Source organism: Grus americana, chromosome 1 (genome assembly GCF_028858705.1).
Source record: "Grus americana isolate bGruAme1 chromosome 1, bGruAme1.mat, whole genome shotgun sequence".
Lineage (NCBI taxonomy): Eukaryota > Metazoa > Chordata > Aves > Gruiformes > Gruidae > Grus > Grus americana.
Window position 1 is genome coordinate 22,703,494 of NC_072852.1, and position 500,475 is coordinate 23,203,968.

General features: G+C 41.5%; 3 protein-coding genes and 1 long non-coding RNA gene across 12 annotated transcripts; all 4 read right to left on the reverse strand.

Moving 5' to 3' along the window:
• Positions 1 to 7,791: 7,791 nt before the first annotated feature.
• LOC129212731 (uncharacterized) lies at positions 7,792 to 13,452 on the reverse strand. Its single transcript, XR_008579274.1, has 2 exons — positions 12,930 to 13,452; positions 7,792 to 9,162 (listed from the first exon to the last, which is right to left on the reverse strand). It is a non-coding gene; the product is annotated as an uncharacterized LOC129212731 (long non-coding RNA).
• Positions 13,453 to 17,911: 4,459 nt separating this feature from the next.
• LOC129212720 (mitogen-activated protein kinase 12-like) lies at positions 17,912 to 59,546 on the reverse strand. Of its 2 annotated transcripts, none has more exons than XM_054841712.1 (12): positions 59,340 to 59,546; positions 58,411 to 58,535; positions 48,486 to 48,544; positions 45,087 to 45,198; positions 33,899 to 33,928; positions 32,183 to 32,230; positions 26,943 to 27,057; positions 26,204 to 26,275; positions 24,004 to 24,083; positions 23,209 to 23,287; positions 21,438 to 21,611; positions 17,912 to 20,683 (listed from the first exon to the last, which is right to left on the reverse strand). In XM_054841712.1, the coding sequence occupies exons 2-12, from the start codon at positions 58,423 to 58,425 to the stop codon at positions 20,613 to 20,615; spliced, it is 855 nt and encodes a 284-aa protein (XP_054697687.1). In that variant the 5' UTR covers positions 58,426 to 58,535; positions 59,340 to 59,546; the 3' UTR covers positions 17,912 to 20,612. The 2 variants fall into 2 exon arrangements, with proteins under 2 accessions (XP_054697687.1, XP_054697679.1); XM_054841704.1 differs by having other exon boundaries at positions 58,411 to 58,540.
• Positions 59,547 to 67,899: 8,353 nt separating this feature from the next.
• LOC129211916 (mitogen-activated protein kinase 11) lies at positions 67,900 to 100,653 on the reverse strand. The gene is made up of 12 exons (XM_054839715.1): positions 100,443 to 100,653; positions 86,389 to 86,518; positions 85,358 to 85,416; positions 84,126 to 84,237; positions 81,636 to 81,665; positions 81,458 to 81,505; positions 78,974 to 79,088; positions 78,779 to 78,850; positions 77,099 to 77,178; positions 73,445 to 73,523; positions 71,881 to 72,054; positions 67,900 to 68,592 (listed from the first exon to the last, which is right to left on the reverse strand). Exons 1-12 carry the CDS (start codon positions 100,553 to 100,555, stop codon positions 68,519 to 68,521), a joined length of 1,086 nt encoding a protein of 361 aa, XP_054695690.1. The 5' UTR covers positions 100,556 to 100,653; the 3' UTR covers positions 67,900 to 68,518.
• A 59,719-nt stretch (positions 100,654 to 160,372) lies between these two features.
• Positions 160,373 to 417,754, reverse strand: PLXNB2 (plexin B2). Of its 8 annotated transcripts, none has more exons than XM_054834250.1 (39): positions 417,667 to 417,754; positions 408,089 to 408,218; positions 335,274 to 335,461; positions 276,613 to 276,681; positions 239,774 to 240,884; positions 237,885 to 238,067; positions 235,265 to 235,387; positions 231,360 to 231,460; positions 229,074 to 229,200; positions 227,208 to 227,358; positions 224,801 to 224,915; positions 223,974 to 224,076; positions 223,404 to 223,505; positions 217,896 to 217,985; positions 216,649 to 216,730; positions 212,147 to 212,319; positions 209,728 to 209,876; positions 206,642 to 206,750; positions 193,839 to 193,975; positions 193,026 to 193,193; positions 191,308 to 191,416; positions 189,349 to 189,576; positions 188,706 to 188,882; positions 188,111 to 188,250; positions 186,955 to 187,055; positions 184,490 to 184,719; positions 183,316 to 183,497; positions 182,474 to 182,540; positions 182,214 to 182,360; positions 178,729 to 178,885; positions 177,655 to 177,755; positions 176,731 to 176,815; positions 171,027 to 171,181; positions 169,239 to 169,399; positions 168,505 to 168,652; positions 167,961 to 168,025; positions 167,179 to 167,254; positions 165,121 to 165,195; positions 160,373 to 162,273 (listed from the first exon to the last, which is right to left on the reverse strand). In XM_054834250.1, coding segments are annotated over exons 4-39 (5,535 nt in total). In that variant the 5' UTR covers positions 276,615 to 276,681; positions 335,274 to 335,461; positions 408,089 to 408,218; positions 417,667 to 417,754; the 3' UTR covers positions 160,373 to 162,168. The 8 variants fall into 8 exon arrangements, with proteins under 8 accessions (XP_054690225.1, XP_054690242.1, XP_054690270.1 ...); XM_054834267.1 differs by having other exon boundaries at positions 408,089 to 408,215; positions 417,667 to 417,702; XM_054834295.1 differs by lacking the exon at positions 417,667 to 417,754 and adding an exon at positions 417,268 to 417,407 and having other exon boundaries at positions 335,339 to 335,461.
• Positions 417,755 to 500,475: the final 82,721 nt, after the last annotated feature.

The following is a 500,475-nucleotide window of genomic DNA, read 5'->3' on the forward strand; positions in this document are numbered from 1 at the left end:
CAAATTCCTTCCTGGCACCAACAGGATTCTTCCATAGTACTTGTGGTTGTTACCTGAAAGTAGGTGGCAAGATGTCTGGTGAAGGAAGCCTTTCCGTTGCACATGGGGCATGGTGTTACGTGCACATTTCTGACTGATATAAAATATAGATTAAGAAAGAGTATTTGGTCTCTCAATTATTTAGATGTTTTTCTCTGCGACTGTCTCACAACCTACAAGAAAACTTGATCGATTGTAAATCCTGAGTCAACTCTGTTGCTGCAGATAATGAGGGGTTACTGAGTCGCTAGCTGTGCCGGCACTGCTCTGCAAGAGCGGCCCGCGGTGCTGCCGAGGGGGCTTGCTCTGCAGAGTGCCTGGCAAACCGCCCTATTTGCAAGGGGCCGAGCTCTGGCTGTACCTGCGACCAGGCGTGCCGGCTCGTGGTACAGTGGGTCTGATGTTGAGAGCTCCCTCTGAGCCACCACTGATGGACAGAACAGAGACAGGCATAATGAGAGCGTGTGAGATGAAGATGATCTAATAAAGAGCTAGTATCTCTCCTGACAAACTTAGTCTCCATAGGAACTGTCTTAGAAATAAACGTGTGTCTCTGAGTCACTGTTTTCCTAGAGGGGCTTCGCAGGGGGTAGGTCATTTATGAGCCACCACAGAGCTGTACCTTAAAGTTCCTTTCAGCCTCAGATATGTCTCGAAGGAGGCCAGCTATCTTTTGATGCTTTGCTTTTGGTGAGCTGACTTTTGGTGGGTCATCATTTTGTAATGCTAAAGAAAATAACTTTTCTCCATGTGAGTACGGTGGCATCTGTGTTCAAGATGTTAGCTGGGTCAAGTTCCTTACCCTGTGCCATTTTCAGTGTCATTGTTTACTAAGGAATTTACCAATTCGACACTTTTTCACTATGCTTACAAGCCACCTCTAAGCAAGGGAAAGACTTTGGCTGTGCTTCTGTTTAGACTTAATGATTTTGATGTTCTTCGGGAGCAGATGCTACCTTGAAACTTGGTTTGACAGCAAGTCATTATCATTTATTACTTTTAGCAGGAGTCTTGCAGAACAGTTATTAAAAATGAACATGCAAAGTAGGTTGCCATTGCTTGGAGAGCGCTTCAGGTCAGTCAGATGTTGGCTCCTCTGCAGAAGCGTCAGCTGCAGCACCCGCGTCGTTGTGCCATAGATTCTTCTTTTTTGCAAACGCTCAGCTGCTCATTGACATGGCATGGAAAAAAAGGTCAGGCAAATATACACACAGCTTGCTTTTGGGAACACAGTAAACTGTGGTTTACTGTTGCCACACCAGCTAAACATTCAAATTGCGCAAAAGCTGGCGGGGGCACAGTATTTCTAATCATAGTGATATATGTGTGTAGAGGTTGCTTAAATAAATACTATCTAAAATGAAAAAAAAAATAGTTTAGCAAACTATCACGAGAATTGCAGTGTCTGCATACATTTTGAGCATTCAGCATAAAATACAAGACCTGAGGGTTTAGAGCAACTTCTGTCTTGAAATCTGGAGTCCAGCTAATGCTCCTTGAGACTTCTGAAGAAAGCTGCGTGGTTGTTCCCTTAGCCACAGGCTGTATTTATTGTTCCTGGATATGAGCAAGGGTCACCTGCTGATGGACCCTGATAACAAGAACCACACTGGAGCCTCACTCCCTGCCCACCTCTCTGTCGTCTCCTTTGACTGTTACCAGGGAGACAGACAGAGATTAACCAGGAGCCACCCATCAGATCCCAGTACAAAACGGGACTGAATTTTTCTTCAAAGTAAGTAGGGGTTTGAGAACAAATGAGCAGATGTAGGGATTTTTGGTTTTAATCTAAACATTTGTTGCAATATTCAGCTGGAGTCATTTTTATCTGAAGTCTAATTGCAAAGATGCAAGGCTCTCAGACAAAGATCAAAGCCGTTAACCACGCACACTGAGTCGCAAAAGGAGGCTGGGGAGAGGCGGTCCTCACTGATGACAGCTTTGCTGGACAAACATCCTTACTCTGTGGGGCAGGATTTGTTTCGTAACATTTCCTTTGCTTTATTAAAAAAACCATCAGGCCACATATGGTATCTGTAAAACAGCAGAGGAAGAGTCATAGATAGTTTTGAAAAGGCCTCATTAATTTGTTCATCGCAATGGCTTTAGCATTGCTTTAATTTTTAAAGAACAGAAATACTGCACTTCCTTATAAATCTGTAATGCAAATAGTTAAAGACTCACTGCCCTGGCGTGCTTGAGCTCTGTCCTTATTACTGTTAGGTGATCAACTGAGAGAAAAGTTTATCTTAATAGAGAAAGAGAAAGTTGATGCTTTGGGTGACGCAAACTTAGTTTCTGACTCTGCCGCAAGCTTCCTGTTGAAGCTTTACCGCCGCTGCATTGTAGTCCTCCATACACAGCCTGCCAGGTTAACCGTGCTGGGGAGGATGCTGGAAGTTAAATGCATTCGAACATGAAGTACTCAGATGCTACAAGACTGGGGAGGAGGCATGTGAATACCCACACAGTATCACCTGAAGGCCCAAGGTTGCTGAATACCATACAAAAACTGGGTGAGTAGCATTTCCTAAGTAGGGCAGGTAAGTCAGGGACGGAAAAAGAGCATAGGAAAACAAGATGACTTGCTAATCAGCTAGCAGCTAACGCAGGCGTACAGCTCAGAGCTTCGCCATCGCAATATTCATTGATCCATTCAGCTTTCAGGCTTCCTGCCCAGCGATATCTTGGTCGTTGCAGAGCAGGACAAGCTGTGTAAAGAGACTTTAGGGGAAGAACTGAAATCTTGTGCTGACTTACTAGCGGCAAGCTCCCAAAACTGCTTTCAGGACATGTCCCATGTGCAGTATGGCAGGGCCTTTTGGTGCAGACCATTTTGGTTAAATGCTGTGTGAAGTGGCTTTCTTTCAAGGTGGCTGAAAGGAGGAGAGAAGCGTTGACACGATTATTATTACGAAAGCGGAATTTTACTCTTCAATCATAAGCAGCGCGGCAGGCTCAGCAGTGGCGATGTTTTTGCTCCAGGGGTAAGCAAATTCCACAAGGTAGCTTTCAGGTGGGAGCAAAATACAGTCTGTCTGAATGTAGGTTTTTACACTATAGATCATGTACGTTCCACATATAGATCATGTACCTTCCACAGGGAGCCAGTAGTAACAGCCACTCTTCTGTTTTCCCTCAGGTAAAAAATTAAACTGCTTAGGGGTTGGGGTTTTTTTGCTTGGTATTCGTTTGCTGGTTTGGCTAATACTGACTATTTTTCTTTTTAGTTTTTAGTCAGTTTTACTGGTTTTCCATTTAGTTTTGCTCTGATTTCATTTTGTGGAAGAAGGATCATTTAGCAAATGGATTTTCACGTATTTCAGGCACAATTCTTGCTCTGCAGAAAAGCTCCTGTTTCTGAGACTTAAGAAGCCATTTTTGCAGTCTTTCAGCAGCTGGGCTGATGCTGCTTTTCCCTCTATCAAATTTCTATCATGGCCAAGTCCCCTCTCATGCATTGTCACAAGCAGCTACAGATGAAATAAAAAGCGAGGTTACAAGGAGAGCGCACCGTATCATTTCCAAACCTCTGTGAACAAAAGGGAGTCTCAAGACCGTTTCATAGGAAGGCAGGGGAACAGCCGTTTGGGCTACAAGTAAACAGCAAGTACATACCAACTATTTGTAGTCCATTGAGAAAGTAAACAGGGTCGTCTTGTCTATTCCCCCTAATACTTTGTCTGTGGCCTGTAGCCAGCTACTGATCATCAAGATAAGACAGAAACACATTAAGTCTTGAAAATTATGTCTGGCTTCTGGCTGTCACTGGAGATAGCTCTATCAGTTAAGCAAGTAAAACTGTGGGTGAGTGCTCTGCTGACTCCAGCATGCCTGGAGCCCATCTCTTTTAAGTCACTTGAAGGCATTTTACATCTAATGCCTATGTATCCCAGCTGCCCGGAGGAAAGGCTCTCAGCATTTGACATTATAAGAGTACATGGCAGGTCAGGCTCGCTTCTCTTCAACGCCGTGGAAATCAGTGGACCTGAAGCATCTGTTTAAAAGTCAAACTTCAGCCTAAATGCTTTGCTGAATAAGCAAAATTAAATAAAGTCTGTTAGTTTTCACAAATAAATACATGCGTTTCAAAAATCTGAATTAGATATTATGGTCAAATCTTCTCTAAGCAAAATTCCCTCTGGCATTAGCATGATTTTTGTCTTGCATAGTGATGGTACGATGTAATCTCTTTCCAGGCATTGAAAATGTATTTAAATATAAATAATTAAAACAAGTGTTCCTGTTACAAATGTTTTTGGCGATCTGAGATTACAAACAAAGAGTTGTCGAGAAATAGAGTTATACCCTGGACATGAATTTCACATTCTGGTTATTGGAATCCCAGCAGCCTTTTTTGGTTATAAATTTCTCTCCAAACCATGACTCACGTTGTTTTTAAGGGTATAAATTTACATTTTAAAATTTCAAAAAGAAAAAATATTTTCTGGATAAATCCTTGCCTTTATTTTTAAGTTTCTATGTCAGAGTATTTTTGAAAGAGGGTTTTGTTGGGTTTTTTTCTAAAGGCATTTGCAAACTTTTTCATTCAAGTACACATGTGCATACTAAAGCTTGGGTGACTTAATTAAAACAAATAGCTGTGTCCTGAACTCAAGCGTGTGTATAGAGTCGATATTCGAAAACTGTTTTGGGACTCACAGAAAAAATATTTTTAATTGTGGCAATTACAAATTATGTAAAAGAGTAACTGCTTCACAAATGAGTGTGCCCATTCATAGGCGCATGGTATATAATTGTTACCTGACTGCTATGCAGTCTCTTCTGTTGCTTGAGGGGAAGGGATACTTGCTGAAGGTCTGAAGATTCTCTACTTATTTTCACTCTTCCCATTTTAGATATTCCCTTACACACACCTTCCGGAAAAGCTTGACCACAAAAGGCATCCTTTTGGGGCCTTTAATGTGCCTTCTTACTCTGCTAAAAGACACATTTGCTATTACAGCTGTCACTAATCTACTTTTCCTCAGTATTTCTCGTATAACTCTCAGGGAACTCGAAATGTTTTTCAGGTTTCAATGAACCAAACCTTTTGTGTAACCTGTTTCGATTACCAGTGCGTAGCCAAATCACACCTCTGCGTGAGGAGCGAAGAAGGCGAGAGAGGGCAGGACCACGGCACTGCGGCAGGCGACTGGCGTCAGCTGAATCATCATGGGCAGCTCTAGACATCAAATGTGATAATGGCTTCACAGACATTACATCTTTTTGAGTCAGATGTTTATAATTTTCTCTATGTTGTCATACAGGGATGGGGTGGTAGCCCTCTAAAAAGTCTGTAAGTCGTCTTGTCCATTTGAGAAGACATCTAGTAAAACAGTTCTGTAAAAGAAAGAAGATTTTGCTTCTTGTACACTTATTACATTTTTTTTATACACCCTAATAGGGTTACATAGTGCCTTCTCATAACACTGTGATGCTGGGCCCTCAAAATCTGTAAAACCTCAGCAATTGCTCCTACAGAGAGCATTCATATTGCCATAATCATTCCCACAGCAGGCCAGAGAGTTAAATCAACCGCTTCATCCCCACCCTTCTGTTTTGTGGGACAGCCCCACTGGTATTCATGACAGACTTTAAATCCTCTGCAAAGGGGGAGAATTCAATTTAAAAAACACACAAATCTGTCTTCAAACAGCAAGCATAGGTGCTATATGCTTTAAAAAAAAAGGGGAAGATTTCAGAGGGCAGATGGCAGGTTCCTTCCCTTTCACCGTGGCTTGTGCTGCACACATTGCCTCTGCTGAACAGATCAAAGACATTTGGTTTCTATTACCCTATCTTGAAGAGAAGTTCACTGATAAAGAAGTCTCCACCCTAATGATTAAACCCTATTTGGATTTAAATACCTGGGCAGAGCCCTTCAGGCTGCAGGCCAGGATTAGAAGGTCTGTGACTCCAGTGCCCATTTGCTAATCTGGATGCAAACCATGCGTGGCCTGCCTGTGAAACGTTACGTCATTTGGCTTTCACAGCCCTTTACCCTCATCCCAGCGCAATCGTTTTCTTCCAGTGGTGCTACTGGGAAATAAAATGGTGATTAATCCACCCCAAATAGCTACACAACAGCAAGAACTGAGCAAATAAATAAGGAAAAATTATAGAGCAATCATTTACAAATGGCTCAAAATCAAACAGTATCTAAATGATCTTTAAAACCATGGTCTACTTCTAATTAGTTTATGAAGCCTAGGGAGGGAGAACCAGAGAAATAATCAAATTTAAGGTTAATTAGGAGAGACTTTTTTTTTTTCCTTAGGAATCATTTTCATTCTCTAAATAGCATTAAGGGTTTCACGCTGGTTGCAGTGACCAAAGATTGATGACTGTGGCCACAGGAGGCTCTTTTCATTATAGAAACCATGGAGGAGTGAATAGTTTAGAGGGGAAGGTATTTTGAAATTAGACTACTCAGGAGCATCCAGAGACAAAAGATTTGTGATTGCAGCTCTAGTTTCAGACCTCAAAAGGAGCATGTTTGCCTGACAGCTTCTTTAGCTCTTTTTCCCCTGGTTATACATGTGATGTCAGTTCAGTTCTCATAGCATACCTCAATGAGAGCAAGACTGACAAAGGTGGCCAACATAAACAGGCCACCTATTCCACTCTTTTTGGTGACTTATCTTTCAGGAGGTTATATAAAAATGTTTTGTTTTGGAACATGATATTAAAAAAGTATTTGGTATGGAAGGTACTTTGCCCTGCCATATGGTTGACTGAGTAAAACATCCTCATCGTAATATCTTGGCTCCAGCAAGGGATGCTGCAGGTGCACACGGTAAGCTTTAAAGTGATCAGACAGCTCCTTTCCCTGTGCTTACTGGTGTTCTTACACAGCCGTTCCTCCCTGCGCTCTGGTGGGAGAAGCCAGCTTGGGTCTGTGCCCACATGTATAAGAACATGCACTTGGCTATTTCTTTTTTTGAGGATTAGTGACATTTGATTTACTTGGGAAGAACACTGCTTGAGTAGATAAAGTTAACCCAGAAAAATGAGGGGCACTACTGCTTCAAATTCTGCCTGCTTCCAGGTTTTCATTTTTCTCCTTTCCAGGAGGAATGGACCATTTCTGGTACAGGCTCTTCATACCCAGCTATACTGACATGCCCATGTTTTTTAAGGTCTAGTATTTCTGGACAAGAAGAAAGAGATTTAGTGTCTTTAAACCTACTAATTGATCACAAAGGATGTATAAACCAGCTGATGATGTCACACCACCATATTAGAAAAAAATATATTAACCCTAAGGGAGCCTTCGGGCATCCTCTGGTATGAATTTGGCACATCAAGGAAAGTCAGTCTTTGGGGCACACCAGTGCTCTCTGCTTGCTCAGCTCGGCTCTTCAGCCTTTCCTGAGAGTTTTCTCATGGGAGATCACGCTTACCCCACTGCTAAGATTTAAGGTTACAGCGCAAAGTGAATTTTCCCTTTACATAAATAATTTGTATCTCAAAGTGCTTTAATGGTGGCAAACACTAGCTATGGAAAGCAATTGAAAATCTAGAAGACATCCAGCAAGTTCATAACATTAACCACATCAAATCCAGGTGACCAAAACCACTAATCCAGTCATAAAGCATAAAAGGCTGTAAAATCCATTGAGAAACCTAAGGAAAAGTAGTTAATGTTCTGTTTTAGAGACTTAAAATGGCAATACTGAGTAGCTATAATAATTATATAGTAAGCTGTCACAATTTTTTTGTGGATGAAAGTGTTTGACACAGCTACAATTTAGTGAATTCAGAATTTATTAATAGTATAAGGTAAATCAAAAGTTAAATTTTAGCAGCACTTAATGCAAAAACCAAGCAAACAGAAATATTTGGGCCCAGCAATATATGCCACCCACACTTGTAAAGGTGAATGTGTGTATGTAAACACATATATAAGTAGAGAGGTGGATGAAGGAAGCTAGCGTATAGTTAGGGTTTCCTTCTTTCAGTTTAGAGTAAATACACACAATGCATCGACATCCCTCAATGGGCGATAGTTGAGACTCGAGAAGGCTGGAAGCTAGCGTATAGTTAAAATTTCCCTCTCTGAGTTTAGAGTAAATACTCACAATGCATCGGCATCCCTCAACGGGCGATAGTTGAGACTCGAGAAGGCTGGCTTCGCCCTGGCAGATGATTCTCACCAGGTTCGTGCCTCAGAGGCGTCCCAGCTCGGGGTGGGTGGGGGATACTGGTGACAGCCCGCTGCGATCCAGGAGAGCTCCAAGGGTCTCACTTAGAATCGCTATTTATAGGGCCCGAGACAATTGACTTTTGTCAGGTACTTTTCCACTTTGGCCCAGCTCGGATGATGAAACAATTCTGGTACTTTCCACCAGCTGCACAGACTCAGAACTGCTCTGGCATCCCCCCCTTCTGGGCCACGGCTCAGGCACAGGTGCACCAGGTTGTCAGGAGGTGATCGATTATCACCATTGTTCCCAAGCAATGAGGGAGCAAGAACATCACGGTTCAAGCACAGTTGTACCAGGCCGTTCCCGTTCCCAAAGAAGCAAGAACCAGGCACATTAAGGGGGTGCCTTAATGCTCTGGTCTGCTGCCCAGAGAAGGGGGGAGAGATTGTGCCAAGCACCGAGCGGCTCAGGAGAGGGGGGATTGCACCACCGCAATCCGCCCCGTGACTAAAGTCGATGTGTCTCGTCCATAGAGTGGCAGTGTGGTTGCCTCTTGCCTCTATGCCTATAAACAGATAATGCCGTAATCCAATTAAAATTGTGAGGGAAATTTTGTGTGTTTGGTTAGCTTCTGCCAATTAACTGAAGTTTCACAAAAGTGATTAAGCGTTATTATTTGGGGGGGAGGGCGCATATATGTGGGGAAATTTTTGCAGTAATGTAATTTGTGTAGCCATTTTCCACATTCAGGTGTATAAAACAATAATTAGCAACAAGCATAGTAAAACAACAGTTAGCAAAATCACGATGGGGTGCAACATCAGGTTCAGTGTCCCAGTTGCTGTCGGAGACCATCCAAACAGGGCTTCCCACCAGCAGTGTTCTCCATCTTTTTTGATTCTTCTTAAAACTTGATGTATTCCATTCACATCATGATGAACTGTGAGAAGGGCCTTTTGTCCGGTTTCTTGTGCTTGTTGTAGGAGGTTGATCAAATCAGGATGGTGGAGGAGTTGTTTGATTATGATTAGATACATCCCGATAGGTGTAGGTTATAGCATGTAATCAAAAGACAGATCATCGTGAGGAATTACTGCTATAGAGTAATTAAAATCACAACCAACGATCATAGAAAAATTACATACACATAGATTAAATTGATTGGTTATGTTATAAGCAAAGTTATCGATTAATAAGGATCTACGTAATGTTCACATGCAAATACATCCTTTTCCAACGTACATTACTATGGTTTCAGGAACTTCATTTGGATGGATTTCAAAGTGGCAAATATTTTGTTCCGTGTCCAAACAGATGTCTTGAGCTTTAAGGGTATTACTTTCACAAATGAAACCCTGTTGTTCTCGTACAATGTGTGCACTTACATCAGTTGTTTTCCACTTTTCCTCCTTTTGATGGGCCCACACTCTATGCTCTAAGGGATAGAGTATGGTTCCATTGTGATTCAGTCCTAACGCTATGGTTGGGAATATATTGTAGACCAAAGCATTGCATATAGTGAGGGCAAAGGTGACAATCTTACCACTTTCTGCGTGATAAGTGAAGTTGACTGATTGCCACCATGAGTGAAACTCCTTTTCAAATTCTGAGGTATTGCCCAAATCAATTTACGAATTTCAGTGGGTTAGGGTTCCAATTTGGATAGGTCATCGGTAGTAGCAGTTAGTTTGTTCATTATGACTTCAGTGTCTATGCTATTTCATACTCCCAATCCTGTTCCAAATGACAGAGGCATCCCGTCGCATACATCAGGATTGTTTTAAAGATTGTAATGCAATTACAGGTTTGGTAAAAGTGAAATTGTACCAACAATCTAAATTTGAATCTGTTACTTTATAACAATCGTTGCTGTATTTTGTTTTGGAAAAGTTGGTATAAAATATTTTAATTTTGGTTGGCTTATGGTAAGTGGATCTATTGATTACCCAGCACCCAATTTAGATGTTAGACGTGTTGTTCGCTCCCGCGATGTCATTGGTGGAGTTCATTATTTCTGTTAAAGAGAAAAAAAGAGAGAATCGTCTCGGCGGGGAAGGCCGAACAGGTTACCCCTTCTAAGATATAGGATAAATCCATCTGGTACTGATTTTGTGCTCTATTCAATCATACACCGATAATCAATTGTCAAATGCCATCTCCTGTCCGGTTTATGGACTGGCCAAACTGGAGAGTTATATGGGGAGTGGGTTCTAGAAATAATTTGCCATTTTTCCAAACCTTTAATTACTTCAGAAATTCCAGTCCGTGCTGCAGCAGAAATTGGGTACTGTGGGACATTAGTGACTTTTGATTCGGGAAGTACTGGAGCTGCATGGAGCACTTGTACTGTGGCAGCTTGTTGATTTTTATTAAAGTTGTTAATTGACCCAAAAGACCACAGACTACCGTCTGGCAGACACCAGGTTCAGTCATTCAAGGCGTCAAAACCAAGGATATTTTCATTGCAATCTTTGATTGCAAAGCAAAAAGATGTTTTATGCTTTTCGCCAGGGAGCCATAAATCAACTGTTGTGGTTTGGCACAGAACGCAACTTCCCATAACTCCACTAATTTTAACTCTTTGCCGTCCAGGTTGTATGCCCCGCTTGTCGGCATCTCGTTGTGTAAGTACTGAAATTTGTGCTCCAGTATCAATTAAAATTTTTTTTTAAATTCTTGTCAAGGACCTACTGGAATTAAAATGTAAGGGCCATTTTCGTTTAACCATTGATATGCTTGCACTTGCTGGACAGGCAGGCCTAATTGCTGTCTGGGCACTATTGGCTTTTTTGGCTTCTGTCTTGTAAGTGATCTTTACCAAGAGAGAAAGGGTAAAGGCTCCTTCTCGGAGCCAGCAATGGAGGAGTTGGAGTATTTGGACGGTTGTGTTTCTTAAATGTTCGAATTAGATTCAGAATAATGCCAGTAGGCTGTCTCTGAATCACAGCTCTAGGAATTCCTAGGGCCAATGCTTGTTTCCATATCTCATTTCTCCACTCCTGGCTGTTTAGTTGTCGCTCAGAGGATTTGGGTTCTTGGGAGCCATTTTGATATGATTGTTTAATTTGCCTAACAGCACGACCTGTGTTTTTTGTTTCACTGGGACTTTTGTTCCATCCCATTTCTCGTGCATGTTTTATAGTTTCATGCATTAATGCTGCCCAGGTGGGAACTTCCCTTTGCACTGATTCTGCTTCTTCATTATCTCCAACAGCTCGTGTTGAATTTATCGATTCATTGTGTTTTAAATCTCTTTGGATTTCATCTCGCTTTGCAATGAAAAAGGGTTTGAGTGTGGCAGGGGCTCCTTTTATTAATGTTTTAAGTATAGCAGGATCTACCAGTGCTGAGACAGGAACATCAACGGGATTGTGTTGATGCATGGCCTGAATACAGGCAGCTTTTGTGAAAGCTACGGAGAGTTCATTTAGAGATTTGATGGGAATTAATGGAGGTTCTCCTCTCTCCAGGATATCGATACCACCAGCCCAATATGCCACTCTGCTTGTAAGTGAGTGAGGCTGATCCGGAGGGTCAGGGCCAGCATTTAAGAAGACACCAGGACCCCAAAAGCCATTGGCTTCATCACTGTTTAGCAAAATTCTGTCTCCCCCGGTTAGACACACTCTCCATAGATACTCAGTTTCAGTTTCTCCAGGCTCGCGGCTGTAACGTTCTTGTAAATTGGCCATTTGAATTGGATCAAATGGGGTTCTTTTACTAGTGTGGTCTCCTGCACCACCCTGAGGTCCTGTAGTTTCTTCTGTTTTAATAGCTGGTCCAGCTGGGAGTGGGGGGGGCTCAGGCGGATGAAGAGAATTACCTTCATCTGAGCTATTATTATTTGAATCACCCCAAATATTACCATCCCAGTCTTTGGGAGACACAATTAATTTTCTAATTTGCACTATGTTGGGGGGTGTTGGAGATTGCATTAGCATATTTTCAATGCATTCTCCCAGTTTTTGTTGTTTTAATTGAGATTCTTTAAGTTGTTTTTGCAATTGTTCAATTTTAACAGATAACAGCAGCTCAGTGGATTTGCGCCCCTCTATCTCATCCTCTAAATCCTGTATTTTATGGGTAAGTTTTCCTCTTTCCTGACAGGCAGCTTCTAGGCACACTCCCAATATTTTACAAATTATAACTTTATCTTTTCCAACTTTAGTTGAACCTCTGGCATCGTTTAACTGTTTCTCTACTGCTTCCCAGTTATGCCAATTGTTACAAGCCCAATCCTCTGGGAAGGTGGGATTTGGTTGGATACCGTGTTTTTCTAAGTATTCAGTGATTTTGCTTGTCATCCTGCCGACTATGCCAATTTGTCACGGATGAAGGTGTTTGACACGGTTATGATTTAGTCAATTCAGAATTTATTTATGATATAAGGTAAATCAAAGGTTAAATTTTAGCAGCACTTAATGATTGACTAATTTTAAAGAGTTACAAGTAATTCAGTAAAATGTATTATGATCAAAACAGTGACTTAATTACAGATTCTAAGATGACAGGATTCACACTAACTTACTATAAGGTATCTTAAAGTGTATAGATACATAGACATATAAACATAAAACGTAAGACCAACAGGTACAAACAGGGATATTTGGGCCCAGTGATATATGCCATCCACACTCGTAAAGGCAAAGGTATTTAAACACGTATATAAGTGGAGAGGTGGATGAAGGGAGCTAGCTTATAGTTAGGATTTCCCTCTCTGAGTTTAGAGTAAATACTCACAATGCATCGGCATCCCTCAACGGGCGATAGTTGAGACTCGAGAAGGCTGGCTTCGCCCTGGCAGATGATTCTCACCAGGTTCGTGCCTCAGAGGCGTCCCAGCTCGGGGTGGGTGGGGGATACTGGTGACAGCCTGCTGCGATCCAGGAGAGCTCCAAGGGTCTCACTTAGAATCGCTATTTATAGGGCCCGAGACAATTGACTTTTGTCAGGTACTTTTCCACTTTGGCCCAGCTCGGATGATGAAACAATTCTGGTACTTTCCACCAGCTGCACAGACTCAGAACTGCTCTGGCATCCCCTGCTTCTGGGCCACGGCTCAGGCACAGGTGCACCAGGTTGTCAGGAGGTGATCGATTATCACCATTGTTCCCAAGCAATGAGGGAGCAAGAACGTCACGGTTCAAGCACAGTTGTACCAGGCCGTTCCCGTTCCCAAAGAAGCAAGAACCAGGCACATTAAGGGGGTGCCTTAATGCTCTGGTCTGCTGCCCAGAGAAGGGGGGAGAGATTGTGCCAAGCACCGAGCAGCTCAGGAGAGGGGGAGTTGCACCACCACGTGAGCTGATTGTGAAGAGAATCCCATTTGTTTTAGAGTCTCCAGATAGTCACTTGTTTACATACGGTTATGGTGTCACACCTGTTCTGATAATTCAGCAACCTTAATGTAAAGCATTAACAGGGTGTTTAGAAGCTGTAAGGGGAGTTGTGTTTAAGGCCCGTGACGGGACACGGGACTGGGAGTTCACCTGTGTCCCCGGTCACTTACGCCTCCCGCTCTGCTGGCAGGCAGGACTCGATCTCAGCATTCACAATGTTCTCACTGCTGTGGTTTTACCTCTCTGATGAGTCCGACTGTTTATTTAAGATATTTGTAATGCCTTTGAAAAATCCTCCTGTGTTGTCTTTTCTTTGTTTGAAGGAAATCTGTGCTCTCTTGCAGTTATTTTCCTTCCTACCTCATCATTACCTTTTGCACAAATGTATCATGTATGAAAAGCTTTATTAGGGCAAATGATATTCTCATGACATTTACTTGATCAAAATCCTGTTAATAACAAATGAGAGACTCACAGCACTTATAGTAGATGTGCCAAATGGCAGGGAAGATACATATTATTTCCATTTTCTTTTGGAGCACTGCCAATAAATCTTTTCAACTTGAACTTAATTTAATGTAAACCACCGTGTCTAGGTCAGGGCAGAAGTGGGGGGGCGGGGGGCAGCTGGGAACAGCCCCAGCTGCGGACGTGGGGTACCTCCTGCTGGGACATCAGCCTGCGGGTGGTCGTGGCTTGGTGGGACCCATGGCTGGGTGCATGGCCGCAGGGCAGCGGGAGCTGCAGCCAAGGTGAGAGCCTCAGCTGGAAGCACCTCCCATGGGTCAGGGTTTGGCCCCATGACGTCTGGGAGTCTCTCCCCAGGTTCACCATGGGGAAGGGGCCGCCCTTGGCTGCACCGGCTCTGACCTGGCCCCCAGCCCAGGCAGTGAAACCTTCGGGAGACCCCAGGGATGCTCTCACAGCCCTTACAGCAGAGCTCACCATCATGCTTTCCTAAATAACTACTTCACAAAGGCTGCATTTTTATTATTTTATGGCTAGAGGACAACAGCATAAAGAGATTACAGTCATATGCATCCATCAGTTTGGGGTGAGCACAATTTTCCAGGCACCATTGGCTCTGTGGCCATGTCTTTGCTAATAAATTAACCACGCCTGGAACAGTTTGCTGGAGCTAAGACCACTTGGCAAGAAACTGCCCGACTCCATGCTATGAAAGCCTCTTACCCTCCAAAGCCGGCTGACGGCATCCCATTGCCTGTTAGGAGCATTACTCGGCCACCACCAGCTCCTCAGCTGTGCTAGGGGAGCTACAGGAAGACCACAACTGCCCCGGCCCAAAACTGTGTTAGCGATTTAACAGAGTAGGCAGCTGAAGTTCAGCACCTGGAAACACTCCCATCCCTGGTGAGTTTGTTAGTGCAGAGCCCACATGTCCAACGCGCAGCTCCCACCGGCCTGCATGTGCAAGCCCAGAGCACTCCCCACTGGACCAGGCTCCCAGGTCTCCAGCTGACCAGCCAAAACACAAGGAACAGTCAAAGGCAGCTTTGGTGGAGACGAGAAGAGGGATCTATAGCTTCTATAGGGGATCATTTCGGATCCTGCACTTGGCCTTGTCTTAGTGGTCACACACTTGCCACCTGCAAGAGCTGGGGGGCAGGAGCAATAATCTCTTCTGGTAAAAACATCCTAACACATTCCTAGAGAAGACTTACTCATTGCCCTCAATGGAAGTGATACCACACGAAGAAAAATAACATAAACCTATGTGCTAAAACACATGACAAGGAACTCAGAATCACCTAGGTAAACCGTGCTGAGGGTAGTGATGGTATGGACAGATTAGGACTATGATGATCCTCAGAGATGAATCTCCCTGTAGCTATGTTTTGGCCCGGAAATCCAAAATTAAAAACCCTATCTAAGATACTCACTAAGGGATGTGTTACCTTTAATGTAATCATTTAAATGCAATCACACATTTGTCTGATTTGATCACCTTGTTCCAGCAAGATGGAACAACATACATGTTTCTAGATCAACACATATTTCTGAAGGACGCTTTCACAGGAGTTGCCTGCATTGTGGGGTCTCCCTCACCAACACGCAAACCTGCTTCAGGACTAGCTGATGTTTTGTGTACACCAGTCATGTTTCCTCTTTATTGAAAGCTTATACTATGTTAATTTTCTGCATTAAACAAAAAGATTCCTTAGGGTTCTGTAAGAGTTCAAACTCTAACTTAAAATACTGGGTTACTCCAGCCATGGATCAGGATTCTTCCCGAGTAGCAATTTTGATTCCTTGTAACTGAAGTTTATTTCATCATATATCCTAGATCTTGAGAGAGGGGTTTACTTTTTTTAAAATGTTTTCCTGATCAGAATTCTCAGTCACATTTTCTCTCCTTACAGTAGCGCACTACTGTCTTTATGAAAAAGAAAATTCAATCTTGACTCGCAAGCAAAAATGTAAGGAGTTTTCTCGGAATAGCAAAATGGTTGGGCACATGCCAAGCGGTACTACTTGGCAGCAGGAACTCTGTCACGTACAAACAGTGCTTTTAAAATGCCCAAAAAACCTGCCTTGGCCGAAGCCCCGGGTGCACTAAATGCCCATTGTTTCCCAGGCAGTATAAAATTTACTCTTATCATATGTTATACTACAACTGTTATAATGAGTTTCACATTCATATCAGACTGAATTGGATTAGGTGGCAATCTTTGGTTGTGTTGGTATCACAAGTGTCACTCAGACGAGAGCCTCGCTGCTGCAGGCACCATGCAAACACGGCAAGAGACATTTCCTGCTCCCTACGAGCACGTGCCCCCAGGACACTGCAGGGCAAAACTGAGAGCATTCTGAAACGGGATCTGAGCAATTTCTTTCATTACACTTCATTTGGTTGCTTCACCGGTAGCCTCATTTTGCCTCTCAAAGATATCAGTGTCTTCAAAATACTTCAGTAAAAAGCACAGGAGTTGCATGTCTGGATTGCTCAAACTTAGCTGGGAAATACCTCGTCACGTACTGACGAAGACGACCTGGGAGTGAACTAGAAAACTCCAGCATGGAAATTTAGCAAGGTTCAGCATAAGGGAGCTCTGCTTGCAGAGCAGGGTAGCAGCAAATACAATGAATCCTTAAATTACTTTCCTTGTCTCCACTTGGCTCCTTGCAGAGAGATGCTGTTCCTGGTAGCTAAAAGCATGCATCATTCCCATGCCCAAGCACTGCATGTGGTTGCTAAGTGGCAATGCAGTTTTAGATCATTATGTTACTATCCCAGAGGGCTGCAAATAATCTGTGTGCAAAAGCTGCTCATTAAGTGGTAGTTCATGACGTTTCAGTGTCTGTAGGATGGAAGTCTTCCTCCCTTGATCTTTCTCCAACACATGCTTCTGAATTCTTAAAAAATACTTAGGAGGAGATTTTAAGCGCTGTAGTCCGTGAAACTGCTGCTGGTATTATTTGACTTACACAACCAGTGTATTGAGGAGATGGAGAATTAATCAGCAGGTGTTATGAGCGCCTATTCTTTCCCTGGTACCTGCAGGGACCATCTAAAGCCCTACAGGAATATTTCATACCAAGATCCAGTGAATGATAGCATCTAACAGCAGCTTCATTCTCTGACCTTAGCTGAAGCAGACCAGAAACATCTGATATTCGTATTTGAACAGCAGATCAGAAAGTAGGAAGCTCAAAGAAGCCCACCCAGCTCATGTGCCTGGTAGTTCTGAATTAATAACAAAGTGGATCTTCTGAACACATTTTGCAGGACACGTATTAGCACTGACGTCAGCGTTATCCTGCAAAAACCCCAGGAAATAATCAAGAAGTGAAATTGTGAGCCACATCTGACCCACAACAGCACATTATCAAAATTCATCATGAATGATGAGTCTTCAATGCAATGAAGACTAATACTTAAGGGGACAACCTGGCTCTGAAACAGTCAGGGGCACATGGGTTTTCAGGGCAAAGGTCCCATATATCCTCCTAGAACTCTGTTAACTCAAACTTCCCCATCCAACTCAAAGATATATATGCTTGATGACAGTCAATCTGACTTTGGGTTTTAAAATCAGGCTGAGGAACACAACTGTTTAAGGACTGAAATCCTGTCCTTTGGAACAAAGCAGAGTTGTCTAGTAACATCCAAGATGCTGTAAGAAATAATGAGGTGGAGGTAGTACGATCAGATCAGCTCTGTGGCTGACTTGAAGTTTGGAAAATTGGAAAAAGGTTAGCATCTGTGGTCTGACGGACTTCCAAAATAAACTACATCAGCAGCTCACGTCACATGAAATGTACCTACACTATTAGGTTTCATATAGTTCCCTTATACCAAAAATACTATTTTCAGGAATGATTATACATTTGGGAATACATATGGGAAAAACACAACCATTATTGTGTAAAAAACAAACCCCCAACCTTTATTTGTCACAATACATTTTCAAGTACATGCAGAAGGTATTTACATTTCTCTTTAAGGCAAACAGAAATTGGGTTCTTATTCCTGAGTTGCTTAGCACCAGTAGAAATAGCAAATAAAAATGTAGGAAATGTTGTCTCTCCCTTTGAAGCAGCAGCTGCCTCCCATGCAAAATATTTCTGCTTTCACCTTGCATTTCTTTTAATGAGCTATTTATACTAATAATCTCTATTGCTGTTTGAAGCCATTTCTGCAGATTTCAATCTCTTTGCAGAAACATCTTGCCAAGACGTGACAAACTTTCCACATTTTGTTATTTTACCTTATATAGACTGTTTGCTGACTAGACAGCACAGCAGTACTTCTGTCTTTGCTGGCACATGCATCAAGGTCTTCGGTTACGGTAAGAGTTCTGTATTCCTCCAGTATCTAGAAAAACTAACATTATCTTCCTATGGCTTTCTCATGTGGGCTAGCTGCTTCTCCAATACTAGACTAAGATTAAGAGAAGGAAAAGTTCAGATCAGCCAGTGGAGAGTTTTAGGGCTTGACTTCACTAAAGCTAAAGGTGGGGGGAAATGAAAATGCCCATTGAAACGTTGGCAGTCATGAAGAAAATGCAAAGCAGTTTTTCAATGAAGAAAAAAACCCCCTCCCTCAAAGTCTGACTAACATTTGAGCCATCTGCATTATCTCAAAACTTCAGATCTTTGCTAGAATTTAGGATGTTGAAATTCAACTTAAAATATACAGGGAGCATTTTCAAAAAAGTTTTTGACATTTTCCATTTCCCATTGACTGGCTCTATCAGGCTCACTAAATCCAATAGGCACTTTTCTCCCATGACTTTTAGGAGGACCACAGAGCATGATCCTAAGAAAAAAACATCTATTCTGTAAAAAATAAAGTTCCTATTTAACGTAAAAGTGTAGTCCAAGCAGAAAGCCAATAGTGCAAAATGGGGTATAACTCTGTGCCTTCCTTGGTGAGCCGTAGTGTAGAAAAATGTTTTGTTTCGAATTATCTTTTTTTATGCCTTCCTGAAACTGTAGTTTTTAACAACTTGTCAAATACATCAATAATTCAAGGTTTCTGTTACTATTTAGTCTCTCTAGGTGCCCCCCTCAACTAATCAATGCTCATCAAAACAATTTTTAAACAAATGCTAATAATCACAGGTCTTTAACTTAAACATTCATTGAAGGAAACAACAACTGTGCCTTGACTAAACTTCTGGTTTAAAACGGTTATTAAAGCAAAAATACCCCAAGTAATTTCTTCTTTTCCCATTATTACCTGCTAAGAGCAAATGTCTTCCTTCACAACTGTTTCATTTAGCAGCAAAACACAATAGCATATGGCATTGGGAATAATCCACATCCAAATAGTCAATTGTAAAGACACTACCTTTAACAAGGACAAGCAATTCTCACAAAGAAATTCTTCACCAAAGGGTTGCCAATTTCTTTTTCCTACCTCTGAGAGATTATTACAAACTAAGCACTAAGGACAATACAGTAAGAGGACAGTAAGATGAACTCATGAAGTGTCTAACCAATCTATCCCATCAGTAAGCTGAGTCCTGGTAAGGCACCTCTCAATATAAGGTCTCAGGGTTTTTCCACATAAGATGAGTTCAATAGGCTAAAAAAAGGAATGGTTGTTATTCTGCACCTGGCAACACCTCTGTACACTGTGAACAAAACAGCTTGCTGCAGGTATTGCCAATGAACAGCTGCAGTGTAGCATTTTTATCCTCATTTCATCTTCTGTAATGTGGCCCGCGTGCAGCTTTTTTTCTAAAATCAGCATGTCCTCTGAGAAGATGTACTTTCTCAATGATCATTTCAATACTAAGATGCTAGAGAGCTTACAAAATTTTAGAAAGTTTTAAGAATGTCTCCCCAGAAAACCCTGATCCCTAGGCTATTACACAAAGAGTCTGCACCATATTTAGAGGAAAATATTGTACCTCTTGACAGTGATTGTTTATCCAGTGACTGGTCACCTAGTGTGTTTGTGAAATCTTGTCTTGCTATGCTGGTTACTTTGGAAAAAATCTAGGACATCGACACTTCTTGCTGCTTGCCTCTTGCCCAGATCTGTCAGAACTGGCTGGAGCTCAGGTTCTCCTCCACTCACGTAGGACAGGGGACATAGACATTCATTTGGGCTGTGTCTCCATTACCTGCTGCACTAGCTGAGGTAGCAGAAGCTGATTAGCCTCCCCGGGCATCTTACCAAAGGAAATATCCCAGAGGAAGTCACATGAGTACTTCTTGAATTCAAGATAGTTCAGTGGCCTTGGAGAGCAGCCATGGCACATCTCTGACATACTCAGTGTGCTTGGGGTGGTAACTTGTACTCTTCTGATCTCTGAGCTGAAGAATTAGTCCTACCTGCTCTTTTGAGGATGGCACCACGTTATCACAGTCTGAATCTTTTCATGCAGAAGGAAGAAGTTGTAGGCAGGAATATGTTTCTGGATAGTTCTGAAATGCTACTCCCAAAGGCACCAACTTCCACATGCAGAGTAAAAGACATTGCTCTTTCTTACAGTGCAGATGAAACAGATTACATCCAGTTTATTTATAAAAGTTTTATACACCTGAAACGTCACAAACATTTACAACTTTCCTGTTTTCTTCCGAGTTTTGAAAAGACCAAGTCATGCAATTACACCGCTGTCTCCTTTGACTCTGATGTCTGCGGTGGCTTGAAGTTCAGTATCTCTTTGTATGTAATGCCTGGAAAACAAAAGAATAAACAGAGGGTTGCTGGTCTAATCAGAAAAGGAGCTGCATGGACACGAGCAAGGTGCAACCCTCAGCATGGTTAGGCTCTGATCTAGGTCAGGAAGAGAGAGACCTCTTCAGGCAAAAAAGAGAGAAAGAGTACAAAACGTAAGGGAATCAAGGATCATTTCTTCACCATTTCAGATTTGAAGCAGCCCAATATTGAAATGTTATAGGTGCTTTCAAAGGGATGTGAGCATTGACTTTATAGTATAATGGACAATATCATCAGAAAGAGCTACTGAGCAAATCAGCTTTAAAAGTCCTCCTTAAAAGCCAAAATACAAACCTCTGACACTAGATGAAAACTAGATTCAGACTTAAATCTCTGCTGACATAGATCTTAAAATTAAGGCCAGCAACTGTTGCAGTCCTGTAGAGCCAACAGTTGAGAAATCTGTTCACCTGTCCTGTCCACTGGAAGAACATGTTACAGAAATAGTTTCTTTCCTATGTTGCAAAAGAAGGGAGGACAGACAGGAGAAGAAGGAGAAGGTTGTTAGGAGGGAGAGAAGAAACCTTTGGGGATTGTTCCAGGAGGACTTGATAAGAGGAACACTGGCTTATCAATAGCATTTCTCTATCTTAATGCTATTTACTCCGTTCCATCCAAAGCAGAGAAAGTAATTTGTAGAGGGGAATACTCCTATTTCTGGATGGCCTTTCTATCTGGTTATTTTTGAAAATGTCACAAAACTAAACTCACGCTTCCACTCATCTAGCGGAAGATCCATGTTATCAAATGTGTCGTCATATTTCTCAGCTTCAATTTCTTCCTCAGGATCGTGAACAGGTTCAAAGTAAGGATGCATCAAAGCCTCAGCTGCTGTGACTCTCTTCTCTGCATCCAGCACCAGCATCTTCTCCAAAAGGTTTACAGCTATTGCACAGAAAACAAACAGTGTATTCAAGTCACACCACTGATTCCAGCTTGTACACAGTAATGTTGCCCTGGAGATATTTCAAATAAATACACATAATTACAAAGCAGAATCATTGGGTGTTCATTCTATAGCCAGTGGGGCCCATCTGCATGACAAAATAGCATTGTGAGCAAGCTGGGACGTGTACAAAGCCCAATGCAATGCAGAGGTGCTCCCTTGCTTCTGTACGCAATACAACCACATCACCTCAGCTAATCACTTCTCAGCTTCTGGCTCCAGGACCACAGCGCCTGGGGCTTTCCCAGGTGTTGCCATCACTGCCACCGTATTGTGGTTCTAAGGTACACCACAACCTGACAGCAGCAGTATGAACAGGTGGGTGTAGAGCTAATGATAATTGCTCTGTATGTGACCAAATCCAAGCCCAAGTACACTTTGAAGTATACTAAGACAAGTCAGTTGTCCACGCTCAGAATCTCAGCGCAAACGCATCTGCTCTGTGTTTTTGACCTCAGCCAAAACAATCCGTGAAAATCTTTTACATTCCTCTCCAGTGGATTTTGGATCAGGTTCACTGTTAGACTGTCAAAATGGGCTAGTGTAAAAAGGTATGATGAATGATTTGTTTATTCTCTGTTTTTCTATATGAAAGAATGTTCCTGGGTTGGGTGGAGCAGCTGAAACGAAGAAAAGGCAGCAATGTGGGATGGGATACTGCAACTCCTGCTTGCCACGTTGTGGATTCTCTCCAACCTTGTCTCCCAGACCATGAGCAATTGTTCTCTACATAAGGAGCAGCCAGATTGCCACAGAGGTGATAGTTAGAAACGTCCTAAAAACTAAATGGAAATGTGTAGTTTGTTGTAGCTGAGGTGGTCAGTGAGCTAACCATGCAGTCAGGGTAAGAGCTGCTTATTAATCATGTTTATTTCTACTATATTTGAACATATAACTTTAACTTCTTAAATTGAGCAGATTCAATTATCTTAATTTATATCCTAATAAAACTGGCTTTGTGAGTGTTTCAGTCATTGGGGAACGGATAAGGTTTGGGTAGAGCCATCTCAGAGCTCTGGCTGCCTCGGGTCATGTCACAGTTATGCACACTTGGTATGTTCTTCTGGCTATCAAATCCAAACCAGTGCTTCTCAGGAATGCACAGATGTTTCTCAGGATGTATTAATTCCATGACTAAAATGTCAGCTTTCTATTTGCTTGCATTTCTACTGTAGATCAGATTGAGCTTTCAGAATTGTATTTCAAATACAATACAGAGAAAAATTTATTGCATATATTTAATCTCCATGGGGTCTTGAGAAAGCTGCTCTAGTAAAACCATTAAGCAGATGCTGGATCGAAGCCTAAAACACAAAATAACTTCTTTTTTGACACTTCTAAGAAATATCTGATTCCTGGCAGGGTCTAAACTTGGCAAAATTTAGCCACTACAACCAAAGTTATGAATTATGGAAAGCAAGAGATAGAAAAGCATGAGAACCGTCACATAACCTGTCGCATGACTGATACTGCTGCTGCCTCCAATGTAAACAAAAGAACAAGACAAATCGTACACATCCACACAAACTATCTTACCCAAAGGATTCGCATACTTCAAGATGGATGCAAAATCTTTTTTCTGGACTTTTGGGAGGCTTTTGATATAGTTTTTTGCCTTAAAAGAAACATGGATATTAAATTAGACCTTTGCCACCTTTGTAATGTGACAACATTAACTATATCTGCTTAATAGGTAACTTTGTTTTTTAAATCAAGCCTTAAAATTGTGATTAAGAAACTATAATGTAAAGCTTTAATTATTAGTGCTCTGTATTTAATAAATTAATTAGAATAAATATGCATGCATCACTTGAAAGAATGTCATAGTGAGTTTACAGGAATGTAAACCTTATATCGTAATTAATTTTTGAACCTTATATAGTAATTCATTAGTATTTAGACTGTATAGTTAGTCTAATGAATAATTTTAGGTTCTTTATAGTAGGGGCATAAGGATTCTAGAAGGACATCCACACAAGAACAGGAAAGACAAAGTCAGACAACTACAAACAACTGGGTTTTCTGAATAGGTTCATGCTTTCAGTACATATCCAATAAAAGTAGTAATGCATCAGCTCAACTGTTTATATGGTACACAATGGATACTTTGAAGTATTTGAATATATAGATTTTTCAAGTGTTCTGATCATTTTCTGTCCCCCTCTTACTCTCCAGTAGCTATTCTGGGTGTGCAAAGCACTTCAAGGCAGAGATGCACGATCAGGGGTCATTTCAGTAGCCAATATATATTATCTCAGCCAGTCTAAGAACTGAGCACGGCTTAAGTAAAATTAAGACATGTAAAGCCAACTGACAAAGCAGAATACTCACGTCTTGACTGTGCAGTTTTTGAACAAAATCTTGAGCTGGTGTGCCTGTTATTTTCATTATTTCTGTGAGTTGGTCCAGATCTGAATACCAGAAATAAGGAGCAAAATCTTTCACCACAAGAAAACTAAGCACCCTGCAAAAATTGTGGGTTTCTTTGCTATTGGACAATAAAGCAAAAAAATCACAATGCAATGACTGAAGATTTTCAAAAGATGAGATAAAAGTTCTCCATTTTTCTTGCAAAAGGGAAAGACACTGAAAGCACCTGAAATAAAATATCCTATAACTTGGGAACGCATAATTGAATCATCTGCAAATTCCTCTAATATCATCAGGCCTCTTCTATATTTTTGGTCATAATCAGTCCAAAAGTATTGGAGTATCTGAACAATCAACACATGCATTGCATGCATCACCCTGGTCTATCCAATACTTAGGTGACGTAGGAAGAGTCACAGGGAATGTCAGGTGGTATGATAAACAGAGCAAAAATCAGAGGAAATCAGTCTGTGTTAGTTCTTCTCCACACTGAGAAACTTCAAGAGGAAAAAAATTAATCCCTCTCCTCCTCATTTCCCACATGCTTAGCTGGATTCCAGATGCTGAGATGCTGGAGACACTGGGGTGGGCCATCAGAACACTCCCTAATCTTCTGTGTCCTAAACCAGCACAGATTAATCAGCAACAACATTAGCTGTTTCAAAGAAGAAACACCATATTTACAGGAGGCTAATGCTGCAGAGAACAGCTTTATGACTCATTTGCTACTCTGGTAAGAGCAGCAGATGAGAAGCTAGAAGCTAGATCAGAGCTCAGGGCACAGGAAGATTCCACCAACCTCTGCAGAAAAAGTGGGTAATGCTAATGAAATAAATAAATAAATAAAATCCCATACCAAGTTTGCAGGATAACCTATTCATAATACTAAACCAAAAATCTCTTAAGTTAGCTGTTTTCTTATCCACCTACCCACAGCTGAAAGCACGGCTGCATTTCCCTGATGATAGGTAATACTGATTCATATGCTCAAAGGCCAGCAAGGACTATTATGCTGGGGTAATTTCCTTCATAACACAGGACGTAGAACTTCAGCCAATAGTTCTGAAATCTCCAAAACCCAGTATGACTAAAATATTAGCTTTTCCACTCTTACATTTGCAGTGCAACTTAAAAATTATGACTCATTCATTTTCTTATTTATGTACCAGAATGCTCAAGGTTTGCATTAGTTGAGAAATGCTGTGTGTTAGTCAACAGCTGTTCTTTGGCAGGCCTTCTAGTATTTTCTTCTGAAGAACTAATGTGCACTTAAAATCTGTACAGCTGAAATAATTTGATGTATTCTCCTTTTCCATAGTCCTGTCATTTTTCGGTGAATGCAATCTCCCTTTTTTATGTTTTTCCTCACAAAACGAGAATAATATGATCCATGCTATGAAGTCCTTACATGTAAGTACTTTAACACAAATATAGCTAAAATTAAACAATTGTGATTCTGTGAACAAGTACTTGCAGATAAGCAATTTATTGACTGGAACTCCACAAGGGGAAAAGCAGTGCAAAATGATTAGGCTGAGCTGTCAAACAGAAAAAAAAAAAAAGTAAAAAATTCTTACTGTAGTCTGTCAACACTGTCATCTATTAACTATCACAACTACTACTGCCAATGAAGTATCACTTGAGGCTGAATTATGGCTTAATTGTAACTATTTTCTTAATTCCTCAGAAACGAAATGATAGGACTAGATGTTTTCTGTAAATCTAAAACATTTTACTAGATGGTACTTACATAACATTTTTTAGTAAAAGTCTCAAAAAGCATGAAATGGACATGCACGTGTGCGTAAGTCCGTATACTACAGCAGAATCTTCTGTGCATGTTCTGGAATTGTGGAGTCTATTATTAAAAAAAATAAAATCAAAATATGCCCTTTTTATCATCACAGAACCTTTAACTTGATGATTTGAGATGTGATTCAAAGATCACCTCTCTTTATTGAAAAAGTTCAGTAATACAGGTTTTAAATGGCAGATGTGCAAAAGTGGTACAGGTATCAAATAATCAATTAATGAGAAAGGTGCAAGCCATTTGACTATTCATTTCAATTTATGCTCATCAGTTTTTGAACAGACCTACGGTATCACCTAAGAACATTGCATCATTTTCTTACATTAGTGTCATAAATTCACTGAAGGATACGATCATTTCCTTTGAACAGAGGCCTCCCTGTTATCATCTCAGCCATTATACAGCCCACAGACCAGATGTCAACTGAAAAAAAGATGAATAGTCACATTAAATTGCTGAATATTTGTCCACTTAAATATATATAAAGTTTAATTTAAAACATATTTTAAAGAAGTGTAAAATTTACTTTTATAGCCTGTTAGAAAATAAATGAGTGCCTTGCCAAGCATGATGAACAGTATAGGTAAAACTACCAGCTTTTCTAATTAGCAAACTAGAGATAATCTAGTAATACACACAATCAGTTTCTCAGTAACAGGCAGAAGCATGTGGGAAGTAAATTTTCAATGCTTTCAAAAACTTCCATAGTTATCCCAGAGTTACTTGAATTCCCTCCTTCTGCCACTTTCCCGTCTGTTCACATTACAATCAGCACATCTTTGCAGAAAGATGACGGTCAGTGCAGAACACAAAAACACAGACCAGACTGTCACATCTGTATACATTTATATCACTTTTTTTCCAACCACCTTGGCACGTTCTGTTACTCTCAGAAAATATACAAAAAAGCCCCCAAACTAACAACCACCAAACGACTACCTCCAATTTATCTACAAGGAAGTTTTCCATAATTATATTGTCATTTCCACCTCCAATTTTTCATTCACTTCAGAAACAAAGACTTGCTTATACATTGCCTGATTCAGTGAATGCTTTAGCTCTGTTAAGACTTTTCTGCAGAGATGCTGACCTGTTTGTGTATAATGCATCCAGTTAAGTATGACCTCTGGGGCTCTGTACCACCTTGTAACCACGTAACCAGTCATCTCACTGTCCGTATGCCTCGCCAATCCAAAATCCAGAATCTGTAGTGGAAGCACAAAGAACATCCTGATCAGACAGCTAGTTATCTAGACTTTACAAATGTGGAAAATAAAAGAATTGGAGCAATCTGCAGAGATTGGTTTCTTTTTGCATCTTTTTCTCACTGAAGTGTCTTGTTCTCATTTTAAAAATCAAGACAGAAGTAGCAAGGAGTTTTATAATTTTTTTTCCAAGTTAGATACTCCTATAGCAACACAGCTGCAAAAGCAGTAAAGAAAATAATATATTCTTCAATTATTAATTAAAAAGATACTGGTCACATTCAATGCAAAAAATTCCCTGGCCATGGAATCACTATCATATCATGTTAGGGCTAAAACAACAGCACCCATCTTAGACGGTATTCATTGCTGTCATATCCCAGGTGGGAGAATTACTCAAGAGTGTGTTCCAATAATATTCTGAAGCAAGGAGGTATCATTACTTCTATTTTATGAGTAACTCATACAAGGGAAGGCTTCCTCTAGGTCATATTGAAAATCTGCAACAAGAGGAGGGAATTACCATTATTTAGTCTCACTGAGTTTTCTCCAACCTACTGCATCAACTACAGAAAAACCCTCTGTAAGGAATGCAAGTTCAGTGCAATATTTTTAAAGGATTATGCACAATTCAGTTTATTTCTAAGACTCTCAGATATTTATCTCTAGATATAGCAATGTGTACAGCAGCAAGATTAAAAATGAACATTATGGCCTTTTGTCAACTTCTACAAAATTTGCCTCATAAGGGACACCTGCATGGAGCATCAAAAGATGGTGCCAAAAGGTGCTACCAACAGCAAGAAAATTCCATTCCTGGAATGACAGTCAGTTTGTCTGAATCAGGCAGTCCATGCTTCTAACAAGAAGCAGGGGGCTTGGGTAAGTTAAGTATATTCAAGATAAATCATCATCATCCACAGATACGTGACTATGTAGCTTTGCATGAACAGTCACTAGTTTCCATGGGTATCAGGCCCCAGATATATATTGACAGGGCAGAAGTTTTTACTAGGAGCACCTGTGCATTACTATAGCAAGAGTGATGGTTTTATAATGCTCTCTATAATTAAACATTTTAAAATATTTCAGGATAGTTTCATCATTCCCTGGCAAACATTTTAAAGTATTTCAGGATAGTTTCATCATTTGCTGACACTAACAGAAAGGAAAATTATATTTTCATTCATAGATAAAGAGTATAAAATGTTATGGTTTATCTTTATTGCCATACTTGAAACATCATTTCCATGTTTTCCCCATAACTGCTGATTACCTACCAATTTAAAAACAAGAATAGGATGCAAGGGGAGAGATTTTTATTCTTACCAACAAAATGCACTTGATTACAGCCAATTCTTTGGCTATTGTCAATTTACTGGACTCAAAATATTTGCAATAGCAAAATACACTTTTATAGACAGCTTTCAAATTTATTCTACATATACAGCACCCATTATGTTTTCCCAGCAATACGGAGGCGGGGCGGGGGAAGGAAAAAGGAAGTTTAATGTAACAGGTCAAAAGCCACATGCGGCTTCCAAGCTTTTTAGGCCTTTTCCATACTAAGGCTTGTGACACTTGGAGTTGGAAACAGCTAAAATATAATTTGGGTTTATATTTTTGTAAAAGCAGAAAATGACAGCAAGAATTTTTGTGCCTTATGTATTAGCTTCAGGATTTCTTTTCATTTCAATATTCATTAAACTCAGGAACAAGTGTATCCTGTTAGTACTTAATATTAACATGGTACCACTTCAACAACAATGTTCACATGAAACTGTTATTCTCATACTCCAATCTTCAACTTTTCAGCTGGAACTTCCAAAGCAATTTTCAGAGCAAGTTTGAAAATCCTTTTCATAATGAAGGAATTATGAAAGAGAGAGCAAATTCCCCTCAGCTCCTCAAGGATAAGCTCCCCTTCTGTTCAGCAAACTTAATTTTCCTAACTTGCTTCAGTAACTGTAACAAAAATAACTTGTGACTTCAAGACTGCAGAAAGGGCAGTGATTTCCCCTCAGGCAGCCTTATTAATTAATTACCAATTCAAGGGACTGTTCCAACTTGCCTATAGCCTCTTTGCCACCAGAGTTGATGTAAGGGAAGCTGCTGAGTACACAGACATGGGGGGAAAAGAGTTTGCACTATCCCTGGCAGCATGGTCCTGTGCCCACATTGAATTCACTTTGAAAGTGCGCTCTCTGAGCAGGGCCACATCCTGCCCATCGCACCCGAACGCACGCGGGGGAAGTCAGCTCAACTCCTTCAGTCTAAGAGAGATCCCAGTTAAATCCTTGCCTTGATATTTTTAATGCACACTTCTCAAGATATTATAGTTTGCTTTCTGTTTACAGACCAGTTGCCTTTTGACAACCAGTATTCCCTAATTGCAAATTTGCACTTTTCTTCTGCACATGGTATCAGAGCTTATTGTACAACCAGGGAGAGTATAATTTCTCTTGGAGAGTCAAGAAACAAAACCTAAAGCTTATTGCTACATTTTCTCCTTGTCATTTCACAAAAATGTGTTGTGATATGGAATTATTTGCCTCAGTTTATCTAAAAGCTTAAAAGTGTCCAAGGTATCAGAAAAATAAGTTGTGTTAAATAAGGAGATACAGTGATTGTATCATGGAAGAATGTCTTAGACCTGGGCTGCATCTCAAAATGTAATTGCACAGCTGGGGGAGTGGGGAAAAGAAACACCTAAACCTGTTTTTTCCAGATTCTCTTTTTCTCCCCATCACCTGGGACCCACTCACCATTTGGCCACCTACATGCCAGGAGGAGACAATGGCTATTTGTGTTAGGGAAATTCTGAAATGACAGGACGCTGAACATTCAGGTCAGTCCCCAAAGAGAAAAAAATTGTATTACAACAGCCACATGCAAGTATATAGTTTGTACGTTATATGCTAAAATACATTTTTGCAGTGTTGCATCAACTTTTATTTCATTTAATTGAGGGTATGCTTCACAACCTTTGATCTTCTTCTGTATCTCCCAGCTTGCGGAGCTAGACTTTTTACATTTATTGAAAGCTGGAATTCTAACATAACTACTCCCATAAAGTCTTATGTCTCTTTTAGGGAGGAAACCTTGGCCATAATATCTAAATGTACTTACATATCAGGACACAAAGGCCCCCATTCAAATTTACTACTGTTTTGTGAGGATGTATAGGCCAGTCGTGATTCAAGCACAGGATAGAAGACATGGCTTGATTTTGTAATTAATTAAAAAACCCTGACTAGCCTTTCAGATTGATAGAGCTAAGAGAAGATAGATAATGAAAACAATTCTAATAAAAAATTAAAATACAAGAATAGAATTAATTGGGGACTGGAAGTAGTCTGAGACTACTATCTCTACACTCAAGAGAATAAACTACATTCCTAAAATAAGCAGTGTTGGGTACTACATAATTCTACTTCGTAATAAATAATTGGCTTTTTTATAACAAAGTCATTCTACACAGCCAAATAAGTCAGGGTACATTGTAAAATTATTTCTGAAGTAGAAATACTATCTGCTTTAGCAGGCTTTGGAAGATTTCCAATACATATAAGAAACTGCAATCAGAACTGGTCAGATTCAGTATTTCAGTTCAACAATTCAGAAGGTGGCTTGAGGCAACAAACATACAGGAGAAGAATTACTATTCAGATGGATTCTACTGATAACATTTCCAAGGAAGTGGCAACACCTACACTTCAGGACAGGTAACTTTCCACAATGGGTGCTACAGCCCTGGTCTCCAAGGCTGCCTGCCAACTAATCCCAGTTTCCATAGTGGGAAGGGGTGTGGGTGTGCACCAACCTCCTGCCCATCTTTGGAGGGCAGCCCCGATGGGTAGGATGAAGGGAGCCATGGTACATGCCAATACTTGCCCCACTCCAGAGAAGCAGCAACCAGGTAATATAAAAAATGCCATCAAATCAACCTGTCTTGCAGTGTAGTGGCAGAAACAGCTAACAGCGGAACTGTAGGAAGCTGAATTAGGAATTGTCTCCCTTTAATGAATTTTTTTCTCACTACTTCGACTAAGAGCAAAAATGAAGTAGAACTGATATATTCCTGCTATGAAATACACTCTAGTCTACATGCAATTGATACTACTGTTAGTGGTAACAGTGCACAAGGAATCACTTTCAAAGAAGTAAGATCTTGCTCGTGATGAGCAGTGTGTGATTCCTCTCACGCCTCTCTGAAGTGATTAGCTGCAACATATCATAAAAACAGCTCTCCATTACAGGTCTTATCTGACTGTAACCATGACATGATTTTTTTCTTGAAAAGTATTTTTAGTTGAGTGACTGCATAAAAACATACTATTCATTGCAACATACACATCGCACAGGAAAAAGGTGACTATTACTGTCATGCACACGTGCTTGGTGTGGGCGCACCGCTGTGGCACGGACTGCTCTGTCAATGCCAAACCCACAGAAGCAGTTTCAGTTCTTACCCTGCCCTTCACCCAGCTGGAGGGACCCAAGTCAGCAACAGCTCCAACAATGCCACGAATGTAATAACCTGCAGCGCTGACTTCCTCACCAGAAATCCTCCTCGGCATCTTGATGCCAAGCCCCATCTCTCCCCTGTTAGAACTGGGTACCACCTTCCCGGAGTGTCCTGTCTGGACTGGATGTTTTCAGCTGGGACATCCCAGGCAATGTTTCCAGCTTCAGGCACAGACATTTCTTGTGCTTGGCTCCAGAATGATCTCAGAAATTGATCATCGCCTCTGCCATTCATATGAAATGCACGTTTATGTCAGTCAAGGACATACAAATAGGAGGTGAATAGATTCTCACTCTTCAGGGCTTTATTTCTTAAATATTTAATTATTCTTGTGGTGACTGAAGTCAGACAAATGGGAAAATATTTATAAGGGGCAGTCTCTTATAATGTTTTTCAAGGTTGTTACCACTGCCCATCTGACCCTCTTTCTCTTCATTTCCAGCGTTCCCCTATTTCTCCATGACTCCTCAAAGCCCGTGGGCTGAAAGCCTGGCCCATGGCTGAAACCAGCCAGCACATCTACAGCTGTTGCACCCGTTGTCTTCTGTGGTGTGTTTCTATTACATTTGACTGTTTTTTCAAATAAACATATCCTACCTTCAATTCACAGTCTTCATTTACTGCCAAGTTTCCAGGCTTTAGATCCTGTAATCAGATTTGAAATGGATGTTACTTACTTATTTTACAGCAAGCACAATAAAGCACTCTATCTTTTCTTTCTTTCTGGTTTAATGGTTTTCATACAACTACTTAGAACAGCAACAGGTAAAAAAATGTCATAAATCTAAATTAGAAAATTAAATATAACAAATAACAGAAACAAAGACACAAACTTGAATATGTTTGGGTTTTTACTAGTATGTTTTCCCCCCCGAAAAATCAATTTTTTTTCTCCTAGAAGTCAGGAAAATACTTGCCAGTGAAGGAATTTGCTCATCTTACTATGAGTGGTGTTTGGACATAAATTTATTGCATTTAATACTAACACCACGAAGTTAAGGATTCACATAGATGTTTCTGGACTGTACATAGTGCATATTAAAATATACTTTAAAAAGGTTCCATATCCTGACAAACTTAACTTAGAAGGAGTACTGAAGGAATCAAACAAGATTTTACATAAAAGCCTATGCTCTCTTCTGTGGGAAAATCAATTTCCTAACAAAAAGTCAATTGAATGGACACTGCAACATGAAAAAAAAAAATCCCTTAAGCCTCTTTAGCTAGTGTAGAGACTTCTGATGATCTTCAAAAGTTGTACTTCTAAGTTTAGCAGCAAAGGGAAGAGTACTGGCAATGACTAAGAAGATTTTGTAAGTCAGTAAACTCTTAGACATTCACAGCTATAAAGAGAAAGAAAAAGTCAGAAATAAATGTTCCTTCAGCTTTTTCAAACCTTTGTTTGACACACTTTGGCACAAGACATTTAGAAGAATCTTCTCTCTGAACTTTTGAACAGGCATCCACCTGTTTCATATGGAGATGTTTTAAGATCAGAGTGGCCTTGGAGAGAAACAATTTGGTGCAAAGAACTGTAATGAAACCAAGTAGCTCAAGAGTCATCAAGAGGGAGCTTAGAAAAAGTCTAAGCAAATGTAAATTTAGACTGTGATCACAGCAGTTGAGAAAAATATCAATTTATTCTATTATTTTTGCAGTTTGCGTAGTTTAAAGTTTAAAGCTACTATACAATATGCACGTTCTGTGACACTCCTGATATTTTATTACAAACAGCCAGTTTCTACTGTTCTTATGCGGTTTTGGGGGAAGTTATGCTGCTTGGTACCGCGAGGGCATCATTCAGAACCCCTTCACAGTGCAAAAGCGATTTTAAGTGGACTTTAGACACAGCAGGGATTCAAAAAGAATCAGATGCTTAATTTCAGAAAAAATCAAGGTTTTCAAGGCTTTAAAATTTTGGACTATTTTTTCACTATGTTTTCATTCCCCCACACCCTAAATTTGAACATTAAAATGATGTTTAAACAACATTTAAACATTGTTTTTAAAAGTGTAATCTTATTTTTTAAAAAACCTCTTATCCATCTCAATTTTGACACTATTTGCTCTCGTGGGGAATTACAACTCAACTTCACAAAGTAATTTAAGAAATCCAAATCTAAGCTGTATTCAGTGCAACCTGAGTGCCCAACTTCCACTGATGTAGCCATACCACCTTTTCCTTCTACTGATGAAGAAACCAAAGGTATCATCAAACCGAGACATTATAAAGGCATATTTATGAGCATGCTTATACACAAACACAACTCCCATTATCAGAATATAAACATCTTCTATATAGTTTCCACTTACCCTGTGAATTATGCCTGATGAGTGAATATACTGTAACAAGAGAAAGTATTTTTTAGTTAATGAGGTCGTGACTTTAAGAAGTTGCCGGGGCATGGGAGAAAGTACTTTTTCATGGTGCTAAAGTAATCTGAAATTAGAAATGTTTATTTATTGCACAGAAGATCTTTTTAGCTATGTTTTTAATGTTCAGATAATTAAATTAGCATTTTGTCCTTCCCCTCCCCCAACAGTGAGAAACCAGTAAATCAATTTGTACTGCAACAGATCATACATTTTTTACTGATTCTTCCCATACACAAAATCCCATTTCCAGTTAACTTTTGGCATTGCTAGATATATAGATATATACACGTATCAAAATAAATCCTGCTATTTTATATATCAGAAATCCTCTCTTGCAATGGATGTCTCTGGTGTGCCATCATAGTTTGGATTCATATGCTCCAGTAGCATTGAGTTTTAAGAGATAATTTAAGACCAGGATGAAGGCCAGTCCAGATCTTAGCTGAGAAGTCTTGCTACATGCTTCAATACCTCCTCAATGAAACATGGAGAGGTCATGTTACAAGACATTCTCCTTTACCTGAACATTGGCATCACCCTTCCAGTGATCTATTTAAGGGCTCACAAAAGTGAAACCAACAAACTGGACACCTAGGACTAGTTCTCTTGGAAAGACATCTGGCCAAATACAGATGTCTGCACCCGTGACTGTCACTCAATGCTCCCCACTGAGGTACGCAGTTCCACTCACCAGCTGAATGACACCCTAGAAGAGACTATTTTCATCACAGACAGTAAAGGGAGCCTCTAGTAACTAGTTCGGACATAGACATCTCTTTTGCAAGGACTGAAATGCAGAAAGTTGTCCTGAACTCAGGACATGCTTTCCAAGGGCAGCCTGGTATGTGCTGGTACTGTTAACTTCAGGTGTGGGGAACTGATCTGAAAACCCCACAGACCACACTACTGATGGCAGCTCATACTACTGACACTAAGCAATACAAGAACAATAAAGGCTTTTTTAAAAAGAAGAGAAGATGGATGAGATGTGAATCCTACCAGCTTCACCTGGACAGTCTTAATTTTGTTCCACCCTGAAGAATGGGACAATAACTGGGAAAAGAGTTACTGGGAACCAGCTGTCAGAGCCAGGAAAGACCAGTCAGGGACAGTCAGGGTGATCTCGTGGAAGCATACAGAAGCACTGAACTTTGCAGGGTAAGTGCCAAACAGCCATAGCCCCAGCAACCACTGCCTTCTTCCCCAGCAGCCATGAAGATGAGCAATTAACCTTGTAAATGCAACGGTCCCTCTGCAAAGGGATCCTCATAGTCCACCTGATGAGGGGACCAGGGAAAAGAAAGCAAAGCTACAGATCAAAGCAAACTTCTACAGACAGATCCGATGTGCATTTCAGACTTAGGTTTCTGAACTTAAACAAAACCCATACAGCCTAAGCAGCACAAGATCTGGATTTAAGGCACCGAGTTTTTAAAGCAGTGACTGAACAAAAATAAAATCTCTGACATTTACTTTTTCTCTCTCACAGCTGACACGGCGATCCAGATGTGGTCTCATAGGTTCTGAAAAGAGGCTAAAATATCACTTCCCTTAACCCTGTGCCTACAACTTTACCAATCCGGCCCAGACCATGGTAGGGCTCCAGGGTCGCACGGGCACACTGCTGACTGCCGTGCCCAAGTCCATGCAGGACTTGACATTTGTGGTACACCAGTTCCTGCTGCATCTTACTTGCCGATGAAGTGAGGTTTAACATCACCCATAGGAATTGCCAAAGCGCTTCAGAGGATTTCCTGGGGCAGACACAAGGGGCTGAGGGTGCAGAGCTGTTCCCGAGAACATAGGCTGTAAAACTGCTACAGCAAACGAAGAACTACCAAACGTCGTTTCTGTCATGGATGTGCATGAAGTGGATCAGGATGGGAGGAAGCAGAAGCAAAAAGAGGAAGTTTGTAATTTGTATGCACAGACCAGATAGGATATATACCTTTTTTCTTTTTTAAAGAAATGTATCTATAAGCAGTTAGACTCTCAACAAATGAAGAAAAAGCTGACAACTTCTGCCAATAGCCATCTCAATCAAGGATATCACAATGACTACTTGCATTCTAAATAATTTCAATGTCTTCTTACTAAAGCCTCTTGATTTTCCAGAGCAGATGCTTAAAATATTCTATAGGCTATTTTTGCTGGTATGACTGTACACAGTAAGGAAATAACTGACAGATCCAGGAATTTCTGCACCTAAGAATGTGGCATACAGAAACAGGAATTAAAAGGACTGCACGCTTCGGAGTTTTAGTTTATCTCACCTGTTTGAGGGAAAAAGTGTGGTTTTGCTGGTGGTTCTCCACCCCACTGAAGGTTTTATGAGTGTTCACAGCATCAAAATCATATTACCACTATGGGGAGAACTCCTTTATTTTCTAAACACTCCTTTTAATACAACACTACTGAGATTACATGAAATCGCACTTATTCCTGGTGCTAATGTACACATCAGCCTTTCTGTAAGATGAAATACTGGTGCTGTACTGCAGTGTTTCTTTAATAATAGCAGTATTTTTTTAACTGCATTTTATTATCTCCTGGCAGGTAGCAGCACTGGAACTATGCCAGTCTTCAGAAAATTTTCCATTTCAGTTCAATAACCTTCTAAAACAGGATCCTGTTCTTACTGATTCTCCTCATTAAATTATCAATTTATTGGCAGATTTTTCACACTTAACATGGCAAAAACATCCAGCGCAGAGCAGACATATCCTTCACAATGTTATTACTACTTCACCTGAACGGTATTTGATTCAAGAAGCCAGTTAACGTGAGCAAAGTGCCTTGGAGCACAGGAGCTCTGTGCATTATCCTAAAGAGAATTTTTGGTAACATGCATAAATCCTTGAATGCAAGCTTCAGATTGTGCTAGGAAGCTATCCAACCGTTGTCTAAATTCTAAGCATTCTTGTCTGTATATGCAATCTCTGCACAAAATAAAAAGCTAATCAAAAGGGAATTAGAAAAGACTCAGGAGAAAGTATTCTAGGCAGCACGCAAAATGAAAATGAGGAGTGACTTGGCAAGGAAGGAAAAACTGAAGAGGAAATGGGTGAGAGGGGGAAGGGAAAACAGAAGCGGAAAGAACAACATAAACACGGACAAAGGCCAGTAAACAGGGATGTCAAAAGGAGAGAACTACAGCAGGTAGTATTACCCTGAGTATGGCAAAAGAAGGTTGAACAGGTGTTTGCATGGCTATCTGTCCATTCTCAAATACTGAGTGAATAAAGAAACAGGACTGCCACCCACCTCCCCCGACCTCTGGGAACACAAGCCCAACTGGCACTCCTGCAGAAGAGGGACCCAAGACTGAAAGTGCTGGAAGCTCCAGTCCCTTTCCACCTACATAAAGACATTTCTGTTCAGCTTGCCTTCTGTAGTCCTTGGCAATACACAGCTTTTCTGTCAAACAAAAATATGATGAAAGCCCTTCCAAGTTGCAAGCTCATACTTAAATAAAATTTAATGCCAGACTAAAGCCTGACTAGGAAACAGACAAAGGAAAGGCACATCACTGTTTTTAAGCGGTGGCAAATCACATTGTTTTTTCCAACCACAGATGAAGTTAAATTCTGATAAATTACAAGGCTCACCAAAGAAAGAATGAGTATTTCATTATCTATAGAAAGAAGACAGCAAAATGGCAAGACCAGAAAGTAACTGACAAACAAGAACTGCATAGACTTACAGAGCAAAGATCTGAGGGCTTGATACAAATCTCCCTGAACTCAGTATGGACTTTCTATTGACCTCAATTTATATACATATTTTAAATCAAGCCTATTCAGCATTTTAGTATGCAACCAATCCAGAACCAGTCTACAGGTAGAATGTAGATTAAGCCTGCAAGGAACTGATATGAGAGCTTAGCAAAAATCTCTCTTATCCCTTCACAATACTCAGGCAGAGTTTATTTTACGTGCATTTAACTGTCACATGTAAACAGGTTGTTAAAATACAAGTATGCAACATAACAAAAATGATGAACAACCTTTTGCCTTTGACCAGTGCTTATACTTTATGTACTTTACACAAAGGACAAATGCATATTGCAGGTAACATCTTTAACACCAAAAAAACCCACAAAAGAGAGTCCATCAAAGTTAAAAGGTGCAAAAAAAATTAATATGCATTATAAAAATGAGAGGCTTAGCTTGGGGAGTTGAAAGAGTTTTACAACAAAGATCTATAGAGCGGCATATTCCTCCTTCCCAGGTGTTGCAAGTATTTTTCTGTCATAATGCCTCAACTGAGCGCTAGCTAAGTGTGTGCTTTGTTCCCCTGCCCTGCCAAAAAAGCAATCTAAGTAAACACAGATGGGCTGTCTTTAATCCAGATACAGTAGACCTTAAAAAGTACAAGATTTTAATGCAACACCTGGCAGATCCTTTCTTAAACAGCTAACTTACTGATATCTGTAAAAGAAGAAAGAAATTACTGACCCATTTTCTTTTTTCTCTGCATGCTAGCAATATTGCTTTCAGCTTAACCCATTTCCTAGCATGGACAGTGCTGTAGGAATGTCCCTCAAGCACTGGACCACTCCTATTTCTTAAAGATATTTCCAACTAGGTGTATTATTGAGGCTGGATGAATCGGTTCAAGAAGAATCCAAAATTTAATGGAACAGATACAGTAAAGACAGTTGTCAAATGTTTGCCATGCAATAGGAAATGACAAAACATCAGTCTAGTAGCTGAATAATGTCTTATTTCCTGCTGGTAATTTTGAGGTAAGTACAGTTGTGCTCTTCAAAAACGTGGGGGAAGAGACAAAATAACTCAGGTGAACCACTCGTTATAGAAGATCTAACACAGTTACAGAAACCAGAGGTACCAACTTACTAAGACCATCTCAGCATCCCTGCTCGTTGCCTCGTAACTGGAATGAGAACTGCCCTCATTTTTATAAAATCCTGGGAATAGCAGCTTATATCAAGAACTTCCTGCTCTTTTCCCCTGTGCCGGGCTGACCTTGGCTGGCCAGGAGGTGCCCACCGAGCCGCTCTCTCATTCCCTCTCCTCGGCAGGGGCAGGGGGGTTGCAGAGAAAATACAATGGAATGACTTGTGGGTTGAGACAAGGACAGGGAAATCACTCACCAATGACCATCACAGGAAAAACAGACTCCACTTAGGGAAGATTAATTTAATTTATTGCCAATTAATAAAAAGAGTAGGACAGTTAGAAACAAAAAACAAAACTAAAACCACCTTCTCCCCACTCCTCCCTTCCTCCCAGGCTCAACTTCACTCCTGACTCTCCTACCTCCCCATCCTGAGCTGTGCAGACGGACGGGGAAAGGCGACTGTGGTCAGCTCATTATGTGTTGTCTCTGCTGTTCTTTCCTATTCACGCTCTTCCCCTGATCCAGCATGGGGTCCCTCCCATGGGAGACAGTCCTTCATGAACTGTTTCAGCATGTGTCCTTTCCACAGGGTACAGTCCTTCAGGAGCAGACTGCTCCAGCGTGGGTCCCCCACGGGGTCACAGGTCTTGCCGCAAAACCTGCCAGGAGCCTGCTCCAGCACGGGGTCCTCTGTGGGCTGCAGTGTGGATATCTGCTCTGACGTGGTCCTCCATGGGTTGCAGGGGGGGCAACTTGCACCACCATGGTCTTCTCCACGGGCTGCAGGGGAATCTCTGGTCCGGCGCCTGGAGCACCGCCTCCCTCTCGTTCCTCACTGACCTTGGTGTCTGCAGGGCTGTTTCTCTCACATTTTCTCACTACTTTCTCACAGCTGCTGCACAGCATTTTTCACCCCTCCTTAAACCCGCTATCACAGAGGTGCCACAAACATTGCTGATGGGCTCAGGGTTAGCCAGCAGCGGGTCCGTCTAGGAGCCAGCTGGAACTGACTGTGTCTGACGTGGGGGCAGCTCCTGGTGTCTTCTCCCAGAAGCCACCCCTGCAGCCCTCCACCACCAAACCTTGCCACACAAACCCAACACATCCTCTTTAATTCTTGCTCTGTTTTCTTCAGATCTATGCCAACCATACACCATTGCTCTGCTTGCCTTCCACATTTACTGATCCAACAGATTTCAGTGTCAACCTTCGAGGCCCACAAATTCCACTCTATCGACCTCTGTGACATATCTAGGCCACTAGAACCAAAATATGGTTCTAGGCCATTTCACTAGAATTAAATTTATTATTCATCCTTTCCATTACATTCGACTCAAGCTAATTTTTACAGTTCACGTATTGCGTGCCTATAAAATTAGCCGAAATTAAGTTTTTTACCTCTGGTGACTAGCATGCCTCTGCTGGAAAACTGTTTCCCAGACAGTTACCTGCAACTAAACAGACCACTCCACTTCTGTCATCCTTGAGAAAACACTTATTAGAATATGGCTTTGTAATTAGGGAACTAACTACAAAACTGAAATCATAACTCCACGTTCAAAGCCCAGATCAGAGGTAAATTTACTCTAGTTTAAATAAAGCCAATTTTGCCAAACCTGACTTTAGTTTCTGCATTTGTAAAATGGGAATTACAGCATTTAAAGACACAACCGTAAAATAAAAGGGATAATTACTCAGCATACGTAAAAGGCTGTGTGAGTGAAAATCTACTGAATGAATAACACAAAATCCGAAGTAGGGTCAAAAAGAAATTAATAATGCAGGAATCAACAACAGAGTATATTTATTAAGTTTTGTGATGGGAGTAAAATAATTTACTTGCCCTTCTGTACCTGTTAAGTACTGAGAGACAAAGGAATCTTGGGTACACTGTTCCTGATGTTCTTGTCCAGGAACAGCAAGCTGTCCTGTGATATTATTTAACAGTGTTTGGCAAAGCAAGCATAGATCTGGAAGAATCAGCATCCTGATGGATGTGCCAGACCTTCACGTATCAAAACTAGTTCTGCATTTCCATGGCACAAGCACATCCCTATGCAACACACCTTCCAGCACACTGACTCCCCTTATCTCCATACCGCAGAGCAAAGTCTGCCCGTATGTTGTATGTTGCAGGCACAGAACTGTAAAACCAAAATTGTACAGTGCAAGCAGCAGCCAAGGAACAACATTCAATTCCAGACAGTGCCGTCCCATGGCCTCGTTACAACGTGCATCTCAGAGCAGCAAAGGGAATTAAACAGCCATCACTGCAGGAGAGCCTGGCTGAAGCCTGCAGAGCTGGGTCAAAGTTTTTCTTCTCTTGGAATTGTGTCACCAAAAGAGAAAAATAATAAAGAAGTAATAGCCTTTTTATGATCAATAGTTTTGTACACCCAAAGAGCAAACACTGTAATTTAAGAACTGCAGTACCATTCTAGATTGAGAAGTGTTTTCATGTCACATTAATATAGTTTATAGATGGACAGGGAGCTTAAGGAGTATCTTTTTTTTGTGTTGTAAGATACAAACTTTAATAATCACACTCCGGTTTTTAAAAGCCAAATAGAGGAAAAAAGCAGTAGTAATGATAAACAGTATCTAGCAGAGAGATGAGGAAGAAAAACATACAAAGTATAGGCCAGCTAACACATCTAGAATCATCTTTGTGAGAGTCAGTAAAATTCAAAGACACGTTGTTTTGCTACAGCTGTTGGCTGTAGCAGTATAAGATCCAAGAGATAAGAGAGAGATGAATATAAACATTATTTCTGAGAAAGAGTGGGGGATTAACAGTCAGGCTTAACTGGGCTTACAGTCAGGGTTGTTCTCTGAAAAAAACCCGAGAATCACGAAGAATCCCAACAGCTAACTTAAGGATGGAGTCTGGTTATACTTTTTGTTCAAGTATAAGAAAATTTTACACTGAAATTATTATTCTTCCCCAGACACCATGCTCTAGCTAAGTTGCGACTTACTGGAAGAGCTACAAGATGAAACTTTCCTACACAGTTCAAAACTAGACAAATCTGAATTGTCCCTTCTGGCCTTTTATGTGCAAAATGCCAGCACGTTACAAAAACAGGTGCTAGAAGACAAAACCAAGCGAAGGTGGCAGGAGGCCTGCATGATGAACAAAGAGCTCCTAAGGAAACCGAAACATACACAGGAAGTGTACGTGAGGTGGAAACAGAGTCAGGTCACCCAGAAGGAATGTGGGGACACTGTCCAAGTATGCAGAGATAGAGTTAGGAAAGGCAAAGCCTACCTGGTGCTGACTCTGGTGAGGGACATGTAGCACAACAAGAAGGGCTTCTAGATGCACATGAGGAGCAAAAAGAAAACAAGGCAAAATGCCGGTCCACTGCTGAATGGGACAGAGCATCAGGTGACAAGGGGCATGGAAAAGGCCTGGGTACTCAATGCCTTCTTTCCCTCTATCTTTACCGGTAATATTTGCGAAATCATAGGTCCCTGAGACCACTGGGAAAGTCTGGAGCAAGGAAGACTTAACTTCAGTGCAGGAGGATCAGATTAGGGAACATTTAAACACACTGCATAGACCCAAGTCCCTAGACCCTGATGGGATGCGCTCAAGAATGCTAAGGGAAGTTGGCCAATGTCATTTGTGAGGCCACTAGATAATATGTAAAAGTTCACGGTGATCACGAGATGTTCCTTATAATAGGAAGAAAGCAAATATTGTTCACGTCTTCAAAAAGGGCAAGGAGGAAGAGGATCAAGGAACTATAGGCCAGTCAGCCACACCTCAGTCCCTGGGAAGGTAATGAGTAAATAATTCTGCAAACCACTTCCAAACATAACAACGACAAGGAGGTGACTGACAATAGTCAACAAAGGGGAAAATCATGCCTGATTAACCTGTTAGCCTTCTGTGATAAGATGACTAGCTTGGTGGATGATAGGAGGGCAGTCGATGTTGTTTACCTTGATTCTAGCAAGGCTTTTGAAACTCTCTCCCATGTCTCCTCTGTCTTCCTCAAACACAGAGGAAGTCCGAGTTAGATTAACGGACAGTGGGGTAGACTGAACTGCCTGATTCAAAGTTGACTGAGTCAGTTGGCTGAACTGCATGGATCAAAGGGTTGTGACCAGTGGCAGGAAGTCCAGCTGGAGGCCCATCACTAGCAGTGCCCTCCCTAGGGTCAGTACTGAGGCCAGTCCTGTTTAACATCTTCGTTACTGACCTGGATGATGTGACAGAGTGCAACCTCAGGAAGTCAGCAAATGATACAAAACTGAGAGGAATGTTCATACACCAGATGGTCGTGCTTCCATTCAGTTAGACCTCCACAGGCTGGAGAAGTGGGCTGACAGGAACCCACCAAAGTTCCAACAAAATCCTGCACCTGGGAAGGAATAATCCCATGCACCGGTACAGGCTGGGGGTTGACCAGCTTGGCAGAAAAGGACCTGGAGGTCCTGATGAACAAGTTGAACATGAGCAATGTGCCCTTGCAGCAAAGATGACCAAAAGTGTCCTGCATTAGGCAGAGGATTGCCAGCAATTTCTGAGCTCTGGTGAGATACACCTGGAGTACCGTGTCCAGCGCTGGACTTCCCAGTTAAAGAGAGACACTGAAGCAAAGCCAGTGAAGCTCCATGAAGATCATTATGGGACTGGAACATTTGATACTAGAAGAGAAACTAGGACAGCCAGGATTGTTTAGCTGGGAAAAAGCTCGTGATGCATCTTATCAATGTGCATAAATACTTGATGGAGGCAGTAACAAAGACAGAACCTGATACTTCTAAATAGTGCCCAGTGAAAGGACAAGAGGCAATTGGCAAAAACTGAAACACAGGAATTTCCATTTAAACATAAGAAAAACTTATTTTGCTGTAAGGAAGATTGAATCCTGGAACAGGCTGCCCAGAGAGGCTGTGGAGTCTCCATCCTTGGAGATACTCAAAACCCAACTGCACAAGCGCCTGAGCAGCCTGCTCAGTTTTACCCTGCTTTGTGCAGAGGGGTTGGAATACGCAGTCTCCCAGAGGTCCCTTCCAATCTCAGTGGGTCTGGTAAAAGGCATTGAAAAGTTATTTTCTTTCAGTGGACTCCCTTCTGACATCTTTCACAGCTGTTTAACTCAGGTGCCTATTAATTTGGGCTTGTAAGTGATTTACCTGTGCTCCTCTCAGCCACCTTCGACTCAGATTTGTCACTAAAAATCCACAGTCCTTCCTCTTTATCAAAGCTGTCCCAGACCTGAAGACCTCAGAGACTCTTTAACTTTACATGTGTATTATCCAAATGACACATACTTTTCAATTTCACAGAAAACATTCAGGCATCTGGGTCAGAAATTACTACGTCAATATAGTAATAACCTCAAGGACTTACCTATTTAAATTTAGCAATGAGCTTTAGTACTTTGCAGAACTGGACTTCTAACACACAGAGACCAAACTAGCACTTGCTGTGGTCCTTGAGCACTTGCATTTGCATTTCCCAAAACCAGTATGAGCGCTAGGAGTCAACAGGGCTCAGAGTCGCTCTCAGGGTCAGACTTTCACCCCAAAATACCATACCTATAGGTTGATAGATATGTATGGCACATATATACCATATCTATATGTATATAGCATACCTATATATATGTCATATATACAGGTACGGTATAAATATACACACACACCCCCCAATAACAGATATATATGTATATAACGCACACACACGCTCTTCAGAAGAGCACGGAACAACACTACATTTAGAGCAGGTTGGGTGCAGAGCGCCTTAGCAACAGTGTATCAGAGCAGTATTGTTAAGCCATGGAAAAATTTTCAAATTAGAGAAATTTGAAGCTGATGACATAGCTGAGGGCTCAAGTCAAGGGGAGTCCCACCTCTGAACTCACCAGTGATTTCATTCTCAGTCTCTACATTTTGCAGCTAGCCAGAGGTGTGGCAAAGCAGCACCACAATCAACTACTGGGGAAGAAAGCAACTAAAAGTTACCGGAATAAGGAAACCAAGGTCATCCTGGATCAATGTACTATATAGATATTGAATGACTATCTTTTCTTTTTGCTTGAAAAAAGCCACAGATAAATCGTCATACAAAAAAACCTAGATAACATGTATCATTGCAAACCAACTGCTATGCAGAATGTCGTTACTTTTACTATACAAGGCGAGATAAATTTTAGCCTGCTATCGAATGACAAGTATTTATAGCTCTCCATAATGGTTTACTAGGAAAAAAGATTGTGAAATCAAAATAATAGTAAAAGTGGCAAACCTTTAAGCCTTTCAACATCTGATATACCAGGAACTGGATTCGGTCTTCAGTTAGTTTCTCATGCTTCATTATTTTACTCAAGTCTGTTCCCATAAATGGCATGACAAGGTAGCTTAAAAAAAAAAAAAAGACAGAAAAAAGAACAGAACAATTTTAATTTGTCAAATAAATTAAAATATAATTGTATGTTATAGTTCAGTGACAATATTAAATTATAGATCATTCCATTTACCAAACAATTCCATCATCATCCCCCTACCCTCCAAGTTTCTCTGTTTTTATCTATTTTGATTGTCATAAAGAGGTATTGCCCAACTCTGTCACTGATGATGGAAAGTTGCTAGTTATCAGAAGAGTGCAGATTCTGAACTAGGTAGAAAGAACCTAACCAAGAGCCACATGATACTTCAAAGACACCTACACAGAAAACGAAGACATCCACAGAATTCTATGCTATGTATCTCACAATCATGATCATAGCATTGAATTAGCATCAACCAAACCGCCTAGATGGTTCATTCAAATAGGCAAGGTGAAACATAACAGAAAAAGAGTTACTGGTATGGGACACCAGCAACACAAAGCTTGAGAATGCCACGCTGGCACTTCAGGGCTAATCTTCATTTAAGATCTAAAACTGGTAGTAAATTCATCCTTCAGAGTCTATCCTTAGAGTCAGGTCTGGAAATAGGCAGAGCCAGTCACGTCTGGCACCTGAGGATAAAGTCATCAGTCCTCCTCTTCTTATGAAGATGAGCAGATGCATTTTCATGAAGGGAAGAATTAGATGTGATCATTATTTTGTAACTACAAATTTTATTGTTTAGACTTAAATGGGTTTACTCTGGTTAAAATATGCAAATTATAATTCTGCCGATTTCTACTGTTAAATCTGTATGAAAACTTCATTTATTCTATTAGAATTGTAACTATAAACAAAACAGAAATTGAACATGATGTCGTAAGGGAGATGGGACACTGGTTTAGTCACTAGGAGTTATAGGTAATATTTTCAACATTTCCTCGGTACCAAACATTTTTCCCCACAACTTTGGGCATCAGGACTCAGGATCCCATTCCCAGCATTCACAGACAAATTTGCTATCCTTTGGATACAACAGATGAGCAATTTAATTCTGGAACTATGTAAGGACAGAGCAAATATGGAGAAGAGAATGACATTTCTTATCTCTCCCCCAGAGTAACACACAAATTGTTTCTCATCAAGAGACCAAATGACTTAGAAACTGGAGTTTAACTTCTTTGTTGATGATCCTGAAAGCATATTAAGTTCTCCTGCCACTCAGACTTATTAAATAAGTTTTCCCAGAGGTCATTAATATTTGGACTGAGCCATAAAAAACCTTTAGTGACATGTGCTATGTTTACAAATCGGCGAATTCAAATCTCTCACGGTCAAACAGAGAGAGAGGACTAGGTGGGTGGAGAAACAAACAAAATGTAAGAGAGGGAAAACTCACTCCTATCTGGGTTTGAAAATCCAAACTTTAGTAGTAATTTATGAGCAACATATTGGAACAGGACAACAATGGCATCAAACACTACGGGCTCACTTTTAACACTTCGCCTACTACTTAAAATTTCGCAAACTTATTTCTATTACTAAAAATATATTTACAATTTACAGCTGGAATCATCAAATAAGCTGAGGAGGTTAGGCACCTGATTAATAATTCACTTCAATAGGAACTTGATGCCTAATGCATTTAAGCTCTTTGCAAGTTCCAGTTAAAACCCCAAATTCTTACAAAATGAGGAGCAGCAACCCGTTCTGGCACACTGTCTATGATACAAGCACGGAAAATGCAAGGAATAGAGAGGAAGGGGGTAAAAAGCAGCTGGTAGAGTGGGACTTCAATTGGTAAAGATCTATGCATTTCTGATTTTGTATACCACTTCAATCAGCTGAACTTCTAAAACTGAAGGAAGTTCAAGGCAAGCATGAGCAGGGAAAGGATGTTGAATATTCCTTCATAAAGGAAATGGGACGTTGTCTTCAACTGTTGTTACATTGACTGGTAGAGCAGAGGAGCAGGAGAGCAGAGTGGCAGGTAGAACAGGAGCATGCTAGGGCTAGACGTTGTCTGAGACCTTGGGTTTCTTAGCTAATATCAACTTTAGGGACTGGCTCTGGTGAAACCACCCACTTTGCTTCTGCTGCTTCTACCCACAAATCCACTCAAATTTGATCTTTATACAATAGGACACAGGCAATGTCTCATGACTAGTCAGCAAAAAAGAAAGTCTCCCTCAAATGACCCATTTGACTTTTAATTCACAAAAGCAGTTTCACCACTTCTGTTTTAAATGTACACACATCTACCTCTGCTTATTTCTAACAGCTTGCACAAAGTCTTGAAAGTAAATTTTGCCATAGGTTCACCGGTTGCAGTTTCAATTATAAAAATGTCCCTCCTACTTGACTTGCACCTCCAAAACTTGAAGGAAGATTTTAGGGTCCCATTTAAAACACAGCACTTGAAAGCTGATCATATACATGTGCACAATAAGCAATATGGACAACATCCTTTTTGGCTCAATGATCATTTTGGCCCAAATGATCAATATGAACATACGGTCCATGTTTTCTGTACTTCATTTTCTATATTTTCCTGTTGGATAGCTTTCTTTGTTAACATATAAATATGCAAGTTTGTTTTTCAAACGTAGTTACATTAGATGAAATCCAGAACGGTTCTACAAATATGACATGAAATCTACATTAAGCCCACCAAGACTGCTGACCACTCTAACTCACAAGAACTGCAGCAGGATTGACAACCAGAACAACAGACATCCTAAATATCTTGTGTCTGAGATGCTGCCAAAAGGCCAGGGAGATGTACATGCTTGGTGCTAGAAATGATCTGTAGCATGTGTTGTTTGGACCACTGGACTGGGAAACCAGTCAGGGAAAACAACAAACCACAGTGCAGATAACCACTAAAAAATTCAGCAGCGTCAGCAGTTTTGAATTAATCCCTGAATTAGGACGGATGACACCAGAGATGTGTTGTGTAGGAGGCATCATTTTCAGCCTACTTGTTTGGGTGAAGAATTCTCCTGTCATTTGGGCAGCCTGGGCCTTAGGGTAAGCAATCAGTACTGGAAAGGTGGAGTAAGGAATCCACCAAACTGCCATTTACTAAGGCTTGAAAGAAGTACATACCTTGTAAGATAGGTAACTGTTTCTAATGACAACCTGAAAACCTCAGCCTATCAATTCTGAAGTTGCATATAAGAGTTATATTAAGATGAAATTCAGAAAAAAATCCATTAAGCAACAATTTTGGAATTCTCCATTTAAAAAAGCAACAACCGTTCCTGCTGTACAAGCAACAATGCCCTGCTTCCAAACACAAACAACTCGGAACTTACAAGTCATTAAACTTCTCCAGTGTTACGTCTGGTGTGAACACATCCAGTATTCCAATGACCTAAAAATAAGGGAGGGAGAAGAGAAAAAACCAACATGGATTAATACAAATGGATTAACACAAAAAATCCCAAACTGCATAGTAAGTGAAAAAATATAATCAAAAACATTTCCATAGTGAGACATTAGCTACAGGCATAGAGATGGCAGAAAGAATACCTAAAGTAGCACCTAGCAACACCAGGATTTGTTATGTGTTGGATTTTATGACTCTGAGGGCTGTTTGACCCTGTGATAAAACACAGAAAAATGTACTTACTTGAAGAACAAAAAGTTCAGAGGCTAACAGTTTTATGTAAGAGGAGAGACCATCTTTTAACTTGAACCACTGAAGTGTCGAAAATAAACCAGACAAATCGGTTTATAACCTGAAGCAGCTGTTAAGTGCTGTTCACCTAGCTGGGCCTGCTGCTTGACAACAAAGAACACTTTAAATATCTTCTAATTTCAGTAACAGGGTAATTTAGGTTCGTAGACTACAGTGTCTAATTGGGAGTATAGAGAAGAAACTAGAACTAAACTGGTTTTATAAAGAGTAATTATCAAGAGCTTAATATGATTTACTATGGCTTATACCTTTGGTTCTCCTTAAGAGTATTTTTTTGTCAAACAAAAGCATTCTAGCACTCAATAGAGAAATAACAATCTAGTAAAACAGATTTCCCACCACAGTTTTTCCTACTAGTATGGTTTTCAGCAGAACTATACCAACTGAGTAGATGCATTAGGGTAAATGCCAATGCTTCTCTCAAGCCCATTAAACACCAGAAAATTAAATATACGGAAGTCGATACTCTCAAAGATGTAGCTGGAATTGCCTAAAGCCACATCTCAGCTTGGATGCTGCTTCATCCAGGCAGTGCCTAAATAGCACAGGCTTTTAGAGTCGCTTCTTTTCTACTTCTACTACTAATTCATGACTATTTCTGTCTGCTCAGAGGAAGCCTTCAAAACCCTGGACTGCTCATGGTGTTTCCCAGGTGCAGGCTGCCATGTCGATAGGGGCGTGCAGGGTTTTGCTGGAAAGCAAGCTAAAAGACTAATAACCTTTACAACCTTGTTCAGACCTATCTCCACAGCCATACAATTTAAAGACATGTACATCAAACTAAAGCTGTAAGAAATTAGAAACTGCAAGAAAGAAACCAGGGGTAATGGCATATTACATTGCCTGATGTTATCATCAAAACACTAAAAGGAGGACTAAAAAATCCCTTTTGATAACAAGCAAGATGGGTTTTGGACATTACTACTATCTCTTAATTGCTAGACAAAACAGAGTTCTTTCAAAAGAGTATGTGAAAGTAAAGAGAAGTGAGAGCAGAAATGCAGGGGAAAAAATTGCAAGAAAGGAAATGCAACTTCCTTTATTTAAAGCTTTAAATAAAAATCTCCAACTGTGATGAAATCCTTACTGCACGCGTTTTTATCTTTTCCACATTCAGAGGGAACTACTACAGTTAGCCTGGATATTATCAAAATGTCTTAATGATGAACAAGATAGAAAAACTAATAAAGACGAAGACAGAAAATGACAACTTTTTCTTTGTAGCCACATATCTCTTTGAAAAAAATCACTAATAACATTTTCCCAAGGACTGTTATATTAAACTAATTAAATAAGAATAATATAACTACCATAAAATAATAATTAAACCCACAGAGCATGTGGTTATTATTTGAAGTAATACCTTCAGTGCTAACATTACAGCAAGATTTTTTTTTATTATTATTTTTTTGCATGACAGTTTTACATAAGGTTTTCCATTTCTATGTGGAGGCAGGGAGAGAAAGGGAGGAGAGAGGAATTTGGAAGATGTATGTGACAATGGAGCATAATGCAGCTCTATGGGCATTTCCTAAGGCAGCATGTATACGCACACACAGAGCATACACAGACAGAAAAGTTGTGTGCTCTCCAAAGATTTCAGTATTAAAAAGAAGGACGTTAATATTTTAACAGTAATCTTATCCAATATGCACTTCTACCTCTATTAAGCCCCACTTTTTCAGAAGTCCTGCTTGTTCTCCTCAAGGAGATATTTCCATGCCTTCATTTACCTAAGCAAGAAACGTAAGAAGGTGAACCCCATCACGTCTGACTGTAGCAGTGACAGACGCAGGGACACCACCATAACGAGAAGGGACACAGCAGAGGATGAAATAGTGTGGCCGCCGTACCACATCCATCTGCGCACCAAGGTGCTATCAGGCACCCGCTCTGAAACACGGGAGCATGAAGAACACGTTTCATAAAGAACACAGCAGCCCAAAAACACACTTAATGAAGTTCGCTAACTTTTTACTACTTCTCCATTCAAGTAAATAGAGTTCCCAGTAGTTACTTAATCCTGCCTGAGATACAATATACATTACTTCTGAGGTAAGGTTGCAAACTGATGGAAACGAGCTTATTGTTGCTGCAAATCCTCTGCAGGGAAGAATACCACTGAGACCAACGCTCATCTCCCACTGAAGGGAATTTTAAATAATAAACCAGAAAATGTTTCTAGCATGCCAAAGACTTCACAATACTTCTTTTCTTCTTCCTACTTCAGCTTTCTAAAAATCCTGAAATCCATTTTAGTGTTTGAAGCAGCAAGACATACTAATAGTTAATCAATTTAAAAATAAAAGTGAGGGACCCATTTCCTTTTCCTCAGTGATCTTTCTTTAATAGCTGTGCTTTGGGATGATTTTCCTATACCGAAACAGAGTCACTAGTATTTCCATTTAGGTCACAGCTTGCTGCAGATATGTTAAGCACAAGGAGGTACAGCATAAAATAAATCCTCTGAGGAAGATACAACTCCAGCTACTTCTTCAGGAAAATGAAAAGAACTGAACAAAGTGTAGAAACTCCCTCCTCCATAATATCATGGAAAATCCTGTGCTCGTCTAACATGCTCTCAATTAAATACAGTATTTGTAAAAAAACCCCACTTTACGATACTTAAAGATAATGCCCCAGCACAAAAGTAAACCCCTGTAGAACAATTACAAGAATCATTTGTTTTTCATAGCGTGGCCTATATGGAATGTAATGGAGGTATCTGATAAACCTTCTGTAGATCTATCTTCGGTGTTAATCCAGCACACTTACCGATACTATCAGAGATGAGAGCACAGCTGAGGAACGAACCCAGTACACTCTGCAATGGCCACAAAGAGCATCTGTGGAAACCAGCAGCACCACTGCCCTTTCAGGGTCTCATTTTTTCCCCATTAACTCTGCCAAAAGGCAATTTCTCAAATAAATTAGCCCACAAAGGATGCACCTTGTTTCCTACTACCCCATCTAACTGAAAACCAACCAGGATTTCTGCAGCCTCCACTGAAGTACCTTCCTTGCTTGCATCTGGAGGAGAGTGTGATACTGTGTCTCTCCCATCTTCCTGCAAAGCAAACTCACAGTAACAGTAAAACTACCTGTCTACTGGTCTAACTTGTTTTCCACAGGTATGCCTTTACTCAATATATTTACTTTGCTGACTGTGTCTCTTCCCTATGAAGCCAGTGGGGGTGGGTGGCAGTATCTCCAGCCTTTCTGATCCCTATCATCTGTCCTCCCACCATGGCATTTATACTGCCCACTCTGAAGAACTTTAACTACTGCCAACAAATAAATAACAGCTTTGTGCTGGTAAGGTGGTTTCTGCCCTTCCCTTCTCTGCTGCCTCCTTTTCCAAAGGTTATTCCAGCAGTGGAGCACAACAGTGAGGAGCTCCTAATTTCTATCCTCCCCTGCACTTTCATATATTGGATTACTTTTATTCAAGGACCATTCCACTGCATTTCTGTAAAGGAGAGTTTCTGATGTAAGCAGCAGCACATCAACGAAAGACTCAGATCTTGTATAAATTAATAACTAATGTAGGTTATGTCTCTTATACATTAAGTGCTGCTTTCTCTTGCAGATGTTACGCATGAAAACACAGTGAAGCTGAATGGCTTTGGCACTTGAGCAAGTACTTTTTTTTAAGAGAGATCCCTGCTGGGGTGCACTGAACTACATCTTATGCTGCATTAAATTTTCTGCAGGGTTAGCTTCAAGTCCATGTTCCTTCGCTGTTCCACATCACAGGGCACCTGCATCCTTTTACCACACTAAGAAGTCTCCATCTTCTTAAAATTTTAAGTATCCACGCACAAGGCTTGCACCACAGTCACCTTTCTTCCTCACTGATTACTGCTACGTGACACGAGGGATGCCTGCTGATGGACAGAGATCCCTTTCCTTTTCTCCTGCCATCAGCACACCAGCAGGCATGAGCCGTACCCATGAGTGTCACCACACTCTTCTTTCAAAGGACCCATATGTAACACAGGACAGATCCAAATCCTGCAGACAGACACATCTTCATCTCTGGATTGGCTGGCAATCCAAAGAAAAGGTTTGGGTTTCAGTGCTGTCTGCCTTACTTTCATTTACTGGACTAGGCTAATCAGTTTGCTTTATTAGTACCCAAGGCTAGGGTGTGAACAAACAACTATCAGCTGAAGCCCAGCCTAGGTAAAACACCTGTTAGGCAGGCTTGTGAAAATAAGCAGAGGTGACAACCAATACCACTATGTTGATTTATTGGCTTTTGAGTACCAAAATAACAGCCTTTAGACAGCAATAAACTACTCAGTTATAACTGTATTTTTGCTTTCATAAGGACCCATAAGGAGATTTGCCATCACCAGCCAAGATTCCTGAATTGCACTTTACTGGCACTTGTGTACCCAAAGGATGTGAATTTTCAGCTGGTGCAGTCCTGCAGGACTTGCTGCAGGAAACCTCTTCTAGCATAGTGAGCATGCTTTCATCTGTAAAGGCATCACTCATCTACAACTGCCTTCTTGGTCTGATTTTTTACACTACAGAGGCCGTTGCTCTTCCAATGCTCACATCATGCTAGATGAACTGCAAAAGGTGACAGTTTTAAGATTTTTTTCAGGCAGGAACATAGAGTGTCCCACTTTTTTTTCTTTTTTTTGAACAAACTCCACCTTTGGTTGATACTGAATAGGTGTAAATAAAAACCCCAACATTTTTTGAAAATAAAGAAGTCAACAGAATTAAACATTAGCCAACCTAAAAGTGAAGGCCTACGTCATCCTCAGAAACGTAACTAGAAAGACAGACAATTTGGTGTCTGTTGGATACCCGAGTTCCTTCCAAAAGGGGAAAAAAAGCTGCATGGTTCTCATAATGCAAAACACACACTGGTCTTCAGATGTGGGAATACACCAGAGAATAATTTCCACTCAGAGCAATGAATGAGAACATAATATAGAGTACCTTTAAACAAATACTGCAGTTGCCTCTTATATACAGGGTATCCAGGAAGAGAAAACATCTGTAGAATATTAACCAACCCAAGAATCATTTAACAGGCATTTGTCAAAAATTTTATGCCAGAAACACATTTGGAATTGAAGTTGGTAGAAATGGGTCAGAATTACTCTGTGTACAGACAGGTATATCCATATATACACACACATATGCATATACCACACTTTCATAAAATCCACGTTCTCTTCTGACACAAGACATCGGCACAAGCTGCTGCTTTTCTCTCCCTCTCTCCAGTGCCATCTCCCCTCACCAGCTACCCTGCGCTCCTGCTGGCAACTCCAAAACTTCTGTTAGCAAACTGGGAGGTGAGAAGGGCACCAGGACTGGACCGGTACGAGTCACTGTGCAGTTGTTTCAACAAAAGTAGGTATCATGGTATCACTTCCAGTTCAGATGCATAATAAAATCCAAGCTATTTGCCAAATGAAACTACTGGTTCTGCACCTCTGCTTACTTGTCTGCATTTAGTGTTGCATACACAGACATCTCCATTAACTTCAGAAGAGTACACGAATGCAAACATTTGAGAGCCAAAGCCAGGGCCAAAGTTAGCATGCTGGCTGTATTTTCACAGTTTCTGGCTTTAAGTCAGAGCTAAAATTGATAGTTTTAAGGGTCCTCACTTTAACTGAGCACAAAATGGAAAGAAACAAGGAACAAAAGCAGCACTACTGAAAAAAAAACTTCGTAAAGGTTTGTTCTGTTGTTCTATACAAGATGCAGCAGATGCCAAAGAAATAATCAAGAGCTGCTACGGCTGTAGTGTGATGAATACTTCAAGCTAGCATGAATAAATGATGAAAAAAACAATCCAAAACAGTGCTTTCTTCATTGTGCCTTAGCTGTTTTTATTCCTCGTTTTCACACCATTCCCCCTCATGTGCCAGAACATGTGTTTATGCAGCTACACAGCAATCCTGCAGCTTATCCTGCTGGAAACTAACTTTTCTTTTTGGCAATGTCTGAGGAATTGATCTGGGTCAGACTGCTTCTGAGGCAGCAGAAGTAGCTCATGATGTTTGTGAAACATCGCAGATCCTCTCAAACTGTAAGGCCTACCAAACAAGAATGGATGCCAGTGCCATTAAAGACAGAAATTTATCTCCTAGCAGCCAGGTCTCGCCCTCCTCACACATAGCCTCTGCCCCATGGTTCTCAACGCCATTCCTCCTCTGCATTTGTTTGCAAAGGGTTGATGAGAAGTCCCATGCTACCAAGTTTGCACTGTTTATATAGAAATATTCCTCACTACATTTAAGTAATGTCCTGCTTGACAGCCATGAGAGAGCATAAAGGTCTAGCATATATAATGAAAGATGGTCATCCTAGCAACCAGAGTCGCCTCTTCTTGAAAACACCTAAATAGACAACCAAATTGACCCCTGAGCTAGCTTCCTTACAAGGTAAAATACAATTCCAGTAACATACAGTTGGATGACTCCTATTATTTGGTTTTACAGGACTCCTGGTCATTGTACAACCCTTCCACATTAAGGACATGAACATATTCCTCAAAGGGTCTATAATGGAGGTCATCCAGGGTATTAAGCATAAGTTTTCCTCTGTTTTCTTCACTGAAGCATGACATGCTGATGAATTATATCTCTGTGGCACAGGTTTAATGGTATCTTCTGCCACCTTAATGGAAGATCAGAGATGCTATTTTTAACACGATGTGTCAGACCATTACAATTTCTTCCATCATTCTGAATACAGCATGAGGTTAAATAAACTATGATAATGTATTGCTACATGCTTAATGCAACGCTTCCCTGAAAGCTATGAAGGGCAGAGATGGTCCATCGAGAGGTAGTCACAGGGAAACAAACAAAACATCACACTTTTCATGAAATCCAACATCAAATGCATCGTGATTACAGAAATAATTTTAAAAGAAAAACAGATCAGAAGAGCAAATTGGATGTAATTTTAACTATCAAAGAAACAGAACCTTGAAATAGTTTATAACCTGAAGTAGGAAAAAAGCAAGGTGAAGATTTGTACTGGCAGATTAGTGCAACATTGCAACAATATCCGAAGTCTAATCCACAGTGGCAGTACCGTTAGACTGCCTATCACACACCAGCTCCTCTACATACTCAGATTACCAACACCCAAGACAGAGTTAACAATGGCATTGCTATTTTATTGTGGTCTTTGAAACAACTACTTCAGTTTTATTAATTTTTAATAGCAGTTGTATTTATAGTACAGCCAGAAAGACAGGTAACTGCTATTTTATACAAGTATACTATAATGTATTAATTAACAGAAAAATCAAGAATGATACTTAAATCACTGTTCTATTCTACTAATTCCTGTTATGAGGAGATATGCACCCACATTGAGTGGGGCCTGTTCACAACTCCATAGCCAGACCCACAGAAGCCACAATGGTAATGACAGAGGACAGGCAGATCTCCTGCCACTAATGTACAAATCATTAATGGTGTGCACAGCACGCTGGGGACTGCCAATGTGAATAGGAAAGGACCTTACTGTCTGCCTGTAAAGCCATCCTGTGGTGGAAATACGCAAAAAAGAGGCTCTTTGACACAATGGTGGTGGGTCAAAGAAGGGGCTGAAAATCCTGATGAGGAGCGATACTGCCACTCTGGTTTAATTTTGGATGGGCGGAGCAGCTAAAAGAGTATCCTGAGACCAGCACAGGGACTAGAAATCCTAAAAGGTGTTGTTGCTATTCCTAATTCACCATGGGCGAAACGACTGACAGAAGGGTGTGAGGCTGGGACGGTGGATGAAAATTCTCTTGACGAGCTGTACTGCCATCTCAGCCTCATCGCGGACAGGTGGACCTTCTGTCCCCACAGTGCCCACAAATCCCTGCAGGATCACTTATTCAGTCTTTGTTCTCTAATGAGTACATGCCATAATTCATGGTAAAACTTTTATTTGCTACATAGACCACACTCTTCTTTCTGTGGCCCAAACTGTTTCCTAAGATTGTAAATTATTCCCTTCCTTCATATATATTGGTTTGTAACTTTTACAGATTGTGCTCATGTTCCTCAGTGAGCATTTTCTTCTAGACTCTTTAATTATCAAAATGGTTCCACAGTATTATCCTGAAGGGCATATACCGCATAAAACCCGCCAGGAGTGGAAAATGCTGCCCAACAGATTATTCTGGGAAATGGAAGAAAAATAATCTCAAAATTCTGGACACAGTTAGGAGCTTGGCAACTGCACGAGCTGCTCTGCTCCCAAATGTTCAGTAAAGAAAATGCTGGGAGTATGAAAGCCCATGCATGACACAGAAGTTCCCTGCAAACATTAACTCTTTAACATATACAGCAGTGGTTATGAAGCAGTTACTTCAGAGGAATCATCAAGTAAAATGATCAAAGGTATTAAAAGATTCAGACTAAAATGTTAAGCCTACAAAAAGCTCCTTTTTTTTTTTCTGGACAGTCAGGATATCCCACAGATTATTCTTCATGATGAACCTGGGTATTGTTGGTACTCACAATGTTGATACTATAACGTGAAATGGCAATGACTGGCTACTGTTATTACCAGTTTCTCTTATCCTCGCTTTTGATCTCTTAGCTTTCCTTGAAGGACATCTGAATGGAGCTATACTCTAATCTCTTACATTAATGACATTTTAAACCAGATGTTTATGCATCATATTAACAACTCCCTCCAAACTCTCTTTTTTTTTTTTTTTTCCCTTTTCCACGTGCATTCACAATGAACAGCATTTAAAGCCACTACTGTGATGCTCCAAGCCCACCCTGGGACCCTTCTCACCTGGAGTCCGTGCTTTGATTCCACAATAACTGTTTTCACACAAATCTCTCCCCCTTTATTTTATTCTTAAACCACTAAGCACTGTTGGGACCAAGAGTCTTTATCTCAATGACACTTTCAACACTTCTTTCTATGGCTGTTCTTCTTTCACATGATGTGGGAATCTGCGCTGAGCTCTGTATCCTATTCTCTGCTTCCCAGTAAAGCAATTTATTTAGTCATTCACGAACTTTTCCTGTTTCACATTAGTACAAACCCAAAACTTTCAAATGCTTCATGAAAGATTAAAAAACAAACAAAAAAGGAAAACCCTACCCCCTCCCCAAAGACATGCACATATACCATAGCCATCTTCATACAAGTTCAAAAAAATAGAGATGCTGGCAGCCAAGACACACAGGCACAGATCCATGCTCTGCATTCTCCTGCACCTCACAGGAACGTAGCAATGGAGACTAATTTCTGGTCCTTAATCTCTCTCACTAGCTCTGAGCGCAAATTCCACTCTGGTCCTAACCTTCCCCACCCAACCTTTCCTACATGGAAATGGTGTTTCCCACAGGATATTCTAGTTTGTGCGAACTGGCGTCTGTAGATAAAGGACAGAAAGACAAAAGACAGGCTGAAAGATTCCTGAATTCCATTCAGCCACACATCTGCCTTGTCCAAATCTGCATATTTTCTTTGTTTTTAGGGTGCATAAGCTGCAGCCTTGGCGGGGATATCTGCTAACGACCCAACCCACTCACATTTTCATGCTTCATGTGTTTCAGGAGGCGCAGCTCTCGGTAGGCTCGTTTGGCAAAGAGTTCAGACTGAAACGGGCGGTACAATTTCTTAATGGCCACTTTGGTACCACTTCTTCCATCGACGGCTGAGCTTTAAGGGACAAGGAAGAGTTTGGTGAGCGAGGACCGAAGCGAAACTGCAAACCCCGCGGCGCTGGAGAGCGGCCACATCCTGCCCTGTGCTGCCCAGCCCTCAACCTGCGGCCTGCCGGGTGCCTGGGCGGCCTCCCGGTGCCAAGGGAGGGGACCGCCTCCCCAAAACACCTCACTGGCAGCATCCGGCGTCTAGTTTTGTTCATCTAAAAGGCTGCCAGGCCCTGCGATGAAAAGTAGCCAATTTTCAAAAGCTCTGGGGAGGGAGAAAAAGAAACGAAAACAACAACAAAAACCCCCAAACCCCCACCAACATAAACCCAAACCTCGCGTCCCGTCCCAACGGCCAGCACCCCGGGTTTTGGGGACGCTGCCGCTGCGAGTGAGCCCGGGGCCGGCCACGGCGGGCAGCGCTGCCCGGGCAGGGCTGGGCAGGGCGGGGGCGGCGCCCCGGGCTCCGCTTGCTCCGGGGACGAAAACACGCGTGGGACGGAACGCGGTATGCCTGCCGGCTGCCCCGCGAAGGGCCGGGCTCCCCCGGCGGCACAGCCCGCCTCCCGGCGCCCGGCTCGGGGGGCGGCCCCGCTGCCCACCTGGCTGCCGGGGGGCCCAGCAGCACCGGGCGCGGCCAGGCCGGGTCAGGCACAACAACCGGAAAAAGTTGGCAGAGAACAAGGCGAGAGAGGGCCGGGCAGGGCAGCGTCCCCTCGGCCCGGGGCAGAGGCCACCGCGGCGCCCCGCCGCCGCCCCCCACCGCCTCCTCCCGGAGCTGCCCTGCCCCGCCTCGCCCCGCTCACCAGACGGCTCCGTAGGCGCCAGACCCCACCGGCTGCAGGTCCCGGTAGCGGTCCCGCACTTCCCAGAGGGTCTTGGTGATCTCCTGCCGGTAGAAGCCGTTCTTGGGGGAGGACATGGCGCTGCACCCCCTCGCCGGCACCCGCCGACAAAGAGCCCGGGCGGGGGGGGGGAGCAGGAGCGGCCAGCGCCGCCGAGCCAGGCTGCGGCGAGGGGCTGGGCTTGGGCGAGCGGCGCTTCCCGCCCCCGCCCCGCGCACCCCCCGCGGGAGGCCCGGCCGCCCGCCCCGCGCCTCCTCCGGCGGGGCTGGGACCGGGACCGGCGCTGGGACCGGGACCGGCGCTGGGCGTGTCGTTCCCCCTCCACCTTGCCCGGGCACCTGGGGGTGCGCTCCGCCGAGGTGGAGGGTAGCGAACCGCAGGGTGTCCCAGCGGTGGTGTGGGGGCAGCGAGCCGTCCAGCCTGCCAGTGCCCGGCGGCAGCGGAGCCTGCATAGGCAGGGAAACAGGTGCCCAGGCTCTCGCCGCCTGCACAAGTCCTTGCTGTGGAGCTGGAAGCAAATCCATCCCAGCCCTCTTTTCGTGCGTGTACACGCCGTGGTGCGGTGCTACACTCCGGGCTTGTTTTGCGGTCCTGTTTTGGATCTGGTAAGATGCAACCGACTTTTACAGGTTAAGGAATGGAGTTTGATGACAGCCGGCAGTACAAAAGTGAGCTTTCAAATGACCTTTGCACGAAGGTGTACAGCTGAGGGCTTCCCAGTTCATCTCGGGGTCAGACCTCAAGTTTCAACATATTTCATGTAGTTAAATAGAAACAAGCACACACTTGATTCAGTTGCTCAGAGCGAGGTGTCCCATGCGTGGCTGGTGCGAGATGAAACGGTTCAAGCAGCAGCTTGAAACAACTGCCATGCTGGAGTACGGAGAATAACGACCTCAATATCTCTATAGTAAATAGGCCTGGACCGGCACGTGTAAGGCAAAGACCTACTTTAAAAAAAAAAGTTTTACGTGTTCTTGGTGTGAATATAATTAAAATTCTTGTCCTTCAGGGTCTGGTAAAGCCTTTGTTTTGTCTGACTTCACCCCTGAGCAATGTTGCTGAGGTTAGGTAATTCAAACTTGCTGTCATTAGAGTTCAATTTGTAGCTTAGCTCAGAAGGGGCAATCTGGCCAAGTTTCGTTGCTCCCCATGCCTTTTTGGTAGCTGCCACAGGCCTAGACCTTTTTGTGCCCCACTGCTGAATGTGGAAGAGGAGCCCTGCCCTCCCTCCTCCTGATACTTACGTGTCGCGTACAGGAGAAACACCATTTCTGAAGTTGCCTGCAGAGCAGCACTGCAAATTCGCTAAGGCCAGACTAACATCCTTCCACCCAATCACTCTGTTTTCCAGTGCTGCTCTCTGCCGACCGGTGACCTGTTTGACTCCCTGGTTTGGTGAGAACAGAAACCAGCCTTCTGACATCTGGCAGGGAATGTGAGGCTCATGTCAAGTGTTAGATTATGCACTGTCCCAGCAGATTTATTTTATTTTATTTTATTTTACTTATTTTATTTGATCACTTTTATGCCATGTTTGCTATTCAGATGATGGCTGAAGTGAAATGTAGTATGGGCAAGGTTAAGGATAGAGCAGCTTTACCTTCGACTCAGTTTTGAGCCAGTCCATTAGTTAAATTACTTTTAATGACAAATATATATATATCTCTCTCTCTATTATGGTAAGGATTAGTTCCGTTTTTGATCTCTCGCCTATTTTTCTTCATCCAGTTGTGGCAAAATTGTGCTTTCTTACTACTTGCTTTTTGTCTAGGTAGAAAGTAGATTATTTTGATACAGTAGATGAAAGTTCTAACCCAGCACCAAGACGACATCATTCTTGTGCAGAAGCTCAGAAGATTACTTACTCAGAAGAGCAACTTTCGTAAGATATTTTAAATTCAGTGACAAAATTGGCCAATGCTGTTTCCCCCATGTTTTTCCTTTGTGTAAGTATTTAGATATACTTTGCTGTAGATGGATGAGGTAGCAGCACAGGTCAGATACAAGACTGCTTTTTCTTGTCAAGTCACACACACAATAGCAGATGAACCGATAAATTTACTGAAAAGACTGGGGGATCGGCACTGTTGTGAGAAGGAAAGCTTTGTCTAATAAAACCATTACAAGTGTCTGTCAAGGGAGTGACAGGGGAAATTTGGATCTCCCCACAGCTGGTAGATCTTACAGCAGCATCACAAAACGCGTGAGCCTCAGCATCATGCTAGGCTTGGCTGGATGTATGGTGATATATTTTCCCAAAGACAATCTGTTGCAATGGGACTAATAGGATACTACAGCCATATCTTATCCCGGGCAGTGTGTGCTTGATAGGGTAAATTAAAAAAAAGGAATGCTATCAGATGTTTCTGCTTTTGGCATGTATTTATTGTAAAATTTATAGAACAAAAAGGGACCTTCTTCAGACATCATGAATAAAAGGCAATAAATGCAGTAATGATGCAAAAATCCCCCTTTCCTCATGCCTATCCCATAAATGGAAGGATGACAAAATTATTGCAATGAAGAAACATTCATTTTGATACCTTTTTTTTTTTTTTTTTAAAGAGCCAACTTTCAATGTGTTGGAAGGTTGCCATCAGCTGCAGAGCATATGAGGTAGATGGGATGTATACAGTAGTCTTCCTAATCCCTCTGGGGACTGAGAACTCAATTTACGCTCCAGCCTGCACATGAGGCTTTGGTGCTGGAGCAGGAGCTCTGCAAGAAAGCCACGAAAAAGCTCACCATGTTTTCCTGAGAAGTTCTACAGGTACTGAGTCTGGTGAGAGAGTTTGATGGCAACATTGCTCACAACAAACTGTTTATTAGCAGTGATAAAATGGCACGGGTTAGTTTGTCAGGAGCTGAACTGCGGGCTGGCTGCCGGGTCCTGGGCCAAGGAGATGTGTCTGCGTGAGCAGGGAGAGGGACTGGCACCTTGATCCTCAGACCGGGCACTGGCAACGTGGATTCAGCTGGGGAAAGCAGGAGATCATACAAAGTCCTTGGAAAAATCAAACGTCTTCCCACCTTTTTGTCTGTTCATGTCTATATGATGTCTTTCCCGCAGTCATTTTATTCTTGATATGCTAATTCACATGTGAATAATTTAGTTCTGTAAAACATACCTTAAATGTCAATAAACATAAAATCTTGATGAATTGTCAAAAGCTGATTCCTAGAATATTATTTTTTTAACCAGCTTTCTATCCCCACCTTCAAAAAGTACTCTGTTCTTCTCTATTTAGATATGTTGCCATGGAGGAAGTAAGTCCATATGATTTATTACAAGAACTACAGCTTAAATAAAAAAAAAAAAAATCTCAATTTTCATCTGAAAATATTCCCATGCTATTGTGTCCCCACCCTTCCCCAGTGGAGCTGCTGCCAACTATTTTGCAACTTTTCTGTTTCCATCTCTCTGACCCCTGAGCAGGGTGCTTCAGTTCCAGTTTCTGTGAGACGGAGCGCGCCCGGGAGCCTCACCATGCTGCGAGGGTACTTGGCCACCAGCAGAAAGGAATAAATATACACCACTTAAGTGCTTTTTTTAAAAAAAAATTATTTTTTTTTAAACTGGCTGTTTCATTTGTTCAAGAGGTTGAGTGAGAACTTACTAAGTAACTGTTTACTACCCTGTTATCCCTGCTTGCTGGAGGGGGGTGGACGAAGTGGGGCTGGGTGTAGAGGGTAGGAGACAGCTATGTGTAAACTAACTGCTTTTAACACTCTTCTCTTTCTCCTCAGAGCCTGCCTAAAGGTCCTTTTCATACTCATTCCTACAGTAAACTGTAGGAGTTTAGTTTTTAAACTATGACAGGTTGTCGTAGTCTGAGATGCTATTGTGCATGGAGGAAAATATACCGGTGTTGAAGAGTTTCCCAACTTCAATGCAAAAGTCATACAGAAAGAGCATTAAAAGATATCGCTGATAGATTTATGTATTTGTCATTACATAGTTGTGCACATCACCCGTCTAAATCGCCAGAAACTTAGCGGTACCTTTACCCTGTCTTTCCCATCCTCCTTAACATTGCATTCATTTGTTGCATTTCCATCTCAACCTCATGAGAGGGTTGGGCAGGACAGAAGTACGCTGTGGTTTTTTTGCACAGGATATAATGTAACTAGGGTTTATTCTTGATTGAAGCCTTCGGGCTCTATTATAAAATGACTATGAAATAGGAATATATTATCTTAGTGCTAGTCTACAGGTTATTATTCTGTAAGGAGCAAATTATGGTTCAGTGGAGGCTGATTTAATGTATATTTGTCTCAGGGCTGCCACTGTGATTCAGTGTTTCTACTGTGTTCAGTAATACTTGTGATCAAATTGGAACCTAAAAGGACTAGCTAAAACCTCTGTACTATAGTACACATCTTAATTTGTGACAATAATTGAAGCTGGGGGACCATGTGAGTGGAAAATGAAGCATTTGTATGCATTCAGGATCGAAGCCTAATTGAACAGTTTCGTTCATTCTGTAAAAATTTCCCATATAATGGATTAAATGTCGGATTGGTTGGAAGATCAGCGTTTGCATAGGAAACTCATGATATATTCCCTCCTTGTAGTGAAAACTCAGACCTTTTTAGGCATATCAGTTCAATATTTTATCTTACAGCAGAAAGAAGGTCAGTGGCAGCTGCACTAATGCAGGTTTCTGAGTCTCTTGGTACTAGTCCCATAAACCCCCTTATGCTTTTTGCCCAGACTCATAAATTAATGACACTTGGTACTCTCACATATGCCAGCATGCTGATTTTCTAAGGACCAGCTTTAGAGAGTTGCGCTACATCTGTACACGCTAGCGGCACAATTCACACGTAAGAGGAACAAGAAGCTGCTTTTAAAGCAAACAGAGGTGTCACTATTAGTTCCTTCCTAAGAAGACTGAGCTTGCCGAGGCTGAACTCCTTTCTGCTGCTACCAAGGGGCACAATTTACCCAATTTACAGTGCAATTTTCTTTTAGCAAGAGTTAAATCTTTACCACTGCTCATCTGTCTGGGATTCTTGGGCCAAGTCAGCAATTTACAGATGCAGCGAAGGATACTTAAGTATTGTGTGCCTGCAGCTAAAAGTGGTACTTTTTTTAGCAGATCCACCGTTGACCAGGTCCTGAGAGTCGGGAAGGTGGATGTCTGGTTTTTGTCACGATCCAGGAGCACACGTGACAGGAAGAAAGGAAGGAAGTGGCTTTTGTATTGACTGCTCCCCACCTCTGTCAGAGGTGCTGTTGCTGCCAGCATTTTGTCCTTGAAAGGGTGTCCCCCTCCTGCCCTAGGGTGAGCTCGCTGTGTCGGATCCTGCAGCGTACTGAACCTCCTTCCCTCCTGCTTTCATCTTTTGCACCACATCAAAAACACACCAGGAGCACTAACGGGAATTCTGCAACAATGCTAAGTAATGGCTCTTGACCTATTGGTACATGATATATTTTTTCATGTATCAGGGTTGATTACCTAATTTCCTATCCACCCCCCTAAATTCCCAAAGTTATTAGTAACCCTGCTGTTTCATACTTGTGTAGCCACTTTGTATGTTCCGGGAGGAGGGAATTCTGTGTATTATGATGAGTGATACCCTCTAATACTGTGCTTTTCTTCTAAACCATCCTCAGTTTTTCTTTCCATTAGCACACTTGCAAATTAGAGATTTGTTTAGTCTTAATTCTGCTTTGGCCATGGTATATCAATTTCCTGCTGCTAGGCTTCAGTGCTGATGAGGTAGAGAGCTTAAAAAATGAAGATGCAGATTTTAAAAGAAATGTAGTGTATACTTATGCATATCAAAAGATTGAGATGCATGTAAAATATTTTTTTTCCTTTTGCGAGACCTTTTGCTTCCAATGATGATAAAATTACTAGACTTGGGGTTGATTTTAATTCAGTATGTGGAGGGATAACAAGCTTTCATGACTGAAAGCTGAAATTAGGTAAATTCAGATTAGAAGTAAATTGTTAACAATAACAATAATTAACCAGAGAAAGCCCTTGGAGAGTTGTGCCCTGCCCCAGTGGAAGCCTGAGCCGCCTCCTCCGCTAGCATCGCCCAGCCGTGCTCCTCCGAGCATCCCTTCTGTGCTTCGCAGGTTGTCAGGGACGATGAGCACCCTAATTTGGGGTGGGGTAAAACCTACGATGTTCTCCTCATACATGCAATGTATAAAGGACCTACAAAAGCAGGATTGTAATAATGAAAGTAAGAGTGGTGTCAGGAGATTAAAAGCCCACAGTTTAAGCAGCCTCCACTACAAGTTTTGCAAATAAAATTTGTAAACAATGCCTTCATTAAAGACATTTTTAGTAAATAAATGTTTATAAAATAAAATCCTTACTGTATTTATTCACTCTTTAAAATTTCTTTTTAAGTGATCTGTCTTACAGGTTCACAGAGCACGATGAAGCCCTCACTCCCAGATGTTTACTTCTATTCACCTGTTTTCTGTTGGTTGACAAACGGTTTTTTCCATCTGCGCTCAAACGATAAGCGTTGTTAGTGCCGAGCCTTCCACCGTTCTGTCCCGGTGGGGTACCACCTTTCCAATTCCCCTCTCCCGCTGCTCTAAACTGATAAACTTACCACACTGCAGTCCCACGTTGCAGTACCTCAAGGGAGTTGGTTACCTGTTCTAGAAAAATACTTTAATTGGTGGCTTTTGAGGTCTAGGAAATCGCCTTCATTTTGTAAATCTAGGAAAAGGATGTCTCTCTCCCTACTGTTTTTCTTGACATTAAAATGAGATGATTTATGAGTTTGGATGGTATTTCATTAAAAATAGCTGAGCTCTTGTTATCTGTTACTGTCACCTTGGATTAGTTTAAATGTGGCTATGATCATATTCTTTGTACATAATTTATGTCCTAAAAAAAAATTACGTCTTTGAATATAATATTGTAACTGTCGGGTTAAAGAAGATTCAGAGTTGCCAAAAGAGCAAATTTTGGAAGTGATATAAAACTTTCTGTCTTTCTACCTCGAGTAGCAGAGCTGTGGCAAGAGCAGACCGTCTGGTCTCTGCCTATCACGGAGTTCTACACATCCTTTGAAACATTGGGCGATGGCCACCCTCATAGTCAGGAAACCAGATTAAACAAACGATGGGACAAATCCCACACTAAATTAATTATCGTTGGATGCGGAAGGTTCTCGTGAAATGTCTTTATTTCATCCTTGCCATTCCAGCTGGAACAGAGCTGCAGAACAGGCTAGCAAGCTCATACTATCATATTTCAGAGAAAATGAAGCACTGAGCTACTCTTCTGTTAACTGGTAAACAAACAAATGAAAAAAAAGAAGTATTTAAGACATGACTAAGTGATTATTTTCATTATGTAGTCAGACAAATCATTTAAGGATTTACAGCCTTTTCACCTATTTTAATCAGCATGAAATTCAGTCATTGACCATTACAGGCCTCATCTAGGAGGATCCTCATTACAGGAAGCCGAAGTAATGATGGCCAGGCACCAATTCAGAGGATTCCCAGGTAATCCACAAAAGCATTTACTTTCAGATTAATATACCTCGTAGAAAGCCGAATATAAATGGCTGCGTTCTACTAGATGCAAGTATCAGATAATTGGCCAACATGACCAACAACAGTCCACCACTTAGCCCACAAATTAGGAGCACATTTTCTAGAGGGAATGCTTATTTCTATTTCTCAAAGACGACAAACAATACTGTATCAAGCATCTCTGAAAAATCAAAATTCTTGGACTTGATTTTTTAAAAATCTGTTTATTAAGAAAAAAGCTTCTCTTTTTACATAGAAAAGATACAGAGGAAAGTAAATTACCTCAGGTAATAGCTGTACAACTGAATCTTAATGACAAAAGTTGCAGAAAACCTAAATAATATAAAAAGCCACCTCCAAAATGAGACTCTGACAGAGCGAGAACGAGACATAAAAATGAACATTGAACAACTGTGAATCATAAGTATGTAGAAAGACACAGCCAGTACACCACAAGAGGCCTCATGCCTGTTTCAGTATTATGCCTTCAATGGGGAAATGAGATAAATTTAATTAAGACATCTTGGTATCTAGCGTACCCTGCAATTTATTATTTAATTTCCCAACTTTTCAGGGCTGGAAAGCCTTTAAAATTGTGCTTAAAAAGGAACTCTGATGAGATGGATGTTTTGTTTTTCACAAACACATTCTTAAATCTTCTTGGTTTGTCTTGTCTTCCAATGGCAATTATTTGATTCTTTTCCCAAGGATTATGTGAAGGAAAACAAGACAACGAGGAATATCAAATTGAAAGCTATGAACTGAACCGAGTGCTCTTGCGCTGCCATCTGTGACAGCCTTTGCCGGAGCTTGCCGGAGCCTCAGAGATCTGCCACACCGCCTTCAGGGCACCTTCCCGTAAACTGGGCACGTTCGCCAGCACCCCACTGATGGCGTGGTTAGGAGTACCATCGGGAATTAAAATGGTCTCGCAAACTGATGCTGTGCAGATTAAAATAATATACATGGGGAAAAGAATGAGAGCAGACACTTGAATGGCAACAGAAGACAAAGATTTATTTTTACTGACTGTCAACTGGTGTTAAGATTGCTTGAGAGACATCCAGTAAATTTGTAAGACCACCACAGATATGACTACATATGCATATTCTGTCTAGCTCACTACCACACCTCTCTTCGTAAAGGCACTAACTATAGATAATATGAAAACGGACAGATAAAATGCCAGAAAAAAAATGGATTGCTTATGGACTTCTTTGTTTATGTTCGTATACATTCATGCTTTAAATGTACAATTTTAAAATTAATTTAAAACGTCACCTTTATTTTGGCAATACAACTGATAAAATGAAACATGCAGAACACACAGCTCGACAGAACTCAGTGCATAATTTCGTCAGAATGAAGCAGTTCTTCATCACCCTTCTGTGAGTTGGGAATACATTCATATTACAAGGCAAAAAAAAAAAAACCAAAACCAAAACCAACCCCACCCAAAACAGACAACATCTGGCTTCTGTATAATGCATCTGCTTTTCCACATCTTCTCCAACATCTTTGGATAGTAAAATCTACGTCTGACCACAAGTTAAATTGTATGGTTATATTTTAACAGTCTTCATAGTGCAGCAAGGCAAGACAGAGCTGCCTGTATTCACTGTTCTATCTCCAGGCTATCCATTTTTAAGTCGGGGGGTTTAAAGCTAATCACTTCTTCGTAGGTAAGTTCTGTAGAGAGGGGGTAAGGGAGAGAGAGAATTAGGTGATATTGTCTGCAAAAGAAAAATATTCCTGAAAAAAAAACCCAAAAAAACCCAAAAAACCCCAGTTCTATGGCTGCACGTGACTTGCAGTTTGTATTTCCAGCCTTTTTATAGTCCAGATGCAAAAATAGACTGAATTCACCAGGAATCCTTCTGTTAACCTCAGATTATGAATTAAGACTCACAAATACTGTTATTGTACAACATGTCCATCCCCTTCAGCTAATTACTAAAACACACAGGCCCTGAAATGGAAACATCAATTATGCTGTCAGATGACCTGCCAAAAGGATGTAATAAAAGAGAAAATGTAATGGAAAATTGAATCTTTAAAAGCACCCAAACAGGTTTTAAAATGTACACTTTTAACTGTGGAGAATGTTCTTTATCATCTCTCAGTCAACTGTCTTCAACATAAATCACTCGTGGCTCTCTGCTAATGCCCTGGGATCTAGGTTTTGGTTGGGGTTTTTTATATATATATTTTATGGTAAAGAACTTAATTTTAAGGTCCTCTGAAAAAATGTTCTTTTCTAGTCTTCTCATCAAGAAAAGCTTAACTAGTAACATGGATTCCTTGCTATTCTACCCTGCTTTGGGAATAGCCCTTTAGCTTTTCATGCTGACAGTCACATCCTGTTTTGTGCCTTCCACAGTAATGGACTATGCTGTCAGTGGCGACCTCCTACGTATTTTCTCAAGTTAGATATTATATTCTAAGGACCAAATCCTGTTCACACAAATATATGGCTAACAATGCATTACTTCAGGATCGGTTTTACACACACAGATGTTTAAATCATCTCAAACTTGTGCCTATTAGCTTGTTTATAAAATAGATCTGTCCAAGACAGCTGCTACACATGCAAGTAGAACTTGCACTCCTCTAAAAAAACTCTGTAAAAATATTTGGGCTGAATCTTGCAACCACTCTGGTTGTGTTATGCTGTAGCATGGTGTACAGTGACTGGCATGCCAGCTTCAGCGAAGGATTTCTCTGAAAGAAATTCTGCGTGCAGAACCCCTGAGGCAGAAGGATTCTTTAGGTGACCCTTCCCGTGACTGATCTCCTGCTCTTAAGTAGCATCTGGCCACAGGCAGCCAGGTGGGAGCTAGAGCGGTCCTGACTGAACTTGGAGGAAGCCAGCGTCCTCAGAAATTGGATGCCTGGGACTCTGTTACAAATTATTCCTGTTGGCTGTGTATTGTATGTTTATGAAGCTCCTTAATTGGTTCTCATGCCACCTACTCAGCTGAGAGTACAGATGTTAAGCTGAGATGTGTGTAACTGGAGCAGCAGCTAAGGAGAGACAGTGCAGAGCATTCAGCTCTGAATAGCATACTCTTCGCCTCTAAAATTTTGAAATATTTTCTAACTGATTAAATGTGTCAGAAAGAAATCTATGACCTTGGGCTGCAAACCTCAGCAGTGCACAATAGAGGCCAAGGAAACTCTTAATTGCATAATGTGTAAGACAAAGTGTCTGAAATCTCATTTTACTTCAGTGCTCAGTCTCTCTTAGGATCAAGCGCCACTGATTTTTTCATTTGAACAGAAAAAGAGGGGAAATACGCCATTGACATCTTGAGAAAGCGGGTCAATATTTCATGAACAATACAAACATTTTATGCAAATGGTGACCTTTCATGTCATCTTACTTAAATGTGGCACGTACCGTACTTGAAAATAAAAAGTTTATTCTCCAAGATAAACATATGGCCAGGAGGAAGAGGTGCATGTCCTGTGCCAGTTTTGAGATTTTTGTCTCAGGCCTTTTTTTTGTTCCCTGTGTAAAGAAGGAATTTTAACTGTAGTTCCAGCAAGGACAGTGGTGTAGAATAATATGATTCTGTCCTTCTGAGAGAATTCACCTCCATTTCCTCAGTTCAGAAAGTGTTAAGCTAAGATTGTTCCTGAAATAATTTCAATGGAGTTTCATCATAAACAGAAATCAGCTTCATGACTCGGAAATTGTTAAACTTTCCTGTTAAAGACTCAGTCAACTGAAAAAGTAGCAGAAAACAAATCATCCACTGGTAAGTACAGCAGCAAATTGAACATGCCTCTCAATAAAAAAGATGTATGGGTGGTGCTGTGCGCTGCCAGGTTTTGCAGAGGAGAGTATTGTGTAAGGAATAAGCGATACCAGTCAATCCTCCTTGTTTGTACAGATGCAGTAGGCTTCTAGAGAACCCTTTCCAGGGCTCTAGGAGGTTGCTTTATTGTAGAGACCCATGACCCTGCTCCTATCTTTCTTTAAGATGTACTTGCTGTAGTCAGTCTGCTTGTCTCCCCTGCAATGCCCAGGATAAAACATGGCACAAGTGGAAAGGCGTGAGTAAGACACAGCAGGTCGGTATTTTTCATCATAAACCTACCCACTGTGCAAATATATTTTTATCAAACCTTTGTGGAGTAAAAGTTATAGAATATACAAATAGAAACAGAAGAGCATTTATTTTATAGAATACATATTTCATCTTAAGCCAAGGAAGGACTTTATTGATAAACAGGAACAATTAGTTTTCTAGAATATTAATCTCAATTTAAAATGTATAGTAAGGATTTTTTAGCATAATATGTCCTCACTAGACAATGATGAAATTGGACTGTACTTTTCAGTACACTTGCAACCTAAATGTTTAGCCGTGTTACTTCCGTGGTACTGTAGTGCAATATGATCATGATGCAAGCATGGAATTAACTAATAAAAAAAAGGTGGTTGCACTATTTCTCAAGAATGGGGTTTGGGTTGTCACTCCAAAGTAAAATCATCATCTCCAACAGGATCAACAGCACAGTTTATCTATTAATACCAATTGCTTGGCTATATAAAAAATGATTACCCAAATACACATTTATGTGGAAAAGTTTCATTTTTGGTTCTGAACAAAGCTAGGTCAGAATCCCAAATAGCGTCACTTGCCCTTGGACAGTTACTTCAGCTGAGGATCTGACCTAGAAAACTAAGACAGAATGCATGGTTACCTGGTAACTCGCATCACCTTTTAGTTAAGAGTAAACCTGCTATAGGGAATGTAGTGAGGAGATGGTAGAATGGGGAAAGGGAGCGAAATCCAGAGAGGAAACACAACCCTTTCCACATCTCCACTCCCACAAGCACACACACGGACTTATCTTGTTTCCCTGAGGCTTAAGAGTTCAAATTCCTCTGGTTAGAAACAGGAAAACTGTTACTCAAGTAAGGTTTTGTTCGGCTGCGTGCATTAACTACTGCATGCAATTCTGTACCTTTCCATTCGTCTATGGTTCGCTCCTTGTTCTCTATTGACTCGTCATACAGCTCAGCCTCAGGTTCGTCATCCGGATCGTGATACTGTACAAAGTATGGATGTGCAAGTGCTTCTGAGGCAGTAATTCTTTTATCGCTGTCTAGTATAAGCATCTTCTCAAGAAGATCTACAGCTAAGAGAAAAAGAGAAACATAGTTCAAAGCCAGAGGAGACTGTCTAGAAGAAAAGACAACTGTTTACACACAATCTATTCTCACTCACCTTAAACACAGTTAATGTTATTGGAAAACCCACAAAATTTAGGCGATATATCAAACAAGCTTTGAAGATTTTATACTGTAAGTACAATTTTCAGAGCTGAAGGAAGCTTCTGATTTGCTTGTGGTGTGCACAAAGGTTCATTACAATCTGTTTGATATCTGATTCACCTCTTCAGACATCCAAGGCCTTCATTCTGAAAAGATCTCTGTGTGCTTAGAAGTTAAATATCCTGTGTTGTGCATCATGTGCTTAACTTGGTCCTGATCAGTGCAAACTTAAGTAATTTAAAATTGCGAATGTGAGATTACACTTTTAAGTAGCTGCACCAATTAAATCATCAGATGAAAACCGCAAAGCAACTTTACAGGACCCAGCATAAAGAAAATATGTTTGAAGTTGACTGTTGCAGAATATTAGAAATGAGAAAGATCTGTAAGGCTGAAATTGGTTTTATGTGGAAAGTTTATCATAACTATTTCAAATATGATATAAAAATGATTTTTAGTGCTTTCACATAAGCATTGTCATTAATTTGCCTTTATGATATTAATATGCAGCATGCTTCATGTACCTCGTGCAAATAAATCCAATTTTTAATAAAAAAGCGTTCACAGATACTTGTATTTGTAAAAATAAAATTGTCTTTTAATACACAGAATTCAAAACATTTTAACTCATAATACTTCCCTATATGCAATGTTTTAATGTGCACTTGATGGGACTGACCAGGCACCGTAGTAAGGTGATTCCAGTGACTCAAACATTTGTCTCCTTTGCCATGTCACAAGAAATGGTTCACAGAAACATCTCTCTTGCAGAGGCAGAACCAATTGGTTAGACATAAAAACAACTGCGCAGGATCAGACCAAAGGTCCGTCTAGCCCCGTATCCTGTGTCCAACAATGGCTAATACATTCCTAGGAAACAGCACTCAAAAGGGTCATTCAACCGGCTATATTTCCTGGTATATTCTTCTGCTCGCCAGCAAATTACAGCTCATGGCCTTCCTGAGCCAGAAGTGATGCCTCTAGTCTAGACCCCGTGACATTTTTATTTATTCCTGCTATATATAGCTGGCTTTTGCTTTTCACCCCCAGGCCGTTTCCCTTTAGGAGGTTCCTGTAATCTCCACCAGAAACAAAAGACACAGGCTTCATGAAGGGAAAACAGTCTCAGGATAAAAGGTTAAGCAATGCTCTTCTCACTGGTCTGATCATTATTATATGGGATCGTATAGCAAAGGAAGGCCTGAGTTCCTATGTTAGTGCAAGATTTAAACTATATCAGTCTGACTTTCTTACCTAATGGATTGGCACCACGAAATACTGCTTTCAAATCTTGTTGTGGCATATGTGGAAGAGATTCAATGTATTTTCTTGCCTAGGAATAAATCAATATACATACCACATGCACAGAGGTTAAACTTTGCCCAACAGTAACCATATCGACTCTAAAAAAACAGATGTAATATTTATGTTTCCTATACACAGGAAAACTTCTTTACATAAAACCATAATGTATGATTTTGTTTTAAACAGGCACTCCTGTATATTGCACAATAAGCATCAGAGTTTTAAACAGGTATATTTTACCCTAAGGGTTATGCGTTAGCACTTGTTTTCACCTACGCTTACTGGTTCACTGCAGTATATCCCCAGGGAACACACGCATGTAGTGCTCAACCAGAAATTGCAATTTAAATCATCTTTCAGTTACCCTCAGCAAAGTGGTATAACCCAATCTGTGTCCTTTCCTCCTCTCTCTCCTCTATCCAACAGTAGCTTCACTAACCAAAGAACAAATCCTGATACTTCCAGGGCACAGATCTTCAGATGTTTAACAGAATTTATAGCTTGCCTTGTCACCATAGGTGGGAAAGGCTCATCCAAACTCAGCTAGGAAAGGGCTGCCCTCGTATTTGACCCACAATGTCAGCACGGAGCCTGACACGATGTGAGCCACGAATTTCTGGGCTGAGGTAGACAGATAAATGTTTATCAGCAAGACAAGAGGTTGAATGCTGGTCCTAAAGGCTGAGATTGGACAGAACGGGGAGTTCCAAAATGGAACAGTTCAAGAAGAGGCAAATGGCTGTCCCCAAATCCATAGAAAACCCAGCTGGTCTTTGAACAAACCTTAATCCTTTTAAAACATGTTTGTGCTCTTCCTGCAATCCTGTTGGAAGGAGACTATCTGCAGGAGGCTAACTGGGCATCCTTGGCCTACTGAAGACAGCGAAGGAAATAAAGTTGTTCACACTGAGCAGCTCCATGGCTTCATGCGAGAGATGAGATTAAGAATTGTGGAACTATCTTCAGGATTGACCATCTCAGTGCATCATGAAGTAACTATAAAATACTCTGCTGGGTGCAATCCTACAGCCACACTTGGGAAACACATCCTCAATTCTCTCTGCCACCATCTTAATTTCTGCAGCTACGATGAATGGATAGAAAGGTATTTTATATCATTACACAGCAGTCTCTTTTCAAATTGTGTTCTAATTTAATGAGGCAGATCTATTTATTTTTTCTGCTTTTTAGAAGATGTAAGCATATTCCAACAAAACTCTGGACTACCGTCAGTGACACACTGCAGACTCTTACTAAAAGAAGCAAACCTTCATGCACTATGTCCCCAACCTGTTAGATCTATATTAGCATTTTCCCTCTTTATTATGGGGGCTGACAGCAAGGCTTACTAAGAGGATTTTTTTTCTTAGCAGCTGTAGCCAGTTATGCAGAGAACAATGTTTAAAGACTAGTCAAACACCTTCACTCCACCTATTTTATGCCCCTGAAGTTCATAAAGGCAGCAAACATCTGCTACAGGGTCAGGGTGTGCAGCTCCTATCAGAGTTAAGGCTTCCAGGGCATTAGTTTATACCTATGTATGAACAGCAGAGCAAAAAAGAGTTGTCACACATTTTTGCATGGAAGCGATGGACTAGGGTGGAAACAAGAGGTAAATTTATCTTAGGACAAACATCTGTGGATTTGTGGATTATTTGTTTCTGTATGGACATCAATTAACATCACTAATCCTAACATGACTGAACAAGATATGGTCAAAATTATTTCCAACCTTGTCCAGAAGTCCTTTGAAAACAACACAGACCTATCAAAGTATACTTACCAACCCATCCACTCTGCTTATATATTCCCCACAGAAACCTAACCAATAGAATCTAGACATTTGAATTATCCTGAAAATAATGAAATGCAGTCACCGTTTAAACCTGTATTAACGTGAAAGACTGACAAATCGGCTCAGTAATTTGTGCTGAAACATCCCATGAGGTTTCCAATTCTTTAATCCTCTATGTATAACTGAAAATAGGCTTGGCATTTCAGAAAACCTCTGATCTTGCTGTTAGAGGAATGGAAAAAATTGTCCCAGGACTGCAAGCTGCATTAAAAAATGTCTAAGGAATAAAGCCAAACTACAAGGTAAAGAACTAGAACCAAGGAATGGAACAGACACTCCCTTGCAAGAGGCACGTACCTCCAAGCAAGGTATGTATCCTCCTTTGACATCGCTCCTCTAACCAGGCAGCAGCAGCCCAGAGGTGACCTAGCAGCACTCCCATTCATTAACTTTTTTTTTGTGTTCTCCCTATGCTCTAAGGGTATAATTAGCCCCAGTAAAACAGTTTCAGGTCCTGCAGCTCACTGAGGTATGCTCTGAAACACTATAAATTAAAGACAAAAGCAGATACTCTCTCCAGTCAATATTTAGGGTGCTTAATCTCATAATCAAAAAGCTCACAACTGACTACTTGTGGGCAAACCACACATTTGTGTACACTACTCTGAAAGCGTTACTGCAAAAGCCACAGGATCTTAGCACATGAAGGCTATACAAGGACCTACGCTTAGGACCGCACAGTCTGAGATTTGCTGGTTGATCCGGTCCCTGGCACAAGGATGGATCCTCCTCCTGCCCCAGCCGTCCCCAGGTGCTGGGTACCCCCAAGCTCTGGGACTGTGCGTTGGCCTGCGCTGATGAGGTTTCATTATGCTTGGACCTTCCAGAAATAAGTGTTGCTCTGGGTCTCCTACTGTTCCTGGTTATTTAACCCACGCGTGTATCAAGTTCAAAGAAAACCCATCAATATACACACACGAGCTAAAAAAATAGCCGCTAGTATTAGACTGAGGTCCATATAGAAAAAAATTAAGAAAATAGCTTCAGCTCAGGAGGTATCTGTGTGCTGTTGTTTATCTGAATTTTTACACTGTGCCCATCACCTGCCTTTATCAGTCAATATCACATCTCATTCCTCAGCTGGATATCCACGGTTATTGCTTAAAATGAATCCTTTAAGTGCAGCTTTAGCAGAGAAACAAAGTGGAAATTGTTAATTTACTAGATTACTTTCTTAAAGAAGTCGTATGGAGAGTTAAAAATCACACTGTTAACTAGAGATATTATCATGAAAGTGGACCTCACACAAGCATTCAGAAAGATTAATAAATATGAATTTCAAATTAGGGATCCAAATAAGAGCACTCATGCAGAACACACATTATTTGATTCTGATCTCTCTATTTAGATCCCTTACAACAACTGAAAGCCTAAAAATTAAGGAGACATCAGATTTAACAACAACAATATAATGCTCTGACCTGAGGATCAGTTTGATTTTTTTTTTTTTATTGTAAGTATAGCAGTAAAATAAAAGATCATAGGACCAACTGCAAAACTCCTTTCAAAAACAGTATGTGAGAACAAGTATCAAAATTAATCCAGCTGACAGTCAAGGCATCTGGATACCTCTAACAAGAGTATTTTTTTTAATCACACCGTTCTAGCAACAAAAAAAGAGACATCACTTTGACATGTTTGCCCATCTCCAAATCAGAACATCTGCATAACACAACCAGTGACATATGATGCCAATTAGAGAAAAGAGTGATAGAAAGTCTGTTAACTGAATGAAGCTGTGAACTCACATGTTCTGATGATATCTTCTTCAGAAGTTCAGAACTGGGAGTGCCCACAACTTCCATTATTCTCTTTAGTTGATCGATATCTGCATTATTTCAGGGAAATAAACAGCACACGGTCCTTCTGGGTTTAAACAATTAATGAGCTTTCATGCAGATAGTTAAGATGTTTAAAATTACTCAGCAAGACAATTCTGTCACAGTCCATGGAAGGACACCAATTCATACCTGCTTAAGCCTACTCCTGGAGTATCAAATTATCTGTTTGCACTATGTGAATCTCTGTCAGGTATGCCTGTACGTGAGAAAGGTGCATGCAAAATATTGCTTCCTTGTCCTAGTTCCCAATTTAACATATTCTTCTTAAGCTTAGTTTTAATAGCACATTTACATTTCAGTGATCTGAAGGACTTCTGAAAAACAGGCTAGTACAGCACATAGGGCTAGATTACTAATCTGAGGGCTGAGAAGTGGAAAATTCCCATTTGGTAGCTTTAAAAAATCTGTTTTATATCACTCTCAAGACTAAAAACTTTTAAATGTTCATTTTTCATAGTCATATATGACCTGTAAAGTATATTACATTTTCCCTAGAAACTCTGGGTTATTTTACAGCTTTATCTAAATTGATGTAATCACACAATTGTAGACAATATTTTGTAACAGAGAAAAAAAAAATCTTATTTCTTAAAAACTAGATATATCGGTTTTTCCAAATACCACATATCATGTAATCAAACAGTCTGAAGCACACTCATCATCCAGATGATGAACATCTGGACAATGCCTGTGGTTACAATAGCGCCTAATGATGCTGAGCACAATAGAAAGGTCAGTGGGGAGACTTGGCCTCTCAGCTCTCTTAACAGTTCTGCAGGCAATTCTAACCTCATGTTGTTTTGCACCTGGCAATGGCTTAGTTTTAGCAGAAGCGTTTGCTTTTTGAGGGGTTTCAAAGTAGCGAGAAATGTCAATATTCAGTACAAAAGAATGTGCCTTTGTTTCTCATATTAAAAGCTTTCCTCCTCTGATGCAGTTATTTCCTCATTATCTGTTTTTCTTCAGTTTTCTTTTATTATTTTACTACTATCCTCAGCAACGTTTGGGTTTTTTTTTTCTCCTGCCAGCGCAGGAAACGCCAATGGAAATCCCTGACACTCCATCAGGGACCACAACACAGCACTGAAGAAAAAAGAGGGTTTTGTTGCTTCCATGGCATTTCTGGAACTCATGGCTTTTTTTAATAACAGGACACAATATGTCTCTTAATTCACTTATTATTCAGAAGTTAATTTGTTTGCATTTTAGGAATTTCCAGCCTAAAAGCAGTTCTATTTTTTAGATTATATTAGCTGATCAAAACCTACTGCCTTCAGTTTTAATGTATTTCAGCGAGATACACACATGGAAGAAATCTGCTCTGTTGTAACTAGGTTATTACTTAAATACAGATACACAACAAAGAGTAAATGTAACTTATCATTGTTTAGGAACATCTGTTACAGGGGTTTTTTCCTACCAATGGGTCTCATACACACTAAACTGAAAGATTAGCAAAAATTGTTTACTGTTTTAGAAGTTTGTTACCTCAAAAACATTTCCATAGAAACACTCAAGTCATTAGGCAAAAAAGGAAAAATTGGAGAGTATTTTTATAGCTGCTTTTATGTTTTATGTTAAGGATACAATCATTTCCTGGAAATAGGGCCTTCCCTTTCAATAGCTCTGCCATGATGCATCCAACCGACCAGATGTCAACTGCCGAAAAACGGGGAGAGAAATGTGTGCGATGAATCGAAGAGATCCTTAAACAGAGCTGCTGCTTGGTTTAAAACTATCACTATATCCAGCTGTAGCAAAATGCAAGTCTTTGCAGTTTACCTGTTTGGTTGTAGTGCATCCAGTTTAACATAATTTCTGGAGCTCTGTACCATCTTGTTGCAACATATCCAGTCATTTCATCATCAGTTTGTCGAGCTAAACCAAAGTCTAAAATCTACAGGATAAAAAAGAATTAATAAAAATCCCTTTCCATTTTTGTTACAGGTGCTGATTCTCCCCATCACTTATTTCTGAGTTTATCCAGCAGTCCAAGCCCCTTGCCATCGGTGAAGTAAACCAGCAACACCCTGCGGACGAGCTCATCTGCTCTCGCTGCCGTATCCCTGCAGCCTACGGGTCTGCGTAAAGACACTTCCACTGCGGTGAGCCTGGCCCTTGGTCTGCTAAGGCAGATTTTATATTTTGCCTCAAGTTAAATTTTCCTCTGACATTTGTTTGCTAAAAATAAGCACTGCTGCTATAAAAATTAATTGTTCCCAAGTGGGAATGTTTGTGTAAAATGCCAACAGCAAGTGCCACTGGCCACTTAAACATCTGAAGACCATATGAGCTGACCTCAAATCCACAGAATTTCTGTTGTTTCCCTCTCACGTCGACCTAACCGCTGTTGCGCACAGGTCGCAATGCCACTAGGAGAGAAGCATGTATACTGCGTAACAAGGTAGATTTAAATCACATACCATCTGTTTTCAGTAGAACTCCCCCACCGAAACAACACAGGAGCTCTGTTTAGGTACACATATTACTCCTAGGCTCAACAGCAAAATGTTCCCCTCCGTATGCTCTCCCTTGCTAAGTTTACATTGACAGGAAATTATTTCAGTTACATTTTCCCTGCTCATTTCTTTGCTTTCTATTTTTTGATGTCCCACTAATATGGAGCTAAAAGGTATTCCTAACTCTAAGACAGACTGTTGTGAAAGGGTACCATCTGAGCCTCAGCGCTGTTCGTTAAGTAAATAGAAATGTGAATTAAGATCAGTAGCAACCTCCTGTGATGAGATCCCGGATTATTTATTAAGATGATGCCTAATCCTTTTCATTGGGAGTAAGAAAATGTTAAGAGCATTATTCCTCAGTTATAATCCAATTTAAAGATATTAAAAGCCTAAGGAAAAATATTAAGATATAAAGAACACATTAACATCTTTACTTCTAATACAGTTTAAAAGCATTATTTCTTAAATAAGCAAAAATAAAAGCATGAGGCAAACAAGGCATGAATAATGGCGTGAAACTCAAACACTAACACCCTTATTTTTATAAGGGTTTCGGCAATATTTTTCTTTAATAGCCAATCCCTTCTATCCAATGTGTACACACATGTTTTCCTTCTTTTTGCTTCTATTTCTTTTGTGTTTGTACCTGGAAATATCCACCACTTTGTTCTATTAGAAAATAATTTGGTATCAGAGGAAGTAAAGCTATAAATACACAGAAAGCAAAGAGCAGTGTAACAAATGCTAGGCAGGGAGGTGCACAGATACCACAATAATAGAAAAAAAAAAAGATTAAAAGTCTCCTTTACTTACAGTACAAAAACACAGCACACATTTTAGAGTGCATGATCAGACCCAGATGACCCATAAAATTTCACAGATGCTCAACATACATGCATGAAGACATTAAAGGGATAATCATTAAACTTGCTGAGCATCTGCAAGTGCCACTAAACCAAACAGGAACTCATTTCTCACCACAGATCCAGATTAGTGCAAGAACCTAACTGTGCTGCTCTAACTCACTATTGTGATTTTTTTGCTGATCTTGTAGTATTTGGAATCTTTTCTTAAATCCCTCGCAGCTGGAATAAAGTGATTACACCAGAGTCTCAGTCACAGGGAGAAAGATGTTTTTGGCTGTCATGGAGAAATGCTAAACTTCTCATTCTTAGGCTTAAAGGCTTAGAAAGCCAGAAGACATCTTTTCCTTCTCCAGAGTCTCATGCTTATTATGTAATAGCACATCACACAGATATATGTATTTATATAGAGGTATACATCAAAATAGCATTTGAGAAGTGTGAATTACAGGGTTTTTTTGGTTGGGGTTTGGTTTTTGGGCTTGGTTTTTTTATTTACTGCCTATCATTGATCACGTAAGTGGTAATACTGGTATCTTTTTTCATATCATTGTTTAATTCAGCTTGTATATTCTGTAGACATAAAAATGAAAGTTGTTACAAGGCTTCATCTAAACAAGGCAGATGCAGATACATATCACAGGTCAAACTTTCATGATATACTCAGTTAAGTACTCGCTCATGGGCCAAATTATTAGCCCATGTACCATCTGCGAGGAACTAGGGATGAACATTTTGCAAAGATACTTGTGTTTGTAGTAAATTAACACTTGGGAGAAAACACATGTTCATGGAAATGGGCTTTCTATGCTGGGGAGCAACAGTAGCAAACAGTTGAGACTAATGGAGTCAGAAATAAAAATGGTAGCTAATGTTTTCTCAGAAAACTGTCATGTTGAGAGCTTTTACAACATTCTTCATTACAACAGCATGATACCTACCCTTAATTCACAGTCTTCATTTACAGCTAGGTTACTGGGCTTCAGGTCCTACAGCAGAACAGACAGTTAGTCAAGTACCATTTTAATCTTTTAAAGTATATTATAACTATGTCTTAGTAACACATTTGATGCACAGAGGGACACACTCCATTTTTATTATCGCAATGAGTGAACTCACCCGGTGGATGATTCCAGCTGAGTGAATATACTGTGAAACAAAAAGGAAAAAAAAAAGGTAAGATCTGAAGCTAGAGGTGAAGTAAGGTTTAAGTCACTTGTCTTATCTCTTTGATTCCGAGACGTGGTTTTACATACAGAAGAGACTTACGTCACACTACATTTTCAGATCAAACGGAGATATGATGAACTTCAAAACCTCCTTGTTTTGTTTTATCCAGAGCTGGTTATTTCAGTAAAAGTAACCATAAAGTCTAGATTCTACCATAAAAGATCACTTGCAGTGATCCTTCTGTTGAAAGTTTCTTACCAATTCAGAATTTGTGCCAGTCTTATCTGGATGTCCGTGTTGATCAGCTAGTGCCTCAGTGAAGGCAGGGACCTAGGGACCAGTATGGTTCAGTCCTAGATGATGTAAGTCACCTTCCCATGCCGTGAACACTGAATGTGGGTGAGAGATACTCACACTGTGGGACAGGTTAGTGACCAAAATACCCACCTAAGCCACAGCATTGCTGCAGGTCCACTTTCAAAGCAGGAACCCAAAGCAGTATCTCAATGGCTATTTAGTGTCTTGGCTATTTTATATAAAACATGAAAGCTCAAAGATTGAGAAAAGCTTACTCTGTAATTTCCTATTGTTAGAATTAACAGCCAATTTATCTATGATCTTACTGACCAGGAGCAGCAAGATCTTGAAAACCTTCTCTTCTATTCTCCAGAGGTGAATTCACCTTCTTTTTTAGGAGCAGAGATCACATGCAAAACCTGTATATCAACTGGGAAAACCCAAAGAAAACACAAGGGCATTCTTCTTGTTCCAGACCTACGCACTGTTTATCAGCAGGGCAGGGCCACCTCGAGCGCTCCTCGCAACAGCTGCGAGCAGCTGACCGAAGAGGAAACCAAAGCACCACTTGCGACAGAAGGAGCTGCGTCCCTGCTCTGCTGAGACAAGGGCTCCTCTCAGTGCCACCAAGCAGCCCCCACCAGCCAGCGCAGGAGCCTGCCAAACCACGCAGCTCCACGCTAACACTTCGCCTGCCCGGACGGCTTCTGCAGGGCGTGAAGCCTCTGCTCCGTACCGCTGAACGCACCTACCAGCGAGCCCAAAGCTTGCTCAAGTATGCAAATACGCGTTGTAATGGCTCCAGCATAGATGTAAGGGAGGAGATCAAATGTTCATTTCACTAATGAGACACGAGAATTTCAATTCCAGAAGAGACGAGCCACCACCAACCCCTCCCCTTTGAAACAGAGCCAGAAATGCACCTGAGTGCATTTCTGAAATTAATATTCACTTTAGAGCACAACTCTTACTATTATTTAGCTCTGACACAACATAGCCTTATATTCAAAACCACAAGCTGGATAATTAACTCCAGAATCCATCTTCCTAATTAAGCTATTAACTTAAGTAAATGAGACAAAGCAATTAAGGGCTCAGTCCTGCAATTTTTATTCACTAAAATCTGCACCTAAATTGACAGAACCTGCATGCATGAATAAGAATTACTGTCGCAGGCACAAGGTGAATTGCTGAAGATCACGTAATAAGTATATTTCAGAGCCAGTATTTACCATGGCTTGCTTTCAAACAGTTATTTTCCACATCTAAAACATCAGTTACTGTTAAGTTATCTGCTAAAGCAGCTGACTCCTCTTTTTTCTTTTTGCTTATACCGGGAATATCAACACTGGTCTGAGAAAATGCTTATCGCTGAGTAATGGGAAACGTTTTCTACATCTTCTCCCATTTAAAGACACTTACATGTTTAATATCAGCAAAATGATACACATTTTAATTCTTTTGGAAGAAAATTTTGCTACAGTATCATTGCCAATTGCCCATGTTACTTAATTGTGCAAACTTTAACTGATAGGATTAAAGGAAACAATGACTTTACAGGCAGAGTAAATCCTTGGTGATCGTGTGCAACATCGTACATTGCTAGGATAATCTTCTACTTCCAGACCTTTCCCATAGAACCCAACTAACTTGGTTATCTCTTCATCCCTGTGACACTCTCTATAAAAATCAGGGCTGTAGTTTTTCAAACTCGCTCGTGTCTTTCAAAGCACATATGTGAGTTACTTATATTGTTCTTTATCAATTTCACATTCTTCAGAAGTTTTTTCACTACCTTCTTGTGACAGGTCAAGTGCCTAAAACACACACTGTGTGCTACAGAACATGTTCACTTGAGACACTATATAGCAAGTGATTCTCTTTCAACAATAAATTAGACATTTATCTAAAGATAACGTTCAAGCGGAGTATTCATATATATTGCACATTTTAACACTGGCAGGCCTGCGGTTTTATTTCTGGTTAGAAAGATGATCTGATAATTTCTGAAATGATTGCTGCTACCTGCATATTCTTCAGACATAAAAAAAAAAAAGTGTTTAAGTACTGTCACTGCTATGAACCAGTTGTTACTACAACATTTGGGTTGCTGACTCTAAAACTCCTGCATTCAGCCAGTACCTTAAGACCTCGAAGTAACTGATAGATAAGAAACTGTATATGGTCATCTGTTAACTTCTGGCACTTCACGATGTTATTCAGGTCAGCACCCATTAAATTTGTCACAAGATACCTGTGAAAATAAAACAGAGAGAAGAAAACAAAGAAATACACCTCATTTAAGAATGGCAGAATGTAAATCCCTCTAAAAGCAGCACATCTACACGCTCCCATGTAGGTTCCTTTTCCATTTTCCACTAACACGCAGTTTATAAATCATCTATGAGCTTTAATAATGGAATAACATGAGATTTAATATCATGAAAGAGAAAAATCCTTATGGTACATTAAAAGCTATTATCTCTGTTTTCTCCATGACACCCTACAGCAGTTCAGCGAGGGGAGAACGCATTGTATTTTGAGATGAATAGGAAGCCTCACCCGACATCAAAGTGGGAGCCTGAGGCACCGAAACTGCGGTACCTGCAAGGCCAGGGAATATCTGATGATGGAGATTTACATTGGATGGGCTGAAATAAGAGAGTTTTGTGTAAATTCCCTCCCTGCCCCCACTGGAAGTTTGGGGGTTTTTAAACAAATTTTGCAAAAACGTTGATTCTTTTCCAAAAACAGTGCTGGGACAAAAGTATGCATCTATCATACCCACTTCTCATTTGTGTAATTTTGCCCCAGAGTCAAAGGAGTTTAATTTCCATAGAGACAAAAATATATTAATTACTATTTATTTTGCTAAATTGTTTACCTAAGTGCTTATACACAATGTAAACCAAGAGGAACTCAGTATAAATTGTATGTTTGAGTAACACCAAAATACACCTAGTCCTAGTGCAGTCAGGAATCTAGCCTAAATTTACCTCGTCTCAGTTAACCAACAGAATACTTTCCTCCATTCCTGAACTATCCTATCTAGCTGTAAAAAAAAAAAAAAAAAAATCTACAGCTAACACATAATTGAACTGAAAAAGTTTTAAGTTTACTGACATTTATGCAGCATCAAATCATTTACCATATACCTATAATCTTATTAACTATCATTCAAAAAAGTACAAAAATGAGGCCCATCCTCCTTCCTCCTCTTTTGCAGAAAAGTTGCAAAAATATTTATTTTGGTTCTTCACGCAAAGCCAACTGTGGCTGCAAGTCTATTAGAAAAGTACGTGCTTCCTTTTTAAAACCAAAGTGGTGCTTGCTTACTTACTAATTATTCAGAATGTTTTTAAAATTTTACTTACACTTCATTAAAATTTTCTATTGATGTTGCAGGTGTAAAAACATCTAGCAATCCTATAACCTGAAAGATGAAGGAATCGACATATTATTTTTAGAAATCTGTAAAGCAACATGTAATTAGTATTGACAGTGCTTAGCATTTTTGGGATGAAACTTAAAAAAAAAATGACATACAGCCCATCCTGAAAACAGTACCACTGGCACAATAGGTGGTCTATACAGGTATAGCCTCATCTATCTCCATGACCAACAAAAAATGGTATTAGTTACAAAAAGTAATTACAACAAAACTTCATACAATCAGAAATAAAGGCAGGAAAAGTAAAGTCTCATTACAGAAAAGCTGACACATGACTTATACGCTTGTTATACATAAGATCGTGCACATTTTCATGGGTTATCTTGTTCTGTTGTTGTTTAACTTTTTCAGCATCCTGTCTCCAGGATACATTTCAATCCACTATATTTTATTCCGGCTTCAATTCATCACACCACTTTAAGCAGGTGGATAGTCCCAGTGAAATGAACTGTTTGCCACATAAACTTAGAATAGTACTCACTTATTTGGGGTCTTAAGTTCTACTATTTAAAGAATATCCATTTCATCTAGATATTACACTGCTGTTGATTTCAATGAGAAATTAGCCCTTAGTTTCTCAGCAGAATCCAAATTCAGCAAAAGCAGATTTGAGAGTTGTTTTTTTTCTGGACTGATGTTTCAAGAGCATCCAACTGTGGCGAGCAGAACATTCTTATTACTTTAGTTAGAAAAGAGTAGGACCACTTGTTTTGGATTTCATTAGCTGTATCTTCCAAGATGAAATGAGATCATTTTTCAGTAAAAAGGCAGCCTTTAACTGAAAGTCTCTAAAGCCCAGTGATTTCACTACACGTAAGATGGCTAGGTCCAGGTATCTTGGACAGCTAGAGTTGGATACACTTTTCGAAAAAGATTGTACTTAACTGAAATTAAGCCCATATTGCAAACTTTTGTCATAAAAATCCAAAGGGAAAGAACTCACTCTCCACTTACGTTCTCATGCTTCATGTGCTTAAGCAACCTAAGCTCTCGGTAGGTCCTCCTCGCATGAATAAGCGATTGAAAAGGTCTTGAGAGCTTTTTTACTGCCACCTTCTGTCTTGTTTTGGTATCATAAGCTGAACTAGAAGAGAAAAAGAAAAAGTCTGCGTTGATGGCATGCTCTACTTCAAAGCCCTCAGCTAGTTCACTGGAGAAACCTGTACTCTCTTGGGGGGTGGTGTCTTGCTCCTTCCTTTGCCCTCTTTCACCTTCTACTGAGGGATTGCAACTGGGGAACTAGTCAGCACTAACTCTGAGTATTCAAAGACAGTTCCCTTGTTTTCCATCTAGCAAATTATTAATACTTATGATGATGTTCAGGACTCATCCCCAGGTAACCCTTCCCATATGGCAAGAAAAGTAACCAGAGGATTAGCTCCGTCAGTGCAGCTCCAGCTCCAAGGCAAGGCTTGTAGGGAATATGGGGATTCAAACTCTGGGTCTTACAGAACAAACTGGAGCCTTTACTAATTAGAGGAATGCTGCCATTCTGTCTAGCAATATTAATTACCTATGTAATTAGCTTGCTAGACGATAATGCCACAAAACTGGTATCAAATCAGGTGTTGACATAGCCAAGGCCATACCGTTTCCCTGGGAAACGCCGGTAACAACTGAACAATGGGTACATGTCTTACACTTCAGCCCATGGATCCTGCTGACATGCAGCATGTGCTTAACTTCATACAGATGGAGACGCCCCTCTGAAGAGGACACTAAATACACCGTCACCATTTGCACAAAAGGGAGACCCACTGTTTTTCGTGCATTAGAAAGACATGACAAGCACAACAAGCCACAGATAAATGCTGCCTGTTATATAGCAGAGGAATAAAAATTATCCCTATATGTATTACTTCATGACACGACACAGTGCAATTATAAAAAGATTCAGTTTGCTATCTTTTCTTGTGAAGAAAAAATTTTTCTTTAAATTGCTACTCTTATTCATTAAGTTAAAATTGTATTCAATTAAAATACCCTGAAATTGTCTGTTTAAACTGTGGGTAACACTACCTATGCTGGCTAGAGAGCATTAGCAGGCCGAGAACCTTCACACATTTATTTTACAGAACTTTTTTGGAGTTGCAAACACTGAAAATGAGCTAACATGAAATATCCACGAGTACGATCACAGCAGTCAATAGTCACACCAAATGCTATTAGCTCCTTATGAACAGTGTTTTAGACACTCCCGCAAACTGTGGTAGGAGACACCTCCCAGAGACAAAAAAACATTGATTGTGCCGGGAGTAGCTCCCAAACTACTACGAGGAGTCTACAATCAGCTCCAAGTAGGTGGACTCCCACACATATTTGGTGCTCTGCTAAATTCATGAAGAACTGAGTGAAGAGCAAAGCCTCTTTATTTGCATGTAGCTGGAGGACAAGGTGGTGTTCCTAATGAGAAGCAACAAAGGATACGAGCAACAAATGGGCAGGAAGAACAGAGTGGTATCCAAAAGGTGACCGTGATCCGGTTATCCCAGAATTCACCCAACCTCCATGAAGGCCAATACAGGGCACAATCCAGCAATATTTTCATTTGATAAAAACTGAGTAAAAGGAAGTAGATTTAATCAACAAGTTTCTTGCAGGCACCTTGGAAGGACTGAGTCACTCATGAGATATATGAAATAGATAAGGAGATTACTTAGCTAGTTTCTTGCAAGCATCACAGAAGTGGATCATCACGGAAGTTTTAAAGGTGTACAGGGCTATGGCTTTGCTGAGCACCTCAGGAAGGACACTCCCTGAGCAGAAGAAAGCAAGCATAGGAAGAAGGAGAAGACTGGCATCACTCTGAGGGGTGAGTGCAAGGAATACAACAGAGATACTTGTTCCGACAGTAGGGTAGGGATGCAGTTATTCAGGATATGACAACGCTATGTCGCTCATATGGGGAGAAGCTCAAGGAATGAACAGTGTGAGAAGAACTGACAACAGAGATACCTTAAACTCCACACGACTGGCCACGGAAACAACGTGAAGGTTGCACAAGTGAATTTGCAGAAATAAAAAGGAGGTCAATGTTTAGATGTTAACATAATAAAGATTAGACATAATTGCTCTGCATGTAATCCTGGTGAGCAAAGCTAATGGAGACTCAGAAATACATACTCTCTATATCCTTTCCAACTTCTTTCCAGTGAAAAAGGAAATGTTTATCCAGATAAATAAATAACATTGCCCAACCCAGCAGCCTGTGCTTAACATCTCAGCTGTTCTGGTAATTCACAAGCCTTCCCACTCACACTTGCACTGGTTTGTGAAATACTGTGTACATTACACAAGGCTAGGAGGAATTAGGGTTTAAATCCCATTATCGTGATAAACATCCCTTTCCTTGCAATTCTAAGGTCAAATGGGGGTTTCAGTGGTTTAAAAGCTGCTGATCTTTAAGATGGATTGCTTTTTACCCTCCATATATATGACTCAAGGCTGTGAAGCTTTCAGATGGTACAAAGCACTATTTTTTTTTAGCTTCAGTAATTCTTTTGACAGAAGCTTTTAGACCCAGGGTGGAAGCACATAAGGGGAAAGAGAGAGGGAAAAAAGGAAAGAGAAAACAAATGGCAACTTGAGTTCTGGGCCCTCCAATGGGAAATCATGAATTGAAGCTGCACAGGCCAGGAACTGACTTGGTTTAAATGAGTTCTTCCAGTCAAGAAACTGTACCAAATGATAAAATCAGAGCTAACGCCTTCAGGCTTTTTCCTTGCCTGGTTTACCATCATCGTAACTCAAGTTATGTACAGTGAAGCATTCAAAAATACAGATTTTGCACTGTTGAACTCTCATGTTTGTCAGATTCAAGGATCACTTGCATCTGTGATCTCTGCCACTGCCTCTGTGATCACATTTTGCAAGCAGCAGGCCACTGTCTGCATTCCTCCCTGTGTACACTTATGCCTCTTATCTCAGACTCAGTCTCCTTCTCTTGCTGTTATATCATCATAGCTGCAATCTGGGTTGTCCCCTGAATCCTCCATCATCCCGCAAGTAAACTGTTAGGTGGCAGGATGAGCTGCTTCCCTTGCTGTGCATTTCCCCATGAACATTCAGCTTTCAGACTACTCCGTGGATAGGACATCTCTGGTCCCAGTCACAGCAAGAACATGCTTGTAACCTGCAAACCCTTCCTTGGGGGCAGGTAGCCAGCCTGACTAAAATGATTCAAAACAGCTTCTTAAAAAAACCCAAAAACAAACAACAAAAAACCCCCAACCCATGCTGTTCACTAGGTATTTAATGGGGAAGAAAAGGGTTAGAGACCCTCACCTTCCCTTACCCTGCATGACACCCAACTCACACCCTCCCCACCTCTGCACCTGGACCAGAGAGGGCTTCTCTGCCAGTCTCTTGGTGGTGTCATTGCCTCACAAACTGCCGGCAACTTACAGAGAGCCTTCTTCTTTTCCAAGGTTATTTTCTACAGGCCTCGGCTTTGGCCGACAACTTGTGTTTATACTTGGTTTATACTCACTTACACCTGGAAACAAATCATCCTTCCAATGGTTCAGCTACTGCTTCCTGAGCTGCTTTGAAACTACTTATTCTGAGGTATCTTACCTCTGATTATGATGTGACCTCATGTAGCTGGACAGAATAGTACGATGGAGATAAACTTTGATACTTGCAAAGGGATATCATCTCCCATCTCTAATCTATTATTTACTGTTAGCATTTAATGATGTAGGCAGTGAAAATAAGTGACTTTTTAATTGCATATTGTGAGTATTTTTTACATTACCATAGAGCAATATGCTTACATGCCCTGATAGTACATGGGAACACCACTTTAGACAGAGTTTCTACCATGCTTTAAAAAGAAACGCAATTCTCACTATTTTTTTTATTTTACAAGAACCAACTTTATAACAATCTCAGCAACAGCTTTTTTCAGATACGATCGTTCTTGACCCAGAACCCGTTGCAGTTATGACACATTTTTTGCTGTCTGTCCTTTCAAAGATCAAGGATAAAAAGCCATTATTCTGTTTACAGGGATGGCATCATTTTCACACAGATTAGAGACTTTTGCCTAGTGTGATTTTCAATCATTGCTTAAATTAGACCTACCTTTTCAGTGTTATCAACTCCTGTATTTAATAATTCTATTGAAGTTCCACTAGATGAAATATGATTCTCTATTTATATGCACATTTTCCCAGTTCTTAAGGTTTCAGAGAAAAGTTTGAACATCAGAAGCTAATGCAGTCTAAAAAAAACTCAGGAGGCAAAAACCACAGGATTTTAACAGCTTCATGCTAACTTCAGAACTTTTGATGGGGCATGGATTTTTCGTAGTTGATATTTATAAACATGGCCATACATACAGTCATTTCCGAGTATCACGGACAGTTTATCCTCTGTGGTTGCAGAGCAGTAACACCGGACAGACAGGCCACTCATGTGCGCAGCCTGCTCAGATCCTTCAGCGCTTTGGGGATTAGGAGCACACTGTTCAGCTATGGCTACTGAGCCTTCAGGATCCAATTTGCTTCAAATTTGCTTGTATCCTGTTTAGTAAACTCCAATACCCAATGCAGGAGGGATACTGGAACTCTTCGACAGAACTTCCTAATGCTTTGGGCTCAGAGGGGGCTTATGAGCCAGGCACAGTACTTCCCAAAACGCCTGGAAAAAGTTCAGCTCGAGTGCAGTGTTTTGTCTAGTGAGTTCCCTTCACTCCTGGAGCCAGCTCAGGTCTAGCTGATGCAGAATGAAGATGTGACCCAAGCTGGTTGTGCGTGGTACCAGTCTCGCGTCCGCAGTGAACTCCGCATTCACTGTAGGTTACCAATGTCAGCCAATATTCCGTTCCCATCACCTCAGATAACCACCAGGTTTTGGTTGTCTACAAAGCGTGATTTTATGCTTGTTGGAAGCATTATAGCTGTACAAATAATTAGGTATACTTATTCTAAGGGATTCATTTGGGGTTAAGTGCAAAACTTACAGAGAAGATTAACTTTTCCAATTTATTTTATATAATTCAGTGTTCCAGCTTGCGAGGCTATTACCCCTACATCATCACAAGTTTGACAACTGGTTGGACATGCTATACCAAACTTGGAGAGAATACTGTATACAAGCAGATCCTTAAATTTGCTCCATGTGACAATGATACTGGGTCGGGGTTTTCCCCACATTGTTCCAGGCTATTTTTTTTTTTCTTACACTGCAGCACAACACAAGTTTCTTTCCTTCACTTGGTCACATTCCTCCAGAACATGTGAAGATTCTCCATTACATGTAAGTGTTAAGAGAAAAAAACAAAGAAAAAATGCAACTCAAGCTCAAAACAGATTCACATGAGCAGAACTTTACTGATTTTGGTAAGAAAGAAGGTAAACATCCAGAGAACAAAATGGAAAGTACACAGAATTTCTGCCACATATTTAGTAGAGCCACAACTTTGAGCTCTTATCCACAGACCTCAGCACCCTTTCATGTACCCACTGACTCCTTCCACGACAGGAGACATGAACCTCCCTGTGGCCAAATGTGCCCCTAGTTTGTAAGCTCTGACTTCCTGAGAAAAACAAGTAACAGCAGCAGAGGAGTGTACGTGAGCCAACATTGAGGGAAAGGAATGGAAGAGAGGTCAGTCAGCACGCAGAGAACCCAACCATTGAGGCAGACAGCCCTTACCGCCCTGTGCACTGGCAAGTGAGGTAGAAAGAGGGACACAGAGGAACGCTGTCCTGGGACATTTTTAGTCCCCAGTGATATCATCTGGATTCCTCACAAATGCAGTGAACGATAACTCTTTTTACATCTCTCAGATGTTATATAAGTGAATGAAAGTCATCACACAAATAACATGGCATTTATTTTTTTGTTTGCAAGGTTTAGTTTGTGAGCTTTGCCTTCTGGGTCTTCTCCAGGATCTTGTTCTTTGTTTAAACAGAACCTTTTCTTAATGGGGCTATTTTTTATTGAGATTTGGAACAGTCTTGAAAAAAGCACACGTGGCATCCATCCACTACCAGAAAATGGACTGTAACAGCTATTGGCAGGGCAGGAGGAGAACAACAGAGAAAGGCCACCCATGGTAAGCTTAAGTTAAGCAGCAACGTAAACCTAAACCCAGGAAATAGTTCATTTGTTTCTTCTTTATAAATGTTTTGTTACTTTACACAAGTTCAAGCCGGTGATTTCCACCCTCTAAGAGCTAGACTTAAGGTACAGAGTATTTGTTTACTAAAACACACAAATCATGAGAGGTATGTGCATCAGAAGGAAACTATAAAGAAAAAAATGAGATGGTAGCAAGACAAAAGGTAGGAGGATGGGTAATGGGCAGCTCTGAAACAACATGTTAATCTCCTCATTAGAGGAAAAAAAACCCTTGCTTGATGATGACAGGTTGTTGTATTGTAAACTTACATCCCATCACTTGGATATTATTCCAACACACCACGCTGACCACTAGCATCAATTGTTTTGGCTTTAGCTCAATCACTGTCAATTATCTCAGATTCATTTACCACTAGATCTAAACATAAAAGTACAGAATATCCCTTACATATGAAACAAAAACATGTGTGTAGTTTTAAGCAGACATTGAAAAAAACAATAAAAATTAATTGCTATCCATATGTTTATGTGAATACATCATCAGTCTTCTTTCAACGTAACAACTACATGATCATAAAAACACTGTACCAGCCTCTGAATCCACAAGCTGTTTTTTGGTTTCTGATCTCTCACGTCTCCACAGTGTTTTAAATATTCAAATATTTACAGAGGAACAGTCATACTTTTCTAGGCGAAGTTATCGACAGTATACCTTACATTAGTGGGAGAAATGGATGTAAAATCATGCTTGTGAAAAAACCCCCAAACATACAGAAGGTTGGGGTCATAAGCTGTTAGCTTCCTCAGCACGTGTAACCAACTCATGGATACTAAAACAGTAATGCAGTTTAGATATAGCCTATAAGCCTAATGTCAGTATTTAAACAAGAAAATCTGTCAGCTGCCACTAAGCCAGTACACTGCTAATGACAAATGTATTCTATTCATCATTTCATTAAAAAAAGACTGCTAGGTAGTTACAAACTGTGGTCACAGAAGCTAAAGCTAGAAATACTAGTGGTTAATCTGGATATAAAGTTTAACGTAAAAAATAACGGTGCTTTCAAATGCATTACATAAATCTAAACAAACGAAGTCTCACTTATATCCTTGTCCTTCTTTTTCCTATTCCTCCCCCACTTCTGCTTCACATTTCCTGTTTTCTCTCTCTACAGCAGCCAAAATATTAAATAATAGCAATTTGGTCCCAGGTCACGTAGAGGTTTTGAAACACCCTCTCCCTTCCTGACTGTACAGATGGAACTAAGGTACTGGATTTTTGGTACCAACTAGCCAATATGTTCTGAAATTGCAAACAGCTCCTTGGGAAGCTGTGTTGAAGCAAGCAGGCCCTAAGACTTTAAGGGCTCTGGAATAGGGACTGTGTCCCCTAGCCAACTGCAATCATAATCACGACCGATGGCAGGAGAGGAAAGCAGTTAGCTATGCCACTGCTGCATCACGTGGTCAGGAAGGTGCTTATTATAACAAATTATATTGAAGTAGGGATGGAGGACACCATCTGCAGAGAATTTTTATTCTGCTAATATATTCCTACAGCCACACAGAAGGCTGTAATTCCATGATCCTTGCTGTCTTTCTGCCACAAGTGGCTCATCTCGTGCTGCTCATCTCTTTTTCCATCCCGTGCCGCTTCTGTCTAAAAAAGATCTCAGTAATTCCTCCTGAAAGAAAACCTGCACAATACAAAGTGCTCTTCCCCACTTCTTGCATTTGCCTTTTCTTCACCCTTCCTACAACTCCTTCTATCACCCTCCCCACACACAGATGTTTCCCATTTGCTCTCAAACTGCTCCACCGGCTTTGTGACAGCATCATACCTAAAGATCTGTCACAGCCATTCTCAGCCATTCTTATCTATCTCCACAAACATCTCCTTCCTGATTCAATCTCCTTCATTAAAAGCATTCTTAGACACTTTCATTTTAAATAGGAACCTTGACTCCACTAATTACCATCCCACTTCCCCTTCCTTTCCAAAGTCAGTAACTACACTGTTCCAACAACTATAAGATACACAGGAGGAAAGTGGACAAAGGAACAACAAGCAATCTGCATTCCATCCTCATACCTCAACAAAACGACTGTCAAGGAACTTTCTAGTTGTTTCCCCAGCCAGTGCTCAGAAACACTCTTCCATCTTCCTTCACGTATCTTTCACAAAATTTCTTGAATTCTTGGCCTCCCTTGGCTTGGTAGCTGCAAACCCCATGATGTCTTCATTCATACTAACTATTTTATCATGTCCCTCTGAGGATCTTTCTCACTCTGCTACATTTTTTGTTGCTTCACTTATTTTCATCCATTCATTCTAGCAATGCTGCTGCAAAGATCCTCCTCCTAACCTGTAACATTGATCATGCAACTCCTCTTACTTAGTTCTCCTCCCTATTGCAACCTCATTTTCAAGGCCTCATTTCTAAGTATCGTTATTACATATACTCACCCTTAAGAGATGTCCTGCCTCTGACTGGACTCTCGTATTGGCCCTCATCTCTCACTCAGTTTTCAAGTAAGTGCTTGAATTAGCTTAGAAGGGCTCATTGTAAATATCTGCAAAACTAATGAAGGCTTCAAAATGCTCCTTATGAATGATGTATAACAAAAATAGACAACTGCTAACGGATATTGAAGTATTTTAACAATATTGTTTGAAATGTTTCCAATAAAAAAATATAACCATAAACATATGTAGGATGAAGTTCAGCCCATGTACTTGCATTGGAAACAAAAGACGTAAGCCAAAAGAAGAACAGCCCACTAAAATCAACTGGCTCTTCACATGCTTGGGATTCTGCCTTCAGCCTGTAGAGATCTATACGGTCTCCAATTTCCAGCTGTATTTACGTACAGCAGGTGTGTGTTACTACTACTCTAAAAGCTTATCTCAGCATTTACCATTTAAACTAGCATGTAATGTTACAGTGATACACATCATAACTCTGGTAACCTCATCTCCTAGTTGAAATCATATACTTAGTATCACTACAGCTAAGTGAAAGATCCCTTCAAAAAAATACATCCAAAAGTCATCAAGTACAACCTTGGGTGAAGGAATTTTTCTATTTGTCAGTCAAAGACAATTTATATTAGCTTTAAAAAAACCCCCAAACCTCACATGCTACGGAGTTGTCTCAGCATCTCCTCAGAGGTCCTCAATGTGAAAAGGACAGTATTAGCAATGTTATATTCCTGTCTTGCAAGCTACTGCCCTCAAAACTCTAGTGAGTGACAATCTAACTAGAAGCACAGGACAGGGTTGATGGATGGAAAAAAGGGGGTTAAACTTCAGGATTAAAGCCTTTTGCTTCTATTTTTCCACTTGCACTTCCTCAAAGCAGAACAGAAGCCTAACCACCATGCCACCTTCCCCCATTTTCACCCAAAATTAGCCAGGACAACGACTTAATGGATCTTAAGCATGCACTTAAAATTAGCAGGATAGAGGGACCTGCTGAGTGCTGCATTGTGTAAATGACTTAAGGCAGACTTTGCTTTCCTGCTTTTATTGAACTCATGCCTGTGCCATTACGCTTCGACTTAGCAGGCCTCTTTTTTAAAATGGTTAAAAAACCTGAGTTGGTGTTAGGCATTGCATACTCTTAAAATTAAAAGAGACTGACCGCATGATGTAAGTACTGTTGATGCCAATGGCCTCTGAGGAAACAGTGCAGGAGTTTCTGGTTGGGAAGAAGCTCTGGACTCCCTTTGGTTCATCTTGCAAGGTCTGTTCTTCCCAAAGAGGGCAGAACACAGAGCTTGCAAAATGCTACAGGGAAACAACCTGTTGGAGAGATCAGAGACAGCGCGCTGCAGAAGGCAGTCTATACCTCCTGGGCAAAAATAGGACTAAGTGGGTTGGAAGACAGTTTACAAAAGCTGGCATGAAAAGAGGCATACAGGCTTTTAAAAAAACCCGAAAAAACAACAACCCACAAACAAACACAAAACCCCCCCAACATCCAAAACAACCACTAAACCAAGAATCTATCCACATTACATAATTTGTGGTATAATAAAAAGTCTTTTAAAAAAAAGAAGAGATGAAGAAGCTCTTTCTCAAGCTCCCAGAGGAAAAGGCAGACAGTTACTAATCCATAGTGGACCTACCAGGGTAATACAGCAGAAATGCTGCAGCCCAGAGGTCCGGTTTATAAGCAGCATCACTGGGACAGCTGAAAGACTCAAACACAGGCAGAATTCTAATTTAAAAGGCAGAGTCACAAGGGACAAGAGTTTAAAATGCAGTTTGACCTGGACATGAATTGTCTTTTCTCTAGAACTGAAGAGAAATGGTTGTAGATGAAGATTACCTTGTGAAAGTAAGCTTGCTTGCTTCCCGTCTAAATGGCTATCAGCTTAAATGCTGTACTTAAAGTCAGAAATGTTTTTAAAACTCACAATTAGCAGGGATAATGCCTGGTCTATAAGAGTCAACCAGCTCTTCGGCTTCTGTGAGAGATAAATCCACCTTTGAGGGAGGACACAGTGAAAATGCATTTTTCAAAAACCTTTAAATGTAACTGAGTTTTGGCTGGAGGAAGAGATAAAATAATTGTCTAATATAAAAACCTCAACTTGACAAGCAAAGCTATAGCACAAAAAGAAAACAACTCCAAAAGAAACAGACGTGCATGTAAACTTGATGTTTGTAATATTCAAACAACCCCTGAAAAAAGAAAAATTAACCAAAACATACTGTTGAAGACTCCATTGATCATTTTAAATGTAATTAAACTACCATACACACACCGCACTTCCATAGGGCTTTAATTTTTTTCCTAATTTAAAAAAAACAACAGATCTGACAGCAGCAGATAACAGAACATCCACGAGCTTGAATGGCCACAGGAAAGAGCCCAGGTAAAAGGAAGCCCTCCGCAGAGTTAAAATACAAGAGTAACACAAAATGTACTGCAAGGGTGAAGCACTTGAGGGAAAGACCGCACAGTTCTCTCTGTGGTTGATGTAGATGCTGAAGTGCAACTCTGCTTGGCAGTGCGGCCGAGTTCTCCTGAGGATTTCCAAGAAGGACTGTTCTTTATGATGTGTCATTAAAAAAGTGAGAAAAGCAGTAGAGCTCTTTTTGCTAAGGAAGGTTTGCTTTTTATACATATTCCACATGTAAATAAAAAACCAAGAAAAATAGACTGGAAAGCACTGTGCTTGATATAAATACATCTCTAAAAGTGAATCTGTTTTAAAATAAATTATCTATCTCCATAGCATATTTGATGCATCTGCATGCAAAAACTAGCCCAAACCTGAACTAGACTTACAAAATGTCAAGAAACTGGGTCAAAACACAGCCTCCTGACGCAAACTCTTCTATTGATTTTGAGTGGCGAGCAAAAGAAGAGCAAGTAGAAGTTAGTTTAAAGGCAAATATTTACAATATGTTTCTTATTGTCAGTTATCACTTCAGTTGCACAAGTCTATCAGATGTGACTGATGAATTACTGTAAAAAAGGAAAAGGCAGGACTAGAGAAGAGTTTCACTGAGGTAGAAGTTAGATTTGTTACAACAACTTTGTTCCTCTTTTAAAGCCAGTATTTGGAGTTCAGGACCTTGGCTTCTATTCAGCAAAGCACTTAAGAATTTGTTTAATTCCAGTGGTTTCTGTAAGACTTAAATATGTTTTTAGATATTTTACTGAATAGGAGTACAATTATTCACAAAAGCAATATAGCATATTACTCAAGGGAATGATTATGTCTTGTGGGTCTCCTGGGTAAAGCACATGCACATAGAGGGGGAAAAAAAAAATCAATTTCAATAGACTAAAAATAGATGGCTTTTCTGAGAGAGATGTGAACCTTTTCCTCGCATTCAGGCTTCTGTTTTGGTTTATAGTTCATCGATGTTAACAAGGCTATTAATATAGAGTAATATTTTATTGCTTTATTCTGTTCTTAAACGTATATTTTAGAGTAAACCTTTCCCATAGCATCTCCCAGTCTCCATTTTATGTCCCAGTTCCTAGGCAACTCCATTGATAAAATACTAGGACTTCCTTGGCTTTGCAGACAGAAAATAAGTAAGTACAACAAATTAACAACACTAACAGTTTAAAAAAACAAAGCACCAGCTGTGCTGCAAGTGAACCACCACATGTTTTCATTTCCTTCGCAATTTCTCAAAAGTCTTGACATCTCATTACAAAATTCAGCAGAGTACTTCTCCTTAAAGCTATGTCAGCATAAATAGGGAAATAACCAGAAATGCAGGTTCAGTTGGAACACAATAGTTACTCTCCTACCGTATATCCAGCTCCTAGTTTGTAAAATAAAAGAGAAAGTAAACTAAGAGTTTATAGTCTAAATAAACTAGGTCCTTGTGAAACTACTCACATCAGATAGTCACGGGACTAGAATGGCTTAACTAGAATGGCAAGTACCAACAGTTGCACGGTATTTGCCTAGATTTCCCTGGTCCAAGCATAAGCCTGAGATAATAAAAAAGAGAAGAATTCAGAAATACTTCACACTAGTCCTATTTCTGCCGATTGTTGGAGGGGTTTTAAGTATGTATTCCTAGTTTACATGAAATTGAGGCATTTCACAGAGCTAGAGAAGAAAGCAGCAAATACAAAACTCCATAAATGTTCTCTGGCATCTGACTGTGAAAAGAAAAAAAGCGAGCGACTATTGCACAAGTTTAGTCCACAGCGGAAAGTTAAGTTCTAAGGAAATATTTTTTGGTAGTACATTTATTTAAAGGCCCATTATGGGTTGTTATTACATAATTCCACTTACCCATCTCACAAAAAACACAATTCTTTTTCGAAACCCCTTAAACATCACTATTATTTCAAAAAATTGATTCAAAGCTTTTATAAGCATAGTTAAGTGTGCATCAGATATGAAAATAATAGCCCAATCTGCACTGGGACTTCCCAAAAGTGCAAACCTGATAGAGTAATTAACAAAAAAAGGGAAATGCTTTATGATAAGATGTGATAAACCCTTATGCAACCCTAAGATGCCAAAGCCCTTGGGCGGCAATCTGCCCCAATTAGCGATTCCCCCCGAACACGCCGGGTGAATCCCCCCTTCCCTTCCCTCCCCTCTGCCCCCCCGACACGGCCCCGCTCCGGGGGCTTCTTCCATTGTTCCCGAGGCCAGAATTCACCCCCGTGGGTGTCCCGGCCCGTCAGGGCAGCCCCGCGAACCTCCCCGCCTGGAAGGTGCACCCCACCACTGACGGGGCCGGCAGGGCCGCGGCCAGCCGGTGAGCCCTCCCGGGCCGGCAGCGGGGAGAGCTCCGACAGCCGTGCCCCGCGCCCTGCCGCTGCCTCCCCGTCCTCCCCGCTCGGACACGCCATGACTGTGCAAGATTCTCGGCTTTGGGGCAATTTTCACTCCGACGCGAGCGGCGCCATGCGACGAGCAGCCCCGCGGCGGCCGGTCGGTTTCACCGGCACCGAGGAGCGGAGCCGGCGGTGCGGCTAGCGGGCCCAGCGAGACCCTCGCAACTCCCCCGTGAGGCGGCGGAGCGGCCGGCGCGGCGGCCTGAGGGGGGGGCAGCGGCGGGAAGGCCGGCAGGGGCCGCCCTTCGGCGGCGGCGGGCCCCGTTGCCCGGGTTACGGCGAGGCATGCCCCGGTCCCGCGGGGCCGCCGGCCGGGGGGGCTCCAGCGCCGCGCCACACACCTCGGCTGCCCGGCGGACACGCCCCCGCCCTGGCACGCTGGGGGCTGGCCCCGCTGCCGCCGCTCGGGCATCCCCCTCCCGCCCCGCTCGGCGCACTCGACCCCCGGCGCTCGGCACGGCCGCGCGGGCCTCCCGAGCATTGTCTGCCCCCGCGGGGCCGCGCCGGGGCTGCACCCCGCCCGCTGCCGGCCGGCAGCACCTGCCGGCTCCCGGCCCGTCTCACCCTCTCACGCCGCCCTGCACCTACCAGACGGAGCCGTAGGCGCCGGAGCCGACGGGGGTGAGGTTCTGGTAGCGCTGGGGCACCTCCCACACCGTCTTGTTCAGCTCCTGCCGGTAGAAGCCGCCGCGCTCGGACATTTTCCCGGAGCCGCCGCCGGCAGCGGCAGCAGCAGCGGCAGCCGCCCCTCAGCCGGGGCGGGGAGCGAGGCGGGCACGGCCGGCGCCGGCGGGGAGGAGGGACCGGGAGGGGAAGGGGAGGGGAGGGGAAGGCGGGAGGCCGAGGGGGTGGGGGCAGCGTCCGAGGCCGGGGGGAGCCCGGGCGGGGGCGAGGGGCGCCGGGCGCACAGGCCCAGGAGCCCCGGGCGGACCCGGGGTGTGGCGAAGCGCCGAGCCCGCCCCGGAGCGGCCGGCATCGCTGCCGGAGCGGCGGCTGCCAGCGCATCGGCCGGACCTGCTGGAACGTGCGGGAAGGGGCCCGGTCACCTAGCCCTTCACCCGGCATCCTTCAGGCTTTTTAAAGCTTTGCTGACACCTTTCTCGTTTTGCCGCGGCCACCTGCAGCTCCCCCTCGGCCCGCCAGACCCCCTCGCTCGCTTTGCGGCGGCAGAGGCGGTGATCCCGCACCGCGGTCTGAGTCGGGGCAGCACCCACCGAGCCGCGGGGCCGGCTGCGGCCCTCGGTCACGGACAGAGCTCCAGCCAGATCTCGGATTTACCGGGAGTCCCCTGGTACCTAGTATTTCCCCTTAAAGCATTAACTCCTGCATGCGTTCAATCATCTGAACACGTCTGCTTTCATCAAAGAAGACTTGACCCCTCAGGATAACAGTGTACTGGTTTTGGCTGGGGTAGAGTTAATTTTCTTGACAGTAGCTAGTATAGGGCTGTGTTTTGGATTTGTGCTGAGAACAGTGTTGATAACCCAGGGATGTTTTCATTACTGCTGAGCAGTGCGTACACAGAGCCAAGGCCTCTTCTGCCTCTCACACCACCCCACCAGTGAGTGGGCTGGGGGTGCACAAGGAGTTGGGAGGGGACACAGCCAGGACAGCTGACCCCAGCTGACCAAAGGGATATTCCATACCATATGACGTCATGCTCAGCATATAAAGCTGGGGGAAGAAGAAGGAAGGGGGAGGATGTTTGGCGTGATGGTGTTTGCCTCCCCAAATAGCCGTTAGGCATGATGGAGCCCTCCTTTCCTGGGGATGGCTGCCCATGGGAAGCGGGGAATGAATTCCTTGTTCTGCTTTTGCTTTCCCTATTAAACTGTCTTTATGTCAACCCATGAGTTTTCTCACTTTTAGTCTTCTGATTCTCTCCCCCATCCTACGGAGGGGGGAGTGAGTGAGCAGCTGTGAGTTAAACTACAACACAGAGGAAAAATCTTGAAAACTTTAAATTCCCCAAACACATATACCAACTAACAGAAAATGTTCTCTGATTTGTTTACTACTTTTTTTTTTCTTTGTTCAAAATGTGTTTTATACAATATATCAATGATTCGTGGAATCATTGTAGCACTACTGCAATGTTACCAGTATATTTTGCTGTGTATTATTTCCTTCCATAACTTTTTATGCTTCCTTCAGCACCTCTAAATAACTTGTATGTAGCCTCCTTACACAGATTCAGTGTATGGAGATTGCTCTGCACCTGCCTTTGAATCAGTGAGGAATCCAAGTCCTCTCTTTTCAGAACCCTTATATAAATCCACTGTGTTCCTATAGCATGAATTGCAGTTCACTTTGACAGATGGATGCTCAGCTCATGACAGGTCATCACTGTGAGTGTACAGAACATGCACACTTGAATAGTTGTGAGCATGATGAGCCAGAAGGCAAGTTTTATGGATGTTCCAAACACCGGATGGTTCAAGTTCCAGCTCCGAAACCCCAGCCCATGTTGCATGACGGGACTTCCATACTAGGCCTACCTGAGTGAGCAGTGCCAGCAACTTTGGCATTTAGCTCAGCGCATTTCAAATTAAAAAAAATATATGAATGATGCTATTACAGCCATTTATCTGCAGCCATCCACTCAAGGGGTACTAAGTACTCCTAAACCATAGCCTAGTTCTCACTTCTACCCTGCGCTAGTGCAACAGACATCTCCAGTCCTCTCCAGACTGCTCCTCGGTCCCACTTGAATTTCTCAGCAGAGGACATAGTACTTGAAAGAAGTGGTAAGTGTAAAAAATCCAACAATACATTAATATATCTTATTTTTCTCAGTACCACCATTTTGAGTTTTAAAATCAGAACAACAGTGCAGTCACTCTACACCAAGCCAAGAAGAAATATTTCCACCCCCCTCAAAGTAAGCAGGCCCAAATGTTTTCCAGTGCCAAAATGAAGCAAATAATCCTACTCGCTGAATTTTATTCTGCTTGGTGTCTAGAGGTGTTTTGGCCTCTGGCCCTCACCCACTCACCAAGTATTAGATTATTTCTTGCTAACTGGAGCCATGATTTTTGGAAGTTGAGTGTATCCACGTCTGCCCAAGCTTCTAATTGTGCAATTTCCGCAGGAGTTAATTTTCTGTCTTGTTGATAGTTACAGTCGCTCTCAAATTCCTGTCTTCTGTGAGCTTCTGTCAGGTATCTGTATTGCAGTCATGACTCTGAGATTGTGCTTGATTACCTTGTTTTACTGGATACCACATATATGATGTTCTACTCCATGTAACGAGGGAGATGTTAGAAAACACAGAGGTTGGAGGACAGCACATTTGAGCTGTCTCAGAGCTAGAGAGGTTACAGGTGTCCAGAAGCCTCCCATAAAGCCAGGCCTGACAGCTGCTCCTCCCACGGCAGAAAAGGAGGATCAGCTCATCCATCTTTGCTGGCTCTGCGGAGGCGCATGAGGAAGAGGAAGAGGCAGCTCCCTCGTCAGCCGCATTCTTGTCTTTCAGTTCCTGTTTTACAGGCCAGCCAGGTCTGTGTGCGTACAGAGGAGAGGAGAGTGAGTGCACTCTGAAGAGCTGGAATGCATAAGGAAGAGATAAGGTCTCGGCTTCCTCTGTACATACGTTGCATTCTTAGGGCTTCATTTCCTATACATGAAGGACTGCTACATTAAACTGTGCCTGAGGCTGTGCTGGGGCTGCCCATGGGCAGGGGGAGGCCATAAAACCGATGTGGACAGTACTCATGCCTGACCCTCCTGCCCTGACTGCTCTGTAGCTCCCGGTGACAGTTCCTCATCACGCCAAGTGCTGATGGCCAGAGGGCGACAGGGGTGTCAGATGCGGGCGTGAGGAGGCCGTGTCCCCAGGAGGGAGGGGATGTGCGGTGCCTTTGATGCACAGCGGTTCCAGCAGGTGCTGAAGGAAGAAAACTTGGCGGTATAGCAGGGCACTATTTTTCTGTTGTGGGTGTTCTTGCACTGCATAGTCAAATCCTACATTATTCTCACTAGAACAAACTCCAATGAAAAACAAAGGAATTTATTATTTTAGCCAGTTGTGAGTTACTAATTTCCGGTTATTCCTCATTCATCTTTTACTTTTTTTTTGTTTGTTTTGTTTGTTTGACACAGTGTGGAAAGCTTGCACGTCTTTGCTAACGTGCTTCTTGCTCCTTTTGATTCTCATTTATTCTCTCTCTTCAGCTCTGTTTTGATTTTCAGTTTAGGAATCACAAATACAATATTTAATGCAATTTAAAGATTGCAACTTTCATACTAATAAAAGTGCATCTAATAAACGTGGAAATGCAAAGAAAGAAAATGCCACCTTAGTACTGAAAAAGTATCATTTTCTGGTTGGAAACATAATCATATTATTGTAAACTCAGCACTGATTTAAAACAGAGTTTGGAAAATATCGGACAGAGTGTCAGCAGATCAGAGTTCAAACTGTTCTCAATATAATTGCTGTAAATGTAGGGCAGCCCTAACTAAAGATTTACCGAGTATCAGCGAGGTTTTAAGATGAACCACCTTGATTCTGTCACTAGATCTGTCACAGACTTAATTTTGAACTTGGAGATGCCCATTAATTTCACCACATCCACTTGAAATTAATAAGGGTAAAATAAACCCGAGAATGCCATGAAGATGCTTCCTGTGCCGCTTTCTTTTGAAAATGTTGTAAGGAATAATTAACATATTTATAAAAGACAAATTTATATTGGAATGTTATATACATTTCTATTAATAATAAAACATTGTGGTAATTAGTTATAGTGTGGTTTTATTTGCAGGTTCTTGCGAGTTTCTGAAACGATGTCTACGAATATGTAATTATAACATAGGAAAGCTGTCACTGTTTATAACGACAAAAAAGACAAAGTACAGGCAGCGGGAAAGGCTTAATGAAGCCTTCTGTAAATAGTGAGTCAATCATTAGCTAGTCTTAATACAGCAGTTTCCATGGGACTGCTTTGTGAGAGACTGTATGTCTTTGTTACTAAATTACAAGACACTAGTTGCATATGCCTGCAAGGTACTATCACTCTTACTTCTGCTGTTAACACTCTTGGCTGCTGAAGACCTATCTGGAAGCCTTATAGAGTACCCAAGTTGATTCTGATGACCTGCCCCAGCCTGAGACTATTACGTCCTGCTACGGCTTAGATATTTAAACTGGTGAAGCTTTTTTTGATGTTGTGAGAACATGAAGGGTCTTACTTTGGAGAAAACAGTTAAAATTTGGCTACTCATTTTGAACCTCAAGTTTGATCATGAAAAATCCAAGGTATTTCATATGATTATGTATGATTATTTATGATTAGGTATGAAATCCACTGAGGAATCCTGCTATTGACTGAGGACTTTTAAAATCTGGATTATATCATAATATTTACATAGCAAGAATAGGTTTTTATAATTTCTGAGAAGACAGATTCTGATATGGTCTGAGTTCAGAGCTGGGGCTTTGTTTCCTTCTCTCTCCCATTCTTTCTATGTGAAATTGAGATGGGCACTAGATACCTCTGTGCCACCTTTCCACATTTATGAACTGAAGGTAGGATTGTTTCCCTATTTTAAATATCTAAGGTTGATACTACCTGAGATAGTAATAGCACTTGTACAAGCTGTGATTATTCTTTGCAGACATTGATAACAACATTTTTCAAATATTCCTTTCATACTGCTGTGGGTGCAGGGTGGGAAATATTTTCTAATATCCTGTTAAATTAATGTAATTCTGAAAAAAAATCAGTCTCCTTTACCTGAAGTTATAGTGAAGTATATCTTGGCCTCCTGTAGTCTACCAGTACAGGGTGGCAGTGTTTTCTTCATCCAGGAGCAACATATAAGTATTATTCTAAGCTCATATTGAAATTAGATTTTTAATACGACTGGGACTGCAAACATGCTAGCAATTGCTGTCAGAAGTCTCCAAAGTAAATTTAATAAAATACAATATCCTGCTCAGTCATGACAAGAGCTTCTCAGTGTATGTACATTCAGAACAAGGCTATCATCAGAAAAATAAGTACAGATTTAACTTTAAAATAATTCCTAATTAAGTAAACAAAGGTCCAGATATTAGAAGGAAGGCTGAGATGGGCTATTAATATATAGTGCTATATTTTGCTTTGTATTTCTCTTGCAACCCATGTAATTATGTTGCCTGGTGTCTCACAACAACTCCATGATACTTTATTCTTATGCATAATACAGCATCATTCAAACACAGCCCAATATTGACATGTATAATCAGTAGCTGCGGAAAGCCCAGCACTGCTCCCATTCAAGTCAAAGGCAAATTTCATTATGTGAATGGGAGCAAGAACACATTGTTCCAAATGCATTAATTTGGGTTTATGTCCTGAATAAACATCAGCTGTAAATTTCTCCTGGTTGACTGAAGACACTCCAAAGATAAAAGCAGATGAGAGCCAACGTACACTGAGCTCTATGCTTTTCTGATGCATATAAGAAATCACGCTCAAGGAAGGCTGTTTAATTGACTATTGTGTTGTCTCTTTTGGCTCCAAAGAAAACACCATGGGATCTTTAAAAGGACTGTGCATTTCTAATTATGAATTCCTCTAATCACAATCCAAAAATATTTATGTATTGGAGCGATTATATTAATATTGTGTTTATTCTAGACACTAAATCAATATGAAGAGAACATGTTACTTACAGGGCTTCTAAACAGCCACAGTTGTAGATGTGTACAAACTTGCACCTACACCTGTAGGGCTGCTCTGCCTGATTCCTGTGAGCTTCAAAACATGGTAAGCACTAATAGAGTGCTTCAAAAATATGCAAATATTTGCAGTTAAGGAAGAACAATGAGTTCTGATTCAGCTTTAATTCTTCATGAACACCTAGAGGAAACAGTTACCAATGCTAAAACTTGTAAAAGCAGAACACAAATCTCTAGTAAATTATCAGCCTGGCTTAGTATGGGATGCATGTATTCACATGCCTTCATTTGCCATCTGCTACTCATCTACAGAATTTTGTACTTCAATCTGGTGCTGTTCATTTCCCATAAAGCAGTTGCACTCAATCTTATCATACTGAAAACGCTGCATCCTTCTCCATCATTGCGTTTTTCAGTCATTATTCGATATATTGTGAGGATGCAACTCAGGCTATTTGAGAAAAATGGCACAAATTCAGTTGTTCTATTGTATATGAATGTCTCCAACCTATCTGTAGGTTTTTTTCCACCAGCATGACTCCAGTGTACGGTGGGCTATTCCGCAGAGGTGAAAAGTGGAATTTCTACTTCAATAACAATTTCCTCCTCACTGATGTTATAATGTCACCTACTTGATTTTGACTTAATATCCTGTCTTTGGATTCTGCTTAACAGACATTTGGTTCCTCAAAGTAAGTGTCAGCAAGGCTCCAAATAATGGTTGTAATGTGATTGTAACGCGTGTCGTGGTTTAGTCCCAGCCACCGACTGAGCACCACACAGCCGCTTGCTTACTCCCTGCCCCTGGCTGGGATGGGGGAGAGAATCAGAAGAATAAAAGTGAGAAAACTCGTGGGTTGAGATAAAGACAGTTCAATAGGTAAAGCAAAAGCTGCACACGCAAGCAAAGCAAAGCAAGGAATTCATTCCCCACTTCCCATAGGCAGGCAGGTGTTCAGCCATCCCCAGGAAAGCAGGGCTCCATCACGTGTAACGGTTACTTGGGAAGACAAACACCATCACTCTGAACATCCCTCTGTCCCTTCCATCTTCTTCCCCCAGCTTTATCTGCTGAGCATGACGTCATATGGTATGGGATATCCCTTTGGTCAGTTGAGGTCAGCTGTCCTGGCTGTGTCCAGGAAAAGCATAAAAGGCCTTGGCTCTGTGTAAGCACTGCTCAGCAATAACGAAAACATGCCTGTGACATCAACACTGTTTTCAGCACACATCCAAAACATAGTTCCATACTAGCTACTGTGAAGAAAATTAACCTCAGCCAAAACCAGCACATGCAACAAATTATACTGCAGATGTTGAGCAGTGTGGACAATAATGGACCTGATGGAGGCATGCCCTCTGCTGAGGTGTCACAGGGGCTTGAAAAACCCAGTGAATTGGTTGTTGCATGGCTTGGCACGCTGTTCATTTATTGGGCGCATCCGAACCCACAACGTACTTTGCTTGCTAAATATCTGGATCAAACTTTCTGCTTTTATTATGATGGCAGGATGGTAGGACAATAATGTGATGTGTTTCAAATCATTCCAAACAGCCATTTGGATTAAAAATGTGATCCACATGATCCACATTCTGTTCAAGAGCTGCCATCCATAAAAGGGCACAATTTTTCACAGTTTCATTATAATTCAGGATGTGTTTGATACACATTGGATTTTCAGGCTGCTTAGACCATGCATGTATTGAAATTTAATCATATTTCTATTAATGAACCTACATTGTCTATATGAAACTGCTGTGAAAGAGTAGTTAGTTACTCCTCAGTTTTTCTTGTACTTATAGGAGTTCTAATGAACTGAGCTGCATAAGCCGTACCCACAGATTAAGCAACCTTCTTATACATGTATTGACATCTTAAAACCAATAAAGCCTATGTATCTAGAGTTGTGTAGACATATGATATATGTCTACTAATATTTCAGAAATAAACATCAGGTGGCACCTCAGTTTACGTGTTTTATATTATTGTACCTGACTGTACACAGTTAAATTGATGAATAAAAGCAACGGCAGAGACAAGGCTCTTTTGAAAAACAATTAATTGAGGACCCTGAACCTGAGGATTTAAGCCCTTTAATGTCCCTTTATAAACTGGAACTAACAAAGGGAATACTAAATCACTGTAAGATCAGAGGCCCTGGAAGGGAACAGGGTTATCCGCAGTTGCAAATGAGTGAGACAGATCCTGACTGCAGCAAGTATATGGCCACCCAAAAAGGTGAAGGGAACTGTGTTGGAAAGAGCTTTCAAAGGAAGGCTGCCGCATCGATAAGGAATATAAGACTGGAGGTGACTTCCCAGATAGGTCATGGAATTAAAGGTGCTACATTCACCATCACAAACTTACTATGCGCCAATTTAAAAGTAATTCATTTTCGCTGCTCTTATCAGAAAATTTATACTAGTTTGTAAACTGCCAATATATATTTGTGCTTGTGCAAATGCTGCTCTGTGGCCTTTCCCTGGCATTTCTGTTTCCCCCGGTGTATTTCTAGACATCAAGCGTGTCTGTGGCGGCATTCAGATGAAATACGCCGAGCTCATTATGTCTCCTGCGTTAAGACAGGCTCAGCCTTCCTTGTATGATTCTGAGGAGAAGGGCAAGCAAAAACTGTAACAGCTCCTCCTGTGGAGTTCATTATTTTATGAAAAATACTGTGTGACGGTTCTCTGTGGCCACCGGGGAGTTATGAAGTAGTTCTTTTTTGTACTACAGTCTATTGTTTAAGCTAGAATTAATTATTCCCAATTTCCTTGAGGTTTTACTCAGCCTGTAGCAAAACACACAGACTGTCCTTTTTGCTGCTTGCTTACTGTTATCTCCTGCTTCTAATGGTAAAATAACAAATAGACTGCGCTTTCTTATTGACTGAGACTCTTGGACGTGAATGGCATAGCAGTGGGCTTTCAAACGTAATGGTCATGCCCATTGCCTTCTTTGTGTGAACATTTAAATGACAGGCCAGTGGCCTGTGGCAAAACCTTTTACACCCCCAGAGTGTGTTTGGGGGCTTCTCTCTCAATGTGAGCATAATTAAGCTTGGCAGAGGTAAGAGACCTACAAGCAAAGGCAAGAGGTATTTCAATACAATTTTTCAATGCATGCAAAGTTACCATTCCTGTCACGCTAAGGGGAACCAGTGCAAGATGTCTTTACTGGCAAAGGCAGCACGTTTGTGCTAAACACCAGCCTGTTTTACAGCAAAATACCTCGCTAAGTTAACATTTCTTAACACCGCTCCTTATCATCTTCAATCTCCATTTTATGTAGGATTAGACTGAGTATACCTTAAGGAAATTCTTATCACCAGCTAATAAGGCAAATATGTCCTTAATTGCAGATAACAGTGATTTTTATGCCATGCTACTGGTGTTCTTAAAATCATCACAGCGATGAGTGTGAGCCCATCTTTTATCACTGACACATTTACATGCTCCGTCTCACCTCAGTTAGCCTTCTTTATACATCTAGTGGTCTGCCTCTCTTTTGCAGTAGCGTGAAACAGTGGATGAGCTTTTAAGCAGCCTCTTCTTCAAGTACAATTTTTGGTTTCATCTGTTCCAACCTGTTCTAGTTTCCTCCTGAAAGACATCAGCCAACTGCCTTGCCCAGCAGTTTCAACAATTTTCACCTTGGGATAGAGCCCAGTATTTTCTTTAAAACCTTGGATTGATTGTAAGCATGGGCATTGAAACAAATTTTCTCTGCCAGTCTTTATCCCTCTATTTCTTAACATAGAGGTTTAGCAAATAGTGTATCAGTTTTAACTAATTCTTCTAGAAAGCTTCGTAGAAGGCTTTTCCCAGTAGGGGTTTTAGAAGCACCAGGTTTTCTGTAACTTTGCTTCTCTTACTAGTTTTCACAACTTTTTGTGTTTTGAAATATAGAAGCAGAAAACCTTGGATCAAGCTTCATTTGAAAGTGGTTTTTGTTATGTATTGTAAAATTCAAGTTGTTTACTGTCTTCTGAACTTAATGGATGTCCTTGAAGAGTGTCCCTTTACTCCTTCTGCCCGATCTGTATCTTGTTTTTCTGTGTGATGCTGTTGCACCTACCCAGCAACTTTACCAGGTCTCTCTTCCCTGACTCAGCAATTATTAATGCATCTTCGAGGCCCAGATGAATGTCTGGAGTTGCCTCAGTTTGTGCATCCTACACTAACACATCTTTTGAAAGAAGGGTTAGCAGCATTTCAAGGGCCCTGCGTTAGACTGGTTTTTTACTCCAGTTTAGACAACAAGCATGTTACTAAGAGCTCAGTGGAGTGGTGATGGTTTTGCCTTTATACAAATAGAGAGTGCTGGGTTTTGAGCCCAATGAGATCCAAGTACCTGTGAATGTCGTTGAATCTCTCCCAAGATACGCCATGGTGCTCAGGGCCTAGTTCTGCTCCAGTTCTGCTGTGTGCCACTCAGAAGAGGCCATGTCCCATCTTTGTTACTCCTCCTGCAGTTTCCTGCCCCTTGCTTTGGTGTGATGGATTGCTAAACTCATAATGTTTCACCAAACTCTTAATCCAGCCGCATACTGGGAAAATATGGTACTTTCTGTTTGACTCTGCTATGGCAGCAGAAGAGCCTTGCAATCACCAGTGGCTTTGTGGACATGTGATCCTGCAAAGTCATTCAATCTCAGCACTACTTTGTGTGCTGACTTACAGAAATTGCTAGCTATAGAGTAGCTCCTTTACTCTCAGAAAATCAATAAATTATGTCATTAGCTATTAGAAGCTCCCACACTCCCCATGCAGGTGGAGCAGTAGATTTTTTGCAAGCATCCAACCTTTTGAAGCTTTTTTATCTCCTAGACAAGTGTTTTTCTCACATTGCAACAGCTGCAAGGTGATGAGGTCTTTTTAGTTTCATTCAGCTGGCTTCTCCCTTTTCCTCATTTGCAGTTTAGGATTCCAGCCTCATTCCAAATTGGCAGCAGTCTTACTCTGCAAATAACAACCATTTGTTAAGATTGGACCCCATCAAGGCATTCATACTGCACAGTTTTACATCGGTTTTGATCATTGTAACAATATTTGATGACAGCGGGAGCCTAGACTTGACCTGTGAGATTCCTTCCCAGTACTGTGACATTCCTATTACAAATCACACATGCAAAAGACCAAATGGCAAAGAGAAGGAAAAGATAAATCACAACATATAGATAAGAAACAGCACAAGAAGGAGTTCTCAGGGAAGGCACAGTCCCTGACCTCAACCTCACCGGCTAGTGCCTCATTGTACCTCAAACCCACACTGCACTACAAAGCTTAATTACAACAGAGCTCAGATCCTCACAACTACATAAAAAGCCACATAGACCAGAAAACATCTTTTTTGCTTAAAATGAAAGTGAGATGAGAAGGCTGGATTCTCTTTCAAGAGTACACTGTTTTCAGTTATTTCCTTCTGTAGTCATGTGTGCATAGTTATCAGCAGTTCTGCTTTAATAGGGAGAAGAACTTTCCCTAAATATTCCTAGACTTTCCTTTCCTCAATATTCACCCCAGCAGCGTGAACATTTCCTGCTTTCTTTTCTTTTCTTTTTTTTCTCTTTTTCTTTTTCTTTTTTCCTTTTTCTTTTTCTTTCTTCCCTCCCTCCTTTCCTATGTGTCTTAAACCAAAACAAGCCCCGAAGATGTTTCCCACAGTCCCACATGGCAGAGAAGACAAAAAGAAACTGCGGGCAGCTGGGTTGGCTATCATTAGCCCCCACTGCTGTGTTGATCACACATTCTCTCTCGTTAGCTTACCTAGAAAGAGGAGGTTTGACCTACTGGATTCTGCATGCTCTCCTTCTTCCCTTATGTCTACTTTTCACCATTCTGCTGACAGATCCAGTCTATATGGCTGGAGGGATCTACCTACCAGGGAATTTCCCTGCCCTAGTGCAAGCTGCGGACAGTATGAATATGGGAATAGCCTTGAAGGATCATGAGGGCATGAGGAGCAAAATTACTGAGCTTGGGCTCAGTGACCTTCTCCTTTCCATTCATGAGTTCTGCAGTAAGCATAACTCAACCTGAACTAGTAACAGCTACTCAATATTTGTTCAACAAGTAAACAAAAAGAACAACAATAGCAACAGCTTAACCAAGGTTTGGTTTTGCTTTCTCAGGTACGAATTGATAGAAGTCTAGCTTAGACATAAATATTAGTTTCATCAGATCTCTTGGCCCTCAGTGTAAGGAATATGACAGTCGATGCTTTGAGAGGAAATGGCAACAGATGAAGATGCTTAGACTATAAATGTTGTAGCTTTCCCTCTTTATTTAATGAAATAACTGTAATCATAGAAAAGAAAGCAGACAAATGTTTCACACATATGGCAAGCTTCAGCAGTCAGTCAAACAATTCCCCCAACACAATGAACACAATCTTTCCAACTCTAGGCCTTTGCCACAAAGCTAATAGCTCTACTGTTCCGGAAAGCAATCACGTGCCCCATGCCTCTCCCTGCAGGTGCAGCTTTCTTGGTCAATCCGACCATAAACACTGTATTTTTGCACTCCCTGATACAGGAATAAGTTGCAGTCCTGCAATCAGGAAATGCCATGATCAGAAGTCATTATGGTGAATTCTCTGAAGTAATGCAAAGGCATGCAGGGAGTAGCTTTCCATGATTTTAAAGCCTTTACACAGGGGCTTCTAGACTGAAGCAAAATGATAGGCTATTGCTTCCCCCCCCCCTTTTTTCCCATCAAAGCAGGAAAGGAAATTAGAGATAAATCTGTTTTTATGAAATAGAAATAGATTTTTACTATAAATAAATCTTGGACAAAAACAGAGCAAGCAAGAACACTGCTGTTTCTCTTTTTGGCAGGTAACTTGGTAAAGCATGGGACAGGTGGCTTCAGGAAGTAAAATACTCCATACCGCTGCAAGTGCTTGGCGATCTGTTGAAATAGCAGCTGTCCCACTCTCAGCCATAAGGAGAAGGCAATTATTATAGCCTCAGTTACAACTATAGGTAAGCAGACAGGCTTCAGCACAAATTGAATCCTGGGTCTTTTGCTCTTGTTTACCAGAAGTCACACGCTGCCCCAGGTGTTTCACACAGCAAGCAGACACATCCATTATCAGCCAGAAAGAGGAAGGGTGTTCACTGACGTTGGCAGTTGCCCAGATCTTAAGAAATGTGGGTTCAGTTCTTGTGCTCTCGCACACATCCTATGGGATTTTATACAAAGAATTTAGTTTGTCTGGTCCAGATACTTAAAAAGACTTGCTTTTTTTCTAATATGTAAAACATTTACATGCTCATCCTCTGAAGAAGACACTATGAAGAAGAACTCAGTAGCAAAGTTGCACAGGGATTGAGCATCTAGAAAGTGTTAGAGAAAGAGTCTCCCTTCTTCTAACACTAGGAGAAACAGACACTTTTTTGTACAAGACTTCAGTGTTTGGAGAACTCATCTAGGAGTGAGAAAGATGATTTTCAATTCTTCCTTCAAACTTACTGTCTTGAACCCTACATTTCTGCCCACTGCCTAAGGCTGTCCCAGTTCCCAGGTTCCAAGGTATGAAGGAGGAGGAAAGGAAGTACAAATGGATCAAGATGGGATGGGAAGGAGGAACTGTTCCTCCTACAGAATGTGTAGTGTTTCGTACTGACAAAATTTAAAGGCCAAATAAGCTGGAGGGCAAATAAGCTGCTCCTTGGTTGTGCAGCACACCTGGATTCCAGATGTTGCTTTGATCAAGTCATCTCAAGGACAATTTTTTAAATTTAAAATATCTTTATCTCTTTTTCTTAGTGAATATTTGATTCTTGTTTGCAAAATGGAGCTGCTTCAAACAAAGTAAGAGCACTGCTGCACCCACATAACCCAAGTCCTTAAGGTCCCAGTGGATGAGGGAAGGACAGGGCAAAGAGAGGGAAGAAGAACTTTGATTTTGCATAAGCAGAGGGAAGCACAGAAGCCAGCCACTCATTTCCTAAGTACCATAACCACCTGGACCATGTCTTCCAGAGAAGGAGTTCAATGCATACACTTCAGGAAAGCCCATTTTTTAGGTCCTAGTCAGTTCAAGTATGAGAGGTATGAGTTTCTAGGCCTGAAGACATGGAGGCAGTTCCACTTATTCACAAAAGCAGAATTGTAGACAAGGGACCTTCACTGTTAAAACCCTGGTAACCGTGGACTTAGACACTCGGAGTACAAGCCAGAGTTTTGAAATTCATGTTATTAGACTTCTGCATCTAACTGCTGTCTACAAACAGAGGTGGATATAAAAGCTGACCTTCTGGATCTGATCCTCCTTATTTCTTTTCCTCCTCTTCTCATACAACAATAATAATTCTTACATTTTCCCAAGGCTTTTTATGAGGGTAACAACCCTAAACATGCCAAGTGGTAAGCTTGCATGGTAATAAGGGTCTACATGAATATCTAAAATGTTGCATATCCAGTGGAGGGCATGTGTTACTGGAAGGTAGGCAAGCACACAAACTTTAGTGTGAGTGACTAACAGTGGAGCATCAAAGGAGCATCTGTGGATGCAGTGGATTATAAGAACATAAGGATATTAACTTTGGGGATGGGAGCATCAGGACAGGCCAAAACCCAGAAAACAGGCCTAAAGAGACCGTATTTTCCTCCAGTGCAAGAGCAGACACCCCACTAATGTGAGCAGGTAAGGGTGAGATAAGAACCCCACTCCTGCATCAGCCCACGCTAGGGGCGTTCTCCCCACCTTACGCTATATAAAGGGGTACAGCCTTCACTCTGCATCACATATGTCCTCCTGATGTCGAGCCACTCCCTGGCTCCTGCAGATGCAGCCTGACTTCATCTCCTTGCAGCCTGGGAAGTTGCAAGTTCTTGCTGTCATGGAATGGGAGAAAAAGATAGGCTTGTAGGGAGGGACCAAACAATTAAGAGTGTAAAATGAAGCAAGTTTTTATTGCCTTGGTATATCTGGTTGTGCCTGCTTTGGTTGGTAGCATGTGCTGAGGACTGTGATCTTAAGGCATCACAGCCGTTTTTACCAACCCACGATACAATCACACCTTCAGTTTGCTGTGGGAACTTATCCTGAGGGGCGTATCTGTGCTGCACGCTGTGTATGGAGTAGAGGCGGATGAGCCAACGTTACAGAAAAGGTGGGGTTAGTTATCAGATGTGGAACTCCATGCTGCTGTGGGTTATTTAGAAGCAGCCCAGGTATTCACAGGTAACACAGAGTTGTGCTGAGCAGTCACATAAGTACAGGAATGGGTGATATTTTTCAAGTAAATATACTTAGCAAAAGATGCTAATAATCCATTTTCTAGTCAGTCAGAACTGATGCCATTGACTCCCTGCGCCTTGATGATGTTTAAAATATTGCTGACTGCTGCTGTGTTGATACAAGTAATGCAAATCCATGCACTTTCTGACAGTGAAAAACACAGGAAAACAGCGGCTCCAGGGCCAAACAGTCTATTGCAGCAGGAAATGTTTTCAGAACAAAAAGTGACTGGGTCATACATAAGCTTTGCGATAGCAGTTATTCTGGCAGCTGAATAGTCTGTCAGGGGAGGCAGGTCAGTTCATCTCGCTTGACCTAGAGTACTTTTTTCCTTTATTTATTGGCTGCTTTGACTTCCTGGTTTTGGTCCCTAAGTTTTGTTTACTTTTTTTTTTTTTTTTGGTAAGAGAAGAAAGATGTATGGTAGAAGAGACCACAGGTATCTATAGACAGCAATGCCTCTCCATTGACAATGTCTGATTTTTCAGTAACCTTGGCATATGTCATATGAAGAGGTTAGGAGATAAACCCCAATCCAGGCATAGCTCACTTATTGCAACAATCCATTTAGCTTTACACTGACTTTTGATATACAGGAAATTTTCAAGCAAGCAAAGATCTCGTGGGATGTGGGAGTGCATCAAGGCATGGAATCCAACTTCCATATCAGTTTCAGGGACTTTTCCTTCTGAAGCCTAAATCATCCAAATGAGAACATTCCTGAGTTAACAAGAACATGTCTCTCACTCTGAGCTGCCCACCAAAAGTCTTTAAGCAAAACATAAGAAGTGATTCATGGTGATATGAACTCCCCTGACACATGCCCAGCCAAGACTAATATTATGGTACAGTATGTTACGCTTGATTAAACAAAATGTTTTGGTACTCACATTTGACAAGCTTTTGCATAAAGCAATAGTGTCAAACTACACATCTGAGTCAGAAAACTTTAATTTGTTCCAAGGCTGAGTGTTCACATTTTTTTCTCCTTCTACTTCCTTGTTTCTCTGACAAAGAAGCAGCTCACGCCATCATGAGCCATCACACCTGAATGTACATGACGTGTCCAGACTGTCTCGCTGAACCTGCAAGGGGATCCCAACAAGTACGGACGACCTCACTGGAGGGGTGCAAGGACAGTGTAGTCACTCAACAGAGAGCTTGAGGATGACTGGACTGTTTTTGCAGTGTGCCTCTGGTACTTGAAGGAGGGGGAGAGAACACTGAAATGACCAAGAGGCTCTGAACTGGATTAGCCAGATTCAGGTAACTTCACTAGCCTGGCTTCAGTGCCTGTTCTGTGGGAAGCAGGTTCAGAGCGAGCGGGAAGAAGCAGAATAAGCATGGGTAAGGAGTGAGCCCAGAGCCAGGAAAGACAGTCCTGGTACAGCTGGAGGAGATGGGTGAGCACACGGAGGCAGTAACAAGGATCCGGGCCCAGACAGGGGCAGAACACCACCGGTCTTTTTCATACAAGCCTCATCTAGAGGAAGGTTGATAACCACTGAAGCAACCCAGATGATCAACTCCCCTCACTCACTCAACACAATTATCTAGCAGACAAAATATAGTTGGCAATGGCCATTTGGAGGGATAGGGCAAATAGATGCTGCAGCTTTTAGATGCAGAACTGCCCAAAGAGATGGATTTTGTAGCAGGTGTGTCTTGATAGGACGTAGGATAGCACATATGACTGGCTGAAGTGAGCACGATCTTATGAGCATGATCATCAGCTGAGAAACCAGCTGTTGCAGGAATTCTACCATGAAATAACTGCTGATGAGTTCAGCTTCCCAGGAGGGGTATGAAGTCTGATTAGCATAAGTAAGGATCAAGACTTTCATTGGATTGTGTCACCAATGTTTTCATATGCTTTAAATTTTCTTAATTTTTTAAGATCTGCATCCTGAAGTACATAAATCATTGATAAAATATTGTACAAGTTCAACCTGCTTATAAATCATCTTTAAACCATGTCACACACTATTGCCTGTACACCTTGATCAAACTGTGAGAAAGGCAGAGAGTGCAAGATCAAAGCAAGCAGGAAACTTCTAGTGTGGCTGGACTGGTGACAACATCTGCCTATCGCCATGCTTGTATAATCACTCAAATTGTGGCTGTCAGACAACAACCGATACTTGCGTCATTCTGCACACTGCAGTTCACCAGCGGTAGCTACGGTGCTGTAGTTTCAAGGAAGAAAATGCACCAGAACTACAAGGCAGTTAATGGCAAGTGAGAGCCAAGCCTCTGCTCTTCCTACTGCTCTTCATATGTATTTTTTAAAGTGATTCCTGCCATATCTTAACCAAGATAAGGTTTATTTTAACTAATGTCTTCTGTAGCCTTGATTTATTACTTTGGGCTTTTATTACCAAGAAGATGCTCAAAACTACGTTTCCTTTGCATTTTTAAAAAGCACCACATTATGTTTTGGGTTTTAATGCTTCTGTCAATGTAAACTCCTGATGCACTGAGATCTGTGCAGCATTTAAAAGACAGACACTTCATCAAAAAGTTTGCAGGCTTGTTGAATTAGAGCAGTATCTTGAAAAGAAGAAACCTTGTCTCATTTGTGAGACAGTAAAGGCAAGGATAAAATAGTTACGCTTCCCACAGAGTTGTTTTTGTTGCTGGAAATACACTTGCCGTCCTTGAATAACAATTTGGGACTTCAAGCAGTGCACAAAAATTAAGTATTTCAGAGCAATCTTGCTTTTTGAAACAAACATTCACTCAGCATGAGCAACCTATGTAGTTTGCATAGGCAATATGAGCAGTTACTCAGACATAGAGTAAAAGATGTCAGAAGAAAGAGAATTCCCTTGCAGCAGTTTCCTTGAGGCATTTTTTACTTCAACCTGGCAAGTCCTTGTGTAGCCAAAATCCATGCTGAGGCCTCACAGCTTCTCAGCTGCACTTTGTCATTATCAAAGTTCATCACAACTATGCTGCACCTTGGCTACAGCTTTCTGAGAAGAATGCATGGTGCAAGCACTGTGAAAAAGGTAATCCATGCCCAATAAAAAACTCTGGAAGACAGATGATGAGCATCCTTCCAGCAGCTTGTTTTCTTTTCCCTTTTTCCCTCCGCTCCCCAGTAAAGATTCATCACGAGTTGTTACAGGTCGCTGTTGCTGGAGGCCAGTGAGAGGCTGGACCTAGGATTCAGCCTGTTGCCCAGCACTGAATTGGTATCTGCACAAATTTGACTTTGTTATCACTGGTGCTAGGGGTGAAAGAGATGTGTAGCACATACAACAAGGATGACGTCTCCATTACTGTGCTTCTTTCCCTCCGTAAAAGTTGAGCTACTTTAGATCAATTAAACAAAAGCAGTGTTCCTACAGAAACCGCATTAATTTGAAGAGTAGGAGAAATAAGTTTACAATCACAGCTAGATATCACCACAGCCCCAGGCAAAGACAATTCACCATTAACATTAGACTGTATTTGGATATTACATATACCTGTATAACTCTTCTCTCCACCATTGCTTCTTCTGTCCATGTTCTCTGTTTTCCATGGGGCTGAAGCAATAGTACTGCAGCAGCTGTGATGCTTTAAGGGTGTAAGTGTCAAGGTTTGTGGGGAGAGGAATTAGCCTGTATTATATTAGAGGAGCAGAATTAGCCTATATTAAGTCTCTTGATGCAATTGAAAAAAGAGATATGCTTTCAGCTTCGTAAGTTCTTGACTTTCACAGAGGTGGGGATTTGAAATCAAGAGTTCATCTTAAATTCTGTCTTATGGATTATGGACCCAAAAATTCCTCTTAAGCAGCACAAAGTCACTTACCTTCGATAATATCAAAGGCCAGTGGTCAACAACTTGTGACACAGGAACATATTTGGAACAGCCCATAGTGCAGTTTGGGACAGTGTTGGGAAATTCTGCAGTTTGAAAATTCACCTATGGAAGGCAAAAGTTTCTAGTTTCTTCTGAATTCAGTGGAATCCTTTGAATTTAGAGGACACAGACAGTCCCTGCCCTTCAGAGGCAAGGTACTGCCAATTGGTTGACTGGTATCGTCTTGTCTCTCTGCAAGGCAGCATACCTCAGCTCCCACTGAGCTTCTACCAGAGCTCTTCTTAACCTCTAAACTGAGAAAGAAAATAAAGCTTTGGCATGTGCTTTTAAAAAAGTTGCTTCTCCAGCTTTACAGCTCAATCATCTTTGAGGACGATCCATTTATTTGGGCTCGAACACAGTTTTTAATTGAAGATGTTAAAGCTCCAGACTGAACAGTGTTTTTAAAATTTGGTATATCTCCTATGAATCACATCATATCCTGAGATCTGTATTGTATCAAGTTGCCTTTTTACAGCTCTAGGCTAAACACTTAAAAGCAAAATATTTTTAAAAGGCTGAATGAAAGAAAGGAAAGACAAAGAGGTTGGTTTGGCTCACAGCCAGGCCAAGGTTGCTATCTGGAGAATATTCTGAAACACAAATCACAAACTATGGAGACTTGCCATGTCATCAGTTATTTTTAGCAGAGTGAAGAAGAATGAACTCAGTTTTAAGGAACATGTAAGATTAAAGATGCAGCCTTAAAAATTAACTTTGGTTTAGGCTTGTTCCTTGAACTATTGGTATTGAACACTGTGATTTGCATTTTACATATCCCTTGTAAACATCTGCTGTTCTGTATACAAATTGAAAATACACTTGTTTTTATATAGTAACAACAGTAAGATTGAATAAACACCTAGGAAGTTAAAACGTAGCATGAAAAACAAGAGTTAGAATCATTTGGAAAAAGCCCAGTTCTACACATTTTCAAATGCCTTGCATTTCTCTACTTCAAGTGTCAGCTTGCCTGATACTTCCATGAAATTTCAGAGGGGTGATATCCAAAGATCTACTCATTCAACTTATTGAATGAGCACTTACGCCTTGCTAGGTTGTTATACATAATGCATTTCTGGCCTCTTTATTCTTTATCTTTACTCTTTTCAAGTGCTATAGTTCTTAATCTTGTACATGCTTTAGACTTCAATGGATCTCAAGATGTGATGCAGATATTGATATGCTTACCTGAAGAACCATAAGCACATGAAGTAATGTTCTAGAAACCAATTTTGCTGTGAGACACAGAATCAGATCTATTGCTGTCCCACATATGTGGGAGGCAAATGGTGATGGCAGTGGCAACCACTCAGTTATGCCAGGCCATGGTGAGAAAGAGGGGAATGACAGCCTGCTAATTGGTTCTAGAGCTGTAGCCCACAACTTCCTTTGCTTCCTTGCACTGTAGCCATGTCCACTGTTAAACAGTGATTCCTGACTTTCATTGAACTTAGTGTAGACAGCTTGCTGCAGAGGAAAATCCCTCCTGCTACTCAGTCCCAAGCTGACTGGAAACTGGTTGCTTCTGATAAGTCATCTTGCACTATCCGGGATGTTGCTTTTTATCAAAATAGATTTTTCTCCTTTAAAACAAATTAAATGAAAACTGATGAAGGCTCAAAATTCCCCTCAGGCAAAATAACTGCTCTGTAAAATCAAGGAAATATTTCTGACACAAACAGTGACTCCTGATTGCCGAAGCTTTTCTCATGGCTGAGTGTGGCCACCATGTTAGTGAAGGAGCTGGGCAGCCACTCCTGCACTTGCAACTGGATGCATTTGTTAGCAAGTACTAGTATGAAAGAGGAAGGAGAGGAACAGGGATGTAGAGTTTTGTCAGTTCTTTGGAAATTCAAACTGCTTCCCACTGCAGTACTCAAGACATGAGTCCTGGTGTGCGTGCAGGGGATCTACAGGTCCTACTTGCACATCAAGGACCATATCCTCCTCTCTTTTCCACAAGCAAACTGAGAATAATTCAACTGAAATTCATGTTGCTGAAGCAGGGAGGAGAGCTTTTGATTCCTCTTTTTTTAATTAAGCTTTTCTAGCAAGTTATCACTTGCATGTGATGCAAGATGTCCCCTTGCAGAAACCTTAAGTGCTGTTGGCAGAAATGTTCCGGTTTAATTAAGGCGTTAAAAGAGACTGCTACTTTTCATGTCAGAGGAGGGCTTCTTTCAGGGATAGCTACAGCAGAAATAGCTTCCTCCAGCAGAAACTAACTGGCTGGGGGAAAATAAGCCAATAGCTGGATGCAGTGCAAATAAGGATTAAATAGCAACCCAAAGGAAGAATAAGGAACAGATCAGCAAGGATGAAGACTGAGAAAACAGAGTACGAGTAACAGTTTTAAAGAAAATGACTTCTCATGCAAGAGCCATGAAAATGCTAGACTATTTCTCTGACAGAACTTTACTGTGTAAGGAAGCAGTGATCACTGTGTTAAATTATGATTTGGAAACTGGAAGGTGAAAAGTGCTAACTTAAAATGCAGCCCACCTCATTAAAAAATCTGAGAGCTCAAAAAGAAGCTATTTTTCAAGATTAGATTGTAGATGCACAGGATGAAGGAACTATGTGTGAAGAAAAGTTCAGAAGAAATGAGAAAAATAAAAAGTTAACATCCAAAGCATTTCTTTATGATTCTGAAAGCAGTTCTTCAGACTGAATGCATAAGAAACCTCAGAGAAATTGGTGAAAGACTTCCAGGGCTAAACATTAGATTTCTGCAATTTGTAGTGACTGACCATGTGTGTATAATAAAAATTATCTTGAACAAGAGAAAGGTCAAACTGAAGAAGAAGGAAAAAAAATATTGAAAGGACAAAGGGAGAAAAAGCAGCTCTGCAAATTAATGTGAAAAAGAGGATGCATGAAAAAGCAGCTTGTCAGGGGGGAAAGGGACTGAAGAGCATGATGGAAAAAACGGACAGTTCAGACATATACCTGGTAATGAGTCGGTTCCTGGGTGTCTTTGCCCTGCTGCAGGGATATGGGGAGGTCAGATCCGTGCTCAGATTAGTCAAGGATCAAAGGCTTCCAAAAGCCGCATAAAGCCAATTTTTCTTTTTAACATGGTTTGGGACACCTCTTGGCTATTCCCATCTATACAGCTGGAGTTTAAAGAAGAGAAATGGAATGAAAAGTCTGAGAAGGAGGAAGAACATAAACAGGAGGAATAGAGCTATTTTTAGCTTCCCCCCCCGTACAGTGTCAAAGTGATGAAATGTAATTAATATTGATCCTCTGTGATTCAGAAACTGCCTGTAGCAGTTTCTTTGAATACATATGCCACTTGCACAGCTGCTGTTGGTTTTCCAGGTGCACAGAACTGCACCGAGCACCACAAACCATGCAGAAGAGAAAAGGTACCACTGATGGGGAGGCTGAATAGAGGTAATGGTTTTAGCAAGTGCATTTAAATAGGTGCCTATCACAGCAATGCTTGAAATTGTTAGGGACTGGGGAAGGCACTCATTAAGTTGATGCAGCAGTGGCTAACACATATGGCTATGTTTGGGAGCACTCTCGTAGAGAGAGTAAAGCATAACTACTCCAAGTTGTGACAATTCATCATGAAGTTCATCATCTGTTGTCACCTGCTTGCGCCCTCATACAAAACCTCCCGGAAAACCTGTGTCCTGGAAAGCTGGAGGCAAGAAGAGCTCCTGCGGGCTGTCAAAGTGCCCTTGCTGATATTTTTCTGTCAATCCATTTTCATGACAAAGTTGCCATTCTTCTGCCCAGCCACAGTAAGGCACTGCATGTCACCATCTCCCAGCCCATCTGTCCTATCAAATTGGCTTTTCTCCCTCTGGCTCTTTTGTGTTTCACTGGCGTATGCAGGTTTTAATCCCTCCATCTGATTACTTAGGAGAAAAAACAGTCTTAATCTGATAACAGCAGGACAATGTAGCACTGCAAAGATAGGATGATTTAATTATCAAATAATTTTTATTTATTTACTTACTTATTTATGTGCTCTTCAGCAGAATGCACTACTTTTTGTTTCCAAGAAACTAAAAAGTTACCCAAAAAGCACACTGGATTTAAGAACACTTTATGAAATACTGATATTCTCCAGTAAGAAGAGATTTCTCTGAGTTCATTGGTAGCATGTTTTTATGCTGGTGTTCCTAATGGACTTAGTCTGCCCTTGGTTGCCTCTTGGCTCAATTTGCCCAGCCTGGGAAATTTTGTACATTCAGAAAAATAAGACTCAGGCAAATGTACCCTTATTAGAACAAGGAGCTGCCCTCCAAAGAAATTTCCTTGCATTTATTTCCACAATGACCTGGCTGCAATAACATGCAGATTTAAAGCTTAAATTGACAACATATCGAAAGTTTGTGTTAAACAGAAGTGATTTATGCAGGCCTCAACATTTTAGCTATTGGTCCCTGTGTCAGACAGATTAGCTGGGAATTTGGAAACCCATTTCTTTAAATTGTTTAAGTAAGCTTATTAAACATCTTGTAAGACATGAAAATGGGTGTTTAATAGACTTTTCCTTTGTATCGAGGTGTGAAACCCAACTTGTTCACATCAGGAGGCACACATCTGGCGCAGTCTGGATGAGAAAAGGCACATCTGGGTTACATGATGGCAGTGAGCCTCCAGCCTACCTCCCAAGTGCACAAAACCCCCTCCAGAAGTCTGGCTGGGACCTTCTCTCCTGATATCCCTCCTGGTCGGTGACTCCAGGTGACCACCCACAGATGTCTGGCTGCTCTAATTACAGAGGGTCCCGCAGGGCGGGGAGGCTGTGGGGGGGCACAGGCACCGAGAGGCAGCTTGTCCAGAGCACGGCGTGCCTCAGGCAGAACTCAAAGCATGCAGTCAGCAGCTGGACTAACTCAGGCACAGATCAAGGCCACTGCCACTGACCTCAGTCAGGCTGGAATTCGCAGAGGCCTTTCAAGAGTCTTTAGCTGCCTCTGTTGGCAATATTTAGGCATTTGATTTTAAGCTGAACATATTAAATAATAATATCAAATAAATACATATTTTAGCTTATCTTGCTGAGTCCAGTTTGGGGACTTATGCCAAGGAAAAAATAAAATCACAGCAGGAATCTTCACAACATAAAGTTGTCTTCTATATAAAAACAGACAAACAGACACAGAGAATTATAAAAGAACAGCATTTACAGAAACCAGGCAGAGTAAAACTAACCCTTCTTCATAGTAAGCCATGGTACCATAGAACGGTTTGGATTGGAAGGGACCTTTGAAGATCACCTAGTCCAACCCCCCGGGCAGGGACATCTTTCATTAGCTAAGCTGTCTCAAAGTGCCATGCAAACTGACCTTGAGCACTTCCAAGTAGTTAAGCTGTATTACCTTGTAGGTGGATGTAGACTTCACATGGGGGCTGGGGGCTGACTTCTGGTCAAACCAGCCCAACGCACCTCCTCCAGGCTAGTGCTCTCTGTGCTAAGATGTTTTGGTTTTGAGACACAGGACCCATCTGAAGATCACCCACACTATTCCCGACTGGCTCGCTTGCAACCACGCCAGGCAGTTCATTCCGCATGGCGAGAGCCTCCTTCCTAATGATTTGACAGCACTGAGCAAGCTTAACTCAGAGCACTGAATATAATATACAAAAATCTCTGCTGAAGTTGGATACATAGATAAATCAATTGATCGACTGATTGATTGATTGATTGATTTTAGAAAAGTCCGCGGCTGCCTGACATAATTGTTTTGCCATTTTAGGACACTGGTACGTGTATCATGTAAATGCTGAAAGGGGAATTAAACCAGTCTTTTTTCTGAGGAAGAAAAGTTTCCTAAGAAAAAAATGAACATAATAATTACAATGAGAAATGAGCTCAGAACATTTTTTTTTCCTCAGCAAAATGAAATGGGCAATATGATTCAGGTCTCTTACTAATGGATACTTCTGGCAGTATAAAATATGGAAGAACATTTTTTATCACAGGCACTGGGATTTTAGCTACAGTGAATTATTATCAATATCTAAATGACACGAAGATCTTAAAAGTTCAAGTTTCAAAAATAAACGATGTGAAAGACTACATCTATCATGGATCAAAAGGACGGGGCAGGAGAAATGAACAGTCATTGAATTTACACAGGATGATTGTAAAATACAATGCTCTTTTTGGAAGCATCTGACTAACACTTGATTGTACTGTAACCTTTTGTTAACAAGAATTTAAGTAGTTGCCTCCCCTCAGGCATAAATGAAATTATTTTATGTAGAGTATAGAAGCAGTACAGCCCATTATTGATATGGTCTCATACACTTCATCACATTTCTAGTCTCACCAAATGTTACTGGTTTTGTTGAAGTTTCCTTGTTGAATATCTGCTTTGCACTGAAATTTTAATTAGAAAATTTTATACAACACAATTGACTCATTTCTTACAGCGGCGCCTTGCTCTGCCGTGGAACTGTGCCTATTCCCCAAGCACTGTCCTGGGGCTGGGAGCCGGTCTGGCCGAGTCCTGTAGCTCCGCTGACACTGTTCTTCAGCTCTGGGCAAACCTGTGTAATGCTGAGAACTACACACTGACTGCCTCACCAGAGTGTTTTAAGTACTCTCTATGCTTTCTGAGCTCAGGAGAGATCTTTAAGCAGCCTTTCAAGTCTCTTACACCTGGCAGGAGGTTCCTTCAGAAGGTCTTCTGCCTTCCTGGTCTTTTCTGTCTGGGTTCTTGCTTTTGCACCCTGATGCTGATGCTTCAGGCGACGGTTACTCAGGTGCGGGCAGACAGCATTAATGCATCTGTCCACTACTGCAATTACAAATGTTCTCCACCTCCTTACAGAGCTCCTGACAGCAACACCTCTCAAGCATAACACCACCATGTATTCAAAGCAAACCTCTTCCTCATGTCCCCTTTCCACACATCACCTCTTTGTCCCACCAGATGTTTACAGGACACTGTCTCCTTGTCTGAGGAACGTGGAGGGGGTTTTACTTTAGGCTTACACTGAGAGGGCTGGTCAGAGAGTGACTCCTGCGCCAGGTGAGGCAGGCAGGTAACTGAAGTGCAGTTCCTGAAGAAGGGTCGTGTCATGTGGCTGTCATCAGGGTGGTGCTGGTTGAGAGGCTGAACCCCTGCAATGGGAGGAAGGGAGTGAAAACGAGCTGCTGAGGCTGGCTGTTAGACCACCTGGGACCCTGCTTGGTCCTGTGGTAGAGGATCAGATCTAAGAAACTTGTTGCCTTCCTCCTCCTCTCAGCTCCCTGATGGTGTGTCAACCATGGGAAGATTTGGAATAGCTTCTACACAGCCTGCTTGTGTCAGCGTTGGTAGGCAGCAGCAGGCAGTCACCACTGAATCACGAGCTTTTCTTGCTGCATCTGGGCAAGCTGGCACTTTCAATGTCTGGACAAGTTGCAGTAATGTTTTTCAGCAGGTGTCAGTATGTCTCTTTCCAAATGTTAATGTGCAAAGCTCATACCTGCCCCAAATAGACTTAGAATGATGGAGAAAACACCTGCTCCCTGAGCAGATCATTCCAGGAGTTAATATGCTCGTTGCGGAAAATGTAGTCCTTGTTTCTGTTCTGGTCTTATTTGGCTTAGCTTCCAGCTAAAGAATCTTCCTTTTCCTTCAGCTTTGGCTATTAGAAATCTTCTCCTAAACAGATACTTTGATCGAATCAAGTCTGAGCTTTCTCTTCATCACAATATATAGTTTGAGGTTCTTCTGTTATTAGGTTCCCTGTGCTGCAAATCATTTTTCTAAGTCCTTTTGGAAGTCCTTTCACATTTTTCAGGGTTCTTCAAAGAATGCAGCTAATGCTGGGCAATATTCCAGCTACAGCCACAGTCTTCATCTCAACGGTGGTGCACGAGTGCTCTGGGGCATGTGGTGCATTCTTTGCCTTCTAACCATGCAATAAATTAAAGCCATGCTGGCCATGAGTTTGCGGTTACACAAACCACCAAGTAACAGAAATTGTATCTTCACTGCTTCTTCAGACTTCAGTGCTCTACAAGACTCCCCATGTCTCTCTGAAAGGCCACATGGATCTTTTCCCTTTTAATTAAAAAGCCTTAAAGGTTCAGCTCATCTCTGAAAAAAAGAGTTATTAGAAATCTATCTTTCATAATTTACTTCCAAGCCCAGACGCCTTTAGTATCTACAATGTTGATTCTGCTTTGTATTCATTAAAGCAATTTCAGCTTGTTTGGGAACTGGTTTCATTGGTCTCTGTCCATGTCGCTGTATTTTAACACACAACATATTCTGCAAGGCTGATGCATTAATCTGGTTAAGAAACCAGAACAGGTATTTCTGGCCTGAGAGGTTTCACTCGTTGAACCCCCAAGGGCATTTTACTCTGTTATTGTGGATTGAATTTATGACTGTTTTTATTTCAATTGAATCAGAATTGTTATGCCGGGGATAAATTTGTCCTGGCTTGTTTACTGGCTTATTTGAATGATTATACAATTGCCACACTCTAGGAAATAATTTTGCTATTCCAAGCATAAGGCTAATCAGAATTTTCTCCTTGGAAATAAAAGATTATGGGTAAACAGCATAGAGGAGAACAGGCTATATTATCTCATGAAAGCAATCAACAAACACTAATCCCTTTAAGTGCTCAGTTTTGAACTGAGCATGGTACAGAATTGGAAATCAAATATACAGAATACAAAAGGATCAGTCTGTAGTACTAGAGAGGTGGACAAAGTAATTAGACAAATCACTTCATTCTCCAGTTTGCATGCTTCTGTAAGAAATGTTCTTTCCTCCTGTTATTCACACGCTGGATTGCTGTTTGCACAGCTCTGTGATTTTCAGTTAATACTGCAAGAGACAGAGTAATTATATTTGTTTCAGAAGTACTGTTATTATGTCAACAGTCGTATTTCTGTTACTTAATTATCACTTAGAATCACCCTATATGAACCTTGCTATTTTATTTCTTTTTTGTTTAGTTTGGGCAAATGGTTTAGCTGATTACCATAGGTATTTGCTTCACTTGAAAAATGCTCAAGAAAGGACATCAGGCTGTACTTGGCCACATTAGATTGCATTCAGGAACATGAAGGAGACCTGGCTGGAGATCATTCATATAGTACATCATCATTCATACAAAGTTTGCTGACCTCTCTCATAGTTGCCCAGCAACAAAGCGTCCAAGCCAGTCTGTTTTAATGAATGACTTGGGAAGCAGGGGGTTAATAAATAACGCAAAGATATGGGATTTCAAAGGTAAGGTCTTGACAGCTCTTGTCTTCAACACATCGAGACGGATTTTAACCTAGGAAAATTCTCTTTTCTCTTGTATTATTTAAATAAATGCCTCATAAGGTTATTCAAATTTAAACTGTGAATTAAATGCCTCTACACAGAGTAACTTAAAGATCAATTTCTAGATGATGGGTGTTCTACCTGAGTAAGTTGAAGAAAAAATGGTTTTGCCAGACACATGTTCTCACCTTAAAAATCTTACAGACAAAATGCTCTTAACACATGGGTTGCTGTATAAGGTGGGATTGCCAAGACATTAACACTATCTTCATTTTTTCACTCCTTCTCCATGCTGGGTTTATACAACCTAATTGCTCCCCAGCTCTACAGTGCTATATACGCTGTTTCAGTAAAGTGTTCACAGCTACTCAGGTCTGTTACTCAGAGTATAGCTCTTAATAGAGTTGTAAAATAGCTTGTAGGGAAGCCTTGCCTTCTAAAAATAGGCCAGGATAATAAAGTTGCAATTGTGTTTCAAAAATTTTGCCAGAAATGTTTATAAGCCCTGGTACAGCCCTGGGTGAGGATGGGGGGAGGGGTTATGGGGGTGGTTTATCAGCACTTCGATGCACAACAGCCATATCATTTAGGTGAAGGCAAAAGTGAGGAGAAATATTTCTGTGTGTTACCAAGAAACGAGCTTCCTTGTGAAATTTATTGCCCATGAAAATAATGGATTGTAGAATTAACCTGTCACACAGAGAAACAGATAACCTGGCCTGGCGGTCTCAGCTCAATGGCCGTGGTCAGGCTGGAGGTTACTGGCAGCACGGGAGATGCTGGGCTATACGCAGTTTCATGAAATAATTATGGCAGAAATCTCCCAGGTTTTTGGTTTGGGTTTTTTTTTTTTTCATACAGTGCAAACCCGCACAAATTAGTGTCTTCAGGATGTTTTTTATAACCCCAGGGCTGGCACCGCTGCCTGAGCGGTGTTTGGGCCCCGAGGGCCGCAGAGCCTGTGGGCAGGAGGCTGGGCTGAGGGCCTGTGGAAAGCGGCACCAGAGCAATGTTGCTAATGCCACGGGCTCGTTAAATGGCGCCTGGATGTTTCCTAATGGCCTCTCCAGGGGGGTTCTGAGAGCTGCAACCCTTCCGGACCGGCTGACTGGCACGGCGATGGATGCGTACATGTATTTTAGGCACTTCCTCTGGAAGCGCTGGGGAAAATGGGGAACGCAAAAGGTCAAAGCAGCCTTCTCCAAGAGGCCCCAGCTAATTAGAGGCGTTGTGGGAACTGAAAATCCTGGCCTTTAAAGCGCGTTAAAAATAAATGTTTTATTGATGCTACCCAGTCGTCTGATTTGGGGTCAGATAGCGCCGGTCAGGCCGCTCTGCCCGAGGGCGAGCACCGCGGGGCCAGCAGAGAGGCCTCCCCGCGGGCACGGCGGCGGCGCGGGGGCCGCCAGAACGAGGCGCTTTCCCGCCGGCTGCCGGCGGTGCCCGCGCGTCCGCCCGCCCGCCGCTAGATGGCGCCCGCCGCCAGCCGGAGCCGCCGCGCTGAGGAGGGCCGGGTGCTTGGCGGGGGAGCGGGGCCGGGGCACCCCTCGGGCGCCCCGTTAAACTTGCCCAAGGGGTCTCCGTTTATTTATTTGTTAAGCAAGTATTTAGGATTTCGACAAATGCAGGTGAGTGCCCGGAGATTTTCAGGCAGGGAGAGTCGCAAGGCGTTGGCGCCCGTTGGCCCGTGTTCCCGCCCCCTCCCTCAGCCCCTCGGTGAAGGCCCCGCTGCCGTTACTGGCGGACAAGCGGCGGGAAGGTTTTTCTGCTGCCCCGAGCCCCGTTTAGAACAAACCCACTTGCATCGGAGCTCACGTCCTCTTTGCTCCTGCCGCCTGTTGCACCGAGTGAATTACCGGCACGAATATTTGCGGACAAGATGTGTTTAAGTAGTTACACAACTAAAAGGAAAACACACCATAAAATCTCTCTCAATCACCAAGTTGTATTTTTTTAATGCGATTGCAATATAAAAGGTGGTAAATCTCAATAATATACAAGCATTTTTTAATCTACTTTAAACAAATTTTAGTTGTGTGACTACAGAGATGTTTAAATAATTTGAGGTTTTTTTCACTCAAGCAGTACAGGCTTAGTAGTGTCAATTTTTCAGTTTGCCAGAAGAGAGAGAAGAATTTTCTAGGAATGCAAGAAGCTATTCGGTCTACTGGTTTATGAGGATGTTCACTGGTAATATTTATCAACTTGCAGCGGTTTTGCTGTCTTGTCCGGAGGGGAATTCTAGCCAGGGAGTTTGAGAAGTGTGTTCAGTTTATTTTAGTGTTTGTAATATTTTTCCAAGCTGTGTGCTACTCATTAGAGAGAACAGCAAAAATGAAATGAACCCCAAAGCAGTTGGAATGAATGCAATAGGAGAGAAAACAGCACCAGATTGCTTTTGTGACCAAGGTCAAAAAGGAGAAACTGAAGGAAAATAACAGTGTAGAAATGTTCCAGGATGTAGTATAGTTTTAATTTTCTTAGCATTAAGCTAAGGCTTCAGGGAACTGATGCAACCTTTCTGATAGAAGTGATTTAGTATCAGAAATCTGAGATAAAACTGAGTTTGTGTGGGAGGGAAATAGATGGAGGTTTAACTGAAAAACATTTCTTATAAATTAGGACAACAGAGCAGAATGGCAGCAAGGACCAACTTTTGGTTGTTATGATTCTGCTGAAATACTGAGTTTTTTCTGTAAAGGCAAAGGAAAACCATTCTAATTAATTAGATTTATTTAGAGCAACCAGGTTTGGGATCAACATAATTGCCTTGAGACTGAAGTGCAGCTGCAACATTCCAGATGTGCAATGTAACACTGTATTGCGGCCGACATTATTTTCTGATTTTAAACCCAGAATTGGTCACAACTGGTAAAGTGAGTAAATTCATACCATCTTCTGAATTAATCCAATGCAGAGGTGCTGTCACATTCCCCAAATAATCAGATGTGTTTTGGGGACAGGTGGGGAAATAGCTTCCTGCCAGATGAAAGGTCACCCAGGAAAGGTCATCACTTGGGTCCGGGAGGTAGGAAACTGCTAATCCCTGGGATACGTATGCTCACAAGATCTTAGTTTGTGTTGTGGTTTGAAGCTCGGCTCAGCAACAAGTTACCACCTCACTCCTCATGTGGATCATGTTGGGATCTTCATGTGCAGGAATCTGCCAGGAATCGCACCCAGGTCCTGCGTCTGCCTCCTGCCACACTTCCCCTGCAGAGATCAGGCACTTCTTGCTCGTCCTTTTTTTTTATTCTCCCATAGTTCAGATCATTTTTATATTAGGCTACTGAGAGACATCATGTGAACAGCTTAATGAAAACAAACGATAAAATGAAAGAACCTGTAGAAAAGCTAAGCTTTGCCACTTTCCTCAGGCACCTAATGAGACCTACTGTTCACAAGAATATCAAACAAGCTTTCCCATAACTCTCTCAGCTTCTTTTTCAGCAGACAGTGATGACAAGTGAGTATCTGTTTTTCTCAGTAATTTTTAAAGGAAATTGGATATGCTGTCCCATGCTTAATGCTTATTTCAAACTAAGACAGTCAATCTAATTAAACTGATATGTGTATTTTTTTCATTCCTTTGTTACTCTTTCCTCAGCATAGCTGGACAGAAGTATCATAAGCATGTGATGTACATCCCCAGTCTACTATGCTTTTTTTACCTATCATCAGAAGTGGTTTTCCTTAAAACTCCAGCTGGTTTAATTCTTCTGAAGTGTCTTTTTACATCTGTTTTAGGTGTCCAATTGAGATATGCTGAATAGGCCAGATTTTAGAGGCCCGAGTGTCTGATTCCTCAGGAAAAAAAGACAGGCCCCTTTGAGATGCCTTTGGGAACCAAAATTCAGTGCATTTTCCATAGGAGGCAGCCTGGGCTTAGTGTAGACAGAGCACAAAACCTCCCACAGTTCATTAGATTAGGGAGAACTGTAGAAGAAACTCCAAAGTTAACTGAAATGTACTTTTATTTCCTCCTAACTTGTGCTATCAGATGTCAAACTTTCTTATAACAGGAAAGGATTTCTTTTGTCATAGGTCACTGTACTGGGTCTCCCTTCCATAAAAATGTCAGTGCTGCCTCAGCATCACTGAGGGCTCAGAGGAGCAGGGGTTGCTTCATTTTGGCATGGACATTCAGGAACAGGTTCAATAATAGACAGCCTGAGACGATATAATGTCCAGGAGGGTAAAATAAGTCATATTGAGCACTAACTTACAAATATTCCTTCGTGAAGAGGAAAAAGAATTCCTACAAGAACTAGTCTGGATCCCTGCATTACCTACTCCAGCTTATGATTTCTCCATTAGTAGAAACGTCAAACAAGTTTGAGATGTTTCCTTAGGTGGTTTTAAACATTAGTTTTTTGGTGGAAGCCCATGCTGGATTGTAAGGTATTGTGTTGTGCTAGGCGATGGACCAGATTTCACCCCAAGATAGACAAGGATGTTATGGAAAGGAATGCCAGTGTTTATCCTTGAATAAACGAGCTTTTTAATTTGCTCCTTATTGTGTCAGCTGTTTTACCTTTTTGTGAGTTGGAACTCTCAAACAAGGACGTATCAGGGACAATATAGGAAACAGCATAGAAAAAGTAGTGCAATGGTAGAAAGTTAAATATAGCCTAGTGGGAGAAAGCGTGGTGTATTATTGTTCTGTTTGAGATATGGTAATTATCTTGGTGTATTCATTTTTCAGCTATAAATACTTGTATCATTTTAGAGATAGAATTTAATTAATGTTCTTCATGTACTGCTTTTGCATCTATAGGTATAGTTTTGGGGCATATGTATTCAAAACATCAGAATTAGAGAGTTTACCCAGCAATGACATCAGAGAGTTGGGATGGTTCTTGTCTCCTCTGTGTTTCTGTCTATCCTATGTGCTGCAAGTTGTGTGAATACCTGGTTTTCTCAGCCGAAAAATAAAATTAACATCAGACTAAGAACCTTCACATCACTGTATAGAGAACTGTCCATGACAGTAACTATGGCACTTCAGCAGTAGTGCTCAGAGAAAGCACAAGAGAGAGTACGCAAACAGTGATCTATCCTCCCCTGCTTTCCTGAGTCAGAGGTTGAATTAAGACTAGTATTTCATTATTTTTTATTATTTTCAACAGTGGACCAGCCCTCCCTGAATTTCTCTAATGACTTTTTGACTTTATCTACACTTTTGGCCTGCACAGCAGCCCGTGACAATATAATTATGCACTATGCAAAGAAATACCTGCTCTCTCCTCCTAATTTGACACCTGATAATTTCAGTGGGTGCCTTGTAGTTTTTGTGTGATGCGACGCAGTGAATAATCATTACCTCATCACCTCTTCAGCACCATTCATTGTTTGTAGCCTTCCTCATTTGTCATTTTCCAACCTGAAGACTCCTCATCTGTTTCGTATTGTCTTATACAGAAACTGTTCGCTGCCTTGGACCATCCTCACTGCCTTCATCTCTGCTTTTCAACTTCTGCCCACCCCCCCACCCCGCCGAGGTAAAAGGATCAGACTGCATGCACGGGCTCATCCGGCATGGACAGGTTTTTGTCAAAATAAAACATAATAGATTGTAACCTTGATTTGTTTCTGAACAGGTCTGATAAAGTCAGAGGCTTTCAGTCTCCCGCAAAGTGGGAGAAGTGGTAGTGATGACCCTTACATATACATCTCAGTTGTCAAGATGACATGATGGCATAAGTCATGAAGGGAATGAAATCTGAGTTCAGATCCTTTCTGCCTACCTTTGAGAAGGGAACTGAACTAGTGCCTGAGCTACAGGCTGATCTGGACACAGTCTCTCTTGTTTTAGCTGCTCTGGTTTTGCTCAGAGCTCTATGAAAGCCGCTGGAATAGGGACTGACCTGCAATCATTTCACTTCCCAGGCATGTGCCTTCAGCACTCAGTTAGTTCCTTGTTCATGCTCTCTCTGCATGCCTTTGCTATGAACAGCACACTATCAAATGCCCTCAATAGCTATCAGTTTATTTCCTTGAATAAGTTTGGGCTGATGTCCTCCAGGACACAAGAGTTCAGAATCCTAATGTTTTATCAAACAGCTGCAGTTGCTGAGGGTGCAGTTGCTAATTACTGAGCTGGTACTGCATCCTCCTGAGCAGTGCTAGAAGTTCAGGAACAGCATGTCTTTGTTGTAAAACAGTTGTGGCACTGGCCTTGCTTTTACTACTCGTAAAAATTTCTTTGGAAGTTGAGAAGGAGGCATTGCTGGAGCTCAGCCCAGCTGCCCACACACTCCTACCAGCAAAGGTGCTTTCATTGATCAAAGAAAGGACAGATGTTTCTTAGACAACACTTAGGCAGAGAGTCTGTCAGCTTGGAACTTTCTCTTCAGCTTGAAAACTAAAGATATAACTTCTGCTGGGTGCAGAGTCCCAGCAACACATGGATTCTGTGATAAATCTGGGCTCCATGCTGAGCCCTGCCCATCCTCCTCCCTGCTCTGGGCCCCCTCCCTCCGGGCTTTTAGAAACACAACCACAGAGATCCCTTACAAAAAGAAGAAAAAACACATTTTCACCTATTGCCAAGACAAAAAAAAAAAAAGAAAAAAAAGCATGTGGCCTATTTTGACTGTACAAGCCTTTTAGGTAGATATAATTAGAGACAGCGTTGTTGGCCTCCATTAGGCTCAATTAGATGTGGATTGGTAGGCAGCTCTCACTCTGGCCAGTACCTCTTCCACGTGGCTCTTTCTGCCCTGGAAGTATTCAGCAGCATCACTCAGTGCTGCTTTCTGGCCTCTTTTAGGCCTGCAGGGTTTCACAAAATGCACATGCTTGATCGCAGTTCACCTCATTAACATGGAGTTGTTTCTGTACCAGCATGCCTGGATGATCTCTGGTCACTCTAGCCAGCCCTGGAAATGCTAGATCTTCCAGTTGCAGTTCTACTTGTCCTCACAATGGTCTTTAAAAACAAACAAACACAAATCAATGTTCGAAGCATGAAAAATGAGAGAAAAAAATAACTTCTTGGCAGTTGTTTTTCTGCTTCAGTAACAGGTTTGCATTTGCATTTAAAAGCATAACCTTGTATGCAAGCCCAGCCACCACCTCGATGTCACAGATTGTTTGGGGACACAACATTTGACCCATATGTGACTCAGGGTTCATCTGCAGTGCAAGAGGAGCTAGCTGAGGTTTCCACAGCACCCTGACACATACCCTCTGGACACAGTGATTCATATCTCTGCGTCTGCTCTATCATCCCTAACTTGACAGATGAATCTAAACGGTGTTGCAAGGTGCATGTTACTCTTTTCTGTTCCTAAGAAAATCCTTGGCAAAATACAAGGGTCTAGATGGTATACAGGCAAGCAGCATGAGCTGGTCTGAAATCAGTGCCCCGAAGAAACACCTGAAAGGCAGTATGCTGAGCTTGTGGTGATTGCTTCCTATGTCTTCTTCCATTATTAACAAAAGCCCAGGCTGTGCTGGACATTTGAAATGTATTTCTTCCCATCCGATCTATTTCAAAAAGTGGTTGAGAAACTGAAATAAGAGTGCTTCAGGGATAAGATTGATAGCCCAGGCATAGCTGTGGCAAAACCAGGTTGCCAGCTACTGCGTGCTGTTATTTCAGCCGCCAAAAGTATTTCCTCTTATTGCGGGTACGTGTTTAGATTTATCCTGGTGAACTTTGGAGCTTGATGTAGATGTCTCATAGGACTACAGCTGGTGTGGGTTCCTGCTGCGACAAAAGGGAAAGAGCCATATTTGCAGGACAAGTCAGATATTCAAAGAATGATTCAACCCATGTACTATGCCTGGTTTCCCCCCGTTGGTTATATTTTTATCAAAGGAAGCCATGTTCCTGATTTAGTTGCCCTGGTGAAGTGTGTGTGGTCCTGCTGTGGCAGCAAGCCCTGTGCTGAAGCAAACACCGAAGTATGCGCTGAAAGCACCCAGAGCAACATGACATTTAAACAGAAAGCAAAGGAAATAAAGCAGTAACCATTTTGAGATGACAGATTGATTTGCCTACCTAACATGCCAGCATTGAGTGCTGTGTAATAGATAAAGTAAGCGATACAGTATTGCCCAATGTGGAATAAAATTATGCTCATGGTAATAACTTATCTCTCCAGTGACGTGGAAACAAGCCATGAAAACCTGGCACTCAGATGAACCCCAGAGCTGGAGCAAGGGAGGGAGGCAGAGAAAAGGGGGAAGGAACAAAGCAGAAGGGAAGCAACATGGCAAGTGGAGGGCAACAAAGTTTTCCACCTTTCAAGAGCAATGAGCCTTTGATTCGGGTTGTTCATATCACAAAACCATCCCCACAAGGACCCTACCTGAGATGTCTTTACTTTTTGTCTGTTTGAGCTCATGATAAACACTTACATGAGATTTTTTTTTCCCCTGGAGAAAAAGAATAGAGAGCAGAATGACTTTTATCGATCCAGAAAGTCAAACTACAAAGGACATTAAACAGTGTAGTAGAAAAAGTTTAAAATCTCCACTGAGAGTATCTTAGTCTGCATTTTGTTTTATCTAGGCAGATATGATAGCTCTTTTCCGATATTTGTTGTGAATTTTGTCATTCAGAAAATAAAATACAGCAGTTTGGAGAAACTCAGGAGATTGCAACACATGGACAAAAGCTTACCAGATGGAGAAAAACTTACATTCTATCCTTTTTCTCCCTAATATTTCCTGGTCTATGTAATTTTGGTTTTGCTAAGGACATTTTCCCATAACTATAATCCTAAAAAAACCCCACCCAACATGATAAGTAGTAGAAGAAAGAATTATCAGCTACTGTGAACACATTACAGAAGAAAATAGGTGATATTTGTTTACCTGACAGTTGCACATCCACAACTGGAAATGCTACACCTGAGAGATGGCAGGAACAGTTACTGTGAAACTTTCAGTTTGTGCATTAAAGCAAATGATAGTTAAGGTTGGGAAAGACCTCACAATATCAGTTTATCTGCTAGTTTTAAATTAAATTTAGCTGTGGGGAGGGGAGAAGTGTCCTGGAACACAAGATCAGGGGCTGCTGTGCTCTAGAAAGCCTCTTTCTCCATCCCTTCACTCTGGGACTTTTATTTAGACTTGGAGGTGATGCATTTCTGAAGTGATTAAAAATCCTGATGTAAATAAGTCAGTGAAAACAGGAACACAAGATCACTATTTATATTAAAGGAGAATGCAGTAAGCCTGGGAAGCAATGGCATCTGTATCACATAGAGCCTAATAACATTACCTTTGGAATAGTTACATATATGAGTACTCCTTTACACCAGTAATTCAACTATGGCCTTGTAGCAATGTAATTACCCTGCTTTCTCTTTGAAGGCTGGCTGCGGTTTCATTTACTTTCTAAAGAAATCTAATTTTTTAATGATAAAAAAAGCCTTCTCCAGGTCTTAGCAGGTCTGGAGATCTCTGCTAGGCCAGTGCTGGCCTGAGAATTATCGACAAATGTGATGCTCCTAAAAAGAGCCAAACAGGCGATTTAAGTCCTCTGATCCACAGAATCAGAGCAACCTACTACAGACAGCTGTGCAGACATCCACCCAGTAAAACATGGTTTTGTGGGAGGACGAAACATTCCCAACTGCTAGCCTGTATTCAGTCTTCTCTCAGGAGTGTTTGGTGTTGTGGTGCTTCTTTTGTCTGGACACATGGACATTGGTGGTGGGGAACAGCATCCTGTCATCAGCTGGTATCAAACTGACGGCTGCTATAGGTTGGAGACAAGAGCTTTGCTTTCCATTAGCAGGTTGCTGAACACCCGATATGCGAGATATTGGTTTCTCCCCTCAAAAATGCCACAGTCCCAGTAATGAGAACATGAATGACCCAACTCAGTGTGAGTTTGGATGGTGTGCAGCCAAGAAGTCCTGGGCAAGAAATGTGTTTTTTGAAGGGATGAGGTAAATACGTTGAGCAGGTGCCTGTTCAGCGAAGGCTGTGCATTCTGGAAACAGGAGGGTCTGTGGAAACAATGTAAGTGTAAAATATGTGGAATGTGAATGTCAAGAGTGCAGAATGGCTGTATACAAAAGCTGCAAATCTTTTTACTTACCTTGAGCCATACAGAAACCGGTGTCTAGTCTAATCTAATTCCTTATCATCCCACTGTGGATCTGACACTCCATCTGGACATGCCCATCCTCCCCTCCAGTTGTAGAGGCACTGTAGAAGAGTAGATAAAGCTGGAGAGAAACTTTTAGATAGCTCAAGTTAAGTGATATGAATTAGGACTACATCCCAGGAGTCAAATTATTGCTATCATGGATAGCTTCAATTCTGATATTTCCCAAGATTACTGTAGCTCTTTCAAGAGATTTCTTGGATGCATATGGAAGGGGTCCATGAATTCCCAGATTGCATCTAAGTAATTTACACACAGGCTGCACAGAAATCTGAACTCTCTAGAGATCAGGGAAGTGCTAAAATGCTCAGTTTCTCCTAATGTAACATTTCCAGGTGAAAAAATAAGGTATGTCCACTGAGACTTGATAATCTCAATGACCCAACAGTTTGAGCTGTTCTCAACACTGTCTCTCTGTTCTTTTAACAAAGATTTTTCGCATTTGTGACGATGTCACAAGCGTGATGCGGAGTGAGCTTGTAATATATGATTTTGACTGGTGTCTTTCATTGCCTAGGGACCTTTAAAACATGCCCTCTGTGTCCACTTATGGCAGTTGTATTGAATTGGAGACAATTTTACCTAAGCAAAATGAGAGTAAAATCTAGGCAAGAATGCTGTTCCTGAGTGAATTATATTTAGCGCTAACTCCTTGCAGGCCCTATTTTCACTCTGTCAATAACAGATGTGCTGTTTGCAGTGTATGGCTGAACAAATCTATTTTCAAACATCTCCTTGACTCCTTCACAATCATCTGTTGCATTCCATTGATAGTACAATAAGCTGCTCAGTTGGGAGAAGAAATATGGAAGATGGGAACAAACTTGACTTTATTCATTTTGGAAGAAAAAAGTGGAAAAGAAATAAAAAAGGTGCTTGGGTTCTTTTTATTTATTCATGAATAAGTCAAATTAGGAAATCTAGTTGTGTAACTTCAGACTCCAGGAATGGTGAATGGTGATAGGAACAATAATAAATATTAGTTCTTATTAGTGGAGAGCTTTCTTTTGATTACTTACAACTACTTATTTGCATACACTGTTTGTTTAAATTGTACCCATGCCAGAAGTGCCTTTTTAAGCAAGCACATGTGGTCTTTCTCAAGGTCTCAAGGCACTGCAACATTTCAAATTGTATACCACAAATACATGCATTAATTCTCACTCAGCATAATCATAATAAATCAATTTTTTACTCTGAAAATAAACAGATTTTAAGTTGATAATTAAATGACTTATTGGGATCGACAAGAACAGTACACAGTGCTTCAAAAAATGGAGAATGTTTTTTGCCCAAGAACATTAAAATTTAAGAGACAAAGTTAGTTCCAATGAATAGGTGTGCTTTATCTGACTGGGGTTTAATGATTGTCCTTTCAATGCTATCTTATGTCAGGGTGAAAACCTTCTGAAAGAGCTTTTAGAGAGTGATGGAAACTTATGAAGCACAGCAGTGAAAGCCAATTCCCAGTGCCTTCCAGGTGGGCACTTAAATAATTTGGTCCAGGCAAAAAAAAAATTAGCAAACAGGCTGAACTTATGATACTTATCAAAAAATAAAACATGAGGATTTCCGTTTTATTAAACTTCTGAATTTTTAACCTAACAGTTAGTGCTTCACCATTGGCACTGATTGGTGGGGCTGGAGCTTAGAAAGGGGTACAGTATTTCCACAAGAGCCCAAAATAAACTGATATAAATCAATTTTGCTCCATTGCCTTCAGCTAAATATGTTGGTTAATGCCAGGTGAGGGCGTAGCTAACTTTGTTAACACTATAAATGCAAATACATGTTTGTTCACCTGGAGTAATTCCTGCGTACAACGTGGGTGTGTCATTAATAGCAAACTCACTGTGCCCAGGGTTGGTCTCTGACACTGAGATCATCTGGCAAGAAACAGGCTGTGTCCATACCATTAAACTCTCTTAAGGGAAGGGCAACTGACATCATCTACCTGGACTTGTGCAAGGCATTTCACACTGTCCTGCACGATATCCTTGTCTCTAAATTGGAGAGACATGGATTCGATGGATGGACCACTCGGTGGATAAGGAATTGGCTGGATGGTCACACTCAAAGAGTTGCGGTCAACAGCTCAATGTCCAAGTGGAGAACGGTGACGAGTGGCGTTCCTCTGGGGTTGGTACTGGGACTGGCACTGTTTAACATCTTTGTCGGTGACATGGACAGTGGGACTGAGTGCACCCTCAGCAAGTTTGCCGACGACACCAAGCTGTGTGGTGTGGTCGACACGCTGGAGGGAAGAGATGCCATCCAGAGGGACCTTGACAGGCTGGAGAGGTGGGCCCGTGCGAGCCGCATGAAATTCAACAAGGCCAAGTGCAAGGTCCTGCACGTGGGTCGGCGCAATCCCAAGCACAACTATAGGCTGGGCAGGGAATGGATTGAAAGCAGCCCAGAGGAGAAGGACTTGGGGGTATTGATTGATGAGAAGCTCCACATGAGCCGGCAGTGTGCGCTTGCAGCCCAGAAAGCCAACCGTGTCCTGGGCTGCATCAAAAGAGGTGTGACCAGCAGGTCAAGGGAGGTGATCCTGCCCCTCTACTCCACTCTTGTGAGACCCCACCTGGAGTACTGCATCCAGCTCTGGGGGCCCCAGTACAGGAGAGACATGGAGCTGTTGGAGCAAGTCCAGAGGAGGGCCACAAAGCTCATCAGAGGGATGGAGCACCTCTGCTATGAGGACAGGCTGAGAGAGTTGGGATTGTTCAACCTGGAGAAAAGAAGGCTCCGGGGAGATCTACTTGTGGCTTTCCAGTACCCGAAGGGGGCCTACAGGAAAGCTGGTGAGGGACTGTTTATCAGGGAGTGTTGTGACAGGACAAGCGGTGATGGGTTTAACCTGGAGGAGGGTCGATTTAGATTAGATGTTAGAAAGAAATTCTTTACTGTGGGGGTGGTGAGGCACTGGAACAGGTTGCCCAGAGAAGCTGTGGACGCCCCCTCCCTGGAAGTGTTTAAGACCAGGTTGGATGGGGCTTTGGGCAACATGGTCTAGTGGAGGGTGTCTCTGCCCACAGCAGGGGGGTTGGAACTAGATGATCTTTAAGGTCCTTTCCAACCCAAACCATTCTATGATTCTATGATTCTATCTGCCAAAACTGGGTCAACTCACACAATTTGCCTCTTGGGAGTGGTATGCTAATGCCTGAATTATGGCCAAGAATTACGTGGAGGATTATTTCTTGGCCCTGGCCAGGAGTGTGCCGGTGCTGGTCTGAGAATTTAGTTTGTGAGTTAACCTAGCCCACATCCCTTTGGCTTCGTGTTGAGAAAGAGACTGTGTGTGCATGTTCTGCTGCACCTCTCAGGAAAGAGCAAGGAGGAAAAGGATGCGACTTGACGTTGCCCTGGTTCCCTCCAAACATGCAGAGTCGCTCCTCAGGCTCCCTTCTAACTTGATACCACAATAGTCAAAATGTGTGTGGTGGGTTAGGTCTGGCTAGCAGCTGAACTCCCACCCGGCTGCTCGGCCCCCACCTCAGCAGCACAGGCCATGGGGAAAATAGGAGTAACAGGAGCGAGTAAGCTCATGCGTCAAGATAAAGACATTTATACTCAGGTATTTCTCACGCTTTTTGTTCCCTCCTCCTCCTCTGCCTGTCTGGCATTTCCTCCTCTTTCTTAAATACATTATCACAGAGGGCCAGCAGGTTGGCTGAGGGGCTGAGCCATGCCTTGCAGTGGGTGGGTTGAAGCCGGCTGGACTTGGCTGTGTCTGGCAGGGGGAGCCCTGGCCTCTCCTCACAGAAGCTGCCCTTGCAGCATCCCCCTCTGCCAAAATGTTGCCATGGACACTCAACACAGTGTCCTGGAAGGACAATGGCAGAAAAGCCTGGTCTGGAGCATATCGTCCAAGCTCTGAACATGCCTGGGGAGGTTGTGCTTAACAGACTGTGAGATGAAACTAAGAAAACAGAGGAATCATTAGTAGGATTAAATTTCCCTTTTCTATTGGAAATGACCTTTCCTGTCTGCCATGTTAACAATATGCAAATGGTGATTCTCAGAAGCGTACAATTTGATCAAACATAGATGTTTTGTGGCCAGAAGACGACAGTTTTCCTGTGCCATATTTCACACTCCTGCTCTAGACCATAAAGACAACAGGCTTACTCAGTGTGTCAACTCAAAGAAAACAACAGACCATTTTTGCCATGCATGAAGTGACTGTAAAGAAAGGAACCATGAAACACATAGTTGATTTTTTTTTCAACTTACGTATGGCAAAATTTTAACGAGGAGGAAATAGTGCCTAACAGAAAGTTTTGAGAAAATTTAACTTAACCATTGATCTCAAAACCACCACCAACTACTTATAAATACCTTACGGGACAGGAGGGGTCCTTAGATCATTTGATGTGGCTTCCCATGTGTCACAGGCAATTAAGAATACCCTATATTGAAGTGATAATAGTTTCTTTCCACTGAAAGCCATGTTTGAGAAAACATGCAGACTTCATTAAAAAAATCCAAATGATGAAGAGCAAACCTTTTCATTTGGTAGTTTGTTTCAATGGTCAATCACCTGCTTTATCAAACAGTTCTACAGTTGATCTACCTCCCTGCCTGCCTTACTTTTCTTTCTTTCACCACTGGTTCTGGATAGGTTTTTCACTGCTGGAATTAAAAACTGTGTTACTGGTCACTAGTTTATTCCTTTGAAAGTGCTTACCTAACCACTCTTTGGTCTTCATTTTGGTAAATTAAAAGAGATCAGGCTTGTTATCTTTGTCACTCCAGCTCTCCAAAAATTTAGTTGCTTTAGCTTCTCCAGTTTGTCAACATTCTTTTTAAAAATGGGCCCCAAACCACACACAGTATTTCAGTCTTCACTCACCATTACCTGTAGCACTTTTAATCAGTTTACTAATCCTCTTCAACCTTCCCCTAGCTAATGGATTAAGCTGGTTTTTGTTGCTACAGTTTTGGTCTACCATACCTTCAGTCTTTTCTTGCATCCTTTTCCCTATTTGGTAAGTCTAGCCTTCCCTTCATCTTTCTAAAAAGGAAGAATATCCTTTGGCTATCCCAGTTTCTTTGAATGGGATCAGATTATCATGCAATCAGAGGGTTTTGTCTGCTCTGTTCTCCATTACTGTTTACCACTTTTTCAGTCTGTGTCCCTAGAATTACAATTTACTCCTTGATCACTTATGAAAACAGTCAAAATCCTGATTAGTGAAACTTTCCCACAGTCACTGATGGTACTCTTGGCAACGATGTTTTCCACAAATAGAGTTTACTTTCTACCTTATTGCATTTATGTTATATAGCACCAATTTTTAGATCAGTGTAATGTTGTACTAATTCAACAGATCTATAAAAGTCAAAGATAACTGTGGAGCTATGACACAATTAAAGTTGTAATACCATTTTACATGTAATTCAGGTTTATTTGACAAGAGCTGTTTCCCTAAAACCATGTTGACGAGGGTTTATTACATTCCTATCCTCTCAATCTTTTTAAAGTTGAACCAGTGAAAAATGATATTTACTGATTCCGGAAGGAAGGTAAAAGAAAGAAGTTCACAGAAAGAGGTAAGTGGATGCTCACGGTACAGAAATGAGGGTAAGATGGCATTGATGGTTTAGCATGGGGAAGCATAGCAATACTTCTTTAGCAATCCGTGTTCGGGTTCTTTTTGCTACCTGCAAGAAGGACTTAAGTCTCCCGATTGCTTAAAGAAGGTGAGAGCATAGTGATGAGAGGTTTTCATTCCAAGTCTCAAAAAACAAAACAAAAAAAAAGCAGAGTCAAGCCATTATCTAAAACTGTTCAAACAAGTAAAGAAAGAGTTAAAGAGAAAAAGACGAGATTAGGAAAACCCAAGATTCTCAGTGCTATCCCCCAAAGGCTGTGTTTGATAAATAAGACAAATGTGAAATTGGGAGTTAATGAACAAAATTTTATGTGCTGCATGCTGGGTCTAATAATGAAAGCATGGGTGGCTGGGCCTGTCCACGTTTGTGGGGCTGTAAATATCAGTGACAGGAGAGCAGGTGGACTGGAAGGAGCAAGCTTTACATTCCCACCTCTAGGGTTGTGGGATCCATAGTGACAACCTGTGCCTTCAGAAGCCCAGAGGTGTCACGGCTGAGACAGCCAGAGCCTGGCTAGGTCACATCCACCATGTCTTTCCTGAATATCACCTTTTTTCAACTTCCCTGTCTTTCTTCTCTTTCCTTATCTGGTTGTTTATGCCTTCTCTTTAATGGAAGTCTGGTTCAGCTGACTAAGCTTGAATCTTTGCGCTGTTATTCTAACCTATGGCCAAAAAGGCAACTAAAAGAAAAAAGTTTAAACAACCTGATGCTTGTATACATCTGTGACTGATAAGGCTATGCATGCATCTGTCATTCTTCAGCAGAGAGTTACACCAGAAACAGAGGCTGCATTTGTTATCTCTTGCTTTTATGTGACTTCCTCTAATTTGTGTTCAGGAAAGCCAGATCAGACTCCAGCAGAAAAAAAGCAAAATCTCTGCACTTCAAACTTCAAACATCATCTATTTGTTTATCTCTATACAGAGACAGGTTCATTCAGTACATGTGTACTCTGGACCAGTTAACACTCAGGAAATGAACATGGCTTATTTTTATTAAGAGCCATCTGGCTTGTTACCTGGAAGGCTGAAATACTTTTTCATAAATCATAGAATCATAGAATGGTTTAGGTTGGAAGGGACCTTCAAATATCATCTAGTCCAACCCCCCTGCCATAGGCAGGGACACCCTCCACTAGACCAGGTTGCCCAAAGCCCCATCCAACCTGGCCAGGGAGGGGGCATCCACAATGCCTCTGGGAAATCTGTTCCAGTGCCTCACCACACTTACTGTAAAAAAATTAGTTTTGTTCAGAAGTTTAGTAAGTTCTCTTCTCCTTCACAACACACCTGTGTCATGTAGGACTTTTTGGCCTTTAAAATGCCACAGTTAGCTCTTCAGCCAACTGTTGTAGAGTACAGGGCTGTCAGCACCACATCATCTTTCCCCTCTCATGTTCACTAAGCTGGAGAATTTGGGAGGACAAAAAGACATCCATATAAAACAAAGTAAAAAAAGCATGGAAATGTGAGAAAGTTCCTTTCTGAGCAGGATATTTCTGATGGGCCCCTGATTCTGTGTAAGGTCAAAGTCAAGGAAAAGGTGCTAGTCTAAAAACTTAACACTCCTTTTCCTCCAATCAATCGGCAAGGCTTAAAATGATCCACTCGGAAGGCCTCTCCTCCACTCCAGTCTGGTTGCATCCCTCTAACAAAGAACAGCTGGCACCACTGCTGTAAGAACCACCTGTTGGGATCAACGGGGATTGTCACACAGCTCCTTCATGTGTATCATTATGGTTCACTGGTATCATTACATGAACACAGCAAAAGCCTGATTTTCAATCCAGCCCTCTTGTACTGACAGACTGTTTTCTTTCTCTTTGGCTATTCTCTAATGTAAATCATTCAAACCACAGTTGCTTGCCAACCTCTACGGTACCACAGTCTGGAGGCAAACAATGAAAGTGCTTCTGGGCATATCCACTTTGTACAATAGCACACATGGCTTTGGCTAGACTGTATTTCACAGTCTATTGCCATAGCAAGCCCAGCACTGAAAGTGGCATAACTAGCTCAGAGTAGTAATTAGAAAGAGTAAGTAGTGCTGAGAAGTAGGACAGGGTGGGCTGGGCATCGTGCCATGCTGCATGCAGGTTAAAATTAGTGCCACCTCTGTAGGGACATCTGGCTGTACTCAGTGATTAACCTGTCTGCAGATCCTAGACCACACAGGTCCTCGCCCTAGGGGTCCATTTGAACAATTCAGAGTAGTAGATAATTGAAGAACTATTTTACCAGGCCTCAGAGAAAGGAGATGTCACAAATAGTTGCAGCATAATTTAAACTAACATCAGTTTGTTGGAGAAGACCCAGCACCTACCATGTGTCTTCAGATTTCTGCTAGAGAAATACAGAATCAATGTGTCTCTTAGTGGAACTTATCACTGGCTATGTCTATAACCGCCTGAGCTTCAAGACCCCTGAAGCAACCTAAATTCCACAGCTGCACCGTTTCCCATGTATATCTCCCAAGTGGGATGTTCTTCATGGGGTTCCCTGGGGGTGTCATTCTGGATCCCTCTAACCTGTTTCTCCTGGCTTGCCATGAGGTTGAAGCTTGCCCAGTGCTGGAGAGTAACTTTGTGGGTTAGGAGGTCCTCATGAATACTCTGCTCTTGCCTCGTGGTGGCTAGGGAAGAAGACTTTTTAGAATCTCATTTTCATTGCCTTTGGTATACAGAACATATAACAAAAGTGAAGCATTTCACTTTATGTATTATTTATTATTTTATTACAGTCTTCTTTTTATTTCTGTATTTGTTATATTCCTTTTTATCTCTCATCCACTTGCAGCTGTGTGTGGATAACTGCCATTCAAGGTGGGCTTTTTGCTCTTTAAAGGACATCAAAAATCCACTAGGGCCAAATACGATGCTGTGATTCTATGAAGTTCTATGATTCTATGAAATTCTATGATTCTATGAAATAACCCTGTATCTGCTCTGCACGGGGCATGAAAATAGGGAGTATATGGAATCTAACTCCAGACTGTTGGTAAAGCTTGTCCTTTAGGTTTAATAGGTGCCCTAGAGGAACATGAAGGCCAGAGTCAACTCTGAGGAGTGAAGTAACCAGCCTTTGGAGTTAACGTCCCTATCCATGTGTGAAACCACTATTGTGATTTCAAAGTCTCATTAAGTAAGTATTAAATATAGAGCATACCAGAAGTGATTTTGCAGTTAATAAAAATGTTCATCCATTTAAATAATCAGACTGTAGTCTCTTTACAGCTGTATTGCATGAAACATTATTTGTAGAGAAGAGTTCTTAATCATCCACTTCAGTAAAATTTATAGAGAAACCAGCTATAGTGAGCGAGTTAATTTAAAAGAATAACATGTTTGGTCTTAGATTATTCTTTCACAGCTGAAAAGAAAATCAAAGTGTTTTGAAAATTATTCTGAAAGAACAGAAAATTATAAACAACATACAGTGAATGACTTGTAGCTGCCCTTTTGCAAGAGAGGAAAACAGGGAACTCGCAAAACAGATCCTGCCTCCAGTAAGAGAAACTCATGTACAGACACTCCCCTGCCTCCAACATAGGAATCAGACACCAAAAAAATCAAGGGAATAGAAACTCAGAGAGACTTTCAGACCTTCCAGATGGAAGATTTTACCCTTTCACCCAAAGATCCTTTTACCTGAGAGACACTGTTGACATTGCTTATGAGAGATGGCAAATATCTTTTTAACTCTCGCTGTGGTCTTCTGTGCTATTGTAAACACTATGCCTAATAATAGCGGAAATAAAGTCTTTGATGCTGTTACTGGCTGGGAGGGGGGATTTCGGATGACTGATGTAACATGTTAGTAACAGATATTTTTACATTAATATTTATAGATTTGTAGACTTAAAAAGAGATCTTTTGATTTTCTAAACAGTGCAGGCCAGGGAGTGCCATCCAAACAAAATGACATGTCCCTTCTGGCCACAGGCTCATTCTGGGATTTCGTGAAATGGGTGTTTGCCCATGCCTGTTGCCCTCCTACCATGCCCCACTACAAAGAGCCTGGCTCTGTGTTCCTGATGACTTCCCATTAGGCAGTGGGGGGCTGCTGTTGGGTCTGCCTGAAGCCAGGCTGGACGAGCCCAATTCCCTCAGCCTTCCCTCTCAGGGCAACTGCTACAACACCCAACTGTTGCTGTGGCCCTACACCGAACGTGTTCCAGTTGATAGATATCTTTCCTGTACTGACAGACAGACCAGGCACAGTACTCTAGATGAGGTCCAACAACTTCTAATTAGAGAGGGATAATCCCTTCCTGAAGTCCTTTCCAACCTGAATTATCCCATGATCCTATGGAATGGGTGGTGGCTAGTAGGTCCAAGAGGCATAAGGGAAGAAGGGTGCAGGAGGTAAATAGAGTTTGTGTGAGAGTAGGTGGGGGGGGATGAAAAGATCAGGGGTGTTATAGGAGAGAAGCTGTTGGGGCAACAAGGGAAAAGTCACAATAAATAATTCTAGAAAAATTCACCTCCAGAAGTTCAGCGAAAGGCTCCATGGTTTTGCTAGAAATCATGGGAATCTTCTGCAAATGGAGCTGATGAAGTGATTAACCTCAGAAGAAAATTTCTGAAATGGAACCTAGTGATTTTAGAGTATAAGATAGTGCAGGAACTTGTGCTCACTTGAGGTCTCTTTTCTATTATAGAATCATAGAATCATAGAATCTTTAAGGTTGGAAAAGACCTCTAGGATCATCAAGTCCAACCGTCAACCCAACACCACTGTGTCTACTAGCCCATGTCCCAAAATGCCATGTCTACATGCTTTTTGAACACCTCCAGGGACGGTGACTCCACCACCTCTCTGGGGAGCCTGTTCCAATGTCTGACCACCTTTTCAGTGAAGAAATTTTTCCTAATATCCAACCTAAACCTCCCCTGGAGTAATTTGAGGCCATTTCCTCTTGTCCTATCACTTGTTGCTTGGGAGAAGAGACCAACACCCACCTCACCACAATCTCCTTTCAGGTAGTTGTAGAGACCGATAAGGTCTCCCTTCAGCCTCTCTTCTCCCGACTAAACTACCCCAGTTCCCTCAGCCATACCTCGTAAGACTTGTGCTCCAGACCCTTCACCAGCTTTGTTGCCCTTCTCAGTGCAATTATTATTGCTTTCAAATGAAAGCACTGAGAGGAAGAAATGGATACAGGAGTGCCCGCAGGCTTCTTGGTTTCTGGGCATGCTTTAGTGTGACAGTCCATGGCAAAAGCCCTCCCTCTTCTCCTGACTGAGAAGGGAACATGAAAAAGCAAAAAGGGGAGGGTAACAAGTAAAAACATTCTGCTCCTCTGATCTGGAGACCAGGCTTGTCACCACTTTGTTGGACTGCATCCTAAGCCTCAGGATATTTTGTGTTCTCTTAAAGCTCCAGTTGCTAGAACTGAGAAGTGAGCCTTTACCGTTTTGGAGAACACCTAGGAAAAAACTGAGGACATTGCAAGGTTTAGGGTCTAGAGAGTAAATGCTGCCAACCGTCTGTTTCACACTTTTCTCTTTCCTTTTTTTCCCCTAGTCCCAGGAGCAGTTAGTCAAACTGGCCACCATAACAGCATCTTTACCTCCTGGGACACTAATGATTGAATACACTGTTTGGGCAAACCTGTGGTGAACAGAGGAGATGTCGTCTTTGGGTTTTAAGCTCTCTTTTTACCTGCTGACAGTGAGGAGCTGCCGACACACATTTGTGCTAGGGCAGATGGTGGAGGAGGCAGGTGCTGGGCTGTTGGGGAGCAATGGCAGTCCAGACCCCAGGTGCTCATCTCCTGTCTGGTCTTCAGGGGCTCTGTGCTGGAGAAAGAGGAGGAGGAGGAGATTTTTTGCTTTCATCACAGCCAAGGCATAGGACTGGAGGAAATAAATACCTACTGGATTTGGAGCTGTTTCCTACCACAGGCGGTCTTCTCTACATGCACCACCATGGTAGCCTACAAAAGACAGTACAAAGGAGTGAGTGTGAGGTGCACTGAGACGCAGGGATGGGGCACCTGAGATGCCCCACAGAGCCGCTGGCTTGGTGGGTATGTGACTGGACAAAATTATCCTCTTGTAGTAAATCCTCCCTGAGGGGAGAAGATGAGAAGGGCAACGTGCCCCAGCTCTGAAGGGTCATTAGCACAGCAAGCTCCTCGTACTTATTCCAATGACAAACACGTTCGACTTGAGTCACACAAAATCTGCTTTAAAAATTCATGTTTCCTTTTTCCTCCTGCCCCCGGTAGCTCTGTGTGCAGTTTGAAAAATGACTCACCTCTGTCCGAGACCACTTTATATTCAAACAGCTAAACTACTGATTTAACCAAGGTTTTGTTGAAAGGTTCCCTCTGGCCTTGCCAGCTCTTTTGGGCAAACACCTTTCTTGCCTTGCCGTGCAGATACACTTATGTATCATGTCAAAGAGCAGAAGCAAAAGGTTTTGAGACAATTCTTGCCAAAACAGCAGAGGCAAACTTCAGTTCAACGTGAAAGTCGGGCCAGGAAGCAAAAGCCCAGGTGTGTGGAGTGACCCGTCCTGGTGAGCCCGAACACCGTGCGGCTGCCTCTTTGTGCTGAGCGTGCAGCAAACCGAACAAAACCTGTGCTCATACAGTACAGTGATGGCACCGGAGCGGCTGGGTATTTTGGCTCTTTTGGGATATATTGTTGTTACTTGTAAACAGGAAATTTTCATGTTCTAAAAAATGACAGCTGGAGATGGCAAGACTGTTATGTCAGTATGTCTGAGAGCTAGTGTAAGAAAGCTATGATCACACAAAGAAAAAATATACTTTCTTACTCTTCAGAACAGTTATGAGTAGACAGGGTTTATGTTGATCACAAATATTCACAGATTTTACCATCTTCCCTGCAATAACACTAAGTCTACATTTGCTTCTGGAAAATATTCTAGATCGGTGGCATGGAGGTTAAATTTTAACTAAGCTCTTTCATGATATAGCTGTTCTCTTTCTCATTTATGTCTTGAATAAGTGTAGATAAATGTTCACATTTGCAGTAAAATTCAGAGGCAAAGAGGGTTTCATCTTGGTTTTGCAGTGACCATATCTGATCAGGCACTATTAATATTGATCATCAAAATCTAATTCAAAGCAGAGAGAAAAACTCAGGGATGTTAAAGCCTTGGGCAAAATTGTCATAATTTACTGTTATGTGCAAAAAATTATGGTTAGCTGCTTGGATTAAAATATCCCTGAGTTTTCCACAGGAAAGTTTTATTAAAGGCATGCAGTGTTAAATATAGTTATACAACACTCCCTGTTCACATATATATTTATGTATCTGTAAAATCAAATTTCCTTGCCCGTGTTAAATGACATTTTAGATTATTTAACGGGGGGAAATCTTTAAAATACCATATAATTCTTTGTATCAGTTGTATTGCTTTTTTCTAAGATCTTCTATTTAGTTCAGCTCGATGAAATGCTTTCTCCTCTGAGAAAATTCCCAAAGCCAAAACCAGCACCAGTCAGCTTCATCAGGACAACTCATTCCTATCATCGTGTCTGCATGGAAATGTTTTATCCCATCATGACCAGTTTTGCACCGTGGAAATATTTATCCCAGCTTGAGAAAACCAGTTTGGTGGTGCTGCGAGCCAGAGTAAGGCTGGCCTTGCTGCCTGGGCATCTCTATCCCGGTCACACATACATGTCCGTGACTGTGAGGGCATTTTAGGCAATTGGTGATGGTGCCAAAGTTATGCTCTCACTTGTTCCAGGCTGGCAGAGCTCTATTGTGCCCACGTTTATAGGATGGGTCAGATTATATGCTGAGAAACACTTAAAAACCCGGCCTCATGTATCCCCTTCATAGATGCTGAAGGTCCATAGCTTGCAGAGTGTAACTTGGGCAAACTTCTTTTTCAACAAATAGCTGAATATATTTAAGCACAGGCAGGAGTTTTTCTTTGAATGATAGATTTTGAACACAGCTCACCATTGTCAGGTGGGTTTTCTGTCCCAACCTTGTGTCTTAATTTTTTCCTTTACAAAACCATGGAAAAACTGTCAGCTTGGAGATAGCAATTCAGTTGGATCAATTTTAATTTTTCTGCATGTAGCCTGCTGCCAGCGGGTTAAAGTTGGGGACCAAGGATCTGGACTCTTGAGTTTTATTCCCAGCTATGCCATTAACTTGTTCTCTAACCTTAGGCGAGTGTTTTGTATATATTTTTTTTACCTTTTTTTTTAATTGCATCAACAGAAACAGAATGCCACTTCACAGGGCTAAATTAATATCTGTAGGACATTTCAAGATTTTTGGACGAAGACAGGAAATGATTCCACATGGTAATCATAAAGTCTAACAGTCAGGCCTCTGTTTGCAGACCAGGCACCAGGACAATGGTATCAATCTGACATACGGTCCACTTGGTTCCCTTCTCCCGCTACCTTAGCCACCTCCAGTTTCCTCTTTGGTGCTGATCGTGTTAAAGCACTAATTGTATTGACTTTAGAGCAAATACAATTGATTTTAGAGTAAATCACCTGGAGATTGCAGGAGAGATCCAGAGTCCATTTAAATCCCTAGGGACCTCCCATACGCTTTGGTGGATCCGGGGTGAGCGGGGGCAACATTTGCAGCATATTAATAGCTAGATCAGTGCTCCAGCTATGGAAATACATAAGCCCATGTTGAAAAGATAAGGAAATGCAGATGGACCGGGTCTGATCCATTCATCAGTTTCTTTACCGCTTAGCAATTGGGGCTTGTTTGTTTTTTCATTACAGGCACGGGTGATCTGGCTGAGAGACAGACACAAGGCACGTCGTTCTTGACTATCACGCCCATGTTCACACAACAGTTTGGCTTCTTCCCTGTTTTGAACAATAGAGACTGTGTTGCTAGTTATGTGAAACGTTTTAAATGAACTTAAAAAAAAATAGCCTGGTTTATCACCAAATCAAACAGGTTTTTAGCCTAATGAATAGTGACTAAACTGGATTGTGTCACATTCTTAGATCTTAGATCCAAGCAAAACACCCACTAGTTCTAATGAAAACAGAATTCAACCCCGTTTGCAAAAATAAAATATGCAGTCTTGTAAGGCTAAAATTTCCTTAGCAAAGGAATTTCCTTTAGTAAAAAAAAAAAAATCCTCATTAAAACAAACAAAAACATACAAAAAGAATCAGGGAGAAGTGCCACTGAGAATTTAAAGTATCTGGGTTTGTTATCAAGAACTGTGTATGTATTTTTTTGGTGCATATAGATAATCCATAACAGAGCCTGACAATACACCACTAGAATAACAGATCTATCTACATCAGTCTCTTTGGCGGCACTTGTACACAGGGAAGGAGAGTCACTGTGGAGTTGGGGAAAAAAAAAAAAACAATGAAGAAATTCGGCTCTTGCATAGCACAATATGGCTGTGAATGTAACTTACCTCTGTGGTGCAGCCTGTCATCAGTGAAGCAGAAAAAAAAAAAGGTCTCTTAGCTCTAAGGGAAAAGAAAAACTGGGCAGGAAAGTTATATTTCTTTAAAAAAATTAACATGTGCCTAGTCAACATTTCTGGAAAGGCACCACAATGGTCAGAGCTATAAAAGTGCAGGTGCTTCACCGATGATCCTTTTAGGCACCACAGACTTTCTAACAACACGGCTATCGACATACAGACCAGCGTTTCTCAGAGCTGCCAGTAACTGCAAAGAGTAGGTGTGATCTGGGTTATGTTTCTAAGATGTTTTTTAGATTAGGTTCTCTTTATATCTCCTGAGTTCACAGATTATTTTGATCTTTGAGGTTTCTTTATTCCTCCTAGCATCGTTCTGACTTTCTATACTGTGAACTAGGATTTGAACAAGCTATGTTTAATTTAGGTGCTCCTAACAATTTGCCCTGTAAGCCACTCCTGTCTCTAGGCTGGAGCTGGGAGCACCCGGAGGGGTCCCTGGCCCCTTGGTGCCAGTTCCGCTGCCACAGCACTGGACACGGATGGCTGGACCGAGATCTGCTTATTGTGTCCCGCGCACGGCCAGCCATGCAGGTGTGGTTTTGCTGTTTCAGTGCTGGAGCAGGCTCAGTTGAGCAGTGCTGCCCATACCGTGCCCCGCTGCAGTTCATGTTGGGCTCAGCTCCTTGGCAATGGAAAGAGGATGGAGGTGTTGGACGCATTCACAGTGGTCCCAACTGGAGAGAGCAGTCCTGGGCGTTACTCTTGCAGCAGCCATTGCTTGGAGCAGCTCCTTCTGGTCTTGAGGGTTACATCTTCTCCCGCAAAGCTTGGCAAGGCTTCCGATCTTCTCCCTGGCCCTATGGTCTTGCAGTGAACTCATCTGTCCTTGGGTTTGTCACTTGCTGGAGAGAGGCTAAAAACTCTCATCCTTTCCCAGCAGAGGGTTAGCAGAAAGGTTTTGGTTGCGGACATGCCAGTTGGTCACCAGCAGTGGAACCAGTCTTCTGATGAGACTCTGAAATCACCTTTCGGCGAGCAGTTTGAGTTCAACAGGAGCTAACCAGGGCCCAGCCTGGAATTTGTTAGGCTCAATCAGTTCCCCAGACAACCACATCAGCCATTAGCACAAAGAACCCCCAAACCGTACCTGGCCCAGCAAGCGGCTGGCGGAGCAGTGCCGGGGCACCGTGAGGACAGAGCCTCGCAGCCCGGCTGGCAGTCCCACCGCTTGCCCCGAGCAGTGCTGGGGTGCAGGCCCGCACAGAGAAATTGCTTAAAAGTTTAAAATGAATAATTCAGCACTCCTTTGATTTGTGAGTTTTAACTACTGCGGAATGTGTGTCCTGCCACATTACTTCAACCTTGAAATGAAGTACAAATGGATGTGATTCAGACGCTAAATATTTAAAGCCAGAATCTAATCTTAGGTACATTGTATATGCTGTCATCTCAAAAACCCGATAAAGAGAGGCGATGATGGACAGCACAGATGATTGAAATTAAATTCAAGCTCTGTATTAAAAAACTTGCCCTGCTAATTCACATGAATGATTAACCACAAAGAAACTTAAGTCAGTGCGTTACAGCAGTGCTGAAGTGGTCTTTGTCGTCGCTGTCTTTAACTTCAGACAAGAAGAGTCCAAAACCGCCTCACAGGGAAAGGACGTCACCTCCCCTTTCCCTTCTCTTCTTTCAGAAATACGGCTAAACTATTAACATTTTCCAGTTAAATGGCAAACAAAACATTTCTAATCTTCCTTTCACTGGAAAGAAAGATAAAATCCCAACCGTAACCTAAATCAAAAGCTATAATAGCACTCGGGCAGTTACAGGCTCTCACTAGAGATGGCCGGGGCAAAGCCATCAGCATATGAATCTTCACACACAGCGAGCGAAACCATAACTCGACACAGCTCTCTACTGAATATTGTTGTAAGAGGGGTAAGTGCACCGGGGTATGACCCTGTTAAATACCAAACCTGTAGCTCCAAATAGCACAAAACCCAGATGGATGATCTCATCTTGAGCAGTAGTGTGCTAGAATACAAAGAGAGGATTGCAAATGCTTCAAGCACACAAGGAAAACAAAATAAGACCATGTTAAAATAAAGGGTGGAATATATATTGATGGTGGAGCAGAATGAAAGCTGCTAGACCTGCTGCTGCTGAAACTGATGGCTGGCTTTCTGTTCCTTTAGCTGGACTTGAAGGCCTCAGTACAGGACTTCTGGATAGCATAACCACATAGCAGCCTCACAAGAGGCTCCTCAAGCAAACAGGATGTGGGTATTGGGCCTCTTCTAAAGGCTAAATGGTGTTAACAGGAGCTGTGGTGGTTTCTAGTTTGGGGTTAGCGTGGCGCAGCCGACGGTCTAGGGCAGAGCGTGCTACAGACTTTATGAAGAGCTTAGATCAGCTCAGAAGGGCCAGTTGTACGTCAGACATGAATAGTATTTACGTAACCAGTGGGTTTTTATTAACAAAACAAACACGGCTTAGGTTAGACAGATGGAAATGGTTTCTATTTCAGTAAGGCTGTCTGCTCTAGCATAAAAAAATCCACTTCTATCATTTTCCAGTGAGCTGAGCCTGGGAGGGCCCGAGTGCCCGCGGGGCGCTTTGAGGATGAAAAGTGCATGACTAATCTGGACAGCGATTGTTTCTTTCCATGGGCTTTTGGAGGAAAGTAGCGTTATGGTCCAGCAAGTGCCACCAAAACACAAGGTGAAAACCCACATGAAGAAGGATCACATGAAGGCGGCCAAGGAAACCAGCCAGACCCACAACAATAAAATTCCAAATAACATCCTGGAGGCGGTTTTACAATTGTGAGCATTGCCATGGACCCAGATGCAGCTGCAGGAAACATGGATTTTGGTTTGGTTTATATCCCATGGCTTGGCGTCCAAGCTCTGTAACTAGCAAGTATGATCTCTTACTGAATAGGAGCATAGCCACAGGAGAGGAAGGATTAAGGGTATGAATGGAATACATTTTTCGTTTCACTCCTTTCTTATTACAGTAGATTAAAAGAAAAAAAAGAGTTTTGTTCAACATTCAATTTTGAGGAGAATTAAATAAGCCAAAAACATTGTTCAGAATTCGAGTACTGAATAAAGGATTTCAAAAACACAGTGTGTGGTTCATGGTGGGATTTTTATTTCCTTTTAAGACGAGCCATATACAGCTATATGAGAGCTATTGTCCTCTGTCCCACTGAAGAAATAGTTTCTGAAGTGTTCAATCTGTTAAGACACATAGGTGCTTTAAAAGCTGAAAAAAAGAAGGAAAGCACTCAAACTCTCTTCTGGTTCAAATGGCAATTATCTGAAAAGCAACAAAGAAACAGGAATACATGGGTAAAGGAAATAGCTTTTGATTGCCTGGCTACCAGGTAAGATTTGTCCTCTTTGGGAATGGCACGCAGCAGCAAGCAGTGTGCACCAGCGAGACAAAAGCCCTGAAGGATGAGTACAACGCAGTGATCTTACCTAGCATGGACGGTTATTAGAAGCCTGCACAGGAGAAGCCACTTTCTTCTCTAATGGCTGGAGGAATGCTCCTTGCCACTGAGCCGTAAGGGGACATGATTTGAAGAAAATAAAACCCTTAAAAACTTCATGGTAACTGTGGGTCTGGAAAGTCTCTTTTCCTTTTTTTTCTGCAGGGATTGTCAAACACCAAGACTTCCACCATCATTTTTGGGCCCCATCAAGACAAAGGCTAATAAAAGAGGAAGGCTTAAAGAGCAACCCTAGTTTACAATTCTACCTTTCAAATTCATCATTCATCAACTGAAGGAGGGCTTCTCAAAATAAAAAAAAGACAGAAACACAGAGTAGGTAAGCACAGAGCCTGAGAAAACAGAAATACCAATCATTTTAGCTTGCCTGCTGCTGTCATTCATTCTCCAGGGAATCCCATGCTCCAGGCAGATCTGGCAAAGCAAACTTCTAAGAACAGAGGAACTTGTGTAACGGAGAACCTGGAAAGCTTCAGGCGCTGAGTTTGAGTGCAGTGAGCTGGGAATGAGGGATGAAAGCAAGTCACAAGGACCACGGTGCTGAGGTTTCCAGTGCAAAAACTCAAGAGACTCAAAGTGCCAAATTTCAGCCCCTCTGAGCATAAGGCAGAATAGCACAGGACTCAAACCAGCGGTTGGTAGAAAAATGGCAGCCAGACATCCTCCTTTAAATGGCTGAAATCAACTCATTGCTCTGACAGGTTATCTCTAGACAGAGGAAGAACAAAAAAAGCCCCAAACAACTTCCCCCATGAGCTTTTTTTAAGAGAAGACAACAGTCTTGGAAAAAGTCTTAAGGCAATCTTTGCTCAAGATCAAATTCTTTAGAGAGGAAATCCTCAGAGAACTGTGACACCACGTGCTTAGGTGCAAATGGGAACCCTGACTAGAACCTGAATCTAGCAGGGTAAATCGCGGTGTTGCAGCCATAGGAAGTGTGCGAAGGAGGTGTTTCTGGATCACATTCAGAGGGGGTTTTAGGCCATGCAGGTACATACCTCCAGGGCCTACTATGGTTGACAATGGCTGCGTTACTAGCACAGCTTGAGAACCTGGAAGAGTAAAGGATGGCCACAAAATCTCATCAGTGCTGGAAAGTCCAGGACAGCTGAAATTCAAGCTCAGCGACATTTCAAGTCTTTATGCAGCTGGCTAAAAATCCTTCTGTGTTACAACAGTTTGGGAATTTGTGAATTTATGAATTCCAGTTTGAGTTTCTGAATTCCCTGTGTTTTTGTTTATAGTGATGGCTCTGTTGGGCCTCAAAAGGTTGCCAGAGAGGCCAGCTCTAGAGAATGCATGTAAACACAGCTCAGGCTGAGCAAACACGTGTCCAACACGGCAGCTGGCAGAAGGGGGATGCTCCGGTATGGCTGTAACAGGCTGATCAGAGAAACCATCTTGACGAAGCACGATGCCTTGCGTATGCACGCTAGCCAAGGTCCCCTCCACCCATAACCTACAGCATATAGAGTGTGGCAAAAAGATCTAGTAAGGTGTCAGAGGAAACCTGGCATTCAGGAACAGAGAGTAAATTCCTGGCCATAGACAAAAAAACCAAATTCCCGTTCAGTTGGGTGAGTCACTCTGTATTGGGCAAGCAGGGACAGGGACCTTGTCCCATCATCTGAGATCTCTACTTGTTAGTTTGCTGGTGGGGAAACAAGGAGTAAACCCTTTGGAGAGGCTGAAATCTGCAATAGGATTCAGATCTGCTGGTGGTGGTTGACAGCCTGGACCCACCTCTGAACTACGGCTGGGAGATGTCCAAGCAAGGGTGGTTGTTCACAGCTGCTGCTGAGCAGCAGAGTGGCTCCCATTATGCAGAGAAGGTTCTTGTGCTCAAAGACGTGCCCCTTAGAGGGGTTGTAGAGGGGATGAAAAGGAGGGAGACCCCCAGTGAGCTTTTTTCTTTTATCTTGCAGATGAACCAGATGGCAGGAGCAGCAGAAACCAAAGGAGGAGCATGAAACCTTTAAGATTGCTAAAACACAGGGAAAACTGAAGCCAAAAACTAGGCCTGGACAAAACAGAGCACCGGAGTGGAAAAACAAGCGCTGAAGGAGCTTAGCCAAAAGGGGAAAGAATAAAATAAACCAGTGCAGTTCTTCAATTCAAATTCCAACTCTCTGCTTTCAGGAGAGGAGACTTAGAGAAACTGAAGAACTGGCATTAACTCTCCTTTGTAGCTGCAGCTGCTCACAGATAGCTGCCTCCGTGTTCCCTGGCAGACGGCACTGCAGCACCGAAAGCCTGCGAATTTCCCAGGATGCAAGAAAAGGGCACCAAAGAGCGACCAATGGATCCCCAATGAACTCGCATGTGCCGCAGACCCATGCGCCTGTCTAACAGGTAAGAAAGATCGTGCTACAGCATCGCCACAGCCCACGGCAGCTTGCGGTCGCCTGCAGCTGCTCTGCATCGGGCCACTGGTGGCGGGAGATACGTAATGTTCCCTCTGAAAGGCTGCCTTGCTCAAGCAGGGCTTTCTGATCTCTCTGGAGAGATGCCGCCGAGCCTGTATTTTAATGGGCTTTTGGGTCCCAAGACAGATTTTCATCAGGCAAGAAGACCTCGCTACGGGATGTTGCACTACATCCTCTCTTCTCAGGAGTACTCTCATTTTTCAGAGTGAATGCCCATAAAAAGGGCATGATGTCAGGGGTACCATCTGTGGGATGTGCTGTGCTCCTCCATTACCAACCGCAGACTGATGGACGCTGCTGCTCTGTCACCCTGGAGGAAGCATTACAAACCCCTTTCAGCACCCCCACCCCCCGATTTCAGTAAAGATCCTGTGACACTTGGTGGAAAAAAACAACATTGTATTTGATTTACAATTAACAGGATTTACAAATAATGACAAAGAAACAGATTAGCCATGAAATTAGGATGCCTTTGTTGATGAAGGAGTAGCAGGCAAAGCACCTTTACGTAGAAGTGATGTACCTCAGTCCTAAACAGTGTAAAATAACTTACAGCCCAGGCAGGTTCAGGAACGATTACACACAAATGCGAGAAGTCAAGTACAAAGCGAACAAAAAACCTCTCCCAGCCCACTGGGCAGGAAACCAGTTCTGGCGAGGCTTCCGATTTCCAGAAACTGAAGGAAAGGCCCACTGACAAATATTAAGAAATTTTCAAAAAGAGGGAAAAAAAAATTAATCAGCAAACAGTGAAAGTCCCTGTATGACGAGGTGCCGGGCAGGGAGAGCGGGCAGCAGACACTGCGTTAGCTTGCTGAGAATCAGCAGAGTCCGGGCGCTTGGCAGGACAACGAACGAAGGAGTACAGATGGCAGCGCTTCATTAAAATGCTACTTTACTGCCAAAAACTTGCGAGACAAAGAGGAATAAAGTTCTCTGATGTGCAATGCAGCAATTTAAGAAGATGTACCTAACTTTTGGATTTGTATGGAGCTTACCTATATTGTAAACACACACTTTCTGACGAGTTATTTCAATTGTCTTTGCTGTGGGTTACGGTGTGTATTCAATCAAATGCAGCATTCCAAGGCTCAAAACTGACTGAGTGGTTTTCAATAGACAGGTATATGATTTTTCCAATATCATACTAGTATTTTACATCACAAATACAATAGAAACAAGTGATGGTATTTCTAGGACAGTTCCAAGATTCAAATAAAAAATCATCAGAACCATTCTAAAATAAGATATTATACATAATCAAATCATGTTAAACAGCACACTCTCGGCAAGCAGCTAATTACAAGCATTCTGCTGGTCATGTTTTTCACACAAAAGTCATTCAATAGCACATAAATACTTCTTTTTCCGATCTGCTTCTTTTTACAAAACCATTCATCAGATTCACAGAATTAGTACAAGTAAGGCACATTAGCATATATCATAAAACTCACAATAATAACAGAGAGTTGTAAAGTTTTAAGGACTAATTCCTTCTTTGCAGTGATTTCTGAACCGAATGAGACTTTATCGGTAGAACCCTCCTACATTGACGTTACTCTTGTTTCCGTTGCAGCCAGCTGTGGTGGGTGCAATACTGTGCATCACCATGGACATAAATAATAAAATTAAGAACCACGTGTGGCAGCAAATCCCATTCTTGGGTCTTGCAGAGAAATCAGACACGTTGTTCCCGATGTTCATTACGAGCACAGACTACGTTTTAGAGCTACGTGGAAGTCAATTTCCAGTTATCAAAATAAAGGGGGATATTGCATGTGTCTCTGAGCATGTTACTGGTTTCCTAATACAAATATTGCTTAATGTAGAAAGGATGCTAGAGTACTGAATTTACTTGCATAATGACTTCTAAATGCTGATGTCTTCGATTCTACTAAATTAAACAAACTATAGGTTTTCCTTCTTCCACCCCCCCCACCCTGGCCCCAACCAAAGGACTCTCTTTCCCACAGAAGATTCATTTACACACAACACAGCTTTTAATTAGAAGCATAATTTACAGTAAAAATTTTTTACATTACACCTCTGCTATCAAAAAAACATGAAATTTTTCATTTAAAGTTGTAATTATACATTAAAAAATAGAACACTATTTCCTTAACAGGAAGAATGAATTTGAACATCTTCAGATCAGATTTCTTTATTGCGGCTTCTGAGTCAAAGGTCAGTCACTTTATTCTCTAACGCAGCTGCTATTTGCTGTAAACGGAAGGCGAGCTGCATTTTTTGTGCAGCTGGATCCTCTTCAAGTGCATTTATAATCTGGAAGAAATAAACACAGAATGTTTAGAATCATTTAGCTTAAAATATACGACATAGTTCCCGGACCAAGTGTTTGATACTACTTTGGTTGTAAAGTCTTTTGCATCACCCTGTACCAAAGATAAAGTCCATCTAGTAAGCCTCATGTTCTATTTTTACACAAAGGCAATAGAAATGATCGTCTCTGCTACTTTATCTAAGTTGCTGTAATGTTTCCCATTATGCTGGGATCCAAGCAAATTAATAGGTAGTACCTTATCTTGTGAAATACTGCATTCCAAGATGGAGCAGGCAGAGGGAAAAACGTCTTTATAGCTATTTAAGAAACACTGCTTTTAATTACAGTGCACCCTACAAAGCTTAAGGGTCATTTACCAGCAGTAATTAAGCCCCGTCCCCATGAGCTTTGATTGTGAGAAGCTCCTGGGTGGTCCACGCACCGGCGTTAGGTAGGGCAACGCCAGGTCTCTTGTGGCTATAGGCAATACGATGAAGGAAAGAGCCTGGCCGCAGCGGCAGGGAGCTGCCGGCAGCTTCGCTTCGGCTCTCGCCAAGAATTGCCGAGACTCCGGCCCAGCACCGCGTAGCTCAGGAAGCAAAGAGCTCGTCAGAGCAGCCCCATAGCCCCCCATGTGCAGCCTCTGCTGTACAGAATGTATATATGGGAAGGTATGACGCTAAGACACAAGGGATTTGAAAACATAAGCTAGAAAAGGTCAACTGTTATGAGAAGGCTTTTCTTCAAATAGAGTTTTTCAGGGCTTCTCAAGATCAAATTTCAAAGGTTTCGAAAGGTTTTCATTTCCACCATCCTTCAGGGAAACTTCTCCACTGACTATTAGATTTCTCCATTAGAAGAATGTGTTACACGGCAAAACCGTTCCGTTTTCTAGAACTGCTTTATTAATAAAAGTCAGACCCTGTACTCGAGCAGAAACCTTCAGCTCTGTTTAAACACTATATAAACTTGCAAGTACAAGAACTGGAGAAATAGAGTTTGCCTGTCGCTACCCGGGGTTCCCACTGCTCCTTGCACATCACTGACAATGGAGATCAGTGCAGCCAGGATCAATCTAGCCAATAATTTCACTTTGAAGGGCTGGTATAGCGTTCGAGTTTCAAACACTGGAGCAAATTTGTTTAGAAATAATTATTTTAATGGATTTGTTTTTAAAGTGTGAAAACATTTTTACAAGACAGAGTTAATAAACACTTATTACAGTATTTAAATTGGGCCTAATTTAATTTGATATTGTTCCCTTAATTTAAACAATTGCATCTAGCTGTAACTCCTCGCATCTAGACTAAATAATTCATGATTATCTCTGCTGGTGAATATATCCTTCATATAAATGTGGACAATTAGAATGTACCCACTTAGTCATTGTCAAGCCCTGCAGAGATGCAGAAGGTACAGCGCATGCTGGGAACCACTGCATCAGTAATAAAGACAAGGGCAGCTGCAAAATGTTCCAATTTATGCAAATTAAAACATTTTCATGGAAAATAAATAAGCTTGATTGATTTTACTGAATGGTTCTTGACAGATTATCTTCATAACTCTGAATTAGCAGCGTTTTCATCAGACGCACCTTGTCGTTACACAGTGATGTACGTGAAAGGAAGAGCTGCAGCTACGCTGGGCTTTGCTGGCCTGCCACCGATGGAGTCCCACAGACTGGTGACCACAGGCTCCACCTGTGCCTGCCACCAAACACGAAACCACGGGTGGAAGCAAGGGACACGGGGTGTGGAAGAATCAGGGCTTTATGGTTCACCTGTCATCTGGGGTCCCTGAGCGTTTCTGTAAGAGGTCAGCCCAGGGATGCGCTGGGGGAGGCGCTGACAGCCAGCTCGGTTAGCGATGGGGACGAGGGGTGAGGAAACCAACGCCATCTGGTTGGCCTGCATCCCTTTGGCTGCTCCCCCTACTGCCCCTCGTTGCAAGACTTCTCAGGGTGATTCAATTTTCCCTGCTTACATCTGTTTTAAAGCTGCGACAGGCTGGCTGCTCCTGTATAAAGCAGCTGCAGTGAAGCTGAGGATGAGACTCACTGTCTTTAGTGCTAAATGTAAGTGAAAACATGAGCTGTGCTGAGGTGCAAGACAAACCGAAGAGAGCTCACATGTGCTGTACTCCTTTTCGATTCAGCATCTGTTCTTACTTGCTTTGATTTAATTCTGAGAGTTTTCTGGTGGCATTCATTTCCATGGAAACCTCGGAATAAAAGTTTCCTTCTCTCTTTTTGTTTTCAGATTAAGTTTGGAGAGCCACAGCCCAGCTACACTGGGTATTCTTTGTCCCCTGTTCCACAGGGCGTGAAGAACCCAAGAATCACTTTGGGCTGAATCTGTGAGCCTCCTTTGGAATCAGGCTATATTCAAGTTACTCTACTTTGGTTTACCTTGGGCAGGCACTTCATTTGGCACAGCAAAACAGGGACGGATGGTAGCATGCATGGAAGTTTTAAGTGCATCTTAACTAATAAAAAAGGCACAGCCCCACAAGCTGCTTCCTACAAGCAAAACAAGTTTAATTGGTTGTTCCTAAAAAGCCACCCTTGAAATCTGATGTAACTTTGACGACTCCTTTTTGCTCGGTGACATTCTTATGTCCTAATTCTTAGGAATAGTCCATAATGAAATTGTTCATTTATAAGAACACACCTTTGACCACTCTAATTGCCAAGCAAGGCGTATAATTGCAACGTTAGAGCTCTCTGCCTAGCATTGCTTTTACCTGATTATCCAGGGAATTCCGGAAGTTGTTCCTTTACACTGATGTTAGCCTTCATAACTTTTTACCATTAATATTATTAAAAAATGAAAACAAAAGCTGCAACTTACCTCATCATAGTATTTGTTGGTATACTGGTAGAGTTGGTGTAGAGCCACAAGCGTATTTAAGGAATCGGTATGTGCCTGTTAAACAACACAAGCGGGCAGCAAACATGTCAAAATGTGATCACAGACAGCTGAAAGTTATGCACATGTACAACTGTTGGATACAATATACAAGATTTCCAAATGCAAGCTCTGCATCCTGTTATTTTTGTTAAATGACTGTTGGGGCAGAAAAGAGGGGGGAGAAAACTTTTGTTTGGTGATTTTTAGATCAAGACTTTCCTGTTGGTGTTTTTCTAGCCTGTCCACAACTCTAACACTGGAGGTGGAAAATATTTTGAACTCAACGTCAAACCACAGAGTACAGCTCAAACATCTGTTAACAACATGAGTATGTATAACTAAAGCATTTACTCAGTGCAATCTATGTATTGTTGAGATATTAAGCATTGGTTCTGTCACTCTCATGGCTGTTTGACATCCTTTCTCCAGCTCTTTTTAACTCTTTGAAATTATGCACACCTCACTACAGCAAAGGTGTAGCTCATCAAGATCGTGAGCACATTTGGAAAAAGCCATCTGAATCACGAAGATGGAATGGGGAGAGAGAGACAGAGAGAAAAGGGACTTTAAATGAAGCAGGAAATAACCCTTCCATTACCTCTTCCTCCCTCACCCATGACGTTTAAGTCATTTAGTGAATGTGCTCTACCTGTCTAAATGATGGTTTTCATTCAAATGCACAGGACTCAAGTCTCTAGCCATGCCTTTAGTCTTTTAAGTTAGTTAAGAAAATGAAGAATTGCAAAATATTGCTACTGGCATAAATGATTACCCAAGACGTAATGCAGCAGAGAAACATCCATCTTTCCTTGCTCTATAAAAGTCACTTCTAGAGCTGGTCAAAATTTGCAATGTTCTACCACTCCTTCCATGTTAATTTTTATCATAATTTATAATGTAAATAGAAAGGACCAACATATTCTGCTGACGTTAAAACATTCTAATGAATTTACTTTTAATCACCAAAGGTTTTAATTTTATATACATCTCAAGTTGTGCAATAAATAAAATGAACTGGAAAATGAAATGTCACTGCAGATGAGTTTTGTAGTGAATGACTGAAAATAGAAATGCTCTCATGAGGACGTTGATCTGCTAAATGTTAAGTCCTAAGGGCACTGAAATAAACAAACCACAAAAATTCCCCAAACATCTTCCTTACGCTAGAACTCTTCAACTAAATTAAGCAAATGAGCAAACCAGCCAGTAAGTGCACTGCCTCTTTGCTCAGGCTAAACAACATCTTTTAAGACTGGTGAGGGCCTCTCCTGGTTCTCCAAGTTAAATTGAGTGCTTCGAAGGCACGAGCCTGCTCTAGCTAAGCTGAGCTGCAGAGCGGACAGGCTCTTTCAAGACCAAAGCAGGTTTTGTCATGTCTTTGCTCCACCAGTCTCCAACCAGAGTCCCCAGTGAGCAACCACCCCCCTCTGCTCTTCTCCATGAGCAGTGGCCCCCAATAACCTATAATGCAGAAAGAAAAAGTGCCACTGAGGGACCACATGGTGACCTTCTCCCACGCAGAGTAAAGCAGAAGTATTGCCCTCATACAGACAGCTCTAAACCAGGCTGTACTTAATGTAAGTGCCTCCCCTTTCATTTCTGGAATCTAATTTTTGCACTCTGAATTCTGTCATTACTTGTTATCAGTATGATCAATGCTAAAAATCCTCTACTTGCTGCAGAGAGAAAACACCGTTCAAGAGCGCTATAATTTTTCCACAATGGATGTGAAAAAATCCAAACACTTTGCTCTGGCACCTACATCACTCGGATAGATCAGTGATGATAACCATTCTTGCTTTCATTCAATAATCTACATTTCAAAGGGCTAAAAGGAACGACTGCACGAAACAGGGATATTTCAGAGATTTATGAAATAACTCATCTGATGTTTGCACATACAAAAAACCCACTCACTGAGTTAGAAAGAGAAGACAAAGAAAAACGGTGCTATACTTGGCTCCAATTTCAGGACAAGGAAATGGAATTTATTCTTACCCTAGAAATCTCTGCTAGATGGGTATTCATGTCTTGGTCACTAACTGGCACCATCTGACGAATACCTTTGTAGTAACTGCAACAGATGAAAACAGACTTTCAAACAGGTGAAATACACTGTAGTTTTCTGGTAATTCCTTCAATTTTGCAATTATTTTAAACATGCTTCCTAATAATGCAGGAGATGCACTACCACAACAGACCAACGATTGGCAGTAATCCTGCCTTCCAACAGTCATTAGTACCTTCACAACAGAGGCAAATCATACAGGGCCACACCACAGGAAAGAAATCTATTTCTAATTGCAGCCGATGATTATTTTAGGTCTTCAAACTTTTGAAGTCATCAGCTAGCAAGAGTTTTGTCCTGTGGCAGATCTTCCATGGTATTCACAGAATTGCCAATTAGCAAATTAATAAAGTCAGAGATGGAATAGAAAAAATGTATTTGTGAAAATGTTTTCAGGATTTGATCTCTGCTGAATTATGGAAGTGCAGCGTTGGTTAGACAGATCGTACAGGTAACAACAACCACTGCAGAAAACTGCATCATGTTTTCTCCTGCATAAATCTATCCATCTGTCTGCACAGACATGGACAAGCGCTGGGTCACAACAGCACTCCCTCTCAACCCTGCCAACGCTGCCACCAAGGGAACGTTTTAACATTCAGGTGTAAAATTTCTGACAGTTGACTTTGACTACGTCAGCATTCGCTTTTCCTCCAACGCAGGCTTAAAGCCCTAACAACTCAAAATACGCATGAAAAGAGTCTATACTTACTCTTCCACCATTTTCTTATAGTTAGAGATTTCTTTCGCGTAAAGTAATTTATTACTCGGAGAATCCTGAAAAATTAAAAAGAAAAAAAGAAAAGAAAAAGAAAGTCAAGGACTTAAGATCAAGCCTTTATATTCACATGCACCTGAGCTTTACAGATGTTAACATTTGGATGCTTATTAACATCGGTGGGATAACATCATGTCCGAAAAGGATTAAGTCTGGACACAGCATTACTGTTGAGTTTTACAAATATATCAATGCAAGAGGATACTAAATCATTGGTGGGCATGAAATAATCAGTTCTTAAACTTGCTTTTTAAAAGCAGTCGCTATTTTCTCCTTTTTATAAATATCAATTGGCAGACTACACAGTAACACTGACACATTCACCAACCTGTTAAATGGTGAGATGCTAACTTCACTATAAAACTAAAAAAGAAACTATCAAGGCTGTATCTCCTCAGAGAATGGGTATTGTCTATGAGGATGCCCTTTGTCTTGTCAGGCATGAGCGTAGTCAGGATGTAGAATGCAAATCACTTACTCTGCTTAATTTGTGCTCTGTTCTTGTGCAAGCATCCATGAAAGTCTGTGCAATGACTGACAAGGAAGCATCCACTACTTCGTGAACATGAACATCGAAGATGAAATGGGGATTTTTCAGTATGTTTACCCAGAATCTAAGAGGCAGGCTGAAAGCAAGAAAAAACATAAATCATCTTTTTTACATGATAAATGATCTACAACAAGCAAATCAGATGAAATTAAGTACGGCTTTTGCATTTTGATCTCCTCACAACAGTGAAGCTTAATTTTATATTTCAACATTTATACAAGCTATCTGTTGTCTGGTTTCCATGTCTGAAAAAGAAGCTTTTCTGTCTCTCACAAAGTCGTACGAGAAGAATCTTGAGTGCCTCAGAATAGCAAAAGAAGATGTCTGCGTGGTTAGAGAAACTACCCGAGGAGTATTTTATTAGATTTTCTGCTTTGACAGGTAAATCTAGTCCCATTTGCCTCTTGCTTTCCTCTTCTCTGAGGGAGGACAAAAAGCGGTAGATCTGCCAGTGACAGCCCCATAGGTAGGCTGGTTTCATTTTTGCAGCTTCTAAGCTTACAGGGAATCCTTTTGATCATATAAATATATTATCTCAATTAAAATGATTCTGAGAATTATAAATGAACTTTACTCTGATTTGCGGTACGAGTGCCAGTACGTACCTGGGAATTACACTCTCATTTCTCTGCAATACAAATATTACTCTGTTCATACTGCACCTGTTTGTTTTCCAGATGTGAATGGTATCTTCATCCTTGATGTCGTGTTTTTCTGCTTGCTCATCAAGAAAGTCAAAGAAATATTTCACAGCTGGGGGCACCACATGGTTCGAGTTGAGCACGCTATGAAAGAAGTTATCTACAAACTGCTGAAGTGTCCCCTAAAAGCAAATTTAAAAAAAATCTATTACATTTGTGTTACAGGCTGAACTCAGTGCCATCCGAGAGTCTTTTATTCCAACTGACACTAACAGCCAGTTGCAGTCACTGATGGCCTTCATCCTGAGTGCCAAGGGAACCAGGTGACAAAAACCAAGCAACTTCTTAGTGCAGTGACCTTGCAAACTGCCAACACAGTAAAGACCTTCTAGAGAACAATTTGATGTTCTAGCCTGAAAGGTTGCGACTTCGCCAACTATTCCACAGTTTTCACAGAAAGGTGTGCTTTCTGCTTGATAGAAGAAACAGAAACTGGTTGCTAAGTATACAATACATTTACACTTCAGGGTCATTGTGCACATAAAATAATTGTTAGTCATTTTTTAATGGTTTTGCAGCCTCCCTCCTCCAGTTTCTCTGACTCTAGAGCACCATGCAATTTTTAGAAACAGAATGAGAGGACAAGTACGAGTGACCATTTGACTTTTTGTTTAAGGGCAAGCACTTGGGTCTCGTCAGACACCCAGCCTGGTCCAGCTCCATGAGCTCCACCGAGCCCGAGGAGTGAAGTGTCCCCAGGAGGACTGTGTGCTTGGCTGGATTCCTGCACCTGCCTGGACCTCAGAGACTGTCCCCTTGTTTTAGAGATCAGCCTGTTGAGGGCACATGCAGTTTGTCCCCGCCAGCTGGTTGGCCCTGCGGACATGTTTGAAGGGCTGCATCCTCTGTCTCACTGTCACTCCAGCTGCCAGCTGCAGAACAGGGCAGAGACCGAGAAGGCAAGGAGCCCTAAGCCACTCTGCTGTCAGCAAGGACACATCGACAGTCCTTGGGTTGGATGGGTAGCTGTGGTCCCAGCCACCACACCTCACCAGCTCCATACGAGTTAGTAAAGCTCCAGACTAGTAATAATCTATAAACTGGCTACTGGGAATAGAAAAGGAACTATTGCATGGCTCTTTGCTGGCTCTTTGTCCTGAGTCTGTGTCATCTATATGCAGACTTTCCTTCACATCCACTTTCACACATGGACAAATGGCCTTAGCTGGAGTCAGGTCACCCTCATTTTCATCAGGAACCTGGCTTTAGCATCATTGAATGCATTATTCTAAGTTCTTTCTGCAAGGAGGAATGTTTCGCAAAATTATTTTGATTGTGATCCATTCTGCAGTATGAGCACTAAAAATACTCTAAGAGGACTATTGTTATTTGAAAACTTTTTCATTGTTTTTCTAGATTATACTGCAGCGTTGGTCACAAACAAAACCAGGGAAATATAAGGCTCTGTAGCAGTTTATAAAGCATTTGGTTCAACACAAAACCCAAAAGAATATTATCTAAACAGGTGGCACAGAGGAGAATATCCGTCTTTGTCTTGCAAGAAAAATCCTTATTTAACAAATACATAACCATGGTTCTCAGCTTTGATCAGAACTTACACTTTATCTCTTTCCCAGCAATGTTCCTCAGGGCATATTAATCACTTGAAGCCCTGAACACCAGCTTGTATGTACATGAGACATATTCAAAATTGCAGCCAAATGCATGATCAATAGTTGCATCATTTTCTTCAGTTGTACCTCAAAACCTATAGAAGTAAGGTGTAACTGTGGCACAGCTGAGCCCTACCTTCACAGAGAGAAGTCTGGTCAGGTAGATTTCTGTAATAGCTTTGGTCCTCTCTTTTTCTTTCACGCTGCCCCGCTTCGATTTACCTTCATCTATTTCATCTACTGGCCGGACGAGATGCCAGACTTTATTTTCATCTTCCAGGAGTGCATGCCCTAGAACCAGTAATTGGAATAATTACAAAAAATGCCCCACACCCTAATCAGCAACATGACAATAATCATAATACTTATATACAGGTAAGATCCTTATTCACTATCCTCAACTTGCCTTTTCTTTTGCCAAGAGGATCTAGATTATTCTGTTCCTGTCCAACATATATAACTCAAGTACTAAATGCCAAATAATACATAAGCTGGAAAAGCAGCACTGAAGTAGGATTGTGGCTTGCTTTTGTAACGAGCAAAGGGAAAGGAAGGAATCACACAGTAAGGAAACTCCTGTTCAGTCACGTAAGCACAGCATGTGTATTTTTTTGAGGTCCACGCAGTGAAATACTCTACTCCTTTGCGAATTCTCAGAGACATGATCAAGTTACAGAAATTCAGCTAGGTCCTACCCAACAGCCACCACTGAAAAGGTAGCCGTAGCCTGCTCCAGGTACAAGGCAAGATATTGTAGCAGCTCTGGTGAATTTGGCAGTGGCAATTTAAGAATTTATGATATCAATCTTTTTTCTAGTTATCATAATTACAATTTACATTTTCACCCTAATTGCTGAATTCAAAGTATGGTACCTCAGTTCAGATCTGCCTTTATCGGCATTTGACCAGCGTCACTTGACTTTGTAGCTGAAAGGAGGAAAAATGCATCCTTTTGTTGCGAGAACGTGAACTCCAGTAGACAGGTAATGACTGCAGCAAACTCAGAATCCATTATAATAAGATTTTTTAAACATTTCTTTGTCAGCATTCATAGCTTAAATCAGAGAAAGAGACTCACACCAAGTCTGTTACTGTATAGCGGAAACAGAAGTAAGCTCCTGGATGCTTCTGACAGCTCATCTGATTACAGGGCCTTGCTACGCTATATCCATGCCTTGGCCTTGCACCTGGGCCCTAAGCTTAGTTCCATGACCACGCAGTGGAATAAAGGGAGTCTCGCATTTCAGCGTCCACGTGAATGTTCAGACAAACTCTATGCTTGAGAACTTTTTGTTATGAACAGTTCTAAAAGAGATGATACAATTGTTTTAACTTGCAATTAATACCCCCTGAAAGAAGATTCTGTGTCACAAACTTAGTTTCACGCCTCCTGGTTTTGCTTGTTCTTCCTTTAATTTCTGAATTTTTATACCTACTTGGCATAGTCCCCAAAATCAATGGCGCTTTTCCAGTGAAAGTTACTTAATCAGTGCATTTAAAATCATTGACGTCTTTAAAATGTGAAAGTTATTTTCCCCATAAAAACTGTGATTCAGCCCTATTGCACAAATTGTTTTGCATTACTGCTAAGTTTTATGCTTTAATATATCTATCTAATGTAACTGAATCCCAGTTAGAGTAGAAAATATCAGTTTCTAATTGCATGAATTTTGTCCTTTCATATATTTGGCCACAGTAGTTTATTAACTAAGTTCCTCAACATCTCCACTAAATTTACCAGCTTGCATATATGTTCAATATTTTACATCACAGGGGAAAATAACATTTATGTGTAATCTGGCCAAACCAACACTTCTGCTTGAATCTACTTTATATATCCCCATGAAAAGCATTAGCTATGCAGTCTTCTGGGGCCTTTACTTCTTTTTAACCAGGTAGGAAAAAAAAAAAATCCCACATTAAATCACATTGTCCTTTGTGAGTCCTTAATTTGACTTAGAAGTTCATGTGAATGAAGCAAGAATGAAATAAAAGCTATCACTTTATTTTGAGGCAGCTGCGATTTTGCAATCAGTACCATCACAGCAATCATCCACCAGTACAGTAAGAACCACTGGTGGGCCTAAAGCCTGGAATTTCTTTTGCAATGCCTGTTGTTTACTTTTGTAAATTAATAGATCAAACCACGCAGTTAGAGCAGAAACTATTTTCCAGCCTTCTGTCAGCCGCTTGGTACACTTCTGCTTCCTCTTTTGATTCAAAGGAATTTATCCTCTCTCTGCCCTCCTGATGGTACATGGCCCAATTTAACTTTGGGGAGAAGAAAAACAACCAAAGGGGTTTGTACTAAGATTACTGGCCCTTCTGTGCAGCTTAATTTGGCCTGTGTTTGTTTAGCAACAACAGAATTGACTACTAGTGAAGTAGTAGTAATTTCATAAGAAAGTAGGGATTAAGAGACTACAGTTCAACTAGATGAACTTTTGCAATACAAAGATCCCACTTCATTGCTAAAAATAGCAGGAAGAAAGAGGAAGAGAAATTCAGAACATGGGGCAACAAAACATGTAAGCAGTACGGTTGCTAAGAGAAAATAACATTTCTGTGAGATAATATTTTCCCCAATGGAAAAGTAGGAGGTGAAGAAAATAAAACACAGGGGAAAACACCTCCTTTTTATTGCGGTAGCCACATTATGCATCAAGCCGTAAGCGGGGAGACTGTGCCCACTGGGTCGAATGCTTCACCCCCGAAAACTTTGTCTTGGCCCTTGGGCATTCTTTGGCCAATATAAAATAATGCTGGGGGGGTTAATGCTAAATGTTGACTGCACTGACTAATTATAGTGGTATGAACCATGATGTAACCATGATGGAGGCAAGTGAGACGGTGACAGGAACTGCAGTCCCTTTCCCTTGTGTGGCTTGCAGAAAATTAGCTTCCTTCCAATCTCCTCCCCCCTGTGAATACACCGCTCCATGGAGGTGAAGGAAGGGCTGCCCTACACGGATCTGCTAATCAGTATTTCTCATCTGCAACTCTCTGGCTATTTTTATTCACCATTACAAAAGCGGAAAAAAAACCCGCAGAGAAAAACCCCAGAATAACAGAGTGTGTTTTTTTGGCTCGTAGTTCAGTACAGAAATACTAGCATGAAATCACTGAAACCATTCTCCATCTTGATACAAATTAGTAATTGCATTTATTATCTCCAGAAGCAAAAGATGCTGCATTTAATTTGTCACAACCTCCAGCTTCTAGTGTCTTCCTGTTAGAAGCTGTGAATCAAAAGAGCATGGAAGCAACGCCAGGTTTTAGAGCAACATCTCTGAACAAGCTTTCACATTTTCGTTCTGTGCAAAGCCTAGTACTTTGGCAGACAGTCAATGGCTTCAGCTGACACTTCTCAATGCAAAAGGTGCAAGTTAATGAGAGACTCTGGATAAAAGGAAAACCACTTCGTCACAAGCCTCATTCATAGACCCAGGATAGGATTTCTATTTATTCCAACCCCGTAAATCTCTGTGTCATATAAATGTGTATGTGTGGGAGGGGAAGCCTGTGATCCTCTCCTCTCCCTTTTATACAGTGTCTCACAAATCACTGTCACTGCAGGCTCTCATTTTGCACTAGCTTTGTAACATTTTATAGTTTTCCAGAAGAACAAATTGGCACCAGATAGCTCTGAAGACCCTTCGGTGCTAAAGAAAATGGGCTAGTCTGGCATGAAATGCTGTCTTCCCAAATTTGTACACTACCATGGAGCAAGCCAAGGTGTGGAGAAGAAACATGGTGGAAGTTGTCTTTACTCCATACTTTGGAATCTGAATTCTCTCTGCAGATTTTTCTCTCGTGTATGAGAGCCCTCATGTAACAGCACTGTCCCCAGAAGTCTGCTTTTCCTTTACAATTAGGTATGCCACACATGTGACTAAGGAGTTCATCTTGGAGTACAGATCACGCATGTTCAAAGAGCTTCATCATACTAAATCACAGCTAAAGATATAATCATAGAGAAGGAGAAAAGAAAAAGAGAACTACCCCCAACAAAAAAAGAGAACCACATGGTCTGATCCTCTACTGCCTGCCACAAGGGTAGTGAGGTGGGGATGATGAAGACTGGGAGCCCAGAACAGAGACTGAACCACCAGGCTCCATTCATGGTCCACTCCACTTCTTTAGAGTGGAGCTGACTACCACCTCAGCAGTTACCTCAGCTACTGATGCAGCCAGTACTACAACCAAACTGAACAGGGACTAGGAATCAGCTCCTCGCCTGGCTGTACTTCACTGTCCTCTATATTAAACCCAATGGCTTTTTCAGTTGATGTGCTGGGTTGGCACCTGCTGTGACAGAGTAGTCACCACTTGGCCAACTATGGCGGGCACTTGCAGAAAAGGGGTGAGAGGACAGCAGCAGAGGTGTAGCCATGACCGTTAGAAGACCCTTCAAGGATGCTGGAAAAAGTCTCGACAGAAAGCATCCAGGAGGAGAGAGTAAAAAGTAAGTGGCAAGTAATTCTGCCTGTCCTAATTCTCTGGCCAGCACTCAACACAAATGAAATGGAAGTCTGCACATTTTTGGTAAATAGCAATACATGTCAGAGCTATCAGCTGAGAGCCTTCTTCTTGAAAAATGTACATTTCTGGCATATTATTTTCAATCTGTTTGACTGCCCAGCCCTTGAAACCTATTAAACCTTCCTGTTTAAAGGAATGAAACTATTAGGTGAAGCAATGGCTTTTGCAATCAGTGCTAGACAGAAAAGCCTATCGAATGAGTTCATAGAAGGAAGAATGATCTCAACAATTATCGTTCCATAAATCTAACTTCTACCTTGTGTAAAATAACTGAATATAAGGATTAAAAAAAAAGGAGAAACTGAACATCTGAAATGTAAAGGAAAGACATGTGACAACATAAATTTACAAGTAAATATTTCCATAAAAATCTGAGTGCATTTTAGGCTGTAATGGATATTGTGCCCTAAGAGGTTTTGAGATAAAGGAAATTGGTCTAGAAAGAATACTAACATGTGGAAGTAAAAGCTTTAGAAGAGGGTTTGCAAGCTAACAGGTTGTCTTCTGTGTTGAGAAGTCCAGCATATTGTAGCAATACAAGCATTGCAATACAGCAATACAAGAATTATGCAACGGCTGCTTTTGTGATGTGAAAGAGAAGAAGCATTATGAGGAAATTCCTAACACTAACTTTCAGTGGATTGCAAACCTCAAAAAGAACAGAGGAATTGTGGAAAACACTGCATCTAAAGAGATAACATGTATGGAACGAACGAAGCCAACCAGCAAACCCTGGAAAAACCAAGCCAGCATAGCTGGTGAAACATCACTCAAAGGGAGGGGGACACAAAATATGAACATGCAGAGCTAAGTTTGCAAGGCAACACAGTTGTAAGAAATGCAATTAAAAAAATTACACAAGATCCATTATGTCACAGAGAGCAGAGCTGGTCTCTACTGTGGTTCATCTAGAACACTGCATTCAATTCTAGTCTAATAAAAAGTGGAAGAAATTTGGAGAGGAAAGTAAGAAAAGGAAGAAGGAAGGAAGGAGAAAAAGGGATGAAGCTTTGGCAAGATGAAACATAGAGTTTGACTATAGATGTAGCGGGATTAAGAAACAAAATATGCAAGGAAATGCTTGCTAAGAGTGCTTTCTATTAAGGCTTTTATAATGAGGACAAAGAAAACCATTGCAAGCGTGCAGTGCGTAACAACAAATAAGCCCTATATAGTCTGGTGTGGAATATTTAGTTCCACAGATATGCTTGACAAACAAGATCAAGACAGCAGTGTCACTCTGTATGGGTTTTGACTTCTAGTCATTTTGGGAAGTAGTGAAGCCACAAGATACTTACTTTCCCCTGGGACATCTTGCTGATTATCCTCTGGCTGCTGGGAAATTCCCATTTTTGATAAGATGAGTGTGGCACCATCTCGGACCTTTGAAAATACGAAAACAGGGATGTTATTTGAAAGAAGTATGCACTACTGAACCTCTTTCTCAACACCTAAACTGCTGTTTCTGTAATCTTTAGCAGGGAATCTGGACCTATGATTAATGCTGCCCTTCAAAGGCTTCTTGGGCAACAGGCTCTGCAACTCTCCCTCCCTCTCCTTTAATAAGAGATCCCATCAACATCTCCTCTCAGATTACTGAAAATGCTAGAAGCATCTCCAAGACTTCAGTGGTTCCTCAATCTGGTGTGTGCACCCTTTTTATAAAAATGGGGTTTATCACGAAGTTTCTGAGGGAAATCCAACTAAATTCCATCTTTCCTAATCAGGATATCTGTTGTTAGAAAGTAATAAAGAGCATACAAAGGGAAGATAAGTGGATTGCAAGTGCTTGGTAGAGCGAACAGTACGAAACCTAAACCAGACAGTACAAAAACGTCAACATCTGCTCTCCTGACTGGGCTGTTGGACAAACCAGACCAACCCAAAATCTAGCAGCAGAGCAAGGACAAAGACAATTCTCAGGGGCAGGAAGTAGTAGAGAAAAGAAGAGATGAATGTGAGACCTAGTAAAAGGAGCTTTTGAATGTTGAAAGGAGATGAGGAAACCAAAGTGCTATCATTTAGGTGTTATGTTTTGGGTAAAATGTTTAGGCAACATGTCTAGCCTTTCACGCTCCCAAGCTTTTACTGCCTAGACCCAGAGCTAAGGGTTTTTTTCTGATTATGTAGCACAGAAGTTTCTCTAAGAACAAATAAAGATTTTATTTATTACTGGAGAACAGTTAACAGATGCGAACAACTGCTCTGAAACACCTCCTTACATTATAATGCATTAGTGTGTTGATACGTTTCCATCTGCCATCTTTTTGGGATGTTAAATCCAAGTCTGAGAGGATCTGTGCAGTAGAACCTGGACGCCACTCTAAGGGGTAATTAAAATGAGAAAAAACAGATTTAAACCACATGCAAAAATAACTACTCCAAGAATGTTTCGGTTTAGAGACTCACTGACACATTGTGGAACATTAAAAGAAGTAATTTGGCACATGCCACAATGTGTGTTTTTTATTGCTTAATAGTTTGGCCTTTATTACAGAAGTTTGCGTGAACCATTCCTACCCATGCACATGACTTCTGATTATTTTCCATAGAAAGTTAAATTCCTTTGCATAGAATACTACAAATATATATAATAAGAACTGCTATCACTCCAAAATAGAGCAGGACTTTGTAAGGAATAGAAAAGGCGTTTTTATGGAATTTACTAGGATTTTCTGAAGAGCAAGAATTACATCCTCTACTTTCAGATTAAGGCAGATACTGCAAAACTATTAATTGGAGTTTTTATTATGAGATTATTAGGCCTTTTAAGTTATGTCTTTTTTTTTTTTTCCCTTGAGAACAGCAATTTTGAAAGCCTTCAAGGAGGACGATTTTCAGAGGCTGGGTGGCTCATCATCCCCTAAAAGTGCAGCTCCTCTAAGTTATAATTCTTCTGAATAACCATTATAAAGGCAAGTCAAAATCAGTACCAGTTTCTGAAATTGCATCATTACTTCTCCTTCAGTTAATTGTCCATGCTGTCATTATCACATTAATTAGTACCTGAGATACTGACTCTGTCAGACATGAATACATTTGTGCTAACAGTCATTAACAGGCTCTTTGCACACTAATGACAGTACACCAAAGAGTCAGGAAAAAGAACTCTGTAAGAAAGCATTAATTTTTAATGCATATTAAGATTGCTGCAAAATGCTGTATTTTTGCATCCAGCTGAACACGAATTCAACTTCTTTTTTTTTAACAATAAATTGCTTTTATAGACATTTTTGGGGAAAATACAAAACCACACGTTTCACCTGCTCAATATTGTATCACAAGTAGTGACCTACCAAGAACTACACTCTCAGCTTTTGGCCACTGAGAACACGGCAGATTTCGATAGACTTGGTCTATTATCTTTTCCTTGACTTGTGATATAGTATCACAGTTCAGCACTTTCACAGGTATGGAATCGGTTCCTCCATCTTGTACATATACATTTACTGTCTGTAAAGAAAAGAATATACATGGTTATTAAGACAAATCAGCACTGAATTACTTCTGAATCTGTTTTTCTGTATGATTTAAATGCAAACAATATCTAAAATTCATTGTGCAATAATTATTGCACAGCAGCACATATTTGCAATGGGAGCATGGATTATTTGAGGGATCCCTCGCTGTTATGCAGCCAACCAGCTATCAGAAATTTCAGCTATCATAATTCCTCCTACTATGACAAAACAGAAAAGATGCAGAATGGATTTACTAATGTCTAATATGCTTCTATTACTGAGTCTTGGGAATTTATTAGAGGGACACACAAAAACAAAGCAGCTGGATCACTGACTAGTTACATGCTTCTCATATAGCCCGATAACCTGGAACATAGAAAAGCACAAGTAATGCACTGCCCAAACTTAATGAGTTCCCAATAATCATTTGAGCTGCACTTTGCTGAACTCCCAGAAAACTGTGTGCTTTTGCCTTCCTTCATGCTGTCTTCCCGGTTGTGGTTTTACTTCTCAAGTCGAGCGGACTAGGTCTGTACATATGGTGATTTAACATGGCTCAACTGATGAGCAGTGACTTGTTCAGCACTTTACCTCCTGCGACCAGCTGTTCATTAGATATATTTATATCTAATATACACATATGCACACATACACATATATATGTATATATAAAAGCCATTTATGTGATCTTTAGTGTTTGAAGACTTCATTTACTGGTTACTGTTGTCACAACAACTCTAATAGCTCCAGGAAATATACCTAAGTAGCTTATGCTAGTTCTAAAATATTACTGTTTTCTGATAGTATTGACATGGGGTTTTTTAATGGTGAAGAGAATTTCTTGAAAGCCTGTAATTTGCTAAATCTAGAGTGATTTTTTTAAAAGTAGCTTCACTATATAAGTGTCAGCTTTAATACAGATAAAAGCAAATGAGAAAACGATGGCCAGGAAAGCTCCCCAGAAAGAAAAAAAACCCCACCAAAACCAAATAGATGTTACGAAAAGCCTCTTTCTTTCACTAGCTGAATCAGTACAACAGCTCAGAGCCCTCACGGATCTTTCGCCAGACAGGTAGCTTTGGAGGCCTGGCACATCGGAAGCATCACAGCTCTCAGATACATACGGTCCTGCCAACCCTAATGCCTGAATTTATCATCTCAAACTTCAGAAATAAACTTGCATGGCTGGTATTTTTAAACAGTGAAGAAAAGCTATGCCATACGGCAGTCAAATTAAACATGATTGTACTGTCCCTTGACAGAACTCTCAAACTAATCATGAGATTTCACCTTCCTTTTCCTATTAGCTTTATGGTAATTAGACATGATTTTGCTGCTAGTTCAGTATGCAGCATGTCAGTGTAACCAGTGATGCAAAACAGATTCATCTTTTAAATAAGAACAATTAGAGAGCAGACAATTGCTCTATACCATACTTTCCTACTGTGTCTCACTTTTAGGCAGAAGTGAACTAATTCACTCACACTTTAACCTACCTTGGTGCACAAACGCTCCCTAACTGTTCACACTTACCACAACAATGTCATCATCGTGCCAGAGATCCCAATAACGTATAGCAATAGTAACCCCCTTCATAATCTTTGATCATATATATATACACACATATATCTCATCATCTTCCATGCACTCGCACACATAAAATCTTTGTTTGAAGGGTAATCTGTGAATCTGGACCAAATATTGCTACTGTACAATGTTATAATGTTTAATATCTAGCTAGTATGCTTGTTGTGCCCACATCTGATTGCATACACAAATTTTCTGCTTTCACGCTGCATTCATTTAGCTTAATTGCAGGCATTGGCTGTTTTGTGAAAAGAAACAGACTGAATAAAGAATTATTGTCATTAAGTCTTACATGATGTACAGTGCAAGCAAATTTTGTGCTTCGTACACAAGAGAAAATATAACCAGCATTGCCAGTCAGTGTGGTTTCTATGGGTGGCACTTTCAGCTTAGATATGAAGATGACAACTCAACTAATCCCCAAAATATCAATTGAACTTAAAATATTTCTTCTTGCCCAGGACACCATTTTCCTCCAGGCAGTCTAGGTCACAGTCTAGTGATTCTGTGAGTGAAAGTCCTACAGCAATCTCCTCACATCAGCCCTCCCATCAGCATCCCTTCAGAATACAGAAAATGGTGATTTTTTTTTTTTTACCAGGACTTAATAAAGCTTTTTATTAAGTTTCTCTTTTCACATTGCAGATATGTCACTGCATCTTTCTCAGTTGGAGACAACCACAAATGGCTCCTAACATGTCAATAAAAGAGGAATCAGAGAGGGGAAAAAAATGCTGTGTTTGTCTTTGAAGGACAGTCTGTGCATCTTTGATATGCCTTACACTGTATCCTGAAGAAAACCAGCAAGACTGTTGGAAAGAGTAAAACTAGAATTCATGCTCCCTAAACAGCTAAAGAGTGGGCTGCTTCAGTTTTTTAAAAAGACAGTGAATCCATGTGCTGGAGTCTGGTTGAAAAAGTGCTGGAAATTTGTCGCAGCAAACAGAATTAAGTCAAAGCAGAATTTGTAATAGAAGAGAACTGGACCATGGCACTGGTGATCAGATTCAGGGGGTGGTGGAGCTCAGAGGGGGAATTCCTGGGGCAGGATGTCCACTTCATCCCACTTGAAGCATCTAACACGGATCTCCAGAATTGCCTGTAGAGGCAGCTTCTCCTCATCACCATAGGGAATTATTTCCTTAGGTGGAAATAAACCCCTTTGAATGCCAGTTGGGCTGCCCATGTTCAGGAGAGTTTGACTCACACAGGAACAAGTGCAGAAATAGGTTCATAAAGTGTTTTGGAGATTGCAGAGCTATCTCTCACAGGACTGCAGAGGACCTCATCCTGGGATATGAATAAAATGATCTCTAAAATGATGTTTGATATGCTGACAAGCAGCAATCACAAGGGAGAAAGACAACCCAAAGTTCAAGCATAACATTAGTGCAAGAATTCTGCAAAAATCAATTGCGAGTTAATTTAGATGGGAAAAGGGAAGGAGCCAAACACCCCCACTACTGTTCAGACAGACTTTGAAAATTATGAAAGGGATTTACTGAAATGGATTCTACAGTGGCAGGACTTGGATTTACTGCTTAGAAGAGACTTTATAATTCTGTTTTCCTGCTTGGAGACTTGCTTTGGTCAAACTATTGAGGGTCCTGCCCATGACCAGAATTTCTATGCAGATCACAGTAGTCCAGAAAAGTATGTACAGACTTAACACTACAGGACTTGATTTTAAAAGAAAAACTGATTTTATAATATATTAATCATGCTCTGCTTACCAACTGCGTATACTCTACATCATCTCCCAGTAAGCCTGTGTCATTCAATGTATACTTGGCTTTCTTTAGTACAGCATCCACTGGCCCTTTTTCTACCTGGTGTTTGATAGCCTTGAACAATTTATAAAGAGGCTCCCCGGCATTGTCCTGTTTAAAGGAAAGGAAATTAAATAAAGCAAAACCAAAACATATACTCAATGCAGCATGTTTAAGTATTATTGATAAAAAAAACCCCACAGGCAACAGACTTCGACTCTTACCTTGAGGTACTGATATAAACAAATAGACATCCAGTTAGACAACATTCTCTCAACAACGGTTTCAGATCTGAAAAAAAAAGCCAAAAAACAACCCTGAGTATGGTAAGGGTACTTAATGACAAACTTTTAAAGAAAAACATCACTTGCTTGAAATATAATGTTTTTACATGCTTAACTGCATGCACTCTCCTAATGCAATGATTTCCCTATAGAGTCTTGAGAGCATGTACTTGCTTTAGGATAAGTGCTTCGTATTGCTCATCATTCCTGGGTACCTTCAGCTCATTACTGAAAAGCACACATGCTTTATGCAAAAATCTTAAATTGGGTCTATGCTGTAAGAGCTAAAAAATTAACCTAGTTGTGCAGTTACTGGGAAATAACCTACAGATTACAAAGCTACAACATACACAGAGCAAGGTCTTTTGTAATTTATTTGGGATAACATCAGGGTTAAAAACACTAGAGCAAGCCCTCACTGAATGCACAAGGCAAGCTGATTATGCGTGCTCATTATGGAGATGATGTGTGGTATAAATGCTAGATCATTTGGAATAAAATTAGATTAAAAAGTAAATTAAATGTTTGGTATTGTATTTTGAAATAAGGTAAATGTTTCAGTAATCTCAATGCAGATTCTACACTACAGTATCTGAATGAGGAAATCTGTTGCCAGCAGTCCTGCCTGTGCCTTCCACGGCTATTCCTGGTGAGCTTGCCTTTCTCATAGGCTTGGGCCAGGCTATTTCTGACTTTCATGGCTAGTTGGCATTTTAATACAGTGACGTTGCAAAAGAAATACATTTACAGAAAACCAGGGAAAATATGGCAATCATTCAAACCTTCTTAGCATCAGCTTTGGGTTTTTGGCCACAACATACTGCTCCATCAGTTCTAAGAACAGTGTCCTCATGATGTCAGTATAGTATTCTAGTTTTCCATGTAAAGCAACCGTCAGTAGAGATGCAAAATACACTTTAGCTCGAGCAGAGAACTCCCTTTGGTTTTCCAGTGTGTGAATAAACTGAAACAGAAAACAAATGTTAGACCAAGTCCAATGACAGGTTTCTGAAGAACCTCAACACTTGTCTGCACTAAGACGACAAGCAATACAATTTTAATATTAATCTGCTAAGCATGGAATGGAAAAGTTTTCAGAAGTTTGAAAAAACTACTTATAAGAAAATGTTGCCTGTAATTTGACACACACAGTGTACTGGACTAACCCAAGGAATGCTTATGTACTTTAACTGAAGCCTTATCTAAAAAGGATGCTTTAATTAAATGAAAAAAGGTGTTCTGTGACAATTTTTTAAAAGAGAAAATCAACTCCCCTCTCCCCCAAATTCCCAGTCCTTTCACATCAAATTACAAAGACACTAATCTAAGCACACCTGGGAATGCGCTCTCATCTGCCATAAACTGTAATGCTACCATTAACTAGCTCAGCACTGGAGCTTCTTTTAAAAAAAGGAGAAAAAGTTTCAAGCCTGAATCTATATTTAGGTGTCTGACAATCAGCCTCAGTTTTTGAGAGTGAGCAATTAGAAGTCTCTTCAGAGCTGCTGTAAGCACTCATCAATCTTGATGAATAGGCCACTTGAGGAGGCTCTGCCTCTCTGGGACAGAGATCCAGCAGATGCCTGCCCACAGGTGACTCCCATGATGAACCAGGATGGAATCAGCATTCTCTGATCACATTTCTTAAAAGGCTAAACCAAACTTGTAACAGCAGTTTTTATGCCAGATTAGGTAATATCTGTTTTCCTACAGCCACTGCAATGTTGACTAACTCCATACTATGTGACCTGGCACAGAAATATGATCTTGCTTCTCTGCCCCACCAGGAAGCTCTGGCTGTGATGCCACATATCTGCAGCGGCTACTGTGGAACCAGAACTGTATGAAAATAATTTATTTTTAATAATTTTTGTTCAGTTGTGCTTGCAAACCTACTGTCTTGCACACATGGGTATGCCTAGCTAAGAGACAAGGCGAATCTACCTCAGTACTCACATTAATGAGAAATGATTTGCTATTGAGGAGGTTGGAGAACTGGTTCAAAGCCTGCTCCACAGTCTGCCGCCTGGCCTCGGGTATATCCAGCTTCCCCGTAATCATCACATCTTTCTCTCCGTCTTTGGAGGGCAAGAAAAAGACTCTGTCCGTGTAGGTTTTGTAGTCCAGTACTGGAATTCCAGCTTCATTGATATCATTTGTCTGATCCTCCATCTCTATCATTAGATCTGGAATATGCAATACAGTTAAAAGGTTCATATTAAAAAAGCCTGCAGATTTTTCAGGCAACACGATCTCTTTGGGTGTCTTGTAATGGAGAAAAAGCAACTCAACACCAAAAACTCTATTTCATCTCACATTTTCTCTTGCTTAATCAATTATCCTGTTAACTACTACCACAGCTAATCCTATGGTGACATAAGAATAACTGCCTTTAGCACAGACGGTTTCCTTGTTGCTGCCTATCTGAAAAAGGGCCTTAATGATTGGTTGAGTTCATATATACGAATGTAGGATTGTAGCGCAGAGTCAAAAAAAGACACCGCAATATAGTTTTCTTGGTTTTTTTTTTTTTCCAATGCACATTCTATTCCCTCTGAGTCTAGGTAGTAATAAAAGTTCTTTTAAAAAACACATAGCAATCAAGGAAAGAAAAGTTTAAAGTGTAAAGCATAGCATGCTAATTTAATTGGAAGGAAGGGGATGGCAGGAAGGAAGAAGGTTAAATGGTTCATTGAAATTGATGGAAACATTTCTGTGGGACTCAAAAGCTCTGAAGTTCTTAAAAGGGACAACAATTAGGGAATCATCCTTTGGAGCAGCTATTCTAGCTGAAGGCTTTCCAATTACCCAATATTGCTGATTGACTAGAATAGCATGTTAATTAATATAGTGACCTACTGTCTCAGCAATTTTATTGCTCTTATTCATTCATTTACCTCTTTGTTTTATAGCATTCAGCAAAGCTAAGGGAGGAAGCGTCTGGTGATTTCCAGCTTTGTGGTACTTGTACTTCCTCCCTGATGTCCCCTTCCTCACCTATCTTTGGTCCCATGTATTTTAGACTGTCTGCACTTGGTGCTGTTGACATTACAGTTTCACAGTATGGATCCAGAATGTGTTTTTGACTTCAGTGTTTCATTTTACTGTCAGCCAAGGTGGATGCAGTTTAGGAACTGGATTACTCCTTGGATGTGCATTCTGTTTCCCCGGTGTTTGTGCTTGGTGTAGCAGAGAGGAAACCTTCAACCCAACATGCAGTGGGAGTTTGTAGCCCCCTACTAGGAGTGTCAGCAAGAGGAACACACCTTCTTCTTTCAGAAACGGGTATGAAGTTCCATGGGACAGGTGGTGAGAGGGAGGGCTGTTAACCTTGATCAATCCTCTCACAGTTCAAAATCCATTTTGAAATGAAGCCCATTTGGGAATAATTCTTGATTCAAAGATTTGCTTCTGTTTTGTGTCTAGAACCTGGAAGGAGTTGGTTTTCCAGAGAAAGCAAGCTGGTACAAGGAAAGAACATCCTGTCCCAGAAATGCCATCGAAACAAGACTGGGAGAGGCTTCCAGCATGGCTGAAATCTTTGAGATATCCTGAGCTTCTTAAATTAATTTCAAGCTCTAACCTGAAATTGCTGTTTAATTCAATTCTGCTTTTTAGCCACTGTCAATATGAAAGAATCTATTTCTCTTTAGAAATAAAGCATGTGGGTTATTTTTTAGTAGAGATTATTTCAACATGACCCAACAGTAAGTCTAATTCAGATAATGAGGTGACATTTCATGGTAATCATTTAGGCCAATATTTGCAATGTTTGCACTCAGATGCCTAATTTAAGCATCGCAATGAGTAGTTCAACATGTAGAAATCTGAGCCTTCACACCTCCTGCTGCCTTCCCTGGGATGATGCCTCTACATTTACACAGAACTATTAGCTAGCTCCTCAAATCAGGCTTAAGGTTTTCCCACGATAAACGGAAAAATGCTATTTCTTTCCTGCGAGCTTGCTAAATTATCCCTTTGTATGCCAATTGCTGCAAAAAAATTTTGCAGCTCTGAAAACAGTTTTTAATGTCCACACTTGGCACATACAGCCATTGGGCCTAATAGTAAGTCCATGGGTAGTCACTTTAAAACATTTTTTCCTTGATATCAACGGCCACACACATTAATGGCTGTAAGTAACCCCAATCTCCACTGGTTTCTATTTCTCAGTTGCTAACTCTGTGCTTCCTTTAGACTAAAACTATCCATTTCCTTTAATAACCTCAGCTCCCTATTTTATTTACTGCTTTCATATATAACAACAAAATATCTGCTGTATGTCAACGTCAGTAATCAAGGCTACTAAGATCTACTAATTATTTGTTCCCAGAAGATAGTTTTAGCAAGCTAGCACCATTGCTCCAGCTCATCTTCTGACTGCTCAAGAGGACCCACAGAAGTGCAAATAGCTGTCATACCTGTGAATTCCTTTTTGCACCGGTCTCTGACACTCTCCTCCAGGCCTTCAAGCTGTGATTTAATTTTTTCATACTCTCGTTCTGCTTGTTGGCTCTTGCGTCTTTATAGAATAGAAGTAAGATTTAAAAAAAGTTACAAACTTCAACAGTAAATAATTTGCAACAGCTCTGAGTTGGGAGCCAAAGGACTGGAAGACATTTTCCTGGGTTTGATTTCTTTTTAAACACTGACAGCAGAAAGAGAATGGAGAACAGCAACAGTGGACCAAGTCTTCATTCCATGTAAATCAACCTGGCACCATCACGGGCCTGCTGCTTCAAAGCACACTTGGGCCAGTGATTTAAAATCCAATAAGCAGTAGCTACAAATGCTTTCAATCACATATTAAGTACAGAAACTCAATTTGTATGTACTAAACAACGATTGCTTGCAACACGTCCTGCACTGGCTCTGAGCCACCCAGGAGTGTGTCTGGGACTGAACTGAGAAGGTTGTAGGAGGTCCGTGAGAACACCGGTGCTGTACAGCACATACTTCAGCACTGATTTGGCTATATTGATATGCACCACAAAAGTGAAATCCACCCCCTCCTGAGGACAGTATGAGGCCCTCATTACTAACCTTAAAATTGAGCTAAGTAGGTCTTAAGTGAAATACAGACATTGTTCTGGCCCCTTGTGAAGCATGAATTTCACCATTAATCATGAAATTTGTGTGTGGGTAACACTTATCTCAGCTGGAAAGGCCAAAATGACCCCCTAGCCAAATCCATCCAGCTCAGATTTACAGTGCTGACCATGGCAGCATAAGTGCTGACAGATATGTATACAGAATAAGTTATCTTCTTCACAAAAGGCACTTTAGCTGCCATTTCAAGAATGTACGTGTGCAACTCAGTCTGCAATTGTGCACTTGGCAAGGCTGAGACCAATTGTTGTGCTTATGTATAAAGGACGGACTGGGCTGACTGACACCAAGGAATTTGGTGTGCGTGACAGGAATAAATCAGTGCTCATACATATTTCCAGCTGTAAGTGCCCTTCTTAACTCTGCAGCCCATAAAAAAGATGAAGATAATTTCTGTAGATTGAGCTGAAAACAGGTAGTACCTTGAAAGCTTTAGGACAGCAAAACCACCTAATTAAAGGAACTTACCTGTAACAGATTATAGAAATGACGATGATTGCTATCATAGGAATAAGTACCAGTGGCAAAATAAGATTCAGTGGGATGTCACTCACACGAGTATCATATTCTACCCTCCCGAGGATCCATTCCCGGAGTCCAAATTTCACCTAATTAGATAAGCACAGACATTCATCTCAAATAGTGCAAATGGACAGTGGTTCACTTCTCAGTTGCACTCTAAATTCTTAGTAATTCTCACTAAGTGAATTTCTAGCTCAAACTGCCAAACAAAGGAATTTTGGAATATTTTATACTAAATTTAGGTCACTAGCACTTTATTCCATGAAGTAATTTTATTTTGCTTAGCAAAGGAAGAAAAATCCCCAGCCTGCCTAGCTACAATTTTACATTCCTATATAATAAAGGTAGAAGGCATTTGGCAGCTTGGGACTGCTCTTTATGTGTGACATCTTCTAGACAGCGGGCAGAAGCTGAGGAAAGAACTGCAAGGAGTTTCTTCACAGTACTACAACATCTTTGGAGAACAAATTACTTCAGTGGGGAAGCACTGTATCAGTGTCACTTACACGTGATATTAAATTCTATTGAAAAGGTAACCTACAATGAATTCAGGAAGGTTATTGATGGTATCTCTCTTCTGCCGTTTCTTTGGTTGAGGCTGTACTTCCGGTGGCTCACAATATAAGTCTGTTTCAGTTAGTGTTTTTATGTTGCAAGGCTCGTCACCCACAAAAGCCTGGGCCTCGTCTATCGTCATGGCTTTGTTCAGGTTACTGCCCTAGACAGAAAATACAAGGCTAGGTCATCATCACAAAGTAAATCCTGAGTTGCAACTTTCCATTTGGATAATTTTTAGCAGCAGATGTGATTTGCACTGCAGTGTACAGAAGAGCAGAGTGGTTAGGAATTATTCACTTCCTCTCCTTCCTTCCTGATGTGAGAAGAGATGTCCCCTCCAGTTCTTGGGAGCTCTATGGTAGAGGGCATTTCCAAATGCCAGGCTCAGCAGGATGGGGCATGCCCAGGAAACCCAAAGTATGGCTAAGAAGATAGCAACTATCTCTGAGAAGGGGAGGCAGGGAGGAAAAGGGAGCTAACAATGTTCATCATCTAGCAAAGGTAAGGGACTACCAAGCATTTTGGGTATGCTACCAAGCAGCTGCTAAGGGTTTGAGAAAAGAAGGAAAAATTCCATACACGCTTCAAGGACAAAATGAACAACCACCATCTCTTGACAAGTTTACCTTTGCATTAATAAGTTTGTTGACTTGTTTTTTGATGCCATCTGTGAAGTTTTCAAAGGTTGGGTCTGCAACATAGGCAAAGGAGTGGCTCTCATTTTTTACAACCAACTCATAATGATCCATTAGAATAACAGTGGTAATGTTATAGTTTTCTGGGTCTTCCAGTATCGGTAGGGAAGAAAAAACTACCGTGGTTTCATTGAGTCTTGTAACAAGCTTTCCATCAAACTGTGAGAAACAAGACAAGAACATCCACTTTTTAGAGTTTGACTCATTCCTGTACATAACTGTTGATAACTTTAGACTGTAGAAATAAAACTACTGGATTTATATCCTCTCCATACAGCAGAAATAACATTGTATGAGGTATTTTCCAAAAAGAAAATTAAACAAATTTGTTGATAGGAATAAATTGTTGATCCATTATGTTCTAGCAGCTGCCTGCAGAAAAAGCTTAGGTTACAGATCAGTTTCCATTGTCTCCAAATTCTCTGGCTCTGGACCACACTGGGCTGTTATCATTAAATTGGTCTAAGATTAAGAGGTTAACATGGCAGCTTTAATCTAGATCATCTTCCGTACTATTAAGTATCTCAGGTAGATTCTTTTCTACTGAAACTGTAAAAAACCTCGCTGAAATTCAATACAATTACTAAAGTGAAATTTCGTAATAAAATTTACCAACTGTTAATTAACTACTCAAGGTAACAACTCAGTTAACCTGTCCTCCATCCCCAGTTACACAAATGTTTTTACCCTAGAAACTCCTTCAGTCCTTCAGTAACATGAACCACAGCCACCAATACTAATAGGACCCGTCAACATTTCTTCTATTACCAACTCAGTTTCTCGCTTTCAGCAATGCAATTTGATATTTGATATTTCTGATATTGCCATATAAGGGGAAACAAAACAAAAGATTAGAAAAGTTTCTAGTCTTAACGAAGAATGTGTGCTGTACGTAATGCCGACGTAAGCTAATGTGCTGAGAAGATGCTAAGCATACATAAGGAGGGAGGTAAGAAATGTTGATAAACACTGTCAAGAATGCTAAGTAGACTTTAAGATTGTCCCAGGAGTTAAGGTTATCAAGATAATTATGTCTTGCAGTTTACGGCCTAAGAAACGTAGGTGGTTTTCCTCTTAAAATTCTTTAAGGGCTTCTGAAGGACTCAAATCCAGCTGGCTTTGACATACTCTAAAAGATGAATCATGCATATAATAGAAAACATGCACATTACCAACTCTATATGGATCACAAGACAATCTTAAATTGAAGAGCCAGCCTTAGAAAAAGTCCTATAACATTCTTACTGGAAGATCACTTTTAAGTCCTCAATCATTGCATTAAATTGTGATCTTCATTACAGGAGTGGGAAATTGAAACTATTAGTTATGTCAGTTCTTAACATGACATGCAACAAGGATTCAGTTTTATTTTTTTTAATGTTATTTGTCACAGCTTTTTGTGAACGTGCTATAGGTGGAATATGCATGAAGCAAGAAAGAAAAGAGTCAGTTCATTGAGGTGTGAGAAAATTAAAGGCACTGACTGTGCAAAGCTGAGTGCTCAGCATTGACTGGATTTGGGCACTGTTTCAGGAAAATCTCTAAAGCTTGCAGGATGAGAAGAAGGAGAAAGATAAAGAAAAAATAAACACTTCCAAATTCTGAAATACATCCATTTTACCACTCGAAGTTTAATTCTTCTATCCTTATTCATATGGAATGAAAATAATTTTAAAGCAGAAGATTTCAAGGTACAAGTGAATGTAAGTCAAGATAGTAGAAGTAGGCTCTTCTTCCACGGAAATCCTGAACAGACCCAGAAATCTAATCAAACCTTATTCCACTCCAAGCCCAGTGAAGTACAGTGGGCAAACTTAAATGCATTTTTTTGAACAGATTACATGTTACGCACCCAGTGAGATGCCTTTGAGGGGAAAGAAAGAAAATTACCCTTTTGAGATTCATTCTCCCTGCTTCTGGACGCTCTGCATATACCACCAATGAGAAACTCTGGATGAGCTCAAAGCCGGTTCCAGTTACTGTGATATTTCTCCCTCCACTGAAAGGCAGAATTAAAAAAGAAATCAAGTCATTGGCAAACTACCACAGCTATAGTCTGCTTTATCCCGCACTGCTGCTACTTCCACTGAAAACAGCTACGTAATGCCTATATGACAATTAAGTGGCCTACACAAGAGACTTCTGTTGAAGCTATTGGTGACCATAGCATTTAAAAGCAGCAATGCAAACTTCAAACTTGTTTTAAAACAGCAGAATAAAAAGTACAAATTGCTTTGTCAGTATTTGTGGCTTTTCATTGGTGCCTATCTTTGTGTGCTTTACTTCACCAATGCTTTTGTTAAAATCACTCCATACACCACACACACAGAGACAAAGGTGAGAGTGTATTTTCCACAGGTCTGTAGGGACCTGGCTTCTCTCTTCCCTTTCATTTGTAACACGTTGTTTAAAAAATAATGTATTCGCCTAAGAAGAAGAATGCATGGAAGTTGCCACTGGGAATTAAAGTCATCGAAGTAACATGGATTCAGAGGGATAGCAATCCTCAAGGCAATCCATTAAAGACAGCTTCGGTTTATATAGAGGAAAAAAAGAAGTCTTTTAAATCCCCTGGGGTAAATCACTATTGATCTACCAAAAAACCCCTCCAGGCCCCAAAACAACCCAAAATCAAAAGCAAATATTAAAACCAAATCCTATTTCACATAAGTGACTGCTCAATATTCAAGGAGGCAGGTACCAATTTCTCCAAGAGAAGTCATGGCCCATTTTATTTTTAATGTCCTATTTGTAAGGTCACAATGTTACACCTCTTTTTACTGAAGGAAAGTGGAAGCATCATGGTCTCTCTCTGCCAACTGTACCCCACTAAGCAGAAAGACCAGAATATTAGGGAACAGCGGAGACCAATGTGAATCCAGGTCACAAGTTTGTCCCTGTATCTGTCACAGAATGACTCCCAGAACCAGAGATATGCTACAAGGACTTTTATATAGATGATTTGCCACTTTGCTACAAATATAAGAGTGGCATGCATTTCTTTGGTTTCACCATTAGTACTAGGTGAGCTTTTCTCCAAAAGAAACAGCTACCAGATGGGGTGTTAGTGAGTACCACCACAGAAGAGAGCACACCTTTTAAAAACGTTATTGAACCCTGATCTAGGTTTTCTCAAAAGATACTCTTTTTCCCTCATGGGACAAAGAGATGACAAGCCATAACCATCCTCTGTTTCCAGCTTACTTTCTAAAAGCTGAACAGAGGAACTGTTATAAACCTTTTCATCAGAAACCTTTTACATAGGTTAACCTTATAGGATAAAGATTTGTAAGTAACGCAAAGATAATGTCTGACATCATGCTGGAATGCTTCAAATCTTTTTCTTTGAGACATCTTCATTTAAAAGAAGCTCATTACCTTTTCTGGTTTCAGGATTTAGCTTTGAAGTGGGGATTAAAGCTTGGAGATAAACAGAATACTTTCAAACATCAGCTGCGGTTAAGAAAGTTCACAAACTCTACATAAATATGTGCATGGATGGAGTATGGGAGTTTTTATTTCAAATGGTTCTATATGTAATAGGTTTATTGTAAATTACACATATTTTAACCCAATTGTAAATGAAGTTATGACAAACATTTCATTACCTGCTGAAGCTATTTACTGGCAGGAACTTGGTGACAGTAGGATTCTCACTGTATGAAAACATCCCTGGTACACTAATTGCCGTGCCCCCATAGTTCATTGTGACTCTAACATCTTCAACCTTGCTATTAGGTCCTGTAATGCAAATGATCTTATCTCCAAATTCAGTGCTAGATTGGAGAAGAAAAAGAAGAGGAAACATCTTCAGTTACTAACATTACGGTGATTTGTATTCTTTACTGTAGTACCCCAGAAGCAACAAAAAAGGGCTCTATTTTTGCCAGGCACTGCGTAGTTACAAGAGGAAACAACGCTTTCTTCAGATCACTTAGGGTCTTTAAAAAAGATATGGGATATGAAAAGGAATAGTGTACAAACACAAGAACAATGCAATGATGGCATACTTTGTGTCATTCCTTTTTTTTGGGAGAAAAGAAGGGAAGCAAATAATAAAGGAAAAAAAAAAGTGAGAGGAACAAGTGAAGGGGCATTAGAAGATTAAGTTTTTATATGGAACCACTGAGGAGATGCTGAGTGAAAGCATGGATGAATTTGGAGCAGCCAGTCAAGCAGAGAAAGCCCAAACTGGAAAATTCTTTGGATATCTGAGTTCTCCCACTTCGGTGTTTTTCCAGTTGCTTCTTCCAGCTGGAGCCTCTGAGAGAGTTTCTGTCTGAATGTTACGTGCAGAGCTCCATTGCACAGGATGAGTCATGAAGAGATAGACAATGGATTTGTGCAATTTCTAAAGGCCAGAAAAGGTTAGTGCTTTGTTAGGATACAGCTCTGTATTGTCACTTCCTTGGGGTACGTACACATTGCAAGGCTGAGTACCGACTGAAACCTGAACATCCTTCTTGGAACCAGTGGCCAGGTTTGTACCAGTGATGGTAAGTGTGGTTCCACCCGCTTGTGGACCACTTCCAGGTGTTATTTCAGAAGGATGAGGTTTCTGCAAAGAGGAGATGGTCAAACGAATTAAGAAAATTAAAATAAAATTTACACCAGTATTAATTGGTATAATAGCTAACAGAAGGTTAATACTGCTACATGAAAAACAATAAAATTAAAATAATAACAGACAATTCTTATAAAAGAAAACAAAATCTTTCAGTATTCATGCTGAAGGAAGTAACAAATGTTGTGAATGTACTTTTGTTTTTTCCATACTGTATTTATGAGGGTTTATATGAATTTAAATTCCCTATTTACAAAATGTAGAGTTAACTGCCATTAAGTCTGCGAGAGCTTCCGGATGGATTTCTCTCTTCCTTACAGCCGAGTCTGCCCTCACCTTTCCTTACCCTTTCCTACATTCTGCGTCAGCTACAGGAGAGACAGAGCAAGGTTTTCAAAACTGGTACTGAACAGAAAGATTATTAAGATTCCCTTTATCTATAAGGCTCTTAATTGCAGTAAAATTGTTATCCTTTTCTTCAGCAACAAGCTTCCAAAGAAAGAAAATCCAAACCCGCTAAATTTCTTTATGCACCTAGAACCTTGGAGGGGATTTCTTAAAATCAATTGAAACAAACAGACATGCTTCAAATTGTTATGAAATTTGTTGGAGATTTAAATTTCGCAAATTAGTTCCCTCCTTTTGTTCTCAATTCAGTCTTTGTTTCCATGATTGTATTCCAGGAGCTATGACGAATACTGTAAATTAACAGTGAGGGCTTTTCATGAACAGTGTGATTTAATTACTTCATTGCTAAGTAGTCCCCGCTTCCAGTTGAGAAAAGCATCCTTTTCCAGGACCACACTGAAGCTGCTGAATCAAGAGGATGACTGAAGCCGTGCAAGCCGCATGAGATGGGTTACCAGCCGGCTCCAGCGAGCACTGCCTGCTGACTCCATGGCCTGGCCATGCCTGCAGACGTGCCACAGCCCTCGTGCCGGGGCGGTAGCCGTTGCGCAGGCAGGCAGCAAGGTGGTTCCATGCAGCCAGCTGCTGTGTGCGCTGCGCACACAGATAGGATGCCAGGTCCAAGTGTGTGGCAGGGACACCGCTACAAAGGACCCTGCATTTGCTAAAGCATACCATGAGGTCAACAGTGTAGGGAGGCTGTGAGCAGGCAATGCCTTTTCTGATGTATAACTGTGCTTCTTCGTCCATATTCAAACACAAGCTTTCCTTAAATGAGTCAAATAAGCAATAAGCTTATTTCCCAATCTTATCTACATTTGTAAATGACATCTGCTCTCCTCCTCCTGCTGATAATAAAGTCCAAGCTTAAGGCTATTTTGTGTGAAGCCTACGCAAAAAAGCAAGAGCAAAGAAGTCTGAAAACTTCCCTTGCTGATGAGGGATTCCCTGATCGCCATCACACTGCACCAATATCCAACTCTAAGGGGGAAAAGCCCTGCTCAGAAACAGAGAGCAACAAGCCCACGCGTAACGAATCATGCAGCAAAGCCTTTTCCCTGTGTCATTTTGCTCAAGCACAGATTGCCATCTCTGTGTCAGCTTACGGCTACAAAACCGAGGGCCCACAAATGGCGGGGAGGAGGGGGACTCATGTACCGCACTTCGGTTCAAAGCTCGGTGAGCCTTCGACAGATTTTTAACAAGAAGCAGGAATCCGTAAAACTGTATCCAACGGACCTCGTGGTTACTTTACAAATTTGTTTTATTGAAACAGTTATTATAGAAACGCGGTGAATTTGTACTTGCGGTGCTTGTTTTATACTTTCATGTCTGAGCAACTTCTCTCTGAAGGAATGCATCATGGTTCAGCACACTTCACAAATCCACAATGACAACTGTAATTTGCTCTCAAGTCATTGAGCTTTAGGAATATGCTTTAACACTAATTGGGTGTCAATTGCTTTTCTTCCCTGAGAGAAATCTGTTTGTAAACCCTTCACTCCTCAAGATGTATGTTGCTGCAGCATATGACTGTTCTCATGTGCTAACCTTTGATTTCATTCTAATTTAATACATCACTCAGGTTACCAGATTTTATGTAGGGAAGTGACTCAAAGTCATTTTAAAGCATTTTTTAGAACAAAAAGGAGCCTTGATTCAATATAACAGATTTGAATAAAACTTGCTCACTTAGGTCTATACAGCCCTCACTGTGCATACGCTTCTTTGGATTTAATTGCTTGCTGATTTAAGCTAAATTGAAATAAGTCACGACAGTGTGAATAAAAAATTTGAGTGGGTCAGTTTTAAAAATCGTACTTGAACTTTAAATTAACACAAGTCTAGACATGCACTTCACAGAAAAGCTCATTTGTGCTTTTTTGTAACACAATTTTGTTGCTAAAAATTACAATCAAAATTGTGTATAAAATACACAGTTAATAAATTGCTTATAAAAATCTATCAAATACTTTAAGTGTAACCTTACCACATGGACAGAAAACCATACCTTTTATTAACTTCAAATTAAATCTTAATTGCCATAAATTGTTAAGCATGTTGGATCACTGTATCATCCATAGTAAAAATCCACAGCAATGATTAGCTGCCTAACATGCCTGGGATAGCTTTCAGAGGAACGTAATCCCCAAGAACCACTGAGGAATCAGTATGGACAAATTCACTATCCCTGAACCTCAGAAAAACTATTTAAAACTCGTAGCCTTTTCCCTAAATACTACCTCCACTGAAAGCCTAGCCTCCAAGGACAGACTTAGGAAGGAAAGGAACAAGAAAACACTTAAAGCCAAGCCTTTAAGCAGAGACTTAGGAAGGAAAGCAACAAGAAAATGTTTCTGAAGCATCACACACCACTGTTCTCTGTAACCTCAGCATAAAAAATTAAAGGAAGCTTGCTAAGAACTTCTGCTAGACAGCCGTATTCCTTTCTTACTGCAAAAATGTGAAATAATTGCCCTGTTAAAGCTCTGCTGGGTTATCTGATGGGTAACTTTGGCAGCGCATCAGCTGGCTCTGTTGCCAATAACCAGTAAATATCAAGCGAGCCACGAACTTGAAGCAGAATCATCCAGTACCATTTTCTGTGTGGGACCTTTTAGCAGTGGCCTACATTTGCCTCCCTAGGAACAGGGATATATAGGTAACCAAACAGCAAAGTTATCTCTGAGTAACGCTGCATCAATGGAGAACTGTAACAAGTATCTGTTCTGTTTTCCCCAGAAATTGGTTGGTTTTATTTTCTTGGCAAGACTCCAACTCTGCTGGGAGTTGAAGCCCAGATATGCCGGATGGGAGAACACACCACCCACACCTCACCCCATCCACGGCACAGCTGCATCATGGCGTAGGGACATCTCAGCTTCACTTCAGGCTGGATGGAAAACCAAGGCCAAGAACCACGCTGGGAGCGACGGCAGGTAGCAGCCAAGGAGGAGGTGGAATAGTTATGGTTTAACCCTTATTTTCTATCTAATCACTAGTCTTGCAGCAGTTCCTCAAAAGACTATTTTAAAACAGCTTAATTCAAAGTACTCATATTTAACGTATTTAAAGTAATTTTGCAAATACCAAGAGCTCTCCAGAGACCAAATAATGTGTATGCCTCATAAAGATGATCTAATAAGGAGAAGCTGAACCGTGCTCTGTCTGCAGAGGAATGCTTCAGCTTGACTGCTAAGACAAAGCATCATATACTAACAGTTTGTTACTGTAAACCTGTCAGGAAAATGATTTGATTAATTTTAACTTGCTATTTTCTGTTTCACATTTTCCCCCTTTCCCTTCCTCTTAAGGACCTTAAGAAAAAATAAATAGTTAAAATAAATTATCAAGAATTTTAACAGTTTTAATAACCATTTTATTGCAAAACCAATGTGCTACGAGCAAGTTTTAGTGCTCTTCTAAAATATTCATGGATGGGTCAAAGAGCAAAGCCACGTCGTCCCACCTGGTGGTCTTCTTAAGAGTACCAATAAAGAAAAAAAATTGGTTCATCCAAATGCTCAACCGGAAAGCACTTTTCAAAAATCAATTAGGTAGATAGGATCAGCAGGAGAATGATATTTCGCCAAGATAATCTGACAAAGAACCATCAGTGGTGCTACAAGCCTTCAAGAAGAATCGTGTTACCTAAGCAGAAGGTAGCCCCTTCCCAAGGCTGACATGGCACTCGCCCACGGGACAGAGAGGTTCAGACCCTTGGAGGCTGACAGGTCTAGTCTTATCTTACGCAGTCTACAAAGCTGCACCTAACTCACAGCTCTACGTTGTGTACCACAGCCCTGCGTGATTCCTTCTCCTTGCAGAACAAAACGAAGGTCAAAGGGTAAATCCTTCACTGGAAACCTTGTTTGAGAGATAATAAAACCGCTACTTTTACCAAGAGGCAACTCCCTTTAATTTGGATTCAACCCCAAGCAATACTGAATGTTCAACCATTACAGACAGCACTGACAAACCCAGGAGCTCAAGTGTTGCGAGATCAGTGATTCCACCTTTTCCAAATCCCCTCAAGGATTTCTTCTCTCCTTGTTTCTGCCCTTTTCTCATTTCAGTGCCTGAATCAGAAATGCGCCTGCCATCATAATAAATACCCTGCTTTCATTTTCAGCCCTCTGCACCTCGGGATCTTTGTTCGCTCAGTCAGAAGGTGCCCAGGGGAAGTCACACTTTCTGTAACATCACAGCACAGTGCACCACTATAACATCACACCGCAGTGCTCGGTGCAATTATGATGTTAAACAGAACATTTGATTATGTGTCCTATATGGAATTTGTAGCAGCCTTGTAATAATTCTTCTGGAAAATGTCAGCCCTTGAGAGGACTTGGTAATACTTCATTTCTCATGGACACAGTAAAATTTAAACAACCCTGCAAACACTAATTTAACCCTTGTTTTATAATTCCTTAAAGTGTAGAAGATAATAATTAATAGATATTTCAGTCTTTTTCTTATTTTGCTTGAAATGGAGGAATGTTCTTTCAGGTTTCAGTGTTCCATACTTCTCCTTTTGTCACCAGGCAAATATTGTTCATGTCTTCCAGGTAGTTTGATGTTTGAGCATAAATCTTTTCTGCAATAACAGCTCACATCGTTATGTGGGTCTTTTGCCCTGTTTCCTGCTGAGTCTGGTAAGCCATATCTCAGCAGAAGGACTTCCCACTGCCAGGAGTCCCCACCACCTTACGCTTTCATACTCATGTCATGTAGGAAGTGGATTTGCATTTTTGGTAAAACATATGCACATCCACAGCTATGCTATTTAGAATAGAGTAGAATAGAATAGAATAGAAGTAGAATAGTACAGAACAGAACAGTACAGTTAGAAGGGACTTACAACTAGTCCATCTTGTCAACAGGCGTAGCTTGCTCCCTACTCATGGTTTATTCTGAAAACATAATTTGATCTTGACAGGATTTCTTGCTTGTAGGTCCAAGCAGATTGTAGCTTGTCAGTCATAGGAAATATGAGCATTTTATGTATCTTACATACAAACCTTCCTTAAATCCTATTTAGGTGTAATAACATTGAACTAGAGGTCTCAAAGTCCATCTGCAACCCAACGTTCCCACGTTGTAGCAGACTGCTGGGTTAGTACTTCTGAACTGATTGATAAGCAGTTTTCCCAGTGCTTTGATAACCATTAGGCAGCTTTGCTGGAAGGATAATAATGCTACAAATAGGTTACCTCTTCTGTTTTATGACTGTGGTCAGTGCCCGTCCTGTTGATATGGTTTATCTGAAAGCAGTGGTTATCTGCTCCAATTTGAAGCATTGAGACAATGACAATTTCTAAGTCCTTGTACATTGCTTATGGTACGTAACATTCAAATAGTGCTAGTTTGTTTGGTAGCACATTCATTTATTCTCTTTGTAATACCAATGAATCCCCTTACATGGCATTCACATTCCCGTGTGCTACTGCCTTATCTTTGCATGAGGGACTAACCTGAGCTTCACAAACTAAATTTTTTGGTTTCGTCTCACACTAATGTCATAGTCTTGCACAGTACGGCCTCTGAGGCGCTTTGTCTTTGTCAGCACAGAGGTACTGGGAAAAAAAACATAAAAATACTGGCAAAACAGCTTACGCTGGCCCAAGTATGTATATGACTTCACACTCAGGCCATTTTCTCTTCATTGCAGCCAGAAGTCTTTCCTTCGCTTGCTCTGTTTGTATCCTTTGCCTCCTACTTACAAATCTGTTCACAGAAATGCTGAGATATTTTTCATTGTAGTTCCATGCTTTCTGCATTCTAGAAGGTAAATTATCTCCATGTCCGTTCCACTTATAATCACACTTAGATGTGAACTTACTTACTAGCAGTGTACATGACTGCTGCTCTTACACAGCTACTGCAGACCTTCTGAGCAGTCACATCAGCTCTTATATTTTTCATCCTGTTTACTAATCTGGCATGAATTTTTTCATCTTAATATTTTATGACTTTTAGTTAGTCTTTTTGCACAGTTAGGAAGGTGATCTCTTATTTCTTCAGGTTTCTGATTACACTTTTGGTAAAAGATACCTTTTACAGGCTGAAAATGCTTTCAGAAAGCTCCCAGCATTTTAGATGTCTGTGGTCTGCTGGTGTCAAATCAAAGCACAGCTTTTACCTGGCTAACAGTGGGGTTACTCCTATTCTCCTTTTCTTTTTTTATCCAGCTTCTTTGCAATTTTCCCATTAAAGATACGCTGGTGCAAAAGAGAACCATTCCCTCAGCCTCTTTTTCACTCACCCGACTTGCATTTGGGATCTGATCTGCCAGGCTGATTCACGTTCGTTTTCACTCTGTTTGCTTTGTAGCTTTCCTGGTTTACCCTGTCATGTCCAGCCAACTTAATTCTGGTCCCTTGCACAGTATTCAAGAACAAGAGGAGTGCACTCCTATGGAGCATCACCTAGGTTCTACGTCTCTTCTTTTTCCACTTCTCTTCCACTCATGTGTCACCAAGCACATCCTCAGCTGTTTATATTACTGGGCATGACTCTGTAAATAGGGATACTATCTACTATAATATGAATCTGTGGTAGGCAGTTTCTAGCCCAAGAACTACACCACCGAGATAAAAGTGGTTACCCTTTATCCTTCACTAATGCAGAAAATTGAAGAGAGAAACAACCAGCCACCAAGGAGGTTACTGGCAGATCACAAGAGGGGCCAGAAATTCAGGAACAGTTGGAAGGCAACAGAGGAGGGGAGCCTCACGGAGATGCAAAGAAACCTTGGCATGAAGTCTATTCTTTAGAGAGGGATGCTGAAGAAAACACAACCATGCCAGACCACAAGCAGAGAGACAGCTGGGGAGGGAAAAGAGGATGGTGGCACAGTATATCCCCGTGATGCCATGAGAGACGCCAGCTGCAGCACCAGGGGAAGCCAGCAACAGATGGATGTGTTCAAATGGACATAACGGGCAGCAAATGGCAAAGCCACCTAAGATCCCTTCTACGAGCTCCTGTGACCTCTGGTTGGGGGTTTGCCTTTGATGCAAGTGCACATCTTCACAAGTAGGAATGGGCTCTTGTGCTTCCACACAAGGCGAGCACAGGGATGCTGTGTCAAGGACCTGATGACAGCGCACACACATGTGGAAAACATTTTCCCAAATGTACAGAGCGCATTATTACCCTGCATTTATCTCATCCATCCTTTCCTCCACAAGTAACCTTTCCCTTTCCTCATCCTGGTCCAGATGCAGTAAGTTCTGGCTCTTGAAGCAGGTCTGTAAAACAGCTGATTTGTTACTAAAATTATCTGTCCCACACTGAAAGCCAAATTATTCTGCCAACCCTTGCACATAATGCACACAAAAATTAAAGGCATTAAAGGCATAGCCCGTGAAGTGCTGTAGACACCAGCCACCTTCTTGGGGGTCAAAATGTCATTTCATGCACTATAAAGGTAACCGCAGGAGCTAAATTAAGCTTCTGAACAGGGCACACAAGTCATTAGGAACTGCTCTTTCCCTCTCCACTTCCCTCCTTTCTCAGACTCAAGGGAGCCTGCTTCTTGTTTCCTCAGGCAAGCCACCCACTCACAGGATATTCAACCAGAGAATTTCCATTGCGCACTCTTGGCAGACTGGTGTTCACCGCAGTGGCTGACTTGACCCACCAGCTCACCTCGTCACAGCATCCACAACACAAGCCAGGCTTCAGTTTCTGGGTTATTTCTGCAACAGCAGAGAAGTGAGCAGAGTCCTGCCTTTCTGGGGCTGCTTTGTCCAAATGTCACACCATGTGAGCTGATCAAACGCTTCCAGGTGCCCAGGCAGAACGTTTCCCTGGCAATGCACACTGCGTGCTATCTGCTGTGGATGGGATGCTTATGCAAAGGGTTGGTATTTCAAACAACTAATTTTTTGGATTGCAGGCAGCATCTTTTTATCGTGAGGCAGACACCACATGATTTTCTGAAAAAAACACAGAGCCTTGCTGACAGGTTTGATGAAGAAATGGAAGCACGCATGACTGGAAAGTCTGCATTATCATACAACCAGCGTTCACTGGCAGCTTTCAAGCAGAGCCACGAGCACTGGAAGGTGGGACATTTATTTAAGTGCATAGCTCAGATGACAGAGAATTAAGTTTAATAATATCCACATGAGAAAGGGCCAACTTCGCTGAAACTCGGCTACCCAGGAGTTCTCCTGGCCCCTATGCAGGCTGACACACAAACAAGATGTGCTCCAGGACTTAAGAATAAAGTAAGATCCTCTGGGAGCAATTCCAGACTGCTGCAGATGTCTGGCTTATCAGCATCAATTGTAATGGCAACAAGCATGTAATACTCCCCCCCGGCAAAAACCCACTCAAACCCCCCAACTACAGTGCAAAATGCATGTGTTGAGGTAAAGAGTCAGGGACAAAAATCAGAGTGAGCTAAAACCCTCCGCAAAAGCTTTGTGGCACTAATGGCACTGCACTGGTGAGAGCACCCATAGCAATTGCTTCAAACATCAAGAAGGAAAGCAGAGGATGGATGGAGGTGAGAGGAAACTGCCAAGCTGGGAGTAGATTAAGGCGGAAGAGTGCACCTTGTTAAATGTAACTGTGCTGTTCAGGTTCACATGCAAACTTACAGTATGGTGAACAGTCACATTTAGATCAGACTCTAATTTATCCCCCCTTCTTCCTCTTTTTTGTTATTAATCTCATCTTATTTAGGCAAACAGACTTCCTGATTTACTAAAAGTCCTTATTTCCAAGACAGTCCCTAAACTACCTTCAGCACCTCAGAAATGTTTTACACTTTTGCAAAGTTCTACCTCTAATTTCCCCATCTTACGTTTATTTGAGCTTTCTGAAACCATATAGTCTTTTTAACCTGCACAGCCTAAAACTCACAGAATTGCTCTTGCAAACAGATGCTGGAGATCCCAGAACCACCTGCAAGCTCTTGTTCTGGTGGCTGGAGTCTGAAGACGAGGTATTCTGAGAAAGGAATCACCGCTGTATGGGATCTGCAAATCTGGGCCATATACTTAGGAAAAGCTGAACTCCTTCCTTTGATACTGGTTCTCACTGTCATAGTAAGAAGCAAATCAGATAAAGTTGACAACAAACAAAAAAGCAGGACTGGCCTTTAGCTGTGTTACCGCTCCACCGACTTAGAGACCAGCCAAGCTGTCAGTACTCCAGATGTACCGCATAGCTGGATATTAAAATTTAGCACCACTTCATTTCTATTTCGCTAAACAGGAGAGTGATTATTGCCTGATCCTGCTTATAGTGAAACAACAGAAATGTCAGCAGAGGAGGACTGGGTTACCAGAATTTACTTTCACTGGAATGGCTGGACTTGAACATCGCTCAGGCTGGATAGAGAAATTGTGATGGGTAGGGAGAAATAGAACTTTCTTCCTCTGTTATGCAGCAAATATAGACAAGGTGTTTACTGCGCAGCACAGACTCTTGTGGACTAGTGCATTTTAGTTCAGAAATAATTTTCAATTGAAACCATGGCTTCCCTTTTAACTGGATTTTTGACCCATTTAATGGAGGTCTCACACATTCCTTGGCTCAGAAATGCACTGTGCTGGCAGACTGGGCAAAAGCACAAGTCTGAGCCCCCAGTTGTGCTGACTATTGATCCTCATCAATCCATCTTTAAAAAATGCATCTCATTGTTCAGACTGGATATCAACAAGAGCCAAATGTAGTAGTACTTACAGAATCACAGAATGGTTTGGGTTGGAAGGGACCTCAAAGATGATCTAGTTCCAACCCCCCCTGCCAGAGGCAGGGACATTTTTCACTAGACCAGGTTGCCCGAAGCCCCATCCAACCTGGCCTTGAACACTTCCAGAGATGGGGCAACCACAACTTCTCTGTTCCAGTGAACTTACCACCCTCATAAAAACCATAAATCTTCCTTATATCCAATCTACTTGGTAATGGACTATGTGCTTTTGGTGGTAGACACTAGTCACATGTACAAGGCTGAGACTGTGGGGAGTATGGTGACACCTCCGGTGTACACAGACACACCGGCCTGAGCAGCTGCGTTGTCTCCTTGTGCACTGCTTGTGCACTTCTGCCCTGTGCTGCCACACACTGCATTTACAGTGGTCACTGCTAAAGCTGAAGCTATTGTGTTTCGGGTGATCAAAGCACACCGTAAAAACAGTGATAATTACCAGCAGGAGGGTAGACAGACAATGTGCCAAAGAAAGGAGGAAATACATAATAGAAAATTTATTTTAGGAAGGCTCTTGGAAAGAAGAGTATTTTCTTTCCTTTGTATATACTCAATAGAAGAGGTTTTAAACAAAGCACAGATTTCACATGTCTGCGGAAAGAAGTCACCAAAGAACTGCCTGAGAACAGCAGTGAAACAAGATTGTAGCTTTTAAGACAACATCAACTGACGCGATTGTCTGCTCTGATCGTCTGTTCTCACACCAAAAGTGCTCGTGTCACACTTGTAGAGGTGCGTGTGAATGTGATGCTCCTGTACTGACTTTAATCCTACTGCAGTCCACAGTTGGCTTCATGTTCTTGTGGAACTAGGAAAAATGAAACTAGAAACCAATCTCACCAGTTTCAAGGCATGAACTGCATTGCTTGCCATTGCTTTGCATTTTGTAAATAGAGTCCCCATGGAAAGATTTTTGCAGTAAATAAAAATGCTCTTTATCAACAGTTAGCTTAGGTATCTGACATTTCAGTAACCTCAATGCAGGCAGAGATTGGCACAGAGGGAGTCTGCCAGGTAAACATCTACCTGGATGATGCCTGTGCACAGCAGCTTCTCCTAGAGCCTCACTGATGGGTGATCAAGAATCTCTCCCTTAAGCAGCCAAAAGCGGTGGCTGCTTAGCTCGCCTCCCAGATGGGCTGAGGAGGGAATCACACCAGACCAAGTTCACAGACAAGTTTTCAAAGTCTACAGGGGGGCTTCAGATTACATTTCAACACACTCCATAACTTCTTCATGTGGTTTTCATGCAAACCAGGGAAGAAACTTTACACACAGGAGAAGCATAGGAGAACTGGTATAAAATATACCCAACACAATGGGTTTATGTCAAAATCTCGTCTCATGTAGACTTTACTGTCACAGCCTTTGTCCAAGAGACCACAAACACATAAACATGGGAGATTATGTTGTTCTCTGGTTAAGACGAATGAGATCGATGAAGAAAGATTTAATTATAGCCTACATTTCCACAAAGGAACAGTGGACATTTTCAAGCAAAAAGGGTGTTTTTTGCAGAGATATCACCAGGGAGAGGAGGTATTTGCTTGGAAGTTATGGAAAAACCACTTCTAGCCTGTTCTGCAAAAACAAGAATATCTTCTTCTCAGTAGAATATAATTCTTGACTTATTCCATGGCTTAGTGCCGACTCCTTTCCCTTCCTTCTCATAAGATATCAAGAATTCATGAAATGGAAGTTTAAATAAGGGAGAAGATAAAAGCCTAACCCATCCTTTATGTTTTATAGATTTACAGTTTATAGGTGTAATTTTAAGTATCAATATAAGGACAGAGACAATTTAAACCTCTCAACTATCGCAGGCTCTTATAAATTTTGAAGACCTCATAGATACAGATAAAGCTACTTGCTGCTAAAACCACAGGCTAGACCAGTTATAACCTAAGGCCACATTTAGGGTAAAGCACTTAGGACACAAATGAAATTCTCCTTCGTAGTGACACTGAAAACAAGGCACATGTAATGTGAACGCACATCACGCTGTCTGTGGCTCTGCATGCTATATTTTTGAATGAAATAAATTATTAAAAAAGTAATGTACCTTCATTACTTATTCTTCAGCTGCTCTGCATCCATTCTTGCAATTAAGAACATTGGCTAGACTAAACACTATGATTAAAATAGTGCACCAACTGTGCATCTAAAGAATACCTAATTTTTTGCACTGATGATTTTTTTTTATTCAGTAGTGACACTGAAGAGATATTATGTCACTACTGAATAAGTTTATTACAGTTTCTTTTCTACCACATCTTTTTAACTTGAATTGCAAACACCATCACCCTATTTTAAAACTCTGAATCTATTACCAGAATAGATTTTTGGTACACCCTTTATATAAAGAAACGCTCGAGTTAAGTGTTTTCTAACATCCTTGAATGACAGTGCTATTGATGAAGAAAGTTTTTAAGGCAAACACAAGCGACTCTGTACTTAACAGGTAAATTTCTAATTTAAGTCATGCATGAGGTATAAAGCAGGTCTCAAAAAAATGCACTTACCTGGTATGTAAACAGGACGTTACTTGGTGATGTACCTAATTTTCCATTGATGTTAACTTCAATTTGACCTTGTTTTGGTTCATTCATTGGTCCAACCTCACATACAATCCTAGCAAGAAAGAATGTAAGTTTATGTTAGAACTAACAGCTGCAATACCAATGCAAAGTACGTGAGCTACCACACACCCTGCCAGCAAAAGCACTAACATTGCTTTATCCTACACAAGGTACTTGAATGCTGCCTCAGATTCCCAGCAAAACCACCCAAGAATAGTTTAATCTTCTCTCTAAAACTGCATACAGCAGCTACTTTAGCAGTCCGTTAGTAGAGGTGTCTTCTGCATAATGCTCAAATTCATCCCAGAAGTCAGAGGTGAACCTCTCCAACGCTACACAACGTTTTCACTGGACCTTGTGATGTTAAAAAAACAAAGGGCCCCCCCCCTTGATGTGAGATTCAGACCATCAGCTATCATATAACTTCGTGTGCTTTAGCTGCTGATACTTTTGTTGTGCATCCTGCTATCTTTCAGCATAAAACGACTGTATTTTCACACCTATGATCAAAATCCCTTTGGAATTACTGTTCCCTGAAAAAAAATCCTCAGATAACCCAGGCAAAATCAGAGGTCAAGGAACACTGGCCGAGAAAACACCGCCTTAACTAATGCTGCTGCTGAGTGATAGCTAGGATGTTTAAATTTTTATTTCAAACAGGTGATCCACAGAATTATAAGCATGAAAATGCAGTAAGGATTTGACACAGTTGAAAACTGGGGCAAATGCTTAATGGAGAGCTGATAATACAGTTAGATAAGGAGGTATATAATGTTTGCAGCCTGCGCAGGCAGGCAGTTTCATATAGGACACACCCTGAGGATCACTGCTCATTTCCTTCGCTCTTTCCCTCTGAGATTATTGCTATTCTTCTTTAAGCAGTGCACAACTGCTTAAAAAACCCCTCAAATAGGACCCCCCCCCCCCCAAAACAGCAACCCCAAATTACTGGGTATAATGTACTTAAATCGGGACTTATAATAAAAGGATTGTCAAGTCCCTCTGCAGATCACTCCAGACTTTTCTGCCTGGGTACTGGCAAATGGACAAAATTCTCTAAATTCTTGCATGTCCTGGCATGTGTAGGGCTGCCGGAGTCTGTTCCTCATCATCTCTCTACTGTATTCTTGGAAGTTGTATCTTCTTGTCAGGCAGAAACAGGAAACGGTGCCTTTGGAGGAATTTCTACCATATGTCAAGCTAGGGAAAGCAGTCGGGGGCCGGGGCCGGGGTGTGTGTGTGTGTGGAACGCCATAATGTGGCCAGCAGGGATTTTAATTGAGAAAAGTTCCCTCCCCTCCCCAGTGTTGGCTTTGCCTCCCTTCCCCCACGTTACAAATGGAAAACTACAAAGAATGAGAACATGACTTCTTGAAGGCCAACAATTAAATCACCGCAGAGCCAGAAAGCAGCCTTAAGTGCCTTAAATCTTGCTGCTCTCCTGCCCATGGGAGCAACTGTCTCCTAAAAATGACTAGCTTTTTACTGCAGAAGGATAGGGGAGCAAGACTAGGCACTTACTATTTTTTTTTATTAAATTAAATAAAAGAAGGTAATAATAAAACAAAAGAAAGGAGGAAGATAAAGACAGAAAATTATAGATACCTATTTGGAGATTTTGAATAACTTCTTTTTCAAAGCTTCCCTAATGGAGAACATCCTTCAAAACCCCTTAATTTGTTGATAAATGACATTATGCAAGTTGCATTTGTTCTCACCCATTACCACACTGGCAGAGCTTAGGAAACCAGTAATGTTGCTATGATACAAGGAACCAGTCATCTCAGTTCTGGCTCCTTTCCATGTATTTAAAAATATCAAAAAGCTTTAGAAAAAGCCAAGAGGCTGGGGAAATTCTTGTAAGGCTATGCTACAATTCAGCACAGCTTTTGCAAACATTGAAAATAGGGAATGGGAAAAGATGACCGTAAACGAGTTGAGAATTTTGTGGATGGTGATGCATATGTAAACACACAAGTGACGGCAATGGATTTGGAAAGTAGTAAGAGATATACAGCTTTATACACATTTTTAAGTCTTAGGGGCCTGGGAGTCTTCTAAATGCCTGATCCACAAACTGACTAAAGCTAAACATCTTTCAAAAGCTCAAGAAATCACTTAGGTATCTTCAAAATCCCTTTCAAAACACACCACAAAAATAGCAAAGTTACCGTATTACGCTTTAAATTAACTGAAGGGAAAGAGAGCCAAGGTTTCAACTGCAGCTTTAAATATCAAAAATGAATGAAAAATTACACTGCTTAAAATACGTCATTACTCTTAATATTACTACTGAACTTTCATGCTATGCTTTTTATCAGATAATGCCAAAAGAGTATTTCCCTCTTGAAATCAGATGCTTGATACAATCATAGTAAACACCTAGCTACCTAGAAGAATTTAGGCTCTTTGTTTTAATTTTTGGCACTGCTTAAGAGTGTGACAAGTAATCTGCAAAACATCTACCAACCTGCTTAGGCAATTCAACATCCATGGACTTGTTGACTCTGTGATGAAACTTAGTCATCTAAAGCTAAACCAAAACTCTGGGCTTCCTCCCTGCCCCCAGGAAAGAAGCTTTGTGGCTGGACTAAAACAAAAAGATTGAAGCTTCCTCTTGCTTTGCCTACTTTCCCATAAATGTTGTGTGCTTAGCTGCACAGTGGTTCAGATTTAGCAAAGATTTTAATGACTAGATGTACACCTGTGATGCCTTTAATTTAAAAACAAATAAATAGTCTTGAGGTATCTGTGGTAATAGTTTTATGAAAGCTTTTCAAACAAATAAGGAAAAAAAAAGCAATCAGAAGCAGGATGGTAGTACGCTATTGTAAATTTGTTGCTGTATTAGAATCTATAACAATTTTAAATAAATACTCAGACATGTTACTATGAAATATTGCAGGTGTATCACACTAGCTCTTTCCTCTATTGATAATCTTTTATAACCACAGGAAGATCATCTTCTCCTGAAAATGCACAGAAGTTCCTTTTTTCTTCTAAAGTCTTGTGAAATATCCAGCAATTACCTTGTGGAAACAGAGTAGAATTCCTCTTTGAAAAGACATTCCTTGTCTGCCACCGTTATATTTTTTACATCTTCTGCTTTTATTCCCAAATTAGATCCCATTATGGTCAAAAGAATTCCACCACTTAGTGGTCCAGTTTCTGGCTCAATCTGTGTTTGCATAAAAGGGGAAAAAAAAGTAAAATTAAATACTGCAGTGACGATGTTGCTCTTCCATGTTATTTAAAGCTACTTAGACTTACCCATACTTGAAATGCACAAGATGTGTCTTGTAGGACCCCCACAGAAACACACTATGTAACTTTTTAATGCTAATTAATCATTTGCTAGCTCAGAACTAGTATTCATCAGCTGCAGATTTTGTGTCTCCTGTGGCAGACTGGTATGTACAAAACTTGCCTGGTGTTTACTCTATGTTTGCTTCCTCCACTAAAGCACTGTGATTTTGAAAAGCAAATGGATTGGGTACCTCACACAATCATTCCAAGGAGTTTTTCCAGCATCTTTTTGCCATGATTTTCTCCCTTTAGGTTCACATCAGAACAGTGCACCTTCCTAACATGCAGCACTGCCCTACATAGTGTCTTCAAAAGTTCCTCTAGTCCCCGATCTTCCTTACTGCATCAAATGGTAGGATGCTGCAGTACATGGGCTGATGCTAGTTAAATAATTTGCAATTAAAATGAGGACTGAGAAAATCCTGCAGTTGCAGTGGACTTCTCTGGTTGAAATATGGCCTGAAGAGCCACTTGAATTCTGAATACTTGTGGGGAGACTAACCTGCTTTCCTATGTAATATTTGGACCACCTCCAGCAAGATCTTTGCAGGTTTTCAACTTTGGAGGGCTGCAAATCTGCCATCAAGAAGAGGGAGGTTGCACAGTCCCAAATGCAGTAATTGGAAGCCAAACAAATGCAGCTTCTGAAAGTCTGGACTTTAATGCCTGCTCCATCAAAATCAGAGTTTCTTAGATCTAAGCAAGTCTGAGCACAGAGACATGGCTGCTGCTGCCCAGCCCAGCTCCAGAATCACTTGCTCTGTTTTCCCACTGCCTCGACTTCCTAAACCTTCTGCCCGCTGGCCAACTCTGTGCACTCAACTCATAAATAAACTAGCTGAAAAATGACTCAATGGTTTGTGTAGACGTTTCCAAATATTTTGTTCAAATCTGAAGCTAACAAAAGCTTTACAAAACCTAGTAATTTAGTATTTAGTATTTAATCCACAATCACGTACAAACAGTATCCCAGGCGAAAATTTTCCTTTTCCTTCCCACTCAAATCATCTTCATCTGGGCACAGCTATCACACAAGTATTCTTCTCAATTCTTTCTGTCGAGATTTCAGGGTATGTGCCTTCCTTGACAGACTTCAACTGTTTACCTGCCATTTCTTCTTAGATACACCATCACAACCAACCTCATCCAGTGTGCTGCTGGTTTGCCTGTACCCACACTGCAACTCTAACTGCACAGCCTCAGAAGATTCAGCGTCTCTACTGCTTTGAGCCAAAGGTTTCAGAATTAAACACTTCCTATTGAGTGAAACATCCCTGTTATGACTCTCAACCTCTGTCATACAGTTACTGCATTTTGTGATAGCTTGGGATGTGTTCTCATCAAATGGTGTTGTCTGAGTTTCAAAGTACTGATACCACTGTAGCAGCAATTTAGATTTGTCCAATGGAAGTATGTATCTCTCTTTTCTTTACAGTTATGCCCAGAAAAACAGCATTTGGCTTGTTGCTGAAAAGGACAAGGATTTATTCCTTCTTGCTTTGGCTACTGGTCCACCAAGGTGGACAATGCTCTTCCATTGCCCTGTGTCCAACCTCTGGGTCCTTGCTCTCCTCGAACCGCAGAGTCAGGGGTGCACATCTGGGCTCTCTGACTTCTTACATTCAACTTCTATAGCCTTGGGTTTGATTCCAGTGTGGACCAGAAAATATCACCAACACCTGGAAAACACACTGTGATGCAGAAACAATCTGCTCCCTCATTCAACACTATTTAAAAGTCTAGTTTGAAGTCTGTTAACGAGCCTGCTAAGTGCTTGTAGTTCCAGGAGCAGTGAACCTCTCTTACAGACCCATTTCAGGTAGAAAGGACTTTAGGAGAGATAAAAAATCCATGCTAATTCCCAAGAATCAAATGCCATGTTTAAGCGTACACTGCTAGCCTGGCTTCTGGCACAGTGAGGACAAAGCTTGAAAAACAAGACGTCTCAAAGACTCCATTCAGTCTCTTATTTTGAGTCTTTACAAATCTCTCACACACATCACTACTGGCATTATTTCCTCGCAGCTATTTCAGAGGCTTATTTAACACCCTAGGAAAAAAACTGCCTTTCAGTATGAGCTTGCTTGGATGCTTTCTTCTGAAAAATAATACACTGGTAGGGAGAGAAAAAAGCAATCTTACGCGAGTGATTTCTGGATGAGGACACGTGTCAGTGGGAGGAGCGTGACAGAGTTTTTCATAAACGCACTTGCTGGGCTTGCCATCTTCTTCACACCAGACACACTTATAGTCATGATGGGCCGCGAGGCATAAGCTGCAGTCGCTTCGTCCATAAGAGCAGTTGTACAGAGTCACTGAAATATGAACGGTAAATGCACTTAGACATTTTCCTCTGTTTTAAGGATGTTCAGTGTGTTATAGGAAGGAAAACTAATCCCATGTACAAAGCCTGCCTGTTGGTCAGTTGAACTGTGTGAAGAATATACACACTCTGTACTTAACCCCTGAATGATGCTGAGAGAAAACTGTATTTTTCCCTGTACGGAAAAACCTAAAATCTATCCATGTGCAGAGCATGAATAAGCTATCAAGTAGAACCCAAACGCATTTTTGTCACTCGGGCATTGTCAAAACGTTTAAGTACAAAGTCCTTTCTTTGACTAACCTCAATGAACCTGCCTATACAACTGTTAAAAGAATAGTTCAAATGAACAGGTCCTCCTGGCGTTACCAGGAGTTAGAGGCGGAAGGCTATAACCTCTGCATGGGTGTTGGTAGGGACAGACATCAGCTGGCATGGGACCTCTGCCAGTTGCTTATTTAAAGGAAGAGAGCTGCCTTTGTTGGCCGTTTCCAAGACATTTGGGCCTTTCCAAAATCATCGCTAAAGCCTGAACTGAATAGAAAGTTAGCACTTAATGAAGTGTTATCTTTTGTTCAAGTTAATACCTCTTCATTTCTCCTTTCTTCTCTATTTTCTTGCTTTTGTTTTCCCTTGTGTCTTGAATTGCCATCCTGATGTATGCCTTATTCCTTCTGTAGTGAGGTTTAATTCTAGTTTTTCTGAGCCAAGAAATCAGGTCTGATAGTCATGCCTCTCTTACTGATGAACCACGCACCAACTGTCCCAGACACTAAGCTTGTTTTGGCCCCCATCAATCTCTAGCATAATGCACAGTCACTGAACAAAATTAATTTTCCCAAATAGATGCAAAGTCTTGAGACATAGCTGGGTGGTTCAGCACCATAAGGAAAGCCTGGCTTGCAAGAAAACATTTGGAGATGCACTTGAGAGCTAGCCCAGAAGAAAACAGACTGAAAAGATGCCACGTTTCTCTAGGGGAAGCGTGCAAGTTGCACAGATTACTCAGTGTGTGAGTGCTGTGCTTTCCTGGGAAGGTGAGCTGATTATCATAAAGAGGGGAACCTCTTGCTTCCTCCTTTTCTGCTCCTTCCTTTCATCCCTGCTTCTCTCTATTTTTTGGCTGCTCGTTTTTTCTGGTCACACAGCCTCACGCACTGCCACTGAGACTCTGGCACTTGTTGAGTCTTCTTGTAAATCAACTTAACTTACCAGAACAGCAGAAAACTATCTAGGTTTCCTCCTGTGCTCTTTCAAGAGTTAAATGCGCTCACAGATGGTAGTGGGGAGTACAAGACAGACATCTGCCCTTTCCAGTAGTGATAGGGTGTTTTATATGCTCATTAAGTCTCAAGAAATGGTACCCTTCATGACATTAGGATTTTTGCAAAGCGGTTTCATCCTTAAAGATGCAGGAAGCAAAGCGAAGTACACAGAAGTGATCAGACGTGGGCAAGAAAGACTAGGATAAATCCCTTTGAGACTGCATATGGTAAAGGCCATCAAAAATGTCTATTTAAAGAAACCTGTTATTCTCAGAGGAGCAGGACTCTAGGAAGGACACCAGCAAAAGCACCCTCCAGTCACTAACATTTCAATGCACTTGATATCTTCCTAGATAACAGCAGTAGCAGCAGCTTTTTTAATCTAATTCCAAGAGGCTACCATGTCAGATTCCTACTGAAATGAAAATGTAAAATGAGAATGCTGGTTTTCCATTATTTTTCAGCAGTGCCCTTATTCTCCTGCCAGGCATGAACAATATTACAGATGCCCAAAACTTGGCTACAGGCTCTCTGCCACTTGCATGAGAGCATATAACCTCATAAGGGTAGTTTTCCTCCAAATGATGCATATTTAAAAACCTCAGCATTCAGTTTCACAGCTAGTCTTTAGCAGAATAACATGTTTTTATTCTTTTCCTTATACTGAGGAGTTAATGCAATGATGAAGGCTGATCTTAACCCTTCTTACATCCAGTCAGCATATCCACTTGATTTTGAGTAGCTTTACCAGCACAAACTCAGTCAAGACATCATTGGAAGTGTATGTAAAGCCAAGGGACTTTGGCATTTTTAAGAATGAATCGATGAGAAAAAGCATCCATTTGATTGAACCCCTATCTTGAATTCTCAAGGAATCGATAAGGACAAAGCAGGAGTAGCATCATTTGCTTCATATACTGAGCACATCAATACAGAAGTCACTCAGCAACAAATATAACCCAAGCAGTATTTTCAACAGTTTGCGTGTTAACTATTCACTCTGAATGTTGGGTGTGAATGTAATGCTGGGGAAAAGCACCAGACTGACAGCCCTGAGACGTTGCTGTTTGCTTTTATAAGCAGAAGAGATGGTGTGGGCAGCGGCAAGGAAAAGTTTCCTTGTGTCTACGCTGCAAATTGCTTTTGCAGGAACCAGACTGCTTTCTTAATCCAGCACTCCGAAAGGCTGCTACTGCACAGGGACTTGAGCAGGTAATATTGTTAAACATATCTTCCCCTTGCCTTCCTAAATCCTGCATTTCCCACCCAAGCTGCCGCGTGGCCACCTGATACAGCATGACAATATGCTTACTGAATTACTTTGTTATCCTGCATTGGCTGGACAGGGATTTTCATCCCATCCCTCAGTAAACAATGTCAATGCTACAACATCTTGACGTCCCTTACATCCAGTTGCATAAATGCAACGGAGAAAGCTATGGCCTTAAAACATTAAACGCTCCCCCTGTTCACTGATCAGCTCATTAAATGTACCAGCAGCAAGCCACTCATTAGATTCAGACTCTTATCCATCACCTTGAGATACCAGCTGTGAAATCATTGATAAAAAGGACAAAGGATAAAAGGGATATATTGGATTTCATACTGTTCAGAACCCCTGATGGCTTGAGATGTAAAAACGCTATCGTAACTTAGTATTCACTAAGTGTTACACAAAGAAAGGGTTCTTTCACTGGCAGGTTCAAAGGTGCTTCTCAGCAGCAACCATATACCCAAAGCCAAACCTTTTCAAGATGCATAAAAAACATTTCACTCTGGATTTCATATGGCAAAGAAATTTAAAAGCAGCAGAGAATTTGGATTTTAAAAAATCCATTTTATAATAAAAAGAGACATTTGTTGATAATTTCTCAATTCCCCTCTTGCAAGGATTCTATATTTCAATTTGAATGATAACATTTCTTTAATAATTTAGCTACTTCTTTTTTCTATGTTTTTCCCAGACTGGGAAAAAAGATGATGGGAATATTTGGTCAAAATTCTGCAGTTTTAAACACCACAGTCTTTGGAATGGAAATTAAGACAGTGTGAGATTGTAATATGACCTCCCCGTAACATTTATGCCAAGTCCTCTTTTAAGTGCTTTCAACCCTGCACACAGAGCCATAGGGAAAATCTTCTAAAAACATACTTCTATGCTGCCAATAAGAAAAGGAATACATTTAAATATTGTACAGATGGAGAAATATGGTCTGAAGATTTAATCTGCAGGGGAAATTACTTGGGGGCAGTATTAGTTTTCCTGATATTGACTCATCACACAAGTAACAAGTGTGTTGCCTCGGTTTTTGCAAGATTATGCCTTAGACTTCAGTCCAAAGGAGTGTAAGGTATGTCCCAGCTCCCAGATACTGCTCCACTGATTTTGATGGAGCTTCCTCACCTCAGCACTAGGCTCACAGACATAATTGCTTCATTGTTGTATGTTGAAAGAAATAAAGAAATTTATATTTATAAAGGAATTTATATCAGAGACCAAGTTTTTGTGCTATAAAACACTTAATGTACTTTTTGTTGCCATAGAAATAAATGAATAAAGTAACGAGCTGTAAGCACACTGAATATTTCTGTGTATTGCTGATCGTAAAGACTGCAGAACCTGTCTGAGCTGAGACACAGCTGAAAGTTGAGATTTCAGGTGAAGTCCATATAAGTGGCAGCAAGAAGGATCCCCTTTCTCCTATTGGAGGGAGAAAGTTCATTGGGGAAGGGAAATGGCCATTGGAAAAAAAAATAAAATCAAACTATGTAAGTACATTTGAACTGTGAAGCTTTGCTATTAGGATTGCCCTTCAGAGCAAAAGAAAACCTGAAAATAATGGTAGCATATTTAAAACAGCCTTTAATATATACAACACTGATGTTTAATTCATGACTTTAGTATTAATAACTTTTGATCTGTCAGATTTAATTGTTTCACCCAAATCAGTAAAACCTACAAAGGCAACATTCTTATTCACGTGACTCCAATTACGAAGGAATAAATTTCTATTTACTGTAATTAACCTCCCTTTAATCCCATATTTCATACTTACCCATCAGTTTGCTGTCAATCTTGACCTCATCTGTTTTTATGGATAAGTTAAGTCGTAGGGTCTCATTTGCACTATAGGAGAACTGGAAAAGATGCCACAATAGAGATATTTATACCTTCATTTGGCAAGGTTATTTTATGCATTTTCTATGATTCTCAGTAATCAGGGCTGTGAAGTTTTAGAAACTATCCCAAAACTTATGGTCTTTTTTTTTCATCTTGGCAAAATACATTTATAGAAAAAATGTTTTAACGAACCTAATCCTTCACAATCAGAATTTTCAAATACCAAGGGACAGCAATATCTGAATACCCGCTTTTCATTAATTTAATTTACATTTGGTTATAAGTATCCAAGTAGCAAAGGTACCGTTCAGATTCAGTAAGTATAGCTGCTGGCCCTGCTGAGTTCTCCCTTCCCACACCATCTGGCCCCATTACTTCTGTGGACACGGCAGACTCGCACCACATGGAGGGGAAATCTCTTGCATCTTTTGTAGTGCAACCCCCTCGTTAGAGCCAAAGCACAAGGTTCACATGCTCCAAGACATGAGCTTCTGCTCAGGTTGAAAGCAGCAATAACAACCGGTGGGAAAGAAAAAGAGTAAAGAAAAATACAGTGGCTTTATAAAGCAAATGCTTTGTGCTAGGTTCAAATGCTGCATAAATTCTAATTAGTTCTCAAAACTCCTCTGTTAGCTTATAAGACTTAAAGGTTAAAGTCAGCATAACATTTGTGACTCCAACTTTGAGCTTGGTAATAGACTTTTTTTTGAATATAATTTCCTTTCTCTTTAAAATAAATCAAAGTGAAAGAAGCATAGCTAGTAAGTAGCCAAACAACAACATACTGTTACCATTCCCATTTTTACAGATGTAAAATAACGAATCGGAGAGGGAGAGCTCTGAAATTCTCATCTTTTATCTTCAATGATTTCACCAGATTGTAGAAAAAGTGAAGAATAAAAGAGGAATGGTTCTAAATTCCTCCAGGGACAGTTCAACGAATCCATGGATTGCATAGGTAGAGAAATCAAGGAGAAAGATCGAGGCCTTTGAGGGGAGACCCCAGGAGCTCTGAGCCAATGTTGCTTTCTTTGACTGCTACTACCAAAGGAGAATCTCCATCAGAGGTGACTTTCTTCTCTGAGGGAAACCAATATTACCCCTATATTTCTGGACACATGTGGACACTGGAACTATATGAACTGAATATATTTGGTAGGTGAATCATATCTTTGCATTTACCTCTTTACTCATGAATGAAAATTGTCCATCTGATTCATCAACAGGAGCTTCAAATTCAAATTGGCTGTTTCCAACCACAAATCTTTTATCCTATGAAAGAGAAAAGTTCAGCTTAAAATTTGTACAGCATCACCAGGCGTAATAAAATATCACCAGGCAATATCCTGTTCAGCACTGGAAACAATAAGACCAAATGGAGAAGGCTAATCAGTTAAAGTCATCTCCTGAAAACAAAGCTAGTGAAACGTCGGGCTGGCACAATCTGCTGCTTTGCTGCACCCTTCCAACAGCCGTTAAAGGTGGAAGCACTACAGCAGTACAAATAAAGCAAGAACCTACCTAGCACTCCATTTCAGGGAACAATTACAAAGAGCCAAGAGATGTGAATACTGGATGGCTTCACACATCAGATGTGTTATTAACAGAGCTGTGTGAATTCTGCCCTTTAAGGTTTTCTCTGTAGGGATCCTGGGCAGAACAGGAATCCAAGAATTACACGGGAAACTGGAATGCACATCTCTCATACCTTACTGGCTTTGTTTCTCTTGCCTCACCATGACTCCAGCTGTGTTTTCACAGGACAGTCTTTGATGGCAGCACTAGCTAAGGGTATTCTTGCCTCCTAGACACCTTCTTCCCCCTCTCTTCTCTAGCCCTAAATCCATTCATTCCTGCCTTTAGGCTGCAGCACATACCGATCTGTGCCACACTGGCAAAACTCTCAGCTCAGTTGTTCTGTGATTCAATCAAGGAGCTGAGCTGGCTAAAAACCAAACGCATCACCCCATGACACTGTTTCTGTGCTGGGTCATTCTCCTGCTCTGGCCCACAGCACAGCTGTGCAAACAGCTTTGCCAGAAGAACCAGAGAAAGAAATAAGTAGCAAGGATATTTTCAGGTAGTATTGTTGGGAAAGACTTAGGAAATCAGAGCCCACTGGGGGACAAGATTACCTTCACCTTTTTAGAATCACAGAATATCTTGGGTTGGAAGGGACCCTCAAAGATCATCTAGTTCAACCCCCCTGCCATGGGCAGGGACATCTTTCACTACATCAGGTTGCTCAAAGCCCCATCCAATCTGGCCTTGAACACTTCCAATGATGGGGCATCCACAACTTCTCTGGGCAACCCGTTCCAGTGCCTCACCACCCTCATAGAAAAACAATTTCTTCCTTATAGCCAATCGAAACCTAACCTCTTTCACTTTAAAACCGTTGTCCCTTGTCCTGTCACCACCAGCCTTGGTAAAAAGTCTCTCTCCAAATTTCTTATAAGCCCCCTTTATATGTTGAGAGGCAGCAAAAAGGTCTCCCCGGAGCCTTCTCTTCTCCAGGCTGAACAACCCCAACTCTCTCAGCCTGTCTTTGTAGGAGAGGTGCTCCAGTCCTCTGATCAGCTTTGTGGCCCTCCTCTGGACTTGCTCCAACAAGTCCATGTCTTTCGTGTACTGGGGATCGAAGAGCTGGGTGCAGTACTCCAGGTAGGGTCTTGCGAGAGCAGAGTACAGGGGAGAATCACCTCCCTTGACCTCCTGGCCACACTTCTTTAGATGCAGCCCAGGATAGGATTGGCTTCATAAGAACTTTGCTTTGATGCCTTCTGTGGATATAAAGAACTAGTCCCTGCTTTTGTCCAGAATCGCTTGGGTCTTGGAGTACACGGCAAAAAAATAATAGTTACGTGATTCCTCTCTCCTGCTCCAAGGATTAGTAAGTTGTCTCCTGCTGTCATCTACGCCTCACGTATGAGGATCTTATCCTATTTATTTGCAGCTACTCCTTCAATGCTAGAATCACTGGTGACTCATGGGCCACTAGGTTTATCTACTCAGTGCAGTGGAAACCTTTTCCTATTGCACCTTCACTGACAGGTTGGATAGCAGACACAAGAGCCCAGGTTTGGGGCTGAGAAGGACACTGTTTAACCAGGTAAAGGGCCTGATTACAGTCTCTGGGAGGTTTACGTTATAGAGGGGAACAGACCTTTTACTTCTTCCTTCTTAGAAGCTGCATATAGACAATAAGCTACTGACTGAGCTCTGAAAAGCCTTTTCTGAAAGTTTTACAGCCCATTCTCCTTTACACAAAACGTCTACATACTTCAAGTTTTAAAGCACCTTACAAATCTCTTTTCTGAGGAATGCTGCCTCGCTTTCCCTACTCCACATTTCAGTATATCATGTATTTTTCAAAAGTGTCCAAATTCTGCTGCTGCTGCTGCTGCATAAGGCTTTCCCACATGCTTAACAGAAGGTGCGGGGAGAGGAGGGGAGCTTTGGTGTGCATGACAGCTGTCACCTGGAGCAAACTGAAATCAGGAGTTGCTAACACCAGGCTCTCGAGCAGAAGGCCACCGAGCTCACGTTCAGCAGTCCGGGTGCAAGAAGAGACATATAGCAGACATTGGGAAGTGGGTTACACATCAGACACACGACAAAGACAAATCCAAACGGGAAATTATTTTTAATGAAAATCTTTGGAGGGCTAATAAGCTTATTATGATGCTGGTACATCTGTCTCTTCTACTGTGCCAATCTTTCAAGGACTCAGCTGGAGAATGCCTCTCAGAAGTTTCACACAATCTGACTGATCAGTACTAAACTTTCCTCTTACCTGCCTGTCCTGGATGAGGCTATTCCCAAGAGAATGATGACAGCTTGGATTTACTTCTCCTTCCTACTGAAATTCTTTCAGAGGAAGGAGGGGCAGAAAACCAGCCAATAGCTTCTCCTCTTTTAGTCTATTTCCCTCCAACAGAAGCCCTCACGAGGAGATTTATTAATTGTACTGTAAATGTTTGCAAGTTAAAGAGGCGCATACAAAAAATGTGAGCATATTCTTTCACTGTCAGTTCTGCAATAGCAGTTTTAGAAGCTGTCCATATCTCCCACTCACTGGGTAATCCCAAACCTTCACTGCTACTCTCCACCTACAGAGATGCTTATATGCATGATATTGGCTAGTGCACTTAGTTACCCATAATTAGGTAGGTTCTGCATCACCCTTTAAAGCAAAGCACAGATTAAACCAAGATAATAGAGCTAGTAGTTCAAACTGACAACAGAATATTCATTCTTGCTGATCAACTTTTCTAAGCAAGAATTTAGGCAAGGAAAACAGGAGGAAAATGGATATATACCAACGTTCTAATCAATGAAGACCTTTAAATAAATAAATTTAAATAAATTTCATTTATTTAAATAAATAAAGCTCATAGCTGCATGACTGCTACCTCCAAACACACTGTAATGCCCAGCACATCCTGTGGCAAAATCATTCCACATGAGAAGCCACATGCTATTTTGCCTTTGGGCTGCGGGCCAACACCTATAAAATATCCATCCATGGCTTCTCCTGAGCTACCCTGCCCTCCATGAGATGCTTACCAAAGGCTGAGTATAAGTTATGCCCTTACTCAAATGAACTTTTAGTAACTGAAGTTATTGCTTCAGAGAGCATGACCCCACAGGCATGAGTGCCTGCACAATTACAACTATTTCACGCCTTACTTGTCTGTTTTCACATATACTTAGAGGTCTGTGTATACAGCTGTAGTCACTGTGTGTGCCTATTCAAGTCCTGGCACTGAAGGCCTTATTATTTTGGCTTAAAAATGCAGCTCTGTACCAGGATATATGGGGCTGCTCCCATGACAGAGATGATGTTCCCACATGGCCCTCACCTAAGAAAAATTATTCTGACATCATTTGACACGCATTGCTCTCCAGCATTTTTCCAGCCTAGGGCCTATGCATTCATCTTCTTAGGGAAACTTGAATTCCTTGTAAGCCTTCCCAGTTCCAAGTTAAATAAATGCATACTAGGTCCGGTCTGTAGGCAAACTGTTAAACACTGCTACCCATGACAAAGCATTCAATCCACAGGATGTGTCTGCCTTTGTTAAATGTAATTGATACCTCACAGAAAGAAAAAGAAAGGGCAGAAGCATTTTCACTCCCTTTTCTCTACTTGTAGTTCAGAAAGATTAAAGTGCTTGTTCACAGAATGATAAGCTAGATGAAGGAGTTTTTGAGTTCCTGCTGCTGTTTCTCCTCCGTGCAGGAAAAGGGTCCTCTAGAAGTCAAATTCAGCACATCTAGATTATGCATCTGTCCTGAATTTGTTCTCGAGAGAGAATGGGCTCTTCCCCTTATATCAAGGGAGCAGGGAAAGATTTTCCTCTTGTGCAGAAAAACAGCTCTTCACAATGCTAAACAAAAGAAATGTGAGTAAATTCTCTGGACTACTTTGCCATTTTTAGCAGAGAGAGCTGGGGCCTTTAGGTCAAGTGTTGTGTTGCACATCTTGCACACCTACCAGGGACCAATTCTGGCATCTCAGACAACAGATCAAACTCACCAAATTGCTTTTCTTTGTTTACATATATTTTAAAGGTCTTCAAGCAAAAATATTCATTTTTGAACACATCTGTATAGCATGGTTGATATACGTATAGTGTAATGATACACAGCAAGGTGTTCATATGATTGTAGTGCTTATGGGTTGTTTTTTACCCTTCTCTGAATACCCTTCTTGTATTGTTACTCTTCAGACCTGTTTACTCTTTCCATCCCTTGGCAGGTGTAGTAGAGGTGATAGAAGGACTTCGTAAGCTATACAGTACTTCAATTTGGCAAAGAAAAAAAAACCCTCAAAAAACAAGAGCCTTCTTTCCCTTGATAGATGGCTGGTAGTTAAAGCAATTGATGCCATCTCCAGCGTATCTATCATCAATTTGCATCTACACAAAGACAACACAGAAACAAACAATAGAAACTAAGCACAAAACTAAGAACTAAGAAGTGGTTTTTAAGCTTCATTTTTATCAAACAAACAGTAACATTTTATGCATTGTCTAGATTATAAAACAATTAAAAAGCTTGGAGTCAAACTCTGGCTTCTAAGAAGCTTTGTAATTTATTTTCTGGAAGCAAGTACTGAGAAAGAGAAGCCTTTGCTACAGCTGAGAAAATACCTGATCTTCTGGTTTGATGGTCAAACAAACACATCAAAAAAAAAAAAAGAAAAAGAAAAAGGAAAAGACTGCTTTATCCAAACTAAGAAACATTTAATTTCTGAGTGCATTTTTTTGTTTGAAAAGTGAAAAATGAATTAAGCACACCAAGTGATGTCATTCTCGAATCAAAAAAAAGTGAGTATTTAATTAGAAAAAAGATACCAAACATTCACAATTCCTAAATCTCCTCTCATTTCATTAGATGAAAAATATTTGTTAAGTGTTTCAATAGGTCCAACTTCCAGTCTTTAAAAAAACCCCAAACACATCTAGTAGTTAAAATCTTTTCTCCAGCTCTGATTCTGTCATGGTGATGATTCTACCACAGTAACCAATATTACAACAAACTTGAATGTGTAGCTCTTTTCCTTCTTTAAAAACAATTACGAGCAGGTTCTCCAAGGAACACAAACTAATGCTTTAGTTTAGGGGTGTGGCTGCAGTTTAAGTGGAATTCAAATGACAGCTAGCTTTGAATTAATCTGCTTACCTGATAATAAGCTAGATATCTTCCCTCAAAATACACCGTTGTTCGGTACTCCATAGGTATTATTGGAGGGTTAGGGTTTAGAAACTGCGGGCATTGTTCTTCCTGGGGAGAGAAACATTTTATATGTTATTCCAAATAAAAAGTCTTATCACAACAAGCTCCAATGGCCTTCGGACAATGGAATGATTGTTCTGAAGAACTTCATGCTTAAAATACAGTGACAGATTTGATTACACCCTTTCAAATTAGACATGCTAAAAATGACTGCAGCATATGTCAAAGCTGTGGGTGATTATCTTTCCCAGCCTTGAAATCCTGTTCCTCCCATTGAAGCAAAATAGTAAAAAGAACAAAAATATCCTTTCAGGAGTTCATCAGTCTCACTGCCCCTCCTCAATCGCACCCTTAAATTCCCACCCCCGCACTGTCACTAAAAAAAAATAGCTACACTTCTGGAGTTAACTTTAGAATAAATTTTAAATCCCTAATTCAACCATCTGATACAAGAGAAAAGCAAAGAAAATATTTATGTTCTAATAAAAATCTAATAATCTTATTTTTAAACATTACCATATTTTGTTTAATCACATCCTCTATTGAAGAGGACTCTTCACAGATATGTCTCTTCCAGTCCCACTGGCAATTCCATCTATTGCTTGCACAGGAATAGCATCTACAAATATAACATGATAGTCATGACAAACTGTCAGGCTTTTTCCCCCATTGACAAAAAAGTACATGAAATTCTATCTTTATTCATGGAGGGTAGATCAATCTGTTACAGTGTCCTTACTATATTCAGCTGAAAACTTCATAGTAAGAACAGTTCAAGAACCCCAAAAAGCTATTTTCTCCCTTAAATATTTGAACGAGGATCAGAAATCCACAGCATCTCACACGAACTTTGAGATCAAGTCTGAGAGGACTGGAAATGATCTTGATCAGCCTTCCTACCTAAGATGGAACAAAGTGGGGCTTGAGTGGGCTGTGCCCGCACTGGCTCAGCAACATCTTGAGCAGGGCCGATGATGGGGGCAGAACCAGCTTTGATCATCCAATTTGAATGCACTGCAACCCAAAGCACCAATCTAACATTTGAAGGAACGAGTAGGGAAGCAGATGTCCACAGAGCTCACCTGCAATAGCAATCCAATGAACTGGCCTTTAATGATACGTCATGAATATTCCACATTCCATGTGGTTTATGTTACCAGCTTACCTGGTGCCCTTCAACCATTTTTCAGTTCCACTAAAATGTAAGGAAAAGGACTGACACTGGCAAATTTTGAGATTTCCAAAGGCTTCATTATGAAATGATTGAGTAACTCAACTGTCAGTTACCTGAAACACCATGCTACAGGATCTGAACACCTAAGTTAAGAAGCTGAAATACTTACGGCTGATTTTCAAAAAGATTCATTGCTTCTTCACAGTCATAAAAAGGGTAAGTATGTGATGCAAAAAATATCTTGTTATTTCCAAAGGTTAACTGAAGTGGAACTGAAACATGATCTATCACAAAAGAAAAAAAAAAATCTAAGTGGTTGTTGAATTCTTTAGCTCTTGAGCTGAATGATACTAATGATAATACTTTTATTATTTTACAGGACATAAGCAAATATTTATCTATACTGTTGACACTCTGGATCTCATGACCTGTTATACTTCAGATCTATAAGCTCTGTTTTGTCTTTTTAAGCTTTGCAAATTTTTTAGCACATAGCTGTCAGAAGAAAAGCAGAGATAAGATAAAGGGAATAAGCGAAATTACAGAATAGCTTTGTTTTATGGAAGTTTTTCTCAGCATGCTCTCATCATGCTAGAATTTTAAAGAGTCTAGAAGAATAAGGAAAACTGAATAAGGAGATAATTGAACACAGATGAAAACTGGCATGAGAACAGTCATTGTAAATAAAACATTTTCTTAAATATGAATATGTCTGCATGTAAAATTACTTGTTTCATTTGTGGATTAAAACTGTCATCGTCATGTGAATTAAAGTAAGGGATCTTTGTGGTTAATGCCCAATGGTGCCTGCAATGCTACGTTACCACGGGCATTTGTGATCTTCAGTTTGTTGTACATGATTTCTCCACAAATGTACTTCTTGTCTGGATCATTACTAAACTAAAAGCAGAAAATCTATCTTCAGAAATGGGTGCTTTCCTTAGCGAAGCTGTCTGAAATACCTTTTGCAGAAATCATTAAGCCCTTGTGACAAGCTATTTCACAACCTATTGGGCAATTTCAAACTCTGCTTTCCTTGAGCAGGTTCTTCAAAAAGGATGCTTGGCTTGAAGTCACCTTTGCCTGCACAGGGTCCCCTTGAATATTTCAGATTGGTAGGAATGCCAGGGGATTTCCTAACAATGGGACTATGAAAAAGCATCCTTCCTCTCTAGAAATGTCCTATTCCCTTTGGAATGAACCACAACTAAAGTAACACAGACTTTCCCAAACTCAGTAGGGTTACTTAACAGTAAGTGGATGGCTCAGGACTTTTGTCACATGCTGCCAGGAACCACTGCCTGTGTTCATAACCATCTGCCTTCTGCTGAAGTGTCTGTCAAGTTTCTGAGCATCTCTATATTACTTTTGAGCATCCTTTCAGATGGAACCCCATGCAACCAACTCAGAGAGGTGTATTATTTCTAGGTCACACAGTTACTCTAATGCAATGCCTGGCAGGCTTCTAGTCTCATATTTTATGCTGGAATACATCAAGAGGTCATGTTTACCAACCCGGTCGCTTTATGTCCAGCTTTACAAAATATTTAAGGAATGTGAATTGGCCCTAAGTAACTGAGTGCTGCTTTAACACTTAGCACAATCTGATACTGTGACACACCCCAGCGAGTTTAAAATTTAAGAGTGAGATTTTAACATCATTACTCTTCCTACAACTAAAACTGGAGAATTAAAATTTATCTTAAGTGCTTCCATGTACTGCTCTGACAGTTCATGGCTGTTATGATACATATAAAAGAGTTATCCTCAGGGGTACTTCTGCAAGAGCACCCATTTTGGTTTGTGTTGGGTTTTTTGTTTTTGTTTTTTGTTTTTTAAACTTGATACATAAGAAACAGTGCTGTGTAATTAGTTTTATTCCATGTTTTATGCATCAAGATGTATGAACTTAAAGCATGAATAAAGCACCATCTAGGAAATAGCACAAGAATTATGGTTAGTAACAGACCTTAAGCATATAATCAGTGGTTCAGAACAATGATACAGCCTGTAATTATACGATCATATATTTTTCCACTGGACTTACTATTGCAGAAGCTGGAGGGCACATAGTAGAAAAGGCAGAAAGCTTTATGAGAGAAAGGACAGCCTTGTGACACGGAACAGAAAACAAGCCACTGAACTACAGCTGACTAGAGCAAAACTAAGACATCAGAGACGAAAAACTTCACATCTGAAGCGCATATGTGGCTCCTCTGGCCCCACAACTTGGGAGTGATTAGGGTAAGATTAGAGAAGCTGGGGTTTGTTTGTTTGGGACACAGAATAGCACCTCTCGGGCTCCATGTCTATGCCTCTGCCAAGCTCCTGTTTCAGGTTCCTGGTAGAAACACTGGGAATGCTACAGCTTGTAAATACAGCAATGGAAAAAGTTTAAGCAAACTTTTTTTTTTAAAATGTACGAATGGACAGAGTTCAGCAATAGACTATTTGGGGAAAGGGACTGGAAGAGGAAAAAAAAACTTGTATGCAGCTCATGTAAGAGCATCACATAAGAAGCAGCCGGCTATGTTCTTTCCTCTTATTATACATGGAGGGTAGCAATATTTCTTTACCTTGGCCTTTTGGTGTTGGAGGAATTACATCAGGTGGATCACAGATAATAACCCCTTCTTTTAATTGAGCGTAATGGCTTGTTTCACCAAATGTACACAAAACCTGGTCACTCTTGTTCAACGTTGGCAATGGACTTACAGTCAGTTCCACCTGGAAACAAAATTTTAAAAGGGTAAAATATTTAAAAGAAGCAAACCGAGACCCAGTAAGATTTGTGGCCATAGAATTTCAACTGCTCTTTTGTTTTTGGCTAGTGATATTTTGGCTAGTATCACAGAAGATGGTTCTCCTTTCCAATTTTTATGTCTTCCCATCTGCTAATCTTTTCTTCTTATATCTCTACCAATTTTTCCAGGCTGGGTCTATGTTGAATTAGGCTGGTACAAAACCCTCTTGGCCTGTCAATACATTAGATCAGAACAAAAATGTCTGTACAGACACACCCAGAGTCTTTTATTCTTGTCCTCAGCATCCAGTTCAGCAACAGTAAACAGAGTAGTTAACACTTAAATCCTGACAAACTTAATTAAAATTACATTAACCTTAGGTGTTACTAGTGAATAATGAAACCGAGGCTGGATGGGCTGGAAAAGCTGGAGTTTCAAAGGGCTGAACAGAAAAGTGCCTTCCTCAAGACTCAAAGTACACACAGAGATCTATCATTACTGCTGAAAAAAGGTTTCTGAAAGAGTCATGGTGATATCTTAACCTCCTCAAGGAAATTATCAATACAGGCTACATGTGAGAAACTAAAAGGAAAATAAAATTGGAAAACTTAGCAAGGGAAGACGAAAAAATTGAAAAGAAATTTTGGATGTTGTCCTTGGTTTAATGCTTCAGGTGTGTTAATTACACAGTCTAACTTTTTCCATTTTGTATTGCCTGTAGAAATGACAATCATCCCTTTCACACTGAAACCGGTCCACTATGTTATGAGCTGCAATAGTTTTTGGTGAGTAAAGGAATCATGAGGAGACAGTGGCATTAGTGATGGTACAGGCAGCATGTAGCTGTTCATTTGGGTTTGGTTTTGGTTTTTAGGTATTTTGGCCTCAGATGCTGATGTGAGACACCAGACACTCGTCAACATAAGTTGACAAGATCTGAACTAAGAGAAGGTGTGGATTTTAAGTGGACTAGTTACACTCTACTAACGTTTTTATTCAACATAGAAATGGCTTTAACACGATGCTGCTTACATCATTTAGGAATGGAATTAAACTAACTTGAATAAAAGTCTCTTTTGTTCTGATTAAGAGGGATTAAAAGCCATTTTACTGATTTTACTTGCTGAGCACCCCCAGGAAGCCCTCAGTCTGCAATGGCATGCTCTATTTGGAGTTAGGGCAAGCTATGACACTCTGGTCACACTCTGAACACTCAGTTTTGTTGCCACAGAGTCATTCTGCAAGTTCAATTTACCTCCTCCATGTACCCAGACTTCGCTGTGTAGGCAAATCCACTGCTGATTTTAAAGCAACAGCTTATGGCTTCGCTGCTTACTTAAGTTTATGCTCAAGTAAGCTGAAATGGCAGCATGAAATCTCCGCTATCAATTACTTTTTATGGGTTATACAACATTGTGCAACACTCTCATAATATTCAGATAAGTGCTTTATCACCCATACTAGCGCATCATTTTGGTTTACAGAGAAGGTCAAAAAGAGCATTTCTTAGAAGAAAACATGAACTGCAACCTGCAAAACCAAGCAGGCAAGAGAAATGCCAGAGACCGAGATACCCAAAACACTATTGGCGACTATTCCTAGTCACCACTGTGCATAAAGAAATGCAGATATTAATCTTCCTGGTAGTCACATCAGTGTGCTTTAAGAACATGTAGGGAAAGCACTTTCTTGTCATACCTTCTTAGGGTTTTTGCGACTCATATTCAGAGGGTTTGCACTAATGACAGTCATGCATGTGCCACTTGGACTCCACAGCCAGTGGTTCTCCTTATCAGCCGTTTCACAGTCAGCCTTCTTTGTGCACCTGACAGAACAGGAACAAAAACCAAAGCGAAGCAATATTACAGCTGGAGTCTGCTTTCTCTGAACTACACAACAATCTCAGAAGTAGAGACTGAAATTACAACATAAGATAACTGGGAATTTGCTTTAATATTGACTATTCAGGTTGCTAATAGAGAACTTTCAATAGAATAAGTGTTGATGATTTGAGATGTCAAAAGCAAGTGGGGAAACATATACCTATAATATTTTGGACACCACCTTGGATTAGACAACCCAAACCCATACAGAGGCACTAATATTTAGCACAGAAGCCATCATCTGAAATTAGGCTGATTAATCTTCACTGTAATATATAACAAACTCCTGAATGAGCGGGTACAGTCTAGTTCTTCTGCAGGTCAAGTGGCAGACAGCTATGTGTTGCCAGCAAAGCGACACCCAAGGCATGACAGTACAAGGGCAATAGAGGAGTATTGCTGGGGGCACAGAGGCTTGGGGAGAGCTCCTGTGAAACAGTAGCACTAGAAATGTTACTTTTGTAGTGAATGTTTTCATTAACTCCTGCCACTATATAAGACCTCTCTCTGCCAGGGCATCGTTACCATTATGGGAAGACAACAGCAGTTGTGCAGCCTCACCAAAAATATTGGGAGATTTTCCCAGCTCATGTACAAGAAGGACAGAAAGAAGAGATGTTCCAGTGCAGAAGCTGCATATGTGGCTACAAAAGCTTGATGAAGTGTATGTGGGGACAGTCTCATGCGTATTCTTTCCATTCTGTCTAAAGCTTAGGAGAAAATGCTGTAGGATCTCCGGCTGCTGTAGCAGAAGACTATTAACTCTCACAGGCTTTAACACAGTGCAGTTGCTGCACAGTTCTGTCAACCCTATCCTTAAAGATATCATTTACATACAGAGTCTATGTTCATATAACATATCCCTAACCATACCATTAGGTGCTGTGTGTGATCATGAGACACAATTTGCTGCAGATGAGAAAAGCATTAGAAATTAAACACTTTTTTTTTCCCCCTCATTGGAAATAAATACTAGCAAATGCAAAAAATCATGTTTGCCTGTTCTCAGAGACCACTAATACTTCGAGATATTGAGGTCAGTGGTCATATCAGAAACCTGAAGGGAAATCTAGGAAAAATTGCCTTTTGTATGATATATGACACGGCCCTCAACTCGCAGCAGCCCAGGAGGAGTTCGAGGTGTATATTCCAAATCCCCAGGTTTCATCCACAGCAACTGAAACCCAGGCTGGAAGAGTTACAGTATATTACATAAACCTGCATGCGCCGCATAAGTTTCTCTGCAGTGCTCCATATTATGCTACACATCAGGCTGATAGGTAATGTGATAGTTCACATTTTCAGACAGGAAGCTAGAAGCCTGAAATTCATCTCCATACTATAATTAAATAGCCCCTTTGTTCCAACAGCAAGTACTTAGAATCACGAATTCCCAACCGCTCATGCCAAGGGGTTAATTAACTTAGTAGTCAAAAAGAGAGCTGCAGGACTGCTCTTTCCTCTCGCCACTCCAATCAATGAAGAGTGCAAAGAAGAGACATTCCAGAGCTGTTCAGTGCTGTTCTATTTTACATGTGTTTGAATATTAATTCAGTTAACCTCTGCAGATAGTCAGCCAAATGCCACTTTCTACTCTCCTACAGTTAGGTGAGGGTTCAGTGTAGCTACACGTCTTGATAGATGATGTTTATATAAAACCAGCATTTGAGCTATATATATTATTTCAGATGTGAAGTTTTTTCTTTTATGCTCTGTTTTACACTTTCCTGCTCTACTTAAATATATCCTGTATTTTCTGAATTTTAATTTTAGGGAGTACTCTTAATTTCTGGGAGAACATTTGACCGTACAGTTCAGAGAGTGATAAAACATGCAGTTAGAAGATGTATACTGATTTTCAGCACCAGCAGAAATCTATGTATTTTCCCAAACTAATCAAATCTGCAGAAGTCAACAGGGACTTATTTGTGCGCACAGAAGACTGATATCAATGTCTGCCTGATAAAATTAAATCACTATCAGGAGCATAAAGGCTGAGTGCAAAAAACTGGGATCACTACGTTGAGCAGTAACCCAGAGCACATGTCAAAATCTGAGCTATTCCACTGCCTGCACCTGAGAAAACACTGGCAGCACTCACCTGCCCTCTCTCACGCACCAGCCGCAGTACGGATCCCTTGCTTGTGTACACTTCTCACAGTCCGAATATTTGTGGCAGTCCTGCACAGGTAGCCGATGCACCTGGAGAACCGAAAGTAAGGCAAACCGTAAGGGATCTGAAGAAGGCACAAGGAGATGGGAACATTTGTGGACAGGACTGTATGGTGCCATTGCCTGTGGCAGCAGAAGACTTGACCCTGTATTATCATGATCAGAGCTCAGTTTGATTTTAAGAAAATCCATACAAAACCAGAGTGTGGTTATCCCCTCCCCCCTTAAAAACGTCTAAATTCACACACTTTTTCTGCTCTTTTTCTCTCCAATATTCTTTAATCTCTTGCCAAAGTAACGCAGGACTTTATTATAATCAAGAATCGTGAACAAGTCTCCAAAAATTGAGTTTTGCAGTCCCTCCAGTTGCATTACTTCTGGAAATCCACATTACAGCAGCCACTGCAGAACAGCAACTGCATGAACTGTTCTCTGAATTCAACAAACATCTACTGCAGGACAGATACTTTCAAAAGACTATCCTGGTACTGGCTAGATCATTTTTTTAAACAAAATATCCTCCCCTCCATATCGCTAGCACAGAGATGAAATCGGTTGGAAACGTGACCGTCAGTGGCACTTCTAGCCAGAAGGCATCTCAGAAAGTTTGCAAGCATGAGAGAGCCAAGGCGCTTTGAGTTACTGCACATATCCGTGCATAACCCTCCACCATGCAGTACATTCACAAAGAAAGTGGAAATAATTATGACAGGAAGCAGCAGGGAAAAGAGCATCATCAGTTCTCATGTCTCAGTCCCCCAGTAAATATACGACTTCTGGTTTTGATTTCCTTTGGTGCTGAGAATAAACAATTTTGTCTTTTTCTTTGGTGCACAGAAAAAGGAGCCAGCACACAACCATCTCTTTTAGTTTTGCTGCTGAAATGATGCAAGAGGAGAACGGGACATACGTCTTCCTGTCGATAACTATGTTTTACTTTTAAAGAGTGCACAAAGTCTAGCAACAGTAACTCTGAGATGTAAGCTTTATTTTTTTCTACCTTATGCTTTCATTTAAAACAACTGGCAATTACAAAGCTACTTTGAAAGTCTGAGTTTGGCCTTTCACATTTGGAGAGTTCAGTCTGACTCAGTTAAGCAAAACGTCAATATTGGGTAGTTTTCTTGCGTTTATTAATACAGAGGTTTACCTTTCATGCATTCTCTCTTCCACACGTTCTTACCTAACTGGAGCTGAGTTACTGGCATTCTGTTTCACTAACTGGTACCCATGAGTAATTTAATATCCAGTGAATGGCTTTTTTATGACAAAGTATTTATTTCATAATTCTGGCAGGCAGAAACAAGCCCTAGAGATTGCCATCTCTGCAAGTTTTATGTAAACTTAATGGATTTAAAAAAAAAAAAAAAAGGCAGGTCCATTTACAGCCAGCTTCAAAATGAAGAGAAACTAATTTTAGAGATTTTCTAATTGGCACTCTTAATCAAAGAGAGTGGTAAAAGCTAAAACAAGCAAACAAGCCAGTGACCATGGTAAAGTGACTGCCACAGGCTTCCACTTCCCTCGCAGTATGGTACGTACCATAAGGAACCTGGGATCCCACCAGCAATGTTCACTTCTAACGAACCAGCGTGAGCATAGCAGGGGTGGCACAGTCCTTTCCAAGTCCCCCAGGAAGCTGCAAGGGGGTTCTCCTGCTCTCTGCTCAAGATCTAGGAGCAGAGCAGGGAGGAGGGCGCTGATTTTTGAAAGCTTTTTCTCCAAGCCTCCCACTACTATTGACTGCAGAAGCTGGGAGGAGAAGGGGGAGGAGAAGTGAAAGAGGAAAGCAAGCACTTATTTCTCACTACGGCTCTTAACCTGTTCTCCCCTGTATTTCTCTCAATCTGATTTCTTTTCAAAGGCTGCTTCACATTATCACCCGCCATATCATCACTTTCACTTTGCTCAAGTACTTACAGAGCCCAAGCAATTAATTTCCAAATGCTGAGGCAGGCTGCATCTGCCAGGTAGCTTAGCATTAAGCACGCCTATCAGCACAGCTAGCCTGCCCTTTATTGTTTACCTTATTTAAAATAACTCTAAACCATTTTAACTCCCAGGGCAGGGTTCTGATATCTCTATTCCCACATCTCCCAGCCGTGTTTAACCCAGAAGTGCACGTTTCAGCATTTATTCTTCTCCCTTTGCTTATGTCGCTTCGTTTTTCCCAGCTCCAAAGGCCTCCATTCTCCTCCTGTCTATCTGCTTCTAAAAGGGGGTGGGACTGCTCATTGTAATTAACTCCTGGAGATGACAGTAATGTAATGCCATTACAGAGCTCCCAACTTTATTCATATTTAAGCTGAACAGGTTTTGTAAAAGAAAACTATTATTCGCATTATTCAGAAACTGCAGTGTCTATGAGAGCTACTTGGAAAAGATTAGACTGAAATCCTTTCTTTGGCAGAAATTTGCCACTTTCTAATTCTAAACAGTTTGTAGAGATGAATTTTTATTTTTGGAAATTTTCTTAAAAAAAAATTCTGTTGACTTCCTAAATTCTATCAGTTCAAGCAGATTGTCACCAGAAAACTTGTCTTCTTTCAAGGTTTCTGCCAACCCTTACGCTGCTCAGCAGCTCACCCCATAGCCCAGTGGGGACCTCAGGGCTTTTAAGCAACATGTCAGCTTGTCAAACAGAGTGCCAGGCTGCCCAGGCTTTTGGGGACAACGTTGAAGTTTGGAGTTCTGTTGCAAATCTGAACAGAAGCCAAATGAGAAACATCAACTACTCAAAAAAAAAGAAGTAACCTCTCACATACTGTCATATTATTAAATGCTTTATCAGTCACTTATCTGGCACTTTTTCCAATGCGGTTTCTAGCCTGAAAACCTTCAGCTAGAATACAACATTCCCACAGCAGGAATTTATATTAATTCTTTTATAAAACAGACAAAGAACATTCTTCTCGCACTGTTATTCTCAAATACTCCCTTTTCACAGCCACTCTCATTCTCCTTGTGTTATCGCTGCCGGAGTGTTTCCCATGTCCCATTCCGTGTCACTGTCAGTGCTGCAGATGGTCGCAGCCTGTCACCCACCCGGTCCTGGAGAGGTGCTGAACCACACATTTGAGGCTGACAGCTCCAGCCACCACAAAAAGAAGTGTCACAAGAGGGTTACAGCTGGAGGTGAAGGAGAAATCTGGCATCCCTCTTGTCTCCTACTTGCTTTTTTTCCTTCCTTTCGCCATTGTGCCTCACCTGCCAGCACAGCGAAGGGGAACCTAGAAGACACTGCCTGTGCAAAGGACTTTTTGTAGCAAAGTCTGACCTTTCCTGCTGCACTCACTCAGTTCTAGCAGAAGCTTGAACAAAAGCATTTCCCAAACTTGTAATTCTCTCCATTGCTTCTTAGTTTTTGACAGCAAAACTCACAAAAACTGCTGGTGGCTTTACAGATGTGTAAATGCTATTATGGCAGCTGCCAGCATCCTAAATCCTGAAGTACTCTTGAAAAGGACTGATGCCAGCCACTGCATCCACCGGTACCCCACGGACACCACACCAAGCACTAGGGCTGCCTGACTCTGTGGCATGCAGGTGCCAAACATCTCAACTTCATCCTTCTCACAGATCCCGTAAGAGAGCTTTAGAGCTGAACTCATTTCTATTCCCAATCACTAAGCATCAAGGATGTAACAGTTCTTCAACTCACAACAATCAAGTCCATCAGCTTGGACTTGAGAAAGGTCTTCATACACAGAGAGCAGAGGGAGCCCCACCGAATGGGGTGACTTCCAGGAACAACTAAGGAATGCACAAATCTCAAGTAAAGTTGCAGTGAAAGTGAAAGTGGACCTGGTCCTTAACACAAGTAAGACATGTTACCTTGTCTGTGGTCATCACGTACAGATTTTCTTGGGTTTGGTCAAGGACCAGGTCATTCTTAATAGGTTTGTTTAGTTCAATAGTAAGAGAGCTGTACTCGGTTGCAGTAGATGACAGGAACACCTATTTCATGGAAAAAAGAAAGGTGGTTAATGTTGCTTTTTCCCCCTTCAAATGTCATTATATCTGGCTACTGCTGTAAAAGACAATAAAAAATGTTTCAATAAATACATTAACAACAGAAGGAGGGCTAAGGAGAATCTACATCCTTTATTGAATGTGGGGGGAAACATAGTGACAAAGGCTGAGGTACTTAATGCCTTCTTTGCCTCAGTCTTTAATAGTAAGACCAGTTCTTCTTGGGGTACCTAGCCCCCTGTGCTGGAAGACAGGGACAGGGAGCAGAGTGAAGCTTCCATAATCCAAGGGGAAATGGCTAGTGACCTGCTGTACCACTTAGACACACACAAGTCTGTGGGGCCAGATGGGATCCACCCAGAGGTACTGAGGGAGCTGGCAAAAGTGCTCACCAAGCCACTTTCCATCATCTATCAGCAGTCCTGGCTAACCAGGGAGGTCCTAGTTGACTGGAAGTTATCAAATGTGACACTTATCCACAAGAAGGGCTGGAAAGAGGATCTGGGGAACTACAGGCCTGTCAGTCTGACCTTGGTGCTGGGGAAGGTTATGGAGCAGATCATCTTGAGTGCCATCACATGGCACGTACAGGACAATCAGGTGATCAGGCCCAGTCAGAATGGGTTTATGAAAGGCAGGTCCTACTTGACTAACCTGATCTCACACCCACTTAGTGAATAAGGGAAAGGCTGTGGATGTTGTCTACCTGGACTTTAGTAAAGCCTTTGACACTGTTTCCCACAACATTCTCCTGGAGAAACTGGCTGCTCATGGCTTGGATGGGTGCACTCTTCACTGGGTAAAAAACTGGCTGGATGGCCAGGCCCAAAGAATTGTGGTGAATGGAGTTAAATCCAGCTGGCAGTCCGGCGGTGTTCCCCAGGGCTCAGTATTGGGGTCAGTTCTGTTTAATGTCTTTATCAATGATCTGGAGGAGGGGATCAAGTGCACCCTCAGTCAGTTTGCAGCTGACACCAAGCTGGGCAGGACTGTTGATCTGTTTGAAGGTAGGAAGGCTCTGGAGAGGGATCTGGATGGGCTGGATTGATGGGCTGAGGCCAACTATTGTACAAGATTCAACAAGGCTCAGTGTGGGGGTCCTGCACTTGGGTCACAACAACCCCAGGCAATGCTACAGGCTTGGGGAAGAGTGGCTGGAAAGCTGCCCAGAGGAATAGGACCTGGGGGTGCTGGTCAACAGCCAGCTGAATATGAGCTGGCAGTGTGCCCAGGTGGCCAAGAAGGCCAACAGCATCCTGGCTTGTATCAGAAACAGTGTGGCCAGCAGGACTAGGGAGGTGATTGTCCCACTGTGCTCAGCACTGGTGAGACCTCACTTCACATACTGTGTTCTGTTTTGGACCCCTCACTACAAGAAAGACATTGAGGTGCTGGAGCGTGTCCAAAGACAGGCAATGAAGTTGGTGAAGGGTCTAGAGTCTAGAGAGCAAATCTTATTAGGAAAAATTTCTTCACCAAAAGAATTGTCAATCACTGGAACAGGCTGCCCAGGTAAGTGGTCGAGTCACCATCCCTGGAGGTATTTAAAGGACATGTAGATGTGGTGCTTAGGGACATGGTTTGGTGGTGGACTTGGCAGTGTTAGGTTAACAGTTGGATTCGATGATCTTAAGGGTCTTTTCCAACCTAAATGATTCTATGATACTATGACTAATGAAAATCCTGTGTTTACTCAAGTTCACAAATTCACATTAGGGAAAACATTTCAATTTGAAGTATATGGCATCAAAAGCAGCAAGCAAAGCATAAAAGTCACAAAAAGAAATTGCTCACTGCTCACAATAGGTAACACTTGTATCGGGTTTTTTGTAAATACTGATTTATTTTAACACTGTAAAATTAAAATTCTCAGCTCAGAGCCTTTGCACTCGAAGGTGTTCAAATTTGTTGTCTCCCCTTATGGTAACCAACAGTTTCAGCTTCAAATTTCAAACCACGTAGTGGCACATGACCATCACTCCCCTTCCAGCAAAAGAAGGTGTTTGGCGTTGCAGTCTTGACATTTTAACACCACAAACACATGAACCCTTGAGCTTCACACCACACAGCCAGAATTTAGCAGAGCTCCAGCTTGGGCTTTGTATTGCCATCTCTATTCACTGAATGGCCAGGATGACTACGAAATGAAAAGTTGCTCTTAAACTAGTATGGGCTTGAATAGAGATAAGGCTAGAGCAGCTGTTAGATTACCTAAGGCTGTTTATACAGGTCTCTCAGTACGTATCTAATCCTTTGGGAAAAGTGTCATTCAGGCGATGCTAATTCAATCTGTGTATCAGATAGCTGAGGTACATCAGAAATAATGTGTTTTTTCTTTGAAATTAAAAACACCAAGCTCCAAGAGAATTTGTTCCTGGTATGCGATCTTATAAAGCCCATTTCCTTTTAAAGTAGAAGTATACTATTACTACAGTTCGTGACGTTTTAAACACCCTCCAGTCTTTTAAGTCCAGTCTGTTACCTTAAGAATTTTGCCATCTGATGTTCCCAGAAAGGCCACGGTATGTCCGTTCTCCACAGCCACAGTGACGGCCGTGAGATTCATCCCTTCTTTTTGAAGTACCGGCTTCTCTATAACACCATTCCTACTTCCCAAAAGGTACGGCAAGTGTTCAGAGCCACAGGGGAAATTTTTGCTTGCATTCTAATAAGGAATAGCAATACAGAGCAATGTTAAACATTCAGATCACTAATTCCTAGCCAAGAATGAAGTGCAAGCCTATTACCAGACTGTCAGACACAGAAGAGTAGAAAGACAGAAATGGATTGTATGGCCATTTTCCCCTAGCCAACAGGCAGCAATCAGAAAGCAGCCTGCTCATTGCAAGCTGCTTCAATGCTTTTACTTTCCAGGAGACGTGGGGAGCGAAATTTTTTTGTTTCTATTTCAGTATAGCAGCACAGCTTAAAAAATAACAAGTTTGTTTAATTAAAATGAGTGTGTCATATAGATTGGGTTGACCAATTTTGTATTGAAGACTGTTTTTTAAATGCTGTTTTGTTTCTTAATTTGCTGCTATCCATACAAAAGCAACCCATTGGCAACTGTCTCATGAACTTCAACACATTCCCTCTTCACTAGGCTTTAATCCTGAGCTGCAGGGAGTGCCACCAGAAGGAAGTTCATTCACACCTTGCCTTTTCTGCTACATTTGGTAACAAGACTGTCTTTCTGATCTGAAATCCACACCTCCTTTTTGCCGGAAGCCAGGGCTGCTCTAGTTGTCACATTCAGGATTTTTGTGTTTGATGCTCACCTCGGATGCAGGGCACTGCAGTGAGTAACACAGGTGTTTGGAAGCAAAAAGTGTTCTTTGGACTTCTTACCAGTGCTAGTGACCTACTATGCAGGAGAGGGCTGTGGTTTCATGACACAAAGGATTCTGGGTTGATACCACCATAAGGTGATTCCCATGTCTCATCTCTTCAGCTGCTCACTCCTACACCTGGACTGTAACACACCACTTCTCAAGCTGTGCTCAAACAGCTGCTTATGCAAGTGTGTAACTTGCTCAGCTTGGGGAATTAAGACATCCTCATGAAAGCTGGCTGAGCTATTTTTAAGATGATTCAATTCCACAAACCACTTTAGGGTTGGCTGCAGTAACGAATGGTGTACACAAGTAGGGCTCGAGAATAGGTTGAGTGGTGCAGGCAAAACCATTATAAAGTCAACAGGGATGCAGAAAACTGCATCTCAGAGACACAGTCATAAATTGAAGAACAGTATCTGGAGAGGTGTAACAACGCCCTCCAAAAACCTTATAGGCAAGGTAATAACAAGCCATAAAAAGAAAACAAAGATGGCCATCACGCTATGGAAGCATTTTGAACCAGAGCAAAATATGAACACTACCTGAATATAAGAAACACACATATTTTCAGTTATCTGAAAATTCAAATCCAAGTGAGAAACAACACTGAACTCCAGATATCACCTACAAGATTCTTAATACCATTTAAAAACATTATAAACATGTTGGCTGAGACCAGAATTGTCTATAGTGATCATCCGGAAGCTGATTATAGGCGTAACAAATCACTGCATTTGATTCGGTAATTTCCATACCAGAAGAAACCCTTTAAAACAAATGCATTTATGAAACCAATATTAATCTTTCAGAAAACATCAAATTTTTTTAAAAAGACTCAAAATTATGACTATCTTGCCACTTCTGGCTTGACCTGTTCCACACACCCCCACCCGCATTCCATTTCTATAGTGAATCCAGCTATTGAGTTTTCAGTTATCTGATCTCACTATAGTTTAGCTCAAAGCCACCCCAAAACATGCAGTTGTATATTTTCCACTAATTCTAACACAGATTCTAAAACTGATACTGATATTACCAGTCCATGTGATGCACACGGGTTTTCTGCTGCAAAAAGTTTGTAAAATGAGCTGGTATTCTTTTTAGTGTAGCAATCATTCCGGTTTTTTTCCATCTTTTCATTGATGTGCCGCAAGGAAAACACACACATGGCAGATTTTAGAGAGCCGTTATCTTTGTTTACTTTGCTGAAGAGCGCAAGAAGAACTTTGTCATCTGAGATAGCATCCATAGTTTGTCTCTGCTGAGCCATGCTCTCAGCCAGCTCTTCTCCTGGGGTAGTGACGTAAGCAGAATGACAATGGTCATAGGCACCATCATCATCTTTGCAACCCAAGTCCATTTCAAAGTAGGAATAATAATGGGCATCATCTTTGCACAGACGTGCAATCAGTGTGCGATTATTGACGGGCTGTTTCTCTTGCTGATTAAAAATAAAATAAACATAATTTTTATCCTCAAAGACTGCCACAAATTGTTGTGTGCTTGATGAGTGATAAGCTGACTTAACAGCTGCTGAGTCCGTATACATTTCAAAAATGTCTTTCCCATCCCTTTCGTAGAGCTGCCGAGTGCTGATTATTATGCCATTGTCATTTGGTCCATTCCCTTTCCCAACAAACAGCACTCGGTCGTTATTCAAGGAGGTGATCAATCCCACAGTCGATACATTCTCATCATTGCTTGCTACAAAGGACTTTTCTCCGCTACTGTCTACATAATACTTCTCAATGCTAATGTCTTCTAGACCTCTGATGGCACAGATTCCCTTAAAAAGGCTTCCACACACCACAGTTGTATTATCCGCCTTGTTCAGCAACAGTAATTTGTTATAATTGTCAGTCGGTACTGCCTCTTTACACTGATTTTCATCAATGGGAGGTGTGCACTTTTTGTTGTCCTTTCTTGGGCCTGTTTCTACAGACCTTATTACATCCAGGTTTTCTGTAAGCTGATACAGAGCATTTACCACTCCCAAATAGATTATCCCAGTGTCATTATCCACTGTTAGATGATTTAGCTCTGTAGCACTCTGAAAAAATTTCAGTTCCTCATTTCTGGATAAGGTGACACAAAAACAGCTCAAAATGCTCAGTGTCCAGATCCATAAAGCCATTTCTATGTAATACCTAAAAAGGGGAAGAAAACAACAACATTAAACATATTGAAAAATAAAATTTACACAAAATTCAGCAACATGAAGGTTTTTTCTTCCATGATTTCAGACACATATATATTTATTCTTATGCATGTGTAGACATCATGAAGATTATGGAAAGCCTCAAATCCTGCTAATGGCCTAGCAATTTATGTGTTGGGGAAGGATTAAACAAGGTCAAATGTCTAAATGATTATCACATAACCAATTAGATAATCGATCCTGTGCTAAAGCACAATGAAAACAACAGAAAATTTGAAACAACATAGAGTGCCAAGAAGTGGCAGTGATTCTCCAGACAGCTTCATACTGTGTGAATTATTTATTGTTGAGATTTTAAAAATAAGCTGTGGGATCCCAATGTTTCAGGGGGAGAATTTACATAGAAGTGTTTGAGACATTTGGTGTTGCAGGACTTTCCCCAGAAAAGAAAAAAATCTTTCATTGACTACAAGTAAGTCTGGATCTGGCTGCTGATGCTCTTGGGGAAGGCGTTACACTAATCCTTCATCAATGTAAAGCTGGTAGATCGTAGAGCCCTTAAGATGCAACATTGCCTTTGACTGCTGGTATGCATTGCAGTCCAACACTTCAATTCACTCGAACACTGCAACTCAATAGTTTCAAATCTGTCTTAAGAACATCACTTGGTGCTTTATGGGATTAAGATTCTGTTACTGTTTTGGTTTTTTTCATAATTTTTACTTCCCAAGCAGATCACCTGGCTGTCTGGAATCAGACAAAGACCTTGTGAAACTTGTAAGAAGGGGTCTAATTTTAACATGAAGAGTTAAATGAGGAGCTGGCTTCCTAAGCACAAAACATTTTGTCAATGTTTTCTGCACGTGATTAGTTCTGAGAGCAGAAAAAAGAAGGTGGCATGCTTGGACGCACCCATGTTAGGGGGAAAAGATAAATACTGTTTGGAGGAAGTACTGAAAACCGAATATGATCCACAGTATTTCCCTTTTCAAAGTTAGCCATGTGACTCCATAGCCTGATGAGGAAAGAACCTGTAAACTTAGAGGGAATCTCAAGTTAAATCTGAAAATATCTGGAACAGTGAATAGAAAGGAAAAAATAAAATCCCAGAAAAGAGAAACATTTAACAAAGTAATCTAACAGGCAAAAGCCTTGTAGTAGGAAGAAAATAGCATAGAATGTCAAAACGAGGAAGTGAAAAAATAAAATAAATAATAAAGGAACCATGCTCCTCTGTCAGCTCTAACTTCTGTTTTGGCAGCAGCAATAGGCTCTGGTGGGATGTGAAAGAGAATTGTCTGAATCATCCTTTATACTGGGTAACTTAGGTTAAACATCAACAACCAGGCTGCAAATGTTTGAGCAAGGAGGGAAGGACTCTTGTTGTGAGCACAAGCCATCTGCCAGCTCCCCAAACCACCCTGGCATCGCCAGCAATGCAGAAAGACAGCTCCTGCCCTCCAGCACTGACTGCATTTTGCTCCTCTACGGAGACAACGCGTGTGTAATGGTGAGAACAGCTTTTCTAAAAGCAGAATGATTCTAACTTCTAAAAAACCAAAAACCTACTGAATGTAACTCAGGATAATAATGAAGACAAAATAAAAGGCTAATTTCAATCTTGTTTTGCTAAAGCTCTTATCGTGTACCAAACTGAGTAGCTAACTGTAAAATGAGGTCAAAGAAAAGACAGTACATTACCAACAGCACAAGCCTGACTTCTAATGATAGGTTGACCTTGTATGACAGTGACCAAGAAAAGGCTAAGAATTATAACCCATTCTTCAGACGCATGGACTTCATGCACATGCCTTGCAACATAATGAAGTGTTGGACCTCTCTACACCAACCTTAGCCCTGCTCTGAGGAACCCAGAAGAATTCTGATATTATTTGTCAAAAACTCCTCTTTTCTTCCTGCTCCCAAGGACCACAATTTTCCAAACAAACTTTGATCCCAGCTTACATCTCCGTGGCTAAATGGTGTGTCCTAATGCATGTCATCTAGTTTCAAATATTTTCACTGCAGTTATCTGCAATGAAATAAAAAAACAGCTTGACATACTACTGCAATGTCATTTCATAAAAATTTTATCATTCTACTATCTATTGCACAAGGATCAAACGCTGAAGAATTCGGATTCATTTGTTCCTGTTTTTCCCACATGGTAATTATTGTCAGATTATTATCATCTCTGCTCTCAGTCAAAAAAAGCCATAAATAGCTCTACTTATAAAATATGCCTCAAATTAATGGAAAGTAATTTATTGTACCTTAATTTCTGTACTCAGTTCACCTCCATTTCCATTTATTTCAGTGGATTAAAAAAATGTTTTGTCCATTTGTGGCATCCATCTTAATGACACAGAGGCTGCACTTGCAGTACACCTGCCTTCATCCCATGGACAGAACGAAGAGCCTTGCTGGTTCGTGCCAGAGCCAGGATTTAAGGAAAAGTACATTTTGCATCTCCAAATTAGACTCTTACAGGAGTAATTCACATCTCTGTACAAAAATGGGTAATGCTTCCTCCCTACTATTTGTTGCCTTGTATACTTATAAAATTTTTGACTTGACTTAAATTATTCAGAAATACATGCATTCTCCATTAATTCTGCTTTTTTTTTTTTGGCATTTACTCCCTGCCACCCCAGTCTCATGCCAAACACCGTCAGATTATCTCAGACCTCCATGCAAGGTAACAGTTCTTCAACCTCTGTAGCTATTGGTCTCATTTCCTCCTCAGTCCCCCTTCAAAGCAAACAGTAAACAAAAATTAAATACGCTACGGAAAAGATCCAGAACTAAATTCCCATGCAATTCTCAAATACCAGCCTTAAGGAAAGCAAAAAGCAAACAAAATTAAATGAGATGCACTGTAACCACAGCTCACTCTCACCAGATCTTAACTTAATTGCGAAGTAGCAGCTGGAGGAATCCTGCTATGGCCAGCTGATGTGGTAGGACACGCAGGGCTGCTATTAACACGGATGCCCTACTGAGTTAGGTGCTATGGAAATGTATCAATGCACAGTTTCCTGCTGTGAAAAACTTCTGGTTTAAATGAACAAGTCACGGAAACACAAGAGAAGATGAGTAAGAAGCCCAGACTGGAGCATGGAATCTGAGATGTTCAGCATAGAAAATGTATTTCCAATGGTTTCATCACATACTTTAATTACATATGGACCTGTGTGGCTTACTCAAAGTCATGCCCTGATCCTGAGAGCTGACATAAACCCTCTGACCTCAGTTTGCACTTAGTTTTAAGCCCTTGGCAGACTCAGGATAAAAGCAGCCCAACAGAGCAGTTGATGACATGATTTTTTTCCTCGCTCAAAGTCTTGTCTCCATCCTGCTCCCTGCACCCTATGACATCGTTAGAATAATCTTCATCACTCTCCCGTCAAGGTTACCTGAATTGCAAAGTAATTTCCTTTTTGGATTCCTCCCTTTTTCACCATTGCCTTCCCTTTCCCTTCCCCCATCTCAAAACATACTCCTTTTCTGATTCATATACAGACAACTGAACGTGATTTCGATGAGTATCCTAGAAGGATGGCAGTGTGTTAATTAAAAAGAAAGTGTGGATAACATACAGGCCCTCCCCAGTCTCTCAGAGATTCCACAGGTGACAAGGAAAGGGGGATGGCAGCAACCAAGCACTTTAAAAGAAGCCCACCAAAGAAAAGCGTCTTGCCGCTTACAAGAAATATGAAACTCTAAAAGTTATGTGCAGGAAACGCGAAGCACCCAGGAGAACATTTCATACAGGGGAACTGCCATAAAGTGACACTGTGTTGGAATGACATAGCTACCAGCACTCTGCCCCACTGCTGGATCAATTTTAATTTAAGTACCCATAACTTCATGTCTTTCTACTCGAGCAAGACCAATAACCTTTACTAACAGTCAATTCTTCAAAAAGCATGGGGGAAAAAAGAGCATCTATAATCTACAAGCACAAAGTGAGTTTCAAATTGACTTCACATTATAAATACCCTTAAGAATTAGCACTAGCAACATGCTGCCAAGAATATGGCAGGTGTTTTCCTCCTTCACTGCACAATCCCTGCTGTACCTGTATACAGGAACCTTCAACTTTTCAGCCATGCCCAGTCACTTTTCTTTAGCCTTCAATATTACTTTATATTACTTAGTTTCCCACATTCATTTCAGCTGAGGTGAAAGAATACCTGAAATTTTGCCTGAAATCAGAGTAACTGAGAACTAAATCAAATGTTATTCCCCAAAACGACGGACAAGGAACTCTTCAGTGAAGGAATAATCTCACCAGTTTAGCTTCTGCGGTGTTTTTGCAGAGTTTTGAAGAGTTTCTTCCCTAACCATATGTGTGTATATATATATACACACTGAATTACCACATATATATATACACTGAATTTAACTCGTCACCTCACCCAGACAAAGTTTTGTTACTTGAAATTCTGGATCTAGAGACAACCATTTCTGCCAAGAGAGGCAGATACTGATACACTTTAACAGTACATGATACAGAGAACTGCGGTTCTCCCTGTTAACTTTTGCCTTATCAGGGAGACCCTAAAAGGTCCAAAAGAACCTAAACCTGAAAAAGACAGTTGGTAAAAAGAGTCAAAAATTGCAACATAAAAAAAGGTAAAAATCCAAGAATGCACCCAAATGGCACAGATATTTGGGGAAAGAAGAATGAAAAGAAATTTCTCATCTCCTTCATTTTGAGTAACTTTGCTTTTAGCTTCCGATAGGTTTTCCACAAGTCAAAAAGAATTCAGCTTTCATTTTTAAGCTCAAAGGAATTCAGAACAGAAACTGGAGAATGCATGTGAGGCAGGGGATGAGCAGATTTTCAGTTTGGATTTCAAAGCTTCTGCTTCTGTGAGAACTGTGGGTAAATGTGAGCACTCTCCTCCCCGGCTACAACTTTTATTACTATTTCCTAAAACCAATGAACGATGGTGCTCGCTGGTTCAGAGAAGGAACCACCTGGAAAAACACTCTGCAGGATTCAAACCTGTTTCCTCAGCGCATGGCAACATGCTGGAAAGGCTTTGGAGAGAGAAGAACTCTCTTGTAGACTACAGCATAGGTCCAAAATTGGTTTAGTAGAACCACCAAGAATAGTGATCACTGTGATGGGTGTCCATCCCTTTAGTTGTGATGGTTTGCTGTTAGCAGATGGGACCTGTGGGTCAGTGAGCTGTGGGAGGTCACTTTGCGGAGAATGAAAAACCAACATCCATTTCATTAGATGTTGTGATAGCCTGTACTGCTCAAACATAAAAGGAGTCATTTTCCTTCTCTTTCCTAGCTCCTCAAAACACAATTTGCTAAGATATAGGGCGTCCTCATGTTGATCCACACTCGTATGGGACAAACCATCCCATCTGGTCAAACTGCTGGAAAAGTGGCAAAAAATGGACAAATACTTATAATATAGATTCTACTCCTGATGTGGAAGATAAAAGTTTTGCTTGCTTTCACAGGGTAAATTCTCAATGTTTTTTCTTAACTATTTTGAGAAATTTTCAATAATATAATGTTTCTTTTTTAACATGTGTAATAGTTATATTGATACAGATCATCTTTTACAAGGATTGGTTGGAAATTATAGATTTTACAAGGAAATAATGAATATTACGCCTGCATTCTGCAGGTATTTTTCTGCAATCCCCGGGTAAAACAAATGGAAGACACGTGGAACCACAAACTCAGGTTACCAAAAACCAGGGTTTTCTATACAGGCCCAAAGAGGAGTAAACCTATTGCTTGCACCTGTGGCATCAGCAGAGGCCAGCAGTGGCTGGGAGAGGAGAGTGTGTACAGGACAGTTCCCCTGGGAAAGGGGGACAGAGAAGAAGATCCTTATATCACTCTGGAGACTCATCTTTCAGAAGATCTGAGGTATCAGCAGTGGCTCTTGCAAAAAGAGCTCAAATAACTCACTCCCTGTGAGAGCCCATTAACTTGAGCAGATACTAAGGCATCCCACAGCTTGGCTGGCTGGGAGCTCAAGGGCAAAGGGACAAGTTTGAAAGGATTAACCAATGTGGCACACACAAGGCCAGACAAATAGTATTTAAGAACTTTCTTGAGCTTTACCTACAAGATCATCCCCATCAAGGTTTCCATAACAGCAGAAGGTGAGTTTTGAGAATCTGTACCACCAGTCATGTTACTAAAGATCACCCAACCTGTCACCTTCCTTGTGTCTCCCAATCTCCAAGTGGGGAGGGGATCAAACAGAGGATCTCACCCAGCTCCCGTATCTCTCACAACTACAGTAAAACAGTATTGCCACATACAAACAGGTCAGCACCCCACAAATAAACATTTTCCCATCCCAATGTGGAAATGGTTTCTCCAGGCATTGCAATTGAATTAACAGCTGCAGAGCACAACTGCTTTCCATGGTAGGTCCTGTATCCACCGGCATCCAAGCATCTCACCACAAAGGACTCTCACAAACTTGATGCAAAATTCACAGGGTTGAATCAGAAGTTTAAGCGAGACAAATAGCTAGTAAATTCAGAGTTCACATCAAAATTATGTCATTAGCTTCCAGCTAAATTAATAACACTATTAGTAGTCAAAATTGAAACCTTTCATCTGTGCACACCTGAACTCCAAAGTACTTAATATTCTGATCTAGCTCCAAATTCAGAGCAAAAGGGACAAATGTGAGCCTTAATTTTTCAACTAAGAGTCGCTCAAAAGAGCATTAACAACAGGTAACGAGAGTTGGAAAATGCAACATCAGCAGGTAAACAGAAGAGTATCGCTTTGCAGATTTATATGAACTCTTAGAAGCAGAGTTGTGCTACACAAAGCTGAACTCTTAACGAAGTCACTGGCTTATTACAGCCAGACCTGGCAGCATTTTGATTTTGAAAATATTTTATACCATGGATTCTGTCACAGTCCAAGGGTTGCTTTTTGCTGCTCTTAGGAATCAAAACAAAAATTTTCTAAGTGAAAGTACCTTCAAGAGTTCACAATGCCAAGTAGCTTTAAAAAAAGTCAATAAAAATAGCTGCTGTGGAAAGACCTCGTTCCACAGCATTAGCTACCAGCAATTACAGAGTATAAATCACTGAGACACAGGTAGTTTATGCCAGAAAGATCTCTTCAAATCCTTATTTTTATTACTGTGATTTTTATTATGAAGACAAACAGTCATATTATCACTTCAAATAAGAGGGCTGCATATACCCAGCCCAGACCTGCGTTTCTGCCTTCCTACACCACATCTCCCTTTCAGCTTGGGCTTCTACACTCATCCCTCTTTTTTTTTTTGTGTCCTCTCAGTAGAAATGAAGTGCCCATTTTAATGAATCCTCGCTTTCTCAGCGTTACAAAGATGTAGTTGATCTGCAAGATAAGCAGCCGAGTGACATGTTTAATAGCAAGCAGCTGACTCGGCAGGAATCTGAGCCCACAGAATCCCCTCTTTGACCCACTCTGTGGTTTTGTTAAAACCACAAGGACTCCTAACTAACAAAAAATTAGGTTGTTATTTTTTTTTTTTTTTCAACCTCATTGAACACTAGGCCCAGTGATGCCCTATGGACCAAAATCCAGCTTCATCAGTCTGCTGTCAGCACAGGACCACAGGCCCCTCCAGATGCTCCCAAAGTCGCTTACAGACACTTTTACACTCCCTGATCCTGCAAATGGCCAAATCTAATTTGGCCCCAAGTGTAAATACCTGCCGCAGTGTCTGAGCTGCCTGCAGGGACTGCCCCATGCACGCCCACTGGCTCCACGCAAGCCCTGGGTTATTTTGGCCCTTCTGCAACTCAGGAAAACTTTTTTGTTTTCTTTTAGCTGATGGACCAGCAGAAAATGAGAGTGAGCCTGGAGCATGGGAAGGAAACCCCCAGGGAGTTAGGATAGCTTTAATTCGCTGTCTTTCCCTGCACTAATAAGGGTATTACGGCACAAGGAAAAAAATGCATTTATACTGATAGTAAAAGGACTCTGTGTCACCAGCTCCACGCTACAACAACGAATTGCTTGTTTTCAATGCTAAGGTCATCTTCAAGGACTGGTTTCGGACTTCCCCTGGAAGAAACAAGAAAGGAGGCGGATTTTTTTCCAGTGTGGGGGAATCTGAGCATGACCACGTGGAAACAAACACAAACTATTCCGGCTCCTTCCTTGCCAGAACCAGTTCTCCCTCATAATTAACCATTAATCACAGGCACAAAAAATAATCAAATCAAATCGACGACATTTCCAGCATGTGTGAAGCTTTACTTTCCCTACAAATTGCACAAACGAGACTCGAGAGGTCACAAGCAGGCGATCCATCTCGCCTTTCCCTTCTCCTCAAAACAGAAGCACCAAAGCACACTCTGGATGTCCAACGCAGCCGCAGCCTTTTACAGCAGCACTAGCCCACTTTGGCAGCATCTCGAACCTGCACATAGCTCTGGCTGACTTAAATGCAGGAAGAGGAGAACTGGAAATAGCCAGGAATTTCCTTGTTGCAATATGACTGCACAGGATGGCAAAGAGACTTTCGAAGCTAAGCAGCATTTTGGCATGAGGCAGAGCTATCATTTTTTTTCTTCCTGTTACATTACAATGTTATGGGACTTAATAGAAGAATCATGTACAAGCAACAATGATAAGGCTGTATGAAATTTATCCCATAAATCAATGGGATAAATCAATTTTAATCCATAAATCAATGAAACACAAATATAGTGAATAATTCATAAAACCCTGTGCAACAAAATTTGTTCTCCCTAATTCTGCCCCTGTCTTGACGATGTTTGCTGCATAATTCCCTGTCTCATCATACTTCTTATTCTTCTGTTTCTCCTGATTTTGTTTTCCCATTTATGTTTAACAGATTCCCGCATTCTTCATTTTAATGTAGTTATCTGGCTGTGCCAGCAATTTATCCTGAACTTCTCAGAGGTGGGACAGAAGCTCTATGAAAATGGGAAGCTGTCAACCGCACTAAACGGAGTACTACGATATATATTATACTTAGGCAGCTGATAATGCAAGCCACAAAGAGAGAGAGGCAGAGGAGGATGGGGAAAATTCTTGAAATGGAAAGTTTATTGAATGTCAGAAGCCAAGAAACACATAGCTGAGGAATAGAGAATTTTCCTGGCTTCTGCTGCTGGAGATAAATTGCAGGGTTTGTCTGGTTCATCTTTCTTGAAATTCTTTAAACTTTCATTTGGACCATTTGTATGTCCATGGTGGTGATGCTCATTTTGATTGCTCTGAGATTCAAGTGTGGTGTGTTTTTTTTTTCTCTCTGCCCTTCAAATTAATGTTCATGACAGTTTTTAAAAAGCCCTTTTATTTTTTCTCCCTTACACTTCTTTTCACATCTTCTTAGAGCTGCTCCTCCTCCCTCCACCTTCCTTTCTTTTCTTTTCTTCTCAGGCACAGCCTCCAAGTTTTCCTCTCCTACGACTGCTGCTACTACAGCTTGAATACTGTTGTGGAAAGTCTCTAATGACAAAGCAGGAAGTAGAAGAAAAAAAAGGCGGGGGAGGGGGGGCGAGAAGAACAAGAACCTCAGGTGATTTTCAGACCTCAATGGGGAGCTCAGACATACTCACTGCCTCATTGACTTCCTATCTCTTTTCAAACCTTATCTGGAAACACCTCTTTTGTTTCCTGAATGCTTTTTCTTCCTCTTTTGTTTCCTCCTGCTTTTTCAGAGAAAAGAAAAATAGAGCGAGACTTAACTTCATGGCACCTGCTGATTTTACCTACTCAATGTTCACTGCAACTTGAGGAGGAGGAGGGAACACAGACACAGAAGAGATGGTGCTGAGTGAACTGGTGTCCTCTTGCAGGGATACAAGAAGATGTAGTGGTACATGGTGCAGGTGAAGCAGCACAGCAGAAACAACAAACTGGGGGGGGGGGGGCTGCTTCTGCTCAGAGATAGGTAACTCCTGCAGCTGAGAAGGGAGCCAGGAGAAGGTGGGGAGACACAGGACAACGGAGCAGAAAGCTTGGAGAAGCAGAAGAGAAGCGTAGCAAGAAAGGGCACGTGGTAAATATTTGGAGAGGTTTTTAAGGCAGTGGGGAGATGGGTGAAATAGAATTCACAAGAAAGAGGGCTTGCCAGAAATTGAATGTGTGAAAATAAACACCATACACAGTATAAAGGGTTAAGCATCAGAGATGCAAACAAATATAGAATAGGCTATGTGTTACCAAGTCGAATTTGATTGCACTTATTCATTTATGCATCGTGGCTTTTGGCTGCTGCAGGTGAGAAAAGACAAAACAGAATTGCAGTATTTTGACTTTTGTTTACCTTTTACTGTTTGGTTTTGTTGAGGTTTTTTGGTGGGTTGTTTGGTTGGGGGTTTTTTTGGTTGTTTTTTTTTTTTAAACTAACAAGTGAGGCTTATCTAAATGAATGGAGTGTCCCTGGCTCTAGCAGAGCAGTGCTGGCTTGCGCTGATCCAATCTGCTCGGACAGACACTGCGCACACTTCTTCTATGTTTCTATTCATTATATTTCACTCCAAATTTATATAGCCATTTAACCAGTAATTTGCACAGACCTGACAGCAGCGCCTACCTGTGCCTGTCTGTTTAAGGGCCTGTCGGCAAAAGCATTATAAAATCCCCTTTTTATGGATGCATAACACAGTCATAAAATGTGTTTTCCTAGCTTCAGAACTGTCCAACACAATTTCATCTCCAGGAACACTTTATTTCAAAAAAGGAGCACGATACAATGCATGATGAAAATATATTACCAGCCATTTCACACTGGTCCCTGCCTAACCCCTCCAAAACAGAGTTCCTTGCTTTAAAATTACAAGTCCTCAGCCACACTGAACACAACACTACGATCTCTGCAGAGCAGCTCTAACATGTGTGAAAAAGATATGAATAAACTCAACCAAATTGCATAGGGCGGCTCAGGCCCAACTCCAGCTGAACCTGCCAACCTGGCCAGGACCTGTTTATGGCCTACGTTGAGGGCTCTAACAGGATTTAGGTGATGTGTAAACTTGCAGAGAATCATAGAATGGTTTGGGTTGGAAGGGACCTTAAAGATCATCTAGTCCAACCCTCCTGCCATGGGCAGGGACACCCTCCACTAGATCACGTTGGCCAAAGCCCCATCCAACCCAACCCTGAACACTTCCAGAGATGGGGCATCCACAGCTTCTCTGGGCAGCCTAGTCCAGTGCCTCACAACTCCCACAGTAAAGAATTTCTTTTTTATGTCCGATTTAAACTTACCGTCTTCCAATTTAAAACCATTGCCCCTCATCCTGTCACTACAGGCCCTGGTAAAAAGCCTCTCTCCATCTTTCTTATAAGTCTCCTTTAAGTATAAGTATAGAACAGGATCCCCCTATGCAGAGTGCAATTTTTACTTGGAAATGCTGCTGTCCAGTAAGTGCACATATAATTATGGTCTTTTCCTCTCTGCCCTGAAAAAAACCCATAGGCCTAAGTCCCACAATTTGTCCCTATAATTACTGGTCCCAGATTTACAATTTTCTCCTGTCTACTCAAAGGCTTTCAAGAACCACAAGTCATGCTCCTAAAGATCAGAGGATGCAATTTGAGATGCATGGAAGTAAATAGCCACAGACAAGCAGACCAGCCCTTCGACTCCCCCCAGTAACAACCCATGGTTTGGGGGATTTCTTTATCTGCCTGTTGATTTTGCAATCAAACCATTTGCAAATAGTATTTTAACCTAAAACAATCATCGCAAGACTCAGAAATGTATCTTTAAAGAAAAAAGGTGGGGAGAGGATGGGATGGGGAAAGCACTGTTTGAGCTGTAAATAAAGCATCTGGTTTTGGTATCCTAACACTCAGAGTTGACTCTTCCTAAGAGCTGGTAACTCTAAACCTTCTCTATCCTTGACTGATGAGCTGGGCTAACCACGCTCAAATAAAGGAGCAGCATTTTTCATGCTTCTGGCAGCATAGTGCATCTTTAATCCTCTGCTTAAATAAGTGCTGCGAAAGCATCCCTATGAAAAAACACATGATGAAAGATGCAAACCCACGAGTAAAGCCATGCGAACTCTTACTACTTTCTTACCAGAGAAGCCACAGGACAAGTTGGGCACAGCATTTGCCTCACATACAGTCCTGCCTGTGGCGACCCCATTTCCTGATGTGATTTCATTTTGATGTTTGATTCTATGCAAAAATATGCCCCATGAAACAGTGAATGCTAACAAATGGAAAAGAGGTCTTGATCGAAACTACTGGCTTCCCGCAGACCTGACACAAAATGCCAGGTATGGTCCCGGTGACAAGACCATGGCCACCTGCTCCCCAGGGCTGTAGTCTCTGCTGCTGCAGGGCAGGGTTGAATTCTGGTTGTAACAAGATGAGAGTCTTCTGTGTGTTTGTAGCAGGATGGAGAGGCCGCTGCAAGGCTGCTTGGCAGCTAGTGGGAACATTTTTCTTCTCACTGGTAAGCATATTTGGACACATGAGTATGTAGGGCCAATAAGGGCCAGCTACATTACACAAGGCAAATAGAGGGCAGTGTAAATCCTCCTGCTTGCATGACTGGTTTCACCCCACAATCCTAATTATTCAGGCAGTCTCCAAAGACTTCTGTTGGGCAGCTTTCGTCATGCATCTTGTGAGCTCTTAGGCAAAATGTTTCTTTTATGGCACCCACTGATGTGGTTAAAAGGTCTAATCCAAGTATATTTTACAATGTTTGCTTTGTATGTGGGGTACTTCGGTATATATATATTTCAAATTTGAGTTTACAGTGGCTGCTCAATGTATTTAGAAATTTTGTACAGTAGATAAACTCTTAAATTCAAACACAGCCTGCACACTTTCTAACAGAGAATATATATCTAGGAAAGTCTTCAAACATGATCACCATGCATAAACACTTTTCTTTAACTGTTCGAAAGCAAATAAGCTGAAAATTTATAGGGCTACATTAAGACATAGAGTTTATAGCGCTGATGTGTACCGGTAATAGGAAATATGCCTCAAAGCATGATGTCATTGAAAACAGAACCCTCATTCCCCTCCAAGAACTGAAGGACAGTCAGAATTACAGTGTTTAATATATATATTCTGAACCATTTACTTGGATAGTCTTATTTCCAAGTAAACAGAATGCACAGCTCAGTTGCTTCAGGAGCACTTCTGATTTTACGTATGGTGCATAAAGAAAGAACAAACCGTTATTGTAATAGCTGAAGACCGCGAGTTTTTGTTCAGGCTGCATATCTCATGAGAGAAGTCCTTCTATAGACTCAAGTAAAGAGGAACAATTTTATGAGCTAGTTTACCCCATAAAATATTCTCCCTAATCCTTGTAAAAATATGCTTCATGCTAATCCTGCTGCCTGAAAGCATTTTTGCAGACAACTTTGAACATTTCTGTGACAATCTATTAGCTTTAAGGTGATCTAATTTCGCTAATTTTCATCAGGTTTATTAGGATCTGTCGAGATATTGGATTTGTATAGTTGATCTGATTTTATATAAAACCCTCAAACTGGTACATTTTAATTTTCCAAGCAGACATCTGTCTTTGTCTGCATCTTGTAAAGTACAAAGTACCTTCTTGGCCCTTAATAAATTAGGAGCAATGACCTACACATCAGGTAGTAATAGCATCCAATTAGTGGAAATGTATGATGCTTGCAAAGCACTATCAGTCACATCATAGTAGAGAGATATTTGCCCATTCACGCTGCATGCCCTGGATGTGATGTACCAGCAATCTGTAGCCATGACAGAGCACCAGCACAAGACTAAGAATTCCTACCCCTTGGCCTGGTCTTTTCAATGTGAATTTCTAAAGACATTCAGATGCTAATATTTTGTGCATTTATAACTGCCATCAGAAGAAACATCATATCATCCAAGCTTTAAATATGCCTGCCACCAAGCTCATGACAGTAATATAACCATGGAGGTTTATTAAACATGTGAGGCTGGAAGCTACTGGGCACAGAAAGGCTTTGAAGCATTGGAAACTCCCCTGTGCAAGAGTTTCCCCTTCCAAAACAAAGCTGGAAACCAATCCCAGAAGCCAGAAATTCCATTTCCACACCTGGAAATTGCAGTATGACTGAGTCCTCAACAAAAGACAAATTTCCAACAGGTTTTTGCTGCACGTGTACAGAGCCTGTGGAGTCACATCAGAGGAAGCTTCACTCCAAGACATAAATGACTTGTACATCCTATGATGCTTTGCAAATGATTTTGTTAATACAATCTACCATCAAATAACTATGCACCATTTCCCACAGAAAACAGCAGGAGTTGCACGTGTGTATCTGAGCACACATTTCTCTCACTATCTTTCTATAGGACTTGGATGACATAAAGATAAGCCAATAGGAAACTCAAACTTACTATTCTCTGTTTGTTTGATGGGAGAATAGCAGGCATGAATTGTAACTGACATTATAGCAATATTCAGAAATCAGTTATTAAAGTACTGAAATGTGAGGATGTCAGAGATGATGAAGATCATTCTTTGAGTATCTCTGAAATCTGTGTTTGCTTGCTCTGAGAATTCAAGTAACAGCAACTCACCAAGGCTTTGTCTCTGGACTACTTCTGGATCAGCATCCTTTAAAAGCTGGAGTTCATTCAGGTTGAGTATATTGCCACTTGATATAGTTAGCGTGATTGGCAAGTGAACTCCTAATATTGATTCAAAGAAAGACGGCATGGAAAAGGGTTGGTGCCAAAAGATGGAACCATGCTGGACAAGGGGCTCGAGCAAGAAGGTTACTCCACCATGAAACTGAGCAAGTTGAAGCCTCGATGCTTCAGTATCCAGGCTGCAAGAGTGGGGTACAGTGTTTTTATTCCTTTGCAAAGGATGTGTGATACATGGGTGAAAAAGATTACATAAAATGAGAATTCTCCTCATGGCAAGAGTCAAAAAGCCAAAACAAGCACCCAGACAGCTCCAGTACATTGCTAAAATTAGCCACAGAATTAAACTTTCCTTAAAGTTTTGGGTAAACATTTTCAGGCAGAGAATTCACACGTATTTCAGACAGAAATGTGTCTCTCCACACAGTTTTCAAATTGGAGTGTCTATAAAAGACAGCCACTGCCCTTTGGCTGGTCCCTTCTCAGAGTGACTAAGGGAAGGTCTGAAGTCCACCACTGTGTCTCCAGCTCTGCTACCTCACGCAGAGGAGGATGCAGCCAGGACTCTGCTGCTCGTTCCAGTCTCTATTGCCACCACATTTGTTTCACAGTAACATGGGGGACAGGATTCCCATGCAGGCAAAAGAAGGGTTTTTAACAACGGCCTCTTGGCCTCAGGTCTAACCATACAGGGTCATTAAACAATGGCAAGCAAGAGCACTACTTTTGTGCATTTAGAAAGAACTATGGTGGTGCAGTAGGGAAACTGTCATGCAAATCAGTCCATGTTGCCCAGTATATGCCCAGCCACCCTACTCTCCCTGCTGACTTGATGTTTGAAAGCAGCCCCATCACCAAAATGCCAAGAAATTATCATACAATCTCACCCACTGATTTTAGTGAAATCACTAAACTGCCTTTAGTAAAAAAAAAGACAACACATTTTTAGCCCCAGCTTTCATAGATTTGCTCTGCTTTTCCTATAGTGTGATATCTGCCACACTGTAAAAGAACACAGATAAGCACGCTTGTTTAGATTTCAACTTTACTTATACTTGTCTGATTTGTTTTTTAAATAAGGTTTTGATATAAGGCACTTAAATATTTTTAGTTCAATACCTAACATTTAGATTTGTTTAGGCTGAGCACAAATATGTATTTAGACATAGTTAGGTTTATGTCAAAGAAAAGTATTCAGCTAAATTGATATAATAATTCAGTAACATTAAACCAACTTGGGAATTCAGACAAGCCTTTCATAAGTAAAAGTGTTAAGAGTGCAAAAAGATTTGCACAAAAGAATGAAACAAGGATATGGTGAGAAGAACTCATTTACTTTTTAATTCTCTGGAGAAACTGGCCAACCTCTGGGACACCTTCCTGCCCCCAATACAACCACCCAGAAGACACAGGGAATCTCCTACTAAGCGGAATGGGGATAAGAATTGTCTGTGTTGGGTGCATTTGTTATTTCATTGAAATAATTGATCCCTGATGCTAAAGACAGCAACACTGGTGGGATTAAAATACTCCAGACATTAATTAAGTCTCTCTCGCTCTCTGACAATGGATTTAAACTGTCTCTACTCGCACTGCACAGTGCCTTCAGCAAGAGAGGCAGTGGTTTAGTATTAAAGCACTGCAAACATTCAAACTGAGGAGGTTATAATTCAAAGAGCAGAGCAAGGTCACCTTACTCAGTCTCACCAGTATGTAAAGCATGCTCGCTGCCAGAGGAAGAGCTAGGGGATGGGGCTGGATCCCCACCTCCATAGACAAAAGAAAAAAAGATCCAAGACAACTACACTGCTGATTTCAGAGGCCACTGCTCGATCTGAGTACATGTGGAAAAAATGCACCGGCTCCATTAGGTGATTAAGCAAACATCTCCCCCCCTCAAAAATAGCTCTGCTCAGCAGGACAATTGTTTGCTTATTTGAAAAAGTTCCTCAACTTGTAATGTCTTTTTCATATCCTTCCAGTCTAGGTCAAATCCTGAGAATAAGTTTAAGAACTGCTGACAAAGCAGTTTGCCGTACTTTGTGCTGGACGGCTGATTTCACTGTACCAGGCACCTGAAACACCGGGGTCTCAATCCAACAGCTGCATCCCCTGGTCCCTCCCACGCAGCAAGCATGGATACAGAGCTCAAGGAAGTGCACTGGGTATCTTACTGATGACACAACCGTAACGTTTTATTAAGGTTTGTATTAGCATTTAAGCAGCAGTGTGACAGAAGAAAAAAATCTACTTGGAAGAGACAAACACCTTCGTCTAGAAGAATCAATGGTCCTTATCCCCTCCAGCACTGCATCAGTATGGGATGGCCATAAACCTGTGGTAGATACATATGGAGAAACTTCTTCATTTCTCGTACAAGCCAGGCGTCTCTCTTTTATACATTCTGGAGTACTATAACAATATTCATACACAGCTCCCACAGTGGTCCAGGTAGCTTGACAGGGATCAGCACTTTTATTAATAACACTTTGTTTAAACTTAACTGGAACTGCTATTTGATTTATGAAGTCCTTTGCAAGCTTCGGAGCGATTTGCACAAAATCACTATGATCTGCACATGGAAATTGCTTCACTCAGCCCTGAATGAGTTGGGTGACACAGTACCTATTGTCTTAGCATCACCGACCCTACCCAACATCATCTTTTGACATATGACCTTGTTTAATTAAATAAACAGAGCAATTTAGATAGGCAGAAGGTAATTGGGGCTGGATGGTGGCCAGCTCACTGAAGCAGGAGTACCATTCTTTGAAAAAAGCTTTATGTTGTTTAGCAAAGTTTAATGACTGGAAGCTTTCAAGAGCTTTGTACTGTACTGCATCCAACAATGAAACATCCAAGTGTATGGCACTCCCTTCATACCACAGTAGGCAACAGTCATGAGGTCTCGGGCAAGACTGCTTCTTTCAAAAAGATGTTTGGAAATAAATGGCTTTCTAATCCACTCCTTTTTAGCCCTAATCACCTATATCTTAATTGGACCCTATTTATTTGAGCCAAGAATAGGTAAATAAGGAATCAGAACTGTGCTGCTACTTTCACATCATCTTGTTTCCTTTCATCCTGGGGAACTGCCAAATCCCATTTCTTATGGAAGGCTTTCAACTGTTTTTCACTATCCCTGACTTATTTGCCAGGGGCTTTTTTTTAATGGAAGATAGAGTAGGAAGAAAGAAGACAGTGAATAATAGCAAGAGCTAGCTTAGAAATAAGTCACTTCCTAATGGGTCCATGACAATTACTAGAAAAACTACATTTATGCATGGTAAAGCCTTGATGCCAGAGCCCAGTGATAGCAGAGGGAAGAAAAAGATCTTAGCTCCTCTGTGTGGAGCTGGATACTCAAAGACATTTCCTTTTTGTGTATTTAAACTCATCTGTTTTCTGTATAAACGAGATCTAATGCGTGGTCATTTCCCACCGAGACAGGTTCTCAACAGCCTGTGCCAGCACTCCCCCGACCCACCCACCGAAAAGACTTCACTGTGAAAAATCCCTGACCTCTTCCAGAGGGAACAGGATGTAGCAAGAATGAATGAAATATTTGTAAGGGCCTCATCCTCTCTGAGAGCCCTTTCGAATCCCAGCCACCAGTTGGCCCTACACTGAGCTTTTTGTTCCTGGCATGTCTGAAGGAGGCCTGAGTATTAGTTTAGCCTACTCTGGTAAGTCACTCTTCAAAAGCCTTTTCTTAGCCTGTCTAATTGCATTGAAACTTTCATATTCAAAGTGCTGGAGATGAAAACCTCTCCTAATTTTCTTTAGTTGGACAGGACTTCAGAATCATTACAGAATCAGCTTTATAGAATCAGAATGGCTTGGGTTGGAAGGGAACTTTGAAGATCATCTAGTCCAGCCCTCCTGCCACAGGCAGGGATATATTTCACGAGATCAGGTTGCCCAAAGCCCCATCCAACCTGGCCTTGAACACTTCCAGGGAGGGGGCATCCACAGCTTCTCTGGGCAACCTGTTCCAGTGCCTCACCACCCTCACAGTAAAGAATTTCTTTCTTACAGCCAATCGAAACCTAACCTCTTTAAAACCATTGCCCCTCATCCTGTCACTACAGGCCTTGGTAAAAAGGTCTTTCTCCATCTTTCTTACAAGCCCCCTTTATATACTGGAAGGCTGCAATAAGGTCTCCCTGGAGCCTTCTCTTCTCCAGGCTGAACAACCCCAACTCTCTCAGCACATCTTCATAGGAGAGGTGCTCCAGCCCCCTGACCATCTTCGTGGCCCTCCTCTGGACCTCTACTAACAGGTCCATGTCCTTCTGTACTGGGGCCCCCTGAGCTGGATGCAGGACTCCAGGTGCATTTTGAATGACCCTTCCTCGTTTCCAACAGCACTGCCACTCCACCTGTCTTTCCCATCCCTGGCCATTCATAAAACCACTCACTGCCCCTGTGCTTCCAGTCTCCCAGTTGCCTCCAAGGGTTTAACTCTCCCTGCCCTCTCTAACAACTTCCTCCTTGTACACTGAACAGAAATATGTAAGATTTTTAATTTTTGCAGCTCATGCTAGGAAGGAAAAAAAAAAGGGGAGGGGGGGCAAAGAAAAGATGGAAGCTGCTGCAAGCACGTGATGCCTGTTCTGCACTTCACTCCAGCCTTGGGCTACGCAGCTTCAGACAACCACTATTTTTATATTGTGGTAAGATCCAGGTGTCCCAGTGGGGTTCAGAACACAGACACAGCCCGATGCAGAGGTGTGCGATCTAACACAGCTTGCTTGTGACTGGCAAGCAACCTCCACATCCCTTGTTCCTGCTGAAACACCCCTCGGCATGAGCCTTCCCCCAACACACATTCAGTTTACACGTTATTTAATAACACCCCAGTACAAATGAACAGCTGCCACGAGCAAGTATCCAATTCTGACTCTTGAAATGATTTCAGTAAACTACTTTTTTTCCCCAGTCAGGTAGGGTTTGGACTAATTAGAGAGAAACTTCCCATTCAATCGAGCAGCCCTTCCCCATACATTGTCACATCTAGACAAGAACGGTATTTAAGCTGTGTAGGTACTATTAACATTTGAGATTCCATCCAATTAAACACCGATACAAGAGGAAAATTATCCTTTTAACAGATTACTAACAGCACACTGGTTTCTGTTGTCCACATGGGATCTTAAAAATTGACTGGCTGCGTGGAGCTCAACATTTTATACTACTTCAGCGCAGAAACGGAGCAGAATTAGGAAACAATTATTGATAAGTATGCAACTGTGGAACCATAAAAGCCCCATGGGTAAGACCAATCTAAGGAGAAAGAAATGAAAAAAACAGCTTTCACATTTTTCCTTCTTTTTTTCTTGTTTGCACAGTTGGAAATTCATTCCCTGCTGTTTCATATTTCCTATAGTGATTAAACGTGTTACCTACTGCATTATTCTCTTCAAGACCTGGATTTGCTAGGTGAAAGCATCATTAGAAACAACAGGGCTGAGGTAGGGAAACGGGTTTGAACTGCAGAATTCTTTCACTATATGAGCAGCAAAATGTATTTTTCCCAATAACGTTTTATACACGGCAGAAATTGCTTTTCCACATCAAAGTCAAGACATTCAAATAATGAGTTAGTGCAAGAGCCTCAAGGATAAGACATTTACATTTTTAGGAACAAATGGACTCGTAACAAACAACACCAGGTATTAATCCCAGTCAGCACCAAAAATGGGTTTTCTGGGAAAGCCTCTGAAGATCTTTTTGCCCTCCTTTCTCTGCAGAACCCTCAGGAATTGGCAGAATCGACTATTGCATACCTCAAGAGAGTTATACATCTCAGCATAGGACAGGAATCAGAAGCCTTTTTGAGCTAAACCTCTCACTTTCTCATCTAGGAGAAACTTTTCTATAAAGCATCAATAGTCTCACTATTATTCTAATAATTGTGTTTTAGAGGTAAAAGGAGCAGGTAGCTTCTCTGCTAGTTTTTTTCTGCCTAGTAGAGGTGAGCAGTAAATAACTGTGCCATTAGCTTGCTCAAAAATGTAAACAATCTAATTTTAGTGAGAATGGCAAAGGAAGATAAATACACTAGATTCGATTAATGCTGATGCTAGAAGTTGTAGTAGCAAGTCAGCACTTCTTAAAACTTTGTTCATGCTGAGATTCCATGAGCTCCCAGTCAGTTTATCCTGTTTACATTATGCATTCTGGCAGAGTGGTGACCCACATAACCTCCACATTTTTCTCTTGGAGTTACAGTTAAAAAATAGGGCTCAGGTACAACATTTTTTGACTTATGGCATCCCTGTCAACTGCATTTGGAGTTCAGGAGTTTCCTAGAACCACATCACCACCAGTAACATTAAGATTTTAAAAGTCTTATCTTGATGAAATCTTGGGAATGAGATTCTTTGAAAATGCAGGAATATGCTTTTTCAGTCCTGTTTTTAAAATATGAACTTCAAATAGGCAGACAGGAAATGAAAATAACCCATGAACTTTGTTTCTCTTCAGTGAGTCTCGTAAAGAGTGCTGGACTCTTTGGCCAGCATTTACAGGAAAGTTTGAACACCTCCTGATCTGCTGCAGTTCTACTCTCTAAAAATGTTAATTTTACTGTTTCTTTCAAAGAGGCATGTGTGAGTTTGTTTAATCAATTGGCCTTAGAAGAAAGTTGGCCAATTTATTCCATGTTAACAGTTACATGTTGAAATAAACCATTCCTAGCCCCATAATAACAAAAAATGAAAGCAGCATTCCTAAGGTTTATTTGTCATACCAGAGTGCTGTTCTTGTAACTTCTGCTCATGTATACCATTAGTTTTCTATTTTTTCCCCCAAATTCCCCAAAATTCTGGATTCTACAGAAGTTGAACTACCTTCACGTTGTCACCACTCAGTGGCTCTGCTCTTTTTCTCATACTCAATCCTGCCTGGGAACCTCAGACTAAACATTGTTATACTTATCTCCAGTAGAAGCTAAATCCAGGATCTGGATTTCAAGCACTTAAACACAGCGGTGGGGATCTCTGCACTCAGATGCCAGAGCCACCTACATTCAAGAAGAAACGCACGCCCTTGGCTGGAGGAAGTGGAGGACGGGAGCATGCGGATAATGCTGTGGCATTTGTGCAGTAGAACTGTAGTGAGAATGCTTTTTTTTAGGAATTGGGAAATCCCAATGCAGGCTGTTGAGTGGCATCTGCACCCATCTCTCTGATGCTTTGCTACCAGATGCCCTTGCCCAAAGGGGGACTCCTTGATCCAGTGCTGTACAAGACACATTTCTACGTTTATAGGAGGAGATTGAGGGAAACCTGACTTCTTAGGGCACTGAGTTGTGTGGGTGATCCGGGCTCCTGGCGCAGGACCAGCTTGTGCAGTTTACACAGTGAACGAATGCAAAATGTGTAACCCATTTTCAGAGTGGGAATCTGAGCTCCCCTCAGTTTAACATGGGTATTGACCTCTATTGCATCTACAAATGGGACTGGGAAAACCCCTAAAAAGGAGGGCTTCAAATACATTTTTCTCCTAAGCACTCCTTGCCAACTATTTTGGGCATTCGCGCTCTGCATCCTGCTTGTTCATGAACTGTGCTCTCATGGGCTTAGTGCTACTCATGCAATAACTGGAAGCGGAGGCACCTTATTCAAGGCTGCTGATCACACTTGAATTAATTGCTGCTCTGTGCATTACAAGCCCACGTCCTTCTGGTGGTCCAGCCTTGCAGCTGGTGGGCTGAGATAGTACTTTAAAAAAAAAAAAAAAGAAGAAAAGAAAGAAAGAAAGGAAGGAAAGGAAAGGAAAGGAAAGGAAAGGAAAGGAAAGGAAAGGAAAGGAAAGGAAAGGAAAGGAAAGGAAAGGAAAGGAAGAAAGAAAACCCTCCATGTACTGGGATATGCTGTACTTATTATTTCAGTAATATAAAACAAAAATCCAATGTCACACTTCCTCTGTCAGGACACAATCTAGAGCCCCTAATTCTTGACTCAGAAGGCAATACACTTTTATCCAGTTTCCGTTATTTCCTGCTGCTGAGAGACCCCATTCTTTCCCAACCACTGCCGTGACATGCTCATCTATAAAATAACTCTTCCTTTAATGTTTTCTTTTTCTCCTGAAGAAGGATTTGGGAACAGCAGGGATATGAGCGCTCACCTCTTTTAAACTCTGCATCATAATCTTTATGACATGTTTTATCATCAACCATCTTTAAGCTTTTACCAGGATAACAATCTTTGCCTTTGCAATAGCTCCCACAGTAGCCTTGAGTGAAAACGGAGAGAGCTAAGATGTAAGAGGCTAATATTAGAATTATGTGGACAAAAAAAGAGGATTTAAAGTCTGCTAAGGGAAATCTCAGCAGTAAGCTATGAAAAGGCTGGATACTGGTGCTGTACATCAGTGAATTATATCCAGAGTTCCTCAATTTGCATAGGAAATGTTGTTAATAGGCAAGGTACCCACAGCTCTCAGCCACTGACTCCGTCCCTCTCACAGCTCCTGAATAAGTCCACAAATCCACAGATGATCAGAGCTCTCGCAGGGATAACGCCAGCAAAGCCTGGCGCCTGCAGTGTGCATTTTTCGGAGTGTTGCCATGGTGATCTCCAGCACGCTCATCCCCTGAGAACTCAGCTCAAAATTCAGAGGGAACCAAAGCAGGACAAAGAAATGACACCCAAGCAAAAGCAAGAGGAAAATTACGTGTAGTAAGTATACATACACATTTTCATACACAAGCTTTCAGAAAATAGGAATTTTTAGAGCTGAATGGTCTGTTGGAAAGAAGCGCAGTCTTCATAGTCCCAACGCTAAACCAGGATGGTCTATGGAATAAACCCAAGAATTTCTACCCTGTCTCGGCTTGTGGATCACTGTTTGGCAGAGGGTAAATCTGTACTGCAAAAATCCTGATTTGTGCAACAACAACAGAGGACGGGATAACTAAGCAGAGAAAAAGATAGGGATGCCTTTAACAACGTAACACTGTAGCGCAGCAGCAGATCACTGGATAACCAAAATCTGACATTTACTTTTTAGAACATTACATTATTCCATGAAAACTGTTAATACAACAATTCTTAAGTATTTGAGCAATCTAAATTTTCACCAAATACTTTACATCATCTGTTGGTCCTTATGGCAGTTACACTGTCTTACTGCATTCTCAACAAAAAGGAATTACATTTGTGTGAAAGTGAAAGCAACACTCTGTCAAGTGATGTATCATCTCGATATATGGATGACAAACCTGTTGTATGGTGCTTTCACTCCTACCCTACAAAAGCGTTGTGTTATAGTGGCCATACACACAGAAATAAACCAGCAAGAAGAGACACCAAAATTCAAAATCTGGGCCATGTCAGATATGCCACAGTCCAGAAATAATACTAAATGAGAGTCAATCAATGTTTTGCCATTAGGCAGCATGTTTCAGTCAGAGCTTATTATCAAACATGGCCAGGCCCTTTTTGTTCCTAAAAGATCTCTGAGATCAGTTAATCCCACATAGCTTGATGCTCAGCCACTTGCATATGGTAGTTTCTTTTTCCAAAATACATTCTATTTTTCCTGTTCCTACCAGGGCTTCTTATTGCTGTTACAATTGACTTTGTTAGGCCTCTCCATGTCATCATCTATTAGATCTTCATGTAAATACTTAATCATGTTATGAAAAGCTGCCTCTTCCTGAATAAGCATGGAGCTTTTCAGTCAGATCTGCTTTAACTTCCATCAAACCTTTCTGGGTTGCTACAGCACTAACCACTTCAGTCCTTGCTCAGTCCCTGCTCACCAAAATTGGGTGTGCAGTCTGTCGCTTATGATTGCGGGCAGCACTTTACCTGCCACCTTCGGACTAGTGCCCAATGTTCATCACTGTGGAAGGCCATCTGCTGACATGTTGTTCACAGAAGTTTGGTTTCTTCAGCATATTCACAATCTCACAGTCCCGTTGACAATGAACACAGAAAGGGTAGTGCGGAGTAAATACCTCCAATATTTATTTGTACAATGCACAAGAGATTACTCAATACATGTGCCTCTCCTCACTCTGGTCCCTTGGTTTAGTCTTGCTTTGCTGTCCAGTCCTCAAGTGAATTCTCTGTGCTTCCCCAGGCTGCCACCTCCCTGGTTTTCAAACTAGCACAGGACTAACAACTGCTGGCTGTAGGAAGGGCTGAGGGAGAGACTCAACTATAATCTTTGGTATTTATCATTTTATCTTTAGCTCCTTCTCTCCCAAAGGGTGCTGACACCTGCCTTGTGCAGCCTTCCAGTATTTTAAGCTTTCTTGATCCCCTTTAACAGTGACTGATTTATTTCCAGCATATACTGGTATTTCTGCTCTATTACAGGGAAGAACTTGAACTTTAACAAGATCCCTACAAAATCACTGATTGTGGTAGGCATAATATTATGGTTCTTATGCGCTCATGCCTTGATCCCTTCAGGGAAGAGGTTTTATTTACCACGAATAAAGATGAAGGCTGACAGACAGCCTTCAAATCAAAGCACAAGCCAGAAAATGTCTGATTACTCCCGGAAGCAGCATTTAACAGCTTAACTTAGTCTTTATTTAGATATTATTTTGCATATTTCACCCATAATGAAAGCAAACTTGTCGTGAACAAAATCATTTGGTAATCTAATTTATCAAGATCACTCACACACTGACAGACAAGAATTTTAATAAAATTTGCACTTATGAGATCAATTTGTACTAATTTCTGTCTCTTAGATACTTATGCCTTTTCCAGGGCCGGTGAACGGAAAATTAAGACTCTAGTGCAATTCCAACCACTTCCAGAAAACATAGTTGTACACTGTAACGTGCAGCATCTGCTTAGGGAATATACTTAAAAGACTCTACTTTCCTTACTGTAACAGCATGCACTCTGCCACCCACTACTTGTATGACAATATTTTACGAGGATACTGCAAATCTTTAAAACATGGGGATGAATTAACTACCCAGGGGCTGTCAGATATTTACGTTGCCCAAGAACGTTAGATGTATTAGATTAATGCCAAAGACAATAAATGTAGTTCAACTTCAGTAAAGGAGTTAGCAGAACAAGACAAAAAGCATCACTGCAGAGATGCTTGCCCCAAAATTGTGTGTCGCAAAACATCAAATGTGGCCCTTCCTTCTCTCCCCTTTCCCCTCCCCAGCTTCTCAGCAATTGGAGTCACAGGCAAGGCTCCTGTCAGCTGCCTAACAGACACATGAGGAAGATCACAGCATGCCTAATACCTCACTTGGGACACCTTCTTTTTCCTCTACTGTCCCACAAGGTCGCAGTTTCATTTTCATCTAGTGAATCGACAGCAAGCAGCTTGCCCCTCTCCACAGGCTGTCCTGCTATTCAGTTCAAAGAAAGATCTGTGGTAAATGTTATACTTTGCCTAACATCTGGGCGGATCAGTTGATACCTAGTTCATCACTAGAGAGAATCTCTGTTGCCTTTAAGTGCAGTAGTCCCTTGCTCTGAAAGGAAAGTCTCTGCTTTGGGCTGGTACTGGCATGCAAGAGGTGGTGAGAAGACACCGATGGAGCTGCTCCAGCAGGAGCTACCCATTTTTCAGCTCCTGGCCAGGTTAGTTTTCAGCTTTTGCTTAGGCTTGAGGTTTGGTTGCACCCATACTTAAGCCACCCATGGAAGTGGCAGAAACAAGCAGCTAGTGGAGATGGGAGAACCAAACAATCTTGTTCGGCAACAGTGTGGACTGTAAAAAAGACTGTATAAACATGTCATGACACAATTTAAGTGAAACACCTTCAGTACGTTTCCTACAATTGGAAAAAGTGCTGCCTCTTACCTTGTCAAAGACAACAGACAGGCTTACTGGGAGAGGATGTTCTCTCCGCTAACTATTCTTTTGTTAGAATAAATGTCTGCTTTTGTAAAAGACAACTATTTTCAGGGTACCACATTTGCTTACAATAATGTTAGCATATTCAATCTTGCTCAAGTCGTGCAAAATAGATGTATTGGGAATGTTTTCCTTTGTTCAGTTTTTTGTTTCCATTCCCCGTCCACATCATTTACTTGTTCTTTTCCTCTTGGTCCTATATATACTTCAAAGAAACATTTTCAAAGAAGAACTTCTCTCAGCATAGCTTGCCCCCCAGCTGTAAAAGCTTTGCTCACATATACCTCCCTTAGGAGAGATAACTTCTTTGCATAGAGCTCTTTCAGGCAACATCTGTAATCATGCAAACAGGTAGAGCGTTCCCATGTGGCGCAGCTCAAGAAGGAAGCATACACATCCTGCAAAGTACACCCAGGGTAGCACCACAAATATTTATATGCCAGATAAAATCCATATCCTGTAGCTTGGACCACTATAAACAAATGCTATCCAATATATCTTTCAAGTCAATCAACCGAAGAATTCACATATGGATGGATGGCCTGATTTAGGTTCATCCAAGGGTATGAAAAATCTGGGAATGCAATGAATCAGCTCATCCTCGGGTTACTGACCACACACACCTTCCCTTCCTAGCATTGTCTTGGCCTTTGAACAGGATCTCCTTGGCTTTGTGACCAAGCAGATCTCTCTAGTCATTCTATTTCTGGATACCTCTGACAAAGCACTGGCAATCAATGCCACTGCAGAACAGAGACCAAACCAGCCCAGTTTATCCTGTACAGAATGATATAGCTCACACTTTCAAAGGCGCTGGCTGTAAGAAGTGCTAAAGGACTTCAGAAATCTGCTCCACCACCCCTGACATCAGCTCTACTCTATGTTTCTGCTCGGTACAAGGAAAATGGCATAGTGACCATTTTTTTCCCCCCTCAACAAATAACCTGAAGAGTCAAATGGTCAGTAGCCTATGGTCGAGGTTTTTGGATGCAGAACTGATGCAGAGGATGCCAAAGTCAAAACCATGACCCAGCTTTCTGTTCTCACCCAGCATCCCCTGTGGTGTCCCCAGCATCCCCTGTGGTGTCCCCAGGATTTCTCTGACATGCAGTAGGAGGATCTTGGCAGAAAACACCTCAAGAAAGGAAGGTAAGAAGGTATCAGAGTATAAATCCCCATAATGGGTAACATGGTTTGTGAAATCATCAGTTCCACAGGAGGGGGAAACCTTCCATTGTCTGGAAATTTCCAGGCACATTTTAAAGAAAACACTAGCTGTGTATAAACACAAGAGTTACAATGTTTCACAAGCTCAAAAGTTCCCAGGAATTATAATTTAACACAATTAATTTAACTAGTCACAAATGAAACTGATATAATTTTAAGGAAAACCAGCAAGGATAAATAAGACTGTATTTTGTGCATCCCTGGAAGACTTCTGTTTACGAAGTCGTTGGCTTACTGACTGGTAATAAGAAATTTCATACCTAAAACCTAGATATTTTTATGTCTTGACATTACTTCATGACATTGTGCTTGATCAAATTGAGTGCTGCAGTAACAGGACACTAGAATATTGTCTAGATGTCCAAAGGAACAGCTATTTTAAAATATAACGTCTTGTGCACATATTGCATTAACTGAATCAAAAAAGGCTGAGGCTTGCCTTGAATTTAGCCCTAAAAAATATTATGAAGCAGACAAGTATTTAAGTCTTACTTTCATCCTTGTTAAATCCTTTAATTAAATATAACATTAATTGAACTACAGATTGTTATAGAGATTTTTCTCAACTAATATATTTAAATGCATTAAAGCAGGGAGAAAAACAAAACAAGAACACAAGCCGGGCTTATAAACAGATTCATATAAACAGCATTAAATAAAATAACACCCTGAGAGCACAGGGCATTTTTTCATGTTTGCTAGCACAAAAGTAACAGCAAAGGTTAAGAGCAGTGGAGGTGGCATATTCCATACAAATCAATACGTTAATGCAAACTGTTTCCATTTAGCAAAGTGACATACCAGTTCACCTAAGACAATTGCTTAAGCAACATCATTGCTATCATAAAGCAAGCGGATACAGGGCAGGAACAGTGCAGAAGTCCTGAAACTGCTAGCTACAAAGAGACCTGTAACGCCCCTGCAGCCAGGCTGTTCCCGCACCAAACTCAGGCGGATCAGCAGCACGAAGGCTTCATAGTGTCATAGAATGGTTTGGGTTGGAAGGGACCTTAAAGATCATCTAGTTCCAACCCCCCTGTCATGGGCTTTTGCAGAAGCCCTGGTCTGAAAGCCATGGAGTGAAAGCCCCGTGCAGGGCGCTGGGAACAACGGGGGCCACTACTCCAGTCTGTAGGGCAGAAGGGAGCTGTGGAGCAGCTGGGCTGAGGGGGGTGGCATGCCCTGCCTTCCCCAAGGGGAACCCCCCCAAACGCCCCACTCCCCAGGTTCTGTAGGCTTGAGGGTGTCTCAGAAATTAACTAGACGTGAAGTGAATGAGGCCTCCTAAAATTGTTTGTTCATGAGTTAATTGCACAGTTGCGACAGGCTCAGCACGCAGATGCTTCCCTTGTACCAACAAGCAGATAAAAGCAGCAAGATGATGAGGAAGAAAAGCAGCAGAACAGTACCCTTATCTGTGCCTGTTCACACCAGCATCATTCACACTGGTACCGTCCACTTGCCTAAAGTCAACAATAAGGGGTGTGAGGAGGTTGATTTCACTGACTCTAACATCAGCAGTCCTATGAAAGGGCTCACTTTTGCCAGGAATCAAACGTTTATGGAGACAAAGCTAATATAGCATCCGAGAATGACACTAAAAATGATATTCAAACTCCAGAATCAATGCTAGAGTCAATGCTGACAACTGATTTGCAACAGTTCCCTCTAAGTCCATACCGCTTTTCTAAGTGGAGACAATTCTCAATTTTTGTTGCCAGACACAAGAAGAAACCTGGTGCCAGTATTCTTACTTCTGTGAGAATACAGAAGAATACCCTAAACAGGCATCACAACCTGCTTATTCTGTAAAATCCTGTGGGCTGACGCACTGAGTTGAGTGTTACAGGTGCTCAACCACCTCTCAGTCCCACCATGGATTAGGAGAAGGAGTAAACCTGTTACCACGTAAGTGATAACTAAGCAGTTGTATTCACCAACCTTTACAGGAAGAAAAGGAGGATGGTTTAGGCTGGTACCTTTGACAGAAATTTCTCAGTGAATCTCCTTCTTGCATCCCCTCAAAACTGAGATAACCATAGAACTTCAACTTTGACTTCAGCAGGACAAAGAACTAATGCAAAGCCCTATTTTACTGCATCCAGCTTTTCTGCTCTGTTTTGCTAGGCTTGGGTAAACTGCTTTTTGCTTTCTCTTGATCTCCTCAGGATGCAGCAGTCCTTGCCAAAAATAACTATGTTTTAATTTTCCTTCAAAATTCCTTTGCAGAGGTCTGCACTGTTTTAATGCTGTAGCATCACATATCCTTTTAATCCCTGCCTACACATTTTAACATTTCAAACACATGATTATTTAAAAATGAAAACCCACCAGGGCTTTGGTGAGGTAAAGTGGTTTAGTAGGGGCTGAAACTGGGGAGGGGGGAGAGGGGAGGGTGAGTCATCATTTTCTGGTTTTAATCCTTCACTCCTCCTCTGTTTTGGGCTTTGTTATTAGCAGTAGCGCTTATTCACTTTGAGCAGGGCCAAGACAGCAACCAAGTCCTCTGAATTTGAAAGCTAAACAATTCCAACTCCTAATTCAGCCATGCACGCCTGCTCCAGGCTGTTCAATCCCTTGAGACCCCTTTTTGTAGCCTAGGCTTTTCCCTCCTTTAAGTGCCAACCCATCGACGGCCTTTGGCTGGGGTTTTGTCTATTCCCACCTGCTCCTGCAAGAGGGAGAACAGACTGAGATGGAGTGATGCCATCCTTAAGTTTTGTGTCGTATTCAGGGCTGGGCATTGCCACACCAAATGGAGCAAACTGGTTACAAAAAATGTTTGTGCAGACAAAGCAAAGCACTTTAAAAACCACCACTGCTCCGACTAAAACACCACTTGGAAACAAGTTGCACTGCATACTGAAGGGGAGACAGCACTTGTTGAAAATCCCCTCTCCTTTTTGGTTGTTGCTCAATAGGGCAGCAAAAACTTTGTCCTCCAGCCCAATTACACCACTCTGCTGATGCTACAACAAAGGGAGAAAAAACCATGACAGACATAACAAGGTAACATGCAACTCTAATGGAAGCAACAGCAGCAGGCAGAAAAATTAACTGCCATCACACACCGTTTCTTTTCCCACTTCAAGCACCCCCTCCTTCTCTAAACACTCCATAGATACACACCTTCCTGCAAAAAAAAAAAAAAAAAGTCTAAATACCGACCCTCCCAAACCCATCTATGCCTCATACCTTTTGCAGCTCCACTGACAAATGGCCCTTTGCCTCAAGCTCTGAGAGCTGGGCAGTGCACGAGCCCGAGTCCAGTTTGGGAATTGATAGCACGCAGGTTCCAGCTCTAGACTTTTTAGGGATGCTTAAGTTTGGAAAAAAGCCTTAAGTGTGGATGTCTCAGTTTCAGCTGCATTTTTGTATCAAAAATACTTGCACTCGGTTTCAAAAGTGGGAATACTCTTGAGCTCCAAGTATAATTTAGGACAACTAAGAATATGCAGAACCTCTGAGAATTAGACTAGTTATTTCAGTAAATTAACTAGGTAGCAACTGTGAAAATGCTGATGTTAGACAGTATTTCAGCTTCCTGGGCTATAAATGGATATAATTTTTACTTACCTGACAGGTGTGTCATGAGAATTAGCTAATATTGACACTTTGATCTTTAAAATGCTTTGCCAAGTATTAATTAAGGAAGGATCATTTTGCATTTAAAATAGCTAGTATTTTGAAGTTGAATTTGTTTCCATTCCTCTCCTAAAATGGTAAAGAATCTACTGTTTGTTTTTCTACTTATTCCTCAGGAGATTATTTCAGAGAAATATGAGAAAGAAAGACTGACATGCAGACCTGTGTTTCAAAGAATGTGAATGGATATGTGTAAATAAAAATCTGTGTTTTGCTGCAAGCATCTTCTCTCCTGAAGCTCTTGTAGCCAGACCTGTAGACTTAGGTCAAATGTTACTCAATGTAGGGAGAAAGGACACCCCCACCCTCCAATAAACCACCTTTTTGTAACTAACCTACTAGTATTTTTTACAAGGCAGGTTTCAAAGTGAAGTGCGAGAAGTTCATAACATGCTGCAGATATTCAAGTGCTGCATCTACTGGTAAAGCGTGGCCTCATTTCTCCATAGAGGGAAAGGTGCCAATATATGGGTAAAACTCTATTACAGTTTCATCTATAGCCAGTGATATGAAATATGACCAAAGCTGCATGATGCTTTTCTTCGACGGGTCACCTGTGTAGGCTGCCACCAGAGAAAGACAGAGAGCCAAGGCTTGCCTGCAGAGCCAGCTCTCTCCTAGCCACTCCGTGCTCAATCCTAAGGGCAGGACTTTCACCATGGGCACTCTTGTCACAAAGATCTAGTGGCAAAGGCATGACATTTGGCCTTTACATGGCCCAGTGAATATAAACCCAGATTAGAGGGAAATAAAAGATTGTACTTGATAGCATATGGGAAAGCAGCAGCATAAGTCTCCAAATAAGCTGCTCTGCACGCCTCAGAGAGATCATGATGCAGGGCTTTCCTGTGGTTGCTGCTGCTGGTGGTTACAGCCTGACCTGGTGTCACAGGCTACTTGTACTGGTAGTGCAGAGACATCATCTCTCCTGGAGCTGCAGTATTTTTCTTACTGTCAGCCAGGCAACACAGGGAAGACAGAGCCGAAGGGAAAGAAAAAAAACACGGGACACAGGTAATGGAAGAGATGCCGGAAAGCATATGCATGAAGATAGATGTAACCCCTGTGTAGTCCCCCCTGAATGCCCTTTAGGGTCTCAGGGTGATGACAGCAGAAATTCTGTGAGAACATTTTGCAACGCCCACGTCTCATTCTCGCCTGTTGCCCAAGACACGCAGAAGACACTGAACAAATGTTACTCGATGTTTTTGTGACTTAAGTCCTATGGATCTAAAGACGAATCTCAGAGGTGATTCTGGGGACTCAAGTCTGATTGATTGTCATATCTAGAAAATACTAGAATTAAAGTTCCTTATGTGAATCCTTCACAATAGTCTCCATGATGGGAGACTTTTTCCCCTGTTCCCCTGCTTCATTTCATGCACAGCATCAACATCACTTAATGAACTAGCAACTCTTCAATATTTATTTTTCTCCTCATTATCCAGTGTGGCTCTATGCCTTATTTACCATGCTATCCAAAGGCTTCTGAGTTATTTATAGCATTCATGACATAGGAGCCAAGTTCTTAAAAACAACAATTAATTTTCAATACCCAGCTGGATCCTGAAACTAAGGTGGACATTTTTGGGATGGGCACTGTTTTGAGCAATTACTTTATAAACATCAAAGTCTAAAAAGCATCTCTGTAGACTTTCCAGAAAGAACCTGCCTAGCAGCAAGCAGAGTTTAGTGACAGTACATGACATGATGTGGTCCTCCCCATTTCACAAGGGTGTTTGAACCAGGCTATTTATGGTGCCAGTGCACACATTTTACATAAGAAATACTGTTGAGAACAGTGAACAAAACACTCAATGCTACATTAAGAACTTGTTCCAGGGATCTCAGATTACAAGATGTGCAGTGAGAACCTAATTTTGGTATCTAATTAGGGCTGGGTGTTCTTCCCCCCACCCCACCCCATGTACTTTCCTGCCTGTCCTCTGCTTGACAGTGCCTGCTCCTGATTCCCTAAGGTACACACTCCCCTGCCTTCTCCTTGCAGTCACTGCCTCAAGATTATTTTGATGTATCATCAGTATAATGCAATACAATTAGCAGCTTACCGTCCCCTTCAGTCCATTTTACGTTTTTCCCAGCCTTTCCCTATTTTTTAAAGGGGAAAAAACCCCCCTTGCTCTCCTCATCTCCTCTCTCCTCTTCGCCAGGTGAGCAAACCAACATTTCACTGGATTCCTCCAATATCCCAACTTTTGCTTTCAGCTCTATGAAAGGTCAGTCCAGACGTTTGTTGGAAGAGATGAAGAAGAGGAAGTTTCTGCAAGTTTATTCCACTTTCTGGCTTTATGGGTAACCAAAGCCAAAATCCTACCAGCTGTACTACCAAACCATTATAGTGTATTCAAACCCAAGTTTCAGATTTAATTTTCAATTTTGACTAAAGAATTTTAATAAATATCCCTGGATGTGCTACACATGAAAATGCACGATTATGAGAGGAGGTGCTGGATTTCATAGTTTCAGGGCTCTACCTGCAGTTTGTGAGTGACTTACTTAACCTCCCGTCAAGTGCTTTGTTCCCTCTCTTGGGCTCTGCTGACATTTTATATGGAAATGTCTCCATAGCCATTTCTGTGATACAAAACCAAAAGTAGATATGAAAAGGTGTTTTCTCCTCTCCACATAAATTTGTTAATTTGGAGTTACTGCAAAAATCCCAGCCAATGTCAGGTCATTTGATTTTCGAAAATTATTCAAGTTTAGAAGGATAAATCTGTAATTTTAATGACAGATACTTGGAAGAGCCAGATCAAGAAAAAGGTTTCCATTTAGGACCTCAGTCTACATATGCACAAAATTAAAATATCAGAAAATTAACATCTATTGGAGATTATTTTTATTTTTACATCAAGGACCAAGTGCTGTGTTGTTCAAGAAGTGCCACTAGCCAAAACAAGGTCACTTGAGATGTATTTCTAGGACCTTGAAGCAACTAAAGTGACTGGTCCCATTAAATGCCTTCCAACTTTGTTTTGTTTTGTTCAATACACACTGGAAGGTTTTAAGGATTTGATTTTATATCTTATAAGCCTATGTAGGTTTCAAACTGGGCCGGATACTAGTAATGTAGAGAGTCAACCCACAGCTTAGTGTGTAAATCTTTAGCTTAGGTACAATGTTGTCAAATCTGAGGATCTTAATTTCAAGCAACCCCGTATCAGTAGACAACCTATATAAACCAGACAGCATTTTGCAATGTTCCTGCAGTATTTCACTGTTTCAGTACTATTGGTCAGTTAGTGATTTTAGAAGACAAGTTTATAAAAGCCCAAAGGCTAAAATTAAAACTGTCCCAGCTTGTTAGGCATTTAAGACAGGATCATCATCCTATTTGACATCTAAGTAAGTCATGAATTCTGTACTTTATCCAGTATTTGGAAAGCCTTAGTTGACTGCTTCCAAACGCATCAGGCAGGCTCTGGGAAATGGAAGGTGAGATCGTGGGAAAAATGTAATATAAAAAAATACTGGATCGAATTCATGGCAGCTAGAAGTTCATGACTATCACTACCCTGCACACCAGAGCCATGCAAAGCCTCCAGGGGTATGACTTGGAGAGATATGGCTTTGCTTCACACACAAATCTGTACGTACATAGAGACATGTGCATGCACACAGTTAGGGAGTTCACATTATTATGAAATACAGCTAGGGAAAGCAATTACTTTAAGAAAAATAATAGGGTATTCACCAGCAAAGTAACAGTTTCAAAAGAGTCTAGAAAATGAACCAAAGCTCTTATTGTTAGAGAACTATTGACTCCGTGTTTGAAAAAGTGACCTCAAGTGAGCAATGATGCACTTAGCCTGGAACTTGCAGCCGCTGTATTTCACTCTAAATTGAATTGCCAATCCACAGTGCAATCTTCTTCTACTATAAACTCACGTCTTTGGGGCAAGTATACAGAAAAATACTATATACTGGCTGCATTATTCCAAGTTAGACTAAATTTCTCTGGAAATGGAAAATATGTCCATATTACACAATTTAAGGATCCCCTTGGGTATTTATACAGGGGTAGGTTTTGGTTTTTTCTCCTTTTAAGGGCACTTAGTGACAACTTCGTGTTGACTTTTTCCTGCAAACAGTTCATAAGCATGCAAATAACTAATAGCATGTGGCCGCATTAAAAGCATTTAGGTACATATAGCCCACAGACCCATACTGAAAACCATGTCATAGACATTTTATACCTCACGCACATATGCACAATGATCTATTCAGCATTCCCATACTGAAAGTTGTCTTTTTGGTAAATTAGGCTGCCAATTTAGCATGATTTATAATATCACCAATGTCAATGATTTGCAAACATAAATAATTGACACATGCTGTGAAATACTTACATTCACTTTTCCACTAAGTCTTCTTCACTACAATCAAGTTATTTTCCAGGACAGTGTTTAATCTTCTTACTAAATAAAAGAAGGCAGAGATTAAAAATATATTCATATGCATTAAGCTATGCTCAATCACCTTAAATTTATGAGCTTTAAAATATTGATTTAAGATTCTCTATAGTGTCCCATAAACTTGTAATTTGTTTATATATAGTCAATTTTATTACATTTTAAACACAACTTTAGCACATCATAACTTTCAATCCTGAGGCTAAATGGGGCAATGTTCTGTATTTCAATAGCTGCTTGGATAATAAATCAGATGGACAGTTGCTCACAGATGTACAACTAATTACTGAAGAACTGAGAGCTCAACTGATATATTACCAGAAAGAATGCCTGGCATTACAGATGGGGTATTGTATGATTTGGCACTCCTCTAGCTAGGGCTTGAACACGCTCTTCTCAATGGCAGTACTCAGCACCTCCCACGATCAAACATTTAAGAATGGGAATTCCCCTCTAGGGAAGGATAAAATACCATCTGATATTGTTTAAAGTGATAAAAAAGGGTTCATCTAGATTATTCAACATGAATATGAAGATGACAACTGTCCTGGAAAAAAAAATCCCCATCAATAGACATAGTGAGTGCTGAATGCCCTGACCTGTTTCCTACAGTTATTTCTCCACTACTTTTCAGCAAAGCATGTGATGCCCACTCAGTTTGTAGCAAATGCTGACACACGCACTGAAAGATCCCCACATGGCAGTTCCCAGGGGAGAGAGACCTGAACACCTGGCAAAATGCACCACATTTTCTCCAAAGGCATCTCATCTCAGCTGAACCTGACTTTGAGACTTGCATAACACTGGCTCCCCAGGGAGGTAAGCCACAATTATCAGCAGGGCTTTTATTTTCCCTTCGTGTTCCTTGGGGCTGCCCAGTACTAAACCAAGTTTATTTTGTTAATGTTCAATGGGATTTAATTTCTTGTTTGCATTCCCCCTATCTAGTTGCTGTGGTAGCACATTCTTTAAGACTACGTACATTCACCTCTTCCCAGGGAAAAGCTGTTTGAGGGAACCTGCACCCTCACCGAGTGATGAATGTGGATACTCAGCAAAATTGTGAGATGAGGGACATGGGAGAACAGCTGCGTGATACAGCCTAACAGGAGAGTGTAGGCTTGGACTGGGACTGAGGGAAATCGTAGGAGGGGAGCGTGAGTAGAGCAGCCAACCCAAGAACAGACAGACACAAATGTTAGACTTTAGGACCAAGGGAAAGGGCAGATTTCTTTCTATGTCTTACTGACAAAGGGAAAAACCGATCTGGTGGAACTTAAGCATATAAAAGAAAAGGAAATACAGAAGTAAAAGGAAGTGCAAAGGGATGTGAAAGATCACGATACTGTCAACAACAGCCAAGAAGGAAGGAGGTGGAGGTAGTCAGCAATTAAACAAGGCTTCATCCCGCTGTGGAGTTCCCTTTATAAGTCCATGTTGCCTTTCTCCTTTAGAGCATTTTTGCAAGCATTGCTGAACAGTGATTTAGGCACATCTTGCACAGTTGGTTCACATCTCAATTTTGCAGATGCAACAACTGAAGTGCATGGAAATTGGTATTTGGCTGAGACTGGAAAAGGAATCAAATGCTGTCAGCCTTGACTGTAGTGTCCAGCCAGTTATACCCCCAGTAATAAAGGTATGTCCCTTGCTAATAACATCACAAATTTATTTATTGGGAAAACAGGTCCAACCATAACCCAGGAACTGGCAGAGACTCATCGGACTACTTGTATGTCAGTTCTCATGCGGATACACCAGGCATTTTAGTCTGTAGTTGGTAATCAGATGTGCCAGAGAATGATGCTACCAAATTGTACTCAATTTTCTGTGTTATAAAATAGGAAGCCTTTTTCATAAGAGGCTTGGGAGACAAGCCAGAAATCTCACTCACTGTCTCCCTATTTATTCAGAACTGAGTCATCAGATTTCCAGGTTTCTCCACTCAAATGGCACGCTGCTTTGGCTAGGTTTAGATGGACACAGGTGGTACCATCTGCTGCAAGGCTTCCTGGTTTTGTTTGGTTTTGCTTTTTCTTTTTACCTCCTGCTCATAGCACAACAGCTCTTTTTCAGTATCTTTCTTACACTGGAGCACCATGAAGAACTGGTCTTTCATGGTATGGGTTTGGCCAGCTGGCCAGTCAAAATGGACTGCTTGAACTAAAGGAATGAAAATACACATTGCTATCACAGGTCCTCTGACAGCTGGAGGCTCTTGCAGACTGACCTGAAGTTAACAGTACTCAGACGACATAGGGAAGTTGTTCTTTAAAGCTGACAGAAACCATAAGCACAAACAGAGCAAGTGGGTAGGGGGATGCTCACACAATCTAACTTCAACCTAACTAGGTTGATCTTCCTGTTTCTTCTCTCTCCACTGGCTTGACAGAGAGGATCCAGCCATGGATGACCTTCTGGAGGAGGAATCAATCTTTCCTGAGCTGCTTTTCGGAGGAGATTCCCTCTCCTTTCCATAACTTGCAGAGGACAGCACGGAGATTACTGCCATTAGACTACATTTAGCTCTTATCCTGTCCCACCCAATGTGAACGCACTTAACTGCTCCGACCTTTCATATGACACAATTTCTGCCTTTCAAATCAAAATACTCCTTTAGGACAAAAGGACGAAGACCACCATGGATGTGTCATGCAGTTAAGACCATTAAGACAGGTCAATAACCCAGCAGAGACTGTACACAACCTCCCCATCCTGCAAGTGCCCTCTCCCTCATCAGGCAGCTGTGCCTCTGTATTTAGGGTGAATGTCTCAGATACCATCATTTCAAAAGGATGATAAACTCAGGCTGATCAGTTGTGTCCAAGTGCAGAATTTTGCAAGTGGACAATGTACTGAGCCAGCACTGCAGCTGCTGGGGGGAATGTGGCTTCCAAAAGCTGCAAGAAACAAAGTGCGGTGCTCGTCCTGCGGTGCCTAAAGTCAACGCTGCCATAAGTAGGAGTAAGAACATATTGAGTGCTTTTTTTTTTGGTTTTTTTTTTGCTTCTAGATCTAAAAACAGATCATAAACCACATTTCTTTGAGGGAGGCTTTTGTTTGTTTGTTAGAAAGGGCAGGCACTGGGTCAGGGACAGAAAGTTGTACTATCCGGTTCCCAGACACAGACCTTATTCCCCCGAGCCTTCAGCTGTATGTAACATATGGAGCAGATACTTTTCATATAGGCTTGTGTACGCCTGTGGAACTTTGATCCGGCTGTTGAGCTAACAAGCACGGTGCACTCGATAGGATGGAGCACATAGGATAACACTACATACTGCTTTTCTGAGCTTAATTTTGAAAACGGATCTTCCCATTTCAGTGCTGGGAAGGCTACGTTACAACACTGAGATCATGTCCATATGGAAACAGGATATAGAATTTACTATAAAAAACTTTAGGGTGATATCAATGTCAGCTTAAGACTCTAAACATTGCAGTGTATTCACATCTTTATTTAACTCTATATCACACTACTACACTCCAGTATCTGGCCATCTTCAGCTCTCCAGCTTATGTTGCTCTTGATCATCTCCATTCTGCCCTCTCCACCTCCTTGAGCTCAGAGACACCCGCTCCACTTCTAGCACATGAACTTCAGAGTTTTATTACTGACTTCCTTTCTCTCTCCTCTGCTTGGCTACCTCGGGCTTAGTATCCTCGTCTTGAAGCTGCTCAACATACCTCCACCTTCAATACACTTAAATCTGACACTTCTTAAACCCCCCCTTTTTTTTTACTTTGGTTTTGAGTCAATCCCACATCCTTTTGACCTCAATTTTATTCACTATGAGAAGACCTTGGCCAATCCTGTGCAAAAATTAGCAGAATATTAAAACAATAATGGAAGTGTTTAATATTGCTGGATATATCTGAAAAGAACTGCTGCTTTCACTCAGCCCTTTCATTTTGCTCTTCCTGTAGTTTGTGGGGCAAAAAGAAAAAAAATTAAAAATAAAAGAAAAAGGAAAAAACCACTCATGCTGGAGTTTTCTGTTCTTAAAATTTAAAAGTCTCAGACCAAAATCTGAGTTTTACAGATACACTATAAGAACGAAGACCAGCATAACCCAAAATTGAAACCGAAAAATTTGTGCTCCATTACCCTTTCTAAATATCCGTCGCTTTAGTCTAAGGAGACCAAATACCTTATCTCTTTACAGACTTTTCCAGAGAGATTTCTTAACTGCAGAATTAAACACACTAACCACAAAGTACTTCCTTTCTCTGCTGTCCCTTCTGACCAGTCCAGAAATCCTACCTGCTGTTTCAACAGTATTTCACCGCAAAGATCAAACAGCAAGAACGCTATCCCATGAACTGCCAACACGTTGAGGTCCAGCATCTCGCATATTAGGGCAAGAATTGAAGCAAGCGTCAGTGGAGGAGTGGTGAGTAGCACTTTTTCTGGCCTCTTCAGATCGTCATTTATCAAACCTTACAACTGATATTGGACAAAATTGTTCCCTGCTTTATTCACTCACATAAGGCTCCTCTCTGACCAGCAAGGTGCTGAGCCGGCACCGAATGCTGATCCATAATTCTCAAGCTGCCTGGCCACTCGGCACAAGGATTTAATCCAATGCAAAGCAACAAAGAAACAACCCCACTTTCTCAAAAGCTGAGAAACCTCACTTCCTCATCTTCCAACACCGTATTTAGCTTGGTAATTTTACATGAGTGAGGATACCAAGAAATCATATCCATAAGTTTTAAGCCTTTGCTGAAAAAGCTATTTTAGAAAAATTCTGAAGTATGAGGCATAAACATGATGCCTGATAGTGAGGTGTAATACAAAGAACTTTACTGGCACACACTTGGAATGGCCAGTGAAACTCATGGTGTCTTTGATTGCAAATTAACACCATTGTCCTAAACTCATACCATAAAAGCCATGCTACACAGTAATTTTAACTATATTAGTTACCTATGAATGCTAAAATAGCAAACAGGAGAGGCAGACTTTTAGCACAATAATGGTTATACATTTTTTTTGTCATGAAAATGAAGCTTTACAAATCAGATGTAAAAATGAACTCCAGGATGCCTTCAGTTTAAGCACACCTGCGGTGACCCTGCCTAGTCTACGTGACAAGCTCAACACCATATGCAAGTCAGAGAACAGAATTTTTCTATATGTTAGGTGAACCAATACACATTAGAGATACCTCCATATATTTATTTTTTTCCTCTAACTTGAGTTCCAGGGAGTTAAGGTGATAAATTCAAAATCATAAACAGTACAGTCTATGCCCATGACTTTTCACACGCCATTTGGCAAATTGTTTCAAAATGAATTCTGTGAGAAGTAACTTTGATCACAGTACAGGAAGTTTACACATGCCCGTGTGGGTGACTCATCAAACCTGGTAGTTTCTCTACGCAGTATAGCCAAAGGAAGAAGGTAGGCTCTTCCAGAAGGCAATGGAAACTGGGTTTCTTGCTCTTACTGTTGGCTAGAGAGGTATCCCAGTTGCTCATGTTAGAAGTCTGTTAAAGTGAATATCCTCATTATGTAATGGACTAACATCTTAATTTTGTGCCCTCGGGCTAAAAAGAGTCAGAAGTTAGTGAAAAACTCATCAATGTCTTTACTCTGATATACTCTGTATAAACATAGACAGTAAAGAACCTCTCTTTAGTAGCTTAGCAGGGTCTTCTCAGTCTTTAAGATGATCACATGCAGACTTTCAACAGCCGTCTTATTAGGCATTTCATCAAGCACTTTGCTTTCTCCACATCTGTCAGGAGACCAGACTGGACTTCTTGGAAAGTGCTGAGGCAGATCTTTCATTTCTAACTCACGTGTTTCCTGAGTAATAAAGGCTGCCTGCAAGCAGGAATCCAATCTCTGACTTTAAGTAAACACTTGCCACTTATATTTGAGCTGAAGGTTAATTATCAAGTAGTTTACAAAACACATGCTACTTTGGAGACCAAAGGTGAAATCCTACAGTCACTGAAGTGAGAGTTTCCACAAGGCCAGAATTGCTGTCCTAAATGTGCACTAATGTGTGCATTAACGCGTTCACACTGGAAAAGGCTACAGGAGCAATCAACACACTCTTATGCAAAGCCAGAAACTACTCACACTTCCACTTTGACGAGCCTGTGTATTTGACTAGCCTTGCTCAGTTAAAATACATTTATATGTATCTACCTTTGAAGAGCACACCATGCTCAAGGTCCCAAACAGACAAGCCTTTATTGTCCAAGGGGCAGAGTGTAATAAATTCAACTGCTCTTTGTGCTTACTGTTACTCCCTTGGCTGGCTGTAGACAGCACTTTTTCAGCATGAGAGGACACTGAATTTTTCTCTGAAGCCTCCCCCTCCTTGCTCTGACAGCAAAGGGGTCCAAGGCCAGCCACCATGACACACTGCCTCCATGGAAGGGGCCTATTTGTGCAACCTGTTGGTCTCCCAGCAATGCAAGATGCTCCCATGTCATAAGCATCATCTAGAGCAGGTGACAGGAGACAGATCACCGCTACTCAGCAGTACAAAGTTTACTCCTAGTTTTCCAGGAATTCAACATAATACTGGCACAGCCAAATTTTTAAACTACCCAATTCAAAATTACCCAAAGCTCACAACTTCAGTTTTCCCTTCACTTTCCTTTTCCTTCAAAGTCCTAAAATGATATTGCTGTTTCCCTCTGTTCTCAGTTCTCTTTTTTTTTTTTCCCCCTCCCTCTTTTTTTTCCTTCTCTCTTGGTTTCTGAGGGCCAGAGAGGAGAAGAGCAATAGAGAGAGATATACTGGAAAATGAAGCAGAGTGCCATCTATGTTTGTGCTGACTGTAAAAACCAGTATAAACACAGATCAGTTAGGCCAGTTTGCATTCACCAGCAGTTTTCAAAGTACTGAAGTAGCTCAATCACTTCAAAATACCAGTAAGTATTTCACTGACAAGAATTATTAGGACTCTTTTGTTATTCTGGCTATGTGTAGACTTACAGGTAGCTCTGTGCTCGCCGTAAAATACTGTACAGCTGCTGCTTTGTCTCAAAACAACCCCAGCAACACCAACCACCTCCCCTTCACAAAACACAGCTGTTAACTACTAACTGAAAAACACAAAAATTCACCAAAATTGTCCTACAACCACTACTGTTCAATCAAGTTAAATTGTGCAATATCCAAGGACACTGCTTCAGAGCCTCCCACCTCAAAAAAGAAAATCAGTATCTGCTATATTACATTCCCCCTTTCATCTTCATGTCATTGAAGGCATTCCACTGGCAGTTTTATTTCTGAGAGCACTGATTTTCGATCGATCTGCTCTGGCCTGGATTTGAAATAGGATACTACATGAAACTGGATCCTGGGAGCCTCAAACATGCCCAGACTTGCATAGGAGGTTAAACAAAAAGAAGGCTCTTTTTTAAACACAGGGTGCTCGTAAAACTGATTTTAAAGTGCCCTCCATTTCTCTTGACTGGAAGTAATATATTACCTCTATAAAGTCTTTTATATCAAGCTCTTGAAATTCGTTATTATTTATACAATGCCATTGGTGCACACCTTGCCTTAGGAATACACATTTTAATAGTCAACCAAAGTGATCCAAACCACCAAGGTAATTAAGACTGCTTTAAAATTGGCTTCACTACCTTTCCCCATACATCTGCCAAGTTACGGCCCAGTCCTGCAGTCTCCATCACGTAGTCAGTGGGAGTACTCACACAAGAATTTGAAGTTTTATTCCTTAAACTACAAAACGCAGCCTGCCTTATTGGAAAAAGGAGCAGGCATGACAGTGGGAGTGTGAAAAAGGAGAGGAAAAAATGCTAAGTGTAGGAAAGTAAAAAGGAAAAAAAGATTGTTAAATGGGGAATGAGGCATGGATGTGAGAGAATAAGTGACATAAGGAAACAGCAGCAAAGGATGGTGTGGAAAACAAGAGGAAAAGCATAAAAAGATGGAGAACTTATCCTGAACACTGTAAGGTTTTAAATGCATTTCCAAGACACTGAACAGAGAAGAAAGTGCAGGAGGAACAGTTAGAGATAGCAAACTGGAGAGCTGAGAGCTTTGTTTTTAATTTTTATTTAAAAAGTAAAAGTCACCCAAGGTTCACTTCCCACTCCTTTTTCATCCCCCACTGGGACGCCAGTTCCTCTGGAGCAGAGCACGAGATGCTGTGAGGACTCCTAGCACGGGGAGCCAGGCAAGTCTTGCCAGAGCCCAGATGGAAAGATCGGTGAAGTTTCGGGTGTCTCCTTTGATTGCAACTGATTTTTCCCAGGATAACCCATTGCACTGCAAATTTTATTTCTTTTGTTCATTTCTAAAAGTGCAAAAAGGAATCACTGCAAAGCCCGGTTTAAAGCTTGAGTGAAATTTCATCCTCCCCACTGAGACATGAGTAAAAACCAGAACCTTCTCATTAATACAACAGTGACCTGGCTGTGTCTTTTGCTGGCCAGATCAGAAAGCATCACAGCAATCCAAGTTTAAATACCAGGGATGTCTCATTTGTCCATCAAATCCAAGGAACAAGGCAACTCTGCTAATTATCAGCAATATAAGAACACTGCCCTCCTTCAAATCAGGCAGAAGGGCTCTTCTCATCTTCAGTGCCTCTCAGGGAATCAGCCTGATCTTCCCCGCACCCCCCCTTGCTTCCTCCATGAGCAGTTTTCCTAATCTGGAATCCTCCAGAGCTGGGAACTGGACCCCCTGCCTTGATTCCCATCATCTGCACCGATTTATGTTAGCAAGCCAGGTCAGCTGGCCTCCTGCACACCCAAGGAGCCCATACACCCTGATACTGTGGCCTTTAAAAAAAACCCAACAAAACAAAACCCAAAAAAGTGCAACGGTCCAGCAGAGCTTTGCCTGCCAGGTTAAAACTTGCTCCCTGCCCTGTGAGCTTAACCTACCTGCTGCTGCTGAGCACAGATACTTCTCTGGGTGCAGCTGCTCTTCTGGTGGGCAAAGCCCTCTTCTGCAAACAATTCAAAGGAATTTCTAGGCTGGGGGAAGGGTGCAGGCTTATTGTTTCTACCTCACTTGGAAAGATACATATGTTGTGGGTTTTTTTTAAAAAAGAAACCATTCCAAGCTGCGATAGGAGCTGGGCTCGGGCTGATACTGCCCTATCTTGCAGGGCAAGTCCCAGCAGACTCTGTGATGGCGGGCTCTGCAAACCCAGTGTTTACTCCTCCTCCACGAGACCTTAACTCGCCCGGTGCTCCTGAGAAAAGGATGCCTGTGTTCGCAGCTACCATTCCACAGGGAATGGCCAGGCAAACACCCTGTTGATCCGGTGGTCCAACCAACTTCAGTCCTTCCCCAGCTAACAACCTGCTCTTTTTTTTTCTTTTTTCTTTTTTTTTTTTCAGGAAACGTCTTTCTTTCACGTTTACATGGGACACAAGCTGCAGGGAAAAAAGCTTGTTGTTCAGTTCAAGCACTTTTTTTTTTCCACCAGCGGAGGAAACCGCATTTGGATCCACACGAAGGGAAAGGCAATATTTATATAGGAAGTTCCCACACTTCCTCTCCAAACAAATCACTCCTGGCTGGTTTTGCAATTACAGCCCTACCGTAAAGAGCAGGGAGGGGAAAAAGAAAAAAAAATAGAAAGCATCGAGCATATTATTTCCTTTTAAAGTCACTTGCCTGTGAAAAGGCAGCTTCCGGAGAGGAAAGAGTTAAGTGCTCAGGACAAACTGTCAAGTTTTCAGTAACTAATTTACTCTTCCTGGAGGCCTGGAGGAAATCCACAGCCGCCACAAATATTCCTTGCTCGCTTGAATACTACTCTTTGTGAAATGGATTTTAATGGCCAAGCAAAGCGATCCAAACCGCAGATGTAATTAAAGCCGCTGAAACTGGCTCCACGAAAGGCTGGGAAGCGCCCCGCACCCCGTCTGGGGGTGGCCGCTGTGGCCTACACCGGGCAGGGCAGCGGTGACACCGGGAGGCCTCGTCCTCGTCCTCATCTTTGTCCTCATCCTCGCCGCGGTGTGCTGTGCTGCTGCCGATGGGAGGGACCCCGCTCACTGGGAGGGCGGCAGGGGTTTTAAAAGGAAAGAGATGTGCGGCAGGAGAAGGACAGAGAGCCACCCTGCAGCCGGCCACTGCCTGTGCCGCCAGAGACCTGTGCAGGACGTCTGCGGAGGGGATGCTGCTCGGGGCTGGAGCAGTATTTGCTCTCGCCCTGTTTCCATCCCGCGCCCTGCTCCCTGGGTTATAAAGCAGGTCAGGGCGCTACCACTCCGCCACTGCAAGCCCACTTTTTGTAACGCTGCAGCGTTAAAAACTTTTCTCATCCATGGGAAAACTGTATTTGACAAGCAGTATTTCCCTCCACGCACAGCAGTTAAAGTCTGCAACACTGGCGTAGGAAGCAGAGAGATTTTTCTGACAATTCACAGTAAACCAGCTTCCTATTTGAACCCACATACTCTAATTTCTTCTGCGGTGAGTCAAACCACTAGTCTGCCTGTAAAGTTGGTAGCCCCCTGGTACTGAAACCTCTATTAGATCCATAACCAGCAAAGGAAGTATAAGGTTTTCCCGAAACTCCTATCCAAAGCGTGGGAGGATGGAAAATAAGATCAGCATACCTTGCTGAAAATAGTTCTTGAGATAAAAGATGTGATTGCTTTGGCACTAACTTCTCCCTCCTCCTTCCCTCCCCTCCTCAGTCACGCCGAGGTGTGAAAGGCTTAGGAAACTCCCTGTCCCTACTCCACATTTTTTCCCCGTGTTTAATTTTAGATTAGAACACAATTGGATTTGGACTTGATTAACCTTTCATCCAAAGAAAATCCCACACCTTTGAGTTACTAATTTCATTTGATAACAACTGCAGAAAACTAACTCCATATTTTTGAAGTTAAATCATTGCCAAATTCTGTTTCCAAGTGCCAGCTGCCAAGAATAAGGTTAAAGAATTTCTCAAAACAATTGTATTTAAATTATTAATTAAAACCACTTGTAATATTATTATTAAAATCAATTAGTTTATGCAAAGACATCTACAAACCTGAAACAGAGTTACAGCGAAAGAAATTCATTGGCCAATGAATAATTAATACAGCTCTTCATTTGTTTCACCTCGTGCGCCAAATAGCACAAAAGAGAAGTCATTAATACGAGTGGATTGCAGAGCTAACAGAGATCATTACACATTTATAATCACTAAACTGTTTCAGTGAAAAGTTTGCAGGGCAAAAAAACCCCTGCAATATTAGGTTCAGAACAAACTAATATCCACAATTTTGTCCATCTGCATGAAATGAGGAAAGAATAGAACAGCAGAGCTGCCTCTTCGGCTTGTTTGCCATAGGTAAGCTGCAAGATTTGTCATCAGCTGTGAGAAGTGAGGTGCTTCTCTGAATCCTCTGTCTTCAGACCTACGAGTAAGATTCATGAAAGCAGCCTGACTGCCTTCCCGTTTCTGGAAGCAAAACACCACGGCTTGCAATTACCTCCATAGGCTTACCATGGAGGCATGTGCTTTATCCATGCACACACTTTTTCCTCTTGGCCACCGAAAGAAGCATTTTTCTAGTCTGACATGCTACAGGTCCCTTGGCAAAACACATTCCTTCTTTAAAAAACAGTGGGTTTTAGTAAACAACACGCAGATTTCCTGGGGATTACCAGAACTACATAGCTCTTGTTAAACAGTGCTTCAGTGACATAAAATGAAGTCAACGGAAGAACGGTGTAAATCATTCCTTGCTGCACAATGAAAAACTTAGCATGTGTTAATTTATAACATTCCTTAATTATTTGGCTTGGAGTGGGTGGGAATCAGTGGGATAAAACACAAATAAGCAGTCACTGTCATGTCGCGACTGCTTTCATCCTACTTAATCATTTCTCTCCAGCTAAACCTTTACACCATCTCAAAGAAAAAGTTGGATTTATACATATTTGGTTTTGTTTTTGAAAGGACACAGAGTATCTCTCCAAGGAAATGTCAGAGATTAAAAAAGTACCTGTGGCAGGAGAACATTCATTGTCTTTTAAACGCTGAATTACAGCAGAGAAGTTAAGAAATGAGGTAGGTGTTTTATCAAAGAGCTTCCTGCATGCTCTCTTACCAGCTCCTCTGCTTGAGGCAACAAGGGGAATATTTTCACACTGTGAAAACACTGACTTTGCAACACATTTCTGCTCCAAATGGGAGGTTCACCTGCCTCCCTCAATACACAATATACCTTCTCCTTCTTACTCTTCCTGTCCTTTTTTTGGCTGCTTTTCCCCATAGCTTTCTCTATGTCCCATCTGCTGAAAACAGAGAGTGCAGCCAGTAACATTAGACTTGAACTTTCTACCTCCTGACATCAGCAGACTCAAAAAACTAGACAAAACAAGCTGTCCCATTTCTAGACATAGTCTGTGCACTGATCTCAGAATCAAAACCCTTTCTGGTCACGAGTGATAAATGATGCGACTTCCTCGATGATAAACGATGCAACTTTCTCCAAACAAAGTTTAGCCAACTGTGTTGTGCAAAGCCTGCCTTGCCTTGCCTGGGACTGTCTTGCACATGGATAAAGTACAGCCATGAAACTCATCTTCAGTTCTAAGGGCAACTGTGGCTCTCTGCACAGGGAGTTCCAGAAGAGTACCATTTGCCTAGTATTGGCTAATCGCCCCTGCCTCCCAGCTAATATTATGCAGTTTCGTGGCTTATGGAAGCGGTTTGCTGCTGCTAACCTGGGAGTATCTGCCCCACACCACAGGGCACAGTGTGGGCAGCCTTAGAGAAACAGAGCTCCAGTTCCCACCTGGTGTGAGCAGCCAGACCCATCCTGCCCTGATATGCCCATCTGGCTGAGCAGGGTGGCTGGTTCCCAAGACAAGTCACTCATCAGTGGCTGAGAACAGGCTAATCTTTCGCACCATTTAAAAATGGGAAGTCACATTTATACAGGTCCAGCCTCCCAGGTTAGCTTCATTTGTTTCGCTGAGAATGTGAAAAGCAGTCTTGCCAGACATGCCATTTGCAGGGCTGGGGTAAAATCCTTTGCAAATAAGAAGTACAATCCTGAGATGCACATGGTTTCACTCCCTGGATCTTCACACTCGTTTCTCTCCTTACATAAAGGGAGCATTGTTGTCTCACAGGAATTCACTTTGCAGGGCAGGAAGTACCTCTTAGGGTACTGGAAATGAAGGATTTTCCATCCTGGGAATGACCTGCCTTCCTTACAGCACCTCTGCTTGCTAGGTCAAAACAGACTTTCGCGCTCTTCCCAATTCTATGCCTTCCACCAACATGCCCTGCCACCACCCTGTTAGCACATACTTTTCATATCTTTCGACCAGATGGAAGTTTTGGGATGAATTACACTCAGTTTCACAGTCAGCCCAATCCCAGGCACAGTGTTATCACCACAGACAAAAGAGCCCACAGATCTGCTTCATATTCCCATAAAGGTTTGCTCTGCCTTTGCACTGATAAAGTACTTAATGGGCAATGCTGTGGCTTAAATATTCCCCAAACAAGGCAGAATTTTTAAAAAGCAACACTAGTTCACTCTAAGGGAAAAAAGATCTTTTGCCTGAGAAATGCCCTCTACTCCGCTGCGTTTGGGCCTCAGTGGCTGCAGAGCTGCAAGTAGGAAGTGTGAACTGGAAGCGATGCCAGAAAAGCAATGCCGTGGTCTTACTGGCATGAAACCTATTACTTTTGTAGTCTATGCTGAAAGAGTGCTTGACATATTATAGTCTGGAACATGCTGTATAGCCTATGGTCATAAATTGGCCAATTTTGATTGCTGGGTGTAGGCAGTAACCAAGTAACTAGAAACAAGTAGTTTTGCCTCTAATTATGGAGTGTTACAGTGCAATGAGATCCTGGGTGATTGTGATGGTTTTCCTTCTCTGTAAAGAAGTTGCAGCTTTTCTCAGTAGTTCCCCTTTGCAGAAATAGCATGCTAAGACACCGCTCGCCATACAGCCTTGTGCCGTAGGACACGCAGCACCCTGTGGCAAAGCCGTCTCTAATTGGCACGCCTATCTGCCGATCTCACCTCTGAACTCAAGGAACAAAAGAAAGCATTAATCCACAGCTTTAAGAATTCAATAGTCATTTAAGCAGAAGGTCAGGTACCTAATGGGCTGTCAAGTTCAGGCTGTCTATCCGCCCGTCTTCCCAGCTCCCCAGGTTCCCAGGCCTTGACGGACGGATGGTCCTCGGCAACTGGGTGCTTTGTTTTCCTGCCAAAGCACTATGAAGGCCTGAGCATAGGTGACTGCTGTGCAAATTTAAGTTGGGATGACATATTCCGGCTTCATTGGAGACGGGGGAAGAAAAAAGCAGCCATGAAAAGGTACACAGCAAGGCCTGAAAAAATATATTAAGTATGCTATTTGTTCCTGTATCATTGGCACACTTTAATAGAATATAAATATACTTTCAGATGTCTGCATTGTGCTTTTTGATCCGAACTTTACTATGATTGCAGTAGTTTTAGGATACCTCATAGCAAGGATAATTGTGTGCAAATGCCACGTGGCACTGATAAAGGTAGTGTGCACGGTTTTACACATTTCCCAGATCTTTTTCAGTGCCGCAGATTACAGAGTGAGTTTGAAAACTACAGCCTGGAATGCAGAAACATTGCTACGGCTCCCAGAAATTTCCAGGAGGTACACAAAGAGGAGGGACCCCTTTCCAGATTCGTTGGGACACGGCCTGCTGCGCATACTTGCTTTTTAACAGTCTTGTAAAACTGAAACATTTTTTTCCAAACAGATCACAGGTCACGTAAGCTTCCCAAGGGATATATTGGTTACAGATGTTTTCATGTAATAAAATATTCCACTCAACTGCAGTATTTCTAACTGATAATGCTAAAACTAAATTACCCTTGTCTAATGGTTATGTCCCCAATGTACTCCTTACCATGGTAAACACTGGCTCATTTGTCACCATTTAGCCAACATAATATTTAATTTTTTGTAAGAGAGCATGTCACAAAGACAATGTATTTCAAGTTTGCAAGAACTGCAACAGAAGTTTGAACTTTTGAAAAATACAGTTCATTTTTTGTGTATTTTTAGAATAAATTATACCTCTAAGTTTCAGCATTATCCTGTCTATTTGCATTTAAAAGTTATCTCATTTTTTAAACAAGTAATTTTAATAATTTTCCAAGATTTCACTCTTGAACTTGGAATTATTAGGAAAAAAAAAATCACTTCTAGATTTTCTCAATGGTATGGGGCTAATAATGAAACATTCAATTTGATTTCCTCCTGGCAGAGTTGTTAGGAAAGGAAAGGTCATTGTGATGGCATCTCTCAAATGATCGAATAGTTCAAAATAAAAATAATTTTTTAAAAAAATGAAAAGGGGGGAAGATCATTGTTTTCAAAATATTCTTACAATATAGCACTAACAAGGATGGCTATGAAAAAGGAAAAAAAAAATTGAAAAAGGAAATGTAACTAGTCTTCTACCATAACAAGGAGCCTCCCTCAAACCAGGGAAGCTTGTGCTGTTGTACTCTACTATGTCTCTATGAAAACTACCATCTCAGCATTTTTATTTAAAAGATTATAGCACTAGGCTCGAAACATCCATTCCTCTTTCCTCTCCGTATTGGATCATCAAGACCCTCCCACTTGGATTTCAAATACCACCATTAAGAACAATGGAACAAAGTGACTCTTGATGTGATATCATTGTTTCTGTGTTGCTGCTTCAAGGATAAAGTCAACCTGTTCTAAGTATGTCTTAAAAAGACTGGAAACATAGCAGGGGCAGAGCATTCTCTGTGGAGGGAGATGTAAGCTACTCTAGCACAACTGGCATTATATCAAAAGTAGAACTTGTCCATTTTTAAGAAAATATGGAAGTTAGTAAAACTTGGAAGTAGGATGTTTAGACTAGATTAAAAAAAACATTCTTCTCCAAACTCTCCAGTGCCATGATCCAGGTATTCACTGCTTTAATGCTAATGTTCAATGTTTAGTAAAATATTGTATCCTTTCTGAGCTAACTGTAATCACCAACCTTGACATGCAATTTTTGCAGCTATCAAATTCAGATGTATGCTTGTGCTTGGTAAACTACGACAACATCACTTTGCATAGCTGCAATGGTCAGAAGCATGCTTTAAAAACTTGCTATGCGGGGAAAAAATGGGGAGAATTCCCCCTCATCCCAACTGAAAGGATAATTTAGTCTCCAGCAAATCACTCGGGGGAAAATGTCGTTCAGATCGATGGAGATGCTTCCTAAAGACAACAGGGCTGAATCTGACCTAAATAGCTATACAGTGTTTGGAGAAGCTGCACTTTGCTTGGTTCCAAGCAACGTGCCAGGAAAGCTTTACCCAGCGTACATTTTTACCATAGTCATGCTAGTCTGCCTATTACTTTACTTCTTATCATAATGTTTGATTAGCTGTATATTTACGATGGAGCTGATGCGGTAATTAAGATTGCCAGCATGTACAGGAGGTGATAATGATTCTCAGATGACTCCAGCATTCAGGAAGGAGGTCATGCAGCACATGAAACACTAAGCAACAGCCCTGCTCTCACAGCTCAAGATAACATCCAGGACAGGAATGAAGCACTGCGTTGTGACCAATCACTCGCTTTCTGAAAAAAGTACAATCCATTTTTTCTAAGCAGATGCTCTCACACAGAAGCCCAATCTGCTGATATTTGAAAATTTTTAACTGCTTTAGCAGTTTTTAGGGTGGTATGACTAAGCAGCAGTAAGAGCAGTGGTTGCTGCGCTTCAGTGACTTGAAAACACATGAGTCTTGCAAACTGGAATGCTCTTTTCCCCTTCCCTTAAACAGCCTCTAGCATGGTAACCACCAGCAATGTGCAGACGTAACTCCTTAGAGATCAAGCATACTGGGAAAAGGACCAGCTTTCTGGAATCCAAATCACCTGGACTCAGCAGCAGACCTGATATGCCAGCGCTGCCCCCAGGGACTGCATTCCTGCCGGTCAGCAGGATGCTGCCCATCGAGTACCAACTACCACAGAGCCTTCCATGACTTCTCCTTTTCCCTCGTTATTTTTGCCGGCTGCCACAAAAAACGTCAACTAGCTGACATTACTCCCTGGGCAGCAAATCCCTATTTATTTTAGTGCATGCATAACGTGGTTAGCAGCAAAAAGCACAAATACACCACCCTCAAAGCTCATCTATGGGAGGGGGCATAAGCAAAGCAAAACTCTTGAGAGATTCTGCAACTCCTGACACAAATATGAACATACAGTTTGCAGGGTGAAAAAATTATTATTTTGAATTCATTTTTGGTATGTTTTGCGATATCTTTGTCTTGCCCTGGTTGCTTAAGGATAGCATGCAGAAAGCATAGCTAACTAAGATGCCCAACACTGTCATTTGTTGCTCATCTGCCTCCCTTCTCTGGCCCCTTTATCTATGCAGTCAATATCATATCCAAAACCGCACACTGGCTTCTCTGAATGTTTTACTTTTCAAATAAATGCCTAATTAACTCACCCTTCATTTTAAACCATCGTATACAGCAAAATGTTCCAAAATGGAATGTCTAGTAATTTAAGCCCAAAGGTTGTGTTAAGGCAAGTTTCATGAATCCTAAAAATAGAAATGCATTCATACTTTTTTCCCCTCACTTTAATTAGGCTTTTTTTTTTTTTTGGGCTCGAATTTAAATATCCCTCTGCAGTATCTTCAACTGCATTGCAGTAGTAGGAACCCCACGCACAACACAAGAACCATAAGATGAAAGACGACTTGCCTTTTAGTTTTTCTACTCAGAGAGGAGTGTAAAGTGCAGGCATGCAGCCCACAAAATAGAAGTGTTGCAATTAGATAGGAGAGACTTCAGAAAGATGGGACTCCCAGAACCAAATGAAACTTCTAGTTGATTTGTGTATATAGAGATCTTGGTCCTTCTCTAATCTATAGTCTTAAGTGACATGGAAGAAAATAGCATTGTGGCAGTCAAGGTGAAGGTGATGTAACTAATGGTAGAGCAGCCAGACTAAGGGCAAGTCAGTTCGGGGTGAGCTGAAAAATATGGTCTATAGGGCTCTCTGAATGACATTACTTATAGCAGTCACAGAATGCAAGGTCGTGCTTCCTCAAATACAGGTTAAACTTGTAAGGTGGTGAACTAATCTGGAAAGCAGTGACTTGAAGAATGACTTCAGGGCCATGGTGAGCCGCAACTAAAACTCTGGCAGGGATGCAGTGGCTAAGACAATTAATGAGATCTTTCAATACAGGAGCTACGGGAAGACACAAAACAGAAAACATAATTGTAGCACTTCAGATGAGCACTATTAGGAACAAAGTTGAGGTTATCCAGGGTAAAGGGGTAGCAAGCAAAATGATGTCTAAGTGGTAGTCATGGACCTGCTGCCTGCTTTGCCTATGCTGGAGCTGAGCTTCCTCCTGATACTGCTGGCGTAAATAGCCAGCCCTGGCCATGCCCTCTCTCTTCCTTCCCTCTTCCACAGTTGGGGTAGCAAGCCTTGATCTTCAGGGTGAACTCATTTCACCCTCAGTCCTGGAACAGCAAAAATTCAGTTTCTCTGGCATTGCTGAGATGCCTGGGACTGGTTCTGTCCCTTCATACAGCATTACTGAAATGATTACAAGCATACATGTCCATGTCTGGCATCCACACTGCACAAAAGATGTTGACAAATCTGAAAGGATTCAGGATGGAGCTGCAAGAAGGATTCAGAATCAGGAAAAGACGCCCTAAAGCAAGAGCCAGAAGTAATTCAGTCTATTTAGTTTCACAAAGAGAAAGTTCAGAATGGCTTGATCACAGTCCATAAATACTTACATTAGTGAGAGACACTTAATAAAGGGCATAATAAGATACAGAGCTGAAAAATGGAACTTTGAGGCAAAATCCAGCTAAAAATGAGGGGGAAGTGTTAGAAATGAATGCAATTAAGTCACTGGAACCTTTTACATTTGCACGCAGTAAACTTGCCATCACCTAAAGTCTTTTAAAAAAAATTGAGATTGGATGTCTTTTTAAAATGATATTATCTAGCTCAAGCAGAACTTTAAGGCTGAGTGAAGTAGTGAATTTGTACAAGTGCATAATACTATAGCTGAGCAACCTAGATGATCATAATGTTATAAAACCCATAAGCATATATTTATTTCTTGAGTGGGCCTACAAAATCCATTTTTTCCTGTATCTGCTTTAAATGAATACACCAGCTTTCTGAACTTCTAACCTGAGCCTTCTGCTGTAAAGTAATACATGTCCAGTTCCGTTCTGCCTAATCCAGGAGCCTGAAAGCACTGGCATGCTTTCCAGGAGCATTTCTGAACAGCCTTGGATCGTTCCCGCATGTGGGATGAGATGGAGGGCAGGGGCTTACCAGCTAGAGCTCCTTGACCCTGGCCAACCCAGTTATGCTAAGCAGGACAGTATGGGAGGTATTCAAACACTTGTTGGACACCAAACAGGTAAATAGTTTCACCAGGAGTGTAACACAGAACAACTGGACAAAGCAGGATAGCCTGGATATATCCAGGTTTAAACTAGTGAAATTCTACGCCTTTGAAATCCAGTGCAAAACTACTGCATACTTCAATTTAATAAAGGTATTAACATCTCAGGAGTGATATTATGCGATGGCAGCATTTCCTAGCAGTCCATAAGCTTTAGGAATGATGCCTTTATGTGGACATGAGACAGACTCAAAAAAGGCACATTCTCCCCTCTGGTTCAGCTCCTCTGCTGAATTGTTTGCAAATCCATAGTCCTTTCTTCTCTCTACCGCCATAAGAGGCATTTACTGTTTTTATGATCTCAGGATGGAAAAATATTAATCAGAAACAGCAGCAACAATTTCTTTTTCTTCTCAAATCTGTGTGGCATTAAGTATAATTACATAAATAACTGGAATGGCAGAAACAGACAATTGCTGGCTTTGTATGGGTATTGGAAAAGATTATACTGTTTTTATCACGTCTCTCAAATAATGGGTATCTTCCAAGTCTACTGTCAAGGAGACTGCTTGCTGCTTTAATGCTGATATGAAAATAATCTTGTAAAAATACTGAGAGAGGGTCTTTCCACATACTTTCTGCCAGGAAAGATTACTTAAATAAACCGTTTAACCTGCTATTGACCTAAAACCTAGTTACATAAATGTTTTAAAAATTACTTATCCATCTTGAGTAGATAAAAGTAATCTAGTGAAGTCAGGGATAACATAGGAAGTCCCTTAATGATGGCTACATTTCTGCAGCCTCTATTAGCATAAGGTTTTTCTGCTGGCAAAGCAGATACAAATGGACTGCAAGAATACAGGCATAGGATAGCTCTTCCTCTTTGTAAAGGACTGGAAAGAGACAAATACAGATAAAGGAAGAATGAAAACCTGCAAAGAGCTCTTTACAAGGGGAACCTCGACTATTTTTTCCTTAGTTTTTCCATTATAAACATTGCTATACCTTCTTTTTAAAACCAATCATAAAAATTACAGAAGCCATACGGATGTTGATTATGGAGGGTATATCTACCAATACCTGAGCTAATGTCATCCCACAGTCAATAAAAACAAGTGCATAAAACACTTGGTCCAGATTGCTGAACAAATACTCAAAACCAACTGAGACAAATTATACTCAATTCAGCGTGGATGCGCTAGAGATACGAAGCATTACAGGCATCCCACTGCAATGTGAGCAAAGAGGACAGCGTACTATCAAGCCTAACAAAGGCTAGCCCAGGAAGGCAGACAGCGGCTTCATCTACCAAAAGTCCCTGATCTTTAACATCCTGGGTCTGTTGGCAGTGAGAGCGACCACTCCGCTCGGTGCTGTGTAATGAGAAGAGCCTCCCGGGCATCTCGACTCTCCTCCCCTGCAATCAGGGCGGTGATGCCAGATGCAAGTTTGGAAGTCTTCAGCATTTCGTCTGACAGCATAAATGTTATGTTTTCTCATGAACCGAACCAGTCATCTGCTCCGCTGCACGCTTTCGCCACCTGCTTATATTGGGCACATAGGATGGGACGCTTGTGTTTCAGTGACTGGAGCTGGCACGTATGTAAAGTTTTAGCTGCTATAGTATTATCCAAACCTTTAAGGGTTTTTTTTTGCCAAACAGATCACACTTTCAGCATTCCCCTTCCTCACTTTAAGGAAACGGCACCTTTTCTAGAGACCCAAACAAGAGCGTGCTGGAAATGGTTAGGATGCTGTTAACATTGTCCATGCAACTCCAAAGGGCTGCAGACACCCCAGGAGGTTTTTCCTGGCTGTGTATCTGCCCAAATGCTGCAGCGCTGAAGACTGAGGCCTGACACTATTTTTTCAAGACAGGCAGATCATTTTCCCTTCTAATTCCTTTGGGAGAGTTGTATTATTTTTAAAAAACCCTCATTAAAAAATTTGTAATCTCACCAGCTGCATACATTTCTGCCTCCTGAAGTGTTAAAAGAAAAAGCAAACCAGCTCTTGATACTTCATAGAATCATGGAATCATAGAATGGTTGGGTTGGAAGGGGCCTTAAAGACCATCTAGTTCCAACCCCCCTGTCATGGGCAGGGACACCCTCCACTAGACCACGTTGCCCAAAGCCCCATCCAACCTGGCCTTGAACAGTTCCAGGGAGGGGGCATCCATCTGTCAATAAAGAGCACACTCAGGATCAAAGGAATAAACATGCTAATTATGGTGCACTCTGTAACACCTCTCTCCTGAGCCAAGTGCTCTGATAACAATTAAAAAAATATTTGTGGACATTTAAAAAAATTGTCGGGGGTATTTTTTGTCATAAAAAAGTGCTGGAGTCAGAAGCTTTTTCCCAGAAATTAAGTTACTGGCTCCTAAGGGAACATACAGCAAGATAACACATCTTTGCAATTTAAATCAGAGTCCACTCTTCTGCCTTTTCTCAGTCAATACTGCACGGCTGTGAAGTATGCTGGTGATGAGAGAGGAAGGCCACTGTACTCTCTACTTTCATTTAAAATGGAATGAAGTAGCATGCAATTACTGGCAAGACCACCTGCCACATTTCAGCAGCACATTTGGATGGAGAATGGGGGTGATAGTACTGGTGAAAAATGACGGCTGCGTCTAAACGAAAGTTAATCCTCCTCACTGATTCCATGGAGGGGAGAAAAATATAATAAATCAATAAATCCCTGCAGCTCAGAAAATTGTATCTTCAGTGGATGCTTACAATCCTTGTTGCACATAGCATAATTGGAAGAAAGAGGTTTTTAAACGGTTATGTAGTTATAACCATATCTTCCATTCATCACTTCCCTCCTTGAAGAACTCATCAGCGTTTACTGGCGGTACCTTCCAGTGCACCTGCTTGAAGGATAAGCACTACTTACCATGAAGGAGCTAAAAGGTAAGAAAATTACCTTCACTTCAGTATCACTCCTCAAAATGTCTGTTTTGTACTTACTCAGCCTCCCTGAGACTTTGAGTAGCAGCAGATGAGCAGACTGTTTTTCAACATGAATTCAAAAATTAACTTTGAATTAAACAAGTCATCTAAACACAATGATGCAACTAATGCTCCTGAGCCTATACGTACTTTCCAAATTCCAGGCGTGTTCAAAGTACTCCTGTTTCGCTGCGCAGATTCAGCAATCACCAACACCCTTGTTTATGGGGCACCCTCCCATTCATTTCTCATGTATTGCATTGGCTCGCTTAATTATACACACATATATATTAATAAATACAGCACCATTTTATGTAAATTGATAATCTTCATCTGCTTTAATAGGACAGTAAAGGTTTAAGTGGCTTTAATCCCCTGTCTGGGTGAAGAGGCTTATTACTGCTCTGGTTTGGAAGGGAAAGAGGAGAGGTTCTTCAGAAGGAAAACCCAATATATTGGCTGAGCCATTAGAGAAGGTCAAAGCCTGGGAACAGCATCCCTCAAAAGGGTGAAAACTACGGATACCTTGTTGCCGATATCATTGTCAAGGAAACAAGTATGACACCATGTAGTATTAAACCTCTTGGGCAGGAGTCAGTGCTATTTCAGGGGTCTGTGGATGGGGCTTAGAGCTGTCCATGAGGGATTTCAGTCTGTCACACACATAATAGAAATACAGTGAAAATTAGGGAGGAAAAAGAGGAAAGGAAAAGGGATGTCTCATCATCTCCCAGTCCCTCCCTCTCCCAGCTGCTAATTGGCAATAGCCAAGCCCTATGGAAAGAATCACAGTATTACAGGGTGTAAGCGGAGACTACAGCTGGCTGGTGAAGAGTAATGCACAAGACTGGTTATTTGGTTGTTAGGGTACTACTTGTTGCTACACACTGCTTTATATTGTATATATCTTCCACTGCTTAGGTAAGCTCAAACATTAATTCTTATTTACTGTTTGCATTTCACACCAAATTAACTTCCGCTCTATGCATGCATACTTCCAGGACAGGTGGAGAAAAGATTATGCAGCAGATATTCATGTACCGTGGTGATGTGCATAATAAGGGAAAAATGGTGGAATAATAGAGGAAGCAGAAGACTAAATTGCATACTATAACATTAAGACAGATAGTTTCCTGGGAGGAATTTATATGGATGTTTGCATTACCTACACCCAAAATGTTCAGGAATTACAGGTCACATCCTCCTGTTACCTCTCCTATCCAAAGCACTAAGAACCTGTCAGTAGAAAATGGAAAGCAAACTAAACAGATCTGCCTAGTTTCTTCTTCCTGAGTTTTATTACAACAGTGCTTTTTGACTGAGAAAGAAATGTTGCTGTAAAAATCAACACTGTTATATACTATCTAATTATCTGTCTTTATCATACAGTAATCAGAGGAGCTATTAAAGCATGGTCACCAAAATATTTGGATTTGGCTGAGTTTTAAAATATTAGTTACACAAACTTTAACTCTTGAAATAATATCAGCTAATGATATGTGCTTCACTTGGGAGTTAAACACTTAAAGTAAAAAGCTGATGTCTGACAAATTGAAAGTAATTTCACATTGAAGTAAATTAAATGAATTTCCCAGATGTTGCTATAAGAAGAGACTTGAGGAGGTGAAATGAAAGTCACTGCTGATGCATTCAGGCACTTACCATAAAGTTCCCAAGAAGCAAACATATTAAAAGGAAACTGCAAAAAAAGGAGAAATCAGAGGTGGGAAGTTTACAATCCCACTGACAGTCTTCATCAGAGCATCTTATGGCTCTATGTCATTTCACAGGGAGTGCTCCACATTTGTGTACGGGAAACTTTATGTAAACACTAAAGGGAAATCAGTCTTGTTCAAAGGGTGTTGGGTAGTCAGAAAGAGCTGCTCCTCACTTCCAGGTGAGGTGAAAGAAGATGAAAAACAAGATTTGCAGGCCTATCTTTAATATTAGTTAGTTTTCAGTACTTTGCTGTGGCAGATCTCAAAGTACACCTAGGATCTGGAAATCTCAACCTCTCCCTTTAAAACAGGTTTTCTAGTACATAGTAACATATAATTGACTTGGGCAAATGTCAAGAGCTAGCAGCATCCCTGCATGAAAAACCTCAGGAATACCATTCCTTCCTTTCTTACCGACTGGAATAACATCTCCCTCTACCATTCCCCAAATTGAGTAAAAAGCCTACAAATTTAGGAGGATGGGGAGGAAAAGAAGTTTACAATCCCCTCCTTTATTACTAGATGCCAGAGAAGCCTATACGCTCACCTCCCTCCTAGCAGTTGCAGAGGCAAGGCCACGCACCGGGTGCACAAGCACGGCACTGCCTACAGACCAGCCAAGAGGGTTGTTTTTCCTCTCAGGGTCATCATGTATTTTCCACATTCTCTGCACTTTTCTCTCTCAGCGGTTTCCTCATCCAGCTCTTCATCTAGATTCCTGGAGGTGTTTGGGTTAGTATTCCTTCTAAATGGTGGAGGTGTGGAAGAAAGTAAACTCCCCCCATATTTGACTCCAGTCTTCAGTATCACTCACAGATCAGGATTTTACTCTATAGATTCGCAAGACTTGTTTGTATCAGAATAATGAAGCTGGCTATGCTCACCTGTTTCATTAATGTAGCTGTTACATTTTCCTTAGCCCTTTTTTCTTCATGTTTCACTAAATTATCATCCAATAAATTAGAAAAATTATTTTTTTAAAAGCAGTGATTATGTCAAATTCATCCTCTTATTAGGATTATAGATTTTCTACAGTTTACTTGGAAATCTGCTTTAAAGCACAACAGATGTCAACTTTTCATGCTAGACTAACAAGACCATCTATTCCATTCTCATCTGGTGACCGAGGCAATATATCAGAGGAGAAAAAAGAAAAATACTTGAAAAGCAGAAGGGGATCCAATTTCCAGAAAAAAAAAAAAAACCAAACCAAAAGCAGAAACAACCCCAAAGTCTCTAATGGAATACCATGGAAGAAATAACAGAGAGTTATAAAATCCTGAACCAACAAACATCTTTGACAGTCATGTAAAAAGCTCAGTCTTTTGGCTAGACAGTTACTGCTGCAACACCGACTTCAGATTCTTGGGCTGTACCAATTTTACTCTCTTAACATTTGAAAGATGGGCAACTTTATAGATTCCGTAGCTACAGACAGGGCATAATAAAATAGATTCTCAACTTCAGATGTATATTTCAAAATGCTTTGGTAGGCAGGTTGACAAACTACTCTATAAATACCTTTCCTATGCTTCACACTGCCTTTATTGGGTATGCCCAGTGGTGTTAACAGTAACAGCTAAGCCACAAAGCTGGAATATTACACTAGCCCCTCCTTTTAACTGCAAGAAAAAAAAAATATCTAACCAACCCCTCCATTTTTTAAATATATAAGGCAGTGAGAGAAAACTATTCCAAATGAAGCCTTCACCGCCACCTCCAACTCCATGAATATCAGCAATGCTGGCTGGCATCGCAGGCACCTCCTGCGAGACCCAACTGCAGGCCAACACTCATTTGTTTCACATTGCTCAAGCATAAACACGAATTACTGGGGTTTGCAACTAACCATATCATGCAGAAGTGGGTCACTTCAGCGTTCCACAAAGTAACAGAGGGAAGCAGCCAAAAACCTCCACTCTGCCACCCCCTTTTCTCTTTTTAAGATTTCAGGAACATGCCTCATACCAAAGGATCCAAAATTTATTCAAATTGAAAATAACCACTTTGGCCCACTTTGTAAGAAAGAAAAGTACCAGTGGATACACCAGCTCTTTATCTGTAATTCTCTCTTAACATGTTTTGTCAATGAAAGAAACTGCATCGTTTCCAAATATTTCATTCCAGTACAGCAGCCCCGTACAACAGACACAAGCCATTTTCTCTAACACAACCTGAAGCTGAAAAAGAAGCGTTTTTGAACAGGAGGAACACACACATACATGCAGAAAAGAAGTAAGACAGAAGATAACAAGACGCCTAAAACATTTCACAATTATTATAAATCGTTTTGTTATCCTCAAAGAATGCAACACTGGTTACAAGGGTGATTCACTCTTAGTGATAATTTGAAGTGCCAATACTCAACAAATTTAAGCCATATATCAAAATACTCATTTTTGACATTTTAAAGCTCTTAAAAAGAAGAGACCCCACACTTACCCGTTTAGGATAATGATGTTATTGCACAGTCTCCTCCTCACTGTCACAATTTATAAGGGAGGAAAAAATCCCAAAGGAGGACGGCACTGAGCAGAACTGAAACCCAAAAGTATGTTTTCTTTTAATAGTGACTTTTTTTGGCTTGAATACAGTTGCATTCCCTTTCATATTCCACTCTGAAAGCTGCTATAAGCATACCACTGTACTGGATGACAAGGTGACCTTTCCTTGGTGAAAGGAAACAAAATTTTGGTCTCTGGTACTAAGACCTATAAATGCATTTCCTTGCTTTTGCTAGGCTATACAAGGTTCATACACATAGAGGAAGGATGTTACTTTCAGATAACAGAAAAAAGAAGGAAAGCGAGAACAAAAATTGAAGACTTCAGTGAAAACTTTAGTCCGGACAAACAAGGGACTCATTTTTACCTCCAAAAAGGTTAAGGTCACCAGACTAGCGCTCACAATTTCTTACCACAGGGACAAAAGAATACACCACAAAGCCAGTAGCCCACGTATCACAATTGGCAGCTGGCTTGAAAATGCTCAAGTTCAATTGACGATGAAGAATGAATTACCCTTATGTTTGAACAAAAAAACCCCAACCTGATCTCACCAGGCCAGAAGCACAACCACATTCCAGGCGCGATGTGTGACAGCACACAGAAAGCAAGTTTCAATTTATTCTGCACATTTGAGCACACACAAAAGCCTATATGGTTCTCATTAAAATAAAAGATACCTCCAGACTTCTAAAAGAGCAGAGTGATTTACGTTCTTACTCTTATGCGAAGAAATAATTTACGCTCCTGTTTGTTGTGCTTCCTCCTGGATCTAGGATTTAAGTCACCTATACTATTTTCATATCTATAAACAACCACCAGTGGATTAAAGATCTTCCCTTATTCCTTCCACTCTCTTTTTTTTTTAAATGGAAATTTCTTTGACAAAGAGCAACAAAGCATTCTCTCTGAAAGAAAGAGCACTGCAGATACACACTACTTTCAGCAAGCACATTCAGATGCAACTCTGCAGAGTTTACTTAGATTAGCTTAACAATGTTCTCAAAAAGGAGCTATAAACCTTTCATGAAGGGTAGCTTTAGTGGTAGAAGACGTTTAACAAGCTCATTCATTAATGACCGGTGTCTTTGGGGTGCTCCTTTGGTGGGCCTTCAAGGAGCAGGTGTTTCTGCTGCAGCTTTTCTCCCTGCTTTACATAGTGTCTGGCACCTTCGTCTTGCACGCCAGGCCAGCCAGCGAGCTGGGCTCACCCACCAGACCTCACCGAAAGGGCAATTATGCACCACAGGACAGAAGGAACAGAATATCTGACAAAAGGAATTTGCCAGATTACCTTCTTCTGCATTCACAAGCTTGCTCTTATGTATATCCATGTGAAAAAGTGATTGCAGTGTAAGTACGCGCAAGGCAAATGCGGCGTGAGACATTTCATCGGGACCTTATGTAGGACTGATTCAAGCAAACAGTGAAGAACAAAGAGCTTGAAGAGCAAGTGAGGAGAATAGGTGTCTATTTAATATCAATTAAGAAAAGACACTGAGGAATTAGAAGAGGGCTACAATTAAGGTCTCATGCGATCATGTTATTTTGGTGCTCAGACCCTACCTACAAAAGATTTTCCTAGCTGGAACATCACCATGCCTCGCAGAGGCTGCTGCTTGCGTTTGAGACTATCAAATACATTTTGAAATACTGTGCAAATGAGTCAGAAGGGGCTGAGAGACAGCAGGAATCTAAAACTAAAGTGCACACAACAGAAATCAAGAAACAGTCCATTTGCATTAGCTGTAGGTGTTTATGGAAGAAAATTATGTCAGTGTTCATCATGTTACAGGAAGCGTTCTGGATTGATTTGTAATTAAAAGGGAAGCTTAATGCATATAGCTACTTTAAAATTATGTAGTTACAATTTAGGCAACTATTGTTTTAATTTAATTAAAAGCTAGTGATTTTATTACTTTGCACATAATAGGAATCTTGAAAAAACCTCTATGAAATGAAATTTTTGCTTGCTCATTCTACTTCCCTCCAGCAAGCTTAATTCAAATGCTATTACTAAGTTTTTGCTGACATATCATCTAAAGGCAGGGCAAAAAGGACTGAAAAAAAGTGTTTGGCAAGAAGGATAATTAGCCCTAGTTAAGTCAGAAGCTAGCAAGAATTGCACTCCTAAATATTAAGGAGAATATTAACTTAGTAACAAAGTTCAACAGGAAGTATTTTAGTGTTTGCAGCCTGCTACAAAATAATAAAGAACAAAACATGCTATAGTAATATCAGCTCTCACTGGAACTGCTTTAATGGCTACTTTTGGTTTGTTTCTCTAACAGAAGGATAAATATCTTAAATCTTCAACAGCACTTATGTGATTTATAAGATTCTGAAGGAAAAAAAATATGTAAATGAAAGTGAAAGGAAATGCCTAGCTAGAATTCGTCTCACCACTTAAATCATCCATTTTTCATTAGGAGAGCCAACAGGGGTGCCAGTGGCCACATCACCTCTCATTAACTCCAGAAAATTATTTTGCAAAGTAAGAATGCCCTTGCGAGTGACGAAGATGCATTAGGTCTCTCCTCGGGACTTACACATGAACTGTATACTCCAGTGATAATATAGGAAATCTATACTCTAAGAGACAGTCCACCACAGCCAAAGGCACGCCTTGCAGCGAAACAAAAAAACAAATCAAAACCAAACCTAGAAAATAGAGCAGTGAGTGTTCACTAGCAAACAAACTACCTTGGAAGATGCAGGGGAAATACTAAGATACCATGCTGACCACAGCAACACAGTTAATCATCCTGAGGGCTGAGCCCTGGCTCTGTCGTCTTTACAGCCTTCACCTGCATGTGGGTTACTACAAAAGGCAAGGTGCATTCCAAAGGGTAGCCTTTTTTGTCTTTTTTTTAAAAAAAAAAAAAAAAAGACACAGCATTGCTTTCTCTTCCCCTAGCAAATAGCTCTGAGCTGGAATGCAGAATAAATGTCTCGGACTCCTCTGTGCTGGAGGGTTTAGCAGAAACCCAGCAGTCTCAATATAAACCAGATGTGTCACAACAAGTTTTGGGTGGAGAAATGTGTTTGCTCAGGGTATGAGAGCACTCAGGAGGCACTGCCTCTTACAATACAGACACAGTAACAATTAAGGAAGGCGGGAGTAGGCTCAGCAAAAACTTGCCAACAGAGGGACTGATGCTGACTTTATTTAAAGCACCACCATCATTCATTCTTCAACACTTTAACAGGGCCCTGATGAGATATGCGCAGCATTTAGTTTGCATTAAATACATACTCTTTCAGAACAGTGCAGACCCAAGAGCCCCAGAGACCTTGAAGCTTTTCTATGAGGGCAAGCAGGATAAAATACGTGATGATTTTGCTAGGAAAATCTGGAGTATCCCAGGCTGACTATGATGTTCAAGCTGTTGTGTCCTCCCCAAAACCAGAACACAGAAGCCAGATTTAATCCTGGGTAGATACATCTCACTAGCTACACATAATTCAGAATTATTCTCTTATGACGTAGATGTGCAAGGCACTTAAAGAATATATGCCTGCCCCAAGCAATCCAAGAATCTCATCTAGACGTAATTAGGAGCAGGCAAGTACTTAGGGAAATTAGTCATTAGTTTGCAAATTCAGACTCTGGTCTCTCAGCTACAAGCCTCCCTTTGGTTTAGTTTACTTTTTTTTCCCTGCCTATTGTTGTGAAAGGGCATAGGGATGATGCTGTACAGTAGCAGAAATTTGTGAGTCCCTGCATAGATCATCCCACAACAGTTAGTTTTGTTAGGTGATGTAGAAGGAAGAAAATGTTTGGGAAAAAACTATTTCTAAAACGAAACAGAAGCAAACAAAAGAAAAGCAGAATAGCAGGAACACTCAAAACCAAAAAAGTTGGAAATCCAGGGTGTAGATAGATGTCAGGGGAGAGGGAGGAATGGAGCAGGGAGACAGAAACAAATTTTTCTCCTCCCCCCACCCACGAGTTTTGAATTTCAAAATAATATCCAAATGAGCTCCCTTCCAGACAGTGTAATAAGCACACGGACCCACCTGCAGCAGGCAATCTCTCCTTCCAAAACCTCTTTGCACACATTTCAGGCCCAAAACATGGAGAACAGGCAATTAGCAAATGAGAATCTCTGTCTGAAGGCAAGGATATTCAAAATCCCGCTGTCATATGATGTAAATACACAACCACAGTAATGCCAATCAAGATGCTAAGTGAAAACCGCCACTCTGCTGAGTTGCAGGCTGAACTCGACTTTCTTGTCTCATACGTGTCTATCGGCTCAGCATTACCGCATCATCCTACTTCTTTTTTACATAAGGGGGAAGCTTGTAAAAATGCTAGAGGGATGCTGGATGTTTCTAGGAGAGCCCTGTGGTTTCCCACGAGGTCCTGAGCCTGTCTATGAGGTTCCTATGTGCTGTGGTAATGGAAGCCGTAGCAAAAGCTTGAGAAATGCTCTTGCTGCTGGCCAGGATCCCTCGGCTGCAGACAGGTCATAAAATGTAGGAGAGTCCATGTGGTGACAGTCAGAGCTTAAAAAAAGGCAGGTATAGCTGTGCTGTTAATTGGTAAGGAAGCGGCAAACAGGGAGGAGAGCCTGCCAGGAGGAGAAACTCAAGTGCACGTAACATTCCTTACCTATTAGTTCACCAAGGAGCTGCGACCAGCCGGGTGTGATCTGGACTGGAAATGGGCCAGGAGAGCAGCTACACGGATATGGTGGATGGAGGAGGAATTACAGGTCTGGGAAGGGCAGCCAGGAGCCCGCGTCGGGGCACTCACGGCAGTGCTGCCGCTCTCCAGGCTGTAGGTTTTGGGAATCGGTTGAGCAGCAACCAGCCCCAGCGGTGCCAGACAAGGAAGAGTACATATACTTTGACTCTAAGTCAGCCTTCAAGCTAACTTCATCCTTTTTTGTGTCAAGCAAGCTATTTATTTGGAAGGATGATCTGGCGGGAAAACAGAGACAGACACTGAAGTGTTTGGCACTGTCAAGCGTACCAGGATATTTCACGCATTTCTTAAAGGGCACGCTCGCTCCCCAGCATGCATGCCAGGCAGCCCACAGCACTCACTCAGCAAAGATTAATTTTTAGTCCTTATGGCTTCAATTTACTTCAAAAAGCTGATGCCGATGCACACTGAAGGATGAGTGAACAAAAGCGCTCTCAGACCATGCAGGCCGAGCAAGCAGGAGGAGCACGCCAAGAACTTTTGGAGAGGTTGAGTTGTTAGGAGCTGTGAAAGGTCACCCCCGAGCAGGTCAGGCACTCAGGCTGGGACATCCATGCTCTCTCCCTGTGCTGGGGGCAAGATGTCGAAGGGAGCGGGGCAAGGGTTGTGGGTGCTCCCAGGAATCGGGGGGAGAAAAGCCCTTTTTGGGTCACCACCACAACCCAAGCAGCAGGGAGTGAGGGGGTGTGAAAGCACCAGGCAACTCACCTGTGCCCGCGCTTCCCCACGTATTACGCATGTTTCAAGCAGCTCAGAAGTCATTTATGGATGACTTGGCTGTTGAGACAGATATATTGTAGGTGCCCTGTAGGCAGCCCAAGAAGATTGCCTGCTGTTATTCCTGTCCGTGGGCAGATGATGATGACATCATTCAGGAGACCCACTTCTGAGGTCAGCTCTGGGAAATGTATTCCTAAAGGATCAGTTCAGCCAGGCAAGAGACGCTTTTAGCTGCTGGCTATTTGGGAGGATAACAAACTTCTTAACAAACTTACGAGTGCACATCTTCAAAATTTCTTATCAACAAGGCTTGAAGTAAAACTGGAGCTCAAACAACATGAATAATAAATGAAAATGACTTGTACTCCTACACTCAGTAGAGCCCAGAGGTTTGACTGAAACTCCCTTTCTATCCAATACTGAGTTTCTCTTCCTCCTGGTCTGTATCCCAGTGCAGGTTACATGGTTTTGCTATGCCAGAGTAGAAAACCTGTCCTGACAGCTTGTGCTGCTCTACAGAGAAGGAGGTGGGACCATTTTGCAGAGTCTGGAAAGATGAGTACTAAAGGACTGCATTAAAGAAATACTGCAGCAAACCTAAAGAAATACTAGCAATTATATAGCAATTAATAATATAGCAATTATAGCATCCTGGTGCCGGAAACCTGAAACACATGCATGCACACATGGATGGAGAGACACATGGACATGTTCTCCAAAAAGCCCATTCTAAGACATGTATCTTTGTGACTTGAACCCCTCCAGCCAGGGACTCTGAAAGACCAAGAAAAAGAAACATAAACAAGTGACACAAATGTCAAGAATGTCAATCTAAATATCCTGGAGAGTCACAGTTTTCCAAGTGATTTCAACTATTTTGGTAACACGGTGTCTGATGGCAACATTTTGATGTATTTAAGTCTATACACAGTTTGAACTGGGTGGACTACTAGAGCAGAAGTAACCACCAGTAGAAGTTCAGGACAGTAAATCTGTGCTAAAAGCAACAACTGCAAACCATGTACACTTTTTTTTTTTTTTGCTAAGGGGATTTATTTGCTTATATGACTATCATGTTCTGAACAAGAGTAAAACATGCATGAAAAAAAGATTATGAGCAAAAGAAAAGTGAAATAGGAAGATGAAGAACAGGTAAAACAGGATTTGAACAATTTCACTTCATTACAAAGGAATTCAGCCCATGGCTGGAGGATAAATGTAGGCAGCATAGTTCTTTTACAAAGAAAAAAAAAACCAAACCCCAACCTGTCTTACTTAAGGAATTAACTTGTTGACTTTTTGCTTGGCCATAGGGGTATTCGACATTTTCACAATCTGACAAATGACTTCGTTCAGGGTGTTTGGAAAACTGTTAGATTCACATCCTTTCCTCTCTGCTCAGACGATATTATTATTACAGACATTCAGACAAACTCCAAAGTCCCTGTATTCTTTCAAAATTTTCCTAATATATTTTGGGTGGCAGGGAAGCAGAGGGAAGGAGGCAGGGGAAGGGTTTGCTCCATAATGCTACATAAGACTACACAGAACTATATAAAAAAAAAAATTAAACTGTCATGACAGAAGGACAAATTCCTTCCTGCTATCACCAAGGATCAAAGAGTTCTGAAGTTCTGCGCTGAATTATAAAATAAGCGAAATGCAGTGCTGGCACTGTCTATCATTCAGACATCCCACGTGCAACACATGCGAGCAAATCCAGCCTACCTAAATGCATCTCAGGGTGGCTATTTTGGAGCTCTAAGAGCATCGGCCGCAGAAGAAGCATCGCATGTGCTCGGTTCCTGCGGCTTCAGGCTTCCTGCACTGCTGCGGCTGCCCCTTGCTCCGCTCCGGCGTCTGTCACGCTCATTCCTTGGGGCGAGCCTGCTCACGCGAGTGTAAGCACTCAGTGGTGTGAATAATGCCTGCACAAACTCACCGCCCCAGCCTGCCACGCCGAGACGTCAGCCCTGACAAGCCCAGATGCTCTTTTCAAGTCAACATAGTGCTTAAAGATCTTCAAAACTACATCGGAGCAACGCTATGTAGAAGTCATAATTATCCCCCTCCATCCTGACCGATAACTACGTTGCAACATTTATAAGCTTCACCTGGAAGAAATTTTACTAAGCCAAACCTTTTTTAAACACAAAACTATGAGCTTTCCCAGCACAAGTTTTCATCCCCAGAATGAATAAAAAAATTCAGTTTCCAACCAAGTAAAATTTTAACAGTTATGGCCTGAGTTGAAAAGATTGGTAGATTTATTTTTTAGCATCTGCAGTGACCGCAGAAAACCATTTCAAAACCAAACCCCTGCACTAATCCTTAGATTAAAAAAAAGCCATTTCTATCTTGCGTTTCGTGTAAGTGATAAACACTATTACTCAAGCTCTTAACCACTCAAGTGGGAGGGTTTTCAAAAGAAGCTTTTTTTGTGGTTATTACTTGCCATTGTATTTTTAGGGAGGAAAAAGCCCAAAATGAAAACAAGGAACTTCCAAATGAATCTGCATCAGACAGAAGTCAGTGAAACTGTCAGAAAAGACATACCAAACACAAATATCTTCCAAAACAGAAGTGCCTACAAAATCACTGCAGTCACGTTATGCAAGTCCAGATCATGCATCTCTATTCAATCACCAGTGCCAGCCACTATTAGGCAAAAAATTCGAAAAGTGCATTTTAAAACACCTTCTCTCTGTTTTTCTCATCCTTGTCTCTCCTACCCTCTAACCAAGTGAACAAACCATGAAATTATCTAGCTCCAAATCAATCCATCCATGCAATTACCTCACATTCCTCTGCAAAGTTTTATTGCCTATCAGGAGTAAGAATTAAAAGCTTTACTTAGAAAGTGTGAAAGTTACCAAAAACCTATTTTACAGACTGAGACAAAACAGTATTGTTTGAATGTACAGAGATTTCATCACCGATCGAAGTCTCTCAGTACGGCTGAAAGGGAATAAATCAAATCCACAAAGTTATTCTGTGAGCAGAAATGTTTTAACCTTAATTAGATATACAACAATGAGGATCTACTTCTTGTGAAATAAGGCCCCTTTTCTACCTATTGTGCACAATACAAACAAAACTCTTGCAGATTACGTTAGACCATCAGCAAATACAATTTACAAATGAATAAAGAAAAAAGCAACAAAAACCCAAGAAAACTTGACAGTATGAAAGAGAGACCTAGGCACCTGAAAAGTACGTGACATACAGCATCCTTCAGCCCTTTGCTTTTCCAAATAAAAATGCAGTGCTAAATCAGATGTGGCCAGACAGCTGAACAAGAAGATAGTGTGTTACCAAGAATGTGACCAAGAGTGACTTCCCTCAGCAATTTGGGAGGGGAGGAGGAGGACAAGAGGACAGGAGGAGGATAAGACTAACTCCCCCGCCCCAGAGGGACTTTGCAGGCTGTAGGCACAGCCGGGCACAGAGACGAGCAGCAGCTCTACAGAGGCAAGGTCACAAGTTGATTCAAGAGGTAGAACAAGGAAATGCAGGGTGCAGCCAGAGTTTTTGCGATTTCATGGGTGGCTGAGATTTCCCACCGGATTGCAGCCTCTCCTTGCACTGAGGAGGAGATATGGATCCCCCACCCACGTACTGCAGAGCTGCTCAGATTAGAGGGTAGCTCTTTACTCCATGACCTTTATTCTCCATGGTGCTCTGGCACGAAATCTGTTTAACTGTGGATTTGTAGAAACAGAATATACTGCTCCCATTAGAGAGAGGGAAAAAAACCCCACCAAAAAACCTCAAAAAAGCCACACAACAAGAATATGCCCAATGTAATTTTAAGATACAAGACATGTAAGATCTAACACACGTAAGAGAATCATTTATCAGGAGACATACTTGATTCACTCTACCTTTTAAAAAACCAAAATCAACTCTTTTGTCCTCAAGCAAAACTAGCCTCCTGTGAGATGCAGACACTGTGCTACATAGCCTTTTCCTCTTAAAAACTGTCTGGGAAACAAGTTTTCAGTAGCTACACAAGCTCTCAACAAAAGTACAGATCAATTTGCGTTCTGGAGTGATTAATGTCATTTGAAATCTAATCATAAACCCATTGACCATTTAAACATTTTAATGGAGCTGACAAGTAGAATATACACTTTCAGCTAAAGAACTTCAATGCAGCACCCTTCTGCTAAGAAAGTCTTAGTTTTCACACAGAAAAGCTAATACCTACAAAGAAGAGAAGACTGGGAGGAAAGTAAAACCATTTAAGATGAATGACTGCAATGTTTCATGCATCTTAAAGTCACAAAAACTTAATGCTATTTTAAAAAGATATTGTTCAATTGAACCAAATGAGATACAGTTTATTTTAAATATCATGGTATATTTTGCTTCTCAATCTATATGTGAAATGTATCCTACATTCTCTGCTACTGTGTAATGATGATTAGACGGTCAGTGCAGTTTCTTCTACCAGAGGTTCCCATCCACCACACCCTTTGAGAAACTGGTGCCAGAACTGGTTATGGGAGGGGGTAGGGGAGTGGGGATCCTGTTGCTAAAGGATAGGGAAAATACTGATAAGGTGTTTGTCTACTGGCTTTATGCCTGAGAGATGACAAAATTGCTCTTGCAGCTGCAGTTCTTGGGTGCTCACCCAGCGCAGGGGTGAAAGCCACAGCAGCATGGCACGAGCACACCAAGCGGGACAAAGAGAACATGGCTGGTTGTGCACTTTTCCAGTGGCAGGTGTAGAAACAGGGAGGAATTCCTGTTAACTACAAAATAAGGAGACAAACAGACAGAGGAGTGTGAAGGCCACCCTTGCACAGAGTGCTGCAATGGAGACAGAGGTTTCAAAGACATCTGACAAGTGAAAGCAGCATCTAAAACTGCCAACAACCTTGACATATGGCACTGTATATGGTTACCACATACCCACATATCATGTCTGCTGTGGAGATGCCTAGTGATCCAAGTTAAAACTTTGGGCAGCGTGTGTTTTATGCCCACGTGAACTGCCCTCCCCTCCTTTCCCTCCTTCCCCGTGAGTTCCTTCATCTCAGAAACCAGGGAGTCCTGACCTCAAGCCCTACCAAAGCCTGGCCAGGGCCCTGGACACCCTACTGCATCTGATCATTTAATCATCTATTAGCACCATTTCAGCAGTAGCATGTTCAGCACAATTCAAGAGAGCAGCATTGCCTTTTATTAAAAAAAAAAAATCAGCACATTTTTGCTGGTAAGGCATTTTACAATGTTCAGTATTAAGCATTAAAGGTACTTAACTTGACTTGGAGTATATCCATTTCAACATTAGTGATTAATAATGCTATGTTGACTGAGAAAGTATGGTCCCGCTCCAGCGACAGGCGGCTGCCAAATGAAACAGGGGATCGATTAACGTGACGCAAGCCTCCTCCTGGGTGACTCGAGGGCACTGAGGGGCTGCCTGCTTCACCCAGCATTTGAAGAGGCACTGACAAGCAGGGTTGTCGTTTTGACCCGTTACCTCCACATTCTCGCTCTTGAACCAACCTGCATTTATAAGAGTTGCGTTTTTCCCGCTAAAGGGAAATAAAAGAGAGCATCCCTGTCTGAAGCGTTGCAACACCGCTTCTCTGAAAGGAAGGAGGACTGCGCAGCTGGTTTATAGCAACATGTCATCTGGTAGGATATGTGGTTTGCAAGAAAAGAGCATAAAAATAGAAAATAGGCAGAAGAGGGGTGGAGGAAGACCTAGAACAGTACAATGATGAGAAGCATATGAGCATCAACTGAAAAATAATCAGTACATATAGGTATGAAAAAATATATGGAAAGATACTTGAAGTCAGAAAGGACAAATTTAACTTGCTTAATTAAATTAATGCCTACACTTCCCACCCCCTTTCCTTCCCAGTCAGACCTGCTATGCTGTATCTACTTTAGATGCAAATGGAACAAAATTATCTATTTGGAGGATTGTTTACTTCCTAGTTATTTCCAGCTTCCATGAAATATGAGTGATCTACCTAAGAAATTCACAGGAATGGAACAAGATGGGAGACATGTGGCTTGGCATTCTCCAAGATTTGCTCCAGCCTTCTGGGAGCGCCCCTCCCCTCCCCATACCCCCTGTATGTTTTACTGGAAATGGTCCTTCTAAAGAGTTAGTTGGCGTCTACAAATCTAGCTATTAGACATCACTCTAAGTAAGTGAGGCTCATTTCTCTTGCAGGCAAAAGATTTCCAATTTTTCCCTGGCATACCGTACACCGACGGAAAGGCAGCAGACAAAATGCTTTTGCTTGTTTTCCACCCCTAAACTCTCACAGACGGACTGCTCCACAAATTGTGTGCCTGGAGTTAGCAAACAGAAGCTTTTGGTTGCACCATATGTTGGCAAGGGTAGCTCTAACCTGGATAAAGCAATTCACAACTCTTCAGCACAGTTTAATCTAATTTAATGTCCCTAAGTGATATAGTGAGGATTGTAGGCATAAAATTATTAAAGTGAAATGTTTACTTTTGACTAATTATATTCCTGGATAGCTGTATCTTTTCCTTGTCATCGATAAAATTAAAAATTCATACTTTGATGGAGAAAGCATACTGTGAAAAAGGCTGTTCACCTAGGCAATGATATTCTAACATATAAGGTTACCATATTTTGGTGTTACATCCTCATAAAAAACATCTAAATATTTCTGGACTCTCACCTAGTACAATAGATTCCTCTAATTCCACAGAGGAGAATCTGGAAGATCAATAAGGTTTTTGCTGCTTACTTTAATGAATGGTCCTAAATAATGAAGGCGGCTTATCTGTATATGCTCCGGAGGGACTGTCATCCATCAAGCCAATAATATCTGGTCAAGCAACTTTCAGACGTTAAATGAGATTCTCTTTAGAAAGGATTCATCAGCTTTTGTATCTCCTCTCCCGTAGGAAACATGGAATCTCTCCCACTGATCAGCAAAGGAGTTGACAGGAAAATATTCTCCCAACCATTTGGTATGCTTGTTAGTAGACCAGCAGAGAGGGGAATTATGGTTTTGCATAGGCAAAAACTAGACGGAAATCCCCTGACAGCACTGAGATGCGAGGCAGCTGTGAAAAATAGAGGAGATTGATACTGAGAGCTCGCAGTTAGTGAGTTTTAGGGAAAAAGCCCCTTGTTCCCCAAAGGCGTTAGTAAGAGACCAAAATGGAATAAGTAATGCATTGAGATGCTGCATAAAATCATAATATTTTCAAAAAGCAAAAAGGTGTCCTCTCTCAAGGGGTACTCCAATAAAGATATTGTCCATTTCATTTAATAAATATGCAAAATGCAGGTACCATTCAAATACATAGTTTGCTATCATAAAATTAGTTTACTAACTGTGGACAAAACATTTCTTTTTACCTTCACTTTCCCAAATCTTTACTTTTCCAAATGCCCAATTAAGCAAAAAAACCCCCACAAAACAAAAAAAATAATCAAATATACCCCCTCCATTTGATTTCTCAGTCTTGCAAGCTGTCTAATGAAGAAGGGATTTATGGCTTTCTTTCCCAATTACCCACTTAACAGTCAGAAGTTTAATTTCAGGGCAATCTTCATTTAAACGAAAATGCACCTGTGCACCGGGCCGCACATACTAGAAGAGACTGATAGGTATTTTGGTGTATTTCTTTAAAAATAATAGGAATTAAACCTACCATTTTTTATTAGCATTTATAAAGTCAAATGGCAGCAGTTATGTTTTAACAATAGACAATAAAGAGAACATCGTTTTCCAATGACTAGTCTAAATTAGCAACAGTGCTGAACACTAAATGCATAAATATTTTATTCCAAAACACTTACACAGCCTGTGGTTTACAGCTCAAGAAAGTCGCACATTTATAGTTGACCTTTGATGATCAAACCACAGTATGTTAATTCTGATATATATTTAATACTATTTCCACTTGCAGAAATATTCACGACAACATTTCGCAACAACCAAAAAAAAAGTTCCAAATTAATCATACACCTATGATCATGAGGTTGGCTTTGAAGTCTGCCATTACACATTTCTCTTTCAAGTACTGCTAGAGATAATCTGTTCTTATTTTCCACATCAGCAATTGCAGTAGGTTTCTATCAGTCCTTGGAAGATAAACTATAACTTAGAATTAGGACACCTAAAAGCAGGCTTAGACCACTGAATTGCAGCATGCTATTTTAAAGTATGCTGTTTTTCCAGCGAAGCAAAAATAATTATAAAGAAGTGCTAACTTTCAGGGTATGCATTTGGTTTGAACTGGACAGGAGTTCAGATTACTGTTCTAAATCCAAATCCACTTGGAGCAACAGAACATTCTGCTTTCCTGGTTTCCATCAACATCTTGCAAATTCCCAGCTCCAGGAGTAACAGGATCATGGGAATGTCAAGCATTTTTCCCCCCTCCTGAAACCCTCCTCCCTCCCCGCTGGAGGAACTGTTTTTCAGAAGAGGTGGTAAATAACCCCAAGGTCCCAAAACCAGAAACAAATAAAGTAACACCAATTCAGCGTGGTTTCTTTCCAGGAGGGTGGCTCTGTATTATTACTCAGGGCTCAGTCTTATGAATGCTTATTGAAGTCCCAGCTCTCCTCCCTCTCACTTTATTACCAAAATGCCAAAAGATGCCCATCTTTCCTATAGAGGGCATATACTGAGCATTTTTGAGTACTCCTTTTGACCATGAGCATCTGGATTCTTACTGAATAAATTGTAGTCATTTCATAAAGATATAAAAATATATAAACACTTGCACGTATTTAAGGATTGCTCATAATGTTTTTACATGAGATTTTTTTTCATATCCAAAAATATGTTTTAAAGCATGAACTCTAATGTGGAGGGGCAGGGAGGCGGAAGGAACCTCACTTTATGGCATAAGATTTAACTCCAACATGCAGTTAAAAACATATATAAGCTGACAATTTATCTGAACGCTTGTCTCCGTTTGGAGGCTGCCTTCCAAAGCACCATTTCAGTAATAAATTATTCTGGAAAAAGTCACTGTAAGTCTTAAAAGAAAGCAGCAGGTTTTTTGACATTAGCTTGCTCAGCTAACGAGCTAACATTCCCTTTCAATTAATTCTCTAATTTGCCCAGGCAGTTAACAGATATATACATCTTCATATTACCAGAGATGTCTTTCAAATTATTCCTGTGTATTTATACTATTTAAGTCCTTGCGAGCCAGTGACCTGAAGCTGTTTTTAACCACTTGTTGCCCTTTCATCTAGTTTAAATATAACTAGCTTAAAAAAAAAATCAAACCAACACACCCAAACTCCTGCTTTAATAGATGCAGTTCTGAAGCTAGCGAGGGCCGTGATGAATGATTATCAACACTAGGCTGATCTCTTCATATAAAACCAACGTAAGGTTGCATTTACATCCGTTACAGATGTAGTTACTGAATTGCAAAGAGGGGGACTGAGGCACAAGGAGAGTGAACACGGCGCGAGGGCAGCAAACCCCTTAACCCCAGCGGTGGGGGACAGTCAGGCCAGGATCAGAGAGAGAAATAAAAACAGAGGGAAGAGGGTGGAGGGAGCAAGGCCCGGATGCAGAAAGGAGCCAGGCAGGGTAAAAAGATCCCACAGGAGGGGGCTGTGAGGAAGAGCAAGCAGCCCAGAGATGGGGGAAGCCCTGTCCCAGCTATGGGAGATGCCCATGCAGGCTGCTCCTCTGCCCCTAGTCGTGGCCGGGCTCCTCTCCCCATCTCAGGATTGTCCCTGGTCTGGCTCTCGGTCCGGGGTGTGGCTGGCCCCCGGGACCTGCTTGCCCCCTGCCCACGCAGCGCTCCCCGCAGTGCCCCTTTCTGACCAGCCAGCTGCCCCCTCTCTGCATATGTTATTTTTTTTACACTTATGCAGTTGCCCCCAAACATGCTAGTTCGGTGTTGAAGTAGGGTTCACCTCCCCACAGGCCTGAGACATCTCAGCTCCCTTGCTGCAGGACTGTTGGCTCTACACCGACATTGTATCATACCTAGCAAGTTTAAAACAAACCCAGCTGTCCCTGAAGGGATAGGTGATTTATGTGCATTAACAACCTTGGAAATACATTTTAAAAGCAGGCAGAATCCCACAGATGCCCCAAAGTCCTCCTGCCTCTCAGATGTGCTCCAGTTTTGGAGCTATGGAGCAAGTGTTCAGAGTCACAGTCACCTATAGTAAGCTTCACCCACACACTCCCCGACAGACAAAACTGTATTCAAAATCAACACCCCAGAAGCATAACCAGCAGGTTATGCCAGTTGTATTTATCATCCACAACTGTGATGCCACAGCCTAAACTAATCATGCAGAAAGGCACTTACTCCATAGCTTCAAAAGTCAGCGCAGGCTCCAATTTTTAAAGGAAACGTATTGGGCGTCATAACTTCCCTCTCCATCTAAGGCATCCTGAATGCACTGTAAAACCATCATCAAATTTAGCCCAGATCTCTTCATACTTATTTCTTAATAAAGGTAAACCACATATAGCAAAGTCCCTGGTCTGTGCCCTAACTTTTCTGGCTGCTCCGGGTGCTTGGAGGGAAGCAGCAGGTTTAAGGAGGTAGCAAACCGGAGCATGCCATTCTGAGCAGGGACGTATTGCTCAACCTTATCAACTCGCATCTTCTTGGGATGGCTGCATAATATATTGCAATTTAGGTTTTACTACCTGCAAACTAATGCGCCTCAATCTGAAAACACTCTCTCTTGTTTGTACAGTACATTCACTTCATTATGTCAATTAAAATAATCCAGTTCTGCCAAGCACACTAAACCCATGGTTTCGGTATGATTTTGGGAATGCCATTGGTTAAGCTATTCACTGCTAACAGATGCAACATTAAAAAAAAAGTATATCCCTTGCTAGCGGTAAAGGAGTAGTAGAAACACACCATCGTAAAGCAAAGCTTAAAACGTTAAATATATTGGGACTATCTGTTGGGATCCCAAGATTTATTGGGGTTTTAAGAACCTTCTCCTGAGTAATCACCTTCTCGGGCTGAAAAAGAAAGAGCCCTCTCAAAACGGAGATAACCTCTCTCACTCACTTGTAACAAAGGAGGACAGATGATGTGAAATGCTGAGCACCATCAGAAGGAAAAACAAGCCCAGGAAGAATAGCATCCGCTTATCTTCAGAGGCCTAAAGATTTTCTGGGGCTTCACACTAACTCAAATAGATTTTTATCCTTCTGCTTTTTGTTTGCTTTCCTGACTTTCATTTTCCCTTTTCTCCTCCCGCACCATATTTCACTCTTTTATAACCGTGTGCAAGTTTGGCATCCTGTCTGCTCCTGCCTCCGCTCGTTGCTGGATGAAGCAAACTGAACAGCTGCCTCTGGGTAAAGATGAAAAGTAGCCCCAGTTTGTCCCACAGCCATCCCCATTTTCTTTTCCTGTGCATAGAAACCCATCCATCAGCTCATGATAATGTGGTTTTACTTCTACAGTGGGCAGTTGCTTCAGGGTTTGGGGTACTGTCCTTCAAGGGAGTTTCTGTAGCAATGTTTTCCACAAGCCTTGTTACCATTCTTTTTTATTATTATTATTATTATTATCATCATCATCATTTTTTCCCTCCATAAGCTTTCTTACCTTTTGCTGTGTAAGTAAATTCATAAACACATCAAAGATAAACAGACACTGCAGATACAAGAGTTGGTATACCACTAGCTATGCAGGAGAATATTACCCTCAGATGATTACTTTGATAAAACCAAACTGGTCCACCCATTACAAGGATACATTTTTGAATTACAAATTAAAAGACACAGTAAATGATCAATTTCTTGATATATGCAGAAGATATGAACAAGGTGGTCTGCAGCTCCATAAAGAATTACTTTTCATGTAATTCTATATATTCTCCCTTACTCTCATTTTCCAAACCCAAGCAAACAAAACAACAAGCACAGCTGAACTGAATTAGTGAGTGTCCAAAAATATCCAGCCCATCTTTCTTAAACACACACAAGAATGTTTCTAGTTTGCCAAAAAAGAAGCAATACTTTTAATATTGCTGCCCTCAAAGAAGCTGCCCCTTGGCTTTCTGAATTACAAACTACTGACTTAGGAAGATAAAACAAAGAATATGTGAAAATGCAACTGTGTATAGAACGAGCAACACGGGACTCAGTAGGCAGCCATCTCTATGCTGATCCACATCAAGTTTTTACTAATTGTTACTCAAAGCAACGGCCTGTAAAGTCAACAGGATTTTGCCAGAGTAAAACCTCAGCACTTAGCCTGGGGCTTTTTTGTTTGCTTTACCTAAAACTTGACCTCTTATTTGCCAGTCTGGAGTCACCTGCAAGACATTTTTACCTTCCAAGTCCAAGCTGAAATTTTTCCATGGGATTAGTAGCAGAGAGAGCAGAGACAGCAATGAAAATTTCTTATTAATAGCAAAAGTGACAGGGAAAAAGGTGGGGGGAAGCTATTCAGCTGACAGCTTGGAAGTAATATACCATTTATGTACTTTTCTTAGCATCCATTACAGGTTTCTCTGAAGCATAGCTTTTCTCCATTGTGGTGAATTTCGTGCTGAGGAATGCAAGGGAAACAAAAAATCTGGAAGCACTAGTCATATTGGAGACCATCAGAAGAAATGGTCTCATGTGGTATCAGGGTCCAGTGAAGGCACATTTGAAATACTGGGCCTAGCCACTTCTTCACAACAAAAAGGTACGCAAGTCCTCAAAAGGTGCAAGGATCCTAACCATTGCAAACTACTCTGAGAGCCAGAGCAGTGCATGTTTAGGCCATATACTGAGTATTTACAGAGCAAAAATCTTTTCCATCAACTTCAAAGGGAGTGAGACATCATGTATGGGTGGTTTAAACTGGAAGAAGTCCATGCATAAAGAAGGGAGAACTTTTTAGGTTGTCCATGATCATGGGACTTCCCTCTTGCACGAGAAGATTAAAATAGAAACACCTAGACAAGTAACTACAATGTGTTGCATTTGAAGATACCTTCTCAAGGATAAAGCACACACACACAAACAAATTAAGCAAGAGACTTTGTTGTTTCTATACTATGATCATTCCTGGTTTTAAATGCCTGGGTGGTGTTTGGAAACTATGGGTGAAAGGTAGCTTGGTAGAGTGACAAATAGATTTGGACTTTGAGGTAGGGCAGGGCATTAAATTAAAGCCGACCGGTATCTTCCTACCATATAAATGTAGAAAGGTTTTGAGAGGGAAGAAAACATTGGTGTGAGCCGAGCTAAGGAAGCATTTGTGCCTCTATTTAAAAAAAAAAGGGGGGGCAAAACCACCCCCAAACCCTCCAACCATTGCATCTTCTTCTTCTGTTTTTTTTCATTGCCTGCTCAAACACCCAGTTCAAAGATACATGGAAGCCATACAAGGCTTGTTGGGTAATGAGGCAGGAAAGATGAGACAACTGCTGGCACTCAGAAGCCTCCCTTCCAACAAATTAGCCAGGTTTATAGCTTTGAAGGACTCCTCACACTGATCCTGATGGCAGGGCTGTTTGCCAAGCCTAGGGAAGGAAGATCAAAGGACACTGGCACTTTGAGAGAAAGGGAGTGTTGAGAAGTTCAGAAACCCTGCCCTGTGCCTCCAGAGAAACAAGCCAGCTGGCTGGGAGCACCAGTATAGGAAAAGCTTCACTGTCTGATAAAAAGGCCATGAGCAAGTCAGATTGGTCTGAAACACAGGCATATAGCTCCCTTTTTGCTTTGCTTACGTCCAAAATACAATTTTGCAAGTGAATTAGAGACTTTGGAAGGACTTTTCCACTCACTGCAGCCAGCTGCTAAGCAAGACTCTCGAGGGGAAAGCTGTACAGGTGCCCACCCCGTCAGACCTGCTGGGCTCCCTCGGGGCACAGCCCAGGGGGCTGTCACCCCCCAAGTCCTACCTTCAGGGATGCTGCACTGGAGGATGCATTTGGGCAGAGATGCCAAAACTGCTCACCTTAACCAGTACCCAGCGAGAGCCTGAGAGAAGGAAAGGGATGCAGATGGTCCAGGAAACAGTTTCCTTTCAGCAGTGAAAAACAACAGATCAAAACTAACTTACTTCTGCTACTCTGTCCCCTATATCAAATAAATCTGCCTGCAATCATGAGTCAGAGCCCTTTAAACAGTGTATTATAGGCCTATCACCTTGGAAAAGTGCATTTCAGTGCTAAATTAATAAAGATATTACCTTTATGTATTTTTTTATAGATATATATATATAGCTAGTTGATACATAATTAATTAAAATCAAACACATGCAATGCAGCTCTGGAAAGCTTCCATATGAAACAAAATTGAAAAGGCTAAGAATATTTAATTAAGAAAGAAAATTAATAAAATTAAATCTTGAACAATATAGACCCAAAGCACATCAATTCACCTTGTAAAAATATGCAAACTAATAAAAGAAAATAAATTTTGAAAAGAAAATACGGTGCACAAGTGACCGACACTGTCATCAAGGCTAGTCAGCACAATGGAGACAGAGACTGGACATTTAATAGCTAGAAGAAAATCTCATACAACTATAGCAGAAATTAAAGCAAAAGCATCAACCTGGATAGAGGATTGAAACTCAGGGGCTTTGGACAAGCTTCTTCAAGTGACAGCTGGAGTGGTACCATATTACTACTGCCCTCCAACACTCACCACCCCGACCCAGCACAGCCAGGGCGGGAAGCACACACAAGTCCCCCATGTCATTTTTCCACAAGGTCATTTCTTTGCTCTATCAAGTAAAATATCTCCTTGTACTGTAATTCTCCTTGAGCACTGTGCATGGTAATAGTTATCCAGGTCAGCTCACATCACTCTGTGTTGCAGCAGACCCGGCACTGAAGGGAGGAGGATGGCTCAGCCACTCTGCCCAGCCAGCTCTACCTGCCCGCACCGACATTCTCCAGCAGCTCAGCTGTTCATGGAGAGGACACGGGGCTTTAGCCTAATGAGCACACCGCTCCCTAACGCACGCTGCAGAATATAATGTATGTTCATATAAAAAAAATACGCAGTGCTGCGTGAAAACTAAACATAGGTGGACAATGGCACTGATATCACCAGCAAAGTGGTCGAGTCACCATCCCTGGAGGTATTTAAATGTAGGTGTGGTGCTTAGGGACATTGTTTAGTGGTTGGACTTGGCAGTAGTAGGTTAATGGTTGGATTTGATGATCTTAAACATCTTTTTCAACCAAAACGATTCTATGATATGGAGGAAAAAATCTTTTGTAATATATTACAGATACAGAAATTATTACTGTCCTATACATTTTCCATCCTTGCCTTCTGTGCAAAGCTGGAGACCATCTGTAGGACAAACAACTTTTCAGAAGACCACCCACAGCCCTAAATACAAATTAATGGAAGGCAGAAGTCAAAATCATTTTGACCTTAAACAGTGTATCCCATTTTCTGCTTTATCACAAGTATAACGATGTGAAATATACCAAACAGAGTCTCAAAAAGTCAATTTGCACCGACTTCCCCAAGCATAGCAGGGAAAAGGCTAATGTTAGAGAAGAATAATCTGTTTACTACATATATTTGGTAAAACTTTCCCAGCACTACTGTGCAGTATTTTTAAGGAACAGGATGCAAACAGCCTATTTTGAAGTACTTCACCAGATTCAGCTTCAGTCTGAATATTCAAACTTTAAAGCAGTCTTTTTGCAGTCAAGCTTGCCTCCAAGTAAAAACCCCAAATTTGGGGTGGGGGAGAGGAGAGAGGACCTCACAGATCAACTTTGTCAAGTGAACTGGAGGCACAAGCAAAATAGTTTTTGGGCCCTTTTTGTTTATTTTTAAATAGAAACACAGTAGAAGAGATACAGCTCCTTGCTTAGCTGTGCTATTCATTGCTGAAACTGAAGTGCTGGAGCTCATCTCTCCTAAAATTCCGTAGCAACAGTGTGGAAATAGCTCTTGCAGTGAGCCAACTAATCTCTCTGTATCAGCCGAGAAAACCAGGCACTTGGAGAATGCAATTAATCTTCTCCAAGGTGGAGAGCTCAAGGGCTGAGGTGGATAACAGTCCAGAAGTGTCCATTTTTCCTCTATTGATTACGAATGAAGTCTGAATTTTTCAGTTTCTGCTGCATTTGTATTTTCACCAAGAAGTGTTTCATTCCATTCATGAAGAAGAACAAGCAAAACTCTCAGTGCTCCAAAACCGCAACATTCTTGTCAAAGATTTTAACACATTAGACCGGCAAGATTTAGGAGACTTGATGTGAAAGGAACACAACTAGGCAGTGACGATGACAAAAGGGTAGCTTGACAGCTTATTGACTGAGAATGGCTTTCACATCAGGAAGAAAAGAATAAACATCATTTTTTGTCTGCCAGATATGAAACATGCAGTAATATAAGTAACTATACAGATGGCTGACCTTATGGATAACTGCAGGGTAACACATAAGTTTTAAACCATACAAAGCTTTTTAAGCAATTTACAGGCTTCTATTTCTGCATTCAGTATTCCAGACATCGAAAGAATTCAATTAGTTTTCTCCCAAATGGAGAAATTTCAGCATGCCTGTCACCAGAAAGAAGTAAGATCGCAAACAAAGAACAGGGACATCAACAAAAGAATCAGGTGGGATAAGCTCTTTATAAAAAAAAAAAAAAAATCAATTTTTTTTCACAGATATTCTGGCAGAAAAGGATGGGAATAAAGATCCCTGGCACATTAAAACAGCCAATAGGTTTTACGTTCTTAAAAGCCTGTAAGTCTGGAGTAACACTGACTACTGAGACCACGCCCAAGCTGCTCACGACTGCAACACAGGTGAACACCCAACTCCAAGCAGTCTTGGTTAAGCTCAGCTTAAGACTGGCAGCAGGAGAGCCAGAGGAATGCAGCTGCAAAGCTTCCCTGCCACATATGTTTAACCTACGAGCTTAGTTACTCCCCTGCTGTCTTTTAGGGTACACGTTCTTCTCTGGTGCTAGTGGGATTTGAACAGGTCCTCCACCTTTTTGAAGCAGCAAGTAGCATCCAGCTGCTCAGATCAACTTCTGCACCGCCTCTAAATCTGTGATTTAAGTTCTTTGTGGACTAGTAGGCTTGAGGTGGTGTTCTCAGACTTTCTCTCCTTGCAATTCCCTCTGTCCCGTAACTTACGGCAACACTTCTATTTCATATGAACGCATATGAAGGTTGGTAAGGAAAAGGGAATGAGGGAATTTCACACATCGCTAACACAAGTGCTTTGGAAATGCTCAAAACCAGTAGGAGAATATTTAGAAAGGTGACAGAGGAACTGGTTACAGCTGGACAGTAGAGTGAAGAAAAGCAAACTGTCTTTCTGTATGCTACATAATTGATCTAACACATCAGAGAACAAAAATTCCTAACAGAAAGGCAGGAACAGTAAGAAAGTAGGAATACGATGTACAAGAATTTAATAGGGCACTTCAGAACAGTAACATTTCTGCTGGGTAGGGCTTGAGTGAGTGCAACCTAGCCATGAATAAAGACTATTTTTTATACTTAGGACAGAAGAGAGAGTTTGTCTTCCATTTGAAGATGGTGTATGTCATACCATGTATTATGCCATGAGAGAGGCAATGCTTACAAGGAGATAGAGTAGGTTTTGTCAAGTTAAATTACATCATTGGGGAAGTAAGAAGCAGTAGGGCCCTGAGTCTTTTCAGAGGGATGGAACTTTGCTGGACTCTGACCTCAAAATCTTCTCCTTAGTCCCCCAACTGTTCCATCTGCCTCATGATCTTTACACGATGGCCACTACCAGCACTGTAACTTCTACAGACACTCATCTCTGTTCAGGGCACTAAGGTATTCTTCAGTAATATACCATATAATGAACAAAAAAAAAAAAAAAAATCACAGGTTAGTGTATAAACAAGACTCCCACTGAATTTCCATAAGGTCCCACCTGTCTTTGCATCGCTCCAAAAATTATTATCTTTTCAAGGTGTTACCAAGGGATGCATAGTCCATTTAAAAACGAAAAAAACACATTGGTGGCCCATGACCGAGACTAAAATTAAACTAAGCTAAATCTGGAAGTGAATTAATATAAACTGTTTTGCATCAAGACTCAAGGGACTGAAATCGCACAGAAGGGATTTTTTCCTTTTATAGATTGCTGCTACTTTTTGGCAGTTATGAACAAAGAGACATCCTTAAACAGAGCACTTGGAGAGCATCTTTAAGCAGGCTCTTTCATTCCTGTTCGGGAACCTGAACAATAGGAACCACGACAAAAGCAACTTCAAGTCACAATAAATACATTGTTCCCATTTAATTAATGTTTTCCCAATACAATTGGTGTGTAAGAGGTCAGAGGAACAGAAAATTGTATACTATAGAGATCATGCTGTCAGGTAGCACATTAAAAATATTAAAAATGTTTTCCATGATTGTTCCACAACATACACTGAGATGGGACTAGCAGAAAAGCACGTGCACCAACCAATTCTTTATAAGCAGGAAGCTGAACCCTGTAATCTCTTTATCATCCTGTCAGTGAGTTAATGGTCATTACCATGAGCAGATTCTTATTTTATCAAGCAAGTCAAGGCATCACTGGTGCTTTTCATATGATAATACTGATGCTTTACACCACAATTAAAATGAGTACAATTTTTTAGCTTTACCTAGGCTTAGCTGCAACCTTTCAACTTGCAACCACCACCTTGAAAAGTCTTATCAGAGATACCAGTGTAGCACACTATCCTCCTTATGACCAAACCTCTCTTTCTCTCTGTCTCATTCCCTCTGCTCTAAATACTGTGTAAAAGGCTTAGAGGTGGAAACAATAGAGGCAACTGTTAGCTGAGAATAACCTTTCCTACGCATAGTCTAACGCTACCATCCAGAGCAGGGCAACCGGAGCTTAACATGTGTTTTCATTCAAGATTACCAAAATTCCAATGAACGTTCCTTTCCTTTACAAGCACTAAAAATATTCTAACAAACATCCTCATGTCAGCAGTTACATATTTTCAAAACAGAAATCTCCCATTGGGCTTGTTTGTTATCAGCAAAAAGTCTTTGTGCAACATTTTGCCTTCCAGCTCCCCTCCCCCGAAACAGCACCACCACCACTGCTGATTTCTTTAATTTACTTTGTCCAAACAAACATGGAAATCAGTTTTCATTCAAATTGCTATTAACTCAAGAGTTAAACTTACAAAGGGTTTTCTTTGCTGGGTTTTTTTTTTTTCAGGTTAAAGATATCCTTGTGTATTTAAATTGGATGGTAGTGGTGGTTTGGTTTTCAAAGGATGCTTCTAATCCTGCCACTAAATAAAAAAAATAAATCAAGAACTGGACTGCAGCTAAGTGTGAGTACATGTAAAACAGAACTGAGACCATGCAGCACAGTGTTGATCTTGGATGCAAAAAGGAATTTTATTAAAAGTTCAATGATCTTCAGAGGTCACTCCCCCAACCTCATGATCTTCTGTGTTATCTCAGGACACTCCATGTACAGCAAAATGAAAAAAAGAAATAGCTGAGTCTCAAGTCAACTTCTGCAATATCTCCCAGGTAAGTGTTCCCATTTCTTCTTTTAAACTGAAAATCTAGTGAATTGGGGAAGGGAGATAGAGTACAGGGAAGAAATAGCTTCCCTCAGAGAAGTACTTCAAGCTCATGCGCACTTTACTGTAGTGCTTTCTTGGGACAGAAAACCCATTCACCACGTAAATCTATTGAATATGGGAATCGATGAAAGACAATGAGAGCACTGGGAAAAAACAGAGTAGGCTGTGAGCAGTCCCTATTTGTGCTGGTGTCGCCTCCTGAAGGAGCAGCCACTGAAGAGCCAAGTCACACACCGCAGCCTGCCCATCATCAATACACATGAACATCTGTGTTCCATCTACCTGGGGGCAAAACCAAGCCTGTGACCAGTGGAGGAAGGCTCTTCGCGGCAGCGCTGTCCTCCACAGCCCTTCCTCTTTACGAAACTGTATTTAATCGGTATGAAACAAGGTACTGCCAACCGGTAAGACACAACGTTAGCAGCCTGTATGGTAATCTTCTATGTATAAAGGGGGAAGTTGAAGCCAAGATTTTACAGTGTGATTAATGATTTCTGGGTGCACAGTTCAAGCTACTCTGAAGAAATGCTGGGTTCTGCTTCTAGAGGCAAAAAAGTAATAATAATAAAAAAATCAGGCTCCTTTAACAACTCTTTGGCTAAACCAGCTTTGGGTTGAGGTACCCAAATCACTGGCTGTTTTCACATGGTTGCCACAAGGCCCTCCAGAGCGCTACGTTGTGAAATGAATTAAGCCACAATACATCACATTTAAAGCCTGGCGTCCTTGCTTCAGGTTGCTCTTTGTTCTATGGGTGGGGTAAACGTGAATTTAGAGATGGGGACAAAAACCCAAAGGTCTTTCCCAAGGGCCTGGGCAGGCAAGTGAGTTTCCGTGAGGTAAGCAAGGGTGTGAGCCCGTGGGCATGCTGCAATGGCCCCGGTGCACACTCTTCCCCTGTGCTGCACATGAGATATACCTGCTGTGAGCAAGCACGTGGCGGATACTGCCCTGGCTCTCACTCACCTCACAGCTCGCAGCCTGCGCTCACATCCACAGCGCCACACAGCCATTGCCACGTGCTCCCAGCACGTCCTTCTGCAGGGGCAAGAGGCTGGTGGCCCGCCCCTCTGCCTCCTCTCTGCCCCTAGCCTTCTGGCGAGGCCACTGCATGCTTCTCACATACCACCAATCGTTTACACATCAATCAAACATTGTTCATTCCACGCCACAACAGCCACAGTTTGGTCTTCACACAGGTCTTCTCTGTCTCTCTGCTCTCCATCTCTGCTTCCCAAACCCAAGACAGTCCTTTGGCCTCCTGCTTACCTTCAGAACATCTGCTCCTCTCTGAGCCATCAACCAACGTGTATGGCCGCCAGCTACATCATCCAAGCTGGCAGCCACCCTGCTTGAACACATCCAACACGGCAGCTGTCCTCCAGCAACAGTCCAGTGGTACCCAAGTGCCCACTTGGGCACTGGGCTGACCTCCCCTACCTTTGCTTTCCCGACAGACTGGGGACCCTGGGAGACCAGATATAAGCACCTTGGCACTGCCTGTGGAAGGGGCAGAGATAAAGACTAGATCCTTTTTCATGTAAAGCCAACAGATAAATAGGCAGAGAAGACAGAAAGGCAATCAGGACAGTGTTACAAGTCTGTTCAAAGGCTGTCCTGCTGAAAGGGGATTTAAGGGAGTGTATGACAGCTAGGAATAGCTATCTCAGCCCACTGAACTCGAAGTCTCCCCCTCTCCTGACATCTAATATGCCCCCACCAAATTGAGCTCGGTGTGTAGTGGCCACATGAGAGAGCTACACTGGTTCTACCACTCCTGGAGATAATCCTGCACCAAAGAGACTGACAGCAATAAGCACACAGGTCACCTCCTCTGTCCTGGCATTGCCCGAGTACCAGAAGGCAGTAGACTAAGATGCTGCTTTTGTCTTAATATTTAACTGCTTTTAGACCTTTGATGTGTTTACAGCTCAGCCTAAAACCTGAAAGGCATCAGTTTGTATACCAGGCACATTGGACCCGTTCAACAGAACCCAATTTTACAAGTGAGATGAAGCTCAGTGTTCTCTCCGCACTCACACAAGATATACATCCCAAATAAAAAAAAGAGCAGTTCTTCATGTCCTTTTGTTAACCAAAGATGCAAATCAAATGGCACTGGCAGACTGTTCTTCCTCAGTTCTATAGTTTCCATGCAGAAAACATCTTATATGCCCACTGAATTCCTTCTTCCAGAATATTCTGTTAAACTCTCAATTAGAAAAAAAAATTAAAAATATAGTACCATTGCACTAGCTGTCTCCATGTACTGGTCAAGAAACTTCATCTATCCACCAAAGAGAAACCTAAATTCCATGGAATTACTGCTGCAGTGTTGAAGTGCGTAAGCTGCCAAAGCATTCAGGAAGTTAATAGATTTGTTTATGGACTAGACAAGGCTTAATTAAACCAGGCAGCTCCAAAGAACAGTAAATCCTCTCTCCTCCCGTCTTACCCTCCCCCCCCTTTTTTTTTTCCTAGAGTATCTTTCTCCTAGTGGCTTTCCTCTTCCTAATAATCCCATCACAAATGACAGATATGTTATCAGTCATCACGGGGATTTGACACATTCTTAATACCTGTCATGACAGCTCTGAAGTCTGCATGCTACCCCATTGTATTCCAAGGCATTTGCAGGAGGTAATGGACACATCAAATAGCAGTCAATGGCTCTGCTTTATTGGACAGCTGAAGGCTTGCAATATAGAAGTAGATGCTTAAAAAACCCTAATCTGTGATTATTCAAAATTACACACAGAATAATTAAATATAAAGCAGTACAAATAGCTTTTGCGCTCTCTATGCCTATTATCATCTTGGCCACATTGTAGAATTTATTATTGTATATTTATTGATAAAACTGCTTTAATATTTAAGAAAAGGTATCAGTATTGGTAATAGTGAAGATCATATTAATAATCCAAAGTCTTCAGTGAAAGGTTCACAGCATTATACTCATGCTGGTAACATGGCAGTGTATTGCTGTGCCCATACAGAGTCTCTCCTGGTTCCTTTGGTCTCTGCTTTGATAGAGAACGTGATGCAAAAGTGAGGTGCAAGTCAAGGCCAGAACCAGAGTTAATGTCAGAGGTGAATACCTGTATTGACATGAAGACAATGGCATTGTGAAGCGTGTTATTCACAGTAACTGTTAATACTATAAAACCAAAGACTAAACATGAGTTTGAAAAGAGAGTGCCTCCTTGATGGGGACACAAGGAAAAGGCAATGTGTTAACACCAAGCGATAAGGACAAGGAACACCAACTAGCAGGCTTTGCATTAGTCCATTCCTAATGTCTGCTGATTTCTGTAGATCTCTTAATACAGGTAGTTTCGGTTTTCTTTGTTCAAGCCCTCAAAAGAGCTGTGGCAGATACAGCACTCCACAGAACAAATTCAATACAGAACTCTCTAAACAGATGTATTTTCTTTTAGTAAAATTCTAGTATTACTTCAGATTACTCTGGTCATCTGTGTGTAATACTTTTCGGGCACAAAAATAAAATAATTTCTTACTGTAACATTTCTTTGGAGCCTTAAACTTGCAGAAGACTTTCTCTCAGTTTAGCTGAGCTGCTGGAAAGCATCATGTAACCACAGTCTCTGCCAGCAGCATATGAGCTGCATGATAGCAGTGTGCCTTGTCATTAGTAAAGGCAATAGCTTGTTGTTCTCTAGGCATTTACAGTTTTGCACAAAAGCAGAAAAATCCCCCAACAAAAACAAAAACCCCACTCAGATTAGAGACAATGCAGCCCTGTGCATGCGAGTAACTTAAGGCCCTTTCAGCAAGGCAATGAAGCTAAGGCAGAATTGTGAGCTGGAGTCAAAAGGAAGTGTTCCATTGACATAATGAGCTTTGGAGAAGGTCTGGAGTGAAGAAGACAGGCAAAACATGTAAGAACTCAGGAACAGAAGTGATGGCATTTGGGGAAGGGGGATGTCGTTCTCAGCATGCAGCTTGACAATGCAGCAAATCCTGTTCCAGGGATCTAAACTACTGCAGTAACAGCCCTGGTCGAGTATAAACTCACCCTGCCAGCTGAAGCACTTTCAGAAAAGCTGAAAGGTTAAGTTTGTATTAGCAGGCTTCATACCAGATCAGATATTGCCTGTTCTTGAGCAGCCAGCATAAAAACATCCCACAAACTTGGTGTCATATTTTCTGATCATGATCTTATGCCAGGGCATGTGCTGGATCAAATTTGTACTGCCGGCTGAGCCTGGGTTGCACGGACACAAGATGATGGCAGCATAGCCCCATTGAGAAGTCTTCCCAGCAAATATTCCCTTCTGGCTTCGCTCCAAGGAGCATTACTGCTTCTCCTGCTGTCTACACTCCCAGTTATTCCTTTCATATACCCTCTCAGCTGTAAGCAAATCAACATGCCAATCCCTTGGGACACATGGCTTAGCTTACATTTAAGACTTGCCATTCTGGTTTGTGCTTTGGACATTGATTTCCATTGTCTCAGCTATCACTCAACAAAAGGGCATTTAATTGCTGTCTCATTTAGGCTGGGGGAGAGGGGGAGAATAACTTTTACCAGCCCTCTGATTGATGGCAGCCATTACCATCTTCTAGCACAATGCGGACTTATTAGAAGCTCGATTTACATGTGAAGTTCATTGCCACACAAGTGAATCAGATTTGCAGCTACGCTTACTTGAACAACTTTAGAGACAAAATCTTCACATGAAATGAATTTGCAGAAACACTTATGCTGGCCACCCATTTAAAGGGAACACTTTGAAGATTAACAAAGTTTGAGGAAAGCTTCTAGAAAGAAAAGAAAGTTTAGTAGAGATCTCCTAGGTTTTGTTTCTCTTTTTAAACACTACCATGTAGGTACTTCAAAAGTTGTTTAAAAAAAAACCCCAACCAACCCGATTTATACTTATTTACACACGGCTAACACCAAAAAACACTTCATATCCATATGCCTCAAAGTTCATAATTGCATACTACGCAAGGCAATGCTGAAGAAACCCATAAACTATTTCCCCCTTTTGTATGAGGATTTTCTATTTTCTTTGTGAAGGAGGAACGAACAAAATTAATATCCACATTTAATATCCTCCATGTTCTGTAGAGCAATAAGCCACATACTCTGATGTTCAAGCCAAACTGCTGACAGTGGATTTTTAATACTCGGCTCATTTTATTAAAAAGCACAAGGATGCTAATCTTCCTTTCAAAGGAACAGAGCTCAAGAAACAACTAGATCAGTGAAGCCCTCTTGAAATACTACCTTTAATCAGTCCAGTTATGCGAAACCTGCAGCAATTTCAGTAAAAGCTTGATGTAGTTTAATGTAACTTATCAAAACGTTTAATCATTGCAAAATCTAAGACCAAACACCTTTTGAAGATCAGACTTTCCAATCAGACAAGCTGAGGCACTGGGTATTTTCAGAAACACCTTTGTGCATTTTTTGGAAGATTTACCATAGGAGCGGCAGATCGAGAAAAGCCAACTTGGTGACGATGTACAGCCAAACACGCGAGCACTCGCACTGTCTCAGCTGTGGGAGCACTAACCCCAGCTGGGCAGAGGCTTTCTGAAACCATGTTAGCTATACCCACAAAAAAGCACTTCTGGCTACTTTCAGAACATATACTCTGTTATTCACATAATTGGTTTAAAATTCCACAGCAAAATTACTCTGCTATTACTTGCTTTCAGTGAGTCCACCCTTACATTCACATCCCCCACAGGACCCACCTTTGTTCTTTAGCGATACTCATCTTCCCTGATGTGTATTTCTAAATAAGCTTAAATAGTGGCTATTTTCATGCTTTTTTCGACATTTTGAAAAATCATGATTTTAGGTACATAAATGAACGCGTGAAGGCAGAATGTACTTTTTTGTTTCAGAACAGCTGTGTTCACTTTTATTCATTCTGCAGCTCACACGCATGTAAAACTATATTTTGATCCCCTCCTTTTCCCTGAATTTTTAAGGGGAAGTAAAATTTCATGCACACAAGCATCAAAAAAACCCAACCTAACCAAAACCCCTCCCAAAGTGGCATGCAGCCAGATACTAGCTAAACACTAGAATACACATGCTTTCTTAACTTGGCTCTTCATAAATTTTATTTTCCTCTCCCACTGTTTTGTTTCTCTTTGGTGTCAGACAGGAGATGCGTGTTTCTCTTGCTGGAAGGAATAAGTGCTATCTTCCAAAAAGTACAGTCTACGGACAATTATTCCCAATAGCCGATATGAAGGCAGCGCGGGCGATCCCAGTGAAATGCCTTGGCCTTCCCCGCCATGCTCACACCAGGCTGGAATAAGTGCTCCCAACAGCAGCGCTTCCAGGAGCGTCGCCAGCACCAAGTGAGCTGCCAAAACGGTTTTAAACCACTTTGCGCCTAAAGAACAGACTGAGAGCCATGTTTGTACAACCCCTCTGTCAATTTTTGCTTCATGTCTCTTTGGCCACTTGAGGATAAAGAAAATTCTTAGTTGGAAGAAGGTTTTACAAGCTGGTTTCTGAGAAACCTGTCAAGCCAACACGTGCTAATCAACGTGAACAGGTCCTGGAAAAGAAGTTGATCGAATCTCTCCGATCGTCTTCAGAGACGCAGTCAAACCCACGCACCTCTGAGATTCAGGTCAATCACACATCTGTTCAGCATCCCCTGGGAGACTCAGAATGTAAGTGCAAAATTAGGGCAAGCACTAGCACAGCAGTAGGCTGGAGCATCTTGCTGGCAGAGGCACAAACCTGCTTTCCTACCCAGCATACCATCTATAAATAGGTTTATGAATGCAGAACCTCTGCCAAGCTGTTCTTTCCTTTTTTTTTTTCCTTTGCTAATTTGTAATGCCTCTTGCAAGATTGGCTCCTAGAAGTTTTTTCTCCATTAGTACTAATAAACATTTACTGTATGCTCCAGCAATGTCTGAAAGTCCTGATGAATAGCAACAAATTTGTCTAGAAAAATAGAATTTAATCTCCCATTTAGAAAACTCTAATATATTAAAAAAAGGAAAAAGTAAGCTCACCTGAAAACAAAAAATTCACATGAGAAGTCTACGTGCACACCACAGCTTGGGAGAAAGGAACTCACTTCTGCTGGGGCTTCAGGAGGAGACGAGGCAGCATCAGTGTTTAGTCTTGTTCAGCTGTGCTCCAGCAGGTATCAGGCGAGCCCCAGAACTGAGCCCTGGGCTGTCCCCCTCGCTCTTCTCACCTGGAACAACAGAACAGGCTCTCAGCTCCCCCAGCACAGGAGTGATGCAACACTTCCCATTCAAGCCCCAGTGATGGATGCTTACACTGACTGCTGGAGATTCAATACAGCCTTAAGAAAAGGGGAAACTCATTACAGCTGCAGTTATTGATAAGCATGGCTCTCTGCTTTACTGCAGGTGCCCTTTCAACTTCAGACGTCTTGGGGACACCCAAAGCACTAGAAAGCTATTTACAAAGCATCCACACTCTGCCTTGGAGGGGCCGCTTTTTTAGAAGGTAACATAGACCCATAGCAAACTCACTCAAGCCCAATCTATGGCAAGAAGACTTTATGGTAAGAATTTGACTTTGAGCTGCCAGTGGTTGGGTGACCAAATAAACCAGTGCTGATTTCAAATACGGGCATTAACCAAGGACTTAAATTACCATGTACTTTCACCTATTATCATTCTCTTGCATCTCCTTTTTTCCCCTTTCTCCCTAACCCTTACATAGTTCAACATCCATTTTCAAGGATAGATGCCTAAATGAAGCCCTTTATTAAGGTTCAATTTTCAAAAGCAATGTCATCTTGCAGTTTCCCTTCGCTTCAGAAATTAACTTCTAGGGGCATATTCTCGAAAAGCCTACATCTATACTTATTTCAACTTTCTGGGGAATAATTGACTATGGAAGTAAGGTTTCGCCTGATGAAATTTTTATTTCCATCTAAAAATAAAAGGAAATGCATAGTAAAGGACTTCTTTCTTCAGCCTCCTACTTTTTTTTTTCCTTCTGAAAGGTGAAGACAAAGGAGACATATTACAATTCAATTTTTTCCCTTTCAGAAATGCCAAGAAACTTACCACATATATTTAAGTTTTCAGTTATGGAGAGTAGACTGCTAAATACTTTATATGTTCTGAGCAACCTTATCTCACTGGCCCTGATCTGAACAGGGTGTTTTACTACATGACCTCTGGTCGTCCCTTCCAATCCAAGTTATCCTATGATTTTTTCTAAAGGGAACACTGACTGGTTTATACCTCTCAGAAACACAAGGCAACCTTTTTTCGTTTTCCACCATTTTTACTGTATGCATCTTCTCCAACATGGAGTTTTTCAATAGTTCAAATCTATAAGCATTTTACACATGGAAACTCCTTAAATTAGCAGAAGTATCTTTTCACGTGTCACAAATTGAAAGGATTTAACAGATTTAGGTAAAACTAACTTGGTAAGAAAACGAAGACAATGCATCCCAAGTCCTCTGTTAGGTAATGCTAAGGAAGGGCTTGGGGGAAAAAAGTGTTGGTATTTACTGTCAAAGAACAGCCAACTTTACAGTAATACATTTTCTATCTCCGATTCTGAAGTCAGGACACTGTTTTTAAAATGAGTCTGAGCTCTGGTGTCACATGCAGCTGTCAGATCCGTTCACAGCGAAAGCAGCGGGATCCCTCGCACGCTCCACACCTCTCCCTGCCAGCATGGTCCTCCAGTAACGCCTCCTCCCTCTGCCAAGGCACAAGGTCATGCACAAGCCCACATCTCTTGCAAAGCATCACACAGCCAGCTCCCAGCCCTGAGCTCCTCTGCCTCCATCACTTCCACGAGCCAAAACTTTTAGCTGGCTGGCAGGCTTACTGAGTAGTAAAAAGCTGACTTTTCAAAGAGACTCTCAAAAGACAAACTTTCTTATGATTTCTCCCCCACCCCAAATCCTTAAGCATACGTATATATCTTGATTAATACTAAACCCAAGAAAAACTTGTGTAATGCAGAAAGATCTTTTTCCGTTTCACTGTGTACCTGCTCTTATTAGAGAGGAAGAGAGTCGTTATTTAACAGATCAGATATTCGGGGAATAAAGTGCAAGAATTCCAGTCCTAAAACTTCATAAAGACAAGATATTAAAATAAAAAATAAACAGATTTTTTTCAATCATAAAGGCAAAGGAACGCCATATGGGATCGTAAAGTTCTCAAGTTCAACAGAGCCTGACTCCTGGTGCTCTTCAAAGTCTAACACTCCTGTCATCTCTGCCCTCCTCTCCCTTGCCCCTCCTCCAAGGACTTCAGATAAACTCTCCTAATCACAACGAGCACGTTGGCCATCAAACTCTATCACTACTACCATTGCAAGGGCACGCTGAGGCAAGAAAAGGATAATCCCCTTAGAAAACCACTCACGTGGGACTAACAAGCAAGAGGATACACATTCTTTCTTCCTTCATTTTTCAGGACTCACAGGTGCAATACAGTGCATTTACAGCTTTATTCTAATAAAACGATCTCAAAGAAATAAACACCATCACCAGTTTTAAAGCCGAGCCTTAGCCTCAAACAAGAGTCTAAGAGACTGTTGTGAGACATGGAGGGCTTGTTCTTCAACACCTCCATAGTTTGCTTCAAAGCTCATTATATTAAGTGGGAGTAGTTGAGATGCAAAGTCAAATTTAAGCATCCTGGGAACAGCTACATGATGCACAGCTGGCAGGCAGGTCTGCTGCAGGGATGTGGTTCTGCACGTGAAGTCACGAGACTGAGATTCCTAATAATGCGTAGTAACCAAAGCATGGAAGTGAAATCGGTTCACGAGTTAGCCCCCAGCAGCAGAGAGGAAGTTTTGTTTGCTTCTCTAGACAGAGGACTCTCGACAAATCAAAGCCTGGATCCAGAATCCTCCAGGCTTAATTAGAAGATCATGAAGAGTACAAAACGGCATTGAACACAGAAAATGATCATTTTTCAAGTAAATTCCGTGGAATAAGCACTGTTACATTTACAATCCACTCTCCTCCATCCACCCTTTTTTCCCTGTTAATGATACAGAGTTGGCTGCGGATGCAACAAAACCTGTCAGCGACCGCAGCATGTCCTAAAGCAAGTCTTGCCTGTTATTCCAGCTGCCTAGATGAAGGTCACTGACACTGCTAACACCTCTGACATTTTATAATCAATTGCCAGCATTTACAGAGGAGAAAATACCACTAGCTCTGAGAGCACTCAGAAAGAAAGAAACTCTTTTCAATTAATTTTAAGCTTGCTCTCTCCGATAGCCAAAACATGAAACGACGAGGCAACCTAGCAAGCCAAATATTAGCAAGATTGGTTTCTGGCAGCCAATGCCATATTCTGTTTGTATATAAACAATTGTAGTTTATCCGCCTCTTTAAAATAACTGCAATATGAATCATCATAAGGACAGCAGCAGAGAAAACAGCCAAATACTTGTAGCTGAAAAAAACCATCATTTAATTCTCAAAGCAACTATGAATATCACAGACCATCAGCACGTTGCTAGCGCCAAATACCTATTTGAGAAATCTAGTATTTTGTGGAGAAGATCCTTGGAAGAGAGGCTGACCTTTACCTATCCCTTTGCTGCTGGTAACGGATGATGAAGCTCGTCCCATACGCTGCACATTCTTCCTGTGCCTGCTTTCATCTTCAGGACAGGAGCAGAGACTGCTGCCTTTTAAACTATTCCCGTGTTGATTTTTAGCCAGCTGCTATAGTCCACTGCTGTAAGTGAGGATGGAGGGCTAAGGAAGAGAGATTTTCAAACAATACTTTGTAAACAGTCCACAAGTCCCCTCTGATTTATAAACTGCCAATGTGCTGGGTGAGTTCATTCCTGGATTGAATGGTTTGAAGCAATCATTCTGAGTTAATACAGGGCCTCAGAGAACAGGGGGATCTCTACCTTAAGACCTCCTAAAGACCTGCATTTCAGTCAAAATTCTTGCTCCTGACAGTCCTTCTCATCCTCCCGCTCCCAATTCAAACCATCGGTCAGGTCTTGCTTTTCACAGGAGCTGGTTGCTGTACGGTATAACGTTTGCATCCAATACAATTGCCAAAGGCGCTCCAATTTCCACTAATAATTGTCATTAGGAGAAGAAAAAAACAAACGGTTGTATCTTTGTCAGAAAAGAACCATTTCCTGGTGTTTAGCATAGGCAGGATAATGGTCACGGTCAGCATCTTGGCTCAGCGGGCAGAGCTAGTGGGAGGTAAATGAGAGCGCTGCCGAGGGGACAGATCTTTTTCCAGGGGGGAGAGAGGGCAGTGGCTGCTAAAGGAGGCACCCTGACAGAGGAGATTTATGCATCCTCTCTTGTGTCAGTCTAGGAGGAGGGAATCATTATGCAGGGCCAGCTGCAGGGGTGTGCGCTGCTGTCGGGAAAAATTAGAAGTCTAGCAATGAACTATAAAGAAGGGAGAAATGACAGAGTGAATGAAAACCCCATGATAAACCCATTTAGGCTCTCTTCTCCCCGGGATGAAAGATGAAGTCTAATCTCTTTGGCATATATCCTGGCCGAGACTCAAACAAATATGCCTAGATACGTACAGGTGCACGCCCCTAGAATGTGCAATGACAACGTCCACCAAAAGGATCCGTAACTGCAAAGGGTACTGAGCGAGAGTCCTTTTTCTGCATGCTTAGCGAAGTTCTGGGAGAGCACACTAAGATGCTTTTGATCAGAAGAAATCTCATCTGCTGCCGAATGCCTTCCTTATGTAAATACCTTTGAAAGTAAGCTTTCCATTTGAATACCTCAGAGTGGTGGGGGAAAGGGAGAGGAGAGATGACGGGACTCTAGGACAGTGAAAAGCAACTGAACTAAGGCTCTGGTATTTCTCTCTTATTTGACCAAAGGAGAACTTTCCAATTTCATGTGGCGGCATTCCTTTGCCTAAGAGAATTTCTGGCTGAGTCCGGCAGGTCTGCATAACTTCGTGTCCTATTTAAGGTAGAGGGGTTTTTTTCCCTCCCTCATTAATACACTCACAGAAATGAAATATTCCAAATATTTCTTCACTGTGTTTGGTAATAAAAACAGAGTCAGGCTCTCGGGTCATACTGGTATTGGCTGGCAAGGGAATAGGGAAAGAGTGGGCAAGGAAAGCGGAGGTCTTTAATATGCTCCCAAAAGCCCCTGGTTACAATTCCAGCCCTAAGCCTACAAGGGGAAGTGTTTGGTAATTTTTTCTTCTACTTGTCCTGACCCCTGTTCAAGCCTCGGGGCTGGTGAAACTCTTGCTGGAATGCTAACGCCCTGCAGGAAGCTGGATGGTACAAAATGGGAGCTGTTTGGAGAACACCTTCCTGGGGCAGAAGGGAGGAAAGGAGGGAGGGATGAACTCCGATACCTTATTTCAAGTTACACAGAAGCACCCACAGCGTTAGCCGCATTTTTGACAAGGAACAGAAGAAATACATTTTGCCCAGGTTACCAACATTGTAAATGCTGCCACTGTATGTCCTTTAGTATGAGCTCTTCCAGATATAGTTTTATGAGAAAGTTTTGTTCACTTACAAGTGTGAGAATTAGGAAAAAAAATCACTCTACAAAACAATTCTACTGTAAAAGTTTTCCTTTCCACTATACATGCACATTCAGAAAAGCAGGCATTTATTCATTTTTCTTTAAAAATACTTAGGAAAAAAAATTTTTTTTTTAAGGCAGCTCTTTATAATATTCTTCCCAGTGGTGTCATCTATCAAGTGTAAAAAGGATTTATGCTACCAGGTGTCAGATTAAGACACTACTGACCACATTCATAACTACCTGGTATGTTATACAAGGACTTACACCCGTACAGTGTGGGTCTAACAGCTTAAAAACCCACAAACACTCCAAAATATATAAAAAAGCACCCCAACACCCCAAACTATGATAGTTTGGGGACTTGAGACATTGATTCATTGACATTGTGAAGGTGTAAATGGGGTACTGAAGTGAAGAATGTGGCCCTCTGATGAATTAAAGCAAATGGAAGTTACCTACATTCATGGTAGCTGAAAGAACGTAACTCTGAAGGCCACTGTTTGATCAGAGTTATGTGAAAAATCACAGAAATAAACCACAAGTTTTTACAGTGAGCAACAGAAATAAAACCGGAAAATTCCTAAACTACAAAACCATATCATTGACAAAGTGCAAACAATACTTCTTACAGCTACACAGTTATGTTCCATTTTTTCCTAAGGAAAGTAAGGACAGGCAAATGTATAATATTAATATCAATTCAGGAAATACTTTCATAGTAAGATATCAAATATATTATGAACGGAGGGAAAAGGAACACGGTTATTTATCTGACTTGAAAACAGCACAGTGTCAAGTTAATTTAAAATTCAATTTCAGCTTAAAGCATTACAAGGAAGAAAGAACCTTATGTATCATAGGTTGTAAATTGAAATCCTAGCAAGGTTTTTGTCTGCCAACTAGTTGTGTATCAGCTATAAAGCCAGATTGCAGGTGCTTCTTTTAGAAGATTGGGCTGCAAGGCTCTCGTAAACCATGTTTGGAGAAGTTTGTCATTTACTATTGCCAAAGGCATTTTATTTAAACTTTTTTTCATAGTCTGTCATTTAACGGAAAATCGGTGTTACAATAACCCAGAGGTAACTTCTACAAGGTACAGTATGTGATACAAAAGCACAAAGGGTCCTACACCCTGTGGAAGTCACCCAGAAGGTCTACGCAGTACTCACATAAACACATATTTTACAAAAGTGAATGAGCAAAAGCAGTCTGTCTGCAAAAACAGCTTTTAAGGCGACTCAAATTTAAAAAAAAAAAAAAAAAAAAGAAACGTAGAGTTTTTTCCCCTTTCTAGAAAACACACCTACACAAAAAGGCTTCATTAAAACTCCACATAAAACATGATGGTTTGAAGGAAGAGGCAGGATACTTTTCCCAATTTTCTGGGGTGAGGAATAAATAAATCTGATAGAAACAATATTTAATATGTCCCAAGACTACGAACTGAATGAAAGTCTACTCAGATTTGGTACATATTATAAAAAAAAGTGACCCAAGAACAACAGCTGGGCTTCCAGCTGCCCCTTTCCAGCCCCAGGAGGTTCCCGCAAGATGCCCCGGTCAGCCTGATCAGAAAAGCAAATTCTGCTTCTCGGCCATCAGCCACCAATGACCCAGCTGGCCAGGGGACAGAAACAGGACTGGAAGGGCGTTGAAAACCTGCACTGACAAAGAAAATAAATGTATATCCCTGACCTCCGCCCCTCCAAAGGGAAGGCAAAGAAAATCTGCCATTTACAACAGCAGGGGCTATTTTTATTTCGTCACACGGGCCTTGAACCTCCTTGTACAAACATTTTGCGAAACCTCAAAACCTCGCTGAGGAAGCAGATGAACACCTTGGAAAGCTTTGTTTTTGGCAAACTGGAATTTAAGGTGTGTGTAAACTGGTACTCGGGAAAGGGTAATATTCGAGGACATGAAATTTATCTCCACTGACACATCCACAGCTGGGAACCTGATCCAATCCACTTCTATTTTGAAATAGAGGAATGTGGAAAACATTATTAGAGATGATACGAAAGTGTTTTCTTATTTCAATAATGGCTTTTATCCTATCTTTAAAAACTACGTAATTATATGTAAGTTTATAACAAAGATCCATTATATATAATTACATTTACATTTTTCATAAAACAATAAGTTCTAAAAATGCTGGAGGATTAAAAAAAGCTAAGGAGGGAGGAATTTGATACAGCATGAGATGGAAAAGAGCCTTTTCCCCCTCACTTATGTTTTTTTTAAATACATCTGGGCTTCCTCCTGTTCCCAAAGCAGAGCATGAGAGTATTTATGCCACCCCTCCACTTCCCACTTAAACCCTCACTATTTAAATGGTTTATTCACCTTTTTGCCTTACCATGCATTTTTGGACCTACAGCTCTGAGATGTGTGGGGTTTTTTTTAAACCTTTGCTGGCACTTAATACGGAAACTACCACCACCGCACCAATATTTATACACGTGGTGTTACAAAAATATACCATTTGCTTTGATGTACTGCTCTTTGCTTACTTCCCACTCCAGCAGAAAACACAAAGGACGTTTAGCAATGATAAGAAATCCTACTGACATCATCAGTATGCAGTGGCATAGTCAAAAGGTTTAAGTCTGAATTACTCAGTGTCCTTTGCAGAACGGCCAAAACAAGCCTCAGTGTTGCTTAAATTTCTGTTGAAACTAGGAAACGTTGTTTAAAAGAAAAAAAAATCACCAAAATAACCCAAATTTAAAAACAGGCTGCATCTGTTACTAGGAAAACCAGGCTGCAGCATGGGGAGGTTGCACACAATACTTGCTTTCTTTCCAAGCTATGCCTTATGCAGCATGTGACTCTCTATTCTAATGCTAGTTTTTATTAAAATTTTTTTTTAGTTGCCAGATGTTGTGCAACACAAATAAGGAGGACTCGAAGCTGGAAATGCCAGCTGCTCCTAGGTAAAATCTGCCCTGGGAATAAAGCAGCCCGAGACTGAGATGCTCCTCACGTGATGGAGGGAGCCTTCTCTGCAGGACTCCAGGTTTCAGTTTCTTGCCAGTTTGATGGGGGTTGGGAATTCAAGGTTTACTGGACTCTGTAGTGCTGTTTGATACCATCTGATCGCAAGATGGACCCAAATGTCTCGCAAAGGTGAGCAGAGATGATCAGATGCAGACACAAAACACGGTGTTTTCATAGTAAGGCTTGCCATACCAAAAGGGTTGGGTAACACCATGAAATGCTGCACCCAACACCGGCCCGCAGCGCTCATAAAAGAAAACAGTGGTGCAGCAGCACAGCACAAGCCGAATAAGACTTTGCATTTCATTTTCAATCCTTTCATCTTTAAAAACTAAACAGACTGTTTTAACATATTTTCAAACGTGTCAGATGTTCCCCTTCCATTTGATTTGCACACAAGTGATAAAGGAGCTTCAAATGTTCCAATGTTATGCTAAAGAAGTTTTAAAAGTTGTTTCCAAATTAGAAGTATTTCAGAAAAAAAGAAAAGATATATATCAAAAAACACACATATATAATCAAGTTCTTTGAAGTTACTTTCTGCTCCACTAAGAAATTTATACTAATTGGCAAGTTTCTCATTTAATCTTTTCAGGCACAGATAATTTCTAAATGATTGAGATTTAGGGTATACTATTTTAATACCCATGGCATACTTAATGAGATCAGATTTTAATAAGATTCTAGACATTTATGCTAGAGAAAGGCTTTGACTTAGGGGTATATTTTTACAAAAAAAGGAAGGTAGGTAGGTTGCTGTATATGACAGATTGAGCCTGTTCAGATCATTATAATCACCATTTGTGATCCTATTTTATATACCATTACATGGTATAAGCAAAAACCTCAAAAATATATCAAACACAAAAAGCTTGCAGGTCCATGTTTTTCCTCCATTCTCAGCATATACAAAAAACTCTCAGTAAACAAACATGCTATGGAGGATAAACACAAGTAACTTGTGATTTCCCGAACCAGATCTAATTTGGCCAGCAAAAAGCTTAGCTACTTCCTAACTTGTTTATTGACCACTAACAGAGAAACAACAATTAAGCATCCGCATCAGGACTGATATTCTAATTTTAGGATTAACACTTTTTTAATCCATATCTCGCCTGTGAAACATATAATGATGAAAAATAACTTGTGATTGCACATGAATCGGCGCCAATAACTACACAAATGAAGCAGCAGAATTTTTATAGTAAAGAAGTATATGTAGACCTACTCTAGGTTGCAAATAAGACTGCAATGTGTCCAGATGTTAGACTATACACAGCGAAGCAAACGCTGAGGCACATCATCTTTTAGTAGTATAGCAATTTCAGCCTTGTGCTGATTTTCCTACAGAAATACAACCAATTAGTATTCAAGGTTGAGCCATAGCAGAAACATTCCTTCAATAGTTGCAAGTGCTGTAATCATTTACAGCAGTTCTTTTTAAGCAACTAACATGAAAAACTTAAAACAGACGAGAACACTTTATACCCGCCCCATTCCCGAGTTTATTGCAGCTCCTGTTTCTGTGCACTTCCCTCCTTCGCTTGGGCCTCGTCCAGGCCACCCTCGCTGGGAGGAATCCCTGACCCACATTCGGAGGACAACTTTGTGGTGGGCTTCTGGGGTTTAGCGCAAACAGGCTGAGATCACCTGCACCGCCGCTCTCCTCAGGCTAACGACACCAAGGTCTCTGTATAAAGTACCATTTGTTCCAAAGGACAACAACGAGAAGAAAAGCCTGGCCGTAACAAGGAGTTAATACATCTGCATTGCTCTCAAGGAGTCATGTGCCTCCTTCATGAAAACCCTGGAAGGGTTTCCCTGCCTGCTCAGCTGTGAATTGAGGCTGTGTCTGGGAGCTGTCATTTGCTACAGCTCAAAGTCCTTTTTCCACAACTTAAATGAGGGTAGAAAATATCTGTGGTTCCTCCCTAGGAAAAAGTGTCTTCAGAGCCTACAGATGGTATTCTATCACTTCATCTCCTCAGCCTGGAGCACAATGCCCAAGAGACCTCAAAGAAAGAGATGCAGACACAATTTGCCAACACTACAGTCACTGACAATGCTGTATATCTCCAAAGCATCTGATGTTGTCCATATTGATTTTACCTGCTACCCTGATTGAGGGAGCCCATATTCTATACCTGTAACCCAACCATTCCTGCAGAGAGAACTGAAACATAAATGTAGATGGATTTCTGTATGTTCCCAGCAGAGTCTTCCAAGTATTTTCCATAGATTTAGCTGCTTGAGAAATTAGTTAACTCATGACCTCCATCTTAACTTTCTTATAAATAAGATGCCAAGGATAAAAGGAGATTGTGCTCCCACCAGAAAACACAGTGTGTGCCCAGAGCTTGTGTCGGTGCTAGTTACTATTACATTCTCAGAACTACAAGTTCATCTCAACAGAAGGTGACCTCCTATTGCCAGGTATTAATCAGTTCACAAATATTGTGTGCCCAGGAAAGAGAAATACTATATATATGTGTGTGTGTATATATATATGTAAATAGTAAATACAATTGTAATGATTGCTAATAAATAGCCTCCAAACAAATAAGAATTAGATGTTTTTGTCTTTACCAGGGAACTATTACAGGGGACTTACATGCAAACAGAGTGGCCACTCCCTGATACAGAATCCATCACTGTCACTTAACATATGACTCTCTTGTAATGGCTGTGTTAAGAGACAGAAAGTCAAATAATCTCTTTTGCTTTGATGAAAGCATGAGGAAGTTGACTCAGATAAAAGCAGAAAGTAATCTGTTTAAACAGCTTGGGTCCAAAGTTGAAAATTAAACAAAATCAATAACAAATACAGGCTTGCTGCTGGAGAATCTGCCTTGAGCATGACGTAAAAAAGGATGAAATGCTACTACAAAGATATTTCATGCCAGAATATCCTGTATGTGAAGTTCGCATAGACCTTCAGCTGTTTTAATTTATATGTGTTTGTTTATTTACAAATCTATACAATGCCCATTGTTTGCTAGTAATGATGTAGTGAGGGTTTTGGCTAATCTAGAGGTAATGAAGAACATCAGAGTAAATTGATATTTATTAGAAGAACAAAGAAAGAAAACAGATAGTGAAAGCTCTCAATCTGTTCCCACTATTTAAGCTCCAGTCTTTGGCGACACAGTTCTGGCACATACCTATTCAGGTCAGGCTTTTATCTGATGTAGTGATGTGTACAGAGGGAGCACAAAAATGCCTGCATCTTGCTGCCACAAAATGATTTTTAAAGAACTGGCCATTCACACCTTTGGGAAGACGTGTTCAACAAGTCCTCTCTGCCTTTTTAAGGCAAAATCAAAAATAGGCAACTTACGTTTGCAAGGTAGGAGAGATAATACCTTCCCACTCCACACATGGAAGATTCAGCATAAATACAGAAGACAACATAAATGTTGACAAAATAGGTTAATATTGAATCCAGATTTGGATCACTATAGCACATCCTTTCTATGCTTCAATAGTCAAAGGCATGAAAGAGCTGCAAAGACAGTAAAGATGGTCTTTAGCTGATAAATATATTCAGGAGAAAAAGCAAAGCCTAAAATAATCATTGTGGGCTTCTGATAAAAAAAAAAGGTATTAATTGTGCATGGACATTTTCTACATGGACAACCTGCAAAAACCTCCCCATTGACCTGTCTGAGCTCTTCTGATGTAAAAACAAACAAAAAAACCCCAACGCACCTTTCAATTTCAAAAAATATTCTTCCATAATAGTCAGAGAGGAAACAGTTCATGCTACCTTAGTGAGGGCAGGCAAATGTTTAGAAGCATAACATCCATATTTAAAGCATGCCTGTGAACACAGAGTTTATTAAATTCTTTAAAAATGCACAATCATTGTCATCCTAAGGACAAGAAGCACATAGCACAAATCACCAACTTTATAACTGACTTCTTTCTAAAATTTGAGTGAAGATAGCTTTGCAGATTTTAACTGTTCTTCTCAGCAGTCAGAAACGATGCTCCTCATGGAACTGAACTCATGGAAAGGCCAGAATTTTCCAGAAGGAAAAGGGAAGATGACAACATATTAGGCTGGCCAAAATAAATAGTTTCAGATTCTGATACTGTGAATGGTATTTATAGCTTTCTGTAGCAGGGGAAAAAAAAAAACCAAAAAAACCAAAACACCAAAAACCACACAACTCAAAAATCACATTCCCTGAACAGTGTTTAGTCGTCCTAAAGATTCAGAGTGGGACATGTTGAGCTGCAGTCCTGTGAGCAGAGTGAGTTGGTGTCTCGTGACTCCATTTGTCACGGAGCTCAAAGTGTTTGAACAAAGCCCCTGACACCCACCTGGCCAAGGGTTTAAAGCAACCTTTAACAAGGAATAAGCCTTCGTGTGATTCTTGGGATGGCTTCAGGCCCATAAAGAAACAATTGCATCATGCCCTAATTACTCCAGCTGACTCAATGCATGAACTGGGATCCCTCTCCAAGCATTTCAGAACATTTTGTAATATGGAAAATTAAGGTGTTGCATTATCTTTCCCAGACTTGACAGCAAATTTTTCTGCAGAGCTCATTTAAAGTAGAATCACTATAAAGGAAGAAGAACAAAAGGCATGCCAAAATTATACAAAGGATAGGACCTACAGAGAACAACTTTCAGATACAACATTGGACTGTCATATGTGGCTCTCAAAAATGGTAGCACTATATTCCTGCTGCACTATTTCCCCCTGGAAATTCATCTAAGTTCATTTCAGTGAAAAAAAGATCTGTTATTTTCCCTCAGTAAGTAACACCAGAGTTATTCTTGCCTCCTTGTAAAAATGAGCAATCTCTGCAGCAGATGATCTATAAAGTTTCCAAACTTTCCTGGGAGGAAGAGTATTTTATTGTTCAATTTGGTTTCTCAATCTTCAGTAGTGATGTATAAGGAGTTTTGATCAAGCAGTTTAATATTGGGAAAAACAAACTTGTATTTTATAGGGAAAACATACCTATAAGGACACAAACATACAATATAGGATTATAAGAAAAAGATGTAGTTTCCTATATTCATATGTATCTCTTTGTATGTATTTTTCCTGTGTGTGTACATGTGCATTATAGATACGCTAGGAGTAGCAACAGTAACTCTACAGGGTTCTATCTCTTTCTCATTGTATATGTATTCCTGGAATTTGATTAGTTACAAGGACAGGCACACATCTATGACACTGGCAGGTAGCCGCTCATCTTTCAGGCAAAGCAAATATTGCTGCCTAATTTAATGCCAAAATATAATCATAAGGTCTATATATATTAATTCAATATAAACTGGGCTTGGTAAGCATCTATGATAAAGTGCCACACTGTAACATAAACTGCAGTAGGTGACTGTTGACATTTCCACACCGGGCTGCAAAGAGAAGCAGCTGAGAAGCAGAGATGTCCTCTCAGCAGCCCTGGCCGGTGGGCTGCCATTTCCCACACGGGGCCAAGCTGCTGCCGGGGACAGGTAAATGCTGCAGCTTGCCCAGCTGGGGTCAGAGTCTTACACAGGAGACTGGAATCAGAACTTCACTGAAAAGCAAAGGCAAAAAACACTGAAACATGTTTGCAACCTCGACCGCTAGCCCTGCATCTGCAACAAGATAATCCGTTCTCCTCGTTCCCAGGCCACTATCTGGGGGACTTCTCTCTCCTTTGGCATTCACTGCAAGGTTTTCATTCCACTTCTGTACACAAAGACCTTCCCAGGATGCATTTGCTTTCTTAACTCCCTAAAAAGATATTGCATGTCTACTTCGCACTTTTCAAAGCACCTTCCCCTCATTTACAGCCCAATTCCACAGCAAGCTCTGGGTGAGTGCACTGTGCTTGTGCCTCAGAAATGCTCTGTATGGGCAAGCATGTTCATTTCTGGATTGCAATGCAATCCTGTAGCACGGAGGTAAACAAATGAACAGCCCACTCCCTCTTGCAAAGCCACCTAAAGACTTAAATTTACTTCCTTGTCATAAGAGCTTGTCAGCAGTTAAACTACCCATCTTCATCACCATAATTCAACAGCAGGCTGCTGCTTCTACAACAGGATGAAAATAAAGCCCCTAGTAACTAACATTTTGGGGTGTATCTGAACACAGGAACTGGCAGATAAAACACAGCGTATCTATTCAACCACTGCATTGAACTCACTATTCCTGTGGCCAGAAGCACTTTGACTCATCTCAGCCTCTACCTTGGTTAAATTTCTCTTTTGGCTTCTCTGCCATGACTGCGGGGCAGACAGCAAATGCATTTGCTTCCCCAGGGAGAATACAGAGCGCAGCTGCTCGTTGGTGGCATGCAAGAGGAAACTTGGGCCTTTTTTTTTCCCTTTCAATCTCAGGCCAGACCCACAGGTCATCCTATGTACACAGGATTTTAAGTGGAGGTCAGCAGCTTGTCTGTTGCACGTAATTAAATTTGTTTTACAAGCTTGCCTAGGCAGTAAGTAATTAAATATCACTTCTCAGACTGAGATTATCATTGTCCTGAGTTCCCTGACAATAGGATTTTTCTCAGTCTTGTTTGTTTGCAAGCAAATGTGAAATTTCAGAAGAGCTACTGCTGATAATTCTGTAAGAACTACAAGGCAACAAGAAGGGTTCAACTACTGATAGTTTTAACGACACAATAATAATTAAGTATTCCTAACGCAAGTTCCAAAAGTGTATCCAGATTTTCATCAGCCTGTTGGCAATGGCAATGTTAAAACACAAACACAGAACATTCTGCCTTTGGTTTTATGATAGCCAAGATAAATTCAGAGATGGATCTGAACCACAATTTTAAATTCAAATCTGTTTTTTCAAGTCAGAAATACATCAAAATTGCCATAAGAATATCTGTAGATACTTTCTTAATTTGGAAAACTCATTAACCAAATAAAAGGATTATGCAGCCTTAATTACAAGCATTATTTTAAATTACTCTTACTGTTTCACAATGTACTAAGAAGCATCTTATATTCACAAAAAGTTACAAACTCCCTGAATGAGCCAGTACCACACAAACTTTTCAGGTGTGTGACAAACCCATTTCCAGGATCTGAACTGCAGCATACAAACCAGCCAACGTAGGTGCCTGCCTCCACTGTACCAGCACTTAAACAGCAGCCCCCCGCAACGGCCAGTTAAAGGACATACCCATGTTTTCAAAAATTTAAAATACAGTCTATTTTACTCTGTGGCACACGGTATTTTTCCATAAAGTGCAGACACCCTATATTAGGTTTTGGAGAAAAGAGAACAGATGCTCTGAGACCTTGCTTTTGTGCAGTCAGATACAGGACAGAGGCTTCCCGCTGGTGAACAGGGTCGGGGCTGTACTCTAAGTAAGTGAATTCTCTTACTTGAACAACTGCCCCAAACTTCTTTCAAGCCTTGGTAACTGTTCCCTACCTCCTAGATTAAGGCGATGGGAATGGAGGAAGAAAAAAATCCATGTCTGTGCAGTTATCCCATGTTAACTGGGTGGGGACATAAACAGGCATCACCTTTTAGAGTCATCTCTTCAAGGTGCCTTGGGAAGAGCATTTCTTGCCTTCTGGCTTGGACATCAGCTCAAAACAGGATTAGGATACAAAGAAAGTGAGTGCTTCCTCACACGGATTTACACCAGAACAATTGGGCCAGTGCAAATTTGCAGAAGACAAAGGCAGAGTTTAAGGGGCACCTCAGGATCTACTAATGGAGACAGAAACTAATTAGATACTACATAATGACCTTGCTCCTTCTCAAAATACTAAGCTAGATTTAACTACCCAAAATATGCTGCATGTCCTGAAAAAGGCCACAGAATTAAAAAATGTACATGGGCCACAAGGGCAGTGAGATTTGTATCAACAAACATTTAGACATGAGACTAAATAGACTTGCAGCAGATGAACCTGCAAAAGAGATGCAGAAGGATATGACCAAGGCCAAACAAAACAAAGTAGTCTGGAGAAAGTGAATAGAAAACTATTTTCACCACATCTCACACTATTAAAAATGCCAAGGTACCCAACAGCTCATCAGAAGTCAGATGTGCAGAAGACAGCTCTCCATGCAGCTACATTCTGTGTCACTAGTTGAAAGGGCTCACTAGGAGAACACACGACTAGGTCCATCAAGAGCTAACAAACAAAACAAAACCAAGCTGGGATCCACTAAATTCCTAAATGTTCAGTTGTCAGAAGCTGGGGGATCTATGGCAGGTGCATGGCATACAGGGATCACTCATACAATTCCTGGTTCCTGTGCTTGTCCTCATAGTTTGTTGACCTGTGTAGATACTCTACTGTGTAGATCTTTCATACAACTGTTCTCATCTTTGTCTCACACTTGTTTGCTTTTAAATCTAATGTCTCTCATAATTTCCATAAGCACTATAATTTACTTAAAGCACCATATACTCTTGCAGGACAATTTCCAACATCATCCAAAAATGGCTTTGTTATTTGTTCTGATGCATGTTCAGGTCACAAATGGAGTTTTTGAAAGGAAAATGGATGCTCAAATACAGAACAGGCACATGGAGTGCCCAATTTAGATGTTCGGTTCTGGGGGAATTTTATTAATTGATTTATTTCAACTAAAAAAAATTAAAAATCATTGAGCATATCCTTCACAACTACAGTATTCTCACAATGTCTCTTAAATATTTTAGATTTCCCATGTAACATAAGAGGATGATATATAGCTTAACTCACACGTGATGTGATGAAGGAGGGACGTGTTACTGTATCTCTCCTTCCTTTTTTTTTCCCCCACCTATTTTTGGATGTTTGACCACTTGCGTGCTGTCTTGCTCTCAGCATTTGCCCAAAACCAGCACCATCCTGACCTGGACATAATAGTCATAGAAGAGAACTGCTAAGCTGCAATTGCTTTAGGACCATACAGGAGAAAAAAAAGTCTTAAATAATCTATGAAAACCCCATCACAAACTCCTAGGACAATATCTCCCTAGCACCTGACCTCTATTTAACAACAGTTTACCTGATACAGATTACTCAAATTATCTTTTGTTTCTACAGTGGAGCTTAGCAATTGTGATGGGTGGCAGACTGAGAACCTGAAAATTAAGTTCACATAATCCCTCAGAAAGAAGTGACAAATCTGCACGGACACTGCTAAGCTGCAACAAGTGATTCAAACAATGAGTGTATGTTTACCATATAATTACTGTCTTTCTAAATCCCAAAGGAGCAGTACGTGAAGACTTGCTTAAAGTATTAATGCAGTTTAAAAAATGATCTGAATGCATATCGAGTTATGAGCCCCTAAAAAATCCTACTTACATTTCAAATACGTGTATTTGAGCTAACCGGCTTATAGCACAGTACACCAAATCATTATGGACTGCTGACTATTTAAAAAAAAAGTTATCTGTTAAATTATTTTTATTATGACAATTATAATAATTTCTTTCATGGGGCATGCTACCAGTTGTGCAGGCTATGATCTGAGTAAGAAACATAGTCAGTTGATCCAATGATGCAGCAACGTTCATCTGCAATTCCACACACACTTACTCTGGGTTTCAGGTATTGTATAAGGTACCTTTGAAGCTGCAGGCCTGAAGATGGTTCAAGCTCACCATCAGCCCAAGTGATTTATTGATGATTATCAATTATTCACTGTGATAAATATAAACACCACCAGCAAGTTTTTCTACTTGCTAAAGCCAAACCACACACATGGCTACTGCAGTTTCCATATTTATAACCTACTTTTCTTTGAAGACTGTCTAAAATAGCCCCGGTTCTCAGGTAAACCACCTGGAAATTCAAGAATCTCCTTATCCTTCTGCCCCTTTTTGGATTTATAATGCTAGTTAAGAGATTTCTAACCACTCTGAGAGAGAGAACGGCCTTGGCACCTCTTCTTCCTTCCCTGCTTGCTGGAGAGAAAAATGTATGGAATGTATTTAAATAATGCAGTTGAACTTTTTATGAGCAAAACCCCCTTCATCATCCTGAATTACTTATTTGTAATGAGTTACTTGTTCAACACTGGCCAAAATAAAGTTTATCCACTTACAAAGAGCTAACCAAGTCAGAACTCTTAGAATTCTGTCTCAATACTGTTAATCTTTTATTGTTAATTCACCATATTAAGAGAAAGGAAGCTGATTTTAATTCATTTAACAGAACCCCAAAGACTAGATTGTTCTGTTATGAACAAATGCTTCAAAGATTTTCTGCCAGTGCTGTTTCCTCTCCAGCTGGGAATAAGGTTTTCCCCCCTATTAATACAAGTCAATCATTCTCTGCCTCAAATTCATCTTTGAAGTTGCCAGTGATCTCAATGTTCCTTTTATGAACATAGATTTCTTTTTAGTATATAAGAATTGCTTTTTATTATAAGATATTTTAATTCATATTTGTTGATTAAGTTTAGAAAACTTGAACTGTAAGTTTCATATTACGTGCACTAAAAGTACTGGGAACGATTGATGATACCTATACACAAATGACGGTCAAAGGATGTTGTCCTGGTATTTTCAAGTAGATAATCATGTTCTGCAGTTGCAAAATACATATCCCTCTGGGCACCTGGGTAAGGCACACTGTGCTGTGAGGTGATCTGTGATAGTTTCATCAGAGTCCTGTGAAAGGTGATGGCTGCTAGGAAGGTGCTCTGACACCATTAACGCAGTGAAGAACAGTGCAACTATTCCATACAACAGTCAGTTAACCTCACAAATTAAAGCAGCAAAGTAATTAATTTCCATAAACCAAAGCACTGCAGGCCCAACAGTAGTCTTGTCTCTGGAATTCAACTCTAACACGAGCAATTGGAAGAGTGCCAGTATTTTGGAAGGTTTATACTACACCAAAGGCAGTAACAGAGATACCTTTTGCCGTAAACAACCAGTTTGATTAACAGCATAATGGGGTGGAGTGCTCCTCACTACATCTAACCTCATCACCCTGAATCTTTATATACTCTCTCCAAATTCTCCTCTGGGAAGAGCGAGTTTGCCATATTTCAATCTGATATTAGTCTTCAAGCATAAATAATAAATGGAGATGAGCTAAAACGTCTCATTGATTAAAATTCTACACTGTGAGCTTGTCACATTTCAATGTGCAAATTGCTTCTGTCTGGCCTGCATTCAGCAGTCAGTCGTCTAAATATATATACACACTTGCTTGATTTTAAGTTTGGTATCACAGCTGAACCACAGATCAGAAACAGAAAAGATTCTTCTCTACAATGAATTTGTAAGTAATGATGTATCTGGTCAACTGATTATCTAATGAGATGACAGTATTACACGATGTGGCTGCCTTCACACAGCTGTGAAGAACGCAGCCGAGTCTTGGGTTAAAAGCTAACCCTTAGGTTTCTACCATGGTTTGCAGTGCTTTAACTATAGTTAAGTTATAGTCAGAGAGCCCAAGAAATCCAGCACAATGGAAAGCTATGGATACCAAATCTGCATAGTAATAAATTTTTACAGGTTTACAAGCAATTCTTAAACATACATCTAGGTAATTTCCTTGGAAAGCATACACAAAAATCAGCCCTAATAAGAGCAATGGTTAACTATCTGACCTCACGCATTTATGGTTAGTACCGCAGAGAGACTGTACACAAAAAGCAAAGGTGCTCAGGGAATTACGATGTGTGTTACTGTGTCACACGCCTGAAATGTTTGTTTATAGGACTCTGAAGTCAAATGTTCAAAGACTGAAATGCTCCTCTTGAAAGCAGTGGTCAGACTTGCATAGTTAACTTTAGTGCAAAGGGCTGTCAGAGAAGCCATATGTTTGCCCTGTCATGGTAACCTGCTTCTTAAAACCACCTCAGAAAAAGAAATTATTTCCAACTGACTTCTGCTATTTGAGAGCAACATGTTCATAAAAGCTCTTCTTGTTTGCTTTTAGGCTGCAGCTCAGATAACTAGATTATTTTTTAGATTCAGAAGGCCTCCCACAAACTCATTATTTAGCATAACTCAAATGAGCCAAAAGCTCAACAGAAAAAATACAGTCCTGCCTTGACCAGAAGCATATTCAAATATACTGCTATGTAAACAAGAAACTTCTCTCAGGAAGGCACACTAATTCAAACACGATAATGGAAGTAACAGTGTTAATGGCCATCAGCAAGAGAAATGGGAGGAAAAAATGCATATAAGCCACTGTCATGCCTTCTGCCGAGAGCTGAAAAAAAAGAATGCAGAACCATTCATCCTTCTCCAGAGTATTTTTCACTGTTTACTAGTTCTGGGACCAAGCCTTTTCTTCCTTACCCTATTATAAGTTAGGAACAACTGGTATTATTTTTAACTGGTGAATGTAAGGGAAAGATTGGCAAGGTCTCCGTGCTTACCTGCTAGAAAAAACCCCACAATCACACAGCAATGGCAAAGAACGATAGGAAGCAATTCTTCTAAGAATGAAGGTTATTAAAACAAAATTATTCCTGAAATATTATTTTCTGTACCTCAATCTCTTTCAAAAATGCATACTTTCACTTTTTTTTTTTACTTCATGCTGCCGACATTTTTAAAGAAAAATATAGCACCTGCAGAGACTACTTCCTCAAATGAGAATTTTAAACAACACTTATTTGACTTGTTATCAAATTTGTTACTTAGTTATTATTACATACTTAAGTAATGGAGGGAGGAGAAGCCACTCAAAACAGAATGAATCTATTGCATTAGATTTGTTTAGAAAAAAATTAATATACATAACACTTGTAGCTCAAATACACACACACAGAAAACCTATCAACAAACAAACAGAAAAATGGTAGATAAATGTCTACTGGTAATTTCAGATTATACATGACACATTGTGGAATGTGCATCATACCGATACGCACAAGAGTTTCAAGTCTGTCCATTTAGCTGTATGCGACGGGCGACGGTGCAGAAAGCAAGAGCCATTTCAGAGAGGGAAATTGTATGGAAATAAAGCCACTTTCAACTGCCCAGCATTTTCCAAGGCTGAAGGCCACGCACTCTGACAGAGAGCTATGAGAAAGGTGAGACTGATCTGTAGCAGTGCACGAGTGCTGCATTTGACCCAGGTTATTAAGATAATGATATAGTGGCTATATTGACATTTTCAAGGAATGAATAACCTAGATTTTCCACACTAGTAGAAAATACTAAGGAGCTACCAGAAAACCAAAACAATAGAACAGGAAGTAACATCATGGTAAACTGACGAATCATAAAGCTATAAAGGGGTTTCGGTAGGCAATTGTCATCTTCATAATTTTGGCTGCATTGCCAGCCATCAAGACACAAACCAAAGATACCTGAATGGGTTAGAGAAATTTCCTGGAGAAGAGGGCATGCCTCTGCCAGAGCTCTTTACAATGAGCAAGTCACTACAGAACATGCCATACAGGAGTGACTTGAATCAATCACACTTGACAGGAAATGGCAAATCTTGAAAAACAGGTATTCATTTGATATTTATTCACAAATTCTTCTCTTAGGTGATGCATGGTTTCTGTTAAGATTAAACAATACTTTGTTCCATGAAAGCTATATGCTTATACCTCTTCAAAATGCCAAATGGCATCTAGCCTACAAAATGACTGTGGTTTATTCCTAGGGACCAGATCCTGAAGAAGGCAAAAACCTTAACGACTGACAGCAGCACATTCAGAGCTCCAGTGAAACTAGTCCTTTAACGGCAACACATTCCCCTAGTTTTCCAGAAGCTTCAAAACCTGTCTGACTTGAATTTATTTTATGGACCTAACAGAAAAGCCTTCCCCTCCTTCCACTTCTGTGAATAAGCAGAAAAATACCTTCAATAACCAAGTATTTTAAACCCTGCCTTAGATGCGAAGAATAGTTAACATCACCAGAAAGCCCAATTTTGAACTCCTCGAAACAGGGAGCACAGCATACTACAATAAAAGGAAAGAAAAACAAAATCTCAGATGGGTTCTTTCAAAATAAAAGAAGGTACTGCAAGGGCTTTTTCTAAAGGTGAGTTAAAACATGCCCTTGCCCTTCCTAAAGTCGGGAGGGAAGCCCGTGACGATGTGGCCAGACATGTGCACCCGTGAAACCCCATGAGTTTGCCTCCCCACGCAAAAGGCAATTGCATCTGCTATAGGATGTAATTGCCGGTAAGCAGCATACTCTCTGTTGATGCGAGCGTATAATCTATATTATTTTCGTTAAGTTCTTGGCAAGATACCACAAAACCCAGTCTCCTAATCCTAATGTAATGCAGTGTGGGCATGTGAGCCCAAGCAGTTCATGTCTGGTGGCAGATGCCACCCCAAACTGTCAATCCTGCCCTTGCACTGGAGGTTGCCACCTCTGGAAAAGGATGACCAGCATATTTCAGCATAAGTTACCGTACTAGGCTGTGAACAGTGATGAGGGGGAAGTCCACTTTCATTTTCTTCAACCATCTCTGCTAAAGTAACATAGCTGACAGCTGGAGCAGTAACTTCTTAAATCAATTCAGCATGAAGTTCCAGAGCATTTCTGTTGGTGCCCTCAGAAACTAGATGGCTTTAATCACCAGCTGGCTGAGTTACTGTAAGGAGATGGGCAAGGTGGCATGCTTGGTGTTCCCTCTTGTTATCTCTTTATACAGCAGTGTCCGCAGGAGACAAAGTATTCATTAGCTCCTGCCATGGTTAGTCAACAAATGCTTCCTGCAGCCTGCAAGGGTCTGGCTAGCTCTTTAATCTTTGCTAGAAAAGAAAGATGATTAGCAAAACACCCTGTAAATATGCATAGTTCAAGCATGTTTGTCATTGACAGGCGAGGACTAGAAGTGCAGTTAAGCAGCACAAGGCTAACACTGCCGCAGAATTTTGCATCTTTCCCATGAAACAGCTGAAAAGGTTTTCAGGTGTTCAGACTGAGTTGCTGAACACTGTCAGAATAACATATAACCCTACCAGAGCCTGAAGCACCCTCTCCTTGAAATACTTTTCAGCACAAGAGGTTCTGCCCAGGAAACAAACTATCACATCCCCAATGTGATACACTTGCATTTCTTCTTCTCCCCCAGAGATACAGCAGACTTACATTTTCCCTGAAGTAATTTTCCAAATTTTGTTGACTTTAATTAACAGACCAAATGAGGTAAAATAAATTTTTTTTAAATCCATTTTACTGTGAGATGTGGGCATTTACAATAGTCAGCAACTTGTGAAAGCTGTTGCTGTGAGATACAGAATTACTGAGCTGAAGAATAAAATTTGCCATAGCCCTGCCTTTAATATTTTAGGGTGAGGGATCACCTGTGCTGACAGTGGCTACATTTCACATGAGTAGGAAATAGGAATAGTTTCTCTGTCATCCATTCATTTTTACAGGTTATAACACAAATGGTTTTATGAACACCGAGATGAATGAAATTTGTTTTCTAAACCGATTTGTCCTCTTGTGCTTGACTGGCTCTTTTAGCAGAATTGCATGAAAGTAAAGAATATCCCCCAAAGAAATATCAGAGGACCCACATTGAAAAACAGATGAGAGAGGAAGAAAGAGATTAGCATGGTCTTTCCGCCGGATAAGCTTTGTTCAGTTTGCATCTTGGTGGACACCCAAGAAGGAACACTTCGGGTATGACTCCGAGACAGCCGACCCAGCTGATCCGTGCCACCAGGCAGGGTGACCTTCTGCCTGCACATAGCCTCCTCCCTTCCTTAGCCTGGACTGGGCAGTCCCAGCTCCTCTCTGCAGATGGGCCTCAGGAATAAACTGATTTGACTCACTGATCTAGCAAAAAAGTCATTTTCTTTGGTTTGGCAAGTTTGTGGCTACGTGAGACAGCTGAGCTGGCTCGCTGTGCAGACAGGCAAGCTCCAGGGGCAATGCAGGGAAGAATGGGGGCAGGACCACCTCTTTGGGCAGTAGGAGTCAGTAGGAGAAGGTGGTTGAGAGGATGCCAGAACTAACACGGAAATCACCCAGCTTTCCTGACCAAGGAAAAAAAAAAGTCTAATAAAATATGTATGTGACTACCTGAGGCAAACCTATAATGGCATTTTTAACCCCAACACCCGAATCAGTAAAACCGCAGCGATTCAGATGAGGTTGATCATTCTCCTTTCATTTCTCTCCCATCTTCGCCTTCCCGGTGCATTCAAACAGGGCCTGGAGGACAGCCTGCTCCGTGCAACACAAAATGGCCTCTCCAGCTCTCCTCCCTCTGCACTGACAAACACGCAGGCAACCCCAGGGACAGGGGCTCTCTAGACATCTTCCAGCAACGTTTTCCTTTCAGACAGGTCAGTCTTAGGGCGATAAACCCCTGGCAAATGTGAATCCAGTTTTCTAATGGATTCTGCTGAATAATCTGTCTGGGGACAGCCTGCTGTGAGAGCCTTGGTCTGGGAATGGCTGGCAGGGGGGCGGCCCTACAGGAGCCCAAATCTGGTGAACAGCTGTAGGATCCAGTTCACTCACAGCTTACGGTTTTGTTTCCAGCTTAAGCTGGATCGAAACCAAGTCATTTGTCAGTGAACTGTAAACCACTGTCTCGCCACCTTTGCAGGCATACGTTTTCACCAATAGCCATGCCATTCCCGTGCCTTCCTCCGTGACGTTGCACAGGGCTTTTTAACTTACGCAGGGCCAAAAAAGCAACCGATTTCCCCCCTCTCTTCTCCTCTCCCCCCAGCTTCGTGGAAGCTAATCTGGGAGCGCTGCCTCAGACACGAAACCATGGGGTAAGGGCTGTAAGCTTCACTTCCAGTTGGCAGTCACACCGTGTGATTTTGGGTAATGCCATCCTACTGCTGAAATTCCCCTCCCGCACTAGAAGGATGACATCAACCTGCCTCGCTGAGGGACCGTAAGGCTAAACTTAGTCACTGGCTTTTAAAACACCCCCTAAACCTCCTCAAAGGGCTTTTCTTAAACACAAAAAAGGCCTAAGGAATCATCCTGCATGTTACTACAAAAGGAGCATCGCTTCCTTTTGTAAGTTCTAATTTGACTCAAAATTCGTTTCTTTAATTATTTTTTCAAATTGTTACAGGGATAGAAGCCTCCTGTCACCCGGACTTTTAATGTACCCGCAGTTCCTCTAATTTTAAACAGGTATGAAGTTTTAAAAGTAATTTAAAAGAAAAGCAGATATTGACACATTAAAACTTAATAGCTCTTTGCAAGACATTGCATTTCATAATCAAAACCTCCTTAGAATTTTTATTAAAAAATGAAATCGCTGATCCAACAAACCATAACAGCCGCAAATTGGGTCTGGAAATAAATACTTATGCATAAAAACCTACTTATTAATATTTTGATGAGGCTGAGGTATGTATTTGAATGAAGAAAAGGCACTCCACAATTTAAAAAGAAACCAACAACACAACAAAAAGAACTATTGACTTTCATGGAAGAACTCTCAAGTGGCTTAGAAAGTTATCTCAAAGGTGGTTATTAAGGGCAAAGGTGACTTAGCAAAAGTAGAGAACTTGTTTCTTTTTGGCACTGAGGAAAAAAAAAAGTAAAAAAAAAATCCAGAAAAGGTATCATCACACTCTGTAGGGAAAAACCAAACAAAACAAAAAAGCAACCCTACAGTTTTTTTATACTCGAAATTGAGACCTTGACTGCAGCATGCCCATTAATAAGAGGCCTGGAGACAAGAAAGCAAGAAACGTTTTCTCACCATTGTCAGGACTAGCCTTCTTAAACACTAATTATGAGAAGTCAAGCTTGGCTACCCAGTGGGGTGTCTCCTCTCAGAATCCCTCCGGCCCAGCACAGCCCCTTTGCTGGAGAGCGACACTGCGTCCTCCCGTCCCGGTGAGACTCTGGTAAAACATTGTGCCATGGGGAATCCGCAGCAATTTGCTTCCTTTCCTTCCTCTACAAGAAGCCCAGGGCCATTATTCACTTCACCCTTCCCACCTGAATTAGCAGGTTCTGGATCAGAAGCAGTAGCTAGAGATAGCGCCCCAGCAAATCAGCAGCCACAGCCCAGAGGGAGGAGGTGACCCCAGCCTCCTCCATGGCCTCCCCCAGGAAAGTCCAGTGGCATGGGGCACTGGGCAGCCACGTAAAGGGGCTGTGGGAGGACAGTAGAGGGTGAACAGGAGATAAACGGGGTCTTCATGGTCTTGCAAAAGCAAGAGCCCAAGCCACACAATGTGGGGAATAAGGGATGTTGAGAGGCTACGTGTGAGCACATGGTGGATGGAGACCCCCAAGCAGCTGTGTGCTGATTTTGGCTGTGGTAGAGTTAATTTTCTTCACAGTAGCTAGTACCGGGCTGTGTTTTGGATTTGTGCTGAATACAACGTTGATAACCCAGGGATGTTTTCATTACTGCTGAGCAGTGCGTACACAGAGCCAAGGCCTCTTCTGCCTCTCACACCACTCCACCAGCAAATGGGCTGGGGGGGGCACAAGAAGTTGGGAGGGGACACAGCCGGGACAGCTGACCCCAACTGACCAAAGGGATATTCCATACCATATGGCGTCATGCTCAGCATATAAACAAAGGGGAAGAAGAAGGAAGGGAGGGAAGATTCGGAGTGATGGTGTTTGCCGTCCCAAGTAATCATTAGGCATGATGGAGCCCTGCTTTCCTGGAGATGGCTGAATACCTGGTGCCTGCCGATGGGAAGTGGTAGATGAATTCCTTCTTTTGCTTTACCTATTAAACTGTCTTTATGTCAACCCATGAGTTTTCTTACTTTTACTCTTCTGATTCTCTCCCCCATCCTACCAGGGGAGTGTGAGCAAGCGGCTGTGTGGTGCTTAGCTCCTGACTGGGGAAAAACCACAAGCAGCTGGCAACTTGGGACTTCTGAGGCAGGACAGAGACTCCTCTGCTCTCAGGTCTTAATGGACAGGATTGGTATTGTGCCATAATAGCCCAGGATGGGGAACAAACTCCATGAAGTGGGGTCTCAAGGCCCACAAGGCCTGAATGGAGCATCAGTACCATAAGGAGGGGCTGGGTGACAGTGACTGGAAATTCCCTTCTGCAGGGGTCAAAGTCATCCACCTACTGACCAAAGATGCTGTCATGGGAGATGTTTTACTTGCGGGGTGCCAGATGTGGGATGAGGTAGAAAGGCAATGGAAGCTCAGCTGTCCTTCCAACTATCAGCGCCTGATGCTCATCCATATAGGCACCAATGACATTGCCATGGGAGACCTGGTAAACATCAAGAATTGCTACAGAGCTCTGTGGGCAAAGGTGGGAGTCCAGGTGATCCTCCTTGATCGTAAAGGCAAAAGGGAAAAGCCCAGGTACGAGTAGACAATTCCTGCAAATAAAACTCTGGCTGTATGACTGGTATCCCAGGCAGCACCTTGGCTTTTATGGCCATGGGATTCTCTTGAGCAAGGAAGGCTACTAGAGAGATCCACCTAACAAAATGGAGCAATGAAGAATTGTTGCCCTTTACATGAAAGGGCTACTTAAATGTGTGGAGCCCATTTGTGGGATGGACGATAGGCTGGGTGAATGCTTGTGGGTTGGCAATAGAAGAGAGACCAATAAGGGTGGCATTGTGACGGGAGGTTATTGCAGACCACACAATGAAGAAGTAGATGAGGTCTTCTGTAAACAACTCAAGGAAGTCTCCAGACCACAGACCCTGGTTCTCATGGGAGACTTGAACCTCTCTGAAGGAGGAGGCAAAGGCAGCAGAAAGCTGATTTCTGGAAGGTGGCAGGGAAAACTTCTTAGTACAAATGCTAGATAGGCCACAAGGGATGACACTCTTCTAGTATATATACATATATATATACACACAGAGTTAAAACTGTAACATTACAGTTCACATACACATTACATGCTTCTTACCTTCAAATATGTCCCATGTGTGTTCTAAAACTGTGGTTTAAATTGTATGCATGGGCACACACAGAGACCAAAAGACTGTTAAACTGAGTGTAAAATCCAAACACTTTCCTTTTAAAAAAGCTGCCATCTTATCTTCCAATTAAATCTTCCAAGCCAACAAATCAGACCATGTCACACAGCAGAAAGAAAATGTCTATCCAATCTTCAGCCATATAACTTCAGCTTGGAACACAATTAGCAAAAATATCCCCTCCTCAAGCCCTCAAAAACAGTCATTAGCGTAAGCATTGCTTCAAAATGAGAGAAGGTCAGAAACAGCAAACAAACTACAACTTCTGTAACATATTGAGCCCTTATTGCTAGAAAACACAGCTGTCAAGCATTACCTGAAGTAATTTAGCTGTGGAGTTCAAGTAGTTCAAATTAGCCAAGTCCTCAAATAGACTTTCACACCCTCTAATCATGACACTGAGTATCAGAGAGTTCTCAGGGTTGGTAATCTACATAATTTCCCACTCGCAGTCAAGAAACTCAGACCTTATTTGAAGTAGCTCTTATTATTATTATTGGCATTTCTTTAAAAGAACACCTTTTTGCCAACAGGCATAAGAAAACCCTAGCTAATGTTTTTGTATGTTAAGCCAAATAACGCATGTTCATTGGACAGCAACTGCCCCTATTTTGAGGTATCTTCACAAACTAGAGTGACTTGCCTCTGGAGAACAAGGCATGAAACAGATCCAAAACACACAACCACGTGCTGCCTCAGCAGCTACCTGGTGGTAACAAACGCAGACCCTGCAAAGGGAGCCTTGTACAACAGCTGTTCAGGCAACGCACCCAGAGGAGCTATGCCATACCGCTAGAAACCATCCACCGCACTATTTGCAGGCCCTGTTGCCTCCTGCTTTTAAGGAGTTCCTAAGAAAAGCAAGCATATTGTCAGGAGGTTTTGCGTCACTATAGCGGTGTCCAAGTTTGCGTTAGAAACTCAGATGGTGTCACAAGGCAACAGGAGATTGCAAGATCAGACAGTGCTGGGACAGACAAGGCCAATTCCCCCTCTGTTTTCTAAATTCAAATCTCCAATATTGGAATTCCACGGAGATTATTAAATATACATCAGGCTGAACTATATTAGTATCATTAACTAAAACTCAGTCTTAAAGCAAGTCATTGGATGACAGTAGTTCTCATTTCAAATAGGTTTTTGTAGAGGCCAAACCTATGCTGATGGCAACTTCAAAGGCTATATATTACCTTGGCAGAAAATGAAGGTCCAGAGAAAATACTGAAAATCAACCTTCTGAATTACTTCTCCAAAATTAAGGGATGTATTAGCCTGACCATAATGAAGGAGATGAAGCAGATTAGAGAATGCAAGCATTTGGTCAGAAGAATGTACCAAAACTGAATTAATTATGAATTTACCTGGGAGAGAAAGAAAAGATGTAAGGAGCTCATTTTTCCATTAAGCTAACTGAGAGAAGAGCATATTTCAATGTGGATCCGTTTTTTTCCTTTTCAGAGAGACTGTCAGTCAAAGTCAGTCCTTCTTGGTAAACACTACCACAAATCAAGGAAAGAACAAGCCTGTAGTTTCACTTGCTCAATGGGTTTTTTGTTGCTGTTGATGATTCTGAAGGCAGGCTCCAAGGAAAACGAAGACTTAAATGAAGTTTTATCCAAAATAGACAGACACCTTTGAAAGCAAGAGAGGCAAATTACAGCTAAGGCCCACAGGGAAACTCAGCTCCTTCCCCACAAAGAAAGCAATGTAGATTTGCGCAACGGAAGCAGATTTTATCAATCCGCTTTGGAGGAGAGCACGGTTATCTCTTATACCACGATGTCGCTGAGAGGACTGGTGGAAGAGCTTTAGGGCGTTTCTCCATGGGACAGATCCTCTGGAGACAAAGGTGACTGGAGGCTTTGCCAGCCCTTCCTCCCTCTCCTACAGAGAGTAGTACCTACACCCTCCACACCCTCTGCTAGAGGTGACCACTCCTTCCATGGAAGTGCTTTTTGCAGCATTTTACAGACCCAGTTTAGATCAGGGGCATACAGATAGCTCAACAGACATGGATGAGGCTGAAGATTCACAACAGAGTCCTGGTAGCACTCTCTGCTTACACCACTGCTGATGTGTCCTCGCCCCATGGCCCACTATCAGCTGTGCTGTGTAGGAGCAACCCAACTCAGGAAAAGGCTGCCAAAAATGGGGGGTGGGGGAAGATAGATAGGAATAATTCTGTGAAAAACTATTAAAAGAGTACAAAACAAGGGTGTGTATCTGTATGGTTTTGTCTCATACACGTATACATACAGATGGGGGCCAAAAATTTTGTCCTACAAAAGCACTGCTTGAGGTAGTGCTGAACTTCAGTGGGGACAGAGGAAAAACCACAGAAACCGGAAACTCTCCCTCTGGTTTTGCTGATGAAGGATACAGGAGGTCCAACTCCTCTTTCTTCAGTATCACCACATAAGTGGGCTTCCAGCTTTCAGGGCTTCATGAAGCTACTTGTCCTCCAAGTTCATATTCATACATGCCAGTACCATGCTGGAAGAGCACCCTGGCCTTGCCAGACTACAAGACGACCATCAGATCCTTTTCAGCTACTACCCTGACTTAATTCTCTGTTGATAACTGCATTTGTTGTATCTTGAGGTTCTCTAGGAAGCATCAATTAGACATTGCGTGTATTAACTTCTCACAGTACTGAGTTTTGTTGTCAGGCCCAATCACACACTTGTTTGGCTCCACCCACCAAGGTCTAAACAGAGTGATTATCTTCTCTAAAATAATCTGTTCTCTTTGCACTCAAGAGAGAAAATTGTGGCAACCAGTCATGGCAAATCCTCTTGGATCCTACGACCACATAACAGAGCTAAGCATGCACATGACAACACAGCTCTAGGTTTGAGGCACACACTTCTTCAACTACATTCCTACACAACTTCTTCAAGCACAGCCTAAGAGAACAGATTTACCATGAGACATGTCACAGGCCCTAGTCACAACTTGTGGCCAGACACCAGCTCCAGCTACGCTAGTTAAAAAAGTGACTGCCCTCAGCCTGCTGCTTGTCAGGACCCCTGAGGAGGTTACCAGCCTTCAAAGGTGCCAGCAGAGCCATTTAGACAATGCTCCCTTATCCTTTTCTGTCAAAAACAGCCAGGTGGGTGAAGACTTACTATTTAAACTGTTTAAGCTATCCTTGTTAATTCTGACCATGGGAACAGCTGACAGAGTTGTGGTTGGAGGAGGAGCTGTGACCTACCCAACAGTTCTTGATGATGGCTTGGAGGATGAGAGAACAGTAAAAATTAAAAGTATACATCCTCCTGCATGACCAAAGGGGAGCCTCTCTGACCATCAGCCAAGGAGTTGTATGTTCAAGCAGCAATGGAAGGGAATGACTGCAAAAGCAACAAACTGCAGCACAGGACAGCTATGAATTGCCTGTGCTTTCAGACAGCGCAACGGAGTCGCAGCACCTTTCCTAGGGCTGCGTGAGGGGGCTGTGGAAGAACTTAACCCAATACCAGCTTCCTCAGGCAGACCACAGACAGATGGGTAGTTGTGGAACCTACCCTTTCTAATGGAAAGGTTGGTGGGGAAAAAATAGAAGTTATTAATTGGAAAAAGTAGATCCTGAGTAGTCCTGTATACTAGCAGTCTTGTCTTAAACAGCCTCCCAAAAAATATCTCACAAATCCACCAAAGCTGCTTCTGGGTCAATTCTGTTCTCTCTCCAAATACTTGTATTTCTTAAAGCAATGCACCAGCCCCCTATAAGGGAAAAAGCCAGTGGTGCCACAAAATATATGAGTAGCGGGGCAGTGAGGAAGTGGTTAAAAACAAAACAAGCATATTTAATAGGAGAGAAAGTGTTCACTGCTCAGAGGCTGGAGAAGGTCATGAGGGACAGTGGCATGTAACCAAAGAAATGATAAATGGATTTGGCATCTGCATTACCTTCTTCTCAGTAAAATCCCATGAAGACTTTTGCTGGCTTTTCTTACCATGTGTGCACAAATCCAAAACACACATGCTGCGTTGATTCAATCCACCACAGCACTTTTAAGTGACTGCTTTTGCTCAGGTCTGAGGCCTCATTTCTTCCTTTTTTTTTTTTTCCTGCAAAGATAATAACCTTCTCCCTTTCTTGCAAGCAAAACTCTTCCTGAAAAATAATTCTGTTTACCCAGAAATGCTTCCCAGCCCTTCCTCTCGGTGAGCAGAAAGTAGTAAGTACTGTGAAGGAGCCGAACTGTGAAAAAATTTTGGGGAAAGAGCACTGCAAATGCTTAAACTGTTCTTGCATCACGTTATGACAGTTGGTCTGCACAGCATGCTGAGTAAGTGCAGGGATCCTCTGCTTCCCTACTCGGTGATTTCATTTTTTAAATGGATGTCTATAATTATAAATGTATAAAGGGTTTGAAAAATAATCTTATCCTGGGCAAATGGAAAACCTAAATCATCAACTTTGGCAAATGAGGGGTTCTGCTAAAAATAATTGTGGTATTTCTGGTTTTGCAAAAACCCAGTATTTTCAAATAAGTTGGAGACTAATGTATCTCAGTGGCCTCTTCCTGAGCTTGAAGACAGACAGCAATAGTCTCCTGCTCCTTACAACCAAGAACAGCAGAATTAAATTAATAAGCACAGGCAATTTAACTGCTCCATGATGAGTTTACCAATGGCACTAATGAAAAAGGCAAGAATCATGCCAAGTATAGACTGCTGCTTTTTGGAAAAGCCATAAGGAACTGCTGAGAAATGGAAGAGGAGGTGGCTGGCAAGGCAGGATGACTGCAACAGGCTGAGGAGGGGACCAGAGCAGCAGAGACTTCCCCTTCTGAAGCCTCAGGGGAAGAACTAGAGGGATGGGGAACTTAAAGCTCTTCAACTGTTAGGAGAGTATTGCCACAGAAGAAATAATAGCTTTCCCCCACTAGCACTTGGAATAAGAGTGAATAATAAAACTTTTAGGCATCTACTAGCAAGACAAAATGCACAGTGAATAGGCAGCATTTAGTCCTCAAACACGGGCAGGAATGACAGCACAGCAGTGCTCCCCCTTCTTGTGAGAGCTGATGGTGTGCAGACCAAGGAAAATCACTGGCTTTGCTACTTGTCTGTTTGATTTTTTCTTCACCCTGTAGTTTTGTTAAACTCAGAAGTTGCCAAAAACTGGGAACTTTCAAAACGGAGCTCAAAAGCTTGAGAACAAACAGGGGAAAGGTTTGGTCTCTCCAGCACAAGCATTGCGCAAAATCGTATTTTGGGCAATGTTAAAAAAAAAAATATTAGCTCCAGAAAGGTGAGGGGAAAAAAAATGAAACTAGCTTGATAGTTGAAGCATGACAGTTTGACTATTAATGCAATCAAAAAACGTTTTCTGAAAGTATTTGTTCCATGGGTCACATGAAATAAAAGTACACGGGCCGTTTTTGGCAAGTAATATTTGGTAGCAAAATATTTTTTAAAAACATCCCAAATACCTAATTTTCTTATTTGAAGAAAGGAACAGCTGGTATGTTTTAGAGAAGATAAACATCCAGACTCTATCCTTGCTGTTTGAGAGTTGATCTTTTTTTAATAGGCTTTTTCAAGATTGGCTAATGCCTTACTCGGCAGCAGTTTGCAACAGAACAGGAAGCTGCTGCTAAGCACCAACTAATGAATTCTGAAGTTCCATGAAGTGGTAATATCAAATATGCATATCTATATATTTTTGTGAATTTCTTATGCATAGAAAGGATAGGAATTGTGATATAGCTGTTCAAAAAAAGAAAGAAAAAAGAAAAACACTGCAAGACTTCCTTGTCATTTTAGGGCTTTTTTTTTCTTCCCCCAGAAAAAAATGTTTAACAATGTAAATGAAAAAAAAAAAACCCAAACCCTGCTGCTAATAACCTGAGCTGTCAAACCTTCTGGAGGAGAGTATAAAATGGGCCTTTTAAAACAGAAGACTTTGTAGACACAGATTGTGTTTTCCACATCAACGGCAACTTTTCCTTTTGCAATTTATACTGTAGTTTGAAAATGCCAGGAGTTGAAGGGTTACGCAAGCTTTTGCTGTGAAACAGAATTTGGAAGGTGCTTCCACATTTCTCTCTAAATTAAAATGAAGCCAAGAGATCAAATATATTCTAATTAATGGGAATTTTAAAAAGCCTTCTTTTCAATGAGATTGTTGTACGGTGGCTTCTTTCTGTGATCAGCTTTATACTCTTGATTGAATATCTCAGCTTGTTTTTCTCTAACGATCAAAACCGTACTCACAAAGGTCCCCCATGTTCACGCACTAATCTTCAAGACGCCAGTCTTTAGCGCCAATATCAAAGTTATTAGCATGAGTGGCTTCTATGCACTGGTGGCTTTTTGAAGATGGCTGAATGAATCTTATTCATTCACCAAGTTCCCCTTGGAGCTTATACATGCCTCTGTTTACAGGTATGCTAGAACTTGCTACGTGCTTTCTTGTAATGTCCCTCCAAGTAGCCGTTCATCCAGAAAGACCACCTTGAGATGCAGTGTCTGCCCAGGTCCTTCCTTACCCCCTCACTCATTCAAGAAGCCCGGTCTTCCACCTCTGCGCACCGAGCACAGGTCCCTGCCTGCCTCGTGTCCCTGGCTCTTTACATGGTCTCTCCTCCTTTCCGCAGAAGGCTGTCACAATTTGGTTCAAATCCATGCTTTGTGGCTCCTGCTAGAAAGCACAGGGCCCAAATGAAGAGTGTAATGCAACTAGTAGTGTCAGCAGCTGCTTCCTACCACGTGCTTGCCAGCAGATATAGGCAAGGAAGCCAAGAATGTGCGTGGCTAGAGACACATATGTTACCGCTCTCTCCCTTCTATTGTCCTGCGCAGCCAGCTAGGTCGGAAGTCAGCGGTGGGGTGCCAGCGGGGTTTGAAGGGCCTACAGCGGGATCAGGGGCTTGGGGCCAAGGGATCTGCAAGAGGCAGCAGTCCCTGGCTCCCATGGGGTTTCAAAGCGTCTCACCTAGACACAAGGCCTCCAACAGCACGTTGTCTCTTCAAGGGACAGGATTTCTCAACTCGAGCCTACAGGCACAGCCTTTACGGGTCAGCCTCTCATGTGAGAAAGCAAAAGCTGGCATAGCCCTCTGAAGAGATTGCCAACCTACAGCTGCTAATTTATGAGTTACTAATTCATAAATGTAGAGCTTTGGGCAGGTCTCTTTGTCAGAAAAGCAGCGCAGACTTTCTCTTTCTGACAAGCAGAAGCAGTACGACCGGGGGTGGGGGGGTTTTGAGATACATCCCCCTCCCTGGTCTCCAGCACTCATGTGTGGCTTTTCAATCTCTTCCCTACAAGGACGATTCAGAGGCACCACTTGGCTGCTAGCCTTAGGACTACTGCAGCACTTCATAAACTTTAATCCTCCCCCAACCTATTCACCTTCATCAAATGAACATCAAAGCCTCCCCTGAAGTGTTTGGGAGGGAAAGTTAACACTTACTGTATATTAAATGTGAACTGGATACACCTCAGTTCACCTTTGCTTTCCCGTACAAGTCAGAAGGTTGAATCATACTGGGACAGGACTGACCTACTCAGGTTTTGCTCAAGTTACTGAGGTTGCTTAGTTATTCCTTTTAAGCCAGACTCTTAAGAGTCTGGCACACAAGGCTGCAGGGGAGCCTCAATGTTTCTGAAAATCTCATTAGGCATCTAACTGTAATGCGAACCCACAGCCTTAACATACAAATATTTGACCTTTCATTACTAGATACATGTTCTGCAGAGGAGATGCTGTTGTGAGAGCTCTGCCCTGTCTCCTGTGGACATTCTTAAATAGCTATAACAGACATCCTGAGGTGCTGAGAAACCCCAGCACTGCAAAGGAGAGGAGAGGACAACACACAATAAAGATATGTTAAAGAGGGATTATTTCAGCTTCTGGTACCTTGGATTAGATAAGTAATAATTCGGGGTTCAGAAAAACACTGGACATGTCCTGAAGCTTAAACCCCTTTATTCAGAATTAACTGCATGCCTGTGTACACAACTGAGGCACGTTCTGCACAGTCAGTCCCTCTGCCAGCACCTAAGCCTCAAGGATGGAGGGAAAGATGGGAGAAAGAAGCATGCTGGATTTTTGCCTCATCTACCAGACTTCTCCCTAAGGTTGAGAACTTGACTTGCAAAGAGTGAGTTTTCTTACAAGTCCATTTTTAAGGTGGAGTACAGCAAACACTAGCCCCTAGCTCTGCAGCTGCTTCTGCTAGGGCAGATGCAGGGAGCATAAAACCAAAGGAGGGAAAAAATAAAAATCTATATTTGTTACATTCTTGATTCCTTATATTCTGGATTCCTTACATGGCAGCTTAAGAGAGCACATCAGGATACTGAACCACACATTTGTATTTTTCATGCTAAAGGCAAATAAATCACATTAGTCACTGACTCCTTAAACACTGAGGACAGATTATAAGCACAACTAGCTCACTGCTGGCACAACCCCCCCAACTTTTAACAGTCAGTTTATTTAAAACCTGCATGCTAGATTTGAGCCTTCTGCACAGCGTGCTCTAGTATGCCAAGTTGCAACCCAAAGTGACTCTTACTACCAGACTATAAACCCCCCAAAATAGGGCTAAGGGTTCATTATGAACCTGGTGACAGACTCCTAATTATAGTGGTGCTATCAAGCATGATAAAGGCTGGTTGGTTTTATTTTAGTCTCATCCAAAGACTTGTTGGATGCTGGATTAGCTCATCTTTTCACTCCTGTTGAACTGCCATATGTTTCCTTTTCTCCTTTATGTAGCATTTGGCAGGAGTTATTTGTCAGCATTTAGAAAAAGAAAACATGTCTGCAGAAACTTAATTTCTAGTTCTTTCCATGCAAAGTTTCTTGTTTTACCTGATAAAGCCTCAGAAATCGCATTTTCATGTCTAAAGCAAAACTGGCTAAGACAAGGCTGCTATTAAAACATGAAGTGTGGATACTCTTACACTGTCCTGATCACAATACTGCAGCACAACATTTCAGTTTACTTCAAAGAAACAGATACCTCAGTAAAAAGCTGTCTCTTTCTCCCTCCCCTTCCACATCAATTCTACCCGATTTCATATCCACTTCAAATATCTGCAAGTAAATCAGAGCAAAACGTAGCATTTTACTAACAGATTTGATTATTTATTCATCACTACCATCTACCAGCATTGTTGCAAAAATCCAAGTTGCACAAAACAAGTCGCAGGAATAAAAATAATATTGATGCAAGGGCTTTGAAAAAAGCCTCTTGTTTGGCAGCTATAAAACCACTGAATTTCACAAGCTTGGCTAATGCACTATAGCAGAAAGGATTTAATTGCTTCTTCTAATCCCCAAAATCAGAGAGCTGGGAACCACTAAGCAGCACCTGTACGGGGACAAACCTGGAAACCAGTTAACAGCATCTTTGCTAGACAGAAAAGAGAGCCCCAGTCAGTTATTACTTGACTTCATAGGTTTTGGAAAGAAACTGAAGCAATGGAAGAACTTTGCAGAGGTAGCCAGAGGACAGGCAGATTATTTCAGCTGCTCTACAAAACATGTCCAGGAGAGAGAGGAGAGGCAGCACCAGTACCCTCCATGACAGAGCAGAATTAGGCAAGGAATGAGCATTTTGCTGCCCCGTGCAATTTGAATGAGCTACGCTCAGGCCATCTATTCCCGCTGCCCTTCCTCCCGTCACTCAGCTTCCTATTCAATGAGCGCACTTCTGCCATGGCAAGCAAGGTATTCTTCCATAGGCATCTCCTGTGAATGACATACTCTCCCAACAAATGACATGGACTCATCTCCAGATAGAAAGAAACACAGTTTATTTCAGAGGAGAAAAAGAAGGGGCCTTGAAAGGCCCCCAAACGTGACAGAGAGGCAAGATAATGAGAACTAATAGAGCACTTCTGAAAAAAGGAAGGTCACCTGTCACAGCTGCTATTCAGCTCTGCTAAGTGGTTTTATTGATGGGTCATTAAAGAATTCTCATCCACCTTCAGCCTGAGAATGGTTTTACAAAGCAGATAATAGGGTGAAAAAAGGAGAAAACATCTTGCACCATTTCTTTTAAACTACATGTGTTTGACAGCCTTTTGAGTTATATTCTGTTTTACTTTTTTTTCCATAATTTCCTCTATCTGTGTGGGCTTCTCATGCCAACCAGGGAAGCAGGAGGAATGCTGCCTGTTAAAAAAATGTGACTATAAAAATACAAAATTGCCTTAGGTTTAAAGTGTCTTAACCTGATATCATTATGCACTGAGAAGGTGCATAATGTAGGTATGAGTTTTAATTAAATTTTCAAATGTTATTTTTAAATTTACGTGCAGTCCTCCTGCAGCCATGCCTCATCTCCAACAGTAAGCCTGTGTTTGGATGGCTGCGCTCCATTGTAACCCAGTTTGCCTGGAAATAAGTAGTATAATTGTTTTCATGATTCTCTGAACCCTTCGGTGTAGGCTTTCAGCTGCCCTACTATTTGCAGCTGTAGATATGTAGTAGATAAAGACTAATGCTACTTGTATGCCAACCCAGAGGCTGAGTCTGCAGATTTCAGGAGCCCTGCAGGACAAGCTGCGAGATGCTCCTGCAATTTCCATGTAAGTGGGCTAATAGAAAACTGAAAGGATAAAGCAATTTTGAGGGCTAGACTGTATCTACTGTAACCGGTGGACTGGCAGCACCGCTAAAAGCAGAGACAGATTTCCTAGCTTGGCTAAAGGGGCTTATGTGTTTTTCCTTCTCTTCCCCCTGCAGCCACTGGCAGTGGCCAGGGCAAGACAGGACCTGGTCTCTGTAAGGATGGATCAAAATCTCCCCAGCACCTGCAGGATCGCACAGGTAGGAGGAGCACCCAACTTCAACAGGGTCTTTATAGAAAAATGAAGAGTAAGTAGAGAGCCACACGTTACCCAGGAAAACCCTACAGTGAACAAGAGCAAAAGTAATTAAATTTTGATTGCCTGTAGTATTCTACAATAATAATCTGATTTCTACCACTATATCCGGGGGGGGGGGGGGGGAGGGGAAGCGCCATTGACAAGCACTATTAACAAATTTGATTTTTAACTTGTATTTTGTAGCTTAACACACAACAGTTACAAGGAATGCATTAAGCTAGCGGATACCATCAACAATGTGTAGGTGTATACACATCTATTATCTATAGGGACCTCTACCTGTGTTACGTATGCCTATTACACACAACTTAAAAGCTCTCCAAAGCACACAAAAATTGCTCTCATGGTCACTATCGCATTCTGCCCCATTTAAATCTTTTAGCCCCCTCCTCTGTATGGCCCGGGCTCAGTCAAGAGCCACGGGGAAGCTGGCCACCACGTGTTCCCAAGCACCAGCGCACAGACCTGGGCTCCTGGGGCTGGGTAGGAACCGGCTCCCCCGCCGCAAGGATCAGACTCGCACAGCCTGCAGGCATCATTGCCTCTTCGGGGAAATTTGCTGCCACGAATTAAAGACCTGCTAGCTGGTGTTAACTGAAATGTTTTGAGGACTTGCACTTCAGCCTATTTTGGTCAATATTCATAGAAAGAGCACAAGCATCTCTGACAGCGGCTCCTTCTTCTTGCCAAATCCTGCCTCTAAGCTGTTAAAAGAAAAGGTCACCTAAATTTAACAGGACTAACAAGATATTTTCTCAGTCCTCTTTCTTAGAAACAGCTGAGCTGCTCTGACTAAATGCTGGTTTTTCTTTTTAAACAACAATAACAAAATATTCAGCAAGAGGCAGACATTGAGTTAAAGAAATCTCAGTGCAAGCTGTTAAAATTTGGCAAACTTGTAAGCGGCTGAAAATAGAGTCTTATAATGGGAAGTGTCAAACAACCTTGATAATAGGCAGCATTACCAGTCTGCTCCGTAATTCTAAATTATGTTTTATTACAGTGTTAAATATGCCTGAGCTCCGTTTACCAGTTCCACCATTGCCAGCCCGAGAGCAGCTGCTGGCCGATGGCAAATTAACAAGTTGTAGTTTTCCTGGTGTAGACAAGAGGGTAGTTGTTTCTGGCTTTCAGCAGTCGGAGCAGGTTCATCTCAGCGGTTTTTATAGAGCTGAGCGTGCTGGCATATGGCCATTAACACGTTTCTCAGGTGGCTCTCTGCAGTAATGAGGTGGCTTGAACACATGAGAAGTAAGCTCAAGTTAGATTTTTCCAGAAGCTGGCATAGATGCAGTCAGCAGGTGACTGAGAAGAAAGTAGCACAAAATACACAAATTCCAGAATTTTTGCTATTTTGGAAAATAAATTAAAAACTAAAGTTGACACTCAGGAGGCCCAGGGCCTTTAGTGTATCACAGGGTAAGGTTTGTAAGGCCAGGTCCAGAAGGGGGTCCAGGGACCTTTCTTCTGCTATAGGGTAAAAAGTGGTCCACATGCACATTTCTTTCAAGAGAATCAATACCCATTATGGAGCCAAACTTTGAAGATCATCAATCTTTCTCCTGGAAAAGATGAGCCATATGATTGCTAAACCTAAAAGATTGGCACTTTGTAAGAATTGAGGGGTTTCAGCTAGTCTCCAAAAATCTCTTCAGATAAATCATGTGAAGAGGCACCTTTTTAGGGTGCCAGACTTGCATGGCATCAACCAACCTTTCACCACCCAGGGCCAGTCAGCCTGTAAGAAAGGCTGCCAGTTCTAGGATAGTCCAAAATACTTAAAAACTACTAAAACTACAGTCCACATTGTTCCTATGGGGGGAAAAAGGGGGGAGATGGACATGACACCCTGCCTAGGCCTAGGCTGCACACCCTAGGGAAGACAGATTTTGGCCATCACAACAGCTCTGGAAGCAAACCACCACCTCGGGCGTGCCAGAGAGCAGCTGCCCAGCGCTAGCGGTACAGAGGATAACGCTGCATGTGACGACAGATCAGGAAAGCATGAAAGATAAGTAGCTGCCTGTCAGCGCTGGGCTGGGCACCCACTGGCGTCCCTCCCAGCCGAGTCACAGCAGGGAGCTGAGGCAGCTGCTGGCACAGGATCATGGTGGCACAAACACGGCCGTATCCCCCGCCTTCTCCTTCTTATCCCCCAGTTACCTCCTCATCCACCTCCATAATTTTTTCTCCCCTCTGCAAACCAGCCCCTTGGGGACCAAGGTGAAGGCGTGGTGATGGTTTGGAGCCATGACACAGAAGCTCCTGGAGGAACCAGGGCTGGGCCACGTCATTCAACCTCCCTTTTCTACGTCTCCAAAGTGGGACTAGCACTTCTCTCTGGCACAGAGTTACAAGGATACATTTTTGAATGCTCAAAGCATCCACATATAACAGCAAAGAATCCAGAGAAAGATTCTCCAAGCAATGTGTAACAGCAAGAGGAATGCATTCAAGTCAACAGTGCCACTCAGCCTTTTGCCCTGGCGATCTCGGGAGGTGCATCATGAAGCACAGGGGGAGCACGGGCAGAAATCACTACAAACACAGGCAGGTACTGCCCCGAAGGCAGCAAACGTGTTTCTGCATGCTGGCACACAGAGCCAGGGGCCAGTTTCTAACTACTGGTAGTGCCGGCTTCTTTTTTGCCTGGTACGTGAACCAGCTGAAATGCGAAGTGGGCACTGGACGTTTTTCAGAGAGATTAAATAATCTTTTGATCTAGAGAACACAGGGCAGCAGCTTCAGAGGCTGCATGCTCATCCTTTTCTGATGAACAAGTCCCTTTGAGGTATCTCGGAGAGGACATGTTCAAAACACCTCAAGTCTCAGGCTTTTTGGCTAAACTGGACTCCTGAAATCTTGCCTATATTCAGGAAGAATATGATTTTTTTTCTTCGTCATCTCTTATGACCTCTCAGCTTTGATCAATATTTCCCCCACCCCAAGAGCAGAACTCCACTTGTCTTATCCTTTCTGTATGCCTTCCAAAAATCAGGATCCTCCACTAACCAATTCATGCACCACCTGTGCCAAAGGACCAGCTGAACATCTCCCTGGCTTCAGAGACACTTGCAGGACCCCCACTGTCCGTGAATGAAGTGGACTCTGAAAAGCATTAGACCATCCAGAACAGGTGAGGTTTTAATTCCAAGCCCACCAGGGTCAAGCTGAGAAGCTGCTGAACCCTCAATGATCTGATATGGAAGAGTGGGAAGAAAGGGAGAAACAAATTGCTTTCTCACAGGATGTAACGGGGACAAAGAAATAGATACAACCTGGGCTAAAAACCAAGTCTCTCTTTCCTGCTAGAAGGAAGTGGTAGAAAATAACTTGATTTTTACAAGTTGTACCTCCATGATAATAGGAGTGAGACTCACTGGACTACTTCTTCTCAGGGACAGAGATGCTGGATTTCTCTTTTAGATTCCAGGTAAAACTCTTCCACTTACAGTGGCTGGTTGTTATCATTTATTTCTTCTACAATTCTCACCTCTACCCTTCAGAAAACGATCTTATTAGAAAAATAGCCTTTGAGGCAGGGCAGCAAAAAAACTGCAGTCCTTCTAAAGGGTCTAACAGGTATCAAGTGCTGTGAGTGAAGGAGTAGTTATACATTAAGTCTTTTTAGGCAGCAAACACGGCTTAAGAAATTTCCACCTATGCTACCGCATGCTTCCACCTCAGCCGTGCCAATCCTTGTACCCCACGTTGTTAACTAGCACCTGAGACAACATGGATTTTAAAATAAAAAAGTAAAAAGTTCTTTATATTTCAATATAAAATAATAAATCAACTTTTTTCAGTGATCTGTGGCCATGCAAGCGTTCAGAGCAACAGACACAGAAGGCATCCTCCTTAGGATGAGAAAGGCACTTAGGGGAAAGCTTAAGATACAATTATATCTCACGACCACAAAATGATGTGAAGTTTGGAACACGACTGGGACCTGGTACACCTGCGTCCCAGTTCTGCCTATCTTCCTATAGCACTGGTACATAAAGGCAGGGCAGTCTAAAAAACATCTTGCAGCGGTTCAATACACAAGTATTCCTGGTAACTATGTCAGCCAAAGCTAAAAATAAAATGTAACTATTAGTCACAAGAGCACTGTCCAAAAACCTGGACAACTCATTGCACAAGTTTCTCTGAGGAGAAAGGACAATGGTAATAATATCCAACAGCTCCTGAAGCTATGACTGCTGAGATGGTATTTCTTTCTTACATAACTTTCTCCCCTATAATAGGATATTTTTCCTTGCAAACCACTGTTTACTTCAAAGGAGCACCCTCCTCAGCAGAGCAGCTCCTCGTTCATGCAGGAAGGTGTAAGAGAAAACAAGGAGGAGAAATAACTCCTCTGTCCCAGTTTTCTCACTAAAGAAGTACACTGCAAACTGAGAGAGCTCTCATTTATAAGATGTCCATCATGGATTTCTTAAAAATATGCATGTTGCTATGGAGAGCTTTCTATTTGAAATGTGGGAAGATCTGGGGTTCAAAGTGGGAAAGAGAGGGACGTATTCCAGTCCTCTGACTGTTTTAGGGAAGGGCCCAGCTATAGTTCCATTAACAAACTGGAGAGATCAAACAAGGGAGTGAAATACAGTGCTGCAACAAAACCTTGATGGAGCACACCAGGAAACCCAGACAGTTTTGCTGGCTGAGAAGAGAAACGAGCAGAGGCAGCACACGCAGCAGCTCCCTCCTCTCCTCCATGCCGGGAACAGCACGGCCATCTCCCTGCTCCATCCATCCCTCCCCAACCCACGAACTCCCTTTCCAGCCTGCAACCTCCTTCCTCACTGCTCTGGCGAGGGCTCCTCTTTCTCCTTCATTCCTTTGCCCCTGCTCCAATTTGCCAAGCACATAAACAAACCAGAAAAGACCTGAGCATGTCTGCAGCAGGGAGTGGGGGACAGGGAGATCCAGTGCTGCGTTAACAGACCACAAGTGTTTCATGCAAGAACCACTTTTCTGATACTGTTGGAAAAATCATTAGCATTTTATATACATATATATACACACATCTTGTTTCCTCAGCTAACTTTCTACTCCTTTTCTCTCTCATCTCCAGCATGCACATCCTTAAATGAAATAAACAGCCACTAGCAGTGCAAAAACATTAAGACTCAACTAGAATAGGAAGCAGAACAGCAAAGTTAATATGCAAGAGCAAAATATCACAGAGCCAACTGAAATAACACCTCTATTCAGCTTTCTTAATGGCTAGCTGAAATCTGTTTCAAGATAAAAGGCATCCACCAAGACTAAGTGGTGCTAAGAGCAGGAGGAAAGAGCTTCAAAGAACTTCCTTCATAAACATCTCTCAATATTGTAGGATATTGCCCTCAAATTAAGTTAAATCAAACCACATCTGTCAGATTAGACCACGGCTGAATTGCAGGTACCGATAGCAACAGCAGCAAAACGTGCCACCCTGACTGTGACTTGGTCACTGTTACGTGCTCATCAGTCACCTTTCAGAAAAATGGAGAAGCAAATGTTCCCAAAAGCTGGCATCAGCACAGCACGGGCTGCTGGGCACACCTGGCTCAGGTGCCCTGACTTCAGCATTGGCTTTCCACCCACCAGCCTTCTGCTGGAAAACCTGAGGCTTTCAAGCACGCTGAGACAGGGCCTCTGTCACCCCCTCACCCTACCACAGCAGTATTTTGCCTGAGCTTTGGAAGTTGGCAGGTACCATTTTCTGAGCACATTACAGAAGATGTTATACAGCATTTGTTAAAGTTAAAATGTTGAAGATCTGTCAGAGCGAATCGTTTGCTCCCATGAGTTTTAGAAGTGTGGGCCAAGGAGCCAGCAGGGCTGAAGACTGGTTAAATATCACATTTTAAGAACATATTAGAGGACAAAGAATAAAGTATTTTAGCAATATTTAGGAATGGTGAATGAGGCCACTGTGGCAACTGCAGGTCATTTAATTCAACATTGGTCTTGAGCAACAGAACCTAAACATCCATAGAAAATGAAGACCATACAGAATTAAGGTACAGAATCCTCAATAAAACAGTCAAGATAACTTTATGAAAATCAGACCTATAATCCTACCCAGAAAGTGTCCCCAGCCTGATAAGTTTGGTTAATAAAGGTGCATGGTGTCTTTCAGCAAACCAAGAGTGTATTAGCATCTTATAAGTAACCAGGTCTATTTAAAAACAGGTGCTACACAAGTCAACAAAGCAGATTAAATATTCATCATTCTCAACCACTGGCATTCAATCCTGGCTATATCAGCTCCCCTCTTCTTTAGAAGAATCAAGACCTGAAGTGAAAGTCTTCCGGGAATGTGGAAGTCCTATTTAAGAAAGTCAGTGCTGGTATAAAACCACTGCACCACCAATTGTCACATCACCTGCACGAAAGGACAAGTCGAGTTCAAAAGTGTGATGATGTGGATCACACAGTACAACAGACTCAGTTGAACAGCTGCATTATTACTGTAACCAAACAAGACCACACAAAAAGCAGACCCAAAATTTAGGTCACAGTGTCAGAATGTAATTTGGAAGATAGTAATGTAAAAGAACATTAGGGCCACGGTGGTTTGTCCATTAGCATACTCTCTCCAGGGAAGTGGAGAGAGAGCAATTGTGATACTCCAACACACATAGCATCAAACTACCATGTTTAAACTGTGAGATGTAATCACATCATTTAGCACTGGTCTTCCTGGAATGTACCTGCTCCTGACTGCTTGCATCTAATGTCATTAAATCGGTAAGAGCTCAGACAAAAGTGATAGTATCTATTTAAGAACTAGACTTAAAAACAGATACTATAGCAGATCCATTTAATTTATCCAAGAGAAGGTAAAGAGAGGATGATAAAGAGGTGACGATTGTTGTCTATATCACTTATAGGTGATAAGTCTTTTTCCTGGAGCTGATTTGATTGGAGAATGCCAATCCACCAGATCGAGATGCTGTTCTTAGGAGCTTGACAGATTTGCTAAGATTGATAAGAAGTTTCTCAGGTCCCTGATGCTATGAGCTATTCTGGCAGCCATCAAACCAAGGGATCTCTGTGTAAATCATCTCTGCTTTGCCTAAATTGGAACAGAATTCCCAAGTTCAGTTTTTCATCTCCCAAACAAGAAATTAAACCACCAGCTCCCTGCCGTGTCTCTCCTACTCACTAGAGCTGTTTCCCTTCACATACAGAAATGTGTTTTGGGCCAGGGGAAGGAAGGAAAGAAAAAGGACAAATTGATGGGGTGGACTAGCGTCCTGTGCAATCAGCTGCTCAGCTCAGGCTGAAGTCCAGGCACCCCCACACCTCATAGATGAAAGCCTTGGAGAAAGACCACTGGCTACTCCCGGAGTCAATTTTCTTCATGGAAAAAACAAGGCAAACCAACATCTTGGGCTCACCTGCATCTGAACTGTGGAAAGAATCCAAAGTGCTTTGTTCGGCTCCAAATTGATCACCACAGACTGTTTTATTTTTCCTGGGTTTTGCCAGTCAGCCTCTCACCTTTCAGTCAGGGATCAATTGCTTCCGTAGGTCCCCTCTGACCTTCAAAGCAACGAGTACAGGAGCTCATTGCCATAGAGACCTAACCCCAACAACCTCTTCCAGAGCCAACCCAAGAGCCCCCTTTTTGGATGGGCAGCCTTTGCTGCCCTGACCTTCCTTCCCTCGCAGCATTTATCCATATTCAAAACATGCCAGGAAAAATGAAATTGTGACTTTAGCTCAGGAATAACTAAGGAGCATTCAGAAACTGTTCAATAGACATAGTAGAGACCAAGTAATATACTGCAACTAACTTCTCTAAATTCGTGTCTTTAGCTTTCGAGCTTGATCTTTACTGGAATGCAGCATAGAATTTTTAATTAAACTGCTACTATGAAGTGGTAATGAGCATTAGCTGATGACTCAGAATAATAATTACTAGGTGGTGCTATCACGAAGGTACAATTTTAGAAGCCAAGCAGGTGTTACTTTCCTGAATGATTCAAAAAAATCACAAGCAGCCAATCCTCCAGCTAATTGCACACGGAAGCTATGCGCATCTGAAATGCCTTTTTCAAATGTCCAAAAGGGGCAGAGAAGGAAGTTTTGCCTTAATGCTGCTAAGCTGATTGGTTGTCAGTGTTCAGAAATAATTCCCCAAGTACAAGATTTGGCTTTTTCATGATGTGTCAAGCATCTGTCTATTAAAAAGGTTAGGTTGTCTTTTCTTGGAGAAAGAAACATTTCAGGCTTGCTTCCACCTAAACCTCCCACAGCCCCCATTTCAGAGTGTCAGTCATTTTGTATCAGTGGCAGCAGCAGCAATAAATGCCTACTTGCAATTACAGCATAAAGATTTTTACATTACAGGGGCTGTAATAACTAAATAAAATATAAATAAAAATGCATAAAAATACATTAAAAAGGGGGCTCTTTTTTAAGTAGGGGGGTATGTATTAAAAAACAGTAAGCAACCGCACAAAATTGTGCAGAACATTCTTGTAGCGCTGAGTTTTAGAAACTAGTTGGAACATACCTGTCATAAAAGGCTTCTGCAGGTCACCCCATTGCACCACAAATTGAATCACGAGAAGATTTCAATGTCTCAATTTCTAATGAAAAGCCAGCTGACTGAGGATATATCTATCCCATTTGTACTACAGAGTATTTCAACATGAGATTGTTTGTGACAGCAGTTCAAAAGTACTGAATCTCCCAACTCCCTTCTTCCCTGGGTGCTTCAGTAGTCCTTTTTCAACCACTCTTGAAATAGCTGTACTATGGAGTTACATGAGCCTTGCTATGGGAACAATAGAGAGCAGATAAGTGTGGGGGGTTTTTTAAAAAACCCAACTTTTCCATTTGCATATCGTAACTTAAATCATCCCCCACATCACTGTTATTTAAACAATTCAATTAAAATTTTGGGTGATAGCATGGTCTTAATTTCTTTCTTGATTAACTAGTGCACGAAATGAGGCTGAGTGGGAAATCCTTTCCCCACAATACGGTGATTTTATTTATTTTTTACAAGGTCTGGAGGTTTGGAGGGATTTAGCAATAGAGGCAAGAAACAACAAAACCCTGGGCATGTTGGGCCACCAGTCGTGCCGTGGGCCGGCGGAGGAATCCTGCATTCCACCGCAGGCATGCCCGCGGTGACTAATGCCTTCACACCCTACAGCCTGGGATCACACTCACCCCATGGTTATGTCATTTTTAAAGCATCTGGTGGTAATTTAGAAATCGAAACCCAAAAACCCGACAAGCGCGTACTTTGGTAGTCTACTATACAGAAAAGCAGCAATGTAGTCAAAGGTTAAAAAAAATAAAAATTGACGTTTACTCTTTTTAAGTTTGACCTGGGGAGTTTACCTGTTTACTACCTTGTCTACAGCACCAAAAGAGATGAATTCTCCCACTGTTTCATCTGCCAGTAGAGCAACACAGAAGAGATGTTCGCACCGGTAGATAGATGAGCTTCATTACTTTGGAACTAGTCTGTTGCACAGAGATGCTGTATCAATTTAAGGCCCTTAATAAAGCAGATTACCTTATTTATTATCACTGCAAGCAATCTCCACAATCAGATGTATAATTAAGTTATCACATGTTAGGCGAGCTGCCCTCATGGATGACGTACGCCCAACTTAGCCTGCCCCAAGCACAAGGCAAATTTCTCTTAGATCTCCTCCAGCTCCCTCACGTGCATGCTGGCTTCGGAGCTCCTTGGTGAGCTCCTCAGCTGACGCATGCCACCAAACCCGTGTCTCGGCGCTCAGCTTGGGAACCCCCAGCACAGACCTGTGGAGCTATTTATTATTGCATCTAAGTCTAAAGATAGCAGCTCTTTATGAAATTAATCACATTTTATTCTCCTAGGCACCAGTGGAATGTACTGAAGAGCACTCAGTGTAGGGTGTAATTCTGGAAATGTAATTACATTAACTAAAGATATTTAAATGTTCATCTGTAACAATGTTTGTTCCTTATTCCAGCAGGATTTGTTTCCATTCCCTCGAGCCCTTGAGCCCCTCATCAGACAATGCCACCCACCTATGTTAGGAGGCTGGACGCAAAAAAAGAAGGTGACACTGCTAAACCTGGGCGCTTAGCTTGCAGCCCCTCTTCACACCTGTGATCATCCGCAGTCACCCCTTGCCACCCAGCTCCAGACACATTTGAAAGCCAGCCCAACATACACACTGTCCTTGTGCTAAGCCATTCTGAATTAAGGCCTGCAACACCCACCTCCATCGATGCACAGCTTTTTTTGTTGTTTAGAAAGCCGAGAGCAATTGTAGCAAGACAGACAAAACATCCCCTAGCGCAACACCCTTCTCCGAGAACAGACTTCATCTCACTTTTTGCTGAGCAGCCCAAACTAGTCATGAGGTTATTTCTGTTTTCAAGGAGACCGAGCCCTCCCAGGGGCGATCCAGCTCCCCCAGTTTAGGTGCTTATCTCAGGCTTGCATGAATCACCTCAGCCTCCCCTTCCCTCTCTCCCCTGATGACAGAGGATGCCTTAAATAACCGTACAGAGCTAGACATTAGGTGCCTTGTTGAAGACAGTCAGGGAAGATGAACCGCATTTTAACAGCAGCCAGCAGCAGCCACTGAAGATCATTCATTTTGCATCCCAAACACTCTCCTGGGTTCCTAGGAAAATGAGCTTCAGGACTCTCTAAACCGGAAGTTGCATCAAGGCTTAAAAGTTACCAAACGCCTTATTTTCTATGTATGTGCCTAATCTCTTGCTTGTATCAGTGACATTCAAAAGCTTCCTGCAGCAATTTCATGATTTAACTCTGCCATGAGCAGAAGGGGAAGAAGAGGGAGCTGGACTGACTTTGCACGTTGCCCGATAATTGTATTGTTCCTATTCTGTACTTTTAAATTACATCGTATTTTCTTTCTCTTGCCTCTTTTTACCCCCAACTGAAGAGTCTTTCTTCAAAGGAAAGTTGCCCCAATCTTTTTCACCCTAAAATCTCCTACCCTTCTCTATTTCTGTTTTTGTTTTGAGGTGGGATGATCAGAATTCTCTATACCATCCAAGATGCAAGTATTTATGGATCTGTAGCATCATAGGGATAATTTTGATTTTGTTCTCTACTCCTCTCTCAGTATTTCTTATTGTTCTATTTACTTTATTGAGCACCACCGCACACTGAACTGACATTTACAAAGAATTATCCACTGTACCTCCCAGAAGGTGTTGGGTTTTTTACCCCCTCAGCAAGAAGTGGATTACTTCCTTTCCCTGCTTCATGCATTATTTTACATTCTTTGACACTGAATTTCATTTGCCCATATTTCCAACTCTGTGTCGAGTTTCCGCAAGTCATTTCAGGCAGCTTCGGGTCAGATTATTGTAAATAATTTTGATATGCTCTACAAGTTCTGTCCTCTATTTAAAATCAAATCATTGATGAATATGTTGAACAGCTCTGACAACAGCACAGATCTTTGAAGGACTTCATTCCAGCAATAGCTGCTATAGAACAGGGATGCTAATCAGGTATTCCAGTTCTTTGTTTCCTATTTTAACCACTTAGCAATTTGTGAGAAGAGTTTTTCTTTCATTCCCTGACAACTGTGGTTCTACCGTATTTCTGTGAAATATAGTTTGTACTTTCATTTTCAATGAGTTTTTGACAAGGTATCAGCTAGATTTGCTGTATCCATTTAGTAGCTTCCTTCAAAAACATCCAGATTCACGAGAAAAAAATTCCCTTTACCCAAGACATGCTGTTGCATCTCTTGTGCATTATATTTCTGTTATCTAGTACTTCTATTCCTATTCTGATTTCTACCAAACTACCTTATACAGGAGCCAGATTTACTGATAATCTCCCTGCATGACCCCAGAAGCCCCCGCTAGATTGGTATATTATTGGTTTATTTAAGCAGACGGCAAACCAGGAGCAATTTCTTTTCATTCCTTTAGAGCTCCTGCATGAGCAGCATCCCGCTCCAATGCCTTGTTACCAGAATATTTGATCCCTTTTTTTTCTGTGAAAAGCCTTTTAGAACTGACATTTCAAACAGAGCCAGGCGACTATCAAAGAGACATGTCTGGTCCAGTGAAGGCATGTCCCTGCGATCCGGCTGCCTTGAAGATACCAACAGCAGTTTTAGCAAAGCTAATGATCTGTAGCCTAAGAGCAGCAAAGGCATGAGAAAGAAGGGAGTACAAGGTAAAAGGATAAGGCATGAGTCATACTATTTAAAATAACTGACATCTAAGCTTCTCTTCATCGTGGCACCTAATAACATGCATGTCCTCAGCCCACTCAAACTGGAGGACAGGAGTGGAGGCAGGAGCTCTGTTATGAACCTATTGCATAAAGTTGCCACCCTTATACCCCTAGGATGGGACGCCCTTGTGCACAGCAAGTCGGTCCGTGGTGACACCTCAGCAACCTGGATGATGCATCATTTCCCAGATACAGCAGGGACTTCCAATATTGGGGAACACCACTTAACAAGGAGAGGAGGGAAAACAAGCACTCCCGTTAACTCCAGCAAACATGGGTTTGTCCTGCATTTAGGGTGGTGACAGCTGTAGCTTAGGCCCATCAGAAAATGATGAAGTGATCAGAGCGGGTTTTGAGCATGTTACCACTATTTGCTTTGGTGAATGGTACCATGGTTTGCAGTAGCTGTGGCAACCCCAAATACTTTCAGAGCAATGATTCAGATAACTCTCCTCCCATGAAAAAAACAACCACAAAGCCAAATATACATAGAATCATAGAATGGTTTGGGTTGGAAGGGACCTCAAAGATCATCTAGTTCCAACCCCCCTGCCATGGGCAGGGACACCCTCCACTAGACCACGTTGCCCAAAGCCCCATCCAACCTGGCCTTGAACACTTCCAGGGAGGGGGCTGCCACAACCCCTCTGGGCAACCTGTTCCAGTGCCTCACCACCCTCACAGTGAAGAATTTCTTTCTAACATCTAATCTAAATCGACCCTCCTCCAGGTTAAACCCATTACCCCTCGTCCTGTCACTACACTCCCTGATAAACAGTCCCTCACCATCTTTCCTGTAGGCCCCTTCAGGTACTGGAAAGCCGCAATTAGATCTCCCCGGAGCCTTCTCTTCTCCAGGCTGAACAACCCCAACTCTCTCAGCCTGTCCTCATAGGAGATGCTCCTACATGGAGCATCCCCTTCCCCTCCCATACAGCTTCATTACCATCTCATGATTTTTGAGCAGCTACGCAATTTTATTGTTTTCATTTGTCTTTCAGTACAGCTTTTGAAATATAGGAATTTCATTGAAAGCTGGAATGATTTCTAATGTGACTCTGAGGAACTGTGCTTAAACAAAAAATACCCCATGAAATACTGCAAGATTCATGGAAGAAGTTAGACTTCAGACCATGCTTAAGTGATGCGGCAACACTGAAAGTTTAGCATGTGCATCCGGAGAGAGATAACTACAGAGGTTTGCAGCTTTCAACCACGTCACTTCATAAATGCACTTGCCAAAGCATTGCTCAACATCATGTCAGTGCAAAGAGGCCAGGATTTCCAAGGTTGGATTGGTTTTACAGTCTCTCTCAGAAAATGTGTAATTCAGGAAAGCCTAAGTACTTAGAATTTATTTCTCTTTTTTTTTTTTTTGAACGAAAGGTCCAACCAGAATAAAGCTTTGCGATTCCTTGCAACAATTTAAACACTATCAACATAAAACTTTAGTACTGCAGTTATAACCCCATATTTAGAATAACATCCAAAAAACCAGGAAAATTGTTATTACACTCGGAAGATTGTTAATCCATCTTGGAGAAAAAAATAGCTACATCGGTAGCACATAACACAAGTAAATAGATTTTTAAAGAAGCTGTGGGAATTCTCCAAATCCATTTTTGCCAAGGATCCATCTGGGACTGACTTCCACCGCCGCGCTACGAGAGTTTCATTAGAAAGGTGTTACAACAATATCCCAGAAACAGCAGCAGAACCGAGGTTTTCTTTTCTCCCCTGAACACAGCTTGTAACTTTTCACACACAGAGATGAGCGGGAAAGACTCCCTCTCTCTACAAAAAAACCTACCTGCAATTTTCTTCTTCAGCTTCATACAGACATAGGAGACAAAACAGATTACCCCATGAATGAACAAGCAAACTAGCTGTCAGTCAGACCAGGCAATCTTGGTACAAATAGAGGATGATTACTGTAAAATACATAGTTTGACATGCTGACAGAAATCACTCTTGTCAAGTTGTATCTATATGCCATGACTTGCAGGCTACTTCTGGTGCTTCACTTCCCTAAACTTTTTTTTCTCATGACTGTAAATGCTGAGCTACATTTTTCTTATGTCCCCAGTACAGGGTGGTTGACTTTTTTTGGTATGATTCATAATCAGCTGCTTTGAAATCTAAATTTTTTCCCTCATGACTTAAGTGAATGTGTCATTGTCACTTGGGAACAAACAACAAAAACCATGAACAGGAGCATGTTCAGCACAGTGAGCAAGGCCAAATATTTTTGGATCTCCGTCTTCCAGCACTACTATAATGATTTCAAAGTTTCTCCCCTAGATCTCTCTTTCTGCTGCAAACTCCCACCCCTTGCTGTGAATTCAGAAGTGGCTGTGCCAATTCAGCCTTTCATTTTAATTAAATCTAAAAATCAGGAGTTATTAACATTATTTTATACTGCTTAGAGCCAGTAATTGGACTCCATGTGCCTCTTCTCTTTGCAGCCAAGGGCATCATTTTGGCAGGTTCACACAGCTTTTGCTCACAAGCACGGAGTACAGAGATCCTTCGAGCCAATTGGGACACAGCTAACAGATGCTCGGAGAGGATGTTATGGGTGGGTTTTTTAAGGGCTAGGCTCTCTCTGGCTGTTAGACAGGATTCCTCACCGAGGTGAGCCAGGAAAAACTAATACCTAAGTAGAAGCTCCTTAGCAAGGCAATAACAACACGGCTAATGCCCATGTCTTTTCCAGGGCTATGATAAATCCAGCTCCAGTGCAGGGAAAAATGAGGTTACTGGAGAGGAACCTGGGACCAGGTAGTACAGGTCTCATTCAGAGTACTAGCACCTTCAGCTCTGACCCCTCTTGAGCTCCACCATGGGACAACCATTTCCACCCGTCTTGCGACTCACACCACGTGAGAAGACTTGCTGTATTTGCAGATATGGCCCAGTCTTGACCACTTTGTTTTGGAGCAGGAACAAGATTAGAGAGGTTTAGCTACAGCGGTGTGAACAAGGTGGACAAGGGACACCTGGCTCAGCACTGCTGTCACGGTGCAGCATCCCTCCACGGGCAAATGTCCCCGGCTCGCCACCAGCCTGGTTGGGCTCTGTGGGTACAGCAGATGGGGCTGTGCCTGCAGCCGTGCAGCCAAGAAGATGGAGCAAAAGTCCTCCCAGCTCCCAGGGAAGCCCCTTGGACTCTCTTTTACCAGCTTTTAGCAAGTGGGCAGCAACCTCGGGGAGGGGCGGGAGGCGCAGCAAGCACCTGGGGAAGGATGCCGCTGCACCTTGCCAATCCTCTGGCGGCAAAGCTGGTTTAGGAGCTAACTCCTTCCCCCTGCCACCATCCCCATGCCTCCCTGCCCACACAGGAGGGCTACCACACCTTTCCCTTGCGCCTATTCAGCTGCTTGCCTAACCACAGGCAAGCTGGGTGCGCGTTCACACGTGGAGTTTAAAAATAAAACCTCCAAAGGAGCACCGTGTTCTTTAAAGCAACCCAAACAAATCGCCCCCAAATCAAAATATCTCACAGGTCTGGCGTAAAGCACAGCCACGCCAGAAGCTGAATCAGCTGGAGGAGGAAGCGGCACCCACCAGCTGCAGGGAAGGAGGGAGAGAGGCACAAGGAACTGGGGGCAGGATGTAAACCACTGAACTCCACCCTGACCCAAAAAGAAAGGGGAACAGCACTCAGCCTGACAGCGATTTTTGCAGACAAAGAACGACTACAAGCATATTAAAGTCTCTGGGAGGTAACCCCACTGGCTTGATGCATGCTTCAACATAACGCATGTGCCCTGCCAGCAGCAAGCCTTCACCACCGCATGCGTGCGGTCTCACAGCACCTGAGCCACCGAGACACTAGGCTACGCAGGCTACAGGGCAGTCCAGACCCTAGCCGTACTGAAAATCTCAGGTCCACAAGTGGCAAATAACCCATGTTTTCATTTATCTTTCATTTTTAAGCACTTAGATTTAACTTGCCGTACCTTCTCAAGTTAATCCCAGGAACAAGGAGATTATTATTCTTTTAAGAAAACGCTGACATTCCCTCAATCATTTGACTCCAGAAGCTGGGGATTTAAGCTGGGGATAAACTACTTGCAAGACTAGTGATAAGAACATACAAATTAGCAATAACCTACAAGACAAACACACATCTCTCCCTCCAAAACCTTCCCCCTGCAAGCTGTCAAGCAAGACTTCTTGCAAACACTGCCACACGTCCCTGTGTCTCTGCACCCTGCTCACACCAGCTTCTCTCAGCTCCCCAGCAGAAGCCAGCCAAGATGCGTTTTAATCCCATCTCTCTGCTGTTATAAAACTCATACTCGTTAGCGGTGCAAAGTCGAGTTGGAGGCCAGTGACTAGTGGTGTACCCCAGGGTCAATACTAGGTCCAGTTCTGTTCAATATCTTTATCAATGATCAGGATGATGCAGAGTGTACCCTCAGCAGGTTTGCAGATGACACAAAACTGAGAGGAGTGGCTGATATGCCAGAGGGTCATGCTGCCATCCAGATGGACCTTGAGCGGCTGGAGAAATGGGCCAACAGGAACCTCATGAAGTTCAACAAAGAGAAGTGCAAAGTCCTGCACCTGGGGAGGAAAAAACCCAGGCATGTGTACATGCTGAGGGCCACTCAGCTGGGAAGCAGCTTGGCAGAAAAGGAGCTGGGGGTCCTGGTGGACACCAAGTTCGACGTGAACCAGCAATGTGCTCTTGCTGCAAATAAGGCTAATGGTGTCGTGGGATGCATTAGACAAAGTGTTGCCAGTAGGTTGAGAGAGGTGAGGCCGAATCTGGAGTACTATGTCCAGTTCTGGGCTCCCCAGTACAAGAGATGCCTGGACATACTGTAGAGTTCAATGAAGGGTCATAAGTATAATTAAGGGACTGGAGCATCTCTCCTATGAGGAAAGGCTGAGAGAGCTGCGACTCTTCAGCCTGGACAAGAGAAGGCTCAGGGGGATCTTGCCAATGCATATAAATACCTGAAGGGAGGGTACAAAGAGGACAGAGCCAGGCTTTTTTCAGTGATGCCTAGTGACAGGAGCAGAAACAATGGGCACAAACTGAAACACAGCAGGTTCCCTCTGAACATCAGGAGACACTTCTTCACTGTGAGGATGACCAAACACTGGCACAGATTGCCCAAATACTGCCACTGGTTGCTCAGAAAGGTTGCAGAGTCTCCATTCTTGGAGATATTCAAAACCTGTCCTGGACAACTGACTTTAGAAGGCCCTACGTGAGCAGGAGGATTTGACCAGTTGACCTCCAGAAGTCCCTTTGAAACCTCAACCATTCTGTGATTCTGTGTGATTATGTGATCCCAGGAAATAAAATCCACATCAATCTGTCTTCCACCATTATTATCAATGGTGGTGAGTATGATCCAATACCTAGACTAGGTTTCCCCATGCACAGTAAGACCTCGTCTTGAAGGTGGAAAACCAGCAGTGCACTTCACTAGTTGTATAACAGTGTGCAAGTCCAGTGGGACTAGGGCAGGGCTCTTAAACTGTGGTCAGATACCAGGCGCCATGGAACATGAAACCCAGTTGACAGCAAAACAATAAGCCATTTACCACGGGCCGCCTGGATAGTATCTCCAGTCAACTGTTTAACCATGCAGCAGCACAGCAGAGAAGTGAGACAGGTGAAGAGATAATGACATGCACTGGTTCAAAAAACTTGGAGCCAGATGGGACAGGAAAGTGAGCAGGGAAAGAAGAACCCGCATCTTCTGCAGCACAGTAGCACACGCCCAGGGTTACAAAAACAAAATAGCCAGCACAACAAACATTGTACTTTTACTTCTTTTTTTTTTTTTCCCCAAAACTTAATCTTTTTTGAAGAGTTTGAAAGGCCATAAATGTATTGCCTTTTAAGTTCCATATTACTGGAACTCAGCATTCACCCCATATTCCTATTACAGAAAAACTTAAATGTCATCTCTTTACCACCCCTGCAGAAAAGCACCATTGCTTTGCTAGCTTGACAAAAGCCTGTGTACAGCCTCAGTTGGCAAAAGAGTTAAATTGTCTTATGGACCCTCACAGGTAGGGAGGTTGGGGGAGATGGAAACATACTGAGATATGTATTATAGACTACAGAATCAGCTTCCAAACACGTCCCAACATCACTCAATGCCTGCCAGAACATCTTGAGCTAATCATTACTGCAGGTCCTAGGAGACCCTTCCCTGCGGGAAGCCGAACTGCTGAGTCCTGGTCGCCAGCCAGCCCCGTCCCATGACCACCCTCCCAGGGCCAAGGGCGTCAGCGCCAGACACTGAACTTGATCCACCAAAACAAGGAGCTTTGCCTGTGCTGAAAAAGGAAGATGTGTTAGCTCAGACCCATCACCCACCTCCCTGCCACTGCTACCCATTTTTCTCCACCATCTTCTCATTTGCAGCTTGTCTGTGCTTAAAGGCACAGCAATCATCTGCCCTGAGCAGAAAAGAAAGCTGTGAAAGCTATAAACTTCCTAAACATCCCTCCTGCCAACACCTGTCATTCGCTTCTACATTTCCTATTTGCTCTGTTTTCATTTAAGGTATTATATGACTCAGACGAGGCCGCAACAGCTTCAGAAGAATTCCCGTGTATGACTGCTTCAGCTTTATTAAAAGTAACTGAGCCATTGATCATCATCAGAAGATGTAGTCTCAGGAGAAAGGATATCATTTGTAAACAAATGATCCTGTGAACACAAACACTCCACCAGCCACGGTAACGGGGAAACAAGTACGTGGTCGGGGAGGCAAGAAGCTCCCCCCAGCAGATCATGTCGAGGATAGCAAAGAGTCACACCTTTATGAACAGTCCGGCTAACAAGAACGTGCTCTTCCAAAGGCAGGGCAAGAGCGAGAAGTCATTTTATTTTACTGTTGTCAAGTCTCTAAAGGCAATTTCATGCCGCTGTCTTACAAGGCGAGCAAGCAAGACTGCTCATCCCTAATACAACCAATTCCCTATGTTCAGAGAGGGTGGGTTTTTTAGCTGACAGTTTCCATACATGCCCTCGCATGCTGCATTTCATGGCTGACCGAAGTGTGAAGGCTGGAGAAGGGAATGCATGACCGCATGGCAACACTTGTGAAAAATCAAACTATTTTCCTTCCCTTACCTCCAGCTAGCTACAAACAGGATCAGCCTGTCTGGGATATATGAAACTTGCTTCTACAGAAACAAATTAATGAAGATCAGCACCACGGATTAGAGTGAAAGATGCTACATAAAAGTCCGTTGAAGCATCTGCCAGGTACAATCACTCATTTTTCAAGAGTAGAGGACCAGTTATCCATAAAAATAGGTAGAAAGACTTTTTAAAATAAATGACTTCATATGAAAGATCAATGTTTCATATTGGAAAATTTAATGGCCAACTCCTGGCAAACATTTAACTTCAATACGGTGCAGACTCAACAGCTGCTGCTGCTGGAATGGAGCAGCTATTGTGCAATTCTGGTTTTTGGAAAAAAAAGGATGCTGAAATCTGCACCAGATGCCCTGCATTCCCCAAGCAAGAGTACATTTAGCATATTCAGTTTAACACCACATAAATGATACAGAAGCCACCAAGAATCTGCAGAGGTCTGTCAAACAGAAAGTAGGCATCTAACCAAGCAGAGCAGACAGCCAAAGTCCTTCTGGTCTGCAGCCAGAATCCTCAGTACCTAGAAATGATTACTTGGTAAGACAGTGTCCCTGAATCAGCTGGGCAAGTGCCTGCCATTCCAGGAAAACTGCTTGGGAAAATCCTCTTTAAAGAAATCACTGTGCATGGACGGGGGAAAAAAAGAAATAACCTCACTGTTATCCTCACTGTTGGGCAAATACATCGTGTGATCAAACAGATGTCAGCTAGCCACCAAAAAACCCAGCTGACCTGGTATCTTGAGGTGAAATTCAGCTTGGTTAAGTTCATACAGAGCAGCGTATCAGAGAGGCGAAGGGTGTTCATCAGCGTGTAAAGGTGCTGAAGGAAAGAAGTGGCAGCACTGCCATGTGGTTCTTCAAAAGAAATGCTGTAGCAGTCAGCAAATTCAGGGCTCATCTAAACTCAAACAGCTTCTCTAGGCGGTCTAGAGTTTCCTTTGAAGTATATATCTACGAGCACATATGGTCCTGGAGCATATCCACACACATTCACCAGAAGGGAATGAGAGTGGGTGGAATACATAAGACTACCCCTAAGAAAGGGAGGAGGAAGAAGAGAGAATAAAAATCCTGGCATAAACAAACAGCTGCTATTTCTAGCCCTTCTGGTTGAACCCCTCCTCCACCCCGATGCCACTCTGCAAGATGCCTTGCTCAACTTAAGAGAAAACCAGAGAAATAAAAGCGCAAGAGCACGCACTTTTACAACCCAATTATGACCACTTACATACATACTGTAAAGCTATTCACTGTTTAACACACCAGCTACGTCCAGCGAATGCATTTGCTCAGTGTGTACCCAATGTAGCTTGATGTTCTCCATGTAGCTTGAGTGTGCACATTCAAGCAATAAAAAAATTAAATAAACCAAGCCTGGATTAGACTCAGTCCGCAATAGCAAGGAAAAAAGAGTAATTATTGACAGTGGCTTGGTTAAGCTTAGAAAAGCTTAACGGAAAAGGATTTTTCCATAATTGCCATCTCTAACCTTTTACCCAAGCTCAGTGGGTACATTACCTAAGTCAGCAGGAAGTTTAGCCACTCCACATGAAATTAATAACATTTATGGGCTGACCCATTGCCCACAGCTTTTTAGAACAAGAGCTATGAAGATGCTTCTGTCCTTCCATCAGGAAACGGTCTGTACCACACTTAGCTGTTTAAAACAAAACAACCGCCCCCCCTTCAACTGGCAGGAGTCCCTGAAGACCGAGCCTCCCTCTTATACATTCTCAGGAGTAAATTAACCTTACCTACTAATTACAGAAATAAAAACAAGCTTCTCAACAGTGGCACATCCCATCTGTTGACCCATCAGTACCTCCTGGGGCAGCAGCTCCTGCACCATCAGGGTATCCCTCTTCCCTTGCCCAGCCACCCCAAGGAGCACCCTGCACCCCAAATCGGGAGCTTCCCACCTGGCCTTGGCGCAGCTACCCCCTGTGCTCGCAGACACGAGTCAGACCTTACGTCTCCCCGCCCCATCCACAGAAGAGAGCTCGCCAACGTTTAAAGGACATGTTTCAAGTTTGGGTGCCTATAAAATGGCTGTGGAGCACACCAAGCAAGAGCTTTCAAGCCTGACTTTGTGCTCAGGTATACAGAGAACAAGATAAACTAGTTTAACCAATGCTGACCCAGTTTCACACCAGAAAGGACCAAAACAGACATGAGAAGTTAAAATATATTCCTTAAGAGATGCTGTTCATCTGTTTTGAAATGGCAAGCATGAAATACTTTAGTCTCTGTGATAAAATTCTAGGTGAGGACCAAATGGAGCAGAACCAGGTCAGCCCCCCAACTTAACAAAATTGTGTTGAAAACCATTATCAGGAATACAGCACACATGCTTTATAAGATAGTGCTCTCAGTGCCATAGACCAAGAAGACAACAAGAAAAATCAAGAGAAGGAAAAACAAGGCTGGCTGGGAATTGATTGCTGCCTTTGAAATTTTAGTGGAACAGTTGGAGTAAGAAGCTGACTGCAGCTGAACTAAAAAATCACTATGTGTAGCTAGATTACTCATCTACTGTTAAACCAAATTAAAGTGTTCTTCCCACAGGCAAGGCTGAAGATTTTAGAAAAGGCATAATTTATAACTCAGGAAAGTTTAGAAGAAAGCTCTGCAAAACTGAAATGAATTTTGTAGTTAATGGGCAGGAAAACAAAGGACAGATGAAACTTCATGTTGCTTGATACGACAGTAAATACTACGCAGCACACAGGATGCGACTGAGCCAAGAAGCTGATGAGCTGCTTTAAAGAGTTCACCCTATCACGTCCCAGCTACAAACCAACCTTCCTCTACAAATCACCATTTCAAGTTGTTACGTAGTAGCTGAAGCAGGAAAAAAAAAGGTAGATTTTCAGCAATCAGGACCCTCATCGCAGCCAACATTAGGAAGCACTCACTATCAATACAAGTTTCAATAGGTGATTCTCCGTAATGTTTTTTGTAATTAGGTAGTGAATTCATCTATAGGAAGCATGAAAAGCAAGCGTGCAAGGCACAGGCCTTTTAGCAAAACACCGCAGTGAGTACTTTTGTCCAATTTATTCTCCAGGAGTGATCGCACTTTGGACGGAAGCCCATTTCTAACAATTTATTTTTCATGTCTGGACAAGGCAATATAACTTCTACACAATTTAATCTCTTTGCTAATAGACTTAGCTGTTATAGCTGAAATACACAAGCTTAACAATAAGGCTAAAATACCCAGAATACTTAAGTCCGAGAAATGTGTTTGCTGGCTTTAGTTCAGGACAAGTAGAAGCAATTGGCTAAAACGCCGCAGACGGGGGAACTGCGGCGACTGCGGTGAGACCTGCCAAGAGGTTACGTTGGACTCTGCACAACTGCCTACAGGACAACAGCCGCTCCAAGCGGGGCACAAAAATTGGCTAAAAAAAAAATCTTTAATTGCCAGCAAAGCTCCTCCAAAAGGGCCGGGAAGCACCTGGGTGCCCCGACAGCTCGCCTCAGCTCCTTGGGTCAGCGCTACCCTAAAATTACAAGGACGCTGGGCCGAAAACCCCGGAGGATCATTTTGCCCATCACGTTTCCCCGCGTGGTTGTTTCGTTCTGCTTTCAAGCTGCAGTTCAGTGAACAGGCTGCAATTTACCTCTTCACCCTCACCCTCAAATTTGTTTGGATAAACAGGCTCGCCTTTGTTCCAGGCTGCTACTACATTTACACATTGTATTGTAAATCAGCCGGTACAAAGCAAGGCAGGCCCTTGAATGAAGACACTAGCATTTTTGTTCACAGCAAAATTAAACAAGTAAGAGGCACAGAACTCCATTTATAACCCCAGTCTGGAAACAATTGGTTTTTAAAAGGTGAGAGGTTTTGAAAAGTTTACTAAACAAACCTAGCCAGTTACAGAGTCTATAGAGGCAGCTCACAAACAAGTTCAAGGCTGTGTAAATTGCCAAAGCAGTGTTATTTCTGAAGAGAACTTTAAACAGTGTAAAAGCTTGTTTTCTCACCGTTTCAAGGGCCCAAGAATTATTGGCAAGTGATTTTAGCTTTTATTGAGTACACAAATGGAGAGGAATTATTCACAGAGGAAGGCAATGAACTATTTGCCATGTCTATTAAAGACAAGAGACCTAAACAGCATGCAGGAGTTGCAGGATAAACATCAGGAAAAACTTCACAGTAAATAATAGTTGAGCAGAGGAATAGACAGCTACGAAGTCTTCCCCGTCAGAGGTCTGGAGAAGAGGTTCAACAGGCATCTGTAACAAACGGCTTAACCACAGCTGATCCTGCCTTACAACAGAGGATGGACTCTGTATGTGGCCTCTTCAGATCCCTCCCCAAACCTGTTTTCCATTATTTTGCACGTTCTTTTAAATAAACTGGGTTTGCTGAGACCTCTCCCATGGCTTGATAGTTCGGTACAGTCCAGCAGAAAAGAGATCAAAAGCAATCATTATTTGATAGGTGCCCAGGTTGTCTGGAAAGCTATCATCTCAGGCCTGTAACTATGTATCCACAGTAAGAAAAAAATAAAATAACATTTGCGCTGGCTGATCCAAAGGCCAAGAATAAATTGCATCTGATGTTGTCTGCTGTCCAGAAGTGAGGCCCTCTGATGGGATGCTATGGAGAAGCTTCAGCTGGACATATGTAGGATGTCATTCACTGCTGCAGACAGCCCCACATCCTCCACAAACATCAAGCTTAAAAAATTAATCCCAAATCTCAGAGTTTAAGTGGCAAAAATATTTTTATTCCTTTGGTTAATTTAAGGGAGAGAGGGGCAGAAACATTATGGATTGGGGTTTAAAAGCTTTTTGCCCTGATTACAAGTAGTATGTTAAAATAAGAAGTCTTCTACAGACTCCTTTCAGTATATCTACCATCCGCGGTACAGAGAAACTTCACGCTTCAGTAGTATCAGATCAAAAAGAAAAAAAATACAGGAGAGAGAGGGCATGCACCCATTTGACATTTTGGAAGTCATCACTGTCCATGTTATAAGTCTGACACGATCTGACGGTCCATGTTTACCCTCAGCAGCAAAAGCGGGAAAGGGAAGATGGGTTACGAGTTCCCACTCGCTCTGGTCCCTTCAGAGGCCAGACAGCATTTGCTGAGCATGATAGAGACGCTCGACCTCCGCTTCGCCACCAGCCCCAGCAGCACTGCAGTCAGCTGCTGTCGTTTCTTCCCCCAGGCACTCCCCAAGCATAAAAGTTGCGACTGAGGTGACTGCCCAAACCGTTGTGTGGCCCTCGGTCACACACAAAAAAATAATCTGATGTGGTTATGAGCATGGCAACTTCCCCGCGACCCTCGGAGCAGCCAGCTCCCACCAGCGTGAGGGCTGCCCCGTGCCCCGGCGGTGAAGGAGGCAGAGAGGCACGGCCGCAGCTGCTGGGAACACTGGGGACCCCACGGCCAAACCCTTCTCCCAGGCGCCACACGCGTCCCTGCCAGGGGAGTGCAGTGGGCTGACACGATGCCTCCCACAAGCCAAGTTCAACCCCCAGACCCTGACTGGCTCATATCACCCCCATGTCCTGTCCCACGCTTCCAGCCCCGGCTCTTGCTAAGTGATCTACCCTTTATTCCACTTCTCCATCTTCAAATACATCATTAGCAGATTAATCAGCACTGGAGTGCTTCCCTGACCACCAAGCATCACCTGGAGCACGACCAGGGCTTTGCCCTCTCTCCTCCCTCTCCCAAGCTGCCCTTCCCTCTCCAAGCAGCGTTTCACATGGGAACTCTTTGGTTTCATCCCTTTCACCTGAAAATGCCATAAAACATGGAGAGAGTATCTCACGGGACAAGCGACGCTCTCACCTGACGCTGGATCTGTTTGTGCCCCGGGCCAACACAGGCTGTATGGAAATCATGTTCAAGGGGGTGAAAAGAAGCCAACAGCCCACAAGCATCTGAGGGTCTGGAAACGCTGTAATTTGTACCATGAAGAGAGATTACAGCCCATCTGTCCCGGCCAGAGTACAAAGGAATTCAGAGTGACTTGTGCTTCTCCTTCTCGCCTCCCCCAGCCCCCTGCTTAGCCAAATAACTAAAGCCAATATATGTAACCATGTCCCTAACTTGTTGACACAATCTGCAGCCCTTGTGGGGGTCCAGGCACCGCGCTTGGGAAACCACATGCTATCTGAAATCATCTCCCGAAATCTGGCGTGACACGGGCTTTTCCTACGGTTTAGTCTGAGCCTGCGCTGATGGGCTCTGAGTGCTCTTCCACCAACATTTATTTTCCTGCTTGGAGATAACATTGCTGAAACATCTGTGAGAACAAATCCATACACTTTAATATTAAGCCCTCACACCACGTATTAAAGTGACACTGCCAGATTAAAGGGACTGCAATATTTTTTTTAATACCCCATTTTAAATTCCCCCTCAGATTATTACCCATGAAAGAGTTTTTAACATCTATTCTTCGACTTAGGTGCGTGACACTTGCCTGTCCTCCGTTTTTGCCCTATTTTTGCTCCAGGTACACGACACTTATCAAGGCCCACCCGGTGTTTTACCAAGCTCTGGTCTGAAGGCAGCGGAGGTCGGGGGGACCCACATGTCACCTGCAAAACCGAGGGCTGGGACAACGTGTGCCCGTGGCTTCCCCAGACACACGGTGAAGGAAAACCGGGAAGCAGACGTCCCACAGGGAGGGAAACACACTGCCAGCCCAGCGGCAGCACCGCCCCAACCTCCCACCGCCCGAGCATCCCTCGCCGCAGACATCCCTCACTGCTCTTCTGGCAGCCAGCTGGGCGCTGCTGCTCACCACCAGCGTGGGACAGGAATGGGTATCGAAATCTTGTAACGACAGGCAACTCACCCTGTCACTTCACATTTTAGTACCTTCTTATTCTAACAAGAAAGGGCAAATATGACCAAAAGGCTCCTAATAGCGAGACCATACTGAGTCCTGAACAAAGCAAAATGTGCTTAAAAGCTCTCAAGTAGTATCACTGTGGTGCACACAGACAATAAGGAGCTGTAAGAAGCTTTGCTGTCTTACATGTCTTTGACTACAGAGCTACTAAAAAGCAGAGCAAAATCATTTAGCAAAACAACCCCTCAAAATCAAAACAAATAAACATCCCCCAACAATATCCCTCCAAAGACACAAAGAAATAACTCGGTGTCTTTTTTTGTTCTTAAATAAAGGCAGGCAAGGAGAAAGCGCGGGTGCCCCTGGAAGTGCTGCGAGCGGGAACTCCCAGAGGACAGGACAATAGGGACCCGGTGCCCGCGATGCCACCGTCTCAGCCCTGCGCCCAACAAGTTCCTTCAACTACTCTGGGTCTTGGTTTCCACATCTGCAGAGTGGGGATAATAACAGGTCTTTACATCACAGGGGTGTTACAAAGATCAATTAGTTAATGTCTGAAAAGCGCTTTGAAGATATAGCAGGTGGTGAGTATTATTATGCAAATAACATGATTTAAGAAAATCACAAGTGCTGGATTAATACTAATCCCTTTGATATTTAAAAGACACCATTTTTTCATATTTTAAAGCGGTGAGCGTTTATGCCAGAGCTTTCCATGGCTTCTGCAACAACAATTTTTAACCTTTTCTTTTTGTATGCCTCAATACATAAAACTCTTCTGTAGACATCTTCACAAAATCCAATCTCGACTCAAAGCCAGGAGTAGTGGAAGAAATTATGCATGTTGATGAACTGGATAACTAGATCCTACGCAGGAATATTTCTCAGAGGATAGAATGTCACAGGCCTAACTTACTGTAACAAACATTGCAGAGTCTTTCGGGTTTAGGGCTTTTTTTGGAAGCACACTAATTTCACGCATAGAGGCATTTGTAAAACACTATAGCTGCTACCTAATTATGCCATTTTATGTGGTGGAAAGAGTGGAGAAAGAGAGAAGGATACGGTTCATTCACTTCTTCCAAGGCTGCATATCTGAATTGTAAAAAAAAAAAAAAAAAAATTAAAAAAATTAAGAAATAATAAAAAATTAATCTAATGTCTAATGACCTCATTTGGTGGTCTCGCAGGAGACCAGGCCATTGCAATGTCTGCTTCAACTTCCAGCAAGTGGCCACACAACCACTTCTGGTTCAGGTGGATGTGGGGAAGGGGCATATGGCCACAAGGCAGCCCAGAAACACAGCCTGGCTGAAACCTTGCAACTCCCAGTGAGAGACAGACAAACACAAGAGAACAGAGAGCTGAGGTGGGATCGGGACAAGGAACCCGAGGTGAGCAGCAACGTCAGAAACCAAGGAGCGAGCACAGCCGAGACCAGCCATTCCTCAGGTCTCCTGCCTCGCCTCTGCCAGACCTCTCTGTCAAAGGAAGACACCTCGCCCAGCGCCTAAAATCTCCCCGTGCTTCCAGGGCTTCCACTGCCACATTCCCTTTCTGTGAGGAAGCCTGTTTCTTGTCTCCTGCACCTTAAAATTGAGTGCAAGCCAGCTGGTGCATTCAGTCTAGGAATCTGGACAATATTGCTGTGGTTAAAAACAGCTTAATATTAACCCCCTCCAGAATGCATGCCTAAAACTGATACTAATGAAACAAGATCAGATATTAATATTCTGTATTAATATCAGCCGGTTCCTCAAGCTGTGCTGTAGCATCAAATCAGATCTTCTCCCAAGTCAACATACAAAATGCAAATAGAGGATGGCAGGTAGTATTGATGTGGGAGGAAGCAGCAGGAATGTTTTAAAACTTTAAAAGCTCTTAAGTTTGCAGCTATAGGCTGCTACGCTTCCTTTCCTACTACATTTCCCACAGCAGCCATATTAATAGCTATTCAATACAGTAATAGGATCCAAGCTGCACACTTAGTTGTTCGGGCTTTTTTTAATCTCCCAGTCAATATTAAAAGCATTTGGATGCTCTTTAGGAGGGAGGAATGATCTCGCACTCCAGGAACAGTGAGGCAATTGCAGCACTGCCGAGGAACGCCGGCGAAGGATTTCCTTCACATGCCTCTGCTCGTGACTGATGTGGTGATACCTTATTTTAACTGGACCCACTTGTACAGATACACAATTTAATTTTCTTGCGTAAACACACACTCAGTGTAACCTTAGTCTGTTCTCATTAGCTGAAGTTACACAGTTTACGTACAATAAAGGTCCAAACCACCACCTGAGGGTCATTCTTCAGCCAGGAGGAGACCCTTGAGGGTTTCTGAGCACAAAAGCCTTTGGACGCATGATTTCTGCTCCTGGATTTGCCAGGCTTGGGAAATAAACCCACAGTTCTGACCCTGGGCAAAAAAGTACAGCCCCATCCTTCACTTTGCTCTCCAGTAAAATGGTAACCACCTCCTCTCCTGAAAAAAGATCCAACGATGAAGAACAACTCCCAAGTGGGAGGATGAGGCAGCATCATGCTTCTTCCATCTTCGCAGGGGATCAACCCCCCTTTCTTTCTAATCCAAAAAAGAAAGTGAAATTCTCTCTCAAGAGTACCCCCTGCCCACAGGTGGCTTGAATTAACCTTCAGTTAATTCATCTCTTCTGAATGTTTTGAGTTTGCACAACTGAGGAAAGCAATCAGATTTTCTTGTAATCAGCTATTCAGTTTGAGGTACATGGGTCCATCTTATTTAAGTAGGCCATAGATATTTATAGCTAAAATTAGAAACAGGAAAAATATTACAGCATTCTCAAAACTTTCATATGTGCAGCCTCATCATACCAAAGAGATAAACCCAACTTAGATGTCACCTAGGTTTTTTTATCTCTTCTTCAAACAGCTAAACAACATGAAGTGGCTGCAAAGATTGCTCCCATTAGCCAACCTTCCCAACACTCCGCAATCTGCTGGCAGGTTTCTCCAGATGAAAGGATGAAGAATAAACATACTGTCCCCACTAAACTTATGTAGTCTGAATTAAAAAAAAAAGAATCATCTTTAGAGTATGAAAAAGAAAAAGGACTATTGTAACTGTGACAGAGAAGTAGACAGGCTGTTGCCTTCTGTCTGACCACAGAGCAAGAGGAAAGCCATTCAAACAGCAACTCAGAGGACAAAAAATAAATAAAAATCTGGAATCCAACCTACTCTGCTGATCTTTGCACAAGGCAAGCCAGGAAGGTACAGTTTGTCCCACTGATGCCTTTTCCTCCCCAGAAGATGGGCAGAGAATGGGAACGGATATGTGCTGAAGAGAAGGTTAGGCTGATGATTTGCAGCTCAGCCACAAAGCTTCTGGACTGCTGATCTCCTGGCTTTGGTACGATCTGCATCAGATTTGTAATTATATTTACCTGGATGGCTTTAACCTCATTAAGGATTCACAGGTAAAAAGCAGATGCTGAATCAAATCTCATAAAGCAGTGTCTGCTTCATGGGGGCTAGGCTAAGCAGAAGGCTACCTCAACTCCTAATCTCTCTTAGGTTTGTAAAGAGGATATTCACAATTTCATTCAGGAAAAAAAATATATATGTTGACTGAGGCGAGGTTTATTTGAAGTAAAAAGCGAAAAAGGTATTGTGCGTTTTGGGATGTTGGATCTCATGCTTTATTGAAGCACAACTATTTAAAAGGAAATTATTTCAGGAACACATCATCATTACCTTGTGGCTAATATATATTTATAAGACTAAAAAAAGATTTACTCAAATTGTAATATTTCCTCTCCCTTCAGGTAAACAGACCTTAGCATTAAATCTGTGTTAAAAAAAATATAAACCAACTCATGCATTCTAGGGACTATAAGTACAGCCAAACTAGCCCCTTGCAGCTGAGTTCATTGCTCTGCATTTGACACAGGCACAAATGAAATATTCCAGAAGGCAGGTATGTTACATTTTTTCAGGTGTTTTGAATTAACGTTTATAGTAGTCAGGGAATTTCTATTAACAAAGCCCCTATCTTCAACAAATTTCAAAACCTTCAGTTAGGAAACATGAAGGGAAAGTTTTCACATGACTGAGCATACTTTCCTTTAAAACCACTTCAATTTTAACTATAAAATATACATACTATGTATAACACATATAATTTTATATATATATATAAAATATATAATTTATTTATTTTTTAATAACAAAGATCCTATTTCTGAAAAGGAGTAGAGAGCACTCCATGCATATAGCTGCTTTTATGAAGTGGCTAGAAATGTGTGAAGGAGAACCACTACGGGTTATTACAACACTGTCCTTTGAGGCATGCCAGGGGAGTAAAATTGCTAATGAAGGGTCTTCTTTTGGGACAGGGGAGCTCCAGCTTTCTGTGCCTGTTGCCACACGCGTGAGCTTAAATGGAAGTTGTGTTTGTGCTCATGGCCTCATTAGATTATAACTCGACTGTTGATTTGAATTCCTGCAAGCCTTGTACACTCGGGACCTGCCCTCTCTCATTTGAAGGAGAGCACATAATGATTATTCCTCCTTAGAGCGACGCCATCCCCTTGTAGCTGAGCCTCAGGGTCGATAATCTTAGGTCTAGTTTTCACATTTAACAAATTTTCCTATTGCTCAGTGGGCAAAGGCTGTTCAATTCCTAGGCTGGAGCTAAATATATTAAGCGTTAACCATTTCTTTGTCGACTTTCTGAAGTCATGTTTTCCAATAGTTGCCTTGTCTCCTTGAACACACCATGATGGCATCAGCATACCCTAGCACAGGTATTGTACCCTGCGACTGCTGTGTGCCTGCCGTTCCAGCATCCAGACCCACAGTTTCCTGGAAATCCTTCTGAGCTTCTTCCAAGAGCCTAACTGAGGTAAAAAACCTCATATTTAGGTAAAGTCTGCTTCAAAGTCATTTTTCATATGTGAAGAAAATTACCTACATTTCTTTGACCCCATCCTTGATATTTTGATTTTCTTTCTCTGCTGCAAGCAATAAAACACCTTTATGTTCAATACACAAATAGTGGACATTTTTTCAAGCCTCACATCTTACAAGGCTTTTCTAAAGCTTCTTAAGAATATGAATGATCTGTGCAATGGCACCATACATTAAAATGCAACTTGGGTGTACCAATCTCATCCTCTCCCTTTATTCATTACTTAAAAAAGAGCTACGAACCATCCTGGGGTGCCTTGCACTAGGAGGGAAGGTACATAACTAATTTCCTAACTGCTCTGTTTACTTTGCATACCTTGTGGGCAAAAGTTGGCAAGAAAGGACTAGAAGCTGTTTGCTTTGAAATTATCACCCCATTTACAAGATTCAAGAGCAAAGTCTTCCAAAATGAGGTAAGAGGGAAAAGGAAATGATTATGTGCACGGTGAACAGTACAGACTATGCTAGCAGTTCACGGGAGGTCGTTAGCTGAGAAAGAAAATCAACGGGTACCGAGAAAGCTCCCCCACGAAGTGCATATGGACGCGATATTAAGAGCATCCATAAAGAATAAAGGCACTAGCCGGTTCTATGCAAACTGGCTGTATTCAGTTTAAAGCCACCTCACATTATTCCCAGCTACGCAGTGGCATGGCTGCTATTGAAAGCACAAGCCCAACACCCTAACTTTGTTCGCAAAAGCCTCCTCTTCCCTGACTAATAGGGCCACCCAGGAGGCAGGAAAGGAAGAGAGCTACAGATACGGGTGGGGCTTGATAACACAAAGAATTTGGCAACAAAATTAGTTTAACTGGGTCTTGAATCCTTCCCCCCCATTGCAGCTTCTCAATCCAACACTGCAAAAGCACATGTGTTTACAGGCCCATGCTGTGAAACACATCAGAGATGCAGTTAAACTTTTAATTTTTTTTTTCAAGGCCATATAACAACTACTTATACTATAGTATAATGCCAGACCACCTCTCCTGTCCAGCTCACAGCACAGCTCCATAAAACAGTCATGGTAGCACAACCAAGCAGCTCCTGGCCAGTGATGACAGGAACTACTTACAGCAGAGCTGCCACCAAAGACTTCGTATATCATTGAATGATGGGCTGTGCATTCTGCTAACCCACTTGGAACAGAAACGCTCCCACTTGGTGCCAAGTTATCTCATGGGTATAGAGAGCCTGATGGTGAAAGTGCTCTGTAGAAGGCTTTGCTCAAGCCAGGCAATCTGGAGATGCAGGTTTGCCTTTGTATAGCAAAACATGGGATAGCTAATAATTAGCAGGTTCCCATCCCTCCCGGTCAAGAAGGAATACTGCAGCATCCACTTGCCCTACTTACACGTGACAAAAATACCATTAAGTTGTATTCTTCATCTCCAGATTCCCCAAAATTCCCCCAAAAAAGAAGCAATGAAAAAAATTTCAGAGAGAAATTAAATTACTTGCTAAAGGCAGAAGTAAAACCAGAATGCATGGAGTCCCCAGTCAAGAAATCTACAGGACCCCACTGCATACAGTTTGGGACAGAGACAGCAGCAACCAACCTGGCCTTGCCAAGTTACTGTACAAGAGGTGGAAGCAAAATGGAGAAATCTGTGAGAGGGAGGGAAAGGAAGAAAGTACGTAGCCACTTCTGGCCACAAATTTACCAGTTCCTTCTCTTCTCAACAAGCTGAGTAATAATGTACAGGAACTCTTCAGTGCTGCCTCATTCAAAAGCTCCTCACTTCCAAGGCTGCTAAACTCCCTTCTGATATCAGAGTTCCCGTTCGAGTATAATTGAAGTAGATTAATTATGCCACAGACAACAGAAAACACGGGCTGCCTCTTCAAATTATCAGTAGGAGTAAATACCATGAAGGGTTTAGTTTCAAGGATGCTGTTTACATTTATTCACTTATTTTACGGGCCTCGGGATCAAAATGAAAAGATAATAACTAATTGTTACAACTGGGAAAAGTAAATTGGAAAGTCCTTACCAAGTACACCTGTACACAATAATTTGAACAGCGGCAGTATACGCAACACAGATTGCAAAAGTGCAATTAGAGAAGTGGAAAGTGTTACTCTGAGCAAATGAGATACTATGTTTTGATAACTAAGTTACCTTGGAGATGATTCACATGCACAAGTTGCTTAATGTCATTTTACACTACAGGTCCAGGAGGTATAAAAATATACATAAAAATCACTATTAAATCAGACAGCATCCAGGACAATTATAAAGTAAATACATTTTCATGCCAGATTACTGTACTAGATTTCAGGCCGTAATATTTCAACCTAAATGCAAAGCACATAAACCTCACACGGCCATCTCTCGTCTCAATGCACCAAGCCAACTGCGCTGCAGTGCTCTACAAGAGGACTTCCTCCTCCTCAAGCAACCAACATGTCGCTTTGGAAGAAGAAAAAGAGATTAAAAAAACCCACCTCAGTCCAAATGAGTTCTTAGCCCACCTGAGCAGCACGACCACCGCTAGCGAAAGGGACTTCTTGGGGCTCAGGCTTATGTGCAAATAGCTTCCAGGATGAAGTGCCCTTTGACGTGTACTTGTTCCTGCTGGGAGAGACGCAGAAAAGATGCTTCAGAGAAGACATAAGACAAGGGATTGGGCAACATGTACAATCAAAGAGAAATAACTTGCTCAGTGGGTTTATGGGTACCCTAAGCAAGGAATCATTTTGGAGCTGGCATCTCAAGACAATGCAGAAAATTCCTCATTTTCATCTGTATGAATGCGAAAGGGGGAAGAGTAAAGAAGGTGAAATCTATTGACTTTGCACTGTATACAGCAATTGAAGACTTAAAGATGAGTCCTAAGAGCCAATGAACATCAAATCCACAGGACTTTAAAAACAGGGTATCAAAACATATAGGCCAAATAGATTAAAAATTAGTGAACTGAAAGATCTCAAAAAAGTTGTCATTACTTGGTAACATCACCATGCAGTTGCAATGCTGCTTTTGCAGTTCACAATGACAGGAAATATGCTCTGTATTACCTCCCTGTTTTATTAGCTACCTGGAAGTATGTCCTTGGTTGTAAAATTAATAGAGGATATGGTTTAGTAGCATGATAAATAAAATAAGAAAGGAAATCACACAGAGTTATCTCAATTACTTGTCAAGTTGGGCTCATTTCAACCAACACAGTCTCAAGATACCTGAAAGCAGATACATGCCCTCAGTAACAAGGAATGCAGGTAAGGTTTGCAAATCAGAGGACCATGATCTTACGAAGCAAGGAAACCAAAAGGGATGTGGAGGTCAGCACAGCCATGCAACTAATGCTCGGGGCTCCCACGCTTGGAGCTTCTACTGTTATTAAAAGGGCTCATGTTGTTCATGAACATAAAGATATGAGAGCAAATGGAAAAAACTGAATGGGGTGGGATGGGGTATGCAATGGCAATGAGTGACACTGAAATACTGCGCCCAGTCCCATGGTTGATGCTCAAAAAAAGATGTTGAAAATTAGAGAACATGCAGAGCAGAGTCGCAAAAACAATTAGCATCCAGCGGGGGAAAAAAGCATTATGTATAATCAGATTTAAAGATTCAGTCCTTCTGATAAGCCACATAGACAACTGACAGCTTACTCGATCATCTTTAAGGAAAAAAATAAGCAATGAAAAACACTTTAATACAGCCACAAGAAGACTTAAAAGGGACCATCAGATGCACATCAAAAGCATAGAAGATTCCTGTTAGAAATGAGATATAAATCTGAACAGGGAGAGATGAACAGGAACAACATTCTTAAAGACAGATTCTCTTTTTCTCAGTATTTTCAGGATAAGATATGCTTTAGCCCAAGGATTTGTTCAGCCCATGAGCAACAGCCAAGTGAAATGGTCAAACAACTGCAGGACTTGATCGCTCCTCTGACCCTAAACTCTCACAGTCTCAAAAAAAACCAAAACACAACCCCCAACCAAAACAAAACAAGCCCAGAAAGGTATTGCCCTGCATTTCCACTAATGCTACTGAACATCGAATTAAATGCACAATGGACTGTGAAATGCTTGCAGATCTTCCCCCAGCTAAATGTCAAATGAAGAGGTCATCTGTTAATAAACACACGTCACCTCTCTGGATTTTTATCCAATGTACTAATAACTAAACTCATACCACCATTTAGTGCTATGGGATTGCCAAGGCAAGTGAAGTCTTTTGGTTTTTCATCTCAACAGCCTGGGTGGGCAGAAGGAGACAACACCTGCAGCACATGGCAGATATGTATTCCCAGTCACGGAGCCAGCTTTATGGTTGTAGAGTTATTGACTCTTGAAAAACTTGTTCAAAGTAGTCACAAAGATACTTTCTGCCTCAGTAAAAGCCTTCAGACAAAACCACCTCCATTTAGCATGTTTGGGAGGAAAAATAAATATCCCAGAAGTCAGCTGTTTCAGTTGCTTTTCCAGGTTTGTAACTTATACCCATAAGGGTGATGTGCATGCATTGCGATCCCAACTAGAGCTTCCATGGTGTATTGGGTTTGTGTGGCAAGGTTTGGGGCGGGGGGGGGGCTACAGGGGTGGCTTCTGTGAGAAGCTGCTAGAAGTTTTCCCCTGTGTCTGACAGAGCCAATGCCAGCCGGCTCCAAGACGGACCCACCCCTGGCCAAGGCCAAGCCAATCAGCGCCTCTGTGATAACATATTTAAGAAGGAAAAAAACAGTTAGAGCTTTTGCAGCCGGAGAGAGGAGTGAGAAGATGTAAGAAACTCTGCAGACACCAAGGTCAGTGAGGAAGGAGGGGGAGGAGGAGCTCCAGGCGCCGGAGCAGAGATCCCCCTGCAGCCCGTGGTGAAGACCATGGTGAAGCAGGCTGTCCCCTGCAGCCCATGGAGGAAGGATGAGGGGGTGCAGCAATTCCACCTGCAGCCCATGGAGGACCCCACACCAGAGCAGGTGGAGGCGCCTGAAGGAGGCTGTGGCCCATGGGAAGCCCACGTTGGAGCAAGCTCCTGGTAGGACCTGTGGCCCCATGGAGAGAGGAGCCCACGCCAGAGCAGGTTTGCTGGCAGGACTTGTGACCCTGTGGGGGACCCACGCTGGAGCAGTTTGCTCCTGAAGGTCTGCACCCTGTGGGAGAGACCACACTGGAGCAGTTCGTGAAGGACTGCACCCCGTGGGAAGGACTCACGTTGGAGAAGTTCATGAAGGACTGTCTCCCATGAGAGGGACTCCATGCTGGAGCAGGGGAAGGATGAGAGGAGTCCTCCCCCTGAGGATGAAGAAGCGGCAGAAACACCGTGTGATGAACTGACCGTAACCCCCATTCCCGGTCCCCCTGTGCCGCTGAGGGGGGAGGAGGTTGAAGCTGGGAGTGAAGTTGAGCCCGGGAAGATGGGAGGGGTGGGGGGAGGTGTTTTAAGAGTTGATTTTATTTCTCATTCCTCTACTCTGTTTTGCCTAGTAATAAATTAGATGAATTCCCTCTCTAAGTTCGGTCTGTTTTGCTCGTGATGATAATTAGTGAGTGATCTCTCCCTGTCCTTATCTCGACCCACAAGCTTTTCGTTATACTTTTTCTCCCCTGTTTAGTGAATGAGGGGAGTGAGAGAGCGGCTCTGGTGGGCACCTGGCCCCCAGCCAGGGTCAACCCACCACACGTGGGCTGTTAGTTCATGAGGGAAAAAGGTCCAGTTGCTGATGATGTGAATTAAAACTGCGCAGAAAAACTTTTCAAAGCTTTTTCTTTTTAAATACTTACTAATCCCACAAGTCTGGAAATAGAAGAGGTTAAGCTCTTGCTTTCATTGCCTTACAATTCAATAGGCCCAACATTAAGTTTCTACCAATTTGTCTCATACTGAGTAAATTAACATAGCTCGTAAATTGAACACATGTGTTGCAACACATTAAGGAAGGACAAATTATTGGTCTTCTGATGTATTTAAGAGAGAAGCTGCATATTTTGGACTTCCAATTGCAAAGAGCATAACCAGATCCATTAAAGGGAAAGGACTATTACAAGCTGAAGAAAACCATAGCCTACTACTATTAACCATTCCAAGCGCTATGTATCTTCAGGAAAGAAGCTTTTATTTGCTATATATGCCTAGGCTAAGTCCAAGCAAAAGATTAATAAATTGTCCTTCTGATTCAGGATGGGAGACCTCACCTTGTATTTCAGTTGCACCCTTTTTACCAAATCAATGTGTTTTATTTTTTCTGCCCTTTACTTTCTTCCTGTGGCTGAATAGATTTGAATAATCACTATTTTCCCACTGGGCAAACACTGGTTACAGAACTGGTCCTTCACAAATTCTGAATAACGATGCAACTAGGAATGTAAGAGCTAGATCTTCTTTACATACAGCTCTTACATACATCTGTCAGCAAGAGAATCAGAAAACCATAGAATCACAGAATGGTTTGGGTTGGAAGGGACCTTAAAGATCATCTAGTTCCAACCCCACTGCCATAGGTACTATCTCTTCTCAAACTATCTAGAAGATAAACAAGAGCCCTAGGGAAAAAGATGCAAGGAGTTCACTCCCAAAATTTATACATATTTAAACACAGTCAATTAGTATAGACAGAATATTAAGCTTGAAATGTGAGAAATCTTGATTTCTGCATCACTTCTTCAAGAGACCCAACCATCACCCTAATGATCCCTCTAGACATAGGAAGATTAGTGTCAGGTTTATGAGAGCTTCCTTCAATCCAAATCGACATGTAGAGTTAATCCAGCTTTACTAGAAATATGCTAGCCAGGTCTATTCAGCAATAAGCATGAACGTATCTTGTTCTAAAAAGGTAAGTTCTGTAACAATTCAGTTGAAGTGCTAAAAATCCCATGGATTTTTATTTAAAGTCACGTTGGTCACGGGCAGTTCCTACGTACTTAATCTGGCAGAATGGTCCCACCAGGTCTACCTGTGCAGGTCCAGCACAGAAGTAGGAGAAGGACAGATTAGGGGTAAAGCTTCTCCACAGCTTCCTGGTTTGTTGGAGGACTGAGGCGGCTTTTGAACAACTTGAAACACTAGAAATAAGGTTTTAATTAGATAACTAACTGTTTGAAGAAGACACACTTTGACTGAATAAATCAAAACTACTAACTTTGCTTGTTTCCAGGATCACAAAGCTTTTTGCCCAAGAGCAGGCGGTGGAAGAGGGCATGTTGAAAATGAACCCAGAAAGACAGAAACTTAGAAGCTAACCACAAAGGAAGTGCCTCAGAGCCAGGTGGACTGTCTATCAACAAGCACTGAGGCTCCCGAGCCTGGGGAGTGCAGCATGGAGCTAATCATCAATCCATGCTGGCTCAGAAGCCAAATTCCAAAGAGAAATCAAGCATCCCAACAAGCACGTGGCTGGTGGCCACAGCTCTGCTGACACATTCCTGGAGGCAAACTCTGCCCCATGTTACAGCAGCCTCAGACTAAGCAATTAAGCAGGGGCTGGTCATCAAGTTGGCTCCAGGATTTTTTTTAATTATTGTTACTAACATTTGTTAAGCACAGCCACTTTTGGACATTACGTCAGTAAGTCAGTCTGTCTTCCCTCACCATCTGAGATGGAAGGACACTTAGAGAGATCCAAAAGTTATGTATTACCAGAGACTTAACTGCAGAGACACAAACTGAAAAATACTTGATTTTAACAGGTAAACAAATTGCTGTCTACCTACAGAAAATAAGTCCTAACCCCACAAGGTCCCCTGAACGGGTCTCCAGTCCACCCTGCTGTTCCAGGGCTTGGGCAAGCACGTGCCCTCTCCCTCCTCCATCCATCCTCTGGAGCTTCCAGAGGCAAGGGCTCCACGGCCTCTTTTTGTAGCCAGATCTGAGCAGTTCTGTAGACAGGTAGAGAGCTTTTTGTACCACCAACCCACTGATGGTTAGACAAAATGGCTATCTTCAACTCCTTGTTTCCACTTCATCTACGTGAGTTTTGACCAAGCAAAGCATAGGAGGTTAAGCCACTCACTATCCAAATATTGGTTTTTTTTAAAAAAAAATCCAGACGCCCCCTCAATGACTTACTCAGGCTGTGCTGGGTTTTGTTTTAACAAGGATTGAAAGACCAATGCCAAGTCCAAGCCAGCCTTATATTTAAACAAAACTCTTAAAGTAATACTGCACTAATTCTAGTTATCCTTGGCTTTGTTATAGCTAATAATGACTTTTTATTATTATTATTTTTCTAATGGTAGCCATTTAAATAGAAGAGGCTGAGCTTCACAACTGCCCATCATGCAGGAGAAAACCTGTGAGAAAAGCCAAAATAAATATCCACTACTGAGTTGAACTAAAAGATAAAGGTAAAGAAGTAGGAGGAACACCACATTGGGGTTGTTTGTTTACTTAATTCCATCTTAATTATTTAGACTCTCATTTTACTAACAGCTGTGCAGGTGCTAACTTTACTTCAAGAAGGACCTACAGTTTTTGTTTGCATAAATCAAGTACGTTTAATCAAGTGCACATTAGCTCATCAACACATTGGATTTGATGAGGAATTGCATAAGTGACAATGCCAAGCTATTTTGGTGAATATTCATTATATCTCTGCAGAACAGTCTGACTGGAGTAAAGTGAGAACAAAATGACAGTAAAAGAACGGTAGCAATTACTTTACTAGCAGTTAACGTTGCCATTAACTGCTTGCTGGCAAGAGCTTAAAGTTGCAAACCCCAATTTAAGCTTGTTACCTTAGTTTTACAATTGTAATTCAACATTCAGAATGTGACACTAGTGTAATAAATATCTTCATTCAGTGCTTCATACAATAAATAATTTAAAAGTGTATGAAAAGTTCCAAATTATAGCCTTTACAGAAATACAAATGCTTAGTATTATATCTTCATAAAAATAAATAAACATGCAAACCATCTTCTCAAAACCAAGCCAGAATCCAAACCTGTTAGCAACAAGTCACTGGAATTTTTTTGTTGTGAATAGGCATTTATGAAGACATTTCCCCTCAAAATGTAATTTGTTCTTAGGGTGCTTCTGCATGCGATGCAAACAGCTCCCCGTTCTGTAAAGCTATTTAAAGCCTTTATCCCACCTCCAACAACATCTGTAGGAAAACTCAGGCAGAAGAGGGCTGCGCCCTTAGTGAGGATATTTTACATAACAGGTCTTTAAGTTAGATGGACAAAGCAATATTTGGCTAAAAGAAAGAAGTATAAAAACCTCATTCACTTGCTGATTCCCAGAATGGACGAAGAGAGGAAGAGGAGGGCTGTTCGGGTGCATGGTCTGCTACATCCTTCTGAAACCCAGAACCCCACGCGCTGTGACTGATCTACCGAGAAGGTCACGCAACCTCTTCTTGCACAGAGCTGCCTCCCCGCTACCACTGCCCACCGAGGCGCAGTACGAGGCAGCGCGCTGGACCCACGTTTGCCACTGCAGAAGAACGTAGGTGCTTATGGGCTCTGGTTCACAACTGCAGCTCGCTGTAGCTGAACCCAGCTGTTTGCTTTGTACCTCTGCCAGAACAGAGAGACGAACAGGAGGCTCACGCTACTGGACTTCACAACATTACACACAAACATGAACAGCCATAAAACGCAGTTTATTCGTATGCCAGGCTGTAACCTCTGGCAGATTCAAAGTCCAATAGGAAACAAGGCTGAATGGCAGAGTAACCTCTGGCAAAGGGACAGGATGAACAGCTGGATGCTTCAGCTTCTGGAGCATAAGTCAGAGTCACAAGTGCATTTATTGTGCTATCCTTCCCACGTCATTGACAACCCAGGAGTATCAAAGAAGTCTGATTATCAAAATTGTTGTAAGAGACTACCACAAGCATCCAGGGCTTCAGGTGCATGTTTTGGGGCCTCATTTTACTACAAAACACAGCATCACATTTTGGTGGGTTAACACCAGCTTCTTACAGTTATATGAGATCATTTAAAAAGCTTTTGGTACTAGAACCCACCATTCAAACTCCTTTCCCAAACATCGCCATCATTTACTTTCTATATCCGTTTAAGTAATACATTCCAAGAATGACAATTTTCTATTTCTTGTACAATCAGACTAGGTTCCCACCAGGATTTGAAACCACAAGTACTAGAGGGAAGGAGGACCAGCCATGCCAGGCTCGCAAGCAGACTTCCTCCCTTTTGTTTTGGCTGGAAGCATGCTCAGTTCTGGCTTTTCCATCGCAGGCGGCAGCCCCCGTACCAAAGCGCGCCAAATCTGTCTTGCAACCCAAGATGCAAGACGGGCGTTAAGCGCCAGCCCAACGTGCATGTGCAATCTCACTCCCTAGCTCACAGCGAATGGGTCACCCGGCTGATTTGCCTACGGCGTGGTACACAACCCCACTCCTGCAAGGCCAGTTATATATTTCAAGCTTTGGAAAGGAATAACAAGAGATTTTTCAGCCCAGCGTCAGGGCTGATGCCCTTAAAAAGGAACCGTAAAGCAAGCTGAAGCCAATCCTAGGTACATACCAGCAGCCTATTACTTACCAACCTTTGCTTCCTTCTAGATTCCATTGTAATGAGAACATAAACAGTGAAATAAGCGTGTATCTCCCTCCAATGAATTACCTATTCAGAGTTCCCTCTGGTGTTCAATAAGCTAATAATCACATTCAAGGTAACAATGTTAGTTACAAAAGCATCAAGTTCCCTCACAAGCAAGTTATCATTCGAAGACAGGCTCAGCGACAGGGACAGGACCGTCGTGTTGTAATTCACGGACGACAAAGGCAATACTATTTTCCATGAGATTTCAGAGGCACGATAAACTTACATTTCCTTCTCTGTATATTCACCCGAGTGGCTGATTAACCCGGAAAGGACCCAAATCGTTACCGATCCCCACTGTCTCTGGGTGTCACCGAGACTGACGCAGTCTCGGAGAAGGCAAAGTCACAAGCCACAGGTACAGCCCAGCTCAACACGGAAGGCAGAGGTGTTCTGCAGTTCCCGAATAACTATACCTTGAGTCACAAGCCTTTCTAGCCTCGCACTTTCATTCACTCGCACGAAACGCGACCGAAGTACAGTACAGCACAGCTAATTAACAGTTTGGAAAGAAACTTTAAAGCTCCCTCTGCAAAGAGACAAAACGCGTTCGCAGGAAAACCCAAATGACCTCCCGAGCCGGCGGTGCGAAGCCGGAGCGCGGGGCCGGCGCCGGGCCAGGACGAGCCGCGACACCGGGGCTGCTGACCTCAGCCGCGCCGCGGGGACTGCGAAACTCCCGCGAACAGCAACCAGCCCCCACCGAGCGGGGCTGCGCTCCGCCGGCGGGGAGCAGAGGGAGCTCCGCCGGGCACCAGCGCTCCCCGGCTGCTGGGCGGGAGGAGCCGCCGCCCCGCGCCTCCCCCCGGCCCTGCGCGGCTGCTTGGGAAAGGCGCTCGAAGTCCGGAGCCGCCGCTCGGGAGCCCCTTAACCAAAACCATCTGGGGCGCGGGCAGCGCGGCGGAAGCCCCGTCCGCCCCGGCCCCCGCCGCCCTGCCCCGCGGCCGCCCCGGGAGCCGCAGCCGAGGAGGGGGGAAGTTGTTCTGCCAGCGATTCAGCCGCTTCCCGAGCAGGGCGAAGACGGGGTGGACGACCTTCTCGCGAAATCCGCCCCCCCCAGCCCCATCCCAGGCGCGCAGCGGCAGCGTTGGGGGCTGCGTTACCTTCAACAGGTGCAGGCGCCGGCGGGCGAAAGCCCCGCGGGCGCGGACCGTCCGAGTTGCCCGAGCGGGAGCGGCGGCGCCTAGAAGCCCGGGGCGGGCGGCGGCGGGCTGGGCAGAGGCGCTACGGCAGCCCCCGGCAGCCGCCCATGCTCCCGGCGGGCCCCGCCACCGCCACAGCAGCCGGAGTCAGCGCGAAGGCGGCAGCAGCTGCGGCCACCTCCGAGAGGAAGGAGGAGAGCGGCGGGGAGCAAGGGAGGGGAAGGCAGAGAGAGAGAGAAGAGAGAGAAACCGCCCCGAGAGAAATTAATCATCACATGACGGTCCCGATCCGCGGCCGCCCCCCCGACAGCCGGAGACTACGCCGGGGAGCGAGGGAAAAGCTGCGAGGAGGGGACACACCTGTAGGCGCAGCACATATCCGCTGTGAGCACAATGCGAGACAGGAAACTGAAAAAACAGCCCAGGGAAGGAGAGAGGCTCCCGTTCGTCCCTCCTTCCCTCCTCCCTCCCTCCTTCCTTCCCTCCCTCCCTCCGTCCTCCTCTCTCCACCCCCTGCCCTCGGTCAGGATCCGCTTGCAGCGCTGTCTCATGCAGGAGATCCAGGCGGAGGGCCGGGAGGAGGCAGGAGCCGCACTTTCTCTCCCTTTTCCCTTCCCCGTCTCCGCTTTGTTTTGCCCTCCGGCCAGGCAGAGCCGGCGTGGCGGAGCGGGGCCACCCGCGGGGCGGAGCGCTCCCGGGGATTCCCGAGCCGGGGCCGCGCCGAGCCCCGCCGGGGCCGGGCCGGGAGCGGCTGCTCCAGCGCCGGGGCCGGTGAGCCCCCAGCCGCCCGCGGGAGCTCCGCGGCGGGGAGCGCAGCCCCACGGGCCTTCGGCGGCGGCGAGCGGCGGCCGCGGGACTGCCGGGGCGGCGCTGCCCGGCACCTCCGGGCAGCCTCTGCCCGCGGCTGGGGCCGGCGCTGGGCTCCGGGGCGATCTCCAGCGGGGCAGGGGGCACCGCTGCGGAAGGGTCTCCTTGCTGTTCCGTAGCTGAAGGCCTTGGGGTACGTGTTGTATTCGGGGGTGGTTTGGGGACGCTCCTGAGTATGTAGGGAACCGCGTGATTTCCACCCCTGAGCAGAGACTCCTGGGCTCCCAGAGCTTGCACCTTGTCCTGCACGCCCTGAGCTGTCATTACGGGGCCCAAAACGTGTCACTGGCAACATTTTTAGTCAACTTAAAGGGTCTGTCTCTCTCGGGTAAACTCTCTGTAATCGCAATTTCTGAAAGTCTTTTCTCCCTCTCAGGCATTCTGCTAAAAAGCCTGTGTGCAAATTTCTCCTGTCTTTCCCCAAAAACAGGCCAACAGGAGTTAATGCAGAGCCCACTCCCTGCCTGTGTGTAAACAGCATCGCCTTGCTTTAGCATCATGATCTTCTCCACCTTCAGATGTCAAATTTGTCTTGACTATAAGTAACGTAGGGATGTCTTAGAAGAATGGCTGAGGTAAGCTTTGGGAAAGTTGTTTAGACTTTGTAGGTAGCTTTCCATCAGTCAAATGTGGACCAGCAATGTTGCAAGGAGTAATTAATTAGCTGCTGTTGGTGCTTTGAGTGCAGCTTCCCTAAATGCTGTGTGTGTTGGGCTTCCCACTGAAACAACAGGAGAGAGCTGGTCAGAAAGCCACACTTCTCAAATGGCACCCTGGAAATTGCTCAAAAATTGTCATTGCATCTCAGAATTGTGACAAATGCCAAATAAATAAAGATCAGCTCCAAAACCTGGGCAAGAGTAAAAAGGAAGAGGCTGTTGGAGGAGATGTTAAAACTGGCTTTCAGACCTTGGCCATGCAAAGTGCCGCCACGGTCTTAGCAGTGGGTTGGGACCATTCCAACCTAATGTGTTTTGTGAGGCTTTCCTTCTGGGGTTGCGCTTGGGAGGCAGACTGTGCTGGCTGGGTCTCACCAGTCCGGCCGGGTTTTTGTGCTAACCTCCACCAGAAGGCCCTCGTCCTTCTCTGTTTGCCTCCTTCCTGTTCTTCACCTGACTGGGCTGAGTCAGTGTATGGCGAGAAAGAACTGCTGTGCTGTAATTGTGGAGCATTCCAGAAGATCTGGATCCCCTCTGTGTACCTCTTCACTTGCTGGAAAGGAGAAGGGGAATCTGAAGAGGAGGGAGATGGGACTTCCCTAGGAATATGGGGTTAGTTGCGTCCTGCAAGTCCCACGAGGGATCCAGGACGAAGAAACTTACAGGCTGCTAATGGGCTTGGTAAGACCTCACTTTCCAGGCTGCTTTTTCAACGTCTGGGCTTCTGGCCAGGTTGTGCCCAAACTTTTGGCAGAATGCCCTGGAATTACTGTCCAGGCGGCTCTCCTTGTGCCATGGCCTGTGAATCCCTGCCTCCTGGCACGCTCTGCCCCAGGGGCTTTTGCTGGGGGCTCTGTCACTTGTCCCCCCACCCTACCTGTTCCACACTTAATGATCTGCTTACGGTACTGAGGGGGGGAAGCCCCAGATGTGGGCCCACGCCTGCTTCAGCCGATAGCCACTGGCCAGGGCTGTACTTGCTGTACTTCTTCTGTCTCATGGTGGCTGTCCCCAGGCTAAATCTAAGCCTTAGCCCCCTCCCGGCACACCACACAGTTGCCTCTGGCTCCTGTTGCTCTGGCCTCGTAACAGCCTTTTTTTTTTGTTTGTTTGTTTGTTTTTTTTTTAGAAATCTGCCTGTGGACACGTACAGAGCCAGAGCAATGGTGACAGTTTATTTACTTCAAAAGAGGAGCTGGTGAAGTGAAGCCGTGCTGAATCCTCATCCAGTCCGTAACAACTACCTGCTGTGCATTTGACCTTGCCAAGTGTGACAGGGATTGTGAAGCTGAACTAGAGCTCGAGGTGGCCACGCAGCATCCCATCCCAGGACAGCTGTCTTCTCTGCTAAGCCTCCATAAGTTGCTGTTTTGCCAGGCACATGTGGATGTGCTAAAGCAGCAGCATGGCATATCAGCCCGTGCTCCTCCTGCCTGCTGGGGCGGCAGCAGCCTTTTTGTTACTGAATTCAGTGCTGAATTCAGCAGTTGGCCTGCTTGCGAAGGTGCAAAGCGTTTGCAAGATGGTCTTCTGCTTCCCATCGGCCCTTCCTTGTCTTGGAGCCAGCACATTGTCCTTCTCCCCCGCGGAGAAGTATGTGATACGGGGCGATACCTCCTCAGTGAACCCAGATAAACAGCTCCACATCAAAAACTGCTATTTACAGCTGAAGGATTATTCCCCTCCCTTATCACCACCCACCAAAAAAGAAAAAAAAAAAAGAGGTCAAATCAAATCCTAAAGGCAGAAATGCTTAGAAAAGAGCAACAAGTGACGGACTGAATGAGTAACAGCTTCCCAGACTCCCGGGGATCTTCACTGCCGGCGTGCACTTACACATGCACGGTGTGCGGCTCAGGGAGGAAAGCCTTGCTCGCTCCCTCTCCAGTGTAAGGATGCAGATAATGGGACTGCATGTGAATAAGACTCTAGTCCAGATTTCAATTTCCTATTTATTTCCTCCCTCCGCACTCCCTCTTTCTCTCATCACCTTGTTATCACTCGTTCGTCGTTACGTGCGTCCTTCTGGTTTTTTTCTCTGCCTGTTATTATCTTTTACACTGGATGCAACGCCTGTGCCTCTCTCCTGCTTCCCTTCCCAGCGCCGTCAGTTCTCAATTTTATCTAAGGCGCAGCAATACGCAGTATCCTTCCTACCACCGAGACCTTCGAGGCCTATAAAAAAAGAGCTGAATTTCCAGCTGTCATTATTAAAAACACCTTGTTCCACGAGCAACAGAACTAATGAAGCTGGGTTTCCTGTGGCTTCGTCTCTGACTCACTCGTTGCTATTAGCCTCATCTCCCGTTTCTCTTTCATGCCCGATGTGGCATCTCTTCTCGGTGGCGAGAGGCGGCAGCCGCTGTTGCTGGTCCAGAGCGGTGCGTGTGCTGCCTGCACCGCACGGCTGCCTGCATTGCCGGGGCAACTGGCTGCTGCCAAGCACAGCCCTCAGCAGCCGAGTTCCTCCTGCATCTCTCTGTTGGAAAACTAATTTGACTCTCTAGTCACTGATGCTCACAACCCCCTGGGAACTTAATTATCTTTGAGGCTTCTACCTCTTTTATTCATTTGTTTGCAACTAGCCAATGTGTTCTGACATTTTTATGGGGGGCTGATGGGCAGATAAACAGCCAGATGATTGATTAGCAGCCTTTAGGAAGGAAGGTTGTTGCCCTGTGGTCATGGAGATAACCCGAGAGCAACCCAAACAGCTAAAAAAGAACCTCAAATCCTTTAAAATGATTAAAATTGCACTTTCTGTGTGCAGAAAATTTTGATTGTCTGCGTGCCCACATGCCTGAGCAACCTCATTACATCCTGCTTGAGGATCTCCCGCACCTCAGCTTTCTTCTGAAGGATGGGGAGGGTGAAGAAGGGGGACAGGATTCCTCCTCGTATGAGCAGCAATGCGTCTGCTGTACTGGGCAGCAGCTGTAGTGGAGATTCAGCCTGCCCTAGCATGCTGCTACTGCCATCCTTTGTAAGAAATTTATATCAATAAAGGGAATGCAAAGAGTACAGGAAGTAGGACACTGCCTGAATGGGTTTTGTCTCTTGGTTAAGATACAGACAAGGGCTCTACAAGAATTTTTCATTCTCCATCTGAGTGCAGGGCAGTGTGATGTCTTCGGTTCTGATAGGGCACCGCATTGTCTTCCGCCAGTGACTGAAATGACCCAAATATACATATTTATATTTTCACAGTCCATAAATCACCCTGGGATCCACTTTTTCTGGATGAAAAGTGCCAGATAAATCTAAGGTGTTATTATTAGATTTGTGAAATGTCACTGCGCACATCCTGACTTTCATGCCCTTTGCACCAAACTCACGTGGCAGATCAATTTGTGTCTATTGGGTTTTTTTGTGGTTGATGGATTTTGCAGTGCCCGTTTTCCAACAATCCAGAAACAAATGTTTAAGGGTAAAATAACCTGAGATTAATTGTAGGATTTCCTTCTTTTTTTCCTTTGATGCTGGAAAATATTTGAACCACATGGAGCAGGCAGTTTTTGGTATTTTCTAACCAACCATCCCTTGGTACATTTGTTTACCCCCCGTGCAAAATGTTACCCAGTCAGAATTTTGCTTTTGTTTAGTTTAGCAGACATTTTGCATATACTTTGCTACAGATATAAATTGCTGCACAAAGGTATGAGATATAGAAAACCAGCAGGCCTTGGATACAATTTCCATGTGGAATCCACAGAAAGCCTTATATGGATGTGTGCAATGTCTATATGCATGTGTGTGACTATTACAAGTAGCAGCCTTCGCAGTCAGGACTTGACATTCTGACATTGCCCTGGTTGTACCCGATTGTGTGGGAGCCCAGTTAAGAGATCCTTGGGTAATGAAGAGGTTCATACGGGCAATGCTCGCTACCTTGAATTCCTTGAGGAATTTAATTTAAAAAAAAAAATAATCAAAAGACGATAAAAAAATTCAGCAGGAAGTTTAGTGTTGTTTCAAAATGTAGCTCAACTGAAAATGAATATAAAATGTTGACTAGTATTTGGCCCTGCCCTTTTTTTCTCCTCCTTTTTTGTTTAAATAGACCCTTCACAAACACACACACACACCTGTAGATATATATAAACCAGACAAACCAGCATTTCCAACTTTAATTAAGGCAGCTGCCTAGCTAGGTTCCAAAGCCACTGCTCTGCTATCACAAAGTCACCATTCATTTTAACCACAGCTGATAGACCCCATGTTATTGCTAATTCTGCAACTAGTTGGAGAACTGGCTATTGGAATTAGTTAAATGCCATGCATGCTGTGATAAATATATCTGTATTGTAGAAAAAATCATAGAATCTCATTATCTACTAATATTTGAACTAGTTTTATTATGGAGAGCTAAGCTGTTGGAAGACAATTACAAGTAAGAGTGCATGATTACAGTGTTCTGTTCAGGAGTGGAAAATCAGATTTAACTATTTTATGCTGGAAATAATGCATCTTTTTACATCAGTAACCCCAGATAGTGTATAATTGATATTTTCCCAACATGTATTGCAGAAATTCTGTGTTTATACTATCCAAGCGTATCTGGACAATAGTAGTTAAACATACAGCTGAAACAGTAGGAGTTTAATATGGTACAACAGAGTTAGAGAAGCATTTATCATTTTAAAAGACTTAGATCAATCAGAATTCATCAATGACACATCAGTTAAGATAGAAAAATAAAGTATTGACTACTAACGCAGAGGCTGTATTTTACCTTTTTATTCATAGGAAGATTTCCAGAATGCTATGGGTATTTTAAATGACTAGCTGAGCTTCCATCATGTGATGGCAACTAATCAATAAATCATATGTCATTGTTGTGGCTCGGCATGTCAAATAGCTGCATTTCTGTGTCCGTATTTACAGGTTTTGAGCAATTTTTTTGTTGTACATTTCTAGCTCATTAGCCCTGATTTTAAAAGTGGTTATTTTCATGTCAATGAAATCGGTAGAAAAATCACGTCTTTGCTGTTTCTGCCACAGGGAGGAGATGGAATAGGGTAATCAACGGGAAACTTCAGTTACTTAACACTGTTTGCCACCCCATGTGGGTTTACTAAAGCAGCTCTTCCTCACGAGCAATGTGAAAAATAAATACACGGCAGCCTGCTAGACACATTGGACACTTTGATGCTCATGGGACATGGTAAAAGGATGAGTGTTTTCAAAAGCAGCTTTTGGCATACATAAATCATGAGGTTTGTACTGAGGCCTGGGACATCCAACTCAAATGATTTTGGTTAGATAACGACGTGGACTAACAGGGTTTTGATTACCTCTGGTACTTTTGCCTGCCAAATCTCCAGCGCAGTCTCAATCTGCCGTATGAATAGTGCCCTGCGTGAGTATGTGAACTGGCTGGTCCGTACACATCCGAAGCTCTGGTTTAGAGCAGTGGCATACAGCTGAAAAAGCATTAACCTTTGTTGTGATCTCCCATTGCCATTAATCACATTTTGAGCGCCTTTGCCACTGTGTCAGAGTACCTAAAGAAATGTTCTTGATGAAGGCAGTTGGTTCACTTGAACCCAGGCCAGAATAAAGCGATGTTTGTCCTCAGAGAGAGATGCTACAAAGAACTGGCCAAAATGCAGTTGCTGTCTTTTGTCTGCAGTAAACAGCCCTGGTTCATCAGGATACTGCAAAATCTCAATGTCATCTTCACATTGGTCTCAAAAATGCCTTTTTTTTTTTTTCATGTTTTAGTTTATTAGAAGATTAAGTTAGTTTCTTCTGGACAATGACTCGGGATGTAATAACCCCCATGTTTATCACAGGCATGTCAGGTAACTGGAACTCAGGCAATCTGAAGTGAATTGTGAGAGTTTGTGTAGGTGTCCACAAGTACAAAACTCAGATGCTCCATTTTCCAATGGCCTTGGTTTATGTGTGTGTGTGTGTATGCATCAAGTCTGTGCTCGTATTCCTTCCCTGGATGCAGTGTAAGAAAGCCTGGGTCTTCACTTCTGAAGCGATTAATAGTTGAGGCTGCAGATATATTTCACTCTAATAATTCTTGCAGAAACTGTGCTCCTCTGGGACAAGGCAGAACACAAAGACTGGTATAAAATTTGTGAGAGCTGAACAAAATTCAGGCACATCAAATCAAGCATGGAACTGTGTTGCACAGTGGCTCAGGCAAATCAGGAATTTGATTATCTTTTAGATAGTTCTGAATGTTTCACTGCCATTCAAGAAAATAACCAAACATACATGTAGACCTCTAACCAGACAAAGCTGTACTCCTTTTACATGATGGAATTAAGCCAAGGCCTGCTAAGCTGCCCAGTGCCCAAACTAAAACACCTTGTCAGTGCAACTCTAACCCAGTGATGTGGCTCCTGGAGCAGCCGTCTCACATCCAGCAGCTTGAAGCCTGGGCAGAAGGGTTGAGTCTGAAGTCATGTTTATTTAGAGACATGCTAAAGCGGCAACTGGAGCTTGTAGCCGACAACTCCCATCTCCAAAATCTCCACTCTAACTACACTGCCGCTCCCTTTGGCGCCTCTCCCAAGCAGTACTCTCAGCATGGTGCTACATGGAACTGAGCACATGAACACTGAGAGTAGCAAATGATGATTAATGAACACCTTGTCCCTCTGTTACACTGTCCTTCCCCTCCCAGCATGTCCTTGATAATTAATTTCTTCAGGAGGGATTTCTTATTATGGCTAAGCTGGTCTAAGGTTCTCTTTCCATGATTAACGGTCCCCATCCCCTTCCCTGTTTCTGGCCATGTAATCCCCCAGCATCTCTTGGTCCAGCTCTGGTACATACCTCATCCCATAATGAGCCTCTTTTGGGAGCCAACCATCAGCAACCAACCAAGGAAAAGTGATACATTTTTTTTCTGCTTCCAGAACGGCTGATGATAGTGCTCCCACAGCTGGTTCACCACAAGGTCAGGGTGGTGCCAGCAGCGGCACACTGATTTGAATGGAGTGAGGGAGTGGGACATGGAGGCAGCAGACCACTGGGTCAGCCTCAACATTCCTTCTTGCTGTTAGAGAGGAAAAGAAGTCATGGGAAGCAATCACCAGGTGCTTCATTTATGTTTTCTCTTCTGAAATCTGTGTTTTTAACTACTCGAGCTTCAGCTTCTACATTCCTCTGAAGTTGCAGCTGTCTGTGCTTGAAGTAGGTGGGAGGCTTAAGAATGAGAATGTTACAAAAAGGCAACGCAGTTTTAATCCGTCTTTGATCATCTGTTTTTCTGTTTTTCTGTAAGATTTCCCCTCCAGGCCAGTCCCAGAGCAGAAGTCAATAATGCAGTAGGAACATTCACATACTAAGCTTTCTGCATACCAGCTATCGTGGGGCGTAACAGCGCTGTGCGTGCGAACTCCCGCTGCCATCCACCTCTCCTGCCTCCATCGCTTACAGAAGGACGGAGACAGCAGGCAGGTCAGCAGAAGCCAGAAATCATGCAACATGAGAAATGGCTGGAGAATTGCGACTGACAAGCAGGAGACTTGTAAGAGGCAAATTTTAAAGCCTCATTTCAGTTTTCCTTGTTAGGATGCTGTTAGGCTTCCTACAACAATGACAAGCCCGATGTTATCTTGGCAATATTGTATGGCTGAGAGCTGAATGAGGCTCTATCGGACATTAGAATCTCTCCCTAATGTTTTACTTCTGATACTCAGGAAATTTTGTTCTGCGCTTTGACCAGAAGAGAAGTCATCATTTGAATAAAGAAAAACAACCAACCATTTGGCAAATACATTATTTTAATTGTAAATGTGGTAACTATTTGGAAATGTTGATATTTTCTGGCAAACGCAGTGCACACATGTATGTTATTAGTCACCCGACACATTAGATTTGTGATAAATATAATTCTTAAAATAGATTTTCTCAGTGTTTAGAACTTTTGTCTTCTTTATTCAATGAATCTCCAAAACTGTAGCAGATGGAGAGGGGAAAAACATTTTTGACCTCAGAATGGAATAGTTTGATGGAATTTCAGTAGACAGATGACTTCTGTGTGTTAAAAGCGTCATATTCAAAATGGTTACTACTGTGGATCACAGCACTGTACTACAGGCTTATGGTAAGTATTGCTATACAGCACACTTAAATAAGGAAGGGTAGAAAGAAAAATAACTTCATGTACTGCATCTGCTCCTGAATCCTTTAGCTGTTTTTGTGGTTTGGCATACATTCTTATTTTTACCATGTTCTCCTATGGAAATAAGGCTTATGCAGTTATGTTTCGGATTTTTATCTGTTCATAATAAATTTGGAACCATGACCTAATTTCAGGTTTCATATATATTAAAGTTCTGGAAATTTTGTAAAAATAGGTATAGAGATAGAAGATGACAAATCAGTGTTCTCGTAAAGGAAAACTGTGATCTCAGGTTGTTAAGCTGCAAGGGACTGAAACAGCAGAGAGATTTAGGTATGTTTCAGGCGTGAGAAAGGGTTCAAATGGTGCTGTCACAGTTTTAGACATTGAAAAAGAGTGATAGGATCAGCTACAGAGTTGACTGATTTTGATCATTTTATTATCCTTCATTCTGTGTGATACATCTCTATAAGCAGGAAAGTGACTGTTGTGTGCATTGCACAGAATGAAAGAGATGCTTTGCTTAATTTTTAGTTGTTTTGGGTATTATTCGCAACAGCAACAGCTTACAACCAAAATCTTGTTTCTCTCTGAATGTTTGAGATACATGACCCACTGAGAACGTACGTGGGTTTTGGTCTCCTGAGGTGGCTGGTAGAGGAGTGGACTCAGGTCTTGATCTTACCAACATTTGCAGCACGTTGTTAACTCTGTGCATATTGATAGCCCAAATGGGAGTATTTTTATAGGTTTAAGATGAAGCACATGTGTAAGTGTTGGCAGGGTCAGTTCCCACGAGCTCGGTGTTTCTATCAGCTAATGGAGCAGCTCTCTTAACTCAGGTGAGGTTGACGCGGGTGCCTTACAGAAGGTTTAATTCTCACTGACAGCTCATGTTAGCAGCTAAGTTTTCACATTGTTTCTTTGTTTTCACATGGTGCTTTGCCAGGTTATGAATACCTTTAAACCGGTGCATGCCTGCAATTACATGTGAAAGCAATATTCGTTGCCTTTCCAAAACGTGAGCTGCGGAAGTCCGAGAGAGAAAACTAAATGAAAGGTCTTTTTACGTGTGAAAAACATATCAATCTGTGCTAACAGCTGATTTCAGCAGCCTCTTCTGTCACACTCCTGTGGCCAGGAAGAGGAAGGTTCTTTCTTTCCTCTAAGAAAATTGCCCCCCTAATGTTACTCGGAGGCAGGGTGAGGAGAGCGAAGAGGAAATTAGTGTTTCTTCTCTTTTCGTCATTTTGTTCCACTCAAAGGCTGTTAGCAGCCAGTGAAAGCAGTTGCGCTCCTGTTGGCTGCCGCCTTTGTGTATTAGGCAGAGGGAAATGACAGCCTGCTGTAAAGGAAGGGCCCTTTTCACCAGAAATCATTGAAATTCCCTTATCCTGGCCCTGAACAAGCAAGCAAGGAAACAACAGCAGGAGACCCCACGATGTGTTTGCAATGGAGGGGAACAGCCATGGAACAATTGATGTGAAAGCCTTCAGCTGAAATCAGCATGTGGCCCATGCAGCCGGCCAGCCTGGCCACCGGTAGCTGCAGTGAGGTATTTACACCTTGGACAAAGTAAGAGGAGTGCTAAAAAACCATGAGAGAATCATTAGACTGTGTTTATTAACAACGCGGTGCTTTATCTTCAAAGTGTTGCGCACAATTAACCAATATATTCAGCAAGAGCAGTAAATGGATAGCATTCATTATCACCCAGTCACTATCTTACAAAACAGATTTAAAGTGATGAGATGCACTTGAAGCCTTGGGAAGGAAGATTTTTAACCTACTGTCTGAACTGGTGCAACAACATTTTGAACTACTTCTCACCTCCTTGTCCTTTCAGTCTCTGTTTCACCAGGCAAGAATTGCCCACAGGGCTGAGAGCATTCCAGTGTCCTCTTTTATCACTTGGGTACCTGCCCATTAGGAGCTAGAACGAAATCAGTTCACTTCATGGACAGGCAGGATTACTCTTGGAGGACAGTCAACACTTTCAATCATTAGCAGAAGTGGTCCGAAACCAGTATTTTATGTGAACATCCTCACCGAGTGTGCACCTGGCCTCCGGATCCAGGGGAAGCTGGACTGGAACTGTGCTCGCATTGAACATAAAACATGACATCTTCTCCAGGATCGGAGAGGGTGGTGATTCAATGGCGTTTGGATCAGTCCCTAAAAGTCCTGGGTTGAATTTAAGCCACTGGCAGCAGCAAAAGAAATCTATAGCCAATCCTCCAAGGCAGCCAGATTCCAATTAATTTCTGATTAGCTACAGAAATGATACATGAAGTCAGACATTCCTACATGCTCTCACACAATAATATGTAGATTAGAAGACAAAAATCCATCCCAGAGAGAGAATTCAGATCATGGAGAGCTCTTGTAACATAAAACAGTATAGCGGTGTTGCTAGTTGTCTGAGCATTGTCATTTAGTGAATAACAAACCTTTTCAAAGTGATCTTGTCATTCATAGGGCAAAGTCACTTCAATGTGGATGCACAAGTACCAGTTCCAAGAAATACTGGCAATCTTTTCATTAAGGCCTTTTTTCTCCCCCCTCTCTTTTTCCCTCCCACCATCGCTCTTTTTTCCCCAAAGAAAGCATTGCACAATGGCAGCAAGAGGAAAAATCTGTGAAAGTCCAGGTCAACGAGAAGGTCTCATTTCTATTAGATTTGTTGGGAACCTTTTTTTTTTTTTTTTTGAAGAGTGGGCTTCCAGTGCTGCTTGCTTCTGTAGAGTCTTTGTAATTTCAGACCATTTGAAATGACTCTGAGCAATCCTTTGGATGTTTTTAGTACTTTCTAAAGAAAATCTACTCATTATAAACATCACCAGCTCCAGTAAAAATGGAGCTTGTGCACAAGTACCAAAGTACTTCCTTCTGCTTCTGTTATGTTTAGTTTAATGTGTGAGAGATTATTTGTTCAGCTAGGATTTTATTTGTGATAACAGCCTGATAAATAGAAAAAGGCAGTGATTAATTTATGCTTTTATTAAACTATCAAAGCTTCAAGTACTATGATATTACAATATAAATATTGTGAATTGAAATGCTAAGAACTGATGAAATAATAAAAAAAAATATATATATATAAAAAGGCCTTTGATGGTGCACGCTGTAGTCCAATTTGTACCGAAGAGTAATCTGGCCATACAGAGAGCTCAACAGGCTAAAATGCGAGTCCAAGCTGTGCCACAGATTCCTGCGCTGTCTTAGATCACCATTAGCAACTGCATTTTTAAAACAGTTGCTGATGTGCAACGTTTCTGTCTTTGTATGCCCTAACGAGAAAGTAGCCGTCAATCCAGGGCTGTTCCAGAGGCCTTGGTGCTTCAACCGTGCAGCTGCAACGGGCCAAGCTGGGCACCCAGCCTGTTGGAAATGAAATGAAGTCTCCCTTTGTTGCACACATTCGTGATGATGTGAGCTGTATGTGTACAATGTGGCTGAGTTAACATGACTGTGGTAACTGCAATGTTTTACATTTCCTTCCAACTGTAGCTAACTATCCCAAAATTTATTTTGTTGCTAATGCCAACACATTACTTTAGAAATTTAAAACATGCATGGGCCAAAACACTTTGCTTCGTCAGGATTTTTTGTTTTATAGCTGTGATTTCACAAAAAGTCCATCGTCGGTTTAGAAATTAATGGTAACCTACAGTATTTCATGTACCCGGAGTATCATCCCTTTGCAGGCCAGGAGAAAAAATGCAAATAGTTGGATTTGCAGCTATTGATTCTAAATGGCATGACAGCAGGACCACGACATTTCTGTTCTTAAATTGTACTGCAGCCCATACAGGGCTTAAGGGCCCAATTGCTGTGCCTAAACAGGCCAAACTCTTGAACTATTGGCATTCAGCCTTACTTCGTAGTTCAGACACAACTAAAGATCTTGGCAATTCAGAACAGATGCACGTACTTTCCCCCTTCTCTATTCTTGCACTGTGTCATATGGCTGGAGGGGGCAGCTCGGATGGCGCTAGGGTGGGAGATGTGCTGCAGCCAGCTCAGAGCCACCGTGGTAGGAAAGGGAAGGCGGCGCAGGCTGCCCGGCGATGGGTCAGGAGGAGAATGTGAGTATAAGACAGCCCTTTAGGCAAAGTGCTAAAGACCCAACACAGGAAAAAAAAAGTATAAAGGACATGTAGTGTGAACTTCTTAGCAGGACTGCTGCCAGGCTGCTTTGTCTCTTGCTTGTGGAATCATCTTAGATGTGCCGCTGATGTGTAAAGGTGTTGAACCAAAATGCCACTTCTTCTCCATGGGGCGCCTGCTCTCCCGCAGTGCAACAGCAATTGCTCCTGGATGCCCCTTCTTTCCTGGTGGTGGCAAACTGCCTTTGTGTGAAGGGAAAGCCAAGATGCTCTGCAAGTAACACCCTCAGTACTATGGAAAATCATAGAAAATATAATTAGCCTTTGTCCCGCCAGGATTCAGTCAAGGCTGTCACAGCAAGAAAGGATGGAAATGTTCTTGGCTTGCTTGTCCTCAGTCGTCGCCTTGCTCTGTTCTACACGTGTGCTCACCCGCATGAGCTGCTGGATTTCCACTGTTGTGCATTGCCATAGTGGCTTCTTCCCTAGAAACTTGGATGATCCAGTACCTCCACCTGACTCCAAACTGGACTGTGATGGGCAGAAGTAGTATGCAAATAGCAAGCTCATAGCTGATAGCAGAGCAAACGCCTATGCCTGGGAATAACGGTGCTGGGTTGTCCCATCAGGTGCTGGAATTTATAGCAAAATCAAAATCTGGAGGTGTGATATGGTGCAGGATATTTAAGACTAATATTCCAGTTCTGGTAAATATCTGAAGAGACAGAGGAGACAGATCCTGAATTTGCATTTAAATGAAACAAAATTCATATGGTGAAAATGACCTTTTGCTGCAGTAAGAAAGAAGTGGCAGGAAAACTGGAGAAAATGCCTATGGGCAGTGGTGGCAAAGCCAAAGGCTGCAGCTTGCATGGATGATATCTGGCTTACAATATCTACTGGTACGAAGCCACTGTTTTTTCCAGGTTGATTTGAGCTTGCTGAATAACTTTAGTCTGATCCAGACACTTGCATTCTGTGGCTTCACTGTTTTTGACCTAGCACTTAGGATCCCTGGAACTGGGATTGTGAGTGAACAAGGGTCCCAGACAGGCAGTTAAACAGCACATGACTGCGGCTCCAGTTGTTTGGTAGTGTGACTTGCAATTGCGTTTTCACTTACTATTCCTTCAGGCAAGCAGACATTTTAATTCCTGTGCATTTCACAGGAAGATTTGCAGATCTGCCCTTAATGTTTTGCTTCATCTGATCGTTGTTAAGAAATACCAGGGACTTGGACTTGAATCTCTGCCTGGAGACATTTTTGTTTGCTTAACAGACAATCAGGTCATACAGAGAAATTTTGAACAAAACTTTCTGCAACTCCAAATCATATTTTGTATGTTCCTTTAAAGTTAGTTTTGTAGTGTGCAGAGGTCTGTGCATTAGAGAGTAAATGATTTATCCTGCCACAATGTTCTTCATTAGTGTGGAAGGAATGAGATGAATTTCTTGGACAAAGACTCTTTTAGGGTTGAATTTTAGGCTTGGTTTTTAGAAAGCCACATCAGTCCTGATCTAATTGCACTATTTCAGCAGAGCTGACATTTAAAGTATATGATAATTCAAACCACTTCAGACAAACACTATTTAAAGGACTATCTCCTGGAAACTAAATTAAGGATCATCTAGACTGAAGTAAGAGGTGTTGAAGTATTGTCAAATAATAATAATAAAAAAAATAGATTAATCTACAGGGAAAATAATTGTGATTTGTTTATGCAGGAATTTGAGACACACTAGCATTGAAAATATGCGGGTGGCCAGTCAGCCAGAAAGTTTTCACTTACCAGAATTTCAAGTCTTCTTCGTTCTACTGACATAAATTTATTGGTAAGAAGAAGACAGCCGTGTTCGTTTTGCTGCTTAAAACTGCATATTGGGACAAATGTCTCACGGATTAATCTTAATAAATGTCACTCTCAAAAGATAACCAGCTTCAAAATCAATCTGTCGATCCCAGCCACGTACGTGTGGTTAATACACTCTTTGTATTAAGAGTAACTTTTCACAGTAAAATGTTGGAAGGGGAGGTACTGAGGGGTCTCTGCCTGGAAGACAAGCTACGAGGGGCTTAGGTGGCATGGCTGGGCAAAGAAAACAGAGCAGGCAGCAACTGTTCCCTTGCTCCTCCAAAGACTAGCACTGATAACACTAAAGTGAAATAAAATAACATAATCCAAACCAGCCCATTTCTCGTCTTGGTTTTCAGCCCAGTCATATGTCAGTGAGAGTAGATCTCTGCCTCCCAAAGGCATTTTCTTCACTCTGCCTCTCTAAAAAGCAGTTCCCATGGCTGTTCACTGCCTGCTTAACTGGGGGAAGGAAAAGATGAACTAGTTAGGCGCTGGCACAGGGTCTTGCCATAACATCTCTTTGTTTGTCTCTCTTTTATAGCAGCACAGTTAAGAAATGTGTGCTTATTTTGATTTTAAAAACAATCTTCTCTTTATATTCCTATTTCTTATATGGCATCATAGAATTATGGTGCATTTTACACATGCAGGGGTTGTCCTTGTGTGAAGTGCTTGAAATGTAAAAAGAAAATAAGCCAAAGCAAATAAACACAAGGTAAAGCAGAGGACAGCAGCACAGGAGAGAGGAGAAAAGAGAATTGGTTGTTTTGCGAGGTAAGATTTAAAGGGATTTTGAAGACAACCTGGAGAATGGAGACAGAATAATTATTCAATTGCAGGGACTCAAATAGACTGGGAAAATAGTGAAGCAAAACAATAAAGCAAAAAGAGTAAGAAGAGCAGAGAAATCAGGAGGAATGGAAAATAAAAACAGATGTTGGGCATTTCAAATGTATTTAGCTTTAAGGATCATTTCATACAATAGAACTTGGTATTTAGGCTGTGGAGGAAAGATGTGAACACCAACCTGACGGAGTTAAGGAGCTGGTCTCAGCATCAGTAACCTTTCAGACTTAACCATTGGACATGAATAACGGAAGGAAGCAATTACTGAAATTGTCTGGGCCACTTAGCTGACGGCACTACAAGGACAGCAGTGCCTCCCCACTCGGCCTCAGCCAGTGAGGCCATGGACATGCTGCATTTTCCCCTCGTGCCTCAGTTCTCCAGCTGCTTCCTTAACCCGGTGTCATTGTGGAAAACACTACGGTGGAGGGGACCAAATACCCACGTGAATAAATACATTCATGCCTGAGACCTCATGTAATCGGACGCCGCACAACATCCAGATGGGACATATTCTGGTGGACAGTCCAATATTCCAGGATCCCGGTTCTGCACAGCAGGGTTCCTAGCAGGCAGGTTTATTGGCAGAGTCACAAGTACCGAGGTTGCAACATGCTCAGCCTAGCTTTGCTGCATCTCTCGAGTCGCTTACCACTAATGACGCCCAACTTAAAAATCAGAATTACATTTGCATAAACGTTGAGGAATGCAAAGGCTCTGAGCCTTTGGGGACTGCACTTTGGGGAAGAGGTGGAAGCTATGGGGGAACACTGTCATTCAGGGGTCCTCGTAGGCCTGGTTGAAATCACTTTAAAAGCACTATCTCCTTTTTGGGCACTTAATTTTAGGTGTATACCTGCACTAGATCATTGTAACTTTTTGTGTTGGGTTTGCGTGGCAAGGTTTTGGTAGCGGGGGGGCTACAGGGGTGGCTTCTGTGAGAAGCTGCTAGAAGCTCCCCCTGTGTCTGATAGAGCCAATGCCAGCCGGCTCCAAGACGGGCCCGCCGCTGGCCAAGGCCAAGCCAATCAGCGCCTCTGTGATAACATATTTGAGAAGTAGAAAAACACTTAGAGAGAGAGAGCTTTTGCAGCCGGAGAGAGGAGTGAGAAGATGTAAGAAACTCTGCAGACACCAAGGTCAGTGCAGATGGAGGGGGAGGAGGAGCTCCAGGCGCCGGAGCAGAGATCCCCCTGCAGCCCGTGGTGAAGGCCATGGTGAAGCAGGCTGTCCCCCTGCAGCCCATGGAGGAAGGATGAGGGGGTGTAGCGATTCCACCTGCAGCCCGTGGAGGACCCCACGCCGGAGCAGGTGGAGACACCTGAAGGAAGCTGCGGCCCGTGGGAAGCCCACGCTGGAGCAAGTTCCTGGCCGGACCGGTGAACCCGTGAAGAGGGGAGCCCACGCCAGGGCAGGTTTGCTGGCAGGACTTGTGACCCCGTGGGGACCCCACGCTGGAGCAGTTTGCTCCTGAAGGTCTGCACCCCGTGAGAGGGACTCCATGCTGGAGCAGGGGAACGATGAGAGGAGTCCTCCCCCTGAGGATGAAGAAGCGGCAGAAACACCGTGAGATGAACTGACCATAACCCCCATTCCCCGTCCCCCTGTGCCGCTGAGGGGGGGAAGGTTGAAGCCGGGAGTGAAGTTGAGCCCGGGAAGATGGGAGGGGTGGGGGGAAGTGTTTTAAGAGTTGATTTTATTTTCTCATTCCTCTACTCTGTTTTGCCTAGTAATAAATTAGATGAATTCCCTCTCTAAGTTTGGTCTGTTTTGCTCGTGCCAATAATTAGTGAGTGATCTCTCCCTGTCCTTATCTCGACCTGCAAGCATTTCGTTATGCTTTTTCTCCCCTGTTTGGTGAATGAGGGGAGTGAGAGAGTGGCTCTGGTGGGCACCTGGCCCCCAGCCAGGCTCAACCCACCACACTTTTTGTTGTGGATGAGGATGGAAAAAATTCCTTTAAAGAAGAAACAATTGAAGCTGTATCTTGATTTTATTGTAGCTTTTCATAAAGCCTCACATGACATTCTCATAAGCAAATTCGAGAAATATGGTAAGTTCATCTGAACTATAAGGTGACTACACAATGACTGAAAAATTCTGCTTAGAGCAATTTAAAATTTTATAGAATGCTGAGAAATACAGGACATTTATTGTCATGAAAAGGTTGTTATGCAGCCACAGCTTTATTAATCAATAACCTTATGTTAGAAGTAAGAGAATGATTAGAGAAGATGCAGTTCCATTATTTATGGGGAAGTAAGCAACTAATGCACAAAACAGGAGGAAGACTGAAACATTCAGTGCTTTTGTTTGTCTCCACCGTTGAAAAAAATCCTAGCTGTGACCACAAATTATTGATCTAAAAAAAAAAAAAAAAGACAAGCTAGAGACAGTGAAGAAGGAAAGAATGGATTAAAAAAATTTATAAAGTTAAAAGAAAGATATCTAAGCAAATTATTAATAATTTCAGGCCCCTAGATTTGTAAGAAACAGCTAATATGCATCTATCAACACTCACGTAATGCCAAATCAATCAGACTTCTTTTCTTGACAGGCTAACCAGCTTAGAGGATAAGAGGAAGCAGTAGAAATAGGATATTATATCTTGATTTTAGAATAAGTTTTGATACAGGATCGTGTGACTGACAATCCAGGGAAACAGGATTAAGATGGACTTACACAGAAGGTTGAAAAGCTGCATTCAGAGAAGTTACCAATGGTTTCTTCTCAAACCAGGAGGCAAGAATGGTTCTAGTTCTCCGTTACTTTCATCAGCAGTGAATGATGAGGTAGAGAGGAAATCTGTATAGATGCAATTATGGTGGAAAGGATTACATACCCTGTGGAAGACAAGATCAAAACTCAAGATGACTTTGGTAAACAGGAGAAATGGTTCAAAACAGTGAAAGTTCAGTGAAGAGAAGGACAAAGTGCTGTGCATAGGGAGAAAAAGTTAGTTGACACACACATGACAGCAAGAGGCAGCAGAATTGGCAAGGGGGTAACTACAAGCAGACATTAACACTGTTGGGTTTTATTCTTGGACATCAGGAAGCCTCATCTGAGGGAACATGTGCAGCTTAGGTCCTACATTTTAAATGAGGATAACTGAAGAAAGTTCAGAGGGGAACTACACTAAATGAGAGGTTTAGAAAAAAATGGTCTAGGCTGCAACTCTGAGAGAACTGGTTTCTGATACTGAAGAAAGTAGATTGTGAGGATATGATAAGAGTTTAATGATATATGGACACCAGGAGATCATTCTACAAAACAAAATAATAATCAGGGTTTTTCCATTTTTGTTGGGCACAGAGCAAGTTCTAGGGCATTTCATTTGCAACAGAAAGACTCAGTTATGTAGCAAGGACTGTTTTTGCCATTTGCTGTCTTATTTGTTGTTAGGATAGTGAAGACTGGAGCAGGTTACAGGGAGGCTGTAGAATTGCTGCTGTTAAGAAATTAAAGAAGCATCTGTCATGAATGTTCAAATTACTGTTAATCCTGTTTCAGTGTAAGGGAATAGACTGGAGACAGGCATGCCCGGGGTGTGATGAACATCTGAATCACCTGGACGTGCCTCTTCACAGAAACTAGAGAGGCAGTACTATGCAGGATGTAGGCTCCAATTTAGCTTCTCCAGAGTTAACTGGGAAGACATTTTTAGGCATTTGGCTCTTGCCTAATGTCAAGATCCACACATTGCTCTCTTAGGTCCAGTTTATCGTTCCCCACTTCTCATTTGTGAGGACCGGTTGGCACATGCTCTGTTGGCCGTTGTGCAGATCTGCTTAGGGCATGGTGCTGACTGCCATTTTCTCTAAAGGAAGGCAGCTGAAGAAGAGATTCCTTTCATCCTTTCACCCTGCCCTTCTCTGCACCTAGTATCGTGCTTTCAGATGTCTCACCAGGGAAACTATCCCAGGTCAAAACCAAGAAGTTTTTATTACTGGTGTTATTTGGGAATTTTTGCTATTTACTTGTCTTTTGCGTGGCCCAACCACCCTTATCTTTGGGCAGCATAGAGAAAGAGATCCTCGTGTGGGGGAGTTTCTGAAATAAGCACCGCTGCCAAGAAGTGTAACATGAAATCGTACTCTTTACCTGTCAGCTTGTGTCACTAAACCCCTTACAACAGCTTTTTCTCACCAAAGACTTTGTCTGACTCTATAGCAAGGTATCAGTACGTTTCCAACATCTAGTAGGATGTAATAATGTTCTGTCCTTGCTGGTGTCTAGTGTAGCCTCAGGTTAACAGAGTGTTTTGAGTGTATGAGAAAGGAAGCAGCGTAACAAAATGCAGTGAAGGATCTCCCGGTCGACTGCTCACCAGGTTGTTATCCAGACACGGACGCCCCAGGTGCTGTGAGCCTCTCCTTTCTGTGCAGCCTTGATCTGGTTTCCAGTCTCGGGCTCCCCGAGGAGCCACTCGGAGCTGCAGTGCTTCTGGGAGTCCCGTCTCCCCCCTCAAACACCGAGGTGCCGGCAGGCTCAGGAGACTTCCAGAATGCGTGAGTGAACAAGTTTTGTGCAATATTTCTGGGTCTCCTGTTATTTTTACTCAGAGGGGAAACCGTGAGAGGTTCCACATCCCTACCAGCAAGCCCGGAGACTCGCTGATGCAGTTGGCCACTGCCTGGGAAGGCTCATTCACACCTCTTCACCCAAGGGCAAATGGGGCACCTATTTAGTCCTCCCCAGCGAGCCGTTCATAGACCCCCCCGCCAGGTGACTTCTGGCCAAAATCACCTTCTCTCTGCTCTCTTGAGTAAGGAGCTGGTTTATTGGGAGGGTGATTACATTTCAGTGGGAGAGCACTTAAGCTAATTGCTCGGTATTGTTAGTCCTGTGCCAACATTCCTCTGGAGTTTTAGTTCAAAGGCCTGTGTTGCAATCAAAATACTTTGCTGTTTGACATAGATATACCCAGAGTTCATCAGCTGGAAGAGAATGACTGCATTGTGTGGACTGAGTGCACAAATATTGTCAGGGGAGCAGGTAACCAAGAGTAAAATCCGAGGGTGAGATTTCCTGTTTAGGTTCCTGAGGATGAATGGTGCTGAATAATTGAGAAGCTCTTTTCCTGCAGCTGCTGCCGTATCAAAAGGCCATCAACGATGTACCTTCTCGTCACCAAAATTTACTTTATTGCTCAATTTCATGTCTTGATAAATGCAGTGGGGATATTTATATCCAGTTCACTTGTTCAGCTTGATAAGCCATACAGAAGTGGTGAACTTCAGGCCGTTTAATTTGATAGAATTTCCAGTCTAGTACAAAAAGAAAAATTTCTGCAAAACCGAGTCTTATTGCTATTTACAACACATGCTGTGGCTTTTTACTGTGAAATATTGTGACACCTATCAACAAAGGTTAGTGCAGACAATGTCTTAGGAAAGCATGTGATGAGTATGAAATTCACAGCTGGTATACAGAGGGGGTATGGGTGGAATAGTTGCTTTCTAGACAGACCATAGTCCATGAATCTTTGTAGAGAAAACAATGAGAAAATAATGAAAAGCATGTGCTTTCCTGATTTCCCCCCTCTATTCAAAACCAAATAATTTATTGTAGTGTTTTTTTCTAAAACATTGCTTTCTTCATGTAGACCATGCATTATATTTGGTAAGTTCAATATACATTTGTGTATGTATACACACATGCTTCAGCATATATCACATCTTTTATTGGTGACTCTGTCTTCCACCCAGGTAAAATCTGAAATGCTTTCCAAACTTTAAAACAGATCAGGGAGCCTTTTTGCTGGCATGTGTAATTGCTTTGTCCGTTTTTACAGGGAAGCTCTTTAGCGTGCAGCTATTCTGCACAGTAGTTTAGAACAGTAGAGCCAAATGAAATTATGGTGGGAGTTTTCAGCAGACAGGCTGTAATTATCCAGTTTGGAATTTGACCAGAGTGAAACAGAAGCTTGCCTACCAATAAACATACTTGAAGTAACACGTTTTTGAAGTTTTTAAACAAAGAAGCTTGTTTGGATGGTGAAAGTGCAAGATGGGAGTCATAAAATCTGTGTTGCTGTGGCATACATTTAGTAGCTATAGCGTGAATTATTTAAGCTCTCCTCCCCTCTGTTTTTTTCATCAGAAGGAACAATTGTGTGGGGCCTTTCCACTACTTGCTCTCTTAATTTTTACCCTGTATTACCTTGGGAATGATGATAGGGTTGTCAGGAGTATCTTGGACTCTTTTATCTTCTGTTGTTTGGTGCTCACTGGCTTCTCACCTGTGACTCCAGAATGGCCATGCCTGTGCAAGGCCAAATTAATTACCATGGCAAGGACAATTGTGTGAGCGTTTGACTGGAGTGACTCCACCCTGTGGAATTATTTATAATTTTAGCAATTATTTAATTTTCAAAATAGGATTGCCATTATTTATTTAGTTCAACAGAATACTTTCCCATGGCGAGTTACTGTATGGCGGCTGCGAGCTGCTCTGTGTAGACAATCTCCTTGCTTAGGACTTTTGCATTGTCCATCAGATCTGTGTGGAAACTGCTGGGAAGCATAAACTACCATAAGGGATCTAACTGCGATACAGCAATCCAAAAGAATGTTTCAGCTGTGAAACAGCCATGTGAAAGCGAGGAGGTTTTTTCATGTTGAAGTTTCCCCCATAATTTTCACACCATGATTTTTGAGACTTCCAAATTTTGTTGTCCATTAATTTGTCCATTAGTTTTGGCTTATGGAAGAGAGGGAGAGAGCTTTAGGAATGCACAGGATGAATCGACGTACATGTATATACTTGTAGTGAAGCAGGGCAGAAGTGACAAAAGATTGATTTGCTCAGAGCTGACCTCAATTACTGGTCTGCTGCAAGGGATATGCTAGGGCTAATTTCACCGTAAGTGTCATGACACGTGAAAGTTGCAATACGGGATGGATGAAGTGCCATCATGATATGCGGACATGGGTAACTAATGGGAAAATATGAAAGACTGAAGAGTGCGTAGTGGCAAACCCAGTAACCTCTCAGGCTCAGCTTCTGGATATGCTTCAAAAAACCTCTGAAACTCAGTAAAGCTGAAGCACTTGAAACTATGCTCAGCATAATTAAGCTTTTGTGACAAAAATCAAATGGTTATCCAAACTATCAGTATTCATTGCAAACCTTACCAAGCTAGAAGGTTCTCTCTTTTTCAGAGACTGGGTCTTCACCAATGCCATTCTCAGTCACAAATCTCTCAGCAGACAGGCTCAGGAGATGTCAGGAGACAGGCGGCAGCTCTCTATCACGCATTGTGCTGCAGTCAGGAACAGCACAGAAGCTCTTTCTAATGCTACCTCCACAGTGATGGGACTTTTTGAATGACCTAGAGAAAAGCATAAATTCTAGCCATGGGCTCTATGTAAATGAGTCAAAAGCATTCCTGACTAGATGGAGAATATTTATAACTTTTGTGAAGCACAACAAGCTTGTGATGTTGCAGCCACACAGCTAAAAGTGCACTTAAATTCTTGTAGTCACCCTGAGAACATACCACACATACTTTCACACACTATAACCTTTTCCCCTTGCATTGCTTCATTTTTTCCTACTATTTCACAAAGTAGCTATGTTTTCATTAAGAACAAAATATGTTATGAATTTATCACTCAGCACACTGTCATTCTTTCTTGCGTTGCTTCCAACCTAGTACTTCTGTTTGTTTTTTTTTTTTTTTCTTTTTAATGGGATGATATTATATAAAGTTGGATTCTGATCTTGGTTACTGTGGTAGACCTCTGAAGGCATGTCACTGGCTGCAACCTGGCTTCACAGATAATTAGGCGGCATTGTGCTTCTAAATTTTAAATTTCACCACCCAGATTCAGATGAACAATTCTATTATTTAAAGAAACTACATTTTTCACGTTTGCTGTCCAAGTGGTGACCACAGTAGCTTACTGAAGCATTGGCTAAGGGAAGACTGGGCTTCACATACTTGAGCACTAATTTACATTGCCACATATCCCACCATCTTCTTGGCCAGCGTGACAATGGCTAACCACGCTGTCTGGTTTTAAAGCTTTACAAGATCTGTGTTGCTGGTATTAATTCTGTTTATATTTACAGCACCACTGAGTCTCCGATTTGCTTAATGCAATAACATAGCGATAGACTATCTGTTACAAAGGAACATAGAGTACAAAGAGCTCAGCTGCTGGTTGAAATATTCCAATCATAAAAAGTGCTGCTAATTTAGCTAGGCGATAAATACATTAATTGAGAATATTTATGAAGACTTGTTTGTGCAGATGGCCAAGGACAATAACAGAATGATATGTCCTTACTACATGAGGAGCTAATGTTTATCACATGCTAGTATGACAGGTATTTACACTGTTTACTTTCAGCACGTACATTTAGATCTCTGAGTTAGGGACCCAGACGTGATTTTATCTCATCTGACTTAGGCACTTAACCAAGCTGGGTAAATTGGAAAGTAGAGCTGTCCTATTTCTCTTAAGTAATCAAAGCAGGAGGGAGAGAGAGAGAGGGAGGGAGAGAAAGGAGGAGAGAGAGACAGAAAAACATTTCCAAGAAAAAGCTTTTGTCCCCTGCAATCCAGGTTGCCTTCTGGAGATACCTAATTCTCCATTGATCAGGGTGATTCAGTTAAGTGCCTGAAGTCATGCAGGGACATATCTACATCACCTCTTAGAGCAGCACATCTCTGTCCACTGACTACACATGGAGAATGGCCTCCTAATTTATTAATCCAAAGTCTGATAATTAAGTTGCATGAATAGTCCTCTCCAGGCCAGAACTGGTAAGAGGGAAATTGTTTTGAGGGTTGTCCTTACCTCTAGGGTACTTCTCTCAAGGGAAGAAAAGTGTGGTGGACTTTGGATGACCTGGTCCCAATCCTGTGCTTTTGCTAAACGCAGCTTCCTATCACTCAGGAGAAGTGTTTGTGAAAAAGGCACTCTTAAACCACAGGTGTGCAATTCAGGTTCATCTTCTCAGGCTGGCTTTCCCACTGCAACCCAGTGCGGCCAGAGAGACGTGTGGAGAAGTAGGAAACACCATTTTTTACTGCTTCAGAGTCACCTGCATGGGAGGCCCTCAGGGACAAGAAGTTTAAGGAAGTTTCGTGCTTCTGATCATCCTGCCATTCATTTATTTCCAAAGTATATCTAATTGCAAAATATTATTTGGCACAGTAAAAGCTGAAACAGGCCACAGGGTTCTCAGCACTATATTATTCCTAGCAGATCAAATGCTCTTTTATAGGGGTTGGATGGCAAGGGCACTTTCAGTGCTGCAGGGTTTAAAATCCAACCATGTCCAGATCATTCTGCAATTTCATTATGATGTCCTTAAGTAGATGTACTGAAGGTGACTATAACAGTTCTATGCCTTCCATCACCACATATTTTTTGACAAATCATCCATATTCTGCCTGTGATTTTTTTTTTTCCCCAGGCAAATCCCATGTTGTACAGCATTCCTGTTCTTTGTTAACCCTGCTCATACAAGCTCAATCAACCAGCTGTGCAACATAATATCTCTCCTACTCTAACCTCTGGTTTGGAAGGTTGCAAGTACTCAGAGCATGTATGTGCTCTGAATCCCATTCTGTCATTAAATGCAATTTTATTCTTTTTTTATCTCACAGGTTTTCTATGAGATAAAAATTAATAAATTCCAAATAAAAGCCCATTTTCACTTAAAAAGGGGAAAAGTCACGAGGAGATTATTTAGAATGTAATTTACAAATGTTTATTTAGTTCTTTTTTTAGTACTCGGGGGAAAGATATTTCTAATTTACTGCACTCTGTCTGATGGTGTACAAACCAAATCTAGTCTGTGAGATGCTTCCATCTGGGTAGAGAAGATGGAGATCAACTGTTCTTTTTAATGTCCAATTGCATCTTTTCACTCCCTTTTTTTCCAGAATTTGGAAAAAAACCCCCAGCCCGTACTGCATAGATTGTACTCAAGTTATTCATAATATTTGTCCTGGAGACAAAATAAACCACAATACAGATAAAAGAGCTTAAAAACTTTGGGCATGTGATTTCACTCTCTTCCTCGTTCACTCATGTGATGGGCTGAAACTGAAGTTGGAGGAAATGAAAGTCAGGACTGCAAAAACTGAGTGCAGGCAGTGACTCAAAAGGAAAATGGATTAGGCTGAGAGTTTCTTTTGACAGCTTTGCAGGTAAAATTTGGGTCTAACAAGGAATGCAAGAACATTGACTTTCTGTTCCTTGTGCTGTCTTGAAAACAGTGTCAAAGAAAGCATTAGCATGCAAAGCTTCCTTACAAAGGCTGGTAAAAATTCAGAAGTCATCGTTTGTTCAAGTTAAAGTTAATTCAGAAGCCATTTCTGATACTTTTACTTCTCTGTTGGATTGTGGTTAGCAACATGCCAGGGATGGAGGAGGAAGCATTGTGTAACGGTGCTGAAGAGAACAACCACTGCAGTTCAAGGCAAACTACATTCAGCGCCATGCAGGCTGATGCTGATTTAACCTCCCTTATTGCTCCTAACATTGTTCACAATCATATTAAAACATGATAGCATCAAGAATGCACAGACATCTGCAAACTAATTTCTCTAAATCACTTTACAAATCTGTTCTTATTAGATATCTTTTTCTCAGTAGTAATTTACTGGATATTTTAATTATTTCAGGGTATTCTATGTCCCAGTTAATAAAAGCCTTGTAAGAGTATGTTGATCTCAAGGTGTTAGTGCTTATCAAAGATACAGGTCTGGTGTTCTAAAAATGAAGTCTTTTATTATCTCCGATAGCAGAAAACTACATTGTCAGAGTACACAGATCCTGACCTAAAGGGAAGTTCAAATTCATTCTGCCATGAAGCTTTTATGACTGACCTCCAGCTGCCAAGTATGTGGAGGGGTTTTTTTAATGTGAACACCTGTCAAGAGTAAATGCCTTGAGACTACTTCTTTACTTCATGTAAGCTACTAAGAACCTCCTCAAATTCATGGAATAAATAACATGAGTAACCTGGAAGAGAGTAACCTGCCCTAGCGTGTACTGCAAAACCCCATCAGAGGAAAAAACAAGGAACTAACAGCAAGCAACTTTCACGTACCCACAAATCACACAAAAAAGTAAAAGGGAAAGTACCATACACTGAACCACATCATCTTTTATGCTGTGACTTCTTTTTGAGTAATACAAAATAATAAGAATAACATCCTTGCTCTTTGGCTTTCCTTGCAATAAATGGGTTTGTGATTACAGAACAGAGTAAATCTACTAGACATTGAGTAGAAGGAAATGGATCGGATCTAAGCAACCTACAGAGTCAAACAATTTTTTTCCACTCAAGATCTCAAAGAATTCCAGACCCTTATCAAGATTCTGCCTAGATACTCCTAGGAAGACTGATCTCAAACTGCGGTAATGCTTAAACCCAAAACACCACAGCGAGAATTATCATTAAAATTACTTGTTGTCATTGGTATTATTTTCTTGGTGAACCTTACAGTGCCAGTCCAGCCCTCAAAAAAAGATTGCTGCTTATTACACAAAGAAAAAAGACAATAGACTAATTGCACTGTTATGAATTTCTCAGCTGAGCATGCAGTGTTTGATGTACTTAACTGGTTGCTTATTGTTTGTGCTATCTCGACTGCATAGTACACAGAGTACATGCAGCCACCGTTCTAGGCAGCACTCAGTACAAACAATGAATCATCATACCCAAGTGACGGGCAGTCTTCTCTTCAGTCCCAGAGTGAGGAGTTTTCCCAGGTGGCACGTGGTGATCACCGGCAACAGTGGGAGGGAGGCTTTGTAGCAAAGGCTATGAGACCACAGCAGTCATAGGCTGGTAATCTGGAGAGGCATGTGGATGCCTTGAACCAGCTGGGAAGGTGCTGCCTTTCGCCGATTAGCATGGTTAGCTGCTCACTTCTTCAGTCTCTTTGGTTCTCACCTTCCCTCAGTCCATTCTTCTTTCCTCGCTGCTCATCCATCCTATGCTGTCCTTCCTTTCCCGGTTTCAGCTGGTGGGTGGTATGCATATTCCCCATTTCTTTCCTGGCTCCACTTTTGTCTGTTACTGATCCCTATGCCCAGCCTTTCCCTGGACTGCGCATCATTTCAGATGTTCCTTGCAGGTCTCCGATCTGCCATCATGCTTTTGCTAGTTTATGCACTCAGTTTTATCGCTCCTCTGCTCACACTGAAAAAACCCAAAACACAGAAGAGCAAAGAAATTAACAATTACAGCTTCTTCTTTATTTCTGTTTGTGTTTCTATACTCTTTATTTATCTCTTCCATTTTTTAGCACAAAGAAACAACTACATTGAAGACACATAAAATGTTATGCTTTGGCATTAAATCACTCACAAAAGCTATTTGTTGCTCTATATAATCTTCTGACATTCATAGAATACCTTAAAACTTCTGGGTCCCTTCCATCTTACATTACATCTGCTTTCTTCCCAGGCAAACAAATTGTATTTCCAATGGATGAAAGTCCTAAGTGAATAACTTTTTTGGCAAGAACAAAGGGCAAATAAAAAGGTAGAAAATTACAGTGGATGAGGCTGTAAGAAGAGGTAGTAATTCAGGGAAATAAGGAAAGGTACAAAAAGAAGGCAGAGATGTGCAAGCAAGGTGAGCTGCATACTATATTTGAACAAGCTCATCTAAATGTAACAGTCTTTAAAAGTCTTAAAAATGAGTTTCCAGAGGTAAGATTTTTGCTTGGTTCTGCCCCCCCCCCCCCAAACATTGTTTTTTAGAAATGTTACTTTCCCAATAAGACTAAAAATAGAAGAACAAATTATTTCAGGGAGTTTTCCACTGAATTATACCTTATACTTTGGTATTTTGGGGAGGACTGTTACAGGAAAAGAAAAAAATTGAAAAATTGTATTCACCCCAGGGAGAATTAATGGTTTGAACTAAAGAGGAAGATTATTTCCCACAAATATTTAGCTTATGAAATGCTCAACTTAAACTCTAATATTGCAAACTTTTCACAAAAGCCAGAGCTTCTCTTAAGCTGACCCGTTCCTACATGTATTAAAGTTGCAACTACAAGAGGTGAATAGAAAAAAGACCTCAGTAAAATATGATATAACCTTTGCTTACCACACTTGAATATTACTGCAAAGACCTCTGACTTCTATAGCTGTCACTTCCCACCTCAGCTGTGAGCTCAAGTCTGGTTTCCACTCGAGCAAAACCTCCACAGATGCCAAGAAAAGCAATGAAGTCAGAACTGTGAACTTGGTGATTTTGCAAGATTTTCTAGTTTTTGTGTTTATAGCAAAATTTTTCCACTCTGCAACATGCTGGTGATTTCTACGAGAGATTAAAAAAAAACCCCACCAAAAAAGCCCTATGCTTTTCAGGGTACAGAGAACCAAATCTGCTGTTTCATCAAGAAGCATCACCTCCCACTGTACAATATTCCTTTAGCAGACTTAGATGATTAAGAAGGATTCAGCAAGAAATAAAATTAGATTGTCAATAACTGATTTCATAAATAGGAAATAAAAGTGCAAATACATTAAGTGAGGTTATTTTTGTCTGCTTTCAACAATCCATAGAAAAGCAATGTGTTTTCAGTGATTTGATTTACTGACCTACTTTGCAAGACTATAGAAAGCTGTCTGTAGATATTGAATCAGATTCTTTCAGATGAAATTTTGATTTTCTTGCTGTGTGCATAAATATCTAAATATGATAATGATGTACACACACAAAGGCTGATTCAACTCTGATGGCAGAACTTCAGTAATGCAAGATCTGGTCTTCGGCAACTGGTAGAGATGTCTGAAACAGTGAAGATGTTAGAAGCAAAAGGCAGTAAAAGATTTGGCGGTGGATAATACAACAGCTATCCTTATACTTTTCCTTTTAAAGCTTATCTGGGCTCCTATCCTGTGATGGAAACTGCTGTCCCTTGCCTTACATCTGCCTAAGAAAGTTGGTAGTTCCAACCACCATGCCTAACTGTCCTTTAATCTGTGATATGGTTTCCCTGAGATTACTTCTGAGGGACAAGGACTCCCTATTATTTTACAGAAGGGAAAGTGAACTACAGAGAAGCTGAGTAACTTCTCCTTGGCCCTACAGGAAGTTTATATTAGAGTAGGTATTTGAAGCTAGGCTAGTGCTTTAAATACTAGTTCATGTTTTCTCCTGCTGGACTCCTGCTTGCCACATCTTCACAGCCGTGTGGGTTGAAGAAAGCACTGTGGTTTTCCCTGGAGCAGTGCATGACAATAACGTTCAGACTAACACTTGAGGCAGGAAGCAAAATAAAAATCTACCAAATGCATAGCATAACAGGCAAAATAAAAAAAAAAAAAGGAAAATGCCTTTTAAATTTGTGCCTATTACAGTAACTTAAGGTACTTCTTAGAGCAACAGTTAGCACTGGATGTGACAGGAACAAAACATAGCACTGGAAATGCGATTTGCAAGTGGATTGTGTACCCTTCGGAATACCAGTACTCTTCAGCCTTTCCAGTGGTACTTTCTAGGAAGCATCTACCCAAATCAGTGCATTCACTCAGCAATCTGTTCAGGTTCAGGGAACCTTTCGTAGGCTGGTCTTGCTTTCTGTCAGAATCAAGCACTGCAACAACTGCAATATAAGCACCTCTTAAACTATTTTTAATTTCAAAAGAACAAAAAATAAATAAAACCCTCTTTCACACAGCTCTGCTCTTCACTGTCAAGTCCTCATCCTTCTTTATGAAGCCAGAACTTAACTGTCTCCCCTTCTTCTGGCTTGGAAGCCTATCTAAATTCAGAAGCTTCAACTTGGGTGTGTGGGCTTTGTCCTAATACCTGTGCATAGTTTCTTTATGAAGCAGGACCATGTGCTCCTCTAGACCTATGTAAGGTCAATAGACTCTCATATGTCACCCGGGTCGTCATATAAGCTCCTCTGCAAACATAGGCTCTTGTGTCTCATTTGGAAGGCTCCATAGGATATTTGCTATATCCATCACCACAAAATGTGCAGCAAGGCACTACAACAAATTCGAAAAAAATTAAAAAAGCTTAAAGCAAAATGTTAAAGTGCTGCAACAAGGGATCAGATCCAGAGTATGAATTTTTTTCTAAACTGGTAAAGGAAGCACTGCGGTCCCATTATTTGATTGTCGCCTCTGCTATATTTTTCTGTTTTCTTTCTGTAAATAGAAGGATGCTACTAAGAGTCATATAACTCATTCTGGTTTATGACCTAGTGGAGGAAGTCAGCTCTAATACTTTATGGTACCAAAGCAGAATATTTTTGCATGTGGTTCTGTTACACTGATTATCTGCACTGTAAGAACCATAAATCAATATCTAGTACATCTTAAAACATTTCAAGGTTAACAAATAAACATTATTTCCCTCTGCAAGGAGACAAAACCTGTCAGAAATGCCTCTGCATTTGATCTGCAAGGCATTTAATTTTAGCATTGATAAAGATACAGGAACGTCCTCAATTTAGCCATTCTGATTTATATAGCTTTGTGTGCGTGCATACACATGCACACGTGTGTGTGTATATATATATGTAGTATATATATTCAAACAAGAAATACAGTCTTGTTTTGCTTTACTGGCATCAGTAAGGGAAGATATTTGCCAGGGAAAAGGGATAAGGTATCAGTCTGAAAAAAAAATGTGAGAACTAAAAGCTTGGAAAATGGGTAACTTCTGGTAAGATCATTTTAGATTTGAAGAGATCATCTATCTTCCCAAAAACTCCTGAGACTCAATATAAAACAAATAATTTCCATAAAGCACCAGGCAATTAACACTTTTGCAGTGTTATCTCTCCAGCCATGGTAATATGTACAAAGTCAGAATTCATCTACAGTGCTGTCATGAAGACATGACCACATCAGCTGCTGCTATGATAGGAGCAAAGACCGGTATCAGTTGATGTCCTAGGTTACTGAAGTGAGGTTGCACGAAAGGTCAGATGTTACAAAAACATGTCTTGTTATGTCTTCTAGAACATCACTTTTCTCTTTGCTTGCCCCAGAGAGCAAAAAGCTTGATAGAACATGTAAAAGGTTACCTATGATTTAAGCATATACATAAGTGAGATAAAAATATCCATTTAGCAAGTGACTTTATGTTTCAAGATATATTTAGCTTTTGTAAGGAGAAAGAAGGTTCCCTAGAAGACATGCAACTGTGTTATTTTTGTAGTAAATCCTTCAATTCATTCTTTACCTGGAGAGAATTCAGAGCCTTGCAGGACTGGTCGTGGGTCAGAAAGGGCCTCTTAATGGACAAGCTGTCCAAAATAATATGCAAGCCAGGAGGATAGCTGCCATTCCTAGCTATTCACCTCTTTGCTAGTCTGGAAAATAACAGTTTTGTTCAGGCTTTCTTGGCTTTTACAAATGCTTCAGTAAACACCGAATGACAACTTCAAGCTGTTTACCCAGAATAGCCAAATGGTCAGCATAATGGTGTCTGTCACAACAGTGGGAAATACTGTATTACCTTATGAAGTTATCATTTCTGTTAATAAACTCATGTCCTGTTTACAGTAAACAGCAGTGCAGGAAGAAAAGAAATCAGCAGAAAAATATGGAAAAGAATACGTGTTATTACCTAAAAAAGGCTAAAACCAAACTATGAAAACCATGCAGTTAATCAGGCTATTTAAAGTGAGTAAAGTTCAAAAATGTAAGAGCAAACAAAACCAAAAAGAAACAATTAGCTCAACATTAGCATTTTGTAGAAAGATTTCTGATGACCTGAAGAAATGTTGCCCCTATGGAGTGAGCTGCTACAGACTAGGAATGAAAATTTGTTGTGTTGGTACTGTAGAAATACTTCCATATTACTTGTGCAAAAAATACTCATTAGTCTGGGGGAAAAAAGAAAAAAAAAATTGATATGGAGAGCATTCTGCAAAGAAAGAATGCTCCTTTTCAAGGTATGTGAGCCACTATTAAAGCTTTGTGAGAGAAACTGATAGGTATTAATAGAAAGTTGGGCACTGATCACAGGCATGAACCTAATGAAGAAATACAGGGAAACATTCCAATTTTGTGGAGAAGAGAAAGAAATATGAAAACCTGTTAGGACTTCCTTGTTTCGCTGCTGAGGCCAGCTAACAAGTTATGAACAACAGCCACAGCAACATAACTAAAAGAGACTGAGAACTGTAGGCTTAGCTCTTGATCAGTCTGGGGACAGAGCCAGCATGTGAAATTGAGGAGAGAGGGAGAACAGTCAGTGCATTGCAGTGTAGTACAGCCTCAGATATTCAAGTAACAGCAGGAGATTTTGGAAGCCTGCTAATATTAGAAAATAAATGGCATAAATTATAAGAAAGCTGAAATCCTGGTAGTGATAGTGCATTTTTTTCCCACGTACAAAGCTAAGATGTGCTCTAATGTGTTACCACATTTCAGATTCTAATAGAAGCTATTGGTTTCTGTGGTTTCAAATCTCTTTCTTCCCCTTCCCCATTTCTAATTCATTTTGAATATATTCCGGATTTCCTGACAAGTAGGGTGTGCCTACCACACTAATGCTTACAAAAAGATATGAAGAAGAGAGGAAGCTATGCTTGTGTTAAGCAACACTAGCAACATTTGACACATCAAAGGAGGCCACTAGCACTTATTTATGGGAAGAAACAAGTCTGGTAAAGTTCCCTGGTAAAGGGACTTGTGAACTCTTGGCTCCCAGGCCTGAGCCATGTCCCTGCTCCATGTTGGGGCAATGATGATGTTGTTAGCCATCCATGCGTGGTGAGGAAACTGCAGGAGACTGCTCACCCAGTCCCTGATCTGGACAGCTGGAGGAACATGATTCGCAAAAGACAGGAGTATGTCCCAGCTGGTCATCTAGACACAGCTTGAAATGCCAGGCAACAGTTACAGCAGAACATGATACCAGGAGTGCTCTGCTGACATCCCAAAAATATTTCACTCACCATCCTACTCGGAAGAGAGATTTTCAGCATTACAAAACTACATTAAAATACAGTTTGACTGACAAATGTCAGGATTCAGCACAATAGATGCAAACGTCATAAACTGACTATGCTGCCAGAGAAAATGTGCCTATACCCCAAGCAACTACTTTTGCAGATGGTCATCAAGAGAGACTGCACATATATGTGTATGCCTCACCTACACATTTACAAACATTTCAATATTATACTGAAACCTCACACGTAAGAGTAACAAAGAGAGGAAATCCATATGAGGAACAGCAACAGATGTATGGCAGAATTTATCTCACCTAACTTTAGACATCCAGAGCGTAGGCGTCTCCATCTGAGCTAGCCAGCCTGTGCTCCTTTTATAGTCAGTGGAAAGAAATAGACACTTTCAGGGCATGATTCCTCTGCTTTATTTTAGATTACATCTACATTACAATGAGATGAGACGCATCCTAGAAATGCCAGTTTCATGCTATAGACTGTGAAAGGACCTCGAGGTGACCAACTTAAAAATAAATTTGAATGCTGGCTAAACCGAGAACTAAAAACTTTCAACCAAACACTTTTTTTGCAGAGATTTTTTTAAAGCTAGCCTTGTTTTCTGTTCAGTCATAACATGGTTCCATAAAGCAATGTGGTTTATGAGCAAGTGACAAGGGCTGTGGGGCCAGAACTGTCTTAAATTGTGTTGCTACAGAACTCTTCTGTGTCAGGAAACCATGACTGTGATCATGGGGATTTAGGTATGACCTTTACAAATTGAGGATGGAGCAGGTTAGCCCATCAAACAAGGCCGAGATTTATTTAGCTCAACGTGCACAGATTTGAGCAATCTACACCACAGTTAGCTGAGCGGTTATCCAGGTGACCAGCAGATCCCTAGTGCCAAATGGCTGGCCTGGTTTGGAATGGGCATGTAGTCGGTGAATAAATACATTGGTCCTTGATTACTCTAACAGTGATAGCAATGGATGTAAAATATCTGAAAAAATGGAAAAAAGGTCTTATCCCTAAGGACTCTGTGCTGTAAGACAGACCAACACGAATCTTCCCACATCCATGTAAAATTAGAGATACCCATGAGCAATTCCCTGTAAATTCCTTAAAAATGTCTTGCTGTAGGAGGATTAAAGTGTCCATTTAGTGGCCTTCAGCTTTCTTGTGTGGTTTTTGTTTCTCCTCCCCCAGGGAGACTTTTGTTTCACTTCCTTGCTCAGGCAAGCAAGGTACAAGCTCTTCATGTGCCCACTGAAGGCCCTTCCCGCCCTGCCCATCCGGGACCATCCATCAGCTATCTGTGATACCTGGAGCAGTACAAAGCCGACACACTTGCAGTATGTTCTTCACTTACTTACAATCTGTAGTGTGGGGTAGATGCAGGAGCTCATTCACTTTAGCTGCTTACTAGCTGATTTACTGATCTTGCTTCTAAATTAAATAAATGATTAAATAATAATGCTGCAGCAATCTAATTGCAAAACTAGAGAAACACCAGAAAATCCTCATTATTCAATACTTTGTTTCACATTCTCACACATTAAAAGCTACTTCTCCCTGGATATTTTTCTGCCTTTTTGTATCAGAGATTCGATGCCCAAGATAGTTATTTATGTGAGAAAGATCAGGGTCTGAGCCAAAAGGAGAGAAAGCACAAGTTTTGGACTCAGGATACACATTATCTGGTGATAGCAAATAATTTTAAGAGGATTCTTTCTTCTGATTTCCCTCAGTTTTGTTTCCCTTTCCTCATAGTAGGAGTTGGTGCCCCAGCAGTTGGGTCAGTTCATCTTTTTTACATGACTGCCCTGTAAATTGGACTTCTGGAAAGATTCAGCTTAAAAGCATAATTTACCCCCCTCCCCCTCCAATCTTATCCTGAATGTGCTGTAAAAATAACTTGTAAGTACAGCCTGATTCTCCAGGTCCATGATTAGCAAGGCCAAAATTCCCTCTAGTAAACCCACCCAGCCATCATTTTCCCTATAAACTGAACACATCTTAGAACTGAATGCAGAGAAATCAATGATAGACAGTAACTGTGGGTTCCTACAATGTTGTTTTACAAAATCATTTTACTGTCTACCACATCTGAAATAGTTTTTGTTTTAACAGCATAATTTAAAACTTGCTTGAGGTGCATCAAGTGAATAATAGGCTGGCAGCCAAAATATGCCAAAGGTATTAAAATTTACATTAAGCAGAGATTCGCAGGAAGCTCTGGCCTATAAAATCTTTCTGATTAAAGTGTGGTTCTGGGCTGAAAAGTGTGTATGAAAATATGAAATACAGCACCTGCTTGATGTTTGCTCTAAAGATAAAGAATTTTCACTGCAGCCTTCTTCCTGTTTCTGCTGCAAAGCTTTCTCAGGCACAGAAGAGTAATTTGGTTTTCTGTGCATTCCTGTATCCTTACAATTATTAATTCAGTGTTACATGCAGGGCTTGTTCTATCCTCTGAATTTTTGTTGTTGCAGTTTAGCACCAAGGTGCTAATAAGTACACAATACTTGGAAATAGTACAAACAAACAACAAGAAAAATTCAGAGGACAGAACCTTGCTTAGGTGCTAATAAACAAGGATCAGGTTTTCGTTGTTCCAGTCTCTGCCTGGGAGAGCTCAGATTTAAATAGACAATATAGACATGGGGAAATCACACAAGAGAATTGAATGATTTGCCCAATGTCTTGCAAGTGGGGGCAGAAGGGCCAGAGTAGGAATAACAATCAGGTCCCCTGACTCCGGCTCCAAGACTTACTCACTGAAAAATATTATCTTCTGAGTATATATAACAATAAATAATCCCTGACCAAATCGGTTTACAATTTAAGCACGATATGAAAGAAAAACTTGGAAGCTGGGAGGAAACACTAAGGCTGCAATGAGATGCATTGGCTAGCAAGTTGCTCAAAGTGGTCTTCCTGCTCTTTCCTATAATCTCTCTTTTCCTTTTCCCATCCCCTTCCCACCTCCTGTTCTCCCGGTGGCACAGTCCCTCCCAGTCCCTTGGGATCATCTCAGTCACCATCAAGGCACTGCAGTCTGCCAAGGGAGCAAGGCTCTGTTCTCTATGGGTTGCCTTCTGCCCAGGAGGGTGAGTGAGCTGCCTCACTGAGGGGGCAGAGAAACGTCAACCTTGGTGGAAGAAATATGGGTAAACTATACCATCAGCAGAAGAGCCTAAAAAGACTAGCAGCTAGAAGCTGCTAGAGCAGCTGTCTTCCCTGTTGAACAGCACCCAAATGATGGATTAATTAATTTTTACTTCTCCAGTATTGCTATTATTAATGAAGATTGTGATTGCCTCTACTCTGAAGAGCAATGAGAACATCCAGAAATCCCTCTCAAAATCTATCATTAGTCTTGCAGAAATCCCCTTGTTGCTAAGAATCTAAAGAGGGAATTTTGGTCCCAGAATTATCACTGCTAGTAATCCTGTGAGAGCAAGAAAAGCGTCAGGCTTTACTTTCCAGTCCCAGGTGAGTATTGTAGAGATGGAAGTTCATTAAACCACCTTGTGAAAGGAGCCTATTTGATCCTGAAGTCATTCAGACATGCTGCCATTGAATCCTAAAGTCTGATTGCTGTCATTTTTCAAAATGTAAGTATTTCTATAGGTATCTGCTTCTATTCTGAAGGATTCTAGTCAGAGGAAAACTCATGCTCAAAGCAATGGACATCATTGACTAGTTTGGATAATTATCAGTGTTGCTGTTATCCTCAGATTTAACTTGTTGCTTAAGAAAGTGAGAGTGAAAATGGGCTTGCTTAGAAGGCAACTGGGAAACTTTATTGAAGTGACAAACTATGTGACAGCTAAGGAAATAGGCTTTTATGCACAGGGAAACAAGTGTTAAAGTCAAAACCACACAAGGCTTATTAAAATCGTATTGAGTGTTGGCAGCAAATAAGTGCAGATGGTTTTCTGAAAGCAGCTTCCTGATGGTTAAAAGAATAGAAAATAAAAACAAAACAAAAACAATTAACAAATTGCCATGATTGTTGAAGTGGAGATGTGGGAAGATGGACAAAAGAAATTACTGAGTGTCAGGGCAAATTTGCTTGTTGGCAATGATGTTGCTTAAAAATGAAGTAGGTGAATGCACATTTACAAGTTCTCAGCTGCCAAGAATGAAAGTCGCACATCTGGCTAACAAAATGGATTTGTTCTTGATTGCTCAGTTTCTAGTGGTGTTAGCTAAAGATGTGAAATTCTGGAAGAAAGGAAAAAAGGTCTTATCCCTAAGGACTCTGTTCTGTATCACAGACAAACATGAATCTTCCTACATCCATGTAATATCCATGAGCAATTCCCTGTAAATTTCAGTGCTCCCTTAAAAATGTTTTGCTGTAGGAGGATTAGAGTGCCCGTTTAGTAGCCTTCAGCTTTCTTGTGTTTGGTTTCTTGTCCCTACTCCCCCAGCGAGATTTTTGATATGCTCTCTTGCTCTGGCCAGTGAGGAACAAGCTGTTCATCTGCCTACTGAAGGTCCTTGCTGCCCTGCCCATCCAGCACCATCCATCAGCTGATGTGTGATACCTGGAGCAGTAGAAAGCTGACATGCTCTAGTTACCATGTGGCTGGTCTTCCAGATAAAGTTGTGGGGCAAGATGCAACCAGGAGGATAAGGAGCATTGGGCTGAGGAAGTAGGGTAAAGGGTGGGAAGAGAAGGAGAAAACAAATGGGCTGGGATTCTGAGAAGATGCACAAAAGTATGAGAGATCAAGGTCATAACACTGGGATGAAGGTCCTGGCTTAAAACTGGAAGACATATGTAGATGACGTTTAGCATAGGCTTTTGACAGTTCATTTGGACATGGTGCAGCTCATTTACTCTTTAAAGAAATATCTAGAGCCAAATCTTTCAATCTCTCTTAAGCTACTGGCTTTCTTTACAGGTCCAGCCTTATTTCTGATTCCCATTTCAGATTCCAGTTTCTGATTCCCAGTAATATAACACTTACATGCTCATGCAGGTCAACTGATTCCTGTTCCATTGACATGAAATAGCCCCCCTAGCCCAGGCACGTTCTTTTTTCTTTCATGCCCAAACGGTGCACTCTGATTGCCTGTTTATCACTCCTGAGACCCTGAAGTCAGGGTATTGCAAATCCCAGAGTTGTCAATAAAGTCACTCATGTATCTATGAACTACTTCTTGTTTCCTCTCACAGGCTCAGGCATTCACTATTTACTTAATACCGTTTTGACAGTACTGTTTAGTGAGGTTGGAAGTTGAACAGTTTTACTGCTGTTGGGCTGCAGCCAATGATGCTTCAATCTCAGTTGGAAAAGAAAAAAACCAGAAAGTATAATAAATGTGTTTTTACTTCATTTCTCTATGTCAATCACAGCTGTTGCATTTACAGAATAGCACAAGGCCACACAGCCTCCTGGACCACATGTGACTCACAAAGAGCTCCAGTGTGACTTCCAAGCTGGGGATGCATTTCATGACCAAGGGCTGTACTTGTGTAGTCCACATCTCTGTCTCAGAGTGAGTTAAAGGAACCACTGAAACTCAGATAGTGGCTTGTCCTGGGACTCACTTGTATGTCCAACCCAGGTAAATCTTGGAATGGAAAAGTGAGAACTGTGACTACTCCATGTATGTAATGTATATTACATGCCTGTTGGTATGTACTTTGATAAAGTTTGGTATGGAACTTGGATAATGTTTTTGGTGTGTAGCTCACAAGGTCAGGAAAGTTTGTAATTACAGCTTGGATGGGTGCAGCAGATGTAGTGATGCAAACAAGCTTTGTGGGGAGTCCAGGGCAGCAGGATTCATCCCTCCTGGCTTAGGGACTAGTAAGTAGACAAGATTTCTTTGTACCTTACGTACTTAGTGCAGAAAGACAGGGACATTCAGAGGACCATGGAGTCCATTTATGATGTGAATTTCCCTCTGAGATGACTCATTGGTCAATAAGGTGCCTATAGCTACAACCCCCAAGCTTAGCCAGGTGTAAAGCCTGACAGCATTAAGGGGATACTTTTTTCTTTAATTAACAGACATCTTTAGTCATGAAGAATGCTGCGATCCAGCACTGTGAAAGCAAAGACTTAAGTATGTCAAGGAAGTATTGAATATACCAGTCTCTCACAATATACCATGAATAATAGAAAGATTTCTTGTAATGTTGACCATTAAAGGTGTCATTGGTAAACATGTTCAGCTTTAGGGTAATCTTTCACAAATGCAGTCCCACTTCTGAGCTATAAATTGTTGATGTAACAGTCAGCCACTGCAGCAAAACTGGACAAACCATCGAGGCTCCAATGTTCTGTGTGTATGTAAAAAGAGGAAAGAAATAAGCCCCTTCTAGGCTGTTTGATCTTTATTCTTTTCTCCACATACATAGTACTCTTACACCCAGTTGGTTCATTTGCATGGAATTACATGAACTGTAAGGTCAGTGATTTGATGCCCTTGAAAAGCAGGGAGTGTGCTATTAACATCTGCTGGTGGATGGGGAAAAGAATGGCCAAAAAATCTCCAAAAAGTCCTGATGACCAGAGAAGAGACATCCCTCTGCAAGATGTTGTAAGCTAAAGAAACTGGATGAGCAAACCGTCAGAAGCCCTTCACACAAATCGCTGCATTGAGTAAATGAATGTCATGAATAAACTTCTGTGTGCTCCCTGCTGAACTCAAGGTAGTGGGCAACTGGAAGCCCGTGAAAGCAGCTGGTTGCACAATTCCTCCAAGCCAGAGACTGTAAAATGTGTGCATGTATCTAAGGTATGGAAAACACAGAGGGGAAGATAATTCAACAGGTCCGTAACATGAAAGAGTAAATTGCTGTGTAAAGAAATACCATAATCTTCTTTATGCTTTCATGCCATTATGATTTACAAGCTGCACATGGAAAATAAGGAGGTGATTTGTGACAGCCAACACAGCTTCACTAAGGGCAAATCGTGCCTGACAAACTTGGTGGCCTTCTGTGATGGGGTTACAGGATCCGTGGATAAGGGAAGGGCAACTGACATCATCTACCTGGACTTGTGCAAGGCATTTCACACTGTAATGCACGATATCCTTGTCTCTAAATTGGAGAGACACGGATTCGATGGATGGACCACTCGGTGGATAAGGAATTGGCTGGATGGTCACACTCAAAGAGTTGCGGTCAATGGCTCAATGTCCAAGCAGAGAACAGTGATGAGTGGTGTTCCTCAGGGGTCGGTACTGGGACCGGCACTGTTTAACATCTTTGTCGGTGACATGGACAGTGGGACCGAGTGCACCCTCAGCAAGTTTGCTGAGAACACCAAGCTGTGTGGTGTGGTCGACACGCTGGAGGGAAGGGATGCCATCCAGAGGGACCTTGACAGGCTGGAGAGGTGGGCCCGTGCGAACCGCATGAAGTTCAACAAGGCCAAGTGCAAGGTCCTGCACGTGAGTCGGCGCAATCCCAAGCACAACTATAGGCTGGGTGAAGCCGGCAGTGTGCGCTTGCAGCCCAGAAAGCCAACCGTGTCCTGGGCTGCATCAAAAGAGGTGTGACCAGCAGGTCGAGGGAGGTGATCCTGCCCCTCTACTCCACTCTTGTGAGACCCCACCTGCATCCAGCTCTGGGGACCCCAGTACAAGAGAGACATGGAGCTGTTGGAGTGAGTCCAGAGGAGGGCCACGAAGCTGATCAGAGGGCTGGAGCACCTCTCCTATGAGGACCGGCTGAGAGAGTTGGGGTTGTTCAGCCTGGAGAAAAGAAGGCTCCGGGGAGATCTAACTGTGGCCTTCCAGTACCCGAAGGGGGCCTAGAAGAAAGATGGTGAGGGACTGTTTATCAGGGAGTGTAGTGACAGGACAAGGGGTAATGGGTTTAACCTGGAGGAGGGTCGATTTAGATTAGATGTTAGAAAGAAATTCTTTACTGTGAGAGTGGTGAGGCACTGGAACAGGTTGCCCAGAGAGGCTGTGGAGGCCCCCTCCCTGGAAGCGTTCAAGGCCAGGTTGGATGGGGCTTTGGGCAACGTGGTCTAGTGGAGGGTGTCCCTGCCCGCAGCAGGGGGGGTTGGAACTAGATGATCTTTGAGGTCCCTTCCAACCCAAACCATTCTATGATTCTATGATTCTATGATTCTATGATTCTATGATCCAAATAGAGTGGCAAGAGTAGGCAGTACCCAGAGGATGCCAAGAAGAACCAATGGGCAGAACGAATAGCAAAGAAATGAGACTACTCAACAGCAGCCTAAAACAAAGAAATAAGTAAGAACCTGCCTGCGTGGTACCAGACCTATCAGTCACTTCACCTGGCATATGAACTCCTCGGGTGTGAATGTTTTTTAGGGTCTGACCCCCATTTAGACTTTTCTGAGGCTGCTTTGTGGGGAGGGGAGGGGAAGGGACTGTGAACAGTTGCCCATATGCACACAGGTGCCAGTGAGAGGCCAGGTCACATTACTGGCAGGATACCTTGGAGGTATCCAGCTACAGGCCAACAAGAAGGCCAGATAAATCTTAAGGGGATTATAGCTCCTTGAACAGTGCCTCATACAGCACAGGAGATCTGAGTAATGTGATAGTTGCATCCACACAACTATGATCCCTGGTTTCCACACTAGGCCTTCTAGTCTCATTGACTCTTGATTTATTACCAATATAATTGTGTTCCCAAGCTAGTGTTTATTACATTTTCATTTTCCTTTTGATAAAGCTCTGTGGTTTCAGACTTTGGATCAAGTGCTTGTCAGAGGTCAGATATAGTTCAAGAGTCCTTGGACCATGATACTCTCTTTTCTAGTTTTGGGTCTGATAGTTGGAGCTAGTTTTGCTCAAGTTTTGAGAGGCCCCCACTCTCAGTTCGTAATCCTCTGCTGCTTAGCAGCATCTTGCAGAGGAATTGCATAATCGTGCTTTGAGAAGCTGCCGGGTATAATGTGTCTTTTGTTGTGCTTCTTGAGATAACAAAATTAAGCAGGAATATCATAAACTTCTTACTTAATATTCTATTACACCTTATAAAAACAATACCATCTTAGACATAACAGTAACTTTCTTATTTTATTAATTGTTTGACAGCTAAGGAGCTCTAATTCACAATCCTCCCTAGATTTTAGATGCAGTGTTTGAAGAAGCCATTCACCTAGATTCCCACCCCTTTCCTTTATGATTTGCTGGAAGGGGCAGGATGGGTGCTATGGAGCAATGATGAAAACGGGTAGCTTTCTCATTAGCTACTACAGTTCACGTCTGGTCTAGTTACATAACCTAAAATCAATGGCAGTTTAAGTTAATTCACTGGCTGTGAACTGCAGCAGTTAAAACATCTGATTCACGATCCCTGGTGGATTATGCTGTGGCAGCTGAAGAAGCTACTGTTCCAGCTGCGGGGGAGGTCACCTCTCTAGACTAGTGCAGCTAAATGTGACAAGGAAAATGAATCAAAGCTATAAGGCATTTTGCTCTGGTTTGGGGAGAGGGTTTTTTACAGACTTTCTATTATACATAGGTCTTTTGTACACTTAGCAGGCAGTTTGATACTAGGCTCCATTCAGTATCAGCCACTCAGCACTCAATGTTCCTTTTGCATCCTGCTGATCAAATTTAAGTGGAATGAAAGTTTCATCCAACTGCACATAGATGTTTATGGCTTGTGTTCCTAGTGAAAAAAGTGTCTGTGGCTTTCATGCATGCCCATCTACTACCTTGCTGAGTTCCAACATTGTTCAAAACATGTGGCTTGCTTCTAAGCACACAATTTATTCCAAGAAAATAGGCTGAGCTAGTGGAAGTTTACTTGCTGATTGTATTCAGTCTTGGTATGCATGTTACGCTTTTCACCACTGCTATCTGTACTACTTAACATTCATTCAAATAGCTGACACAACAGGCACTAAGGTGAGTGTATCTCTTGGCATGAAACTTGCATCTGTGCTGACTGGATCACCAGAAGACCAGTGTGGGAAAGCAGATGTTTTCCTCCCAAACATGGCTTCACATTCATTTCCTTCTTTACAGCACTCTAATTCAGCCTTAGCAATTTTAATCACTGGCTTGCTTTTGCCACTTCACTGGCTGTAATGCAGTAACAGTGTGGTAGAATTTCCATTTCTTTATAAATCTTACAAATGTCTCTGGGATCTGTTATCTGAAACTCTGCTTTTTAGGACACATTGGATATCTCTATTATGTCCATGTTCCTGGAAGTCTGATAGTGTTTATTCTCTGGTCTCTGTGAAAAAAATAGTAGCTACAGGCATTTGTTAATTTTTCTTGCATAATTCACTCTCAAACTTTCTGCAGAAGCTGGAATATGTATGGCTGTTTAGATCTTCCTGTGTTTTTGCAAGCATAAGCACCTGCCATGTTGCTTTTACTCTTTGCATCAGGTCAGAGTACCTGGAAGGGCAGTAGGGTGGGATTCATCTAACCTGATCCTGAGTGACTCATCCAGGCTCTTTTCAAGTTAGTGGTGAGAAACAGACACTTCCAATGCATGATTCATCTCATCCTAATATAGATATCCAAAATAGGTCAAGTGTATGCATTCTAGAAATGCCTGAAGTTATATGAGCTGAATCTCTTCCCAAGTGTCCCAAGAACTGCAGTCAGTTTCAATTCTACCAGGGAAACTTCTATTTATTTCCCTGGTGTTGCTGATCATAACATTGGGTGTCATCATTGCTATCTGTTGCAGATTCCTCAAAGTTGTCTCCAAGTTAATACACTGGAATGCTGTGCATCCATTTGGATTTCCATGAATCCTAGCAGTCCCTATTATTGGTGAAACTGATATTCTTTGTAAATTGATCCCAAATTATGCTCCCAAACATCTACAACTGCTCAGTGCTATGCAAGACAAAAGAAAGTACCCATTTACTTTTCCTGTAATTCTTGGCTTTGGCAACAGCAGTACAGAGAAGAAAGGTCATTTTTAATTTAGCTGAAGGCACATGAGAACAATGCCTTAGTATATGTAAATATGCAGTTTAGCTAAGTGCAGTTTAGCTAAGTTTAGCAGCAATACCTCCTTTTCCCACTCACTTCATTATTCCTGTATCTTTTTTTCTCATAATAGAATGAGAGGTATGAGACAGCAGTGTGGTCAGTGAATAGTTTTTATCTATTTCCAGGTAAAATATGTCCAGAAGATGTCCCAGACTTTGTATAGAACTTGCTACAAGAATGCTGCGATACATTGCCACGATATATTTTTTGTTTTCTTTATGTGTCTACTATATGAATTGCTTGTTCCCCATATAGTGTAAATATGTTCATTAATGAATTTATTTCAATAGGACTTTCTGTACTATTTGCAACATTAAGCATTCCTTTTTTCCTCAAGACTCTGTCTCCTTGGTGCAGGCCGTTCCAAAGGGCTCCAATCAGTGCAGCCATGGCCTGTGATGGTCAAAACAAGGAACTCCCATTGGTAGTCTCCCCAGAGGACTGCCACTATTCTGGCTGATATACAATCACATTCAGACAATTTATGAAAGATATTTGTACCTCTGTGAAAAAACACTGACTCATCCTACTTACACTGTGATGAACCTTAGGCCATAACCTAACTTACTACCAACTGAATGGTACACTCTTTCTCAGAGAGGAACACAAGAAATTCACCATGTTTTCCCAGTGTCCACTGAATGTCTCAAGAACCTTGGACTGAATTTATAGTTTTGCTTACAGTTTGTAATATCCAAGTGATGGTGCCATCATATAATTTTAATTAGCCTTTGCTTGTCTGCCATTTCGTTTTGAAATCTGTGATGCTATTGAAGTCTTTGTAACCTGGCATATTCACTGATACCCCATTGCCTATTCATTATTTGATTTCTGGTTTGCTGTGTGCTGCTGCCTTGTCTTTGCATTTACTGATAGAGCATTCAGACATTATTTCTTCCTCCACTGATAGCGTGCTCTCTCATCAAACCTTTCCCAAAAGTAATTTTCCTATATTTAATCATACAGCAGCTGCCATCCTCTCTTTTCCCTTTTTTGTATTTATAACATAGTCAGCAATACCAAAACAGTGCTTACCATTCAGGATGCAGTGGTATGTGGCATTGAGCGAGAGCTGCTTCATGCTTTGTAGGTATATGGTGGCAGCTTGATAACTCTAGGCAAACATTTAGATTCTTTATGGGGAGATTTTTTTACTCCTCCTTTGTAAAAGAAAAGTCTCATTCACAGTCCTCTTCAGATCCCTCCCCTTAGTAGGGTAGAATATATATCTTCCTTCCTCTGTTCTTTTTATGTTACCTTTTTACGGTATAAAAAAACTGAGGCAGAGAATAAAGGCTAGATTTCTGCATGTACATTAATGTTTTGGTTTGCAGCAGGACAACAGTTTTGAAGTGAAGCCCTGATCATCCTCACTAACTGCATTGGTTTAGTTTGCAGAGCTATGCTGCTGTGTGTCAACTAGATCACTTTTTCGGAGAAAAACTAATCAAGAAAGTCTACTTGAGATCTGTATCCAAAGTACTCCACACTTTAATGGGAACACAAAGGTCGAAACTGATAATGGCTCTTTGGGCAGCCTTGACTCGCATGTGTGTTTGGAACATTTGGTCATGGGGACCAGTCTAACTCTAGTCTGCACTCAACTCCTGAAACTTTGCAGCATGTAGATGTGGTGACCACTGCATTGATCTACTAATCTGCTTCTGTTGTGTTAAATTATTTGGTAATGTAAATAAATCTTAGGTTTTGTAGAAATATAACAAAATAAGTATGGTCAACATGGCCTCAAATTCACTCGTACCATGTTAATATTGGTACTTAGTAATCAACAACTTTAAAAAAAAAAGTCCATTAGAAGCAATCTCTTCCAGATGTGGTCTGAGGATATTGATTTCAAAACTAAAAAGTTTTAAATCAGATAGTTGCATGAGGACTTCCCACAAAAATGTTCTAACTTTTAGGACTGATGTGATCAATTTCACTTGAAATGTTCTTGCTTATTATAGCTGGCAGCACATATCCTAGCAAAGCTAATCAATAAGCACTAACACACAGATTGATACCATCCTCTGTCAGGCAGTTAGGAATTTAATGTGTTTGCAGAAGAGGACCCTGGGAGTGAAAAATAAAAGAAAAAATATTAGTTTATTGATTGTGCTCCTGTGACCCATTTCCTATACCTTTTTACTCTATTTGTCACAATGTAGCTGAGTTAACCATATATGTCTGTGCACCATTCCATAGCATACTAACAACTCTGCACTAAACTATAATTTGACTTAATAAAACATCATCATCAGAAGCTTGTAACCTAATCAGATATAATGCCAATATTTACAGAAATGCTCAAGGATACTTTTTCAACAAGGGCTAGCCACAAGCCAGGTTGAAATGTTCTGCCTTCAGTTGTTGCAATGAAATGTGCTGCCTTCAGTTGTCTCAATAGCAAATGTGCTCAATTACAGAATTTTTGAAATGGAAAAAGAATTTGTTTTCTTTACCATTCTCATGCTTCAAGGAGATAAAACCATTTTTACTGAAATTGAAAACAAATGGACCTTTAGACAGGCTACCTTTATTACTAGTGGAAGCTCTCTGGAAAAAAAGCATTTTCTTCTGCTTCCATTTCATCTGCATGCAATAAAGTCCAGTGGAATGGGAAAACTACAAATGGAAGGTAGTCTTTTCTCTGGCAATAGCAGCCTTTAATGCACTTTGTGTCCTTAATGACTCTTGATTAACTCAGGCAAAGGAGGTTAGCTCTGACCCCTTACAGAAATTAAGACGATACTGTCCTCCATATAAAACTGAAACACAAGCAATGTGTTTTCAAATAGATGGTACAGAAATTAAATAAAATAGAAGAGGAATGTGACTACTGAAGACTTAAGTCCATTTCTGAGAAACTAACAGAACTGAGGAATTTAAGGATGCCTGTCATCTATAGCAAAAATATAAGCTAAGTCAATCAATGGAACTGTCTTGATAGCATAGAAAAACCTGACCTCCGAAGAAAAATAGGTTTGTTTGTATTGTCCGAGGAAATATTCTGCTCATTCTATATAGCATATACTCATTCTAGACTACTATTCTAAATTGTGTAGATAGCTTTGCACTAGAAGATATGATAACTGGATAAGCAACTATGCATGCTAATGCTATTTCTCCCAGACATAGTAGATTGGACATACTGAAGACTGTAAATAGGTATGACATTTGGATTTCAACCTGTAATCCCTAATCCCTATTTTCAGTCTGACAGGCTAATGCAAAATGGATTCATCACCCATGGACCACAGCTTGCCTACTGCAGGTATTGTGTTTATTATAAAAATAAGATTTAGAATTCTTGCAGCTTTTGAAGATGATGTAAGAAGTGTTTGGGATTTGCAGAAAAATTAGGAGACAGGTGAAGATGCAAAAATGTGCTCTCTCCTTTCAGTAAAATTAGCTGTTACCGTATTATGAATCAGTTGCATGCACATCTCTGATAGAAGTCAATGGTTGCAGACATTCATATGAGGTTTTTCTCAGGTGGTAAACAGCTATGACTGAAAGTAAGTCAATGATACCTTCTCCACCTTCCAGACCAGGGGACATAAGGGGCTTAACATTGCTTGTTTGCACCAGCATGTATGTTAACTGGCCACAGCTGGAAAAATTAAAGCTGATTGTGCCACAGATGTAACAGGTGACAGATAAAATAAGCTTGGTCACAGTCTGGTCAGACATTTATGACTTTTGGAAGACCTCCTTTTCTTCAGGCTAAACCACCCCAGTTCCCTCGGCTGCTCCTCATAAGACTTGCTCTCTAGACCTTTCACCAGCTTCATTGCTCCTCTTTGGACACATTATAATCTAAATGGCAGTGTATCTGAATGATATCAAAACTAGTGTAGGATATTCTCTAGTGGAAACAAGATATGGATGGTTTTTATCTGGTAGCTTAATACTTTTGCTCTCCTCAAGATAAACTAATTTTACTGAGTTTGGTTTCTTTGCCAGTAGAGATGTATTTATTTAGCCACTTATCTGATCTTAGCAACTGTTATTGCATTGTTATGCAAACCTGACTCATAGTATGGAATTTTAATTTTGATTTAGCATCACTGTTTACTCTTTTCTTATGTGTTCTTCTGACTTCCATCATAAGAGACAGTTTCATGTGACAGAAGTGCTGAATCAGTAGAAAGAGGGGTTTTTTTTTCCCTAGATCCTGTTAAAAACTATCAGGGTCTAGTAATATTTTGATGAAAATATAGTAACACTTCCCATTTAAATCTTCACCTTCCTAGAGAAAAGATTTCTTGGCATATTGCACAGGTTTTTTGCAGTATATTGTTTTCTATTTAATTTACATTATTTCTTCTCTATTTGTTATTTTTACACTAGAAAGAGCAAATGTGTTCTCCTTACTTTAAAATAAGGTAGACTGCAAAATGAAAGCTACACCAACAAGTATAAAGTAAGATTGTGCTGGCATGGCTGGCTTGTGTTTTTGATTTACCTTACCTGCAGGTGTGGTGATCTGCTGAGTACAGAGGGAAGACATGACCCTTAAAACCTATCTGCATAATACATTGGTGACTAATTTTCTAAGTAGGAAGCAGATACCGGATCTTCATGATGTTGAAATCAGTGGGAGGTTAGGTGCTGAAATATCCTCATGCATCTTGCATTCAAGGATATATTTAAAGAGTGTAAGTTCTATCTATATCCAAATATCTTGTCAGTAGAGGAATATTTCAGAGCACCCACATAAGGTGCCAAGAGCTAGATGAGGTACCAAGCAATATGAAACATTAGGCACAAGAACTTAGAATTTAGACTCATGAGTTGTGAAAACCCTTCTATCACCATGGCAGAGATATCTATAGGGCATTCATTTTAAGGGGATTCAGTTACCTATCTCTTCTCATAAAGCAGAGGTCATTGGATTAACATGATCAGCTGAAGGACAACTAGATTACAACTCTGTGAAGGGCAAATGGGTTTTAGGGCACAGCAGAGCTGAATCTACAATCCCAATAAGGCGGCTCTGGGAATTATAAACCTATAGAGAGCTTTTAGATGTCAGTGCTAGAAGACAAGTCTGGTGGGGGAAACTATAAAATCCCTGAAACTCAAATAAAACAAAGTGACTCAATGCAATGTGAGTCGGTTAAGATAAGGCTTGAGAAAGAAGCTGAAACTAGTAGTTCTAAGATTGTTCTTGATCATATAGAAGTGCCCATCTTTAAAGGTCTTAAAATACATGTGTGGAACCACTACAGCTTGATCCTAGAAACTAATGCTAAGTGTTTTCCAGGTTTTAGCCAACTACCCAAACCTTCATAATTTATTTGTCCTCTTGCTCACATTGTATTCTGAGCTAAGATTAGTAATGACATGGACTCAAAATCAATTCTATAGTATGTTGGGATTGTCCCTAAACCAGCCATTTTTAATTAGCTGCTTTGGTACGTATAGGCAGCACTGTATGAAGGTATTATCAAAAAAATGGAGACTCTTTCCCACTTTTTCTGTGAAAGTCGAATATTCTGTTTTCAGTTTTGTATGCATAGTCTATGGGAAATAAATGATGTGTCAGTACTCAAATGTGCCGAGAGAATGCTGATATATTGTGTGCTTCACTCTCAATTATCCATGGACTGTTTATCCAGGTTGTAGATTAACTATGTTGTGGATGCAAGACAATGGAGCTGGCTCTCTGCACAGCTGGCTGGTTTTGGCTTGGATTAACTCAGGTGCAGTTGAAGTATTTCATCAGCTTTCATGTGATACAGACCCCACACCAATAACTCATGTAAACCCTGACCTGGCTGCATGTATACTTGGTGTGGGTGTCTCTCTTATTCCTGTTACCTTCTGTGGAGTGCCAGTTCTCATCTGAGTGGCTTGGGTCAAATTTGTTTCTTAGCTCTCATTCAGAGCTGATACTACTGGACCAAAGGTGGTTTTGCAAAACCTTACAGCCTCAAATTTTGAGAGGGCTTGTCAGAGGGAACTCAGTACCCTGACAGTGCTCAGAGCAAAATTGGATGTGGTGCTGTGTATGAGTTAAGAAGCCTTCCCAAGTCAGTAGCACTGGAGAGTGGAGTATACAAGTACCAAGTGAATAGTCTGAGCAGGCCTGGTCCTGTGCAGAGCCATCAGGATGTCTCTTATTAATGTTTCCCAGGTTGTGTGATCTGGGATGATTTCAGACCCTGCTTCTGTGACAGAAAGGTTTTACAGGCTTAACTGGTAACAGAGCTACAGAACAAATTCCGTATTTAATGCAAAACACTAGAGCCATCGTATAAATTAGCATGAGTCATTTCAGCTTGTCTTGAGATAGATTCTGCCTGGCTACCTCTTATTTTTCATTGCTCTCTGTTGTTTTTCTGGTTGCATAAGCCAAATAAGTTTAAGTTTGCTATATCAGCAAAACTGTCCATTATGTCTGTGTTGTAGTAACCCAGTCAGCTAAAATAAGCTTCTTACTTCTGAGCCTTCTGTCCTCTCTTCAGTGAGTGAATACGGGACAGATTTATTTCAGAGGTCATAGACTGCCCATTGGCACTGTATGCGAGGCATATACATAGCAGCATAGCTTCTACCACATCATGTGTGATGAGGATATTCTCTCTCTCTTCCCCCAGCAGGTGGCTGTTTCTGGTTGTCCATTTTCATGCCTACACAGTAGTCCTTTCTCCCTCATTTGAAATCAAAGACTCAGTGACAGTGGGGCTGAGTCTTGAAGTTTAGACCCTTTAGAATAGACCCTTTCTGTAGTGCTATAACAGGCTGGTGCCACAGTGTGCTACGAGCAGAGCTGCTGAGGTGAATACATGGAGTATATTATCTAGAGGAAAGAATGAGAGAATGGTATGTTTCTGTAGAGCTGTGCATACAGCCAGAGAAATTGCAAAGATCCTTTTTTATTTGGTTATCAGTCAACTTAATTTGAGGAAAATTCCTTAGTAAAATGTCCCAAGTGGAGGTTCAGGAAAGTATCCTATATTCTTTTCCTACTTTGGAGAGAGAATGGGAGCTCCAATCCTCCATTTTATAAAACAAGATATAGTTCCCAGGAATATTCTTTTCAGAGACACACTAGAGTCCTACTAGCTGTTGCACACCTACCCAAGAGGGTAACTCCTTCTGGAAGGTAGCTTTTCCTCATTGCTTCCTCTGTCTCACTCAGAGCAAGCATGCCCACCAGAAAACTACAGAATCACAGAACAGTAAGGGTTGGAATGGACCTCTGGAGATCATCTAGTCCAACCCCCCTGCTAAAGCAGGATCACCTAGAGCAGGTTGCACAGGATCGCATCCAGGTGGCTTTTGAATATCTCCAGAGAAGGAGACTTCACAACCTCTCTGGGCAGCCTGTTCCAGTGCTCTGTCACCCTCAAAGTGAAGTTGTTGATCAAGTCTAGTCTGCCTGGATCTGGCCTCTTTAGGGGCTTTTGTTAGCAACAATCTAACTTCTTCCCTGCTATCAGTGAAATGTCTTCAGCCCACAGTTGCATGATATTACTTTTGATTTTAGAGTCATTTAGTCAATTTATGTGACTGAAATTATTGATGGCTGACAAGGAAAAAGGAAAAAGAGATTAGTATGCCCACATATGAAACATCACAACCATGATGATCTACTCTTTGACAGAGAGTGTAGGCCAAGGCATCACACATTTGTACTTATATTATTCAGCCTGAATCTCCTAAAGACTTGTTGCTTGTTACAGATTCCCCAAGTAGGAGGAGAACTGACTGAAGTATAAAAGTTTAGGACTCAGGCTTCCAGTCAAATGACTGTGTTTCAACAGCTTACTGTGATGAACAGAGCTGTGGTAACTGTGTGAATGCAACTGAAGCTGTATGACTTCACTAACGCTTTCTCAGTGTAGGCTGACAGTCTCTGTGCGCCAGCTGAGCAGAAGTTGTTAGGCCACAGAACTTGATTGGGAGTAACTTAATGCAATTATTATTAAATTTTCAGTTGACATTATGGTTCAGATTCCTCCCTTTAAGTGAAAACATGAAACTGTCTCTTGTGAGACATCTCACATGAGGAGGAGAAGGCAGAAAGGACAGATTGTCTTCTCTGAGCTGAGCTGGTCTAAAGTTCCAGTCTGAGTAACTATTTGTGTGGCACAGATGCTTTCAGGACTGACTGTTTTTCATCAAAAACTGTTGGAGACTTGGAGAGTTATAAATAGCTCCTACTTCATTAGCCGAGACCTCAAAGACTTCAAGCACAGGTGCAGGGATTTCTACAGGGATGAGAGAGGAAAGATCACTTTCAGTGGAATTGCTGTGTCCTTGAGAGTGAAAAATCACAAGTCACTTTTCTGTGCCTTGTTGCTGAATAGAATATAACACTTAAATTGACACAGGCCACAGAGAAAGAATTAAAAGAGATCGGATGTTGATTCTAGTAACGTTTCTTTGAATTATTCTTGATTTTGAAGTGATTTGAATGGAAGCTACTGTTAAATTGATAACATGTGAAAATGTGTGATGACTGGCTCCCATAAACAGTGAGAAGAATGGATTCATGGAAAGTATGGTATCTGATCAGAATGTTAATAATCTCCTTCCCTTGTACATTAGACCAGTAAACACTTAAAAAAAAATCTGTCATGAACATCTGTTACCAGTCAAGCAAATGCTAACAACAGTAAGCAGCCTTTCTTTCATCCTGTGCAGAGGTTCATCATTACACATCTCCAAGTTCAAAATGAAGGTCAGATTGGAAAGGTGAGAAACATAAGAGTTCTACAGCAAATACTCTGAAAAAAACCCCAAGGTTATAGCTCTGAGCTCTCCTCCTAAGTATAATCTGATCCATAGCTTGGAGAGATGTCATCTTTGTAGTACAAACAGGAAGAGATAGCATAGCAACAAAAACATAACAGTGTCTGAGCAATGATTTTAATGAAGAAGAGGGCAATAAGAAGAGTTCAGCTAATGGCAACAGCAGAGGAAAACAGTACAGTTAAGGAACTTCTTAGCCTTAAGAATTTGAACATTTTTTTTCTGGCTGAACTGAAACTTTTAAATGTCTATTGAAGCTTATCAACTTAACCAGAATCTAATATATTATTAAAAACAAGCCAGTGACTGAAAACTTAAACAAGTGAAATGTGTTGACTAATGCTATTATATGGGAATTTGAAGACTGGGACCTATGTAAAAATAGGTTGAGATTCTTATAGTTCTAAGCAAGCTGAGATTGTTAGAGCACGGAGATGTAATTTAGCATTGTAACTATTTCACATTTTCACAGCTGTATCCAGATGACTTAAAATATTAACATAACAGCTGCTCTAATTTTTAAGTTTATACAGTTTTTTTCTCTATTTGTGGTCAGAAAGCTAAGCAAAAGGAATCTGTTTTACATGTTGATCTGGCATGAAGATTGAGTTATTTCTTAGAATTCCTCACATCAAGACTCTCAGCCTTAGACCTATCATCAATAGAGCCCACTTCCCTATATAGTCATGCTCTTGATATCTAGAGATATCACATAAAAAGCTGTCTAAAGATATCAAGAGAGCTCATAATTCTGGGAGTGAGGTTGGTAGACTGGATGTGTGAATTAAAATTAATCTTGAAGGTACATTGTGAAACAACTAAATGGACTCATCAGAAAGGAAACCACATTGCAGTGATGAATGACAGAACTAGTAAATCTTTCAGTTGAATGGGCTTAGTTTATGATGGTGGTACAATAAACTTAGTTTAAAATTTGGTTTATTTGGTTTTTACCTGCACTATAGCTTTGTACTCCTTTAGGGTTCCTATCATAAGCATCAGAATACTTCAACACTTTGAAAATTCACTAACATAAAAGAACTGGAAAGCTGTAGTGTCAGTTCTGTAAATGCCATTAGAATCCACTTAAAACTAACTCACTTTTTTTTTTTTTTTTTTTTTAGAAACAAAAAGCAGAAAGGAATTTGAGAGGTTACATTAACTCTGGTGCTTTTGGATAGTTACACAATGTAATTCAATTCAAATGCTAGGTAAAAACAGGTATGATTTATTTTGTCCCTCACTAATCTTAAAGTTAGCTGACCAACACACATATGCACAGATATATACACTGCCCAATACAAGTCCCTTTTCGTAGGTCTATTTATAGCTCTATTTCTAAGTGCTACAGCAACTTGGTAGAATTTCTCTTACACTATGAGATTGTCATTCTAAACCACAATTGATCAGTACTGTACACAGTACTCGAAGTCATGAAATTTATAGGATGACCTTAAGACTCTTCTACTTATTTTACTGGAAATACTTACTGTTATGTCTTAGGTTCTTAGCCCTCTCTGTTAACAATTCAGAGCCCTCAGCTGATCAGCTAGACATACCAGTTCATTTCCTCCCAATGACAGAGCTCTTCCTCTTTAGAGAAGAGATTTTTTTGTTATCACTCTGGAACTGCAGCATTTTGAAGCATCAACTGGTATACAATTACTGTTATGACAGCCTTCAAGGTCATCTGATACTGCACGATAGCACGATGCTTCTCTGTACTGCAGATGCTTCCCAATTTTGAATCACTAATTAAGTTCGTAGAAAAAGGCCCCTATACTGTTCTTTTCTTGAACTCTGTTAGCCATTGTGCCTTTCACTTTGCATTCTGAGCTACTGTCATTAATGAAAACTGAGAAAAGGATACTTCATGTAGTTTTTAGATAAGCCGAGATTGTCATTGTTTAATGGCTTCTCTTTTTTTTTTTTTTCCTGAGTTTTTCATGTATGTGGCTCAAAATGCCTGCTCTTTTTATTTCCTTATCCTCTGCCAGGTCTTATTCAGCTTCATTCTCACTTTACCTCTATATTTCCTGTGTTTGAAGACATAATTTTACCCTCATTCCCTTCCCTCTGTCAGTATATTTCTGCATTCCTTGTGGACTCTTCTTCCTTCTAATCTTTCCCACAGCACTTGCTATCTTAGGTTATCCTTTTGTTTCCTGATCTTAACAAGCTTTTGCTTTTTTTTCCTAAGGACTTGAAAAACTTCAGTGACTACCATGAGCTTTTAAGTGACTGAATGTATTCTTCAACCAAGAGACTCACCTAATGGGACACTTGTGTCACTTGTCCCAACATGAAGGATAACCAGCTCATTCTTCTGGCTCTTATCAGAAGCTTCTTTAACCTTACAGTCTCATCTAATTTATATTCTTACTAAATGCGTCCTGACAAGCAACACATTTTCTACTGGATCTGCTCAAATGACAAGTCTACAGTTTCTTAGCCAGGACTCTTGGGTAATAAAAACCTGCCTCTTCACTACACTTTTAAGAGTCTTCAGTCCTCTATTCCCTCCCCTCTGTCTGAGTCATGTTTCTTTCTCCTTCTCAACATCTTGAAAATCATTTATATTTCCTTTGGCCTCTCAGTCCCAGCCCTTAGTGAAAACAGATTTTCTTTTCTTCACTGCCATCTTGCTTTTTCTATTCACTTTCTAATGGAACAAGTCAGTGTCTCAATCCCTCTTGCCCTGGCCTCATCTCCCTCTGTCCCCATGATCTTGTGTTACCTCCTTCATTTATGTCTGTTCTTCAGATTTTGCCCAATGTGTGCTTGAAAATCTGAAGCTGTTTGTGCTCAAACTCACACATTCTGTGTTGATCACTGCCTTTGTTCTAGCACTCAGGTCTTCTCTGATGAGTTCTGTCAATTGATACTTCACGCATTAACAGACTCTGTGAAGTTTCCACTCAAGGACAATGTAGACCCTGAAACATCTGCATCCAGTAATCCTGATTGTCTCGGCAAATCTTAAGATTTTACTCACTGAAGGCTTAGCCACCATTACTGTCTTTTCTTACAAGTTCCCAACTTTAAAGGAATAAAGAAAACTCTTCTGTTTTAGCCTCCATGCTTCTGACTTCATGTCTTTATAAGCTTTTGTCTGGGTCAATGCTGTCAGCTCACTGAGACTCAGCAGTTCGCTGTTTCTCAGCTGTGATCAGTCAAAAGCAGGAAGCTCTCTTAACACCATTAGCTGAATGCCTCAATCCTACTCATGAAAGAAAGGTGATTTGAGAAGCTGGGAATATTCCAAAAAACCAGAACTGAAAGCTTTAAGCATGTTACCTGAAAGGGACAAAAGCTAGTGCGTAAATAAAAAGCAAAACATTCTAGAATGTTCTACTAACTCAAACAGAATATTTTTAAAACAGTGAAAGAGGGATTTATTTAAATTGAATAATCTTTCATAATTCAATGAGACAATTTGAGTGTGTTAGACTATGGTTTTCTGGCACAGGGTTTGTTTGTATAAGGATTTTTTTTCTTTCCTTTAAGCTAGTAAATTTAAAGTTTCAGTTTCCACACAATTTTTTTTTTCATGGTAGTTTGATGGCTTTTTAGTTGGAAACTGAACCTTTGGTTAGATTGTAATGATTACTATTTGTCTTAAGTAAGCAAACATGCAATTACTTTTTTGTAAAGGCAAAATTACTTTGCATACCAATGTCACCTACCCTATTGCCAAATTCCAGAGATATTACCTTAGCATTTTTCAGTAATGATAGATACCAAAATAGCACTGGGTGTACTCCTACAGAGCAATTACTTGGATCAGTTCCATTATTTTAATTCTTTTTGTGCCCCAGTTCCTTAATCCCCTCCTTTATAGTGTCCCCACAACCTGTATCTCCTTTGGCAAAGGAGGAGGAAAAAAATCTCCATATACTTACTTAAGATTTAACTTTTTTCAGAGCAGAACTCTGAGTTTTCAAGGGCTGTCCCGTTAGCCTGTCTCCTGTTTTCTTCTTATATGGAAGACCATTAATTATCTTCCGTTTTAACCTTAAATATTGTATGTGGATGGATACACTTACTTGAAACATAGGGGAATTTTTGGGCTTAATCCAAACTGAAAATCCAGGAGGACAGAGTATTTCCCTGTTCCTCTCAGAACCCTCCTGAAATGTTCTGGTATATATTAAACTTTTTATCTTTACCTAAAACTAAAATTACCTAAAATTATATTGCTATCTCCCCCACCTCCCCCCCAATCATTTTGCCTAACTCTAGTCCAGACAGCTTGTTGACCTTTTGCTTGTAGGGATAGAAATATTCCTTCCTCCTTTCTCCCAAGAGTTATGCTTTCTACAGCTCGAGACAAATACAAGCATAGGATTGTGAAATCCCTCAGAGGAGTAATATCACTGCAACAAACGTCATGAAAGAAGATGAACAGCAAAACCAAATTCATGAACTGGGCCATTTCTACAGGCACTTTCAGCTTGGTCTCAGGAAGGGATGGTAACATACTGTTTTGTCAGGAAAACTGCTAGAAGTCATAGCAGGCCTTGGGCTAAATCCTCAACTGGGTGCAATGTGGGGGTTCGTTAACTGAAATGCAACTACACCAGTTTAGGCAGCTGGAAGAATCAGTCCATTATACTGTCTCTCAAATAGTAGCTTAATTGCCTTTCAGGCAATTCCCAAATACTATGTAGAGAAAGGACAGGACGTATCACAGCCATGACATCTGACTTATTTCATGAATTGCTCTTCTTTTTGTTTTGTTTTGTTTATTCACATGTGGTACTCAGCAGAACCAGTTAGGGGATTAGAAGATTAGTGTTATATTGCTATATTCAGAGCCCAGCAACATATAAGAAGAATGGAAGGGCAGAATGACCAGCACCTGCAATCCAGGCATGCTACAAAAAGATGCTGCAGATTTTTATTTTCCTGTACATCTGAAGAAATGACCCATTGTGCAAGCACGGCAGTTGCACAGGGATGCAGCTTTCATTTGGCTCTAAGCTCAAATGTTCATGCTGGGCTTACTGCACTCCTGCTATATTCATATGTTGAAAATAGGCATATGGCTAGGAAATGGATTTTAGAAGTATAACATTCCTCCAGGTATTCTACAGCTCCAAAGAAACCCAAGGAGTTTTGCAGAGCAAAAACATGGGAGAGTTGCAAAGTGCATTGTTCCTTCAGCAGAACATCCATGAAGCCATGCCCAGTCTGTACAGCTGCCTTCAACCGAGGTGTAAGTCCTCTGTAATTACTAAGTGCTACAAAAGTACAGTCTTATCTCACTGATACCAGAAGGTGCAATTTCAGCTAGCATGATTATAGCTCGGAAAGCTCAGAAAGGCCAGACTCAGTCTGCTATAAGTCAGAGGAGTTACTGTCATCAAAATGAATCTGGCCTTAGGTATTCGAAGAAAGTATTAGATGAAGAGCCAGAGAGGATCATGTGCTCAGTATGCATGGCCTCCATGGTAGAGTGTGCATGTCTCTTTCAGGTACTCCTATACACAAGCTGTGGATGCTCAGTTTTTGGCTGCATAACTACTTGGAAATGTCCCACGCTGTTTGATAAGACCCAGATGGTAACCAGATGGCTACATGTGACTCTTTGGAAGTGCCGCTGCAGACGGGGACTAAGAAACCAAAGTAAGGCTACAAACATCTCCCTCTCTTTCCCATAACTTTTATTAATAGGGAGTGGAGATAACCATACTATATCCCCACTGGTAAATAACAGCAGATGTTGGGGGAGGGGGGCGGGCATGTTTCAGATCATTTTCCCATTTCAGGAAAAACAAAAACCCTCTGACCCAGAGTCTAGGCACTTTCCAATGGTGACTTGTTTACTTACTTGATATATCCTACATTGTCAAACTGGGGACAGTTTTAAACTTGAAATTGCTATGAAAATCCATAAATATTACATCATCTTCAGGGATATAGCAAACTCTGCTCCAGCTACTCCCTTTCTAAGAGCTCCCTCTTTGACCAACTTAGCAGCCATCCATTTCTTAAGGTGAAAGGCACACTCTCACGTGAACTAACCACCTAACAGATCACATGCAGGCAAATAACATACAGGCAAAGTCATCTTTTGGAAATCTTGGCTCTGACACCAATGACTAGCTCTTGAGAGAATTTCTGTATAAAAGCTTATTCCAACTACAGAGATACAAACAGAAGTAACTCTCTTGCCATTTGTTAGTACAATCTCTTCCCAAACCAGAATTACAAAAGAGTTGTACCATTTGTTCTACAGTACTTTTCCAGACGCTATATTGTTTACGGTAAGAAAGAGAACTTACAGGACGGTGGTGATTCACTCCATCACGGTATTTTCCAGACACATTCAAAGACAAGGTGATGATTCAACTGCTTCTTCCAGTCACGTATCAGGAACTTGTAGTGGAATTTGAGCCAATTTTTTTGCATTTCACAAAACCATTGACTGCCCATACTCTTCTCTAAGTCACCATACTCTTCTCTAAATATAACAGAAAAGCCTCTTATTATACAGAAGGGCTAAAAGATGATTTAGCATAACCTGTAATACCAGACATCTTTCTCCCTCTCTCACACATTGCTTTAGTTTGCAGTCAATGAAAATATGCTGATGTGAAGATTTAGAGATACAAATGAGGCCTGGAGTATTTAAGTGTTGCTAGTCAAATATTGCTACAATGCCATGGAAAGTTAACATATCCCAGTTTCTGCTTGTGTGGAAATATGTTTTTTGCAGGAATTTCTTTTGGGAAGTTCTTCATAAGAATTTATTTGGCACCAGATGGGTTGTATTTTCTCAACCTTTTAATATTTCCTAATGTTGGTCAGTGATTTACTCTACAGTTTCTGTTTTACCTTCGTTTAGAGCCTATTATGCAATCATCACTTCTGCATGATAAAACACAATAAAATACCTTCATAATGATACCTGACATGAACATTTCAACATATCTGAGTTTAATGGTACCAAAGCTTCTCAGCATCAAACGCTACTTACTCCATGAATCATAAATGAAATAATATTCATCTCTATAGGTAAAGGATACATTCTGTTGGTTTGTAGTTAAACACATCAGATACTTATTAGGGACATAAACCAATTAGATAATGCATGTGCATCGATAGGAAGGTGTACGTGTTTATATGCATGAAGGAGATACAAGACAGAGAGGCAAAGAGATAGAAGGGAGACATCTGTGGTGGGGAATAGATTTAGATGCAGGAAAGTATTGCCACTCAGAATAAGAATCGAGATGTTATTTTTAAATATCATAGCTGTCATTTTGAAGGAAGAAGCAATCACAATTACACATCACAATTACATTCATTGCAGCTGAAAGCTTTGCTGGGACTTCACCAGGATCTAGTTGAATGCTAATATTTTTCTGATTTGGTATTTTTAAACTGTACACTGTGTTAATGAACTTCTGTCAAAAGGTTCATTACTTAATCATTATTTTTAATAATACATGTTTTAATGATTTTTGCCCCTTCTTGAATATTTGCTCTCTTGGTGTTTTTCCTTGATGACTATTCTGAATTTTAATTCTGATGTGTTTTAAAGTGTTCAGTCTTAACTAAGAATGCAATAAAATCAAGAATTGGGAAGATCCAACACAGCTCTGGGAAGTCCCTACTGAAGCATTTGTTTTCTGTTTTCATACTGCCATCTTGAGTATAAGTATTAAAACTACACTTATTACACATCCTTGCAATCACACCTTTGCTTTCTTCCATCAAAACATCATCTTGCATGCTTGAAAGTGGGTTTTAAATACTGCCAACAATATTTAAACAAAATAAAAAAACAGTTAAAAAACAGTTGCACTTTATACACAGGGATATAAATAAGTAACGGTGAACCAGGTAATCTGTGATGACTGTTCAATACCACCACCATGTCATGTTGAACAAATAGCAGTAACCTGTACCAGACAGTAAGATGTTTATTTGCCTTGTCATATATATTGGTTAGAACAAATATTTCCATTTTCAGCAAAACCCAAGAAATATCTGAAGTAAGAATTCTTAGTTTGTTGTCTTTTCCAACACGAAGACATTTTTGTAGGTCCCTGAATTCCAGGAATGTGATGATGTCACCGAAATCCGGGAACATTTATTTCCCCATATTTTCATATTCTCACATTTTACATAAGAGTCTGTTCTGCTCTTTTTCTGTCACTGTCTTAAAGAATTAAGGATTGGCCCCATAATGCCTTGCTTCCATTTTCAAAGTTGGCTAGTGATTTAGAGACTAACATGACCTGATTCTTAGAAAGTTTTGAGCCACTTGTTCTCCCATCAGGCTACCTTAAGGGCACTCACAGGCTGCTGGCTGAGGAGGCTGAGATGCTGTGGCTTAGTGAATATTGGTGGTCAGCTGAACCTTACTACTCATAAGGGCCGGTTGAAATGGTTGATCTTCTGCTTACAGGGATTCCTTCAGGATAGCATGATAACGGGTAGGTCATTAATAAATGTATATAAGGATAAAGCCTTACAGTTCTTATTTACCAAAGTCCTATCTGATGATGTATCACTTGACATACATGAATCAAGGTCTTCAGAGATTGCTGGCTCGAACATATGAATAAAGACTATACTCTGTATGGCTGCGCTGATTTAACAAAGCTTCTTGCCATTCAAGAAACAGTATTCATAAACATATAGTCCCTAGCAGAAAAAACCTCAAACATCTGCCCCCCCCAACTTAGAAAAAGAAATCCAAATCTTTGATAATCATACAAAAGGCCTTACTCTAAATATTTGTTTATTTATGAATAAGAACAATTTAGCCATATTAAGAGCAAGAAAGGTTTGTGGCAAGGAAAAGCCATAGTTTAAGATTAAAAAGATTAGAATTCATCTGGCAAGTTCCCCACTTTTTTCAGTCAAATATAATCACAGTTTTAGACAATGATTGTAATTTTTGTGGCCATTCTGACTTTGTAATAGAAGAATAAACGAGCAGATATAATTTCTTAATCAGTCTTTCTTCTTTGCTTAAGTGATGCATGGAATGACCATGTGGAACTCAAATTATATTCCTGCCTGCCTATTTTACTTGTGATTGTGCTTAAGACAGGCACAAAATTATAATTAGACTTTACACATATAATCAGACAACACTCTTGGCTGAGTGGGCAGGGGTTATATGGTTATGGCATTCCTTATCACCAAAAAGAAAAGAAAAATATTTTGTTACAGATATATAGCAGGATGCATTTAAAAAGCTTCCCAGAACAAGTTAACAGGCATTGTCCTAAATACATGTGATGCCAGGTTCCTGGGGATGGGTCAAACTTAGGCACATTTCATTGTACCTCGGAATCTACGGCACACCTTGAAATGCATCTTGTCATTAATCCCTTCTTTTCAACCTTACCTGTCTTTTTTTCATTTAATACCTACTTTTTATTCATTAAATGCCTACTTGAAAGCAAACCTACTTTCTCAAATGCATATGTTTGGACAAGAGGCCTTAAAATCTCATACGTTAACTGAAACATGTCATGAATTGGTCAACCTGTTGACAGTAACTTTTGGGAAGTGAGTGTTTGCCCAACAAGTTTCCCTTCGAGAAACACATTGCATCTGGAATCCTTTCTTCTTTTTAGTTGAGAGGTGATTTCTTTGAAATAGTAAACACTGCTACCCAGAACATGGTGTGGTCTGAAAAGCACCATGTCTGTTCTTGGCCTGCTTTGAACTGGACACAGTCGTTGGGAAATTGATATTTTTCATGTAGCTTGGAGGAAAGTAGGAAGGTGGGAGGTGAACCAACACTGGAGAAGTGTGCGCTATCATAAAACCTTTTTGGTTCATTTAGTCTTGCTTTTATCCTCTAAATTGGCAAAAGAAGTGGCTTGTCCAGTTTTTAATATCATAATAATTATAGCATTGAATATAAACAAGTATCGTAATATCATGATTATGCAACTGCAGGATTGCCGTCATTAATTCCCTTAATTAACAATAACCACACCTAAAGAAACAACTTTTTATGTAACAGTTTTGTTTAACTACAAAAATTACTCTTAAACTTCTTAAAGTTGTGTATTTATGACTACATGGAAGCGATCTCACATTCTATTTAGATGCCTAGATCAAATGAATGTTTCCAAGAATTACACTTTCATTGTTCCTGCTGCATGCTGAACAACTGTAAATATCTGGTCACCTTTTTTAAAAAGTTTACCTTAATGTGGATCATTAAACATTCAGAATTTTTAAAAACGAGCAGAGATTATAACCCTCATTCCCTCCTTTCCAGTCTTTTGTTTACTGTAGTCTTTGTCTGCCACTGACAATTAATGTTTTACTGCTTATCTGGGATCTGTATATACCTTTTTCACATAAGATCGTAAGTTTTGGGGGCAGAAATCATCTTTTTGTTCCGTCTTTATACAGTGCCTAAGACAAAACAAGTCACGCATGCTTCTGCTATATACCTAAGTATATCACCACTCTTGTACAACTAACAAAAAAAAATATTTCTCAGTTCACCTGAAATAAAAACAAAGAAAAAAATCCTTCAAATATTAAAATAATTACATCAAGAATATTGAAGAAACTTTTGTCACAATCTCACACAGACTCCATGTTGCAACTCCAGCAGTGACACGTTAAAAAAGGCAGAATGCAAACACTGATAAGTGCCTCATTATAGGTACCCACTTTAAGAAAAACAAAGCTATGATGGAGAGAGTCCAAAGAAGAATGAGATAATGATGTTTAGAAACTGAATGTGAAGGAATCGGTATAGTTAAATCTAAGGGAGGAAAATCTAACGGAGTACATATGATAATAATCTTCCACTGTGTAAAATGGTTTTTAGTAGAGAAGATGACAGGAACAATAGGAAATTAATTTTTCTTGTACTGAAATTGGCACAACTGTCTAATTGGGATGACAAAGCCCTGAAGCCTAGGAATGCTATGAAATCTCCACTGGAGTGTCTCAGACAAACTATCCACATAGCTGGCATGTATTTGACCCTCCCCAGTTCAGCATCTGGCCAAAAGGACCTTTTCTAACCCCTTACCCTTATGTAACTCCATGATGTCTGGGTGAGGACATACTCAGTAATTTTTTGACCATTTGATCTACTATTTAGCAATTTAAATTTGCATGAAAGGATAAGCTGTCTATATATAAGGAAGTACAGCACCTTAGAGGGAAGGGAGGAGATGCAATTCAAAAAGAAGCTTAGAGCTGTACATTTAAGTCACCTATATATCTGTTTTCACTATGTGCTGCAGATTCAAACCAGGACAATTAAGGTCAAATTAGTTAAACATCAGGAGGAGTGGGCAGTCTGTACTAAAAGTGGTGGCAACTTTCCCATCTGCTGAGAGCTGTTAAGTAACAGGTTCAAGAAAAGTTCTGAGAAAATGTCTAGGCTATGCAGGACCATGTCAAGTCCTAGATTCCTACTGACATATGCTAACTGTTAAGTGGCCCAACAAAACATGGCTACATAGATCCTTTTAGAGTATCCTACCCCTGTGGAGAGATAGGGGCTAGGAAGTTTTGGAAAGGGGAGTCACATTAATATGTATTCCAATTCAGCATGGTATTAGGAATTTATTAAGCACTGATCTGAAATGTTCTGAATTACTTTGCTCAGTGCTATACATTTCAAAGAGAAAAAAAGCAGTATCACAGGAAATCAAATAAAAAAGAAAATGGAGCTACCAAAAATCACAACACTAAGCAGCAGCAACGATGCATCCAAATCCCCTCCAAGCACAAAGAGCAAAAGGATAATTCCATACAGACCACCAGTGAACAGGCTCCTATAGACGAAACTTTGATAAATGTTCAAGCCATAATTCTTTGCAGGAAATCATGGAAGAGTCAGTACTGAAAATGCAGGTTGCCATGCTTTGAGGCTGCATTATCTGCACTTTATTTATAATGCTCTTCTTTAATTTTAGGTATGGGAATTTCATATAGACAATGGGGAAATGATAAAGAACAAGAATTTAAGAAAGCATCTAATTAGAATATGTGCAAATCACATCTAATATTTTCTGTGAAGCTAGTTTAATTACAAGTAGTTTACTTTTTCCCAAATATTCTGACAAATTAGCTCACTGGCATGTTTGATGAAAGAGCAATGGTTGTGGAAATACGTAACAGGTGAGAAGCAGTTAAACACAAACGCTCTTCTGATGAAGTCTCATCTGATGTTGAAAAGACATTTAACTGTTGTATCAGCAATGCCATTCCCATTTCGAATAGGATGCAGGGCTTGGCATACCATTGTCTTGTGCTGCAGGGACCACTTGATGGTGGTGTTGCGCAGCGCCCCTGGAAGAGCAGCCCCCGAGAAGCTGCACCAGCTCATTCTTTGCAGCCAGGACAATCAGCGCAAATGCAGCTAGCCTCAGGAGTCCTGCAGCTCACGTTTAGTGTTGCCCACTAACTCATATATTGACCAACCCATACGCTGCAGACCCCCTTGGAACCAGAAATAATTTAGTCTCAGTTTGAAGTAATTTAAACAAATCCATACCTCGCATGAGTAAAGCACCTCTGTGATTTCTTCCAACTTTCTAAAGGGAACTGATTTTTTCAGACTACACACAAAAGAATTCAAGCTAAAAAGCAGCTATGGGCTCATCCTATTACTGTTCTCTTTTCCATGTTGCCAAAGGTTTACGATCTTCTTCCCTTAGCCTAAGTTCTATCTTCCTCTGGTTAATACTCATTTAAGTGTTGGACAGGTTGCAGTTGGGATAAGGGCAGCAACCTGGCAGAATGAGAAGTCATTGCAGTCTTAGCATTAATGTCTGAGTGGGATAAATCAGCCAGGCCTAAACATGCTATTGCAACTAAGGTATCTAGGATAACCTGAGTTAGCTGGTTTCAAATGATCTTGGCTGCTTTCCTTTTACAGTGCTGGAGCACTGACATACTCTCAGCCTGCTATGCCCCTCTGTGACAAAATCACTTCTGTTTTTCACAGTGAGTAGATAGCCGTAATGCTGGAAGGGCTGTTTTAAGGTGGCCCTGGACATTGCATGAACAGCTGTGCACAGACGGTTGGTGTGAGCACGAGATATTACTCATACAATCCCAGGTGGCTGGACAAGGCTTTAAATTAGGACAACTGCCTGGAGCCTGGGTGTTTCAGGTATCACAGTGCACTGGTAGCTGGTACTCAAAAACACACGGTTCCTGAGAGCTGCAGGTCCTGTAAAATCTCACCAGAAATTGCTTCTTCTCTCAGTCCCCTGTGCCAGCTGACAAGATCCATCACCTTTCTAAGTCACCCCCACCCTCCCATGGTTTTTTTGACACTGGATGATGAAAAAGATGAGGAAGGATTTAAAGCAGAACACACAGGTATCTGACCAGCCAGCTCTGGTGCTTTGGATAATGTCTATTAGATGTTCTTGTGTTGTAAGTCCAGTCTGCACATGTACAGAGTGTGTCTGTGGATGCCCTGTCTTCCACTGAACAGATCTCCATCTCCTCCTAGTGGATCTAATGCTAGATCTTGTGTGCTTCTGCTATCTTTGTCCTGAGTGTAACTTTATGATCTACCAATCTAGCTGCAAATTGCTGCTGAAATTAGTTGTTCTACCCTTGTTCTTTGCTGTGCACTTGAGTGCAAGCTGACAAGCAAATGGGGCTCATTAACTGTGGTGTGTAGGTGAACTGTAGTTCAGTAGTTTGATAAAAAGGGCTATTTGATAGTCTGTTCTGGTGCATGCAGAAGCCTTTTTCATATTCTCATAGAGGACTTTTCATTTCTTTTTCACACAAGATGGCCTGAGAAATCAGACCACATCTCGAGTTACAGTGTTTGGGAGCATGGAAATGTTTCAGTGGACACCTTTCTAGATGAAACTATCAAAAGAATGTGCTAAGAACAGGGCATTTGGCCATCAGGCAGAAAGTCTCACACTGTGGTCCTGTGTTCAAAATTAACTGCCAGCCTATCAGCACCCATGTTGACCAAAATGTTTTAACTGTACCTAACATGCTTATCACTTCACTGAAGCATCTTATAAAATATATGCTCTCACTCTCTGTCTTAAGTTGAAGAAATGTGGTAAGAGGGTATAGGAAGTCATGTATGACAGTAAGAGCATGAGTCTCAAACTTTACAGGAGAGCTGAAATAATTTATAGAGACTGAGAATAAAAACTATTAGTATAATAGTATATTGCTAAAGATACTATTTAGAATCAAAATGTGTTACCAAGTTCTTTGTAACATGTACATAGAACTCTGCCTACCACCAATATATGGGTTTTGCAGTTGTAGCAAGGAAAAGCATTACATACATTTACAATGACCGATAGAAACTGCACCCAAAGGCATTTGAGTGTCGAGTTTACATGGACTCTGGATTAGTTCATCTACCAGTGCTATCTGAAGGCAGTTTGATCTCAGGGTAATTTCCTTTGACCTGTAAGCACAATTAGTAATCAAACAGGAAAGCAATTATCTAAATATGGAATTTAGTCAACATCCCCATCCAACATTTATTGGATTGGACTATAAAACTAGAAATCAGTTTCAGTGCCCATGCATTCTTAGCATTCAGCTGGGAAGATGAATGAACTACAACGTAAATGATGAAACTGATGTTTATGACTTAAGAGTAGATCAGTAGAACCTTTGACCAATCATATCTGAACTGGCTGCTATATTGATTTGTGCTAGCCATATTGGTCATTATGAAAATTAGATTAGGAGGCTGACCTCATATGAACCTCTATATTCTCCAAATGTTCTAATGTCCCAAAATAATAGTATTTTTTTCAGATTAATTAGTAAATTAATAATGTCAGTGAAAAAAAATGGAAGTATTCAAATTTTGCTTTAGCAACTTCTCAAGTCATCATTGCTATGTAAATGACTACCAGAAAAAAGGTTATTGATTTACTTCACCAATTGCTTAGTTGCTAGCATGTTCCACCTAACCAGAGCTGGAGACCTGAGCGGGTCTGACTACCCTCTTCTACATTTAATATCTAATTGATAATGAGACCTAGACTAAGGTTGCCAGACTAAAGCTTAATCCAGATAGAATTGAGATAATGTGAGATTGTGACAAGCCACTGGAAAATCTGGAAAGAATTTTTATGTTAATATTCAACTGCAATACGTTATTAGGATTTTCAGCCTGGGAATATTGTTGGATGCTCAGCCATTGTTAGAAGACCTTATGGCAAAAGTTCATTTGAAAGCCCCTTTCTAACTTCACGGGTACTTTTGGAGTAAATTATGCTCCATAATATGTTATAATTAAAGCAAACCTAAGAAATACCATTGGCTGTTTGGTCAGAAAGTCTGTGATTTACTAAACTGGATCCTTTGTTTGAGGGAGCATTTAAATTGCTTTAAACGTTTTCCCATACTAAAAGCTGCAGTTGTGAGGTAGAGCTAGCACCAGATTTGTTTGCAGGTCAGACTTTTAACCTCTTTTTGCCCCAGCCAAACACAGAGTTTATACGCCCCATCGGTTTTAATCTGCAATTCCTGCAGTCGCGTGCGTTGTATAGTAAGTCTGTATTGTAAAACACAACTCTTGCGAATGGTATGGTGTACACTTTCAGTCTTAAACTGCAGCCAGTTAAATTTTCACACATTGTCAAAAGAAGCCACCACAATGGAAATAAATTCCCAGCGACACCCTATATAGCTGCCAGGGCCTTTGCTGCTATAAGCACAAATAAACTTCCATAGTAGATCCTTTAATTTACTGGAGTCCAATATCTAATTCTAGCAGCAGCCATTAGGAGATATTTCAAGGCATTACGAAGCCCCTAGTCTGTGTGAATTACTGCAGAGAAAGAAAGTAAACTTCCAGCCCAAACTCTTTTAGAGACTCTCCCTCTGAGAATGCTTTATTGTCCACAAGGCAGTCAGGGAACCACACAATCAAACTAAAAACCACAGAGCAATCAGGGAGGCAGAAAGGGAACACACCCTTTCTAACCCCTCTTCCCCTTTCTTTTATAATCTACCTCCAAGGTGGTAGGACACACCAGCTGGAGCCTGTTAACCCCCTACTAATTGAATTCTGTTGTCCACTATGCCATCCAAAGAGGAAGTTTCTTTTTAATTTTTAAGGGTTTTTTAAGCCATAAAGTTTTTCAGCTTTTCTATTATTCTATTATCTGATTATGATGAAAATTACTTCTTAGTCTAAAGCTAATGAGCATAAAATGCTCATTTGCCCTGATTTATTTTCTTTCTGTTCACATCACTAAACTTCTCTTTTTTTTTCAGGCTTGACTTCTTCCCACCTGGCCCCCTCTCTACCTTTCCTTCAAACCCCTTCCTTACCAGGGCTTTGCAATGAAGACAGAAAATAAGTAATTAATAATAAAAACTCACAGATCAGTTATATAAGTGCTGAGTTTTACAGCTACTTGTGAGGAAAGGGTTATGTGTCCTACAAAGATTTATATTTGTACAGAAATATTTGCAACATCAACCACAATTTGCCAATTGTTGGAGAAAACCAAACTGAAGCACAGTTTTTCTTTAATTTAACATAATTATGTATAGAATCTTTACTTATTGTATAGTTCAAAATAAGGAGTTTGGATTTAAAAAAAAAAATGAAAAACAGTAAAGCATTCTCAATTTCTTGGCATAGCTTTTATTCATTATCTAGCTATATAAATATACCTAAATGTAAGTAGATAGGTACACAGACAGGAGTGCTTCTGTCCTTATTCTATAAATTTCTCTGTTTAGCTCTATTGCTATAAAATAGACTGAAATTCTTCTTATGAAAATAAACATACGAATGTATGAATATTATCTAATAATTACAATAAATGTAGTTTAGTATCACAATAATCAAATGCACAAACCACAGCTGTCAAGATGATGTAACAAGTAAAGGTTTCTTGCATGTTTCATGTCTTTCCCTACCATTGCCCCTGGCTGAGCCTCTACCTAGGCTCTTCAGCAGATTTATCCAGCTCTCTTTTGCTTTCTGCTATATTGGATTTTTCTCCCTTGCCCTGATCTCAGGCTAAAAAGTCATCTCAGGAAAATAGGATGTTTTGCCCCAGGTTAGAGCTGCAGTTCTCATCTGCAGAAACAGAAACCCCTGCAAATTACAGTGCTGGGGAACTTGAGCCATTATCAGCGCTGCTATTTCATGTCCCCCAGATGTACAACTTGCTGGTGGCTGTTTTCTTCAGCTACTGACTGGAGATTGCCCTTGCTGGAAACCTACCAGGGGTGAGAAGGAGCATCTAATACATTTATTATTCCTTTGACTTTGCTAATGGGTTTAAATTTGGCCAAGAAACAGCTATTTACGCTACCTGCAATGTTTTACTGATTAAATAAAGTTACTTTAAATGTGCTGGCAGCTGTGGTGAGCTAATCGACCAAACAACATTGTGACATGTTTGCAACACTTTCTTCAGTCAGCAGTTGGCCACCTGCTTTTAAGTAGCGGGCTTCTAGGCAGTATGAACAGCAGTCTCACCTAATTTTTAAACCACCTTGTGGAAACCATTTCCTTGGTTTCTTTACATCTCCCACGCTCTTCACCTGGGGTGTGCACAGCTCCTTACAGCTCCTGTGCTGTGGGCTATGCAGGGAGACTGAAGCTGTGTGCCCTGACAAGATGGCTGCCACTCTGTAGTGAAACTGTGTCCCCCGACAAGATGGCTATAACTTTGTGGTGCAGCGGGGTAGATTCCCTGCAAAACAGAGGCAATGACAACTGGCTTTGCTCACAGCAGTCTCTGGACAAAAGTAAGGAGGAGGCATGGAGAGGAAAGAGCAAACCTCCTCTGATTTCAGCTCCCTCAAGAGGTACTGGGAGATGGCTGCTGCCATTTTGTGTAAAGGAGGATGTGTGTGATGGAGGCCTCTCAGTCAGGTGAGAAATGGAACCACATCTTGAGACCTGCAACACATCCCCTCATAATATCAGCCTCTGTGAGAAGTGTAGGTTGTTCTTGCCCCATAAATGCTTTTCCAGGCAGTTGACTTAATAAGAAGTAAATGGCAGTAGTGGTAAGACAAGTTTTCCTTCTCTGCAGACCTTTAGTCAGGAAATTGTAATTTCTTTGATGAGTTTTACCTTTGTTACATTGGTTTATTGTAACGTACCTGAGGTGACCCTATTCTTTAAATCAGCCTGAAAAATCAAAACCCAAGTACACACCATGACCCAGTCGCTAAAGGGGCAATTCAGCTCTGAGTACGTGCCCTGTGAGGGGCCAGTGCTGTGCCTCCCTTTCCGAACACTGATAGAGGTGATGCTTTAACTCTACTTTTGAAACACAAAAAGATAGATTTCAAAAAGCGTTTAGAGATAGTTTCATTTTATTACTAAATGAAAAATATCTAATTTTCCCACAAGAAAGGTTTACTGCAGATTTCATGAGAAAGTAGAGGCAGGTCAACTGCAAGTGCTTCTGAAAATCCTATAGTAAATATTTTGGTGCCTGTTGTTTGTCCCTGTGTTGCACTGTTAAGGTAATGCTTACACAGGGCTGCCGTCTCTGTAACAAAAGCAGGAAATCATGGGAGCACCTGAACTACATTGGTGCTGCGGTAAGGCACAGTGTATCATTTCCACATGCCTGAGATTTGGCAGCCAGAACTGGGGTTTGAGGAAGATCTGGCATCCAATGCTCCATTTTGGAAAGCCTGGAGAAGCAGGATTTTGTTTGTATGTTTGCAACAGCTGGGGGTTTTTGCCCAAATTACCCTGGCATATAGAAAAAGGTACTGAATGTATATGAACAGGTAAGTCACACGTATCCATTGCAAACACACCAGCCCTTCTGGGTATGTACTTGATCTGTGCCTGGGCAGGTTGTCTCAGCTCCGTGAACACAGAGACTCTGACTGGATTAGCTCATTGCTGACTCATGTGTTAGGAAGGAATTCTGCATCCACCCCTCAACACGTGTGGATGAGATTTTTTTATACTATAGGGAGACTGAATGGGCTCTCCAGATCTTCTGAGTATGGGTAGGCACAAACCAGTGCCCGCCTAGTGTTATGGACTACCTAGTCTTATATACTATTATTTGCTGTTATGTATTTCACCCTGCCTGAATAAATGGTTTCCTATGTGAGGCTTTCATAGGCTGGAGTTTTACTGATGGCAAAGATCTGGAAACCAAAACACTATTTGTTGGTTTATTAGGTTGTTGCTAGTTGGGGGCAGGGAAGGATAAGGGACATGGAGGACTTAATTTATTTTTTATTTGATTGTGGGAGCACAAATAATTTTAACATACAGCAGAGACTCCCATAGCCCTAGGTAAAGACTGGGGGGTGTGTGGGAAATTATGACGCTTTGCATTACAATGGCCCTGTCTTGCAATACTTTGTAATGTATGCCTGAGCATATGCTTTCTCAGGTTTATCGAGCCCCATGAAGTGTGCATGCTACTGCTGTCTGAAAATGAATTTCACCTGTGGCCATCAACAGGGTGAGATGGAGCTGAACTGTCCTGTGGCCCTGTCTTGCCTCTTTGGTTGCATTCTGTGGTCCACAGAGCTCCCTGGGAAATAAATTATAAGATAAGAATAAATGATTTGGGAAATATCTGGGACACTAGACTTCCTTTCACTTTACACAGAAGACCAGTTGTACCAAGAGGTTCAACCCAGCGGTGATGGCTGCAGTACAGCAGGTAAGATACTGAATCCAGGAAAAAACTGAATAGCTTTCTGCTGTTTCAGTTGTTGTAATTGTCTGGCTGTAGAGACAGAGAAGATCCTGTGCTGCCCCACAGGAGCCTCAAATAATATCACTTTACATTGTTCTGAGAGCGTTCAAAGGAGGAGTTAGTGCAACGTAGTAAATATATTGAAATTCGTATCAAAGCTTGAATTCTGCAAACTTCCCTATGTAAACAAGTCCTCAGATTGCTCTACGTAAAGTTCAAAGAATAGGTCATCAAAAGTAAAAGCAAAGAATATTGTTTGACTGGATTCTCTCACCTAGCTAAATCATAAGTAAATAAAACTGCCCTGGTCTGTAATGTCAGCTACAAAAAGCCAAAACCAAACAGAAAAGCACAAAAGGAAAACAAAGAATGCTGTATTTTTAAATACTGCCTTTTTTTAAAGTTCAGTCAACAGGAAGGACGTACAAACTTTTCACAAGTCTTGTAAAACAGAAAGGTGAAAATGAGGTAGGTAAACTCCCCGTGCTTTGTTACTGCCCCAGATTGGGGTAGCAAAAGGAAATGCTGTTGTGTGACCAGAGTGGTGGCAAGTCTCTCTTGCTTTTTGCTTCTAGGGATAGGGAGGAATATTTCTTAGGAGTGACTACATAAATTCTCTCAGATGCTTAGTTCAGTACCAGTTCTGGCAATTTACTAGTACTGTTGTTTAAATGAGTGTTTCTTTCTTCTAAAGGAAACTTCTCAGCTACTCTTCCATCCACATACAACTGGTGCTACTTTATTGTTTTGAGTTGACCTATAAGACCCGGGGAAAGAACTAGCTATTAGATGCATGTACATGTGCCTGAAACTAGATAATCTGTGGAAACTTTGCAAATGTGATTGCTTCTTTGGGCTAGGAGTCAAAAGCCATCTTTACCTTGGTAAAGAAGGGTTGAGTCAGAGAATAAGGCTATAACTTAGCATAAAATTATGACGTTTCCAGAAAGTGACTGCTGAAAGAAACCTGTTCACAGTTGCAGAAATTAACCCCACCATTCTCAGCTACTATATGCATTCAAGTATTTGAAATCTTCAAGTGATCAGCACGGCAAAGCAGGTACAGTTATCCCAGCTGAGAGACTGATGCAGAAAGACACAAACTGGCTTTATCGGTACCAGCCACTAGACTACCATGCCTCACTCTGCTAGGCTGTCTGTACTATCAGGCTGTGGATTTTGTGCAAATATACTTCCAAATTTGTCATCATCTTCATGGGAGGATTAAGTAAATGGGCTAATAGTGGGGTGGAGAATAATATGATCAGGATAGGGAAAAGACAATCCTTTTCCCCATTCTGTTACAATGCAAGAGTGCAGCTGTAATCTCTCACTTTATCTTAGCTCTGCTGTATTTCCTCATATTCCTTTTTCTACTCAACTCGTGCAGTGATTTTTTCCATTCTGCTAAAGCACTGACCATACTCTGCTCATCCTCCTTTTTCCTTATCAATTCACCTTGTGTATTCCAGGATATATTTCCAGGAGAGCCCCATATGGGGTCTTCCAGCTCCCAGGTTGACTGAATACATTGTCTCAGGCCATTTTAACACAGCAGTTGTCGTCTTTGGATATTCCTTCTCACAACTCTGAGTCAGAAGCATCTCCCTGAAATGTTCTGTGTAATATAATAAACATACAAATGGAAAAATCAAAATTAAATTGGAAAGTGAAAAGTCAACATTCAGTGATAAAAATGTTGTGCTGGTTTATAAGATTACCAACGATTATGGATTTCATACATATCAAAACATTTCTTTGTGAAATTGAAAGACACTGCCAGCCCTTATTTCTCTGCAACAGGATTGTCTGACAAAAGCCTTCCTGTGGCTTCATTTCTGATTGTTAATACTGAAGGAAAACTATATAAGACTATTGCAAATCTACAATGGGAACACAGTCAAAGCAAGCAGTGTAATTGGCCATTTCACAGACATGGGGATTTCACCAATGACAGACTTATGAACAGCCAGTCTAAGGAATAACAGCACTTAGAAACCTTGAAATCTAATGTTCTCATACATACAACAGCAAATGAAAGATACAAAGGGCATCTCTAGGACAGATAATCAAGTGTCTTAAGATCAGATTGAGTTTAATGCTCTGAAGGCCTTGGATCTTGGAAGAGTATGAAACAACTGTGAAAACAGATTGATCTGAACCTCTTTTCCTGTATGCCAGTTTAATTCCATTGATTTTGATCAAGTTATTCTAGATTTGCACTAATATAAGGTTAGAACATGGTCTGTCACTTCGTAGCCTACAGCTGTCTGGAAAATAACCAGTCTTACAAAACCGCCCTGGCCACAACTACCTCTTTCTTTTTTTTTTTTTTCTTTCTTCTTCAGTACTCTGTTATGCAATCTGAAAATACAGTGATTTACCCTGGAAAGAACTGATTAGAAGTGTGTGTGTTTCATATGAATGAGAGAGAATTAGGTAGAAACTTGAAACTGCTGACATCAGTAAAGCATCGATTAATTTCAATCTGTTCTAAGCACATACAACAGAAATAATTTCAATATACAAGAAAAATGCACATCCTTAGGAAATGCACCAGTGTGCTAGTAAAGGCTAGCCAAAAGTGGATTTCAGCATAGCCACGCTGGATGTTACCGTATGGGGTTTTCAGAGATTGTCCAAGGTAATGATCCCTACAGGTGGTCTAATCAAAAGCCGGGTTTTCCCAGCACATAATGGGGTCTCCTCTCTTCCTGCAATGCTATGGCAGCAGCAAACTTTCCTTACTGACTTCCCCACTGCACCCACCTCTGTCTCCTTGGCCCATCCCAGAGGATTGCAGTAAACCTGGAGAAAGTCCCTTGTCTCACAGCAGTACCTGGGTTTCCCTCTTCTCATCTTCCTTCCATCCACAGCCACAGTCAAATCTGTGCAGTGGGCCATTAGCAGAGCAGGAGGAAGAGTGCGGCCACTTGAGTAGTATTCATTGCTTTTTCTCCTTTAGGAAAACCACAGCGGGCTGGATGGGAACATCTCATCTGCTGGATTTTAACTGAGAGCTGTTAGCTGAATGTCACTACCTTTATAAGGCATAGTAGTGTTAGATAGTTAATGAATGCATACAATTCAGTAGATTTTTTTTTTTTCATTTTTACAAATATGGTTGGGTACAGTGCTAGTGATATTGCCTTCTTGGTTTTTATTAAATAGTTTAATAGAATGCTGAATCTAAGACATTGATGTCAACTCTGTACGTAAGAGTTTTAGGTTCAATTCCTTGTCCTTTCTGAGAAAATCTGAACCCGATTCTAAAAAAATTCTCAATTTTATATATCCAAAATAGCAGGGTACTGAAGTAAAACGGATTAGATGGGACAAATAGGAATATGCTCACTATCCCTCACATTAAAATTATTCCACTTCAAATACAGTAATACATTGGCTGGGAAGAGAGCGTGACTCCATAGGTCACTGCTGAGACTGTCTCTCAAGAGGATCAACAAACATGCATGGCTTGTATTACATGTTCTTGGGAGACGATCTGCTGTAGGACAGATGAGTATGTTGGATACTAGGCTACCAAGTGGTATTTCTTTCTAGTCTTTTCCTTCCCTATTTTAATTATTCCATGGGAAGTGTAATTCAGCCTGCACAAGAGGCTCAGAGTGCCCCCTGTAGAATAATCCATGCTGCAATTTGCCTTTGCAAATTGGGGATGATGATGCAAGTTCAAATCCCTTTGCTATCCAGCCGGAGTGTTCGAACAATTGATTGAATGATTTAGTAAGGGAGCACGGCAGAAGCACTGCCTCATCTAGCTGTACTTTGTGCAGGCTGTAATCTGATATGCGTAGCTAGAGAATGCCTATTTGATCAGACTTCGCTGAAAAATGGCAGGGATCCTGTGCTCATGGATCCCGAGGGGTTTACCCTGTTATTGACTTCCGTGTTATGACCTGAATCTGGGAATGCTTACATACAGATTCAGTTTATGGGACTTTACTGTTGGGAATTAAGTATCTGTAAATGGTTAGGCATTTCCAGAATTAGGCAAAAAAACCCTGAGCATGTGTTTGAAGATCTTTATGTTTAAATTAGGCCTTTTTACAGATAGTTGGACATCTAAAAGTGTCTTTGGATCTAGCCGTGAGCACCTGATTCTACAAAGCTTTCTGCAACCTAATGGCTTTTAATGAGATTTAACATGCATGTTTGCAGGGTAAAGGCCTCATTCCATAAAATATCACATTTTTATACTTTTCTGTGGGCTGAAACTACTTTTTAGTACTGAAAGTGTTGCAATACTGTCATAATTCATGTACCTTATGGTAAAGAGATGTCAGGGACAAATATTGATTGAAGTTACCTTATTTTTTTGGGACAAAGCAGCAGCCATTATGACTGACTTTAACAAGTTCTGGTATTTATTTCCATTGAATATGTGGAATGACATATAAATATTTAACTCTGACAGATTTTTAAAAACTCACACTGTGTTTCTAATTGAATATGTACTCTTTCATAGTGTAACTGCATGATATTTAAAAAATGTTCACCCTTGAAACACATAACTGATTTTACATTAACTTTTCTTGTTCCCAAGATCACAAATAAGAATAATGATTTCATAATTGCAAGCAGTAAAACAAAGGTTGTATGCCTGTGCATTGATAGTTTTTACAAATATACATTGATTACATAGATTTTCAAGGCCTCTTTTCTCTGTGGGAGTTATTTCTGTCTCCACAGGAACATTTTCTTGCTACACAACATTTATTACTAGCACCACACACTTATTCCATAAAATACAAGAAGTAAATAAACAAACACAACCGCTATATTAAAATGGTACCATTCAAAAATCTAAACCCCATTGGAAGTGGCTAACAATTCCAGCATTCATCCAGTTTCATCCTACAGCAAATGACTTTAATATTAGTTGCAGCTGCTCAGCTTTTCAGCATCTCTCTCGGCCTGATGTGTCCTTTAAGAGGCAATGGCACATATTGCTGCATGTGTTCAGTTGCTCTACCTTTGTGCTGCAGGTCTTTACTCTGTAAAATGTTCTCGGTACACAAAAACAGCTGCTGAAGAAACTGCTTCAGACTGAGGGTGAGAGAACTGATGGCAGCACCACTAAGCAAACTCCAGTAGAGACCGAGCGCGCAAGACGGTGCAGAGACACCAAAGGAGCTTCTGTGAGAAACAAAAATATCAGCATTGTTACCTGTCATCAGAATCCCAGGTGAGATTGAAAAGCCACTAGAAACTTTTTGGCTGTAGATCTATGGATCTGTGTTATGCTTGACTCAGAAGGGTTCACCTTAGATTATGGGAATATTTTGCAGAAATGATACCAGCAGCTTTTTCTTTTTCCTTTGCCTCACCGGTGATGATGATGATGATGATGATGATGATGATTTTGTGCAGTAGCAACAAAATAATTCTGAGGGGAATTATCTGTACCTTTTGGAAGTTTCATCGCTCATTGTTAAGTTAATTAATTAAAAATTCCAATGCACACAGACTTCAGAAATGTCTATAGCTGGCTAAGTTATCTATGTAATACATCAGTGCCTCCTGAAAGCAGTGGCAGAAAGCCAAACAGGCAAAAACTGATGCTTGCTACTTAATTTACAGACTTATATTTAAATATATTTTATTCTAATCATTTGTAGAGAGAGATTTACCCTGGAAGAGCCCCAAAAGCTTCATGTGAAACATGCACAGTTATTTCTGTTACTGCTCAGGCTTTATTTCAGACAGGGTTTTTTTGCACTGCTCTAGCCATGCAGCGATCTGTAAAGGGAACCTACTCTGATACAGTTTGAAAAGTGCATTTTGTACTTGGCTCTCCCTTTGATCGAATTAATCTGGTCTTTTTTGTAGTTCTAAATGAGGCCTATGGGCTGACAATGTAGCTGTTTAAAGGGGATTTTAGGGGATAATAGCCAATGCAAATAGTGCCATGAGAATGGCAACTTGCTTTTGCACTTTCAATCACATAATAACAGCAAAGAAAGCTTTTAAAATGAATTGAAATTTTGTGGCATGCCATCTGGGATTATTTGGGGAAACAGTTCTGAATACTATGGTTGTGTAAAAGAATGGTACTATGGGGCACTCTTAAGCTGACATGTTTCAGATGGCACCCTTATGCTAACTACTGCAAAGTTGGCTAGCATTTTTTTATTATTTTCTTTCTCCTGGATTATCTGCAAAAAATTCTCTTTGCTGGTATTTGGGCCTGAAAAACTTTTCTATTGTTAAAGAATTCAATTCAAACCCCTTGCAGCTGCTGATCCCTTTATTGTTCCAAACGTTATGTATACGCGTCTCAGATGAATGTAGCCAAGCCTTTTAGTGCCTTAATAGGTGTCTGTATAAAGGTCATTTATTCTGCAGTACTTGTTTTAACAAAAGTTTATACACAAACAACAACTACAGCTAAAACATTCACATTAATCAATGCTCCTCACAGTGTAAAATGCAGAGAAAAAGCCTAACTGGAGAAAGTATGTTCAAACATGAGAACTTTTTCTGTGTTTAACTGCGAAGCAGCACATATTTTAGACTTCATCATCAAAAGCTGCATAAAAAATCATTTCAAAGCTGTTATGAGCAAGGAATGATGATTCTAGACTTTTCAGGATAAGCACAGTTTTGATGAGGCCACTGAAAGGTTTAATACACAGGAATCAGTGGAAATGTGGAAAAAATATATATCTGAGTTCCCCTTTCCAATTAGTTTTGGAACTGAGCTTTAGGCTAGCCAGCACCTTGACATTTCAGTTGACATAGCTGCCTTCTTTTCTTTTCCCTTTCCTTTTGTCTTAGCTCCAACTGGCTGCCCTTATAAACACCCCTTGAGGAATTAGAGTTCGTGTCAGATATCTTAGATGAGAAGAACTGACTACACTTCTCTGGCACGCAAGATTTTTCTTTTTATAGAAATATTAAAATACCATCTGTAAGCTTTAGGAATATAGGTCATGTCCATGGAGAATTAAAATCTGAGGATATGACAGATGTTGGGTGCTGAATTAAAAAATTGGCTCCAAGTCTGTAAATCTAACTTGGTTCTGTTGACTTCCCTGGAGTTAGTTCTGCTGACACACATGTAATGAGATCAGATTCTGACTATCTAAGTACTTAATTGAGCTCAGCAGAATATAAATCCATCAGTGATCTGAGGGCTGAAGCTTGTCAGGAAAATAATGTGTGAGTTACAGTGGGGACACACGAGGAGCAGGGCCAAGGAAGCCCAACTACTTGATCTCTTATAGAAGAAAAGGTAGAGCAAGCTGTGCTTCCTTGTTTGCTGCTTACTATTTTTTATCATTCTTGACAATAATAGATTGTGCTCTGATCTCTAGATGTTGTGTGATTTTTAAATATATAACAATGAAGCTATTACTGCTGCTGCTAGGGGCATTACTATATACCACTCCACCAGCCTGTGTCAAGCTGTATACATGGATGACCATTGCTCTGTACAAAAAGCTTAAAAATCAGTTGTTACAGCAGAGGTCTGAGAAAAATTGATATGTATTCCACTGTGTTAACATTTGATCAACAGCTATGGGCTCTGCCAGATAGGTGAGGACACTGGTCTGTCAAGGATTGCAGTGAGAATACCCTATCTCTCCAGTCTCAGATTCTTAGCAAGCACAGCTCAGTTGCTCTAAAATGTTACCTGTGAGACAGAGGCAGGCTGCCTGCACTGCCTCACGCAGGACTTCATGGAGTGCCGTTGCTTCCACCGCAGCCATATGAAAATAGGTGGAAAGTGCAGCGTTTGGAAACTTGATGTACTATGTGCCTCACAGCTCATGCTGTTAATCTCATGGGCAGCCAAATACTGCTCTAGCTGTAGCTTCCAGGTGGTCTTCCAAACTAGGCACATGTATAATGTATTGTAATAATCCCATTTGGCAACAGCACAGACACAGCTAACTGTGGCTAGGTCCTCATCCAAGCGAAATGACTGCAATTTTGCCAGAGAAGATAAGGTGCCAATGCACTTCACTAGTGAGACAACTGGTCATAATCCCAAATCAGAAAACCCAAATCCTTCTTTTGGCAGGTAAATACCGTTGCTATAAATATTCTAAATATTTAATAATAACCAGTATAGTGATTCTGTGGGAGAGATACAGAGTAGCCATGGTGTGGCGCTGCAGAATGCACTAGAAGAATAGTAGGAGGGAATGGGGAATGCAATTATCAGCAGTGGAGGGAAAACATTTCCTCTTTCTGGTAAATCTAGCCTTCCTGAGACTAATAAAACATAAGGGAGTAATAAAAAAATAACCCAACAGAACATGCTGCCAATCAGGGAGGCATGTTTCCTTATGAGAAACAGAATTTCTTAGCTTCTGCTGAACTCATTCGACCTTGAAATGTGTGATCCAGTAGGCAATGTCCATTACAGAAGCAAGATACCACTAAATAGCTGCTTGGTGGTGTTTTGCTGCACTGAAAAGTAGTGGCTCCTGGCCATCATACCTGCTGCTGCGTGCGGGAACTCAGGGAAAGCAGCACCTGGCACCAGGTTCCTGAAGACATTCTGGATGAGGCTGTTTTGCCCCAGAACAGGAGGTATGGCTCTGGGTTTTACAGGAAAAGCACTGTTGCGGCAGTTTGTGCCACGTCACTTGACTTTTATTTGTGCCAAACTACACCTATAGATACACAAACTCAAAGCAAAGGACAAACTTCTCAAGATGTACATAAAAGATGAAGTCACGGGGTATTTAGGGTGTTCCATAAAGAATTTACGTACTGCTGTTACTTAACTTAGAGTGTATTTAGTTTAAAACTAGAAGAGGGTTTTTAACAGCATCCATGTATATCATGCCAAGGAATGACATTTACAGAGAAAAAAAACCATGCACCATCAAGAAGCAGGAATCCTTCCTCCATCCAGCATTCTGGCTACAGTGCAGCAGGGGAGGGGTGACTGGAACTGCTACTGTGTCACAGAAGCTGCTGAAACTTCTGCTGGCACTGGGGGAGCAGTAGCTGTGTCTGGAAACAAAAGGGATCCACCAGTCACCGTCCACCAGTGAATCTGGACTCTGGAAACCTTACCCTCTCCCTGGTCCTCCCTGTTCTCTCCCCTGGCTCATGTTATGAAACTGTTTCAATTCTAAGGGAAAGGACCAGTCCTCCTATCAATAGTATGTCTCATGCAGAAGATCAGAAACTGCCCCCACACTGTTGGAGTTGTTTTATTGTAAAAAGAGGCTATGCTCTGCCTGGTTTTACTTGAATTTAGTCCTCTTCAATTCATTAAGACTAATATAATAATAATAGTGAAGCTGAGATCTGTTAATTGAAATCTGACCCTGGTGTTTTAGGTTGATATGATCATGCCATTTTCAAAATATTATTCATCTATATTGTCAGGTAACTGCTTGATCAAGACTGCTAACTCCATTCATTGCTCTGGATAG

Excerpts from the sequence above, each read along its gene's own strand:
- PLXNB2 (XM_054834250.1), bottom strand. Across the intron at positions 212,320-216,648 it reads GATTGACAGCAAACTGATGG|TGACTCTGTACAACTGCTCT; the intron begins GTAAGTATGAAA and ends TTCATATTTCAG. Across the intron at positions 188,883-189,348 it reads ACAAACTTATTAATGCAAAG|GGCAGTAACCTGAACAAAGC; the intron begins GTAAACTTGTCA and ends TTTTCTGTCTAG.
- LOC129212720 (XM_054841704.1), bottom strand. The coding sequence starts at position 59,455 with ATGTCCTCCCCCAAGAACGGCTTCTACCGGCAGGAGATCACCAAGACC. Across the intron at positions 21,612-23,208 it reads GAAGTATGCGAATCCTTTGG|CTGTAAACCTTTTGGAGAAG; the intron begins GTAAGATAGTTT and ends TCTGTGCAATAG. Across the intron at positions 20,684-21,437 it reads TCCGCTAGATGAGTGGAAGC|GCATTACATACAAAGAGATA; the intron begins GTGAGTTTAGTT and ends TTTGTTTTCCAG.
- LOC129211916 (XM_054839715.1), bottom strand. The coding sequence starts at position 100,555 with ATGTCCGAGCGCGGCGGCTTCTACCGGCAGGAGCTGAACAAGACGGTG. Across the intron at positions 81,506-81,635 it reads CAGCTGGAATCATCCACCGG|GACCTGAAGCCCAGTAACCT; the intron begins GTGAGTTCACTC and ends GTTCTGCTGTAG. Across the intron at positions 77,179-78,778 it reads CCTATTTCCAGGAAATGATT|ATATCGATCAACTAAAGAGA; the intron begins GTATCCTTAACA and ends GAAATAATGCAG.